Raw genomic sequence first — 483,921 nt, forward strand, 5'->3', positions numbered from 1 at the left:
TCAGTCCCAGGGACCAACCCTGGCTCCTCTGCCCTCCCCATCCCACCAAGCCCCTTACACCTGAGGGCCCCAGCATTCGGCACTCACTGCACCACCTCAGCATCAGATTTATTACTATCATTGTCATTATTACACAGCACCTACAAGTCCTGGCTGCCCCATGAAGAATATTACATTGCTAATTTCCTTTCAAGATGAGGCTGTGCTGCTGCTACTCTGCTCATTTGCTTGCAGATGCTGTTTTGCTGTTAGTGCTGCGCTCTCAGCAGGTGCAGCACCAAAACACCCGCACAACCTTTCAAGGAGCTGTGTATCTTGTGTTATGGCCACCTGAAACCACAGCTCTGCAGGGCTAATGTGAAGAAAAGCAAAAGAAGAGCAAAAGTTGCTATAAATGTGCAGTAGCCATGCTGAGCAAAGGTGCAGCTCCTTTTCCCAACACTGAGCTTCCCCAGAGAGCTGCAATACCAGGTGTCCACATCCTGCACACAGCGTATCCTCTTTATCTCTTGCTGGTAGGTGGGCTCACTGAGCTGCTGATACACAGCTGGAGGAGTTCAACGCCAGGGTTGATGGGTTCCTGGGCAGTCTGATCTAGTGCGTGGCAATCCTGCCCATGGCACAGGGTTTGGAACCAAATGATCTTTGAGGTCCCTTCCACCCCAAGCCATTCTATGATTCTATGGTTCTGTATTACTCAGCAGATTAAATAGGCAGTGTATTAGGATGTATCTTTAAGATAAACAAATCATATACAGCAGGGGGACCAAAACAATTTGACACTAACAAACACATGCAACAGTTCAGGTTAAACAAACAAGCAGATGAAACCAGCACTTCATTGCACAGGTATTTTTTGTAACAACCTGCCAGTAGTTTCCTCCTGACATTAAGCAAGAATGGCAGAGTTATTTTACACTGTGTGGTGATCCCAGTGCAAGAGAGTCAGATGGACTAGTAAGCATGCCAAGTACCAGTCCCTGTAACCTTGGAGCTTAAGCAGCCAGATGTGGCACCTGGGGACACCTGTCTGATGGCACCAGCACTGTTCCTGGCTGCAGTTCTGAGCTGCCCCCATATGGCTTCAATTCAGAGACGGCTCAAAACGTAGGAAAGGAGTGGAATACTGGCTGGTTTTTCATGGACAAACTTCCCATTCCCAAAAACCTCACCAAAAGCTGTCCCACACATCTGGCCCTACTTGCAACCACTGTCCATCATTACTCCAGCCACAAAACCCATCCTATTTCAATCCTGGTAGGAAAAAACAGAAAGGATCAGGGAAATAATAACAAAAAAAAACTCAGTACAGAGGCAGGCAGTGTTGAATTTGGCTTTTCACAGAGGCACCAGAGATGTGGTTACAGAAGAGGGTGGATGCTAATGCAGCCACCAGCTATGCCAGTTGGGAGCATCACCCTGGCAAGCCCTGCTCCCATAGTCCCACCAGAACAGCACCAGACAGTAACATCACCACAGCTTCCCTCTCAGTTCCCCACCCAGACTCCATCCCGTGGGATTTGCCAGCAGATGGCAGGCAACCCCCGGCAGAGGTCCTCACCACCACACTTGGCTCCTGAGCTTCTCTGTTCCATCCAAACAGCACAAATATCTCCCAGCTCTCCTGCCCCTTCATCTGCAGCACCCAAGCAGCCCTTGGATGTGTGGGCAGGTGCAGTGAGGTTTGGTGGGAGCCTGCAGCATTGCAAGGAGTTGGTTGATGAGCCCATCAGCTGTTCAGCTGAGGGTGCACAGTGTTATGCTTGAATACCAGCAGGCTGGAGGAGTGCCATGCTCAGTGACTTGATGGCTATTCAGCCCAGAGAAGCACTTTGAGATTTAAAACGAAGAAAAAGCAGGTACTGCCTGCATCACCTCTGACACCACGTGGGCAATCTGCTCTGATAACATCAACATTAAATTCTCTTTTAGCCTGTGTAGAAAAAAGGGCCCAGCATCAAAGACGCAGTGCCAGCACCAGGAACAGGCAGATACTGCACCACATATTTCAGACTCAGCATCTCTGCACCAATTCACCCAGGCATGGGTATTGCTCTCTGGCCAGGATACAGGCAAGCAAAACCACGTTTACAAAACCTGTTGCAGTCTCCTGGAGGCTTGTCAAGCAGAAAGTGGCAATTGCTAGGTTGCAAATATTTTGTCTTCAAGCCTCAAGGAATGGTTTGCAAAAGCAAATCCAACTGCAGCAGCGTTGCTGTGAAACCTCCCCATGCAATCAGCACAGCCTGCTCTGAAATGCTCTGGTAAAGCGATTGGCTCTGACTCATGCTAAAACTGCTTGTGGTTTATGTGACAGAGAGCTTTCAGCCAAACTCCTGTCAAGAAGCATAAATTTCAACATCTCCACAGAGTTCTCTATCAAGAAGGAGAAGCCCACAAAACAAACACGTAACTGATAAACAGCACCAGCTTCCTAAAGAGCCACCCCATGCTGGCAGGGCTGCAAAACTCTTTGGGAGGGATGGGCCTCACTCCATAGCCATGCTGGGGTGTTGGTGGGCAGCATTGCTTTACTGCCCTTCCTCATGCTTCAGCTTGCACATGCTCCTGCCAACTGCTGGAAGGTGAGGCAGCCAATAGGTTTATATTAGACAGGTCAGAACTGCCTGATAGATTCACAGAAACAGAATTGTAGCATATCACGAGTGGGAAGGGACCTACAGGGACCAGCAAGTCCAGCTCCTGGCTCCTCACAGGACCAGTATTCAAGCCCTATGTCTCAAAGCATTATCCAAGCACTCTTTGAACCCCAGCAGCCTGGGGTCATGTCCACTGCCCTGGGCAGCCTGTTCCATGCCCACTGCCCTCTGGTGAAGAACATCTTCCTAACCCCCACTTGACCCTCCCCTGACAGCTCCGTGCTGTTCCTCAGGCCCTGTCGCTGTTACTAGAACTAAGAAAAGTTGTCCCAGCCTGTTCCCACCAGGCCCACTGGGTCTCGCATGCACGTGGCTGCTGAAACGTGATGTGGTGACAGTGTGGAGTGATTCAGAAGAAAATCATGGAGCCGCTCCCACCTGCCCATGTGAGCATGAATCATGCATGCGTGCTCAGACCCCAGCCAGGTGTAAATCAACAGGTAGTAAATGAAGTATAAAGAAGAACCTCCTGAGGCCCAGCAGCCATCCCCGCCTCTCACCAGCCTCAGGACATTATCCAATCCAGTGGGCACAGGTGGCCCGGTTTGCATTCTCCCCGGATAACCTGCACTCATTCTCTATCAGCACTTGCAAAATGAAGCCAAAGTGTTCATTTCCAAGGGCATAGCAAGGCTTAGCAATCTTCTCCTGAATTGGTAAGGTCACTAGAATCAATGTGCACCTATGTGTGTTTGCCCTTGCCCACCAGCAGCTGCCCCTTGGGGCAGGCAGGTAAGTTTGCAGGGACAAGAAGGTGCAGCTCCAGCTGGTGTGACTCTGAGGGTCCCTTCACACTGAAGTGGCCAGGCCCATCCTGCAGCTATGGAGGTTCCCTTCCTATTCATTCCCTTAGACACCTCCTCACTATTGGCAGGAGGATCAGGTCACCGTCCTGTCAGGTATTTTAGGAAGGCTGCTGTGAAATTAGGAGCTAGCCTGTGTGAGCCTTGAACCTTTGCAAGCTGTCTTCTGCCTGTCAAGATCAAGGAACCTGGGTTTCCATCAGTCCTTTCTACTTGACTTGCAAGTCAGTAAGATGCAATTCCTCCGTTGGTCTCATGTTCTCTGAGCAGTAGGTTGAGCTTCATGGCAGACAATGTCTGCAGTGCACAGTGCTTCCACCCACTGATGTATAATATGTAAGAAAATCTGAAGACTTTACCTTGTGAGAGCTCAGGGCATACACTAAAATGGGCCATACTTTTATCTGTCCTGACACCAATAAATGACAGTGTTGTCAGACAGCTCCCCAGGATCACCAGGCCTCAGACAGCACTAGTGACAGAACATCCTATCTGGCAAGAAAAGCAAAGGGACACAAAACACCCAGGGGCTCCCTGAATATACCTTGTGTTTGTGCATCTTCCATCAGCTGTAAAACCATATTCCCAGGTGCGGGATGCAGGGGGTCAAGAAAAGAGTGGGTTTGTGTAGGATCGTACCAGCAGGACTGGGCAGAGCTGAGCTACAATGTGGAAAGGGGCATTTGGCCAGCTGGTCACTCAAGCACAGGACGACTTGGACCTCCCTTGCAACCATTGGGCATAAAACATGCTGGAAGACGGGCCTCTTGGTGTGGGCCCACAGCCACTGAGCCACAATGGTGTGGTGTGTCACCTTACAGCAATCCAGCCCTCACATGGGCCCCCACTCCTGCCTTTCCCATATGGGCCCTTCAGAGCCAAATGCTCACTCAATGGATGTGAAGAGTAATGGTGACCCGAAAGGTGTGAAATCTTCACAAAGACCCAAACACCAGAGTCTCTCCTGCCCAGGTAGGAGCAGTGCAGCAGCAGGACCCAGCCTCTGCCAGCTTACCTCAGGTATTTCCGGCACCTTTTCTCAGACTCCCACTTAACTGCACCTTGAGCTGACATCTTGCAGAAGGTGGGCCCATCGCTGCCACGGGTTGGATGATCTCCCTTTCCGTCTCTGTGTGTAGGCTTCTCAATAGAGCTCTGCCCCATGTGCTGCACTTGTGGCTGAAGCGGCAGCCCCAGAGGACCTCCGTGCCAACCCCACCACTTTCCAGCCCTTCTCAAAGGAACAATCAACACAGTAGTTTGCAAATACTGTAGCCAATGTCTACATTGCTACAGTAGGCATCTACATCAAGCAGATGCAATAGTCTGTGCATGTGGAGCGCCAAAAAAGTGGGTTTTGTGCAGGACACCTTATTTAGGTCAGGTAACCAAGTGACCGACCAGCAGGTCCTGGGCTGGGAGCTGCTCTGGCACTGGCTGAAGGAAGCGATCGTGTTACACAGGGGGGACTTCTGGCCTTGAGCATCCTAGGCTGCACTGCAGCATTTAAACCTGAAACCCCCTGTATGAATGCTCAGCACTGTTATATTTAGTACACAGAGCTATTCTGGCTACATGGAGTATCCTGATTTCTTTCTGCTTTTTTGAGAAACAGGCTATTCCTTACCTCCATGTTTAAATATGTGCACAAGAGGAATGATGCAGAAAAAATGTGGCCCTTTTTTTTCAAAACTTGACAAAACTTGGCAGATGACTATCAGCATCAACATGGTTTTACTAGCCATGCCAACCTAAATACATGCAGGACATTTCCTAATAATTTAAATAAGCACACTGCTGAGGTTCCCCTGTCTGGCAAGAGCCTACAATTCAAAAGCATGGATGTCTTTGGCTTTGACATTCACATGTGGCATACCCAGAGTCCGTCCCTGATGCCACAAAAGCAGGGAGCCTTCCTACTCCACTCTCTTGCCCTGTCCTCTCCACGAGTGTGGCCCATTCAACATTCTGGAATATCAGTCCATACAAGGGCAAGACTGAATACTTGCTACAGTGCTCTTTGGATTGGATTCTCAAGGTAGTCTATCAACTACATGGAGCCACAGAACAATGAACTACTGTCCTTCTCATAGCACCATGCAAAACGTGAAGGAGATGGGTGGAATACATATGGAATACCTCAGCTCTGACATACAAGAAGCTGCAGTGATAACACAGTCTTGGAATAGCACAGCCACTGTGTATTATTAATAAAAGCATGACACACTGCAACTGATATATGAATTTGGCACACCAGGGGGGAGACAATACGCCTGCTTCTGATCTAGCTGGCAGGTCATTTCTTATATCTTCCAGCACACACAATCCACTGTCCTTATTCTATGAGCTTTACATTAACAAGTCATAGTTGAGTATTTCTCCACAGACTAAATATATGTAAACGTTATCACACAAGATTTGAGTTCTAAGAGATGAAAGCATATGGCCAACGTGCAAACACAATAGACGTCACGATCTCAGACTATTCAAACAAACACAACCCCCGTATCACTCTGGATGATAACAGAAGTGACTCCATTTCTGCTGCCCAGGACTGACTGCCTCAAAGTCACTGGGAACTTCCAGCTTTCACCCAGCAACAGCACTGCAAGAAGCAGCTTTTGTCCATCCGCAGTGGGATGTATCCTCCAGGGCATGTTAGTAGATGTCCCCGTTGTTTTGTAAATGGGTAGGGATTTATTTTCTGTGCTAGTGGGATATTGTAAGCTACAAAAAACCACCCAACAATAACTAGAAAAACTTTCAAACTCTTAAACAAAAGTTCTATTATTACCAAAGGGAGTATTTTGAAACCATAAACTATGCAAGTATTCACGCATTTATGGGTCAGTACGACAAAAGCCCATTAACTTTTTGACACGATTGAGTCAGCTTACTTGCTGTGTGGAGAATTTTGTAAAGGTGACTCACTTCTGTCAACTTAGTATAACTTACACAGTTGTGATGGTTATCATTGAGCTAAATCTTTCTCTTTGAAACTCAAATGTTTTCAAAGCACTGCAGTTGTCGCACAGCGCCATGGAGCAGTGCTGCCTGCCCGGATCTCTGCAACAAGAGGGCACCAGCAAGGAGAAACCCCAATCTCTCGCTTTCTCCTCTGCTAGCATTCTGACTTTTACTGCCAAAATCAAAACATTGGAAACTATCCTTCTTTCTTCTGTACCAGTGCAGGAACAATTTGTACAATTAAAGGAGGTTGAAAACAGAAAATTATAATTACAATTTCACAGACGACTCATTCTACATCATATTAGACAATGGCAAGACCAAAACCAGATGTTTTTGTGCTGTACAGCCCAGCAATAACAATATAATCTGATGACTTCCAGTCACCTTGTAGCACTATCTATCAAACATAAAAACTTGCAGGTTAAAGTTCAGTGTCCACTTGTGTAAATGATCCATGAAGCTCCAAACAGAGCTCCCCTGAGCAGGTCAAGCACTCAGGGTGAGAGGTCACAGTCCAGAACTGCATTGCACGGATACCACGGAAAGCATTTTAAGGATGTAAATGTTTAAAAAACCAACACATTTTAAAATGTACTTATTTAAAAGTTTATTGTGTTCTGAAGAACTTCTGCCACCTAAACTTGATAGCATTATCACTTCATTAGAAGACCAAAAGGCTACAATTCTGCTGCTCCTTTGCTCTCTAATGCACCAATAAATTCCTACTGGTGGATGTAGGTAATCTGACCAATGCAATGCCTTTGGAAGGACTTCCAATCCCTGCATCACTCAGCAGGATCTAGTCTACTATTAAAACTTCACCTGTTGAGAATAGCTATGAAGAATTCCTCTCTTCAGTGCTTCATGTGTTGAGATTTTCATTATGTATGACGCATTATAGCCTTGTGAGATGAAGAGAGCATAGAATGGATTACTGCTGGTTACCACACCATGTCCAGAAGTCAGCAACAATCGCATGATTTCTTTGTTTCCTACTTTGAAAAACTGTGTTTAAAAGTAATGCAGATTCTCATTTACTAACTTGTATTTTTCAGTAACGTGCACTGCTGGAATAAGCAGAACAAAATTCCATTTTGAAACTCAACTGGAACAAAGCTAAAGGTTTCATGTAACTTCTTGCTACAGAGCATCATGACATGATATAGCTAAAGGCTGCACTGCTGAGTAGAATTGCTCAGGTTGGAAAAGACCTTAAATATTATCAATGCAACCACAACCTAACCATACTACCCTAACTCTGACCCCCTGCTAAATCATGTCCCTGAGCACCACATCCAAATGGTTTTTAAACACATCCAGGGATGGTGACTCAACCACCTCCCTGGGGAGCCTTAACAACCTTTCTGTAAAAAAGTTTTTCCTGATATCCAACCTAAAGTTCAAGCTCAAGTTCAGGCCATTTCCCTCGTCCTCTGCAAGTTTCCTGTAAGTTTCTCTAGCTTCTGGTCAGTAACTGGCCGTTTCTGTGTTTATTCAGTGTTCTTTAAAGTATCTTGAAGGAGATAGAGAACTTTGGGAGCACGTCAGCTACGTATGCATGTTGTGTACAGGGAATATACAGCTGAAAGAAGGAGTGACTAAAGGAACTGGGACTGTTTAGTCTGGGGAAGAGGAGGCTGAGGGGAGACCTTATTGCTCTCTTCCAATATCTGAAAAGTGCTTACAGCGAGAGTGCGGTTGGTCACTTCTCACTGGTGACAGGTGACAGGACGAGGGAAATGGCCTGAACTTGAGCTTGAACTTTAGGTTGGATATCAGGAAAAACTTATTTAAGGGAGGTGGTTGAGTCACCTACAGTAGACTAAGTCAAGCACATCAAATTGAAATTGTTAGGTAGATTGGTACTGCCTTCAGACTTCAAATAATAATGATTATACATTAAAAAAATCTACTCTGGTTATCTTCAGTATCTGTTACATAAACACTGTGGGACTCACACAGCGATTTCAGCAGCTCAACCATAACCATACACTTCTCTTTCAGAACTTTGTTGCTGGTTTTAATCTACCTCAAACAATCATTGTTGTAACAAGTATTTATTTTGCAAATGAAAAAATAATTGCAGTCACCATACAGTAATACTTTTTCTTTGTTTCTACTACAATAACAAAATAAATCAATCTTAAGGACGTGAAGCTCTCTGAAGTGTAAAAGAACAGTACCTACCTGCTAAAAACCATTGCAGGTAATTAACATTGTAATTTGTTGGCTATTGGAATGGTGCTTGCTGGAGTTCCAAGTCTAGCCAGATCAAACTGATAATACTTGGCACCAATATGATGTCTTCTGTGTTCAAACAGCACATGAAATCAGCTCTCATGTTACTGCTGCACGTTGCCCAGCAGTAAAAAGCACAGTATTCAAGTGGCTGTTATTTGCAATAGAATGCCTCCAAGCACCAGGCATGAAACAACTGTATTAGGACCAATGGGCCCTTCCTGTCTCAGGGAGCTCAATGGGCGTGTGGAAGGTGATGGATGGGTGAGACTGTATCCACTCGACTGTATCCATTAACACAACAGGTACAACTCAGGATATCCATTGCTTTAAGTATTAAACTTCCATATGTAGGAAATTAAAAGTGTTTCAACAAGAGATGCAGGTGATACGTAGGAGGGAATTCTGCAAAAATTTATGCAACAGGAACAAGGGGCAACTGGAAGCAGCATGAAAATGCTTATTTGGAAATCTAGAATGAGGGTCATAGAAGTTGATCTGATGAGATGATCAGACCAGGAGATAACTTCATTTGAGTAAGAGGGTTGGGCATGGGCTCACATCAGGCTTTGGCAGTGATGTGAAAGTAAAGAGAGCAGTTTCACATCCAATGGAACAAAGATGACAAAGCCAGAACAGTAATGCAGGAAGCAACAAGTCAAAGCAAGAGCCTAATGAACAGTATACTGCACAACTTCCCAGACGCTGTGAAATATAAGTTGTCTAGATGGCAGGGACAGAAAAGAGATGATACTAAGTCAGATCAATGTGAGCCTGAATTAGACTCTAGATTGCATGACCAGGCAAGAAAATCAGTCAGGGGTGCTGCAGAATGTAGACTGGGACAGAGCCAGCACATGAGGCTGTAAGGACATCCACGCTGAGGATCACTGAGATGCTGAAGGGACTGGGGCACCTCTGCTGTGAGGAGAGGCTGAGAGAGCTGGGCCTGCTCAGCCTGAAGAAGTGGAGGCTGAGGGGGACCTCACCAATTTTTACAAATTGATTACAAAACATGAAGGGAGGGTGCAAAGAAGATGGCTCTTTTCAGCAGTGCCAAGTGCCAGGGCAAGGGGCAGTGGAACTGGAACACAAGAGGTTCTGTCTGAGCACCAGGCAGCACTGCTGTGCACTGTAAGTGATGGAGCACTGACACAGGCGGCCCAGAGGCTGAAGGCTCCTTTTTAGAAATTTTCAGAAACTGCCTGAATGTGGGCCTGGACACCCTGCTGGAGGTGTCCCTGCTGGAGCAGGGTTGGAGCAGATGGACCCAGAGGTCCCAGCCAACATCTAATCACTGTCCTTCTGTGAAGCAATTGACTAGGCATTGACAGAAAAACAGATAGGAAAGCAAACTATGAGGGGTATAAAGCTGGTGATGCCCAGTTGTACTGAGGCTGAAGTAACATCTGTTCATCCACAAGGTGCCTGAGGTGGATGCATTTTTTTCTGGCCATGAAACGGAACTTGAAAGCAGTATTGTACCCAAGTTGCAGATAAAATTACAGTTAAAGACATTTGCTGTTCAGCTCATCTTTTAGCATTACATAGGAAGCCTTCTCATAATCCCGCATCCTATAAGTGATGGCCTTGATTCTTTAAAATGCTTTTAGGTCTTTCTAGGTGAAAGGCATTGCAAGTACGAATCATTCAGAACTCCTCTGCTAGTATTTTCTTTGTGTGAAAGGCTAATCCTAATCTCACTTTCATCTGAAAGGCATATGGGGAACTGAAGTCTCAGGGGGCTGGAGCACCTCCCCTATGAGGACAGGCTGAGGGAGTTGGGCTTGTTCAGCCTGGAGAAGAGAAGGCTGCGGGGCGACCTCATTGCAGCCTATCAATACCTGAAGGGAACCTACACCCAGGAGGGGAGTAAACTCTTCAGAAGGGCTGACAACAGCAGGACTAGGGGAAATGGATCCAAGTTGAAGGGGGGAAGATTTAGGTTGGATGTTAGGGGGAAGTTCTTCACAAGGAGAGTGGTTAGGCCCTGGAACGGGCTGCCCAGGGAGGTTGTGGATGCCCCGTCCTTGGACGTGTTCAAGGCCAGGTTGGACGGGGTCCTGGGCAACCTGATCTGAATGTGTGTGTTTGGTGGCCCTGCTAGGCAGGGGGGTTGGAACTACATGATCCTTGAGGTCCCTTCCAACCCAGGTGATTCTGTGATTCTGTGATTCTGTCTCTTTCTTAACATCAACTGTAGAGCAAGGAGACCCCAACCATTCTTAGCCACGTAACCGTTACGGAGAAAATAGGTGGGACTTTCACTGTCCGTGAAACAACAACTGTTTGGAATGGAAATACACAGAGTAGCAAAGCACACAGAAAGCCACTTTGAAAAATACCAACGTGCTCCAGCTTGCGCTCTTTATGCTGTCAACTGAAATACTTGAAATCCCCCAACGTCCAGTGGAAGGAAGAAATAAGACGACATTTAGCTTTGGAATGCAGTAAAATAGCTTTCCTTTTCATTCTTTACTTTTTGTTTAATTCCCAGAAAACTGATCTGTAGGATTGTCTCACTAACAACAACAAATCTCAACAAGTGCCATCAGTGTGGCATAATAGAATACTTTTCAACAGAGGTCAAAACCTAAAAGAACTATTCCATCTATTCTGTTTTCCATAAGGCTTTATTCTATTTTGATAGACACATACCCATGAATATCCTCGTGGACATTTTGAAAGCTATAATTTCAACTCTGAGGTTTTGCAAGCTTTGTTTTTTGTGGTGTACGCTATCATAAACATCCTGAATGTAATTACAAGTGCAATTTTGTGGGCTGTATTTTCCCTGTTTGTAGCCAAAAGCCAATGTTTACAAAAACTTTTCAGCACTCTTATTTGATTTTAACTTTTTATTATTATTACAAATGTATATTATTTTATTAAAAAAATTCACACTGAAGCAAAGTCAATTTCATTTCATTACAACCAAGAATATAAAATGAATGCAAGGGACTCATAGTTAAGTTTTAACAGTCATTTCAAGAGTGACGTCAGGACAACTTAAAAGCAGTAAACTCTTAACTCTAGAATGAGAAAAGTATTCCATTTTGTGGTTTCGTGAGCCCATCGGCGTGGGCACTGCTGGACGTGGCCACCACTGATGGAAAGCGGCAAAGTTTCGTGGCAGCATGGGGCGCATACGCAATAATCCCTAATGAAAGCTACAAAAATGAAAGATGCGTGCATGAAATCATTAGAAAAAAGTAACTGCGTGGAGACAGGCACACTTCCACAAATAGTAAACATGGGAAAATACAACTAGAACGATTTGAAAAGTATACTACCTTACGTATATAAAAAGTTCTTTAAATTGCTGTTAAAAAGGACACGTTCTGTCCACATTTTGTGTAATACTTTTTAGTGTCTACACAAGACAAATTTTTAAAAAAAATTAAATAGTATTAATTTACTACTAAATATTTAGGAGATAACAGTGCATTAAGGACTTTTTTTTTTTTCATATAGTAATACACATCGCTCCTGCCTGGCGACATTTTTAGAAGATTACGTATGGCCTTATGTACAATACATTTATTTAACCCTAAAACAATTCTTTGCTTAATGGTGTTAAAGTACCATTCCTGAAGATTATGAAGAGGAACTAAGCTTATTATGTTTATATAAAATATTATACAATTTGAACACTTCTAGCTTCCCACCACCCCTCCCGCTCAGGATGCTCTTCCCTCCCCCTCCCCAGATACAGTGTCACAGATACAGTGCAGGACTTGCAGCTCTCCCTACATCTCTCCTTCGTTGTGCAGTCTGTGCTACATGAACTTCACCCACGTGTACCAGGCTGCTATTCCATTCCCAACACAGCCACTGCCTCTGAGCCCGCAATGGGAAAAGCTGTGCTCAGCAGCCCACTCTGCCGCCACGCACGCAGGAAGGAGCCAACATCTCTGCTGGTGTCCCTCACCTCCCTGGGTACCAACACGCAACACTTTGGTGAGGGAACAGAGCTTATGGGCAAAGACAAAGCTGGGAAGTACTAACCAAACTGCACGAGCAAAAACTAATAAAAAATAACATGGCCCTGGCTTCCCATGACACACTACACAGTTCGCTTCTTCAAACCTCATGAAATTACCCCTGAAAAGCAAGGCTTCTTTCACTATGACTGCCAGCCACCCCAAAAACGCACTGCAAACTCACAAGAAAAGGCAAATTAGTTCCCAAACAGAAGACAAAGAAACCAGCAAAGCATGCACAGCACGCATTTTCCAGCAGACACCTGTGCTCAACTCTCCATTCAGTTGTTACTTTGAAGGCGATGGAAGAGGTCAGCTCAGCTCTTTGCTTCTGCACAAAAACTGGAGGGGACTGGGGTATGGACCATCTGCCTGGGCCAACAAACACACATACCAGTTCGGTTTGGGCAAAGGGCATGGCAGCTGCTCTAGAAGCTGGAAGCACACTCAACCAAAGGACCTAACACTGCTGTGAAGTTTCACACACTACACAGTTTAATCTACACCACGATTTTGCCTTGCTGGCACAAGAGCCCAGCATAACCCTACAGAAACAAAACACATCTCCCCGCTACTATGTGATCTGCTACAGGTCACAGCAGGGGAAATAAACGTTGGGTGATTGTAATGGAAGAGAGAAAAGGATATGGGCAGAACTGAAGGCTTAAATTGGGAGGAGACAACAATTACTCTTCCACTGGTTAATTTCCAGAAATGTGTAATTCAAGTCACAAATACATATTAAAAAATGATACTTTACAGCATTGGCCAAATATCTATCAGCTCAAGGTCCTTCATGCTAACATCAGTAAGAGGCAGGATGTTTCTCTTATGGAAAGAATGGAACCCCAGGTTCATTGAAATAAAATACTTAAGATCGGTCCTCTGAAACCCGTTACTGGGCGGGTATACACGCGTAGCACTTCCAGATCTACGCATTAAAAGTATCTCTTGGGAGATTATTTTTCCCTGAAAACAACTGCATTTTTTTTCCTTCCAAATTGGTTCATTTCATTTCCACCACCTTCTTACCCATCTGATGACAAAAGCAGACTTTATTCTCTTTTCCAGAGAATCTGGGTGTTGTCAAAGTCGCATGATGGGGACATGGCCAAACAAGCCAACTGCTCACTAAAGGCATGAAAACAACACATTTTTGAGGGGGAAGGGGACAATAAAGTTGACTGGGTCAACTTTAATAACCCAATAAAATCAAATTCCTGTCTAGCTGTGCTAAAAAGCATTTTCCTCAGAGCAAACAGACCCACATGTCTTCCTAGGTATGAGCACAACTTCAATGTGAATGCGTGCAGGTAAGTACTGCAATATTTACAGAAGAGAACACAGTGTAAGTGATTGTAACACCGACTATTCACATATAAACTCCTCTGATTACACCTTCTCTGGACACCAACTTTAAAGCTCGCTGATGTTACATCGTCGGCAGCTTTCGAACAGCATTAATGGTTTTTCCAGGTTTTCTGCAACAAGACCCCCTTATTTCTGATGGCTGAAGGAAAAACGAAGCTGTCCCAAATTATAAGTTGCTTCTCTCCAAATAACTGTGGTTGCTGAAGTTGGACAATGATTCTCTGATCACGCTTCTGAAAGCTGCTTATTTACTGGGGATTTTCTGCCAGCTACCCATCCACTTACAGTCCTTAGGCACAATCAAAACATGTTTGCTCTAGGGAAAAAGAAACATTTCAGTGCAATCAAGCGCATCTGGTGTAACTAATCTGGGTTAATCACAGCAATGTGAGGGACATAGAATATGCATCACCGACATGAAAAAGGAAGAATTTTCAACATGCTTTTCAAACTGCACAATAATTTCTCTTAATTATCAATCTAACAAAAATTGACTAAACGTATTCGCTTTTATAAGTCTCAGTATTTCTGTCATACTCAGGAATGTGAAAGAGAAGCTACATTTATAGAACTCTCACATACATTAATCAGCTGCTTAACAGAAAAACAAGCCATCATCCACATTCCTCCTGAAACTTGAGGGCAGTAAAAACATTTTCTCAACTATTTTGGTGTCCAGCCTGGGAAGACATTCCATTTTTCTGTTCCAACAAATCCTGAAAGCATCTCCTTTTTATGTGACAGTCATTGTTCCATTTAAAACAACACTTAATTTAAAACTAGTCAGAGCACGATCACTGTGATTTCAAGAATTCAATGTGAATGAGTTAAATAATATCAGCAATCTTCTGTCTGGAGTTCAGTCCAGTAGCATGAAGCGTATTTGCTGCTGCAGAGACTTGGGTCATTTTTTTCTTTTTTCCTTTTTCTTTTTTTCTTTTTCTTTTCTTTTTCTTTTTAAGACCTCGCCTGAAAACTAGACTAATAAAAACAGAATAGTAAAATACTCTGGAACAGTAAAATTTTGCTGTTCTTGACATCCATGAGCAAAACAGTAATATCCTGTGAAAATAACATAGTGCTTTAAAAAGGTGCAATATACCTGTATAGCTAAACTGGTTTGCCTAGTATAAAACTAACTATATACAAGCTTGAAAGCCTGGGAGTTCAAGATTTTAAAACTTTAAAATCCCATCAAAGAGATTGAAAAGACAGATTTATGGCAATCACTACAGCATAAAGGAAGGTGCACCAGGAATCCTTCAAAATTCCAAAGGTTAAAGAAGTTAAGTGCTGGGTTCAGATCAGAAGGGTTCATTAGAGTAACCACAATAGAGCACATGCAAGGGCAGGGAGGAAGGAAAACTTCACAAAAATCTCCTTTATGGCAATAAAGGGGCAGGAAAAAAAAAAAAGTCTTCAGTAAGTAAAGTTTTCCTTTTGCAATTGAGAATTTCAGTTCTGCATCATAGTTCGTATTTTTGGTTCTTCTCATCATCACAAACTTCATATTGCTGGAGACTTCTGGCTTTTAGTCCATTCCTTTTGAGTGCAGTCTGTTAAGCCTCTCAGTACCTGTGAGACTGGTGAGATTGGTGATACTGAGAGCTCTGCTGAGATGATGTGGAATAGCCCATTGTACTCTGGGACTGAGAAGATCCCTGAATGTTGCTTTGGTAACTCAGGCGTGAGCTGGAGTGCTGGAGAAAAAAGAGAATGGGATCAGGGAAATGAAAAACAGCCTGTTAGGACTGTGCAGCACAGGAAACTTTCAAGCTCTCTGAAGCTCATTAAAATCTGGCTGTTGGAGAAACTAACTGAAAGGTATTACTGTTTTAAGTCCCACAAACAGGTAATCAATCTGATCTGTAATCAGCCTTAACGCAGCCCAGAAAATACACCATGTCATCAGCAGACATTTAGAAGTACAGCATGTGCACATCAATTATTTGCAGTACAAATACACAATGAACATGTCCAGTAAGACAGGACCTTTGTCCAGGAAAATGATAACATAAAATATTATAATTTTAGGTGAGTCTTTCAACCTGTTGCCTTAATTACTGGAAAACAGCTGCTTAATGATGGGCATGTGTGTGTTCAAATTTATATGTCTGTGCTAAATATTTTTTTCCTCCATTGTTTGAGATGTTAGCTAAGAGGACCTCAATTTCAGCAACCCAGGTTCATGGATAATTTGTGACCTCCAGAATGTTTTATTTGAATGCTTATTATCGTGCTATTCCCTGTCAAGAATTAATAACGAGCTGCAAAATCACTTTGTGCAAAAGGTACGGCTTAATGGATGGGAGACTCTCTAGCAAAGTAAACCCTACAATCCGATCCACAAAAAATGAATCTACAAAACAAAATGGTACATCTACTCACAGACAGCAAGCCATTTGTTTTCAGCCAAGTTAAGTGCAGGCTCAGGCAGCTTTCAATAAAGATTTCTTTCACTGTGTACAGCTTGGTTCTACCTGCCTATGCCTTACAGTTATCAGAAAGACTGTGTCAAACAATGATCATCCAGAAAGAGCATTAAAATCCTACATTCTGACTAAATATCAAGATCAGGAGTTATTTATGGAAAATATCTGGAAAATGTAAGTTCTGAAAGGAAAGCCCACAGATCAAGTGAGTCTGTAAGAATACAGCATTCTTCACAGACCAACCATCTGCTCAGCACAGGTAAGAGACAAGTCAGTGGTCTCATCTAACCATCAGATCCCAACCAGGAGCGCTATGAAAATGTCTTGACAGCTTTCCAGCCAGATGAAGAAGAGCAAGAACCCAAAGTTCAGGCACTGTCAACACATTTCTGCCCTTTCTTTTCCTATACATAGCTTTATCTTTAATTTCACATAAACTTGAAAACATACTAAAACCTAAAAATACTGCATTATTTTTTCCATGTTCTATTTAAAGATAGAAAACTGAAGGTTGATTTCAAGGTGAAGATTAGTGATATTAGAGAGAGATAACTGTCCATCTTCTAGACCACTGTATCTCAATATAATATCAATATAATCAATATCAGCTTCACTTGTTCACAAGGAGCAGTTGGGGAGAGGACAGTGCAGCACACCAGCTTTGAAAGAGATCTCTCTCAGTGGCACGTACACCATCAGTAACCAGGCTGTGTTTGGCCTGTTTAATTAGAATGTTTACCAAGTGTCTGAAACATAATTTGGCACAAAATTTTGCAACTTTTAACCGGGAAAAAAAGGAAGAATTATGATAAATACTGTGATCATATAGGAACTGGTTCTGGATGAAAATGCCACGTTATCACGTTAAGCAAAAAACCTGAGGTCATATAAGCAACGTTCAGTAAAAATTAAGAGAGAATTCCCATTGTCATTTGTAAAAGTAACACATATTGATATTGGTATCAACAAATCACAAAAAAAATTCAACAGAGACATCAGGTAACCAGCTAAATGAAACTCAAAGCAAAGCAATTCTTCCTCCTACTTCTGAGTTGGAATATAATGGAGTAAAATTGATGCATAGGACTACAGAACATCTGCTCACACTTATTTTTATTCTGCAGAAGAGAATTTTTTTAAACATTTATTTATTTATTTATTTTAGAACTAAGTCGAACTTGGACAAATTGCAGACATTCCTCTCTGGAACAGAAGACTGTCAGCTAGAATTTAAGGGCAGACAGCCAAATCCAAATTTAAAAATGGATAATCAGATCAGACAGTTTAGTAAGTGATGTAAAGGGAGCATACAGATCATTATTTTGCTGCCTGTGCTGTTAAATTCTAGAAGGAAAGGGTCATGGGAGGTTTAAAAAAAAAAAAAAAAAAAAAAGAACCATCTCAAAAAATATTAGATTTAGACTGCTAAAAACTTGTAAGGTGGAATCTTGCCAACAGTTTGGAGAGCTGTGTAAGGATTCTGTAATGGACATCATCAAATGCAGCATATCAGCTCTCAAAATACAGATCAAAACAGGCCAGCCATAAATACTATTAGTCAGACAGCTGTAGTGATCAGTCCAGACTTCGAGCCTGCCTGGAACTTTTCAAAAAGGAAACCTTGTTGTCTTTACCCTTGCATTGCCCTCAGTATCTGTGTGATCGTTTGTAATTAAAAGAGTAAAACAGAAAAAGGAGAAAAATGTCTGACACTGAGAAATCAATTGCATGTGGAGGAGGTATGGGTGGAGAAGCCAAAGCAATTCCAGAGCTTCTTTGTTTTGTATTAAAGCTGTTTATTTTATGCTTAAAATAGCCTGAACATGTTTCTTAAAGGTGGTATACTCTTGAAGGTTGGTAGCAAACAGAATCCCTAACATGCTTTAAAACACACTTTTACTAGCTACCTTGCTGTTAATCTGCTTTTGACTCATTTTTCACATTCTTCAAGTATTGAAGAAGTTGGTTGAATCAACTCTTTGGACATTTAGTGTCACTTTTTCAGAGGAAAGCATCATAATTCTATGAGAGAGAGACAAACATGCAAGTCCCAAAACAATTTGGTGATACGTCTTTTACGTATGAATGCTACTGAAGTGAAAAACATGAAATCTATTCAACTCCGGCCACAACAGACATTACGCATGCTCACGCCCTGCTTCAGCATGATTCATACCGATGAACCAAAACTTGTGCTAACATGCATTTTTCTCTTTAACTTTAGAAGTAAATTTAGTAAGATATTGGAAATATTGGAACAAACTACAGAATCGTTCCATATGTGAGATGATATCAGGTAAAACAAAGCAGAAACCAAAGGGAAAAGCCTGGCTCTAATTTTGATTCGCTTCCCAGGATCTGCCTCTCACACAGGATTTAACCTTGCCAAGAGCCAAGTATTTTGAATGCGATATGATGCAGCATTTACATTCATGAAATAGTTGCAGTGGCTTCGCTAAGATTATTCTCACATAAAGCTATGCACAAACTTAAGTGCTCTCCTGGGGTGGTTGAGCCCTCAACACTTAATGGGGTGCAGCAGATATAACTTGTTTTGTATCGCAAATTACTAACCACAGCGCAAAACCTTTTTACTGCCCTAACGTATCACAGCATACCTGCTACGGCTACCAGGAAAACTCGTTACAACACGATTTTCTTTTTTATTGCAGCGGGGAAGAGAGAAAACGACATTTTGCCTCCACGCAATCAGAAGCAGCAAAAATTCAAGAGGTACCTGATAATCTGAAGGCATGACAGGCCCGCCTGAGTTAGCGCCTGAAGGCCCTATGCGTGGTTTCTTGTTTGGAGGCACCTGGTTGAGGCTGGAGTCCTGGCTGTGCTGGAGTCCTGCACCCGCACCCCCTCCGCCCGCACCCGTGCCCCCAGCCGTGCCATTGGTTTGGGTGCTGTTCTGCTGCTGCTGCTGCGGTTGCTGCGGCGCGGCCTGCGGCTGCTGCTGAGGTGCTGTTTGCTGCTGATGTTGGTTCTGCTGCTGCTGATTCTAAAGGAAGAAAGAAGTGACACGACACCGTCATTTGCTCCGTACTCGTTTGTGATCCTGAGGGAGTCACTAAGCCTGGTGCCACCGTGCTGCTGGAAAGGCAGTATGCCCTCATGTTTGCCAGGAAAGCACGGCAAGGCCAGGTAATGCATAAGATGTGCTCCGGTGGGCCTCAAATTGGGGTATGTCATTTGTGGTTCTTTCTGTTGTGGTTTTATGTTGTTTTTTTGTGTTTTTGTTTTTTTAACAAATCAGGCGAGGCTAAAGCTGGCATGACAGCCTAGTGATTGCTGCAGCTAGGCAAGCACTTAGGCCAGAGTAACAGGGAGCAGGATGGAAGGAGCAATTTATAAACACTTAATGAGCAGAATCAAAGCACCCCGAATTTTACTAGTTCTCAGTGGCATATGTGGTGAACCACAGTATATTTTCCTAAGAGCTTCAACAGCCCCATTCACTTAGAACCAAAACCACTTTTCCAACTTCCACAGACGATGCACTGCAATAATCCAAAGGAGGCTGGCAATGTTACCATCAGAAAGGCAAGCAAATGAAGATCAGAAACATTACGTCATTTCTTAAAGTTGCAAGGAAATTCTTTGGCAGAACCAAAAGCAGGTTCCATTACCCTTTTTCTCTCTTTCTCTTAAAGCACCTTGGAAAGAGTGGTACACTGGGAACACAGTCCAGCATGGTGCCTAACTACAGGGTCTGAAAATCTTACAGAAACAGCAGAAAGCAAAAAACGAGAAACAGCTGAAGATAGGACAAAGATGAGATAGGAATCTGGCACGAGAAAGAAAAGAATAGCAAAGGAAGTCAGGCAATTAATACAATACCATGCTTTAAGAGGAAGAGAAACAGAAAAGTGTCACCAAAGGGAGGAAAAAAAAGTTAAGGAGAACACAGAAGCAAAAGAGTAAAATATGCAACTCTTCTGGTTTCAGAAGCTATTGATTGGAAAGAGTATTATGGTCTAGAGAGGTCAGAAAAGTAGCAAAATTGGAACTCTTCCCTCCATGCTTAGTCACTGACAAGGAAAGACAACCTGTGTTCGCTTTTGAGCACTACAGAAGACTCCTCTAAGAGAGGAAGCAAGTAAGAGAACTGCAAAGAAAAGCAACTTTGCTCCTAACGTCAGGTATGCATCCTGTTCATCATAGAAAGCTCTGCAATTTTTATGTCTTGAATTAATAATCCCTACAGTTAAGTCACACTCCCCCAAACAATCATAGTGTACCACATGGGAGTGTGGAACGTTTCAGGATAGTTTTTTTTCCCTGTGATATCTGCTTATGTCATTCTCAAAGTTTTGGTATGGCAACCTTTAATACAAGCTCATGTTATCAGTTAATCACAAATTATGACAACCAATTGCCACTAGCACTGAATTGTTGATGCTCTCAGTCATGGCAAGTCATCTTAGAAAAAAGATGCTATCTCAGAAAAATGATGTTATCTCAGAAAAATGACATGAAAATCTGTATCTGTGTCACTTCTCGCTACAGTTTCCCAAGATATATTCAGATCAAATTTACAATGGTATATTCATATAAGATTCCAAAGAAGCTTTGCCCCTCCAAAGATTTCTGGATTACATGTATTTCCATTTCACACTGAGCAAAACCAGTAATATATCCTACCACTAGTAATCCTCAAATGCCATATCAGTCAGACTCTTTTTCTAGGGAGATGTAAACTGTTAAGAGTTTAAATAAGAGTTTGAAACAGGCTTGTCATGGAACGTGTTAAGAAGCAATTTATCTTATAACAGCCATTTGAGCTTCACATACCAACAAATGCCAATGACTAAGGCAATATCTGTGCTAGATTCTGAGATTTGTATTTTCATATGGATGTTGGGATGTGAGTGAGGTGGTTGCTACTGTGAGAGCTGAAAAACTGCGATTGTGTAAATTATGAAGAGATATGGCAGGAACTCTTACAATTAAGGACCACCATTTGCAATTGGTTTAATGCCTGGCACTTTGGACACTCACACAAAATTTTCTTGACTATTCTGAGGTTGCTCTTCCACACATCTACTACTTCTCGTGTCCTGGTAGAGACTGAAGTCTACTCTGACAGATTCTGCCTGGAGTCTAACTGCACCACCTTAGCACATGGGAACAGCTCACACCAGCAGAAATACCTGCAGATCAGTCTAGTTCACAGTGGTTCCTAAACAAAAAACTTCTCTAAAGTGATTAACATATGACCACGTTTCATTATTGAGACACAAATTACCAAAATTAAATTCTGGTCCTGCCTAGAAAGAAACCAAAGAGAACTTGCCTACCAGAATGTTTTCATTTTGTTTCACAAACACTTGTTTTAGCTTTGCTGACTAACAATTAACAACTCTGAAAAAAGGAAGTTTGTGTTAAAGGTTACTCGAGTAACATGCAAGTTCCAAATAAATAGAGAACTGTAGGTCTCCAAGGTACACAAATATTTATGGTTTTAAAAACAAATCAAATCATACACTATAAAAAAAATAAACAAAAACACTTTTCACTTGCATCATCACAGACAAAGCATGGTACAGATTCAGGCTGTAGAATGTTCTTTACTTTCACATTTTCTGCACTCAGAACAGATTCAATGAGTAACATGTAACTTAAATTAGCTACGTGGTCTGAAAGAAGTTTCATTTGGACTGTATTATGTAAATACGTGACTGTCCCCAGCACTCTCAAAGATCACTTACACAATGGCTGTTTTGAGTATAAACATTCCATTGTTTTTTTTCTTCCCAGTATTCCCATGAAAATGATATTTACTTTTAAATACATTGAGTTCACAAAAGCCAGAATCATTTCATAAGCCTTGTTCTTATTTTTGAAGTTGTGAGTTGTTCTTACAACTCACAGTTGTACAAGTTCTTATTTGTGAAGTTGTGAGAATAATGCCAGTAACTACAATACAATCAAATCAGAATCATGACTGTCATTGTATTTTTGCTTAGGTCTGTTTCCTCTCTTTGAAGAACTATCTGGACAAAAAAAAAAATCAGGACATTACCACTTGTTCTCAGTACAGAAGTATCTACAATATCTGTTCTGAAAACAAAATCTTCTGTCTGAAATGTATTTTTGTAGGCACACAGACTCAGCTAGTTTCTCCCATTACAAGGAAAATGCTAAAACAGAAGGTACACGTAATCAAAAGATTTCTCAAAAATTGTAATGGCACTTCTCATGCAGCCCTCAGACAATCACATTATGTCTGTTTTCTCCACGTTTTGCTACCTTTATGTTACAACTGGCACCTCAGTGAGCACTTACGGCAAAAATAACAAGCTGGTTCATATGCTATAGTTAGGTAGGTACTGTCCTGCCCTCGCACCAAGATGGGGCAATCACTTTTGTCACGTAGCACAGCTGAACCACATACATAAAGCAAGTTAGATATGCTGCCAACACACCAAAATTTACCACACGCAAATACGTTCCTACTTGTATCTAAGGAGCTATGGGAAAGAGGGTATTCCAAGTAGATTGTCACTAAAGAATAGCTCATGATCTTTATTACTCTTTTGTCTGAGGGCCCTTAAAACATGATCAGGAAACTGTGTGCAGATGGATTAAATGTTCTGATGCAATGCCAGAAGGTTGCCATTATTTACTCGAGACCCTGACAGCCACCTACTTTCAAATGGCTGGATGCATGCCACTTATACAATGAAAATTCTATTATTTTCTTGTGATCGCAACACATTTTATTTCTGCAATGCAGGATGAGGTAGGCAAGGCTCTCCTGGAATGACAGTGACTGAAAGCAGGCTGATGTCGACAGAACTGAACTAGCTCAATGCCCACAGGTCAGGGGAAACTGGTGGTGATACCACCCAAGACACCCCAAAGTGATCTGATACTTTTAATCTTTTATTTTACCAGTTTAAATGTGGAAGACACATAACTCTTCCTTATTTCATACTTAGAAAGGAAAAGAAAAAAAAAAAGGAAAAAAGGAAAAAAAAGTTATACCTTATCCCCTTTCTCTTCAGGTTCATCTTCATTGAGGAATTCTCGTTTGGGATACGGAATCTGACAGCCAGCAAACACACTGGAACACAGCAGAAACACAACAAATACGTACATATGACATACTTTTATTTAATGCTATATTAAAGATATGAATATAACACCAATTAATTTCTGTAATTTCATGGCCATGAGCGAGCAGCACTGAGAATACTCAAGACAGCAGAAGATACCGGCAGCAAGATGCTGATCGTGATGGCAAATCTCCTTGCTGTTGGCATGAGGCCCTCATTTAGAAATCATGGTATGGCTGAACAAGCTTGAATGCGAGAACGACCACTTGTTGCTTCAGATGGCAAAATACAGTGCTGTAGCAGCCAGATGTTACACAACACCTGGCTGGAGCACACATGCTCATTGAATAAAGGGCCTGATCCAAAGATAAATAATGCTTTGCGAGTCCCTACTTGACTTACAGTGGTCTGAAATATATCTGCAATCCTGACTACACAGTTATTGCTCAATTAGCTTCTCAGATCTTGTTTAGAGAAAAAAGACAGCTTCTGAATTCATGTGGCTAATAGGATTTAGAACATCCCTTCACGTTTATGGCAGATAATTCATCACAGTGTCTTACTGTCAAACGTGAGGAGCTATGGTTCCACATAGGATAGCCTCAGGTAAACACTACACAGAAAATTATTGGCAGATGCTGACCACTACCAATTTCTTAGATTTCTGTGCTAACTGCTGAAGGTATTTAAAGTAAAACAAAATCAACATGGTTTTATTACATTATTATGTAAAGTTTCTTAACAGTGTTTTATCTAGTAGAATTCGGGTTTATCCAAACAGAAAAAATAAGAGGAAGAAAAAACAAACATTAGCTCAGCTAGACTACATTTGCACTCATGTGACTGTTCCCTTCTTTCTCTGTTTGTTGCCTGCTAGCTGAGGAAGCAGCAAAAACAAAGGTAGAAGTCTCCCTGCATTCAGATTTTACAGATCATAATGCTTCTGAAAACTGGGAAGAGAAACTGGGGGGTGAAGTTCTGTCACTAGCAGTTTCATATGCGGGATCTGTGGTAGTCATTGACTTCTTTTCTCTCCTCATATTGTTATGACCCTGCACAAAAGGGCATGGGAACAGAGCGCAGATCAGAGAACTGCCCTAGGCCTACGGGGAAGCACAATGAAACCAGGTAATGGAAAGCAGAGCTCCGTAAGGCTGAGCAAGGCAGAACAGAACAGGGAGCCAATTAATTCTCTAAATACTGCAATAATACTGGCTTTGATAGCACATTCAGAATTACAACACTTGTGTAATAGGGGGTTAATGCTCACAGCCAGTCCTGGCATCGGTAGATACAGAATCTTTAGGTCTATGTTAACAGTTTCTACTGAGCATGCCAGAGCGACCACTTCTTGTGACACATGCAGACATCTGTGAATTTTAGAGCTGTCATCTCTTATCAGGGATTAGCATTTAGAAGAAAGACAACCTCCTTGAAGAGCAGAGAAGTGAGAATACATACTCTGATGTAGGCAGAGGATCCTCTTGAAAGTAAGGGTCCTGCAAAGCCTGCTCTGAGGTAATTCTCTTTGTAGGGTCCATAGTAAGAAGTTTCTGAAGCTGTAAACAGTAAAATGAGCAAAAAGTTTATCAAACTATCACTTTCCAAACTTGCAACTTACATAATTGTTGAATTATCCGTGGCTTGCCCAGACAAGCCTAAACTATAATTTCCCAAGAACTAGAGCACATGCTCCCAAGAGCTACAGAACACTATGGCCGCAAACGTCTCTCACATAAGAAATGCTTAAGGGCAGCTTGCCCTTAAGTATTAATTGCTAAGTATTAATTGTATTAATTGGTAAGGCTGATACACTGTCTTAAAGCAACGTTAAATTCAGCTATTACATGTTTATGAAGCATAATTTCTAAATAACAGTGGGGTTTTTTTTTTGTGATGTATATAACTTTCATACTGTTCTATAGCACAACACAATAGGAAAAATGTGTCAGGAGAGACTGAATATTATCAGGACTACATTTCTCTTAGAGTCAGAAACAATAAATCTTCACCCCTCTCACTAGCAAAATTCCACTCATTCTGTCACTCACACAGGTTCTCATTTCACACTAATTGGTATTGAGAAAGAGGAGGAGCACACCCTTCCTTCTTTACTGAGCTCGAATTATACAGTACATATCCCGATCTCACATAATGCCCTCCTAATTCAAGTTAGAAACAAAAATAAAATTGCACCATATATCACCCTCATCACAAAACTACTTCCAAACACGGTACTCTGTCCTCCAAATAAAAGGCTATTGTACCACAACAAAAAATCTAAAGATATCTAGAATGTTTAAAGTGATCTGCTCACTCTCTTAATAATTCCCCTCCAACCCAGATGATACAATGAGTTTCCTCATTCCAGGTGGTGCCACGCACAGCATCACTCTAAGTGAGATCCCTGTCTAACAATGATGCTACTTGTGAGCCAGTTTTCTTTGTCTGATTTTCTGTAGCTTCCACTGTTTATATGAAAGTGAAAAATATAAGTTTGGACTCATTTTGCTTACAGGATAGCAACTGCTAACACAACATAGAAAGCCTGTGAGATTAGGTCTCATTCTTCTCAGCAACTAAACTCTGGCTGGCCTGACAGGATAGCTATAAATATAATGCTTGTAACTTTTTCCAGGGCAGCAACAAAAGATGCACTTTCCAAGGGAGAAAACATTCTAACTTTCACACAGACGTTAACATTCAATGTCAGTCAGCAGCATGGCACGATATCCTGTTTTTTGGTAAAAATTATTTGCCGTGACCTGTGCAATCTTATTCACAGCTCTGGCAGGCTCACCTATTTAAGAACAACTTCCACCTATGTGGTCAACAACTAAATCACACCTGCTCAGCCCTGATTATTAATAGGGAGAACTACCTTGGCTAAGAGAAGTCAGTCTTCTACATGATGTTTAGAAAACAGCCTTTAGATTTCAAAAAATGTCAGTTCTCACCCTCAGTGCTATATAGAGGAATACATAGGTTACCAACTATTTTTTTGGTCATCTTGCAATAACTCTGCCTAGTTCTCCATGATGAAAAGTTCATTTTTTTTAATATACACTTTTGCCACCTTATGGCTAGTTCTGTACTCTTCAGAGATTTGATTAATATTTTCCTCTGGAAAAGCGGCCCACCCACCCTCAACCTGGTGTTCACATGAGTAATTAGTGTTTCCTTCTTTGCCCTTCCATAAAAGTAGGTTTTCTGGTGGTTTTCACCTCTAGTCAGAAAGCAGAGAAATTCAGGTGCTAATTGTTACAACTGTGGTCTTTCCAATTAGAATTTTCCTCAAGATTATTCCAATCTGTGTCCAGTAAGCTGAGTTGAAGAAATTTTGATTTTCATGTAATCTCAGACTTCTGTTAAAGTTTTCCTTCACACACACACACAAAAAAAAGATACACTTTCCATTCCTCCTCTCTTTACCTCACACAAGTTTTTAGCTTGAGAACTCTTCAGCTTTGAAACTATGTGGAACTAAGGGATATGTACTACTCAGTATCCTATTTGTGTAGTAGAGAAAAGTGTAAGGTTAGGTTTACAAGTTCCTTGCAGATCAAAATTAGATAAAAGCTTCTGCTCTTGAGCATGGGCAGTTTAAGCATAATCTCAACATGAATGTATACAAAGAAAACATATCTAAAAAATGGCAAGTTAGTGATAAATGGCTTTGTTTTGTCAATGTTCAGAAGAATGAGTTAGAAGAACAGATGCAGATATTAATATTAGAAACACATTTCACTCCCACCATCATAGTGATTTTCAGTTCGTACTTACCAAAAGAAAGACTTTGCTGTCAGGCTTGACTTTGTGTTTCTCCATGTATTTTATGAGGCTACTATTGGCATACCTGAAAAACATTGTTCAAAAGCATTTCTGAAATAACAGAGCATTAAGAATATGGAACTGTACCACTAATCACAAAACATCAGCCTTTAATAAGTAAACCGTAGAAAGAACTGCTATCAGAACACACATCATAGTTATCAAGCAGTTGACGCTCTAAGTATGCATTTCACTAACAGAAGTAGTATCAACAGCATACAGATTATTTCCATAGAACATGCAACTTTTCATAGTGTATGGATAAGCTGTTGACATTGGCTTATGACAGAGAAACTCAACCTGAAGTTTACACTCTAGTTTTCCAAAGCAACTCTGACACAGAAAGTGCACAGCACTTTGTTATTGAGGAGGTTATTGTTTCCAGCTGTAACTGAGCAGAGAAGTTAACCATTCTGTCTCCCTCAAAAGAAAGAAAATCCTGAACTCCCTAGTCTTTGTCCTCTGCATTATAGCAGAGACTGTGTTACCCTTGATACCCTTTGATCTATCACCACCACTAATTTGATTTAGCCAAAGCAACTGGTAACACTAGAAGTAGGAAATTTTCAGATTCCAGACAAGCTTTACATCACAATCTATTGATTGCATTTCTTTCTGACTACTGCTGTACTGTCTCCAGATTTCTGCTGGTCAGAAGGACTAAGGAGGTGCTTATCTATTCCTTCTCACACAAAATGAATTAAGTTATCTTGAACAGCTAAGTTAAAGCAACTTTGTGTTTGCCACAGATTAAATGACATCCCTTCCAGAGAAATGATCACTCATCTAATGCTATTAAGCACTTGAGAAAGAGAATATTATTCAAGCAGAACAATTAATTTAAAACAGGACAGCTGTTACAATTTGGGACCCAAACACCCCAAATTCTCCTCCCTACAACAAAGTTTCAGAACAATAGGATCCAGTTTCTGCCAATCTGCTTCATTCACTGCAGTGTCACGTTATCATTACTCACGTTGTTCTCCTGAAATCTTTTTGAAGAGTTGGATATTCTGGCATCTTTCTTATGTCTTCCCAGTCTTTATCTTTGGTGAGGGCAAAAAAAGGAGAAGCATTTACAATTCTGGAAGTGAGTATTAAGTAATACACACTAAGAAATAACTACAGTTGTTTGACATTCTGTAATGGCCAGCACTACTGTTCCATAATAGTCAGCATTCCAAATCCATCAGACTGATGGATTCCTCGCATCCGTGCAAACAACTCAAAGCTTTAATGAAAATCAGTTACCTGCAGGGAATCCCATTACACTGAAAATGCGATCCAGCTGATCGTGATGGAAAGGATTACTTGTTTTGATGTCCTCCTGACGACAGTGAAATATAGGTTCTGAAGTCAATAGCTCAGCAAATATGCAGCCAATTGCCCAAATATCTAAAAAAGAACATTCATGTTACTGTACTTCATTGCTCTGATTTTCATTTCAGTACAATTTCTCAATAATCTGTGTGATAGCAGTAAGGTAAAAATGTCTCACTGCATAATATATGCAATATTTTTTAAAATAATGCATTGATGTAATCATAAAAAAGAGTAAAACCTGGGGAAATGTTTTTAGTGTTTTATTTCCTCCACACAGCAAGCTTTCAAACTCTGTTTCAAGCTGTACAGCAGCAGTCCAGCACTTAATGCATTCACAGCTATGGATGAAACCTACACGATATTTGGTGAGAACATAGCTTAAAAGGGCATGAAACTGATCATCAAAACCACAATGCTAACACCTCATTGAGATATATATTGACCTAACAGTTGTATCGCCTTTCAGAATAATTCCAACTAGGTAATGGATATACAAATATATAGTAATAAGGCTAATGATTCAGATGCTTAGAAAAAGAGTGCAGGCTAGTTTAAACAGAGAAAAAATAGCCTAATTTTAACTGAGTAGAAGAACCACCATAGTTCTAACGATCACCACCAACATATTAAGTGTTTTGCACAAAATGAATGCTTTATTATGCATCTTAAAATGAATGTGTGAATTTGTCAGTGAGAAAAAAGTTACTAGCAGGGGGAAAAAAAGGATTTTTTGCATTGACAAATACAATGTAACTGGGGTATAACAGCAAAAAAATATGTTGAGATTGCTGGAATAATGAATGCAGATTGCCAATTACGAGAGTTTTACCTGATAACTGAGGTTAAACTAGATGGTCCTGGGAAAACTTTTGGATTTTATTAAAGAGCATAAATATAGAAAACAGTTTATGCTTAATTCAAAAACCTAGCAGGTAGCTTAAGCGAAGACTGATTTAGTAGATTCAAAATGAAAAGAACACCAAAAGCCTCTTGGCTTTGTTACCTGCATGCAACTATTATGAGACCCAAAAATCCCACCTCCTGTTAGTGGTGTTTGAACTTTGTCACCTAAGAGACATACAGTTTCCTTACAGAAGAAAAAAGCGCTGATCTCTTAATAGAATCACAAGGGATGAATAAAAGAGCTGTTACACTCTCTGTGCCAAAGCATGTCTGTTCCACTTCCATAATGTTACAAGCACCGAGACTGGGCTTTTAGAGGTGTCCCAGTTTATAAGCTTCTCCACTTTCTTTACTGTAAAGTCTGATAACTTCTCATTATTGGGCTTTACAATTTCAGCAGGATATAACTCATTCTGTGTTACATCAATTTCTTGGGCTCTTATCTTTCTTTGATTTGTTTAAAGCCTTGCTTGCATGAAAACAAGATTTATAGCTCTTGAGTTTTCATCTGTTCAAGCAGGTAATGCAGCAAATTAATTATGGAATCCACTTAGTTGGAAGAGACCCTTATAGACCATTTAGTCCAACTCCCCTGCAACGAACTGGGATGCCTACAGCTACATCAGAGTGCTGAGAGCCCCATTCAGTCTGACCTTGAGTGTGCCCAAGAATGGGGCTTCCACCACATCTCTGGGCAGCCTGTTCCAGCGCCTCAGTACCCTAATTGTAAAAGCTTCTTCCTTACATCCAGTCTAGATCTCCCCTCTTTTAGTTTGTAACCATTTCCCCTTATTCTATCACAATATACTGCACTAAAGAGTCTGTTCCCTCTTTACAGTCCCACTTTGGTTAATGAAAGGCTGCTATCAGGCTTCCCCAGAGCCTTCTCTTCTCCAGGCTGAACAGCCCCAGTTCTCTCAGCCTGTCCTCATACAGGGTGGTATTCCACCCCCTGGATCATTCTTGTAGCTCTCTTCTGGATGCACTCCAACAGGTTCATGGGTACAATTCTACAAACAATTCTTCTTCCAGCAAATGTTCCACCCATCAAATCCATATCTTTCCAATTTAGAGAGAAGGATATTAATGGAGGTTGTCAAAGACTTAAATAATAATTCTTACTTGGATAGTAGGCATAAGTTATATACTCCAGTACGTAAATTAATTAATATTTGAAAAGTTGCACGTAGTATCTCCTCACTCATTTTCATACTAGAGAGTAAGCCCTTTTGGAGATGGTTCATTTGGAGGCCAATGGGGTTGTAACCCCCTTAGGTACCCTGGCTTTCTGTAGGACCCACTGTTCATCACATACTGAGAGAGAGGCTGTGCCACCACTCATTATTCTACTCATAACTGCTGTGTCCAGATTGATCTTTTCCATTTGAAGAAAAAAAAATCACTAGTGTTCTTGATGAAAGTAAGTCAACCAGGAAATCTCCCTAATGCTCCTAACTTGGCAAATGTCAGAACTTTGCCCCTTCCCACATAGGATGAACTGTGTGAAAGAAGAATCCCTGTGACAATGAATTCTCACTCCCAATTCTGTGATTAATATACAGAGCACATCTTAGTCAAAAATTCAAAGAATTCCAACAACCAAGCCATTATAACAATTGAAAGTTACATTGGAATAAACCCTGATAGCTCCCAAGTTGTGATTTTACTTAGTATCGAACAAGAGTTACTACACAAGCCAAGCAGGAGAATATTTTAACTCTGACAAGTCATCTAGTAAGTTACAGTGCTGGAATTCAACTTCTACGTTTCTTGCTATGTAGCCTGCAGCTTCAAAGAATTAACATAAAGAACTTAGTATAGAAAACTTGAAGGTTTAATTTCCGTAAGTGAAGATTAAACAGCTGGAAAAGGCCTTACAGCCTTGAAGCTCCAGTGGGTCAGGGTCTTCCCTTTGTGAATCCAGCTCCTTTGTAACCTGATCTTGAACACATCCTTGGCACATATTGAAATCGTTTTCAGAGTTAATGATCTTCTGCCAAATTTGTCTACTTTCAACCCCCTCTTTTTTTTTTTTTTTTTTAAGTAGCTTTCATAATCTACAGTAATTATTTTCAATATATGGATATTTTTTTTTTTTCCTATCAGGAATATCTTGTTAAATTTCACCAAGTTTAAGAACTTCATCAATATGAACATCTCTTATAGGTATTAACCAACTACATTGTTCATCTTAGTCAACCAAACAAGAACTTCAGATCTGACTACAGAAAAATGTGTCAACAATTAGAAATCTTCCCATCTGGTGCCATTTCAAATGTTTTCAGTCTGTGCTCCTTAATAAGACTAATGGTTATAGCATCCTAATAGAATCAAATAATCTAATCCAAATAAGAAGTACTCCCCCCTTCAGAAATTGGCCTTTTCTGGGACAAAGCTTAAAACACATACACATTAATTTTCAGCCACAATGTATTCTCAGTCTAGAGCAAATAAATCTTTAGCACAAGAACTTCTTACACTGCTTTACTTACAATGAAATTGTATAAACAATTTTTAGTATTCAAAGAGCAAAACTTTCTTCTCTCCTTCCAACTTCATTCAAGAGGTAAGTTGTTTCACTGCACCTGAACCAAAGCTGCACTACGCACTATATTCATTTTAACTTTATTTTTTTCCCCAGAACCACTGAAAACACAGGTCACAGAGGTCTTACAAAGTTGTGTTGGATATGACATATTTTCCAATCTGATGTCTCAAAAGGATCTTAATCAATTTACCAAAGTGATACAATCAGAGGGTTTTGTTTTCTACAGTTCTCTCTATTACCATTAGGATTCAGAAACGATCTGTGGTGGAAGGCTTCTTCCTCAGTGAAAGAGCCCAGCAGGAAAGGCATTATGAGGTGGGCTGCACTGAAAATACACACAGGAAATGTTCTTGAAGGAATCAAACTTCTGAAGGTCCACAGACTGGACTGGTTAGTTTTCATTAATTCAAATGTTAACTTGATCCCCTCATCTTTTTATTTGCTCGCCTAGAGTACCAGACTGCTCACTTTCCCCAGCTTTACATCAAGCTCAAGTGCAAGCCAGTTTTGCTCACCGGTTCTGGAAGTTAAGGCCTTCACATCATACTCCGCTCCCTAAATTCCTCACTGAACAGCTTCCTTACGTCCTGTTCAGGACTTTTCACCGGTGAAGAATTCTTCATTATAAAAGTGTATCTCAACTATTACAGAGTGATTTTATAAAAGGAAAAAATATTCAAAAAAGAAGGTCTGCTGTGGCTGGTATGCAGACCTGCCATACATACACACAGATTATAAGAATATTTTTATGTCTGTCTACATCCCAGTTTTAACACCTTTAACACTATTAGCTTTATAGGTCAGCCAGTAAATCTGAGAAAATCCTGTGTGACCCATTCTACTTGACTGCAGTGGCCAAGGAGCAAGTACAAAAGGATGCCAATACAGGGCTGATTAAGGACAAGTACTCACATATTCCTTCCTTTCTATGGCAGAATTATCTAATTTCTGTATTTACTTTCGTATTTTGGAAACATTCTTTAAGAAAATTAAGACAATAAGACAGTATATTGAGCAATAGTCCTGATACTCATAATGAAATATCTTTTTCCGTGCATGTTAACTAAAATGTTTCATTTGAAGACAGGACAAAGACCAAGACAAAACAAAGACTTTATATTTATTAACTGTATCCATGAAAAGAAATGCATAAATAACTTAGCCATTCTTTAATAAAACTCCATTGAAGAAAATAAATTAAAGAATTAGAAAAACATTTGTTCAGCTGTAACCAGTTGCTGCAATTCATTATCAGTGCAGTTTCATTAAATAGCAACGCTACCTCAATCAGCTTGGACTTTTTATTTGAACACAAAGTCTAGACCATAGAACATGCCTGAGTGCTGGTAAGGGAAAGGAGTACCACATGGATGCCAGAATACAGCTTCTCATCAAGGGCTAATGCAACAAGCAGACTAATCCTTATCTAGTTAATCACATTATCACAGCCCAAATAAAGCAACCCAGGTCACATGTAAGAGCTACCATGCAAAGATTCATCAAATTTCAAAGCAAGACAAGGAAAACAAATATCCCAAGAGATCAGAAACCTTAGAGAAGGCTGTGCTGGCCAACATATCTGTTCTTTTCTCAAGTAAATACTGATTTGTCTAGTCATAGAATCATCTAGGTTGGAAAAGACCTTCAATAGCATGAAAAAATTTCAACCCAGCCTACCAAGTCACATCACTAAACCATGTCCCTTATTGCCACATCCACATGTCTCCTAGGTACCTCCAGGAATGGGGACTCCACTGCTTCTGTGGGCAGCCCATTCCAATGCCTAACCAATCTTCTATAGAGAAATTCTTCCTGATACCCAATTTAAACTTCCTTTGATACAACTTAAGATGTACCAGGGGAAGCTGCCTCTTGTCACTTGAGAAAAGATAACAACGCTTCCCTTGCTGCAACTTCCTTTCACTTAGCTGTAGAGAATGATGAGATTTCCCCTCAGCCTCCCTTCCCCAGATTATATAATCTTAATTCCATCAATTACCCATCATCTATCTTGTTTTCTAGACCCTTCATCAGATTCACTGCTCTTCTTTGAATGTATTCCAGCAACTCAACGTTCGTGTAGTGAGGTATCGCAAACTAAACACAGTATTTGAGATTGCAGTGTTGTGCACAACATGGGCAACTAAAAGGACAACAGCATAAAGTTTTATGTGCAACGTGCTTTTTCAAAGGGAAGCAAAAATGGTGTCAATGTAGTGGGCCAGAAATCGATGATAAATTCAGCAATGTTTACTAGCCTTTAACAACCAGCATCACAACAGAACTTGCCTGAAGAACAAAGTTTATGCTGTAAAATTTCTGAGATGAATGTTCTGCAGACAGAAAGGGTACCTCACTGATGTCTGAAGGATGCCCTTTTCTCACATCTGTCCTAAGAATTTAATGAATTTCAGTGACAACACATCACAAATTTTGAAGCAACTTGAATGAAATTCTGAGTTCAGTGAAATTGACCGCAATTTTCTGCAGGACTTTGGTGGGCCACGATTTCTTCGGTCTCTCTACAAAGACTTGTTTTAAGTTGTCAAAATATTTATTCTCCCATTTAAATTTCTATTCTCCAGTGTATCTGCATGAAACAAAGATCCTGGGATCATATTTCAGGCTTCTGCTGTGCATTAGACACATTAATTCGTGCATTTAGACATTAACATGCAACACCACACTTAAATTACTGTGGTGCATTTGACAACATAGGTACAATAGACTTAATAGGGGGGGTGGCAGTAGGGTGGAAGGCTCTAGTAAGTCCTCTCCTGCAGTGAAAATACAAATGTAAGCAAAAATTCTACCTAGAAGAATTTAAATATTTAATTTGTAGACTTTCGCATTTCAAAAATTTGTAAATTCTACATTCAAAGTTCTGTATACAACTTCCTATTTTCCTTATGTAGCCCATACGCAGAATAAAAAAGGCATTCTCAACACAACCTTATCAGCAACTGTACTATAAAGCACAATAATTGAACTTTCACCAGCACTAGCAACTATTTTTCTAAGTTCCTAATAGTTGCCTTTAGAAGAAAAAAAAAAAAAAAAAAAAACCAACAAAACAGGACAAAAACCAAACCTGTAAGAATTTTCAGCACTTGTCTTCCCAGATCCCATCAGTTTTTACCATCAAATCACACACACACACACACACCTCTTCAGTTGTGATTCCAAGCCTGCTACTGTACAAACTACAGATTAACTGCATCAGCCAGCAGTAGAGTAGGCTTGCATTCTTGAAAGAAAGAACAGAACAACAGCTGCAGGAAAGCTGGCCCATCTTCTACCTCCTCCTCTTCCAGAAAACATGGTGAGTTCCAGTCATAGGTAATGTCACTTCAAGACAGAGAATTAGGTCACTGGGACTAGTGCTGAGTTCTGGTGAGGAAGTGTGATACTTAAGGGAGTGCTTTTTTCCTAATGCTAAGCCTTTGGATGCATCAGAGAAGGCAGAGGGCTATTACTGTTATGACAGCTCTGGTACCTCCAAGATGCACTAATGCATGTGCTGCTGCTTTTGTTCCAGCAACTGCAGTGCTCACACCTTGCAGGGCCCGAGCATTACTTTGACAGGATGCCAAAGCTTTTCAGGGAAACAAAAGCAGAAGAGAAATGTTCTTTTAGTGACAACTCATCAAAAGCACACAAGGCTCTGTAGCTCAAGGGCTATGCCCCCTTCCAAATATCAAACAAATACAGCAAGTAATGGAAGTATGAAAGCTTCCATCACGGAGATCACAAGAGCCTTTTAAGCTGCCAAGTGCTAGGCATAACTAATACAGAAATTGTTACCGTTTCTTCCTACAGTGAGGAAGGAATTAAGAACTGGCAAATTTCACAGCTGTTTGGTAAAACAGTACTTACAAAGTTTTCCAGGGAACATCCACACCTTTGAGTATTCACTTTATCACATGCAAATAACGATCAACAGTATCACCTAACCGTAGGACTGGGCGGGCAGAAACTCCTGATTCCTTATTATGATGCTTTGCCATTAATTTCCCCTCCCTCCTCTTTTTTTTCCCCATTTTAGTACTGTACAATCTATACACCACAAATAGCTCAGCACATCAGAAAATCGTTGCTATTTCCTGTGCTATTCTGAACTGTAATAAATGAGAAGGCATCAATACGCGTTCATTGCAAAAGAAATACACTTTTTTTCTCATGCCTAACTAAATGTAGAATTCTGTAGCAGAATATCTTAAGAAGCCAGCGGTTTTGTACACACTGGAGTTCTTTGGATGTTAACTCTATGCTACAAACAGAAGGACAATGAGTCTATATTCTGCTGTGTACTCTCACTTGGCTTGTGTCAAGAACCATTACAACTATTTTTACTAGGTCTGGCAGGTCAACTCCTAGAACTAACATAAGATGAACAGAAGGCCTGCCTGTCTAGGAGTCTGAGTTAGTGCAAAGGATGTGCATGAAGGGTACCTGCATGGCCTCTTCCAATTCACAAGTCAATCTTTTCTGGGAGTTATTTAAGTTTTTAATGCCTACACCTTACTTCAGTAAACAGAGAATATGCACAAAGAAATCTTGCCTCTTAGATGTGCAGAGAGGCTTTTTTTTCCTACTCAACAGATCACTTCACAGTATCTGAACACTTCTGTTACTAAGGAGTTCAAGCTCAAAGCTATTTCTAATCAGGCAGTGAGAATAACTCCTACATAATTATGTGCAACTATATTGGATAAGCAACAAAATAAATGGCTGTGAAATGTAATTCTGCTGTCAGTCATAGCCATTGCCAAGAAGTCTACTTGTGAAGCAATCCCAGCTGTCCCAGTAATAAGTCATTCTACTGAATCAGTACTGCAGTGTTGAAAGTTTCAGTTGATATCACGGAAATAATTGTGCCTCAAGATCAAACTGATGAACTAGCTGAAATATTCAACTGCACCTTGTTGTGATGGCAGATACTTGGGTTTCAAACAAGTACTACACCCAACTTAAGTGAGGTTTTTAGATCCAGTAGTAAACACAGCATTTTAAAAGCCTTCATTACTACACTTTTTGGCTAGCATGAAGTATTTACAGAAGTAGGTTTTGTAACAGACAGTCTTTTGGATTTCTAAAGGGTAACCTCATGTTTCATTTAAGAAAATAAAATCAGTCTTGTAAAAGAAGAAAAATTGAAGTTCCAAGTATCCTTATGATGCTTATGCATCAAACCAATCACTTGTTAATATACAAAAGGAACAATGTATCTGCAGTATTTCTCAAAGAATCACAGTTTACCCTGACGTGTACAGAATGAGCATGAAGAGACATTGGGCAAAAAGTATCTCCTAGACTTCTTCAAATGCTGACTCTCGCTTTCTCACGTCATCATTTATTTTCCACTTCCACATCAGCATCCATTATTCGCTCTGGACTACGGAAGACACTGCAAGGAATACTCCTGTCTTACCACTCAAAATCATATTTCGAACTGAGCTCCCAGAGTAGGTACTTGGGGAGGCTGGAGAATCAGTCCAAAGCTCACCTGCCCAGTAAATGACAAAGTCAGTGAGATACAAGGGAAGAACGTGCTTGTTGTTACAAAGACCAGTGAGTATCAGCAGCTGGGCAGAACATAAAATTGATACTCTTAGGAAAAAAGAAATTAGAAGGAAAAAAACAGGACTAACACTATTGTAGGCAGGAGGGTTTTTTTGTTTGGCTCTTTATGTACATGGGGCTAAGTACAGATGGATTTTCGTAGGGACCTCTTGCTCAAAGTGGTTTATCAACAGAGTTATTGCTATAGAAGATATTCTGCATTCTAGGTGTTCTTTAGGTTATTTGATTTCTCCTTCTTTAAAATAATCCCTGTTAAGTAATAATAATTACTATGTAATACAAAATCTGCCAAAGTACTGATAAAAACCAAAAGTATCTGGTGCGTCCCCTCAAACACTTTGCAAGAGAAGAAAATATTGAACACATGAAAAAGTATGGGGTGACTACAAGTGATCAGAACAATTGGCAGATTCAAGGTGTGAGGTCCATAATGTGTATTCTTAATAACAGATGCTAAATTACATCCTAGGTTCTCAGGCAAGTGAATCTAGTCACCAACTTTAAAAATATATATATAAATCCATAACACTTACTGGAGCTCCCTATTAACTGATTTTATCTTCAGGATAGCAGTATTAAGTAATATTCTCATTTTATAGATAATGAAGCAACACATGGGATGGGTTAAATGACGCGCTGTAAGCTATATTCAACACGTAGGACTGAATTCGCATTTAAATCTAAGTCTTCTGAGACCCAGCTTATTGTACTGCAAGATAACATTTCACTGCCCCACATTAGAGTACTTCCCCTGGATTTACATTGGAGACAGGTCTGACCCACTACATTGTGAGTCACAGTTCTTATTCTCCTAACTCTTAAGCTAGTATACATCTGAACACATATACCAGACTCTCCAGAACTGAAAACAGCTACAGGCTTTACCAGCTTACTTTCAGACATCAATACGTTTGAGAAGAGCGGGCAATAGAGCAATTAGCAAAATGGAATGCTGAATCTTGAAACAGTTCAAATGTGTCAAACAGTCCAACAATCCTGTGGATTATATCCTGTGAGTTGCTGTCAACTTCCCAAGTTTCATAAAATACTAATTAATGCTGCATTAAAATGTTCTATTTAAAAGACCTAATCATAAATAATTTACACTTTCTGATGACTGCTACAATAAGATTGTGGAGTATAGCAAGTTATTACTCTAAAAGAATAAACGTTTATAGTATTTTAGAGAGCAAAATAAAAAAGCAGCAGTAGGTCATCTAGCACCTGCAATAACTAGATAAAAGAGCAACAATTAATCTTCAGTATTTAAAGGTTTTGCTCCTCAGAAAAAGAACTGCTGTGACAATCAAAATGAGATCAGTTTACCATACGCCAAAACAAGTTCACGATAAAATACTACTTGAATCCAATTACTTCCCATGTCATATAACATAGTCCTGGGCAGGAACAAGGCTCCCTTCCTGGTGTATCCTGAGTTTCCTTTTCAGAGTGCATAAATCAGTATTTACTCAACTTCTTTAGCATTTCTTTTGTTGCTTTCCAACAACCCCTTAGCCTCCTGAAATAAAAAAGGTAATGCAGATCTCTATGCAGCAATGAGAAGTTACTGCCATTCTGGCTACAGATTTACTCTTAACCATCTCAGGTACATACGAAGCACTCCCCTTGCTCCCATGGGTCCACAGACCACAGGTGTGAAACCTCCAGTGCATTCCCCCCCCCCCCCCCCCCCGAAGTCTTCTGGTTGGCTCCATTTGCAACTTCAGCTTTATCAGATTCTTCAGATAGGTCGTAACTCTCCCCACCAGCCCTCTCTCAGATCCAGAAGAAGCTGAGGCAGTGGTCCAAGATTTCCAGAGGCATCACAGCACAGCTAGCATGCCAACAATCTGTGCACACACAGTGAGTACAGCTGAAGCATTCAGAATGTGTGGGACTTGATGTACAGGCAATATGGAGCACATATGTACATATTTCCATCCTAAATCCTACATAATACACCCCAGATATTTCTCCCTTTTTTCTTTCCTGCATAAAGTTGAACTAAGTTGCTAAACATCAAATGGACCTCAGCAATTATTATAAACTAATTCCCCTTGACACGCTTAACATTTTCCTAGGACATTTACTTTCAAAGGCACTTGATAACAGGCTATATCTTTTACACATTTCCAGCTTTCATATCCATATCTTTGTCTGGAAACAGAATGAGGTGACAGTGCACTGCCCAAGTTTTAAACTACAAGTTTTCCACATGTAAATCTTGTTCAAGCACAAAAATGCAGTTCTCACATGGCCATTGCTAACATTCCTACTGACTTGCAAGCTAGGCAAGTGAATTAAGATAATTAACCAAATCGGGCTAACTAACTCACAGAGACACTTCTGGTTCTCAGATTTATTTTTTCTAAATAAGCAACCCCTTCCTTTTCTGGTGCAGAACAGATTTTTTCTCATACTAAATGGATTGTTGAAGGATCACTCTGAAAAAACTCTTCTGCCAACAAAATCCAAACAAGATAAAATTTTAGAAGCCATGTAATAACATTTATCACATACACTATTTCTTCAGCTAAGGCAGGTGGAAAGGAGAAGTAAGATAACGTTATTTGATAGCACTCCTGGCTACACAAGCTATAACTTGATAGAAAAGAAGCTTTAATTGTGTGATTTCCTTGATACACTGTTCTAAGATGTCCAACAATGAAGCAGAGTAGAGAACGTTCCATGCGTTCCCAAAAGCCTATAATTAGAAGTTCTTACTAGTTCTACTGAAAATTGTAGTACAGGAGTCTTTGCCACTTCAACCTTGTTTCTTTAGTGTTTTGAGTAGAAGAGCACTTTCCTATTGTGCTGGAAACTTTCTGAAAGTTCAGTTATTTTATTCATGTCAGCATAATCACAAAAATTTTATATTTTCCCAGTTACATGGTTTCACATGAAGTTTGTTCAAAGTGACTTTCTTTGCATGTTTTACTTCTGTGTTAGAATATTAAGATCAGATGAACACATGGAAACAGATTCTGGTTTTGAATTATGGTGCTGGAAATGCAGACCAAGGCCTCCGCAGGCTACAATAAATTTAGCATAGATTTACACTGTGGTAACAGAACAGAAAGTAACTTTTGGCTTCCTCAACACCATTTTTCCCAATCTGTACTCATCTTGTAAGTCAGTTGCTTGTAACTGTGATAGCAGATTATATAGGAAACTTTATTAACAAGTAGGGCTTAGATTACAAGTGTTCACAGTTCAGGAAACTAAATATTATTCCACACGAATGACTCTAACATGGGCTTTTTACTACCCTTTCAACATGCAGAAAGCAAAAGCTATTTCCATGTTTCCAGCAACAGTATTTTCCTGACACCTGCGTCCCCTCAAAATATGATATTTGCAATGAACCACTCCTTGTTCAGCCAGCAAATAAATGAGAAGTACAATCTTTCATAAGGATGAAGGGACACGTTAAACATAGGGAAAAAATGATAGTAAGAAACTACCTCTAAAAAATGAAATGTGCTTCTGACTTGTTTTATGTAATACCTAATTCTTTCTCAACAGACCACGCTGAGCCCAATTCTTTCCCGAAGTCAAATCTACAAAATGTAACTAATACCAGGTTCAGAAGACACACACACACACACACAAAAAAAAAAAAAAAAAAAAAAAAAAAAAAAAAAAAAAAATCACATCTGAGACAAAAATCAAATTCCATTTTCATTCTTTGGTCATGCACAAGGGTTATTTATGTGCAAGAAAGCATATTCCAAGAACAGAAAGAAATAAGTCTATAGTAGACAGTGTCCAGGGTGTTATGAATATACTGCTAATAATTTCAGAAGCACACTCTCTGGTATGCGTATTATATATGGAGCTACGATAAGGAAAAAAAGTATGAGATACAGAATACAGAAAGTAAACAAAAAACATTAAGACAAATCAGTAGAAACTTAAGCATACATCTGAATTACACCCAGCACAGTTGCTACAATGTTCAACGTGCTGCAGTAGAGTAGAATGCATTGCTAGCAAATTCAAAAAAAAGCATTTCTCAAGGACAAAACTTGAAGAGAACAGACCAAAGCTGATATGATGGTGCTTTTAGACTGATTTTATTAATATTTATGAAATACACAAAATTATATCATACAGAATGCATATGAAAATAGCTCTGTAAAATTAGAAGCTACACCAAAATTTACTTTTTCATAAGTTGGTGTATCAAATTAATCTTATTCTAAATTAATATATTCAAGCGATTAGCAGTTAAACGAGGATCTTACATAATTTATGAGTGATTACTAAAAGTGATGCATTAGAGCTCCTGAGGATTATGCAATTTTAAAAATAATTTTATTTATTGCACAGAGATTTAATAGAGCTTTAAAAGTTGTACCTCTGCCAAAAACATTCACATATTAACCTGCAACTCTCAGTAGCATGATGAGCTCATTAAGGCAGCCTTGTTATAGTTGCATGCAAGGCTAGAAGCAAAACACAAGTCTGGACTCATGAAATGCACAAACATCACTGCTGTCATTTTGTTACCAACTTTTTCCCTTTACCTCAAAGGGAAGATCACATCCATACACCTTTCTTTCCTCTTCAGTTACACGCTCCTCTAATTTTTCATTCAACCTGCAAACCTCACCTTACTTCTCTCATTTCCATTTCCACATTTTTTATTTTGTTAGCCAAACCACTTGGAATGTCCTCAGTACTCACACTGCATGCCATGTACACTACCCATTCATATCCCTATTGGAGATTCATGGGTGTGGGTCTAATACAAGAAATAAAATTCTTAGAAATAGGCCAAAGTAGATCTCTCTGAAGTACCATCACCCTCTACAACTTCACAGGGACTCCTCTGTCCTACTATAGGATGCAGAACCCCCAGGGCAAGAACTAAATAACTTAAGACCTCAGCAAAAGGAGTTGTGGGAAGAGCTAAACAGACTATAGCATCAGGAAGAATAACTAGGATGTGAACACACTCATCTCAAGGACCTTGCAAAGGTTTTCTGGAAGATGTTGAGGTAAATTTCTTCACACAGATGTTACATGTCATCTCCTGAATCTTCTAATAAAAAAAAGAAGGAAGGACTGGTTGAGGATGTGATAATCAATGGCAGCCTTAGCTGTCATAACCATGAAACAATAGAGTAATGAAGCATCTATAAGATCTTCGGCTGTATCAACAGGAACACAGCCAGTAGATTCACCACAGATACCACCATTATTTAATGCTCGTAGATCACACTTGGGCCACTTTGGTGGTTTGAATATGAGACAGAACTGCAGATAGGTCAGCAAACAGCCTTTAGGATGTTCGAGATCTGAAGCAGCTGACATGGGAGGAGAAGCTGAGGGACAGGAACCTTTTCAGACAGAAGACAGACCACTAAGTAGCCACTCAGTACCTATGGAGAGGTGACTGAGACTATATAGTAGGCTTGCTACTGTAGTACATGACAGGACAATGAGAAATTTAGGGCATAAATTGAAACAAAACAGGTTCTGACTAAACCTAAGGAAAACATTCCTTATCCCCCAAACATCTCTCAGAGTATACAAACTTCACTCTTTTGAGATTAAATTAAAACCAAAAGATGTGTCACTAATGAGCAGCAGTCCACTGTATCACACCAGGGAAAATTCAAAGTACTCCTCTTTCCCTCTTTCTCCAAAATGAATTTAAAGTGGGTCCCAGATAACTAGTATGGACATACTTGTATTGTCCCACACTACTTGCTAATGTAGACATTGCTATCTTAAGAGTTAAGATTTTCGTTTCAGAAGAGGAAAAGGAACTCTAGCATTTTTTTTTTACTCACTTTTTCAGGCTGACAAATTTGGTCCAAGAATAGAAATGCAGGTTAGCTGCTTGCAAGACTGAATCTACACATTGCCAAAAAGTGCAACATACAGCTTTGATGATGAAAGCCTTTCTGAACTGTGCTCCTTGACCATAGTTACGAAGAAACCCTCATGACCTTTTTTATGGTTCCTGCACATTTTGGAAGGCAAGATGAACAAACAAGCATTTTGTTCAGCTCAGATCATCTTGCATTGGATTCTAAATGGCAGACAAGAGCAGTAAAGAAATCTGAAGTGAAAGTCCACATCAAAGAAGTCAGATGACAGTTCATTCAATTTTTAAACTTTTTCAGTACTCTTGGTGCATAAGGATACAGTTTGATAAGGAGGAGTTGTTTGAGTCCGTGAGACCTTACTTAAAAATGCAGATTTACACAAGTGAACATTCCACCAAGATGCTAGTTGATCATGGCAAACATTGTCTTTTTCTGATCAGAAGCCCACATAGTATTTCCAAAAATTTCTATGACAGGAAGATGCCTGCAACTGCAAAAAAAGCCACCTCCACATACATATGGGAAATTAAATCCCTTTTAACAGAAAAAGAACTGCAGAGGAAGCAATATCTCCCATACATTAACCTAACCACACAGACAAGATACCTCTTGTGCACTGTAGTGTTTTTATTCTCTAAATAGTTGGGCACTGAGGCTGATTGTGCTTATGGAACCTACTAAGTGGCAAGGAAGACAAAGGCCTGGCTACCAGCATTTCTTGAACGTGGAATACTAGAAGATCTCAGGAGTGAATCTGCAGAGTGTATACAATGTATGAGGCTCTCCTTATCAAACCATACACTTCACAGCAGCAACTGGACATCAAGTACCCCAGATGAAAGCCACTTAAAACTGTCGTAGGTCTTTCCTTTTTAAAGATCCTAGAAGACTAAGCCTGCATTAGAAAACTATGTAGACCAATGTAAACAGTATTTTTATTAGAAAAAAGTAACAACAAAGAACTAGCACATTTTATATGTGTAACATTAACTTTAAGTTGTATATATATATATATATATATTTTTTTTTTCAGTACAAGTGCCAAGTCTTCAAAGAGTTTCAGCCTGGGTACTGGATTGGATCATTCTCCACCTACAGCTACTTCAGGAAGGGGAAAAAAAAAAAAAAAAAAAGAAAAAAGAAAGAACTAGCTAGTCAGCTGACTGCCACGTCTACTCTAAGGCTATCCTCCTTTAGAAAACTTAAACAGAAGAACTTACCAATAGCCTTTGTGTAATGTCTGGCTCCAAGTAGCAGTTCTGGAGCTCTGTACCAGAATGTCACCACAACTGGATCCAAGTCTGCCAACGGCTTCAAAGGTGAATTGAACAATCTGGCAAAGCCCATATCAGCTAGAAAAGACAAAACAAAAGATCTTACTCTTGCTGGAGCAAGCCAGAATTAAACATTGCAAAAAAACTATTAGGACTAAAATTCAAAATTGTTAGAATTCACAAATCCAAGTTTCTAAGTAATCAAATCACTCATAGCAATACCGGGCCAAATTCATCTTAGGGTACATTTCATTTACTTCCTTTGTAAGACTAGGAAGGATAATATGCAAGTGTTTCCATGATGATACTGTTAAACTATAAATAATACAGATACTCTCTTATTTAAATAAATCCGTGACAGAAGCATAAGATAAGAAACTGGTAATGCTTATAGAATCAGATAACATCCCAAGTTGGAAAAGACCTATGAGGATCACTGATTCTAACTCTGGGCTCCACACAGGACCAATATTCAAATCCTGTGTCTAAGTGTTGCCCCAACACTCCTTGAACTCTGTCAGTTTGGAGCTGTGCCCACTGCCCTGGGCAGCCTGTTCCATTCCACCACCTTTCCCTAACCCCCAAGATACTTTCCCTTAACCCCCCTCCCCAAGCTGACCCTCCCCTGACACAGCCCCATGCCATCCCCTCAGGCCTTGTTGCTGTCACCACAGAGGTGACAGAGCTCAGTCCCTCCACTCCCCTCCGTCTGCTCTTTCAGCTAACTAGTGGAGTTGAAGATAAAGCCACATAATCACATCCAAAGTGGGCAATGTAGATGAAATAAGAACTACTGTGAAAAATAGGGTCAGAAAGGAGCTTTGAGATGAAAATCGAAAAAGAGTAGGCCTCTAAGTCTAGTGTGCCCTTTCTCTTCAACTTTTACATACAAAATTGAGCAAAGTACTGAAATGACAGCTCAGGTGACTGCTATACGTTTATCTAAAGCGCAAAAACAAAATGACTGTAGTATAGATTGTTTTGCATTCTTCTCCTTCAGAGAAGGAGAGTAAATAGTAATTTGTGAAATTTGCTAGTGTGCACTGTTACAGAGATGGATTTTAAATGTATGCATTGATTTCATATACATCAAAAATTCTCTCTAAAAACAAGTTTGTAAGCAACATTAAGAAATGCCAGAAAGAAAAGCACAAAATCTGGATGTATATTAAAAAAAAAAAAAGTCATATCTTGTCCAAATCTGTGATTTATCTTCTACCCAAGCTTTGTCTGAATCTTTCTGCTTTCAAAATTACAATATGTCATATTCTTCTTGCAGTCATATTAGTAGAAGCATATTAATAGAAACTGGTTAATTGAACATTTTCAAATGCAACAACAGTAAACAAACAGAAATGAGGCTCCTCCTTTGTGTTTACCACATGCTTTATTGAAAAAAGAAAACTGTAGAACCATATGACTGGCTGAAGAGCTGCAAAGGTAATGAAATTTGGGATAAAAACCATCACTGTTGTTTCCTACTTTGATAGCCAAAAAGCTTTTGCGTAGCAAAGCTGCAGACCTCTGCAAACACGTGCTGATGATAACAACATAAAAAATACTTAATGTACTGTATTTGTTTTTAAGTAACAATGCTGTACTAACTAATCTTAGTTAGTACATTTTTTTTTCAAAACGTTTACCTATTTTGACTCTTCCTCTTTCAGGACCTTCACCCATTACCAGGATGTTTGCTGGTTTCTGGAAAACCAAAAGCAGAACATTTAATTGACTTTACTTCTGATTATTACTTTTAGGAACAATAAAAATATCTACATTTATTTTGTTGAAACAGTTGTTCTTTAAAATAAAGTATCCTTACACAGCTACAATTACCAGACGTTTCTTTTGCCAACATTTGGTTTTAATGCCTAGTTGCCAATTTCACAATTCAAAAAAAAAAATCATGAAATACTCTGACGTTTCACAATAAGAATTGTAATCTTTTATTGTGCTTGCATTCCCTTTTTTTCTTTTTTACCAGAACGTGAGATTTTCTTCCACAGGAAAACATTATACTAGGTGATGTTTACAATATACATAAAAAATCTGGCAAGATCTACTTTTGCCAGTAGAGCTTATAAAAAACTAAGTCAAATATTAGTATGCAAATGTAGAGCCAAGAGTTGCTTTTTTAACATATAGTGAGACTTTCAGAACTATGATTGGTTTTTGTGTATAAATGCTAAAAACTATGTCTGCAAAAACATTTTTCTTTCCACAAAGTAAGTTGATTTTATGGTATAGCAATTTACATAAAACAGGAATATACACAGAGAGTTACATCACAAGCTTTTTTGCAATATAGATGGAATCTCTACAAGAAGGAAAAATCCTTATAGGCATTTTATGAGTCTACAGTTGTTCCCAACAAGCTGTTTGTGAGCATCATATAAAATCTGCACATGACATCACAGCAATTGTTTGGCAATTAGGATCTAGATTTCCTCACACATCAATAGGCATTCCTTGGAAGCTTTTGCCCCATTGTTTTAACAGCTGCAAAATAAAACTAAACAAGATTGAAAACATTAAATGATTTGTATGAAAAGATACATAAACTTTCGAAACAGAACTTCTGGAAGGCTTTCATCCAAACATTAATTATATTTTAATACACTATTCATAACTCCCAATGCCTGAAAAGGTCTGCCTAAACAGGATTTGTTGAGAATCAGACATCAGAATCTCACTTCTTGATTTCTAACACTTGCTATTATCTAACTGAAAAAATACATTCAAACTACAGTTACAAGTTTGGCTCAAAGTTGCAGTTAATTATTGCATTTATCAAAACTTTGTTTCTTTACATTTTTCCTTTCTTTCCCCTTTCCCAGTCCTCCCCCCCAGCAGATAAAATAAAAACCACACCAAACACCACTACTTCATCTATTCATTCTTCTTACTACCCGACCCAATTAAGTCGCTTCCCCCCTTCCTACCCCTGCTGAGTGCTAGATATTGCTTCTTTCCTGACCACAGCCACAACTTCTCTTTCCCATCTCTAACTGTCCCAGGTGCCACAGCCTCTTCCAGTCCTCTGCACTTCAGAAATGAGCACTACCTCCTCCTGCATTACTTTTCTTTTTTCTTTTTTTCTTTTCAAATCTCAGAATACTTCCCTTTTTCTTCATTCCTTACTATACCTTCAGAAACCACTGGGGAGAAGGGAAAATATGCTCCTTTCTTAGGAAAGGCCATACCTAGTTTAATTAATTGTAAGTTAAAACTCTTCAAATCTACCACTAAAAAGACCTACTCATTAGGCACTTCGTCCCTTAAGTTGATTACTACTAATAGATCACCAATTGCTCAACATTGGTAAACTAATAATGATGCCAATTTTAAAATGCAAGAAAGGGCTTCTGCCAACTGATCTTAGTCAACTGTCATCTGCAATCCAGGACAAAGATTATACTTGCTCTAAAGGAATATTTAAAGATAATGAAATCCGCACTTCAAAGCAAAGGTACTACACTGAGCTGAGTATCCTGGAGGGCAGAACAATCACCTTCTACTTATTCAGAAACTAGGCAGCAAGGGTAGTAGGCATAAGGTAGTATGTCATTTTATCTTCATCAGAAATCATATAGATAAATCGTCCCAATCAGAACAGCAACAGTTCAGTTTCCTCATCAGAATTCTTCCCTCTGCTCAGCAACCTTGATTGAGACTCAAGTACAAATTAAAATTACTTCTATAGATCTTCAGATTCAGGATTGGGTTTTATACACTGCAAAATGCACTTAGTTGTCAAGTGAACAGAACTGATAAAAAAAAGTAATTACTGCACTGATTTCTCTGTTAGTTCTTTTCTGCACAGAAGAACTATGTTGTTGGAAATAAATTGTGTAATATCAGAAGTTGTGCTAAGATAGGAGTTAAAATCTAAGCAGATAAAGCAGAATTATCAAAACAACTCACAAGACTTGTATTTTATCTCTAATGTTACAAGATTCTTCAAGCAGCATTTTCTACATATAATTTCATCTGTGACATAGAACTCGATAATCACAGAATAGCTGACTTCGGAAAGGACCTCAGGACACTTCCAAGTCCAATCTTCTCAGCTAAAAGCCAGGTCAGCTACAGCAGGTTACTCAGGCCTGCAGCCAGCTTGGTTTGGAGCTTCTACGAAGGAACCTCTACACCCTCCAGGCAACCTGTGCGAGTCTTCAGCTACCTTTACAGTAATGTAGTTTACAATCATTGCCTCTTGTAGCATCACCAGACAGCTTAACTTTCTTTAATTCTTCTTCCACACTGGTAAGATCCCACCTGAGCATCCTCTTCTTGAGGCTGAACAGACTCAGCTCTTCCAGTCTGAGGAGGACATTCCAACCCTAAAACAGCTTACTGGCTCTATCCATACAAGTGATACGCCACCTTAGAATCCATGGAAGCAAATAACTTGCCTGTTTATGTATTTCAAAGTGTTTTGAAAAGATGTGATTCAGTTCCAAATTCCAAATTTAAATATGTACTCATATTTAACTCACTGCCAATCAAAGTCATATTAGGGCAGTCAACAGAGAAACATGCTCATTTATAAAGTTGTCTAATTACATATTAATTATCTCTTGAGAATCATTCTTTCTCAGGGGGGAAAAAAAGGAACAGAGAAGGAATAAAGCACGCAGCAATTGGAAACTTAGCCTTATTCCCCAAGAGCAAGCATGTCTATTGAAGCACCTGAATGATAGAGTTTGAATTCTTGGTGGTCCTGTGTAAAGCCCAGAGCTGGACTCGCTGGTCTCTGTAGGTCCTTTTCAACTCAGGATATTCTGAGATTGTATGAACAGTGCTCAAAAAGAAATACCTCTTCTTATGCTGGGGGTATGGCTTTAGAGGTTAAACCTTCCTGCAAATATCTCATTACATGTTGTTGCCGTGTGACAGATGGCAGCAGAGGCACAGCCTGACACAGTATCTGATATGGAAGCACAGATGAAGCAAAGGTGTGTCACTGAAACCCTCCATGAGAAAAAAAGGACATTCATTGACACTAGCTAATGTTGGACCAAACATAGATGTGAGCACAGTGAGGTGGTGCATTTCAGCAGTGGTAACAGTGATGGTGGGTCACCTCTACTGGTACAGATTTTGACAACAGAACCATGCAGGCTCTTGCTTACTGCCAGTGAAAATGCACACCTAATGGTGGTGACTGTGTTGAAAAATAGTGTTCTGTAGCTGAGAATTTGCTCTATCAAATGGTGTTATAGTACACTTTTGTCTCCTGCTGTAGTTTCCACAGAAATAAACAGGAGGCACTGCTTTCAGAGTGTCCTACATACGATTTTATGGCCAGCATTCAGATGCTCACAGAATCCCCACTGGTCTGCAGATCACCATCTCAAAAAGCAGTTTGCATTATGGCAGCTTTCCAAGAGCTGAAAAGTTCTGGTTCAAACACATTCCTTAGGTCAGGAGAACACATCCAAACCTACTTCTTATTTCCCACTCAAGCAAATTAACAGCTTGTTTATCAGCTACAAATAGATAAGAACTTCCCAGAGTTCCTTCTGCTAATCAGAGTTGTTCTCTGGTTAGAAAATAATTTTAACTGCATATACACTGAGCCACAGAGAGTATCACTACTCTGACAGTAAACATACACCTTTCTGAGATGACACAAGATAGCCAGTTCCTGTGCCCATTAATTTTTATTTATTCAAAATAAACAGCTTCAAAGAGCTTAAAATGTATGTTACATGTTTGGTGGGCTTTTTATATAATACTTAAACACTGAAAATTAAACCCTCACACATCCCCACCACAAGCAAAACAGAGGCCTCACTGCCAGCAAACCAACTGGTTCCCTGCAGTAGCAGCTCTGCTCCTTTCAGTCCCTAGATCTAAGGACAAGCTCCCAAGCAGGGCAGCAGACCTGCAAGCTCTCCAGGTTGAAGATGAGACTGAGTTATTCCAGAGATTGTAATTTGGCATCAGAACTTCAGGAAACTAAGTGTGGAACATCACTGTCGTGATGTAAGGCAGAGGACTACTAATGGGAATGCAAACAACTTTTGCTTTTTAGAGAAGGAAGAATCCATTAGTCTCATCTCTGAGACTAGGAGTATTAAATGTCAAAACATTTTACTCTGAGATACTCACTCAGAACACTACTTTAGAATTACAGCCTTCTACAACACAGCCACTGGACAATTGCAAACAGAAGTTATAAAGCTCCATACCTCAGGTATGTTCAGAGCACTTGAAGGTTATAAGCTCCGCTCAAGTTACTGAAACAAATTTTAGAGCTGCATGATGATGAAGAGCTTCATTTTAGGTGGGAAAAGAATCACAGAATCACCCGGGTTGGAAGGGACCTCAAGGATCATGTAGTTTCAATCCCCCTGCCTAGCAGGGCCACCAAATGGCATAAAAAAAAGACATAAACAGTGAAGAGAAAGATCAAACACTTCGTCTCATCATATCTCTCTCATTACTGAGAGAACAGAACTTTATTTAAAGAAGATTAGGAAGCCCTACTCAAAATCATAAACCAACTCCTCCATAACGGGTGAGGTACCTCAGCAACAGCTCTACCTCTGAATAAGTCACATCCCAGCTTATAAACTCCCTATTTTCCCAAAACTCCTCCCTTGCTGTGAGCTCAAAACACCAGCTGCACAGCAAAGCAAAACTGCTGCCTTTCCACATAATTTGTTGCTATAGGAACAGCAGAAACAGTATGAGTTCGAAGTCTCACATTTAAGACCAGCCATAAAATTGAATAGACAAATCCCTGCTGAGCAATACAGTTGAGGTTTGACTGTCTAAAGAGCATTTGCAAAACAAGCAAGGTCAACAGCAACAAGAAACTGGAGCAAAAATCTGAATTATCTGGGGAAAAAAAAAAAAAAAAGCAGATGACTGTGTTAGTAGATTACTTACAAGTAAAAAGCACAGCTAATAATATTTACTTTTCTGCATCAGTAAGACAGTGGGAATAAAGCAATTAGCAAATCTTGGTGGGAGTAAATGAAAGTGTTGGACTAACAAGTATGTTTTCATAAATAATACAAACATCATAAATGGGATTCACATGGACATCTGTAGCATCTGAACCAATGGGCTCCTATTTAAATACTTAGGAGATTAGAGGAAAGGCTGAAGGAAAACAAACCATCTACAGCCTTCAAAGAGCATAACGGGGCAAAACAGGAACAAGAGCTTAACAATAGATGGCAATGCTTCAGTTTTAACGCTTATTGTTATCTCTTTAAGTATAGTGGTGACACTGTTCTTAAGAGATTCGGTGTAGAATTACATTCCTATGAGAACACCTCCACAGGGACACAGCACTTTCCATACACCATTCTTTTTTGTTTATATCCAAAAAAATGTGTTTCCCTTTTGGAATGCATCACAGGACAAAGAATAATCTGAAATTAGGAGGCTTCTATTGTGAGAGATAATGCAAGTCTTATTAATAAAAGCTCTTCACAAAATTAAAGAGATTGGCTTGTGATTAGGTCTTTTCCAGTCTTAATTTAAAAAAAAACAGCAAATAGCACTGTTGATACATAGACACACTTTCAATTCACAAGGAAAAAAAACAAAACAAAACAGGCAGTGGTGATTTTCAGCTTACTTTTTAGTACACTACTCCACAATGAAAAGTTCCCAAACAAGATGATACTGTATGGGCACTGCTCACAAGACCAGGGAGCCAGAAATGAAGAGGGAATGATTTTTAACAGATGTGTAAATGAAACTTTTGCTCTTATCTGCAAGGAAACGTAGGTGCATTTCTGCTCTTCAGCCAATGCTATTCAAACCCAAATACTCTCTTCAGACAAATCCTGAGTACTGCTACTACTGCTTTTGACAACAAAAGATGCAATTAATGTAGGATGGGGGGGAGGGGAGAAGGGAATGAGGGAAGGAAAAAGAGCAATTTATTTCAAGATTTCAGTATGTACTGCAAACCTCCAAATTTTTACCACTTCTAGTTCAATTGCTTCCATGAACTGAAATACATAAAACATTTTATCATCACTTCCCTTTCCTTTTTTAGGAAATGATTTGGTCAATATTTTTCTGATACTGAAGAAATAGACAAAAACATAGCATAAAGAGCAAAATAGGTCTTCACATCTGCTTCCCATTACAACCCCTACATGACGTGAACTCTTATTAGACTTACTGCTCTGATTACACAGCACCACTTCCAACTCATTTTTTTCAGCAAAGTCAATATTCTGGTGATGCTAAAGCTTGTATTATCTGTGTAGATTTGTAATCCACAGTCTTCTTTCACTATTTCTCTGTGCACTGAAGCCACTCAGCTGGCAAAGTATTATCATTAACAAATCCCAGTATGATATTTATCATCTCATTAAAATCAATAAGGATTCTATTATCAAATTGAGCAAGGCCAAATATAAAATTGATTGCCTAAAGAAGCAGTAAGATTACAAAGGTTGCAAAATGTTTTAAAATAATCATCAAATGAAACCAAAACTTATGTCCGAAGAGATAAAAAAAAATTTAAAAAAAAAAAAAAGCAAACTGTATAAGTATTTGAAAGCACAGGAATCAGAAGAAAACCACAGAAAACTTTTAAAACTAAACTATCCTAACTCCAATAGTCCAGAAGTCACTATTTATGAAAAGAGGAAATACAAGTAAATGTGGACATATAAAACTTCACAGCTAAGTGCTGTCAGATTTTATTTTTATCTTTAAAATGTTTTTAAGACATGCTTGATGATCATCAGAAGAACAACAGTGAGAACAAAAGTATTTTCAAATGTACTCATGGTATGGAACAAACTTATTTAATGCAAATATATATTTACTAATATGGTAATAATAAACGTGCTGGCACAATTCTTTTTATATACAGTCTTGCTCCTTATAAAAATAATTTTAAAGTGAAATCTATACAGAAATGAAAAGTGTGGAGATGTATGTCACTACCCAACAACAATAAAATTATGTGCAAGTTTTTTGTTAAGAGATGGAAATTATATTCCATCATAAACAATAGCATCAGAGAAGAATGTTAGGGATTTATTTCATAGCTGATGAAAGGATATGACCAAAATAATCATTAATTTCAGATGCCAGAAATTCTAGTAACAACAAGAAGCATAGAATTAATCTTGAGCTCTGGGACTTGCAGTGAAATGAGTTACTGCTAGGAACAAACTGTGCAGAAGATATCCAAAATATTTCTTTGGAATGCCTTAGATAAAGATTTTGGTTAAACACAGTCCTTAACTGTATACATTTTGTGTTGAAGGGGGAAGTTTACCACTTTCATATCAAAGCCAGCTATCAAAGAAGTATTTTTGTGTTTATATATTCTTACAAAAATCCTCTACGCAAAGGAAAGCAGAAACGCTAAAACCATGTCCAGATCTGCACATACTAAAAAGAATAAATAATTATCTAGCCCGTAAGCAACAGCAAAGAGGGAACTACACAGGCTTAAATACCAACTGATTCAAACCATCGTAGAACTCTGGATACTTACCTGGAAAATCATTAAAAAAATAAAAATAAAAAAATCACCCAATACTTTGAGCTACAGAAAACCTCTGCGGGTCATCTGGTTTCAACACTGCCCAAAGAAGGGCCAGCTTCTAAGTTAGAGCTGACTTTGAAGTTGAGTCAGAGGTTACTGAGAGTCACAGCTGAGGCAGCTGCAGTTCTCCATAGATGGAGATTCTTCAGCCTTTCTGAGCAACCTGTGCCCATGTCTGACAACTGTCATGACCAAAAAAAAACCTACAACATTTCTTATCACTCAACCAAAATGTCTTATTGCAATCTGAGTTTGTCTTCTCCTCCTTCCTGTACTTCTGATGGCTTCATTTTCTCTACAACCTCCCCTCAAGCAGCTAAGCCTACACCGACAGCACTGCATGCTGATAAGCCCAGTGGCCATGAAGGTGCTCACATAGAGCTTTCTGCAGAGTACTCTGGCCGTGCAATTGTGCAGCTACACATATAGGGCTGGAAACATGAGCCTGAGATGACAGAGTCAGTTTGGAAGCCCTGCTTGAGGAACACGCCAGAAATGTATTTTACCATGGAAAAGAAAGAGTTCTCATTCTTTTCAACTAAATTGTAACATAAACACACACAATCCAGTCCTCTTTAAGTTGCTATATCTTCAGTTACTCTTTAAAATACCCATCCCTATAATGAAATCAGCATTAGGTAAACTAATTATTTCTCAGTTTTCCTTCATTCTTCATAGATTGGACATTCTTGGGAGAACTGTTTTAGCATACACCTCAACTGACATTAACTTTTTAAACTCACTCCTGTCAGCACGCTCCAGAAATGGCCAAAACATTCCTGCTCCTTATATGAAATCACTGCTAGAAACAATGGTTTCTAAGGCAATGGCTAGAAAGAATATTTAGTTTATAAACTCAATGCATTTGATCACAGTTGACACAAGAAAAAATTATTCACCTAATTCTATTCTGGGGGTAGTCAGTGGGTAACATTGCAGTTACATCACTGGAAAATGTTTGCAAACACTAGGGATTTACAAATTAATAGTAGTCAGAAGAGAAGAATATAATTTTGGGCTACATAGAAGCTCAGAAATGAAACTATCTTCCCTTCACACCATTTCTCTCAGGTTTCTTATGGCTAATGGTGCATGAAATTACTACAAGACAAAACTGATACTCCAGACAACTTTAGACACTGGGCATTGTTTCTATTATAATAATCTGCACAATGTACTACTAGTGGTTTCACCTCAATTCAGGACAATGTTGTTCGAGTGAAAAAGAAAAGAATGAACAAAAATGATAATCAAGAGAACGATAAAACATTTGACAGAAATTAAACTTTATGTTGCTATGCAACACTATCCAAAGCATTCTTCTGCTGCTTCTACATAGCACGCCTGAACTCAAAAACTTACTTGTCATCAGAAGGACAAAGAGGGAAGACTGATGAAAACAAAGTAAAATACCATCATAAATGACCAAAGAAAAATAAAATGTCACAGAGCAAATGTTCAAAGAATATACTGAATTCACATTGTCCCTGGGATTTTCAACACACTGCAGTACACACTACAGCAAAATTCCCCATACTCAGGAATCACTCGGGGCCTTGCCGTTAGGATCTCATCTGGGCTCTACGGGAGCAGCAAGCTCAGCACCGGACAAGACTGATTGCTCAATCTCTACTGTCCCATTCCTGCAGATGTGCAGGCCCATCATGCTTATGAACAGAAGGGAGACTCGCCTCAAAAGCTGTTTGGCAAAATGTTCTGCTTCCTCTCCTGCAGAGAGGAAATCGATAGAACAAATTCCACTCTGTAGAAGTACACAAGCTGCTCTTCTGTGGCTTCAGAAAATATACCAAATGCTCCCAAATTCTACAATCAAGCCAAGTTAGTGCATCTCCACCATGAAGTCCTTATTAGATATTCTTCACACAATCTTTACTAAGAATAACTACCCAAAGGCAAATAAGCTGAGAAAGCACCCGTATGTGAGAAACACTGCAAATACTAACATTTTCTTTACCTTTTTAAAAGCGTAAGATACATAAGCATGACAATATTAACAGAAGAAAATCTATGACTGATATAAGCTTGGGATGAGAATTTGAGAGAAGAAAATAAGATAATATGATTTATACCTTCCTCCTCACTGCTGGAACTCTTTATTTGTGTTACTTTGTTTCTGTTACAATGTCCTGAAAATTAGATCTCATAATTGCTATGCCTGACAATTCCTCCAGTTACAGCACTAAATTCTTCTATTGTCAAATTCTGTGTTTCTGTTTGTATACAACATTCTAACTGCTTCTCTTATTTTAGTAGGGTTATTAAGACAGGCAAATGGAGCTTTTGGCCAATCCAAGTACAAATAATTGGCAATGAGACTACTGACACACTGATAAAACATTTTGTTAACTGCATTTCACAAAGTATCTTAGCCAGTAAAACTCCAACACCTCCATTCCCTTGGGAGCCTAGTACAGTCAAAGAATTAACAAAGCTTTTCTGACTGCAATAAATATACTATCAAATGAATAGATATAAAAGTAACCCATTTTCATCACAAACCTGATTCCTCTTGGATAGCTTAGATTGATTGAATTAGGTTGAAATATTAAAAGTTCTTTAATGGAAATTTCAAAGGAGGGAAAAAATAAGAAGTAGTGTGATTACTTAGAGTTTTCCCCAGATGGAGTAGGGGACACAAAAGCATCCCTTTTTGTCTGCAAATGGACATAGGAATATAGCTTAAGGAACTACGGAATTACTTCAATTTATTTCAGCATAGAAAGTTTCACCGAAATTTTGAAAAGAAGAAAAAGCATTAATATTTTAACAATTACAATTGTTATACAATATTTTACAATATACAATATATACAATAATTTAACAATTACATTTACATCTTAGCAGCATTTCATATTGTTTAATCAACTCTGACAGCTTTTACATACTCTGCCAGTTTATTATGTACTACAATACTGCTGCATTAATCTGGATCATTTAACCACTTCTCAGATACGCTGCCCTTGTTTGCTCATAATCTCAAGGAATAAAAGATGAGGACCCATCTTTCTGCCCTTCTTTCATACTGAGTCTGAACTGTAGAAGAATCTAATCTTCAGTCAGGTGATTAATTTGCGTGTACCCTATCTTCACAACAATCAATTTCAAATAATTTTTTTTTTTTTTGTGTATTTACATGGCCATTCCAGTACACATAAAGGGCACCAAGCACACTGAACTGCTATCTCTTGCTTTGCAAAACCATGAATCTGAGATAAGCAAGCTAGCGCAATAACAGGAGGGAACACAAAGTACAGTGTGCTTTGCAGAAGAAATAGTGACTGTATAGATAGGGCTCAGGGAGTTTGATGTAATGGCAGGGCACAGACTTGGGGAACATCACCTTCCAAACAAATAATTAAAAAAAAAAAAAACAACCACAAAATATCCCGAGTTGGAAGGGATCCACACAGGACCACTCAAAATTCAAACCCTACGTTTGAAAGCATTGTCCCAGCAGAACACAGTGGGACAATCCCTTCCCTTTGCTAGCTAGTCACACGAAGCAATGGAGATAGCAGAAGCAAGGGAAAGAAACAAAGGAAACAAAGTGCAACCACAAGCACAGTTGGTGGAACCTAAGAAATGGATACATGCAGGAGAAACAAAAATTGGCCCAGAAAACAGAGATTGAAAACTCAATCTTAGTTCAGGAAAGCACATGTTATTTGAAGTTAGGATCTGGTAAGTCCCTTTTAAAAAAAAAAGTAATGAAGACAACGAATTATCCTTAAAGTCAAGCATTTACCACAGTTACTTACCAGTCATACATACACTCTAAGAGCTACGTTTTCTTGACTTGGAAAGGATAAATATTTTGATTTCTCAGTCACCACAGTATTTATGCAGCCCAGTAAACATTGATTTTCAATTGCTTTTTTAAAAACGTAAAACAGTTCTTACTTTGTAGAATTGCATCTCTAATTTGTGTTGTGGTTTCAACGGTCACAGCTGTTCCACAGCAAGATGGAAGCAAAGGCCATAACGCCAGAACATACACTGCACTTGGGCATGAAAACTAGTTCTCACCATCCATGACTTCTCTTCTATTGTGGTTTCTAGGTTTTCATTAGAAAAACACCATCCTGGCTTCTCTGCAATATAAAGAGTTTGGTCCTCTTGTACTTGAATCTATAAATCCAGACTACAAAGTGTTCATAAGACATGCTATTGCTCCTGGAAAATGCAAGCTTTCCTCATGCATTTGCTTAAGCAACTAAATGCAGTAGTGGCAGTACATTTCAACAGCACAAATGAGATGCAGCCTCTTTAGAAATAGTTTACATATACATCCATTAAGTAGTCACAACTACATTCTTAGATTTTCCTACTGGCATTTTTGTGTGTAGAATAACACATTTGGAATAGCCTTAGAAACTCATACAGCCAGACAAATAAATTATTTGGGTTAAGTGAAGCGTGAGCTGTCAGCATTTCAACTAACATATAGGCAATTACCATGGGCACAGTCTTAACATATGGTAGCTTGTTCCATTTCATGAAGAGATAAAGGTACCTCTTACAACAGGATGTCACTGGTAGAAGCACACCCACATGCAAGCAATTGACAGGTTTCTCACACTTGTACTCCCAATAAAATTGCCTCCATCAAGAAGACATGCTTGTGTCTGACCTGCAAGCCTCAAATGAAGAGGCTCTCCAGCTTAGATTCACCATGCGCCTGATGAACTAGCTGCAGCAAAGCAGTGGAAAAATTTCTGCAGAGTAATAATAAGTTTATCTGGTTGCTCCAATTTCTTACCATGTTGACAATATCAACTTAAGATTGACACAATCACACTTTGTCTCATTCGTGAATATTCCATTAAGACTTCCAGAGTATTATGGCACCTCTCAGCCCCCAAAGTTACAATAATCCAGGTAAGATGAAGAATGTACTAAAAACACCTGATAGAGTGATTTGAAACGCTTACAGAAACAACAATAGTTTCATTAAAAGCTACACATTAGCTGGTAGAACATTCATCTTTCTATCCTAAAATTGCATCTTGATTTGTGGAAAAAGAAGAAAAAAATGTTAGAATTAGCAGAAGTAACATGGAAGAAGCAAAGCACTTCTTAATGCCCGTTTTGCAGGAGCATACAAGAGATTTAGGGAGAAAGAAATTAAATATTTATTTCACAATATTTAGCATGTCAGATGATAAAAGAATACTTCTCCAATATATTTCTAGTAATTTAATTTTTCATTTTATTATCAAATAAAAACTCAAAAGCCAGTTAAGTTAATAGATGCTTTCATGAACAAATACATTAGCTATTAATATTACTCATCCTCAGTGCAAACCAAGAAGTAGTTCTTTACACAAAATAAACAAGTGATGCTTAAATATTTTAGGTAGCCAAATTAAGACAAGGTACAGGAGGCTTTCATAAATTAACCACTTTTCAAATGACACGTGAGCACAAAACAAGAAAACAGTAATCTTAGAAAATTTTAACCTAACATGTTATCAGATTTATTAACTTGATCATGTCTCTGTAGTTATTTGCATGACTTTCGTAGCAGTTCTATAGTAAACATCAAAACTCCTCTTACATCTTGGACCGAAATTACTGTAGTGCATCTAATTCTTTGTAGGAGAGCTACTGTTGACTCGGAGCGTCTACAGAAAGTTTTCAGTAGAAATATAAAAGGTTTTGAAATCTATCATTAATCCAGGGCATTTCTGCACTGAAATCCATGGCTGAAGATATTCAGACATCTACAAACTCGCTTCACAAAATGACAGCAAATTTATTAATGGTGCTCTGGGATCAGCTTGATACCTCCAAAAAAAGCTGTTGTCTATTTTTACACACACTTGCAATAATACTAAAATATTTCAGGAAAGTTAACTTTTGTGGAGGTTTTCTGTTTGACATTCACTTCATAAGGGATTTCTGTGTTAATCTCCAAACATTTTACAATAATTAAACTATTACAGATCAGAGCTACAGAACGTACTAATTTATATATGTGACCTTGATTACACTAGTCATTCTTAAAGGCACTAACTGAAGTTAAAACCTGGAAAGCATAGAGTAAGACTTAGCACAAGTGCAACAGCCATAAGAAAGCTGTCCTCAAAGGCTTTTATGAGGCAGAATCATCACCACTGTTGGATCCACTACCAACTTCAGATAAACAAGCCTTAGAGACACTTGATTTTTAATGAATCTATAAGGTTCCTAACTAAGTATGGTAACTTAACTAGATTCTAAAATAAAGGAGGGTCACTGCATCTGGGATGAGTGAGCTTTTCTATCTACACTGGTCAAAGTAAGCATGCAGAATTCTACCTATGAAAGCCAATGTAATCTCAAAGTTGTGAGGGCCAAAGGGAGAAGTAATAATTACTGACGTGAAGTTGAAGAAAGAGGAGTATTTCAGGGAAGTCAAAGCAGAGTCAAGATTATATGAGTAATGTTGAAGAGGTGGCAAAAGGCAGATCAACAGATAGAGGAATGTGGGCAGAGGAGCAGGAAGTTGGATGCGAATGAAAGATTTGTGTCAAGAAAGAAAACAGAAAAGAAGAGTTGTGAAGAGGGCTGTGTATGCCAAAACCAAAATCTTAAATAGTTCAGAGGTAATTATAATATTTTTCCATTCAACAATTATGCCATTTTTAAAAATGAAAAACAACTTGCATAGGCATGCGGAGGCTATGAAATACCGCCAATTCCTGAGAAATGTTCTGTGATTCATGCAAAAAGCATGAGCACGTTGAAGTACGGCAGGTCAAGCTGTCCTAATTATTATTATATTTTTAGTTAAAGAGCTCCAAACATATAGTCTACCTCCAAAGACAGACATGCTTTTCCTAGCTGCTGCAAAGTTGCCCCAGCTTCCCAGGAAAAAGTTGTGTGTTGTTAGTCATTAAGGTTTATGTTTCACTTTGCTGTTGATGCTGCCAGTCAGTCTTTGGTTATTTTCACAAAACACTGAATGTTTTAAAATATAAGTAAGCTTCCTTGGGAATTTTTTTTTAATCATTATTGTTGCTTTTCAAACTTAGGACTCAGTTCCTATTCCTCAAAGCCAGACTACTATTCTTCAAAGCCTACTACGTGACTAGTTATCTCTGAAAAAATTAGCTTTCAGGAAATACCATTGGAGCAGAGCAGTGCTTACAGCAAGTCAAAGTCCTTCTACACAAGAGCTCAGAGGGACACAAGAACCTGGGAAGGACAAACAGATTACACAAACGGGCTTAAGTCCTCTGTTTGCTTCCAATTCTCTCTCCCACTCTACTGAGGGGATAGTGAGAAAACAACTGTGTGATGCTGAGCTGCCTGCCAGTTTAAACAACAACATACTCTGTCCTACGCTTTGTATGTGCTATAACTATAATCTAAAAAGCTTCTCTGTATTTGCAACAACCATTTTGAAAATAGTGAAGTTACAAACTTAGAGCAAGTCTAGGGTACCTTACTGGAGTCAATAATAGACTTAATATCAATTTAATGACTCGTCATACAATTAAAAATCCAAAAGCTATCCAGTCATTTGATGACTTGAAATCTCTTACTAAAAAAATGGAAAAGGATACTTGACCCCTATTCCTGAGCATCATTTTTTCCTAACACTGAAGTGTTTCTCACATACTAAACACCAAAGTAGACATGAACTATAGGAAGACTGAACCCAGAAGGTTGAATTATTTTGCTATCTCAATATACTGGAACCAGTTTAAAAACAAACAAACAAACAAACACGAAGTCACTGAATGACATTTTAGTTACCAAATGTTATTTTAATGAAATAATCCTCAAAACCAGTATAAAACAGACACTTAAAAATTAACACAGTATCTGTCCAGTTGTTACAATGACAAACACTGGGCAATTTTATCTTACTTTTATGGAGCAGCAAGATATCAAAAGACTGAGCATTTTTTTTCCAGATAGAAACATGCAGGTAAGCATGCTATTCAGTAACTAATACACCCTAGGCTGCCTTGCTATAACTTGTCTACACAGCCATACCCTCAGCTTTATTTCAATAGAAAAACTAAATTCAAATTACTCAAATACTGCAGTAGGGTTCCAAATTGCATGCACCAAGAAAAACAGCTGCAGCAGCTGAAAATGATACTGCCTCCAGCAGACTGCACCATCTCATTGCTGGAGATAATCACACAGACAGCACATGATGAATGTGGAGACACTCCTTCACCTGAGCCCCACCTTCACCCACAGTGAGGGTTGTGGCCTTTACTGCGTAATGGGGATGCCACCAACAGAGCTCTTGGTCCTCAAGTTGCTCAGATTACCTCCAAAAAGCAGAAATGTGATTTAGGCAATCCATTTCAAACACTGATAAAGACTTTTCAAGAGTGGTCTCATGTACACAACCTAGAGATGAGCGAGATGAGGATCATTCAACATTTATTTTTCCACTCATCTCTACACTGCAGAATAAAGACAACTGATTCACTGCTACCATGAATCTCCTGCATCCAGTTGTAGCTGTCCGTGCCCAGGAAGAATGGCTGTGCCTCAAGTTCCCAGGAGACACAGGGACAAGCACGGCTTCCAAGGACATCCCACATCCCAGATGCTGCCAGCCACAACAATACATCTGATCACAGTAAAATCAGTAAGAAGCTGCAACAAAATTATACTACTCAGATAACCAGAATTTGGAGCCCACACAATCTAAACACTACATTGTCAAGGCCAGACCGAATGCGGCCCTGAGGAGCCTTATCTGGGGGGAGGCAGCTGTGTCCACAGCTGAGTATTAGAACTGAGCTTTATGTCCCTTCCAATTGAAGCCATTTCATGATTCTAGCATTTTAAATGACTCCGAAGCTCTCTCAGTTTTCACTATCAAGAATCCAAATTTATATTTACTTGGTAGGCAACCAGTTCTAAGGCTGAGACTAAGTCACACCTTGAACTTAGACAAACAAAAAACAACTTAGCTCATTTACAGCTGGCAAACAGCTAATGATACCCACAGGTCAATGGCCACAAAAATCATTTTCAGAGCAACAGAACTTGATATCAGCTCAGTAAAACACAGCCTACTGGACTTTGCACGTAATTTAAGAATCATCATCCACAACTGCTACATCAAAGGTAATTAAGTAGAGGAAAATTGTAAATGTAAAGTAAAAACGTACAAACATGCTTCATAAAGAAATACTTAAAAAAGAAGACGTTTAAGAAAAACCCACTCAGTAATAATTACAGACAATATGTTTTTGGGCATCTGAACACCAAGGGGAATTTAAGAATGCAAGATATTGTCTACAGAATTATTTCCATAGACATGAGTTATATTTGAGAACACTAGTGATATACAGTGTTACCACACTGCCTTTTTATTAATATTTTGGCTCAATATTTAAGCAAGCATAAACTCTTAATACCACCGTTATTACACTTTGGAGGTTGTTTTTGGGTTTTTTGTTTTGGTTTGTTTTTTTTTTAGTAAAATTCTTAAATAACCAAATAGAAGTAGTTAAATAGAAATAAACTAATGAAAACAACCAAAATTTGCATTCAAAACTTATTATACCAATAGGAATCAAACCATCACAGTGGGAGATTAGCCTAGAGGGGTCAGGGGAGGAGAGAGATTTGAGACTCCAACTCATAATCCAATAATAGAAAACATTTTGGATTTTGTGTTGAGGGACGTGGTTTAGTGAGTGCTATTGGTGATAGGTGGATGGTTGGACTGATGATCTTGGAGGTCTTTTCCAACCTTGGTGATTCTGCGATTTAAAAAAAATGCTATAGCTTAATTAAAAAGAATAACAATTCCTATACTGCTTTTTTGTGTGCACGTGTGTTTGGTTTTGTGCAACAAAGTAGCAAATGAAGGCTACAGAATTGCCAGATAAGTGTTTTTTCTAAGACACTAAAAGGCAATGACTTGTGATCTGCTATCACTGAAGTAAGGAGCAAAGGGGAACAGGGAGGAGAGAGTTGGGTCTGTCTGTCTAAACTCCTATCCCAAGTCCAGATGGGCTTTAATTTCCAGAGAGCAAAACAAAAGAAGAGAAAAGAATGGTTAAAGTCTCCTAATATTACACAGGCTTCATACACTGAGAGTTGCATGTGCTCAAGACTGGTTACTTGCTCCATGACATGCCTTCATCGGTTGGACCATTGCTACTTCACCATTGACAAGTGAGAGAATTTCACAAATACTTGTACCAGTGGTCCAGATTTTCTGCAGTTTTGTTTCTGTATTTATTAAAATTACTCCAAAACCTAATTTTCAACTGTTTGAACATGAAATTTATTTTTATGTATATGAAAGAATGCCATCACCCTCCGTAAAGAATTTGATAACCTGTTCTCTGTGAAGAAAGATGCCCTGTTTCTGCAAAGACCGCTCCACTTCACTACTTGTACAAAAGGTTCCCTCCAGCTGACACGGCTGTGTTGCTTGCTACTGCAGCTACAGTAAGGTCAGTGGTTTCTGAAAAAGGATGGATGTCGGAAGAGACAAAGAGGCCTTGAGATAAGTTGAAATAGCAGCTGATCAGTCATCCAGTGCGCAGATGACATCGTTCACATGGAATGAAACTGAGGAAGAAACTACCATCCTTTGTTAGTCACAGCAGCTTACTGGATCACTGATCAGAGATATTTAATTTAAATGCAAGATCATTTGCAACATTATTACAACATCTCAGTAAAGCAGTAATGACTCCACTGTGCTGACAAATGAAGATTACACACAAAAGCAAGTAACGGGATGAACAAATGCAATGTTTCCCTTTTTTTTTTTTCCTTGCATTTTTATCTGAATATTTCATGTTCTTGACTATTGTATGTGGTTACACAAGGATTAGTTGTATTCAATGATTTTAACATACTTCTTATAAGCTTCATTGATTTCTTTGATTGTAAGTAACAACATGTCAACAACGTGATGTTTGCCCTATTCAGAAAGAATAACGAATCCAGTCAGGAAAAAAAAAAAAAAAGATAGACACTTGTAACCACTGATACTATGCCAGCAGAGCTACTTTCTCCAAGAAGAGAGAAATAAAAACTTCTAAAAACTGCTGCTGAATTTGTTATTTTTCATTTAGAACACAAAATTCTGTTTGCTCACTCCAAGGGTCAGCTGCGCCAGTAAGATTAAGTACATTATGGACTTACTAGAAAGCTTCCCAGAGCTGATGAAATCTGAATGGAGGCTATTGGAAAAGACGACATTTCTTCTGTTTTTTCTTTATCAACAAAATAAATACATACATTCTGGAACAACTTCAATATTTTTGTTCCTTTCTCGCCCTTTTCCCACCTCAGGAAAAGAGATATAAAGCTCACAGGAACCATATGTCATCTGTTGACTTTAGAAGTAAGACGCAGCCAAAAAAACATTAAATCAGTACCTTTGTTTCTTCTGACTCATCTGAATTTATATCCAGCCAGAGTTTTATGGGCATAAGCTTGTTTCAGAACCTGAGGCAAAACATTTTTCTTTAACTGTAATTATTTTTATTACTAAAAATTAATCTACAAACATTTCCTTAATACTCTTGCCAGCAGCCAAAGGTATGCATTAGTCAATCTCAAAAAAATTGTTTTTTTCCACGTACTCAATAAATTAGATACTCTGTGCGTGTGTCATCAAAAGCCTTTTTAAAACATTTAAGTTGTTTTTACAGCCAAAGAAGAAAAATTGAAGTTCTGAGTTATGAAGAATGCAACGTTTTGAATAGAGGTCTCTCAATGAACAGAGCAGTACAGTATAGTAGGAAAGTACCTTCAAAGACCATCCAGTCCAACCTGATCACTCCAGGGCCAACCAGAAGTTCCAGCATACCACTAAGGGCACTGTCCAAATGCCTCTTGAGCACAGACAATCACAGGGCATCAATCATCTGTCTGGGCAAAATGTTCCAGTTTCTGACCAAACTCAGCCAAGAAACATCCCCAATGCCTAGTCTGAGCCTCTCCTGGCACAGTTTTGCACCATTCCCACCCTGCCATTAGTACCAAGGAGCAGAACCCAGCCTGATATTTTCACAGAACGGCCACGGTTGGAAGGGACCTCAAGGATCATGAATCTCCAACCCCCCTGCCACATGCAGGGCCACCAACCTCCCCATTTTAATACTAGACCAAGCTGCCCAGGGCCCCATCCAATCTGGCCTTGAATACCTCTAGGGGGCATCCACAATATTTTAAGAAACATAGAATGGCCTGGGTTGAAAAGGACCTCAGTGATCATCTATTTTCAATCCCACTGCCAAAGCCAGGGTAGCCAACCACTAGACCAGGCTGCCCAGAAAAAAAGGAAAAAAGCATATGCTAATAAAACTTCATTTACTTTTCAGCATGTAAAGTTTCTGGCTTGTTTGTCTGTGTACACTGACACAAACTACTGTTGTTCCTCAGCAATAAATAAAACGGTATACTCTCTCTTAACAGATCTAAAAGAAGAAAATTGTGTTAACCCTACTGATAACAAATGCAAATCGCTTTATAAAACCAACCTTTTCAAATGTGTAGGTATAGCTTTCGCCTTCTTCATACTCAAAAATATGCAAGCTGTGTATAACCACTAATTAGGTTTTTGGACAGATGACAGACCCCTCTACTATAAATGGATCACACATATGTGGGACTAAGAGGCCCTAACTCTTCCTGCAGAGTACTGGCCAATAGTGCACGTGGACACACCTCCGTATGTCCTTCTCTCACACACCTTAACACACACCCTAAACACAAAATGGTAAGGATTACAGCTACAACTAGTGGTTTTAAAAGTTTAAGGATAGCAGCAGACAGAATGACTGGCTACTTATTTATAGAAGCTGAGTGCATGCCCAATCGGGCATGTGGGGGCAGCCTTTCAAGCTGGTGCACAATCCCTGGCAGAGGACAGGACCCAGCCACTCCACATTCCTGCACAGCAGCTGGCTGGCGGGAGAGGGTGCAGGAATCCACAGCTAAATTTACCTTGGATATCAGCATGTTAAAGGCCTTTTTTAGAAGGGCTGGTGAAAGAGGAGTTCCCTGCACTTGTCATTTTGCACTTTGTCTTCCAAAGCACAGTTTGCCTGCTTGATGAAATACAAACTGCAAGTTCAAAACCCGCTTCTGTTTTCCTGCATTTTAGGTAACTTTTCTGATTACCTGCTGGTCTGGAAAAATTTTGTGGGAGGGAACAGGGAGGAAGAGAGAGTTTAACTACTACACTATACATACTACTACATGTACTACTATACTATAAACTCTTAACAATAAGCACTGAGAGATTTTTTGCATTTCAAAGGCTTTGACATGAAAGCAGAGGTAAAATTTAAAATTCTCAGTGAGCTCTTTTGATGTCTTCATACAAAATGCCATTTATTTTAATTCTCAGTCTTTGTTGGTACTTCCATCTCATTAGGATAAGAGTATCAAACAAACAAACAAAAAAAAAAAGCTAACCAAATAAACCACAGATACGCTGCTTTCACTTAAAGGTTTCATGGCATATAAAGCAGTAAACTACAATTTAAATCCCTAAAGAGCTACCAGATTGGGAAACAGAGGTAAAGACAGGTTAAATGAGGTGTGTAACGTGAGAGCAAAGTTCAAAGTCCACACATGGATCCACGATAAGAGACTGCAGATTTACATAATGGCTACAGGATCATTACTTGGCCGAAATGACAACTGCATGAAAAGCCAGCTGATCAACTGAAAACCTCAAAACTCTTGGAGCTTTACTGAATTTAATAAAACTGAAATGATGGAAATTTACTGAAGTGCTAGTATGCACATAAATGAAGAATCACTTAAAACAGCCATTCTAAATTTTTTCAAATCTAGTAGTAAGATTTAATAATAGATTTTTTCAAATTAAAATTATCAGCAGAGTGAGAAGATAAAACACTAATCAGCTGAAGGACTTCTGAAGAGGCTGGACATCCACAGGAGCTGCTGATTCCCACAGAAAGCCTCCTGGCAAGCCACTTCACTTCAGGCTTTCCCTTTCCAAGACAACAAAAAGCCCAGGCTTCAGGTGGCTGCAGCTCCAGACAGCCCTATGAGAGAAAAATCACCGCATTTTCCATCATGTGCAGCTTCTCAAAAGGCGCTGGGCTGCAAGACAGGGGAAAGCAGCTTGCCCTGTGTGCCCTGTATGCCAGTCTCAGCTAGCACTGCCCACTTTACCAGCTTCTGGTGGCTCTTCTCAAAACGTACCATTGGAAAGGCACCACGTTTGTTTCTGCAGTGGTTGTATACTTAGGGGATTTGCTAAGAAGGCTGAATCTGGAAGCTTACATGTCCAGTCATTCCAAAGGCTGTGTGTAGTCATTGTCTGTACGAACAGACATGATGGCTCAAAATTATATCAAACCTCAGCAGCCTGCTATGTCCTTCCACCAAAATTACCAGATTAGCACTCTATAAATTCTGCAGGTGACAGAAGCACATGAGCACTTTGTAATCTGCTCCAGGAAGAAACACAGACTGATTAGCTTAAGCACTTAATGAAAATAGCTTAATACTGATGACACAGTGCAGCAAAGTACAGAACATATATGCAGTCCTCCCCTGATTTTAACGGGCAAGAAGATGGTAATAAAAAAGCTGGAGATGGAACATCAGTGCCAAGTTTTCAAATCACCATCATTGGATTCATCCAAAAAAAAGAGAAAAGCAATTGCCTGCTGTCTCAAATTAAAACCCTTCTCTCTGCCTGTTAGCTGCAGGGTGGGAGACGAGCCCCAGGGAACTTCGGAATGAAGTAATCAAAGTAAGGACGTGCAGCTAAGAGGTCACTCTCGTCTCAGCCCCCTCCCTGGGATGCTGTGCTCCCTAGGAAAGGGGAGCAATCTTCCCAACAATTGTTCTTCAAAATCTGAAGCTTTGTACTTTCCAGGGAGTTGCAGAAAAGTGTAGAATTTGGAAAAAAAAAAAAAAAAAGTAAGGGAAAACAACAAACAGAGAGCTGCACACTGGAGAAAAAAAATATCTTTGAAAGCGAGTGTACTGAAATAAAGGGGGAGGAGGCTGCTTTGGAAAAAGAGGGTTACGCTGACAAAACCACAGGAGAACATGGAAATTTCATCAGCTGAGCCCCACTCTGCAGCTGAAGTAGCAATGAGAGATTTAGGTGTGACTGGACTGAAGAGATGGAACATCACAAAAATCATAAAAGCAAGTCTTCGCTACCAGCGAGAAAAGCGATGCACAGTGGAGTAGCTTACAAGGCAGGTACAGAGAGTACTGTAAGAGAACTGCAGAAACAGGAAGACTTCTGTGGCTTTTCTCCTTGCCCTCTCCCTTCTAGCTTCTGAAAATATCCTTCTTTGGATTAGTTTGGTTTAGTGAGATTGCTTTTACCTGTTTTTCTTTCCTATTTTCTACTTCAACACAGTATATTTCAGTCAGAATCCAAACACACGCACACAGTTACTACCTCTACTCTGCTGTGTGCTTAACAGCTTCATATCTCTAAAATATTTGCTCTCTGAGTGACAAAAACAATCCTATAGCTTTCACTACAACTGCCTTGCTTCACTGAACAATACCATGATAAGAGCTGTTCTGCAGTACACAAGGACCCTACATCCAGAATTTTCTTCACGATTAAGTCACTTGGTTACAGAAGTCTGACATGTCACCACCACCCATCTGCTTCCACAACTGAAGTAGGAAAAGTCCCCCTTCCTTGCAACTACAGCTCCTGGTCAGGATATTTGCTTTAAATGCCAAAGAAAGTATACTTATACTGGCAGAATAATCTGGAAGACTTGAAAGACAAGCTCCCTCGACTTTTTGTCACATTGGCAAAAATATTATTTCAAAGAACTGTAACTAGATTCCTCACAAAATGCAATTCAAACCTCCAAAATTTCACACTTCTCATACATTCAATAAAACAATAATAAATTTCTGGCGCTTATATTATTTTTCCTCAGGCACCAATAAATTTCCAGCTATCCAAATGATTGTGGGAGAGGAAAATTACTGATCACATGTGTAACACTGCCAGCAGACTATGACAACATCACTGAAGATGAAAGTCTCCACTCTCTCTTATGTCTTACCCTCATCCACTTGGCTTCCACACATAAAACCATCTTGCCCACATACCCACCCTACACCACCATTTTTGCAACTGTCAACTGAACTTTTTAACTTGCATTAGTGCTATACACCCCAGGTTGGAGGAAAATAAGTAGAGGAGAACAGAAAAGACTAGAAGCAGCATGGCCTCCTGCTGCATCACTAGGAACTTGCATTTTGAACATTGTCCAGGGAACAACCATGTCTACAATCCACTCTTGCTTGTACCTACATCTTCAAGAATGGTACAAAATGATTAGATTGAAATAAAATGTTCTAAATCTCTGCAATGTTACAACTCACAGATGCCTTTTTGCATGATTTTTACTATAAGCTTATCTCCTTACTTGTAAAAGGACATGCATCAAATAAAACATTCTAAAGCTACAGAGATGCAAGCAAGAAAACAGGAAGTTATTGATCAACGAGTTTTTAATAGTAAAAGCACTTCAGGAGGTTGGCTCATTTTGACAAGTGAATTTACTGGGGGAGGAGGGGAAGGGAGTGAGACAACCATGCTTCTCTGTGAATTTAATTTCCAACATTTGTTTTCAATCAGTATTTTTAATAACATTAGGTAGAAATCTAGAGAAAGACTCAGAACAAGTAGAATCTTACACATCTACTCAGTGAGGTTTCTGTGCACTTCAAATGTCTCTTGGAGATAATACCCCCAGCGCCAGGAGAATGTGCCCAATTTACAAATAGAAATTACATTTCTCAGGTTCTAAAGGAAGTGCACAAGCAACTAACATTAACTACCAAAGGCTTAATAGCACAAGAAAAACTGCTAGAATACTCTTTTGGTAATACAAACACACACTGTGAACAGTAAATGGAAGATCTCCATTTTCAGATGCCTCACAAAGTAAAGCCCTTGCTGAACAATCCTCTCGGATCTCAGTAATTCACATGCAGGGGAGAAGTGGACGAGCAAATCACAATACTCTGAATTATTGCACTGTACACCTTGCATCTTCTAACTTGATGCTGACTCAAGCTACTGAGCACAACTTAGGGATTTCCTTCAAGTAGATAGCCTGTGATTTCTACAGAACCTCCTAAAATCCAGAGATGAGTATCAAAAGGATACTTTGAAAGGATGGGGCCCTGGGCAACCTGGAACAGTACCAGATCTGGAGGTTGGCAGCGCTACCTGCGGCTGGGGGCTTGGAACTTGATGATCCTTGGGGTCCCTGCCAAACCAAGCCATTCTATGACTTTCTAATATCTACATTAATAATGCTTTTTCTTAACGAAAGGCTCTAGAAGCTAGCAGAGCCTGCCAAGTCTCCTTCCCTTCCTCTCTCCTCTCACACGTGGCTTTCAAGAATGCTACTATGTTGAAAACACAAAATTATCTTTGCCCAACAACATGTAATCCAACAACAAAACACCATCTCAAATGACTTGATAGGAGCAAAATCTTAAGTGCTTTTTATAGTCATATCAATTCCAAGGTAAACAATCTGACACCATGATATTCAAAGAAATAAAATTCTAATACTCCTGTCCCATATTCTGCACTGGTTTTAATCTTACCCTACAGAAAGTTGCTGCTAAGCATTCCTAAATGATGAAATTTAACAGCTAAGCAAAAAAAAAAGTTACACCTTAAAGCCATCTCACACCTTACAGCTATTTTCAGAATAAGAAAACTAGAAACAAAATACTTGAACATTATGAGAAATTAAACTACATAGTACATTAAATTATTTTCTTATTTCTAGATGCACAAGTACAAGCATACCTGGTATTATAATTTGCCTTAGTTTGGGTACTTTCCTAAAATTGGACTTGTGTTGAGGGAGTTTAATCTGAAATAAATCTTACACCAGAACTGGTTAAATGCAAACACTAATTTAGAGTTGAAATTTAACTAAATCTTTCAAAAACTTCGCACTTTCATGCAAGTTTAAAGGAGCATTTTAGCAATAGACTGAATTGATATAATGGAAGGTGATGCCAGAACAACCTGCTCTGGTTTCTGCCACCATCTTCAATCTCAGGCTTCTTTTGCACCTTCTGCTGCACACATCCCAGTGAGATTGTTCATGGATCACAAATAACTCATTCTGCAAGAGAAAAGCAAATGCTTTCTGCTGACTTAGCTCCCTGACTGAGCTTACCATAAGTTAGATAAGTGTCACCTGTCAGCTAATTAAAATAGGTGATAATACCATGGCAATATTGAAGAAAAGACTGTGACTGTCTCCTTGTGGCAGAAACTATCCCTTAACTCATGCCCAAGGACATGATATGTATTGCAAGTCTGCAAGTTCATTCTGCTTGCTCACCAGCTTTGTTACTCTTTAATGATTTTGCTGACTACTGCCAATCCTAAAAACTGCTTCAGAGTAACAATTTTACCTACCTAGCAATATGAATCCATTCAGAAAAAAAAAAAAATCTTTTATAAGATGTTATAAAATTTTATAAAAGAATAATTATATTATAAGAATTATTATAAATTTATAAAAGAATGAATTTTATAAAAATTTTATAAAATTATAAAAGATTTATGTTATAAAAATAACATTTGTTATTCTATCTCAGGATATTTAAGTTAAGATAACACCAAACTAAGATTTAAATGATGTTACTAATGCTCCTCAAATAGTTCCAAACAAGTACTCTACAAAATATCTAACTTGTAATCTTTCTACTTTTTATTGCAACATTTGTTGAATAAACTCTAAAGGTCATTTCCATAGCTGAGGGAAATTTGAGTAATATCATCATAAATACTCTTAGAGAATCTAATTTAAAAAAAATAATAATAATAATACCACTTCTATGGATGTTATCCTTGGACTATATCCAAATGCACGCTAAAAATAGTAGGAACAGAGTTATATTAAACCAGGAAAGCACAAGGTGTCTTGATGCAAAATATTGGTTTACATAAAAATAGAAAATATTTTTCCCATGGAAGTAAACTAAAACAGCCAAGGGAAAAAAAAAAACACCAGACCAATTACTCCTCATCTTAACAAGACATTGTATGTTTATTTCTTGTTACTACACAAGAAATTCATGCTAGTGAAATTGGGCCTGAGGTAGCAGAAAAAGCAAAAATTACAAGTACGATTTTATGAATAAAAATCATAGAATGGTTTGGGCTGGAAGGGACCTTTAAGATCATGTAGTTCCAATCCCATTTCTATAGGCAGAAACATCTCCCACCAGATCAGATAATCACAAAAATTTTGGTTAACTGAGAATTTAAGTTGTTAACTAGACAAACACAACACCTCCTAATTTCAAAAGCAGACATGACACATACAAAATACCATCACTTCTTATCAGTGGTTAAGATACAAGCCAACAATTTGAAATACCTGAATTCTTCAGAGATGGACAATGATATTTTAAAAAGCTAACAATTATGACATACTTCCACATCACTACTGTACCAAGGCAATTTTTAACCTTTTCCTTTCTCTCACGGAGGCACTGAAGAATTAAACTTATTTACATGGGAACACATTAGATTCAACCAATTTCCATTCTCCCTTCCCAATTATTACTACATCACCCAAGCATTATCACACCAGCGATATGAAAAATAGTCTTTCATGAAAAGCAACCCTTACTTCTCAAAGCTCCAAGAGAAATGAATAACATCAGGCAACAGATCGGTTGCAACACATCAACAATTGATAAAACTTGCAAAGGAGCAGCACAGGTCATGCAAAACACCTGGTGCTGCAGGATAGAAATAGTTTTATGAATACATATTCTTCCATTAAACATAGCTGAACATAGACTTTTCAGGTGTTCCTTTTTAAACTGTGCCTGATTACATCTCAGCTTTCTGGCAAAACAACAGCTGTCTCCTTAGGAAAGGAGTAATTGTAGCACAGAAGTCAAAGATGTATTTGCACTTGCTTCCTGCTTTTGCTCATGGCTACCAATCTGAAAACAACAATAAAAGCCCACAAGTATGCTAACATCTGGAATTTATCAGAAAGGTCAACAATAAATAACAAAGAATGAGGTAAAATAAATAAATAAATAAAGTGATCCATACCAAAACTTGAATCCTAATTCCAGCCACTTATCAAAATTAAATAAAGTTTATTTCAGAAAATATCTGTGATTTCCATTCCAGAGCTGCCTCAATTCGCTCATAGCTTTTAAGAAAATATTCAGTCCACATCCAAAAATTAATCTGGGCGCATAACTACTATTAAGTACTTGAGAATAATCTATGTCTTGCTTACAAAACTAAATAAATGATTAGAAGCTTCTGGACATGCAAACCCATTTTGACTGACTAGGGCAACTATGAGAAATATCGAAACAGCAGTCACTTCATACACAGATCACACTACACTTCCCACCATAATTCCTACTGATCTTACTCTGTCAATGCAGTGTAACTACAAGAAAGGATCTGGAATATTAACCACCACGTAATTGGTATGCTTCATGCTCAAAAATTCAGTTATAATGCAATATCAGCAGACACTATGCCCATGTTGACATTCTTCTTTTTTATAACCACTGCAAGAGATCACTTAAGCATTATGAGCGATGGGAAATTTTAAGGGAAAAGGGGTAACTAAGACAAGGCAACCGGCTGCCCTTGTAATCTGCAATCAACTTGAAGAGCCACACCAGGTCATGGGAAATTTCTAAGACGACAATCCTTTCAAAGTTCTTTTCCCACGGTCAGAAAAAAATACCACACGGAAAAGAAACACTCCATGAAAAAACTACTCTTTCACTATCTTTTATAGTAACTCGTACGTAAGCCGAACAATGTACAAAGGTAGCAATCACCTTTCTAGTTAAGTGCCTTTTCAAAGTAGTGCACAAACCTCTAAGAATGTTCAACCGATGCATTATCAGCTGGCTCATGTACTGTTTGCGGATATTGACATTTGCAATCCTTTCACCGGATCTGTTGTCATTGTTTGAGCTCAGATGACTCAGACACAAACAACGCTATTTTCATGTTTAAAATCACCACTGGTCTCCCACAACAATAACAGGAAGAACTGTACGGATCGATATGCAAGATTACTAACAGGGACTTTTCTCCTCCTACCCAACAAGACACACGTAAAACTTTCTTAACCAGGTAAAGCATGCTGCACTTACCAGATCCCTATGAAGCACCCAGTTCGCATGGAGGTAATGGATTCCATCAAGGATCTGGTAGAGTAGTGATTTAACCATAGATCTTGGCAATTGCATGGGCTTTTTATTTGCTTTTGAGGCACGGTGAAACTTGATTATATGCTAGAAATAAAACAAGCAGAAACGTAAGCTTGTTAGACAACAAAAAAAGAAAATCTTCCAACTTAAAAAAAACTATTAACAATAAATAATGGAATGAAATGCAAAGTCTGTTGAACTTTGCAATTAAAAAGTAACAGAGTGAGGTGCTCCCAACATCCTTAAACTGTTTTGATCCTCTCAGTTGCTTGAAAAATAGTTGTCAAGCTTTTGATAATTTCTGAAGACTAGCTACTTACCTCCAGTAACATTTCTTGTTCATTCTCCTCCCTCCCTCCTCCCACCATTCCACCTGAGATCCTCCTATCCTCACTGCTGCTAGATCAGAAGCTTCTAAACCAGCAGCACCTATTGGAAAGAGACTTGCATTCCATGTTTCCACATCTTCTATAAAAACACCCAGAACCAAGTACCCACCACTACACTTCAATATTACCCCTAAATCAGAACCTAGCAGAGAAAACTGAAACAGAACAAAAAATCCACATTATTAGGGTGGGATAATGTGCAAACATCTAAAGATCTTCAAAGTTTTGGCCATATACTTCACTGATGAAGATAAGCCAGTGGTTCTTGAATTACAGAAGTCAGTCAGTCCACAAGACAACAAATACTGCTTGAAACTGAGCCCAGGGAATGCAAAATGGATCCCAGCATAAGTCAGTTGAAAGATTAAGAAAAAAAGAATGACAAGATTACTGACATATCATGAAATATTCATAAACTGATTAATATTTATTGTAAGATCTATGTGAAGATCACGTGTCAGGTTTGATTTTGCTGCACCATATAGCAAGAAATAAAATGGGATGAGGCCCTTCTACCTTTTCAATCCTCAGATAAGGTGGAGCTATGCAAGGGACAAAACTGATTTTAACACACTGCCACTAAGCAAAAACTTATTCATTCTGACAAAAAAAAAAAAAAACAAACACCTTACTCTTTTTGAAGTAGATTCAAAGAAGCATTTCAAATAACAAACAGCTTTCAATTACACACTTTTTGTGAGAACGAAGTTGTAAAGACAGTTTGCAGTTGTAACAAAAGCTATTCCAAATGTTAAGCTTTAGTGTGGCATGACTACTGATTACCCAATTTTTGAACAGGATTTGTCCAGTTTCAGATCATCCTCCTCCAAATTTAGGTGAGAGCTAATAGTTAGACCTCCACCACCACTCCACATTATGACTATTACTACCAATCCAAATAGAAATGGTTATGGGTTAATGTTTCCTCATGGATAATGTTACCTCTGGCTCTCACCAGAACCTCAGTAACTTCCAATACTTCAGCCGCTGTTAAACTGTAGTTAGCAAAGTTATAGATACTACTATTTAAAGAGAAATTAAGAAGCAAAATCAAGTGCTTATTTCCAATCAACATTAATGTTTCCATTGATACTTCTTACAACGCATAAAACAGGAGTGCCTTTATATTAAAAAAAAAAAAAAAAGTTTAAAAATAATCTGTAGGATTAATAGATTTTAATATATAAATGGACACTAAAAAACAAAGCTCTTGGTACCTGATTCTTTAATTCTTTAAAGGAAAACTTTAAGGAATAATTTCCCTGGACACATTTTCACACGGCATGTCACAAAAAGATTGTCAGAACTTCAACTCAGAATCCCTATCTTCCAGCACTGTACAATGTCACTGGTAACAACTTTCATGTGTTACTACAATATGATTTAAAAAGCAGTAACCATTCCCTAAAACTCAAAATTAATATCTTTATATTAAATTATTAAAAAAAAAAAAATACAAGAGCACCACAAGGCAAGAGTTTCAGCACAAAGACCCACAAGCCAATCTGAACCCTTTTTCAAAACACATAAAACCACTAAACAGGATTTCTCTACCCATTTGAAAATTGATTAGAATCCACAGAAAACATTCATATTATAATAAAGGCATACAAAAGAAGAGTCTGCAAAATGGTCTCATAGACCACAACACAACTGAATTAGCACCTCAGGAGGAAATTTACACCTCTAGCCCCAGTAAAGATGCTTGAGTTGCATCTCCCAAATGCAACAACACTAGGCCAGGACCTCTGGTTTCTGCCCTATCCTCCCATGTTCCTGCCTGCTTTCTTCCGAAGAACCAAGAAACCTGATTTTCTTTCTTTCAATACTCACAACACTGTTGTTTAGTGGACTTCTGTATGGCTCCAGTTCAGGATCAGTTCTCTGCCCTAGAAATTGACATTTTCATCAACTACTTGGATACAGGACTTGAAGGCATACGATGTAGATTTGCCAATGATACTAAATTATGAGGACATGTTGATTCCTTCATGGGCAGAGAGGCCTTGAAGAGAGATCTTGACAAACGAGAGGGCTGGGGAATGACCCAGCATGAAATTTAACAAGAACAAGCGCTAGATTCTGCAACTAGAACAGGGGCAGCTCGAACTACATGTACAAACTCAAGGGGGACAAGAGGCTGAAGAGTAGCCCTGTGAAAAGGGATCTATGGGTTCCAGTGACAGTAAGATGAAATTAAGTCAGCAGTGTATCCTGGCAGCCAGAAGAGCCAACTGTACCTTTGTCTGGAGAGCAAGGAGACTTAATTCAGACAGTGGTTGCAGTGACTGCCTTGAACCTTCTCCCAGTGATAAAGTAAGTACCTGCACAAGATGTGCAGCCATGACAAGTGCCTGAGTTGCTAGAAGTAGTTAAAAGATTGAATAACGTTAGAGGTGCAGAGAGATCTGTTGATAATCATAATCCTATAGCAGCTAACAGTGAAAAGAAGTACCTTAGTCCCTGGTGCCAAGAAAAGCCAAAGTCCTCACACGCACTTCAGTCCTCACTCTCCAGCTTCACTACCAAAACCTGATACAAAGCTTATAGCAGTAGACACCCAAGATACTTATGACTGCAAGAAAACATACTTACAGCCACCAGTGAATACTGTAAAAAGAAACAAGTACTTGTAATGGGTAACTCCCTGTTAAAAGGCACAGAGGCTCCCTTCAACCAGTCCAACTGAGTCTCAAGAGACATGCCTTCTCCCCAGAACCAAGAACTAGGACAAATTTACAATCAGAAAGATTAATATGGTAGAAAGCTGATAGAGGAGCATAACAGCAAAGAGACTAGCAAAGATGGAATGGTGTTACAAAGGGAAAGGAAAGGTGCTCACCCATCTCTGAAGATCTAGGCTTGCAGTAAGAACTCCACAAGGGACAGATCTCTAACTAGAGATCCTTCCTCAGTGGCAGTCAGCCCTTAAATGCAGTCTAAGAGAGGTGGAGCCAGGCTCCACCCCTTCTGGTCACACAAATGAATTGCCTTCACCTGTGCTCCCAGGGCTGACCCTGTCCTTTCCCCAGGTGTTCAACCAGTGGTTCAAGCCATAACTCAGTTACCATACAGACACTGCCAAAAAAAAATAAAATATACTTATGACTCATGGAACAGTATTCAGTCTAGTAGTTCATGCACCTTGTATGTTACCAAAAGTGTTGAAACAGGCTTGAAAATTGGCTTATGAGGAACTGTGTACATTTTCTGAACCTTCCACCATAAGCAATTTAAACAGAACACGAGACAATACAGCTCAAATTCATTTAGTTTGTTCCAAGAAAATCCCTAGTATATACACCCAGTATCCAAATGAGCACTCAAAAAGATCCTAATTTTAGTCTGCTTGTAAGCAAGTCAAACTTATGCACACTGTGGTAGTGTTATCCCATTCCTGATTCCAAGAGCTGTCGTTTACTACAACAGTGGTCAAACAAACAAACAAGCTACATTCAGAAGTTCTCATGAAGTTAAGTCCCTAAAAGTGGCATTTCACATGTGTCTGACTAAAAATGTTGCAATATGGGCTGCTACCTCAACAGACATGAGATGATTCACGCAGAAGCTCGATCTTAAGACACAACTCACTGGAAAACCAGATTTCTTGAGTTCTACTGCTTAAATATATTTATTTTTTAATTACATGCATCTCCACCAAACTGAAACAATCTTTTCAAAGCAGGTGCCTCTACCTGCTGAAGTAAATTGCCTATGTGCTCTTATTCTCAACAAAATACTTTTTACATATACCTTCAACCAACTTCTGATAAAAGAATACAATTATGTCAGTCAATTTCAATACACCAGTAAAATTAGGCTTTATTATTAAACAGATGAAGGTTTGATACACATTAAACCTGTGCCAGGGTAAAGAGGATGATTCAGATTACATGGCATCAAGTCTTCTCTCTTCAACGATCAGTACTCAAATACTGTTATATATCAAATGTAAAGCACTTGAAAGGCGAAGGAAAAATAAGAATCTGGAAATGCTAAACATGCATTCTTTGCACAGTTTTCAAAAACAGGAAAAAAAGACAGACCCAATTATCTTAATTCACATTTGTTTGCTGTTTCAGGCTTAAGCATAGAATTGATTTCAGGCACTAATGTTTAGACTAAAAAAAATTCTGTTGAGGGTATATCACAAACTAAACTCATATCAAAACAAAAATGGATAGAAGCACTTCTACTGACATTGCATGCATTTCCAATTTCAGCTACATTATGACTGTCAACACATACTAGCCCACACAAAAGAGAAGAGATAAAAATAAGTTTCAGTTCCCTCCTTCTTAACAATGCTGTTACATGGTTGTTCTTTAGAATCCCTTTAACTCAAATTGCCAATGGAAAAAAAAAAAAAAAAAATCAATTTCCAAGACACAAAAGGTCAACATTTTGACAGCTAAAGAAGCTTTAGCATTCTACGTTTTGATAAACCTGACTTCCTTTAAATATTTATACTTTGAAGCATAGTGAACATAAAACAGATTCAGTATTGTTTTTCCCAGGTTTTGTAGGGGTCTCTCTAGTTCTTCCAATTAAGACCAGAATATGTTTAGAAAAAAAAAAAACAAAACAAAACAAGAACAACCTTCAAACAGCAATAAAGTCAGAATTCAATCACCCTTTCACTATATACCTGAAATATCCAGTATTCATGTCACTGCTAAATACAAATTATCCTTAAATTCCCACAACTGTGGCAAAAAATAAAGTGAAATAATGTAAGTGTGAAGTGATTCTCAGACAAGACTACTATCAACAAGGAATGGTGTTGCCATCTGCAAGACGTTCAGCCAGCACTTTTGTGTCAAAAATAACCCCATCTATTTGGAAAGGATAAATCATGCCATAAAGATGACTTTCCATAACAATGCCTGTTGATAAAAATCATATCTTCAAAGCAAACAAAAGCTGTGCCAGCCCACTCTCTTTTGCCCCCATAAATCTTATATTCTTCTATCTTCTAGCAGAATCCTTCATTGCTAAAGACATGTGACAACAGAAGACTACACAGAGAATTGCCTAGTGGACTGGAACTGGATTAAGAGAAAAATGCACACATGACTACAGAAAATTAAAAGAGAAATATAAAGCTACTGCACTGAGAAAGGTATTTTAACACGAATAAAAACATTTGTAATCAACAAGTATTATCATCATGACTGAAAGCTAAACTGAAACCTAGAGGAAGTAAGAGTTATAACTGATTATACCAGATTTGGAGAAAACTAACCTAGATCTATTATAAAACACTCATGTGATTAAGCACATTTGCAAAGTTGTTGCATAAATTGGTATGCAAAACCCTCACAACTTCTTTTAGCATACAGGAATATTATTCAAAACGTTGTTGAAGCAGAAATCCATGCATTCAAAATAACTTTTTTTTTTCTTTAAGTCATTAAAGACCATAGAAGTAAAACAGATATATTAATTAAAGGAATCACACTTTTCCATCCACACATAGTTTTTCTCTTAGACTATGAAGTCCTAACTGCATACTTGAGGAGGTTAATTAAAAATAGTATTTACTCATGGACTTGACATTAACTCAGGTATGTGTTAAGTAATTTTGTTTGTTTGTCTGTTTTAATCTAAACATGAATTAATCAGGAGAGAAAATCCGGATACAATTTGAACGAAAAACATCCAAGATGTTATGAGTAAACACTGAAAAAGTGAAGTCCTTCACTAGAAAAAGAAACAAGAGATAGTTGGTTCTCTAGCTGTGAACATCTGAAACTGCTTTCAATTAAATAAAACAGACATCAAAGTTGTGAGACTGAAGCAAATTACCAAGAGTTAAAGAAAGAGTGTAGGCCATAATGCATGAGATATTCAATAACAGTGGCTGACACACACCTTCATAACCTTGTGTCAGGCGTCCCTTTTGCACACAGTGAGGTAAAAGCTAAGGAATCTCATATTTACTTCATAGTATAAGCATATGTGAGCAGTGATGACACTGTAGACAATACACTATAAATCAGCACACGTGGCACATTCAATACCTTAAAAATGTTATCAGCTGTCAGAGACTGATAGCCCAGAAAAATCATAAGGAAACCATTTGTGGGTCACACTAAATTTTGGCAACTGTTTTAATTAAACATGAATTATAGATCAGTTGGTCAAAAAATCTGCTATATTCTTACACATTCTTTTCTGTAATCCCATTAAGACTTTTGCATAGTTTTGTACAACATTACTTGAGAGGCAATGAAGGAAAATCTTTGATCGACTTAGAAATCAGACAGTGAATACATTTGCTAGCAATGATAACATCATAAGTCTTCATCAATGCCTGTCAGAAGTTGTTCTAAACAGGCATGGTTTTCTTTATCCCTTGAAAATGACATCAACAGAAGTTACTGCAAATTATACAGTATGGTGCTATTATAACTCAAATTTCAGATTTGAGTACACTAATCCTTGGGAACTAAATGCAAAGTTAAAAAAGAATGTTGCTCACTATGAAAGAACTTTTTAATAAGCTTAATTGGCACCATCACTTTTCCTTATTAGAATGGGACAGTTTTCTTCAGCATTACAAAACGAACAGAAAAAGATAGCATCTAACATAGTTCATTCATCTTTTGCCAAATATTTGCATTACAGAAACTGAAAATGTAATGATTTTAATTAATCTGTTTATAAGTAATGAGCATTTATTCTTCTCATTGACGCCAGTATGCCATACTAAAGTTGGGCAGCTTTGAATAGAAGGAAGATTCCCATCTTTAAAAACAAGTCCTGCTACGTAACATGAAGATATTTACATTTGAAACTGCATTGGTCTCTGGGAGTCTGTATTTGTCTAGTGATGGCACATCAAGTCAATACTTATCAAAACTTCAATCTTACTAAATTTGATATCCACAGTGAAGAGACTTACTTTGCTTTGAAGTGGTGCTGGGGAAGCACACGGTGTAAACCAATCACAAAAATGTGCCAATCCCCTATTACAGTTCCTACCTCAAACTGCTGGAAGGGCACAAGTTGTAAAGCACAGAAAATGCAAAACACAGCACAACACAGAATGACATGGTTGTTATTACTGAAATGTGTTACAAAATCAGTGGATTTTCAGGAGGCTTTTGAAGAGGATAGTGAAGGATCTTTACGTACGTTAATTGGGAGGCTGTTCCATGTGTAGGAGGCAGCGTGGAAAAAGACACAAAGTAGGGAGTGAGCAAAAGAGACAAAAGGGGAATCAAGAGCGATGCTTGGGAAGTGCTGACAGTAAAGGAAATGAGGACCAACGTTAAGCCAGAACCAAGACTGCCTTGAGTATGGCTAACTTTATGCAAGGGAGGAAAACGAATTCCTGCAAAGGCTTAAGAAGCAAGGAAATATGGGCAATTATATAGGAAAGGAGAAATGATTTGTGTAGCATGTCCCATAGGAAAAAAAAAAAAAAAAAAGCAGTAGGAAGTGGGAGACCAGTTCACATCAAATAACTAGTATAACAAGCATTCAATTTCAAATAATGAAAAAGAACGAAATTCACGGAGATTATGACCAATACTCAGCCAAGTGTAAGGGGTGGTAGGAACATTAGACTGCAGCAATTCTTTAGATAAAGCTGTTAAGTTATGCAAAAAGTCACCACGTTGTGTAAAAAGCAGATGCCCCAAATAAATGTGAATGGAAAAGTTGAGCACCAGTATGTTTTGAGCGTCTCTCAATGTAGCAGTAAAATATGTTTGTCGTGGCTGTTTTTTTAAAAATGAGTAAACTCATGATGATGCACATATAAATTCTGTTCCATACAGAGTTTTATCTGCTGCATTCCTATTCATCATCACTGGCACCAGTTGGGAGAAATATACAGATTCACTGTACACATAAATGTGATGAAGAAAACTTCAAATACAAAGGTGCTACCCTACAGGAGAAATTCAAATACATTTTTAAACATAAAAAGGGACTGAAATCTCATTACTGCAATCGTTCTAAGCCAAAAGTACATTTTTTACATAGTCTGTCTACTTTTCTTCCAGATTACAACTTTTTTTTTTTTGTCATTTACAAGTACATATGCATTAGCTCTTGTACAAAAAAAAAATTAAAAAAACCAAACCACTCTGTCACTATCATAGTATCATTGCAAATAGCAATTTCCATATTACTGAAGCATTAAGAAGTAATACTGGAATTCATTTTTCCACTTCCTCTTTTTTATAGTATTTTCAAAGGAATTATAAACATACTGATTACTAGTCATGTTTGATACCTTTTGGGTTTAAGTCTTAATCCAAGTCCAGGCAACTCACTTCTTACTGAAGTCTTTTCACATTTCACTGGAAATTTACTGACGTGCAAGTCTCTATGCCTCTTCCATATAATCTTAGCACATCAGCAGACCCAATCAATAGTGCTTTTTTTGTTTGTTTTTTTAATTTTCATCCCACTCGTACTGCCACAAATTCACTGTTCAAAATTAAATGACAGAATGTTAATGCCATTGTATCTCAGTAAAAGGAGTCAGTAAACAGTCCCACTATTTCTTTTTCCTTTTTCTTTGTTAAAACTGCAGTGAAAATAAAATACTAAATAGATTTCCAATCTCTGTTTTAGAAGGTCTCAATTTAGGAATACCATCTTTAACCCTAATTAAATCTTAATGGGATGCTGTTTTAGCTTCAAAATTAAGTCTGGCATTTTAAAAATTCTACAGAGATTTTGCAGGTTTTAAGTGAAAGCCCAAAGTGTAATAAGAACAGGATGTCAGGTAGACCCTGAATTACAGAGGAAGAAACGTATGCATCTCTGTGTTATACAAAGGCACATCACACACACTTCAGCTTGTCCAAGCTCCTTTTACACTAGGTCAAACATTCAGGGAAATCTGTACTTACCCACAAGTCATGCTCAGCATAATCAAACAGCAGCCAAACCTTTCTGTCACTGTGAGAAAGGAAAACCTTCTGTAATGCAATCACATTAGGATGCTTCAACTCTCGTAAAAGCTGCAAAGAGAGACAAGCTGCTGTTATTTCCACGTTTGTTAAAAAAAAAAAGTATTAGTCTTAACCACAACTAAATAAACAATCCTAAACAGGCCCTAGAAGAGAAATACTGTATAACACCCTTATCAAAGGTAAACACCAGAATTTTAAAATATGTTAGATTGCAGCTGGTGCAGCCCATCAAACTCCTCATGTGGACAACACAGTTAGTGATTACCATACAGTTGTTTAATTTCCCATAATTTTTTGCATTTCATTCCTGTCTCAATTGCCTGAAAGTCTATGGGGTCCTTGTTTTCAGAACATAAGAGTGTTCTGAAAGAAAAGCTTACTAAATAACTGTTATTAATAGATGTTCCAAGTACTCTTCTGTAATCCAGATATAAACCTGAACTTACTGTTTGCCAGAAACAAAACACAACTGGGTCTCATGACTACTATACCCATAATTAAACTGCACATGAAGGCATGCACCACCACTGAAGTCACCGTTCTGACAGATTAAATCAGTCCTCAGAGGGAACTGGGAAGCAGTAATTCCAAAAATATCATTCCCATGGAATCACTTTTTTTTTTTGAGACACTGCCATCATAAAAATGATTCACTACTTCTGTTTTATCTGAAAATTGCTTGCATCTGCAATGCTACTATATGAATTGCCAAGCATCAGTTTCTAATGGCTAAACAATAATTAGCATAGACTCCACAGTACATCTGAGACAGACAAATCATCCTCTTTTTTTCCCCTCCAGAAAAAAGACATTAGATGTTAATTTTAGGGTGAAAAAAAAAGAAAGTGATTAATTGTAAACCATACTGTCCCTTGGCTACACAGATACTTTTGAAGACAAGAGATCTTCTAAAGAATATTAAAATAATTTAAATCATTTCAGCTTTCCAGGAAATTAAATAATGTAAATGTTTCTTTTCTAGCATGCAGGAAGTGTTTTCTTCTGTTTCTTCCTTTCCCTAACACAAAGGGTTAGCCAGCTCTGAAAGATGTTCCTACCTAATGAACTCATAAGCAGTCATTGTCAGGTATCACATTTTATCACTTAAACAGTAACATTAACTCTTAAATTATAAACTATCAGAAAACTAAAGATTATAATTGTGTCTCCTTGACGTATATTAAAAAAAATACTGCTATATACCCTTTTTTTTTTTTTTTTTTTTAAGCAATGCTACAACTATTTTCCAGTATGGATTGCTTCTGACTTTACACCGTTTTAAATAAAGTTAAAAAAAATCTTATATAGCAGGAACTTTTTTATTGTTACTTTTTTTTTTTTTTTTTTTTTTTAAAGACACTGTTACCAATAACATTGAGATAAAATAATTTTGAATTTTGAAACAGTCAGTGAGATGAAGCATTCTCTCAAGAACTCTGCAGGAAGAAGTAGCCAAACAGCACCGAGCTCCATAATGAAAACCAGCACATTATAGAAACGTTGACAGAAGTTCTATGTACAGCATAAGAACAAAAACAATGCCTGAAGCATTCTGCATTAACTTAAAGGCACTACACAAAGGAGACAAGCATGCATACATTCTTCAGTTCTAAGCAACAGTGTGCTCAAGCCAAGCCGAGCAGAGCACTTGTGTAGTGGTGGTCACGTGCCAGATTAATAAGCAAAGCCTGAAACCCTTCCTTTTCATGGAAGCCACGTGAAAGCACTGTCCCTTTTCAAAAAAAAAGTGGTACATTTCTTATCCACAACAATGAAATGCACTCATTTATAACAAGTAGGCTATTTTTAATCATTTTTTTCTCATCTTTTGATGCACCTTGGATGAAATAACAAGCAACATTAAATAAAATCTCTCACATGAAAGAATCAAACTCATGCTGGTTTGATCTTAAACACTGATTTTTGCAAAAACCACAAGGAAGAAATCATTATGTTACTGTGATGTTATACATGTTGAGCCTCCACCAGAACTTCTGTATCTGAATGGAGTGCTTATAAGCAGTCAGAGATGGAAAGAGGTCTCAAATTAACAAACTCTGCTTATCCATGTTACAGGCACTCTCTACCTGCATGCTTTTCAAGTCTACTCTGCTCTGAAAGTAAATTAACATTATTACAGAATTTTTGAGAGGTTACCTAGCAATTTTTCCTAATTATAATGGAAGCTGGATATGTCCCAGTAAATCATAGAATCACTCAGGTTGGAAAAGACCTTAAAGATCATCAAGTCCAACCACTCACTGACTGGAAGCTGGCAAATGTCCCACATTTCAAAAAGAAGACCCCAGCAATCATAAGCCTGTCAGTCTCACCTCCGTGCCTTGCAAAATTACAGAGATTATTCTGAGAGCTATTGAAAAGCATCTGAAAGACAAAGCAGCCATTGGTCACAGCCAACTCGGGTTCATAATGGGAAAGGCTTGCTTAATTAATTTAATTTCCCTTTTATGATAAGGTTACTCACCTTAGTCGACCAAAGGATTTTTGGATTGCAACAAAGCTTTCAGTACAGCTTCTCACAGTATCCATCTGGACAAAACAGCCAGCACACAGCTGGATGAACACACAATGCAATGGGTGATGGGTGAAGCTCAAGTTATAGCAAACAGGGCTAAATCAGACTGGCTGCTTTTTCTAGGGTTCATCAGGATTCCATTGTGGGGGCAGTTCTCTTCAATGTTTTGTCAGCGACTTGGATACAGGACTTAACAGTATACTAATTGAATTTGCAAACAACTCCGCATCAACCCCATTTAACTACACTGTCTTTTTTTCTTTTTTTTTTTAAACTAAACTGCTCCATAAGTATGTACTGCTTTAAAGGAAGCCAGGGCAGTATCCAGTTCTTCAGTTAACCTTAAACTAGAATATAAGGGCCTTACGTCAGACTTGCCACTTCTGTTTTTTGACTGTTTCTGCTATGATGGGAAGCAGTTGTCATTGTGCAGGTTGAAAATGAATCCAAATTCAAGCTCTCTGAATGAGGGAATTCTTCCTTAAATACATTATCAAACAGGAAGTATGGGGCAAAAAGGACAAAAAGGAGAGGTTTAAGACTACATTTAGATAAAACTGTAGCCTAATCTAATGGCTCACCTCACAGTTTCACCCTTCTGCTATTCACTTGATGAGCTGTCACATGCCAAATATATAACAGTTGTGAAATGGCTGCATGACAATTCTTCACCATAAACACATTTCACAAATGTGTACTGTGGTTGCACCTAGAATCCCAAGGACAACTTCAGAGCCATGGTAAATCATTCTCCACAGCTTTTCTGAAACACAGATTACTGCATAAACTTTGAACTTATAAAATAGAGGAATAAAATACAATACCATTTTTTTCTGAGGGCTTGTGAAGAACTGGGAGATTGGGTTAATTCAAAGCTCAAGGCAGAAGGAACTAATACACTGTTTTTGTATTTGTAAGATTCCAGTCTTCATGACCACACTTTATTACAAAAAATAATCCAAACATAAAAAATTTGCAACTGCTAGAATTTATTATCAACTGAACACAGCACCCTATCTTAACAGTGCTTCAGCTTACTGTTCTTTCTCTACAATTCCATTTCCATTATGCTCAATTTGCAGTAAAACTCTAGTAAGAATCTGTCTCTTAGGTGACATACAATACACTTCCTTCTTGTTAACAGCACACAGAGCCATTTTAGTCTTAAAGTCTTTGGGAAAGGCATCAGTTTGCACTGTCAACATTCTGTGCAACTTCGGATTTAGACAATAAATCCCATGCTAGCTGAGGTATTTACAGGAGAGAAAGGGATGTACTGACAAACTCATAATCTTTGTGATACTGCTTTAAAATTATATATACAGTTTTTACCTGGGCTTAAACATCTCCCTCTCCACACACACACACACACACACACACTAACTTCCTGAAAAGGGGAAAAGGCAATTAAAGGAACAAACAATCTATCCCTCAACAAGGGAAGAAAAGTTTGCCCAATGCCCAATTACTGTAGCAAATCAACTACTAAAAAGAATTAATATTGATACCCACTAAAATACAAAGGTGTGAGCACCAAAGACAAAAGACATAATTACGCTAAAAGGCACAACTACAGCGCTAGGAAAACAAACAACTGCTATCAGATAAAGTCACCCTCAAAGATGGCACCTCAAACACCAAAGTTCAGGAATAGCTTCTCAAGAGCAATGAAAACAGCACCTCATTTGCTGTTTGATCATGACAGGAAATTCATTACTTAATGACTCCAATTTAACCATCTGCCACTAGGTTCAGTGATGCAACATCTATGAAATACCTAGCTTTTATAGAAACTTTCAGAAAAGGTAATTTGGTGGGGTCTTATTGATCACCTCCAGGAGATGAAAGTATTGACAGACAGCTCCTACAGTAGTTTGTTTTAAGCTCTTTGAACTTAGGCTACACACTGTCTATCAATATACCACACAAGTAACTTTTGTATCACGAGCAGTTGGGAAGTCTCTTGCTCTTTTGCATTAAGGAAGTTCTGCTTTCTATAAAAAACTACTTCTGTAAGAAGGACAGAAGAGAGTTTCATTGTTACTACCATAAACAAAATGATCAATTCTGAAGATGTTCAGCCCTCTTAAAAATAGTCAGGCAGTACATTTCTAAAGGAAACAACTTCCACATAGTTTTTCCATCATCAGGTAAAATAATGCTTTCTTCCTACCACCTACAAAATCAGGGTGAACACAGACCCTTTCATCTCACTGTGAAACTAAGAAAAAGGGAAATAGGAAGACAAAATAAGAAAAGGGAAAATAAGAAAAGAGAAAATAGGAAGACAAACACTACAGTCAACATCTACACCCACAAATCTTGCAGTAAACACATACTATGTCAGTGAAGACAAAACACCACCTTCAGAAGCGAATTCTGAAGTCAGATCATCTCATCTAAGAGGTATCCCCATCTTCCAGTTTACTCTGGTCTTCCAATCCTAGTTAATCCACTCCGGAATATCCCTGGTAATTTCTCTGACAGAAATATAGTCAGTGATGCACTTAACTGCTTTCAAAGTTAGAACCAAAACCTTCAACTGACAGAGATGTGGATCAGAAGTCATAGGAAAGATCAAAATGTAAACCTAATGGCTCACAATGGCAGTTGTACCCTGCAGAATTAGAACTGCTGTCTTGTGTGATGAATGTATTTAAAGCCTCTAGGATCAATGAAGTTACTTTAAAATTGAAGCTGGGATTTTCAAAGGAACCTAAAGATCATTATTTTACTCCTACAGAAGCTGTTTAAGAATTCCAACCTATTTAGATGTTATTAATCAAGACTACATCCTCTTCTCCATGTTATTACTATTATTCTTTTCACACAGACTCTCTAATGCCTATTAGAATACTGAGTTCAAACTGCAGCTTTTCCCTCAGGGAGGCAAATGGGCCTCTCTCAAAATATAAACAGGCAGCTATTAAGTTTATTAAATTTGTAAGAACAATTCTTTGTTAACTTTAACTTGTGCTAAGGGTCCCAGAGATATCAGGAAGAAGAAAAAAAAAAAACAACGGACAGTAAAAATTCCACTTACAAATGTATTGCACAGTTGAAGTCAAAAGAGTGCCTTTACTCAGCCACAGCTTCAAAGTGAATAGGTACAGAGGGCCCAGGTATCAGCCCATACAGCCATAAGCTGTTGGATGTAAACATATGTATAAGAAGTCTCACAGAAAGATGTGGGCAGCATATACAGATGGATACACTTACACATGAAAGTTACACATACACATGAAAGTTAAATAGCAGCCTACACACGGCTTCAGAGAGCAGATAGCTTTTCGCAAACCACGCTGTTTGAATCCTATCCTTGGACAGACATCAGAATGCAAAACCAAGCTGGAGAGACAGACTAAAATGCCAAAAATACAGCTAACATTCTTACCTTAACTGCTCTGAGCCCTGTCTCACATTGCAAGGCACATTCTACATGAAAACAGACAGGCTACACTATTTTAAACACAAATTTAAGCAGTCTCTTATTCTATCTAGTTCTCTTATTTTACTCTAAGCAGTCCTCACCCCTCCAATTCTGCTTTATGCTTCCTCCAACCATCTCAACCAAGCAGCTCCTAAACTGCAAGCACTGCAATCTTCCATAAGAGAAAGACAAAGTTAGTTCCAAAAAGTAAATAAATATGAGAAGACATTGCACAGAGTCTAGCCAGTAACACACCAAATGTTAGGACAGGAAGAGGACAAAAAGCTGTCACATCCTACGACTATGACAATGATTAAGAAAGTATTTATAAAATAAATATTTTCATTTCAAGAGCTGAAAAAATAATGGTATTCTGAAACAAAAGCACAGCAAAAGATTTCCAAAATATCATTCTTACCTAATAAAAATTAATAGAAACTAGGGTGATTGCATTTTAAATTCCTGAGGTTCCCAGCAAAAGCAAGTTAGCCTTAGCATGTTTCTTTAAGTATAACAATTATTTCCACGGACTTTCAAAAATAAAGAAAAGACTACTGTAAAATTATTCCTCAAGCAAGAAAAAAGTTAATTTTTAATACACCTATATAAGGAAATGCTGATATCAAGGACATATGATAGCAACTTGGCTCCAGTGCACACACCCTCACACAGAGGGTGGTGATGCACTGGAACAGGTTGCCCAAGGAGGCTGTGGATGCCCCATCCCTGGAGGTATTCAAGGCCAGGCTGGATGTGGCTCTGGGCAGCCTGGTTTAGTGGTTGGCAACCCTGCACATAGTGTGGGGGTTGAAACTCAATGATCTTTGCGGTCCTTTTCAACCCAGGCCATTCTATGATTCTATGAATAGAGAAATTTAAGCTCTCTCTCTCCACAGATCTTTTCCTTATTTGATCCACAACAAAATAACATTCATCCATTTGGATAATACCAACAAGTAATTTGAAAATACCTATATGAAGCAAACTGCTGAAAAGTCATCGATTTCATATTGATTTTTTGTCTGAATTTACTTTGCAGTTGACTAGACAAAAAATTTGTTCTGTTACTGAAAAGATAAAAAAACCTTTCCCACATGAACAAAGATACTTAGCCACAAAGCTACCTAAGAACAGTCTTTATAATGAGGAGGGGGGGGGGGGTGGTGGAAATCACAAAAACTGCTAACATATTTTTAAATTCAGAAGTGTTGTCACACAATTTCACAAACCTAAACATTTGGTCTGGCTTTTTAAACTGCACTTGATCTACGTGTACCCTGCTTGTTTTCGCACTTTCCTGATTTCCTGGCCATCCCTGCTCTTGCACTGTATCTCACAAAAATAAACAGTGCCAGCAACTGATGTTGCACACACCTGCAGAAGGATAACAAACACGATCAGACATGAAATCTGATCAACCCTCAATTTTTTAAAGGCTTTCCTCTCAAAAGTACTTACACAAGAAACATTACATAAATTAGAGTAAGAGGAATAGCACTTCTGCTTTTGTAATTTTATAGAAGAGAAAGAACACATGTCCAAACCTACACATGACAAACTATTACTTTGTCACATTTTTATACTCTCCTAATTTTATACTTCTCAATGCAAGCTTGCAGAAACAGTATCAGAATCAGCTATATTTTAGTACCTATTAATGAAATCAATTAGAGACACATTCATCCACTGAACAAGTCAAGATTTTTCAAAAAAAATTTTTTTTATAAACGATAAGCTTTCCTTCACAAAAGAGGGAGCCTTTTAGTTCCTAGGACAAGGAAGGCATGCATTCAGTTTGAAAAGCTTATAAGTAACAATCTGATTATTATTTTGTTTACAAAATACTTTGCTTTGTTTTGAAAGTTTACTTGACTTTTGTTTTGTCCTCTACTTGACTTTTTCCTTTGTATTTTTATTATTAAATCAAATTTTCATTTTTGTGATGCTATTTTATTTTCCACAGTCCATGTGTTCTAAATTACACAACATAAATTAATATCATAGAATCACAGAATCCTTAGAGCTGGAAGGGACCTTAGATGGAAAGGCCATCTAGTCCAACTCCCCTGCAGTGAACAAGGACATCACAGCCAGATCAGGTTGCCCAGAACCTGATCCAGCCTGGCCTTGAATGCTGCTGGGGATGGGGCTTCCACCACCTCCCTGGGCAACCTGTTCCACTGCCTCACCATCCATACTGTAAAAGACTTTCCTTATAACCAACCCAAATGTATCCTTTTTAAGTTTGAAACCATCTCCCCTCATCCTATTACCACAGACCCTGCTAAAGAGTCTTGTCCCCTTCTTTCTTAGATCCCATCTTCAGATTTCGAAATGTTGCAATGGGTCTCCCTGGTAGCTTCTCCTCTCAAGGCTGAACAGCCCTAGTTCTCTTAGCCTGTCTTCATAGGAGAGGTGTTCCATCCCTTGGATCACATTTGTGGCCCCCCTCTGGCTATGCTCCAATAGGTCTATGTCTCTCCTGTACTGGGGACTCCACATCTGGATGTAGTACTCCAGGTGAATGAACCCTCACCAGCACCACAGAGTAGAGGGGCAGCATCATCTTTCCTGACCTACTGGCCACACTTCTTTTCATGTGGCCCAGGATACACTTGGGTTTCTGGGCTCACTGCCTCATATCCAGCTTGCCATCCACCAGTTTATATCCAGTGTGCCATCCATCAACAAGTTATACAAGTTATTTGACAGTTCCCATGAAAATACAGTATAGATTATGAAGAAACTTCCACTCAACATCTTAGATCCTGTTAGTGATAAGGGCACAGACTCCCAACTTGGTAAATACATCCACTGAGCTCAGAGAGAAATGAAGATCTGTGCCTCTTCAATGCTTCCAACACTGAAGTCCACTATCACATTACATGAAAATTCCTTGGCTTTGTTTCTGTCCAGACCCAGAGCTTATCAAGCACAACACTGCTGAACTGCTCAACATCCCTCTTCACCCTTATAAGCAAATCCTCTGCCTAAGCCACCTGTAAAATTATATCTGCAAGAAGTTCTCAGACTAGATAAAACAGATTATGCTCAGTAACAAAATGGCTGGGAGACTACCAGCATCTCCTCTTAATCTGAGGACTCCTATGAAGGGGAAACCTCTGTTTCACTGCACTGCTGAACGAAAGGAACAGAGTTGCTGAAAGGACAGAGCTCAAGTGCATAAGACCTCATGACAATATTCCCCATTAAGTATCATGGAAATATTAGATTTTTCAGGAAGGAATGTTATAATCTTGTACATTGCAGTTTTCAAGAACAGTGCTACACAACAAAAATGTTATGTGTTTTTGTATATCAAGGTTAAAAAAAAAATTCTTACATTCTTACAGACAGAGAGCAAAAAAAGGAAAAGGAAAAATACAGGCAGAAAAACTGATGGCTATTCTTCGTATGTACTCATTCTACCTATTCCAGACTGGTAGGCAGGAGCTTTGATGTATCATTTATATTTCAAGTCATCTTTAAGTCACAGTTAAGAATTCAAAGCATTAAGCACATTAAACCTGTGCTCCCTACATGAATTAAATGAATCCGAATAATGGCATCCATTAAAGTTTGATGTACTTCATTCATCTGGTGTATGTAAATGCTTTACCTCTCATTAAACAAGCTAATAGACAAGCCTACAGCTACAAGTATCAATTCAGTTTAATACCACACTCAAAGAAAGAAACTTGACTGCAGACTTGAGAGAAAGTGAATGTTTGTTGGTTCTTGACTTCATTAATTTGGGTCTGTTTAAAATCAGAAAAAAAATCTGCACCACTTTACAGTCAGGTTTCTCATATGCTCTTTCAGGATAACACTTAAGAATGTCACTCTGTCAAAGCTTTTATTAAGAATTATAAAAGTAATTAGTCTGTTGGCAATTATATACAACAAACTCAGCATTTTGCTCTGGAAGCATAAGGCTAGAACATTCTTAGTGTTGATTAAGACCATTAAATTTGTTATGTCTTTGCTCATAGCTTTTCACTTTTTACCCAAATCTTCAGCAAGCTTTTAGACACACATTAGGCAAATCTAACGTGTGAAGCAAGCTAAAACAAGATGTTCACTGGCTGTCTCTCAAGTCATTAAACGCCTACCACAAGATTCCTCTCATACTCTCATGATCAGCCTGCAACTGGGGAAAAAAAAAGTCAGTTTGTAATCTAATGTCTATTTCCTCGTTCTTCAATTAAATATGAAAAGTTATTCGATGAGGCCATGAAGATAGCAGAACCAGCATTTCCCCCAGTATGGACTGATAGATACGGGAGGGCTCAAAAGATTGGTAAATATAACTCACAGAATTGCTTGAGTAGAGATGAAAATATAAACAACACTTAAATATGTTCATATGGCAAGCCCTTAAGAACAACAGCAGTTTTCTAAGAGAGGTTTTGAAATAATGTTAGGTAATAAAATGGAGAAAACTAGTAACTGGCTAATATTCCACCATGAGAGCCTATGGTATTCTCCATTTCATCTTCCACTGAGAATAACCTCTCTCTCAACTAAATCCTACTGCAAATGGGTATGGAACTTTTTGCCGAAGGCAGCAAAAGCAGTGTGGCCCTGAAAATAACATCCCACAAACAGACGTTAGACTTTCTTCCTGAGAACTGAGAGTGAATACTTTCCCAGATAATAAGCAGAAATGAGTAATTGGAAGTCATTCTCAAGACCTACAACAGAACTATTCCAGACCTGATATATCTCATTAAGCTTGCAATTAGAAGTAACAAATAGCATGTTTATAATTCCCAATCAAAATGACAGAGTTCCTTTACACCCACCTTCTTTCTGGAATAACAACTTCAGACTGCCTAGAGAAAGGGGAGTGCATCTGTCAGAACTTAGGAAAGTTTCTTACACAATTATAACCTACTTCTAAATCCTTGAGAATGCAGCAAACCTTCTGCCTCTTTATCACTCCTAACTCCGCAGAACATTTAATTGCATGGATCAACATTTCCCAGTTAGACAGTAGTGAAAGTCTCACTGTAAATGGCTACAGTTACAGGAACTCTACTGAGGACAAAATATGTAACACATGCTTACTCAAAGAAAGATGACCTGCAGTACTTAACTCAGTTTCAAGGCTAATTTTGAGTCTGCTTACTATCGTGTCCATGACACAGCTGAAGCAAACGCCAAGGAAAAGAGCGTGCAAAGAAGCACAGAAACAGCACAAGTGTTCAGTGCTACGCACAGTCAGCTTCCAGCAATCCATTGCTTCAGGGACGTGAAACCACCTTAAATCAAGGTCCTTCATTGTTTTTGTGTTTGCTTCATTAATATTCCTCATTAATAAAGTTCTTTAACTCAGTCGTATGCTTTGCCCTCTACAATATTCGGAGCTGTGTTTCAAAACCAAAGTTGTATTGCGGAGAGATTTACTACTTTCATTCAGTTGCTCCTGTTTTTCTGTTCCAATAAGCACTGAATAACTATTCTCCAATTAACTTTCTCACAAAGTTTTGTAATTTCAGACCTTCTTCAGTTTTCCCTCCCTTCCAAGCTGCAATTTCCCAGTCTATTTTTTCTCTGATTATATGGAGGTACTTTTGCATCACTAAATTCATTGACTCCTATTTCCTTTTATCCTGCCTGAGGTGAAGAAGGATCTAAATGACACAGACACTCAACATCTGAATGCGTCAGGGATTTATGAGGTAGATCACATCTGCTTTATTCTCAGCTCTTGACTTGAGCAATTCACTTTAAAGCCATTCTAGCAACTTTGAATTTGCCTTTTGGACTGCTTGGAACTGTCTGCAGTGCAATAGTGAGAATGTTTTTCCTCCTGCCCTCAACCTGTACCAATAATGATCATTCAGATCCATCACCACCTATATACAGGTAGTGTGTTTTTCCCCATTTCCACTACTTTAAAATTCAATGTCGATAAATGCAAACAATTTCAATCGCACAAACTACTCAATACCGAGATCTTTTTGCACTTGTGCGTTGGTTACTAGAGAAACAAAACCAAGCTAACTAACTTTGTACTATCAGCAAACTGTCATCCAACTCCTCACTTTCTCTTGGGGAATGTTATTTGTCCATATTCAGTAGAAAAAGGCTCACAGAACCTTTAGAGCTGTTAAACAATGCACTTGAGAGAACTCTGACACTGAAACAATGGAAAACATTTCACCCATTTTCCTCCTGCTTTAGATTAGTCCCTGCAGAGTAGGCTGCCTCCTGCAGCAAGGGAAAGGCAGAGGAGGAGTAGGTGGGGCAAACAACTCGAAGCAGGAGCATAGCTCATACACTGCAGCCAGCAGCAACACCATAAGCGGGAGGGCCGGTGGAGCCAGATTCAACCGTGAAGAAATGCACGACCTTGGAGAAAGAGCTGGGCTGAAAGGGAGTGAACAACACAGAAAAATAAAACCAAAGCAAAAAGACTGGGTGAGGGGAAAACAAAGGGCAAAGACAGAAAACATCAGGGGTTTAAGAGGTGCACAGAAAAGCATCCAAGATAGCAAACCACACCCCTAACCTCGGCACAAAGTCCAAATCCCCAATCAACCCACTGGCAAATGCGCCCTCCTCCTTTCTTCTTTTAAGCCTTAGTTACTGTGACAGGAGGGCTTGTATGACAGCATGCTAATGTCTGTGGTGTGAGCAGGAGGTCAGAAAGAAGACAGAGAATGAGGCATAAGGAGAGGAAGGCACTGCAGAAAGAAAAAAAAGAAAGAAAAAAGAGGAAGTATAGGAAGAAGCTTCTGTTTCTAGGATAGACAACAGAATAATATGTAGTAACTGCCATTCATTTTTCTTCAAAGCATGATCTTCAGGAATAAAATTAGTCAGGTTTGTACAGAAAGGGAAGAAAGAAAAAAGCAAAAGGCTCAAAGAAAATGTCAAGGGCAGCGTAAAGAATCTGGATTGAATATACATGATACAATTATTCTGTAGAAATGGAGAAAAAACTTGTGAAAGCAGGTGCCAAATCTGCAGAAACCAAATGTAAAATTTCATTATAAGCATTAGTAGCACACAAACAGAGCAGCAAAAGTAGTAAATATTGCTGCTGACAGACCCTGTGATAGAGTAGGGAAACAAAAGAATCAAAAAGTACATCAACAGAGGAAAAGCAAGCCAGAACAGGAGAATACGAGCAGTCATGAATTCTTATGCACCAGGAATCACAAGGAAGCCTAAGCAACCAAACAGGAAGGGTATATCATGCTCCAAGGCATTATACAACACACACACCAAAAAGTTAAGAATAGGAATTTAAGAGACAAGAATGTTTGACATAAACAACAAAAGAACAGCCCTGCTAGTGAACATGAACATTAGTATCTACCCTGACTTCAGAGGCAAATACAAGCTAATGCTTACGGCTAAGAGAACAGATACATCATCTGCATTAAATCACAGAGGATGGAACACAGAAGAGTTCACAAAAGAACCAGGAACCTGAGTCAGAGGAAGGATAACAAGCAAAAGAGTTCCAGTTACATGCAAGTAGACTGGTAGAAAGGATTTTTAAAAATTCCTACAAATAACATTTCTCCTTACTCAGACCGCAAATGTTTTACAATGGTTACTGAAATAACTGAATGTCATAAGACATTTTGTCCCAATCAGCATGTCACTACTATACAATAGGATAACTCAGCCAAATACTCTAAGAAGTGCAACATGTATTTTGTTTCCACTCATTATGATATTTTCCACAGTAAGATAAAAATCAAAACAGCATGCCCTTTATCAAGCCTTATAAAAAGAGCACAGGTCAAGGATTCTTCCTTTATCCCATTTTTGCCAAGAGAGAAAACATGTTTCTGCAATGCTCTTCCGAAAAAACATAGAATAGACCTTTTTTATTTGGCAAGAAGCATGGAAAAGTTCAGGCAAGAGGCCAGATGTTTTGTTAAAAATGTGTAACGGTATAGTTTAGCTTTGCTGAGGACCCACAAATCGTGCCCTGAGAGCCTGGTCTCAATGCCCTCTGTTCTTACTTAGTATCCAGCAAGATATTTTATTCCAAAGGTATAACAACTGCATACAAACAGCCCCCCCAAAAAAAACTCTTACAAAAGACACAAGCAATGTTTACTAACCTATGCTGTAAAGACTGCAGTAATTTCTGCCACTATCCAAAGGCATATCATATACTGTAACTCATACATGAAGTTACTTTAGCACAACTTCTGCCAGAAGTGAGATGGAAGCTGCAGTGAGAGTGGCCTGGCACCCTGGTTCCACACCACCCCTTCCCAACACGTTTTTCCTCCTCTTTGTTCTTCTTGAAACACCATCATCATCTTCTCCTTCCAAGCACATGCTACGTGCCCACTTAATCATTCCTAGAAGGGTATTGTGTACACGCCTGTTTGGCTCCTATTTTTGCCACAGTTTTGTATGGCGCAGTCCTCATCACAGTTCTGCCACACAACATCCAACCTCAGAGCAGACTTCAAGGCCCTCCGTCTCTTGTTCCACTCTGAACGTCCTTTTACCCTACCACCCTCAGATTATCAGGTACTTCAAAAGAATGAAGTAAATTATCATGATTTTACACTGGCTCAGTGGAGCAAAAAGACTCACTAATAATGAAAGAGGCATTACAGAGACTAAACAGAAAGACTGCATGACACTGAAGCAAATACAATGATAAATGGAAGTGCAAAAAGGAGCACTAATGAATGCTATTTCATAAACGATATTTTTCAAAAATCTCACTTAGAAGAAGGCTGGCAAGGAAGACTTCTTGCTTTACATTTTCTTTACTATTTATAGCTTACGAATTGGACTGCATGCAACAACAGAGCAATTAGCTTAAACTCTACCGATATTCTCACTGGTGATAATTGGTTGCTTCTTTAAAGAACATCTGTTCCATCTTCCTTAAGAAACGAGGAGCAAACCCTGTTACCTAGACAACAGAATCCTTCTGAGCATCACACACCAAAAGGGTAGCATCAACTTAAGTCACATTTCTCATTCCTTCTCCCTGTGGCTCCATTATCACTGGTAGCATAATCAGATGTCTTCACTTCTTAAGATGAAATCCCTGTTTATCAGACAACAAACTCAGGTCTGCTTCCACGTGCACATTTTACTGTCCTTCAGCTGAGCAACAAACAATTTGAGGCCTTGTACGCAGGCAGTCTCCACCACCACGACCATCACTCTGTCAACCTGAAAACACTGCAGTGTTTTGGAGCAAGTCCTTTCAAATACAGAAATTTCAGCTCAGTTCCCTTGAATGTGGCCCAGAAACAGTCACCTTTGCCATTATGCCTCCTGATTACTGGAGATATCCAAGGGCTACAGGGATCCATCTCACAGTGGTGCCCACTAGTGTTCTCCAGTCAACGCAATGGAGAGTAGCACTCAAAAGTAAAGACAGCTCACTGGGCAGAAAAAGCTGCAAAACACCACCAATCCACTATCTCCCTTAAATTCATTCAGAGCGCTTCATTCTCCAATGCCAATGACTTGAACTTGTTTCCCTCCTTCACCTTCTTCCTTTCTTGACTAATGAAGAGGGACCCATATCCTCAACTGCATATGTAACTGTCTCTGGTCAGGGTGGAAACTTCTGTAGGAGAACTTCACAGCTCTTATGTTTGTTTTTGCACATGCAATAGTAATCAGGCTCTGTGCATGTGCTACAGGCTCAAAACGAATCAGGTCAACACACTGGAGTCAATAGCACTATGAACTTGCAAGTAACAACTACTAAAGCAGAATATAGACAATCAGATCACCACAGACCACACATTAGAACTGAACACTTCAGGGCCTTACTAATTCAAACGACAGGTACTTTTTAGGAAATATCTCAAGTTATATTCCCACATATTTACACTAGCATGCAGAACAACACAGAAATAATTACATGAACATCTGATAAGCAAGTAGATGCCAGTTTGAACATCTACTAAAGTAACCAAGGGTATTAATCAAAGATTGGGTTTGCTCAACTTGCAGATTTTGCATTTTTTGAGTGCACTTCAGGACACTTAATTTTATAAGACAGGAATGGAATAAGTTAAAGGAAGGCTTCTGCTGCACCAGCTTACATAGAATCATTTTATAGGAGAAAGATAACATTGAAGATAATTTAAATGGAATAGGAATACAGATCTGTTCTTCAGTCCTGTATGTGCTGAAGAAAAAGAATAATAATTCTGAAAGTATTGAAGGAAGAAAATAGGAATTTGAAAATGGTCTGGATTTGAGACGCCCTAAAGATGGAGAAGTGAAATAAACCATCTGGCCCCAGCCTGAAAATCTGAACAATGGAGATAGCTGAAAACCATTAAAACTGAAAGTCACAGAAGAATTCCTTATTGGACTACAGGGCTTTGAGCAAGCTCAGAGAACTTCAGATGGGGAATACTACGAAAGAAAACTTGTTAATGGTAAAATATTTAAGTCACGTGTAATATATGGTTATAGCAAGAATGTAAAAGGTTCAATGACAACCTCACCTCCAAAAGAAAAACAAAACAGACAAGATAAAGCCCCAGTAAGAGCAAAATCACTAATATGCAACAAAAATAACATGTCAAAAAGGAAGGGACAATTATTAGCCTGAACAAGAAAGATGTTCAGACGGATAAGAATACTGAACAAACCTTGGAGTTTGGTCAGAGAAACATCATTAATCACAGTAATAAGAAGAGTTCTGCAATAGTAGAAGCTTAGAGAAGCAGACACTGTACTGCTCGCAAATATTAAAGGCATTTGGAGAAAAAGGGAAAAGAAATCAGGGAAAACAGTACAAAAGGCAATTGAGATAAAAAGAAACCAGAGTAATCTAATAAGCAAGTGAAAAAATGGAAAGACAAAGAGAATTAAGAAAAACTCTGCAGGGGCCATGGGATGGGATAAGTCTGTTAGTGCAGAAAGAAAAGGCTTCCTCAAATGACTTCAAGTACTGGCAACCATTCTCATATTTCATAATTTGTCTCAAACCAAATTAATTTACTGATAGCTTCCTTTAATATCATGTTCTCATATTCAAAAAATGACATTTTTCCAACAGTAGAGTCTGTAAAGTCTACCCTCACTTCAATAGCCTTGGGTGGCTGAATAGAAGAATGCTCAAGGTCAAAAGCATAGTGAGTATACACACATACCCACAGATTTCGTGCATGTGTGCGCTACATCAGGCAAAGAGCAGTTTTAAGGAAACGTCCTGATGCTGCTAACAAGGAAGGAACATTTAGCCAGTCAGATGGTAAAATGGAGCAGAGAAAAAAAAACCACGATGCTCACATCTTTGTCCTTTTAAAACCAAAATGCAAATTCAGTAAATCCTACGTACTAAGAACAGAATTCAAGACGATTCATTTGGTGACTGCTGTACTGTTAACTACAGTTCACAGGCTTCAGAAAGCACCCGTGTCTCAAGATCCCCATATGGTAATGTATCAAAGCCTCACAAAGATAAGAAAAGTCTCAGAAAACGGAAACTGGATTCAAACAAAGCTGTTTTTCAACCACAGATAATACACATGCACAGGTTCACACACACAAAATGAAGAACCATACTGAAATTTAGAATGAAAGTCAGCGAGGTTAATCAAGCTTCAGTACAAGTTTTCAAGATGTCTTCCCTCCAAAAACAAAGTTGGCTACAAGCTTAAATACAAAACCTACAGAGTAAATACAACTGTAGACTCGAAATTCCATCCATTTAGCCATCAAAAAGTTGAAACCAATGCCAAATGAACTACTGAAAAATAACTTTTTCATTAGCATTTGATCAAGCTCTACAATTTTTTTCCTTGTTTACACATGTTCTATTCTCAGTCTAGCCATCTCTAATCTGTATTAGTTTACTCCACTTAGGCACTATTAACTCTATTTTATTTCTGCCTCACAGACTCAATGAGGCACAGAGAACAAGAATGATGGGCTTCTATATACAATGTGCATTACAGAAACACTGATTTTAATAGCTGAAAATGTTTCATCTCTATCCAAGTTAACTGGAAGTACAGTCATAGATGTGATACCAAAAAATAAAAAAAATAAAAAATTAAGCTTTTAAATGATAATAAGTGAAAAGAATGTAAAAGCTAAGGCTACTACCCTTTAAAAGTAAGTACTCCAGTGCTCTAACATTCAGTACTCTATATATTAGTAATTAATTTACAGCAGAAAGTCATTCGCATTTTACAGTGCAGGAAAAGAAACCTCCAACAGGCAAAGAAAGCTGAGAGTATGCAATGAAAGAATGAGGCTCCTCAGGATCAATAAATCCCAGTGAATGGAAGCCCATCTCAAGCATACATACACAGATGCACACAGTTTGGAAAAAAATAAAAAATAATAAAAAAATAGGAGCAAACAGAGATCTATGTGAGGTTATGGAAAAACTGAGGCATGGTTCAAGCAGTAGCTGACGCTGCTGGGACATATACATCCATTCAGGTAAGACAGACAGACAGGACAGGGAAGGTAGTATTGTCCTGTATATGAAGAATGCATATTAAAATACATGCAGTTTTTGTTTTTGATAGATGATGGGCTTCTCAACAGCTTGCAGGGCAGAAACAGCAGAAAGACCAGTATGGATGCCATGCTGGGACTGTGACAGTCACCTGATAAGTATGGAGAATCAAATCAAGTCTTCTGCACACTCCAAGCAAGTTCATGACTCACAGACTCTGGTCAATATGGGAGACCCTGACCTCTCCTACATTCACTGGAAGAGTAACATAACAGAGCATAAGCAACCCAGGTGACTTCTGGAGGGCATCAGCAATAACTTCTTAACATGCTTACTGGATGAGAATAGCACACAACTATTTCCAAACAATCAAGAATTGGTTGGAAACAGGACACCCAACAGCAGCCTTGGCTGTAGAGCCTGAGTGAAAATCTCAAGTAGCAAAGCACAGACCCAGGGCTTCAGAAAAGTGGACTTCAGCTTATTCAGGGGACTGGCCATGGGAGGCAGGCTCTGAAAAACAAATGAACTCTGGAAAGCTGGCAAGGGTACTTAAAAATACAAGCATCAGTGGCCTGGCTTAGCTATGGTAATTGTCAGAGCTTCAGTGCAAAATGGGCAGTATACAGACATAGATGAAAAAAGGGACGGGCTACACAGGAACATTTCAAAACATAATCCAGGCATGTAAGGATTCAGTCAAGAAAGCAAAAGCTATCTTAGAATTCAGCCTTGCGAGGAATATTGAGGGCAACATGAAGAGCATCTGTTACTATGTTAGTTGTGAAAGGCTGAACTAGAAAATGTGAGACTGTTGCTAAATGAAGCAAGCAATTTAGTAACAGTAACTTAAAACAGAAGAGTCTCACCTTCTGTCAAGAATCCACTACTTGAAAATCAGTCATCAGCTCTCAGTCCGAGGCACCAAAAAATGGTCATGTGTAATGTTAAATTAACAAAAGGCGTGTTGGAAAATTATATAAATCAAGATGGTATTCAAACAATTCTACCTCTCCACACAAAATAAACTGAAAACAAATTTAAGCTAATTTTGCTTGACTACAGAGAAGGCATAAAACAAAAACACGAAATGTAAAGAAAAAGAGAAAATAAACAGATAGGATAGAAATTTAGGAAACAAGATTTTTAGAACATACCACTTGAAGCATTAAAACATATACAGACATGTTTTTGTACATAGACTCAATCTCGATAGTATTTAAGTTTGACAGGTTTTTAAAATGTCTTTCCTGCATTATCTGCAAGCTTATTCTTCTTTACCCAAGCAATAAAGCAGCATTTGCTTTCAATGCATTGCTGCCTCCAACTTAACCTAAAGAGGGTTAGATTTGCTTTGTTTATTCATTTCTGTTGAAGTCACCATCAGTTAGTCCTGCATTTGTGTGCATCTGAAAGTATCACAGATTTGAAGTCAGTAGCAAATTGAAAGCAAAAACAACTGAGCCAGAAGAGCACTGAACACCCATTTTCCCTACTTCACTGAGAATTTGGATTATATCCTAAATGATGTTAAGTAACGGTCAGAGAGGCCTCTGACTCACACTGCATTGCAATGAGGGAAAAGCTTTCCTTCTCTTCTGTTTAACAAACTTGCCACAAATTTGTCAATGCTTTTATCCTGCTGTGAGCACAAAAATACAACTTCAAGAAAATGAAGAACACCTCTGTATGAAAAACAGCACTTCAAATAAGGTAGTCAGAAAGCAAGTGTGTTAAAAGCAGTATTATCTTTCTTTCCCTGCAGCCTGCCCTATTGTTAAACTGCTAAAGGGAAGTGGTTGTAGACAGACAATAGAATTGACTGCCTTCTTCAGATAATGCTCTACTTTTGTCACAAGTGCACGACAAAATATTACACTTCAAGTAGTGAAACCTATTTTCATAAACTGCAAAATGCATTTACGTATTGACACACTCAATTGATAAAACACAAATCTTTCTATTCAGCAGATTTATTACATGCTTCTTGTCCATTTTTAATGAAGTTCAATTGTTCTTTCAGATAAAATATGGACAAGAATCATCCACGGAACAAAGAGGGAATTCAGGTGACCCCTCACGCACCAAAAAAGTACTTAAATTACACAGATTAGTCAAGATTAGAGCATGCAACTCAGAGAGCTCTTATTTCTTCACATGGCATGCAAAACATAAGTTCTCACATAGCTGAACCAAGCCTTCTTTCTAGCTGATTCATACTTAAAGTCATGATACACAGATACTTCTAGCCAACACACTCTAATTCCCTAATAAAAATCCCTTCAATTTTTATTTTTAAACTTACACACATTTCATCACCTCCAGCTATTAAAAAAAGAGAGTGGTGTTTCAAAGTTTCCACAAACATATGCAACGATCTCTTCTAATTAGGTAGCAGAGAATTTACGGTGAGATTCCTACATTGCCAATTATTTTACATAAACATATTATTTTGGCAAGGGGAAAAGGAGTTCTGACATTCAAAAGGAATCTCCTGCTGTACATGTACACGTGAATACACTTTTTTTTTTTCCTAAACACCTTGTTTTTCCTACAATCGCGTTAAAACTAGGGACTCAAGTTAGAAACATACTTTTTTACATCACAGTAAACACTGTGATATTGTAAGACAAGGAAAAGGTCAATACAGTCAAAGTAAAAGACGTGTATGGAATATGAAAATCCATGCAACTGTATTTGAAAAGAGTCAAAGGCACTACAAGTTTTCAAAGTGATTTATTTATATCAAAAAGTTATTGTTAGTCCCATATAGCTGATGCTTTCCACATTCTTAACAGAAAAAAAAAATGGGTCAAACAAGTTAGGTCAGTCTGAACTAGGGTCTCTAATTAAGTAGTTTCACATTTAGCTCATTTATCTAAGTGGTTTCCAATTCAAGAGATGGGAGCAGTTTGGAAGTTACGTACAGTGCCTGACAGTGGCAGGAGCAAAGCAGCTTTCCTGGCTCTATCAGCAAGGCACGACCTGGACTCTCAAGCAGCCCTAGACCATGGGATCAGTAGCACTGCTGAGAAACATGGCAAATATGCAAAGTGCAAAAAGACATAGAGAGCAAGTTTAGCTTGGCTCAGGCTCTGCACTTTGACACCACAGACTCCAAAAGCTGGAAGGAGGATAAGCAGCCCCAAATGAGCTGTTTATCACAGAACAGCTCTGACTGGAGGGGATCTTAAAGATCATCTATTTCCAACCCTCTGCCATAGGCAGGGCTGCCACCCCCCAGCTTAGCTGCCCAAGAACCCATCCAACCTGGCCTTCAGCACCTTCAGGGATGGGGCACCCACAGCTTCTCTGGGCAGCCTCTACCAGTACCTCACTCCGAGTAAAGAATTTCTTCTAAACATCTAACCTAAATCTCTGTCTTTCAGCCTAAAGCCATTCCCCCTTGTGCTGTCACTATCAGACTGGGCAAAATGTCAGCCCCCTCCTGCTTGTAAGCCCCCTACAGAAACTGGAAAGGTTGCAATGAGATCTCTGCAGAGCTTCCTCTTCTCTGAAGCTGAACAAGCTCAGCCCCCTCAACATTCTTCATAGAAGAGTTGCTCCAATCCTTTGACCATTTCCAGGGCCCTTCTCTGGTCCCAATTTAACAGCTCTGTGTCCTACCTGTACTGGCTGCCCCACGTCCAGATAGCAGATAGCAGAGGCCTTACACAGACAGAACAGAGGGAGAGGGACAATTACCTCCCTCACTCTGCTGACCAATCCTCTTGCGGTGCAGCCCAGGAAACTGCTGGCCTTCCAGGCTGTAAGTGCACACTGCTGTTTCACATCCAGTTTTTCATCCATCAGGACATTCCAAGTCCTGCTCTCAACGAGTTGTTTTCCCAGTCTGTACTCATATATGGGATTGCCTTGACCTGAGTGCAGCATCTTGCACTTGGCCTTGTTGAACCTCATTTAAGTTCTCAAGTGCTTACTTTTTGAGTCTGTCCAGGTCCCTCTGAATGGTGTCCCTTCTTCCTTATGTCAACAGCATCGCTCAGTTTGCTGTTGACAACAAACTTGCTGAGGGTATACTCAAGCCCACTATCCTAGTGAAGGTCACGGACAGCAGGGGGGCAATAGGAAAAATGTAAAAGCAAAGGGACGGAGCCCTTACTCATGAGATCTGACAAAGAGAAAAAGTTTAGAAAACTACCATTTAACCAAAAAGCCTTTTAAAGCCCTGCCCACCCACAGGAACTGAGGAGCCCAAAACATTTGTACCCTCTAGCACTTTGTAATATACATTGCATCAATAGGCAAAACGCCTGAAAATAATTTGTGCATGCTGAATTGTTTGAATGAGCTTTCAGTACCTCATTTAATATTAGTCAGAATTATTTTAGCCTGTCCCTATAAATGCCAGTAGGAACACAAAGGCCAGTGAGAGCTCCCACCAGCATCCCACAGTGTGCTGGCACCACGTCAAGGTCTCCCAGAAGGAGCAGCCTCTGGCAGCTTCACCAACAGCCAGCACACACAGGCACAGGATGCAGCAGCTGAAGTGATTATGCATCCCAGATCCCAAAATACACAGAGGGCAGAACTACAACCATTCAGACCACTCATAAACAAGGCTAGGTATAAAACGCTGCTGCTCTGTGGCTCTACTTTTCCCTATTAAACCATCTGTAATAGTCTCATTTTTCCCCCACGTTAAAAAAAAAAAAAGTGCTGATACAGAAAAGTCCAATGAAGCTTAGAGTTAAGATCACTATTTACAGAAAAGATGGCTAGAAATGACAATTTATACTTGGAAGAGATGAAATTCACAGTGTTGGCAGTAGAGAGAAAAGCCAGACAGACGCAGGAGCTGACAGGCAGCCTCCTAGCACTAATTCAAGTCAATGGTTCAAGGGAAAAGAAACCTTTACTAGTTGTCATCTGCCTACAAGCTATGCATTAGGAACAAAAGCAATTTTATAAAAAGATATTCTTCAGCTTTTGATTCTGATTTTCGGGGTTTAAAACAATTTCAGAGCAAGACCACACACACCGTGGTAAAAGTGACTTACAAACATTCACTGGCTTACAGGACATTTTACTGCTATCCTTACTACACTGTGCTGTCTCGAAAAAAAAAAAAAAAGAAAAAAAGACAACCCAACAAATAGAACACACTAAGAACACTGACTGTTGAGTGCTTTTGAGGAAAATCAAGTTTACTTCTGATTTCTCATTGAATTTTTTTGGAAACGCAATCAGCCAGGTAGCAGCTAGAAATACCAGATGAAATACATACCTCAGTGGCAAACAGATCAAAAAAAATTTACAGGGACAAGAGTTCAGACCTTTCAGAAAATTCCCAATTGCTTTGCTTAAGACACCTAATTTCAGTGACCACTCAGGAATAGTAGTTGTGTCCAGTAAATGGAGACTTCAGAACCCCTCTGGGAAACCCGTGCCAGTACTCAGTTAAAAAAAATAATAATAATAAAAATAATAATAATAATAATAATAAAAAAAGTTGTGGGAGGTTTATTGTGCTCAGATGGAGTTTCATGGATTTTAATTAGTGCCCGTTGCCTTCTGTCTTGTCCATTGGCACCACTAAGTCTGACTCCCGTATCTTTGAACTTTCCCTTCAGGGATTTATACATACGTAAGATTTCCCCCCTCAACCCTTCTCCAGAATCAACAGTACCAGCTCTCCCGGTCTTTCCTCATATAAAAGATGCTCCAGACCTTTAATCATCTTTATCATTCATGCCCTAGGTCTCTCTTGTACTGGAGAGCCTAGGATTGGAACCAGTTCTCCAAGTAAGGCCACACCAGTGCTGAATAGAGAGGAAAGATCACCTTCCCCAGCCTGCTGGCAATGCTCTGCCTAATGCAGCCTAGGATGCTGTTAACCATCTTTGCCCTGAGGATGCCTTGCTGGCTCATGGTCAGCCTGCTGTCCAACAAAGCCTTCTTTGCATAGTTACTTTCCAGGCAGCTGCTGCCCAGCATCTACTGGTGCCTGGAGTTATTTCACCTCTGTGTGGAACTGCATTTTTCTTTGTTGAACTCTACAGGATTCCTCTCAAATCATTTTTCCACAGCCTGTTGAGGCTCCTCTGAACAGCAGCACAACTCTCTGATGTATCCACAACTCCTCAATTTCGTTTAACCCATAAACTTCTTGGCTGTGATGCAGCTTTACGCTGTGCTCACACCTCTCAGAATCCAGAACTCCATCCTCTCTTCCAAAAAAGTCAATGTAATGGAATAAGCCAATAATACAGAAGCCTCCCAAATTGCTCACAACCAGAATTTTTCTATTGACTTTCAGATTAGCCCATGCCACCATTCAGCCTTTAGTTTCTGCAATTCCTCATGTGAAATTCAGCATAAATTTGAGTAAGTTAACCGCTGACTCATTCATATTTTTCAGCTTCACTTTTTTAAATGTTCATGCCTGAAGCCCAGCAACAACATATCTCTCAAGAGCACACAAATAGTTGGCGTTTCAATTATCTTCAGAACATACTCTGCTTACAGGGAAGAAATTAGAGCCTCTTTTGGATACAGTTATTATCACATAAGAATCTCCTCTAGCATTTCAACATTCCAGTACAACAGAACTGACTGCAATATGGATTCCTGCTTCAGGAGGGTCATAGAATGGTTTGGATTGGAAGGGATCTTTAAGATCACCTAGTTCCAACCCCCTGCTACAGGCAGGGACACCTCCCTCTAGACCAGGTTGCTCACAGCCCCATCCAGCCTGGCCTTGAATGCTTCCAGGGAGGCATCCACAACCTCACTGGGCAACCTGTTCCAGTGTCTCACCACCCTCACAGTAAAGAATTTCTTCCTAATATCTAGTCTAAATCTACCCTCTTGTAGTTTAAAACCATTTCTCCCTGTCCTGTCACTACCTGCCCTAACAAAAAGGTTGCTACCCAGCTTTCCTGTAGGCCCCCTTCAGGTACTGGAAGGCCACAATAAGGTCCCCTCAGAGCCTCTTCCGCAGGCTGAAGAGAAGATATCATCCTGCAGTTGAAAAAAAAAAAGTAATAATCACTCACCCCAGGAGCTAGTAGATTTATTCTGAGTATTTAGGCAATACTACATACAAACCAGTCTTGAATCACAGCACTCAAATGCCTTTCAATTCAGTAATATATTCCTCAATCACACTGTCAGTGTTTTCAGGTTACAGAACTACTAAATCATTCTGAACAAAACACAGTTGAGTATAGCAGTGTTTCTTCCATCTGCAGAGCTTACAAAGAACATTAGAGAAGAAAGAATGAGTGCCGAGTTTGGGATTTTTTTCTTGATATTGTGTGTGTGTCTGTCTGTCTGTTTTGGGTTGTTTTGTGTTTGGTTTTGTTTTTTTTTGGTTGGTTGGTTGAAGTTAAATGTCAAAAGAACTAAACCCATGACATTTTAAAACCACTTCTTTTCAGGCTAATATTCCTTTCTTAATCAGTAAACACTACACTTTTAAATACAAGATTAACAATTAATGCATTAGTTATAAATCTTCTTCTCTTTGTGAAAAACACCTTTGATCCTGCCTGTTTGCTAGAAAAATAACCACTTCTTTTCCAATTATTTCATCTTTACCATTTACATATTTCTAATATTTGACAACCCAGAAATTTCATTGAGGCAGGCAGCGATCTGCTACTTATCCCCAGTTATAGTGTTTTACTACGAACTTTAGAGTAAAATAACATCCAAGGAAGAATTAAAAGAGTAACTATTGAGAGGATCTAAACAATTTATGCAACTGCTATTTGCACAAAGCTTGAACAATTTAAAAACAAATAATTAAGGAATGAAATGATGATATATGGTTAGAGGACAAAGTAATCTGACACTATTTCCTCACAACGTTGTGTCTGGCAGGACCAGCTCTGTACCACAGTGCTATCATGACAAAAGTCTCCTCTGGACTATATTCCACACACTGATTCTTGTCTTTTGTCTGTTTTAAATCATGCTACTATGGAGACGAAGAAACTGAAAAATACTTCACTGCTGTCAAAACAGACTTAGGCAGAAATATTAGCAAAAAGGCCACTGAGTAGATTTTGTGTAAAGCAATCAACAGCAATGGAGCCAACTCTCAAATCCCTCAGTGACCTTGACCTTGCAGTGACAAGCACTTCAAAAGGACAGTATTTTTATCTGTTATGGCTCTTGACACACAATTACTGCGTGCACTGTGCTGAACGCAGTACTGCTCAGTTTGTGAATATCACAAATTTCTAATGCTTCACAATGTATTGAGCACCTGAATACTGTACATCTGCACAACAGCACCAGCTTATAAAAAGCTGTAGGCACAAATGGTGCCTTATATTTCCAAAAGCCCTCAGCATACTGACAGCATTCAAAGAAGGTAAATATTTAATCAAGCAAATGCTCTCATGTTGTAATGCAGGAAATTCTTGCACTGCAAAATTTTACTCATTATCCAGCATTTCAACAGTACTGCATATTTTCAGTCAGAACTCGCTCTTTAAATGTTTTTGATCCTCACAGAAAAACATCTAATTCTTACCAACTTTGAAGGAGTTTATATAAATATATGTACATATGAGCACTACTGTGCCCTCTTTTTTTCTGTTAAGATACATGTAATAAAAATACAAGTAAAGCTGTTTTTATTTTGCTATGAAACTTCTCCGTACTTAGCAAACCAAAAAAGGAACGAGGAAAACAAGCTGTTATCAGGTACCAAACCATTAGTCTGACATAAAATACACTGTTAGCAAGCTGACTTGTAATGACAGTTGTAATCTTTCGAAACCATTTTCTTACAAGTCATTTTAAAACCACCCAGTTTTGAAACAAACCTTGATTAAAAGGGTCACATTTATTTCCTTCTCAACACAAAAGCATGCAAGACAAAATACCAGAGAAGGCCATTACCATTAACCTAGCAAGAATGTCTCTTTCCACACACCAGAAAAGAATTTGTTATTTACAAAGCATTTTATGAAAAGCTCATGTTTGATTAACTTTCATACTTGCATACTTCAAGGAAAACATTTACATAATCTTACTGTAGAGAAAATTAAAATACTTGTTGAATAAGAATGTCATTAAAAATAGTTTTGTTTAAGTACACTTACTGCAATCTCTCTACAGGCCGACATGGATATCCCTGTACCTTCAATTTGCTTCAGTGCATACTCCTTTTCATCTTTTCTGTACAAAAAAAAAAAGAAAAAAAAAAAAGAAAAAAAAAAAGAATCTTTTTAGCTCTGACTTATGTCATATCAATAATACAAGTACAATGATTTATTTTTATTTGTTCTAGATCAAGAAGCTAAAAGCCTATTTTTTATGCATAAATTACACTAAGACATTCAAGGCTTAAAGGCTTCCCTTTAAATACCGATTTCAAACACTACAAACAAAATCTCCTTCATAAATAAATGTTGCTAACCTGTCTCCATCTCTCTCTAAATGATAACAATAACTGCAAATAGATCTACAGACTTTTCCTACAATTCTCAGACAGTGGCTATCACAAAGAAGCAGCACGCATCCCACGCCTGGAAAACTCCCCTGAAAGTATCTAGAAACTACAAGGATCTTACTTGAATTTATGAGCCACCGTCAATCAAGTTTTAAATTAAAACATAATAGCATGCCAAAAGCAAAATGTGAATTTCACCAGGCAAGTCTGCATTTGCCAGACCCAAAAGTACAGGACTCCTGCTGAGCGCCTGCTACCACAGACCCCTACACACTGTATGAAACACTGCGCTCTGAAGAGCAAAGTTGAAGAACATGAAACAACTGCAGTTTGTAGCAGGTTGCAGGAAAGCAAATAGGACAGGCAAATGAGTAGTATGTAGGTCAGTCTGAAAGTAATGCCTCCCATTTATTTCCATGGAAACTACAACAGGTACAGAGAGCACAATAATACCATATAATAGAGCAAATTCTCAGCTACAAAACACGATTTTTCCACACAGTTGCCACCTTTAGTTATGCATTTCTGACAATGATGAACGAGAGCCTGTATGCTGAGCCAGCAGCAGCCGACACCAGCAGAGGTGATCCACTGTCACTGTTACCACTGCTGAAATGCAGCACCTACCATCTCACATCCACTGTTTGCTCTCCATCAATGTTCAGCAAGTATTAATGAATGACAGTGAAAGCAATTTTTTTCCACATGGAGGAATTCAATAACACACCTCTTCTTCATACATACTTCAGACTGTCCCTCTGCTGCCATCAGTCACATGGCAACAGCACATGCTGGAATACTGGCAAGAAGGTTCAACCTCTACTGCCATACCACCAACATCCACCTCTGACATCACAGGCCAACATAATGAAATAGGAGGTACTGCTTTCAGAGCAGCTCTCGTGATACAACATTATCTCCTTAATGCTTATAGAAAGGTTTGGTAGGATTCAGCTGCAATAAGTGGGTGTTTAGAAAGCACCATTACCCATGGTACTTATGCACTTACATTGGCTCACCAATTACAACTTCTGGACAACTCAGTAACTCGCAATCTCCTAAATTCCCTACAGCAACTTTTCCTTCTTTCCAGTCCCACACCATTTCATTTTACTACCCAGAAAAACTAAATTGCTCTCAGCCTAGGGGGTAAAAATTGTTGTTGCTCGTTCCAGAAGCACTTCAACCTATGTTATTTTAAGAACAAACAACTTTTCAACAAAATAAAATAAAATAAAATAAAAACCCGATGATGGGAGTTACTCCTCAAAACTTCCTGACTGTACTCCAGGTTACTGAGCACAAGGCTCCTCAAGGCCTACCAGCAACAATTCAGAACCTCTCGTTACAAAAATCCATAGTGGTGTCAGGCTGTAACCTCATCCTTCACCTCACGCTTTCTTCCCTGGCCAAAAAAGATAACATTTTAGCTTGTACAGTGCAAAGGAGAACGCTGTCCTGTCCCCACAACGTTTTACTCAATTGGTTTTATTTCCATTTTTCAGTATTCAATGCAGGAAATGAAATTACGATTATTTTATCTTCAGGTAACGCTTTTGGTTTTTCTTTTCCATAGGTTTTAAAAAAAAAATTAAAGGTGCAGTTCAGATGATTTAGAATAATTAAAACATTTCAAGGGCATCACAGAATCACAGAATCGTAGGGGTTGGAAGGGACCTCCAGAGATCATCGAGTCCAACCCCCCTGCCAAAGCAGGTTCCCTACAGTGGGTCGCAACTGTCACATCTGTAAAATCACATTGTCTTATCTACTGCAATTGCACTTCAGAGTAGTCTCATCAGATGAGAAACTTTTACATACAAGGCAATGGAAGACTAGAAACAACTTTGCCCAAGATCATATGGAGAAAAAAACAAGGACCTTAAAATTTCACATGATTCAAACTATTGTTTTATCCATATTGTTCAAGTTCTTAAACTTTTAGCGATGGACTCTCTCGAATTCACATTTAATTTAACATACATACCAAATTCATTATTAATTATCCACAGAAGAACTGCCTATAAATCACAGTGAAACTGCAGTTATGACTATTACATCAGTTAATACAGATATTAACATTATACTATATTTAAGAAAATTGTTATTTGTATAAATGCATGGCACTGCAAACTAGAAAAAAAAAAAAATCATACAGCATCTTGAAACACACAATAAAAACAGTCCAGTATCCAGCCAGGAAAAAAAAATAAATTAACAGAAAATAACAATTTCCTTCTCTAAGCAACATTCACAGAATAATTCTGAGTTTGTAGGACAAAGCCTGGGAAAACTACACAGCTCAGTGTCCTTAGAGCAAAGTACCGGGGTAACACCACATCCTACAGCTTGTTACACTCTAACCATATTGTTTAATTGTTGCCACATAGCATGGAGTTCAGCAGTCAGCCAGAGATCAACCCAGTTACAAACCTCTTTCCCTCCACTAAGCAAAGACAGGACACCAAAGTGAACCTAGACATTAACTGAAAAATCTTCCATGGTACGTAGATCACTAAGTATTGCAGGAACAAAGCCCCAATATGGATCACATCTGGCACTGGCTAACAGGCACAAGCTGCTCACAGCTACAGAGCACATGGCCGCAGCCTCTTAAGAAAGTATTAGCAGCAGTAAAAGTGAGAAGGTCTAGAATTAACTGGAAAAAGTGTTCTAATCCTTCCAGAAAGGAAGAGTTCTTACACTTCAGTCTTTCCTATGCAGTAGAAGTACCCTTTAGTCTAAAAGAATTGAGACAAAAAAAAACCAGCATGCACTGTCACTATGGTACACATTCTTCAGCAAGCAGGGAAGTCATTTTCTGTTATTCTTTTCCTCTCTCTCCATACCAAGCCTCATGCAGCCAGCAGCTCAGCCAGCTCCTTTTAGCCACACTGCAACCAGCCACAAATGAAAGATATTGGGAATCTATATGTTGATCTTCATTTACTTCTACAGAACAGTATCCACATCGAATTTCAATAAATATATGTTATTCAATGAAAGTAATGGATAAGACCACCAAATTTCTGCCTCATTTCCCAGTGGTGGGAAGTTCAGCATCTCAGTAATGCCTGTGGGCTCGCTGTGTAGCTGGCCTGCCTGCTGATCCATCCCTAGGAGCCTGGTAGGAGGCTTCACTGTGCTGCAAGCAGAGCAGCACACACGTATAGGGCACAGGAAAGAATGCAGCAGACACCCACATCCCCTCATGTGCTTGAACTCATGGGGCAGGGTGAAAAGCCAGCCTCCTTAGCAGGTGGTGACTCGACAAGGCCAGTGTCATTTCAGAGTCCACACATCCAGCTTGCAGCCTCAGCTCCCACATGCATTCCTCTCCTGGTGTTATCCACACTGCCTGGGAAGATGGTATGGTTCATCACCTATAGGATATACACTCTGACACCACATGGTATCATTCTGAGTGTGGTGATGAACAAATTTCTACCTTGAATAGAAGCTGCAGGAAGCTTCGTACTTCAGAACGTTCCAGCAAGTTTACCAATCTTTCATGAAGTGCTGTAATGCCAGAAATCACACAGAAACAAAAAACAAAAAAAAAAAACCACAAGACACAGTGCATGCATTTTTCCATGGCCCTAAAAAGAAAATACACCAGCAACTATAGACACATGCTCAAAGCTGACAGACAAAATAGGACAAAGTGTTTTAGAAAAATTTATTTAACACTAGGCATGAGTGATATGTAAAATGATATACAGACTTAACTGAAGTCAAGACCAAAACCAGTTGCAATTACATTCTTCTGCCCTCTAGAATTAAAGGAACTATTTCTACCTCTAGAACAGAGATGGTGCCTTATCAGGTTATATTCATGAGAACTTCTGAAACAAAACTCCACATTTCTAGCATGATGCTTTAGAACCATACTGATCAAACGGAGCCTCTTGGTTTTTACTAGCAGACCTGAACAAACCTTTTGTGTGCAACAGCTGCAACAGCAGATCAGAAGTCTTAAATTTGAGATGCGAGAAACAAAGTTTGCATCTCTTCTGCGGCCACATACCTAAATAAAACTGGGAGCAGCAGAGGGAGGAGGAAACAAACCTGCACCACACAATAGTTTTTACTATGCAATAAAAAAACAATTAGAAAACTATCTCCAACCTTGATTCAAGTATACATAAGGAAAACACTCTTAAGAACCGAACATGTGCCACACACTGCACTGCATTTCTGGATCTTCCATCTCACCACGCCTTCATAATATCAATTTTCAACAAGGGGCCTGAATGCTACACAGTTTATCAGCACCACAGTTAATCAGCCTGTTGATGACCACAGAAGTCTACCAGGTCTCCCTCCAGACACCCCAGATGATGTCAGCAACCTTTGCACACGCATGCAGTCACACCAGAAGGCAGCACTTCTCCTTACTCCGCTACTTCCAAGGCCTGGAGCTCAAACGTGAAGCCTTTCTGTCATCTGTGAACATACCAGAAGAGGCAGGGAAGGCAACATAATTTTAGAGATCACCCTTCTCAAAACCTAATGATACCAAGCTCCTTAATGTTAGGCATATCTTCCTCCATTTTACAGTTTTTTGTTTGTTTTTTAATATACTTGTCAGCATCAGGTATTTGCATAAATGCATGCACAAAGGAAGGCTAGCTCAGTACTCTTAATTCGTGAATTTATTTAAGCAATGATTTTTGCCTTGCTTTTTTCTAAGAAATTAAAAAGCCATCCACCACAAGATATAGAAGAACTTTATAATTTCGTTCGTTGAAATCAGTATTCTAAAATCAAGTCCAATATAAACGCTGTAAAAGTTGTATAAGATGTTTGAACACAGAGCAACTGCTCACAACAACTAGCCTCTAAAAAAAGGTCTGCCTTTCATTACATACATTGCAAGAAACACACAGAAGAACAATTACACTGAGCTTAGCCTGCTGGAAAATCTGACACATCCCAGCCACGTAAAAGGGCTCGTGTTAAAAGTACCACTGGCATCAGGCTATGAATAGACTCTGGGTGTTATCACAGTATCTTATTAGAAGATGACCTATACCCTACTTTTATTCCATTTTCTGTAGAATATCTTCAGGTATACCTTTAAAAAACACTTAACATGGCTGCTCTTCTGCTTCTTATTCCTTTGGAATCCAGCCTATAAACTCAGAGGAGACATGCACATTAAAGAGGAGAGAACTTCTTAAAGCACTTCCAGGATGATGACCTTTAAACATCACTTTCTCATACCATGTCCTTCCACAGAATCTCAAAAAAGATGCTAAATATGTATGAAAAAATACACAATTGTCACACCACCTACGGCAGATGCTCTTTGTGCACGTGATGAGGCGACAGCTGATTGATAAAAGACAAAACAGCCATCTGAGCACTAACCACACCTCAAGTCATAGAAAAAATACTCATTTTCCCCACTATAACAGGATCAAACAGAGTGGGGAACAGAGATTTGTTAACAGCAACATGACACAACTAAAACTATCCAGAATCATTGGTTCTGACCTAACCAAATTCTTTTCCTCTTTCCTGTAGTTCCTAAGTCATAAAATTAAAAGCACAGAAACTGACTAACTGCAAACAGAGACTATTTTGCAGTCACAGTCATTGACAGATGTTTAAAATCTCTGTAACAACAGAAAACTGGAAATCACACCAGCTATGGCTTAGCATTTATGTTTTAATAACAAAACATCTTAGGAGGAAAGAAAGCAAACTTCAGTCACTGCCCCACCACTCCACAGCCATTGCAGAAGACGCACAGGACCTCAACCAGCCACAGGGCTGGTGTAACTGCTAAAATTAGGCTGCCTCCAAAATACCTAGAGTGAGTGAGAGCTGTGAATTTCAAACGAGTAGGTTCATGTTATAGCAGATTGGCATAAGCAGACCTGACAGCCTGTTTATATATTTAAAAGCTGGAGTGTTCACATTAAACTTTGAAAGCTGTAAAATTATTCTGCCGCTCTAGGTAATTTCTGCCAGTGTTTGCTGTATTAAAGCACGGGATGGAGCTGTACCTTATCTTATTTCTTTCTAGACAGGCTTGATTACAGATAATGAACAGCTTTAGGAAATACCTCCCTTCTGGAAAGGCTACTGCATCTGAGAAGCAGCAAGGAGAAAAAAAGCTTCAGAAGGAAAGAAGAAACAAGCTTTTACTTATCAGTGAATTATGTGCCAAGGCCACAGATCCAGGGTCCTTTAAACTTTGCCAAAAATGAGTCTGCCTTTTGTTTCATAAAATCACTTACAAGAAGAATGTTTGTGACTAACCACAACCTTCGATTATATTAGCCATCTGTTTTTCAGTAATTTTAAAAGTCCTAAAACAATAGTGTAAAAACATACAGTAAATCCACAGCTCAGCACACAAGGTCTCTTTCTTCAGTGCAAATCTAGCTAAATACTACAACTTCTATAGGCAGGAAAACACTGTTAAAATACCAAATATTGAGAAGCCTGTAGCTCTTTTGTAAGAAGTCCAGTTTGATACACTGCAGAACTTCTTTTCTTCAGACTTTCCAAGTGAACAAAGAACACGTGACATCTTCAACTGTCTTTACCAAAACTATATGAAAGCTCACTAACACAACACGGATCTAACTCTAAATAACAATGGTAACATTTGTGACCTAGTTAATAACGTAAAATATGTCCAAAAGCTACGGTCCAAATCATTAGAAAGAAGATCCAATATTAATAAAGCATCTCTATTTTTTTTTCCCCTTATTTCAATGTCAGAGGATCAAGATTTCACACCCCTACAGATGTATGCCAGCTGCTAAGAGCGCCTCACTGCTTCCCAACAATTAAGACAATCTTTGGCCAGTAATCCCTGTCTGTTCCCAGGGAACTCAAATCAGTCTTGATTTCCTTGGAACTTGAAGTCCATGCATCATACAGTGAGAACAGGCTTTTCTTGCTCTTTTAGTAGCTTACTAGCATAGCCCAGACAAAACTTTACACCAACCTTTTCTCCTCACCTCTGAACTCATGCTAGAGGTAGAATAAATGGCATTTCACTTGTAATGGTCTTTCGACTGACATGAACTGAAGGTCAAATTAAATTTGGTAATTTGTCTACCTCTGTTTCTCATTTGAAGCATGACAGAACTGGGCAACGAAACAACTGGTTATCCTCTGCAATGACTGGTTTTAATAAAAGGAACAAACACAAAGCTGACTTTGAAGTCGACAGTGTCCTTGGGAACATGGTAACAGCTCATACAGGAATTCTGTTTCAGGAACAGAAGCATTCAAAGAGACTGAAACCCACTGCTACACTAATTGCACTGAACAAAGCCACAAATACAGCACTTCTCACCGAGCAAGGCACTAAAATCTAATCATCAACCCATAGGAATTCATTGAAATTTTAACGCTGCTCGGTGATCACCTTCTCTAAACACCTTCATTTTTGAATTCATGAACCATACGGGTAAGAAGCCCATCTCCTAAGAGGATCTACTTGGGAGTGAAACAGCTCATCTCTCGCTGTTGGCATTTCATTCAAGAGCAGCTTTCGTGCCACCAGATCTCTTCAGGCACGAGCCTCCATGACCTTGCAAAGCTATGGGAGAGTTGATCAAGGGCACTTGCAGTCAGAGCAGTCAGTCCTATGTTACCTGCCTGAGTGCAGCAGGCACTCCAGTTAGGGCAGGGAAAGGAAGGAGGGACAGAACAGGCAGGAAACCTTTTCTGGCAATGTAGAGAGGACTTACTTTTTCTGCAATTAATACATGAGGAAACCAGATTTATTGCCTCAAAGTAGTGGCAGTGTCCTACTTCACCTCTGGACACTGTTTCCTTCCCAGAAGATCTAGCTTCTGCCCCCCAGTCAATTGCCTATTATGTTCACTTTCCTTTGACCGTAAGAAGAAATCAATTGCCATCTTCTACTTGTGGGGAATGGTAATCAACAAAATAATCTTACTGCATACAAGGTCCAGTTTCTGAAAACCTATATTTAAAAGCATATGAAGGCTATCCACAATTCATATTTACACTCTTACCCAGGAGTTCGCAAACCAGCATGTGCAGGCAGCTGTAGCTGAGGCTCTGCCTATTGGAATGCTTGACTTCTTGTGTGGTTTCATCTACACAATGAATGACCCTAAAGCTGTCCAAAATCATAAACCTTGTGGAAAACAGATGACAACTGAGACTGAAATGAGAAGTTATGCAGTAGCCTTAATCAAAAATTTATTAAAAAACTGCTAATCCCAAAAAATACAGAAGCAAGCAACGTTCCTCATAATGTCAACTGTTCCAGTAATCCCTGTTCCTTCAGTCTTTCTCACAGTAAGGAAAGACACATGGTTTTTTTTCTTCAGTTGTAAAGAAAACACCCACTAATTTTGAAAAGGTCACTTAGCTTTTACAATATTCCTTTGAGCCAGTCTTATCAGATACACTAATATTTCATGCAGTATCTCAAAGCGTACAGCTTAAGCAAAGACATGCTCCCACACCAAAGACTAAAAAAACACGAATGAGAAATTCAGATACAGAAGTATCCACTGATTTACAGACTATCACAGGATTTTGTTAATAACAACCAATTTGGATCTAAAATGTTTCTGTATTACTCCTTCTCAAATCTATTGAGATCGCTGAACTCACAAGAGTCATTATTTTGACTTTCATCACAGCGTTTTCACCTGTCAGTCATCTAACTGACAGTCAAATGATCCATATAAACAAAGTCCCCAGAGCAGGGAGGTGTTTTCTAAAGCCAAATTATTTAGATACATTCACTCATAAGTCAAGTCAAAACAGTAAAGGTTTTGCCTTTGCTACACAAAAATTGTTCTTATTTCCTAAAAGCCACACACTGAGCCAGACAATTTGATCCAAATGCAGTTGCCCTAGACAAGTTTCAGCATTCCTTCAGGCAAACATGCTGGTACTGAAATGGATTAATCTTTTTAAGTTCCAATACTTTAAGTTCTAATATTTTGCAAAAGAAGCTGGAAAAATGCAGCCTGTGTCAGTTCAGAAAAGTGCAGTCAGTTCAGAAGATGCCATGCAGCCTGTGTCATCTTCGGAAGTCACACATAAGTGTATATAACATAGGAAAGGATCTTCAGAAGTGATTTTCAAAATCTTTTCCTATATTAGGAAGATCCTTTCCCATTTATATACACGGTCTGCAATGACTTCTCAACTATACTTCAAGCAGCAGTAAGTGTATGTAATTACAGTCCTACTCTGCAGCGCAGAATTCAACAGTTAAAAAAAAAAGAGGACAAAAACTTGGGTCAGATGGCATCTGTAAAAGTTATGTTTGATTAAGGCCACAGAAAAAAACATCATTTCAGGATATACTTTCAGAAGATATTAGAAAATTTAATGAAGATGCTAACCATGTCTCTAAGAGAAATTTGCTTACACTAGTCCACAGAAACAATGGTCATGCAGGCAACCAAGCCTGCAGCATTCTAAATCACGGTGATTTCTCAGTTTTTCTTTTTTAAACCATGCATAATGTGATAAGCTTGAAAGTAAAGTCACAAAGAAACACTCCTACTACAACACAAGGGATTACAGTGGATGACCCAGAAATACACCAACATGTTGAATTTCTGCCTAGTAGTTCACAAGAAATATTCAGCTTCTAACCTAGCTCCTCTTCTACTTCACAATGTACCTTCTTACCAAGTAAGATGAAGAAAGGGACCCATTTCTCTTTTTACTCTAGTTTCCTTTTCCTGCAGAATTATTAAGCAACTTTTAACTCCTCAGTCTGTGACAGGATGCTTCTTATCTTCTCTGTCTCTTTTTACTTTAAAACAAAAAAAGAAAAACCACTAAATATTGAGAGGTTTTCCTTCATAGGTTATTACAGAGGTTTTCCTTCATAGGCGTGAAGTTTTTTTTCTGCATGAGTATTACTCTGTAAACTTGGCAATAGCCTTCGTGTGTTTCTCTCTCAAACACAACCTCTCCTGCTTATCATCACCCACACTCATCTCATTTTTCCCTCAATCTCCTGCCACCGCCCCAAAGTCTCTTGTCCTCCCCCCAGCACAAAATGAAACACCAGCAGATTGCTGCCTGCATTCTGACAGGCCCAGGCCACACGGCTCATCCCTGCGCTCAGAGAGCAACGCGAGAAAGGACAAAATCACTACAGGAGAGATCACATGCAAGAGCCTGTGGGAAGCACTGAGAATTACTCATCACCATTCACACAGTCCATTTTTGGCAGGAAGCAAAGCCATGGTGTAGCTGTGCTATCAGCTCTCAGCACAATCATGAAATACTAATGAGCTCTTCCCAGCTCAGGGTTTTCCATGAGAAGGCACTGCAGACAACTAGTCAGACAGGTTTCTCTTAATTCTCCTGCTTCTTCTCACACATGTTAACACCACTCACTGCTAGGAAAAATTCTCAGGATTTGCACATAACCCCATATTTAGGTTTATCTGGCTACAAAGAGATCACATAGCAAGGTATCAACAACACCTTCAGCCATTCTATCTTCCCCAAGCTAGCAAGCTTTTCAAGGGGGAAAAAACAATGAAAGCGAGGAGCAAAAAACATCTTCTCTAGTACCATTAAAGGTAGAGATGTTGCAGCAGGGAAAGGTAATTGCTCAAGATCATATCCATTGCTCTCTGATTTGGGTCAACATCCCTGTGATGCAGCTCATCACAGGGCTGCAGTAGCAAACAGCAACTACAACTGACAATTCAGAACACCTCAGTTCCAGAGAATGTCAAATAGTGTATGTGAAGTTTGAATAACTTATCACAGACTCTCAAATATCTTACAAGCACATACTTGCACTGGTACACAACGCTGTAGGTACACATTCAAGAACGTACATTCCTTACCACATCAAGGAGCTGTCTCTCAACAGCAAGGGCAGCTGCAGCATCCAAGCACTCATTGCCCTGTGACTGCAACCCCAGCACTGCTTGTCTGTAGCATTTAGTCAACTCCAGCGTGAGTTTCACTTCCTGACACATTTGTGCTTGATTAGTTCGGTATTTAAGTTTTGAAGAACAACAATTTGGGAGAAGCGCATTGTTACACTAATACTGATTTAGTAGATTACACAGACTGCCTCTGCCTGTTCTAAGCTGCAGGTTTTCCACCACCAAAGCGATGTCGGTCATATGTGTGACCAGATGCAATCTCTGAGCAACACAGCAATGTCTGCAGAAATCCCAGTTGCCTGAGCCACACCACAGGAACGCCTGCTTGGTTCAGCGCGGCTGCTCTCCACAGCATTCCTCTCTTTATCAAGATTTTTCACATCTGCTTTGAACAAACACGATTCATAATATTAAAAAATAATAACGTAAAACTAAAGGTTACTTGGCAGGAAACAAAGCCAGCATTCTTGGGTTAGATTCATACTTACTCTGACTGCGGACTTCCCCTTCCTTTCTCTTCCCTAACTTTCACTCAACCCCTGAATGATGTGAGCACTTCATACCAGCATTAAGACATCCACACTTCTGCACACTGACACCGCATGGAGTAGCACAGACTCCTCTTTAGCTCCAAGCTCTCAGTACTCATTAATAGGAGAGGAGGGGTCAACAGGGGCAGCGCTCATTCCTCAGCAGCCCCCAGCCCTTCTGCACACACCATATTGGAAGCTCTGTATTCCTGTTTTTCCCTGCACCCACCCACTTTTTAAAAGGTGTATTGAAACGTGAGGATTAAAAATACTACATATTTAGGTTTTTGTTTTGTTTTTAAGAGTTCTTGGCAATTTTGTTTTAATAACCTCTGTTGTCCACAGCCATACAGTGAGCCAAAGAACGGTAACTGAGACAGGGGAGGTTTAGGTTAGATATTAGGAGGAAGTTTTACACACAGAGGGTGATGACACTGGAACAGGTTGCCCAAGGAGGCTGTGGATGCCCCATCCCTGCATGCATTCAAGGCCACGCTGGATGTGGCTCTGGGCAGCCTGGTCTGGTGGTAGGCGACCCTGCACATAGCACAGGGTTAAAACTTGATGGTCATTGTGGTCCTTTTCAACCCAGGCCATTCTATGATTCTATATAACACGGCCACAGTGTGACAGAGAGCAGCCAGCTCAGCTGTTTGCTTAAAAGCAAGCACAAGTGGCAAGAACTAGAGATCTTTTGCTTCCTCAGACCTGCCTCAGCTTTTACAAGTGCTACATTGGCTATTGCAGAACCAAGAACAGCCTGTTTCCAGTTGACTCCTGAATCCCATTACTCCTGGTGCATTCCTGCCTAACTAACAGCAGTACCTTCCCAGCTTGCTGACATGTCCAGACACACTCCTGCAGGTGAGCAGACGTACAGATGACAGAACGGAAATACCCTGCAGTGGCGTGAACTGACAGATCGATCTTCTCAAAGAGTACGGGGAAATAATTCAGACATACGCAACACCACCACCACCAAAAAAACAACAGAAATTCCAACCCACGTTTTTTCCTACAAATTGCCTCCCCTGCAATAAGGAAGTACAGGAAGCCTAACTAAAAACACCATCGTGGCTGAAACTGAGCAATGAAAAAGCAAGGAATGTACCGAGAAAAGTAATGCAAAACGAATCATACTGTACCAACCATGACTGGGTAAGTGTAGTCTTTGTTTTACTGGACAAATGCGAGTTGGTGTCCAAAGAAACATTAGCAAAGTCAGCATACTATTGTTGAGGCGATATGCACACAAAAATAACAGGTTTTCCAGCTACATGAAAAACTAAGTACCTAATATTGACAGCTGGACTGCAATCACAAAGTTTATTTCCATATTCTTACTTCCATCCCCTCCAAGCCACCGGTCCAGCTTTAGTGCACACTAAAATAAGCTATTAGACAGCTTACACAAAGACCTGTTTTCTACCCCTTCTGGGCTACACAGATACTGAGATTTTACAATCCAGATGTCTTACTTATCTAAGCATATAATGAAGAATTCTAGATCTCATCAGGCCACACAAACACTACTGGAAAAGATACTCAGGTGTTCAATATGCTTATATGACATGCAAATGTCAGACCAACATTGTTCAGACCTGACTGCCTACTAAAAAAAACGCTTTAATACTTCACTTTCACAGAAATCAAACAGCTCACTAGAAACGCGCCCAAGTGATATTCCACTCCAGGTTGAAAAGGCCAAACTCAGTTGTTATTTCACCTAAAAACTTCTTCTATGCCCAAGCCATTCACTGAGACCCAAGCAACCACTTTTACAAGCATTTGGTCCAACAGCTTGCCAAGCTTCGTATAAACACATTTTACTATTTCATAAAGTTTCTGTGCCAAGTTTTTGAAACATGAAGTGACAGGCTCTCTGTGGAATTGCTGCAGAGGCTCTCAGTGCCCCCAGCCTCCTGAGGCTGCAAACTGACTATGAGATGCCAAGTAGCCAGAATCTAATACAAGAATGCTCTGCAAATTTGAAATACTGAAGCAGACCATGATCAGCCAAAGAAGAATTCCTTTACATGAGCCTCAAAATCCCCCAGTGATCAGCAGGCAATAAATATGCATCACTGCTGAGCTTCTGTTTTTCTGTTGGAAAAGTTTCTGTCATTAAGAAACCCACAAATTTAAAGATTAATGGTTAATATGCTCCACTGCATAAAGATATTTTAGCTATCTGCTTTTTCTCTTCCCATAAAGAAATCACCTCATCTTAATGATTCTTCTAACTTGTTCACATCTTATTTTCACCAAAGGTCCAGCAGTTACATAAACCAATTAAGAGTGAAGTTTCTTATCCCATAACCCAGTTTCCATGCTTCACGAAGCAAAACTTAACTTCTTACAGTGAAGTTACATTTGTGTCCCATTACTCTGCATTTCAATCTAATTGACCACTTACTGAAACTTCTCACTTCCTCTCCCAAGCTGGCCTGCTCACAGCTCTAGTATATCAAAGCTGGATATAACCTATTTTTTGCCATGCTTACTTCTGATTTACTGCCTATTTGCATTTCACAGAATCACAGAATGGCCAGGGTTGGAAGAGACCTCTAGGATGATGAATCTCCAACCCCTCTGCCACATGTAGGGCCACCAACCTCCCCATTTAATACTAGACCAGGCTGCCCTGGGCCCCATCCAATCTGCTCTTGAACATCTCCAGGGACAGGGCATCCACATTCTAATGCTACTACTTAAAGATTTTGAAGACATGTCCTTTATGGTGTTTTGCAGCATCACTGTAATTCTGAAGGAAACAAGGCAGATAAGCTAGGGACAGTCTTTTTTTGGTCATAAAAACAGTAAACTCGAGATTCTACCTCTTTTATATCATTCCTTCATGCAGTAATACCCAGGAAGGCAGTAAAGTTTCTTTTTAGAGTTAGTTACGCTCTATTTTTCAGGCTGCAGAGCCAGTTAGGCAGAGAAGAGCTCACCTCTCAGTGCCAGGTCCCTCACCTGAGCCAAACTGCTGACTCTGTTACCGATCCCTTTGATATTACAACCGCTTAGCTCACAGTTTAAATTGTTGAGAAACACATGAATGCAATTTACTCCTATAAAAAGAAGCCTAGGTTTCTTTATTAATCTAAAGCAGCATGCCATCAATCACTTCCAGAGCTGCATGAAACAACCAAAAAGCCATTTTTCCATACTCAGTCATTTCAAAGTTCCAGCTGCCTGGAATTGAAGGCTCTTCAGCGTTCGGCTAGAAGGGTGCCACTTCAGGTTTACGAGTCTTTAGAACGTGCTTAGAACACTTCTATAAGTACAGTCCACGTTTGTGCACCATTCACAAGACACAATAAATGAAAAAGCGCTTAACGGCCCTTCCAAAAGGACGGGGCCAGGGTCCGAGTTCAGCCCTGCACCAGTGCCTTCTGGAGGCCTGTGACGCTTTTGGCAACCCCAAATGGCAGCGTGAGCTCTCCAACCCACAGCGTGAAGCTGTATCCTTACGACACCTTTCAGCCGTCTCTCCCTCAGAGGCAAGAAGGAAGATCTAGAGACACGAGCGGGCTCAGCGACCCGCCTAGACCAAGCCCGCGCAGACAGCAGGGCAAAGAGACGCGGCGGCTCTCCTGCGGGTTACGGGGACAGGTGGCGATCCGCAAAGGGGAGCACCCAGCCCCCATCCCGCAGCCGCGGCTATAGCGGCCGGAGGAGCTGCCCGGCATCCTCGGGGCCGCCCGGCTCAACGGAGCGGCGCTCCGACGGGTCGCGGCCGCCTCAGGCTTCCTGCCCGCGGGGCAGAACCCCCGACGCGAGCGCGACCCCGCGAGGCGGTGACGGACACGCGTGGGCAGCCCGCGCACCTGCCCGCCCGCGCCGGGAAACTTTCCGGGCTGAGGGTGGGGGGAGGGCGGGCGCGGACGGCGTTGCGGGGGGGCCAGCGGCGGCGGTTGGCGACGCGCGGCCCCGGCGGCGGTTGGCGGCGCGCGGCCCTTACCCGTCCTTGCGGCGGGCCTTGTAGACGTGCCCGTAGGTGCCTCTACCCACTTTGCAGCCCTCGTACTCGAACAGATCCTCCACCCGCTCGCGCTCGGCCGCCAGCTTCGACTTGAACTCGTAGTCCATGTCTCGCCCATGGGCGGGGAGGGACGGGAGGGGGACGCGGCGCCGGATCAGCACCCCCGGCCGGCGGAGCCCCCTCCCGGCGCCGCCATTTCCGGGGCTCGCTGGGGGCGGGCGGGATGGGGGGGGGGGGGCGGTTTGTTTTTGTTTTGGTTCGGGGCTTTTCGGCGGGGGGAGGGGGTGCGCTCCGCCGCCACCCGCTTCAACTGGGTTCCTCGCGGCGCGGCGCGGGGCACGCCGGGAGTGGTAGTGCGGCGGCAGGCGCGGGCCCCGGCGGTGTGGGCGGGACGAGGCCGCGGCTGAACTACGACTCCCGGCATGCCCCGCGCCGCCGCGGCTAGGCGGCGTCGGCGCACTGAGCGCCCCGGAGACGGCGAGCGCTTCGGCGGCCGCCAGGAACTTGCCGACTCTTAACGTCGCGGGAGCGGAGAGACCGTCACTCGGCTCGGCGCCTCCTGCGAGGAGACGGCGCGAGCCCCGCTACCGCGGCCATCGCGCACAGGGCCGCGAGGAGCGGGGTGCCGCGATGCGGTGCGGCAAGTTGTTTATCTCGGCAGCTGCCACTCAACGCTTGGCTCCACCCTTCGCTCGATGTCGCCCCCTGATTGGCCAGCGTGGCCCCGCCCCCGCGGCCCCGCAGCGGCTCCCGCCGCCGAGCCGAGCCCAGCCCGGGCCGCGGGCGTTGTGCTGCGGGGCGGGGCGCGGCGTCTCCAGCTCCGGGGGAGGCCGCTGGTTGTGCAGTGGCGGGGATCGCGAGCGGTTGTGTCGGGGTCCGGCTCGGGGAGCGTCGCTCACCGGTGTTAGAAGCGCGGATTTTCCACGCTCGCTGTTTATACCAAGAATCACGTGGACAGAGTTGAGCGTTCACCTGCAAACGCTGGCTCCCTCCTGTCTGGTGGTGGGGCCTGATGGTTAGATGCCCTCGCGCCGGCTCTCGTCCCTTCAGCGCTAAGCGTGGAGATGGTTAGACAGATGTGATGATGCCGACTGGTTCACCTGCACAGATACATAGTGAGGCCTCTTAAAATTACATTCCAACCAATCGTTCCACGATTTCTTTGTGCCAAGCTCTGCGCGGGGGGCACAGGGCAAAGCCAGAGGAGAAAGGAGGAAAAGGCACCGCCTGCCCAGCAGTTACCTGCAGTGCTGGCGGGAGGAGCAGGCCGGCTGTTGTGCCTTCCGGAAAGCCCCCTGTGCTGCTCTCTGACCGCTAGAGCTCTCACAAAATGATTGCTCCTTTACCAACGTAGCATTTCCCACAGAACCACAAGTACTGTTAGGTTGGGTTTTTTTCTGCAGCTGCAGATATGGATCTTCCTGAACAACGCTCCATGGGGAGCTGGCAATCTTCCTAAATGCAGTAGCGACCATTTATCTTTCAACGTCCGCATTAAAGACGTTTGCTAAAATTAGAGCTAACCATCTACCTTTTGCAAAGCACTCACATCTTTAGTCACCTAGTAATCAAATCCAGCACTGAAAAGAGAGGACATAGGCTTGCAAAGACAAACGTGCCTCAGAGGGGTGTATGTTGGTAATAATAAACTCCACGAGTCCCTGTTGCTCACTTTGACCAAAATAATTGTTTTTCCCTATTCTCATCACAGATGCTTTTGTTTTCTGCATGACAGCTCTGATTTTCCTGTAATTTGCTGTGTGTCTGCAGCCCTGGTTGGAGAGGGTGACAGCACACCCAGGTATGGAGGCTCAGCCTGGCTGGCAGCTTTCAGCCTAGGCAGATCAGTTCTCCACCTGGTAGCACACCCAGCTCTTCAGTGTTGCAAATGGCTGTTTTATCCTTCCATAAACTGATTGTGCTCTGGCAGTAAACGCTTCACCCCTCACTGCTGCTGCTGGGAGGCTGTCTGACAGAAACTTCTCTCACAGGAAAGCCTTTTTTTAACCTTCAAACCTGCATTTCCTTGGGACTTGTCTACATCCATCTTCCCATGCAAATACTGCCCTAAAGTAGCCTTTCTTTCCCTCCTGTGTGTATCCCCTGCCAGAATTATTTATAGACAGCAATCTCATCCCCTCACACCCTTTATTTTGCTGGACCCAACAAGTCATGCTCTTCTCATTCCCCTAATTAGCTCCCTACTCCCCCTTCTTTGGATCATCTTATGGTATTTGCAAATCCTGCAAAGGAGAATTTTTGTGTAACATCTCATATAGGCATTGCTCCTTAACTGTATGATTCATTGGGATCTGAGTTTATGAATTCACAGTTAAATAAAATGATTTTTTTTTTTTTTTTTTAATTGAACAATTCATTTCCACTTTTTTTTTGCCCTTGAGAAGTTTGTGTCTGTTTAATACTAACACAGAATGGGACTCTCTCTGATCACTGTACCAAACATGGAGGTTTGGCTGATACCAAGGTAGTTATGTAAATAGCAAAATGTTATCTGTGCTCCTGTTCTTACTCTCATGAAAGGGCCTTACTTTCAGTTTTTGAAGCCTTACATTGGCCACAGAATCAGCTAAGCAGATCCAAGTTTAGGCCAGCTCAGTCCAGTAAGAATAAGATTGCCTTCTTGTTTGAAGACTGCAGAAGTTTTATCAATTTGCAGCTAGAACATGAGGATGAGCGCATTTGTCTCATGTTGCAACTGGAGCATGTGGCAGGATTCTGCTTCAAATTCTTACTGTATTTTGTCCTATTTGGGGAATCTCTCATTTCTGAACTGCCCTTTGGCTGCAGTCCTGTTCTGAGAGATTGCACTCCTGACCAAATGGCTGCTGCTTCTTCGGATGGGTTTCCTACCATTCTTGAATATTTTATTATTGTGTTATAAATGTCTGTTCACAACAGAAATTAATGTAACTTTTTAAATATATAATGCCCTATCTTTTATTAATTGTGGTGATACAGAAATTCTGAAAAGTCCCACCAAAGCAAATAGAAGCTAGTGTGATGTTTCTCAGGCTGACAGCGTAACTGGAGATGAGGGGTTGTTGCTAGCATCACCATTTCTCCACGAGTTTTGATGGTTACGTAGTGCCCAGACTGTAGGAAAGGAAAAGTGTTTCAAGCACCTGAAAGTTGAGGAACTGAATATTCCCACCAATTCTCTATTCTAATTCTCCTAGAGAGATAAAGCATGAATTTCTAGCCAAAATAAGAATTTAGTCTGTTAACATTTTCACATCAAGAAATGGCACAGACCATTTTTTCTTTCCTTTGCACATAAAATACAGTGTTTAACTTTCTTTCCAGCTTGTCTTCACTTCACTTCCTGTCTTGATAAGTTGTATTTTCTGTCTAAGCCAATCTCTTACTCTTCTCTTTAAGTACTGGTGAGATAAAAAAATATAGTTTGTTTTCTGTTAATTTCTTAGGCCACATCTGGAAGGAGTTGCACCACTCTCCTTGAAAGTTTTTACTTGTTAATGCAGCGGGAAACTTTGTATTCTTAGGGATCAGAGACAGCATATTTCCAGTAGATCTTGAGTGGGGCATTAATAAACCTATACAATGTTTGCTTATGTCTGTCACATTTGAGTTGATGGTGCTTCTCACACATCTCAGAAGTCCAAGGAAATTTGAGAAAATTCGGAAGAAATAGCAGTCTCACATGAACTGCACCATTATCTCTACAGAAGCAGAGCAAAACTCATAGTTCTGTTCCAAAAGTGCAGAAATATACAAGGAATTTTTAAACACATCAGTATGAGGGGCTCATGAAAGTGGGCAGCATGTCAGATGATTTCTGATAGGTGTAGCTGAGAACGTCTCTACCTGGCTGTAAGTTCAGACATTTTCTTTCTAGGGAAAGCTGTACAGTTTGGAACAGTTTCTGTTGGTTAACTTCAAAACACCTATCATAAATTTATTAACTTTATTAACTTAGAAAATGAAGTACATAACTAAGGTGCACTATCCAGATTTTACAATAAATCTAGAGAGCATGCTAGGAATGGGAGATGGGAGTCCTGAATTCTGCTACCATTATATAATTAATTGGCTAGCTCTCTGTTTTTAAGATTCATTTTTTAACAGTACCACAATCCAAATACTACTAAAATAGAAACCTTGTGCTGCTTTTCTTGAATATAATCCAAGATACTGGTCTCAAAATAGGCAGTACTGCTTTTAACCGTCGTTGAATTTTTCCTGAGAAAAAGAAAACTCTCACAAAAATCATAAAACCTATCCCCTGCCTTCTCTTTACAGACTAAAACCAGCAAAGTAAAAGCAAACTAAATCCACACTGCATGATGTGCCACAGTTCATCGTTGTACAATTACAGCCCAGCCTTACCACTGATCAACAAGTGTCATCACAAGTATGTCTTCTTAGCGTACCCAGTCTCCATGAACTGTGAAACAAGACAAGTCAGCTTATTTCATTTACAGTACAGCATGCAGTACAGCATATTTTCTTCAGTTTTTCAGAGAAGGCTCAAAGTTGGGATACTGTTAACTACAGCCATCATGTTCTCATCTGATAAACGGCATGACAGCTGGTTTGGAGGGCCAGTCATTACCACCAGCATAAAGCAGGAGTTTAGAGAAAGCTTTGAACTCTAAAAATGTAGAATCTGCACCTCATTATGGAGAAAGCATAAACTCTAATTCTTAACATAGCAGCCAAAAATGTGGTACTTGGGAGTTTCACAGTTGGTGTCACTGAGATTCCTTTGGTTTTTCAATCTACTTGCACGATCAGTGTTCCAGCACCACCATATGCCATCTACTATTGCTTGCCTGACATTGGTCATAGTTTTCAGAAACTAAAATGATTCTTGACTTCCTTGTAGAGTTTACTGATCTTTTTTTTTTTTTCCCCCATGAACTGGGAAAAATGAAAAATGATTCTTTAATTCCTAGGGAAAATACATTTGAAGTGTATAAAGAAGAATGAAGCAAAATGCACTCTGATAGCTTTCTGGAGTTAAACCTATCCTGCAGAAGAAACAGAACTGTGCTGAACAACCCAAACTTTATCAAGCTCAGCTACTGCAACACAGCAGTAACTGTTATGTTTTAGACTGTTTCCATTGGGTATAACAAGTTTTATACCACTTTACTGGGAGAATCACCCTAAGGACAAGGTATGGCTGCAGAAAAGTATTTCATCATGAATCTATGGAACAATATTTTATTTCATATTCCTTTTATCCGGATAGATTGTGAAGCCCTGTTACAGCACATGTTCAGAAAGGCTTTAACAAATTGTAATTGGATGGGAGACATAGAACAAGGAATAACAGACTTCAGTTGTGCCAAGTGAGATTTATATATAGGAAAACCTTCGAGCAGTGAAGATAGTTATGTACTGAAACTTCCAGGAGATGAGGTGTAATCATTAGATTAAAATCATCTGATATTTTTAAGAGAAGGTAGATAAAATGTTATCAGAAATCCTGCAGGTGAGGAAAATTAACTTGAAGAGGAGGGGGGAAAGAAATCAGATTTCTTGTTTTTCCATCCTGTCTTGTTTTTCTATGATACTGCTATTCTGTGCAACTTTAGAAGAAGTGTCATCTCATGGGCTAAGTTAAAAGACAAAAGTTGAAAGACAAAAGAGAGAAGTGAACCATGAGTTTCCATGACAGAAGCATTATCCCATATGGATTGCTTAAAGCTGAGCTGTTCACAGCTCATAAATGAACTGGGAAGAGGAATGAGCGATGATGTGACAACATTTGAAGAACATATACAATAATTCAGATCTGAAGCTGATTGAAAAGTACTGCGAGAGCCTCCCATGACACTGTGTGAGTAGTGGTAGCTGAAAAGCAGTGTTCCAGTGTGCAGTGCAACGCACATGAGGGAAAAACATGCTTACATGATGATGGCCTCTAAAACAGCTAGCATCACTCAGGAAAAAGTCTGGAAGTTACTGGGAATTGTTCTCTGAAGAAAAGTTCCATGCTCAGAAGTGGTTAATAGGACAAAAATGAGTGGATATTGTTAGGAAAAGAATAAAGAAACAAAATGTAAAGCGTATTTATAGCACTGCTTACAATCACGGGGCACTATTTGCATATGACATTCAGTTTCAGTTACCTCATCCCGGAATCCATACAAGTGGGATTACAGTAAGGTCCAGGGCTGGATAAGCAAAGCACTTCAGAAGTAAGAAATGGCAAAATGATGGAATACAGCTTCGCTAGCTGCTGTTAAGCACAAGGTGCTGCCTCTGCCTCAGCCAGCCTGCAGAACTCAGATGGGGAAGCTGTGAAGGGATTATGACTACGTGTTTGCTCCCATTTTATTCTCTTTCACTGTGTGTTAGATGGGCCACTGAACTACCACAGCAGTTCACATGATCCCATGAGGAGAGATTAAATAAATTTGGATCTGTTAGCTGGGAAAATAAATGAATAGGAGGTGATAATACAGTGTCATTGTGGCTATTACGTACAGGAGTCTAGAGGAAACTACCAGCTCAAAAAGGCACTGCTGCTCAGCCTCCTAGGAGCTGAGAAGATGCTATGGCATGAGAAACCAGTAATGTGAGAGTTGGTTTCATCCTGCCTGTGAATGATTTTGAGCTTTGTGAAGAAGCTGTGGTGGAACTATTCTAAGGAAAACCAGAGAACTCCTACGTTGAGAGCCCCAATCTGTTACTGAAGTTCTGTTTTTCGTTCTTCCTCTTTAATTTTATTATTACAAACTCCATTCGTGCCTCAGTGGCAAAATCCTAAATTATCTGTGTTCCAGAGCTGTATTTACAGCCAAATAGGAAATGACAGAATTGGCTGCTGGCTCACTACACTGAAAAAGTTGAGCAACTCTGAATTTTAAAAGAAATCCAGATGGTCTCATGAGAGCAGGAGCCAGGAGTGCCATTGCCATGTGTTCTTTCATTTCTTCAGGAATTGGATTCTCTATCTGCGATACAAGGCAGTCTATTTCTCCATCATAAGCAAAACTTTTGAATTAAAGTGTTACTCTAAGTAACATTTAACTTTACTTGCTGTGTCATCCACCAGTAGAGAATTCCTATCTGCCTGGGGGGAGAGGGGGGGGGGAAGAAAAAAAACTGACCCAAATCTTGTTACAAAATTAAGACAATCAAACACGTTAAGCTCATGCACTGAGACTGAAGTACTTCCAATGGCCCTAGTGATGTTTATTTCATGTATAAAGCTCGTGGGTTCCCTGTACCCCATGAGAGTGTCTGGCTGGTGTGGAGTCAGTTTTCTTCATTGCAGCCCACCCAGTGTAGTGCTTCAGATTTGTGACCAAATCAGCCTGATAACAAAGTTAGTTTTTGCTGAGCAGTGTTAGCACAGCATCAAGGCATCTTCTGTTTCCTACTCTGCCCCCACTGTGAGTGGGCTGACCCAAACTGTCCAAAGAGATACCCCATACTGAATAGTATTGTGCTCAGCACTGTAAAACTGAGGGGGAAGTTTTTGCAAAGTAGGCATTGCTCAGACTCTCTGGGCATCAGTCTGCTTGTGGGAGGTGATGAATGTGTGCCTTTGCATCACTTGGTTTTATTGTGTACAGCCACACTCTAATGCCATGAGAGTCCTGCACCAACTCTAGGTCTCCTGACTAACTGTAGGATTTTGTGTTGTATGGTTGCATGAGCTTTTAAGGACTATCCAAAAGCAAAAACCATGGGAAAGGGTTTTGTTGTTTTTGTTTGTTGTTGTTGTTTGGTTTTGCTTATTTTTTTTTAATTATGTTTGTTTTTCTGAGAGTGGAGGATCTTAAGTTTTAAGGAGTGAAATTCATACACCAAGTTTCTATTAATGAGCTTCAGTTAGCAGATCCATGGTTTCCCCAAAGTCTATTCCAAATCTCATTGTTACCGTTGCAAAACTCATTACTCATGTTTCAGTTATTGTGCCTATAAAGCAGAAAAAAACAGACATCCTTAATAGGACTACCTGAAATCTAATTGATGACCTTGAAGAGAAAGCTCAGAGCTCTGAGTATTAACCACTATTTTATTGTTATTTCTTAATTATGGCAAAATGATCATTGCAAGTGCAAGCAGGACTTTCTTCATACACCCTACTAAGTCCTTCGCTTACAATGGATTCTTTGGTCAGAGCCAAAGGAACCTTGAGTTAAATATGCTTGCTATAGGAGCAAGCATACTTGACATAGAAATTACTGCAATAGCTGTGGTAACATAAACTGTAACAGTAGATAGTATCAAGCTACCAAACTATTCAGATGAGAAGCCATAAATATTGCATGTATTGAACTGGATACTTGTAGAAAAGAAAAATTAATATAAATAATTATTTTCAAGTGGTGACCAGCTATTGTGCCAGCTATATTAAGCATTCTTTCTGGTGCTGAAGCCATTTAGTCTGTTCAACTTTGTTGTGTTGCTTTTGGCTCAGATCATTCTCATTCAAGTTGTGCTGGTAGGAAGTGGCAGAAATGAAGCTCTGGCTCCTTTGGGTCCACATAGCATTCTTTGTCCCTTCCCTGCACCACAGCTCAAGCTCTGTGTCCATCATCCAGCTGCCCTTCCTCCAGTGTCTCAGCTCCCTCCTCCCCCTGCCATTTGGGTGACACCAGCAGGAAGTGGCTGCTTTTGAGCTGGGCACATGCTGGCTAGCAGATAATTTAGTGAACAACCTTTGAGCTCAAGCAGCAGCCTTTCAGTCAGAGTAAGAATTTGAAGGAAATGATCTTTCCTTTTCTGAGCTGTTAACGTTTCACAAAATCTGAAAAAATGTCAGAGCCCATTGTTTTGTGTTTCTGCATCAAACATAACCGATACAAACTCATGGGTTCAAAGGTTATTAAAGAGAGTCTGGCAAGATTGGTAAGCAAACAGTATCACCACCTAAGCCATGTTTCCTTAGGCTAACAGTCCCCAAGAAATACCATCTGTTCATATGATGATATAAGAAACACAATACAATTTGAAGGCAGATCTTAAGGGAGATCACCAAAATCATTTAGTGGTATCACAGCTGGAAAACTACCGTTGTTTTGATTTATCAGGATTAACGCATACTTTAGTAGGGGTCACGATGACGTATCATGAGCCAGAACTTGAATCTTAGTTAAATGTCTCCACTCCAGCAGTCATGCAGCATTTCCCAAACATATAAAATTGTATAAACATATAAAATTGTTGCTAAAACTTGGGGCTTTTTATTTGGGGATAGAAAAAATTATCCAAAGGTCCGTAATGTACAGCATTAATGAATGAAAGATTTTCATCACCTTTAGGACTTCCTGCCTATGAAAAATGTTCTACTTGAATATCCACAGGTGAAAATCACATGTTACATATGGGTGTATTTTCTGCCTTTATTAAGTGCATTCTTCTTCCACACTGCCAACATCCTAGACTTTATCTGGCTTAAGTACAGGTACAGAAAGAGCCGGTTCTGGCACAGAGCAGCTAACAGATGGTACCTGTTCTGAAGTATGATAAAACTGAATGCTTTTTTTTGTAACATCTTTTCTGTAATATCACTTAAAAATTGATACCACATGTCATCCTTAGCCCTCCCAGCACACATTAAAAATGACAGGTAAAAAAGCCAAACATCAAATTCACCTTGATATGACTTTGATGGAATTAAGACAGAGAGATGAGCTGAACTCAGTGGCATTACGAATCAATTTATTTCTCTCTGTCGGTAATTCAGTTTTCATTGAAAGTATGCCAGGTCACTGACATGGTAGATAAAGCGATCTATTGTCAAAAAGTTGTCTAAGAGGAAGTTAATATCTGAAAGAAATGTGGTGGTTATATCAATTATGGACAAACTAGAAACAGAGAAGTAAATTTGGTAAAGTACTGATGAGCAAATGATATGCAGTGAGTGTAGCTTGCATTAATCAGGTAATTGCACACATAAAACGCTTTCACAGAAAAATGAGGTAATAGGCAAGTTCTGCACATCTACATGAAAACATAGATGAAAGATGGAGGAAAGCCCCGGAGCATGGGGAATTTGATTTCCCAGTTCAATTTGGTCATGTATAAGTAGACATAAGTGCTGTGCTGTGACTGCTTTCAGTAGATCCTGTAAAATCCCCTCCAGGAACTCCTTCCTACATACAGAAGCTACATGGAAAGAATTCAAGTGATATTAACTAAACAAGTTCAATTTTTTTGTGCGTAATTTCTTTCCTACTGATTTAAAACTGTTTTGATCTGTTTATTTTACAACTATACCTTTAGGCCATAGGCACAAATTAAGTTTGCAAACAGTTATTCCATTCAGAGATGTTACTGTTCCCTAGCTCATCACTGACCTTCTACAAAAGGCCACTTACCCTACAGCTCTGCCAGCCCACTCCAAAACATGCCAGTCAGTGTCACCAAGGCCAGCAAGCAGCTTCCAATGAAGCAGCCAAGAGGGCAAGCCAAGGGGCTCTGGTGCCACAGTCACCTGCTGCCAGGGAGTGGCAGGCTGCAGGGTGTGTTATGTCTTCATCTGCTCCGGCTGTGTTGGGAGCAGCAACCTACTGCCCTGCTGACAGCTAAACCAGTACAAACAGACCTAAACCACACCAAAACTTTGTCTACACACAGCTTTGTGTGTACACTGCTACATTGGTTTGGAAATCAATACAGCTGACCAGGTAAACTCCTTCTGCAAACTTACTTATGGCATTCTGAAGTTGTTTTTCTACTGATGTGATGATATTCCTATAAATGTAGCTCTAATGCAATGTTATTTTACCATATTCTATGACGGGATGTTGTGTTTCATTCTAAGTCAGTGCAGAAGCACAAAAGATGAGTACCTTACCTTTACCTACATCTTTTGTTCATCCTATAAGACATTTTTAATTTAATCTCATCTTAAGCGATACATAATGCAAACCAGTACCATCTTTAAGTAGTTCCAGGAGGCTTTTGTTACCCAAATGCAGCGAAAGGAAGAGCAGGAAAGCAGCAGAGCACCACAGCTGGGAAGGGGATGCACGTGCCCTGCTGCCCTGTGCCAGATGACACACAGCACACTGAACTGAGGGGTGCTGAGACCCCCCAGGGTATCTGAGTCTCCTGTGTCTGCACTGAGCAGATACAACTTGAAACCAAGTAAAACAGCAGAAAAAAAGAAAAAAAAAAAAAAAAGGATCCATGTAACATCTGCACACTTCTGTACTGTACTAAGAGTCAGCTCTTTCCTTTGGGCGCCTATGAATCATGGAGCCCTGGGAGCTTCCTACAGAGAGGAACAAGCTGCAGAGCTCTATACACACACAGCAAACGTGGGGAAATGATACTTAAAACCAAGCAATGTATATTCAAGCCCTTGGCAGAGCCTGTGGCTACCTGGTAGGCAAGCAATACCATTCTGCAATTCAAGTTTAGCAGAGTATGAGAACTGCTCAGCAGCTTTCACAAGGGCTGTCAGAGACTTTGGGAATGGCGTGATACTTGGCTAAAGCTCCACCTAGGCACTCCACATGCCTTAGGAATTCCAACAATTTGCAGCTCTCTGATCCTGGTAGGAGGTTCTTTCTTTGTAATCTCCTAACAAATCAAACACAATCATTTTATTCTGCATGAAAATAGCAAACGGGTATCTTTTTGAGTCAGAGGATTTAAAGTTCAAGTCATTCTGAAAGCCTCACTCTAATTAAGAGAGAAAGAAAGAGCCTGCTTGGCACCCAGCAAATGCAAGCAAGACGCTTCATTTCTTGATTTAAATAATGTAGATGCAGCGTTATTTTTTTAGGTAAGACATAAGAAAGATCAGACACAAAGATAGAAATCTATCTGCTTTTTCTAGCCAAAGTTCAGTTTACCAGAAAAAAAAGCATTTTGACAGATGAGTACCAAAAGCGATGGCATGAGCTGATATCCTGGTAATACTGGCAGAGTGTGTGAGGGTATCCCAGAGGAGAGGCAAAGTCAGGGGCTGCACACTGACAGCCATCACAGTTTTTTTAATATGGAATTGCTTTGTCCGTGCTGAAGTTAATGGGTTTGCCACTTCCCCTTCCTGTTTTTCCTTTAGAACAACCTTGCATAACAGAGAAGTTTGATGGGAAGCATACAAGACTTCACAGGTCAGAAATCAGAAACACAAGAGGGGGACTTTGAAGACAGTCAGCCACTAAGCAAAGAACTGACACTGATCAGTTTAATGACAAAACAAAGGCCAGACTGGATGGGGCCATGGGCAGCCTGGTCTAGTATTAAATGGGGAGGTTGGTGGCCTTGCATGTGGCAGGGGGGATTGGAGATTCATCATCCTTGAGGTCCCTTCCAACACTGGCCATTCTGTGATTCTGTGAAAGTGTGCCATACCCTGTTTGACAAAACCTCTGTGTACTTTCCATGCAGCAGCACAGCTGGGGCTGGGCTCACAGGATTGGCGCGCTGCAGATGGCACTGCCCATGAAATGCTAAACAGAGAACAACTGCACCACCCTTGTTGATAGAGAACCAAGGAGTGGTGCATCCCTTTGTTCCAAACAGATGACCTCAGCTCTGGGCACGGGATGCTTGGCACATCTCTCACTGCCCTGACTTCCTACAGATAACATGTAGCCTGCATGGTACCAGACCCTGCACCGTTTCTTTAGCTTAGGTGGATGCCTATCTGCCACTTCCACTGGCTGTGTTTGTACAGAAATGCAGGAACTCTCTTGTCCAAGGAGCATCCCTGAGAGATATAAATACTCTGCAAGTGTTTGCACATTCTTGCAGTACTTGTGCATTGAGATGGCACAGATAGACAAGAGCCCCAGAAGAGCTGAACAAACCCCATGTTCAGGGAGACCAATTTATACAAAAGCTTTGCTGTCCCTCAAAATAAGTCCTGCTGGAGACAGGGTTTGGCAGGAAGATAATCTGCCATTCAGCTGATAGATGTAAGGTGTATGAGAGTCAGCTGTAACTTCCAGAAATTTAGCATGAAATCGATGCTGGTGTTTTCCATTCTGTGCGCTTGTGCCGTTTAAGAAAAAAATCAATATATCTAGAGATTGCCTCACCTATTGCGGCGCTGTAAGGAACTAGGTGTTGGAAACAAAATGTTAAGCCACCCAAAGCCGCTGCAGTTAATCGTATTTAACACCTGACTAAACCGGGCTCACCCAGAGCTTTGGGGAGGGTTGGGAACAGCCGCTGCTGCCCGAGTAATTCTGCTGTATTACCTGAGAGCCTGTCAATACCTGCAGCTTCTACTAGAGCTGTATGGAACTGTAAAAGCTAAGGGCCCGGTGCAAGTATAAGACGTTTTGTGCTTCCCATTTCTCTGTTCAATCACACAAATGATACAGCATTATCTTAGAAGGGCCTACTGTTACTTTTTTGCTATGACCCTCAGACAGACTTACTACCGATTATAAATCCATTTACTTGTAATGAATATATCATTATGAAAATCATATGAGAGAAAAACTGCTCTGCTGGTTAACCTCCATAGCAATGCCATAGCACCAAGTTGCTTTGTGTTTATTCCCTTTACAATGAAAGTGCACACACAATTTGCTCCAAACTGATGAAGAAAACTTCAGCTTTTGTTACCTGGATTTGTTGTCTGAATAACATGACCTGCATGAACAACTCACACCTGAAGAGGTACAATAAAAACTCTGAATAACTGCAATGAGAGCGGTGCTATTGCAGGGCAGACACCAGTGTGGGAGTGCTTTGAAACAGGGTGGCAGTAGGGGAAGATTCCTAAAGAAACAAGATGAGGCAAACAAGCAAAGGAGACGGGAACTCAAGAATCTCCTGTATCATTTTACTTTAATGCTTGAAGCTGCCTTTTCCTCTCGGAAGGACTGCCCTTACTTTTTCTGTGGCATAGCATAACAGAAACAGATTGTTAATAATGTTAAATAACTGTTCATAATAATAGCTGGCTTTTCTTTGGCCTTCAGTCAAGGGAAAATATCTGATTATATCAGAAAAAAATGTCCTTTGTATCCTCCTGGATTGTTATTGATCCCTTACTATACTTGAGTTCTCCAAATTTTCTGATTTTCACCCAGTGCAGGTACACCCTTGGGTACCTGTGCCTTTTGTCACTGCACTAACACTGGCCCCACTGTTCCAGTACTCATCCTCTAAGACTTCCCAGGCAGTCCCTGGCAATTTAACAGCCATCCCTGCAGCAGTACCACTACTCAGAGCAAGATGTCTGGAAGGAAACAGACCCTCTGTCTGATATCTGGAAGACTTTCGTGAAGGGAAAATTGCTTAAAGAATTTCCAAGATCTTCCTCCTTCATGTTACCAAGTAAAATGTAACAATATCCCTTTTGCAGATGGTCCTAGAAAAACACAGCCTCCATAATTGCTGAAAGATTGACGCAGACTGAGGGGAAATACAAGTTAAATGGGATAATGTGCATCAAGAGCTTCTTTATTCCACAGGGAATGCCGAGAAGCCTGCACAGCAGAGGGACAACATTGTAGGGAGATCACAGACATTACATTGCTGAAAAACAACATGCTTCTAGAAAAACAGAAAGGCAAATAGGTGCGTCTGTTATCAATCAGCCCTTAACAACTTTAGGAGTCACAGAGCAAAAGAAGGCTCAAATTCCTCCTTGGAATTTCTCAAATTTTCTTGTCTGCGGAGCTGTTTCCTCCTCCACCCTGCAAACAGCAGCTGCTGCTGGCCTCTATCAGCCCTGCTCAGCCAGGAAAACCAGCAACACCGTGAAACCCTGGCTAGCTAAGAAAGGACACACAATTGCCCCAGTAGTACCTTAGCTGTTTTAGCCCACTCATCTAGCAATTCAACAAAGTGCCAGCCTATTCCTGATCAAATATGCATTTGCTGATTTTTTGTTTGTTTTCAATAAGTAAATTAAAAAATTAGCTTTCTGAGAAGTTGTTGATAGTACCCACTCAGGTTTCCTCCCTAGGAGTGTAAAACCATGAAGAACATTGCCTCTGCGCTGAGTGCACATACAGTCATGTTAAAAACAATCAAAACCCAGCAATCTCCTTAGTGTAAAAATAGGTTTCCTTTTTAATTCCAGTGCTGACCAAATAGCAAAAGTTTCTGTAAAAACCATGTCATTTAGAGCGTGTACAAGACTGTGGTCATTATGTCACTGCATTCTGGCTCTCAGCTCCCTCCTCACTCCAGGTACCCATATAATCCTGACTCCCACTCCAGGCAGCCGTGTTTGAGGGAGCGCTATTACAAACTGCAGGTTTTAGTGGATATTCAGTATGAGGACCAGAATAGAAATGGTCCCAAAGTAAAGAATCCTGAAATTCACATAGTCTAGATACTGGGTCATCAGAACCAGCTATTTTACTCTGCTCATCCATTCCCACAGACACACATTATGGTCATGTGTATAACCACAAGTGGAGGACCTCCAGCAGTATCCTATGTTGATGCTGTGTGTTGTCCTCTTTACTTCTCAAGTATATTCTTGTGCTCCTGGATATTCCCAAACTGACCTTCAGTCCACAGACTCTGACCTCAAACCGAGGAGAATTCAGTAATGAGTGTAGTTAATTTGAAACTGCCTGTTTTTTCTAAAGTCAATAATGGGAAAACCAACTGTCAGCAGAACCCTCCTGAGAACACAGCCTGACAGGGATCTAATGTTTCCCTCAACAAAACAATGCTATAGCAACTAGCCTGATATGTGCCTGCTCAAGCTGCCAACCTACTGCCATGCTTTCCCCGGTGCTTAAAGCAGCCTTCATACAAACTGAACTACAAGTATGCAGCAGTTACAACAGAATGCTTACTTCACTGAGAATGGGTTTAATAGGATGTGTTGCTTTACAGTTTTAAGTAAGTCATTCAAAGTTCCTTGCACTTGCTGAAACAAGTGTTGAATCTCTCCTTTTTTGTTCCTGAATTCGGGAAAGGAAGCCTAAGTTATACAGTCTGTGCTCCAATAAAAAATAGGCAAAGAAAAATGTTTCCTTTAAGTATTGCATGTCTTGCTTGATCAGTCAGGAGCTTACATCATGGACAGATATGCCAACATGTGCTCAGAGGATGCAAACTCAGGATGTGTCCCATCCATTTCCCTACCACAGTCTCAGCATTCTCTGCTTCAGATTCCTCTATTGCTCAGGCACCACCCTGATTCATAATCTCAGGAAAGTAGGAGATAATAATGATCTTGCAGACCTGCATGATGACTGACTTTGCTGTGGATTTTCCAGCCCAATTGATTGCCCACTCTCTGTTAAGCAGGCTAACACTGCAAACTTCTAGGGTATGATTGCTATTTGCTTATCTGTCGTCAGAGTGGCTCTCACTGCGGCATCTCTTTGATGAAGGGCCAGAGCCAATACTGCTTCAGTGTACAATTTCATTTTTGTGGCTTTCTTCATTCTGAATTTCTTCATCCACTGCTAGTTATCCAAAATCTACAATGTGCGCTTCCACCCTCTGGTGTTTTTTTTTTTCCTGTCCATAAGCTTTCGTCATTCTTCTCCCATCACTAATCATCATTTTAGAAGAGGTTGCTTAAGTTCCATGTATATCATATCAAAGATATGCAAAACAGAAATGTAAGGAACATTACCTTATACTGATCTCATGCCAATGACAGAGAGAGAGAAAAAATGCAAAATGTGGATTTAAAACAAAACAAATTTGTATTTTAGAAAACACTGTGGAGTATAGAATTATGGGAGACTGATTCTGATATCTTGACACTGGAATAATTCTGCACAGAGAAATGCAGTGCAAGTTAGTACAGGGATGCATCCTGACATTTTGCTGTGGCTCCACCCAATATAACCGCGCAGAGCAGGGCTGGGTTGTGTCAGGCGAAGCAGCTACGTATCGGTGTACTCTGATGTTGTGGTGTCAGCTGTTGTAGGCTGACAGCATACTTGCTTGTGTAGTCATATCTGTAAACCTTGGGGTTGTCAGTTACCCTGTACCGACTCAAGGTCTGGAGAAAGAGCTCAGATGCAGACATCAGTACTGCAGACATGAAGTCAGATAAGACAAATTCCAGCACCGGTGCTGCACGGATGGAGCACAAATGCTCTCAGATTGACGTAGGCGTGTACCCCTGAAATAGGGGTGTTTGTAGTCATTCTTCATGTTTCCGAAACAGTTAATTTCATTTTCTCTCTAGTGATGGTGCATCAGTCTTTCAACCTTTGAAACAGAAAGTCTTGCTTTTATGCAGATATTTCATGCAGGGTTCATGCAAAATCCTTGGCAGTTTAAATAAATAACACTAATTTTAAAATTATTCACTACTGTGTTATTTATTAGAACAAGGCTTGTAGTGTGCCTGAAAATGTGTAATAAAACTGTTGCTGTTTCTTCATACACAGTTCAGTTCTCTGCTCACTCTTCCCAGACTGGTCACAGAGTTTCAGCACCTCCCTTATGCCCACTCACTCATGTTTTTAAACTTTTGGTGAGTCCTTCACAAGAAACCGGAGTCTCAATTAGCTCCTTATGATATTATGCTTACCCATTGTACAGCAACAAACACCAGCCTAGTGAAAGATATTTGAATGAACTGTGACACTTTTTGCTATTTTGGAATACAGGACAGTTTCATACTGAACTAAAAGTACCTGCCTGAAAAACAAAGTGATTTTATTCAGAAAGAAAGGAGAGAATGTTTAAATGCTGTGCTGACGGACCTGTAGAATAAGTCACCCCTTTGGTGTGCCCAAGAAAATTTAATGAAACCTTGTCTAAAACAGATCAGGTGACTCATGCCCTAAACGTACCTGTTCTTCTGCACCTGACCACCAAGTGAAGCCCTGGGTGACAGACTTAGTTACCAACATCCACATTGCATATGTAAAGCTAAACCGGATTAATTTCTCTGATTGCAACCATAATTACTTCTGACATTTCCTAAAAAGAATGAACCATAATACTTTCCAGAGAGCTCAAAAGTTTTTGGAAAGCTAGGATGAGACTTGGAAATCCTTTGACCAAAGGGAAATATTGATCAACATTTTTGTGATTTTTTTTAATTTTTATTTTTTGCCACAGAGCAATTGAACATCTTGGTGTCCACAAAGTAAATGTAAGCAGACATTACAGAGAAGAACACATTAACAGAGAAAGATGCATAAATGCTGAGCAGATAATCAAAAGCGGAGACATTAGGCAGAACCTAGACAGAACCTGCTGAGGGTTTACATAAAGAGAGTTTTCTGTTTTTCTGTGTAAAATTCAATATGTGAAACTTCTCAAACCGAAATATATTCTGTTCTGGGCTAGAGAATTGAACTGAGAAAATGGTAAAACTTCACCACTCTAATAGCCATATGAAATGACATAAGCGTCAGCAGGATTACATTATTTTCCTGACATGAACAGGTCTACATATAGAGGAAGATAAATAAATTCATAATTAACTGTTTAAATCTTGCCATTAAAACTACAGATTGAAGGGAATAGCTAAGTTGCAATGCCTTGTTTTAAATCACAGAGAGATCAGAAGCAGTGTTTGTACACAAAGCTTTCTAATTTGAAGACTTACTCGTGAGTTATTTTTTGTACAAGAAAATGTATGCTGCTTCCTACCAGCATCCATGTGTCACTTACTACAAAGACTAAGTTTCTTTCTTCAGGGGAAAGTCTGGATATGGAGTATCCAGAGCAAAGAGTTCTTCAGATGAAATGTCTTGAGCATCCCACTGAAATATGAATTAATTAAACCACAGAGAAAGTAAGGAGAAGAAAAGAAAATATTGCCTATTTTTTTCATTTACAAACATGTTGCAACGAAGTTTTAAAAAACAATTTATGATTAAACTGACTATTGCTTAAGATCCTTTTTTCATGGCCAGACGTGTACTCTGCCATGACACATGAAGGGGAATCACTAGTAGGAGACACTCTGTGCACCAGATGACAAAAAGATTCCTGCACTTGCAGTTAGTAATAGCTGCAAAAAAGTCCCTTGTGTGTTATCTACCACAACCAGCCTAACTAGTGCACAAAGTTACTGCCATAGAGAGTCAAGCATTACAGATTTTAGCTGGTATTTTGAAAATGCAGGGGGATGGATAGTATTACACGATACGTATGAGAAGTAAAGGCTCAAAGTACACTGCAGTCTGATTGATGTCTACTGATCCAAGGCAGAAATGAAACACAGCCTCGAAAAGCCCATATTTTTTTCCAGAATTGTACTGGATGTTATCATCACCTCCACTTACAAGCTTTGCCTCCTGGACTCCAAAATGGATAGACTACCAGTTTTGTCATACAAAAATACTCCCTCTCTCACCATTTACTCTAGATCAACTTTCAGAAATGAGCAACAATCTTTGTTCAAAGGGTGGGATTTTATCAAATGCTGACACTTTATTAATTGGTTATTACTATACATTATTATTAATGCTGCATTGTCAACAGGGAACACTACTGCTGAGAAATCTAAATTACAGGCACATAGAGCATGGATTTGAATAAATTATTCCAATTGTGTAACTGCCAGTTACACCCTAAATCTGATATCTACTCTTCTTCGTTGTAAGAAAGCTTTTTCATACCATGGGTGAAGTACAGCAACCTGTACAAAGCAGTGGTAGAGTCATTTTGCATTTATCATGTCAATCTTCCTTGATGTCGTGAAGATTTCTAATTGTATTCATGTGACTGACTCAGATTTTCTTTCAGTTTCAGTTTCAGAGGTTTGAAATTTTGCGTGTTCACCCATACAAATATCCCAGAGGTAAAAATCCCAATTTATTAATGTCTGAAATCTCATTGTCTTTACAAATCTCATTAATTTAAGATCTAACTAGTGATTTTTATGCTTAGGCTTATTAACATAGATAATAATATAACCCATGTAGATCCCTTCTTTATAAAATGAGCAATTAAGAACAATGTAAGCAATTACAAGCAACATAACTACTTTGTGGCAAATGTGATGACATTTTCCCTGCAGAAGGCTGATTATAAATCAGTCACAATTGGATATCTCTGCAGAAGTGGCCAGCATGAAGAGGAGAGAGCCTGACTTTCTTCTATCGATTCAGTAGAGAATGGCCATACTTTCTCACCAGCACAGACTGTATGAAAACAAAAGGAGTACTGTTTTAAAACAAACTTTTGATTCACCTGTATGCCATTTGGAAGAAAAATGGCTTTCAAGTGTTTCAATGTTTGTTAATTCTATGTAAATAAAAGTCTTCCGTGATGTTGAAAGTCCATCTTTTCCAGTCTTGCTCCTTCAGTTAAAGCATTTTATATAGACCAGATCAAGGATTTTAGTAGTTGGAGTTTTGTATTAAAAAATATTAGCAGTTTTCTTGCTGAAACAAATAATCCGTATTCCCTTTTGACTGCTGCACCCTTCTTGGGTTAGCTGCTTGCCAGAATATCACAGAATCACAGAATAATCAAGTTTGGAAAAGACCTTCAAGATCATCCAGTCCAACCATCCACCTTTCACCAGTACTTCTCACTAAACCATGTCCCTCAGTACAAAATCCAAATGTTCCTTGAACACCTCCAGGGTTGGTGACTCCACCACCTCCCTGGGCAGCCCATTCCAGTGCCTGACCACTCTTTCAGAGTGTATTCAGAAGTAGTATTTCCTAACGTTCAGCCTAAGTCTCCCCTGGCACAGCTTGAAGCCATTCCCCCTAGTTCTATCACCAGTTACACAAGAGAAGAGGCCGACCCCCAGCTCACTACAACCTCCCTTCAGGTAGTTATAGAGAGCAATGAGGTCTCCCCTGAGCCTCCTCTTCTCCAGGCTGAACATTCCCAACTCCTTCAGTCACTCCTCATAAGCCCTGTGCTCCAGACCCCTCACCAGCTTTGTTGCCCTTCTTTGAACCCGTGCCAGGGCCTCAATGTCTTTCTTGCAGGGAGGAGCCCAAAACTGGACACACTATTCAAGGTGCGGTCTCACCAGAGCTGAGTACAGGGACACAATCACTTCCCTGTTCCTGCTGGCAACACCGTTCTTGATGCAAGCCAGGATGCCATTGGCCTTCTTGGCCACCCAGCCACACAGCTGGCTCATATTCAGCTGAGCATCAATCAATACCCCCAGGTCCATTTCCTCTATGCAGTCTTCCAGCCACTCTGCCCCAGTCCTGTAGCGTTGCCTGGGAAATAATAATGGAGAGGTCTCAGATGCGAACTCTGAACAATGCAAATGAAGGAAATGAGACAAACTAATAAAGACCTCTCATGTGATCATTTAGAATTTACATACATAACAATGCAAAAGTTTGAAATTATTTAAGCAAGACATCAAGTTTTTTTTGTGATGCTTCTCTTGTTTTTTCCCTGTGGGTGGGTGCAGGAGAGAGTAGATGTAATCTGAATTCCCACTGTGAAAATGATCAGAACAAAATATTGCTTTGACCAAATAAATAAATAAATAAATAAGAACAAAAGGCAATGTTTGTATTCTTCCCCGGAAGCCCTCTTCAAAGGTCATCTCTGATTATCTTGTATCCTGGTGACAGAATACAATAGGTAATGCCATAAATTACTTTTTCTTCCTCTCAAATGGAACCCGCCTTTCTCATTGTCATGCATGGTAATACTTCTGTAAATGAATAGCTTCGTAGATTTTTGTGCTTTTGGTGACTTCAAATTAGTTTTAAAATGTTGCAGTTTGAACAGTTCATCATGCAAAGCCCATCCCTCCCCTCGGGAGAAGGGGGGGGAAAGAAGAGGAAGAAACCCAACTGAGATAGGAGAAACTAATTTATTAAAAAGGATGAGATAATACAGAACAGTTAAGAAAAAAGCCAAAGATAAAGCAGAGGAGAGAGTCAGTCTGAATCTTTATCAGCAGGCCTCACCAACTGGCCTCCCCCAAAAAAGAGATCTCTCCCCTTATCCAGGATCAGAAGATCAAGTGTCCCAGAGCTGGAACTCATGTAAGCAGCTGAGCCTGCTAGAAGCACTGCACATGGGAAATGCACCCAGCACTGCACTTAAGCATCAGGCATGATGCCATGATATGGAATAATGATGAAAAACGGGACAAAAAATTAAAGGTATCAAAGTTTGCAGGAGCAAGGCCTTCATTTGCATATTGATTTTCTTTAGACTTGTAGTAACCAAGATGGCCAGGGAGATTATAGAGAGGAAAGTATGAGTTTTGCCTTAAAATATGCAAGATTTCTATTGACTGAAAACTTTGTTTTCAAGTGGTATGGGAAGGCTGGGGACATAAGGTAAACAGTTGGTTTGCATCATTTGGTAAGGCAATCTTGAATGTATTTAGGATCTCAAAAGGTAACTTTCTTTATTTGCAACAGTTGGTACAACATCTCTTCAAAGATACTACTGGTGCCACACGTTGGAGAAAAGGAGGTTTAGGTGTGTAATTTTATTTTCAGGAACACAACTGCAAAGCATCTCAAACAAAAGTTTCCACATATTTTTTTACTTCCTTAAAGGTAGAGACTGATACATAAGTTTTCAGAACACTGAAAAAATAATATCAATAAGAAGAAGAAAAAAAAAAAGGATTATCCCAAATTATTTTCTTCACCTGTTACTGCAAATTTAGAATATTTTTGAATGATATATTTAAAACATTAAGTATAAATAAAAAGTGAAGTAGAAGATAATGACAATTTGGCTAAAAACACTTCTGAGCAATGATCTTAGATAAGGACAAACCATTTACATTGTAGTCCTTATACTGTGAATTACGCTCATTAACATATGCAGTGCATTATATTAATTAAACAAATTTGCTGGAAAATGTATATAGGTGTGATAGTCATTGCTTAACAAATAGGAGTTCAGACTGCCAACAGAAGAGGGCTAGAATAGATAAAACAACTTTTTAAAGTCAAAATTGATTTCAGGAAAGATGGTAAAAGGTTCTACTCCAGCAGCGAACACAGAGGGTGGTGAGGCACTGGAACAGGTTGCCCAAGGAGGCTGTGGATGCCCCATCCCTGCATGCATTCAAGGCCAGGCTGGATGTGGCTCTGGGAGGCCTGGTCTGCTGGTAGGCAACCCTGCACACAGCAGGGGGTTGAAACTAGATGAGTGTTGTGGTCCTTGTCAACCCAGGCCATTCTATGATTCTGTGATTCTATGATAAACGGATTATTTGATGTGAAAAGAGTATGTGTATATGTTGTTCAAGAAAGCAGGGAAAGTTCTATGGAGGAAATTCAGTGCTAGTTCAATAAATAACCACGAGCAAAACTGAAACATTTACAAAACGGCAACGAGGACTAAGTGCAGGAAATGTTATCTGAGAGATCAAGAAAAGGAAGGACAAGATGAGAACTGCCAAAAGTCAAGCTGAGCTGGACTTCGAAAAAGATATGAAAAGCAAACAACCAAAAAGATTCTTCATCCCCGTAAACAAAAGGCAATAAAGGACTGTCACTGTTATGTAGTTGGAATGGGAGAGAGATTGAAGATAATCTTGGCAAAAGATAAACTGGACTTCACAAATAGAAAAAATATTTTGCCTCAGTTTTTAACAAGGACAGTGGCTGATTGCTGGAGCAAAGACAGTTAGATAATAGCAGGAGTTTGAGAAGTTCAGAACAAACATAGACTAAGACACAGGAAAATTAATGCAGTCTGTCCAAGAGACTTCACCTTCTCCATCTCCATCCCATTTCTGAAGAGAGCTAGCACAGCATGTAAACTTTGATGAATGGAAAACAAATTTCACCATAGCCATCATAAGGTTAGCTGGCTAACACCTGCAGTGGTGATTTTATAGCCCATCACCTTGAAATCTGAGGCTCTAGAACACAAACTAGTATCAACTACTTTTTAGGACAAAACTGACATTCTTATCCTGTTTATTTCATTCACTTTTTCAAAACAGAACTGATTCCTTCTTGTTTGACAAATATTTGTTCTGAGACATTTAAGCTTTACTTGGAGGAACTTCAGTACTGGATTACTGCATCCAGATATGGACTCCTCAGTACAGGAGAGACGTAGACCTGTTGGAGTGCATCCAGTGCAGGGCCACACAAATGATCCAAGGGATGGAACACCTCTCCAACACAAGGACAGGCTGAGAGAGCTGGGGCTGTTCAGCCTGGAGAATAGAAGGCTGTGAGGTGACCTGATAGCAGCCTTTCAGCATCTAAAGGGGAGCTACAGGAAAGAGGGGACAGGCTCCTTAGCAGGGTCTGTGGTGATAAAACAAGGGGAAATAGTATAAAGCCCAAAGAGGATAGATTTAGATTGGATATAATGAAAAAATTTTTTACAGTGAGGGTAGTGAAGCACTGGAACAGACTATCATAGATGTGATTGATGACTTGTTCCCAGAGACTTTCAAGGCCAGGCTGGATCAGGTCCTGCAAAATCTGATCTAGCTGTGCATGTTCCTGTTCACTGCAGGACAGTTGCACTAGGTGGCCTTTAAAAGACCCTTCCAACTATAAGGATTCTGTGATTCAGTGCTTCCAATTTTCATTAGCAGATAAACTGGGTATCAGCAGTACATTCAGAAGTTCTATCAGTTAAATTTGAACTTATTGTAGGGGAAATCTCAATGTATACTCAGAATTATTTCACCCCTGTTTCAGGCAATCCCAAATCTGCTCTGGATGCAGAACTCTGAACCAGGCAGGCTATTGAGCTGGGTTACACGTGTAACAAAAACGAGCTGATACAGTTACACTAGTTTGGTACTACGCGCAGATTCTTGGGCACCAGAGCAATGCACCTGACTAGTGGCAACAGCAGATTCTAAGGAACCAGATTCTAAATAATGCTTGGCCCTGTGTCTCATGATCATAGCATGACATCCACGCCTCCCTGGCTTCCAGAACCCTCCTTCCTCCAGAATCGAATATGTGGTTAATGTTATTAAACCACTTTTGAAACTGCTATAGTTAAATTAGTGCAGCTCCTTTGGACAGACATTTTTGAACCTGCTAGTCCTTCAGTTCCTTCTCCATCCTGTATCTCTGGGTAATCTCACTTGTAAACACAAATTCATCTACCATCTTTCCAATGATGACTCACAGAACATCTCTAATCCACAACAATTTCCTTCTGTCTTCCCTGAAACCTCAGCCTGTCCCTCACACAATGCTTGGTTCATGCCCAGTTGTCAGGCACAAGAAAGGGCTTTCACTGCTCATTTCTCTCTTCCACCTGTGTTCTCTGCTTCTTTCAGCAATGCAGCCTCTTATGAAGAAAATCGTGTGGTGTTCAGCAATCATATAAATCTCTCTCTAAGTGTTTGCACCCATACTGTCTGGCTTCAGTCATTCTTTATCGCCCTGCTACTTTTCTGTCACATCAAAGTACTTGTCTTTATTTCCAAATTCTTTCGCTGTTTCATTTTCTTCAGTGTTGAGTTCATTTCCTTCCTCAACTAACATTGAAGCAAGTACTTCTGCTGCTTCTTGGTTATTCCTTCACACAGAGAAGCTTCTTAGAAATAAGAAATAACTGGTTTTTGTTTTGTTTTGGTTTGGTTTTGCTTTTGTTTTAACAGTGTCCTCTTATGCAGAGTCTTACAAAGATCCCCACGGATGGTTGGTGTGCCCTAACAGCAGAAACCAACAGCCACAGCTAGGGACTCCTCAGACTGATGCCTTGTAGCAGGCAAGAAATTGAAGCCTGGCTTGAACAGGTCACACAGTACTTGCTGAATGGAGCAGACAAAGCATGGTTGGCCCTGGCGAAATGCTGCAGATGATGTGCATGTGGTCTAAGGCATGGGGTGAACCCATACTCTAGTCAGGGGTTGGGACATCAGTGACTCCTTCCAAGACAAGAAAAAGACATGTGTGCTTGGAGCAGTGTCACACAGATTGCTTGTAACCAGAAGATCCCGACTGAAAACCAGGGACCGACATTAACAGAAGGTGAGATTTAGAATTAGTGTGTGTATAGAAATGAAGGTGGGAGAAACTGTATTAAGAACAAGCAGGGTCTGTGGCTGGTCAGAGCTCACAACCTCTCATCCGAGGTTTCCTTAAGCGCTATAAACCCATAGAACTTACACATCTATGGAAAAAGTGGTCCTCCACTCCCTACCCGTATCTTCTCGTGCATGTCCAAGCCAGCACAAGCGTGCATGAAGCTGAGACACCAACAGGCTCGAGAAACCGATGCACGTTAAAAACGATCACGATTTAAAGCTATTAACTACGGTCAGAATTAAATCGCTATCATTAAAGCCGATGCAGCCTGCTGCGCAGCCATGCCAGCGCTCGTACCGGCTCAGCGGAGGAGGCAGCAAGACACAGCCGAAAGAAGACCACCTTTTCACGGCAGTGACTTCTTCGGGCCGGGTAGTTCCCGCCCGGCTGACTCACGCCGTTGAGTCACCCTGTGAGAGCCACCCTGTGGGGCCGCCCCCTGAGCCGAGCCTTGCCGTCCCGGCGCCTCTCGGCAGCGCCCATCCATCGGGCCTCTGCCCCCGCCGCCGGACGGAGTCCGTCGGGGCTCTACGGCTTTTTGCTCTACGGCTGCTCAACTGCAGGGCTTTCCTTGCGCTACGCAGCGTTATAAGGCAGGGCTTATCGTAACGGTGTTGAAAATACGTTTTAAAGGACTGCACAGCCGCACGGTTCGTTCCACAAGGTGCCCGGCACGGCTGCCCGTCCCCAGCGGGCCCCGTCGCACGCCCGGGCGCTGAGGTAACTCCTCGCTTCCTCTCACGGCGCGGGGAGCAGCAACAGCCGTCTCTTGGAGCGCCCCGAAGCTATGCGGGCGCCCCTTTGCAGCACTCAGCTGCTTCGGCTTCAGCTTCCCCGGGTCTCCCTGCTCCGATCGCCCCCCGCCGCCCTCAGCCCGCTATCCCGTTTAGGGGCGGCGAGGGCCGGCCGGGCCCAGCCGCGGTACCGGGCGCTGCCTCAGCCCGAGCCCCAGCCCCGCGCTCCCGCTCCTCCAGGCTGAGCGGGCTGGCTGCAGTGGGTGGGGCAGCGAACCGGCATAGCCTTTGACGGGCGTCCCCTCCGCCCTATCAGAAGCGAGGGAAGGCGGACCTGAGAGGCGGCCGGCCAATGGCAAGCGCGCAGCCGCGCGGTGTGCCCCCGCGATCCTGCGAGCTATAAAGGCGGCGGAGTGCGCACAGCCCCTCGCTTACACAGTATGGCCGGCGACATTAGCTAGCGCTCGCTCACCGCTCTTCTCTGTAACAGGGGAACACGGACTACAAGGAACCGCACCGCCCGCCCGCCCGCCCGGACTGTAACCCTCTCACATACGCTCACGCCGCGCTCGCCGCCGCGCATTCAGGGTGGCTTAAAGAAAAATCTTTTTTTTTTTTTTTTTCTTTTTTTCTTTTTTTTTTTTTTTTTCTTAAATTAATATTGAAAAAAAAAAAAAGCCACAACAGCCCCAGAAGGTGAAGCCCGCCCGAGACGGAGCGGGAGCCGGGGGGCGGCGGTGGGGTCGCCGTTAATTTCTGTGGTTGTTGGTTGCCGAGTTGTCTCACCATGAAGGAGAACGGTGCACACTTCTTCGAAGGGACCGAGAAGCTGCTGGAGGTGTGGTTCGCCCGGCAGCAGCCCGCGCCGCAGGAGCCGCACCAGAGCAAGGGGTCCGGCGACCTCCGCACCATACCCAGGTCCGGGAGCGGCCGCGGGAGGGAGAGGGGAGAGCCGCCGTAACGGCCGCGGGAGGGAGGGAGGGAGGCGGGGAGGGATGGTGGGGAGGAGGGCAGCGGCCGGCGCGCACGCGGCCCGGGCGTGGTGGCGGCAGCGCCGCGGGTAATGGCCGTGTGCGGGCGGACGGCTGTTGGTTCCGGGCCGCCGGGAGCGGGAGCCGTTGGTGGCGGCGGGCCTCGCCGCTCCCCGTCCCTCTGACAGCGCGGGGCGCTGCCGGCGACGTGCGGCGGGCTGAGCGGAGGCGGGCCGGGGAAGGCCGCCCGCGGTGACGGGGCTCCGGCTGCCGTGAGGGAGGTGGGTCCCTCGCGGCCGGTCTCTCCGGCGGCCCCGTGGCGCGGTAGGCACGGAGGGAGGCGGGCGAGGGAGCGGGGGGGGCTCCTCCCGCAGAAGTGTGGCCGGAGCCGCCGCTTACACGTGAGTTTCTTGGCGCTGCTCCCAGGCGCGCTGCCTCTCTCTCTTCTTTTTTTTTTTTTCTCCCCCATTGACAAGTTCAAGCCAATGAGAACTGGGCGCCGCGCAGGGGTGGGCCCCTGCCTGTCACCCAATGGGTATCTGAAGAATGTGCGCTTCTTTCACTGCCACCCAGCGAGGCTGGAAGAAAGGCCCGGGCCCGCACGGCTTCGGCTGCACACGTGCTCCCGAGTCGGCCTCGGGGCCAGGGGACGGCTTTCCTCCCGCTGCGGCTGAGCCGGGCCCTCGTTAATGCCGGGTCTGATGGTCACGGGGTGCCTTGTGGAAACCCCACCGGGTAGAGCGGGCGTCGGGTGGTTGTGCTGTAGCTCACCAGTACGGTACTTCATAAAAAGAGCTGCCTGGATCGACTGGGATGCCTATCCCTGTAATAAGAGGTCCAACGGTAGAGCTGCTGAATATGGTACTGTGGCACAAGCACCCTGGAAGTGTCAGAAAATGGCTGCAGCAAGCCTGAAATGAAAGCAAAATCTGCTTACTTGCCCTAGAATGGGCTCAGGACCACGTACAAGTTTGTAGGAGGCACAAGATTTGCATGCAGATGTGATGGATTCACGTAGTTGAAAATGCTGTTTTGTCTTTAGCATGTGAGGCAAATGCTAAGGCTCACTTCTGTTAGGCCACTGTAGGTCTGGTAAAACTGAATTAATGGGTTGGGATGGCACTCAGAGAATCTGGTGTTTGTGGTATATCCAGATCTGCTTGCATGTATTGCTGTTAGCCAGTGGTCTTTCTTGAGGATGCTCAGATGAGATGTTGTGATATGTTTAATGTATGGGATATGGTAATGAAGGCAGCATCTACAGTCAAAGGTGCGTACTCAGCTTGTGCTGTTTGTCTTTTCCTTTGTTTCAGCATTTCTCAGCAGATTCCCTTTGTAAATGTATTAGTAGAATTAGCTATCTAAAGGTCTGAATAAAAGCTATCTGAAAGTGAGCAGATAACAGCCTCTCCTAAAATAATGGGCATCCTGCGTGTGTGCACATGTATCTATGTCACTAGCTCCCAGCTACCAGAAGCTTCGTTTCTGCTATGACAGAAGCAGTGCAGCATAGATGTTTGCCTCTCGCCTGGTGCTCTGAGGCAGTTTATTCATGTAACTCTGACATATAAAGCTGTTGAGACCTTTTTTGAATAATGTGCTTAGCATGGAAATGATGAGATGTGATTATACGTCTGTTATTACTTAAGAGGTATAGCAAATATAAAGTTTGAACTTGCGTAGCCAATGTCCAGGCAACCCTGGAAGAGCAAATTCTAGCTGAAATTATTACAGGTGATCTTAAGTGTTATGTAGGCACTTCAGGGTTTCTGCTGTACTTAACTTATTTTAAATATGAACACTTCCAAAAATTTGATTTTTGCGTTCATATGCTGGTATTGGAATTTACAGAACTTCTGGTTTAGAGGTGGCATTCTGCAAATTCTTTCTTCATTGACACATTCATGCTCTGTTTCATTTGTGATGTGAAACTCCCATCTACAAACCAGCAAACCTGGTTTTTAAGGCTGCTTAATACAACTTAATGGAATGGAAGGGCAAGTACTTGGGCAGCTCCTTCACAGTGCTTAGATATGGCCATAAAATTTTAATAGGGTAAATACAAACTGTTAACTATGAAACATGTGGCTTTTAACACAATTTGAGAATGGGGAGGGAGCTTTGAAGGCATTTGTGTTAATTGCATCTTCATGCAGGATGCTGATAGAAGCTGTCTACCTTTTTTGGTAGGAAGGTGTGACATCTGAGATGCGCTGTTAACCTGCATCTAGGGATAACAATCAGTGATACTGTGTTGCTAGCATGAAACAAAGTTTTATTAACAATCTTTTTGAGAGTTGTTGGCCCTAAATTACTTTCACTACAGCTGATAGAGGCAAATGAGAAAATTCTGAATGCGGTGTACCCTGCTATGTTAATTCCATAAAGGCAATTGAATAAGCTCGTTTGAACAGTTTGAAATCAAAGCTGAAACTGTAGAACAATAGCTAAATTAGAGTCAAGTTGCAAACCAGTTGAGCTTGCCTTTTGTATTGTACCTGCTTAGTAGTGAAATGTCAGCTATTCATCCACAGAATGACTAAGCCGGTGTTCAAAGCCAAGAATTTCCATGTTGTGTGCCCCTGCTAGGGATCAGATAGTTTGAAGTCTTTGGATATTACCAGCTGCGAAGGCAAAGGTTCAGCAACTGGTTAATGAAGAGGTTATGACATCTTTTTCTCCTTTGGGCAAGGCTGCTTTTTAGAGAATAATATGTATAGATATGAAATGTATTGTTCTAATACCTTCAGTTAGAGTCCCAGCTGAAAACTAGAAGAAAATGGATTAATGTGGGCTTTAATTTGCGGAGGTGTGGGGGCTTTTTCTTTGTCTGCTGATGAGTTCTGCAAAAAGGTCCTGTCATTGAATTAATGACAAGCAGCTGGAGATGCCTGCCACACTCATACTGAGAAATGGAGTTAACGTTTTTGTGGCTTTGGTCATCCGCGTTACCTTGGTTCTCACTGTGCTATGCAAAGCACGTTTGTTCAAAACAGTCTTCAAGTATAAAAATGACGTTCTGCTGGAAACATGATGACCATGCTGTGAGTGGAATTCTGTGATGAGTGGCGTTTCCACTGTCCCCACAGCAAAGAAAGCAGCTTATGCCTTCAGATGAGAGTGCAGCTAAGCCTCTGGGCTTCCTGTCTCAAATGCACACAAGTTTGAAGCCATAGGCAAAGGATTCTAGTATTTAGGAGTCTGCATCTCAAGCATTCAAAATTGAGATACTTACAAACCTTTAATTTAGTTATTTGTATGTACTTGGACACAAGATAAGGGACTGGAGAAAGAGCAGTGCAGTAATGAGCACTATGGGGTGGTACCGATTACAGTGAAATTCTCAGTCTATGCCAGATGAGAACTGCTAAGCTACAGCGAAGGCAAGCATCTGATGGAAGTCCTGTAAGTACTTGCTTTGAACTACACCCTCCAGCCTGAGTCAAATCCCACAGCCCTGCAAAGCTTGGTAGTGTTATTGCATGTTCCTTCAAACAGCAAAGGTGCAGGAAGGCTGGGCTGCGAGCCTCCTGTGCTCTTACTCCTGGCTCTGCACTACTGCCTGTGGCATGTGATGTGTGCAGTGGCAGGGGAGGCAGGGTTGTACAAGGAGGCAGGATCCTGTCTCTGCTCTATGAGCTTGTTTCACATGGACGTAAAAGATAATCTGGAGAACTTTACCTAAGAATTCAGTCTTCCTCTATTGCAGACAAGTTCAAAATGGCAGATAAAACATTTGCTTATAACGCTCATTTAAAGAATAGCTTCACACAAAGGAAACAAGCCAAGTCCTTTTATGCTCACTGCTACTGACCATTATCATGCTTGCAGAAAACTGAGACTTCCATTGGAAGCCATTTGATATTTTCCCGCCTTACTGCTGAAGCTTCAGCATTTGGTTAGTTACTTCCTGTCATAAGCACTTCATAAACCTCTTTAAACTTGTGGCTACTGGTGTGTTCTTAAAATGACTTTCCTAATGACTGTTTATTCAGCCAGGAGAGCAGGAAGGCTTGATGCCTGTGGCAGACAGTTGCTGCCTTACAGTGTGTTCCTTCTGGAGAAGGTTAGACTCAAACTTGCCTTAAATGTTGCATGCAAGACTTCTGCTGAAATCCTAATGTGCTGGTTGGGGATTATGCTTCCTGAAACATCTTGAGTGACAGGTATGTGATCTCCTTTGTCTCCTTAACAGACAAATGCCCCTCAAATATCTCTGGAGGTGATGTACAGAAGTCAGCGTTCCTTGTATACTGCTTCAGCAACAGTAATAAAGGATCTGTGACAGTAGCAATACACAACCTTCAAATCTGTGGTCTCTTTTGTGCCCTGGCTGAAATATCCTGGAGTCCTTGGGGAATTATGATCTTTACTAGTTGGCTCAGGATCTTCTAGCTAAAAGTGCGTGGTGGAGTTGCTTGTGATGTGGATATGACTTTCTATTCGAGTGCTTGCCTTTCACTCAAGACTACGTGCATGTCCTTGGGAAAGTTTTAGGCTTAAGATAAGGGAAATGTAGAGTTCTTGTGTATCTATTTTCAAAGCCATGTGGAGGGTGTGTGGGTCTTGTGTGCCCCACAGATACTGCAGAAGTAAAATTATCATGTTGGAAGTGCCTTGAGTATATATGATCTAAGGAAGTCTATATTCAACAGCAATCTATAAGCTAAATTATAATTTTAATAGGAAATAATTAACATGCATCTGTCATTCTGCTCAGAAAAAAACACGAGCTGCTAGAGATGCTTTAAGAAGCTTGTGATTTGAGTAGTTGGCAGCTACTGCTTCTACCTGTTTCAAAATAATTTTAAGTGGTGTTGCAGCTCTGATACTGGCATTCAGTCAGCTTCTATGCTAACTGTGCATGGGTGGCTTGGACTGAGCATTACACTTACCCATGGTCTGGATCAGAGTACTGACAGGATACTGCCTGCTGAACTGTGGTCTGTTAATGAGGTAAATATTTAGGAGGTAACAGGTGGAGGGAGTGAAAGGTATTACTCCATAGCTCAATACTTGATTTTAAACAAGATCTCAACAGTCAAGTACAAGGTAAAATTGGTTATTACTTTGATTGCTACACATTTGTCAGTTGTCTTATTTTTAATGAATAGCTATGCAAGAGTGTGTGTGTATATGTGTGTATATATATATAGATAGATAGATAGATACATACAGCTGAAGCTGTCTTTAGAAGTTTTGCTTTCCCAAAGAATTCCTGCCCTACTACAGAACAACTTTCACACAGTGCTATTTGGGCTCCATGAGAAAGATGCTGAAAGAGCTGGGAAGGGTGTATGTTTGTGGAGGCTGCTGACTGTTTACAGGAACAAGTTGATTTAGGAGATCTAGAACTCCATGAACACTATCACTCCCTTCCTGGTTGGCCTGAAACAGTCTGCTGATAGTGTAGGATGTAGGAGTAGATTGCTAAAATATATTTTCTATATTTTCTGATAGTCAAGTAAAGAACAAGCAGCTTTCTAACATTTAAGCATGGACAGTTGTTTACACTTGAGTACATGTATTCATTTCATTTTATATTCTCTGGGCACATGCAGCCATTTAAGATGCACGTTGCATGCCTATTGGAGAAGCTTCTGACCTTCAGTGGGTGTCTGCTGTTTGATAATTAAGAAACAGGATTTTATCACTTTGGAATAGGTAATACTAACTTTACTTAACAACAAGTTGTTGATCTGAGATGATTTTGTCACTTTGGAGTTCCAGTGGATGCAAGCCTGCTACAGAAATCACTTGGCTACCAATGATACTCAAGTCTTGTCTTCTAATGTGCTTAGCTTCCTCATGGAGATCGGTTCCAAAGTGTCTGGTGTTGCCCTGATGGCTGCTTATGAGAAATACAGGAAATGGTAATGCAATCCTCATTTCCCCTTGAAAGGGGAATTTGGAGAAGCAGAAGCCCATGATGGCATTTCATTGAAAATTAATCTCTTGGGCTCTTTTTCAGTTGGAAGCATTGCTTCACAGTTTGGTTTAATATGAAACAGGATGTGATGTTCAAGTCTTTCACAGTTATTAACTTCAAGGTTTTTTGTTTGACAAAATACAATCACATTAAGTGTAATACATGCACTGATAATATTGAAAGGCTATCTCTTAATTTTTGCTCCCATGGTAAGTGAAAGGGAAACATTGTCTCTTAGCTGAAACTCTTGAATAATTCTGCAGATTAAAGGAAGAGTTAAACTTAGTAAACCTTGACTGCAGAACAGAGCAATCACAAATGTTTTCTAGCTCAGCTTAAAACAATGAAAAGTGTCAAATAAAAAGGTCATCTTGTTTAATTATATAGGGATCAAATCCAGCATTTGGAGGTGAGGTGAGGTGTGGTGGCCTTTCTGTAATTGCTTCCTGTGCTCTGCTTTAAAATGCATATAGATAAGGTGAGTATATCCATAAAACTTCATGATATGGCCAAGTCTCATCCTGGCTGCTGCAACCCTTTGTTTGTTTTATGTATGTTTCTGGATCAAGATTGACATCTTATGTATTGCTCAGTTTGTTGGCTTTTTCTTTCTCAATGCTACCTTAATCAGAACAACTAAAAAAACTCTCCATTAGTTCCTGTAAAAGCTGAATGCACAAACACAGCATATGGTTAGCTGTGGTTTCTGTAGTTGGAGTACTGAAGAGTAGAGCAGAACTTTCATAGATTTTAAATAATATGTTGTGCCACTGCAGTTTACACTGCAGTACCAAAATGCCAGCTATAGTAATAATGAACTTAATAGGGAATTCCTTTGCATGGTTTGCTTTGGATTTAACACGCAACACTGTATTGGTGCTATATTGATCCCTTGTTGTTGTGCTCTTGAACCTTAGAATTGTTGCATCTTCCTCCACTAATATGACTTAAGGAGTTATTTTCCTGAAATGGCCATTGCTGCAGCACAGTGATATTTAGAAAATTCTTGGTTACATGCACAGTGCTGAGATTTTGATCTATGCTTTGGCAGTGTCTGAGATAGTTACAGGTCCATTAATGCTCAGACAAGTACAAAATCTTATCTGTGGTAGTGTACAAGTAGAATTACTGCAGCATCAGGCAGTGTAAGAGATCTGTGCCTCAACTGTCACAAATGCTGTGTTAGACCTCTGAGTATTGTTTCATCAGGGGCAGATAGGACATAAACAGGAGTGCTGCTGAGATGATTTGGAGTTATTCTGCAATAGCAAATACAATTAACTCATCACCTAGTTCAGTTTACAAGAAGAGTATAGTAAAATGTTACAGGGAAGACAGTAAAGCTGGCAAATGTATGTGGGTTTGCTGTAGCTTCAAGGTGACTAAATCCTGAAGTCCTCTTCTCACCAAAATAGCCTGGTTGTCCAGGACCATATTAAAAATGTTTGACATCAACAGTTTCACTCTTTGCATTTGCCAGGTTGCTCAGAGATGAGAAGAGACTGGTTGCATTTTCATATGAACTTGAGGATCAGGAACACAGCCCATAGTATGGCATAGTTTGTGTCAGTGCATTCAAAATGAGCTTATCAACTTGATCTGCAGATTTGAGCAGTCTGTGCTGCCATATCTCCAGTTGCTGAACAGAATTTCATCAAGGTTCACTAACTGGAATGGTAGGGAAAAATTCACTTTGAATATCTGGATCATTAAAAGTTGGATTTCATCAAGTAAAGTTGATCAGATGTGCACCTAATCATGAGAGATTTCAAGATGGAGAGGATTCTTTTAAAGTCACTTCTCATAGCTTCACTCTTTCCTAAAAGAAGGATGCAGTCTGTAAGCTAAGCATGTTCTGGATGACTTACACTGGTTTAGTGCAATGCAGACTTTAAAAGGGGAAAAAAATCCTCAAGTAGCAAAGGTGCAGAATTCAGATCAGGAGGCATCCTCAAGTGAGGGGAAAAACAAGAGGCATTTATGTACCAGGGTGCTTGGGAAGCAAAGAGCATCTGGACTACAGCTGGGAGATAGGAGATCCTAAAACTTCAGCTTTGCATTGAAGTTTCACTCCAGCAAATTGACTTTTTTTTTCTTTTTCCCTTAAGGGAAAAGATTGGGAGCTGCTGGAACAAACCTGCTGCTAGAATTAACAGCGAGTGCTTTGTCCTGAAGTACAGCTATCAAGCTTTTGCAGTGCCAAAGGGAAAGAAGGTCTGACCCCTGAGGATTAGGCTGACAGTTACAGGGACAGCTGAGCTCATCTGGGAGCTTGTGTGGTGATTGGAAGGAAAGTGTTTCCCTCAGTCCCCCAGCTGTGAAGAGTTGTCTACCCTTTACCAGCTGGTAAAAGGGTTTTAGTTCTCATAGTTGCTTCTGCTCTATGACCTGGTGGGTAACTTACTTATATGCTGGGTTAGTAGATTCCTTGGCTCATAACAGGTCCAAGCAGGAGCCAGCACAAACAGTTGGAATATGCTGTAGGAAGGGAGAAATGGGAAGCTGTGACAGTCTTGTAATTTTGTAACCTTGTGAAGTTGTATCTGTCCCATAGCAAATTTTACTGCTGTATTGGATTATACTACTAGATACAAGACTGAAGTGACAATAGTTGAGGGTGTTTGTTTGTTTTTTTTTTGTTTGTTTTTTTTTGCGAGTCTGTAGCTTCTCATGAGTGCTTGGAAGTTTTTTTTTGCTTCATTTATGCCTTTTGAATTTTCAGTTTGCTAGTAGAATTTCTCTCAGAATGAATAATGACAGTGAAGAATTGAAATAATATATACCATCATGGTGAAATCTAGCAGATGTTGAATCAACATCTTCTGGAAGTAGAAGGAATTCTATTATCCATATTGATCAAAGAGGAATTCAGGCCATTAAGATGTATTATTTCTTAGGGCTGATTTTCATTAAAATTATGAACTTGATTCCAAGTTGAACAGATGTAACCTCTTAATGATAATGTACTGCTGTGTTGCTCTGATAGCTACCAGTGGCTCCTGGAATTGAAAGTATGTGAAGATTCAACTTAAAGCATACATTGTTATAACATTGAGTTTTCTCCTTTTCCTATGTGGAGGGTGTAATGTTTAGCTTGCTGTAGCAGAAATGCTAAGCCATGGCCTGAAACAGTGATTGAGCACCTGGCAGAAGGCAGAGCCAACCCAAAGGAGCTCAGCTGTATGCAGTGCACTTGAGTGACCAGAAGGGGTGAAGCCAGGATCCACCCCCTTGCAGACATCATTTTAAGGGTTGGCAATGGAGGTTAAAGTATCTTGCTGGAGATCCCTGCTTACCTGAGGCCTTCCAAAGATAAGCAGCTCTTTTCCTCCATTTCTGAACCCTTGGCTGCTGCATTTGGGCTTGTTCACATTCACTGTAGCCAAAGACTTTGCCACCATTCTGTTATCACCCCATTATAGCATTACACCTGCCTTGTTAGAGTCTTGGTGCTGTTGTTTGATAGTTGCACCCGTGCAGCAGATTATTTTAATGGTTCCTGTGGAAAACTCAAATTTTGCCATTGAGAGCTAAGAATTGAATAGCATTTCTGTTGGGTTCGCGGTTCCTACATGAAGAATTCTTGCATCTGCGAGCATGAAAGGAGACAATAACAGTTACAATCTTTTTGTGATACATTTTTATCCCGTGTTCCAGAAAGCTTTGGTTTAACCTGTTTTGACTCTGTTGTAATTTCTTTACAGGATTGAGTGGGACAAACTTCTGGAGAATGTGCATTGTTTGATCATAAGTGTGACAAAAACTGACAAGCAGGAAGCTTATGTACTCAGGTAAGCCCATTATAACTGCTTCTTAAAGAGCCCAGTAGCTAAAAATGTTAAAGCTGTTGTATGGGAAATGATGTTTGGCTGATAATCCAATCTTGGATTAAGATCCTGTCATTAACAGCTACAGTTTGCAAGGGCATGCTAACTGTAGAACTATCATGCTTCTGTTCAGTAACAGGAATGTTTTCATGATTGTTAACTGTGATTAGTTTTTACTTGCTGTGGCATTTCTGCACCTGATCATTGAATTTTTGTCCTGGGATAAAGAAGTCTCCTCCAATTAAAAATCTATTCAAATTTTAGGAACACTTCAGCAAAAAAGCGCATCTTTTAGTTTTAGGTCAAAACAACAAACAACTATCAATAAATTGGCTTTAAAGACAGATAATACATTACCATAAAGAATACTTGTAAAAATGTATCTTTCTGAAATCTTGGGGTTTTGGCCTTGCACAGCAGTTGGCCTTTTGCCATGTTTTTCATCTTGAAAATACTTTCATGCTTTTTTCTGAGTGAACTTGTCAGACACAGTGACACTCTCTGCTTTACTTCAGATTACAAAATCTGAAGCTTTTGTACTCTGAAAGCCTGTCTGAAAGGGAAGGCTGGGTTAAGAGCAAACTGTTGAAAACTGCTGAAGTCTTCTTTCTGCAACCTTTGTATTAAAAAAATATATATATATTCTGAAACAACTCCTATATCCTAGGTAAAATATAACCTTTACTTTTCATTCTTAACCAGGACTCTAAGTTCAGTTAAAACTATTTAAGCCAGATTTGTCCTCTTCGTTTATTTGCTGAGAAAGTACTTGCTATACACTTAAGTGTTCTGGACGTAGCATCAATTATAATCTTCAGTTTGGTGGGCTTGTAGTTCTTATCTGACTTAAAGAAGTCAATGGTATGTAAACTTTGTCTTCTGCATAAGGCATATTACAGGACTGTGCTTATAACCAGTGATTTCTGTGGACAGATGCTGATTAATCATTTCCTAGTAGTCAGATGTCTTAAAAGATGCAGGCAGACATAGTATTAATTTCTGTAAGGATTTTGCTTCTCTCTGGGCTGACTTTCTTGATAGCTTTATTTTAGCTGAGGTCAGATTTTTGAAGTTTGACTCCATTCTGCATCTAGAATCACAGAATGGCCAGGGTTGGAAGGGACCTCAAGGAACATGAATCTCCAACTCCCCTGCCACATGCAGGGCCACCAACCTCCCATTTAATGCTAGACCAGGCTGCCCAGGGCCCCATCCAGTCTGGCCTTGAACACCTCCAGGGATGGGACATTCACAGCCTCTCTGGGCAGCCTGTTCCAGCACCTCACCACTCTCATAGTAAAGAACTTCCCCCTGACATCCAACCTAAATCTCCCCTCCCTCAACTTAAAACCATTTCCCCTTGTCCTGCTGTTATCAACCCTTTCAAAGATTCCCCTCCTGTTTGTAGGCTCCCTTTAGGTATTGAAAGGCTGCAATGAGGTCACCCTGCAGCCTTTGCTCCAGGCTGAACAAGCCCAGCTCCCTCAGCCTGTGTTTGTAGGGGAGGTGCTCCCACCCTCTGATCATCTTTGTGGCTCATTGTTGTGTACCTGCTTCTCAGCACCTGTGTTTCTTGAGTAGACTGAGGACAAGTAATGCATGTAGGTCATTTCCTGCAGGGCAGTAGCTGTATAATATCATGCAGCTAGAGCAAGTAATGGCTATACAAAATTGTAACAGCTCTCATATGTTTGCTAACTTTACAGATTTAATCAATTTGCCAAGCATGTTAATGTCCTGTATACTGAATGTTCATTTGCAGTAATGCACGTGGTTGGGATAGGAACCAAGACCTAACCTTTGTCTCCTGCGTTGTGCTAAGTGTTTAATGTCTCTTTCTCATCGCTTTCACAGTGAGAGTAGCATGTTTGTCTCCAAGAGACGTTTCATTTTGAAGACGTGTGGTACCACCCTCTTACTGCAAGCACTGGTTCCCCTGTTGGAGCTTGCTAGGGAGTACAGTGGGTTTGACTCAATTCAGGTAAAGTGCTAAAAATGCATCTCCCTTAAAACAGCAAGCCTTTTATTACCATTTCAAATTTGTTTCCCTTATTTCAAGTATTTCTTAGTTGTTTGCTTCCTAGAATAGGTTATATGACTGTTTGCTCTGCTATGGAATTTAGCCTTCTATTTGCCTTTTAAAGATCTCTTACTTATAAATGCTACTGTGCTGAGTTAAGGCTACTTAGAGGTGAAGAACTTCCATGCCTCCATAGTCAGTGCTGAAATAATTGGATTTTTTTTTTTTGTGGAAAACCAATTCAGAAGTCAGCTCTCTCCTGTAGCTTACTAATCATGCTAGGAATAAACAAATATCTAGCAGCATTTTTGATGTGGAGAAGTCATGTCCTGTGAAAGCTTATATTAAATTTTCTAAATTGCTTCTAGGTTAAGTTGTAGGCAGATATTTGATATTTAACATACACTTTTATTTTTTTCAGAGCTTCTTTTATTCACGTAAGAATTTCATGAAGCCTTCCCACCAGGAGTACCCACATAGGAATTTCCAGGAAGAAGTGGAGTTTCTTAATGAAATTTTCCCAAGTAAGCATATGAAACTACAGTGAGGTTGCACAGCTTGTGTAAAGCATTGATATGAAGTGAGAAGCAACAAGTGGCGTGATAATACATAGACTTTTGAGGAGGCCATTCATTTAGCAGATCTTGCAGTTCTGCAGCTGGCCCAAGCTTCAATAGTGTACAGATGAAAAAGCTATAAAGAATTTCCTGATGCTCACTAAAATCAAATTTAAAATCTCCTAAGCTTGACACATAACACCTTCTCTTAACGTGATGATATTCAGGGATAGAGTAAGTCTGCAAAATTCAGCTCTCAGACTCCAAAAGCCTCACTGCAAAGATGGAGTAGTAATGTAACAACCAATACAGTGAAGAAAAATGTAAGCTGTTCTGAATAGTCACTGTACTGCATTAAAGATTTAATTTGAGCATTTTATTAAATGGAATCTAAAGCCTGGCACTTTGATTTTTAAATACTGGCAGAAAAGGTTTTTTTGAGACAATGTGGAAGCTGTAGTACTGAGTGTTTTTAGCAAATAGGAGCAAATCTGGCATATCTGCATGTGCACAGTCAAAGCTATAAGTAGGCTCCATATTGGGGTGCTCAGATCACCTGAAGGAGCCTGTTCTTCTGGCTATTGGCCTAATGCTTCTGAAGTTAAATGCCTACTTATTTGATACAGATGTTAGCTGTGTCAGTTGGTGTGCTGTGAGAGACACTATCCTTAAATGTGAAGTGAGGCCAGTATTACGTAATCTCTGCTGTGGTATCTTAACTGGAGCCTTTTTGTCTTGACTAGATGGAGCAGCTTATTGCATGGGACGTATGAATTCTGATTGCTGGTATGTATTACAAGAACTTGAATATCTTTGGGGCTGACAGCTGAACTTGGTGCTGATCATACTGATTACAGAAGTGATTTGTATCATACACAGGTACCTGTACACCCTGGATTTCCCAGAGAGTCGGATATCCAATCAGCCTGATCAGACACTGGAAATTCTGATGAGTGAGCTTGACCCAGTAGTGATGGACCAGTTCTACATGAAAGATGGTGTTACTGCAAATGATGTCACTCGTGTATGTGTGCTTGAAAACTAAATGCTTTAGGAGTGGTTGAAATTAGGCAATGCTTTCCTTGTATTTATAAGCTTTATTTTATTGTTGAGAAAAGTCTTAAAAAATCAGATTAATGCTTTGGAGCTTTGGTGTTTTGGTCAAATGGGTTTAGCTCTGTAACTTCTGTCCTCATTTTAATCGATGGAAAAGAGCAATTTGCAGTGCTTTGGGTGACTGGAAGTTTCCTCCCCTGGAGGATGGAGAAATAGGTATAGAAATGCAGTTGAGTAGAATGGAGATGACAAGAAGACTGAAGCTGAAAATAATTAATAGTATAGGTATCTAGCTATTAAAATTACAGATAAATCACAAAGCCCTTTGGTGGTTTAGAGTATAGCAGTGAGGGAGAGGTTAAGGTCCAAGCATAATCTTGATGGTTTTGCCTCCTTTCCTTGATTTTTTTTATTTTTTTTTTTCTTCTCCAAATGAATAACTCCTGTGATGTGAACAAGTTTCACTGATAAAATACACTGACTTTATCTGGTTTTCTGCTCTTAAGTTTTGATTCTCATTACTGTATTTGCTGTAGAAATTGTTCTGTGCTTCAAGTACTTTGAGGGGAATCCCTTGGATTCTGCTTTATTCATGCAGTAGAAGGAAGTACATTCACACTCCAGAGCGAATGTATCCACAAACTGAAGGCTGTTTACTGGTTGACTAGGTGCTCCATTTTGCATAAGTTGCAGATGCACTTATGTGCTGTAATTCAAAGTTGCTCCCTCTTGCTGCTGTGCAGTTTGGTTCAAAGTAAGTTCAAAGTATGCAATAACTTGTATGCAGCTCAGCACTCGCCAGATAAATGAGAAGATGAAAAGCAAGTTTCTCTACAGTGGTTCATAATATCAAACTGATCTGTTATTGGGAGAATTCTGGTGTCCTGTTCCTAAATTAATATTTGTTCTGAGTTAAATGAACAAACTTACAGAGATGTGTGATTTCAACTTCTCTTTCAGATGAGTGGAATTCGTGACCTGATACCAGGTTCTGTTATTGATGCTACAATGTTCAATCCTTGTGGGTATTCAATGAATGGGATGAAATCGGATGTAAGTTCCTCACTTGCTTACCTTAATACAAATTTTCAGTTTTACTTATTTTGTGATAATAACCTTTTCTTTTTTTCTTCAGGGAACTTACTGGACTATTCACATCACTCCAGAACCAGAATTCTCTTACGTTAGTTTTGAAACAAACATAAGTCAAACTTCTTATGATGACCTGATTAGAAAAGTTGTAGAGGTTTTCAAGCCAGGAAAATTTGTAACAACCCTCTTTGTTAATCAGGTGAGTCCCCGTGCAATAGCTTGTTAGCTCCTGAAATGCAGATAGACACAAAGCACAGTGCTGGAGATGTTTTTACTGGGGCACTAGTGTTTTCTAGTCTGCCTCTACATTTGTATGGTAGTTTACTTAGAAAGCTGAAGTAATCTTCAGTATTGCTTTGGCATGCACTAAATTTGATCTCCAGGAAACTTGTATTTTAAGACAAGGCAGTTCAAATTCAGCATTCTGGTGACTTCATGTGGAGATCTGTATAGGCATAACTTGCATTTTTCTGAATTTGGCTACAGCTGTCAGTTGTAAAAGTGCTGATGGTGATGCTGCCAGCAAATGACTCATGAATGAGCAGTACTCTACATAAGGAGAATCATTGCTTGGGACTAAAGCTTTGAGCAGCCATCATACAAGAGTTTAAAGCATGTTAGATGTCAGAATTACTGGATCATATTGTGCCAGTCCATCTCTTAATGCTAAGTGTAAAAAGTGAACTTCACTTTTTGTTTTCTAGAGCTCTAAATGTCGCACAGTGTTTTCTTCCGCGCAGAAGATTGAAGGGTTTAAACGTCTTGATCACCAGATTGCTCAATTCAGTGATTACAATTTTGTTTTTACCAGTTTTACGAAGAATCGCCAGCAGCAGCACAGTTGATTAAGAATGAAGAAAAAGCGCAAAAAGAGATCCCATAGAGAAGGTGGTGGTTGCTTTCTAGTTACTGATTCAGGGGGCCATGCTTTCCATTGCCACCACCTTGTAGCTGTGGAAAGCCCTAGGTGTAATCATAGTATAACCATTTTGAATTGTATGCATTATTATATCCAGGAGTTAGATATCTTGCATGAATGCTCTCTTCTGTGTTTAGGTACTCTATGCCACTCTTGCTGTGAAATTGAAGTGCATGTAGAAAAATCTTACTGTATGAAACATAACAACACTTGTAAAAATGATTCAGATAGAATTACACACAGTATAGTTTTTCTCCAGGTATCGCCAAAAATTTCCCACAGACAAGGCTTTCGTCCTCATTAGGCTTCAGCCTCAACCTACTCACTGGGACAGTTCTTTGTTAAATTGTCATTGATTTTTTTCGTCTATGTTGTGACTTCAGTCTAAAATGATTTTTGACAAGCTTGTATGATTTCTAATGAAACTGATTCCTAAGTAACACTTTTGTGTTTGAAGAAAGTTCTTAAAAACAGTTACAAATTGTTTTGCTACTTACTAAGGTGGTGGTTGTCTTATTTTTACATCAGACTGACTTTTCATGCTCTAAATTTATAGGAATCTGTTCAGCTATACTGTAGCACTGGGCTACTGCACTGGTCTTTCACCTCTAGACATCTGGGTACAGGTACTAATGCAGGTTGAACTTTTTCTTAGCTTAATGCTGGTATTTATCTGTCCACGTCCCTAAGCTGTCACACTGCTACACAGTGGCAGAGTTTGGAGAAGGTCAGACTTGATGGGGGAGAGCTGAGTCGGGATCCAAGTGCTTTGGCATAGTTGTGTGACAGCTTTGCGAAGAGCAAGATCATATTGGCACCAGACATCTTCTTTCCTAATCACCAGTTATGACTAAGAAGCTGGTGCTCTCAAGCACTGGCAGAAAGACCTAGCAAAGGAGTGGGATTTGCCAGGCTGGTGTGTTGATTGGTTTGGGTTATTCTCAGTAAAGCTTCCAAGTTACCACTTGTAACTGTAAAGAGTGCTTCTACGCTAGTCCAGTGTCACTTCATTTTGTTGTTCCAAAAGCAAAGCTAATGCTTCTATCTTGTGACAGTCCTGTGACATTGTTGTGCACGTGACTTATGTTGTATTTGATTGTTGTGATCTCATCTGTTTTTTCCTCCTAATTTCTATGGTGGTTCCTCTTACTGTGACTTGAGGGCATTCAGTGAAGGCATAGAACGAGAACTGTCTGGCTCACCTGGACAGAAGTGAAGTAGAATGCTATTCATAGAACATGAATAAGTGTAATTCAAAGTCACATTAATGGGAATTGACTAACCTGCAGACTTTAAAAAGCTGGGAGACTTTCAGTTATGTTTGCAAATACTGGGATCTTAACAGCTGTGAGACCAGCACATTAATTAAGAAATTGGGTTTTTCTTTCCTCTTGTCCTTGCAATGTTTTGACTTTCTGGTTTGATGCAATGGTTCTTTTTTTGTTCCTTCTGTATTTATAAATGAAGCAGGTTTTTTTGTTGTTGTTGTTTTTTTTTTTTTTAGTGCTTCTAAACTGAGGTCTGCTTGGTTAGAAATCAAGTGGTTGGAACACTCTGAATTTTTAAGTGTATTGTTGATGTTCTTTACTGGTGTTATCAAGTACATGCTGTAAATGGCACTAATGCTTCTTGGTGTTAATACTGAGGACCAATATTTCAGTGGTTTTTGTTAATTGTTGTCCCAACTGATCTGACATCTGGCTTGAGGTCCTTCAAGTAGACTGAAGATCCCTTTTCAAGTAATACTGAAATACACATTTTATGCATAGAAGCATAAGCCTCGGCTATAAAAATGAAAGCTGTTGAATGGATTATTGAACTATCTGGGGTGATCAGGATGGGGAGGAGTATGGTGTTCATAATTTCTGTGGTGTTAGACTTTGATCATTTAAAAATATCTGTACCACAACTTAATGCTTCAATAAAAGTTTGCTTAAATTGTTTGTAGTGATGATCCAGCAGTTCTGCCCCATGTGCTCGCATGCTTTTTGATACCAGTTGGCTTAATTTTGAAATAGATTTATGTATTCCTTATGTAAGGGATTCCTATGAATTACTTGACTAAGTTCACTTTGCCTCTGTAGGGGGGATGCCTTTCAGTTTTTTCAGTTTAAGCGACCAGTTTAAAATGAGGTAGCATATCCAGGGTAGCCAAATGAAAGTGTTAAGCTGTTCTTGAGGCTAAAAATGCCTACATGAATGCGAAAAATTGAGACTTATCATAATCAAATCTGTATTTTTTTTTTTCCCCTTGGCATTAAATATTTAAAATATTCCTCTGATTTAAGCCAACTCTTGCTTCTGCTGGTTTTATGTAACAGACCTTGACGTGTATTTACTGTACTTAAGCTTGGACTCTCTTTGAGAGTTCAAAATGAAACTTGCCTTGTAAGATGCAGTAGGCACATACTAATCTGGATAACAAACTAGGTGGGGAAACCCGTGGTTGCCAGTCTTATTGCTAAGCAGAGGCAACAAGCATCAGTGGAACTTCCAGATTTCGTGTGAGCAGTTCTGTAGGAATAGCAGCTTCACTTTCATCTTACAGAGATCTAGCAATGCTGATACCCATAACAGTTGCCTCAGTAGAGAATACCTGTGCAAGCAGTGATGCCCTCAGAACCTTCCAATTGTTCACATCTGAATATAGTATTCATATGTCACTCAGAACCTGTTCTGTCATGTCAGATTTCTCTAATTGTCCTTTGAATATGGAATGGTAACTTCAAGATATTCTTGAGTGCTCAACACTGTTTAAAATGCATAACTAAGCCTCTTGAATTAAAAGAAGAGAATCCAGGTTACAGCATTAAGAGATTGTATAATTTAGAGTAGTCAGCTGTGACAAATTAGCAGTAACTCAGCTCTGAAGAACAGCTTTCCAGACTGACCTTTACAAAACTAAATATCCACCTTAAGCAATTGATGTTTCTCTATTTTAGCTCATTTTACCTCAGGTTTCTAGGTTTCCCACAAAAACTGTACCAGTCCCTGCTACTGCTCATTAAGCAGCTATTGCCTAAAGAGGTTATGGATGCCTCATCCCTGGAGGTGTTTGAGGCCAGGTTGGATGGGGACTGGGGCAGCCTGGTCTAGGATTAGATGTGGGGGTTGGCAACTCTGCCTGCTGCAGGGGGTTGGAGTTTGATCCTTAAGGTCCCTTCCAACTCAAACCATTCTGTGATTCTACGTGGATGTTGAGACATTAACTGCAACTCTTCAGATGTGACCATCCAGCCAACTTCTTATAAAGCAATCAAATCCATGTCTCCCTAAATTAGAGACAAGGATCAAAAGCTGTATGCAAGTCAAAGTTGATGGCAGTGTGTTGCTCTTCTCTTGTCCTCTGTTACTATTGGTATCATAGAAGGTCATCAAGTTAGGCAGGTGTGATTTGCCCTTTGTGAAACAATGTTGGCTGGCACCAGTCACCTCCCTGCCTTAACACAGTTTCCAGTTTCTGCTCTGTGGTTATACCAGGCACAGAGGTGAGTCATACCAACCAGTTTCTAGTTCCCCTGGTTTTCCATTTTTCTTTTCCAAAAATGGAGGTTGTTTTCCCTTTTCCAGTTTATGGACTCCACCAGACTATCAGAATGTTTCAAGTATGATGAATAACAGCAGCTGGCAGAGCCAGTTCCCTCAGGACTATGGGATGCATCTCCTGAGGTCCTATGGACTTGTGCCTGTTTAGGTTCCATAGGCAGAAATGCTTATTCAAGCAGGTATTAAAAGCCACCCAGTTTTATTCTAAGGCCTCTACCTTTATGCTCTTGCTGAAGATTGACTTTTCTCTAGTACTTAAATACAAATGCAGAATGGCTCTAGGACTGGATACTGGCTGTCAGTCTAATTTCTTTATGGTGCAGGATTACCTACTGGCAGATGCTAAAGGGGTTACCTCTTCTGAGGCCTCCTAACTGGGATGATACAAAAGCAGCTTGCCCTGTGATGGTCCTAAAAGCAATGCCACCAGTGTTTAAAGGCACAAGGTTTGGAAACCATGCTGAGGTCTTCTGCACAACTAAAGTGTTCTCCCAGGCTGTGCAGTCAAGAACTTAGAGGTGGAAAAAAATTTCTTCCAAATCCATTATACGTAATCTAAAGCCTGCTGAAGTGTTAAAGCAAAGCCTGCAGCCAAAGCCTAGAAAGAACAGGACAGTTCAGCAACAGCTTAAGTTTCCGTGCAACAGCGGCAATGACAATTCAGTAGAAAAGTTAATGAACAATAGATGACCTGCTCTGACTCGGCTATGGGAAGCTAAGCAAACAGGATTCATGTTTAAGGAATGCCAAGAATTTACCTGCCTCTTAAGTACATCCAAGTGGGGAAAACAGTACTCTAAAGCCCTGGGGAGACAAAACTGTCATTAGAAAGCTACTGAGACAGGCGTTTCCTAAAAATAATTTCAATTTGACTTTCAATTATGAGTTTAAGATTACTCTTGCACTTTTTCGTCCAGCATTTCATATTGTGGAGTCTGAAGAGTGTTTTGCATATTATGGTTCAGGACGGCCTCTGCTATTGGGAGGAGACTGGGTTTGTGTAAAAATTCCTTTCAATATTTGCTGTTAGTACACTTTATTCCCACAAAGAAGTACTGCTAGGAGCAGTAAGGTTTAACCAACTTGTGAGTTACCAGTTAATTTTTCTATTATTTCTTGCCACACGCTGCACTTAGTACCAGAGCCACTGTTACATTAAAAAAAAGTCTCTAGAGAATCTTGTTTCTGCAGCTGCCTGACAGCTGTATTTTGATAGGGAATTATCTGCAACATGAAAAATGTTTCCTCTAAACCATAAATTTATGAAATCTATAACATTGCTGTTATTTTTTCCACGTACCTTTTCCAAGATCATGTTGATTTGCTCATTCTATTGCTCTAAATTTGACTTAAATATTTTAAATGTCAATACAGTACGCCGGGCACCTGTCCATCTGCTTTTTCAGTCTGGAATCAAGGTGCCAATGCGTGGTTGCTGATGCTCTGTCCAAATCCAGGAAAAAAAATCTGGTTACCCCAAGAGGAGTCAGATTGGATCCTTGGCCATTGACTTTCCAGGCACTCTAAGCAGGGAGGAATATGTTCTGTGACTGACACCTGTTCATTTGTAACTTGTAGGCTTTCTCGAAGGAAAAAATATATATAAAACACCTTCAAAAAAGAGCTCAGGCTACAATAGTCTGAGCTGGGTGCATTCCAGCTTAAAGACACATAGTGCTGTTTGTTTTTTTTCCTTTGCTCCTCTTCTGCTATCCACTCAACGTTGTGTCCCTTGCTTTTAAAGAGTAGCAAAAACTTAACTGCAATAAACAGGAGTCCAGGCACAAATAGCAGATTATCTGCAGTATGTAACGTAACATTGGCTGACTTGAAATGTTTAATTTTTCATTTCACTAGATACATATCTTCTCTTAAAGAAAAAAAATCATTGTTTTATACCATGCAAAGTATTTGACCTCAGAAAGGCTAAATTAGAACTCCATCTGCCTTTCAAAATGTTCCTGTGCTCCCTGTTTTGCTTGATTGACTGTTATGTGTAATTAGTAGACTTAAGTATCACTTGTTAAGCACAGCTTGAGTAAATACATAGATGCTGGCTTATTAATTCCTGTAAACTCATAAACAGCAGCATGAGTTAATGAAGACAGTCTTTACTACACTACTGAGAAAAGCACTCAGGTGCAAAACCAGAAACCATGTGTGATGTACCAACCACACCTTCAGGTGTACGCGCGGATCTCTGCCTCCTCATTTTCTGCTGCTGCTGGGGAAGAAATGAAGGCTCTCCAAGTGGACTGCTTGAAATGGGCACCAAAGTCCTGGGCCTTCTTTTGAAGGTCTTGTTGCCCAAAAAAGCATCTGCTCGTGAAGATGAGTTATGGAAGCAGTCACCTCTTGTTTGTAGCTTCCTGTATGGTTTGTTCCAAAGTGAAGCTTTAACTGTGGGTACAGTGCTTGATCTTACTGGTCAACACTTGAAAGGATGTTGCTTCTGTCCATCTTCAGTTTCCTAGACTCTGGAGAACAAGCAGATGGAGGTAGAACACAGTATGATGATTACTACTTCCAACCAACTTCATAATAGTTAAATATTAGTTCTGTGATCAGAAATTGCACACATCTATCTGTGTAAGCTTCGTGAAGCAGGCCCTGTTATATTATCTAAAAAAATACGCTGTGAAAAAAATATATATGTGTGTTTTGTAAAAAGCTTTTGAAGAGAGAACTGAATTTAGAGTTGTAAGTAGCTCAGAGTACTCTGAAATGCTGCACTCAGCTAACTCACAGCTGGTGCTATTATTGATTAAAGTGGCAACGGATGGGGCCCTGAGAGGTGAACTGTAATGAATATTTAGTCTTGTCAATTCAGTCCTGGGGAACTCAATGGAAGGGCTTCTATGGGAGCACGTCCTCTAATACAATTGTAGCCAATTGATATGGGCCTTGAGAACACCCTTCAATTTTCACGTTGATGATAAAAGAGCACGTTTTGAGCAACATGATCTTCAGCAACATTAATTTGGAAAGGCGGAGAGCTTTAAAGTGAATTTCCCAAATATAAGCATAGCTTTTTACTTTGAGACTATGAAAAAACTGATAACGTTATCAGTAAATCTGTTTGTCCACTTAGAAGCCTGCTGACCCACCAAGACAAATAAATGAATTATATTATTTCATGTATTTCTAAAAGGACTACAGAGCTTGCTTGTTTCATACCTCTTACAGCACTGCATATTGTGCCTCCTCATTCTGAGGATATTTTTTTTAATTGTTACAATGTGATTGTGTTTATATTTCACAATTAGAAGGACATTATTGTGTAGATGATTTCTGTGTATGGTCACTGGCTTTGAACTGCAGACACACGCATGCGTGCCTCTGTATCAGGAAGGTGGAGGCTTCCGGTCTGAGTCTGTAAAGTGACCACGTAAATGGAAGTTCTGGCTCAGTTCAATTCCCACCCATTAAATTTGATTGTATCTGTGGGCAAAAGTAAGGAAGTAGTATTTATTTTAAACAGTTAAACATGCTAGTAAAAGTGAGAGAACAGGATTGAACAGGATTGTCAGCTGCAGTGGGAAGGATAACTCCTCTCCTCTACTGCAGGGGAGGGAATTACACAGATGTAACAGAACAGACAAAATGTTCCTTGTCCATTCTTCTTGCTCATGAACTTAGAGCAACAGGGAGCCTCTTGGTCATCTGCTTCTTGCAGAGAAGGCACTGGCTGCTGAGCCTGACAAAGGTCATTCTTTATAAAGCAGCATATTCCTTACCAAACAGCTCCATCCACGCACAGCTGTCATATTTACAGCCATCTCTAGTCCCTAAGTTTGGCTTGCTTCATTCAAAAAAGAACTTAGTGTGACCCTGACAACTTCACTAGGTTTGTTGTTAACAGCACATGATAGTAAGGGTTAGAAAATGTTTACTTCAGCCAAATAGCAGGTAAGGTTTCCAGTTACAAAGTCAGAATCCAGTTTATAAAAAGGCAAATAAAACCAGACTATACTCGAAGATTCCTTTTCAGTCATTCTAGCATCCTGAAGCCAGAATCCCTAAGAGGCCCTGCAGCAGTGTCACACTTTTTCCACAGTATTTCAGGATGGAACAAAAACTTACCCAGAGAGCCTCAGTCTTTGTGGGCTATTCTGTACCGGTCATGCTCTCCTAACTCCCTGCCTTCACTCTGTGTGGCAATCTCTTATTTGGTGCTGTTGTTTTAAAGCCAAAGACAGTACTTACTGTGTGTTCATTTGATTGATAAGACTTTGAGATGTGTTCTTTATGTGCTGCATATTGCCTAAAACCAGTCATTAGTACAGTTGTAGATAGGATGTTCTGTACAAACCATCTCCCTCGTAGCCCAGATTTGCCAGCTGTGAAGGTTTTACAGGCACGTTTTATAGACATACTCAATATACAAGCTGTGGGTTTTTTCTATTTGAAAATCCAGCATTCTATATCTTCTAATTCTCAAATTTTATTTAGTACAAAAATCTTCTGATATATAAAAAAAGAACATTGTCAGAGTTGCCAATCCGAATAACAACCTAAATTATCTATTTCCCCACACTGTAGACAGTATACATATGATTATATTTAAAAAAAAAAGAAAAAAAAAAAAGGCAAAGTGACTCTTTGACTCATTCCATTACAGAGGATGTGTTGTACTCAGTGCTCTGTAGGGAAAGCTACTGATAAGAAGATGACAAAGGTCCAGAGGTTGCTACAGAAGTTGTAGCACCTGCAGCTGGTGGATGCTGAGTGTGAGACTGATAGAAATGGTGAAAACAAGTAGAAGCCACACAAAATGAACATGCAAACAGCTGCCACTGGAATAGTTTGTACTCTTCTATGATTAATATTTTTAATGTTACTATTCCATTTGTTCAGCTGTTACTAGTTCTGGGAAGATAAATTGAAAATTCTTCACCTCAGAAAAAGCTTATTTGCAGCTGTACTGTGCTGTTAAGCACCACGACACAGAAAAGCAGAACAGTTTATACTCGTGCCTTCAAAACATCCATTAATGTGCCACTACAGAACAGGAAGGTGTGTTTTCTGATTACCTGCTCTCTTAACATTGTAATCTCTTAACTAAGTCGTTTCTGAAATATGTCAGCTATGCAGAGCACCCTGAGGGGCTTTGCAGACAAGCAGTTACAAACCACTAATTTTCTCTCCAATTCCTCGTGTTCGGCTGCTAAGCAGTAGGTAGGAAAGGAATCAGCTGCTAGAGAAAGCTATCAACCTTTATTTTTAATAAAGAAGCTGTCAGAGATGCACAGAAATCACATTTAAACTTGCTTTTGTAAACCTGTCCTGTTGAATCCCTTTTTTAAAGATCTGTAATCCAGCTGTAGACTTGGCCAACTGCCACCTCGTTTAGCCAAGTCTCAATTTCTTGCAGTAATAAAGCTCGACTATCGGATTCAGAGTTAAAGCTGACATATAGATTACATTTGTTTCTTAATGTTACAGATCTCTATCAAGCAAACGCAGGAGGGCATTTCATTTTAGATAACAGAAAGAGACCTCTGCATGCTGGAGAAACATGCTAATATTATTTTTAGTCAAACTACATTATTATACATTTGTTGAAGGCGTTGAAACCTACGTAGAATTACGAGCGCTCTTTATCCAGGTCAAGAGTTCTCAAAACGTGTCACTGCCTGAAGGATGCACGTATATGGATCTGGTCAGAAGCCAGCAGGGGGTAAGCAGAGAGCCCTGTTTGGTATGACTGTGCACGTGTTGAAGAACCAACAGAGAAATACACAGAGAAGGAAGAGAGAGCCAGCAACGGTCACAGAAGGGCTAGGAATACTCTTAAAAGGAAAGCATAATGATAAAACCAATAGGCCGAGTGCCAATTCAAGAAGAATGAAAGCTCTGAGCGACCGCTCTGCTCAATTCCTTCCGTGTTAGGAGAAGTTGGACTCCCTGTATTCTTTTTTGCAACACTGTATGCAAAACCCTGGGGAATTTAGCCCATCTGGGGAAAAGAATCAACGAAACATAGGTGAATTGTAGAAACAGATGGTCAATTCATAGAGCCTCTGCAAAATTTTATTTCTTCAGTTCACCTGTTGGTGATTTAACAAGTGGATACAGTCTCAACTCCACCTGAAGATGCAGAGGTTGAGCATTTCTGGGAAAGTACAGGGTGTACATCAACATTCTCCAGCACTGAAAATACTCATCATAAATATCTTGTTTAAGTGCTGCATGAGGATTCGTTTCTAAACATCTTGAGAAAACTTCCTAGGGAAAAAAGATGAAAATAAAAAATAAAGGATACAGCTGGGGAATTCCAGAGAAGCAGCAAAGCCAACTAAATAAATTATTTACTGTTGGCCACTATGAGTATCTGCAAATATGTGAGTTGATTGGAAAGGCACAGAAGGCAACAAAGAAAATTAGTTTTTGCTTCTAGACACAAATTCAAGGCTGTTGCCTGTGAACTCTGAGCTGATTAGAAAAATGAAGCAGAAAGAGAGATGTTGGCAGTGCCCACTGCTCCTGCTGGAAATGCCAGAACTGGCCATTCTGCAGCTCCTGCCAAACACACAATCCCTTGCACAGACCAGTCCAAAGCTGGACTGATACCAGCAGAATCTTTCCATCTGGACTGCTCCCAAAATGAAGACGACAGAAGGATATTTGTAATGCTTGTACTGCTCTCCCTTGCATTTTATGCTTGCCAGAACAGTGATGGCTGAAAGAGCTTAAAGAAACTGAGACGGTAGCAGTTACACATCATTATGTGTTTTAGCACACTGAATGCAAGGAAGAACAAGTCTAAAATGCTACTCTGTTGCTTGTACAATGGGAAAAACTTTTCTGCTTCCAAGTACAGGACATGTTTTCATATATAAACTTACATATGTATAGTAGGAGTGCACAATATTAGACCTTACAGACAGAATGTCTCAAGGTTTGCCACAGTACCTTTAAAAAACGTCTGCCTCAAAATGAAGTATTTTGGAATCTCAAAATTGGTACCTGGTGGGTTTTTCATCAGAACATCTTTATCTGAATGCCAACAAAACATCCATTCATTAGAATCAATGGAAAGAAAGCTCCTTCTTTTCAGGGCAGTCCTGAGCCCATGTCAGATAATATTAATGGACCTGAATACTAAGGTTGTTAAGTCTGACATTTGGAATGTCACGACCAGTTCTGTATGGAGGTTACAGTAATAACATCAAATCAAACACAGCTACGGCAGTTTAAACTTGAAGAGCATCTTCTCTCATCTCCTGTAATTCTGTTGCACAATTACATGCAAAAGCCCTGCCACACAAAGCAGTACTTAATACAGTGGTATTTGTAATAACTCATGAAACGTGTTCAAATGATGTACTTTAGCATCAGTCACCATTCAGCAACATTTTATTCAGTATAAACTACTCAGAATGCAAGAAATGCAATTAAGAGGTATAAAATTAGTTACAAAAGAAAGAAGCTTGTCCACTGGGGAGTGAGACCGACTACCATACATGCCTGTACATTTAAATAATGCCTATTTTAAGAATCTGGTTAAAAGACCGTAGGACACATGCAGCTCTGTGTTATTCTATTTCTTCGGTAAAGAAGTTCCTTGACGTCCAAAAGTTTGGGGTGTGATCATTGCCGTGGGGAGCCTGTTACAGTGCCTGACCACCCTGTGGTGAAGAATGTTTTCCTAACCTCTGTTCTGACCCTTTCCTGACAGCTCTCCATGCCGTTCCCTCGGGCTCTGCCTCTACCACAGCAGAGCTCAGCGCTGCCCCCCCGCTCCCTGTGAGGAGCTGCAGCCGCCATGAAGGCTCTGTCAGCTCCTCTGCTCTGGGCTGAGCAAATCAAGGGGTCTCGGCTGATCCTCTCATACTTTGTCCTCTAGACCCTTCACCCTCTTCATAGTCCTTTGGGCACAGTCTGAGAGCTTTATGGCCCTCTTATACCGTGGCACCCAACCCACACCCAGCACTGGAGATGAGGCTGCACAGCTCAGAGCAGAGCAGGACAAGCCCTCCCCTCACCCAGTGGCAGTGCCGGGCTGGTGCCCCCAGGGTACAGTCGGCCCTTTGGGCTGCCGAAGCACACTGCTGCCTCATGTTCTACTTGCCACCAACCACAACCCCCAGATCTCTCCTAGGGTTGCTCTCCAGAGTCTCATCCCCTGGTCTACATGCATTCTAGAATTGCCCCATCCCAGGTGCAGAATCCAGCACTTGACCTTATTAAACTTCATTACCCAGTTTGTCAAGATCTCCCTCGGCAAGGCCTCTCAGCTCTCAAGGGAATAAGCAGCTCCTCCTAATTTAGTATCACTGGCAAGTTTACTTACTGTGCATGCATCCACATGATTTATAGAGACATGGAATAGAGCTGACCCTAAAATGTAACCCTGCTGATCCCCACTACTGTCTGGCCGCCAGCCTGATGTAGCCCCATTTGCTATTACCCTTTGAGCCAGAGCTGACAGCCAATTGTTCACCCGTTGCATTGCCTATTTATCTAGTTGTGTGCTGGACATTTTGTCCATAAGGGTACTGTGAAAGACAGTGTTGTAATCTTTTTGGATTTCAGCAAAGCTTTCATCAACTTGCTTCCCTTGCTACAAGTGAAGTAGAAAATGAAGAAACTCCTGAATTGGTGGTATGTGTTGCTGCTGACTAAAATAGATGACCGTAAGTGCAAACAATCCTAAGTGCAAAAGGGTCCAGAATCTCCAAGAGAGCAAATAAAGAGACTAAAAAGGCCAAGGACAACAGCCTCAGCATCTTCCATTTTTATTACAGAACTATATATGGTGGCTGAAGTCTGTCCACAAGTTAGAAATCCTCAGGAGAAGGTATAAATCCTCTTCTCGGGGAAGATCTCTGTAACAAGAAAAAAATCAAATCAGCAGTATGTATTGCTGAGGTATTTTCTGACAACTAATAATTTCCCCCGGAGTTTCTTAGGTCCAATTTGGAATCTGAGCTCTCTCAATTGCTTGCTGAGAAAAAGCAGCTATGTTTCCCTGCAAACATAAGAAATAAAGGATGGTAAGGCCTGTAAGCCTTAAGGCTAACAGACCTTTGGTTTTTAAAATGAATGTTCATCTAGATTTCTAGGGAAAAAAAATCTTTAAAAGGACTGTTAAGAACATGATCTTGTATAGAAGTCAAAAGTACACACTTATTGAAAACAGGAGTGCATTGTTAACTTAGGCAGTTGTAAAGCACTGACTTTTTTTTTTTTAATGAAGGCAAAAATCTCCATGATAGCAGCTAGAAAAATATAGAGAAATTCTCTGAAACTTCATCTCCTGGCCTGCATTTCTGACTAGCCTGCAAATGGACTCTGTCATGTCTGCTCTAGTCGTGCTTTGAGCCAGCTGGCCGTAAGATCAGTATCTTTCCAGAAATCATGTGGCCACATTAGCAAAGTCCTGAGCCCACACTCAGCATACCTGCCATCCAGCCAGCCTCATTAGCTCAGGTTCAGCAACACAGGAATCGTGTCTACACAGATGCTTGAGTTGGCTCCTAGATGGTTCTCTCTGCATAGGCAGAGAGAAGGCATTGCTGCCTGCACCCATCCATGTAGATGTACCCTCATACGACCCCAGGCACGTGTGCTGATATTCTATAGAATGCTGCATTGCCGTCTCATACTTGTAACCATGTCAATCCATTGTCACATCTAAAGTGTTACTCTCCCCTTAAAACAGCATTACATGTAAATTATTTTAAAAGATGTGTTTGTAATGGCAAAGATTTTCACCTTGCATTAGTTTCATTCTTTCCCACACACATACTAGTGAAGCAAAGCAGGAAAGAAACTACTAAAGGAATGCGGTCAACCATGGCAATCTCCTTGCTTCAGCTTTTTGTCATTTTTGATAAGTCTTCCTTAAGCAGTGGAAACACTAAATCTGCTTTGCTATAGGCTAGATTGTTCCTTTCCATCCATTATCCATCCTTCCTCTTGAAAACAGAGGCAGATTTCCACCTTTCATTGTCATCTGCTATCTTCTATGCTATACGTCTCTACTTTTGTACAAGAGAAGTTGCAGAAATGAAAAAAGAAGCTATGAAACAGAACATATGAACAGATACAAAGGTTCAACTTTCAGTGTAGCCAGCTCAGTCTTCTGGCCCCGACAGTGGCAACCTAGTAAAGAATACAAGGATATATATGGTGTACTCCCTACTGTGCCAAGCTCAGTTCATCTCCTGAGCCTGATGTGATTTGCCCATTTTGCAGTCCCCAGTGAATCCCTTCTTCAAGCACTTGTCCAGTCTCCCACTGAGACTGTGCAAATTTTCTTTTCTTCAACACACAATTTAGGAATATGTTTGACATTACAAATTTCCATGGAATTCCACTAATGATCTCTCTCCATTCTGAAATCCCATACTCTTTACTCCTAGCCTTTATTTCCTATCTTTTTACCACTGGCCAATCATAAGAAACACTTATTAGCAGCTCAGTATCTTTTGAGTCTGCAGCATTTGTTTTTGCAAAGAGATCTTCCTTTTGTGGCAAGAGTATCAAATGCCAGTATGTTAAGATCAGTATTTCACAGTGGCTCCTCCATAAGAACACTTTGTTGCTTATCATGCACAATGGTGATCAAGAATCAACTCCAATTAGTTTCTATCCTGCACATTCCTTCACTGGTACCTCCAATAAGCCTTATTTTTTTTGGCATCGGGGATTTTAGTCTCATCATCCCAGCCAACATGGCACTTACCCAGAACACTCAAGAGTACTTTGACAATATTTTCTTTTTCATTTTCTATTTACAGTAATCAACTCTTATCAGAAAGCGACCATCATCATTTAGGTACTGCAATTCCAGTAAGCTGCTTTCCCTATTTAGCAGTAATTTTAATTCACAGAAATGGCATATCGCTTGTTTTTAAAGATGTATTTTAATTCTGACTTTACTCAATGTTCTTCAGCAGTGCCAAAGGCTTTTACCATCCCCACATAATTCATACAGTGGCTTTACAGCATTTCTGTGGTTATCTTCCTGCCATCAAATGCCTAACAGTATTGCACTGTCCTGATTTAAAAACAGCTTTTCTCATTCTCCTATTTTGGATTTGGGTTATTGTGTAATTTGTGGGGCAACAGATTTTTAGTACTTAGATGCACGCACAGATAACTCAGCACATCCTTCTGTGCACTGTTTAATTGCACTTCATTTGCTCAGATGACTCTTCACTATTTTCTACTTCACTTTTTTTCAGTTCTACCCTGTTCTTTGAGAATACGGAACGTTTATGATTTCACTCACACAGCGTAAATTAAGATTTTAAAAGCAACATTCTAACACCTTGTTGTAACATCACAGTAAGAAAAACAAATTCATATGAAATTTATCCTCTCTCAAGCTTTAGTAATTTGGATTTTACTTTTTTCATACTGGGTAAGTAATGCTTTCTGTAGGTCAGTGGGAATACCTACAAAAGCACTAAGCTACAAGAAATTGCTGATTGCTGCCAAGTTACACCTGAATGAAAGCCCACTGAATTAAGCCTCTGATGTTCATGATACAGACTGCCTAATAAGTATTTTTTATTTCCTACACTGAAAGTCACTCCAGCAGTTTTTGAGGTGTGCAGAGAAATGCTTTTAACAGCACTTCACTAGCAAGCAAAGCAGTGTTCATGTACAAGGCAAACAAAACACATTCCAATAACAATATTTCACTTTAATAAAAAATAAGCCATGGGAGCACTGAATGTATAAGAAATACAATTTTCTGCTTTCACATAATTGTAAGAAAAAAAAAATCCAAGTGTCTTTTATATATCAGATTGCTTTAAGCATTCTAAAGATACACAGACAAGCCAGCTAAGATTAAATAAGAGCTTGGCCCTAAAACATAATAAATATTCCAGCGACCTCTGAAGTCAAGGGCATTCAACTACTTCTACTTCCAGCCCAACAAGCATAAGAATTTGTATCTTTGGATCGTAAGTAACTGATGCCGAATGATCTGAGGTCATGCAAAAGATTCCAAACATTAACACTGTATAAATTAGCAAGTCAATTCCATGATAGGCATCCTTTTCAATCCAGCTGGATAACAAGAAAACATCATTTACTCCCCATTTATTACTAGTTGTTTCAGAAGATTATCATCTGCTGAGTTTTACTGGGAAGGATCCCAGTGCTCAGACCCCATGCAGGTCACTGCAGCAATTCTGACTGCCGCTGTGCCACTCTCCTCCTCCCCCATCACTCACAGACACAAAGATGCTTTCTTCCTACATGTGGATGCAGCACTAAGTTCCCTCAGGATGTCTGCATTGGTATTCCCCTTATATATGCCAGGACACTATATCAGCAGGAGATCACTCCTCACTGGAAGGATGGATTTGCAGGCTCAGAGATGGCTGTGTGAAGGAGGCTGTGTTCATTGTTTTTAACAGCCAAACCTCTTTTCCATGTGGAAAAGGCAGCAAAATGAACGACATTTGCCTTCCTTAAGGATTTGCTTGATGGAGTCATAGAATCACAGAACGGCCTGGGCTGAAAAGGGACCATAATGATCATCTAGTTTTAACCCCACTTTGTGCAGGGTCACCAACCAGCAGACCAGGCTGCCCAGAGCCACATCCAGCCTGGCCTTGAATGCCTCCAGGGATGGGGCATCCACAGCCTCCTTGGGCAACCTGTTCCAGTGCATCACCACCCTCTGTGTCAAAAACTTCCTCCTAATATCTTACCTAAACCTTCCCTGTCTCAGCCCTTCCCCTTTGTCCTATCACTATCCACCATCATAAACAGCCATTCCCCCTCCTGTTCATACGCTCCATTCAAGTACTGGATGGCCACAATGAGGTCTCCCTGGAGCCTTCATTTTCCCAAGCTAACCAAGCTCAGTTCCCTCAACATTTCTTCATAGGAGAGCTGCTCCAGCCCTCTGATCATCTTAGTTGTCCTCCTCTGGACCTTCTCCAAGAGCTCCATGTCCTTCCTGTACTGGGGTCCCCAGGCCCAGATGCAGTATTCCAGATGGGGCCTCACAAGAGCTGAGTAGAGGGGGACAATTACCTCCCTCTCCCTGCTGGCCACTCATATTTTAATGCAGCCCAGAACACAGTTGGCCTTCCGGGCTGCAAGCACACACCGCTGGTTCATGTCCAGCTTCTTGTCCACCAGGATCCCCACGTCCTTTTTGTGCAGGGCTGCTCTCAAGGAGATCTTCCCCCAGTTTGTGTAAACATCTGGGATTGCCCTGACCCAAGCGCAGCACCCTGCACTTGGCCTTACTGAACCTCAATAGGTTTTCATGGGCCCACCTCTCCAGCCTGCCCCTGGGACAAAGCCCTGGCAGCACGAAGGCTGGTTAATATTCAAGGACAACCTCTTTCAAGCCCAACAGCAGCCTATCCCAACAAGTAGGAAGTCAGACAAAAGTGCCAAAATGCCTGTGTGCCTAAACACAGAGCTCCTGGCTCTCAGGAACAAAAAGGAAGCCAACAAGGGGTGGAAGTAAGGATTCCTCTTCACTTCAGAGGAATATGGAGATACTGTCCAAGCATCCACGGAGGAAATTAAGAAAGGTAGAGAGCCCAAATGGAATTGAATCTGGTCAGGAATGTCAAAGGCAACAAAGATGTGCTTCTCTAAGTACATAGGTCCCAAAGAGAAAACTACGGAAAATGTGGACCCATCGATGAAGAAAACAGGGGACCTGCTTACACAGGGCAGGAAAAGAATGTGATATAAAATATCTTCTTTGCCTCAATTTTTACTAGCAGGACCTGCCTTCAGAAATTCCAGTTTGCAGAGACCTGGCCTGGACAAAAAAGGCTGAGCAGGATCTCATCAGTGTATGGAAATACCTGAAGGCAAAGCACAGAGAAGACAGAGACAGGCTTTTTCAGCCATAACAGAACAAAGGCAAAGGGCACAAACTGAAACAAAGGAGCATCTGTTTGATTAGGAAACACTTGTACTGCATGGGTGATAGAGCACTGCACAGGTTGCAGAGAGCTTGTCGGGTCTCTGCTTGGAGATCCTCAGAACCTATCTAGACACAGTTCTGGGCAACCCACTCTGGGTGTCCTTGCTTGACCATGGGGATTGGACAAGTAAAAAATTATAATGCGTTGTTCACGGTAAACTACCAGACTAGGACTGATGAATTCCTGTTGTTCACCAGAGGCAGAAGCTGAAAGCAGTTGTAAATTCAGCTGAAACTTCTCAGTGCACCTAGAAGAAGATCCTTTCTAATTCTGATCACACCAGCTTTAGCTCAAGGCTACCTAGTCCAATAAGACAAAGAACAGACCAGCAAAATGTACTGTCTCAGCTACTGAACTGATATACAGCACAGATCTCCAAATAAATTTTTAAGGGGCTGCACAGGGAAGAAGTTAATCATCTCTGGCCAGAAGCAGAACTAGTAGTGGTAACATGTGCACGGTTTCTCTTCTAGTTTTGATGATATTTTGAAAAAAAAGGAAAAAAAAAGAAAATTTCTCCAATGTTTCTCCTGCTTTCCTCTTATCTTCTGCTACCTCAGGCCAGGAAGCAGAAGAGAAAGGGAAAATACTCCCCAGTGCTTCTTCTCCCCTTCTCACATAAAGATACTGTGGGCAAGAGTGGCAGAAGTGCAGCTGCTTGTGCTCTCTGTGCATACAAATAAGGCATAAGAGAGTTCTCAGAAAGAAGCAGCCACCCTCGCCTGCCTCTTTTTTACCACCAGCTCCCCAGCTCTTCTCAGATCAATCACCCTTTCACAGCTGAGATTCAGAGCACTCTCTCATACGGCTTGTCAACCTGCTCCCACCATGACAGACAGCACTCCAAGAGTCAGCAGAAATGCAATGGCAGAGATGGGGAAGCAGGTGCCAGGTAACAAGAAGCACTAGTACAGACTAACTGCCTTGTACACACTGGCTCTGTGACACCAAGACTGGCATGAATCCTCCAAAAACCTGAGCACAGGAGTCAATGAACATCTAACTTCTTCAAGATCCTGCTGTGCTGGGATCTGGTTTCAGTTTTTAGAATTACAGCAGAAACCTAGTGCAAGGCTATAGAATCACCTGTGCCCAAGACACCTTCCTGCTCCATTTCTGCCTCCTCTTACCACTATCTCTGTCTGCTGATGCCATTACAGATGGAGTGAGACCACCTGCATTACAAATAGAAAGGTCTCCCTCACTCAACTTTGTTAACTCTCTCCTACTGTACTGCATCTCACTCCATAGTCATAGGTGGAACATGCTAAACAGAATGTGGAAATAAGCGCTCCACTTTCCCCTTCTTTTCCCTGGCTGTGCTTTTTTTCACAAGGTTGCTAGGATTTCCTTACATGATCCTGAAGGAGCTTTTCAAAAAGACAAAGATAGGACAGAACTGCGACACCTATGAGCAGGTTTGCCTTGCAAATTCCTAACTGAATAGGCTCAGCAGTAAAGCTTTAGGGAAATCCAAATCATCCTCTCTAATACTATCAGCCAACTCCTTTTGTCCTGAAGCTGATTTATGTTTTGTGACCCTGACCTTTTGTCCAAGGTCTACAACCAGAAGTAAGCTAGTTACTCTGTTACATGTGTTCTTCTGTGTCTCTTCGCACCTTGCAGCACCATATTACCATGTTTACCTATTTCACATGAAAACGTTTTACTGAGGAGCCTCTTCTGAAATTCACAGGCAATCATGTTTTGCTTTATCATCCATTTCAGTTACATTTCCAATTTGAAATAAGCCTAAAAACTACAGTGCTCTTCTTCTGAGCCAGTCAATTCTGCAAATAGTACGGACACACAGACTGTGTGTGTACACATACATACCTACGCATGTGTATACATATGTGTGATGTACATGTAATATCATTTGTTACCATTTTAAAACACTAAATTCTGTATTCTTTTCACTACAAAACACACAAGTTCTTTGACAGGTTCACACAGTCTAAACAGACAAAACTTAAAACATCAATGAAGTCTCTCTCAGTGTTCTTAGAAATTATTTAACCTTTTACTCAGACTCAGCTGAGGCCTCACAACAAACGTAAATGTTAAGCAGGGAATGGAGAAAGAGTGATTGCCTTCTGCAAAGGGATTGAGAAGGAATTTCAGGCATGAAGATAAAAATCAAAAGAAAATGGGAAAACAAGAGAGAGCAGAAAGCCAGAACATATTCGTTAAGTATTGCAGTGAACATTTTCTGACTTCCTGTAGCGTAACGTAACTGCAGTAATGTTTATTTGCTAAAACAGGAAGTTCAAATCTCTGATTTAAGAACTTCCACACTAAAACTTTGCATACATAGAGGGCCAAAGCTAAAATATGCATTGACATGCTTAAATTGCAAGTAAACCCACAGAAACCAGCGAGGACACAGATCTCAAACATGATTATTTACTTTAATGCTTTGTAGCCATTGACTCAATCTGACCTATATAGCATCTCAGTATGCAATTCTTGCTGCTTGTGTACATAAAGCCTCCCAAGCACTGTCAGCATTGTTAGCTGAGGTCTTAGAAACACAAAATCTGGATCGTCAAACGTTTCTGGCTTTACCTCATCAAGCAGTTCAATCTCACTAGCAGACTCTGAGGATCCTTCTGGCAACACCTTCATCTAACTCCTTTAAGAGAGAAATCGTTCAAGTGCACTTGCTGGGATAGGACAGACCAAGCCAAATCACGAATGCGTGTGGCAAGTTTAGGCTGGCAGTGAGCTCCCGCCTCCTCTCAAATACACATGGCACTAAGGCACCAACCATTTCCCATCGTGCCGCTGCACACCCTGACAGCAGAGACGACTGAAATGACCCTGGATGCCGCACAATGCTGAGGCTGGCACAAAAGCAAAACAATGTGCTGTCTCATAAGCAGCTTGTGCCAGTCAGTGATTTACACGGGCTGACCACATTTACCTTCTCATCTGGGGCGGTCTGTGGTTTGTGAAAGTTGCTTAATGTCCCACCCGCACAGAGAGGAAAGCTTATTTTTCTTGTTTTCCAGAATCCTCAAGCACAGCAACCTACACAAACTAACACAGTTTTGACACTCAACTCTTCTAATACACCCAGCAGCTGTTCTGCAGCCTTACCCCGCAGTCAGAGCACGTGCCCTGCTGAGCTGACGTGCTTAGTGTCCCTCTCCGTGGGCAGAACCAGCCTCACTTTGTCATTCATTCTTACTGCAGCCTCAGATAACATTCCAAATCTAGTCCTATGAAAGGGGTAATTAAACAACCAGGCTTGACTAAAAATAAAAAATAATAATAATTAAAAAAAAAATAAAGCCGAATGCTGGCTTCCCTAAGAATAACTGCTGAACTGACTTGTACGTTCAGGGCTTTTTCTAGGAGAAAAGACGGCGCTACACTGACGTTTGTGTTCTCCTCCTTAAGGCAAGAGCTTAAGTAGAAGCTGCCGTGAATTCCCTCAGCACCAGCTTTTATTATTATCACAGGTATTTAACATTTTAATTAATGACGTTGGCACAGTGAGTAGGAAGGCACCCTCAGCACAAGCCAGAGGCACGGCAAGCGTAACGACAGCGCAGCGACGAAGCGCCTCACGGCCGCCTCCTGCTGGGGGCACGGACAGGGGCGGGGCCGGGACCCCTCTAAGATGGCGGCACCGCGCCCACGTGGTGTGCGCTGAGGCGAAGCGGCGGGGGAGCGGCGGGCGACATGGCGGCGGTGCAGGGCGTGGAGGGGGGCGAGAAGGAAGATGAGGGCGAGGTGGAGGTCGGTTTGCGTGTTCCTCGGGCTCCTCTGTTTCCCGAGCACCGGTAGGGGAAGGGGCGCCCCCTTGGGGCGTGTCTCGCCGGTGTGCCTGGCGCGGCCGCTCGGGATGGGCCGCGGAGCCGGGTGAGGAGGGCCGGGGTGACGTGAGTTCTGGGCCGGCCGTGAGTCGGGCACAGAGAGGCCGCGTGTCCGCTGTGTGCGGTGGGTCGCTGCCTGTGCAGCGGCCGTGTTCGGAAAGTTATGTCCCTGCGGCTGTTCTCGGTTAAGTTTTTTTGGAAAACAGTGTTAGTGGAAAGCGTTTTTCTGGTACTAGCGATCTTATCCCTCTTAAAGCAGCTGTTTCAAGCAGTATTTGCTTAATTTTACCTCTCGTTCTAGTATGCCTTACCTTAGGTAGATATTTAACGTCTGGAAAATGTGTTTTGAAATGTATAACCGGTCACATTGTTATAGCTCACACCACTTTCCCCACGTCGATTCTCATTTTTCCGAAGTAAATGGCTTTTCAAGGGTGAAGCTTCCTAGCTAGGAAGAAAAAGGTCAGGCAGGCCAGGTGTAAAGCAGGTGTCTGATGGAGCAGCGGGGAGCAGCATTCCCCTGGGTGTTCTCATGTCTGCCATTTCCTATGGGCTGGATGCAGAATAAGCTGTTTTAGGGTCCGTTTAGGCTGAAGGTCTGTGTCTTTGTGTTTTTTTCTAGAGTTCAGGTACATCAGTAATGGGTGCATGTTATAACTTATCTTGTAGGAGCAGCTGGTGATGGTGGAGCTCTCGGGAATTATTGATTCAGACTTCTTAGAAAAATGCGAAAACAAATGCAAGATTTTGGTGAGTGATTACAGCACAATAGGAAAGGGGTAAGTGAGTACACAAGTCAACAACAGAGCAGGGCTGTTTCCAAATGCCTTGAAGTCAATGAAATTTAGATAAAATCTTTGGTAGAGAGTTACATGACTTCTCTTGGCTGCGCTTGGCTGTGGGTTGTGGTCATTCTATCGGAAGTAGCATGTTGTTTCTGAATTTAGGAAATGCTTTCAGAAGTATATTTCACACTGGAACAGGTTGCCCAAGGAGGTTGTGGATGCCCCATCCCTGGAGGCATTCAAGGCCAGGCTGGATGTGGCTCTGGGCAGCCTGGTCTGGTGGTTGGTGACCCTGCACATAGCAGGGGGATTGAAACCAGATGATCATTGTGGTCCTTTTCAGCCAGGCCTTTCTATGGTTCTATGAAGTACGCATACATTTTTATTATCCACTCTGTTTTTAAGTTCTTAGTTGAGTTTTTAAAATCATGTATCTTAGCGCACCTAAATAAATGCAAAGCACATTTCTTTAAATAACTTGGACACGGCAAAGGCTGCATGTTTCTGCATTGCACTGTGTTCTTGCAGATGTTGTCTGGCTAATTCTATTTACTGTGAATGTGAAGGATAACCGGACCTTTATTATATGTTGCCAGCCACAAAGGTGGAAGCAAACATCTTAGTGTGTGCAATTGGTCAGACTGTGTGAGGTGGTAGAGTCAATTTTGAAAATATTAAATAAGGAAATGCAGTCCAAATTCATAAATTATCCACTGCTGGATGAATGTGCTTTTATAAGCAGATTGGTTTCTTGTGTCTGACCTAATTCTTTTGAAATGCGTTACAGTGATGATTGATTATTGAATTGGTCATTGAATGAGTATGTGCTTTTCAACAGTGTTAATGGGGTGCTTATAAATATTGTGCTTTGAGATTCTCTTGCAATGCTGTTAGAAAAGCTTTAAATAGCTGCATTATGTGCTACTCATGCCCAGTCTACCTGGTCTTATTCACAACATAAGCATTCCTTGAGACTGTTGATATCGTATCATGGGATAACTGACAAAAGCTACTACAGCTACAGATTCTGCTTTGTGTTGTGCTCAGCACACTTTGGTTGTACAGTAAGAAATGGACTCTTGACATGTACTTTTTTTCCTGTTTCTTTGTAGGGAATAGAGACAGAGAGACCCATTTTGCAAGTGGACAGATATGTCTTTGCAGGAGATTATGAAGGTAGGAAAAATAAAAGAATCTCTCCTCCTTCACATTACCCAAAGAACTTTCTTAACATTAGTCTTGTTTATCACTGCTAATGGAGGGTATGAGGCAATGAAGAACTGAAGATCTTGATGATGTCTGTATAATAATAGAGAGCAGCACCATCTAAAATTGCCACACATCCAGTACTTATTTACTGGAAAGTATGCCTGGACTTGATTCTGGAGTGTACCACCTGTTACTTCTGAAGGGAAAAAATATGGGGTATAAGATGTCCTGGAGTAGGTGTTTGCAGTCTCCTGTATAAGCAGGACTGACATGCTGTGCAAACTGTTGCTCCTATTTGCCTTGTGGGACACAACTGGGAAGAAAATGATCTGAAACCCTCTACTGTACATTCAATGACAGTGATACTGCTATCTGTTTCTGAGTTGGCAAGTGGTTAACAAAGGCTGGGCCTTCGGGTGAGGCTGGAAATCAGCATTTCTAGAGTTGTGACAGTGAGTGCAGTATCTGTGGCTGATAGAAATTAGTGTCTAAGGCTATTTCACTTTGTTTTCCTTAGATGCCCTGGGAACCTGCGTGTTTTTTGAGGAAAACACAGAGCATGGTAATGGTAACAATTTGATGTCCTGTTTATTGTAAAAGCCTGTGAGATTCAGAATAATCATAGAATCATAGAATGGCCTGGGTTGAAAAGGACCACAGTGATCATCTCGTTTCAACCCCCCTGCTACATGCAGGGTCGCCAACCACCAGACCAGGCTGCCCAGAGCCACATCCAGCCTGGCCTTGAATGCCTCCAGGGATGGGGCATCCACAGCCTCTTTGGGCAACCTGTTCCAGTGCCTCACCACCCTCTGTGTCAAAAACTTCCTTCTATATCTAACCTAAACCTTCCCTGTCTCAGTTTAAAACCATTCCCCTTTGTCCTGTCACTATCCACCCTCGTAAACAGCCATTCCCCCTCCTGTTTATATGCTGCCTTCAAGTACTGGAAGGCTGCAATGAGGTCTCCAGCACCATCTTAGCGCCCTGCTCTGGACCCATTCCAATAATCTTAGTCTTGTTTCAGCTGATAGTGGAATTCACTATAATTATTTTCTTTTGGGACTTGTTTTTCCTCCTCTCTTCATAGTAGATGCTGAAGGCAACCAAAAACTACAGCTGAAGTACAAGTGTCATACAATGAAGAAGTTGAACATGACACGGACGCTTTTGACAGAGAAGAAGGAAGGAGAAGAGAGCATTGGTCAGTGCTCCTGCTCTGATTCATAGAGTCATTGATGGGTCAGCTTTGAGTTGAATTTTTGATTAAAGAATGCAGAAATTAGAGGAGCTTCTTTCTTCAGGCAACAAATGTATACGTAACAAACAAACAAAAAAACCCAAGCAGATTCCTTCTGCTCAGAGTTTCCTCCAGTATGCCAGTAGGAGATTCCTGCAGAAGGATGTAAGAAGGTCAGACATATGCTGATATTCCCTGGTATGGCTTGTCTGTCATATGAAAGTGTTGGCACTTGTTCTGAAATCTGAGGAAATACTATTGCACTTAATAGTTTGTCTATCTCGTAGTTACGACATTCCTGTTTTTCATTACTCTCTTAATTACCTTCCTTGGGACTGCTCTCTAGATGCTGAGCTGATGACTTCAATGAACTACACAGAATTGTTCAAGTACCCATTTTTTTTCCTGACTGACAACAGAAAAAAAAATATATATATGTGTCTTGTAAGTTTGTATGTCTAGTAAGTTTAGTCTGCTTGTTAATTTTTTTAATTTTTGTTAATTTTTCAACAACTAAGTTTCACTTAATTTTAAATAGACCTTTCTGTTATTCGTAGCCCTACTTCTCAAGGAAAATGAATGGTATCCATTCAAGGAGAGACTCAGTGCAGAATTACATTGATCCGAACTTTTGAAAGATGTCTTTATATCCTAAATGGTTCTTTTACTTACATGTTAGTTTGGCTCAGCATTGATAATCTGTGAACAGATGATTTTATTTTTTTTTTTCCTCCTAGTTTAACTCCTTTTCTCACTAATGCTGATTTTCCTTCTTTGCATCAGGTGGTGTGGAGTGGTTGCAGATCAAGGACAGAGACTTTTCCTACAGCAGGCCAAACACGATTTGTAGCTTTCTGCACGAACAGGAAGATACTGAGGAGTCAGCTCAGGCTAGAGATAAATTAACTGAGGAGGCAGAGGGGGAGGTGAGTGACAGAGGAAATTCTGACATGAACTGTGATCTTGAAAAGCCCTATGACTTGGAAGCAGATGCTTCTTCTGTCCCTCTGCCTGACAGCCCTGCTTCTGAGGCAGAGGATTCTCATTCTGGAAGTGCTGCCTTAGATGATGCCCCTCCGTGATACCAGTTCTTGTCTCTTCAGAATCTCTTCATTGAATTAATGGGCCAGCGACACAATTTTTATTTTACCTGAGCAGTCTATAGTGGGAAAAGCTGGCATTGTGTTCTTACATTCCTTTCGTGTTTGGATTATGCGGGGGAGATGTTTAGTGGTTTTATTCGTTTTTGATGCTGATTGGAAACGTGTGCATCTCTACCTCGAAACTGAAGAAATAAAAAGACCCTACCTTTGAAAAAGACGGATGCGTTGTATATCTTGTCAAAAAGCAGGAAAAAGAATCGTGGTTTAAACTGGACATCCCGATGTGGCATCCCCTTGCGTCGTGCTCAAACTGGGCTGCTCTGCCCACGTACTGCAGTGACGGAGCAGACAGCTGCTCGGCCGAAGGTCCATAACGCCCCTCAGCGGTGCGTAAGCTGAGCCACGTGACTCAGGCGTGGCCCCGTTTCAAAGCGACGCTTCCACCCGCCGCGGCCTGCAGCCGGAAATGTTGCGGCTCGGGTTGGTTCGCGCGCTTTGGCCGTGCTCCACGCGCATGCGTACTGCGGCGGCCCGCCTCCTCGCGCCGCCCTGGATGCCGGATGTGACGTAGCGGAAGCTGCGCGTGGGGCTGCCATGGACGCGCTGGACCGGGTGGTGTGAGTGGGGGCAGAGCCGCGAGCGGCGAGGAAAGCCGCGTCCGAGCTGCGGGAGTGAGGGTGGGACGGGGGAACCGAGAGGGCAGAAGAGGACGGCCGGCGTCTAGCTTCGGCCGTGGCGTTTCTCATTTGTATGAGCTCCGTGCACCTCGTGTAGCAGTGCTCCGCTTAAGTAGATGTGCTTTTAGCTGTGAATTTGTTGTTGCAGAAAGCCCAAAACTAAGAGAGCGAAGAGGTTTCTTGAGAAGAGAGAGCCCAAGCTTACAGAAAACACAAAAAATGCTATGCTCATAAAAGGAGGAAATGCAAACTCAACGGTGACTGAAGTGCTTAAAGACATTGTAAGTCATTACCTACCCATCCAGTGAGATGTATTTATTTTCCTTGCACCTTGACAGAAATCTCGAGTTATTCTCATTATTTTTTTTTATATCTAAAGATATGCTGGACCTTGTATCACTTTCAATAAGGAGAAGTGTTGCAAGCATATTTGAAAACAGGGTGAGGTGCAGGGTTGGGACTGGGCCATGCAGCTGAATAGGCTGCTTGTGTATGTATTGATGCCAAGTGTTCAGCCCTCCCAAAACAGAAACTTGCACATCCTGTCACAGTACCTGAAAACATAGTAGTTACACGTAGTAGCTGTTTTCTTGTGCTGCTTTCTCACCACACTTTGTCATTTCATTGCTATATTCTGCTGATGGTATTCAGATGGCTGTTCATTCAGTGTTTTTTTTTTTTTGTTTGTTTGTTTTGTTTTTTGGTGTTTTTTTTTTCCCCCTCAGGCAAATGGGCTCATATTACGTGGCTTTGATTTCAGTTGTTTCTTAGTTTGTTTTTTAGTTTCTAGAAATAAATCCTTCTTCTGTTAATTGTGATCCAGAGACAGGATTGCCACAGTGGAGAGTTTTATTGTGAGCAGACTTTTACAGCTGACTTATTTTCTAGGTTGATTTGCACAATTATACTGTTTATTGGGCTCCTGTAAGTTTTAGAGTTTAAGGAAAAGCAGCGCTGTGCATTTAGATGTATTTGATGTAACACGTTTAACTTTGTCTCTTGCAGTATGCTCTGAAGAAGCCTTTTGCTGTGATGTATAAAAAGTAAGTGATCATGTACAATTCAGGACTTGTTAATTTCCAAGCACAAACAGAGATGCTGGTTAGGATATGGGTGTGAACAACGCAAAGGGTTACAGAAGGTGGCTGAGATTCATCTTAAGTTTTAGTAGACTGGAAACCAGCAGGACGTGGTCAGTGTTGATGTAGAGCCATTGTTGATGCAGTTCTGTGGCAGATGTTAACAGAGCAGGATTCAACAGACTTGGACAGTTGGCTTCCACAGTTCTGTTCTGTGCAAACAGCTAGCAAGGTTCTGTGTCAGGTAGGTAGGTAGGCTGCTTATAATGACAGGATTAATCTTGCTCCAAGTGGGAAGCCATTGTCTGTATGAATGTGGGATAGAAGCATCAACTTTAAGAGCTAAACTTAACATTGAATGAACAAGCAGTAGTTCATAAACTGTCATTGACATGGTTGCTGTGAAAGTGGAGCTTCAGGAGACAGGAATCTTGGAAAAGTTTAATTAAAATGGCAGTGGCAGCACTGAAGATTACCTGGCAATATAAATATGGCCTACATTTTGAACTAACACTGAACTTCCAGTGCTGCAGTTTGCAGCAGAATCCAGAATCTTAATGTTATCAGAAAAAGAACTGGAGTGCTTATCTCAAACTTTACAATTTTTTTTTATCCCCACTTCCCATCCCCTCTCTCACTTCCTGTCAGGAAAAATATTACCAGGCCTTTTGAGGACCAGACATCATTGGTAAGTATAGACCGTATCTTTTCTTATGAGATCTTTCAGCTGTGAAATCACGAATAACGTTTCTGGAGGATGATTTTCTGTTACACTATCGGAAGTTTGATGAAAAACAAGTCTGTGTTGAATCTGGATAAGCTGAAGGTAGAATTACATCTAGATTTATGGTATCATAGGCATTTTATTCTTCCATCTGCAAGACAGAATCCCCATGTTGTGAGGATGTTTTTACCTTAAATACTTGTTTTTCTAAACTGACAGGCAAAATTAGGAAAGTGTAATACTGCTATAAGTAACAGTGCCTGATACAAAAGGAAGAATTAAGAGTTTTATTTTGGTTTCCTAGCAGTTCACTTGAAGTGCTGAAATATCTGTCATAAAATCAGTATATATTCAGCAAAACAGGAATGGTGGTGATATATGGTTGTGGTTCTGCATTAAAGACAGAAATGAGTTATCTCAAAATATGATCAGTGGGAACCAAACAACGTGATTCAGTAACTTGCCCTGCGCTACTGCTGGCTCGTGTATAGGAAACAGGGATCAGCGTTCCAACATGAGGGGCAGTTGTTAAAACAAGTCACTGAAAGTGCACACTGAAGTTGGGAGTTGGGGGCTACAGTAGTAAGTAAATGCGTGTATGAAATAAAAAATCATGTAGATGTGTCAGGTAAAAACCTTTTTTCTTAGTGGAATGTGAAACTGTAGGCAGCAGGAAAAATGTGCAACATTATTAGCTGAAAATTAACTCCTTACAGGCACATAGCTGGATGATTTAGCTCGCAGCCATATAGAAACTAGCTATATTCTAGGAAAACATGACAGCTAAAAACATTCTGATGCTTCTGGTCATCATTGCGTCTGCATTCTTAGAATGATCAGTGGAGCTGGTCATCAATAAGTGTATCAGTGAACAATCAGAGATACAGAAAATCAAGTGTTTTTTTTTTTCTTTTGAACTTGATTGCATACATTTTTTTTAAAGTCAGTTTAGTGGTGCATGAGATGTTGCAGTATAAATGGGACACATCTTAGGCCTTTGAGTTTGTTGCATCACTTTAATGAAGTACCATGCAGCTGTTAAAAATGTTTACAGGTGTCAAAGTGAGGTAATGAAGAGCTGTGTGCACAGGTTTCAAGGGGAGTCCCCTGCAGGTCTGTTCTTTATCTGTCTTCAGTCAATACTTTTCTGGGACGTGGAGGCAGAGCTCAGTGCTGAAGTGTGATTTGTAATGCAGTTCGCCCAGACAGGGAGGTGTCTTTTCTGACCTCCCAGAAATGAAGAGCTGCAGGCAAGGCAGAGTGTTCTTCTGAGCCTCTTAACTGCTGCTGTTGGTGGGAGGAGATACACAGGTTCTTCTGCTTCACAGCTGCTAGGTGTAAATATAGGAGCTGTGGCACTTTTCTGATAAATGCAGTTCTTAGGAGCAGATTGTGTACTGAATATTTTAAATGCTTGCGAGGTGAAACTTGTGATTTATCATTTTTTTTTTCTCTTTCCTAATTGTAGGAATTCTTTTCCAAGAAATCAGATTGTTCTTTGTTTCTGTTTGGCTCTCATAACAAGAAGCGACCCAATAACCTGATAGTAGGTAACGTGTCTGCCTTGGGTTGCTAATTGGATAGAAAGTCTAGATTTCAATAGATATTTAAGTGTTGTCTTCATGTTGGTGTGGTTTTCCTTTTCTTTTGCAGGTCGCATGTTTGATTACCACGTGCTGGACATGATTGAGCTAGGCATTGAGAACTTTGTATCCCTGAAAGACATCAAGGTGAGGAGTTGATACAGACTTTCAGTGACATCTGCTGGTGGGTTTTGTCGGTGCATTTACATTTTCTGCGTCTTAAAACCAGAAGCTTTTTTAAAGAAATAGTTTCACACTGTACTCGAGTATTGCTACTTTGTATTTCCATACAGCCTTACTTTTATGTGCTTTTTCTTTGGTTTGCATATGGCAAGCTTGCTGTAAGCTTCCTACAACTTTATTTACAAATTCTTTTTTTTCAGACTTGTTTTATTCCTATTTTTTTATTTTTAATTACTTGCATGTACACAATTCTTTATTCAGGTATTGTTCAGGGGAGGTTTCTGTATAAATAGGCATTTTTCAAATCTCAATCACATTAAAAATCAGATGGTGATCCAGCTGCCAACAAATACAGCTCTAGATAGCAGTGCTTACAACTTTCCCACCCCATTACATCTTTATTGCTATGCTGCTAATCTTTCTGGAGAATTAATCTAATAGAAGGTGAACCAGTGGCACAGGGGAGAGTTTATTCTCCGGCTGAATTATTTTCATCAATGCAGCCAACCGTGTTGATATGACAATGTTTTGAAGGTGGAAAATTTATTAAAAGTGTTCCAAATACTTCAAATGCTGCAAAAATAAGGAAAGTTTATGGCCCTTGCTTTCACTAGTTTGTAGTGTCCAGAGGTAGAGCGAAAAAAATTCACCTTTTATAAATGTGAACCTTTTCCTTGAAGTCAGATTGTTTGTAGTGTTTATGGTGGGGAAGTTCTAGTCAAGTAATTGTGTATGTTGGTCAAAATTAGAATTTGGTGGTTGGCTATTCTTTTGGCTTTTCTCATGTACTGTCCAGTATCAAAGTACAGCAGATCTGTTTATCTCTAGTTTTTTTGTTCACAGTTGTGGTCAAATTAATTGTTTTCACTGCAAGGAGTTATTTTGCATGTTTTATATGAATATGTTTTTAAAACCTGGTAATACAAATCATTTGTTCAGAAACATCTTTCCATACGCATGTCACAAGAGAAGAAGTTGTCTGTTCTGTCTAGAGATTACAGTCACCATTTTTCATTCCGTGTTGAATGGATAACCAGCCATTAATACAATAATCAGTTCCCTAATACAGTCTGAATTTTTGTTGTTTTAAAATTCTTATCCCACAGAACAACAAGTGTCCTGAAGGAACAAAACCTATGTTGATATTTGCTGGTGACACGTTTGATTTAAATGAAGAATACAGGAGACTGAAGAGCCTTCTTATTGGTCAGTGTATTATTATTTGAGCAGTGGGATCTCATAAATCTGTCGCAGTGTGATATTGGGGAACGGTGGCTTGTCAGTAACTGTTTGCTCCTGTTTGACCCAGAAGGAAACCAAGAGGAGAGACACTTGTAAATTTCACGTGGCATAAAATCAGAGTTAAGTAATCATCATGACTGATGAAGACAACTAGCCTAAAAGACCCCAAAGTTGAAAATGCATGCTCACTAATATTCACAGTGTTGATTGTGTGGGGAATTTTGGCATTTTTCAAAAAAGTATTTACCTTGTAAATTGCACTGCTATATTACTTTCCTGACAAAATGAATATCTAATTTTGAATCAGTGGATTAATTTCATTAAGTGGGATGTTTTTGCTTACAGAAAATGTTGATATAATTGAGCCTGTGTTTCTATTATGAAAGCATTTTCTGTTGGAAATTTGGCCAGTTCTCACAAAAGTGCCATTGATCTGAGTATTTGGAATGAATGCGTGCATTAAAAACTAGCTGTAAATAATAGCTGTGCCATAATGTCCAGGCAGGCTGAGATCTTAATGAACGAAATGACTTGAAGTGTTTTATTCTACCTCAAGGTTGGAAGTGTCAGAAGTTAAAGTATACTTTAACTTCTGACTTTAGCTGAGGAGCTACAAAAAAATAATGAAACTTCTTAGGGTAGCTTCCTAGGACTTGCAGGTGATGTGGTGCACTGTCTCCTCACACTTAAAAAAAACCCAAAAAACAAAAAGGTTGTTACAGTGGTGATTTTTTTTTTAAGCTTCATAACAGCTTTCTTAACAGTATATTACTTCTGTAAGCTTAAGTAGAAGTGAAACTGGCCTGAGAAGAGCAGGCATGTTCTTCCAGTTCCATTCTTGGGTTGTACTGTTTCATAATCATCCGTCTTTGTAAGATCTTCCTTTTATGTAAATAATGATTGGACTCCTTTTTCTAGGGAAACAGACAGAATCGTTGCTTTTTAGAAAGTGACCTTAGATTTTATTTTTTCTCACTTGCTCTTTTGATTCCTTAAAGCAGGATGTTTCATCTACAGTGAGACTAAAAGGGAGCAGAAGAGAACACTTCTATCCTTTCAATACAGCTGAGTGGTCCTTGGGCATATGAAAGACTAGTACTGTGCTTATGGACCTTTGAAGTTGGGTGGCCACTGAACATGAAGATTAATGAGTTTAATGCATATTTGTGTCACTGTAAATGAGCATTTACATTGCAGAATGTACCCGCTCTGTTTTCTTGTTCCAACACCTGCACAGTGTTGGTGATTCGCATCCAGGTGTCTTCATCTACCCCATTATCAAGCAACTTGATACTTTAAATAGAAGACACGCATCATTAGGTGGTTGCCAAAGAACTGGCAAGTCTTTCCTGTCCTCTTATTTTGATGTTCACATGTCATTTCTTCTGTTAATTTACGTGTAATAACTCTCTTGTCAACTATACTCAAATACGTTGCATGTATTCCAAGTACTCCAGGTCCTGATGTTCTGTTGACTTCTGTGAGGAACCTAAATGAAAGACAATAGATAAAAGGGGAAGGCTAAGTCACATGAAGACTTGAATCTATCAGTAACCAATTAAAATAATTTGGTTGATAATTTGACTGCTCTTAACTGATAGGGGAGAACAGATTCATTCTATTCCTGCAAAGATAGTGCTTTTAAGCTCAGACTTCATTTCTAAGAAAGAAAAACGCCTTTAACAACAGCAAGTAGTTTGTTACAGTATTAGATCTGCTGAAATCCCAGTGGGAATATTAGATAGCGAGCAACTTCTTGTTGCCCAAGCAGTGTGATGCTGGTGAACAACCAAACTTTCATTGGCTTTTGTGCTACCAAGAGGGATTGTGCGTGTTAGGAGTATCATCTCACAGCAGTTTCTTTGTAGAATTGAAAACCAAGGGTGATTTACTGTCTTCATGTCAAGCAAACACTGTAGCCAGCTTAAAATGTGAAGTGCAAGAATTTATTTAGAAGATAGAAATGGCAGCTGAATTTGTTTTTTAGAAGCCTGGAATGTAAGACATGCTGTTCTTTCTCTGTTTTCGTTGTCTAACGAGGTAGTAGGACAGGAATCCATTTTCAGTGTCAGTTCTTGGAACGCAGTTCATGAAACTCTAATAACTACTTATGCTTGCATTTATGAAGTATTTCTTCCCTTAAATTGCTGCCTGCTGGCTAGTTTGCTGTTCCATACCACTTTGGTCCTAAAGATGATTGGGCATTACATGGCTTTCTTATACACTTTCTAAACTTGTTGAGACTAATACAGTTTTAGATTGGCTTGTTCTTCATACTGCTGTCCTCACACACACTTTTGACCATCCTAGGGATTTTGGGTTCCATCTAGTCAAGAAAGGGGATGTTTGGGGAAAAAAGTCTGGAAAGTCTGGGATAGAGTTTAAATTCCTCTAATGTTGATTGTAGCTTCAGAGGTTACAGTATTGCCACCTTCTGCGTATGAACTGATATAAAAATGTACAGGTTAGTAGAATTTGGGTTTGTGAAGCCCTCTGCAGAAAAAAGTAAATCAGAAGTTCTGGAAATGTGTTGAGGGAGAAAGAACTGGGAATGGAAAGAGAGGAGAAAGCAAGATTCTAGTCCAACTAAAGCAAGAGATGTAAATTAAGAAACATTAAAAATTTCAGCTCTTTGGATGCACTGAAGTGTAAGGTTTTTGCAGCTGTTGAACGCTGCCAGGAAACAGAAATTCCTGACCACCTGCATTTGTTTGGAAGAGATCATCCTGTGGGTAAAAGGATGTCTGATGCCACAGGAAAATGCTGAAAGAGAAGTGTTGCCAGTAGAAGTGCTGTAAATGTACACTTGTGAACCCACAGAGCACGAGTCAGAGGGAAAAGTACATGCAAAAAGTGAACAAAATATTTTATTTGCAACTTTTTCTCCATAACTACAAACTCAACCCAGGAGAGGAGGAGTGAGAGTATTTAACTGACCAAGAAAATTTCCTGGCTAGACTCCAACTGATACATGCCAGCAAGACTTTGTTTTGGATGCCATTCCAATGCTGATACTCTTGAAAAGCTAATGGAGGAAAAGATGACTAGCTGAGGAACCTGAAATGAGACAGGAAGAGACTGATGTGTTTTGCATCTGTTAGCAGTTCTCCCATGTTTCAGCACTGCACTGTTATGTTTATTAGCACACCTTGTTCCCTCACTCAAGGTCACATTCTTTTTTCCACCCCCTGCATCTGCTGGACAGATTGCTGTGCTTATTTCAGGCACTGGTTGCACAGAAATTTTCATAGCCTCACGTAAAATGCTGCCTGAAGATGGCTTATTTTATATTTAACTTGTCTTTCGGTGTTCTGTTTGCAAACTAAGCAAGTATTTGTAGTGTTTATTTTTTATAGGTGTGTTTTGCTTATTAAATAGAGAGAACATTAATTGTGATGACAAATATCTCTTATTCAAAGAACATAAGTTCTTTGTTGTGGGGGAGGCTTGAAGGAATTTACATACCAAAACCTTTCTTGCCCAAGTCACTGAGAGGGAAGGTAGATAAGATTAAACAAAATAGTTTTGTTCTGTTTTGTACAAGTCTTTATCCCTGCTTTATGTTCTTCCAAATCTGACACGGATTAAGAGTCTTGAGTGCTGTCTTAAAAACACATCTGAATTAATGGCTTCTCCACACTGATCTGCTTAGCTGAACGTGAATTGGCCCAAACATAAAATAAGATGCATTTAGTTTTAAGACTTTGTAGCTAAAAAATATAGAGGGATAGACTGTTCTGCTACGTCAATCAGATTGTTAACACAGAATTACTGCTCTGAAAGGGTATTTGTTCCTGTCCATGCACTTGGGTTTAGATCCCATATACGTACGTTGCTTCTGGATTATCTCTGGGAAGAGTTCCTCTCAGGATTCCTACACGCACTTGGTTTCACAAACAAAGACCCTTTCTGATACCATAAGAGAATCTTCAGAGTCAAGGAGTTTATCTCGCTGCTATCATTTGGATCCATTATGAAACGAGCCAATTTGTTACAGTTGTTTCCTGGCTTTGTTTTCAGTCAAGAAATTGGGCACCTACTTTTAAATATTTTTTTCAGATTTCTTCAGAGGTCCTACTGTGCCCAACATTCGTCTGGCTGGGTTAGAACATGTTCTGCATTTCACAGCTGTTGATGGGAAAATTTACATGAGAAGCTACAAGTGAGTGTGCATTCTATCCGTGTTTGCTCTTTAGGTACACTTGTCAAGCTTTCCAAATTTTAGCCTGTAATTCTGTAATTGAACTGCCTGGAGCAGAAGCAAACTGCATTTAAAACATGTGCTGTGTAGAGGTGTTCCACTGTAACTCAGAGTAACTTGTGTGGCAGAAAGAAAGCACTTAAAACCTAAATGTATTCATTTCTTCCTTGTTGAGCTCTTCCTTCTAGCTAGGAGGATCGTTCTCTCATGGTTGGACTGCTAAGGTGTTGCAAATTAGACCTGGGGATGAATTTGGAGTATCTTTTCAGGCTTCATAGACTTAGTCTTGATGTCAGGCTGATTTCTGGGACTCTGCTGAAGAACAGCAGGCAGTATGCTGTAGCCAGAGATACAGAAGGGAAAACAGGAACATGCAGGATGAGATAATCTTTCTTCCTGCGCTGGCATTTGCTCTCACAGTTCATGGCCTTTCCTCTGTGGGCTACGAGTGCTGAAAATGTGTGTACTCTGTGTGACTTTGATTTCTCTTGTAACAAAAAAAAGCTGTCTACAGTCTCATTCTTCAACAAACAAAAAACAGTACGCACACAGCAAAACAGCACAAAAAGAAAAGCAAATTTCTTGCCCGAGGCTCAAAGCATTTTGTAGTATATGTTCTTTCCCTGTTTATTAATACACAGGGCATTACTTTGATTTTATGGAATGGTGTGGCTTTTTAGGGTAGTATAATTGAGTTTTAACAGTTGTAATCCCATTTTAAAAAAACAAAAGCTAAACAGATCATATTTTAAGTGTATTCATGTTTTGATGGAAGTGAATTATAAATTCTTATTGATAGACATCTTTCTCAGTAATAGAATTAGCAGTAGCAGTTGTTTTTAATGATCTTCCCAACTGCAAGATTGAAACTGCCCTTTAGGAAGACAGATAAATATCACAAAGGACAATGTTGTTGTTTTTGTTCTTCTCTTCTAGGGTGCTTCTGAAGAAATCTGGCTGTAAAATACCAAGAATTGAACTGGAAGATATAGGACCTTCATTAGATTTGGTTATGAGGAGAACACATTTAGCTTCAGATGACCTGTATAAGCTGTCTTTAAAACAACCCAAAGCCCTGAAGGTAAATACCTTGGGATCATGTGCATCCTTTGTTTTAGGCACTTGATTTGGTGGCTTACTGGTGATGATTATACAGGCAGATGCATGGTTTCTCACCACAGCTACAGCCACGCTCTGCTCGGAAATACTGATGATGTTCTTCCCTTACAGCCTAAGAAGAAAAAGAACATCTCCCATGATGTGTTTGGTACAACTTATGGTCGAATCCACATGCAGAAACAAGATCTTAGTAAACTGCAGACAAGAAAAATGAAGGGGTTAAAAAAGAGACCAGCAGAGAAGTCGGTTGAAGATGGTGGTATTAGTCCTAAAAAGACAAAATCTGTGTGATAGTGTGGAATAACTTTGAAAACTATTTGTATCTTAATTTTTTTAATGTAAATTGTAATATAAAAGTGACAAACACAAAGGATTCAGCTGCCTTTACCTTTGGTTTTATATTTAAAAAAGCAAAACAAAAATTTATTTTATGATTTGTCATTTTAAAGGGAACATTGAGTTACTGAGCTTTAGCTTAGAACCTGCTTATTTAGAAGGGGGGGGGGGGAAACAAAAAACACAAGATGTAACTTGTTTAGTTTTCCAAAGCTGAATATTTATTCTCTTGATATGAGCAAACATGTGCTGGTTAAGCAGGTGACTCATTTCCCGAACATTTTAATGGTTACAATGTTGGGAAACCTTGATCAGTCAACCTGTCTTATAAATTCTTTGCAGGACCAGCATAATGTGTACACATAATGTGTGCAACATGACTTCTGTGTTCATTTACTGCTGATGTATTTCGGTTTATGCACAATTGCAATACTTAATAAACTCCAAACCATTTTCTAAAGTATGAACCCGTAATGTGTCTAATGCCAGATTACTCTTAACTGTTGCACCAAGCCCTCCTTAACATTTGCAGAATCAGAAGTGATTAAGGTGTTTTTGCTGTGTTCATCACCATGGTAGCAAAGTACCTGATGTTTGCTTTAGGCATAAATGAAACCTTAACAGTTTGAATTTCAATCTTTGATGCTTGATTTGCGCCCAGAATGGAAGAAGCAGAGGTAAGTTAGTATTTTTGCTGATCTTAACTATTTCTACCATGCTTTATTTAACAGTATGTGAAGCAACCATGAAAGTTACAAGTCTCCTTTACCTGTGTTTGTGAGCTGTTTCTCTCCAGAGTTTCTGCTTGTGAGTTGGGGAGGATTCTATAATTATTATAAATATGTGCACTTTATGTACACGATGAACACAGCAATGCTGCAAGTTTGTTCTTCAGTCCTTTCTTATCCATTCAGTTCTCTTAAAGTTTTGTCAGCTAAAATGTCACATCAGAAGGAGATCGTTTGTTATTTTTACTTGTCTCCTCATTCCTGGATGGAAGCTGTTGGGCAGCTTTGCTGTCCTTGTGCAAGAGCTGTGCTGCAACTCTGGCTGTGCAAATGCCACTCTGTGTTCTTGCTGCGTTTGGTTTGATGAAACTTGCAGCATGACAAAGAAAGGGCTTTGAAAGTCTGGGGTCTTTTTGAGGTCATTTAGCTAAGAAAAGCATATATCTTCAATGTTTTCCCTAAAAATATTTTTCACTGTTGGGCTGTGTTTTTTAATACAAATTGTTTTCAAGTTATGTTGCAATCAGGGATTTAAATTTGTTCAGTTTCTACTAAGTACTCTGTATTAATCAAAGTGGTGCTGTCTTGGTGCAAAGTGGGCAGTGTGAGTTTCTCAGTGTGCAAGGAGATGGTTGCTAGCTTGGCTTCATCCTGAACTCACCACATTTGTTTTGGAGAAGTTTCAGCCTTGCTGCAAAGCAACGATTAAGCCCTGAGACGGGTGGCAAATGTGATCTCTGTTCTACAGCATGTAAGATGGCACCTCTGCACGGCAGGCAGTTCTGTGGTTTGAGTATCTGGCTTGACTCAAGGTAAGTGGAGATACGAGGGCTAAATATAACAACTTTATAGTTACATGTTCTTCTTTCTCACAGTCTTTTAAAGCATGAGGAAACTTGTCAGATGCTGCACTGTAGGTGTGTGCGTGGGGAACAGAACATGCTGTGCTCAAAGGGCAGCCTTTGAGCCCCTTGCATCTGGAGCTCTGTAGGTCTGAAAGCACATAAACATGGCCCCCAGGGCTCTGTGGCATGTGCAAGGCACAACCGCTTTGTTCACCTCTCCTTTTTTTGTCTCCTTACCTTCCAATGGTGCACTGGACATAGGTTTATTTATGGGTTGCAGAGATGAGTTTGGTTTGGAGGAAAAGCTCTCCACTGACAAGGCGTGCTTCCAGAGGCTGTACCTGCACAGCAGAATGGAGGTGGAGCTGCAGATGAGAAGTCATGCTCGCACTGTCCTGAGCTGAGCTGGCAGAAAGGCACGGACAGGGGTTGGTGCCTTCTGCATCCCCATGGTTTATGTGCTACTGTGCTGTGCTGCTGGCACCTTCACTGCTATTGCTAATGAGGCTGCTGTGATTAAAGGTAATGATGCAGTTGTACAATGAGTTCTAACTGTATTACGTTTTACTTGGCTCTTTTTGTATGGAATGATTTCAAAAAAAAGTTGGAGGAGGGGCAGGTAAATACTGAGTGATGCCATATGCTGGGCTCTTGGAATTCCCACATTTTTGGGAATTAGTCCCACATAGGATCACAGCAATAACAGCCTCCATCTCTGTTAGTTCAACATGACAGAGCGAGCACTGAGGGGAATGAGCAGTGTCTGTCTGCAGCCAGCGCGTGAACTTCTTCCTGTTGCCCAGATTTTGTGGTTTTGAGTTTTATCTGGATGGTTCCTTAGCAACCTTATTTGTTTTCACTGAGTGCTTTCTGGGTTTGACTGTGATGGGTTTCCCTCCCCCACTAATATGGTTGTAGCTGGGGAGGGTTAGAAGAGAGCCTGAAGGGAGGGAAGCCAAACTCCAGCCATAGCTGGTACAGCACTGACTGCTGCGTTGTCCAGCCAGCAAAAAAAAAAGGCTGAAGACTGTTGCTTATTTCAGATGCTGTCAAATTGAAGGAAACTAGAGCAGAATTGTTAGAGACGTTTTCAGTATTAAAGAGAAGGAAGTGGAAAAATGTGAGCTATATATAATAACATAGCCATACCTAATGTATGTGAATGTGTGTACTACATGTGGTGCAGATAGTTTTCCTGTGTCTCCAGTGCAGCTTGTCTCCTCTTGGACATTGCCAAAGTACTTCTAAGTAAGGCTGATACGTCCCTGAGAAACAGGGATTTCAGTGAGTTGTAGCAGAAGTCAGGTTCCCTAAAATCTTAGAAGGAAAAGAAGACACAAGGCACCTGAATGTGAAGCCTGTGTAGGATTCCCTTCTAAACTGATGGATGTTCAAAGGAAACAATCTGACTAGTGCCTTAGAGGAAGAATAACTCTGCTGTTGTGCATTTATGCACTATTCCAGGGAAGAACCCGCAAAGGTGTTTTGAGGAGGGCATGAGGTTTCTAAGTGACCTACCTGAGGAGGCTGGGAATTGATACTTCAGAGATCACGGGGTGATCTCAGGGCAGGGGTGAGATCAGTGCTTTGTGGACAAAGAAATAGATAGGAGCACTGCCCAAAGAAAAAGCTTAAAAGTAACTTGGGTTAAGTGGTATTCTAAATAGCAAGGGAATCACCTACTTGGAGCAGTGAACATGGCAGATGTCTTAGAAGTTTATCAACATACAGCTGTTCATTGCTCTTTCTTTATGACTTGCCTGTTCTGTCTGCTTGATCTTCCCTGCCCTCTTCTCTAAGATAAGCACAAAGAAAGACTGACTGTCTACTTGACCGGGGGAAGTAGAGATAAGGTTTTGAGCAGAACTTAGTAGATGTATAATTAATGTCTTTCCCTCAGATTCTCATTATATTCTTTCTCCCTTGCTAATAGCCATAATCCTTCCTGTTATGCAACACAACACCCAGAAAGTCTGAATTTCTCCCTCCTTCCAAGATAGTTACAAAAGCATTGCCCCCATGTGCTCTGTCTTCTGTTTTGATTGCTGTCGTTTTCTCCCTTTGCCTCTCTTTGCTTACATCCTCCAATTTCAATGGGACACAGCTGCAGGGACCTGTTTCCTACTGTCTGTCCAGATCAACTTTGTATTGTCCCAAAGTTGAGCTGCTTTTCTTTAGTTGCTCCTGATGATTGTTCTGCTGTTCTCTTCTGACTGCTCTACTATGTCATTGAATGCTAACGATTGGTTTCAGATATCTTTTGCATTCTGTACTGTTATTTGCTTAATTTCCTGCTTTCTTGATGTAGGGATTGAGGCACTTAGTGAGAGGGTCTGCACAAATTGAAACAAGGAATTAGGAGTTAAACTCTAAAGCCAGAGGTCAGGAGCCAGAGCCAAGGACAGGAGGAAGAGCTGTCCTGTCCACCACTGCATTAGAGATGTAGATCACACAAGGAAATCTGCAGGAAATGAACACAGTACTTGAGGTGCAACCTCACCAGAGCTAAGTACAGAGGACAATTGCTTCCCTGCTCCTGCTGCCAACACTATTTCTGATACAAGCCAGGATGCCATTGACTTTCTTGGCCACATGAACATACTGCTGGCTCATGTTTAGCTGAGCATCGACCAACACCCCTAGGTCCATTTCTTCCATGCTGTCTTCCATCCACTCTGCCCCAAGCCTGTAGTGTTGCCTGGGGTTGTTGTGGCCAAATGTATTGAATGGGACAGGCCCCAGTATCAACCCTTGGGGAACGCCACTCAAGACCAGTCGCTAGCTGGATTTAACTCCATTCATCACCACTCTCTGGGCCCAGGCATAGAGACAGCTCTTTACAGCTCTCTGACAAAGAGTGTATCTGCCCAAGCCATGGGCTGCCAGCTTCTCCAGAAGAATACTGTGGAAGACCGTGTCAAGGCCTTGCTGAAATCTAGGTAGATTATGTTAATAGCCTTTTTCTCATCCACCAGGTGGGTCACTCAGTCGTAGAAGATCAGGTTGGTCAAGCAGCACCTGCCTTTTGTGAACCTACGCTGGCTAGGTCTGATCCCCCAGTTGTCCCACATGTTGCCTGCGAAGATCTGAGTAAAGCTGAATTATTTGCGTGCAAAATGATGTAATGCAGTTTTAAATGTCTTTTCTTCTTTCCTGACATTGATGGCGTGGAGAAGGCAGCAAAATGAGCCTGTGCTTAGGACCAAGCTCAATTCTAGGCATCTTCAGGTGCTGGCATTATTTCTCCCTTTTAAATCTGTGAAATAAAATCATTAACATCTGCTGGGCTCTTGGCAGGAGAGTTACTGCTTTGTGCTCTGGAATTGTTGCTGCAGTGGTGGTTATCTTTGTTAGCCATAGATGGGTGCACTGGGGATGAACACTTGCTGTTGCCAAAAGATAGTTCAGACGCCTCATCCCTCCCTGCCTGTTTTTCAGATAAAGATTTTACTCCTTTTACTAAGTGTGGGTTTCCTTATCTAAAAATGTCCAGGAGATGTGTCTTCTCAGTTGTGAATGCAAATTGCTAATGTTTTTCTGAGCTCATTCACTTAAAAGTTCCTCTCTCATGTAGGGACAGGTGTGGGAGGGAATGTGGAAGTAGGATGGAAGAGGTAGGCGAAATGTCTCCTCACTCTATGTTGTCATGCTTTTGCATGAGACAGAACCTATTCTCAATGCAACAAGGAAATGTAAGCTCTTCAGCAGTATATATTTGTAACAAACTGCCACATGGCTAAAGAGAAAAGTTTAACTCCCTTAGTTCTCGTGAGCAAAAAGAAGGACACTTGCATGGCCTGTATCAGGAAGTTTATATTAAGATGGCTTGCTGCAAAACCATACAAAAATAAATAAAAACCTTGCTATAAAGTATTAATAGGGCCCCCAAAGTCCTTATGCAGCACACCAATAAACACTAGTAAGCTTTTAATTCATAATAGGTCATAGTTTTCAAGCTCCTGTTGACACACTCTGCAAACACTACCACTACTTTGCACATTATTTTTATTTGAGCCAAATATTATGCTGGCTTTATTTTTTCAGAAAATAGGTCTGTTTCTAGGCTTTTTTTTTTTTTTTTTTTTTAAGGCAATAGGTAATGCATAATGATATTTCTTAAAACAGCTGCAGAAATGCACCTTACAGACAAGAGTGTGAAGAGACTAGAACAGCGATGCTGCTGTGAGGAGTTATAAAGGTGCAGCTGTGGGATGGTGCCCTGATCAGTGCTTCGTGTCTGTCCTTATGAAATTGATGTTCTTTGGGACCTATGCTTGTGAGTGAGCTTCACCACAGCTTTCCCTATGAAGCAGGCATTATTTTATACGTGTGGCAGCAACAACTCGGGAACTTTCTGTGAAGGAACTTGCTTTGTGATCAAAGGCAAAATGCTAAAGCTGTGAGTTTCCTGCCTGTGAGGTCGATGTGATGGCTTCCATTACCTCTCCAGATCTGTTACACCCAGCCCTGGTCACAGAGTCTTTACCTTATGTGTGTGCCTTGTAGCAGCATACAAAGAAATCTTTTCAGAGTAGTTTTAAGGTGATCTCCAAAATAACATTCCAGGTACCTTCTTGAAACGGTCTCTTTCTCCCTTCTGTCCCTTCTGACAGAACTTCTTACACGGCTGCTGTTTTAACTGGAAAGATTTTTTCTACTCTAAAGATTTTTTTCAACAGGCTCTTCTCCCCTCTCTCCTCCATCGCTGGATGCTATGAAGCTGTGCTATGAATAAAGGCTTTATGAGCTGTGTTGAATGCTTTTGTTTAATGAGCTTGAATAAAATGTGAGGTTGTGCTTGCCCTAGTCTGAGCATGAGCAGAAGTACAAGAGGAGTGTGTGGTAGTATGTTATGTTTGGAAAGCTTCACTGCTTCCTCACACGGTCCTCAGCTCCTCTGAAGACAGATTTAGTTGTTTTCTTCAGTTGTGAAAAATATTTTAAATCTCCTTTGGACTCCACCAGCCCTCTGTTGCTGTTTTCAGGAGGTAACTGCTGATAGGCTTTGCAATTACTTCTTTTTTTTGTCAATTCCTAGAAAAAAAAAATTCTTCCGTGGCTTATGTGGTGAAGTGAATGAAGAGTTCAAGCACGTGCAGACAAAGCTGTCTGTTAAGGGAAAAAGCAGAGTTAAAGGAACAGTAAGAAGAGGTGAAAATGAAATGCTTGTTCAGCACATGGCATGACAAATCTAGTGCAAAAGGTGAACTCATGGATGAGATTCTGTCAAGGGACAGAGACTCATGAGACTTCAGAGACTCATGGTTGTGGCAGGAGATGTATGTTACCTGACCAGTGTGCCTTGAGAGAAAAAAAATGTATTAAATGCCAGCAGAGAAGGGAAAAAAACTTGTCAAAAAAATGTGCTTTATTAAAATGGTGCCAGCGTTTGGTCAGTGCCAGCTAGATGAGGCTTGTGATGGACTGTGGGAGCTGAACTTACAGGAAAGTTTTGTTTTATTAAAAAGTAGAACAGAATGAACTTTTCAACCTAGTGCGTAAGGAGCTAGTTTCCATGGGTCTGATTCTGTAAGCAGAACAAATGAGCACTAAGAAAGAGCAGGCAAACTTTTAAGAGATGGCTTTAGGGGAGGCGTTTTCTCATAGCAGAAGCCAGATGACTGAAATCAGAATCCTTCTGGTTTTCCAAGTCTTCTCCTGGGCATTGAACATCTGACTTGGAAGACTGGAAAAAGAGAAATCAGAACGCGTGAATTACATCTGCAAAAACAAATTGAAGATGATCTGAATACAGGAAGCGTTTTCCTGCAGGTGAGAAGAAATCATCAGTTATAAAATGAAAGTCAGAGGCAGATCTTCAATGTCTTTTCCCATCTGTCACACACAGCTGTCTTCTCACACACATAACCATATGGGTGTCCATAAGAGCACCGCAATATATATATTTAATTCCTATCTAAGGATCATGAATCATGTTCCATTCATAAAAAGTCCACTTATAAAAACTGAGGCTTTTATGATAATCTAAAAAATAAATACCACAACTCCCCAACTTTATATTTACTTGGCCCAGTCAGCTTTATAGCACTCACTGTGATTTGCCTTAAAGGTCATTTTGTTCTTGGCCAAATCAGCAAAGTCCAGTCTTCAAGAGCAAGTTTTGAATGCTTACAATCACTTATTTCTTGTTGGACAGTAATACCTAAGTTCTGCAGAGAAGGATCCCAGAACGCTGCTGAATCAGGCATCGTAGAAACTCCGCTTGAACAAGAAGTCCCCAACAAGAGGCTGAAGTAACATGTAGCTCTTCAGAGACTGGATGTGGCTTTCCCTCTTTGTGGTAGCTTCTCCTTGAAACAAACAAACAAAAAATGAAAAACAAGGTGCCTCCAGTTCTTAACTTTTGAGGGCTTCTCTTTACTTGCAATTCCAGGTTGCTGAGGAGTGTTGAGCAGTTTCTTACTGCGCTGAGTAAAATCCAAGGGAAACCCTTAATGAGAACAAGCGTTCCTGTTTTTGTCTGGAGGATCATTACCCCTCTTTTGTATTTTATGCTTGCCAAGAAGTACTTGTGTGATGAAAGTGGTTTGTTGTTTTATATTGATGGTTTGGGTGTGGGATGTGGGAATTCCTGTGTCTAAGTTCTGTGGACCAGAAAATCCAACTCAGCTCACTGCTGTGGGAGAGATCTTAATGGGACCATGGAAGATCAGCAGATGTTTAAACAACGATATCTACAGGATGAATGTTTGTAAGCGATATGAGCCTTCCTTTTACAAGCATGCTGACATTTTGTAGTCTGCAATGAGAAAAGAGCAGTGAGGAAAATGGAACTTCTGGGAATTGCAACATTTTCAGGCCTCGTGGTATTCCTAATCAGAACAAAAAGCCAAAACTTCTCACTGAAAGAAAATTCTGTGGATAGGAGACTTGGGGATAGCTGATTCGTGGCAGTGGAAACATTTTGTGCCTTTGTATTCCAAATAATGTGCTCACAGTTCAAACAGCAATGCTAATATTTTTAAGTTGAAGACATTCAGTTAGGTGAAAATTCAAAGTACAGCACTTAAGTCACAAGACCAAAACCACAAGTGTGCTCAACTCACATCAAGAGTTCTTTTGATCTGATGTGACATGATTTAGAGATGGACCTTTCCAAAAAGATTTAGCCAGATGTGGAAAATAAACTGCACTGTCTGAGGTAGCACTAAGCTGCATTTGTGTATCACCCTGGAATTTAAAATGAAGTTAAATGTCCTGTGCTTTGGATAAGAGTAAGAGAATAAGGAGAAACTCAACATAGTTCTATTTCAATAACTCTCCCATTATTTCATAGTATAGGGAAAGTTGCAGTTCATAAATGTCCTGAGTTGGAGATGATCTCCTGTTTGCTGAGGATATTTTTTTTATTACTGGCTATTTCTTTGGTGTCTGTCTATTAGTTTAAGTTTATCAATTTGTCATCTTAAATATTTTGTATTGACTAGTTCCGTAATTTAGCTTTGTTGAGTGAAATAGTAATCTTTGGGTTAAAGTTGAGGTTCAATTCTTCTCTTGGATGTCCCTTAGCTCTTCTATTTGAAAATTAGCAGATAAACATTTCCTTTCGCCTGTTCATGCCAGTCATGACTTAATAGGCCTTAGCTTCCTTAGTGATTTATTTCTGTAAGGTTCTGATTAATATAAAGGGTCTGATTAATTTAAATGCTTCTCACTCAAAGCAGTATCATTTTACTAATTTATCCTCTTTGTACTACTTCTTGTTCTGTTACATTCTTCCTGAGAACGTGGTAAATAGAATCGTGTGCATTATTATAGATGTTGCTGCAAGGCTAATTAAGACGTGCAACATTTTGATTTTTCTCTTCTTAATGATGGTCAATGTTCTATAAGCCTGCTAGATAATATTGTTTAGTGAACTACTGTTGCTAGAGATGGAAACAAAGCAAGTCCAGGACCTCTCTAGTGAGCCTTCTAATGAAAATAGGCTACTAGAAATCACTATTTTATATACATGGAAGAAGGGGTGGTTTTTTTGTCATTTAAGTTTCTCAGAATGAATGCAACCTGCTAGTTTTCTTTCCAATTGCTGTCTATATTCAAGTTGTTCCACTACTTGCAATTTGATTTAGGATGGACTTTCCTGTATTTTTTTTAATTGGAATTGATCCGTATTCTGTGGAATCTTTGTCCTGCGATTTGGCAACACTGACTGATGGTTTTGAGAACACAATGCCCCGTCAAAGTTTTCTGATGATGGATATGTTGGTGTTGTAGAGACCAGCACCACGTGCAAGAATATCCAGAGACCCTTTTGAGAATGCTATTTTAATGCTGGTCAAATTGAATTCGCTGTTGGTAAGTGCCAGTGATGAATGGTTCTGACATCACCATTTTTAATAGATTTGTTCTGAGCTAACCAAGGCTATGTAGAAGTAAGACCTTGAGATTATGTTAGAGTGAAAAAGTCATTCTGATACTCAAATATATATATGACTGAATGAACTTTCAGCCTGGAAGAGGCATAGCTGAAGGGAAATACAGCACAGATGTATAAATTTGTGAACTATGTGGAGAGGCTTAAGAGGAGAAGATTGTTCTTATATTGTAACAATATTGGAGCTGCATATGCTGTTTCTCTTGCAGCAGTCAGGACAAAACTCACTGGTCTGTGCCAGAGAGAGCAGAGCCTGCAGGTTGAGGGAAGTGATCATTCACTTGTATTTTACATGCCTGGAGCAGTGTGCATGGCTTAGGGCACCCTGAGCTTACTGGATATTTGCAAACCAGAGAAGATTGTGAGGACACTGTGACACATTAGCAGTGGCTGGGAGGGTGCCTCTGCCTGCAGGTGAGGAGATAAATAGGGGGTTCCATTTTCTGTTGTCTCCCTTTAGTGGATGTCTGCCAGACAAGATGTCAAATAACCCTCCCCTGATTCTTCTCATGCAGAAAACACTGTGAGACGCAGAAGTTAATTTCTAACTAAGGCTACTCATCACTTTCATAGGATCACAGAATCATTAAGGTTGGAAAATGTCACTAGGATCACCTAGGCCAACGGTCAGCCCATCCCCACTAACCGCATCCCTCAGCGCCACATCTCCATGTTTATTGGGTACCTTCAGGGACTTCAGGTGACTCCACCACCTCTCTGTGCAGCCTGTGCCACTGCCTCACTGCTCTTTCTGAGAAGAAATCTTTCCCAATATCCAAACTTCCTTCAAAAGTACAAGATTCCTACAACAGAACAATCATTTTGCTGACTACCTGTTTTTAAATCAACACCTCAATAAACCCACTGATGTCTCGGATCACCAAAAATCTATTCCCTTTCTCTGTCTTTCCCCAGCCCTTCCTGGAGCAAGGCTGAGCAGCACCATGCACTATGTGCAGAGTTGGCTGCAAGCTGCATTGTCCTGTTTCCACGTCACACCATCTCTTATTCTCAAATCCATTTCCAAATTTAGCCACACAGATGAAGAAATGAATTGCAGGCACAGATCATTCCTGACTCGGCCGGCAGATGGCAATTCCTGCTCTCACTATCTCTAATTAGGTAACTGGACATTTAGGCAGCATTTAAAGCTTAGAGAGCAGGAGTTTCTAGCAGGTGAGCTCCGTAACACCACACTGAATGTAGAAGATCCTCTGAACATTGAGTTCAGCTTTCATGTCACCGACTGATGGGTCAGATATCAATGCTTCTGAGCCTGTGAAGTAACTGCTGTTATGCATCAAATGGAAAGCACTTAACGCTCTTCTAATCTACACACTCAGCACTTTGTTATGCTGCTGGAAGTGCTGGAACGTGCAGTGCAAGACCTCCTGATCCCTGTCTGAAGATAGTGTAAAATCTGCATTGTTTCTGGAATGCTTCTTCTCACATCAATGTGTCCTGCTATGCATCAGTGTGGATAGCTGAAATGGAAGAAAATTTTAATGTATATGTGTGTTTAGTATTAGATTGTTGTTACGGGTGTAAGGGAAATAAGCTGTTTACTTTCTGAAGAGGAAAAAAAAACCCCAAGAAAACAGAACATGCGGGTACAGATAGCATAAGTAATAAATTACAGATTTCTGTAGTAGGTTCACAGCAAAGGTTGCAGCAGAAAATAATGTAAATGAGAGTAAGGTTCTCAGCTCAGCAAGGGGAGTGCTTCAGGGGTGATGTGCAGCATGTAGAAACTACAGTTACACAATCAGCATTATCCTTTCCCTATCTTAATTCCTCTTTCATTTTCACAGGGAAATGGCTGTGTACAGCCAATTACAGCATGGTGGGTTGGTGCAGTTCCACAGGAAGGGGTGAGGAGATTCAAGCTGCCCTTTTGCTCCGGCCCCCAGCTGTCCTGCAGAAGTTCTGATCAAGCACAGGGAAGAAGATTTCTTAACTCATTCCCTGGTGATCTTTTTGCCTTGAGAAGCATAAATAGGATATGAAGCAAGCTCTATCTAGCTTTGTTTGGCTCAAAGTTTAGTTGCCTTGACACAAGACTGAGGGCTGAAGGGAGAAAAGAAAGAAATTAGTGGGAAGTGGAACTCAAGAGTCCTCCCTGAAATGCTGGTTTAATCTTAAATGCTTGGTATTTAGAATGACTGAAATTTGACTTTCCAATTGTGCTGATATGATTGAACTGTGATGAGAATGAATTCCTAGACTGAGAATGTGATTAACAGCTTTTAACTCAAGGTCCTTTCCTGAGCTATTGGAGATAAAGCGTCAGAGGAATGCCGCTCTATCTGCATGGTTAGTGGCCAGGGCCCTGTGAAACCATGCATGGTCAACAAAAGAAAGCGTTTCCTTGAGCAAAAGAGCATGCATGGCACCAGAAACCAGCAGTCGGACAGGAAATCTGGAGGGCTGTCTGGCCTCAGGCTTCAAAGGCGTCCTGGAATCTGTTGCTGGTGGGGAATAGTTTGAGCAGACCACAGGGACCATGTTCAAAAGCTTGTTTAAAAACAAATAAACCTATCACTCTCCTCATGTGTTTATGGATAAGAAATTCCTGCATTGAGGTTGTGCCCCTTGCTTCAACACCAAACTTGTTTCTGAAAACAGTTCTTAGGAAACCATGTTATTGGGATCAGCAAAGCAGATGAGGGTAGAATTTGCCGACTAATTAGAGAGGCTGGTGAAGGGTAAGGGACAGAAAAAACTCACAGTGGTGACAGTGGGGTTACGTAGGGAATCTGTACCTGGCAATTTGCAGCAGAAATTCAGGGGTAGTGACACTTGGTTTGCCTGCAGCAGAGAGGCTCTGAAATGCCTGAGCAAAGGATGAACACAACAGCAACAAAATGATGTCTACCCAGGGATCAGAAATCAACCCACGTGTGACAATTAGTGGTTCCAGTTAGTATCTCATGCATAGATTGCTCCCTAAAATGAGCTTGATAAAAAGCATGCATCTTGGCCAGAATACATAAGGCTAGCTCTCTTGTGTTGCTCCTGCATCCTAGGAATAGCAAAGGGAGAAGAAACTAAAGCACACACAAATCCCCTTGCAGGTCATCCCAAAATAGCAGTGTCTCTGTAAAAGCTAAGGTGAGACCTCAGGTTTGTGTCTCTAACTTCTGACTATGGCTGGGTTCACTGAACTGCCAGGAAAGTGGTTTTTCCATCCGACAGCTTTGCAGATTAATAACGGAAACTGAAAATGACTTAATAATAAATGATGCCATTCTACCTAACAAATGTACCCTAAATTTGGAGTTATACGCCAGACAGTGCCTAGTTTTCAGGCCTAGTCAGTAGCGCTATAGGTCTTAATGACTGCCAAATCTTGTCAGTGCACAGTATTATCCTGCACTAGACTCCATCACAGTGAATTTTGAAACTGCACATGGTTATAAATCAAATTCCTATGTGCTTAGGAATCATTCCTGTGGGTTAAGTGGTTTGGATTTGTATCATAGTGCTGATTTGTCATACCTTTTTTCCCTTAAGGATGGTGCTCTATGTGCCGGATTATCAAGCAGCTGAAGAGTTCTTAAAGGCTTAGAAGATGAAGAAGGTAGAAGTCTTAAAGATTTCTAGTGGAAAGTTTTAGATGAAGCTTAATTTAATACAAAATACGACTAAGCCTTAATTAAAATTACCTTCATTTTACCCTAGTGAGAGGAAGAGGGAAGACTTAGATGAGAAAAAAAGTTTTACTAAAGTAGAAGACACTGCGTCACTGCATGATAGCTAAAGTAAGGATTACCCTGTTTGTCTAGTAGGGATGGACTTTTATAAGAGTATAACTAGAAAGTGCAGGATCTGTATGTGTGTTTACTTTTTGGAAAATTATACCTTTTTACTTAGCACTAGGTAAACTAAGCATTTAGAGAAAGGGCATTGATATGTGATTTATTTCACTTAAAAAAAAAATCCCTGTCAATACAAAAGTACTTCAGTTCTCCTTTTAAGAGAGGTGATGATTGATGGCACTCAGAGCAACTCTCACATTATTTACTTCACAAAAATAAGCTGAACGAAGCAGTTCTATATTCCTTTTCTTAAAAACTATTTTTCCATGTTACTAGACTGGGGATGAATTGTGAGTAAAATATCTGACAAATGGAGAAAGTCACACCATAGAGAGTATGTAAATTTTGTTCTGAATTGACCTGCAACTGAATGGATTTTTTGATGTGGCATATTTCACTTTAAAATCAGGATTTCCAGTAGCAGCTAAGAAATGGATGTAGAGATGTCACAGTAACTTAAAAAAAAAAAGAAGATTGCCTTTTTCTTACTTGTTTATCTCTTTTATACTTTAAAACAACACAATCTGTTTTTTTCAGTGCAAACATGTACCCAATCTGAAAAATATTCCTTGATATATTTAGTATATTTACACTACCCTTCGAATGACATTTTTTTTATCCTACTGTTTGTATTTCTCTATAGAAATCAGTTCAATTTGCAAAGACTTCCACAGAAGTTAACAGTTTAAATGCGCCTTCATATTTGAACTGACTCACACAGATACATGGTTTTGCTTACCTAGTAAGCAAAGTGCTGACAGAGTTATAAATCATACCGTGAAATGAGGCCACAACATCTGTTGACCCTTGTTCCAGCCTTGCATACTGAAGCACTTTCAAGATGACAAAAAGCAAACTGTGATGAACAAAGTACATTTACTTGGAATAGACGTGGATAATCTTAAAAAGCAAGCAATCATGATCAGTGTCACTTCTGCTCTTGGTCACTTGCTGCAGAGTATTGGCAGAGGCAGAAACTGAGCAGGCAAACAAAATCTGCTGCTAGACCACAGTCAGATCAGATTTATTTGATAAAAGATTTGCTTTTCTGATACTCCATACTCTTGTTTAAAGCAAAATTGAGTTCTTGAGATTGCAAAGGTGGTCTGAAAGATATCAAACGTATGTAAACAAAGGAAGGGACTTTGAGGTGCTTAGATCCTATGATAATGGATGAAGCTTTTAAATACTTGACCTGCATAGTGGTATCAAACCAAGCCTAAAAGACAGCCTAAAACAATGGCTTGAAGCAGTTCCTACTCATTTGAAACAGAAGTTAACTTTGAAGCTGAATAAGAATGTTGCCAACAGTGTTCGTTATTTCACTGCCAAGGAAAAGGTGAATGATCACATGAGGACAATGTATTCGTCATGCTTCCTCATTTTGCAATGGGATCAAAACAAACTACATTTTTGGAATCTGCATAAAAGTTATCTGAAGATGATCTTCCACTTGGTATCTGAAGGTGGGATTAACTCTACCAAAATCTTAGATGCCTAGAGTTCTCGTACCTACATCTAAGTTATTCATCTGGTCTCCTTTAATATCACTTATCTCATCATAAATGTTAATGTTTAAAGTAAATTCCTATGAATTGTCCCCTGGAATTTCCTTTTCCCTCCTACAAACAGTGCGTAGATGACCAGCTCTGATCAGATGCTCACAGTGTAGCTCGTTAGGAGGCAGAACAAAGGACTTCAATGCTGAAAGACTTCAATCAAATACACCACTTTGTGCAACTGGAGATTTGTAGGTGGCAGAGAGCGTTTATGGGTTAATCGCTACTACTTTCTTTCACTTAACTACCTTCAATAAACAGCAGCTCTAACTGTCCCAGATAACAGCCTGCCAAGTCCCATCACTGAAGGAAAAAACTAAAACCAAACTTAATTTCAGATGAGTTATGTCTCAGGTCCCTGAGACCTGAAACAGAACGTATGTTTTAGGTGAACTCAGAAAAGAAAATAGTAAGTCTGGAACTGTTGTTTTAAATGAACGTAAGGGTGAGAATCAGAACCACTGCTTACTCTCAGCTTCACTAATTAGATATTAGGCTGTTCTTTCCATCTCTATTTGTACTCTTTTTCTTTAGAAATGATGAAAACCGAAAACACTCTTGCTTTTTGTGAAGTAGGAGGGAACCTATATTTTGACAAATAATAGCCCTTTAGGAAACTCTTACTGCATATTATCAAATGCTAAAACAATGGCTTGACCCTCCCAGTGCTCCCCACAGAACACAGGTCTCTTCTTTGTATCTTGGAACATGTGACTGACTTACTTGCACGGTGAGATGCAATCCCTGTGCTACACACTGCTCAGCAGGAGCCCAGTCTGAAACATCAGTAGAACATCCTGTCTGGCTGAGAGATGCATAAACACTACTCACTGAACTGGATTTAATCTGATGCTGATCTTCACACAGTTGGTGATAGCGTGTGTTTTTGTGTTTTAATGGCCATCCTGTTTATCTCATCTTTCTGACTTAAGGCCAAATCCTTCTGTTGAATAGGTGCATTATAAATACTAGCTGAAAATTAAACGACTGGATGGCTTAATGATTAAGCGTATGCATTACTCTAAGTGGCTGCAGAATTCTGCGTTATCCTCTCCATACAGTGCAGAATTTCTTGGTTTTGCACCTATTGTTCCTCCTGTTGAAGATTTGTGATAAAGGTTGAGCATTTTTGATGGACACAATAAGCATTTTACTAAAGGCCTATTTTTTCCTCAATGCATAGGCATACACTTTTCATTGAGTGCAGTACGAATTCTAAACTACTCAACAGAAGAAGAAAAAATAAAACTCTGAATACGTACTCTTCAGACTTGGCATTCTGTCCTCTTTACCTTTGCAGAATACTATGTAAGTCTAAAATTTTCTACAGATAAAATGATTTATGGAAAAAGCTGTCCTGACATGTCACTAACAGCACACTTGAATTATATTGGCAATAATTTTATCTTTTTACGTATTTGGTAATTGAAACATGTACTACAGGTGAGAACTGCTGAAGAACTGGTCTATTTTCAATAGTTTGTGATACAGGGAGTGAATATTTACTAGGTTGTTGTCTGGAATTTCAGGTAGAGTTGCAGAAGGTGCTACTGACAGCCTAGAAAGGACTGGGTAAATTCCTACCTGAAATGGGCATTTGCTATATTGATTCAAAATTAGGCATAGCCTGAGCACCACCATAGCAAGTGAATGACAATCAGCAAGAATGAATCAACAGGGACAAAACCAAGATGCTTCTCACATCTTAGTTCAAAATCTTTATTTGTCAGCTGATTCAGTCTCTGCTGATTTATTTTTTCACTTTTGTTTCTGCTTAACTGTTATTTCTATTATTGTTTTTCTTTCTCATGAGATCTTGCGATCATGCAGAGCACAAATAACAGAGCCATAAAAAATTGGCCTGATTTTCAGGTATATCTTCAATATCGGACATATATTATCTATAATATCAGGTATTTAATATACCAGGTATATATTTTTTCTTTCAACTAGTCTTTTTCTTAAAAAAGCAAACAAACAAGCAGCAAAAACCCCCAACTCTTTGATTAAAATATTTGAAGACCAATATTTTTATTGTGAATTATTTGGTATAAAAATGTATGGAAATCGAACTGTGGTTAAAATTGCTCATGTTCTGTTTGCAAAGCACATTTTCTATGGAAGGTGGAGATTGAAAATTATCTAACTCGGAAGAGTGACTCTTTATTGTTCTTGAGAACTATGAGGGAAATAGCTCAGATCTCTAGAGACCTTTCTCAAAAGGGAAGAGACTTAGCTTTTGACAGGAGCACAGTGTGCCGAAGAGAAAGTGGTATTAAATTTCCCTAGATGTCTACTTAAGACTTCTAGCAAGCTCCCTTAAAGGAAAGCCCCACCTACCCTAATGTTTGATAACATAAACCATGTTGTTCTGACAGTATAAATAGCTCAATAAGATAGAGAATACTGGAGGAACATACAAATTGACTACATCCGTCAGGCTTATAAAAATCATTTGCATCAGAGAGACAGCGTTTGTGAGTCTCCATTCCCAACAATGTGAGGAGAAAGGGAAAACAGTCAATTCATACTAACTCAGGGAAAAACAACACTTATGAACTGTAAAATAGAATCCATTATGAAAATGTCCTGAAGCAGAAGTTGCACATAATATGTTCACAATGGTTTTAAAAAAAATCACATCCTTTACTTTTAAAAAGCTGGAGGAGTAATTGACAGTGTTTATGTGAAAACAGGGAAATGAAACAGTAACACATAAGTACTATATTGAAAAACACAGGGAGAAATAATTAGTCTTATGTTTTGCTGAGCACCATCCAAAACAGAAAAAAAAACCCACGCGGTTCTTGCTACAAGCACATTTGTCCATATACCATAGAGGTCACAGCCCCCCGTTCACAAAGGGGGCTGAAGTGATCTGAGGAGTCTACATAACAGAAATATATGTAAGTGCTTGTAGAACCATGACCTGTCTGATCAGCCACACTAAGTCTCAGTCTTGGATTTTGCCCTTGTTTATTTCTATGCAACTGAAAAGTTTAATTAGGTTAATCATTGTTGGCAAGCGTACTGAAGATCGAATCTGGTTCCAAAAAGGGTTTTATCTGTCTGAACTATTCAAACAGTTACCTGGTGCTGGGTGAAGCCAAACTTACTGTAAGAAAGCTCAGCAAGATTTGGAGAACAGCCTTGGGACAGAGGTACCGGAGGATGCTGGGTGTTAGCTTCTGCTTGTTAAATTGTTTGGGATATATTTGGGGCTTTTCACAGAGAATAAAACTTGATCCCTGGGGGAACGCGTTTTTCACCAGTTGCCCAAAAATCCTCTTTGCTTTGACAATTCTTATGCATTTTATACAGCTGTACTAAGTTTTTGTTACAGGCTTTTAGTTTTTCTGTATTCTGCTGCTCTTGTATATGTACGTACCATTTCTTTGTGCTTGATCTGGATGGCCATGTCAAAAAGACAAACCACAGGGTCATAGACTGGCTTGGGTTGGAAGGGACTTTAAAGATCATACAATTCCAACTTTCCTGCTGTGGGCAGGGCTGCCACCCCCCACCTCAGCTGCCCAGGGCCCCATCCAACCTGGCTTCGAGCACCTCCAGGGATGGGGCACCCACAGCTTCTCTGGGCAACAGAGGGAGTGTGCAGCAAGATCTGTGCCTCTATAAAACGTGGATCATTAGGATCATAACTGTATTTTTAACTACTTTTAAATTAGCTTCTTTTAAAGCAATTCTGGAGGACACAGAGTACGCAGGCTTAGGAATTCAAAGGCCAATTAATTCCAACAGCCAGTCATTCGTAAAGAAGACACCTACTCGGCCGGCGTGTGTTATGACTTGGGCTTTCGTTACATCGTTACATCATCGTGTGGCTCACTTTCTTCAGCTCCTGCTTTACACGTGGAGAGCGGCCGAGGAATTTGCGCAAAACAAGGCACGGTCTGTGAAGCCGAGCTGTATTTTGGAACGAGGTTTGTTTCCATCGTGGCCGCGGGCTTGTAGGAGGGAGTAGGACACCGAGAGACAAAACAGAGAAACAGCGAAGGTGGGATTATTACTTTCCCCTCAGCGCACGGGAAGGGTGAGGGCGGCGGGACACCGGGTGGAACTGCCCATTCCCGCGAGGAGCCAGCCAGGCTCGGGAGCGCGGCCAGGGGCTTGTTTACTCCCCGTCCCGCTCCGTCCCCACCCGTTCCCCAGCAGCCGCGCGGCGGGGCCGTCAGCGGCCTCGCGTCCACCTCCAGAGGGGCGGCGGCACCGGCGCTCGTCGCCGCCGCTGACACGGCGCGGCACCGCCCCACCCCTTGCGCTGGGGGGGCGGGGAGGGGGGGGACACAAGGGAAGGGAGGCCACGCTCCCCGCCCTCAGCCAATGGGAGCGGGGGATGCCTCCTCGCGCCGCTGACGCCCCCGCGGGAGCCCCCCTTTTAAAATAAAGCGGCGGCCGCGGGGCGGGAAGGGCAGCGCTGAGGAGGAGGGGGTGCGCGCGCGCGAGCACAGAAGCGCCGCGGGTATGCGCGCAGCTCCCGCGGGCAGCGGCTGAGGCGGGCGGGGGGCTGCCGGGAGAACGGAGCGGCGCGGCTGAGGATGGCGCCGGCGAGCGAGCGGCCGCCGCCGCGGGACGACGGGGGTCCCGCGGCCGCCTCCGGCCCTCCGATGGAAGCGCGGCGGGAGAACGGCGGAGAGCGGTGCGCGGGAGACGAGAGCGCGGCCGTACCGCGGGCGGCGGCCGGGGGCGACGCGGCCGAGCCCCCCGAGGGCGGCTGGGGCTGGGTGGTGATGCTGGCCGCCATGTGGTGCAACGGCGCCGTCTTCGGCATCCAGAACTCGTGCGGGGTCCTCTTCGTCTCCATGCTGCAGCTCTTCGGCGGCGGGCAGGACAAGCAGATGGCCTTTAAAACAGGTGAGGGGCTGCGGGGCCGCTCCCGGCCGAGGCGGCGTGCCCGGGGCTGCGGGCATGGGGACGGGGCCGGGCTCTCGGAGCCCGAGGTGGAGCTGCGGGAGAGGAGCAGGTGCGCTCCGCGGCGGTATTTTTAGCTGTCTGGCACCGCGTGTCGTGGGGAAATAAAGGCGTGAATGGTGCTTACGAAGCTCAGTGCGAATAGCAGCACGCTCAAATCTCCCCTCTGCCGGTACTGATCTTAGTCGTTCTCGCCGCGTGTGTGTATACGTGAAGTCAAAGGCAGCTGTGTATTGCACACGTGTTCTTCTTGGAAAGTGCTTTGTGCAAGCTGAGGACAGGAGGGTTTTGGCTCTCCAATTTTAGCGAGTGGGTAATTATAACTGCTTTAATGACAAATAGCCATGAAGTTGGCTTATTTAGAACATAACTTAAAACATTAAAAAAAAAAAAAAAAAAGCAACACTAAAAAACGTTTGTTGTTTTATCTGTTTCTTGCTTATAAAGTACAGCGGTTACCCAGCCCTGCAGAAGGGTAAGCCTTCCAGGAAACTTCTGCAGCTCGGGGAGTTTTTAAATGCGCTTTGAAAACTCTTTGTCAATATTAAGATCAACTGGGCCTAATGTTGAGAAGTAAGAGGAAAAACAAAGCTAATTCACCTCCAAATCCCCATCTCAGTAACAGTGTTTCCAAGGCAAGTGTTCTGACTGAACTGAGTGAGAATGCTGCTGTGGAGCTATGTGTGGCACTCTCGTGTTTAAACTTTGTGATCATGGGTAAGCTCTGAAGTTCTTCAGCTGGAAGTATGAAGTGCTGCTGATGTCCAGCATGAGGCACTTGATGTCCAGATGTATTTCAGAGAAGGGAAACAGATACTTGGAGCCAGATGCCTGAGCTGCACAGAACTGCATGAGGAGTAAACAGGGTTGTGCAGAGGAGGTTGTGGGAACGCTTGCAGGATGAGCTGAAAGCCACTCGAGTTAGAAATGAGGAATCACACAGGTGTCTGCTATTCTGTCTGTTTGTGGAACAGAGATATAGGTTTGGTTGTTTTCTGAGGGTCTGGTTCCCTAGTAACCCAGGATAGGATTCTTTTGCTTAAAAATGTGACTGTTTTGATAATGGTGTAGTAGTCAAAATAGTCAACGAGAGGAGGCTTGGAGTAATCTTCTACTTCCAGATGGCTAAATGCACCACTGGTCTTAAAGTGAGATGAGATTGGGAGTGTTCTCCACCCATATTTTTGAAACTTTGCTCAGCTTCAGAAAACTGTGGAGGGAGACGAAGGAAAAAAAAGGGACCTAGCTGTGTAGCTGTGTTCTTTTGCAGCCTGCTTTGGAAAGGAGGATAAGTTCTGAGACTGGGGAGATGCAGACACCACGCCCTGTATTAATTCTTTCTTCATTTTATTTAAGAAATAAAAGTTATAGCTGATGTTTATTTGTGATCTGATGTAGTATGGTTTGGGTGATGCTGAAGGTACTCTTTTTGTTGTTGTGCTTTAGGTTTAGGTCCAGGGGAAATTGCATCAAACAGCTGTCTTGACTAGATGATCTATGTGCGTGTGATAGAGAGGGGCTGCAAATACAGAAGTGTCTCCTTTAAACAGCACAACTGCAGCTGAAAGAGTGCTCTTTCTTTTAATATCTGAAAGCACCCTAAATCTCCTGAAGAACTAAGCAGCAGCTGTCATACAGGGCTTTTTTGTTCATTAATTCTTCATTGTCTGCTGTTTGTGATCTTGTCTGAAATAAGAGCAAGACTCAAACAACTGAAATCATGATGTGGTATCAGAAATGGCAGAATGCATTTAGTGTAGTTCTCACTGAACACTGATGGATTAGCTGACATGCGGTAGGGAGGGAAAAGGATGACTAATGGATAAAGTCAGTGTGACTTCAGTGTTAGAGGAAAACCCTAGTCCCATAGTATTGATCATGGCACATAATCTGGTCAGTCTCTTGTTCAAACTAACTGCCACTTAAAACTGGCAGTGGCAGGTAAACATTTAATGAATCTGAGAACAGTGAAAATTTCCTTGCTGTATGTTTTTTTTTCCTTTGGAATATAAAGCTTAATATTCTAATTATTCTAAGAGGAGGGGGGAAAAAAGATTTTTGCAATCTGAAAAGCTGATTTTTTGGGGAGGCATGAACGTTCCAGATAATCACTCCTGGGACCCAGGTGTTTGTGGAATCTGTTAATTTAACCATAGCAGTGCAGAATTGAACTTTTCTTCTCATTACAGATTTACTTAGATGTTGCCAGAAACATAGGTGTCACTTAAGTTTTTTGTATGAGATCAGCCAGTGGTTGTACATTGCTTCATGTTTTCCTTGCAGAGAGGAGTTGACTAGACTATAGTGCATGGTGTATGTTTGTTATTTCTTTAAGGGATGGATATTTGTGTGTGAAAGGCAAAACAGGGGAAGGCAGAAGGGAGGAGGGTGTAGCCAAGAAGCTGTTCTGCCTGGTAGATAAGGAGTCAGAGGAGCCAAATCTGCAGGTGGGGCAGCTGGCCTATCTCTAGAGTGCAGGATGGACACTGGCTAAATGGGATGAGTAACTACGACTACCAATGTTACTGCATTTGGAATGGTTGTTGAAAGAGCTCCTGTTGTGTAGAGCCCACAGACTTAGGGGACCAACTGATTCCAACTCCTGTTTTGATCAAAATCTTTGAATGTAATTTGTATACAGTATTAATTGTATTACTTATAGGCTAGGAAACCAAGAGCTTTTATAATGCACTGCTGGTTTCCTTTCTTAGTTTCAAAGCTAATTGATGCACAACTACAGAAGAGAAGTGTTCCTAATGCTAAGTGTAAAACTTATGGAAAAACATGCCTGCTGTCTCAGAAAAGCAGCCCATACTTTGCTCATTGTGCTTGAGAAACAAGTTGGGTGGAAAAACTCAATGGCAGTAAAAGGCATGTCTTGATAATCCCGTAGGCCCTTACTTTTTCTTGTCTTAGAAATTGATGTCAGGACAAGGTTTACATTTAAAAATTTGGTGTGTAGGATACTTGAGGATGGTCTAACCAATAAGTGAAGTGATCTGCAGACATCTCTTCATTGGCTCAGGGCAATGAATAGACTATGTGGACATCAGAACAGCTTATTTAGTTCAGTCACTGACAGTACTTTCTTTTTGTTGAACCTCCAGTTCTGTGGTATGGAACACTTAAACTCATGTTGAACTTTGTCATTTCTTCATTTCAGACTTGTGGTCTGTCCTTCATACTTGAGTAAAAGATGTGCATTTACACCTCCTAACTATAACATACCATGCAGTACAGCATAAGGGTTTTGCTTGCAGATGTTTGTGTCCATTTCCAGTGGAGTTTTTCAGTGGAGTTATGAGTTAGTAGCTGATTTAGGACTTAAAACAGGGGATGTCCTTTTATTTTTGTGATCCTGGTCTAGTGGGATGTGTCCCTGCCTGTATCAGCAGGGTTGGAACTAGATGATCTTAAAGGCCAACCCAAGCCATTCTATGATTCCATCATCTTTAGAAGTAGGAATTTAATTTCATGTATGTGGCTTTTGTAGAAGCCTAAAGGTGACTGGCTTCTGTAACAACTCTGCACATTAAATCTTTCTGGAAAGATTGCCTGCTGTACAATCTTTCCTGCAGCTACGTTAATCTAGTTACATGCATTGAAGTAAATAATGGACTTTTAAGCTATTTTAACCTCATGTTCAATTTCGGTTTACAGAAACTTTTCTCTTATTTTTTTTTTATTTGTAAGAGAAATTAGTGTTAAAACCATTTTTTTTCAGTGTTATCCTTTGTAATGTTTGTACCAAGCACTCTGATTTCCAATTCAAATAAGAAGCAGCAGAGTATGGCTAGGTAGAGGGGGAGGGGGGAAATCTGGACAAAAAATTCCATCTTAATTTGATATCTAAGTAGCAGAGGGATTTCTTTCTCATCTTAATTTTGAGCACACCTTATCTAAATGGTTTGCTGGTCTGTCATCTGACAGCTTAGTTTTAGATGAAGTTATTTATGTCTGGTGTGTGTTTTCACATAGGTCTCCCAATGTCTTTTCCTTGGATAAACCTTCCAACTCTTTCATGTGAAATACTTCTTTTCATGCTATTGGTTACTGTTCCTTCTTTGCCATTGTTCAGTTCTTCTACAGCATTTTGTGATATGGAGAAGGAAGGTAGAGTTGCATATTCCAAATGATACTTTGCAATTTGATGGTGTGATTTGTATTGCAGTTTTGTAATGTAAGTTACGATGAAACTGTGCTATCCATTCTGCATTATTTATATAAACTAATATTTTGCTTGGCTGCTTTTTGTTAATGCCTACATGCAGTGCAGTTTAGACAGTGGACTTTGAAGGAAACTGGAAAGCTTCATTTTCAACTTTGTTTTGATTAATTGGTCCCAGTAGTCTGCTTGTCGTCATTCATCCATTTTGGTTTGTGTTCTTTGTTCCTAAAATCCCTTCCTGATTTGAGGTAGCCTGAATAACTGCTGTCTAAAGAGGAAGTTAGCAAAACTTATGCTTATTAATAGACCCTCTTGCTAGACTCAGCTAGATGTAGTAAAGCTTAGTGTTGTTTGCCCAACCATAGTGATGATTCTTTTTACTATGAGTCCAGAGGCAAAGCAGGCTTGGTTTTCCAATAGTGCTAATTCTTTTTTCTCATGATTTGATTTCTTAAGCTTGTTGTGCAGCAGTATTGTTAGACTTAAATTTTTTTACGTTTAAATGTTGGGCTCTTTTTCCTTTATTTATGTACTTGTTTTGCATGGATAAATGTAGTGGACTATTCTCAAGCTGCATTATGTCATGTTTTAAAATGTATCTGCTCTTTTGCCAGTTTGAGTTAATCCAGTAACTTCAGATAATCAAAAGATATTTGAGTTTAGAACAGACCACTAGGAATTGGCTGCTGCAGGCTGCCTGGAGCTGTGCCTGGATGGATTTTTCACAGCCTCTGAGGTGAGGCTCCACAGCTTCAGCAGGCAGTTCCTGGCATTTGATCACCCTCACAGTAAAGAAATACATATCTTTTACATTTAAACTGAATTTCCTGTATTTCATGCCCATTTCTCCCCATCCTTTCACTGAATAGCACTGGGAAGTGGAGTTTAGTTGTGTGTGGTTTTTTTTTGTTTTTTTTTTTTCTTCCTCCTTTCAGTTATTTATTGCACCACTGTGATATCTCTTACTTCCCTGAGCCTTTTCTCCTGAGCCTAACTAGCCCCAGCTCCCTGTTTCTCATTGTAAACCAGATGCTCCTGTTCCTTCATTTTTTTTTTTTTATTTTTTTTTTGTGGTCCTTTGCTGGATCCACACCAAGAGGTGCTGACTACGTGCTCCTCCTTCAGGAGTGTAGAGGACTCGACTCCAGAAGCTGCAGGAAAGTAGAGAAGATCTGGTCAGTCTTTGTCATCTCTGATGCTTTGCAGTGCTGACTTTCTTCCACATTTCCTTCACTTAGTGACATGACTACCAGCATGTACCTCCTTCAGGCAGGTGGTCCCTTTCCTGATTCTGCAGTGGAAACAGAACTCAGTGGACCTCCTAAGATGTGTCCTCCAAGCTGGGATCTTGGCCTGGTTGAGATCTGCTGTGCTGTGCTGCTGAGGGCTGTGCCCTGGGTCAAGTGCTTCTTGCTCAGAAGAGAACCTCTGGCTGTTGTGTGCCCTGCTGTTGGCTGTTTGCTTTGTAGGCTGCCCCAAATCTGTTATGTAATATAAGTAAAGAAAATGGTTGGTCAGTCTGAATTACGAAGAAAAACTTTTAATCCTGTACATCAAAAATAACATTTGGAGAGTGAAAAAAAAAAAAAGTTGTAACTACAACTTACATTAGTGTGTGTATCAGCAAAGGAAATAAAGATCTGAATGAACATGCATATAGAATGTTAACAAGCAATTGTCCAATTTCAAGTTTTCTTTCTGTATGAATTGTGAGGAAGGAGATGTGCTAATTACTTGCATTTAGCCTAATGTAGCATTGATAATAAAATTGCTTTCTTTTAGAACTTTCGGTTCTTTTGTTGTACCACTAGTATAGTTGTAGGAAAAACTATATTGATTTCTCATCTTTCTGGTTTTTTTTGTTTGTTTGTTTGTTTTTTTTTTAACCTAGCCTTTTGTTTTGTGAACTTGCACACTCAAGGCAGCCTTAGTCTATAGTGGTTTTAGCCTCCAGCAAATATATACAGGAAGCACAATGCTATGAGAAAACATTCCCCTGGAATCAACCATTCTGCTTTAATTCTGGAAATCTAATTTATTAGATAATAGCAGCTCTGTTTTATATCCTGCCTTTCATTTTCATGGGAACTGGTTAGGAATGACTTGTTGCAATAGCTGAGTTAAAGTAGCAGCTCTCTAGCAAGGATGGGACCAATTTAAAAATCATCAGTGCTAGTTCCCACACAAGTGAAAAGTCTATGGAGATGTTGAACTCAGCTCTTTCTGTTATTGATACTACAGATCTGGTCACCTCTTCCCTTCTTTCATGGGGGGGAGGATGTGACAATCAGCAACATATTTATGATTCTGTGGAACAAGATCTTAAAACAGTGTCACACTGGTAGAAGGGAGTCAGAATTGACTATAAATTGTATGTTTTTTTTTTTTATTGTCTTATTGCTGTAATAGGCAGAACTTACAAATTCTTAGACTATCTTATGCAGTGTGCTGTGCTTAGTAAAACTGTACTTGAAGTTGTGTATGTTCAGAGTATTCCAGGATATTTTTTCCTTCTGCATTATTAAGAGTGAGGAAGAAGTAGTAATTAAAATACACTAGCTAGTCATTTAATTCTGAGTGTTTAACTGTCGGTGCTCTTGCAAATTACTTGTAAAGTGGGCAGAAAAAAATTCTTCTGGCTCATGATCTGAATTCTAGCCATTTATACAGAAGGCTTTACTAATCATCCAAATACAAAATGTAACTAGAGAAGTACCCTTAAAATCTAACTTACTGTCAAGAAGTACACTGATGTCACAGTTGACAGATCATAAAACTTCATCACTTTTACTCTTTATTTTAAATTTTAGAATTGTTTGAGCTGCAAGGGACCTTTTAAAGTTCATCTAGTCCAACTCCCATGCAGCGATCAGGGACACCTACAGCTACATCAGGGTGCTCAGAGCTTGGTCCAGCCTGACCTTGAGTGTCTCTAAGGATGGATGAACCACCTCTCTGGGCAGCCTGTTCTGGTGCTTCATTGCCCTTTCTGTAAAAATAACTTTTTCTTTATATCCAATCTAAATCTCTCTTCTTTTAGGTTTAAACTTATCACAACAGACTCTGCTGAAGAGCCTGTCTCTTTCTTACAGTCCCCCTTAGATACTGAAAGGCTGCAATGAGATCTCTTGTCCAGGCTGAACAGCCCTGCCTCTCTCAGCCTGTCTTAGTTGAGGTGTTCCATCCCTTGGATCTTTTTTCTGGCTGTCCTCTGGATGTGCTCCAACATGTCCACATCTCTCTTGTGCAGGGGCTCCATATCTGGATGGAGTATTCCAGGTGAGGTTAGACCACTGCAGAGTAGAGAGGCAAGGTCACCTCCCTTGACCTGCTCATTATGCTTCTTTTGTTGGAACCCAGGTTATAGTTGGCTTTCTGAGCTGTGAGGGCACATTGCTGGCTCATGTCCATCTTCCCATTCACCAGTATCTCCAAGTTCCTTTGTGTCAGAGCTGTGCTCAACCCTTTCATCCCCAGCTTGTACCGATAGTGAGGGTTGCCATGATCCAAGTGCCAGGCTTTCTACTTGGTTTTGTTAAACTTCATGAGGTTCTCCTTGATGGCATCCTGTCCCTTGTGTGTGTTGACCACATCGCACAGCTTGGTGTCATCTATAAGCTTGCTAAGGGTGTGGTTGATCCCACTGTTGATACAGTTGATGAAAATGTTTAATAGCATTGGTCCCAGTGTGGACCCCTGAGGTTCTCTGTCTGGGCACTGAGACACTGACTGCTCTTCTCTGGGTATGATCTTGTGCCTTGTTTCTGGGGTACAAAGCATAGCTTTAATAATTGCTTGTTCATGGTGAACAGGAATACTATACAAGGTATAAAAGCTGCTCTCTTGCAGAGTACAGTTTCTTAACTAAAATGCCTGTGACCGTTCTTTTGGAGAAGAAATTTTTCCTAATATCCAACCTGAATCTCCCCTGGTGCAGTTTGAGGCCATTCCCTCTAGTCTTATTGCTAGCTATGTGGGAGAAGAGACCAACTCTCATCTCACCACAGTTTCCTTTCAGGGAGTTGTAGGGAATGGTAAGATCTCCTCTGAGCCTTCTCTTCTCCAGACTTAAGCAATCCCAGTTCCCTCAGATACTCCTCATAAGATCTCTGCTCCAGTCCCCTCACAGCTTCATCACCCTTCTCTGGACACGCTTCGAGCTGCAACATCTGTCTTAAAGTGAGGGGCCCAAAACTGAACACAGTACTGGAGGTGTGGCCTCACCAAGGCTGAGCACAGAGGGACAGTCACCTCCCTGCTCCTTCTGGCAGTGCTATTTCTGATACAAGCCAGGATGCCACTGGCCTCCTTAGCCACCTGGGCACACTGCTGGCTTGTGTTCATCTAAGCGTTAACCGACATTACCAGCTCCTTTTCTTCTACACAGTCTACAAGCTGCTCTGCCCCAAGCCTGTAGTGTTGCCCGGGCTTGTTGTGACCAAAGTGCAGGACCCAGCACTTGGTCTTCTTGAACTTTATCTCAGTGGTCTCAGCCCAGTGATTCAGCCTGTCCAGATCCCTCTGTAGGGCCTTCCTACCTCCAGGCAGATCAGTACTTCCTCCCAGCTTGTTAGCTGCAAACTTACTGAGTCTGTGCTCAGTGCCCTCATCAATAAGGACAGGACAGGCCCCAACACCCAAGAGTTGCTACTGCTGCTATTTAATGCTATTTTCTTGTGCAAGGAAGAAAATGTGGTAATGGTGCTTTACCTGATGTTTATATCGACATCAAAGCAAGTAAGAATGAAATAGCCTGATCTTTGGTGTGTACTTTGAGTGCATCATTCGTGTGTGTTTTGGTTCAGAGTAATAATCTTCTCAGTAGGTCACTGTACAGTTGCTAGTTCTCTTTTTTTCCTCTCCTCCCCCCCCCTCCCCTTTCCCTCCATATTAAATATATACAATGTTGTTTGTTCTGTTTCAATTCATTTGTTAAAATCTTGAGTTCATTTGCTTGCATTACATATAGCAAAACCCAATATATGTAGCTTAAGAAAGCCTTTTTGTTTTGGACACATAAAAGCCGAAATTGAAATTGCCCTTTATTTTTTATATTTTTGAGTAATTTCCTATTTCTGAAATATTTATGTAGCTTAGATTCTTAAAAACCCAACACAGCATTCGAAATGAAAAAAAAAAAAAGCTATCAGCTTATGATTTCTAATACTTCTGGTTGCAGGCAGTGATCTAGAAAATTAAATCAGTACTAGGAAGTTTTCTGAAAGCGTAAATAAAATGTGCAAGCTTGAGATGTATTTTCTAATCCTATCAGAGTAACCCTAGTTTTTACAAATTGAAGCATGGAGCATTAAGCAATCTTCACACCCCTGTACATATCAAAATCTTTTGTTCATAGTGTAGCAATTTAATGAACCTATTTAGTTCACAGTGAAATCACTGACCCTTGAAGGTGTGAGGTGGGTGGGGAGGGAAGGAAGGGCAGGATGGAGTAGCTTAGTGGGAAAACTGGAAAGAGACTGCACAAAATTGATAGGGGCGGTCTTTGTATCTACAGAAGTTTATTCAGCACAGCCCAATCTGGTGTTCTCAATTCATTCTTTTCTAATAGCATGTTGTATGCAATTCATGCTACCTCTGAAAAGTAAAAGATGGTCTATTTTTCCAAGACAGATAACCTACAAATCATGCCTGTGCAGGTTTTTTGGGGTACAGTCTGAGTGCCTCAGATTGCCTCTTTTGTTTTTTCTTTTTTTTTTCAGTATCTCACCTACCTGTTCTGCTATGTGCATATTTTTCTGAACGTGGTCTATAGGTGAGATAAATGCTATGAACAGTAGATTTAAAAGCCAGATCTTTTCATGTTTTGCTTAACAGCACTGTTAAATTTGTAGCAAATTCCGTGGAAACTTTGGGTGCTAGTTTTTTTGTATGGCAACTTTGTTGAAGAGTTCTGGTCTGTGCTTACTGTGCAGAAGGTAATGAATGGTATTACAAACGGTTTTCTTAGACTGGAAAAGTTTTTGTTGGTTATATCAGGATGTTGCTTTGAGAAAAAAGATTAAGGCTCTCATTACTTGAACTTTCGTAGAGTCTTGTAATTCATTTTGAATGCTTTTATTTCTGTTGTTCCAAAAGAGACTGATTGCTGGGACATAGGTATCACCGAATGGTTTTATTTTGTGTTGAATTAAAATTGAAAATAGAGGACACTTGCTTTAAAAAAATAATTACGGTTGTTGGTTATATCTAGCTTTAGAAATGGCTGGCAACAGCAATGTGGACATGGTGATTAGTTTGCAAATTCACTCGATTAACTCAGAAATTGTCCTGCTTTATTGTAAGGATTTGTCCCTGAGTGCTTCTAGAGTACAGTACTGTAAATCGGTGATGATTCTGATTAATGAATATTAACATACTCATCAATCAGTCCTGATAGTTTTTCTCATTTAGGGACTTAAGATGAGTCTGACTTGCTCTGCATACTGCTTAATGGATTAATAATGCTTCAGTTTATACGTGTGTGACTTACATGACACTTTCACCAGAGGAGGGGGAGGAGTTGCACTCAGTCACTATATTTGGCATATTCCTCATCTATTTCCTAGCAAACTATAGATTTTTGGTGTTGTTTTTAGTAGAGGTGGAACATCTACACTAATGCAGGGCTCTCCATTAGCTTGGGAGCTCTATTTTTTTAACTTGAAATTTCTTGGTGGAAGAATCCTAGGGCCGCACATTAATTTTTTCCCAAGCTCCCTGTGTCTTTGATACCAGAACTGCCTCCTGTCTCTGTATGCAACTCTGATCTTAGGTGTGTGATCAATTATTTTTAAACTAATCTTGCCACTAAATGTGACAATGTGTAATTAATAAAATTCTTCATTTTCTTGACTATGTGTCTACAGTGGCCGACCTCTCAGGTAAAGCACTGAGTGCAGCTTTGTGCAGCAGCATTAGCTAAGGAGAAAGATTAAGGCTTTGTGAGGAGAGGATGTTTCATTAAACATCCTAAAGAGGTGGTGAGGGGAATGCCTTGTTGCTTTCAAAGACAGTGGAAGCAAGGGGAGTTTGGGACCAGTTTAAATGCAGAGGAAGGTAGAAAGAGCATCCACCAATTATTGGGACTAGGGAAGAAGAAACAGAAGTAAAACAAGCCTACTTATCCTATTGGTAGAACTATATGTTTCTAACCAACTCTCGTGAGAGTGCTGCACCCACACATGTACTTGCTTGATTAAAAAAACTCTTAATCTTTCAAATTGACTTGTGTCACTTTTCATTTCAGCTATGCTTTACTGTTAGCATTCTCATTGCTTTTAGAAGTTACTTTTGTCTTTTTTTTTTTTTTTTGTCTTTTTTTTTTTTTTTTTTTTAAGTTTCTTAACTGGAAAGCCTTTTCTGTGCACAACTGGTTTAGCTTAGATAGACACAGATCCTTTGAAATTCAATCAGTACTGACTTTCTGATTAAGACACATTAGATTGCAAATCTTTTGTGATTGAAACAGTACCATCGGGTTTTAGAGCTAGTTTGCTGATAGGCTGATCTCTGACTTAAGGAGTAGAGGTTCGAAGGTATTAAATTGCTTTTTTTTTTTCCCCTCAGTAGTTATTTCTGGCATGTGCTAACATCACAAATAGATAAACTATATATAGTTATTCCCCCTCTTGTTTTTCTTTTTCCAGGTTCTGTCTGCGTCACTATAGAACTGTTGAAGCAAATGCGATGATCAGAGGGCTGTAGGGTGTTGTGAAAGCCACGATTTGTACTGAGGTGCAGTTGTAGCCTTCCTAAATGGTGCTGGTACCGAGTCATTTATTGGTGCGTGGCATCACATTGGAACAATAATCTGCTTTGCTTTTGTTTTTATTATTTTCTTTTAATTTTATTTTTACCTTTTTCTGCTTGTCTGTTTTGGTGCATTAGAATGTGAGGTAACTTGGTTTTCAGCCACTGCTGCCAAATGAGTAATATTCCTTCAGAAGAGATCAGGCAAGGTATGGGATTTGATTTGCAGGTTACAGTCGATGGAAATTCAATCATTTGTTAGATGGAATCTGCAGAGTTAGTTGGCAGGCTCTTACTTCAGTGTAGGCTGATTAACTCTGCAGGTTACTGTAGTCAAGTTAACTACATCTCCACCAGCTCTTGTGGGAACTTTAGCTTCTCACTCACACATTCAGATATTTTCACGTGGAAAATGAATCTCACTTCGTGTTTTATCACATCCAGAGCATTCCGTTCTTACGGATGGGCGCAACAAAAAATGTCATGCTAATGCGTACCTGTTACATAGTACTGTCTTAACTCTGGCAGCAGCAGAATCCACACTCCCTGACATTCACACCTTTTCAAAGTTTCAAAGAAGTTGATACTCTGTTGTTGCATGTAGCTGGTAATTCAGCTGTACTCCACAGGCTGTCTTTCATGTGGTTTGAATGAACTTCAGCCTCTAATTGCTCTAGGATTTAGTTTACATGTGCGTAAAAAAATAAGGCTGTTGCAGGAACCCTGTGGCCAATACTTCTGTGTGATTCTTTTTCTCAGAAGGAAAGTGAACTATAAGATGAATTTACCTGTAATGGAATACTTGAACTCATTTCTGTAGCTCTCGGTAGTTAGACTATCACTGTAGGTGTTGAATCACTCAATTTCTGGGCATAGGGAACTTTTCCAGGAATGGCTGTAGTCAGTGGTTTGTTGATGTGCAAAGTTAAGAAACACAGAATGAAAATCGGCATGAATACCTCAAGATGAAGCATTTTCCCAACCTGACATTGGTAGAGCTCTCAAGCATGTTCTCAGGAGGCAAGGGGCAGCTGTTACTGTATCTGTAACCTTTTGGCTTCCACTTCTGATCTTGGCAGGATTACAGAATACCCAGCTATCCATAACTGACTGGCAGCTCCTGGCCTCTGTGTCTTGTCTCTGGGAGAAGGAATTCATGCTGAGCCCCAGGTTTGGAAGGAACTGGAAATTGGAAATTTCTTTCTCTGAAACTGTTGCTCTTCTGAAAGTTGTCACAGCAGGACATAAGGCTTTGCCACTGTGCCTGTCTAATAAGTAAATTAGCTGACTATGATTTAGCTGGATTTAAGCAAGTACAAGTGGAATTACCAGTATTATAATAGTAGTGGTACTTTCTTATTCTAAGGAACAAACTTTAGAAAGCATTCTGTCAAGTATGACTTGAACATGTTCAGCTGTAATATAGATCTTGTGCAAACTTTTGGACTGTATAGGTATGGTGAGTTGGAGAACAGAACTGAGCATAAAGTCTTGTTGTTAGGCATGCTGATCTCTATATAGAAAATCCTGCATTTCACCTCAGTAGTCTCATTTTTACATATGCTAATGCATGGTATGTATGAACGATGTTCAGATTCATTGTCTTTATTGCTTGTGTTATACCTTCTTGTTCTGTAAAGCTTTTGATTTCTGTAAAAACAGATCAGTTGCTATGAAAATAGATCACTGGAAACTGGATCAGTGTACTGCTGAGTTGTAACTTTAAGTGTAGGCAACCACTTAACATTTTGCATGCAAATAAAGGCTTCCCTTCTTCTTTTCTTAACATTTATTTTCTGTATCTGGGCTCTCCCTTTTCCAGACACTGAGCAGCATCTGCAAAGAGCAGTGCCTTGAAGTGTATTTTAGTGGGTTTTTTTGTTTTTTTGTTTTTTGTTTTTTTTTCTTAAGATGTTCATTTTTCCCTTTAAGTAAAAATGTTATCTGGCCAATTTGTTTCTTAAGACTTTGTTGTTGATCTTCAGCAGCAAGATGTAAGGGCTGACTTCCTGTATGTATCAGCTCTCTAGATTTTGCTGATGCAAATTGCCACTGTGAAGCACTGGTTTCTCCAGTTCCTGTAGCTGAGCTGTTTGCAACTTGTTGCTTTTCCTGGCTCTCAAATCAGAGAAGAAATGCAGGAAAAAGAAATTCTGTTATTTTGCAAGTTTTTCCATTATTCTTTCTACATTTAGTTTTGCATTCCTTATATTAAATGAGGTAAAATGGTTCTCAGTTTTAATTAGAAAGAAATGTAAAAGTAACATTTAATCCAATTAGTGTATTTTCCTGCTTTGATTCATTGTAATGACTGTGAGCATCTGGTAGCAACTGAGCATGAACTGCTTAAAGTCACAAAAAACCAATCCCCATTATTTCTGCTCATTGAAGAGAATAACTGAATTACCAAACGCTAATCTTCAGATAATTGCCCTACAAGGCAGATCTTAGCTCTTAGAGAAATTAGTTTTGGAAGTTTATAGAACTGTCAGAACTCATGAACTACTTTAAAAGGTTAACAATAGCTGAGTAGAAGCTGAGCTTTCTTTTTTTATTCATAACTATTACAGATTAACCTTTTGGTATACATAGTATGAAGCAATACGCTCATCTACCAAAGCTGAACTGAAGACTGATGGTTGTGTGAATGTTTCTGACAGTACAAGGTTAGAACATACAGGGAGTAAGATGCAGTGTGTATTGCTGTTGTATGACCAAACCGTTTGTGGTTTGGAGTTGCTCTTGCTCATTTTGCTTTGATCTTGTAGTTCAAATGCTAAAGAGGTGTTCACTTCTTTAGCTCCAGACAGTCTAGCCAGTGACATTACATCGTGAATGTAGTTTTACTGACTACTGACTGTAGTTTAACATAACTTAGGCAAAAGTGTTTGTTCTTGATAACCGACTGGATTTGTGCTTTGTCTTTAAGATACTGTTATCTGAAAGTCATACTTTTATCCCTAGGGGTTGACATTTCTCAGAAGGTGTTAGGATTCCTTATTCATAGCTTCTATTCAGTAGCTCTTGCTGCTAGAGCTGCTCTTGCTGCTTAGACCTCGATGGAGTCTTTCATGTTTGTGTAGGACTCCTTCTGTTTTTCCTAACATTATGTATATTATAATTCATCTTTATTTGATTTACTCCTATTTATTGTAATTACTGTAAAAATGTCAAGGTACAGCAGACTTGCCATATAAGTAATGCTATTATTGATATTCTGGAAGGACAAAGTGATGTCAGTAAGCCATGCATGAATTCTATTTTGAGTTGCCACAGAATTTCATACTAATACTGCTGTAAATTTGTTTTCTGAGCCCTATTTTAAATAATAGTAAAATATATATATATATATATATATATATTTCAATATTATTGATGCACAAACAGGTTTAAGCAGATGAGGTAAAACCCTGCTTTACCCCTAAGGACAAAAGCACTGTCCTCCACAATCCTCAATACAGTCCAGTTCAGATATCCCATTAGCTATACTTTTAAAACCACTTTTCCTTAGACCTACCCATAGTCAGTTGCATGGAATAGTTTTACAGCTGTTTGTAGTTAGCACAGAAAGAAGGAGAGAGAGAGAGAGAGAGAGTGTGTGTGTGTGTGTGTGTGTGTAGGCATATTTTTCTCCCCAAAGACTTTAGTGCTGGCATTCATTTTCCCCCTTCCCTGGAGGAGAGGGTGCTGATAGCTCTGCATAACTCCTAAAGGCTATTGAGAATGTTTGTGGTGAGCATGGGAGCACTCCTGGAGTCAGCAGTCCACGGCTTGATAACACTGGAGATAAAAGCTGTGTACTATCATGTGTCGCAGATACTGGTTGTAAACATATGTTTTTCACTCGTGACACACAAACATAAAAGTAGTTTGTTTCTTGCACACAGGAACTTTGTTTCTGAATACACACACATTTTCAGGGAAGTGTAAAAGCAGAATCAAATAAAGCCTTCTGTTCTGAAAATCCTGATCCTGCTAGGATGCAGTCCTGTGTTTTGTTCAGAAATGCTGTAGAAATTTGACCGAGATCGATATCGTTACATGCATTTGCCATTACAGATCTGGATTTTTTGTTGCGTGGGATAATGAAAACAAACTTAATTCAGAACTGATTTGAATAGACATACCTGTGCTTTTTGTCCATTCCACGTGTTTCAAAGTTATGGCTCTCCTGCACTATATACGTGAAGTTGACACGTGCATATCAGCAAATGACTTATTCTTGGCATTTTCAGCACTTAGGTATATTGCACTGTACAGAGTGTATCTGAAGCACAACTACTTTCATTGTCAGATTGTACAAGTTTCCAGATGCTGAACTTCACTTTCATAGTTTTTATTGTAGTTAGAAAGGTGAAGTTAGGTTGGGTCTGCATATTGGTGAGCAGTTTATTTTGATTTATCCTCATCTTTGTTAATTTTCCAGTGATATATTGGATGGACTTTTTTCATTTAAAACGCCCAAGATTTTTTATTAGAGATAAGGAGTTCTACTAATGAGATGAGACTCAACAAGGCCAGGTGCTGGGTCCTGCACTTAGGCCACAATGACCACATGCAGCTCTACAGGCTTGTGGATGAGTGGCTGGATGAGTGTGAAGAGGAAATGGACCTGGGGGTGTTGGTTGATGCTTGGCTGAACATGAGCCGACAGTGTGCCCAGGTGGCCAAGAGGGCCAACGGCATCCTGGCCTGCACTAGAAATAGCATGGCCAGCAGGAGCAGGGAGGTGATCATTCTCCTGTACTCAGCACTGGTGAGGCCACACCTCGAGTACTGTGTTCAGTTTTTGGGCCCCTCACTGCAAGAAAGACATTGAGGCCCTGGAACGTGTCCAGAGAAGGGCAACGAAACTGGTGAGGGGTCTGGAGCACAAACCTTATGAGGAGCGGCTGAGGGAGCTGGGATTGTTCAGTCTGGAGAAGAGGAGGCTCAGGGGAGACCTCATTGCACTCTACAACCTCCTGAAGGGAGGCTGTGATGAGGAGGAGTTTGGCCTCTTCTCCCAGGCAACAAACAGGACCCGAAGAAATGGCCACAAGTTGTACCAGAGGAGGTTTAGGTTAGACATGAGGAAAACCTTTTTCTCTCAGAGAGTGGTCAGGCACTGGAATGGCTGCCCAGGGAGGTGGTGGAGTTGCCGTCCCTGGCAGTGTTCAAGAGGCGTCTGGATGAGGAGCTACGAGATGTGGTTCATTGCTTGTGGTAGCAATGGCAATGGGAGAATGGTTGGACTAGATGGTCTTGCAGGTCGTTTCCAACCTTGTGATTCTATGATTCTAAATTCTAAATTCAGGAACTCCTTTCACATGGCTGTTAATGTTGTTCATAAATCAATACTAATTCCATAACTGTTTTAGATTATTCTGCAAGGACGGAAGTCAGAATCCTGGGACAAATATTTAGCTGACATGCTCCCAGGTTTCCAAGTATTTCAGTGTTACAGTATTTTGACACAGAATCTTTTTCCACCCAGAGTTTAAATTTTGAATGCAAACAACATGAAATCTTAAGAGGCTTTGGTAATTCTTAATTTGGACTCTGAGTGATCTTATACATCACTGACCTTATGATCTGCTGGCATAGCTGTGATTGAGGAAAAAACTTAATGTTAGGCTGGATCATAGAGTTTTTGTATAGCTGAACTCAATTTTTTGTTTTCAAGTTAGCATCTTCAGTGGTATGGCAACCGCAGAGAAGTGGAAGCTGCTGACAAATCAGTAATCAGCTGTAATTTGCTGGCACATTTGATGATTAAAACTGAACTGTGGAATATTTTGTTTACAATTGAAATGTCAAAATATGTGGTTATATTTGTTTGTGTTTGGTAGCTATGGAAAATAATTGTATAGTGTGGAAACATTCCACTAACTCAATTTATGATGCTGTGTTTGTATGGAGCCTCCTGTTAATTGACAGAAAGATCTGTGGTCTTTCCTTGCAAGTGTCCTGGCAGTGCATATTGGAGGAAATAGTCTTGCTTCCCTTAGTCTTTTGCTGTTCCGCCTGTGTTCATAGACTCATAGAATAATTAAATCTGGATAGGATCTCTGGAGACTGTCTTGTTCAATGCAGAGCAGCTTCAGTCAGACCAGGTTGCTCAGGGACTTTTCCAGTTGAGTTTGGGTGTATTTTCTGCTTTTTGTTGAGGTAATATCTCCCAATTTACTTCTGCCATTGCTGAACAACTTGTGGTTTCTCTTGGCTTGCTTCTTACCCTGTTAACGTTCCTGCTAAGCAGCCCTGTCCTTAAGCATGTCAGTCCTCCTGCCAGTATGGTGTGAAGGCCTTGGCTTGGTGAGTGTGAAGTCTTTCTTTTCATCTGTATTCTCTTTTGTAAAACAAGGTGTGGGGCTTTGATGTTCAATGAAAGAGACTATAATGCTACATATTGAATAACTGGATCGTGCGCAAACAAATAGAATAACATAATAATAGTATGTCACATTTCAGATTGACCTAAGACAGTGTTCTTTATACAATACTAGTAAGTAATAGATGCGTAGAAGATATTCCTTCCTGCTTTGGCAAGTTAGCTTTAGAGCTTGGCATGGCAGAGAACTCCACCCTTTATCAAATACCTTTTCCTGAAGTCTCTTAATACCTTTTGGACTTCAGAACAATCAGTGGTAGAGGATTCATGATTGATTTTTTTTCAACATAATTTTACGCTTCCTTGTGTTCTGAATGTGCTTTTGTGATAACTTTGGCAACGCCATCCCCTTTTGATGCTTTATGAGAAATAAATAAGTTAAAGCTAGTATTTATCCCTCATCTACTCTGTGTGTGTGTGTATTTATATGAAAAAAAGCAACTACACAACAACAGTGACAATCACCTGAGCTCTCTGGTCCAAGATTAGTTTTGTCATTTCAGCACTTCTCCCTTTTGTACGTGATTTGTTAATATATCAGACAGCAAAGGGACTCCACACAGATTCTCTGCATGTTGCTGGTAACTGCTCTCTGTATGTTGATCTGCTTTTTTTTCTTTAATCCAGTTACTAATACTTCACAGGGCTCTGACTCTTAATTCAATAGGAACTTTGTTTTTTTAAGGATCTTTTGTGACAGATGAATCTTTTGTTGATAGCTGTAAGAAAAATCCACGCAATTAACATTCGACTTAGTTTGAATAGCATGTTTGCATTGGCATATCCAAATAATTCTCAGTAAGTGAAGTTATCTAAAGACTGTGTTAAAAGTATTTTTATTTAAAAAACTGTTTAATAATAACTGATGGTTATTGGATGATATAGTAAAGGTGCTTTTGCAAATTCAAAAACTTATGATATTTATTCAGTTACTTTGAAGATGACTTTCATCAGAGCATGTGATGTTATGATGAAATGCTTCCATTTTCATGTTTTCTAGAATAAAAACTTGATGAGGGAGAAGGAAATTTTCCTGAAAGAAAGAAGAAACTTGTACAAGGAACAAGAAGATAATTTTTAGCTTTAAGTTTTGTTTTAACTAACAAAATACAGAAAACGTGCTTTAAAGTATCGTTTCTCAGAAAATGTATCGAGATGCCTTTTTTCATCTAGAAGGATTCATTTTTAAAACAAATTCCAAATATGTATTTGCCATGCAGAAATTCTGTTTTTTTGGGTTTTTTTTCTGAAGCAAGAATTAAAACTCTTTCCATCTTTTTCATTTTGTTTTATTTGGCTGTATTAAAGCTATTAAAAGAGTAAGTGTTCTTCACAGAACTCCTACCAACATATACCTAGAGGAGTCTTTCGTTCTGATTCTCAGGAAAACTACGGTCACAAGTGTTGAAGTGTGTGGCATCTTTTTTTTTTTTTTTTTTACATTTTATTTTATTTTTTGCCTGAGCAGGACTTTGCTGAGGTACTCTTGGACTGGGAATGGTTGTGCGGTTAAGGGCAAAAGACACGCCTGTCTTCCTTGCAGGGTTTTTAAGAACAGGACTGACCTTGTTTGACAGTAGCTGTCTTGAGTACGAGAAGCTTCAGTTAATCTGGTTTCTAAGGGGGTATCTGTAGTTGTGTTTACCAAAGAAATACTCATTAACTTTGCTAGTTTGCATCTTTATTTTCCGGCTTGTATAATTTCTCACATTTGTTTTGTAGTACTAAGAGTAAACTGGTTGTAGAACTACCAGAATCTTTTGTTTACATTATTGGTTTTGTTGGTAAGGAGGGAAAAAAAGTCACTTCAGAGCTTCTGAAAGCAATAGCATTGCCTCAAGCTAAGCGTGGTGTTGGCAGGAGCTGTGCAAACTTCTTTGTGTAGTATTTGCCAAAGAACCTCATTCTTGACCTGAAATATCCCTGCTGTTTCCAGCTGCGAGCTTCATGAACAAACAGAATGAATTTTGACAAGCTAATCATTATTCATGCAGAGTAATTTATTAGATCACATTCTTGTCCTAATTAGTTTCCCTTTGTCTCTTTTCTTTTTAATGAACTTTATTTGGTGTGGTTTTTTTCACTTGTTTTCTTGCAAGTCTTTCTCCTTTTGCCAATTTAATTGGATTGAGTAGGTAATCCTGAAAAATGACTGAAGGATAAATAACAGGCAATATTCTATTGTGTAGCTTTAGTTCAACTCCTCTCCTCCTCCCCCCAGGAAATTACTCTCAGTATATGTAAAAATGCTTCATGATTGTATTGGTATATGAAGTTACCCGAATTGCTCTTCAAATTGTGAGTTTCTAAAGCCAGGAGTACCCAGAATATTTAAAGAACAAGGTAACCCTGGGCACTTTCCTACCTCACACACTCATGCCCTCTTAGAATCATAGAATCACAGAATCCTTAGAGTTGTAAGGGACCTCCGAGAGCCATCTAGTCCAATTCCCTTGCAGTAAACAAGGACATCACAGCTAGATCAGGTTGCCCAGAGCCTGATCAGGCCTCGCCTTGAAAGTCTCCATCGACCACAACTCTAGGCAACCTGTTCCAGTGCCTCACCACCCTCACTACAAAAGACTTTTTCCTTTTAGCCAACCTAAATCTACCCTCTTTGAGCTTGAAGCCATTTCCCCTTGTTCTGTTGCCACAGATCCTGCTGAAGAGCTTGTTCCCTTCTTTCCTGTAGCTCCTCTTCAGGTACAGAAAGGCCTCTCAGGTCAACTTGCAGCCTTCTCTTCTCCAGACTGAACAGCCCCAGCTCTCTCAGCCTGTCCTCATAGCAGAGGTATTCCACCCCACGGATCATTTTTGTGGCCCTGCTCTGGATATGCTCCAAGAGGTCTATGTCTCACCTGTACTGAGGACTCCACACCTGGATGCAGCACTCCAGGTGAGGCCTCACCAGCACATACTCAAGCATCACCTTGAACTCAAGAGCATCGCACCGCATTGTATCCAAGAAGTCTGTCGAACAACAGGGCCACACAGTTGAATGTGTGAATGTGGTCTGTCCAGATACCATTGCAATGAAATGAGAGATAAGAGATGCTTATCAAACCCTTGTGTCTTCTGGGTGATTTGTAAGTAGATCAGCTGCATACTGAATTTGGATGTGGCCTTTGTACCTCACAGGGAGCTGTCAATAGTGAGAATCTCTCCATCCTGTTCCACCTCTGAGTCATCAGATTTTGCTGGTTGTCTTTTTGTTTCTGTGTCGGCTGTCTTGCAGCTTGAGTGCTGTAGTGTTATTATCTCACCATCATCATTTAGTGTAAATGTAGTCTTTGTTTTTCTGATTTTGGTACTTTGATGAGCAGCCTGGTCTGGTGGTTGGCAACCCTGCACATAGCAGGGGGGTTGAAACTCGATGATCATTGTGGTCCTTTTCAACCCAGCCCATTCTATGATTCTATGTACTGTGATCTTTGATCCGTTTATATATTAGCAACCTATGGCTTACAGCCATTCTGCTGTTCTTTCCAATGCTTCCACACCCATCTTTCCCATTTGTTTTCTAATCATATCAGTCAATGTTTTTACCACAAATTTTCCTTATATTTGTATAAGAAAAGGAGGGAACACAAATTGGTTCCATACCAGCAGCTTCTAAAATGATATATATATACTTCCAGGTTGGATGGGGCCATGGGCAACCTAGTCTAGTACGAGATCTGGAGGTTGGTGGCCATACCTCTGGTAGGGGATTGAAACTTGATGATCCCTTCCAACACAAAGCCATTCTATGATTCTTTTCCTTTGTAAACTGCTGAAGTATATTCATTACATCTGATACTGGAATTGTTATTAAATCATCCATTATTTTTTAAAATTTAATGTCTGTTATGGGGGCTCTAGATTTTTTTTTCTGGGCAGAGTCTTTGTTCCTATCCTGTCAGTGAAGAAGCTGTGCTTTACTTTCCCCTTAATCTTCATTTTCCTCTTTGTCTTCCTTTTCCATCTTACCAAAGATAGGGGAAATGTGGGATTTTTGCTGTCACACCAGCTTTAGCCATTTAGACGTATCAGTTAAATACCAAGAATAAGAAAAGGATTATGGGCTCCTATTTTGTTCATGCATGCAGATTTCTCCATCCCTAGATCCTATTAACTTGACCAGTACTTCACAGTTTCTTTGTGCCTTAGGCTCCTGATCATTTTCTACTCATGTTCTGACTCATTCCTTACACAGTGAACCCTCTCTTGTTTGCCTCACAGAACATCTCTGAAGAGCAGCCACCTTCCCAGAGTCCCAGAGGACTGAGAGGGGAGGTTGTTACTAGATTTAATTTGCCAAGGACTCCTCATGTTCACACTGATTTCATCTGCTGTTGGCACCCAGTGCTTTTAACTACAAAGAAGTAAAATCAGCAGAGCTTTCTGCACTAACCCTCCTGCTATTTTGTCTTTGTGCCCCTTTGTGAGTTCACAGCTGGTCTTTTATCTTGTGACCCAACACTGTACACAAATAGAGCTTGAATGAAAATACAGTCTGATACCTGTTGAGTTTTGCAGTGATGTCTGTAGCAGGGCTTTGACCAAGCTCAGCAGAGCCGTATGCTGGTGCATTATAGCCAGAAGATTTTCTTCAGAATCTTGCATATAAGATATATATATAACAACGCTTTTCCTTATTCTGTCGCCCTTCCTGCATTTTCTTCTCTAAAATCTGGAGAATATTTGTTGATGAGAAAGAAACCAAACTTGTCTCTTAAGCTTTTTAGATTATAAGAGCAAGAAATTTTATATGGATGGGTGCTAGAAGACCACAAATTTATGTATATGTAGTATGACTGCTTTCTGTGAAGTGTGGATGTGTATTCTATGTGTATTTTTTACACTTTGTCTAGTAGCAGTTACTATTTATCATGTAATAGCATTTCTATTAGGTTAATATTATTTTGTCCCTTCCTTCCTTCCTCTTAAAATTGAGAATAGGAACTTCTGATTTTCTGTTCATTCATTTATTTGGAGTTAACTTCTGATCTGATTGAAAAAATGGCAAATTGTTTGGGTAATTCTTAATTGATGAGTGGGTACTGCTCTGGAAATAACATTAGACTAAATGTGGTTGTAGAAATGCTAGTAGGCAAGCTACTTGCTGCTTAGGTGTTCCTGCCTACAGCAGGGGGGGGTTGGAAGTAGATGATCTTCAAGGTGCATTCCAACCCAGACCGTTTTATGATTCTATGATTGTAAGCTGATAAAAATACAAAAGCATTTTAAATGTTCAGTCTTCTAAGAAATTAAGGTAGTGTTAATATTATAGAAATCGGTCCCTCAGAAGAAAGATTTGAATATTTTTGTTTTCTTCTTAACTTGTCTTTATATAACAACATAGTGTGTCATAGAATAACCTGGAAAAAATCCCTACCGATTTTATTACCAGTTCTTGCTACTGACATAACAAAAATAGCTGAGTCACTTCACAAAAGAGTATTTCAGATGTGTGCCAGCTTAAGCAAGGCTATTGCACTGGCTATGTAGGGTGGTGTTTAAGCTTGTTTTCAACAAAGAGATAAGGATTCTCTGGTGAATGACTGGGGAGGAAGGCACTGAAACTCACATTTTCCATCCCTCCTTGGATCTTTTAGGAGACGACTGACTGCAGCAGTTTTTCCTTTAAAACAGTTAAATGGTGAAGCGCTTTGCTTTCATCTTTGACTCTGTAGCTTTTCCTAGAGAAAAAAACCATGCTTGTGTAGTTGAGGGGAGGCGGTTGTGATTCATCAGCTCACCAGGAAGCTGTTTGTTTAAAACTTTATTGCTAATTGACTATATAAGAACATCACCTAAATTGTAAGTGTCCCCGGTGGTAAATATTTGCAATATTTAGAGGCTCTAGTCAGAATCCTGTCAGTATTTGAATAAATTGAAATGTACACAAGCTTTCACTTTTTCCAAATCTGGACATTAGGCTAAATTGGGATGGATGTAAACTCCGTATCTGCAAACCAGTGCTTCAAAAAGCTGTAGTTCACGTGTAGTTCAGGCTCCATCCCTGGTGTGGGTTGTGTGTGTGGAATGCTACATGTGCTGTGAGTCACGTCATTACAGTTTGTGAGGTTTGCTGCGTACCTGGGAGAAAACCCTTCTGCAGGCTTTGTCAAAGTTTTCGTTACATCCAACAACCTGGCCTTTTGGATTGCCAGAGGTTGGGTGGCTGCCCAAATAGTTGTACATAGTTAATGAGAAGTAATTTATTGTGCCAGTCAATAATATTGGCAGACTCAACAATTTTGGATGTAGATGGCATAGAGAAGCAAGGTCAAGCGTTAGTGGCTGGCTCTGTTTCAGGGGTTACAGAGAGCACAAGCCAAGTCACACGTGCGTGTAGCTGATACAAAGAGCACATGGCACATATTGGCACAGAGGAATTGCTGTCATATGTGCTTTATCTTGTGTTTGCTTTTATCAAGCTTTCCAAACAATGATTCCCTCTTTGTATTAAACCTCTGAAGGAGGTAACAATTTAATGCATTTTTTTAAATGTACAAAAACATCATATGGTATCTTTGTTATTTTATTAAACTTTCAGTATTTGAAGGGAAGTGAATGGAAGATATGAGGGGAAGAAATGTGATGTGTGTAAATTCCTTTCTTTCTCAGTAACATATTTGTATGCTATTAAAAACATTGAATTTCTACACAGACATCTGAAAAAAGTCCAGTTTTGAAATGCATTTCATTTTGGCAGTGCATTTGCGATGAGGCAAATAAATCTGTATGTGAATAGCCTAAAAGCCAAGTAAACATTCTTCATGAAGTATAAGCATACTCAACGTCTTATTCCTGTCACCTCATTTTAAGTTGGTTCTATTCATGTCAAATGTAACTTTCCACTAGAACTTCCACTAGAAAAATGTTAGAATTGTAAAGACAGACCTTTGCTATATAGTTCAGTGTTTGAACTTCAGAACTAAATATGTCGTCTTGAATTGAAGCATCTTGTTTGAAAATGAATGTGGTTTTTTTTTTCTGTGTATATACAGTTTCTTCACCTCTGAAAGGAATACTTCAGTAATTGGGTCTTATCTTGAAAAATATTTACCTGTTACCTAAATGTTCTGTCCTAAAATCACTGTGTTCTTCTGTCTTATTTGCTTTGTGTAATAGCATTCTGGCATTAGTCAGTGTTGTTTCACTCTCTGAAAGTTACTTCTGGTTTGTCAATAAAACCCAAATAAGAAACTCTTAGTAATATGTGGTGAACAGTGGGAGAACGATGGCTTGTAACATTAGGAGATCTCTTAGGTTACAGCAGTTTGGGCCTTTAAGGTATTGAGTATATTCTGTTGTAAGTAGGTTTGAGGATGCCTGCCATGTTACTGAGATGTCGTGTGGTTCTGAAGGATCTTGGTATGCGAAAAGTTAGTGAGTTTGATGGTAACCTAACTTCCAGTAGTGCACCACGTTTATTTGTGAAACGAGATTTTTGTCTGTCTTTTCTCTTAGCATTTGTCATGTTCTCACAAGGACATGCTGCTGTAAAAGAAACAGGCGTGCTTATACCATTTAAAAGACAGCTTTGATTTGCTGATCCCTTCCCAAACTGAGTAATGTGAGGGGACAGGAAAAAGCTTAGTAGCTTCAAGAAGAATTTTTTTTCAGCTTTGGGTCTTATTTTCTAATCTATGGTATGACTCTAAAGCAGGAGACCATTGCATGACAAGTTTGGTTGCAGATATGTTCTGGATATGAGTAACAGTTGGTTGTGAGAGAGCTTAGCATTAAATCTTTCTGACAAATCAGACTATCATCTTTGAATTCAAGAGCTAACACTAGTATGTAGAATTGATTTTAAATCAAAATAGGATGTGATTCAAATGTTGAACTGTTTGGTATTTGAAGAAAAAAAGGGAAAAAAAGTAATTTAGGATGATGGAGGGAGGGAAGATGAAAGCATGCCTGGAAATATGGAAATCTTGAACTCCAATTTGTCAGGCTATTAGTTAAAAATGTGATTACACTGTACTTTAAAAACTATCTCAGTCAGCAGAAAACATTCTTGTATGACTTCTAAAAGGGAAAACAAGTGATTACAGCTATTTCTTATTGATCTGTTCCTTGTTTATTCTTCCTACCACAGCATTTTCAGACTTCAAGTGTCAAAGGTCAAGCTCAGTTTGCCGTGAAATCCAAATGCATACGTTTTTCTGTTAATGATTGACTTCAGCCTTTTTTTTTTGAAGGTTCCTGAAGGCTTAATGCTTATAATCTCTACCAGCAGTATTTTGATTAACATCTTGTTTTTTATTTTTGAATTTTTATTGAAGCTTTTCTTAACTTAAGCACTTGTTTATTTTCCTCTCACTTTTCCAATTGTATGGAAGATCTGCAGTCTCTCTGGTAGTAGAATTTGTTTGTCTGTAATGGCATTTTTCTGTATTCAGGTTTTGTATTATGTAGTTTGGAAAAAAAGGAAAACAACAAAAAAAAACCCCATAATCATTTTCCTGTTTGTTTTGGATTCAACACTACTATCTGAGTTATTTGTTTAGGTTGGGGACCACCAACCAAAAAAACCCCCAAGCCACCTCTGCCTAAGCTTGCATTATTTTAGTGCGTGTAAATTAAATGAAGTACCTGAATTAATCAGATCTCCTCCATCACTATGTCTAGCTCTTTTCTGATTGCTTTCTATTTTCCTGCCGCTTACGCTCACAAGGACTTGATCTCAGTAGAGACTCTGAAGACAGAAACATACAGCATATAAAGCCGAAGAAGAAATCAGTGTTGTGTTCTGACTTAATACTGTTTATATGGTTCCTACCCCCTTATTTAAACGTATGTAATTTTATAACATACTGGCAAGCATATATGTCTTTCCACCTTGTTGCATCAAGATCAAAATGCCATACTCATATGTGAAATAGCATTTTGGACGGTCACAAAGCATACTGAAGAGATGATGCATATAAATGTAGTAAATTAGAGTGGTGAGGTGCTGGAACAGGCTGTCCAGAGAGGTTGTGGATGTCCTGTCCCTGGAGATGTTCAAGGCCAGACTGGATGGGGCCCTGGGCAGCCTGGTCTAGCATTAAATGGGGAGGTTGGTGGCCCTGCATGTGGCAGGGGGTTGGAGATTCATCATCCTTGAGCTCCCTTCCAACCCTGCCATTCTGTGATTCTGTGAAATCTTACAGCTACTTGTAAAATCTGCTGAGTACAGCACAAACTGATTCAGATTGTCTGTTAATGACTGAGTGTTGTGATAGCATACAGTTTGCTAATGGAAACAGTGTATCTGTGCAGAGATCTATTAATTGGGATCCAATGGGTCATGTATAGTTCTTGGTTTCTGACTCATTGTAATTCCTTGGATCTTTCAGTAAAAAGGTCACTGAATAATTAACTTATTCCCCAAGGACAAGGAAAAGGAAGAGTGGAGAAAAAAACAATGCCTTGTATTGCTGTGAGAGGTTTCCACTAGTCTCTGATTCATACATGTTTACGTATTAAGCATGATCTCTATGTGTGTGTTTCTGATTAGAATCCTTTATAGATCATTGTGATTCTTAAAGCCTGTTCAAGACATCTTTGGTTTCCAAAAGATTTGTTGTTTCCTTGCACTAATTTTTTTTTGCCCCATTTTGGAATTTTCATTTAAAGCAGTATTCATTTTTATTCTATAGTATTTCTTTAAGGGAGAGCTACCTCAGACATCTGCAATGTAACCCAAGTTAGGACACTTCCTGTGGCAGCATTATGTCATAAGTTTATTTTTAGGCCTTAAATGCATACTTGCACTAAAGGGATCGGCAATATTTTTGAGTAGAACAAGCAGTACACTTTATGACAGGATGAATTCTAGATGTCATATGTCTATGTCACAATACTGCACACATTTCAAAATACTCTCCTTTTTCTACTCACATACAGTTCTGCGATCTACAGATTGCTCAATAATGGGGTAACTATCTGGAAATTCTGTTCTCCCCTCTGTGCCCCTTATCATAGGCACATGAGGATAATCTAGTGAAGTTCCTCAGAATTCATGAGAAGTTAGTGAGCAGTCAATTTTCACAGGCGTGTGTGAGCAAGGAATGCAGCACAGGTCATCTGATGTCTTTGGCTAGTGACAGGTTGGATAAAAATAGGGCTGGCAACTTCTAGGAAGCTGACCTACAGGGGCTCTGGACATGGGATGCTGTTGTGGCACTTGCTGGTTCTAATGATTCTGTTGAACTATTAATTCCCATCTGTTTTAGAAATTACTATTTTTTTTTTCCTTGGAAGAAAAAGGGAGTAGAAAATGCATGAAAGAGGATGTATCTGGAGTGTCTTAGGTGAAAGGTAGCACTCTGCCTCTGCTAATAGGAAGAAAAGAGTTCCAATGGAAAAACTGCGTCAGTATGGGGGGAGATCTGTAGTTCTAAACATCTATACTGTTAATAGGTCTGATGAGATCTACATATAAAGATCTCTTTCGCTTAAAAATCCAGGACACCGTCAACTCCTTCCAATTTTTTTGGAAGGGTGTGTGTGTACAGCATCTTACAGCTTAGTCCAGTTTTCTTTTTCTTACCTGAAGGAGTCTTTACATGTTCTTAAGTTCCACAAACGAGGAATTGATGGTTGGGCTAGCATTTCTAACCTAAGTTATATTTTTTTTCTGAAGAAAGCTATTGGCACTTGTCAATATGGGCTTCACCACCTATTTTCCCAATAAGCAACGGTCTAAAACTGTTAGAATGTTCCTCTGTGAGTTTCAGTATCATGGAATAACTTGAGTTGGAAGAGACTAGCTATGTGGTCTAGCACTCCCTCCCCCCCCACACACTCAAAACTGCACATTTCAAAAGTATGTTGAACTTCTAAGTAAAGATAAGATTATTCACAGGACCTTGTCCAGCCTGATTTTCAACATATCCAAGAGTAAAAATTTCAGTCTTCCTTTTACTTCCTTCACTGAGGAAAAAACCACTTTGTAACATATAATTTGAGTGATGTTTATTATTGTTTGTCTCAGTTGTTCATTGTCCTATTGCTTTTCACCATTGATTCTGTAGTGATCATCTGTTGGATATCTGAAGCCAGTAATTAGATTTCTTTTGAGCTGCTGGTCTTCTCATCTGCAGGCTGAACAACAGATCCAAAGCTGTGGCTTATCATTGTGTATGAGCATGTTGGTAGCCCTCTTAGACTTGCTGAGTTGTTGTGTTACTGCTGATTAAATTCTGTGTACGTATGTGCAAATCACTTCTTACTGGAGGAAATATAATCCAAATGCATGCTGAAAACCCTTGTGGGTTCTGTCTCAGTTGTTAATCACTAGTGGAGGAGTAAGATTTATTGTGGGATTTTTTACTTTTTTTTTTTCTTCTTTGAATCATATATATTTTATAAGCACTTTTACTCAGTGGCACTTGATATAGTGATACAGCATTGTTTGTTTTTTTCCTAAAGTAAGGATAATGAGGAGATAGAGAATTAAACTAAAACCAGTTAGGGCAGAAATGTATTGTTTGCTCCGTATTAAATACTGTATGATGTTCTAACTACTCTTATCTCAGAAAAAATAATACAATTAGAAGCCTCAGTGTGAAGAGGGATGAGGAATGGGAAAAGTACGGAGCTTCTGTGCAAAGACGAAAGTCCATAAAAGTGCTTTATTCAGAAAAGAGACTTGTGAATATCTCTAGTAAAGGGTTGCAAGAAGAAATTATGCAGGGATGATCAGTTCATGTTTCTTATAGCAGAGGAATCTGAGTGGTATCAAAAACAAAGGGGATTTTTTTCTTATCATCATCTATGGGCACTGGTGCTTGAGTGTGTTCTGTAGCTGATAACAGCCAAATGCAGTGAAGCCAAAGTAGTATTGATAGAATTTCTTGGTCTTGAAGATGAAACATTCTGCATTGGAGGTTTCTAAGCTGCTTATTTCTGAATGTTGGGAGTACATAGGCAGGGTCCTGCAGAATGCTAGCCCTCTTTCAGGTGTTCTTTGGCTCAGTGTTTTGTGATGGCCAGAACAGGATGCTGGTCTACACAGTACTGCAGTTCTTTTGTTCTTAAAAGAAATGCTGTGTAAATGTGATGATACAGGCAAGGAATCATGAATAAGAGCTGGAGAGCTAATCATCTCCAGAAATTACTTTGAACAGGCACCCAGGTTTCCCAAATTTCCTTTCTAAAGTAAAAAAACAATCTTGTGGAAGCCATTTGTACGCTTTGCTGAATGGTATTGCCTTTGTAGGTAACTGGACAGTAGAACTGGAGATCATACAGCCCAGAGTGGAATTACAGAGCAGTTTGCTGTAAGGTGTTATGGGTGCTGAGAATATGGAATTGTTCTGGGAGGGAAAGAAATGAGAGTGACCAGGATATACTGAAAAAGATAGAGGTTAACTTCTTTTAAAACAAAAATTATGATTCAGGAAATCTCCACAGCTGTTACTGGTTTGAGGCTGGGAGAGTACCTACATTCTGCACTGTTCTTGCATAAGTCATAACTAATAACCAAATGAAAGCATGAAGTTTTTATCTAGTAAATGTTGTCCTTCTCTTTTCTTGCAGTGTTTTTTGCTGTACAAAAGGAGAACTCCTAGATAATGTTAAAGTCACGCATTCAGAAATTACTAAGTGCCATTATTTAAGCAGTTGTATTAACTCTGTATTGTAATTTTATTATAGTAGACTTTTCCACATAAGCATTTTCGGTAACAATGAAAACTATTAAACATCTGCTGTCCACATCACTTGTCCCATATTGCTTATTTCATTTGAACGCTTCAAAGTATTTTGTCTTAGAAATCTGCTCTCTAGATTACTTGAAACAATAATTTCACATATTTTTGTTAGTATGAGAGAAGTATTGTTTTCATTTCATAAACATAGAGGCTAACTAAAGCAGGTTGTCCCTGATTCTGCACTTTCTGTTCTTCATGAGTTAAAACACAGCGCTTTATTATCCAGCATCACTCTAGGCATTGCAAGCTCTAGTGCAGTACAGCCTGAAGTGTTGTACTGGTTGCACAAGGGGGTGAGAGAATGGATTTTTAGGAAGGAGGTCTGATAGTGAGCAGAGGTGTAGGCAATGGCTGGCCCATCTGTCCTGCAAATTTCACCAGCCTAGCTATAGAATTATGTTAAGAGAATCTGCTGTGGCATTCGGTGTAGACAAGTTACTCTTGTTTATCAAGATCTCTGCTTTGTCTTAGCATGGGCAATTCCAAACACATTGTTCTGCAAGCTATTCAGTGAGCCCGACTTCTATCTTGATTTGCTACGTGAGCTACACAAACACATCTGATTTTTAATGTGGGCAGACAAAATATTTTTGGAGTTGATATTGACTCCTCAACTTAAATATTCTCTTGGTTTGCCTTCTGTCTTCCAAACAATGGCTTTTTGTTCCTGCCTCAAAAATTCCCAGGGGAGGATACTTTAAAAAAAAAAAAATCTTTAAGTTCATCAGAGAATGAAGGGTGTTAGTGCTGTATTAAGCCAGCCACTTGAAAGGCTTTGGTGAGGATAAAACTGATAACTTTCAGTGTAATGCTCAGAAGAAAAAAAAAAAGAAAAAAGAAAAAAGAAGTAAACAGGAATGCTATAGAGGGGTAGCCTTTAAATTTGTGTACCGTAGAAGCATTTCAGTGTGAAATGCTAAAATGCTTTCTTTTCCATTGTCTTGTAAGTCCTAGTGTTTCTGTCTGCAGAATGAACTAAAGCATTTGACAGCTTGGGGTATAAATGTATATTATGCAATCCAGCTGTGACAATGGGGACAATTTTTGCTGACAGATAATGGCTACTTACATTTATTGCTGAAGACGAAAGTCGTGCTATTTAAATCATAATCATTTTTTAAAGCAATAAAACAGCAGCATATTTGTGGAGTGTGTGCTGTGGTTTTATAGCTGCAGACTCTTGGACAGAGAAACAGTGTACAAACATTCTCTGCTTACAGCTGCATTATTTCCATTTGTAGTGAACTGATAAGAAAAGGACATAGCGGAGATTCTTATTTCAGCACGATTTTAGTTACAGTAAATGTTGCTTTTTTTTTGAATAGCATACTGTGTTTCAGTGGCTCAGGAACTCTTCTGTATGGGTGCTCCCACAGACTCTCTGGTCTGATATTTTTAATTTGAGGAGTAACTTCTAGAGAAGCTCAGAAACTGGCTGTTTTGCAATGACGTGTTTTGAGAAGTAAGTCCTGAAGCTCCAGTGCCCAAGGAAAGTTTAATTGCTTTCAGTAGGAATAGCTCTTTTTCTATGGCAGCCAAAATGTTTTGTGTATGAGTATCAACACAAATACAGAGGTTAGTTGTTATATTAGTGTCTGAAATAACAGCTCTGGAATATAGCCAGCATGTGAGTAGGAAAGCAGCCAGTGGCCTGGAAGAAAAGTGTTTTAATCAATGTGTAATAGGTGCTCTAGAGGACTTGTGCAATCCTGGCAAGCTGCATTTGGATTTTTCATATGAGTTGTTTGGTACAGTCGTTATAATTTGCATTTTAAAATGCCAAATGCAATTAATTTTTCCTTCTGCATACAGAGAGGAAGAAGTGAAAGAAATATAAGAGAAGCTTTTTAGAACAAAGAATTGAAAAGCACTCTGATTGTATTTTATATTTTATGTATTTTATATCCATCAACTTCTTCGTAGGATCACGTTACTGCAGCAAGGCATGCTTGCCTTCAGGAAATCAGGTTCACATGTGCTGTTCTGCTTTCTTTTTTGTGTGTGTGCTCAGCTTCTTCACAAAGGATAAAGACAAATTTCCTTGAATTATGCACACGTGTGAAGTTAACTTAAAGACCATTCTTTTTGTTAAGTCATAATAAGGGTGTTTATACCAGGCATGCCAAAAGAATCTGTGCAAGTTCCTTTTCTGTGGGATCCAAGAATCTCACAGGAGCTGTAAGTTAAAGTGCTCCAGTTTGCTTTAGGTAGGGAAGTGGTAGAGCGTGGACTGCCACTTCTGGACTTCTGTCACAGCACTGTTTGTGAAATGCCCCAGATAAGGCTGTTCCCTTCCTTTTTGACCCCACATTATGTGGGAGATCTGTGGAACCTTTCTCCTATTTTAGGCTTAGCTTGTCATTGCTGTAATAAGAAAAGAAACAAGTGATAAGAGGCATATTTCTTTCATTAGGACACACGAAAATCGAAGTCAGCAAGTTAACTGAATGTCATTGGAGCTGAATGTTTTCACCTAAGGCTTTTATATTCCAGTTTTATTATCTTTGAAGGCCTGTAAAAGTCCTGCAAACTATTTGCTTAAACCAAGGAGAATGCTGCATGAATCACACAGCCTGTGCTGATTGGAAATTAGAACTGCTGCGCTCTTACACGGGGCTATGAAGCAATGTGGTCCGTGCCCTTATACAAGTTAAACTCTTCCAGTGTCCTTTCCTTTCAGTGTCTTGGGGGCCTTGTTTCACTCAGTGTTGCCCGCTCTTCCTTTGCACAGCCCTGAAACTTAATGTCACAGAGTGCAGGGTTGACAGGGCTTTGGAGTCTGGGCTAATCAGCAAATGCAGCAGCTACCCATGAAAAGTACCTCGTTCTTCTACAGATCGTTCCTTGAAACTCCGTGGTGTTTTTCACATTCTCAATAAACAACAAACTGTTCAAAACAGGTCGCAGTTCATCGAAATCACTGTTTTTCCTAAAAGGAAGGTTCTATGTCATATATTCTCATTCCTGTTTGTCTCTAACCAGCTGTTCTTTTTCTTTCGTTTACGTTCTAAATGCTTTTGAAGAAACAGTACTTTTGTTTGCTTGTTTGTTTCACTCTGTTTATTTCAGTGCCTAGCACGTGGGGTCTTCGCAGTGCCCAGACCATGTCTTATAGGCACTTCAGCAACTGCTTCTAAAGCATGATATCGGTGTATCCGCTTCCAAATATTCCTCCTTAGGTCTGTTGGTTGCGTTTTATTTTTTCAGATAATGTTATTTGCCTTTGTCACCAAATCACCATTGTTTATCTAACTGTCACTAGCAAAGATAATCTAAGTAAAATCCCAGTTACAGGAATTCAAACCTATTCCAGATGGAAAGAGCTCTTTTATCTTCCATACAATTCAGAAACAAGTTACAATATCTTTTTATGTGTCTTGCCTCAGCAGCTTTTTTTCATTAGCCAGTAGGCCAATTTTTTTTTCCTGAAGAGATATAACAGACTTATTTATGTCTCTAAATATCTTACCTTTATGACCTGGGAGAACTCTTGGTTGATACATCACTAATGTGTGTTTGAAAGAATGACTACATGATAGCTGGTAAATGATGCCTTTTGAATATCTGCACAAAGTGAAAAAGAAAGTTGATTTTTAATTTAAAATTAATCAGTCTTACACCTAATGTACTTGAAGATACTGTAGTTTGTTATTCAGCCACAGAAGTGTTTAACTTTAGTATACTTACCTGAATTAAGTCTTAATTATCTAAAGACTCACTGATAAACAAAGAACTATAGGTTAAGCAATGTTTATAAAGCTCCAGCTTGATCTAGATCTGTGCAATTAAATAAAACATTTGTTAAACTTTTCAGCAAACTTAGCCGTTTAAGGTTGAAAAAAAGTATAAAAGTATATCAAGTGAAATGTGCTCATAAATTTCAGAAAGAATGTGGAATTATCTGTATCTACAAGTTGTCGTTAATGGCCTGGTCATTAGTGTGAATTCTAGCTTAGTCCCTGGTGGAGTAAATGTGTTTAAAAATATTTCATTTATTTATTTTTTTACGACTAAAGTCAGTTGTATTCTTGGAGCTGATGAAATCTAAATTACTTGATCATGTGAATTGGTCAGGGCTTTCATTTGTACTGTGTTAGGTAAAGATATTTAAACACATAGCCATAGGCATGATGTGGTGCTCAATTAGAACAGGTAGTTGCTGAAAGCTTAAATCGTGCAATCTTCTAAAATGTGCTGTCTTTTTCTGTTCTGCAGCATGGGTGAGCTCACTGTCTATGGGAATGGTCTTCTTCTGCTCTCCAATAGTCAGCATATTCACAGACCTGTTCGGTTGCCGAAAAGTTGCTGTTACTGGAGCTGCATTAGGTTTTGTTGGACTCCTGTCAAGTTCTTTTGTAAGGTAAAAACAATCTTTTTAAATTACATTCGAAGTACTTCTATCAGTTTTATGCTGATCCTCCCATCAACTGAATACGAAGGAATAAGTAATGTTACTTTATCTTAACTGAATACGAAGGAATAAGTAATGTTACTTTATCTTATAGCTGAAGACATTGTTCTATTGCTGTTTTTCTAGCCATGACTACCATGAATAATCAAAAGCGGTGCTTTCAAATTCAAAAATTATTTGTAAGATGTAATGTAACCTCATAACAGCACATCCTATTTATGAGGAGCCAGTTTGTATAAGCTTATCAGTAGCAAAACGATGAGGTAACCTCCAGGGAGGTGTTGGTGTTCCAGTCAAATTCAAAGTTTCCTTCTGTTCTTACCAGTCTAGCTGCCAAATGTTAAGATAGCAAAAACATTGGTGTAATGATGGATCCTTAGGGCTTACTGTGAGGAAGTCTCTATTGAATATACTTCAACAGTAGTGGAGTGTTTGTCTTCCCTCCAGGTTATACTTCATTTTCTATACTTTTTGCAGAACAAATCCCAAGAAGTTTGAGTGGCATGCACAATAGAAGATGAGGAAACAGTAAACTTACTCTCTGATTTTAGTCATCTGCAGAAACCAGTTAGTAAAGATAGGGTAAGAAATAGCAGGAAAATAAGCTCCATTTATTTCTAGTTCTCAGTCTGCCTTTTCTATCCTTAGCAGAGCATAGAGCAGAATTCAGAAGAGTTTTCTATGTAGAAATACCAATTTCTATTTCTACACTTTCTATCAATGTCAACAGGCTTGTGAAAGTTGTTTTCTGTGCCTGTGCTCTGAACCAGACATGTGTGAGCTGTCTGTTATCTGCATGGATGGATATCAGTGCTGCATGGTGCTATCTTGAACTAACACCCCTACTTCGGGTGTATGTCCCCTGATGTGAAAACATGTAACAAGTTTATAGGAAAATAGCCTTGATTTAGGTGCTGAGGCTAGTGTTTTTATTTATTCTGGGAATAAATAATATTCATGGGAAAAGGAAACTGTCTTGTTACGTAAACAAGTTTCCATTTTTTTAAATATATTTTTGTTTTTAGTTAATCTAAGTGTAAAGATTTAGATTAATACATTTTATTTAAAGCAAACAAAACAAAACCTTCTGCCTGGTATGTTTCCAGAGGATTGCCATCACATTTGAGGTGAAAACTAAAAGAATACATATTGGAAAAAGTTCTTCTTCATCCCCATGTAGCACAGTCTTGTGGTAACTGCTAAATACTACAAGAACTTCATTATTGTAAATTAAAAGGAAAGGTATTTCTTTCTTTTGAAGAAAATGCTGCCATCCTTCCGTATTTCTTTGATTTCCACTGGAAAAACACCACAGAAGGTGCAAACAAAAATTTTTACAGGCTTTAAAGATGTAGCTTTTTTAGAATTTTGTTTTAGAGGAGCAGTCGTGAGCTTGGGATGAGAGATGAATTCTTGTTAAAATACATTCCAAGTTAATGTGCATTCTTAGTATTTCATTATGTTACTCACACTATCAAATGACTTATGTTGATATTATCAGTTAATTGAGGGAGTATAGTTCAGATATAGAAGTGTTTTAACAGTAATATTTCATACAGCAGATGAATGTAAATATGATTTACTGCTTGTTCCCATATGTAATACAAGTTTTATCTCTTAGGAAGCTGAGACGTAAGATTATTTGTAATGCAGGAGAAATATTTTTCAATATGTGTCATACTGCAAAGTGTTTGGATCCACAGAAGGAAGAAAAAGTTCTGTGTCCTTACTGCATTATGTTCTTTCTCTCATACATTCTGATTTTAGTTTCTTTGATATTTTTCCATTGACTGAAGTAATTAGTTGTTTCTTTTGGCTAATTTAAATATAATCAATTTTTTAAATTGATAGTTTAATGCAGAAAGAAACAGTAATATTGCAAATGCATTCTTTTGCACGGTAACATGTAAATTCTCAGTTCCTGGTGTGAGACCTGTGAATCAAATACTATGTTCTAAGAATTTCTAAAATAGCATGGGAAACTTGCAGAGTGCATTGTCATACTCTGGTGTAGAGGAATATTGGCAGATGGCATCCTATGCTGAAAACCACTACAGAAAGCATTTACACTGGTAGCATGAGGGCTGCTCTGAAAGTAATGCCTCCTATTTTATTATATTGGTCCACAACATCAGAGGTGGATGTTTGGGTTGTGGCAGTAAAATTGAACCTTCCCACCAATATTCTATTACATTTTTTTATCGTGTGATGGCAGCAGAAGGGCAGTCTGATAATATGGTGTCCGACATAGAAGAAGTGTGTATGAAATAAAGATGTGTCACTGAATTCATCCACATGGAAAAAATGGCACCCGTTGACATTCATCAATGTTTGCTGAATGTTGATGGAGACCAAACAGTGGATTGAGCACAGTGAGGCTGTGGGTGAAGCATTTCAGCCGTGGCGAGAGCAATGTGAAGGACAAGCCACGTTCCAGACAGCCATGCACAGCCATCACACCACAAAATGAAGAGTCTCAATCAGCTCATCCATATAAATTGGCTAATGGTCGTGACTATGTTGACAAAGAGTGTTTTGTAGCTGAGAATTTGCTCTATCAAACAGTGTTGTTATCTCTTTGCACTTGTAGTTTCCATGGAAATTCCAAACAGGACACACTACTTTTGGAGCAACCACATACAAACTCTTAACTCATTTCTGAAAATATGTCAATTAATTGGAAAAACACTTCTGTGTGGTATCTGAATGTGAGCATGCATTGTTTTACAATTTTTTTTCCTATTTTTTATTTTTAATACAGCACCATTGAACCTCTGTACTTCACCTATGGAATATTATTTGCCTGTGGCTGCTCATTTGCTTACCAGCCATCTTTGGTCATTCTTGGGCACTATTTCAAGAAACGCCTTGGACTGGTAAATGGCATCGTGACTGCAGGAAGCAGCTTGTTCACTGTGTCTCTGCCCTTCCTCTTGAGAGTTCTGATTGATTCTGTTGGCCTGTTCAACACATTACGGGTCCTGTGCATCCTCATGTTTATTCTGTTTCTGGCTGGCTTTACGTACAAACCTCTTGTTTCCAACACCAAAGACGAAGGAGAAAAGAAGGGCAAGTTCAGATTTCCTCCTGAAAAAAAGGTTTTCAATTTCTCCGTTTTCAAAGTCATGAGTTATCGAATCTGGGCTTTGGGGATTCCTGCTGCACTTTTTGGATACTTTGTGCCTTATGTTCACTTGGTAAGTGCACTTTTTTTTTTTCTTCATATGATGTGCGCAGTCATTCCATTTTGTATAATGGACTAAGAAAGCAATCCTTCATAGGAAGCAGTATTTAAGTCAAAGTAGTTTTGGGGCATGTTCTGTTTTGCTTACTGCCCACATTCCCAGTGTGATGGGGGAGGGAATTGGGAAAAAAAATAAAAAGTAGAACTCAGAGTATGAGGTAAAATTATTTACTAAGTGAAAATGAAAAGCATAATAGTTATGTCTGTATATATATGAATGTATGTAGGAAGTGATGCATAAGCAGTTGCTCACTACCCACCAAGCAGTGCCCAGCTAGTCCCTCAAACAGCGGAAGAGAGCAATGAACTTCCATCCCCTTTAAAACTCCTTCTGCATGTGCTATGGAATATCTCTTTGGCAAGTTTAAGTCAGCTGTCCTTATTCTCTTTGCTCCCAGCTCCTTGGGACCTTCACTGTAAATGGCCTTGGCTCTGTGTAACACTGCTTAGTGGCAGCTATATAAACATTGCTGTGTTATCAACAGTATTTCTCTCCTACAACAAAGCCATAATATCATACCAGATACTCTGAAGAATATAATTCCACCCAGCTGAAACAAAACCAGGGAGAAACATGAAATTAATTCTGGTGCTGTCTGTGAAAAAGAGATTCCAGGGCTCTAATCAAAACTAGTAGTGGAAGCCATTTAAATTTTTAGTTCCTTGTTCTCAATTTTGACTTCTATAGAAAGGTTTAAAAATGTTTAACTGTTAAAAAAAGACATTTGAAAAGGTATAAACTGACTTTTATTTATGGGTAGTAGTTTGACTTAGTTTTTAATGATATGTAGATCTTATTCAATAAAACAATGAATAGTTCTTTGAAATAGTTTAATTCCTATAGATGACTTGTCTGTTGTGACAACTTGTATTTTTTTGTCAATTCTGTATAGAAATGTTCTGATTTAAAATGCTCAAAGGGATGTGTTGTAAAGCAAGCATTACAGAATTACAGCATGGCTGAGGTGTGAAGGGTCCATCTGGTCCAACCTCTGCTCAAGCAGTGACATCCACAGCAGGGTGCCCAGGCCCACATCCAGGTGGCCTTTGAAGATCTCTAAGGAGGAGACTCCACAGCCTCTCCAGGCAGCCTGGGCCAGTGCCCTGTCACCAGCACAGAAGTTCTTCCTGGTGTTCAGACAGAAGCTCCTATGCTCTAGCTAGTGTGCATGGCCCTTTGTCCTGACATTGGGCATCACTGAAAAGAGCCCGGTTTTGTCCGCTTCGCATCCTCCCTTCAGGTATTTATAGATGTTGATGAGGTCCCTCTGAGCCCCTTCCAGGCTGAGCAGACCCAGCTCTCTCAGCCTGTCATCGTAGGAGAAGTCCTCCAGTCCTTTCAGCATCCTGCCAGCCCTCCACTGGACTGTCTCCGTTATGTCCAGATCTCTCTTCTAATGGAGAGTCCAGAAATGGACACAGTGCTCCAGGTGCAGCCTCTCTGGAGGGAAAGGATCACTTCTCTTGGCCTCCTGGCAGTACTTTGCCTAATGCAGTCAAGAATGCTAGTAGGTATTAGATACAGCTGTTCGTGTTTCTAGAGAATTGAAAAACAAGACCGTACAAGTAGAAGTGTTGGTTATTATTTTTCCCCCGTATCAGATTGGCAGAAATTCTGGTTGCAAAATTTAGCTCCAGTGTATGAAACAATTTGATGGAGGCTGTTTTTAATGTAATGTTTGTGACAGAATTAAGAAGTTGAAATCGCTGATGTGGTAAACGTGGTGATATAGTTGTCAGTAAACATGCTGCTTGAGATTTAAAGAATGGGAGTGTTCTCACTGCTAAAACATCATTTCTGTAACTCTACATGAACTCACTCAAGAATTTAGGTCAGCTGTTAGAACCAAGCATATACTTTTACCTATGACTCAATTTCAAAAGGTATTTTTTTTTAAACTGGACTCTTGAAAGAGGAATTTATTTTTATGAAAGTATGATTAAGTGAAGTATTTGCTGACGAGCAATGATGTATAGAACTGTGGAATTATCTGGGTTGGAAAGCACCTTCAAGATCATAAAGTCCAACCATCAGCCTGACCTGCTGACTGTTGCTGTATTCCTGGAGAACTCCCTGAAACCTCAGTCTCTGTGGATCTGTATTTTGAAAATCTGAATGTGAGTACTGGAAAATGTCCCTGTGAGGGAACAGCATGAATTCTGCCTTTCAACACAAAAGCTTTAAATCCATTAGATATTTATGGATTGGTTTTTAAGCCTATTTTGTACACTTTTGATAAAAATGTATTTTATAGACTTCCAAGTGCACCAGATAAGTTGAAGGCTAAGAAAAAGTAACTTTTGGTTAGTCCATCTACAGAATCACCGCTTACTTTATTCAACTTTAGGAAATGAAAATTACTATTGTCACATTGTTTACTGTGTATTTTTAAATTTTATGCAATAGTGGAAAAAGGATTTGCCATTTGAACAACCAACAACTTAATATGATAAAACTTTTTGCTATTGAGAGTGGCCAGCAAAATCCAGCCTGCTAGGCAGCTAGTTGCAAGTGCCTTAGGAAGACAAATCTACATGTGGTGCTCTGGGAAAGATTCAGAGGTGAAGTTGTGTAAAAGTAGCAACAGGGTCTCCTTTTTTCCTGACTTGAAAGCTATGCCTAGCCATCTTCTCTACCTGTGTGCTTCCTATCAGAATTTCAGCTTCATTTCTGTGAATCTCAAAACACCAACTGGAACTTCTTGAGCCAGTTTCTGCATCTGGTAGTTCTCCCAGGCTTCCATTAATACAGCTTGTCTGGGATGCCTGGCCTGTTTCTTCCCTCCTCCTGCCTCAGTGCCCTTAAGCCCTGGTTTCCATACGTGTCAAGTCTCATTTTTCCTTCCCTGAGCAGCACTTCTGTCAATGTGATGGAGCCCTTGACCACATGGCAAAGCAGGCACGGTCCCTGCCAATTGTGCCACCAGCTGAGCCATGGGACCTGGATTTAGCAGACTTGGTGTGCTGTAGGCACTTCTTGGCTGCTGTCTGCTGCCTTGGCACTACAGAGAGCTTGATCTTCACAGACAAGTTTTTTGATTGCTGCTGAGGCCAAACCTGATGTCTGCTTTTTCTGTGTTTCCTGAAGCACACTGGGATGGAGGATGCAAGTTGTGAGGCTTGTAGTGAAAAAACAAATGCAAGTTTATTTCAGGTTTTGGAATAAGAGAAATAGACAGGTTTTCATAATTTTAATTAGCTTCTCTGTATTTGCTTGGTAGAGTAAATGTCTGTTAAAACCAGGGAAAAGAACTTGCCCAAGAGCTAGGCTCTAACTAAAACTGAGCAAATGAGCAAGTTCTATATTGTGCTAGCTGGTATGGATTTACCAGTACCTGACTGACAGCCATCTGCTGAATTTTGAAACAGGCAGCATGTTGGCTTTTGGCCTTTTCAGGAGTGGAAAAAAATGAGAGCTTTTAAAAATTCAGCTTATTTGTGCCAGATTCTGTTAGTGGATGTCCTATTCCATATAATTAAAGGAATTGGGCTGGGAGAATTCTTATAGTTGTTGATTAGGATTGTTGATTAGGAAGTTGATAGTTCATGGGATTACTAAACCACACGGCTATGATGCTTCTCAGTTTTAAATTCATTCTTAACAGTAATTCAGCAGTTATTCAGCGCAATTCTAGTTTAGCCCATTCCGTTTTAAATTGTGTCCACAATAGAAATCTCTCAGATTAATGTAAAAGCTTCTTTCCAAGTTATTTTAATGCAAACTATCTCGTTCAAGGAAATGATTCTGTACATCTGAGTATTAAGTATAACTGAAAGAAAACGCACCTAGTTGCTCTGCCACTCCTTGTACCACGCTTGTTCTCCTAAGAAATAAAAGATTTTTGTTTTTCAGGAATCCTAGGCTAATATAATGTATTTCAGTGCTGTTCTCTCAGGTTTTTTGAAAAGTATCTCCTTGTCGTACACTGTTGATACTGAGGAGCTTGTTGGATTGACTCTTTTTAAAGTTCAATATAATATGGTAGGTAGTTTAAAAGCAATGCTCTTGCTTTTTGTACATTGTTCAGCAGAGTGGAAAGAAATGCTACTTAATGGGTGCTGTTTATAATCTCTTATAAGGTAGGTTCAATTCAGTATGAATTTACTTATGTATCAGTTGTGACACGTTTACAAAAAATGTGGCTGAATACTGTGTTGTGTTTTGACAGCAATAAGTCAGCCAGTGTGAGGAACACTGATAGCACTGAGAATACCATCTTAACTCTTTCTGTGCAATGTTTCAGTCTCGCAGTAATTTGTCTTGAGATGTCCACAGTATCCCCATCACCTCCATTTCAAAACAAAACGTAGTTCTGTGTAGCAGTTACTTTTATTGAGTGCCTCTTGTTGGTAATGGTAGGTCGCCTTTTTTCAATGCCTTCAGCCCTGAGTTTCAAATGTAGAATGAAAAAATAAATTGAATAATTAAATAATTCAAGAAAGTAGTGCAAGTTTATTACTTGTTGTACAACAACAACAACAAAGATAAAGCAACAAAGCAAAGAAAGGATTGTAGGCAACAATAAAAATGCATATTGATTGAATTACCTTTTGAAGTCCCAGACCTTTTATTAATAAAGGAAATGTGTACTCCTAAAGAATGGCCAAGTCTGTCTGAAAATTAGGCTGATGGGTTAAATATGATTATATGGTTGGATGCAGAACTGCATTCTGAATGTGAATGCTACTGTAACACTGTCTGTACTCATAATATTTCAGAATAGCTCAGGAAACAGAGCTCTCAGTATTTCTCACCCTGCTTTGTTTCCTGTTTCTTAATTCAAGGTTGTAAATCTGACTTTATATTTTGATGCTTATCCACATTTGTATTCCGTGGTGGGTACATACTTGCATATGTAAAGACTTCTGGTTAGCAGCAGCTATGTGGAATGCATGTATCTGTGTGCTTTATGTTTAAGAACTAAAATATGTGTACCTGGCTGTTTTTTTCCAACATATTCCCTAGGAGAATCTGTTTTGAGAGGCAGATTTAAATACTGGATTGATTCCCTTCAGTAGATAGATACTGCAGATTTTTTTTCTTTTATGAATTTGTACATACCAGGAATTGGTTCAGCTAACCTTCAAAGAACATGCAAACGAGAGTGCAGACCTGGTTCCTAGAACTTAGGTAGGTATTGCTTCAGTTTCTAGAAACTGCCACTGAGAAACAAAGCAGCAATTTGGATTCTGCTCTCAGATTTTCATCAACTGTATTGGAAAAGAAAACCCACCACAAAATAAAAATGTGAGGCTTCAAAGCAGCTGGCCAGCTGAAAGGTGTTCTGAAAAAAAGAAACTGCAGCCGCAGCGCTGTTGTTAGGTACAGACTTGTGTTCTGCCAGCACCCCATGTTACTGGAAGATGACATTCACTTTCTCTGCTGATAAACTGCTTTTCAGATTTGTGGGGAAACCATGCAACAATGGAGTGAAGGGGTAGTGTCTAAATAGGCCTGGCAGCCACTAGTGAACAATTTGTATGGCTGTAATCACTGTAAAAACAGAGACCCTGTTTTTCATCATGAAATAAATACATACTGTAGCGCATGTTTCCCGTTACTATACTTTTTTTTATATGAAAACAAGGAATACTGCATTTCAAACAAAAACAACAGAGGAGATTGATGCATACGTTGCACAAAGAGAGTCAATTCAGCCTTTTCTTTTTATAGACCTCAGGAATGGCTGGGAAAAAGTGCCAGTGACGATAGACATTCTTGAAAGACTGCATTCTTGAATCTGCTGCTCTGCTCAGTTCAAAACAGCTGTGACAGACTGTGACTTGCCATGTTGTCTTATGGAGACTGCTTAGCCCATTTTGAGGACTTCAGTGAGCATTACCCAGCCAGGATGCATAGTCACTTTGGCCTCTCTTTCATCTGGATGTCACTTATTTTCAGGGCATTACTTCCCTGTGGTCTTTCAGCTGTCCTTCCAGTGACACCATTTACAGTAGGAAGTTTCCTGGGAAATAAGAAATTGTTCCCTTCTCAGAAAGTTTGGGGAGACCTGTTCATCTGCAGCCTGTAGCGAAGAGATTGGCTCTTCTGTCTTAACTTTCAGGATTCCACGTTTCCATTACGCTTCCACATGTTCCTTAGAATGTAGTCAGTACATTGGCAGAACAGGATCCTTGTCATTTATTGATGGCTTCAAGGATTATAACCTAGGTCTTTGAGGTACGTGGATAATTTGGGATCTTCTTAACAAAAAATAATTAGTGATGAAGTATTTAGAGGCCTGATTGAGGAGCTTGGTGGGATTTTTAAACCCTTGGTATTCGCACGTTTTCCCTTGATGCAGTGAAGACTAATAGTGGGCACTTGAGTTTCCACATTTGCAAGTATATAGTTATCTCACTGAGTTCTAGGTTGTGTTCAGGCTTGCAGATCAAAACGCAACATCAAAAATGTACCTTTTGCCACATGCCTGTTTTGCCACATGCCAGGCTATACTTCCAGTGCAGTGAATTGCTGAGAATTGGCCTGTTCAATGGACAGGTATTTTTTTCTGGATTTGTTTCAGTTTTCTCGAAGTTCAGGAAGACCTTGGAAAGCCTCTGCGAAGGAACTCCTCCTGACATGCAGGGCAATGGTGCTAGTGAGCAGTTCACTGGGAGAAGAAACTCACTGGCAGTAACCCCAAAACATAAACTGCCTTTATCTTCCAAGAATCTGTTCTCTTAGACAATCTCTGGGCCTACTGCAATCATATTTTCTATGATCTGACTATAGTCAGAGAGAAAGGCCATAGTATTTCTGCAGTGTATGGAAGCTTTAAAGCTATGGATATAACAGAAAACATTAAAAAAAAAAATAATAATTTAGGCAATCTGCTTTTCAGAGGAAGCTAATATGAGTTCAAAATTTACACCATAGTGATGAAGACCAGGTTTTTTATTCTGGAGAGGTCATGGAAATAGTTGAAATCTCTGTGAAGTACTTGTTTATGCATATAAACAAACTTATTCACCTTCTAGGCTTCATCACAAATTCACATGGCTCCAATAGTCTCAGTTATCTTCTCTTTGTGGCCTAGTCTGCCTCCAGATTATCTCTGTTTGTTACGTTGAAGTTACTGGATCTAATTGTTATGGACATGTATAATGTCCTTGTACAAAGATAGTGATGTCTGGTCTGTACGTACTAAGTTTTGCTGGAACATCCACTTTGTTCTTGTTCTTCTGCAATAAGGTGTTGTTTGTTTTTTTTTTCACCTCAAAAACACAACATAATCAACAGGAGGACTTGCTGACGTGGTTCAGAGATGATGCAGGCTTTTGTTGCAAAGCATATTTGGTTTCTCTTCATTCTTCCTCTCTGTAGGATAAGATCCTTGGGTTTCTGTGAGTCAACTATTTTTTGCTGGGACTGCCTTCTCAAATGAATCGGCATGATACCTTCAGCTCTGCTCTTCACCAGACAGCTATTTTGGCTTGCTGTTTCTCAGCTCTGTAGCAGTGCTGTGCTTTGCTTTGCCATGAAGGGATCTGTTGTGCAAATTCAATGTAGTGCTCATATGTGGACTACACTTGTCAGTAAAAGACATCTTGTGCAATCAACTCAGAAACGAAAAGCCAAGCTCTTGTGAGATCCTCTGTACTTAGTTTTCCTAAAAACTTGTTCAGAATTCTTGCTATGTACTTCAAAAACTGTTTTTGCTTCTATGCATTCTGTTTGTGAAAGGCCTTGTTTATTCAGGAATGAACAGTCTCTCCATTTTGCCCGTTTGAAAAGATAGCCATTTTCCATATGTAAGTGGCACCTTCCCCAGGCAGAACTTTAAGAAGTCATTAAAAAGAATGATATTGGAATAATACCAAGGGTATGGTGAACACCCAGAATACTCCCAACCAGAGCTCAGCTGCTGCATCTGCACAAACTAGAGGAGAGTTGGGTTGAAACTCACTATAGTAGTTGGAGGACTGTCCACAGGACCCAAGCCATTGTTCTTAATACTGCTTTCAGATATTTTCACAATTCTTCAAGGACACCCTACTGGTATTGTGTTCCCTAAATACTGTCAGAAGTGCCATCTCTAGATGAGACTCTTATGAAAAACAAGTTTCAGTTACTGTTCTTGCTAGAGTGATCATCTCTGCATTATGGTGGCAGTTCTGTAGTGTTCTCTGCAGTGGAAAGTGAATCTGCTCAAGGAGTCATGGTAGATAGTTGTTAGATGCCTTGCAATAACTGAAGCTCTTCAGGTGGTGCATTTTGTGTGCACAGTCCTAATCCAGCACCTCTCCTTAAAGTCGTGTGTCTCTGGGTTTCATAATGGAGACAAATAGAAACACAGCTGTCCTTACATTTGAGTGCAAAGAATGGTGAAAAGGATGACATATACTGAATGGACTGTAGTAACCAAACACCTGCCAACTTAAAGCATTTAAAATACATGCACATCCACAGTAAAGTACATACACATAGCACATCCTGAAGAAATTCAGTTCTTGTAAGGTAAGTGTTGTCCTTGTTTTGTGAACCACTTGTACGAAGTCATACATTTGCTGCTTAAATTAAAAAAAAAAAAAAAAAAAAGTATAAAAAGTATTCAATTTCTGATCAGCATGTCTGGATTTTTTACTATCAAACTGGGGGAAACAAAAATCACCCTCCATCACCATGTTCACTTACTTTCCTTGGCTGCTGTTGAAGAAGCCCACTCATTTCTATGGTTCTGTGATTTCTTCAGATGTCCATCACTCATTTGCCTGAAGACTACTACATTTTTCATTTCACAGAGGTTACTGTTCAACTGTTTTGTAAAGATAGGATAGCAACTATTAAATGATGTTCAGTAGCAACAGATAGTTGTGTCATACAGATTTTTCTCTATACTGTAGATGAACTGAGAAAGTTAGAATTATACCTGTTGATTTTAGTTCTACTACATTTCTCATCCACTTTGTCTACCATTTTTCTGTCTCCCCAGAAAGAGTAGCAAGGCTCTGGTTTTGTAAAGTCCTATGTAATTAAGCAGGTTATTTCTGAGACCCTAAATCTTCAGTGGCTCCCCATGCTTTACTTGCTTTTCTAATCTTTGCATTTATTTCCCTTCAGATCTCAACATCTGCTGCAGTTTCACTGCCCAGGTTAGTGAATTTTTCCCCCTTTATCCACTTCTGTAATTATCCTGTGCACCCATTTCTTTCCCAACATTCCTCAGTGTTGATCTGGCAGTACTAATTCTTGACTATTATATCCACTTTTGATTTTTGGGGGGGGTGGTTGGTTGGAATGGGAAAGAAAAAAAAACAACAACCATGTTATGAAAACTTATTTAAGCTGTTTTCCAAGTGCACAATGGAGAAAGATAAAAATCATAAGTTACAAAAAGAGTAGAAACTGAAAAGAATAACTCAAGTATGTGTATTTTGTTTTTCACTAGAAGTATATGAAGGTTCACTGCAAAAAATACATTAGGTAGCAGGTGTGTTCAGGTATACACAGTAAGATGGTGAAGGAGAGGAACAAAGCAGACTTCCATGTGTTTATGCAATACAAGCAGATTGTAAAGTCTGAGTTCCATTCTAATTCCTATTGTATCAGTCTCTATCAGCATGCTACTTGGTATATCTTTTGGATAACCCAAACAATTGTATCAGACAATGATACAGTTCAAAGCCCAGAAAATAAAATTGCAAACTTAAAAAAATATATTTTTATCGGTAAACTCAGTCTTTTGTCTTTTTGGGGTGCTTGAAGCACCTTGACCTGAATTAAACTCTTCACGTGCCTGTGGCATCACAACTAATTTTGTGCTGTTCTCGTACAGAGTAAAGAAAACGAATGATTAAAGCTTAGTAGAACCTTCTTTCACTCCTATGCAGACTGGGCTTGGTGTCTAGTTGTGGACAGCTCCAGGAAGTGCTGCCTACAAACCATCTTCAAATCCTCTCTAAATCCAGGCTTGTGAATTTCTTTTCATGTATTGCATTTACCTTTGAGGAAATATTGAAATCTATCCTTTTCCAATTCGTTTTCACAAGTTGTCAAGTTGTGCTCTATTCTCTGGGTTCTTTTTTGCCAACTGAGGTAAAATTTTAAGTCCTGCTGAGTAGAATATTTCCTAGGAAAAAAGAAGGATGACTTCAGATTGCTTTCAGGCTGGAAAGAAAACTGCATAATAAAGACCTATATCTCTGTAAGAGTAGCAGAAACTATCATTATGATCTCTTTTTATTGTATTTTAGAGAAAAATACAACTACTTGATTGAATTTTTCAGGATCGTGATCTGGGCTATGATCTGGAGAAGATTTGCTTTGTTTTCTTTTTCTCCTTGTTTGCCAGTAGAATGAGACAGGCCCATCAGTCAGCCCTGCCAAAGCTGAGGTGATTGTGAGCATGTCCATAAGTAGATCTTAAATCTTGAAGTCTTGAAGATGCCCTCAGAGTTATGTGGAAGCTGAATAAAGGCTTGAGAATGTTTTGATTTCACTCAGCTGAATCCTATGGTGTCAGCAGTCTATTCCTACAAGACTCAACAACAGATCTGTTTTTCTTCTAAGTTTGGAAAGGCTAAACTGGATGTGTAGCCACAGATGTGTATTACAGTTTTACTTAAGTGTGCTAAACAAAATTAGCCCATTCTGTAAGTTTTCAGTTTAGCTTTATAAACAAGTATGAACTTGCAAGTTCAAGTATGAACTGAGTATTAACTTTCTATTATTAAGTATTAGCTTCTTATTATTAAGCATTATTTGCTAGTTGGTTCCTTTCCCGAAGCTGCTTTGGCAATCGGTGATAATTGTTTAGAACCACTAGTCAAAGGGTTTTGTTTGTTTTTTTTTTTTAAATAGGCTCAGTGCATACAATGTTAATAACTAGTGATTATTAATGAATTTTCTTGTAGCTAGTTATTTGCAAAGGATCCATTGTTAAGGTATTGCTTGATTCCTTAGCACAAATTAGATAGAACGTTTTGTCACATTAGTAAATGCTACAATGATTTGAAAAGAATTATTGTGTTACAGAGTTTTACCAAGTTGGAGTGTGTTTAAAAACGACCAACAAACAAAAAAACCACCACCACCAAGAACAACAACCCCAAAAAACAGTTTTCAAGTTACAATAAATAGCCAGTAGGAATGTACATGGGGCTATATACATCCATCAGATCACTGAATGGCGGACAATAAGAATTGTAGTACCTACTCTAATTCAGAGCTTATCTAATATCAAACTAGAGCTTAACTAGTGTTAAAAATCTCCATAGCCTCTTTTGATCTGTGACAGCTGGCAGTTGTTCTGTATTTGGAAAAACTTTTTTAATGTCTAACTGAAGGTCCTTTGGTGCAGCTTAGGCCCATTGCTTTGCTCTGGCCTTCACACCCATTGTGGGAACCACAGACTATCCAGTTATTTGACTACAGACGGACTTTGTTGAAGGGCATATTTTACCATTTGTATTTATTTTTTTTAATCTTTCTACAATATAAGCCTTTAAAACTTGTGCTTACTGCCAGATCTGTATTTTGGGTTCTGTCCAGGTAGTCTATGTCTTTAGTAATGAGTAATGTCTACAGATAGGCATAACAATACAGCTGAGGCTTTACTAGCACTGAGCAGGCTGTGAAAATCACACCGTACAGCTTATGAATTGACCCATCTACTATCGTTTTTGCAATATGATGGCATTATTGGAACGTGCTGAAGTTTGATCTGCTAGCCTTTCAGTTCCCTTCCTGAAGAACTGCTGACAGATTATTCTCCTCTTGTGTTCTTTTATCTGATTTTTTATTTTTATTTTTTTTACCTTGTGGTGTTTTTTGAGCATCATTTACCTCATGAAAATTTTTATGAACCTGAATTATGTTTAGCTCACATTACCTGATGAGGAGGCCCAGGTAATTTTGAATTTCAGTTCTATTTCATTGTACCTGCAGATGCCCTTCATTTGATGTCATTTGCAGATTTGATAATTATCCCTCAACTTCACTATCCATATTGTTAGTGAAAATGCTTATTAGTGTTAGACTGGGGCACACTCATTCTTTTTCTCAGTCTCTGTGAGCTTTCCCAGATACGTGTGTTCTTTTTCTGCCTTGTGGCTGCTTGAGCCAAGCCAATCCATCAGCAACCTTGTGCCCATTTCTTTTAGCTGTCTCTTGGGGCACCAGTGGGACCCGACCTCTGTTGAGACTGAAAGTGCAGTGGAAGAGCGAGGGAGCAGAAGTTGTGGGTCATCTCTTGCTGTGGTGTAGGGATTGTCCCGTGCTTCAGGCTGCTCTGTCCCCAGCATGTTTTCTTGCACCATTCCCCAGATATCTTTCAGGCCTCCCAGCCGACATGCACCTTTTCAAGCCCTGAATACTGGTTTAGTTGCTTTAAAAACGATCACACTGATCTGACTCTATTAAGTGAAAAACTAGTTACTGGTTAACCTTGCCTTTTTTCTCCAGTTTGTCTTACACATCCTGTTGCCTATTTGATCTCTGGGACCATACTAATTCTTCACGTGTTCTTAAAGATAACATTTCTGAGATAAATACATATATTAATTATTCTTTCTGGGGGCAAATTTCTTCAGGACTTGCTATTTTGGAAAGCAAAACAAAGCTAATTTAACTATATGAGTTTTTCTTAATTTGTCTGAATTCTTAGCCTTTTTCACCTTAAAAAGTCTTCACAGTTAGTCTGTTGGCTGTTGTAATCTGAATTTAAATAAAACTGAACATCTGAATCATTGATGTAGAATTATTCTACTTCATGTGCTTTATTTGGTGGAATAATAGAAAAATCCCTGATTATCATGTAATAATCACTGTTAATTCCTGTTATTCTTCTGTTATGTAGATTAAGTTGACCAGAGTTATAAAGAGGAACTATCACTGCTGTAGCAAGTGCATAAACAGGAGTTATCTGCAAGTTGTCCAAGTTGTCACATTCTTGTCATGTGAATTCACTCCATTTCTTAAGCAGAAGAAGCTCCTTTATCCATCTGAGATCCATTGCTAAGGGAGTGCTATCATTCTACAGTAGGTATTAATAGTACTGTTTCATGCCTTCTGGCATGTCAGCCACTTATTCAGTTAATGTTCAGAAGTCGATAGTATTTCAGAAATTCATAGAATCATAGAACGGCCTGGGTTGAAAAAGATCACAGCGAACATCCAGTTTCAACCTCCCTGCTATGTGTAGGGTTGCCAACCACCAGACCAGGCTGCCCAGAGCCACATCCAGCCTGGCCTCGAATGCCTCCAGGACGGGGGAATTCTGTCCCTTTGCTCTTCTTTTGGTCATCAGTAAATATCATTTCATCAGTAGAGTCTGTATCAGGAATGTATTTGCCTTAAATGATCTTCCATGTGCCTACTATCATAGAATTTTCTGACAACTGATTTCTCCACATGTTTTTGCTCTTTTTTTGTGTGTGTATGTTCTTCTCTTATAGAACAAACAATGATTTATCTAGAGTTATTTCACACTATGTCTTTCAGCACATCCTGAAACTTTCAGCCTTCTGGGGCAGTTGACATCTCATGCACATCTGCATCTTAGATACTTGTAGTCATGTTTCACCACTTGCCATTTCAAGAAATCAGTTTTCTTGAAACTTACGTTCTTCTGAAAACCCTAAGGAATGCAAAGTTTGTGTGCACTGTCCTTTTACCAAGAGAACCCCCAGCTCCTTCAGAAAACTGTGAATTTGGAACAGATATGTTTTGCTGGAATATTATATCCAATTCACATATTATAACAGCAATCTCTGTGAACATTTGCTTTCTTTCATTTAAAATCAGTGTAAGAGTAATGCCAGACATCAGGACTTGTAGCATTTTTTTATATGAGCTTTTGATCGTGTTCAAACTTTTCTAGGTTATATTTTGCTGTTGGCCATCTTTTTCAGTGAGAAAGAGATTATGCTGCATTTAACCTACTAAAGTTTTATTTGATTGGGAATTCCCCAAGTGGAATATACCCAGGAGGAAAGGAATTGATAGAGAAAAAAAAAATCTTACCCGTTTATTATTTCTTTCAAATTTGTGTTCTTTGGTTCTTGTGGCTGGAGAAAAGAACTGGATCAGTACTTGGATTTTTCCCCCCCTGCATCATGGATTCGCTGCCTGCACATAGCTACATGTGTATGCATTGAACAGAAGGCCTTGTCAAAATCTGTGTCTTTACTGGATGGAGAGCTACCTGAGAGAGTGCTTCAGTAGCCCTTACAGCCACTACCATCCTAAAACGAATGAGGATTTGTACAGTAAGATCTGTGTGTTGCCCTGATACGGAGAACAAGATTGTAAGGTAGAATGCTGGTGCCAGGCATGTATTCAATTCTATTGTATATGTCTACATCTTGATTTGGAAAATGGGATTATACAAAGACAACTTCTTCTAAAATAGTGTTAGTCTGGCAAATCATGCAGACTTTTAGCTGACTCAGTTCCATTCTTCTTCCTGTAGCATGGAAAAAAGAATCTCAACTTCCTTTGGAAAAACGCTGTGTACTCTAAAATTGGAATAAATGGGGGTAGGGGGAGAAGCAGACAATTCTTAATTTGATAATTCCTTTGTTTTATTTGCAAACTTACAGCCTTTGTAATTTGGAAGCGTGGCAGAACTTGTGTCACAACTCACTGTTCAGAGATCTGCAACGCTAGATTTCCTTCAGAATGCCTTCCTTTGGATCTGCATTGTTTGTACTGGTTAGCTCAGGCAAAATTGCAGGTTTCTTCTACTCCTGAAAAAATTAGATTTGCAATTCACCATGCACACAGCTGTAATGGGAAGAGCTAGGTATGTTACTGAGCCTGGACAGAACCTGTGCTTTGGCCTTGGTGTCTGCTGGGTGCCTGGGTCCCCATTTGACTGCCTCAGAAGTCATGTAACTTTAACATGTATGGTTCTACAATGGCAAGAGTGCGTTGATGCATGACATGCTGCCTGGGAGGGTCCATAAGCCATTATCCATCATGGGATTTTTGAATAGTTTTGTCAGTTAAAAATGTGGAAATCTTGAATGCTGGAGTCTTTCTGTTTAGGCTGCTTCATTGTAAATAAATGTATTTAAATTATAGTTACAAGATGTGTCTCTAATTCCATAATTAGTTAGCACTTACAATACTGGATAAATTCTGAACCAGTGTCTTTTCAGATATTCAGTTAGTGCTGCTTTACTTATGTTTTTAGCTAGTGACTGTAACACTGGAGACTGAATGTGCTGTTAAGGAGCGTGGGGTAGGATCAGAGGACAACTGAGATGGGAGGGACATCCCGGAGATCTCTGGTCCAACTCCTGATCAGAGCTGAGTCAGCCTTCAGGTCACACTGGCTGGGTCTGGAAAACCCCTCCAGATAGCCTGCTCCACTGCCTGTGTCCTCCCATGGAGGTGTCTTGCTACATCTAGCTGGAAGCACTCTTGGAGCTTGTGGTGCTCTTAAGAGGAGTGAACTTAAATACTAATTTAGATGCATGAAGCTCAAGATAAGTAGCAATTATTTTCCTACTTCAGTTGTTTGGATCTAGTATCTTCCCTCACCCCACCCCGCTGACCTGAGAGGGCAGCATTTCACCCTGGGAGCGTTGCTTTGAGAAAGCCGGTTGCTCAGTTGTGGGTACAGGGTTAATAGTTATCTAGACATAGAGCTTTATCTTACCTCTTGAAAAGCCTCTGGGGAGTGGATAAATGAGGTCTGCTAATTAAACAACCTAGAGGCTGCAGAAACATGAAAGTGGAACAGGTGAGAAGAACGGCAGAAAATTCCAAGGTTTCTCTGCCAGCTCAGCCGGCAGGTGTTGACAGAAGCATAAAGGTGGGGATGGGAAACTGCCAGCTTTGCTTCTCCCCTTTCGCAGGAAGGATTTAATGCAGCAGCTTGTTTGAATGTCACTCCAGAAGAAAAATTCAGATTTTGTTCCCAAGAACAAGAAAAAAGTTGTCAAAAATAGGAATAGCAAGTGTATTTCCTCTGAAGCTAGATTTTATGCTTAAAAACAAAACAAACACACCTCTTTTTTTTCTTGTTTTCTGACAAAATCAATTACGTATTAGACAAATTGATATTAGATTTAATAGTTTTCTGTGACATGTAAACAAAAGGCATCTGGTTTTATATTTAAGAAAATCAGCCATAGCTTAGCAAACCATGCTTATGCTGGGGGGAAAAAAAGCTCAGCTTGTTTATTAACAAGAGTCTCTTAAGTAATTTATATCAGGGAATAAGGATTCTGTAGTTCAAAATTGTAGAATCATAGAATCACCGAGGTTGGAAAAGACCTCCAAGACCATCCAGTCCAACCATCCACCTACCACCACCATTTCCCCACTAAACCATGTCCCCATTCAACATCCACACATTTTTTGAACACCTCCAGGGACGGTGACTCCACCACCTCCCTGTGTGGGAATAGGTCACAGAATCACAATTATTAATAACAAAAACTGCTCTGACTTTTTACTAGCAAGGTCTGTCAGTCTGTAGAAAAAAACCTGAGGCAAGGTGAGTGCATCATTTCTTAAAAATCAGTTTCTTCAGTCTGCTTCTTCACACCTCTGAGTCTTCGCAGATTCTTTTTCAGCAGTAGTTATGAGCATAGAGGTCACAGGATTACACAAATAATTTCTGCATCTCTTCATGCATACTTTGACATACTTGGTGTTGCCAGCAGCATTTCAAAAAGTGGTTAATGCAAAAGTCTGTGTTCTGGGTAATTTCTGGTTTTTGTGGCTGATTTAACACCCTCCCCCAAGAAACAAATCATGAAACCCACCCCAAAATAACAACAACAAACAATGACATGGAATTCTTGTGCTATAAAACTCATAAAAGGTATTCCTTGCGATTCTAAAAACAGTGTAAAGGAAACCCAAATCCATCCATCTGGTCAGTCTTGTGATTTTTTTTTTTTCCTTTTACATGACTCAGAAGGTTGGAATTACTGATACTGTTAATTCATCACATCTGCATTTGATGTTCTACTGGCAGAACTGGAGGTCAGTTGCTGTAGTGCTTTAGGTCAGAGTGGCTTGTGAAACTATTTCTCCAGTCTGTCTGCCTGCCGTACTCTCTGTTGCTGTTATCGTTCACACTCCTGGAAGGCCCTGCCTGCTTTTGGCATTGCAGAGGGTTCCTGCTCCTCTTTCTCCTGGTCTCTGGATGCTGGGACAAGGGCCCCTCCTGTCTGCACTGTCTGCCTCTGCACTCTGCCCTTTTACTTCTTGCTCCTCCCTAGAACTCTGTTGTAAATTTGGTAGGATCCGTGTCTGTCTTAATGCAGAGATTAGGACAGTGCTGATACTCGTTATTGATTCAGTGCTTTAGGACCTCAGTATGCCCTAACCAATGAAGATTGTTCATGGATTCAGTATTATGCTTCTTCCTTTGCTAGTGCACAAAATGTGGCTGGGGGAGTGTTTCTGAGATTTTAACTTGTGGTATTAGCCTTGTTGCTTTCTTGAATGAAGGTCCTTACATGTGAATAAAGTGAAAACACATTCTCAGGTTCTTCTCATTGTGTTGTGCTTGATATTGGTAACCCAGTGCAAAAAACCTTCCTGCCCAAGCAGAATATGCAAGTTGGTTGTGGCCGTATTTGAAGTCACAGATTCACACCTTTAACTCAAAAACTTAATGGTTTTCTCTTCCTTTTCATTTTAAAACAAGTTAACTTTCTGAACCCTCTTTTCGAACAGATGAAACATGTGGAAGACAGATTTGGTGACAGTGTGCAAGAAGAAGTGCTTCTGCTGTGTCTGGGCGTTACTTCAGGAATTGGCCGATTGATCTTTGGCAGAGTTGCAGATTATATTCCTGGTGCAAAAAAAGTTTACTTACAGGTACGTCTTCACGTGGTTTTGAAGGAATATATGTACACAAAAAGCATTCTGAAGGCTTTGATTGCAGGTAGGTAAGTAAACAATAAAGTGGCTGAAAATTTTAAGCCTGAGAGATTTCAGCACTCTAGGAAGCAGTCTGGCTGCTGATACTCATGGGCCCCTGATGCAAAATTTGTGAATCTTTCTCCTGGTCTTTTTTTGATTCTTATACTGAGAAACTGTGGTTACTGAGTGAGGAAACCTTTGGTGATTCTGTAGGTTCTTCTTTCCCAGTTTTATCCGTAACTTCTTGATAGTTACTGATTTCTTCAAGTTCCTCCATTAAGGATTTTCCCGTTCTCCTTTCCTGATATTTCTTAGGTGCCATCTTGGTGTAACATTTGTTCAGTGCATAGCACATGCTGATAAGGCCAAAGAGACTATTACAGGTGCTTAGCTGAGAAGCTTTTGCTGTGTGAAGTAGGTTACTCACAGTCACATGGAGGAGGTAAAGCACCACTCCTTCAGTTTCCAGAAATGCAGAAGCTTGAGAACGAAGATGGAAGGAAGATGGATACCCATTCCATCCACGCTTATGAGCACTGTTTTTTGAGAAGGTGGCAGTTTGTGGGTTCCTTTTTTTGTGTGTGTGAAAGCTGTAACTTGCATGTTACCAACTCCTGAGTGTTCTTGTTTTGTTGTTTTTTTAAAAAATGAGAAGTAACAAGGGAGACATCTGATGGCTATTCTCTGTACTACATTACTCAGAGCAAAAATAACTGAGAAAGAACCAACTTTCTGAAGTGTCTGTTGCCATAGTTGCGTGCATTTAGACTCCCTGATGAAAGAGCCTGGAGCCTAATCTCACTGATTTGGATTGATTCAGTACCTATTGTTACAGTCTTAGGAAATTTCAATATTAAATTGAAAAGTGAAAAGATAGCATTGAGGTGTTACATGATTTACAGTGCACTGATACTTTCCATTATTTTTGTGAAATAGATGTCAAACTTGCAGTAAAACTCTGCAAGCTTTTTTATTCTTTTTGCTGGATGGAACTGAAAGACCAGGGATCTGCTTAACATGTGAATTCTGTTGCTTTTAAGTAACATTGCTTTCACCAAATTTTAAGGGAGTAAAAACTTGCAAAGCTCTGTCTCTTCATCTTCAGCTCTCCTGTTTCAAATGAGTGTTTTCTGGAGGGGAAGTGAATATTCACAAGTGGTCAATCCGGGTCACCCAACAGTTCATACAATCATCTTATCTTGTGCAACACTATTTAAGAACCAATGCAGATGAAAGTTCTTTCCTCTTGGAACTGTTCTCCCTTAAGTTGAACAACTTACAAGAGCTCTGTCCAGTAAAATCAACCTTCAGCTTTCTCTTTCTGTGCTCCTCAAAGAGCTCTTTTGCTGGATTTTGCTTTGTAAGTGATATCTTCACTACTAAAGTTATACATTCTGCCTCTTCCAGGTAAAGCATAGAGATTCTGGCTTTAGTGCTGTGTGTAATCTTAATATGATAATGTGACTAACCTGGTCAACAGCATCTTGTTTAGAGTTTGCCTACATATAACTATATAATTTCTTGGTTATAAATACATCTTAGTATTTGTATTTTATGTATCAGAATACAGAGAACTGAGAACTTCTTCACTTCTACCCTTAAATTTTTATAAGAAGCTCAGTTCTCCAGTAGTTCCTCTATCTGTGCAATATTTCAAATGTTTTCCTTAGTATGCTAAATAAATGACAGTGCCCAAAGGTAATTTCTATACTGTCCTGAAAATTCTCATCTAGTTGTCTTCTCGAAGATTTTTCATAATGAACTCATTTATGTGATGTCACTTACTGTTCAAAAAGTTGTGATATCTGGGAGGGACTTTGTCTTGTCTTGTTCTATGGGTGAGCAAGGCGTGTGTGCCTTGTTTGGAAAGGTGGGGCATTGGGTTTCAATGCTGACATAAGAATGGTGCATCAGCAAAACTTTCTTTGATTTTCTTTGAAATGACTTCTGCTTCGTTTTGTTGAAAGATGGATTTGTTCCTTTAATTTACTGCAAATAGCAATAATGAAATTCACTGCTTAGGATCTTAGAAGATTAAAAATATGCAAAGATAAACACGGCGATAGAAATACAGCAAGATGCCTTTTTATGGAAAGATTGAAATGAAACTTTCAGGTACCATCTCTGAATATAAGCACTGATATTGTTACTTCAATTACAACAGTGAGGAGTCCAATTACAGTGCATTTTAGTTGTGTGATTTTTTTTTTTAATATCTTTGTGGGTTTTCTTTGTGAAAAGAGCATAGAGCAATTTTGCACGACATGTTGGCGCACAGGAAATGATGCCCTTGCACAGTACCTGTGGGTGCAAGTGTGCTCTGGGAAAATTGAGAAACGAGCTGTGGAATCTCTTTAATTGCATATTATGGCAGTTCCAAGTGTTTGCTTTATTTGCTTTTGAATTTCTAATAGTGGTAATGTGTGCTTATTTATTTTAAAGTAAATATGAATTGTCCACGTATGCAAGAAAGCTCATCTCTTCCAGTTATTTTGGCTGAGTTGATGCAATATGTCTTTATATTCTTCTTTGGTCATGTTTAGGTGGCATCATTCTTCTTTATTGGCTTGATGTCGATGATGATTCCGGTGTGCCACGTCTTCGGAGGTCTCATTGCTGTCTGTCTCTTCATGGGCCTGTTTGATGGGTGTTTCATTTGCATTATGGCTCCTATTGCCTTTGAGCTTGTTGGGGCTCAGGATGTCTCCCAGGCCATAGGATTTCTCCTTGGACTCATGTCAATACCTATGACAGTTGGTCCACCCATTGCAGGTGAGAATAAACATAGTCTGTACCTGTAAATAGGCTTCTGTAGTTGCCAAATTGTCTATGTTCCTATATCATATGCATTGCATTTACATTGGATTTTTTCTATCTGAGCTCCAGAATATATGACGAGTTTAACTGATGCTTCTGGCCTATTGATTTACTGGACTTCTGAAAAGTTTGCTTCAGACATACGTGACCTTTGTGTATTCCAAAAGCGTCGCTGTAGTGATTTTACTTTGTCTTTCCAGGTTTGCTTCGTGATCGCCTCGGTACCTACGATGTGGCATTCTACCTGGCGGGAGTCCCCCCGCTTATCGGCGGAGCGATATTGTGCATCATCCCCTGGGTCCATGAACGACATAAGTTGAAAGAAAGGGCAAAACCCGTTGATGGAGAAACTACTGAGAAAATGCTGGAAAATGAAAGCACTTTGGTGTCAGATGCTACGGAAAAGCCAGTCAAAGAAATGGAATCAGGTGTTTGATGCTTTCTTTTCCTATACAAGATGGACTTTCTTCTACCAAAGCTACATTTCTGCTTTTTGGCTGAAGATACTACATGATACTAAAGATGTTCTGAACTGCTGAAATTGCAAAACTACTCTTTTATACCGGAACTTCTTTTGAGGAGTCATTGAGTTTGATTTCAAGCCACATTTTCAGAGTATTTGAAGTTTTGCAGCATTAGTGTGTACATGCGTAGTGATTCTGTGTGTGAAGAGAATATTTTTCTAATTCATCAGAATGTATTTCTTGGAAGTATGGAAGCTGTGTTTGGTTCACTGACCCAGGACTCTTCAATAACTTGTGTGCTCCACTCAATGCAGGCACACCCAGGGGTGTTTTATACTGGAACATTTAGTAGCTCTTAAAACTGATTTCATTTTTGAAGTTTCTTGTGCTGTTTTACAGTCTTTCAGAATTCTGTATCATGATTCTATTTAGTGGGGAAATACTGGTGGTAGGTGGATGGTTGGACAGGATGATCTTGAGGTCTTTTCCAAACTTGGTGATTCTATGATTCTATGAATGTGAATATGCATATTTTAGATCCCCTTCGCTCTCGCTGAAATCATTTAGCATTACAAAGTTAAATTATTAAACATCTGTTTTGTTTTCTCTAAAACCCCCAGATGGCTCAGTTTAATCATTCACTTTTTGCATTGATTTCACCTTTTCACAGTAGCCTGAACAAAGAGATGACATTTTGGATGGAACCAGGTTTTGGATATGCACAAACTGAGCTTAGAATGCAAACGCATTTGGAAGTACAGCTGCTGAATTACAGATTCTTGATACTTTTTGGTAACACAATGCTATTGATGTGTATATTATGTTTTCACCTAAGCGTCAAGATTCCTGATGGTGGTTTTGAAATTGTACTGACAGCAATACTTCAGAGCAGGATTGTGAATTAGCCTAAATTTCAAATTATCCTGTTGTTCCCTTCAGGTTTTTGTTTTTTTCCCCTTAAAACTGAGACAGCTTTAAAAATACATCCTAAGTGCAATAATATGAAATCGTTCTTGACGCGTGGAAATAAAGGGGAGCTATTAAAACAACGCTCAACAAGATATTTGCACTAAGTGAACATGCAGCTTTATTTTAGGTCTTCGCAGCTCTGTATTCAGACATAAAGAAATGTCTTTGCACGTCCTATTGGTTGCTTATCATACTATAGTATGTCCCGATTGCTTATGTCTTCTTAGGTATTATGTACTGTTTGTCAGGCGTGTATTTCTGGATATCTCCTCTGAAAAATATTTGAAAACATGATACTTTCAGATGAAAACAAGACAGTTTATCTTAAAAACACTTCCAAGCGTGTTGCTTATCAGTGGGTGTGGATGAACAGTGCAGTGGGAATGCCTGAATATTCTTTACGTCGTGTGCATTGAGCATTTCTGTAGTCTTCAGGAGTGGCATAGCAGAGAGTAAACTGAATGCGATCTAAAGACAAAGCGCACCCTGAAATGCACTTTTAATAAGTGGCAGTGCCTGCTCTTTATGTGAACCACAGAGGGATACTGTTTTAAAATTATATCACTTGATGTCTCCTCTACTTCTGTTGTTTCTCCGTTTTTCAGCATTGTAGTAAACTGCCAAGAAAGCCCACGAGTGCTTGTGATCTGAAACACTCTATTAGCAGTGCTATTACTTGAAACGTTTACATCTGTCAGCTTAAAGAAGTCTTCAATGGAATCACACAGAGCATCCCAACTATCGAAGACCAGCACTGATAGTTTGTATTGTAGAATTTCAGTTCTTGTCTCATGGAATGTTGGAAGGAATTGGATTTTACAAAGTTAATGGAGTAGATCAGCGGGACTTAGAGGTGGAAAACAATCCTTACAGCAGCTGTCCCTTTGGGTTCGCTGGGACTCGTGCTTCTCCATGTCCCAAGTGCTCCTGAGAATTTCATTGAAACCTTAATAGCATTGCTAATTAAAGCAAGTACCAAATGCTGCCTTTAGTACAGAAGCGATAACAGCAGCTCATGCTGTTCCAGTCTGGCCTATCTCTGCAGATCAGTATTACCGCGTGTGTGGGCCGTGCACTGGATTCTGCTGATTGAGTATGATTAAAAACCTCTCGTTTCCTTTTGCTTTACGACAAATGAATATTCACTGTGAGTCTTACACTTCATGTGTTGTAGCCTTGGGAGTTTTTAACAACACTAAGGCTGCTTTTTAGCATTAATGTGACTTGAAACTGTCATGATGAGACATCTTGATGTAATTGTAGCCAGGAGAGGATATAAAGCAAATGTTGTTAAGATTTTTAAATGATACCGAAGGAATGTAACACTAATATGGATTAATTATTGTTAGACCCTTTAGAAACGTATCCATACATAAAAATTCAAATGTTCATATTTGAGTAACTAAATACGTGAATTATCTTCTCCAAATCAACTGCATTTAAAAACAAAACAAAACAAAAATCCAAGACAGTGGCCTTGGGAAGGGAATTCAGAGGGAATGATCACATAGCAATGACCAGAGCAGCATTAGAAACAGATGCTGAAATCAGGATGTCAGGTGGCAGATGCAGAGCTAGTGCTCATGAAGTTAAGTTGGTGCAGTGCTGTTGGAATACTGAACCTATTGCTGATGCCAGTGCTTGTTTCACAACGGTGCTGCAACTGAAAAGACTTCAAAAAGATGAGATTTCAAAAAAGGCTTTTAAAAAAATGAATGCATGAGAATTCTGATAGCATCTTTACTGCCAGCTCACGTCTACTGGGGAAATGAATGTCCAATAGAAAAAAGTCTGCATTAGACAGAAGCGTGAGAGGATTGCATCCTAAAATTAGATAAGAAGTAGTCAAATAGGAAGTAAAATTCAGATTGTTGGCAGTGAGACTAATTAAGCATTGAGAAACTTGCATAAAAACATACTGAGTGCCTTGAGGCTGTGAAAGTGAGACTGCCAATCCATCTCCCCTTTCAAAAGAATAAGAGAGAAATGTCCATCACAAACAGCAGCTGGTTGGTACGCTTTAGAAAAAATGACAGCACGGTGTAGAAATGTTTGTTATTTTGAAAACTGGGAGGAAAAAGCACCAAATATTTGATTTTATTTCATCTGAATAAATGTAACTTTTTTGTAATTGCATTTAATTTTAGGAGTGGAAGCCTGGTCATAGGGAATCTATTGAACTCTCATTTTGATGATGTAATGTGTGTCAGATCTACTCCTGTTGGGGATGGATTCTGTAATGAAAATACTGCTTCAGTTCAACAGAAACCCTTAAATCATTCTGAGATGCAGATGTATCTCTCTCTTAAAAAGTTTGTGCTTTCATATACATTGCTGTCTCACGTATAAACAGAATAACCTCTTCCTTTTTTCTATTGGGTACTTTCAGGGCAAGCTTCTAGAAGATACTGGGCAGAAACAGCTTCAATTATGATTCAAGCTGCAGTCCTACTCTGTGCTGTGACTGCATACACTGGATCTCAAAAGCAAAACTGATTTTGAGCAAGGGTTTGGTTTGATGGTTCATATGGCTGACAGTTGTGATGCCCTCTCAGTAGGTTTTGAGGTCCTTGGAAATCTTCTTAAATCTGCTTGGCAAGGAGTCTGAAATAGTGCCAAGGCTTCATATTCTTATTTTCATCTATGCTATTCAACAGTATACAAAGCAAAATTTATAAAAATTATTGTTGGATTTATTCTGATTATGTATTTGCGGACTGTTGAAGTATCAGGGATCTCAAATGCCTTTTTTACCATTCAAAAATTCTACTTATTTCCAGTGACTCTTCATGGATCCCCCTCCATTGTAGAGTCAAAGGTGGCATTGCCACAAGTTCTGTTCTGTGGTCATATGTGAGGGTCTGTTTGAGATCAGGTGAGGTAAGCATTTGATGCTTTTCTCTTGGCTCCTGATGCATCATGTTTGGATGTGTACATTCCTGAATTCTCACTGAAGACACTGGATTTTCAAAGCCAATGCACATCCTGTTGTATATGGATGGCGCTTCTCATACCTTGTCCCTGCATTAAACCTTTGAGCAGCCATTGCCTGATGGAGAAGGCATTTCATGGAGTGGCAGAGGAGGCTGAGGCAGCCCAGCAGAATACTGAGCTGCCCACCCGTAGATGAAGGCTTTGATCACATTCTTAATGTATAAAACATGGACACCACGGTTTCAAAGCAAAAACGCCCTGCTCAGTTGCTCGCAGCAGGGAGCACATGTCAGAGGAACAGGAGATGCATCCTTGTGGCCCTGAGTGGAGCACCTCAGGACAGAAATCACAGCTACTATCCTGGAATCATCCTGATGGGTGAGTTTAAGCACCGTGCTGGCAGCCCTGCTCAGCTCGTGGAGCCCTTTGGGATCTGGATCCCACCGTGGGAGCTGACATCAGGCACTCAGGGCATCCGTTGGAACCAAGCCTCTGCTAAGGAGAGTGTGTGTGTATGTGTGCACGTAGGTAACGCCGTGTAGTTTGGCTGGGGTGTACACAGTCTGCATTTAAGCACAGGAGCTGCAGCACTTGGACGTGACTGAGAAAATAATTCCACTTACACATCTCTGTTGACAAGCATAGCGCCACTACAGTTCCAGACAGTGAGCGTATTTTAACGCTGGCATATTTTCAGTATGCCTTTTAGCCTTTTCTATATATTGTGTCAACATTTTAAATGTTTCAGAACTGTGTGTTGAGTGATTTTATACTGAAATGTGTGCTAATACTGGTAACACTGTTGTGTTTCGCTGTCTTTATAGACCTCCTCTTTTGTTTGTTGTTTTGGGTGTGAAAAGATGCACAATTTGCCAGCCTTAACTCCATTCTTTAAGATTTTGCATTGTTAGAAAGGTTGAAAGCGAAAAAAAACCACTGTCTGATGTCTTTCATGGTGCTATAACAATTGTGACCAACCTCAAATTGCCCTGAATAAAGATGGTAGTTCTTAAGTGCCCCATTTGTTACTGTGTGTATCATTTTTCAATCCCGTTTTCCCCGCACAACCTTTAATTTTTTAAAAGGAATTCTGTGTTTTAAAGGAATTGTGTTACATTTTGATACTGAATCTCAGCTGCAGCCTTTTGTATTAAAGTCCATGCCTGCAGCTTTCCTTACCAGTGCGATCTGACCGCTCCTATATCAGTATTCAGTGCAGTGCACTTTTTTCTAATGGCACCGACACTCCAATTTGAAACCAGGGCCTTATAAACCTGAACTACCACCTTCCAGCTGGGCATGCTTCATAAAATTCTGTCTGCTGCATTTTACATGCCGGGGTTTTAATGTCAAGCTTTGCTAAACTGTCACATTCACAACAGGAAGAAGCAAAATTGAAGAAGGGAGGGAAAGGGGTAGAACAAACTGGTGACGTTTAAATAAATAAATAAATGGGTACGTTTAGCTCCAAGAACTGCCAGTGCAATTCAGAGGGCCTTTGATCACGTCCTGGCCTGCCACCACTTTCACCTCAACTCACCTTGGCAGCACGAGGTGTTTCCTCATTGACAGCTCCAGTACATCACAGGAGTTCACTCGCCTTCCTTTTGTAGCAGCGCCAAATATTTCCTTTTCTTTCAGTAACAAAGCTGATGCTATTGGGAAAACATTCCTATTCATTCTGGGCTTATTCTCCAGGCTACTTGTATGTCAGATGAAAATCTGAAAAAAAAAGATGCTTGAAACCTTTCCCTAGGAGCCCAAGTGTCGCTGTGCACAGAACCTCTTTGTAAGTACAAAACACACCACCACACTTCTCTGCAGAAGTCTCCTTATGGAATACATTACAAATACTTTTGCACATTTTCCAGTGTTCTCCTGTACGTTCCAAATACCACCTACCTACAAAGTGCTTCAAAAAACCCATGAGCTGCTCGGAACAAGAAGAGCAGATTTACACAGACATCTTAATGTAAGCCACGAAGAGAGACCCTACGTGCATGTGTGTGCACCTTGGTGCAATCCAGGCAAGACAGGGCACATTCACCACAGCAGACAAAGAGATCTCTTGTCCTAAGTTGTCTTCAGAGCTTGTTATCAGTTACAGCATAGTTTAAAAATAAATAAATATGCAACTGTTTTGCCTGACCCAGTGCATAAAAACAGCACAGTGAGAGCAGATCAAATTCATTCTAGAGAAAGTCTGTTAAAAAAAAAACCAAAAAACAAAAACCAAAAAGTTCTTCAAAAACACCAAAAGCAGCCCTCTGCTGCATTCACTGCTCATTATGCTCCTTGGGTATAAAGAGAGCTGTAAAAGCGTGGTGTAGCTGCACTCTGTCAGGTTTGTATGGAGTTACATGCTGAGAGTATGCAAGCACGAGTCGCAGCTCTCCCGTGCTTTACAAACAGCAATAATGCCAGTGACCTTTGATCAGTAAGGCAAAGCTTTATGTCTTCAAATGATCCAAGATCTTGCTTTTGTTTATCCAGGAGAGGCAGACTGAGCACTAAAAAAAAACAACACCAAACTTTTATAAGAAAAGTTACTAATGAATTACAAGCTGCTTTTTTTTTTTTTTTTTAAACTTATTTAGAAGTTTAATTACTACACTTCTGTTGCTTTCCAGCTCCTGAGTAAGATCAGAGGAAATACTTAAGTTTTGCACCATTTCTTCTTTACTTTGCTTGTACGTCAGCAAGGAGCTCTTAGAGACTGCAGCTCATCGGAGCACCAGCAACAGAGAGGGATGTGTGTATGATTAATGCCAGGCACACAGGCTGACCTTCTGGAGGAAGAGCTTTTGCAGCCTTCTGATAAGCACCGAAGAAACCTTTGGGTGTCACTGACACTGACTTGGAGATAAAGGACCATAAATTGGATCAGTCAGTAACAAGAAGTACAGCTTTCCCTGGAAGATCGTAAATGGTGCTCGATAAGAAAAGGGAACTCGTGCTTTCATAAGGACTCTCCTGTTTGACTCCTGAATATAATTAGAGCAGTACTGCATAATTGGGTTGTGCAAGTGCAGTAATAACAGCCTTTAAAAAAATTGCCAGAGGCTGCAGATGGTCACAGAGGTTGCAAATACGTTACAGGCACAGAGATAGCGCAGCTAAGTGTTCTTGGAAAAGACAGACTGCATTTTTCTTAGGCAGCAGAGATAAGCAGAGAGAGAATTTATAGCCACTGTTTGTAGCTGCCACGCAGCATTCCAGCTCTCCTTGAACTCGGGCACTCAGGGCTCGCTGCCCCGTGCATCCCGCTCCACGCCCCGTGCTGCAGACCCTGTCCGTAACCCCACTGCCCCTCCCCTGACGCAGCTCCACGCCGTTCCCTCGGGCCGCGTCGCTGTCACACAGAGCAGAGCTCGGCGCTGCCCTCCGCTCCCTGCGAGGAGCTGCAGTCGCCATCAGGCCCCTCCTCAGCCTTTTCTCTCCGCAGACCCCAGGCCCGCCCGCCCGCTGCCGTGTCTCAGCGCACCCCGCCCGTACCGGAGCCTGGCCCGCCCTCTCTAGGCGAAGTCGCCTCGCGCCTCGGGCGCCATTTTGTACGCCTAGCGGAGCGCTGTCTCCATGGGAACGGGCCCGGCTGGGGCCGCGCGCCGCAGAGCCCGCCGGGAGCTGTAGGCTTCCGCCGCGCCTCGAGCTGCCGGGGCGGGGCTTGCGGTTCCGGGTTCCCCAAGGGCCCGAGCGGCGGTGCGTGCCGGCCGCGCCGCTAGAAGCCATGGCCGGCGCCGAGCGCAAGAAGCACGTCCGCTTCGCCGGCCCGGGGCAGGCGGCGGCGGGGCCCGGCCCGGGACCTGGACCGCGCCTCTCCGCCGCGCCGCACGAGGAGGTGGCCGTGGTCGGCGGGCGGCGGTGCGGGGAGGGAGCGGCGCTGCGGTGGTGCATCTCCGCGGCGCTGTGCGCGGCCTTCCTGGGGCTGGTGAGTGACGCCGGCTGGGCGGGTTAGAGGGGCCCGGCCCGGCGATGCAGCCCTCGGCATTGTTTTGCAGGGCACGAGCATCGCCGTGCTGGGACCGACCTTCCAGAACCTGGCCGACAACGTGCACAAGAACGTCACCGACATCTACTACATCTTCGTGGGCCGCTCGCTGGGCTACCTGGGCGGCTCCGTGCTCGGCGGGATCCTCTTCGACCACGTCAACGCGCACCTCCTGCTCGGTGAGCGCGGCTCGGGGGGCGGCCGCGGGCAGCGAGCGCCACCGGGGCTCCGCTCGGCTCCGCTGTGCCTTGCGGCTGGAGAACGGGAGGTGGAAGTGCGGCCCGTGCCCCTTGGGCTGCTCTTCTCTGTAATCCCACAGGTCGCACTCTTGCAGCGCGCGGCCCTGTGTTGTGGGGCTTTAGAAAGTATGCAGATGAGGCAGGTGGGACTGGCTTGGCTTTTTACTTGCATGGCTGTGTGGGAGAAGCAGTGTCAGACTATTGCCTTCGTTAAAGCTCAGCTGAACTGTTTGTCCTTGCTGCACAGAGGCACTGAGGCTGTGGCTGGGCAGCCTTAATCCAATTACAATTTAGTTAAAGTGGAAAACTTTGTGTCCTGTCTGTGAGTTTGGAAATATGCTGCTGGTTGCTGCCTACCTGTGGCGGTGTTTGGGCTCTGTAGGAGCAGTGGTTATGGTCCTGGTGGTTTCCTGTACACATGTGGATTTCCTCCTGCGCTCAGACCTGTGCTGGCACAGCAGGGCCGTACAGCTGCCAGCAGCGGTGCTCATCCCTTTCCTAACCCTTCCCCTCCTGCTCCTCCATCTCTTCATCCCTTCCTTCCTTTATCTGAGTGGATTCATACAACTCCGAGCACAGAACTTTACTCACAGGGCTCATTTTGAGAATAGTTTTCCATTGCTTGTGTTTGAACCACTCTCTCCTTATCCCACTGGCCTATCTCCTGCTGCCATGTGCAGTCACGTAATACAATGTCTGTTTTTCTCCTCTCCCTGCCTTCCCCTCTCCAGACCAGCTCCTTTAATTTGCTCTTGTTATACATATCTTGCAGCTTTATTATCCTCTTCCCTGTTCTTTATTCTCTGCTCCAGGTCACATGTAAAGTGCCTTCCCTTCAGCTTGCTGATCCATGTGTATCTGGCAAGGGCAGAGTGGATTATATCTGACATCTGAGACTTTACCTCCTATGATGAAAGTAATACACCCCTGAAAGTCAGTGTGAACTTGAAGCAGTTTAGGATTTGCTTGTCTTTCTGATATGTCACAGGATAGCTCTCTGTCAGTAATGCTTGAAAAATACATTTTGTCTCCAAATTCTTTCCAATTTGATGGCACTTAGGGCAGAAACACAATCCAAACTACTGAACTGCCTCATGTTTCTGTCAATCTGAGGGCTGACTGAGGGTAAAGGCTCCCACCTTCCAGCTGTTGAAACTCTGCTGCTGTGCAGATCTTTAATGCTTCAGTCAAGGAAGCTTTTGAGCGCTGGTCTTCAGGTGAAAATTAGGAGCGGACAGCTGAAAACTGGCTGAGGAGCCACTTTGTGCTCTGACAGACGCCTTGGGGAAGCTGTATTTAGCACCTCCCCTCTGTAGCCTTTTTCCTGTGCAGCTCACTGTGCTTCCCTTGCAGGTTACACCAGGGCAGGAATATCAGGTATCTCAGTGAAGTTCTTGGGCTCTTCGTTTTTTTTTTTCTTTTCTTTTGGAAATTGTTGCTAAATTTATGGCGAGAAACCTTGTAGTTCTGCATCTGAAGACTGTAGAAATCACTTGGAAGACACTGCTGATCTGAGAAAAAAATAAAAATGAGAGTCAGCATTTTTATACAGAGTGCCTCTTAGCCAGTAGGGAGCCTCACTTCACAGGATTTTAGGAGTGTAGTGGTTTTGAAGTGGGGCCAAATATAATGATCTGTAGTTCTCAATAAAAATGTCACTTTGCTCAAACCATTTTCTATTTCTTTTGTGTTAAAATAATGCTTTTAACTCGAAAGTTTGCAGAAAAAATGCTTCTTGGGGATAATTGGCATACTAAGTACTTAGCAGCAGATGGTGCCCTATTTGCAAATTAAGCCTTAGCAAAATGAAAAATGAAACATCTCATTCTCACTAAAATCATTTCTTCCAAAATCATCCTGTTGAATTTTCTGGCTGCCTCTGCTATTCACATATTTAGGTAATGAGGTTACAGCATGTATTAGGGTTATCTGTAACTTGAGTAATGATAAATGTATTTTTATTTCTTAGTTTGCTATATGTTTGCAATTGAAGTGGTAACTGCAGTATTTGTGTTTTATTTGTTTGTTTTTTCAGCCTTATCCATGCTTGGAACCACAGGTGGTCTTTTTGCCATACCATGGTGTAAGAGGTCCCTGCTGCTGACTGCCTTGATGTCGCTCATCGGTGCTGCCATGGGAGTTCTTGACACAGGTGAGTGGCAGCCTGCTCCAGTGGTTCCTCCACTGAATGAACTGGAAACCCGCAGGTGACAGTTCTGCTGAGAATCACAGAATCATAGAATGGCCTGGGTTGAAAAGGACCTCAATGATCATCTAGTTTCAACCCCCTGCTATGTGCAGGCTCACCAGCCAGCAGACCAGGCTGCCCAGAGCCACATCCAGCCTGGCCTTGAATGCCTCCAGGGATGGGGCATCCACAGCCTCCTTGGGCAACCTGTTCCAGTGCCTCACCACCCTCTGTGTGGAAAACTTCTTCCTAATATCTTACCTAAACCTCCCTGTCTCGGTTTAAAACCATTCCCCCTTGTCCTATCACTGTCCTGCTTTGTAAACAGCTGTATAGAAGTGACTTTGGCCTGTTTCACTGAGCACAGTTGAATTAGAAGAGAGGAGCTGTTTTATCTGGCCAGGATGCCTGGTGGGTTATTCTGGTCCTGAGGCTTTGCTATTTGTGTTTGTAAAAGTGCTTCTATATGAGAGAGCTGGATAACCTTTGTTTCCCTGAGCAGATCAATATGCATTTTGGTGGGTAGTTATAGGCTTAAAAAAAATGCCATGTGCTCTTTAGACATTGTTTCTCTTAGAATTTACTCCTCTGTGGGAAGCTAGTTGGGTTATTGTTCATTAGTAACTGGTTTGTCAGATGGAACTAGGTTAGTACTATGCAACTCTGGGTGTTTGAGAGGAAGGTTCTGCCAGTGGTGTTATGGGAGAGCTGGTGGCCTCAGCTTGGAAGGGCCAAGTTTGGGGATTCACAGCAGATATATTCTACCATCATCGGCTTACAGAGCTATGTCATCAGTCTCCCTGAATTAAGGCACGTGTGCTGCCCTTGGCCAGCCTCACTTAAATATGGAACAAATATAAACAAACACCTGTGCTTATAAAGTTTCCTAGTAGAGGCTCCTTACTGGAGGGAGATGCTGAGCAGGATGAATTTGCAAAGCAGAAGTCCACTGGTGTGGCTGGAAGGGTTGGTTATACCAGGAGTACAGGGAGGAACTTCTCACAGAAATCAGTTCTTTGGGCATGCCTGAGGCAGCGCAGTCTGCTGCTGCGGGCATTTCAGGTCTCTCTGTCCAAACACCTCTGAAGTATCCAGCCTGGGTTGGTTGGAATGGTGTGGCTGGTGGGCAGCGCAGTGGAACGATGGCTTCATGGGAACCATTGGTCGTGGCTGCGTTCAGTTTGAGAGGGCTCTGTCAATGTTAGAGAAAGCCTGTTGGGGGACCTTGTTGCAAAAAAAAAAAAAAAGGTGGTTTTGCACAGCAAAAAGAAGGATGTGAGTGCAGAGGTGTATTTGTAGCTTCTGGTAGGATCACTGTACCTGGCCTTTGGCTTCAAAATTTTTCGTATGGGACAGCCCTGTGGGCTTTCAGGGAAAATTTATTCAGCTTTGGGACTCCTGTTCCCAGCAGGAGCAGGAGGGACCAAGACCATGGCAGTGATGTAATGGAGCTGTGTTAGAGATGGGTGGCAGGGGTGGGACTTGATTTCTGTCCTTATTTTCCTGCACTCTCCTCAGGAGCGGTTTACGGATGCCTCTCTCAGGTCTTATTTTCTAGCACCGTTGTTGGTCTGAGGGTGCTGCAGTTTGGCTTCTGCAGCAACGTTGCTGTAAATCTTTCTGCTTCTGCAAATGCAGTGAGCCATTTGAACACTGCTGGCGTGGGCCCTGCCTGCAAGGTGTGAGCAATTTGTGGTGTTTCCTGGGAAGTTGTGTAGTGAGAAGCTGATTCATAGCGCTGTCAATTTTGCTTTTGAAACTTAGGAAAAGGAGAAGCAGAAAACAAAAAGGTCTTAAGCTGCTGCAAATGATGGACTGCTGATCTGTTAAGGTGGCAGTGGTGCTACCTGAGGCTGCACAATGTGCTGAAAAATCTTCAGTTTACAGCCTCCAGAGAGGAATGGCCTGCCGTGCCAGACTCATCGCATCAGTCATAACAGGGCACAGACAGAGAGATGGCCAGATAGGGGCAACTGTTGTTGGATTAAGCCATTTTTACTTGCTGTGAATGCCATCCTACCTTACAGCTAATCACATGGGATTAAGGTTCTCAAATGCACAATTACACTTGACCACAGTTTTGCACGTTGTATTCATTAAAACTGCTGTTGTTGCGAATTGAATTCATAACATAATTGCTATTTTTAAAACAATACCTGGTGTGAGGTTGAAACTAATGATTCCTTCTCTCTCCCATCTGCAGGTGGCAATGTTCTTGCACTGAACACATGGGGAACAGAGGCCGGACCGCATTTGCAGGCCTTACACTTCAGTTTTGCCATGGGTGCATTTGTGGCTCCAATTCTGGCTAAGATGGCAATGGGGAGTTCCGAACCCAGAGACCTTCAGGCAGGTGAAAATGCAAGCCAGTCTGTTCTGAGCCCCGTATCAACAGCGTCAGCTGCACTAGCGCTGAAACACCATCTTGGTGCTGATTTCTTGTGGTCCTACATTGTCATAGGGACCTATCTGCTGTTTGTTTCCTTCTTCTTTTTTATTTTGTATTCAAAGAGCAGCTCGGTTCGAGACAAATCAAAGGCTTCTGTGCAGAAATGCAAGGTTGCCAAATACCACCATGCCCTCATTATTCTCCTTTTCCTGTTCTTCCTCTGCTACGTGGGAGCGGAGGTTACTTACGGCTCTTACATATTTACTTACGCAAAGGTCTTTGCTGAGATGAAAGAAAATGAAGCAGCCGCGTTGAATTCTGTCTTCTGGGGCGCGTTTGCTGTTTGTAGAGCCGTGTCAGTATTTTGTGCTGCTTGCTTATACCCTGGCACTATGATTGTGCTGAGCCTCATTGGCTCTGCCGTCTCCTCTTCCTCCTTGGCTTTCTTTGCACACTACCCAATTTCGCTGTGGGCTGGAACTGCGGTGTACGGAGCCTCCATGGCCACCATCTTCCCCAGCGGCATTTCCTGGATCGAGCAGTACACGGTCATCCAGGGGAAGTCAGCCTCTCTCTTCGTGGTTGGTGCTGCTCTGGGGGAGATGTGCATTCCTGCAGTGGTCGGGTACCTGCAGGGGAGGTTTCACCACGTTCCCGTGGTCATGTACACCGCTCTGGGAACTTCGGCAATGACGGCCGTGCTGTTTCCGGTGATGTACAAATTGGCCACCGCTCCTGGAGAGAGCTTGAGAGAGATGAGCGAAAGCGAGGACAGGAAGGCTTTGTTGTCCAGTTCGGGGCTTAACGAAGATGAAGAGGATGAGGAGGATGGAGGAGAGTGGAATGAAGCAGACTTTGAGGTAATAGAAATGAACGATACCCTGAGAAACTCTGTGGTAGAGACCTCTCTTAAGGTAGCGGGGAGCTCCCCGTCAGAAGCCTCCCTCCAGCCACATCCAGGTGATGCTGAGGGTGATTCTGCAGTGGCAGCTGGCGGCTCCCCTGGGAGAAAAAACATGAATGCTGACCGGGAGAAGAACGATTAGAGTAAAAGCTGACTCTCTGGGTTTTTAACTAAAACGCGATGGAATTGTAGCTGTTCTCATGAAGTGGTTCAAGGATCTTCTCAGAGTAAGAAGGAGGTTTCCACCTTTGCCCGTCCTTCCTCCTTCCTCAGTTTGGGTCTGCAGCGATGTATCCCAGAGAAAGTCCACAATGATGTGAATGTGGTAATGTGATACAATTTGTAGACTACACTGAAGATGCTAAAACATGAGAGATTTTCTAAACGTCAGGCATGCATTTAAGTCATTTATGCTGTGATGTGAGCTAGCTGGGAAGAAGCTGCTCAGACCACTTGGTTTCTTGGAGGTGGGTGAAGGGTTCTGTTCTGAGCTCCTTGGTCACAAAAGGTTTTCATCAGAAATCTCTTGCCTGTGGTGCTGAACTTTCTTAGCTCGTGAAATATTTCTACTGCATTGGGGGTTGGTGTGTGACAAACCAGGGAATCAAGAAGTTGAATTTCAGGTGATGTAAGTGGGATATCCTGATGGCCAGTCACACACTCTTCTGATTCTGTCACTAAGACAGGACAGAATGAAAGATTAATTTGGGTCACTTAATGGTGGTATATGGGAATGAGAACAAAGAGTGTCATTTATCTGCTGTGCGGCTTAACTCTGATTACTCGTTAACCAGTGGTGACAAACCTAAATACTTTAAGTACCTGTGATTGTACTTGTGATTTGAATTACTGCACTACCATTGAAAGCTTCAAATGTATGAAGAATATTCAGTGATATGTGAGATACAATTGTGTTAATGACACAGGGCCATGATGGCGTAAGCCGGGTCAGTCGAAAGGTTTAACAACTTCTCTGGGCTTCCTGTGCCAAGGTTTTTCCACAGCAGCGATTTGGGAATGAGGTGGAATTATTGATGAGACACAGAATCCCGTCCGGTCGTACAGTGTGCCTGCTGGCTCCCTGCTACTTGGGTGCTGCCCTTTGGCTTTTCTTTCCTTCGGCGATGACACACAGCAGGTGCCTCCTTGTGGAGAAGCTGTGGTTTGTTTGCTCAGATTCATTGCTCCGGGGGAAGGAGGGAAGCCCTCAGGTCTGGTTGTGTCACCAAGTCCTTCCCAGTGAGAACCAAGAGGCAGCAGCTAATGGCAAAGCCTGAAGCAGTAGTTCTGCAACACGTCTACTTGAAAACCAAAAATTAATAGGTTGCTGTTTTTTGAAGCTGTGTGGTCAAAATGTGGGTTGGTCTTCTGTGATGTTTGGGTTTTGTTGTTGTTTGCACTATTATTGTTTTTTTTGCTAAGAGGTTTAATGCTGACAAAAGGAAGAGCTCTTAGTGTAACATAGCACAGAACTGTGGATGTTTAGTGTGTGTTTTAGTTGTTTTTGTTCTTTCTCCTGTCCCACTGTGTGTTTAACCTGGAACCTAAGGGCTTTTTCCTTTCTCCTGAAAAGGTAGTAAGAAAGATGAATCCATTTGTAGTGAAAATGTGTTGGGTTTTTTTTTCGGTTTTCTCTTTTTTTTCCTCCTGCAGTGTTGAAGGGCCTCCTTGTCCTGCTGCTGTAGGCATTTAAATGCCATTGCCTGTTTGCCTGATTCTTCTTTCTACGTGTGTATTTATGCACAGTTCCAATGCAATGCATGAACCTGCACTTTAACATATGGATTCTCTCCACCTGCTACACAAGAGGTTTTCTTCTTTGCTTAGAGCTTTTGTAAATATTTCTTAACATCTGCCCTAATCCTGTTCTGGCTACATGTGGCAGCATTTGATCAACAGAAGTAGGTCTGTATGGCCTTATGCATTCAGTTAGTTTTATGTAATAGTCACAAAAGAAATGTCCTGGCAGAGAGAATGACAGATTACGCCTGGATTTCTGATAGTTTTCTTTTTCTCTCTTCCCTCCTGCACTCTGCAGTAACTAACTGCTGTATATTTGGAAAATAGGGAGTGGTATCTGACAGCACGGGCAAATCCTGTTGGTTTTATGGGGAGAGGAGGAGCTTGTGCTTCTGCTCTGCTTTTATGGGATGTACTTTGCCCCCAGGGGGTCACAGGTATCCTCTGGCAGAAGGGCTCAGTGCAGGGCAAACAATATCAGGCACCCAGGAGGTGTGGGGCAGCTCCCTGCTGCAAGAGCCGTCCATGGGTTTGGCCTGAACCAACGGAGCGACTCCTGATGTGTGTTTGCACAATGAATGAATGCAGGGCACAAAGAGTGTCCCAGCTGGGTTATGCACCAAAGCAGCAAACTTCTGGCTGTTTTCCATCTGAAGTAGAAGTATCTGTAATTAGCAATTTAAAAAATAGAACAATGGAGGCTTCTGCTGATGGGAATCTTCAGTTATTTTAAGAGAGTCTCCCATACCTGAGATCATGTCGTCAGAAAAAAATTAGTTTAAGAAGCTTGCCTGAAAGCAAGCAGATTTTAAAAACAACTTGCAATTTGTACACTAATTTCTGAATAAATTTCAAATTAGAATGCTCTGTTCTCAGGGATAGTTAACAAGTTTTACATAATCAAGTACAGAAAATTAAGGCCTATTGAGAAATGTGCTTTAATGTCTTTGAGCCATCTGTATGTACGTTTATTATATGTATGTGAATAGCTCCATACACTGATAGGTAGGTAGGTGCATGCTTATTTGTGTTTCTGACTAAAGTCATCATGGAGAATGGAGAAATGCTGCCCAAACTAAAACCCATGACTAGCAGCTGAGTGGCAGTGTGTAACACTGTGTTGGAGCAACACCCAGAAGCCTTTGCCTGGATGACTGCAGAACTGTGAGTTGCCTTTGCCAGGACTGAAAGCTCTCGGTGTCTTAGTTTAGCTTAGGCCTCAAACTTGAATAGCACATACATACAGAGCTTGTGCTCATCTCCCCTGAACATGTGTGTCTAGAATCAGTGGGTGCCCCTTAATGAAAACAAAATGTTGAATGCAATTTAAGATGAAAGCAGACCTAGGACCTTTGCAATGCTGAGCCCAGCTCGTGGCAACTCTAAATGTCCTCGATGCTCAGGGCTGTTGCTTTCCTAATTGATTGGATTTTTGGTGTTCCTCAAGACCTGTTTTAGAAAATGAATATTACTTTTCATATATTTAAATTCCCAAAGTGAATCAGTTCTTGGCATGTACATGAGGAGCTATTTACAGTGTCTTTTTAAGTTAAGGCTAAACGCAGTGTTTAAGCTCTGGGAAGGACTTCTTAAGTGTTGTTTATGGTTATCACCACTGCCTTGTTTATGCCAGAAAGTCATCCTGGTGCTGTGGTGAGATGGCTGAATGTCCTGTCATTCACACTTTTGCCTGCAAAAGCAGGACTGCATTGAGGATGGTCATGCTCCCATTTCCTCCAGCATTAAAGGTAAATTCTGACAGTTAAATGTCAAACAATATTTGTATTTAGCCCTGACTCATTCCCAAAGGCTGGATTGTACTGCAGGTACTAAGGAGTTACTGCTGGTGCTTGCACTGCTGCTCTGTAAATGACCCTTCAGTGCTGGAATGTGGAGTGGGCGACAGTTTGTGCCTTGGTGGGTTTTTGGTTCCTTTCCATAAAAGCTCATAGCAATCTGGATATGTTCTATTATATATTCATCATTTTTATTTTGCTTGTGGTGGGTTTATACAGTACTGTATAATGTGGGATTTATAACATGGACTTGTACCTTGAATGTAATAAATTCTTAATGGGAGGAGGCACTCAGGTTCCCTTATGTAAATAAAGTTTTGTTCTATTTTTAAAAGCTACTCTGGACTTGCAAATGTAAAGCTTACCCTGTTTGGGCTAATGGAAAACAACAGGAATGTTTTATCCTCTTTGGAGAAGGCCTCCAGAAACTGAAGTTTTACATCCCAAAGCTTAGGCTGGAAACTGCCCTGTGCATTCCTATTGCATCGGCGCTGTATCTGCACCTAGTGAGGGAACCAATGGCAACTGAGTGTTAGAAGGAGGAAGCGTGCAGATTTGTACCATATCATTTTATTCAACTTTAATATGGTTTCCATTATTAACTTCTAAAACAAAATGATTTCCAGTTTAGAAAACAATGCACTGACCACATAATTCCTTTTCCATTTTATACAGTTATACAAATATTCTAAATACACATTTTGTCAAGATGGTGGCAAATAAGATTTAACTGTACAGTACGTAAGGAAAGAAAATATTTTAAGCATATTTAGAAGCAATAGAAATGTCTATACAAAACAAGCAAAAATGGAATAAAATTTTATATTTAAAGTATTGCAACAGTCCCACAGGTTTGTAACAAAAATGTCTTTGCACAGTTCCTCACAATGCCCCATTAATAGCTAAAGCAAGACAGCGATTTTTAGAAAATAATGTTTCAAAATGCTACACATGGTACTACTGTTTGTTTGCACAGTCTGATCAAAATAACAATCTACTCAGAATCAAGCAGAACTGAGGAGGAGATATACCAACCAACTTTAAAATTATCTGTATAAAAGTCATTGCACATTATTTTACTCAGTTGTTTGAAAAGTAAAAAAGTGTATTTACAAAATATTTCGCAGACAAAATTATAAAGTGAATGGATAATATAGAATAACACGTCTTGATACTGACAGTCCAAGAACACACACAAATGGATTTATCGTTTCGAGAGGTTTCAGTGCTCCTTCCTCCAGGAAGTAAACTTGACTTCTACTCGGCAATGGATTTACAGGATGTTACACACAGCTATTTCAACATCAGCATTATAAAACAGTATGTTAGAAACATGAAAGGAAGAAGGAATTTGTACATCTTAAAAAGTGAGCTATTCATAGATCAACAAATGCATTTCTTTAATTTAGTTAGGATAAGCGTTCGTTTTATTCCTCAGATAATAAACCCGACAGTTAAAATGGAAATCCTGGACTAGATGAGTTGAAAAAGCACCATGCACAATAGTCCTAGTGTGGTAAACACTGAAACAAAATAGCACCTGGAGTCCCGTAACAGATCATTCAGAACTGGTCGAGGAGCTGGCGGAGGTACGGCGCCTTCGATAGTTCTCTGCTCACTCGGGAGAGCTTGAAAAGCACTGGGCAGTTCAGGGAGACGCACGGGATCTGTCGGTCGAAGCAGCCTGTACAGTTCTTGCATATCTAGATGGCACAAAAAAGCAGAACAGATTGCTTAAGCTTACCTCAAAGCATCGAGGATGTAGAGATGTCGGTGATTTACGCCTTACTGGCAGAGCAGACCGGGCCCTGCAGGCAGCCATCAGCAAGATCTCAGCACAGAGGGACCTGAGAAGCTCCGCTCTGCTGCAGCCTCTCCCGCCCTTGCCAAGTGCTGACTTTGATGCCAGTCCCTGGCGGGCAGCTGGCAGCCCCTGGAACTGGGCAGGGGCACAGCCTGACAGCACAGCTTGGCTTACAGCCCTTCCAACCAAGCTGCTATTTCTGCTCTGCCCCTGTGTGATGGCACCTGGGAAAAGAACCCGAGCAGCTGAGGGATTCAAGCAGAGCAGCCTGTTATACGCATGTTAAATGTACCCTGGATAAAAGTTTCCAGGTGAAACAAGACAAAACTCCACAGTTATTCTCTATGCAGGAACGGAACTTCACTAATAAGCCACTTATTTCCAGATAAACTTCAATGAGAGCTTTTACTTTGCAAGTCAGAGCATGCAGGCAGAACAGCTCATTAATGTAGCCAATGCTGCTTTCAAGGATTTTTACCATGAGGTACCTGATTAAATAAATAGCAGTAGGCAGAGCTTTTCCAAAGCTGTTTCCAGAGAGCACAAATGGATCTGTTTTCAGGAGACTTCCCCTGCTTTCCTTTTCTTTTTTTTTTGATTCTTCCCAGTACTAAGCCAGCCCCCAACAATTTTTCCAAAAACTCTGAAGAGCCACTCGTGGTTCCATAAGAATTTTGACCCTGCCTACCACTTGGAACCAGAAATGAAATGTCATATCTACAAACTCCTTTCCTTTGCTGTTAACAGCAGTTCCTGTACTTTCCTTCGGTCTCTGAAGACCAAACTGAAGCAAGGTGCTTTCTTAGTTCAGTTTGTGTATAGTGAAGAAGTCTACAGCCTTAATTCAGGCAGCTAATTTTTAAGCCATGTGTGATTAAACCTGTATATCAATGTTCTGCTAGCGCTGGCATGTTTACATTCCAGGAGGGCCATGCATTTCAGCTGTGAGGGACAGACAAAGCTTCAGATTAGCAGAGAACACAGCTCTTGCTGATGGTTTAAGTCATCAAATACTGACCAGAACTGGACCCCAGCCCTTGCTGACCTGCTGCAATGACACAAGGGCATTCTGATCAAAGCCACTTCATGATTCTAATGGTGGGCTGGGCCCAGTTTTCACTTATTCCAGGACAAAAACAATGTGAAAGTACCACAGGAAAACTGCAGAATGTGTACCTTGTTCCTTCACTGTCACTATAATGCAGATCAGGGCCACCATTGCAAAATACAGCATGAAAACATAAGTAAGTCCACAACTTAGTGTAGTATTTAGGAATTGTGAATTATAATGGTTTCCTGGTTTTCTAGGAAGAAAGCCCCATGGGACTGTAGCTAATCACTACAGGAACATTTATTAATATCCCTGCAATTCACCAAGTCATTAAGCTGGTTCACAAACCAGTGCCAAAAATTGATTTTAACAGCAAAATAATTTTAAAATACTACAGTACAAAAATTAGTCAAGAGCACACTTATGACTCTTAGAGGAGAGGCATGGTGCTTTGCAGGCACCTAGCTGTGAGCATAGCTAGCCAGTGACACTCTTTATGGACTTCTAACTCAAGGGAAAAAAAAGTGTGGGAAATTTCTGACGAGGAAAAGTAACAAAAAACTCAGAACACAGCCATATTATGCACACAAATAATTTTTTCTAGGACTGGAGCTTTTTTTGTAAATGGAACATCATCACTTACGTTAGAACAAAAGGTGTGTGTTTCAACATGGTTTTTATCACCATCACTGTAAAAAGGAATCTAAAAACCATCTAAGATACTCTTAAAAAGAAATAGAAGAAAAGCATCTTTTGTTCTGTTTCCACCTCTTTGGCTTCAGTCTCATGCAAAGCTAAGGAGAACAGCAGTTGCTGTTTTAGAGCAGTTGCCTTTTAGAGCAGTGGGAAAAGCAAATGAGTTGTAACACATTTAAGACAAGGACTGCACTTCCTTTCTACTGAGGGCATTCAATGACTGCTTTGGAGCTCCAGCCTTTGCCCACAGCTGGCAGCTGGCTGACAGCGCTGTAGCCCTACCTTGACCAGCTGGTCTTGCTTGCGCTCCAGCTCTCGGATTTCTTGGTTGAGAATCACTGCCACATGCTGTGGCTGGCTTCTGCACTTGGTACAGATCCCGTACTGGGTCAGTTCATCACACACGGGACAGTGTAAGGTCGTGAAATACTGCGAGATGGTGCCTTTCCGTCCTTCCAGCTCACTGCGGGCAGTGGAGGCAGTTTTCTGAATCTGTTAATAAAATTTAATGAAACAAAAATTAAGAGGGCAGCAACTTCCAAGAGAGCAGCTTGCTTTCTTTCTACAGTACAGAGATTCTTCTTTTTCAAGGAGAATAGAAGTAACAGCCTCTGGGGTGTGGGTTAATATGCAAATTATGAATGTGAACACATAAGCACAGCACTGGCCCGAAGTGAGGCGCTGAACGGGGCCCACTCCTGCTGTGACTTGATTCGCTGGGAAGCTCGTGAGAAAAGAGAAAAACAGCAACCACGACATCCTCAGTCACCTGCTAAGGTCCCAGACTCTGCTCCTGCACTGGTCACCTGCAGGTGCTGCCCTGTTACATGCCTAAGATGCCCTGGCTGCACCACCAGTGGCTGCAAGCCTGGAAACAACCAGCTACACGTTTCTGGTGATAGAGGTTTTTAACAAAGTGTTACTGCTGCTTGGGCACTCCCACCTCTACCATAAAGAGAAAGTCTTCAGAACATCTTAGAACAGCAAGAGTTCCAATATCCACTATCGTGAGACAGTGAGTACAGCCAAGCAGACAAATATACAGCTATTCCTCTAAAAATAAGCTATTACAGCAAAATATTATTTTGAGCTATGAAAGTGGTAAAAAAATGACAATGTCATCAGCCCTGAACAAAAGGACTGGAAGGAGAAATCGATTTGCTAAGTGAAAAAAATCACACTCAAGGTCTAAGACTCAATCCTGCACATCTGGGCATCAAACCACAGCCCTGCAAAGTAAACAACTTCTACGTCACCTATCGAGGCCTCACTGTGTGAAAAACCACGATAAAAGCAAACACTGCACAGAGGCACCGCACTTGCAATCCCATTTGTTTTCAAACACGCTTACCCTTGGCAGCTCATGATACCAGCTGAAGACGTCTATGCCGATCAGTGAGAAGACCCTGGCCAGCGGTGGCAGAATCTGTTTGGTGATGTAGTAGGTGGCATTCAGCCTCAGGCTGGGGTCCTGCAGCACTTCGGCGGGCCGCCTCACCAGCTGGATGAGGGGCAGCCCAGGCATGCCGTACACAATGACATAGGGCACCCGCTCCCCAACCCGCGGTTCAGAGCGACGGTCGTAGGCGAGCATTCTCCTGTTTAAGAGTAGATTCTGTAGTGCACGCAGGGACAAAGTACAAGCCAGGGAAACAACGAGGGAAACCTCTACACCTGCTGATACCTTTAGTAGCTCTGCAGAAGTCTGAAGCTGATAGCTATTACTAAGCACAGGACCGAGCTGTTTTATTTTTAGCAGGCGTCACGACCAAACCTGAGTATTATAAGCTGGAATATGAACCCTAATGCTACCTCCTCTTTCAGGTCACTTGGATTTGCATGCACGTTGCTTTCAAACTGCCAGTTCCTTGAAGAAATATATTCACGAAGAACAGCAGCCATGGCACTAAGAAGAGCTCAGGCACCAAGAAAGCAAAGGATTGTTCAACTGGAAGAAAGCATCAACTGCAGGACACAAGTTTTGCTTACTTAAAAAGCACAAATTAATTAGAAGGTACTTTATGTTTAGCAAGGTAAAGCTGGAAAATTTGCTTGTTCACATAATTCATTACAAATAGGCAATGTCAACTGGATGAATTACCAACTCCAGTACTAAAGGCACTTTATAAAAAGTGAAAAATCATACTGTATTTCACAGCACTATCAGACATTAGTATTGTTGTTTTAAGCTCTAAAATATATATGTAACATCCATGAGTGAATAATCTTTCTGCTCATCATGTCCTTTTACAAGAACTACTGCTGACAGCAGTGAACACATCATTTTACATGTCGATGTCTTGATAAGAGGCCTTACTCTTGAATTTGTCTGGCTTTTTCCAGGAACAAGCAATGGCTTTCTGATTCCTGATCTCTCTTCACATCCAGAAGAAAGTCAGAGCCAACTACTGCAATAACATCTGATGGAGACGTCTCTCTGCTACCTGTCACTAAGGTAGTACAAAGGTCAAGGGAAAAATCTATTATTAGTGCTTTTGCATTTCATTACCTGGTGATTTCCAGGGCTGGTACGCAGGATCCAGGCTTGTAAGCAGAGCTACCTCTGTACTCTTTTGCAAAGATGAAGTCTTGTATGCTGGCTTTTCCTTCCAGTAACTTCATGCATTGGTTCTGCACGTACTGTTTGATCTGACTTATGTCACGTGTTTCAAATAGCAGCTTGATAGAACACTCAAGTATCTTTAAAACCAAGGAGAAAGGTTATTTTTTAACTCAAAATAGGAAATTCCAAATAATGGAGTCAATTACATGCAAATATTAATATACTGTTTAGGAAAAGTATCAGTCGTGAACTAGAGTGTTAATATGACAACTGGTCGCACTCTCTTGCACTCAAAGACATTCATAAACACGTTACTGAACAGTTTTTTTTTCTCAGGTTAACACAGATAAGAGCCTGCAATTCACATATTCTGCTCTCACATTTGTTCTTTTTGTCAGGAAAGCACTACATATTATTGTCAGAAACAGAATTTATAACTATAAGGATTAAGAACAACATTTCTGGGATATTAGAAAATATCAAAGATAGCAATATAATCCCAATTTCTATCAGTCTGCTCTGAAATTTCACCGTGCTCAGGCAGTGGAATCGCTTTGGCAATTACAGAAGTTTTCCAGAGTATGAAAGAGAATGTTTTTTTTTTTCCTGCCATTTAAGATGCTTTTCTAAGGTTTTCTGATCACCTCAGTGAACAAAAAAAAATTGGGATTAAAAAGAAGAGTGGAAGTAAATCCTCCTAAGTGCTTGCCTTTCTTACTGGGATACATTTGTTTTGACTTGATTAAGAACAAGAGTCTTTTCTTTTGTAAATCCCAATTCACAGCTTAAAATAAATAGGCAAGGAATTTTACTTTAAATGAATTCTTAGCAGAACTGGATTTTTGTTGGTGAGACATTTAGCAAACACCCTTTAGAGAAAAATCTGTCTCACTCACCTTGGAGTGAGTGGAGTTACTTCTCTGTAAAGCGAATTGGATCAATGACAGTCTTCAGAAGAACTTACATGGAGGTGAACCTTTTTATGGGCTTTATAGGACCAAAAGGTAGTAGTTAAGGTGGAAACTACAAGACTTTGTGATGCTGCACAAGATCTTCAATTTGTCTTTTAAATGACTCATACCAGAAAAACAAAGTCTCAGACAGCTCACAAAGACCAGAAACTCTGAGAAAGGATAAATGTACAATGAAATAACAGAATACTATGATTTTATTCAGGAAGAAATATCTAAGTATTATACCTTGGAAACAGCAGGACAGGAGTCCCTTCGGACAGTCTCTATGCCTTTTGCATCAAATACCGGGTCCTTCTGGTCCAGTGATTCATACATGTAACCCACATACCTCTTTTTAGTTTGTAGGACACATGGCAAGTAGACCTGGAATGTTTAAAAAGAGAATTGACACACAGTATAATCTTCGTATCCTTACACTTTTCTGGATTGCAGCAGTCAGCATTCTTAATGCAAAAGACAAGAACTTTATTTCAGAAACCTTTCTCTGCTGAAGTAATGGTGTTCGAACTTTCTGTTCTCAAACATCACCTTTTTGAAGCCTATGCCTAAGACTGGTCTCCTTATACATGGATTTTTAGGGTTAAGGTCTCTTTTACCTATTCCCTGTAACCTCTGATTTCATTCTCAATTGTCTCAGTATTCACTGACCAGTTTTAGAAGAAAGAATGGGGAGTATTTGCTTCTCAGTATTATTAGGACTGTCCCACATCTTCCTGGCTCTCTTGATAAGAGGGAGCAGTGAGTTTAGCAGGCTGAAGAGGACCCTGCACATAGGTGACTATGTGAGGCACTTCTTTACCAGATGCTCCAGCTTTGAGTCTGTGTATATTGAGAATTTTCCTGTCTTAGGAAGCCACTCTACAAGAAAACTCAGTATTTTGAGCCCCAGGACACATAAAGTGAAGCACTAAGACATGTATTCAAATGTATCTCAACACCTCATTATTCAGACTAATGACACAGAATTACCTCAAAGAAGTGGGAAAGGCCTCTGTACATCAGTCAGTGAGGAAAGGTTTCTGTCTTCCACAGATATCCTGACTTCTCTTGCTAATATTTTTTCTGCTGTATTTTCAGTGAAAAATGTCAATTTGCTGACAATTCTGACTGAACCTCTTGCATCTGGTCTGTACATTAAGAATTTCAAGAACATCTGAACCGATCACTAATGACTTTCCCAGGATAAACCTCCACCAAAATTAGTATCACATTGCCTTGCTCTTCTATAAAAAGCTTACTGTCATCAGTACTTTTTCCAAAAGCCTACTGAATGAATGTTTGTCATTCTCATTTTATATGTATATGTATAACACAGACTTATCCTGAAGTGTGTGAAAGCTGACAGAAGAATAAACATCTGGTTAGTAGTTAATACACTGGAATCTCTTTAAGGGTTGGTTTACATTCTCTCTAACTGAGTTTGTTTCCTTCTATGTATATAATACCAAACTGAGGGAGACATTTCCAAAACTTAATGAAAAGGGAACTTCAAACTGTCTGGTGCTGGCAGTGCAACAGGCCACCAGGCACCCAGATGTGAAAGTGGGAGTAGCTCTCTTTGCTTTCAGTCTGCAGCATTCTTCTGACAAGATCACTACGGCATTACGAAGGAGCTGGCAACACACCCACAAGAACAGTACAGTGCACGACTGTTGTTTATAATTTCATTACGTTGAAGTCCAGAAAAATCTTTTATCATAGAATCATAGAATCACCAAGGTTGGAAAAGACCTAAAAGATCATCCAGTCCAACCGTTCACCTATTCCCAATAGCTCCTACTAAACCATGTCCCTCAACACAACATCCAGTCTTTCCTTGAACACCCCCAGGCTCGGTGACTCCACCACCTTCCTGGGCAGTCCTGACCACCCTTTCTGAAAAGTAATACTTCCTCATGTCCAGCCTGAATCTCCCCTGCCGTAGCTTGAAGCCATTCCCCCTGGTCCTATCACTAATGACACGAGAGAAGAGGCCGACCCCCAGCTCACTACAGCCTCCCTTCAGGAAGTTATAGAGAGCAATGAGGTCTCCCCTGAGCCTCCTCTTCTCCAGGCTGAACATTCCCAGCTCCTTCAGCCTCTCCTCATAAGCCCTGTGTTCCAGACCCCTCACCAGCTTTGTTGCCCTCCTTTGAACACGTTCCAGGGCCTCAATATCTTTCTTGCAGTGAGGGGCCCAAAACTGGACACAGTACTCGAGGTGTGGCCTCACCAGTGCTGAATACAGGGGAAGATCTTCACAACGCTTCACAACGCTTTCAACTCAACACATTTGAAGTAAAACATTCTTCCTTTACCTTTTCAAACTTCAGTTTAACAGGTTTGGGGTTTGTCGCTGTTACAGCTTCAGCAATTTCTTGACCAATCTTGAAAGATTGCTCCTTAGTGGCTCCTTTCAAGAGTACAAACATGCTGCAAGAAATCAGACATAGGAAATAAGACTAAATTTGTCCAACGTAGTTTCTGAAGCTTATGAGCTAGTTTCCTGATGGCAAGGCAAAAACACACAGTTATAAATTCGGTTCAATTCTATCATATTGAAAAGCCAAAAACCTGAGAAACTTCAGTATTCAGTGGAAAATTAGGAGTGCCAAAGGCACAATGAATGCTGAGGGCTGCAAGTGTGACTACTCCAGGCACTGCAAAACTTCTGAGTTCTGAGAGAACTGTAGGGACCTCTGGGTATATATAGTGCTTCTTTCACTATGGCCAGCAAGAGGATCTAACTTCCTTCCCCTAAAAGTTCTTTTTTCAGAGTATGCGTAACTACGACAAATCTACTATCTTTGAAATTTGAAGTCTTTCACCACTTCTGGCTGAAATTGCACACTGGATTCACAAGTCATTAAAGAGGAACAACCAGATCAACTTTGTTTCTCAGGGCAGAGAAATGATCAGGCAGACTCATCATTTTATGCTTTGGTGGCTGCTTCTGAATTGCATCCACACATGAAGCTTAAAAGAGGTTTTCCTCTAAGCATCAGCATGCAATATCTATTTTCCAACAAGAATGTCATCAGGAACAGGCACAAAAATACTCATCAAAGAAGACTTATATTACTTAACAGCAGAAAAAAAAAAAAATTCTCTTCTTCCTGTTCCATAACATTTCCTAAAGAAAGAAAACCCTCTAAGCGCTCTCTGAGAGCCCTAAAAAAAACCTCCAGGAACATAAACAATCTTTACTTTGCATTATTTTGCAAGACAATAAGCAACACCCCAAAAAGGGGTCATGTACCTTTTTCAGTATCGTAAGTCCTTGTTGTTGAGACAACAGAAAAATGTATCTACAAAGAACTACTATGGTTTATTACCTGTCTGTATCTCCATACACAACGTGAGCACCCCATTTTTTGGTATCATTCACCAGTTTTATAGCACGCTCCAATGTTTCTCTGGCTTTGTGGACAATGCTGTCCCCAAGCTGCAATGTTAAAGAGAAATTGAAATTCTTTATTCTAATGCTGAAACTCTTAGTGAATACAGTCTAACCTGATTTGATCTGCTTATGAAAACTACTATATAGAGACACTGTATTATATTTCATGGCTTAAAAGAATATAATAAATTAAAAATAAAAAGCTTGCTTACATCACACCATCATAGCAGGAATTAAAAGAAGAGTGATCAAATTATTACAAAAGGATTAAAATAAAATTTGGTTTAAACTTCTTCAGGCACATGAAAAGCAGGAGAACAAGAAAATACTGCTTAGGATTGCTTTATTCAGTGTTTGGGTTCTGATGATTCCTCCTTTTATAGCAAGTACAAAACAGCTATGACGTTTTGTTTTATTTCCACCAGTAGAATTGTAATCCAGTTTACCTTTGGAGAAAATTCTATAGAAATGCCAAATCCAATTTTTTTTTTTTTTAATGGGAAAAAGAAAAGCAATACTTTTTTTTTTTTTAAAGAAAAAAGATAACAAATCCCAAAGTTACTACAAATAAAGAATAGCTCTTACAATGCTTTTCCGATTATAGAATCATAGAATGCTCTGGGTTGGAAGGGACCTTTAAGATCATCTAGTTCTAACCCCCCTGCTATAGGCAGGGACACCTCCCATAGACCAGGTTGCTCACAGCTCCACCCAGCCTGGCCTTTAATGCTTCCGGGGTGGGTTAAATACATTTCAAATAATAATACTGTGTTATCTGTCTATACATTAAGAACAGTGTATTTTTCAGTTTTTCTGCATTTTCATCTGCAACCCTTACCTCAATACATGGCATTCTTCCAGAAAAATTAGCAGCAGTATAACCATATGTAAAATTAGCTATATATTTAAGACCTAACTGACGAGCTTCAAGCATTCGAGTTATAGCCTTGTCATGTTTGTAAGCCTTCATGGACTGTTTCACCATTATCCTTGTCTTCAGGATTTCTTCAAGCATTCTTGGCAGCACGCCCTTTCTTACTGAAGGCTGACATAAAGAGAACAAGGAAAAGAATTACATTTAAAAGCTTTGCCTAAATAGTTAAGAGTAGAAGCAAAACCTAGAATCTTTAGATAACCACTGATAAGAAGACAAATTAACGAGCAAGATGCCCTAGGCACCAATGGTTTAGCTCTTCATGTAAATATAAGTAACAGTACAACAATACAAGTAATGTAGAATACAGGCAGAGCTCTTAAGGGCAGGATTAACAGCTTTTTGTTCTCATCAGCTCTGCTAAAGAAATGTTTTGCTAACCTTTTTAACAAAAATGGTACTTCAACAGTTAACTCACTCTATTAATTCTGAAAGCATCAGAAGGTGAAGGAACATTATCCTCTAAAAATTCTACAAGCATTCTTTACCTAAACTTTTGTTTTACATTAATTCATATATTTAATGTATGCTGATGACTGGCTAATTACTTGTAAATGCTTCAGGCCATATTTATTAATTCATTATAAATCAGCCAGCAATACACGCAACATAAAATGAGAGCAGTATAAATCAAGTCAGGGAGTTTCATCTCCCAAGCCATGATGCTTTGTCTAGGAAAGCACACTGGTTTTCATCCAGGAGAAGAATGAAGTGTTATGTGCAGATAATTACTGTTTGATCCCCAAACTGCACAAGTGAAATATACAGTTTAATTATAGATGAAGTAAGTCTTTGGTATAAGTGAAAGCATAAAGATGACATTTTATTTTCTGAACTGCCATAAGTTCAGTACTCTGACAAGTATCAACAAACACTGGGAAATGAGACTAAGCCTCCCTCCTGTTCCATCTGCTCTTAATGCAGCCAAATTTAAACTGCAACATCAATTTCATCTTGAGCTAGTGAGCCAACAGGAAGTGAAAATGCCTGTCACACAGCACTGACATCATTACCTTGACAAAAGCCACACCACTGGGTGACACTGTGATATCATGCCTAATCTGGTAAAGCAAATCAGGAGGTACTCTCAGAGAGGTGCAGCCAAATTTGAATGCATCATATCTAATAAAAGAAAAATTAAATATGAACATCATTCGTTCATTCATTCATTTACAGCCCAATGAAGCAAAAACACCAACTCATATTAAAATGCGATAATGCCAGCAAGGACAGAATGAAAATTACAGTCTCAGGTACAAACAGACCATCATTTGAATTTTTTTTAGCTTCAAACAAAACATTCAAGGAGTGAAGAAGTAATACATGGCTAAATTCCACAGAGGGTAATTTACCCATCTCTTCATTAATGAATTATTTCCAAATATTGAGTTAGTGAGAGCAAACAATCGTACAGCAATCTTGTATGGAAGCTACACATGTCTACCAAGTAACACATTGCATATATTTCCTTCCTATTAGTTCAGAATTTCAAATCTCAAACTTGAAATTCTGCTGATGACACCCAGTAATCACTGCATACATCTTTCTTTTCTTCCAAATACTATTTTATAAAGGTGATTATAACAAACAGTAAATTTTCCTTTTTCCCCAATTAAGAGAACTACTGCTAAGATCAAGAAGAGGCTGACAGAATAACTAACTGTATCTTTTCATTTTGCATCGTTAAGACAAGAGTGAACTGCAACGGTTAAAAGAGGACAACAACAACTTATGAACACTCTGTGGAAAAATACTCGTCCTGTTTTGAAAACAGATAATGGATTTATACAGTGTTTCAATTTGTTCTGAAGCAATATTAAAAACTAGCATCACCACAGTAATGGAATGCATGCCCATACATGCACAAACACACATTACTACTACTGTTATGCACATACATACACCCACATGGTAAACCTTTATCATCTCATATTTTGTAACAGAAAATGGGGCTATTCATATACATCCATGATTTCCAACAACACGTGAGGGTTCTCAGTATCTTACAAAAGATGCTGACATCTCTGCTGAACCAAAGTTCATAAGAAACAAAAATAACTTACTTTCCTAAGTTTTCAACAGGTCCCAGACAGGTCGAAAAGCAGTAGTTGTATGCAATCACAATGGAAGGATACAGTGACTGGAAGTCTAGTACAAGAACAGCGTTGCTGTAGAAGCGGGATTCGGGCTCCATTATTAAGGGAACGCACTGAGGGGCTTTCATTTGAGCTCGCTGCTGGATACTGGGTGTCACAGGGATGTAATTCATTGGCTTGGCAACACGCAGCATCATAGATTCCACACGGTACTGTAAAAAAGAGTGGATACAGACATTATCATTTCAAAAACATAGAATAAAGATGGTTATATTAAAACTATATAAGTATCTACTTAGATTTCCTGAGTTTAGTGCACAACTGTTTTTGAAAATAAAGAGCAATACTCTTATTTTTCATGCACACTTTCTATCACATTTAATTGAACTTTTTTTGTGTTTCCTCATCATTTAGCCATACCCATTAAAATGAAGTACTTCTGATTTACATCTATGTAAAAAAAAAGCATTTGGTTCAGGATAAAAATTAAAAATCCAACAGGCTACAACAATATTATACGACCATGTTACAATCAGTGAATGAATTTGCTAATCTACATTTTAGTCAGACTTGCAAAACTGATATAAAAAAAGATATAAAATGCAGCTGATTTGTTTACCATTTGCTTTAGGAATTTGCACAGAAATTTTACATAAGCAGTCCAGAAAACAGAGAAATGGCATGCAAGTTCTGTAAGTTAGTACTTGTGTCTCCAAGGTTGCAACTGTGCAAGATAACTAGAATATATTTGGCAGCAAAAGAATCAAGGGAGGAATATGTAAACCCATATCTCAAGTCGCCTTTTGGATTTTAAAGCTTTGCAGTGGGTATCGTGCTTTCTCCCTCATGATGCTACAAAATAGTATAGGAAGAATAAATTTAACAAAGACTTTTAGATATTGCAAAGGCATATATGTGGAGGCTGCCACATTAGAGAGAAATCAGCTCCAATTATTTATATATTATTCAATATTTACAAGCACTAAGACTACGTAATCACTCACTATATCTATTTTCAATAAAAAAAACCAAAACAGCTGAAAATTATGTACATAGATGGCAAAGGACTGAAAATCCTGAAAAAACAATCCTACACAGTCCTAAGACCCCCTGCTTTGTCAGCAATTAAACCTCTATTCCAAAGCCCTTTGCCTGATGTATTATATACTCAGTCATTGTACTGAACTGATTCGGTAGTTTCCTTAATTTAGATACTCCAAATGAAATTACAGAGCCAATAGCTTTAACAAGATCCTATCACCTTACAAACAGACTGCAAAGTGCAATTGTACTGGAGCATAAGCCGTTGTTGTCTCTGTAAACCTGTGTATGCAGTGATGGGCTCAGATGTGTGAAGAGATGGTCGGGGTGTCAATCTGTGCAAGAATAATTTTTTTTTTCTTCTGTTTTTCAGCAACTTCTTCAACTACCTGACTAATAATCCACACTATGAACATCTCATGTTAGAATTGTTTAGTAAGCTATGGAATATTCAAGACAGCTTAACAAGAAAAAAATGAACTTCTGAAAACTCTTGTAAAGCTTAATAAAAGACACTTAAAAGCATGCACAAAATTAACTGAAAACCTTCCTAGCACTATTTAATCTTAACATCTTTTTTAGATAAGGAGAAAAGGAACATATTCCTAAGATGCAGTGATAATTCTGAGTGAAAAAAAAATAAAAATCTGAGGTGACTGGGAGTTGTTGCAACTTGCTATTTTAGTGAACTAGAAAGTTTCAGTGGTAGAAAAAAAAATGCTCACAGAAGGAAAGAGAAAAGAACAGTCAGGATAGAAAATGCTGCATGTTTCTGTTGCTCACTCCCACTCACAGCCATTTGAGAAAATGACAGGCAGAACAGTCTTTGCAGGCTGCAATCATGATAGTTGAAGCGTGACTACAATTGGCAGTGTGCCAGTCACACCCTCCCTGTCCCTAACTGCATTTCTCTTCCCTTACTCCAACAGGAGCACTTATTTTTTTTTGTAATACAGTATGCCAATTCAGAGAGCTGAACTGGCAAATACCTATCAAACACTCCTTTCTCCCCACCTTCAGCTCCCCATCAGCAAAAAGTTAAAAAAAATAAAATAAAATAGGGCTGGTATAGCTCTGCATCAACAAAAACATGCACAGGGTTAAGAGCTGACACAGGCAAGTGCAGTCAGGGAAAATAGGTGGCAACATTTTAAAAGTGGCTTTATTCACTTTTAATTTTTAATTCGTTAAGGAAATGCAGCCTCAGCCACTCTAGTTTTTGGCTGGCTTAAGACATCAGCTGTTTAGGACATTCGCTTCTAAGTTGTCTTTTCTGTTGACAGAATTTGGCAAAGTAATCAAATCCTGGTCAGCTAGTGGTCTATTAAAACAGAAAGCAGAAAGATGGTAGGAAAGACAACAGAAGAGCAAACACATTAGTGAGAACAGGTCTTGCATTTCAGGTGCTGTTCATGTCTCACATGAAGCTGTGAAAACAGCCTAGACAATCGGAACCTGGGCGAGGTAAGTCCTTCTAAGCCATGGAGACTCCTGGTGTCCAAAGGAAAGAGCAAAGTAAATCTGCCCCGCTTCCTTTTCTTTTGATGTCAGCATCAAATTAACAGAACTATGCACCTGGCATTACATCTGTACTTCATAAAGCAAGAGTGTTTCCTGTCTTACTGTCAAATCTCACTCAGTGATCTCCTGGACAGGAGATGTCACTTATAACACAGAGTTGTTCTGCCTGCTGTGGAAGAAAATCATCTCCTCTCTAAGATATGCTTTATTATCTCACTTGATATCTTAAAAAGTGTTCATTTTCAGACTCATGTAAGTGTGAAAAATATCAACCCACAATAAAAATTTACTGTTTCAAAAGTCCGTAGAGGAGATTCACTGGAATAATTACATTTGGGGCACTCTTAGTTATTTTCAGTAGCTATTTTTAATATCTGACACCAATTATTCAATCTGTTCTTATTGCTTTTGCGTTGCCTTTCTTAATGTTTAATTTTCACATTATACAGAACAGTGTTCCGACCTTATAAAAATACTTACAGTGGCTCTAAACATATACTAATGTACATAAACATTTTGTAACGACTACTTTGCTTTTGTGAAGTGTAAGGAAAACTAAATCTTACCTGGGAGCCTCTTGTTAAAACGTGTAAGAACTGAATGCCAAAAAGTCTCGCCATTTCACTTGTTCTGTCGATCAAATCCAGTTTTCGTAACAACTGGAGGTTCCCATGGACTCGGCTAACATAATGATCAACCATTTTCCATCTGTGAAAGTGAACACCTTGTTATATAATTAGGAGAGTGCTGCTCTAAGAAAAATATATTTTGATGACAGCTTATTACAAACAAACAAATAACATGCTCCTTAGGATGTTTTCATACAGTTCTTTCAAAAATGTGGCACATGTACACTTACATATTCTAAAGATACACACAGAATGTGATATAGTAACCTACTGCTAAGGCACACTGCAATAACATGCTATACTCTGTTTTCCTTATCATAGAATCATAGAATTGCTCAGGTTGGAAAAGACCTTAAAGATCATCAAGTCCAACCTCAACCTGACCATTACCTATATTATCCTAACTCAAACAACCCTCTGCTAAATCATGTCCCTGAGCACCACATCCAAATGGTTTTTACACACATCCAGGGATGGTGAGTCAACCACCTCCCTGGGGAGCCTATTCCACTGCTTACCAACCCTTTCTGTAAAGAAGTTTTTCCTGATATCCAACCTAATCTCTTCTAGCACAACTTGAGGCTATTTCCCCTCATCCTGTCACCTGTCACCAGTGAGAAGAAAACAACCCAGCTTTCACTGTAAGCACCTTTCAGACATTGGAAGAGAGCAAATAAGGTGTCCCCCTCAGCCTCCTCTTCTCCAGACTAAACAGCCCCGATTCCTTTAGTTGTTCTTCATGGGACATATTCTCCAAGCCTTCACAAGCCTTGTTGCCCTTCTTTGGACCTGCTCCAGCACCTCAATGCCCTTTCTGTGATGAGGTGCCCAAAACTGAACACAGTACTTGAGGTGAGGTCTCATCGGTGACAAGTACAGCGACAGGATTACTTCCCTAGTCCTGCTCAACACACCATTCCTCATACAAGCCAGGATGCCATTGGCCTTCTTGGCCACTTGGGCACACTGCTGGCTCATATTCAACTGACCATCAGTACACCAAGGTCCCCTTCTGTCAGGCAGCTTTCCAGTCACTCCTCCCCAAGCCTGTAGGGTTGTCTGGGGTTGTTGTGACCAAAATGCAGGACACTTGGTACTAATGAAACTCACAGTTTACCTTGGCCCATCAATCTAGTCAATAGAATCATAGAATCCTTTGAGTTCCACAGACCGTGCTAAAGAGCCTGTTCCCTTCTTTCCTGTAGCTCCCCTTTAGATACTGAAAGGCTGATATCAGGTCACTTTGCAGCCTTCTCCTCTCCAGACTGAACAGCCCCATCTCTCTCAGCCTGTCCTCATAGCAGAGGTATTCCACTCCACGGATCATTTTTGTGGCCCTGCTCTGGATATGCTCCAACAGGTCTCTGTCTCACCTGTACTGAGGACTCCACACCCGGATGCAGTACTCCAGGAGAGGCCTCACCAGTGCAGAGCAGAGGAGCAGGATCACCTCCCTCGACCTGCTGGCCATACTTCTTTCAATGCAGCCCAAGATACAGCTGGCTTTCTGGGCTGCAAGGGTACATTGCCAGCTTGTATCCAAATTCCCATCTCCTAGTACCACCAGGTCTTTTTTGGAAGGGCTGTGCTCAATCCCTTCATCCCCAGCTTGTACGGGTAGTAAGGATCGTCTCGATCCAGGTGGATTTGGATTTGTTGAACCTCATGAGGTTCACCTGGGCCCACTGCTGAGGCCTGTCGATGTCCCTCTTATCATCCTGAAAAATTACTAAACCAGAAACTTTAGCTTCTCTTCATCTGTTTACATGCTTTTTTTGTGTGTTTTTGTTGTTGTTTATTTGTTTCTTTTTTTTCTTGAGTGGACTTTTGTGGCAATAACCTTTCACGGAGTTTGTTGAATTTAAATTTGTAATTTCAACACTAAACTAAGTTCCCACATAGTCCAAAAGTACTTAAGATATCAAATGTGTGTTATGAAAGACATTCAAATCAGTACTCACACTAATATGAATTGCTGACATGACACAACACCAAAACACTCCAAGGAAGAGTGAAGCCCACTGTGATACATGTCATTTACAGATATTTTTAAGCAGCTATAGCTACTACCTGAACATCTTGTACACTGTTCTGTACTATTCTTAAGCCTAGCGTGGATGGCATGCACTGCAAAGTAAAACAGAAACCTGCCAGTTTGTTAGAAATCCTTCTGATGAATCCTATATACAAAATAAAGATCCTACAGAACTTCAAAACAGTACTTTATTCAGACATGCTGGAACTGCAACTTAAAATTGCTTTGCTATTTTAAAAAGAAAAACAAAAACATCATATTGAGGGTATAACTATACAATAGAACACATCAGAACAGCAGAGTAAACAAGGTCATGTTGATGGATGTAGATTGTTCTAGTGCATCAGCTAAATTGTTTATTTCTCTCTATGTTGATTTTAGCTTGAATTTGCCCTTATGCTGAGAATCTGGCCTTAGAAAGAACAAACAAAAATCTCTTAAAAATGGATTACCTGTAGACATCTGCCTTGTTATCAAACCAGTCAGACAGGACTCGGAAAGTAAATAGAGGAAAACGTTGATGAAGAACATGAAAGCCCACATTTTCAAAGGTGTAATTCATTAGATTCACCTACAAAAATGCAGAGGATGTGTTAACATGCACAAAGTCTTTCACAGTTAAGGAAATCTTTACTTCTAAAGAATGCTAACAACTAATTTATTGCCTTTTTATTGGTATTCTTTGTTACCTAAGTGTAAACATCTATATTTAGAAGTCCCTAACTATTTACAAGTCATAAAATAATATCCTTCATCAATTGAACAGACTACACAGAATTAGAGATCACAAAGACCGGGTCTGATCAGAACAAAGTCTTTTAAGATTGAATCAGCTGAATGTTGAATGTGAAGTTATGAACAGCAGAACAAGTAAGTCTGAGAACTCAAAATAAGTACTTAATTTAGTACAAGTGCTGTACTAGCTGATTTGTTAAAACAGCTAAGTTGGCTTCAGTATTTTACATTTTAGTGACATACAAAATCTATTCTCAAAGAGTAGGAGACAGATCTGAAAAGGTGCACAGAAACAGAAAGGTACATAAATTACGTTATTTTTCAACAGTATACAATAATCAGAGAAGCATAAATTCAATACATTAAACTGCTTTTAAACATTACCTCATTTCTCATCATTCTCCAAATATTTAAGATAATTCTCCCAACAATATTTATTTCACTCATTGTATCCGACCCATATTCATCCAGCTCAGCTGCGAATCTGTTCTCTTTATTATCATCTAATGGCATTAAAAGAAAATATATTGAGACAAGTTAGAGTCCAGTCAACATTATCCCTCTGTTCATTCAAAGGGGTTTACAAAAATAATACTAATTGTACAAGATTGCTAAACAAAATTTCTCCAAGTTTTTCCACTCTTTCCACTCTCTGAAGATAACTTTTCGGTTTCACTGAAATGGTGTCCATGGCAATGTATTCTCCATAGTGGATACTTTGGCTAAGCAACGCTGATGTAACATGAGAGCTAGCTGCAAGTTTATTAGTGCATAATGCACACATGAAAAGTGATTTCAGCCCAGAAAAAATTATAACTCAAGGTTTTACTTCTAATGTTTTTACACAATTACCAACTCATAGGAGAGAAAACTCAGCACTTTTTATTCTGTGAAAGCAAAAGCATTACAGTGGGAGGAGGTACACGTAAGTTCTAGATAGCACAAATGAGAGAAAAGGAAACATGAAGGAACAAATGCAGAGGCAGAAGTAGCAATCTGACTTTCTGTAACACAGTGGTGATTTCCCCATAAGAAAGATAATCTTTTTCCATCTTGTCTTTTTTTTTTTTTTGATACATTGAAATATTGTAACACAGGAGAAGACAGTCTCTGGTACATATTCCTTGAAAATGTCATTTGTTCAGAAAACTTGAAGCTACAGGTTTGGTATTCTTTCCTGAAAAATCTAACAAAAGCGGGGAACTTACATTTTACCCCCCTTTTTTTTATATTTTAAATTGGAGGCAGAAATTACCTCAGCATTTTTCTAAGACTGCCTACTTTCTCCAGCGTTACTCTGGTACTTCTCTTCTGACTTCCTTTGGAGATTCACTATGCATCTCAAGCTCCCTGCATGTCTTGCTGGTAAACACAGGTGACTGAGGATACTGTGGTCACAAGAGACCCAATCCCCCATCAAGCAAGGGAATTTGGATACGAGGTGCATTACAGAATTACAAAAACCTGCAGTGTCTACAACTGACATGGGGAATACATCACAGAACCATCTGAGCCTCTTTGGAAGGAGAACTGGATATTTTTCCTAGCTTTCAAGCGTATGAGATGAAATAAAAAGCAGCCTCCCCTCATCCTATTCCCTACTCTCTGCTGTTGAGTTGTGATGCAAAGAGGGAAACAGGAGTACACAGTGCACACAGAAAAAACAAATGCCACTCAGTTCAGGCACAGTACTCGCTTATCTTGCTGTGTGTTCTAATGACTTATGTACAGTTCACTTCTAAATGGCAGAGGCAGCACCAGACTCAGCCAATAAAGCCAAACCAGAGAGAAGTCCAGCTTTCTTTAAGTTGAAATCACAGGAAAGGGAAGGATAAATACCTTCCATCTGTATTTCAAAAGGAAGAAAGAGCAGCATGCTGCTTGACGGAGCACTTCCTGTTCTGAAAATGCAGTATGTGAAGAAGGGATGGAAATATGAATCATAGGGGGTGGAAAAGCAACAGGAACACAGAAGGGGTAAAATCCATGGACAAGGAGGCAACAAAGAACAGAGAACAACACTTGTACATTTATGATCATGCATGCAAGCCCACACTTATGGCATGACATTTTAGGAGGAGCTCAGTGTGAAAATTTCCTTATCTTTCTCCTGTAGTTCAATGAAAAAAAAAAAAAAATTACTTACATCACATACCTTAAAATAAAGTATTTATAAGAACTAGTGTTAAGTGTTATGTATTCCACTTCTGGGGTACATTTAACACCTGGCACAAGAACTTGTATACTATGAATACAAGTGCTGTGAAGATCATGCTTATGTCATGCAGGTTCATAGAACCTAGGTTCATAGGTTCTCTTTATGTCCAAAGATATTAAGACCTACAACTCTATATTCCTTCACTGTAACTGAACTCAAGTTATGTAGGACTCAATAGCTCCAGGGAAGGAAGCCTGATTCTGAAATACACAGAGATATCACCAAGAACCACACAGTTCCCAGGGAGGTAACCTTTCTTCTTTGAGGAACTTTTCATGCATATTCCACTTTCAGTAATTTCAACAACAGCTTGCTATGAAGCTGTGTACTAAAGACAGCTTTGTTGAAGTAACTGTTGATTCTGCAACAATTGAAATGCAGGCACAGCTGTCCTGCAAGACAAGAGCTGTGATCCTGTCTGAGAACGGGAGACACATTAGTTACTGAATTGAAGTTAACAAACTGCCCTGAGCTAAAGAGACAGATAAGTCACATTTCCAAGTAGTGCAGGAAGCCCTTGTGATCTTTGGAAGCTTAAGAAACCTTTGAGTGCAATACTTATCATTAATCTCACAAATGATACTGCTAATCTTGAAGCGTAAGGGCCCAAAAGGTTTTCTGAACATGCTTCAATACATCTTAAGACTATATCCAAAAGTACTGTTATTGCAACCACTGCATCACCTCAACTGGAGCCATCAAAGAAATTCAACAACAAGGTTTGTGCAATTAGCTGTTATTCCCACAGAACAAATTTTATGCTGAAGTGGGAAATTCATGATCTTCGATGACCAATTTACACATAAACAAAGCACTTAAAAGTCCAGTTGCAAACAACTTTCAACTGGAGATGTACATTTATTCCTATATTTTCTTGTCCCTGAGTGGTCTCTGTAACTCAGACATTTTCTAAACAAGTCACAGTTATCAAGACTATATAAAGATTTTTAAAGTATAAAAGGAGCCCAGAAATGCTCAAACTTCAAGAAAGAAGTGAGTGAAAGTTTTTAATGAGACAATCAGAGGCAAGCACTTCTGATTTCATGGCTGCTTAGTACACATCTTCAACAAGAACCCTGTCAAACTTTTGCTGCTGTTTTTGATTTTCAAAATCCTATCTCCTTCATCCACATCTTTTTTTTGACAACCACAAAAAGCTACAAGAAATTTTTTAGAAAATTTTTACTTCATAAAGCTACTGACTCTTCTCAGGTCAATTTATTTTTTCAGCTGTTCAGTAATTGTAATCTTCAGAATAACAGTTTACATTACTTGGCTAAGTGTAGACAAAAAGATAACACTCTCCTGGATAACTTTGCTCAGGTTTTCAAGAAAGAAAACAACGCAAACAGATCTTTTTCTGAATGCCGGAAGGCATCAGCAGGTAGGACAGTAATGTCTTCCCACAGTACATGAATGGCCACTAAAAGCAAGGGCTTTATTACAAACCAGGAGCATCTTTCATGTCATTGTACTCCAGTTGCATGCAATAATTATGGCAGCTAGCAGGAATATAGATATGACTGAAGCCATAGAGAAGAGCAGTAGCAGGAACACCGCTAGGAATCCAAAACTTTCTGTCATTTATTCGTGTTATGGAATTACAATTACAACTAACACCAAAAAGTATACAACACAGAAAAAAGAGACTGGTTTTCAGTGATGAGCTGAAAAGTTTCATCACCTTTGTACTTCAGGCTTTCTACTTCGAGAGGCAGTAGAATATGCAAAATGGGATCCCAGCAAGAAAACACACAAGTATTCAAAAAGAGTTTAGAGTCGTGCATATGGAACACACCCAGAAGTGGAATACACAAGACATTTCAAGATCCAGCAGATACTGAAAACTGCTATCTCGTTGGTATTTATTTAACATAAAAGAGGCCTTTTTGAAAAATTCCTCTGCATTCTTTATTTATAGATTTCAACTTTTTTTTTCTGGTGTAACTCAGCTAAAACCCTATATAGTAACTTACCTGGCACACGAGAAATCATCTGGCATAAATCAACATTTAATGCAGCAGCCCTCTGTAAGAGATAACCCCAGGAATGCATCTGGACTTCATAGCCTAACAAAATGTCTGGGTCATATCTAGAGGGGGGGAAAAAGAAAATGAGCTTCATATTATTTAAGAAAATATTTTCCACGAGCAGAGTATAAACAGGATTTTACTCTAATTACAGTCAAAAAAAGGATTTTTGTAACAAAAAAACTGAAAAGAAAAAAAAAAAAGATATTTTCATTGGGAAAGCAACTTTTTTAATACATACCTATGCTGTTTTAGCCTTAAATGAACAAAACTGAAAACTGACAGGAGCTAATAAAAGCCGTATCAAGCATGACTACAAGTTTACTACATGCAGAAGACAATCAAACAGAGCTCATTCCTCAGCATTTGCTGAACTATTTTTCTTTATGAAATAGAATAGAATTTGCTACTAGGCTAATCTTTTTTTTTTTTTCAAGTATCAGTGTGTCTTGCATACTGCAGTGTATTGGATAATAATCAAAGGACACTTCTGGTCCTAAGTGATGATTTCACAGGTAAAATTAAAACTGACAATTGAATGAGTTGTCAAAATGGCAACATGGAGAAAAGCAACCTCACATGCCAGATCTACTTAAATACCTCTTACTTCAAGATAACATTTTTCTTTCTTTACGATACACAACAAATACTGATTTTATGCTGTACCTGTATGCCAGGTAGAAAATTTGACTTGTTCAGGTACGGAAGACAGAACACAGTAGCTGTCCCACTTCCAATTTAGGTCTCAGAAGATTTGACTAGAACAAGCAAGGAGGCTTCAAAGCCAAAGTGCAGGTAGGAGTTGGCTCAGTCGAGCACGCATCACCTACCTTTCAAAAAGGCACTATTAAAACTGAAGACATTATTTGAGCAGCTAGTCATTTGAGAAGAGCTTAAGAATGATTTTCTTGGGGTGGGAAGAAAAAGACCAGCCAAATAAATTTGTGTTATTTTTATAGCAAAAGAAAAATAAAAAAAGAAAAAAAGAAAAAGCTTCATCAGGAAGGATGGAAGGACAGGTGCTTCTTTCAATGCAGCTCAGTTGTGAGGTTCTGAATCCCAGCTGGCATGATTCAACACAGTTAAACAATGATAAAGAAGGTAGAGGACTCAACAATAACCTGAGGGTCCTGTACCACAGCCTATATACAACCTCACAGCAGGATGCAGACTTGCAGACCTTAGGTTATGGGACAAATATTAAAGAATGATTTGAGTTGGAATGGAACTCACAGACCATCTAGTTCTAACTCTCCTACCACAGGTAGGGTTGCCAACCAATAGATCAAGCTGCCAGGGCCCCATTCAACCTGGCCTTGAACACCTCTAGCGATGGGGCATCCACAGCTTCACTGAGTAGCCTGTTTCAGTGCCTCACCATTCTTACAGTAAAAAAAATTCCTTGTATCTAAATCTCCCCTTGTCCTATCAGTAGGCAGGGGTTCCTGTTTTTTTGCATCTTTAAACGCATAATAAATGCCAACACTAGCTGACTGCTTGATATAGGAGTTCTCCATACTTCTGCCATAGACAATTTTTATGAAAAATAAAGTATCTGAATTTTCTTATTCAGCATGAGCACCTCTTTATTACAATTTGGGCTTTTTTATTACCTAGCTAAAGTTGCAAACCCCTTTTCACCCCTACTTCCACCTCTGTAGGAATGGCTTTGATAAAATTCTTTGCTAGAGCAGAAAGTATATTTTTGATTTCTAGGATTCTGGAGATATGAAAAGAAGCATTTTGTATTTGGGGGATATTTTGCTGTTAATAACAAATGAATGCTTTTTTGTTTCTGGTTAAAAGAAATATATCTATAGTCAAAGAAAAGTATTCAATTTTAAATTCCATTCTAATTGTACCCAGTGGTGCAAAACCAAAGTTACTTGAGCTTTTTATAGATAAAGAAATGAAACTAGCATGCAGCTCCTTTCAGTAGCAGAATCACAGCATCAAAAAGTTATCACCACTTGCACCACAATCGCACAATGATTGTGAATTGTGGTTCCAAAACTATGAACCATCTCCATCTCAGCTTTAAAACCAAAAGGAATTAGGTAATGTTCCATATAGTTATACAACAGACATAAAATTTAACATTTAACATTTTCACATTAATTTTTGCAGCTAAACCATCCAGGTATCACCATATCACAAAATGTTTTTCATTATTTCAAATGAAGGAAAGCCTCACAGTAGCCTTACATTTACATTCATATTTGAAAACTGGTTTCACACTGTCCAAAACGGAAAATACTTGTAGATTTTAGGCAGGGCAAGAAGTTATCCAGACAGGTTCTCTGACAGATGTTTATTTGAGTGAGAAACTTGTGAAGAACTGCTTATGTGGTACAAAAAAGCATTACTCCTTATGCCACGGGTGGCATGTTCCTTTAGGCTAGTTCTGAACAGAAATCAACATCTTGTTAGTAAGTAACAAGTCATTGTAACTACACTAGCAGCTGCCATCTGCGATGAGGAAAAGTTGTTCTGTGTTTTTCCTTGCAGGAACAGTGCATTACCTCCCTCACTTCCTACTAAGGAGAGGACAAGTTTTGTTTTTCATCCTCCCTTATCACAGATTTTACAGTACACTATCCAATTGGTCTTCATCACCAATTTAAGCTGTCTTACTAAAGAAATCACAACAAGACCAGCTTTTACACCTGCAAGAAACTACCACATTGTAGCACTGATTTTTGAAAGCTGTTGGCTAGGACTAACATGACAGGAACAAGAAGTAAGGCTGCCAACATAGTGCTCTTTTGTTAAAAGGATGGGCACTGATACTGCTTTGCATGCTGTTGCCAGTCTCTCTGCAAAAATGAAAAGCAGCATTTATATTGGCAGAATTTAAACATGACAGCATTAGCATTTAACTCATACGTGCTGCAGAGAGAAGAAATAAGATTATTTTCCTTTCTAGCTAAGTTATATGTGCTATTATGCCACCTTTTCCACTTTCTCATCTGATAATTTCATGAATGAATTCTAAAGCTCTCAATTATGCCTTCCCTTCTATCATGAGTCTGCTTTTCCTGACTGCTATTTTTCTTCCAGCTAAAATTGAGAGAAAAAGGGGGGAAAAAAATTAGGCCAGACCTACAATACAGACAAAAGCAGAATAATTGGTGACTCAGACACATAAGCGAAATCTCTGAAAGCATTTTTCCAGTTTGCTTTGGACAATAAAAATCCATGGAGTTGATAAAGGACATTACGCCATTAAGCAGAGATGTCTACAGGAATATTCCACAGAAGATGGTACTAGCCTGGGAAAAGAAGGTTAGATTAACACATCTCTATTTTATACTGGAAATGCTGCTAGAGCATTTACAGATGAAGAAACATAATGCATTGCAATTAATTCAAAATTTGAATTTGCACCATGTTTTATAAGATAAACACTACATAAAACATTTAAACACTAAGCAATAACAGCTAATTAAATTAAAAATGATTTATGCCCAACATCTTCAAGAAAATCTTACATCTTTAGCCTCTTTTTATGCTTTTAGCACAAACTACTTCCACGGGACCAAAGTACAGTGTGTAGTTAGTGAGTGTCAAGTATCAGTGAATTTTCTACCTTTTTTTCAAGCCCATTGTGTTTCCAGATTCTCTGCATATCACAGAGATGGGGACTGTGCATTCCCACATAAGTTCCCCAAATACTGCTCCTCTCATACTTGCAGGATCGGCCCTTTTCTGCTACCTCACGGCATTTGTACAGAAAAGAGGCATAATTTACATTAAAACTGAAAGAGAGGCCAAGACATTTAATTTCTCTTTCATGGGAATCCACTGCTCCATCACGCTTGGATATCTCTAGTATTTCTGCCTTTTTCTTTTTTTTAATGTCTCCAAGACAAATTCCTGTAGCATTCCGTTTCTCCTCCTTCAACAGCCAGCTTTTCTGTGTTCTGTGCTGACTGATTTATGGAGCTATATGAATGTGTTTACCCATTTTTCTGCCTTTACGTTCAGAAAGAGGTGATTTTGTTTTTCTTTTTTGCAGGCAGACAGATTCTTTGTTTTTTTCCAACTCACTGCAGCTGACACCTTCTGATAAAGAGAAGGGCTACTGAGTTAGACTGTTCAGGTAGCACCACAGAAACCATTAGCACAGCAGTATAGATACAGGCTCCATATCAAGACAAAAAATGTACTTCCCCTATGGCAACTCCAAAGAGCTTTACTGGCTCCAGAGAATGGGCAGGATATAGTTTTTCAGCTGCTTTATGCCAGTTTTGAGCTCAAGTCCTACTTTCTTGTTTACAACCAGAGGACACCTTACCAAAGGGAAATCTGGACTTATGCTGGTGAAGCTTCCTCTCAAACTGCCCCAAATTAATCAGACAATATCTATTCATTTCACAGAAGAACAGTTAAGCTGGTATTTATTTTACCTAGGTATCTGCTTTGTCTTGTTAGAAAAATGCTTATCTTAGGTCATACAGACCTAGAAAACACTTTCACAATGAAAGTGCAACTCAATCAAACTGCAGTTAACCATTTCCACTGAACTTGCTGAAGCACTATTCATTTTCAAGGAACATGTAGAACAATAACTCAGCTCTAAAAAGATTTGGTAGACTCTCTTCCCTGACAAATGGTTAGTGGTACAGCCCTGGGATAAAAAAAAGTTTCAAGCATTAAAATCTCAGTGATCTATCAACTCTACTTTGTCTCAACTCCTCTGTCTCTCAGTATTGACCAACACACTGTAAAGCTTAAGTAGGTACTCCGTGTCATTTGTTCGAAGAGAAGAAAAACCGACAACACTTGTAGACTTCTGATGGAAAAAAAGACTGCTGAGCTAAGTGGTAAAGTGGTTATTTGCTAAACCACGTTTCCCAAAATCATCTTTTCCTCTCATTAGTGTGCTGAAATACTCAAATACTCTATTGTGCTCAATGAGAGTTTACATCTATGGACAAAAAGTGACAGGATCAAATACTTCTTGCATTCAACGACCAGAAGAGAAAAAAAAGGGAAGGGAGAAGGAGTGGAGCGGAGCAGAGCGGAGCAAAGCAGAGCAGAGCAGAGCAGTGCAGAGAAGAGGAAGAAAAGCAGCCTGAACAGATAAATGAAAGAATGGAACTTGAAACAAATGAGTATGTTCTACGACATCACATAAATGAAATGAGAGCAAGAATTAGACCAAATGATAAGAGAATGACTAGTAACAGGAACAAGGGAACAAGAATTCTTCAACTGGACTGAATAAGACAACTGCTCTCCCACAGTTGATGTATTCCCTGTTCAGGAGTCTATTTCTGGTATTGCCAATCAAGAACAAGTAAGATATTCTGTCACTCATTCCAGCCTGATGCATCCACAAGCCTATTTTAGAAATAATTCCCAATGCTGAAAATTTTCCTTAAAGATGTTTACTTGTTCACTTGCCATTGAGGAAGATTTTTGCAATCCACTACTTTTAAACCAGCAAGTTTCACGATACGTTTTTCTCCAGTTAAAGCTGCTCTGGGACTAAACTCTTACTTTGTATCTAAGAAAATAAAACATTTACTCTAGCAAATTTTTGTTTTCTCTTCGGCTTCTGCTACAGAGGGAAGGAAAGGAAGAGGGAAAAAGATCTTCAATCTGCAGATGTAGTCCAAGTTTTAAAAAACTAGTTGTAGAAGTTCTGACTCTTTAGCTCATATTGCATTGAGAGAGGAGGGAAGCGGATAAGAAGAATTATCTAAGATAGCAGCCTCCCTCTCCAAGAGTAGATCTTTTATATCCTAAAAATACAAGTTAACTGAATCAACATATGAAGTTGTTGAGTCAAAAAGACATGCTAGCACAATGTGGAAAGAGAAAGAGACCATATCTTAAGAAGAGCTTTGTCAGTCAGCAGCTTGATAAATTCCATCTTGGAATACTACAGAAATCGAGTAATGTCTTCAATATGTACATCTGTAGACTTCTGTTCTTCAGTGATAAATATATAACCTAACTGCTGAATTCTCTCTCCCATGCTCACTCTTTAAATTTTCCAACACTGATGGAGGGTTTTTGATTTATTGGCAGCTTCTCATTCTTAGTAATTTTCCTAAGTTTGATGGAGCACTAGATTTCCAAGAAAGAGAAAAATAAAATTTTCCTTACCTGAATTTTGTCTTCTCTGAACAAGGATCTGCTGCTCTGTCAGGACCCACCCTGTGTTGGTTGCATTCAGCAACTCTTTTTGTATTCTGGCTTCATGGGGTTGGTCAATGTCTTTCTCATCAGAGGTTTTCTGGTTGGAGAGAGAAAGAATGGCAAATGTACTCTGCCTAGTACACATGTTTTTTCTTGAGTCTGTATTCCAGCAGGGTGACTCACAGTTTAAATCTGTTTGTCTTTCCTTGTAATTTTATGGCTTTATACCTCTGTCAGTAGAGGAAATGCTTGCAGTTCCACTTGCTGGGCTACATAACAGGCCTCCCAGCCTTGGTGGAGAGAGGGAAAATCAGCAGTTTTCCAAGTCTCATCGAGCAGGGGATTTTCATTCAGAGAAGACAAAACTAATGAAGGCACTCACTTTTCAACTGCTAGTTACCGTGATTTGTCCACAGTATGTTTCAGTATCATGTAGTTTTTTTTCTGCCTTGCCTCAGAGACCCTAAAAAAATTCTTCCTACGGGTTTTCTATAGCTCTCAGCACTATTAATATCTACTGAGTTTGACAGAGAGATATGTAATGAACGCTGAGATTAACGCAGGAAAGGTTGTTTGTTAAAGAAGATTACCGATATGGCTGATCAGTTTCAAGACTGTAATTCAGCTGCTTAAGAGGATCTGAATGTGCTCGCTGTCAGGGAAAAGGAAAAGCAGAAAAAGTATTTTTATTCAAAAGACCACCATGCTTGTCCACTCTAGAAATAAGCCTTTGAGGGAAACAACAATGACAATAATCAGTATTTGAGAGACTGGCAAGGGCTGAAGGAACTATATCTGCCGTACCAAGCCTGAAAAATAAAAGCAGAACGTACAGATATGCTACCTTTTTACAATATTCACTACTTCCTGGAAAAGAGTTCTTTCATCAGTAGCGTAACTGACTTCTAGTCCTGTAATTCCCGATCTTGTGAGCAAGGGTGCTTGGTCTCTGCTCCCTAGAAAATAAGTAAAACAGATCATTACATTTTAGAAGGAATTGCAGCACTTCAGTCAACAGAATATAGAATGAACTATAGAACAAAACATTAAACAGAAAAAAAAATAATACATTCTCTTTTTACCTTTAACATAATTAAATTCCACACACTTATTCTGTCCCTCTTGGGTGAAAAAGTTTGTTCTTTTCACTTGGTAAAATTATATTACAGTAATAATCTCACACAAATTCTTCCATATAATTGAATTTGATTCAAAAGAGAAATATACAGGAGTTCAACTACTGGAGAATTATTTTTGAGTAGGAAATATTAAAGCACTATGCGATGGCTCACACAATATGTATCATATAGTATGTATTTTAATTGCCAGCTTAGCATAGTGCTTTGCAAAATGCTTTGAAGAATTAAAATGCTATGTAACATTACAGTTTTCATTTATAAAGTTCTTGAAAGTATACTTCTTAAAGACACTGCTAAGTCACTAATAGAAACGGAAAAACATCAGCAACTTCACTCAGTGCAAATTAAGTGTCTGCACTGATAATGTGTGTATACAGCTAAATTCTTATGCATGCATGAGCTGATAAAGAATAATATGCAACACATACACTGTATTTTCATTTTCTCTATGCAACGGATTGTATCTGATTAAGGCAATAATCTGAAATTTTTAAAAGCATTTGGCTTTGACACATTCTTAAAACCCTGATAATTAAAAAAGTACATTTTCAGAAAGAAATGTTAAAATGAGTACTATAATTTGCAAAGCAATAATAATACAAAAAAGGAAAAAAACTGTATCAATATTGAGTCACTCCCCTCAAGAAGTTCTGTCCAAGAAAATACTGACAGCTCACACCACTTAAAGCAAGAAATGTCACATTATCATTTAAACATCATTTCATTTCACTTCACTAATAAAAACAGATCAGAACCTTCCCTCAAATATTACAGGATATCTTTCCAGAAAGCCTTTTCTTGATAATTTCGCAGAGAGGCACACACCTAGGGAGCCATAGTTTTCTATGCTGTGACAAATCTCACTTAGTAAGTTAATGGAGACAATTTTCCTAAAGATAGTAACAAGCATACATACCAAAATAAACTTCACTGAGAATAGTAAGGACTTAGCATAACATGATAAAACATCCATAATACTTTGAAAAATAAACTGGTAAAAGAAGGAGCTGTTGCCTTATTGCTGAATTTATTTTTGGCAGGCTTTTGTCAAGACTTTTTAATTTTAGACAGTATTTTGTGGTTTAATACTCTTTACAGTGTCAAAGAAACCCGAAAAGAAAGGACTTTTAAATATTTTTTACTAGCCTAAACCAGTGGTACTCAACCTTTAACAGCTGGAGAGCCACTTCTTTCTTTACTAAATGGAGTTGTAGAGCACCATAAACATCAAGTATCAACAGTGTGATTTTTTAAAATTTTTTTTATTTTTTTAAATCATGACACTTCAATGTGTGAGGATGCTGCCTCATCATCATCACAAATTGATACATCACGACATGACACATCAGCATCCTCTCTCCCAGCAGCATTCTGTCTTCAACCCCTTCTGGCTGCTAGGAAGAAGTGGGGTGGAGGGGCGGAAGGGGCAAAAGGGCGAGTTTTTCCCCATTCTGTCCCACGGCTGCTGGGTGGGAGGTGATCTCTACTCTTACCTGTGGGGGGATCCCAGCAGCTCCTTTTCTTTCCCCCTATGGGAGGGGAAACTTCAGCGACTCCCACACTGCTGGTCCATTTGCTCAGTGCTCCCCGCGCTGCCTGATAGAGTGGAGCGCCGATCAGACGCCTACATTGCGAGAGCCGCCTGTAGGGCCATGAAGAGCCACATCCGGCTCTAGAGCCACAGGTTGAGTATCACTGGTCTAAACAAAGCCAAAAAGGTACAATAGAATAAGGGCCCCTGTTTAGATCCTGAAAGGATCAGATAAAACCACAAAAATAACCCTTAAGTAAAATATAAAACATACTGTCTTGCTTTTAACATTTTCTACTTGTAGCTATCCAGCAACTTGCGTAGGAAACTAAAGGCAGGTTTTCCTCTTTATACTTTCAGAACACTGCAGGAGCTTGTCCACAAGCATGCAGACAGAGATATTTTGAACATGTTCATATTATTTCTGATTTACAGCCCATGCAATGGTTCTTCAGAAGACATAAGCAGGAAAACTCTATGTTTAATATGGCCATTCATCCAACAGTCAACAAGACAAAATTAAATGAGCTAAACAGCAATATAGACACTCTATTATATTTTGCTTGCTACTGTTTGCTTATTATGAAATAAGTATTTTTGTAAAGTATGTGAAAAAAAAAAAACCAACAACAAAAGAAATAAGAACCTTGGCTGGAGAGTGTCCTGTCACTATCAATCACTATAACGCCAGTGATTTCTTTTTTATCAGTATCTGGAAGTGCTGTGTCTGATGAGATGCAATAGAATAAAGCACAGATCGGATCAAACTCTGGGTCTGGTTCCAAATCTCGTCTGGTTCGAGCATGTAACTCCATACTGATGAGGGTAAGGTGTTGGACCTACCAACAAATAAATACAACAAATTAGTATGTTTTGGACCTTTCTTCAAAATAAAATAAAATAAAAAATTATTAATGCAAATGAGCTAACTGTAGACACATGGTCATTCTGACTAAAAGGTCATATTCTAAAATAATTAGAAGCGATTAAACAGGCATCTCTGGATCTCATTTTTTTGCTAAAAGCAACATCTTACAAGTAAATTAACCGCTTAGAGCACTTTTATACTCAATTATTAAAATTCAATATATGTTTCTGAGTACTGTCTTCTTCTCTCAAAAGCAAACACAACAAGCAGAAATCAACATCAGCAATTATTAAATTCTTTCAGTATTTTCAAACAGTTTTGTATATTGAGCTGAATTCAGTTTCCAAACTCAGCACCACTGTTAGTCTTTATTTTCCTTTTCCTCCTTGCCCAAGACTTGCAAACAGGCATGAAGACTAAGTCTCTTAGAGAGAAGCATGAAGAATACTTATTTTTCCCTTCACTTGCATTAATGAAATTCCACAACGCCTTGCTTTACCTTTGTGTAAAATAGTTTGTATTATGAAACACTCACAACAGTACTTAATACTAATACTATCTTGTTTCTGTGTTTTCTTGTTTAATATAGACAATAAACTAGACAAATGAGTGAATTGGAGGGATTACAAGGGAAAAATTGCAAGCATACCTGACCAAGCAAGCTGCCCTGAGGGCCCTAGATTTGCTCATCCGTCAGTGAAACAGAACTGCACTATCAACCTGCATCTCCATTTCCTGTAATATCATTAGTTTCTTGTTGTTTCTCTCATGTTATCTACTTAGCACATAAAACTATCTCCTGAGCTTGTCTGTAAGCTGGTTGCAGCTAACTCCAAGCAACAGGAGTGGTGACTAATAGGAAGGAAACACGTGCCAGCCAGCCAGCCAGCAGCCAAATATAGTAGTACTGTATTCACATTGCACCCCCTTCTCCAGCACTAATTTTATTCTCTTTCCTCAGACCAACCACTGACACACATGAAATACTCAGAAACACTCTTTGAGATACCTACCACCTTGATAAATGCAAAAAAAATTGGCTAACAGATTCAGAACTTACCATGTAAGGATTCAGAGAGGGTCTCACTAACATTCAGTCTGAAGCCTCCTTTCATAAGGAAATGATCCGTGAAAGTTACCATCAACTAATTTTTCCAGTATTATTTTTATACAAAACACTACTATTTCACCCTCCTAATTCTTTATTTGTTTGTTTAAAGGAAGTTTTACCATCTTCTCCACAAAATATTGTGAAATTTAGTCCAATTGTATCAAATAAAGGCAATTGAAAATCAAACTAAAGTAGTAGAGCAATTACAGCTTTACACAGCACACACTGACTGATCTTAATTCAGGCAGGGACCAAGGAGGAAAGGTTTTTAAATACTGCCACTATGAAACTAGTTTGATAAACTGTCACTTTATAAAATCACATATAACAGTAAGTTACCTCATGTAAAGATTTTGCTTCTTGCAGGTTTTGCACGCTGACTTTAAAACCGTAAGTGTTATTTAAAGATGGTCCTTCAATCTGAGAAGTCTCTTTCTTTGGAGCACCAAGGGCAGCAAACTGATTCTATTGAACAGTAACAAAGAAACCAACACTCACATACAAATACTGAAAAAACTGGAGGTAAGTAAATTAACAGTGTTGCCAAAATTAAATGAAAATTTACCAATAGAAGTGTAAATGCTACAGTACAACTACTAAAGGTAAGCTTTTACTATCCTGTTATTTTTTCAGCAGGAAAACTACAACTGGAATAATTTTAAGGAAACCTCGCAGTAAAGCAAAAGCCAATTTAAAATGCCTTAAAATATATATATCATATTGGCTCTTTTAGAAGGGTGAAGACAGGGAAACCAACAAGTCTCTGTATGCTCGACCAACAATTTATCACAATACCCTGCATAGCTTACAAATTGTAAAGCTGCTATATCGAGGGTACACTTACCCACTTGAACTGGGTGAATACCAGTATGTTAAGAACAAAGAAGATTATTGAGTCAGATCCATGACACACCTATTCAATTGCTCTGTTTCCAATAAGGGAGCAGAAATATTCTTTATAGAAAACATGAGTGATCAAATTCACACCATCAGTTTCCTTTCTACTCTCTCAGCACATTAGTGCCATTTACAGATTGCTCATGTTTTCAGAAAAGACATTGTCTGAAAACCAACATATACACATGAAAACACATGAATAAATACATGTTTGTACATATCCAAGGCAAATAGCAACAGGACTCTGCAGGAATCACACTCTACCATTTTAAACATATTTTTCCAGATCTCAATAGCAAAAGAAAAAAATAAAACCGACATAGAATAAATTTTAAAAACAAAGTTCCAAAAGAAAACATGTGTTAGAGCTATCTGCTTAAGAGAAAGATTATTAGTGAGAAAGAGAATGGAAATGTAAGTGTAGCATAACAAAAATAAACCTGTATGTAAAATCTTTATTTACCTTCATCTGTGTGGTTAGAAGTACTCTTCGAAGACCATCAGGATTAATTCCTCTCTTATGACACAGTTTCTGGGCTTTTGGTTCTAAAAACATACATGAGCAAAAAACTGTTCAGCCTCAATAATACTGTCCAAACATTAAGCAATATGCTGCAAACAGTCAGAGGTGTTTGTTTTTACATTGTCAAAAAATATTTATATATAAACAAAATTAACATTATTCTCTCTCCAATCCAAGGCAGAATGATTACAATTTGATATCTGTGGACATTCAGAAATGCACAATACAAGGCCAGTCATTTACCGTATCTTACATCGTTAACTTGAGTATTGCAAAGTTATTTCTGCAGCACTATGTTCGGAATATAATTTATTAATGGCAATATAACCAACAAAATTGTGAAGTTCTCCAAATAAGTTACATGCCTTTAAGTTTTTAACTAGCACTTCAGAGTTCAGACAATGTCAGGAAGCACAAAGTTGTTCTGCTTTTCAACTTCTGTCATAATTAGTCACTTAAACAATAACGTGCAGGCCTCTTCCTTTTCAAAAATGGTTTAAATATAATTTTGTGAGGGTGAAGGAATTTTCTCAACATGTCAAAAGAATTATATCATATTCAGGAATGCTTTTTGTGTATCATTAAGATCACTTAATGGATTTACCTGTTGATAAAGGAGTAAACCCAAGAACTTCGTGAATTCCGTCGTGACTTTTTCTCTGTGTGATGGGTGTACTATGTAAGCAAATGGATCCAGAGTTTCCAGGATCAACAGTAAGTAGAAGTGGAGATGTGTCAAAGGCTATCTTAATGTCCTCTTGGGTGGATGGAAAATTTTGTGTGCTTCCAACAGGCGCTACTTTATTTTCTTCAACAGAAGACAAAATAACATCCTGACTTTTCCACTCTGCATCTTGTAAATTGGACTGCTTGGGATCTGGAGATGCTACTTGTTGCCAAGGTGGAAGCACTGGAGAATCTGGTGAACTGTAACTGACATAATAGTCTTCCTCCTCTTCCTTATCACATTCTAGAGCTGAAGCGGTAAGTGTCTTCCTTTCACATGTAGTTTCATTTGAGTCTATGTCACTTTTAATATTTATAGAAGCTCCTACAGCACTTACAGACTTGTCATAGGTTTCCCTGGTTTGTGCTTTTGTAGGATCTGCCACAGAAGCGGGAGAGTCCTTTGTAGGCACTATAGGTCTTCCACCTTCCAGGCTTGACAAATTTAAATCTTTAGCTGCTTTTGCTACTTCTATAGATTTCTCTCCAGACAGTACTGTGGAGCCCAAATTCTCAGCTGTCTTTTCCAGCTCAGCAGGATGATTCTTAGGCAATTTCTTGAAATGTTCATATTCTTCTTTGGCATGAAGCCATATCTGAACTTGTTGCTGGCTTGGAGCACACTTGCATGGCATTATAACAATTTTTTTGTCTTTGCTAGTTTTATGGCTATTACTTTCTCTTTTATTAGCAGCAGAGTGACCATAACGGGGAGGTGACCCTGGTCTAGGACCTTCAGTCATTGCTGAAAACGCAGTCTTCCAGAGTCGTAGCCCTTCTAATGAAAAGTCTCCCTCAAACTCAAGCAGGTCATTTGGAAGCCTAGTTTCTACAGTGAGAAGCCGTCCTCCAATCTCCCTGAAAAGAAAACAGTTTGCATCATTGCTTTAAACTACACTGCACAGGCAGTTTTTGAGACTATACACTAGCAGAGTTCAGCTAACTAGTCTTCTCACAATACAATTCCTGTGGGCAGTATCCATCTTTTACAAAGCAAGCAGGCATACTTTCACTAATATCAAGCAATAAAAAAAGAAAGTGTTATGAATGAAAAAGGATGTTTGCAGAGGAAGTATAGTAATTTTCAACTTCAAATGTACATGTAACAGATGAAATCTTTCATGCAGCTGTGTCACATAACAGCAAAAAATTGTTTACAGGAATAAATTAAACTTAATATAATTACAAGCATATGTAGATAGAAATGCCTTTAAAACAGTACCTTGGCTTTTCTGGAGCATCAGAAGGATTACTGCAAAATGGTTCCTGATAAACTGTTTCTGTGAGATCATGATCTAGTAAAGTTGCCATGATTTCTTCACGACTGGGTGGGGACATAAGCGGCTTAAGAATGTGAGCAGTACGAGGTGTAAAACTTCCATTTTTTGACTGTGAGGGAGAACTGGTGGATCTTGGTGAACTATCCGGAGTTGGAGTTAATGCTTCGTTGTTTCTTGAAACATATAAGTCTAAATCCACAGAGGCTGCATCCATGAGTTCACCATCAGGAGAAGACAGTACGGATGTAAAAGAGGTATTAACTGAATCAAGTGGTTGACAGGGTTCAAAAGTGGTTTCTTTTCTAATGTGGCTTTGAATCCAGTCTGAGCTGGTTGGCTGAGGAAGGTTAAGAAATCTCTCTTTATTTGTATTTCTAGCCAATTTAAATTTTTCATTTAGGCAGACCTCTGTCTCTTGCGTACAAGAGGTATCAATAGAGTTAGATCTAGAAGTTGAAGGATGAACATTTTTCCTCCGTTGACTATGACAGTGGTTCTCATTACTATCCAGGGAGGTTTTCTCAAAAAGCTCAGGGCTCAGAGAACCAGGTCTTATCCACTTACTTGTGCTTGAAGAATGCTGTTTTTCTTCATCAGTTTTTTGGTCATTACGACATAGAAAGTCATTTTCTGTTGTTTGTACAGAACCAAGATCTTGAACTGCATCACTCAGAAATTTTTGGGGCAAATTTTGATCTGCTGGGACAAACTGGCTTGCAGAGTAATAACTGCAAAATCCAGTTTGCCCTATAGTATTAATATCAAAGTTGTAATTATGGTCTGGAGATAAGCTATCTTCAAGGGAGTAACAGCTTTCAAAACCAGGGTCGGAAAAAAATATAGGGCTATCATCAGATACAGAATGATCAGCACGACTAGTGACCTGTTGGCTTAAAGACTCCATTTTTGAAAGTTTCGGTGTTTTTTCTTTAGGTTTTGTACTCCTGGGAGCACGTGGTTTTCTAGGTGTGGCTGACCGTGACCTTTTGACTGCTTTGTTCTGTTCAAGAGGGCACGGGGTACCTCTGCTCAGCTGTGTTTTATCTAGTACTGGTTCTTGTGTAACATTTGCATTCTGAGCTTTCTGTTGCCTCTTCTGGAGCAATTCCTTCAAAACAGCCAGGCCAGACTGTCCTTCACTGAATGCTGATGGCGCCACTATAGTCCTGTTCTTATACTGGGAAATGGGTTTTGGTTGCGTGGTTGTTTCTGACAGAGACTTCTGTTTTACTGGTTCAGGTTTAAAATGCGACATTTCCAAAAGAAATCCTTTCTGTTTTTGATCCCAATTCAGCTGTTTCACTGGACTCTTCAAAGAGGTTACAAAACAGTTTTTAGGCAACTGAAGAGGCCCTGGACTTTCCTCAGATGACTTAAGAACAGAAGAAGAAGGATCAGAATGCTTGGATGCCTCTGGTATACAAAAAATCTGCTGTTGATTACTATCTTTACAATGCAAATAGCTAGGCGAATGCAACTGATCCATCTTTGTTGAGTCTGAAGACTCACGAGCTTCACCTAATTTCCCAGCTGATGGTAAATATCTGTTTTGGAAATTTTTTATCTCTTCTGCTTTTACAAAGGTCTTATCTTTAGAGATGCACACATTCTGTGTTACCTGAGTTGAGTGATTAGATGAGTCAAATATGTTTTTAATGAGAGCAGATTCCTTCATTCTAAATACAGTACTTTGAGTCCTGGGCCTTTGAGAGCTCACTTTCAGTCCTTCTCTTCCAGATGCCACAGGAGTTGATGTGAAAGATGCATGAGGGTTTTCTCGTGGAGCAGGCAAACACTGCGCATCTAAAGGTTTATCAAGTTCCACCAATGCATGAAAACGGTCTGATGAATTACCTTGTGTATCAGCTGCTGAGGGGAACGGTGCTGATGGCAGATATCCTGCTGTAAAGCCAGGAAGAGGACCATCTCTGCGATGATGAAGCGGCTGTGAGTTGTAAGACATCTCAGGCAGATCTTGATGCTTCAGCACAAACTTCACTTCCGTGGTAGAGTGATTATTTCCTTTTTCATCTTTAAATACCATGCGTTTTCTTGAGGACGCTTTTTCTGTTGTTTTCTGTCTTTGTTTCGTTCTAGGTTTCTTCTTTCCATCCTCTGCTGTTTTATCACTCTGATTCATCTTTTTCTTTTTCTTGGTGGATACAGTAGGGCTAGCAAACTTCTTTTTACATTTCTTAACCTGAGTTTTTGCTCGACTGTTTTTTCCTACATTAGAATTAACAGTCCTGTTGTGGTACATATTACCCCTACTATGTAAAGCTTCTCTGTCCAGGTTGGTCAAAATTTCTTCTGCTTTTGGATCAGTGGGAGACCAGCAGCGAGGTGGTGATGTGTTTACTGGGCTTGTGCTTCTCTCAGAAAGAAAACCTAATTTAGACATAACATCACTATAGTTATAGTCACAGTCTTCAGCTTCAGCATTATAGGATGGTGAAGGAGGAGAAAGGATTGTGTGAGTCCTTTTTCTGAAAGATAAAGTTCTTTTAATGTTATTTTTAGTACCTGTTCTTTGCAGTTTTCCAGCTTTTTTCTTGGTTGACTTATGTTTTGCTTTTCTTTTATGACTTTTCTTTGGCGTTAGTGGATAAATAGGATATTTGGTTGCAGGAGAGTCGGGAACTTTTGGCCAAAAGTCTTTTAAAGGTGCAAGCTTTCTATATAAATTCATCTTTTCTTCTGTGAGTACCACTCTTTCCTCACTAGAATCTACTTTCCCTAGTTTAACAAGCATATTTTTTCTCCCTCTAAATCTATTGATGATAATATATTTAATAATAACAGGTGGCAGTTTTTTAGAAAGTCTTCTACGTTTTCGAGACTTCTGAGACCCATCCAAACTTTCAACACTTTCTATTGGTTGAGGTAGATTAATTTTTGAGTTGTGTGCGACAAAGCTTGATTCACTGTCTTCAGTCTCATAATTTACCTTTCGTTTAGTTCGAAGTGTGTATTTGTTCCCACATAATCCAAATGACTGCTCAGTTTCAAGAGATCCATCTCCAATTTGGCAGTCAGTACAATGAGCTGTACTTGTAGGCATTTTGTTTTCAAAAGCCTCAAAAGGAACTTGGACTAAGTCACTAGGTAAAGCACTATCCTTATCAGGAATATTACTACAACCATTACCTTGTGTATAGCAGCTTTCCTTCACTGATACAACATCACTTACAGTTGCAGGCTCCTGATGATTGATAAAACTATATTTCTTTTTATTCAGCTTCAACCTGGACTGTTTGTTACCTTGCTGTAATTTATATGTCACAGGAGCTAACTTTTGTGGTCGGCTAAGACAGTTCGAAAGAACAACACTAGGAAAGAACATATAATGTGCTGCTTGTTGACTGAGACTTGGCTTTTCTGTTTTATGCTCCTGAAATTCTTCATACCTAATTTTAAGCTTATTAAGGCCACCTTCATCAGTGCTATTTTCAAGTGAATGTACAACAGTTCGACTGCCTCCTGAACAAGACACCAATTCACAATTTTCTGTAACTGTTGCTGGAAAAAAACTATTTATACTTGCGCTGCTGGCTTTTTCATTTAGTTCAGAGGATATTTTACCTTTGGAGTGGCCAGAGTGGCTCAAATCAGAAAAGCTAAAAGAGTTTTTATTCAATATGCTGTCACCAATGTGGCGGCCCACGTGCATAAAAGCGACATCTTTCTCAGTCTTTCTAATGCTAGTATACTTCCTGCTAGGTATCTGTCTGCTCACTGACGAAATATCATCTTCATACTCAAAAATATTATTTTCACACGAAGGAACAGGAAGAGTATCTTTCTTGTTACTCTCTTTATGTGAGTTTTCTGCATGGGTACTATTGCTGAATGATGTTGGGTACTTTGCTGTGTAAGTGCTTTCTTTTGTAAGAGAATGAACTGAAAGTTCCGGTCGTGTTTCTGTGTTTGGTTGCGAGAGTTCTTCGACTAGATCTTCGTTATTCAAAACGTGGTTAGAAAGGGCACTTGTGTGTTTACACTGAAAAGTAATTTTAGCAGAAGATGGGGGTTCTAGTGTAGCAGCATCTTTGTGAAAGATTGAGGTCTTTACAGACATTTTGCTTGTTGCAATGACGGAGGAGTGAGTTCGAGAACTTTCATTATTCAAAGGATTGTCTGAAATGGAAGACAAGCAATTTTACTCTAGTTTTCCTGTAAAAAAGAATAACTAAGCTATTAATTATTGTAAGGATATTTTCATGAAAGCCCTCCCACAATAGAAACCAAAACAATACTATTCAAATTCACATGCCATTTATGATCATGACAACTACAGGCCCCAAATACATGAGTTGCTTTATCAAAATCACATCATTAATACATTTGTGTCTCAAGATATTCTGTCAGTTACTTATAAATTATGGGCTTGAATACATTTCCCAAAGATTTCACAATGATTTGCTTAAAGAAGGCTTCTGAAATCATTTTCAGAAAGCTAAATACAAAGACATTAACTTTTAAAAAAGCTTGTATCCTGCTTTGTCCCTGAGAAGTATGAATGCTTCCTGGTTCTGAAAAAGAAAGTAACATACTTAAGATGATTTTCTCCATATAGAAAAGTAATTCCACAAAAAGGTAAAGTATGATCATACAACATAGCAAGGGCTTTGTATCAACCATCCTGTGCAATAAGTGTAAGATAGTTTGCTGCACTTTTAAAGCAGAGCAACCCAACACTCATTCAGGTGTCTATACGAGGAGCTTGTCCCATTTAGTTACATCATCAATTCATACCCATGGATTAGTATTTCCACAAAGGTCTACAACCAGCTGTAGTACTTGTCCTGTGAAGACTCGTGGTATGATAAATAGGACTATTTCTCTCTTTCACTGCTACTTTCACCACATTTACTGCAGGATAAGGGTGTGCAGACACCCGGTAAGTAACATATTAACAACTACTATGCATTAATTGCGTGCTTTTCTTAACCACAGTGAGCACCAAGCAACTTCAAGAAGTTTATTCCACTTCAGAGGCAGATACTACAGAGCTGAGGGCACACAGCAGTTTGTTCATGTGCCCAAACCTCTAGCTGAAATGTTGAAGGGGGACATAAATTATGAAACATGCTGTATGACTTGCAAATACGTGTTGAAAACTGTTGTACTACGTGGGATATCCTTTCATCTATTCATCTTTTAAGTCTAAACCAATTTGAAGATTATCCAAGATTCATAGTGCCTTCACCTTCACAATTTATTTGCAGGTGGGTGAAAAAAATAAAAGAAAGTCTCAATCTATTTCTAATAACATTTTCAAACACAGAGTTGCTGAGCTGTGAAACATATCTGGGAGATGCAGCCTGTGATTCTTTGGGTGTAGGAGGAGCCATTCATACAAAGAACGAGGATGATAATGGAAGATGAAGAAAATGGGAGCTCAGTGAAATGTCAAGTGAACATTTGGAAGATTACTCAGATAAGAAAATTGCAAAAATATTTATAAATCAGTCAGATGTTATGGACACTGAGATTCGTGCGGATAACCTTTTTTTTTTCTTTATAATTCAGACGACCTAGACTGAGATCTGTTTTGAATATCTCCTGTTTTAAGAAGAATATGCAGTGAAATTATTATTATATAGAATTATTTTATGTTTGATTAAATGAGAACAAATAAACTTATTTTAAGTGGACTTTCTTTTTCTCCATGAGAGTATTCAAATACTTGAAATATTCTACAGTTTACAGTTATCCAGTTATGCAGGATACAGTCTTATTAGCCAGAAGCATCCCTTTTTACAGGAAGTTACAATGTACTGCAAATAAGGAAATTACAATTCTGTATTTTGCAAAAAGTCATATGAGTAGTACATCAAGTAACGTATTAACCTTACCATTTATACCTACAAAAGCAAAGGATAAAAAAACCTACACTTGAAACAGCAATCATGAAAGAATAGTTCTGACTGTCAATGTAATAAGCATAGCTCATTTTCTTCAATATGGAAATGTTTATATTAACATATTAAGACATGTATTTTATATACTGATATATGATTCTTGTTTCTTTGTCAAATAGCTACAAGAGATACTAACTAATACATAACTAGTAATAGATTACATTCCTTACCCTAACAGCAAATGCAGCAATAGGAAATTAGGTATATATATGAGCACCAACAAGATTTTTACACTACCCCATTTTTACTGTGGATTAAGAAAAAATTTCTGTACAAAAATGATGCTAATCACTATTTAAAATTTTAAAAGGTATTCAAGCATGACTAATACAATATCTTTTAATCAAAGGACAGCAATTACTGTTGATTAGACCAAGAACAAAAATGAACTTAATACTGCGAAATGTCAGTATACAGACATATTTCCCCTTCCTCCATAGTAGGTTCTGTACATTTTTCATTTTTTGCTCTAAATTTTATAAATATGAAATTATGCCGCTCATCTAATGGAACAAGTAACAACATTTATGTATTTGCCAAATCTCAAAACATGCATTCTATTAACCATGGTTATTTCGAACAAAGACAGAAAGTTAGAGAGATAGCAAAATATATCTCTAAAGATTAATTTATTTTTATAGATTTTTGAAAGGCAGTTTTTTCTGCAGCAGTCTTTTACTGCATAATTTCAAGTCTTGTTATCCCAGAACGTGAACAAGCAACCTGCAGAATGAGACAGACTCAAAAGCTCTACATATTTTAGCACGGGTGGTGTATATTTGCAAAGCAAAGTTAACCATCTAAATTTACACAATGTACTGTTTACAGCAAAATCATAGCAGGATAAATGGTCCTACAGAATCTTTAATTTCAGCACCATACTTGCATAACAAATCATAACAGAAAAATACTCCTTGCAACAAAGAATTTATCTATAGAACTAATCAAATGATACTCTTTTTTGAATCACTGATACAGTAGGAAATAAAGATCTTGGTAACTCCCTGTGGGTGTTGAGATTAAAATACTGTTGACTTTTAAGGAAGATGTTAAAGGCCTGCTTCTGAAATCCGTTGAAAATAATTCTTCCCAGCTGAGACAAGAATCAAAGACATTCAGTATATCCAAGAATCAGCAAATTGATCTGAAGGTAAATTATGATTCAGGTAGCAATTCAACTCCAAAGCTGTTTTTCTGTTTACTTACCACCATTTTCATCTGCCGTCCCATCTAGCTGAGGTATAGAGAGATTAGTTAGGAGCATATTGCTACCACTCCACTCCATTTCTTCCTCTGACGACGAATCCTCTTCTGTTGAACTTCGATGCATATTTTTGCCAACTGACCTACAGAAAATGATGGAATCAACTAATGCAGAAAATACCAATAGAAAATAGGTAAATACCTTTAGCCATATGAGGCTAAAAGGCTGTGTAACTTGGGTGAGCAAAGTGAAATAAAAAATGTGTTATATTTCTTACTAGGAAACTCAGAGTATCATTATTACTTTAACAAGCAAGAAAAGTAGTCAAACATCTAACATCTACAGGGAAGAACAGCAAGTTTTACTAGTTCAAGAAGTTAGAGAAGGGAGTTAGATGCTTAATTTTCGTAGAATCAATAAGGTTGGAAAAGACCTCTTAGATCAAGTCCAACTGTCTACCTACCATTAATATTGCCCAATATTATATATGTTCCAATTTCAATGAAATTTAATTTAATTGCTTGAAATTTGTGGACTAGATCAACTACATAATATGCTTTTAGTTTAGCTGTTAGGAAAACCATTGGGGACAGCATGGGAGACAAAGGTGAACCTGAGTGTGCAGCATACCTCTGTAGCAAAGATAGCTGCACCCTGGACTGTGACTGCAAGACTGTTGACAGTATTAGCAGCTGTGCAGCTGCATCTGGAGAAATGTGCTCAGTTTTAGGCTCAGGGTAGACACCAATAAAACTGGAGCAAATCCAGCCGAGGGTCACCAAGGTGACTTGGGGCAGTAGCACGTGATAAACAAGTGTTGATCCAAAAAGTAAGGTCTACTATTTTATTATGTTGATCCACAACATCAGAGGCAGATGCTGGTGAATGTTCCTGTTTGACAGATGGCAGCAGAGGGGCAGTCTAACAGAATGGCATCTGACATGGAAGTACGTATGAAGTAAGAGTGTGGAATCGAATTGCTCCATATGGAAAATCTGTACCTACTGACATTCATCAATGTTTGCTGAGCATTTATGGAGACCAAGCAGTGGATATGAGTATAGTGAGGCAGTGGGTGGTGTATTTCAACAATCTCACTGTCATAGCAGCTGCGAAATGGCAGGTCACCTCTGCTGGTGTATATTTTTATGAGTGTGGCATGCAGGTTCTTGTTCATCACTAGCAAAAATTTATAGCTAATGGAGTTGACTAGGTTAAAAATTAGTGTTTTGTAACTGAGAATTTCTCTATCAAATAGTCTTGTTGTGCTCTTGGAAGCTGTTGTAGTTTCCATGGAAATAAATAGGAGGCATTACTTCTTGAGCAACCTACATGTAAAGGAGGAGGAAGAGTAAGGAAATAGGATTTGCTCAGCCTTGAGAAAAAACTACGATCCTGTTGCACTTATGAAATATGCAGTGGGCAGATAAAAAGAAGAAATCAGACTCAGCTGTCTGTGGTGGCATGAAAGGGGGAAAAGGATAGAGGGTTGCCTTGGGAAACGTTATGTACAAGTGAAGCATTCTTGATGAGGAGGATGTTCAAATACTGGAACGTGTTGTCCATAAAGACTATGCAATCTCTGTTCTTAGAAATACTCCTAACTTGTCCAGCACCTTAACTCATCCCAGTCAACTGATCCAGTCAAAACTGTTTTGATCAAAGCAACATTTAGATGCTTCTTCCACCCTTGATTATGCTATGATTCTGTGCACAAAGCAAATCTTTGTCAACACCAGTAAACCAAGTCAGGATTGAGATGACTTCTGCAAAGAACAACTCGAATCAGTTGGCATTCCAGCCTAGCATTTAGATTCCAGGAAATTTTGTCTGATGCAGCATGATACTGCCATATGGCTCTTCAAGAACCAGTTCATGCCTCACTGAATTTTTTTTCTCTCAGTAGTAATCAAACCCAAGCTGACTAATTCAGTCACTAGGGTACTGTTACACCCTGACATTTTTTGCATAATCTATTATTCCAGTATATCATTTGATATATCACAAGATTGCTGGATTCTCAATAACAGAAAAGTGATCGAATGTTCGCATTATGAAGCAGTACAAATAGAAGGAAACATGAACAGAATTGGATCACATCCATCATGAAACTCCAGCTGGTTCCCTGTGCATGATGAGAATCATGCAGGGGACAGAGCTACCCATGCTCTCTTCTGAAGTCAGTCCAAATTCTGAAAGGATCACAAGTGGACCTGCAGAGATCTCCATGGGGTAACACCTGTTATGTACTCCATAGTGCTTTCTGTTGGAGATGACGATGTAGGTGTACATGACCAAGTTACTCATGAACCAGCTCATCAAGTCTTATGAGATTTAGGTTGGATTCTTTATTGCATAAAAGCAGTTAATTCATTCAGGATCCTACTTGACTTCAGAAATTGTTCAGTTATGCCCATACAGAGCTGCACCTAAGCTAATAAATGCTGCAAGATGTAGACTAGTTTTACAAAGTAACTGCTACCAAGATCAATGTTAAGCATTTTAGATGGAAAGTCCAACTTTCCTGACTACTGTGACTGGAAAAATTTAAAAATAAAATCAAAAGGTCAAAGAAAAGTTACTTTAGAAATGAAGTATCTCTAGAATTAGGAAACTAATGATCTAACTTCTGATTCCATTACAGCCTCTCTTGCTCTCTGAATCATAGTATAATTGTAATTTCTGATATTAAAAAAAATCAAAATGCTATATCTGTTAAGTCCCTCATCTTTCAAATAGAGTTATAAATACCAGGTCTGCTCAAAATGCAAGAGTGAAGAAAAACTGGATATAGCTTCTTGCAAAATCCATCAACGCAGACTGTACAAAAAGTCATTACAACCTGAGAAGAATTCAATAATCTTAACCTTAAAAATATTAAGTCTGCAACCTTTAGCAGTCCAGCAAAGGGAGAAACATTCACGTTTTAATCTAAGCTTTGAGCAAGGAAACGAATGGATGCTTTTCTCAGGCTTCCGTGTCAGTCTTCACAAGAATATTTCTTAAACATTCACTTCAAGGAAAGTTGTACATGCAGGATACGAGATTATTTTGTGCTATATGCATAGGTATTACTTTAAAAAGAGTTTACTATTACAGTGTTCATATCCAGACTTGTAGGAAAAAAAGTACTACACAGTTTTTCCTCAAACACTAAATTAGAAGCTTAGGTCTAAACAAACTTAAACATTTCATCTACATCCACATATAAAACTAACAAGCTGCAGCACCAGCTGATTTTTCCAGTGCTGTTAAAAGAGACTCCTCTACAATCCACTTTAGCACACCTAAATATGAGGGTGAAAGAGGAAAGATTAAGAAAATCACATACATACCTTCTTTTTGGCCCGGGCTCTTCTATGCTACTGTCCCATCTCTGGGACATTATCAAGCTAAGTTCCATTTCTTCTTTCTCGCACTGTGGCTCATTTTCTTCATCATCACTGTTTTGAGAATTTCGACAGCTTCCAAGAGAACGATGGTGAGAGAGTGCTTTGTGATGCTCCATCTGATACCCATCACTCTCCAAACCAGCCAACACATCAATCATGGCCTCATCAGCGCTGTCCACTGTAGAAAGAGCCCACACAGATGAAGTCTGTATTTTGTGCTATTTGTTAACCACTGCTTATAATCTACGTGTAAAACAAAATCCTAACCATTTAAAAATCTACTAATTTGCTACTATTCAAAGCAAGGTAGGCTGGAGAAACAATGCTCTTTCCATGCTTCTTTTTTTCAGTTTTATTCTTATTTTGCAAGCTGTTTTTCTATGGTACTAGCAACCTTTTTTTGAAATTATTTTTATTTCTGCCCTTCTGTTCCAAATGCAGTAGATTTAGTGGAAGCACTTCTCCCTGCATCCAACCTCCCATACCTCCTCAAATTCAGTCTCACTCTCCCCTAATATATTCACACTAGGCATGTATCAGAAGTATTGGAGGAAAGGGGTTTTTCAATATTTTTCCCTTCCACACTTTGGAGCACGAGCTTCAGTGCATACTAACACCACTTCTTATCCTTGTACTACTTTATGTATCTTCTAATATAAAGTACATGTTTTTTGTCTCCTCTACAGACCTTCCTCTACTTGAATTATTTCTACCTGAACTAACTTTCCATTCAATTTGGCGAGTTATTTTATTGTTCTTCCCTCATGCCACCCACATTTGTTTGCTGTCACAGTCTCTCTCCATCTTTTTAATGTTTTATTCTTCTTGCTTCTTTGCCTTCAACCGTTCTTTTGTATCCATGCATTTTGTCAAATATTTCTTCTTGCAGTTTGTCATTATCAGCCTATGGTATATCTAGATAGCTGAACTTCTAAATGTAGCTCACGAGCGTGTTCTCGGAAGACATGGGAACTGATAGAATAGCACTGACAGATAGTCAAAATCCTATTTAATCTAATGGTTTTTGTCCTACAACCCAAAAGCATAAGGAAGAGGAACATCCCACAGGAGACTGCACTAAACTCACCTGTCAAGAAGGCTGGTTACTGAACCAGTAAAAGATGTAACTTCTACAAATACACTGACCTGGTGAAATTATTGGAAAATAAGGTGTTTTTGCAGAGGAAGAGGTGAAGTTGCAATTTGCTTGAAAACTCTCTGAGGTAACTAACTTTCTTTAATGATCAGTAGTCATTAACACAATGTATCAGTATCAGTAAGTTAACACAACAGACTGTGGAAAAATAAAATGCTAAAAAGAAAAGCCCTTCTGGTCATACTTACAAAAAACTGTAGTCTGACTCAGTTTTTGAGACAAACGATGAAAGCTCTGACTATTCTCCACAATGTTTAAAATTGCTTCTTCATTAATAAGTGCTTCCTCTTCTTTATCTGTATGCATCCTATTGGATTCTTCAACAGAAGATCAAAAAGAGATGGATAAAACTTCAAAGAGTCACAGACATCAATACATTATGAAAGAAAAGCAGTTTAAATGGATTTTACTTTCAAGTATGTTTCTGTTATTTGTTACAGCAATTCTAAAAAGGCTTACTCTAACTAATAAGGCAATAAACACAAAAACTAGCCTTTTTTTTTTTTTTTTTAGAGAGACAATCATATCTTACTTGGCTTAGTTCTGCTAATAGTAAGTACAACCAAAGCACGACAGAGATTTACACTTGAGCAATTAGAAGCTATTAAAAATACTCACCTTTGTTCACCTTTTTATCTTCATGCACTTCTACCATATTCGCTGGCGTACACTGAAAGGTTTCTGGAGAAAGTACCTCAGAATGTAGTGTTAGCTCAGCAGAGAACTCCTCTGATCCATTACTGTAGTCCACTGATCCTGACAACGTTCTAATTAATTGAAAACCAATTTTTAAATGCGTATTTAAGGTCTGCTCAAAATACTATTGTTTATGGCAAATGGCCAAATACTTACACAGAGAAATCATTTTGCTTGAGGATTTCTTTGAGTCTCTTCTGAAAATACTTTTCACTCTCTGTTGCTGGCACAAATCCACGGTCTTTAAATTAAAAAAAAATATTTGTTATTCACTTCTATTTGGACCTATCAACACAGAGAGCAAATTACTAATTCTATTAGGAGGTGGCTTAAAGTGGAAGTGTCCACTAAGTGCCAAATTTGAGGGCTGATTTTTCAAGTGTACTGAAACACTTTAAAATACTCCACACACTCCCACCGATCTCATTTTCATTTCTAAGTATCAATGGCATTTAAAATCATGTTGCAATTACATCAAAGTGAGCATTCAAGAAAAGACTACTTAATCAGGGAACAATTTTGAAAATCCTGGTTTATGCAGCCTGAATAGCATTACACAGAAAAAAAAAAATCACAGTAAGAAAGCAGTTTGTCTAAGCCCAGAACACACCTCTTTCCTTTTTGCAATCTTCTGACTTGCTTGCCAAATATCATTCATATTTTAAAAGAAATAGGCCTAGGTCCTACAGAGAATAGCCTTATTCAATATGCAATTAATCTGCAGAGCACAGTCTTTCCTGTGTAATGAATTTTACATAAAAATAAGGGATTTCTCTACCCTATATAATTTTCATTTAATATCACCTTAGCTTTAAGGTGATGCTGTTCAAAGGAACAGGTCTTATGCATAAATATAGGAAGCTTCAGGATAAGATATTTAATTTCGCTAGTATTTAAACATTTAAATACCTTTGTCACAAAGTATGAAATCTTAACTGTCATTATCATTCATTCAGCCTAGCACACTCTGCAGCAAATGGAATGCAACATTTTGTATCTTACTTTTCATATGGAATACATATATTGGTGAATCAGCAAGCTTAGAAATGTGAAAGAGTACATCTAAGAAGTCCTGAACTTTGATACATCTATTTCATTTCTACCTTCTGCTTGTTTCCCTTTCAAAGATTTTGAAAAATAGCTGCATCATTTTTGGTTTTTTGTTTGTTTTTACCTTGAGAATCTGGTGTCTTAATCTGAGAAGATTCACATTTCTCTCTCCGTCTCTGCTTTTCATCGTCCCATATAGCTTGCAAACCAGGGTTTCTGCCAATCTGGGCTAAAAGTACACAGTAATACATGAAGGGAAGTCTGTCAGCATGACACAATACATTCTTTCCCCATATTAAAAAACAAACAAACAAAAAACAATAAAAAACCTACTAACGCACATCTTCAACTTTTGTCATTGTAACCCCTCATTATTTTTTACTGCAATTCTTGCCTTGCTGAAGGATTCAGTGTTAGGTAAAAGCTACGGCATACAATTCCTATTTGTTGTCTAGATTTTTAACTGGTCTTCTCACCAAGTTTGTGTATGTATGCTTATATGCATGAATGCATACACACATATACTTGATGTTGGCTTTTTACAGGTAGATCTGAAGCCGTCTGTAATCCATTAGCAATAGTCATTTTTTTCTTACTGCTCAGAAATATAAACTGTTCTCAAAATATGCTTTCTTCCCGAGTTTATTCGATTTGTTTATTTATTTATCTTCTCACAAACCTTAGAAATGTAGAGATTAATAGATTACTAACACTGAAATCTGGATTGTGGCTTAACTGAGCTCAATCTTACAAAAAGAAGACAATACAGTTGCTGTTCTAAAGTATTTATGTGGAAAGTTATCAATACTTCACCTTCAATATCCAGTTGATTTAAAATGTCAGCAGCTACTGCATCCACCTCCAATTCACAGGTACTTTGTGGCTCAACGCCTTTCAACATTAAAGAACTATGACAACATAAATACAATAGGTTAATTTTATCTGTACTATTTTGAAACATGCATAATCACTGTTTTCTAACTGCACTAACATCAGGAGGGAATAAGAGAATGAATACAGAAGTACCACTTCCCATCTTCACCTACAAAGTCTTAAATTAATGTTCATATCCAAACCTAATTAGTTGACATAATTTGATTCTTCGGTTTAAAGGGTTTTCTTTTGGTGGGAAGAAGAGAAAGAATTGGTAAACAATTCTAAATATTACAGCATTTTTCATGTTCTCCCTATCAAACACAATCTGAAATGTTCTGTAGCACTCTCAGCCAATAGGACATGTGGGTATGATCTTATATCCAGAAGAAATAGGAGCAAAAACCTTCCTTTTTCATTCACACTTCAGAGCAACCAAAAAAATAACAGAAGAGGCAAATATGTTTTATTCTTCAGAATATACTCTTTTTTTTTTTTCCTCTCTCTTCACCTCTCCCCAAGGGTGCTTGAGGGAAGGCTTACAAAATATAAACAAAGTATTAGACAGATTCAAGCTTATTTTGTAACAATTTGATAATCATCCTTTTAAGGGACAGATCTGCTACGGCCAGTGGCCTTCCACCTGTTGCTGTCAATGAACTAATCTTAAGGAGTGCATGGAGGAGTCTAAGAAAGAAACTTTCTCTAAGGTTTATGTGGAAGTCTGTAGAAGACAATCAGAGGGCTGAAGCACCTCTCATACAAAGAAAGGCTGAGGGAACTGGGAGAAGAGAAAGCTCACTGCATCCTTAGAAGAGAGCTTGCAAAAAACGATAGATACTGACTTAAAAGTTCTGACAGTAATAGGATAAGAGGGAATGGTTTTCAACTAAAAGAGGAGAGATGGAAGTTAGATGTTAGAGTCTTTACTCAGAGGGTGGTGAGGCACTGGCACAGTTGCCCAGATAAGCTGTGGCGCCCCATTCCTGGAGGTGCTCAAGGCCAGGTTGGATGGGATCCTGGGCAGCTGAGCTGTGGGGTGGCAGCCCTGCCCACAGCAGGGGTTGGGGCTGGGTGGGCTTTCAAGTCCCTTCTAACCTGAGCCATTCTAGGAAAACAGGAAAACCTTTCAAAATTTTTGGGAAAAGGTAAAAAGATCTCGTCAACACTATTGAAAACTAAAACAGGTTATTATTTAACTCAAACAGACTCTTTTTAGGATCCTTTGTATACATTATACTATCTGATGACTCAATGTTTGCATGCCTAAATAATCTAACATAACAACTCAGCCTCAAGAATCTGAACACAGTCTTTAAAATATAATTCAATGGTATTTCCAATCCTGTCTGCACACCTTGAAGAGAAGTCACTATAACACAAATAGCTAGCAAATATCATATTTAAAAGCTCGGTATCTCTGACACCTTCTCTGGAAGGTAAGTATTAAACTATTTAAAACTCTAAAAGAAACGTAAAGTTAAACTGCTTAGACATATTACTTCTGTTATACAAGCAAAATTCTGACTACTTAGAAAACAGCCCATGCAAAAGAGCTGTTTACAGTCCATGTGGTAAATGAATTACCAAATGAAAAACAAGCAAAAAGTAGCGTGGCAGAAGTCATAAAGCACTTAGGTAGAATTCACTCACAACCGAAAGATACTATTTATTAACATATGGCTACCAGCCTCCCTAGTCAACAGAACTGTTTCTGAGCAGTTGTAATAATTAAAAGAGTAGATCACAGAATTCCTACATCAGAGCAGCTCAGTCTTTTAGCTGAAGTAGAATGCCCGTGTCCTAATGCACGCTTAAAGGACTATCCATTGTCATCACCTCCTTTTCTTAACAGTCACAATGTCAGCTGAGAAACAAGTCCATAATGTGATCAAATTCATTCTTTCCACATCATATACTTTGGATGCTCATACTCAAACCACTCAGAGACTGTTTGCACTGCAGGCAAGAGGACCTGCAGCAAGCTGAAACTTGCATTTTGATCACATAATCTGAAAGAGCTGCAAAACCACTGGGAAACAAGAATGAGGGAGGAGGCTGCAAGAACACTGCTGTTTCTTATGCTGGTTTGCTCATCTTAAGCAAATATTCATAGCATGTCAGGAAAATATATGAAACAGCTGTATTTCTCATAATCCCAAATCAAACCACATCCTGAACAGCTATAATGCTACAATTACCAGGTGAGAAGACAGCCTGAAGAAGACAGAGTATATCCAGATTTCAGCTAGTTGAGCACACAAACTACCTTAGGTGATTAACAGTTAGTATTTCTAGAAAGACACTCAAACTGGTCTGCTACAAACATTGCCCTGTAAAAGACTAACCACTGGACTCATACTGCATTTATTCTGCAAAAATCAAGATAATGTCAAGGTAATCTAAAAAAAAATAATGATTTGAGAATATCTTCATTAGAACAAGTTTAGAGAATAATACTTATCAAGTCCTGGTCAAACTTCTTCATAGCATCTAAGCTTTCTTTTGTAAAACAAAAAACGGAATTGTTTGCAAGGCAGAACTTGGAACACAGATGTACAAAAGGCAGCTTTTGTAGGAGAAGTACAGAAGTACAGAAACGGAAACATCCTATCTTTATGAGAACAAAGTTTACTCTGCTGAAAAGCAAGACAAATCAAGGTTGCAGAACAGCATATTGCCATTACCAGGCTACCAGAGATACATTTCAAATTCATTGAAAATTCCCATTTCTACCTGCACACAAAAGTGAAACGCTAAAATATAAATCTAATGTGTGTACGCAGAAAAAGCTCCAAATCAATTACTCTGAAAACAGGAAGAGGAATTAAGGAGAATGAACCTCATTTTTGAGGAAAGAAGTTTGTTGGCACTAACCGCTGTCATAATAACAAAGTAGGATGAAAGCTCTGCTCAAAGACAGTACTGAGGAATGGTTGGTCAGGTGCCAAGACACTGAATTAAAGCAAGAACTGACACAGTATTAAAAAATTATCCATTACAGTTTGCTACATTCAATGCCCTCAAAAATCCTGAAGGATGGGCATCAAGGTCAGTATCTTAATTCACCAACATTAATGACAGGGTAGGGAAATGAGTTCTGTGATGACTGTCTCAGTTATTTATAATGTTAAACTGAAGATGGTAGATATAAAATGAATACAACAGAATAGCTAAAAGGTGTCATTCCACTCTACTGACAAGGACTCTACCCCTTCACATAATTATTTTGAAATTCCATATTCTGTTCATGGAAGAAGAACTTTCTTTGTCTGCAGTACATTCCAATGAATTGAATAATAAACATATTTAATTAAAGACCAAATGGCTACATAAAAACATGTACATTCTGACAAGTAAGAAAAGCAATCATGACAGCCAGAAATCTAGCAGAAATCTTCGACATTACATAACAGCTAGACTGTGTAATAGTGTTATTTGCTATTTCCACATAAAATAGAGCTCAGTAGCAGACCTAGGATTTATGGAAGAAAACACTTCTCAAAAAACATCCTACCAATCATTCTGCTTTCAACACACCATGCCCAGGTGGGAGATCTGACCATGAGATTACTCCTAGTCTCATGTTTACCAGAAAATTCCCACTGGAACCCATGGAAGTGCTTCATCTTCTATTAACAGCTACCCGAGGAATAACATAAATGTGACTCACATGAAGAGCTCTTGTTAAAGATGCTGGATAGCACTATCAGGCTTAGGTGACTGATGTCTATTTTTAAGTGGGTTTTCCATGTTCCATGTGTGCTAACACAGGCATGCATCATACCTAAAAGCCTCCCAACATCAGAGATTCCCAGCCACTACTGCCTTTGGACATTTGCCCACTTCATAACAGAACCACTCCAGAATTAGATCTAAAAAAACCCTACTCCTGGCTTAGTACAGTAAACTAACAGTATCAGCAACAGATTAACCAGCAGCAAGACAGGAGATGGATGGAACATGCTGTTCTGGAAAAGTAGTAGAGTAGTAAGGTGCTATCTAGTACTAAGGAGTGAATTCAGCCACCAAGAAACTTCAGCACAGTTCTCAAATGTGTTTTTGAAATAAGGATTCATCACTGGCGTTTTTCTACATAACATGCTGTTACTGGCATATATAAAACTTTCAAATAATATTTTGCCTATTACCAGACATCTACCATCAGATTTCAACCATTTGCTGTACCAGAAAAGTCAAGAAATGCCAGCTTGGTCAAAACAGGGAATTTGGTATCACATGCAGCAAGGACATGGCAAATACGTATTGGAATCTATCTCTGAGCAGATTCTGAATGTATACAAAACCAACTAAACAGATACCTTCATCATTTATACAAGACAATCCTCTATGTGGTTTCAAACAAACAACATTGGACTGTTTTCCCCTTCTGCTTTTTCTTGATAGACCAACTAACAACAATGAACAGGTAACAAGTAGTGGAATATTTACAAGACACCCATATCTGATATAAATGAAGAACAAAGACTTCAGAGTTCAGTAATGACATGTAAGAGACACTCCAAGCACTGTCGGAAACAGCAGTCAAATGGTGAAAGATTCACAAAGCATTTAAGTATTTAAACGTGAGCTCTTCAAGGAGACTAAATAATAAAATGAAGAGACTGTGCTGGGATCACACAACGAAGAATATATAGCTATACACAGAAAACTAATGTTTAGAATTAAGAATGTACTTCGTTAAAGAAAAGGAGGAGAAAAGGCAGAAGGCCAGCTTTACATGTATCTAGTAATGCTGCAGACTGCAAGAATAAAACCATATGGGAAAACATCTGAGACAGTTTACCTTAAGAAACCTTGGATAGACATCTCCTATACTACTAACTGAGTGAGACTTCCCTCAGCAAGGTTCATCGTCACACTCATAGGCTACTTCAACTAACATAGGTGGAAGTTTTCAGAATTTTAAAGGAAATGAAGTAGGAAGGTAATCTGAAAGAGGGACAAACTATAATGTGATTATGATTACAAGAATACTGTTTTAAATTGATGTCTCCTATAATTAATCCAGAAGAAATTATAAGAAGCAGAGAATTTCATACAGATACAGCAAAAAGTGAAATCATGAATGGAAAATAGTTTAGATTTGCTACTTTGCAGTGGCACTTGGAACACAGTCATGATAGAAAACCTTTAATAAAATAATTCATTTTCTAGACAAAGGAACATTTGACAGAATATCAAATAGGAAGCAATTTAAATTGGAGATGTAAATCAGTTCCTAAATTATTAAAGTGAGTAAGAAGCTGGCTAAAGGTAAAATTCCTACTGCTTCTAGAAAAAAAGATACCGGGGTTGACAGGAAATTCTTAGCACTGAATATAGACAAGTTTTGAGGACTGAATTTGTTTCATATCTCTTTAATACTGTTGACAGGAAATGCAGGAGCATACTAATAAAATGCATTGAAAAGGCAGGCTGTTAGACATACTGCAGTCAGATCACAGTATCATAAAACAAGCTGTATAATTGAGAACTAGAATAACAGAAATAGGATGGAATTCAAAAATGGGATAAAAGACCCTATGTGATCTTATAAGGAATTCCAACCGGTAGATTACCACTCGGATAAAAAGGAAGAGGAAAAATCTTGTATTAATGAATCCAAACACGTACTTTTTCTTATTAAAGTCATTCCAAGTTGCAAACTGTAGGCTAGAAAATAAGAAGAGCACACAAGACAGACACGAAAATTTTAAGCTAAGATTCTTACATGGCTCCTGTTTGACATGGACAGGCTGGAATATGTTGGTAACACACTATACATCTTAGTTAAGGCTGATTACAAAAATAGAACCTGCAAACTGTGTAAATATTCTCTATAAATATGTGGACTGCTCTGAAAGTAATGCCTCCTATTTATTTCCATGAAAAGTACAACAGATGCAAAGAGAACAACAAATATATTTGATAGGGCAAATTCTCAGCTACAGAACACTTTTTCAACATAGTCAACACCATTAGCTATGTATTTTCACAAGCGACACGAGTCTGCATGTCATGCTTGTGAAAATCCAGACTAGCACAGCTGACCCACTGTCTCTGTTGCTACAACTGAAACACACCACCCACCACCTCATGTGCTCACATCCATAGTTTTGTTTCCAGAAACATTCAGGAATCATCAATAAATGCCAGTGGATGCCACCACTTCTGTACGGAGGAATTCAATTCCACACCTTTGCTTCATATCCAGTTCCATGTCAGACACCATTGTGTCAGACTGCCCCTCTGCTGCCATCTGTTGCACAGTAGCAACACGTAATGGAACATTGGTGGGAATGTTCAATCTCTGCTATCATATCACCAACATCTGCTTCTGACACTGTGGGACAACTAACAAAATAGGAGGCATTACTTATGGAGCAGCCCTCCTATTATACTATTTAGCTTTTCATTAGAAGTCATTAGCTAGAAACATATTTTCTAGGAAATAGAAAAACAGATTTTAAACATTGCTATTATTATAGCCCAATTGGGTTTCTATCAGCACTTAAAAGAGATACATAGTCTCAGACGATCAAAACACAAAGAAACAAAATAATTATTCTCTGGGTCACCTTCAAATGTGGGCCTGGACTGGAACCCTGTAGTACATACAAGTTGCTACTAATGAGCAAATAAAGCATACACTAAAAAAAAAAAATAATAGACATGCCAACCTTGGTATTTCATCTTCTTCCCATTCGATGAAAGAAGCACTGTTTGAATTTGCTGCAGAATTGATTCTGTGGTGCTTACTTCCACCTGATGTATCACCTGGAAAGAAAAACAATAGGAGAAATTAGTTCATTTATGCTTCAGAAATTGCAGCTGTTATTTAATATTATCAAAATGCTTCTGAAGAATAAATAACATCTGTGTGATATTGGCTTCAAAAAGTCACATAAATGACTTGACTTTATTGACACACATAAGATGAAAAATGTTTTCAACACTGACATTATTAGAATTAAATTTGCTGTGGTGGTTCACTTGTATCTTAACCTAAATTCTATCTTTTTTCTTTGAGCTTACTTAGCTTCAGGTAAAATTCAGGATTCCCAAGTGTCTGGGTCCTCAGGTGAGATCCCAGTAGAAAATAGAAGCCGAAGTAAACAGTGAAACACAAATGAAACAATGAACACATTTTATCTTTCTTATCCATTAATGCATCTGGAATATACACAATAAATGCGTGGCCAGATGCAGTAGCAGTTAAATAGAAATGTTGTCTGATCTACAAATTCAGAAAACATTTTTTAAGTTTGCTTGGAGGTGTCAGTACAAGGAGGTGCACTGGAAAAATCCCCTCCTTTGTGGTCTTGTGAACGTTCACTCTTCAGAAGGAGGAACAACAATATACGCAGGATGTAGCATAAGAAAGGGGGAAAAAAAAAGCTTATGAATGGAGATGGAGGAGACAGAATTAGAGGAGAAAACTTTAAAATTACTCTCCCCCACTCCAGTGTCAAAGAGCAGACCTTTTTGGAACCTTCAATTTTCTCAGCTATATTGGTTTGTATTACAAACTGACAGGTTTTTTTTTTGTTGGTTTTTTTTTTCCTGTATTAACACCTCAAAATTTTACATTTGTTGAAGATAGCATCAATTTAATTGTCTGAAGCTTTCAATAATTATTTAGTAGAACATATAATTTTATTCTATAATTTTAAAAGTAAGTGTTGCACACATTCTCAGCTAATTTTCCAATACCTGGAATAACATGGATAGGAATAGCTCATTTAGCAGAAAAGCCAAGAATTACAGTGTTACTACACAGCTAACTGGGAAACATGATGCCAAAAATGCCTTAGAAACTTTAAGCTCTATTGGACTGAATAGCTGCGTGTCATAAGGACAACACATCACAGCAGCTAGGAAAGTCTGTAAGTGAACAGGGAAATTTTGCCAACAACATACTGATTTTTGAAAATCATAAGCACTTCAAAAACCAGAGCAGTTTTATCACATTGGAAGTATTTGAATACATCCAAAAAGTGAAGCTCAAATTCCCCTATCGGTTCGTTTCTTCCTTCAGTAATGTTACTCACATGTATGGAAATTTAATGATACAGTATCTCCTCTGCATGACAAGAAGATTTGTAAAGACTCTTAACACTGACACATTAAGGTCTTTTAGAGTCATATTATAGAAGAACATTCAACTTCTGAAAAGCAATAAAAGTTTTGTAACAGTTTTTTAATAGTTTTATTTGGACATGGCGCTCAAATGCATCCCTATTCCTTACTATCCATTAAGAGAAGGATTTGAACTGAAGAGGAACTTCTGTGTCTTCTGGATGCAAGCTGCTGAGAGCAGGGTACTCTCGTTATTACAAATTTACCTGCTGATCCTTCTCAGGCTTTGAAATTGTCTGCCCACCTCCATGACAAACACATCTACGGAAATGGGTGTTCTGATGCTGACTACTTTTATCTAGCAACAGATTTATTATTGAATTTTACACTCCTTACCAACACGATTTTTACATCTTGTACAAGGGAAGTTAAGCACGCTGTACTTATTTTGGCAAGAGCTTATACTGAAATCTATGAAAAAGAAACATATGGTACAAACTACAGCTGACTGAAATAAATGCAGTAAATGTGCCAGCCATAAGCAGAGGCTGTGACTTCTTCACTGACAGGTCTTGGCTTAGATCTTCCTAGGTCTGTTGTGCAAGGGCTAGCTACTCAACAGCACTGCTTCTATATGTTGTACCCCTTTGTCTTCAAGGTGCTTGGGACCTGCAACAGACTGAAGCACGGGTGATGTGGAGCCACTCGAAATGGTATTAATCTTGCCATGATCTGCTTCTATTAACTGGTCAAGATAGGACAAAGTAGTCTGTCAGGTTCTCACCTTTATGCTCTTCGTTTTCTACACTGCAAGAACTTTTAAAGTCATAGAAACATACATAGAATGGCCTGGGTTGACAAGGACCACAGTGATCATCTAGTTTCAACCTCCTGCTATGTGCAGGGTCGCCAACCACCAGACCAGGCTGCCCAGAGCCACATCCAGCCTGGCCTTGAATGCCTCCAGGGATGGGGCATCCACAGCCTCCTTAGGTCACCACCCTCTGTGTGAAAAGCTTCCTCCTAAAATCTAACCTAAATCTCTTGTCTCAGTTTAAAACCATTCCCCCCCTTTGTCCTATCACTATCCACCTTCGTAAACAGCCATTCCCCCTCCTGTTCATACGCTCCTTTCAAAGTACTGGATGGCCACAATGAGGTCTCCCTGGAGCCTTCTCTTCTCCAAGCTAAACAAGCCCAGTTCCCTCTACCTTTCCTCATAGGAGAGGTGCTCCAATGATCTCAGCCCCTGCTCCTGCTCCACCCCATTCCCTTCACCCCACCAAAACACAGGTCTCTCACGTCTAAGTAAATGACCAAGGAGAATACAAATAACTGATGTCTCTGCCATCTCTCATGTCAAAGGGAAAGGAAGAACTACGGGAAAACAACAGGACTTACTATTCAATATCACTAGATTGCATGTCTCCAGAAGACCACTATGGATGTGTGGAAGGTACCTGACTAAACCTCTTCAGGACTGACAGTCCGAAGACGTTTGTCTCTGGTTTTTTGGTTTTTTTTTTAGTTTTCTACAGTTATGACACTACTAAAAGTGTAGCCTACTGTTATGTATAGAAAGAGTGTTTTCTTTAGGCGCTATGAAATCCATGCACTTATTTATAGGTGTCTAGATACACACAAATAGAAAATATGGGGAAAAAACTGAAGGCAGCATGATTCATTTTCTGATTTTACAGAAAGATATTTTACCATTCTTATGAAAGCCTGCTTACTATAGGAACAATTATAACTTAACAAAAAATACTTATTTTTCTAAATTTAAACGTCAAAGACATTATGTTCTTCATAGTGTTATCTCCCCTTTATACTGCAGCATTTAGGTAACATTATGTATGTTCTTACCGATCTTCAGTTTCACTTAAGTGCATACATTCAGAAAGTCAAACTGTTTTTTAAAATGAAAATCAAAAATATCTCCTTTGCACAGCCATTTAATATTTCACATTTCAGCACTGCGTAAATGACCTTAGTACAAACAGAAGCATTCTAATTAAAAACAGTGGCGCATTACAAAATTCTAGCTAGATTGTAAATGTATTACTGGAGCAAAAATGAATTAAATTGGTGTAGGGATAAAATACAAATATCAATACAAGTAAAACAACATGATTGCTATCTCTCCTGTAAATTCAAGTAAGTATCATATCATCAAAGAATAATTTATTTTCTACTGCCTAACTTGAAAAGCAGTGTGAATATCTTGTGAAAAATGGTCAAAAGCACAATGCTGACAAAATAAGTTTTTTTAATACGTTATCTCATTTTCATAGGACAGGCTTTTCCCCAACACCAATACGCAGCCACATGCAAAACAAAAAAACATTGATGAAAAGCTATATAGAGACTTAATTTTGACACAGAAGACAAACTAAGATGTGATATCCATTCAATCAAAGTGTTAAAAAATGGTAATTTTTAGCCCTTAAAGCAATTATTTAGTCGTAAAAAAAACAAACAAACAAACAAAAAAAAAACTCCTTACTTTTTCTCCTCGCCTTTCTGAATTTGACAGCAGCCAGGTTTATTAAATTCATTCCATATAAGTTGTAATCTATGAAGAGCTGAAGGAGGTAGGGAATATGGGCTTCATGAGGCTGGTAGGATTTGTTCATTATGGCTCCACCTTGCAGAAGCTCACATACTCTAAAATTAAAAATGAATTAGAACATAATACTGCAATTGTTTCCTGTACAACAATGTCATTGTTTGATTTTATCAAAATATAAAGTATATTAAAATATAAAGGAAAATATTAAATACGAAGTGTGTATTTGTGTTAGTTGTATTTTTAATGTACTTAATAACTTTATGTTCACAATAATGGATTCCCCAAAATGTTGCCTCCTAATAACACAGAATGTTAGTTCTGTAAATCTCAGCTTAAACAAACAAACACAAAGACCAGAACAGAAAAAAACCAAAACAACACAACACAACAAAAAACCCCCCACAACCTTCCAAAGAAAAATCATACCATGTACTACCTTTGCAACATGTCCTAAGTCAAAACAGTCCACGGAAATCCTTCTACAGAACAACTATGGCATCTGTATGCCTATAAATCAGTAATACCTTCAAATCTCTCTCCAGTTCTCCCCTCCCTGGCATATTTATCAAGACGTCCTGCATTGTTTTAAGGTTTCATACCATACTCACAGAAGCAGCACTTTTAATAGCTCTGTGAAGCACAGTAAGTCTGCCGTTTTAAATACAGGAAATTAAAAAGCAACTGCAGGCATTTGTGTAATTATAAAACAGTGCAATAAATTTATCTCAAAACAGTATGATATTTCTAAATCATAGAAAAACACTAAGTATTTCTGAATGCAAGCAATAAGATTAAAACAATAAAGTTTTATCTAGAAAAATTAAAGGAATAAACCATATGTGTCAATCTTTTTTTTGGTAGAAGTAATTCAAACATGAGAATCTTCAAAAATCCAAACTGTCACCCAATTGTCACCAAGTCATACGTATACAGACTACATTAAGATGGAAGTTTGCCATAATGCAGAACTGTACAGGCCATCATTAAAAAAGTTATGAGGGGTAACGATAAGCAGTTAAGGATTTCAGTTTATGCTGGAGAAATAATTCCTCTTCATGTATCACAATCACAGGGCTTGCAGTAAACTGAGGAAGTCTGAGAGAACGGTGCTTTCATTTAATAGGGCACTACAGAAACTGTTTAACAAAAACAGCTATTGAGTTTTGAAGCTATATTCCTGCAATGGGCACAGGAACCTAAAATGTAAAAACTAACAAAATTAACTTTTAATATCACAGAATCACATCATCAAATATGGGTTTGGGTTGAAAATGCACTTTCAGATCACCTAGTTCCAACCCCCTGCTACAGGCAGGGGCACCTCCCTCTAGACCAGGTTGCTCACAGCCCCATCCAGCCTGGCCTTGAATACTTCCAGGGAGGCATCCACAGCCTCACTGGGCAACCTGTTCCAGTGTCTCACCACCTTCACAGTAAAAATTTTCTTCCTAATATCTAGTCTGCATCTACCCTCTTCTAGTTTAAAGACATTTCCACTCATCTTGTAGCTGCCTGCCCTTATAAAAAGCCCCTCCCCAGCTTTGCTGGAGGCCCCCCTAGGTACTGGAAGGCCCCTATAAGGTCCTCTCCAAAGCCTTCTCTTCTCCAGCCTTAAAAGCCATGACTTTATCAGCCTGTCTTCATAGGGGAGGTGCCCTGGCCTGCTGATCATCTTCACAGCCCTTGTCTGGATCTGCTCTAACAACTCTGTATCCTTCTTGTGCTGGGGGCCCCAGAAGCTGGATACAGTACTCCAGGTCAGGGCACGTGAGAGAAAGCATGAAAGAGTGCTACATATAAAATAGAACTGCATTGTTAAATTCTATATGAAAAGTAAAATGATGCAAATGTGTTCAAGCACATAAAAATTGTAGATAATACAAGATAACTGAAGGCACTTACAATTTGGTCCATTTTGCAAACATGCTACTCCTTTAAAAATATTGTTACTGGCATGCTTAAAATTAGTAATTTTCCTACTGTTTTGAAATGCTTGGACAATACTTTTATTACTTCTACTGTTAAAATGTACGCAATCTTGCTCCAAAAATTACTTTTTCCACTCTAGATACACGGAAATCAGCCAAAACTTCATATCACTGTATCCTTACCTTTTTACCATTGCAGGATTGTAAAGATAGATCTTCATAAACTGTCTCTCCTTCTCATGGTAACCATAAAAAGGCCTGGAGAGAAAGAAGAAAAAGCAAGAGGTTAGCCAATTAAATGGTGGCCTTGACTCAACTGCAATTTACCATGAAGCATATGAAATCCAGAAGACAAGAAAACAGATGAACGGCATACGCATCCAGGAAAATGAAAATTCCAAGCATCGCGCCAGAAAACCATTATGCTCCCAATGCATTTCTTAATAACATGTTTTCATTCAGTTTCAAAACCTGAAGTGCTTCTGGTGCACATGACAATTCTTTACACACAGATTCTACAGAATCTTAACCATTATTATTATACACCATTAAAAACACATTATATTTCTGAACAGAAACACAGTACACGTTCCATAAAAGACGTTCAGTGGGGTCAGATGTGTACATGTACACATTTGAATTTGGGAAGGAAGGCAAAGCAAAAATGAAAAAAAAGAATGCAGATGTCTGGGGTAAGATAGAGTTATAGTGCACATTTTACATTAGAAATTCCAGTCTAGTTTAGGTAAGTGGGTTCAACAGAAAGCTCCTGTCATTGGTCAGAAGTTTGCTAGAGATGATAAGATCACAAGTTGACAGTGTTTAATGCTGCCACCCATTTTCTGAATGACTAATTTCAAGTATTTTCCACATTATTTGGTGAAGTGCCAAGTACTCAAAACTATAGCTGAAGATTATGGGAGCACCACTGAGCACCATTACTGCACAGTGTTAAAGATAAAAACAATAGGCTCTATGCATGTCAAATTACCTAAAAGGTTCACTTAAGAACTTCTGGCTTAGCACTGTTTCTCGCCTTCCTCATATGTAAACATATTGATGCCACACCATCATAACAGTACTTCCATTAAACTTATTAGCACTGGACTGTTTCAAAAACAGTGTTCAGCTCTTCTGATAAGTGCTGTAACAAAGTCACTGAGGACATTAATTTCACAGATCAGGTGTAAATGAATAAATATCAGCTGTGTAATATAAATAACTGAACAATGAGAGCAGCTTAAAAGAATGAATAGCTGCCCTTTTTCAGTGATTACTAGTCATCTCGTGCACTAAATGAGGCATGAATCCTGAAGAAAATAGGATTTGAGAATGCAATTAAAGAATACATGTCATAATGAATATGTCAAGGCTAAGCTGAGGCTGCACAGGCAATATTAATTCTGGTATTACTTGACTGAATTACTGACTTTTCAGCATCAAGAATGCTAATCTAATCTAACATGCTTGTAATACAGCATGTTCAGGAAACAGGCCATAATTCAATGCATTGGGTGAATGCAAGAAGTCTACAGTTTGCAGCAATAACAACTGAACTCAACAGAAGTCCTGGTATGCATATATTCAATTGTTACTTCTGTAAAATATTATTAAAAAGTGGAGCTTTGATTTACTTGCAATGTTTAAAAAAAAGTAATAAGAAGGTTTTCAGCCCGAAATTAAATGCAAACTCAACAATACAGATGATCTTTATATGATCATATGCATTCATATATATATGTGACAAGAAACACTTAGATCTGGCAGTAAGGAGCATGGTTTAGTAATATTGGTGGTAGTTGGACTGTTGGGCTAGATGATCTCGGAGGTCTTTTCCAACCTTGATGATTCTATAATTCTATGAAATACATACATTTAGAGTGAGCTGTTTAAAAAATGTTTATGGTATTAAAACTGAGGTAAGTTGAAGCAACAAAACTGAAACTGTTATGCTGAAAAAGAGGAAATGAGATCTTGTATGATGAAGCAATCTCTCTTATATAAATAGTAATAAACTTAATGACAGTTTATATACGTACAGTGAGTTATAATGGCTCAATATGCTTGTAGGTCAGTGAATTGAGAGCAGCTTTTTTGAAGTTAGCACTTGCAAGGTAAATGACCCATACTCACATTGACATCGAAGCCAGAAAAGTAGGAGTTACAACTTACAAAGTAAGATATGAAAACCTACTTTAACTTTGCAAAACAGAAGGAAAATGTATTTCACCTGCTTACTCAAGGACCTTTGCTATGCTTGGAAGCTAACACAACAAACATCCTATTATACCTGTAAGGGTTTACAGAACCGCTTTCCTACTAATACAGAGAAAAATGGGTAAGATACCTTCAAGATTTAAAGAAAAATACAGGCTTCTCAACACAGAGATACTTCAACATCTACAACCAAAATCTGGATTTAGTTAGAACAGAAGAATACAAACATTTCTGTTACTACACAAGAATGTCTATCTACCTAGGTAAAAGATTAAGGTGTATTACAATTCCTTTTAGGGGCATCTCATTAGCCTCTTATGCAGGCAAACAAAATACATCAGTCTTTACTTCTCTGAAGTAAAGAGCATGTGATTTTCAGTAAAGACTGTTTTGAAACTCTAAGGCATAAGAGGTGAAAAAAGGGCAGGCTCCTACTCTGTCTGCTGTCTTCTCACTGATTCAAGGAGAAAAGACTCCCTTCGGCAGGTTAATCCACTCAGGCTACACTGTCAAGATGAACAGCTATGCCAATATTCATACAGCTTTCAGAAAAAAAAGGAAAAATAAAGAAAACATATGGTGGGTTAGCATTCCTGCTATTGCAAAAAGAAAGTCCTGATTAAAAGTAAAAGAAAGATACTGTCGTCACTTTGCTAGCAATACTGAGAAAACAACACTACAATTGGCTGGGAACAGAAAGATTATCTTCCCAAACCTATTTAGAAAGGATATATTTCAAAAGACCATTTAAAAAAAAAAAAAAAAAAAGGTAAAAGGTAAAAGGTAGTGCTACATAGTAGGGAAATTAGCATTTACACAGTTTTGCAGGTGAAAAATTCAATGCATATACAAACTGTGTTCCTTCAGGACAGCTTCTTATTATTCACCATGATTTGACACACTTTAAAATCCTTGGTTATGGAAGTCAAATAAAAATCAATCAAGAGAATCCTTAAAATGTTAACATCAGTAATATTATATAGAAAGCTACACCAAATAAAAGCAGAATATTCAGCTTGACAGATAAGTGAGTAATGTAAGCAGAATATTCAGCTTGACAGATAAGTGAGTAATGTTTAAGACCCTCTGGTTCACACCCTGTGCTGCCATAAGGGTCAACATAAAACATGACAGACCCAGGATGGACCTTCTAGAGGTGCCATCTTAGACTAGTGAAATAAAATTTAAAAAAAAAAGACCTAGAGGTAGACTCCTGCAAGACACTTCTGGTCACAGGGAGCTTAGAATACCCCAGACAGGTAGAAAACAACGTCAGGAACATACTGTGATAGTAGCAGAGGCAGAAAAATACTCAAAAGAACAGTTGGAAAACGACAGGCAGTAGGATCAAATTTAGTTACAGAATGTTTGAGTCAAGTATAACTGTTGATTGTGTTAGATCAAAGCAAGTAAGAAGTGCATGTAATAGTTGTATAGGCCTGTATGAAGGCAGACAGAGGGGAAAAGGAGGAAAAAAAAAAAGTATAAAGAGAAAGGAAGAGTCCATACCTAAGCCCGTGCCAAGTATTTCTAAATAGAACTAAGTAGAAAGCACTTCAAAACAAGTAAGAAAAGAATCTTAACAGGTCATACTTACATTCCAGATACTAATGACACTTTGAAAACATGTTGTATAGTTGAAGACGGATTGCCTAAAGCAACATTAAGTGCTCTGTCAATGCTGAATGCCACTTGGCGGAGATAGTGTTCTGGATGCTGACCAAACCCATCATATGGTACATAGAGGTAAGGAAAGACACCATGCAAGTGGAGACAAGTCTTCTGACCTAAAAAGAGAAGGCAAACATTTATTTTTTAATGACATCTTCATTTAAGTAGTTGCAGAATTTGAAATTTTTCAGGCTATTTTCAGGCACTGCAGACAGGATGCATTGATTAAATAATTTCAGATCCAGTTAATACAAAAAGTACCAATTCAGAGCAGTTCTCACATTTATTTTATTGACTGAAGCAATAAGGAACAGACAAAATTAGATGATATAACAACAAATTCTGTTGTAATCTAAACATCTAAAAATCTAAAAATCTAACAATTTTCTTTATGATAACAAGACAACATCACTCTCAGAATAATTTTACATAATCATTCACTGTTGAACGATTTAACAGCTTCCCAGTCCTTGTGAAAATTTGCTGATTTCAAAATTCTTTCCATTCCTTACTTGGCTGAGTATACAGCTTCTCAGAAATTAAAAAGAACGTCCCAGAATGACCATCCACCAGGTCATTGAATATCCTAGTTATTAAGGTATAAGTTGGAATATGGAACGTTGATTCCTGTGACATCTCTGCCAGTCTCTAGCCTATTAATGATATAATTCTTAGTATTAGCTTTCATCAGTCCGCAACAGCAGAATGAGAGAAAACACCATGAAAACCACACTGCTAGACAAGACCACAGTTCAAGCTTCTGCTTCAGACAAGGTAAGTACAGCAATGGGGATTGAGTTCTTCCAAATACCACCAATATTTTACACTCCTCATCTGTCTCATCTGTAAAGTGTGTTCTCTGTTCTTTCCTCACCATAAAACAGCACAGCCCGCGTTCACTCCTGAGCTGAAACTCCTGTTCACCATCTTCTAAGCCCCCATAAGTCTTCATGACTTCTCACCGGTCAATTAAAAAGGTTCACAGCAAACTACTGTGTGTCAGCACACATCATTCAGTAGCTCCCACCCAACTATACAGACAAAGTCTCTAACACTGTATTTCTTCTAGGTAGGCCCTCTGCATGAAGACAGTACAGCAGTGCCCAAAGGCAATGCTTTAATCAACCATGAGATAAACACTAGGGAAGAGGCTGCACAGCCACAGTGGCTGCAACTCTAATGAACCAGATTTCCAAAAGTTTATTCTTTCAAACTGAGATTAGTTCTCGGAAAATAGACCTCTACATTCACCCTCACATTAGTGCTCCACTGGCCACCCGGTAATGACAGCTGTAGGTCCATTAAAGAACAAGCAGAGCAGAGCTAGGACACCTGCACATTTTTACACCTTTGAAACATGTACCTTCGAATATCATAAGCAGCACAGATTTTTGTTTTTAAACTGGGGTTCAGATCCATTTTTCTTTCTCTAAATATTTACTGGTCCCTCATGTAATGTCCCAAAGCGACATTAGAGGATGCTTAGAGGATGCTAGCACATGGGATGTTCTCCAAGGTCATGTTTTTTAAAACTTTCTAGAAGTTGAACCCATCAAGTCTCTTCAGCAATGTTTAAATAGCACCAAAATACACATTCATAATCTTGAGGTCATCATGTATAATGAATTCTGCCCATGCTAAAGAAACTAAACAATACGAACTACAAGTCTTTAAATGGCAAAATGAAGGACAGAATCAACAGCTTTACATGGCAGAAAAACCTCTGCCCTTTGTGAGAGAGATCATTTTTTAGTAGGATGTGAATGGAGAGAGCACTGATTTGTGCAGCGATAGCAGATCACTTACGTTCACAAATTAATGTTCTGCATCAAGTTACCAACAAATGCAAGTGTCTCTCCACATCTGTATTTAACATTGACTAAAACAAGGCTTTTCCCCCTGACTAAAATTAGAAGTGGTCTAAATCTTTACAGTTCTTCCTACGTTTACTTTTTAATAATCTTTTAAACACATGTAAGTGTCACATTCAGAGAGAAATTCAAATTTTACTCAAATATGTTTGTCTGAATGCTTACCGAGGCTTTTTAAAAAAATGAATAAACCTACTCACCCCAAACTGTACTTAACAGTGGAGGGATAGAATAAGAACTTCTGGCAGAAATACAGGTCTGTCCATGGTTTTGTTACCTACAACTTGTGAAGCCAAATCAGTTCTACATCTGCACATTAATTTTTACACAAGAAGCTCTGAACTCCTGTTATTTTTAACACCGAAATATCTTTGCTTTAATGGCTGCCAAACTATTCTGGATTATAATAAAATTGTTGCCCTACAAAACAAAATTACAAAGCACCAGACTAAATAAACTAGGGGGATGGTATGAAGTTATTATTTAAATTCAGGTTCCTGACAATTTAAGTAGAACAATTACTTAATAATTCTTTTAGAGCTAACATCTGATTAGTCAAGTTAAGTGAGTTAAAAATAGAGGTACATTCATTTCAATTGCAAATATTTAAGATTTTTTGCTGATCTGAAACATCACTTTACTGCTGAAAACAAAAACACTACAAAGAAAGCTCCCTTATGCTTCCTTCTCTCACCTTCCTTTGCACTCCCTTTATGTGCAAAAACCCCAAACCGATCACAGAAAACACTGCAGCTTTCAGGTGACCAAAGCACCAAACCTTTTAGATCCAGGGAAATCTTACAAACCATCTGTACTGAATCACTCCCTCCTTTTAGATTCTGCCAGGGAAGCAAACAAGCTGCTGCTGAAGGAAGGCTCCGAGCCGGCGAGCAGCTGTTAAGTTACATGGCTTTGTACAGTTACTCACTTTGATCCTCGTTAGTATTCACTCATTTTTCATGACATTTGGTTACACTATTTTTATTTACAGTCCACACTATCGCAAGTCTTACCCCACTAGTGTAAGAACTGAATTGTTTGCTTCCACCGTTTAAGTAGAAGCACTGAATTGCACCAGATGTTGCGGGGTTGTGTCTGAGGCTCAGGCTCCAGGAGCAGCAGCCATGGTTTGTGCTGAGCCGCTACAGATTTCTGGGGATTCCTTCCAGTAGGGACACAAGAAGAAAACAAATCTACCCACCGAGGAGCTCAGACCACACAGACATACCTATTAACATCAATTAAAGCCTTGGCATTGGATAAGGTTAAAACGTTTTATGCTTTAAACATGTCAAATCTCATGTTTCTCTTTTTTTTTTTCTTTTTTTCTTTTTTTCTTTTTGAGATACAGACAGAAGCAAATCTGTACTGCTGGAACAGCAGTGACTGCTTACAGCAACCAGCTGATGTTTTTACACCTACCCACTGCTTTCTTTAAATGTGAAAAATCAGTGGAAGTGGTGCTCTACAGCACATTAGCCATGCAGACTATGAGACTGCCCTCCTCGGTCTCTCAGTGCAAAGCTGAAAGCCTAGCAGTGATTTCCAGAGCTTACCTCTTTTCAGCAAATAACAGTATTCCATACTACAGCACATGTACATCACAACTACTCTGCATCTGAGAGCAACGTGTACGATGGCTCTATTAACAAGGACATACTGTGTATGCAAATGCAACAACTGATGGTGATAACCAGCACCGGGAGGAGGATGCTGCCCAGATAGCCCCTCCATAGCCCAAAGTCTGTTAAAGAATGGGATCTGCACTGGTTGAGTTACCTGCAAGTCACAGACCAAGCACACCAGTACATGATGCAAAAGGGCTGCTGAGCAAATGTACAGATATGTAGAAGTAAAGCTGTGGCTTACTCGCAAGCTTTTTTCAGGCACTGAATGAAGCAGTGAAGTAATGAATGAGAAGTGCTGCTGTAACGCAGGAAAGGAGCAACAGACAAAGTCCTGAGATACTACAGTATGCTCAACTAGCAAACTCGCCACATTCTATGAGAAGAAAAAAGTTCAACTGAACATCAACATAGATGAATAGCCAACATAATAATGAATCAATACTAGGAAAAAAAAATATATATATATATATTTTTTTTTAGACAACAAAGTAAGTCTTACATGTTTGGGTTTTTTTTAGACATAGCGCTAAACCCATACTTATTAAAGCAAGTGACAAAAAATGTTACTGAAGTATTAAAACCAAATATAGCTTTGTGTACTTGAAACCCATGAGGCATGGATTAAAAAAGCAAGCCTGCTGATTTTTGAAGATGGTTGCTACATGCATTACAATTAGGAATGCACGCCAGATATAATCCTTGCTCTACTGTCATTCAAAATATTAGAAGAAAAAGCCGTAGTAAGCCTGAAACAGAAAACTTCAATATGATTAGGAGAACTGAAACCAGTAGGATAAAGGAATGCAAAACTACTAGATTGTATATCAAGAACAAGCAAGAACTGATTTCTTCTAACCACCAGAAAGCTCAGCCACACAAGATGATCTGGAACAGAAAAAAAACCAAGTTGGTATCTATGCAGTATCACAGAATGGCTGAGGTTGGAAGGGATCTTTGGAGGGTCGTTTGGTCCAACCCATCTGCTCAAGCACATGTACAAGTCATTTCTTAGTACAGCAAGATAGAGAGCCTGAGGATTATCATTCCAGAGTCCTCAGAGACATGCTTTTTCACCATTTGAAAATAAAACTGACTCAGTCTAAGCTTCTAAAAATATTTCTGAGCTGAGAAAAAACAGGACAAATCTCAGTGCAAAAGAAAAACATGAAAAAAATAAGGGACCTTATTGTATTGTCCAGCTCAGGAATAAACTTAGTCAAGGTTCTTGACTCGAATGACATGAACCTACAGATTCACCACAGCTAGCACGTGAAAATCTTATAAGTATTTGGGCATGAGAAGATGGAAGTCCATCTGCTCTGAATTTCACAGACAGGTTTGGGTTGGAAGGGATCTTTACAGATCATCTAGTCCTTCCCCTCTGTCAGAAGCAGAGACACCACCTACTAGATATGGTTGCCCAAAGCCCATCCTAGCTGGCTTGGAACATTTCTAAGGATGGGGCATCTACAACCTCTTTGGTCAACCTCTTCCAGTGTTTCCTCCCATTACAGTAAAATTTTCTGATCTAATTCTTAGTGTCTTTCTTATACTGGAGATCCCCAGGCTAGATGCTGTACTCCCTTGTGAGATCCTGTCTGAAGAATCAGCTCCCTTGACTTGCTGGCAACACTTCAGTTTACGCAGTCTAGGAAACATGATTTGCTTTCTGGGCTGCAAGCACACACGATCAGTACAAATCCAACTTTTCCCCAAGTCCCTCTCTGCAGGGACAGACAAATTTTCTCTCAGACAAATTTTTGCCCACCCCTACAGAACTCTTTGAGGATTCACACTCCAGCAATGGGTGAGTTCATGCAGTTATCACTTCCAGTTATTTCTTTCAAAAGACTTTCACTCTCCTGGGAGGAATGTCTGAGCACAGCATGTAGATGAACCTAAACCAATGCAGTTTATATCCTACAATACTGAAGTAGACAGGAATCTACTAGGCCATAAGTCAATACTGGTTTCAAAACATCCAAAAGAAACCACCCACTACGTTCTGTGATCCATTCTACCTAGGAACAGTGAAACCCTGTGTCTCATTTAACTGACCTAAACAAAAGCCTACAGGCAAAGCTCTACTTTGTAGATTTAAATTTGTATCACCACACGGAAAAGATTTCAAGATTCCAAGGAAAGAGCAAGAAGTTCAAGGACACTTCAGCCTCTGTATTCATGCATGAGCCGGGATGATGCTAAAACACAAAATCCTTACATTTGCCATTTCCAGAAATGAATCAGAACATGACCTACAGCTGCAATACAGTTTGACCAGAATTTTATACACAGAACTCAAAGCTGTTTGGTTTCTATGCTACATCTTTTAGTATAGGAACTGACTGTGGAACTCTCACAGATTGAAGTGTGACGTACTAGAAACATTTTGAATAGATATCACCTCATTTCATATTCAGAAAACTAAAACTAAATGTGGATAACACAACTTTTCTGTAAAGTTCAATGAAGGTCTACAAGCAAACATTTTTTGCTGTGATATTTCTGCAACATAACAAGATTATCCCATTTTAAAATGCATGCGCAGCCATAGGGAACAAATGTACAAAATCCATTTCTGTAAGTAAAATAAGTAACTAGTTTTGCTGAAGCTCTCTCTAGAAATGTTATTTTAATTATTGAACTACGACACATTTGTCCCAAACTACTGTACAATACAACAAGATGGGAGCAAAAAGGAGCACGTAGCAGCACTTAAATACATGGCAAAAACCCAAGATTTTAGAAAAATCCTGGCTGGAGATTAAGAGAAGGATGTAGAAGACAAAAGACAAAGGACTTCATATGTTTGAAATCTATTAAGAGTACTTTAAGTGCAGTACATTAAGTTTTGCAAAGTAGCGAAACTAATTAAATATAGATTGTATTAGTAGAAGAACAATGTGAACACACAAAGTACGCATACACTTCCTCTAACTGTAACAGTAAAGCAAACTCAACAGAAAACAAAAGATATGACACTGGCATCTTTAAAGGATAAACAAGATATTTTCAAGTAATTGTTCAATTATCCATGTTAAAAATTTTGAGAAAAGAAAAAAAGAAGAGTTCCCATACTCCAGGCAATCTCATTATTTCCCCAGGAAGAATCTTCAGAAAACAACAAGTCATAGCAAGAGTGCTTTTAGTCCGTTCTGATTGCAAGCTAGGAGCAATGTGAGCATCTCCTGCACAAGTTAAATAATACTTTAAACTTAAACCATCTCACTCAGTGGAGTGAGTTTGTCAACACATTGATTCACTGAATATTCAATACTGAGCTACTGAAATTGGACAAGACTTGACTACTTTATACTGGCAATACAACCTTTGGAATGAGACCATCATTCTTTGACTCTCACAGAAAGCAAGAACATCACTGATACATGAATTCAGAAATCAGTCAGGTAACACACTTTGATGAAGTTAAATCCTTCCCCTAGCACAACTTGGGAAAGTACTTCCCTCTTAAAATGTGCCATGCCATTTAAAAATATGGAGTTCAATCTTTTAATGTCACAGTCCCTTAATAGTAGATTTAAGTAAATTCTTCAATGAAATCTCAGCATTTCCTAGAATCCTAAATCAAGCCATTTTCTTTTTCCAAGAGAGTGCTAAGAAAGGGAGAAATACGTATTGAACACTCAAGAAAAGAGCTCAAAGACCATATTTCACATACAGAGTTACATATTTGTGTCAAAGCCTTCAGTCTCTAACATATATGGAAACATTTATTTCAGTAGCATTTGTAAAAGGGACAGATAAACAGTTTTTAATTAAATATGTTTCAACCCAAATGGAGTGTTTGGGTATAGACGTACGACTCTTATAATTCTTCAGTCAGCAACCTCCCTTCTACCAACCAATACCTCTACATTCATAAAAAGAAAAAAAATAAAATATAAAGCTCATCCATTGGGAAAATGAGGGCCTGTGATTCATTACAGCTTGATTATTCCTCTCCTTGATGTAGAGATCCTTAGTGAGGAGAAGGACTGTGCTTTCTCTTTAAAATTAGGAATCCCTGTATGATTGGTGCATACTGAGTTAATACATAGCCAATAATCAAAGAGAAGAGGTTCACTTCCCACCTAGGGAGATTTCATGTGTGGCTCAAATTACTTACTGTAGGTGATGTACTTTTTCACAAAATGGAGGTAACAGTACTTTCATATTGAATTATCTGTTTAAAGGATAAATATACTAAAAAAGCACTGAGGGAAAAAGATGGCTTGCGTACAACAGCTTAAAAGACATAGGACAAAGTACCCAAAGAAGCAGCAGCATTATACTGCAGATAATACTACATCTATCTTAGCAAGTCTCTGTGAAAGGAAAACAAACTCCCATGAGCAATTTGTAGACCTAGAATCCTGCTACTGAGTGTACTCTTCTAAGAGTAGCACATTACCTCAAAACTCTGAAATTGTACAGCTTTCTTTAATACTTTTGCATCAGGAAAATCAAAACAACCTGAAAATATGAAAAACATATAACCTCCACCTTCTAACTACAGAATAGCTTAAGTGCAACAAGCAAAGTAAGCAAACAAACTTGTTCTTCCACTTGAACTAAAGGGGAAACAAAGATAAAAGCAGAACATCCAAATGTAATTTTCAAATACGTTAAAAAAGGAATGCAAACATACACGATAACTAACTGTGCTAGGAGAAAAAAGGAAAAAAAAAAAAAGAACAAAACAGTATGAGGAAGATTTCTGTACTTAAAAACAAAGATGAAAATCTGTAATAAATATCACACCACCCCAGTGGTTTTTTAAAAGCAGATAAGGAAATCTGTTTTGGGGGAGCCCCCTCTAAACTAATGTGCATAAAGGAATCTTTGTGCTCAGATTTGTGGTCACTTTCTAGATTCAAACAATAAGTCCACAAGCTTTCTTGGATCCATTACTTTCCAAATAAGAAATACCTCTGCAATTATTTAACTAACAGATGGTCCGAAGGTCTTGAGAAGCCTGGACTGCTTCTACTGCTCAGAGGTTCAATGGTGATAGCACAGGAAACACCAAACAAAATTATGTTTGCAACACTGTTTTTAATGGAGAGAATAAGTATACACTTTAGCTGTTGCATCTCCAAGTGATATATTTCCAACTAATTTGCTTGCAAGTATTTTTTTTTTTTTTAACATTAAATCTAAATTATCTTAATTATATGAAACATGAAGTGTAAGAGACAACCTGCCTCACCAGTCTGGAAAGTCATAAGATTGTCAGAGAGAACCAAACTCTGTTAGATACTTTGAACTGTGAGGTATCTACAGAACAAATAATCTCTGAAGTTGCTCACCCTAGATTACACACTAGACATTACTTCTGATGGAAAATACCAGCTGAAATAAGCCTTCATCCTACTGAGAATTTTTAACTTCTTTTTTAAATTTCAATCTGGAAATATGTAACGGGTTCCTCTTTTCTTGAATCTCTTAACATACTTTCTGAATGTGACATCAGAAAATAACACTGCTTTCAATTTCAGAAATACTACTGAAAAACCTAGCCATCTGTAGGATGGCACACCTGTGAAGGTACAACATCAGCAAGGAGCAACAACTGCCTACAGTTAACATCAAATGCAATAGCTGAGTACATACTAGAGAATACTGAAAAAACCTAAAACACAGAATCTGTTGTCAAGTAGCCAAACTAGAACCAGGAAAATTGAAAAGAGAGAAGATTGTTTAAAAATGCCTTACGTCTCCTTCTTCAATGTCCTTCACTTCAGTTAAGATCCTCAAAGATCAAGGATGAGCTACATAGAAACCATTCTTTATGAGCTTGATAAATTATGGGATACAGCAAAAATATTTTCTTCTTAGTACAAACAAGCAGACATACAAGTCTGGGTTTGGTATTAAATACCCATCTACAAAAGGAGCTGTGTGTGAAATGCTATTCTTGCTCCCTATACTAACAGATAGCACTTGTAAGCATCTGGACAATATCAGTAATGTTTTCAGGATGAGTGTCAAAAATCACTATGACACCAGCTAAAATAACCACATGTAGGAAGAAAATAGAGGCCAAATTACTATTCCAATAAGAAAAGTAGCCATTCAAATGCAGGAGAGGCAGACTATGTTTGACCAACTGGGAAGAATAAAGGAATGTTATCTAATAAATGCTTATATGTATCTAAAAGAAGGTGGGAGGCAAATGGATGAGGAGAGGTGCATAGTGACAGGACTAAGAGTAGTGGCCTAAAACTTGAATTTGAACTTGAAGTTCCACACTAACATGCAGAAGAACTTCTATACAGTAAAGGTGATGGAGCACTGGAACAGGCTGTCCAGAGAGATTGTGGAGTCTCCTTCTATGCAGATATTCAAGACCTATCTGGACACCTACCTGTGTGACCTATTGTATGGTACCTGCTTTAGCAGGGGGTTAGACTCTATAATCTCTCGAGATCTCTTCCAACCCCTGCAATTCTGTTATTCCATGACCAAAGCATAGCTGAATACAAAATATTTTCTTACTCCCAATAAACTAATGGTCTGCATGCTTTACCACATCCAGTAAAAGATGAACAACAAAAGCCCATAGAAAAAGGAGGAGTAGTCACACCTCTTCTTCCTCATTTCCTTTAACTAACTTTCATTACAAACTATCACTCCTATACAAGTTCTCTTAGCTATCTTATTAGTCTTTCTTGATCAGAGAAAAACTAATCACATACAAATGGCTATTGGTTCATATATAACCAAAGGAGAACAAGTTTTGCTGGTTGTTAACTGAAGATGCTGATCTTTACACATGGAAACGCACAAGTTCCGTAAGGAGTGTGCATAATTCTAATCACAATTTCCCTGCATCAGACTAAACCAGCGCAAAGATTTTTCTTTAAATAGAAGAGACATTTCTGTCAGCTAGACAGTTGGAGAAGGAGGGCGGGGAATATATTGCCAAACACTGTTGCTCTAAATTCTAGGAAAAAAATATACCCAAAGTTCAACATGATGAGGGTAGCATTGTTTTCATCGGCATTATCTTTCCACATACACTTTTTGGAAATGTTGAATACTGTAAATTCACGAATACCACCAAACTTGTGTAATCCCAGTGAAGTGGTACAGTACAGAATATAAACGCTCTCATGAGCCAGACTTGTTTACATTAACAAATAAATGACACCATATTCTGTTTGTTTTCTCTTGCTCAATTCTTCATCCAGAAACTAACTCTGTGAGTACTTCTTAGACTTTTTTTCTTCTATATTTGCATTAAGACCTCCAGTTAGCGCATAACTGTCTCAACTCAGCCAACTTCTCTACCAGGAAGCTAGACAACATGCTCCACAAGAATAAGCGATGTTTTTATGTACTGAGTTTACATGGCAAGGTTTGGTAGCAGGAGGACTGCTAGAGTGGCCTCTGCAAGCAGAGCCCAGCAGCCGCCCTACATCAGATCAGAGCCAGCTCCAGTTGTTCCAAAAGGGATCTGCTGCTGTTAGAGCTGAACTGTGATGCCTCTGAGAGCAGACTGAAGAATGGAGAAAAAAACTGCTGTGCTACAGCAGCTGGGAGAGAGGAATAAGAAATCTGAGAGGAACAGTCCTGCACACACCAAGGTCAGTGCAGGAGGAGGGCAGGAAGTGTTTCAGGCACAGAGAACTTCTCTGCAGCCCAGGAAAGGCCCATCATGGAGCAGACTCATCATGCTTAACTTTAAAAAAAATAAGTTCTTAATTTGTTATTTGTTCAAAGCTTAACATTTTTTGGAGAGGTGACAACTTAAGGAGTACTTTAAGGAGTACTAGGAGTATTTTCTTACCTTACACACCTTTTAAATTATTCCAAGCTTTTGAAAGGGCTATATAGTACGTGACAGTAATAGTAGAGACAACTTCCTGATAGGAGAAGAAACCATATTCTAAATACTACTGACTGCACTAGTTCATACATCCAGGTGCTGGCAGCAGGGGTGGCCTCTGTAAGAAGAGGCAGACAGGTCCAGCTGGCCTCAACAGATCCACCGCAGAGCTCAGCTGAGTTCATCACTGAAGCTGGTGGTACCTCTGGGAAAACATGCTTAGGAGGGAACACCAACATCAAAGAAAGGAGGAGGAACAGATTTCCCCTGCAGCACTCAGAAGGGCCCACACCGGAGCAGAGGGAAGGTGACAGATGGAAGGAAGCAGTGGCAGAGAGAAACCACAGTGAAAATGAACCGATTGCCACCTTCTCCCGTCATCCCCTGTGTGTGGCTTATAGGATGAGGCAGTGTGGTCTGAGGAGTCTGGAGTGAAGCTGAGCCTAAGAAAAAGGGAAGAAAGGCGTAGTTTATGTTTGAGTTTGTTTCTCGCTACCTGAATCTATTTTAATGGACAATAAATTGATGTTCTAGCTGTAAGCCTCTGCATCCTAAAACTTTTTTCAGAAGGTTTGAAAAAGGCAACCAAGTAAAGCAAGTCTTAGTGTTAACAAAATACACCTGCTGTCAAGTAATTCACAATTTTAACAGAAGATTTCAGAGCATTTCAGGCAAAAATTTCTGCTCTGAACTTTTACTCAAACTAGAAGTTTCAACCTACTCATATTAACTTCATATAAGAGCACATATATCCCAATCCCTAAGGTAACAAAAACTTTCAACACAACATTAACGTATTTAACCACAAACTTTCCATAAGTTAAACCTATTACTGTTACTTACATTGAATACGATAATGACATAAACACTGTATACATTTGTTGTATTGATATGATAAGCAAAGCAGAAGAAAGTAGCACACTTTACAAGCAATCTATCTACAAAGACGTCGGTGACAGATATGTCTGGTTCATGAGTCTTCCAAGATAGGCCATATACAAAAGGCACAGATTGTTAAAGCATTTCCAAGAGTGGGAACAGGAAATTACAGCAAGCAGGCAGAGTGACTAAATGCTCTAATTCATTTTTACTTTTTAAAAAGATGTTATAAACTGAGATCGCACATTCCTCAAATCCTTATTCTAAGTTTTCCTTAAGGATTCTGGAGATAAGACCCCCAGGGTTACACAAGAGAAACTACTTTCAGCTGGAACTCTTATAGCAGGCTCTGTTTCGCTATGAATCAATCCCCAGCCAAATTCATTTCTATGGAGCAACTCCACAGATGAATTACAGAAGCTGTATTCCTCAAAGTTGGTGGTCTAAACCTTAATTCATCTCACAGAAGTGTAAATCCAGAGCAATTCTAACGTTCCTATAACAACAACAAAAAAGCCACACCCAATTTCACTGCCTCTTTTACCCCAGATAATTTTGAACTTCTCAGCTCCAGTATAATAGCTTTCACCATACTTATCATCAACAGATATTCACAATTAACTTGAGGTACTGTGCAACATGCAAAAATAACTGTATAAACTGCAGAGAGTAAAGCAGCATTTCAAAACCAATAATGAAGTTATAGCATATTTTTGTTCTGATGAAAGATTTCTCTTCCTCCTTTACACTACCATATTGTGTTAGAAAGCAATCACAGAACAGTAATGCTATTTCTCTACTTCTATCTTCCTTGCCATCCAGTTATTAGATAGCCTGCTTGTGAAACAAAAATTGCACAAGGGTAATAGACTTACACAAGGAAATAAGTACTTGAAACTCAAAGTCAGTGAAACCACATCTTTTTACATTCCTACAGATTCATCTACTGTGTTTCAAATAAATCTACTGGTGCTGCTCCAAAACCAATGCCTTCAATTTCGTCATGTTGGCCCACAACATCAGAGGGGGAGATGGTGGTGGTATGGCTGTAGAGGTTGAGCATTCCCACCAATGTGCTGTTATACACTGTCACCGTATGACACATGGCAGCAGAGGAGCAGTCTGACTGAATGGCATCTAACATGCAAGTGCAGACAAAGCAAAGGTGTGCTGTTAAATTCCTCCATGCAGAAAAAATGGCATCCACCAACATTCACTGATGCTTGCTGAATGTTCATGGAGACCAAACAGTGGATGTGAGCACAGCGAGGCGGTGGGTGGTGCATTTCAGCAGTGGTGACAGTGACATAAAAGAAAAGCCTATTCCAGACAGCCATGCTCAGCTGTCACCCCAAAAAATAAAGAGCTGCTATATTTTCCACGGAAACAAACAGGAGGCATTACTCATTACTGTAGGAGCAAACTGAGTATATTTTAGCTTTCTGTCTTCCACCGTGAATAAAGCCCTCAGGTCACCACCACACCCTCAACTGCAGTTTCTAACAAAGTGGGCTTTTTTTCCCCGCTCCAGGTAAACAAGATCTACACCACTAAAGTCAACACATGGACAGTGCCTGTCAGTCTTCCAATATGATCTTTTTATGCCTTCTTCTGCTCTTTTACATATTACAAGACATGCAAATGAATGCTCTTTCAGTAGTACAGCTGGTGTTACTATTTTATTCTTCACATTTTGCAATGCTATTAAATATCTTACTTCCTATTTCGGTTTCTTTTGTAACACACTACTTCACTTCCTCATCTTGAATTAAGCATCCATCCCCCTCTTTTCATCTACTATAAAGTCTGCTGTCTCTTGGCAGCACTTGAAGGGTTTCATGGCTTTTTGCCTGCTCCAGCCTTTCTTTCCAAAAAGAATGCCCAGCCTTTGTAGCGCTCTTATCTTACGCTTGTTACAGTCATTAATTGGTAACATACACACTGCTCTAGTTCTTCACATAATTAGAACTGCAAGGCCTTTTTATGTCTCAGTGATGCAGTAAAAAAAGAAAATTTAAACATTTGAGGCTTTGCAGAAAGCATGTATCCAAAGACTGCTTGGCCTGTACAAGATCATTTCATGTGGTTGTCTTGTATTCACTCAATAACCTTCAGAGTGGCTGTAAAGACTGTGTAGACTGGATGCTCTGTTTGCCAAGACAAGGTATTTATAGCAACGTCTGCATTCTTTAAGAAATGTTTTGAAGTGTTATGCAGAACTAGCTGTTGCAAATGTAGTACCAGCCAATGCAGCTATTCCTATTTTACAGGGTCATCTCTCTGTCTGTTACATTTTGAGCTGCTGAAATTCTTTGCCCAGCACATCTCAGACTGCTGATTACCTTTCTGAATGGAAAACAACTTTCCTGCAAGGCGCTCAGCTCCAGGGTGGATGCATTCTGCACCAAAGCAAGGAATTGGCTCAGCAGGAGAGGGGTGTGCCTGACAGGGAGCAGACGCTGGGCACCATTAGCCCTCCTCACGGTGGCAGCAGGGCCAGGAGCAGCATCGCCACTCCCTGAGCTTACAAAGGCAGCTCTAGGAGCACAAAGAACGGGATGTGGTGCAGACAGTTTGTAAGGGCAATTCACATGGTGGGGGACAAAAACGGCGTGGTGCACTTCTCAGGTGATAGCTCTCTTCTGCTAGGTAGCACTGTCATTCAATAAACCATACTTTAAAAGGAGCTTACCCAGTTCTCAATGTAATTTTCTATGAAAATGCCTCTGCTGAGTTCAGCACATCCTAATACCAACATGGTGACCACTCAGCACGGCAGACAGACTGAGGCAGAAACACAGATGAAGGGTCCACAGCCTTTCTGGACTGATACCTGCACCAGATGGACCTCCAGAGGAGCAAGAGAGCTGCCAGATGTTTGGCTCTGGAATCTGCAGGTCACCCAAGGAATAAGGTAAGAGAGAGGTGTGATGGGTATAGGCACACCCAACTTGAGCAGCTGACCAAGCTGAGAGAGGAAGTTGCCTGGTTGAGATATACCCAGCAGTCTGAGAGAGAGACTGATGCCTAGTATGGTGTGGCAGCACAGGTAGGCAGCTCTGTCTTGGGGCTCAGCTAGAGGAATAAGATAAACAGGCTTCCCCCTGACAGAGAGTCAACACATGCAGGGTGAGGAAGACTGAAACTTTGTCTCTGCTTGAGGTAAAAGGAGAAGACACCCCCTCGCCCCTAAAGTCCCACTAGCTAATAGATTTCAAGCTCTGGTATGGGAGGCAGAAGACTGTATGGATAGCAGCTCAAAACCAGAAAGGAGTGATAACATTAAAAAGGTCCAACTGAGGACCTGAGTCACAACCTATATACTGCTAAAGAAAGGTAAAGGGTCTTACTAATTGGAGACTCTTTACTGAGAGGCACTGAGGCACCCATCAACTACCTGGATAACTTCTCTAGAGAGGTTTGTTGCCTGGTAGGGGCCCCCATTTGGGATACCAACAAGAGGTTATTGGATATCATAAAGCTGGATGACTGCTATCCCCTCCTGGTCTTTCAAGTTGGGTCACACAAGGTTGCAATCAGGAAATTATAAAATATCAGAAAAGACTTTACGTCCCATGGGAAAATGTTGAAGGGATGGGGGAGTGCAGGTAGCATTCTCTTCAATCTTCCCGGCTGGAGACTGGGAAGCAGGCAGGAGGAGAAGAATGAAACAGCTGAATGATTGGCTGTGTGGGTGGTGTCACACCAAAAGCTATGGGTTCTACAACCCAGGATGCTCCTTTGACAAACCTTTGACAAGGGATGGGACACAACTGACCAGAAGGGGCATGAATATACCAGGCTGTATATACCCAGACAGTAAGCTATCTGGACTCATCACCAAGGCTTTAAACTAGAGCTCCTTGGGAAGGAGAGTGTACTGCTAAATGACAGAGAGCCAGGGAACTCTGTCAGTTTGGGAAGCAGTGGGGAAAAACCTCAGATTTGTCCCAGAGGTTTGTGGGAGAGAACAGAACACTGCATTTTCTACAGTAGTTTTCTGTTCATGCTTTAAGAGATCTCTCTCCTGCTCTTTTCTAAGAAACAGGTTACCACATTTAGAATCTTCCTCCGTGCTGTGCTTTGACTGGCCCGCATTCTGCAGAGGACTGCAATCAGGGAGGCAGAGAAGATAAAAGCATGTGTATTTTGCATACAATCAGCACTGTTCAGGTTCTCGAAACGTCACTGTGGAGTGAACTCCTGACTCAGGCAGCTTGCTAGGATTTACCCTCAAATCTTAATAGCACAAATGCATCATACACCTACTGAAAGACTCTGATCGCCTCTGTCGTTGACAATGTAATAACTGAGTATCCACACTTGCAATAGGAACTAGGTGGATGAAGACACTGCTTTTTACCTTGTGCGACATACGGAAGCCATTCATGTATTTAACTTTCCTTTAACATAGCACACTACTCAGAGAGAAATAGACAGGGAAAAGCTTGGGTAACTAGGGTCAATATGAAGAAAAAAGAAATTAATACTGTGTGACCAAGTGATACATGACACTACTAATAAAATTCTTAATTATTCTGAAAATTGCCGATTTGCAAAGATCTGCAGATGAGACTATTTCTAACTGATCAGCTTTAAAAAACTACTTGAATTTTTAATTTTCAGATGTATGCCACATTACATTTCAAATCAGATAAGTCTTCATGTATTCTATTTTTTTTTTAAATCACAACTCATTAGGTTGATTAAGACAACCAGAATTACTTGAGCTGCATTTTTTCCTTGTACTTTCACTGGTGACTGAAAACAAGTAAAGTAGAATTTACAGTCAATGAACAAAGTAACATTCTCAATGACTGATTTAGTTTTACTTAAAATGAGATCACAGTATTCAAATAGCCTGCATAAAACATTATCTAAAAATGTTTTAATGACTGTTATTGTATGGAGCTACTGTTACCAGGGAGGACTACTAAACTATACAAAGGTTATGCTTTATTTTCATTCTAAAAGTTGTTCCATGCAAGTGAATGTGAAAAGACAAGATGTTCCCAATTTTTTTTTCCCCAGAATTAAGGGCTTCCTGTTGGAGCAAGATGAAGTAAGATTTAGTCTCAGCAATTTTACAACAGAACACTTAAATTTAGCTTTCTTCTCAAGATTTACTATACATATGTAGCTACTCCAATCCTTAACACATTTAATGACATCTAAAATTAAACAAAGCCAAATATGGCCACCTAGCCACACTGTCTTATATAAAAAAAATTATTTTAAAAATAAAATCTGAGCAATAAAGGGGATTTCTTCTGTGCTTTTATCTAGAAGCATAAATAAAGTATGTGGCAAGAATCAAGTAACTGTAATCAAATGCTAAGACAGTCCCTCCCACGCATGGCTTTCAAGGGCACTACTGCTGCTGTCCAGGCAACACAGAAAGAAAAAAGCAACAAGCACATGGAGTGAGGGAGCAAAAAGATAAATGGAGGGAGAAACTCATAAAGAAGGGGGGAAGTAGGTGTCTGAAAACAACAGGAAGAACAGACAGAGCAGTCACAGAATCATAGAATCACCAAGGTTGGAAAAACCTTCCAAGATTACCCAGTTCCACCACCTACCATCAATATTTCCACCAAACCACATCTCTCAGTACAATTAAATGTTTCTTGAACACCTCCAGGGATGGTGATTCTGCCACCTCACTGAGCAGCTCAGCAGATGGCAATCCCTCACACCACACTGATATTCAACTTGCAACTCCAAAACTCAATCCAGTGAGAGAAGCAGGACTAAGAGTTACCATGTAAGCTTTAGGTGTATACGTTAAATAAAGTTTATTTGTGCAACCGGGAGAGGCTCTTTCATAGAATGTGAAATCATAGAGCTTCACTTGATACACAGCAAAGATCTAGAATCTGCAAGTAAGTCAGAACTCCACCTCAAATGCATTATTTACATGATGCAGCTCTCATTTGTCACAGAAGTTAGAAGTTCATGCAAATACCCCAGGCACCAACTCAGAACGGCTCCTCAGAGTCAGACACATGCTCTAGAAAATGGACATTATTCTCACCTTTCCCTTAACTCTTTTTCTTCTAGTGTTGAACAAGCCTTAAATTAAAAAAAAAAAAAAAAAAAAAAAAAAAAAAAAAGGCAGTAGTCTCTACATTCAAGACAGCTAAAATGTTCTAGAAAACTGCTAAACATTGGTACACATAAATAAAAAAGGACCACAGACATCCTACAGAAGATGAGGAAAGGCTGAAATGAGCTTGTGCAGGCACTGGGGGAGCTAGTTAGAATTTGACAACTCAGAAGGGAAAAAAAAACAATTTGAATTCGCCACGAGATGCCACCAGACTGACATTGCTGAGCAAGATCAAGAGCTAAAGCAGAGCTACAGTAATTCACTCCTTATTCAGGACATAGGAGGACTAGGAAGAGCCTGCATGCTGCACTCATGACAGTCTGCACCAGTGGAGGGGACTGACTCTGTTGTCACTACTGAAACACATCACCTACCACCCTACTGTACACACCTTACTGCTCTGTACATTCACTGTTTCTTCTCCATAAACATTCGGCAGGCATTAATGAACGTTAATGAGTGCCATTTTTTCTGCACGGAGGAATTCAGTGACATTCATCCACACTTCCATGTCAGACACCAATTTGTCAGACTGCCTCTCTGCTGCCATCTGTTACACTGCAACAACGTGAAACAGAATACTGTGGGAAGGTCCAACCTCTACTGATGGTATGCCACCACCATCTCCCTACAATATCGTGAGCCCATATCATAAAATAGGGGGAATTATCTTTGGAACAGCCCTCCTAAATGGTTACAAAACCAATCTCCAGATATTCCTTGCTTTGAAAGCAAGCTGGTCAGCCACTATTTTAAAACATTTTTGGAAAAAGTCGACAAAGCAAATAACTCGTAAGGACTAATAAAATGTAAAACAAATCCCTTTTCCACTTTCAAGTCACAAATCCTATCGTTCTTTTCACTTGTAAACAACATAAGATGACTTGAGCTTCATGCTGAAAAAAGCGATCTAATCAATCCAGAGCGTAAATCAAATTGAATGTTTCTAAAAGCAGAGCAACAATATTTGTGTTAATTGAATGGGATCTAAGTTTGGACACAAGTTACTGAATGGGAAACTCATATTTTCAGCTTTTTTTTTCCCCCCAATTTGAATATAATCCAGAAATCTTTCAGCAATGCAATATATGCCTTTCAGTGACTTACTGTATAACATAAGGAGATAAAATAAATGACTAATGTTAAATCATGTGTTCATACTTAAAGGCTGTGGGAATAAAATACACCAGAAACAAACAAGGCAGAGATCCCAGTGCAGCACTTCAAGACACACTTTCTGAACTGGTTAGAATACAGCCACAGCCTAAACTGGTTAAAAGAACTAAAAAGAACAGAAAAAAAAAAAAAAAAATTTCCCTTCTCCCAAAGTGAAATAATGTCAGTTTGGGGAATATTCCCTACCTTACAGAATTTTATTATTAAAAAAATAACAAAAAAACAGAACAAAATAACATGCAGGCAAGTTCGGAAAGAAATAATAGCACAAGAAATCAGTTCTGCATTGAAGATTCAAATATATCTCTACAAAAGAAGCAAATCTCCCCCAGGGATAGTACAGCATGCTTTTTAGTTACTGTCTTGCAATTATAATTTATCAAACCACTTAAAAAAGATACAAAAGCCATCTCATTATTAGACCCCCAACAGAAGACTCAAGACACACCCACCACAATCTGCAGCAAGGCCTGCAGAAGAATGCCACATTACTTGAATATTTGGAAAAAAATAAGCCTTGTGTTGTGTTAAAAAAAAAGAAAAAAGAAAGAAAACAAAAGCACACAACACAACAAAAACCCAACTTTTAAGCAGTATTGCTGATAGCAATCTACATCGTGGCCTACCATGTGACCAGGCCTACATTTTTCCTCCAGAGAAATTTGAGGTTAACCAACTAATAATTAACATCTGCACTCAACTGGAAGACATATAGCTCTAGGGATGTGTATTACAAAACATGGTGTTTTCTAAGTCTCTTTATTCTAGTTAAAAGAAATGCTTAACAGTAATTTGCAACTCATTGCTTATAAAATAATTTTGCAGACAAGCTCCCAGCACACACAATAAACACAAATAAATAGAACTTTCCTTTTTCCAATGGAAACACATCTAGCAAAGGATTATCTTACATCCAATGAAACTAATACAGTCAAAATAACTTTTTTCACTTGGAACTCTGAGTTCCAAGTGAATTATTTCAGCAAAGGCAGAATCATTGCAAAAATAACTAGAGGCAGTACACAACAAACTGTTAAAATTACTCCCTGTGTAATTATCACACTGTGCATAAATGAGATAACCTGCCTTGTTACCTGCCTGCACTTTCAGACCCCATGCATCCTGTCTGCATGTGAGCCTGACTATCTTGAATTTGCTTTCTTGACTCATTTTACTACATCTGCTGGAATCCAAAACTTCTTTGTGTTACTTTTTACTCCATGGGATGTTTTTGTACTGTTGTCCCTTTGGGGGCAGGGGGGAAGGGTACATTTATTTTCCCAAAATCAAGGAAGCTGGAAGGGATTTCTAGAGATCAAAGTCAAACTCCTCTGCTAAAGTAGGTTCCCCACAGTAGTTTGCAGAGGAAGGTGTCCAGATGGGTCTTGAGTATCTTCAGAGAAGGAGATTGCACAGCTTCTCCGGACAGTCTGTCCCACTGCTTCATGTCTAACAGTCTATAAAACTGTACTGTCTACGTGAGCCCAATAGTTAAAAAAGCATAAGGACATCTACACCAAGATAGTTTGAGTTGAGAAGAAAAGTGTTGAGATAGAACCATGGAAAACCGTAGGAATACCAGCAACCCTAACAGCCTGGATCTTAGAAATACCTACTAAAACAAATCAGATGAATCTTATTTACTGGTACAGAGACCTATCTTTTCAGTCTGGAATTCATCCACATAATGAGTTAAATATTATGTGCTTAATTCTACAAAACTCTCTCTACCATTAAAGAGGAATAGTGACAAATGGCAACCGCGGTGAGTGATACATCCTATTTTAAGATAGCAGGTATACAGACAAAACACCTCTCCAGTGTTTTGGGAGCAGAGTCTGCTGTGCCCATTTAGAACTGGAGACAAAGCAGAATATAGCCAAAAAAGACAGAAAAGTGAATCCCACCCTGCTGTGTAAACTCAGAATAGCACTTAACAGGCATGTTACATATTAGAGAGATTTGGAAAAGCTGGGAAAAATGTCAGGTTCTTATTACCAGATGCATCTTTCTAACACACTTGCAATACATCCCGCCAAGTTGCCTTCCTTTTCTCATCAATGCTGAAGTCTTGAGATACCATGTTTGTTCCTATTTCTATATAATCTAAAATTTTACACTAAGACGTAACAGGAAACAGAAACTTGGCATACCATCATTTCCTTTTGATCTTGAGGAAAAAGAATCCAGAACGTGACAATTTTAATTAAAAGTTTCACTGCCTTCCTTAAGCAGAGGAATAGTCAATGGCCGTTGCCTCCTTAAAGCTTCCTAGAGAGAACAATCTGTTTAAAGAATCAAAGCCACAGTAATGTTTCATTAGAAGCATCAAACACAGCTTACATTACCAACAAAATCACAGTGATTCTACACTATGAAGCTTTACGTGAAACACAATGAGGGGTGTTTGATAGTTTGCCACTCTCCAAAACTCTTCTCTGCTTGAATATTTGAGATGGTGATGGAATCTGACCAGCTAAAATCCAAATATTGGTTCTCTCTGTTTTTTTCCTCACTATACTAAAACTTCTGATCACTTGTTCTCAACCTCCTAGTATAATCTAATGAAAATGTATCTTAATATCTTCCAGAAGAGGAAAAGTATGTTTGAGCTCTCTTCTGATCCTCATATATTTTTTCAACACCATTTAAAAAACACTGGGGCAGGAGCCTGAGACACAGCTTGCCACATCTGTTTCACAAATGCTACCTTCAACCTCCTCAGCATTCTCCTGTTATTAATGTAAACAAAAACGAGAGCAGCTCTTCCAGCATCACACTGAGATGCACTCAGCTGCTTCTGCAATGACCCAAAATCCATTTCGCAGCCATTGTTTTCTACACAGTGGATGCTGCTTAGATTCTTTGTTCCCATACGCAACATCACACTGTTGGAATACCCAAACTTTAGAAAGTGATTTCCATAACCATGTGCTACTGCTGCAATTTTTCCCTTCAATTTTACCTCTCTCAAGTTCTAAGAACTTTACGCATTAGTGATACAAATTAATTACACAGTAAACCTGTATCAGAAAAGTTTATTCTACATAAGTACAAGAAGGAATAGTTTCTTGTGGGAACAATGAGAAATATTTATGCTCCTTTAAGGGATTTTAAAAAGTTAAATTTTCCTAAAAAACTCCAGCTCTTACTCTGCAACCACATATTATAATTCAAAGCACATGAAAGCATACAGTACCAGGTGATATGCTCCGAGATATCAGAGAACTGTTACTTTGAATTCTGTTCAGTGAGCATTTTTTTAAATCACTGAGCAGCCTTCCAGTACCCTTATACTCAATAAATTAACTTTCCTTAGTATTATTATATGAACAATACATAAGTGTTGTTCACCAGGCCAGAAACAACCAAAATACATATGCTTCACAGAACGTGGCTCAAGAACAATAAAACTGCGATAAAAAACAGTGGAAATATCAAACCATAAAAATACATCAATTACAATATCAAGAACACGTGCAAAAGTGTGCAAAAAGCTCCAACTTTTTACCGTAGAAGGTAAAAAGAATAAATGGAATGTGTCATCTGTTGTATGTATAAAAAGATAATGATAATTCCTAACTATACATGCTATATGAGGGATGCTCTGAAAGTAATGCCTACTTGATTATGTTGGCCCACATTGACAGAGGGGGAGGTGGTGGTATGGCTGTAGAGGTTGAACCTTCCCATCAGTGTGCTGTTACACCTTGTCACTGTGTGACAGATGGCAGAAGAGGCACAGTCTGATTGAATGGCATCTGTATGGGAACTGCTGATCACGACCTGAACCACTGATCAACCACCTGAGCGAGCAATGAGTCAGCAGCAGGAGCACAGGTGACAGCAATTCACCTGTGCTACTGGAAGGGGTGGAGCCTGGCTCCACTGGTGAGCATTCCTGTTTATTCTGATTATCTTTCCATCGCAATAATCTTACTAAGCCTAACCTTTGTACATCTTCTGATTGCACTGCATCTGATATGGAACTGGGTATGAAGCAAATGTGCGTCACTGAATTCCACCATGCAGAAAAAAAATGGCACCCACTGACATTCATTAATGCTTGCTGAATGTTTATGGAGATGAAACAGTAGATGTGAGCACAGTGAGATACTGGATGATGTACTTCAGCAGTGGCAACAGCTAGTCCCCTCCACTGGTGCAAACTTTCATGAGTGCAGCACGCATGCTCTTACTCATTGTTGACTAAAATGCATAGCAAATGGGGTTGAAAAATAGTGTTCTGTAGCTGAGAATTTCTCTATCAGAAAGAGTGTTGTTGTACTCTTATCTTACAACTCTCTGTTGTAGTTTCCACAGAGGAAAAAAAAATAGGAGGCATTACTTTTGGAGCAATCCACACATCAATATGGCAGCTGTGCGTGTGTTCAAAAAAGGAGCACTGCAGCTGAAATGCCTGCAGTCTAGAATTTTACATGGAAAACTAAGAGAATACTGTCACACCCTGCATTTTTACACTTGCACTGAAGTTTCCCTAGTTCTAAATCCTTCAGTACTCACCACAATCACCAGAACTGACAAATGAAAATCTGCTAAAGGGACAGTCTCGATGCTAAGTGAGCTGTAAAATGCCAAAAATAAGCCTAAGTTAATCTGAACTATGCAAATTCTACTAAGTGTTGGCTGTTTGCCTTTGTTCTGTGATTGAACATTTAATAACTTACTGACTTAATAGTATATCTCTTGTCATACTTGATAGTTCTTCGAAGTCTGCAAGACTTGAGTGCACTGCTGCAGTATGTCACCATGAGCAGCTACACCGTACCTCTGTCAACAGAATGGAATGTCTCCCTTAATTTCACCTGGTTGAAATCGAGGTCCCTCAGCCAAATAGCTAGCTGCCACCCTCAGGTTTTCAGGCAGACGCAAATTATGCCAGAGCTATTCTCTAATCACATTCCTGAAAAGACCTGTGTGATTAAATCACTGAAGTGGCGATGCAGTGCTATTCGGCTTTTTCATGAAATAATGATTAAAAAAAAATTAAAAACCCTCAGCAAATAAATACCACATAACGTTCTTGATAGGGTCATATTAGGTGGAGACAGCCATAAACTTGAATTGTTTCCATTTAAGTAACTTTCAAACAAACTCTTTCCTTTTAAGGACTAAGTTTGAAAGCGTAATGACAAACGTTGAGAGTTTAGGTTTGATGTAATCCATTAACATCCCCACAATTAAATGTTTTTAAAGAAAATCAAGCCATGGAAATGGAAAACTCAGCTGACTACAATTACAGGGTTTTGCTAAATGCAGAATGTAACTGTATCTCTCAGACAGATGAAGCATTTTCTCCTTCCCCCCCCCAGTCATCTCAGTGATAGTCATCCAAAGCTGGGAAAGAGACAAAAGCTTGCTTTTAGTTTAAATCCTGTGAATAACCCCTAGGTAAAAGTGACTTTCTTTTCAATGAACATAACAAAATGAGTTGTACTACTTCAACAAAATAGAAATCAGAATGTTGTTAATACAAACTAGCTGGATAAGGATTTAACTCTAAACTCCAACAGACACATGAATGCCCTTGTGACCAAATCCTGAATTGCCCACAAATATATCAGTATGTCTAAACTTTTACAGCATTTATCTCAGAAGAGTGATGTCAATTCTGAGCTTGGTTTAATATCCACATACATACCCTCCTTTGCTAATTTTACTGTCTCCAACAGTCTGTCTGGGCTGTGCATTTTTTTGAAATGTGAGAAGAAGCACAGAAACCTGGTACTGCTTTCTACAGCTTGATGGACAGTGAAGCAGTAAAGTACTCTGACATTTTAAAACACCACTACTGGCATTTAAATAGGTAAAGTTAAGAACGGGTCTGTTTGTACCTCAGAGGGGCTGCCTCAAGCTCTCTGACAGCTCAAGATGACAGTAATTTTTTTGATTGGCTTGAGTTTCTTGGCAGCCTACAACATCGGTGAGCACTTCTCATTTATCTCTGATTATCTTTTCCAACAATCTTACCAGCCTATCTTCTCTGCATACTTATTGATCATGAAATACTATACAACAGCAGTATACTTACTGATCTTACAGTACATACTATACAAACTTACATATACGGCTCAACTACGGAATTTTATCCATTCAGGTTTTGAAAATGTAATCTACAGATTAGCACCGTCAGAAAAAGGACTCAAAGTTCTATACGTAAGGAATCAAAGATCCATACAAATCTAATGTATATATTTTAAATTTCCCATATTAAGCCTTTGAGTAGAATGGATCATCAAAAGCAACTTGAATTTAAAAAAAAATAGCAGGGGAACATCTATTTCCACAATCTTTATCTGTTTAAAAGGTGCATGTTTTACTAAAAGGATGGAGAGCATATCAACATTTAAGGTACCCAAAGGATTTCATTAAACTCTTCACTTCAAACTGCAAAACCAACTTCCACACAAATACAGACATCTCACTTCATCAAAGGTCCAAACTAAAAGGGTTTTCATACAAAGTATGGGTAGTGCAGAGCCAAAAAAAAAAGATAACAGAACTGTAAGACCAAATGTCAGCTCACTGAGGGAGCAACGTAGAGGGGACAAGCCAAAACGATCCATTTAAGACCCAGGACAATGTACACTTTTAAGGAAACAGAATGAAGTCTCTATCAAAGGCACAATATGGCTAGCACTGTAACTATGAAATGTAATTTTATGCATTTTGAATATACCTTTCCATAAAATAATTTGAAAACGTTTGAAAACCATTTGAAATCAGTGTATTCCATACTAGTTGGCTTTCTTCAGTGCCTCTGTTGTTTTTTAACCAAGGGCCTACAGAAACAGAAGCATTTATAAGGTTGTTTTGTGTTTTGTTTTTTTTCAGCTGAATGGCAGAATACAAACACATGGTAACCTTCTGAAATCATTGTTTTCCCATGACGCAACCACTGGAATAGTAGAAGTTAGTAATAAAAGAAAACAAAGAGCACTAGAAGCTTCTGAACATATCTTCCCTTTCATTTGCAGAGAAGCAATTGCCTCCATCTCTTCAAAATAGCTTTTGCTTTATTCACATGCACAGCTGTGTAGCCCAGGAAGAACTCAACTGAACCTGAAGACCTAAGTTAACCTTGTAAAATATCATACTGTGATTCTGTGTCTTCAGTAACTTTTCCATCCTTTCCCTCTAGTGGCATATCCCAGCTGTTTATCCAAAGCTCTTCTAAGAGCCTTTGCCAGTCTGTATGATGCCTTCTTGTTTTGGAAGAGAACTGCAGCGAGAGATCTGGAAGACTACAGGCCCTTCAATAATTTTACCTGCGCTGTCACGGCATGTCTGAATAAGAAATGTGCTTGAACTCTAATTGTTGGCTTTCCTAACAGGCTGTAAACCTGACCAATTTTGGAAGACTATGCAGGTTGTTAATGTAAATGGCCTGATGCCTTTTTGGGCAAGAACCAGAAGCACTACAACTAACTGCTGAGTGCAAGATACATTATAATAGAGCCCTTAAGAGTCCTTGTTCAGAAGTAATTATTTAAATTGCCATGAATAGATTAAAAAAGTAGATAAAAAAGACCAATAAGTTTATACAAGTTTACAAGCATACTGTGAAATCATATCTCCAATTTTCCATTCACTGAGGTCTGCTGAGTAGTTAGTGATGTAGTTAACTCACAGGCCATAAAGAGCATTAATCAGTAAAAATGCTTTTGGGTTGCTGGGCTATGAAGTCACCATCATCATTCAGGACATACGCAAATCTGAAAAGCAAGAGATGTGGGAGAACACCAGAATGACAGAACACAATTATGCCCACTCTCACGTTTCAGACTTACGCAGCACTTGCATTTTATTTCCAGTACTAATGGCATCGCTTATTTTAGACAGCGATGGCTGTTTTGCTGTCCCTGGCTCCTGGTCCTTAGGAGAAGAACTGAAGGAAGTTTAATTCAATCCTTTGGATGATAACGATGACGATACAACAATGAATTTAAGAAAAAACTGACACTTCACCTTATTTAGACACCCAGAACAAAAGCAACTGGAAGTGCTGACAGCAGACATGAAGTCCAGGCCAATGAAAGAAAGAAAGAACATGGTTTTTATTCACATTTAGACCAAAAGATGAAAATATAACGTAGGTTCAACTTATTGAGATCATATTACATGTAAAGCACCGCACCAATTCATAAATTAAGAATTTTCTTCTACTTTATTTTCTATTTCTGTACATATTAGGAAGATTTTCCAAAGTCTCACAGGAAATTAATGAAAAAGCAAACAAACAAAAAACCTGAACACTTCACATCTTATACATCATAATGATCTTCAATTTTAACGCTGCCACTGAACATTCAAACACGTGGACAACTGGAGGAGATACAGACCATGAACACAAAGGTTTATTCCTGATTAAGTAATTGTATAGCTGAGAATTGCATTTTACTGATTATTTCAAATCCTAATCAATGAACTTGAATATATAAAGTAAAATCAATGAAAAAAAAAATATGCATCCAGAGCAAGACACAGATCAACAGGAACTTCTCATGTACAAGAATGATAGCTATTAACTGGGAAAACAACCTGAAAATCTCGTACTGAGAGGAAATAACAGTGAGGCTCATGCAGCTCCAAACACGAGCTGACCATTAGAACCTCTGTGCTCCAGCCCCTTAAGAGACAGGAAATTCCTTTATTGCTGGGAAAAGTAAGAAAGAATCGCCATCAAGAATACCAAAAGACCTTGAGATCTAGAACTGCAGATCAGACTGTTTATTTTTTGTCTTGGCTCTGGTCAGAATATGATTCAGCACTGCCACCAGAGATGTTTCTACTGTGCCCTGTTCTAAAATGGATGCTCCATCAAAAATTTTAGATTCCATTTATTACTATACATTATTAATTTCTGTGGAAAAAATTCAAGAGAAAAAACTATGTTTCTAGCTATGATGACAAAGGCAGACTTCCAAATACAAATAATTTCAACTCTATGCCTGTAGAAAAATTGCTCCTCTGCCTCTCCTGTTGCTATTCATAGATCTCTAAGCAGCTACTAGTCCAGACCAGATGACTGTAACAAATTCAAACACTTCTGGCAGAGGCATGTTTATTATTTTCCAATATGACTGTCTGCCAAGTTTCCCTGTCCAGGATTTTTTTGTTAAAGAAAGGAACTGTGCGAGCCAAACTATGTCAGGGACCATCATTCAAACAATTCTTCTAGAAAGTGGAAGTGTGCTCGCATATACACAGACTACTATCTGAAAATGTATCAAAACAATAGAAGGCACAGCACAAGCAAAACTGAAATCTTCAGGAAACAAAACACTATCCAATGACTCTTTTAAATAATTAACCAGTACAGAATATTCTACAAATCTTATTAATAGATATGACAAAAAAAGCGTAACCAGAAAAGCATAAAAAAAAAAACCATAAGCAGAAATTGCCATCTTCATCTCCTCTCAAAGTACAGCTTCTTAATAACACCCTTTGTTTTATGACTTTCCAGTACATATTCCACAATGTCTGTTTCCACTCGATTACTCATCAGTTCAGTTCAACTGTGCACACAAAATTAAGGCACGAAGGCACACATCTTGGGGGGAATTCTTAGAGGCACTGCCCCACATCATTGACTAAAATGATGATTTTCTGATGAAGACACCTAAAAGCAAGAATGGGATGAATGTGACTTCAGGAACTCCATGACCTTATACGAGTCATTCAGTCTCTCACTCTTGCTTCCAGACCTATCACACCAAATTACTTCAGTGTTTTAAAGCACAAAATCTTCTGCTAACTGCACATACAACATTCGGACAGAAGTACAGCCTTGTAGTCTATAAAAGATACACACAAATCTTTGCTGGAGCAGAACTAAGAAGAGAAGGAAAAATCAAACGTCTTCGCAAGGCTTCTGCATACCATTCAGTCTCCAATCTGAAAACAGCCTTGAGAAGCAAACTTCATCAAGTCACCCTCTTCAAAGAGTTTGATTCAATTTATAAAAACACGAACAAAAGCACAACGTAGCGACCAAACTAGACACGCACTTCTTGAAAGAGCATGTGTTTGGTATGGCAAATCTTTTGATTTTTCTTGCTATAAATAGATTTTCAGAACTTGATTTCTAAAATTTAGCTTGGGACATGAAGTTCCCAGATGGGAAGAAAAAAGTCCCTAAGTTATGACTGCAAGAAAAACAGCAATCAAGTACTGAAATTATGACAGCAAGGAAGTGGAAACGTAGCCTCATGCACAAAGCAGAAATAAGACAACGAGCTCTGTCTCTTTCCTCCTACAAATAAGTAACCACACTTGACAATTATGCATTAGAAGAAAACAGGACCCCAATTATTGTTTCAAAAACAAAACAAGCAAAAAAGATAAAAAACAACAAAGCACCAAAATCCCACAGTTCTTAGCACATTTCTACTAACAGAACAGACAAATGAGCAAGGCTACAAGGGTGGAATTCCCGGATGCAGAGAGAAGTACGATGATTTTACAGGAACTGAGAATGTGACACACTTTAGAAAAATCAAGTGTTGATGTCTTGATGTATCAGGCTATCACATTAGCCCAATAATACGCTGACAAATGTCTGTGTTCACAGCTGAGTAATTACCACTTGCCATCTTCATGGTGTCCCAAACACCACAAAACTGTCTTAAATACAAAGATAGCTTTAATATGATTTCCTGCAACAGGAAAGTTAACAAAAAGCTTTAAACGTGACATCTCTGCCACATTCATCTTGATACTGTGGTCTCACTGCTCAATAGCTAGGAAATCGAGATCTCTGTTAAAAAGCATCACAGAGCATAAGCATCAGTCTCCTCCCTTAAAAATGCAACCTATTTCTAAGTAAATATTAATTATAATTTTTTACTACATTTCTCACTTTTCCCCCCTTTTCACTCCTGGAAACTGTTTTAACTCTCTTTACTACACATACAGTCTCTTTTGTATTGGTTTATTTCTCACTTTTGGAGAAGGTTGCTCCACTTTCCTTACATTCCTTACCAACAGTAGGAAATGCCATATTTTCACAGCTTCCTTCACTGGTTGAGCAAATCTTAATAAAAACTACAAGAATTTCACCATTCTAACCCCCCTTGGGAGTCAAGCCTTTTGTCTCTGATGACTCCTGTACAGAAGTATCACTAGGCCTCAAGAGAGATGCTGTTAGAAGTCTTTTTTGAGCTGAAAAAATCAGGGAAGCCAGCATTGAGAAGCAATGATGTCCAGTTGTAACTGAACTTATTTTGAAAGTTCTCGAACGCAACAAAGAGCTCTTGATACCATTGTGCAACCACAGAAACAGAACAGCAACAATTTTCACTAGAGATGTGACTTACGCTTTGTGAATTCAGAGTTGAAGTTCAAGTAGCTCACGCAGTCAGACGCTGCCTCTGATCAGATTTACTTCTGAGTCAGGGATGAGTGTACGCAGAAGCCGTTTGCCAGGAAAATAACACTTCTCGCAGTTGGTGCTTTATCCTTTTACATGGACAGCCTCCAACATCAACAGAGAGATTTCCCTGTTCTAGAGGCTGGCAGCTACTAAAATGCAGGCTGATGAAAAAATGCTTTGCTCCTTGTAAAATATGTAAAACACCACGGTGATGAACTCTGTTGGTCAGCTCAAAAATAACAAGACATTTTAAATATAAAAAAAGCACACGTTAAAAAAAAGACTGCTTCTTACAACAACCAGAAGCCTACACCCCTACGAGGGTGGATAGTGATAGGACAAAGGGGGGGAATGGTTATAAAATGAGACAGGGAGGTTTAGGTTAGATATTAGAAGGCAGTTTTTCACACAGAGGGTGGTGACGCACTGGAACAGGTTGCCCAAGGAGGCTGTGGATGCCCCATCCCTGCATGCATTCAAGGCCAGGCTGGATGTGGCTCTGGGCAGCCTGGTCTGCTGGTTGGCGACCCTGCACATAGCAGGGGGGTTGAAACTAGATGAATCGTTGTGGTCCTTTTCAACCCAGGCTAGACTATGATTCTATGATATTCTTCCTTTCCAGATCCAATCCAAGCTCACAAACACTATCAGAGAATATAAAGTTCCTTCTTATTATGTATTAATAATTGCAAGACATTAAGCATTAAAATTAGAAAGTACTTAAAACACAGTGCTTCGGAAAAAAAAAAGATTGCAATCAGATGCTTTAAAATGGCTGCTGTACTTCAAAATATGTGATTTCATTTTCTTTCATAAAGTGATTTTTTTTTTTTTAAGACATTACATAGTTAGAAATACATTTAGTTCTCACATTTCTTTCAAAATAAAGAGCAAATAAAAGTACCACAAGCAGGAAGACAAATCTTGCTCTTCAAAATAACTGATCAGTATTCTATAAGTAATAACAATGGGGGTTTTGTGACATTTTAAGTTTCTTTGTTTTTTTTTTTGTTTTTTTTTTTTTCCCCAAGCTAGAACACCAGCAAGAATTCCCAGAGTAAGATTCAGTTCACAACCGCACCGTGTTGTCCTTTTCACCAGCACTGCAAGATTCATCTTTGAAAAATCCACCCAAGGAACAGAAGTGACACCCACGTAATTGAGCTGGCACTACAAACAAGAATTCATTTTTAAGACTGCTGAGAAAAGACACAGGAAAAAAAAAAAGAACTGGCATTGCTTTTAATAAGTTTACTACAAGGCATTCCTTTTACACACACGACATTATCACCTTTAATTACAGAGTAGTTTTCTTTCTAAACTGACTTTTTTGAAGAATATTTCACCAAACATCTTCATTTTCTCTAACAAACCTACAGCAACAAAACAAGCATCCAGTTCAAAGTGTGACAAGAGGCTGCACACATATCCAGTCACTCTAGCAACTAAATACTGACAGAGCCAAAGATGTACTTGTTGACTCTCCCTATTGCATTTTCCTTCTCACTGAGGAAGTCTCCAGTGATCAGTGGATGCTGTAAGAAATGTTTACAACACAACATTTGTAGCACTTTCCAGTTATGAGTTAAGTGCAAAAAGAGGTGGGCTCCGTCAAAAGAGGGGTGGCCAGCAGGGACAGGGAGGTGATTGTCCCCCTCTACTCTGCTCTTGTGAGGCCCCAGCTGGAGTACTGTGTCCTGGAGCCTCCAGTACAAAAAAGACAGAGAGCTGTTGGAGAGGGTCCAGAGGAGGGCCACAAAGATGATCAGGGGACTGGAGCACCTCCCCTATGAAGACAGGCTGAGGGAGCTGGGTTTGTTCAGCCTGGAGAAAAGAAGGCTGCGGGGTGACCTCATTGCAGCCTTTCAGTACCTAAAGGGAGCCTACAAACAGGAGGGGAATCAACTCTTTGAAAGGGTTGATAACAGCTGGACAAGGGGAAATGGTTTTAAGTTGAGTGAGGGGAGATTTAGGTTGGATGTCAGGGAGAAGTTCTTTACAGAGAGAGTGGTGAGGTGCTGGAACAGGCTGCCCAGAGAGGCTGTGGATGCCCCGTCCCTGGAGATGTTCAAGGCCACTTTGGATGGGGCCCCGGGCAGCCTGGTCTAGCATTAAATGGGGAGGTTGGTGGCCCTGCACGTGGCTGGGGGTTGGAGATTCATCATCCTCGAGGTCCCTTCCAACCCTGGCCATTCTGCGAAAAAAGAAATTATGCTATATTTTAACATCACATTTTTATTGCAAATTGTATCATAAGATTTGTAACAGCTATACTAATTTCTACTCCATCAAAAAGACTGTGGTTCTGGGTATGCATTAAACAAATACAAGTTACAGATATTGAAGAGCCAGGCTTATAGTCAGAATGACAAACTACATTTAACTTTGTAAGTGTGGTTAGGGTAAGGAATGGCCTGATATCTGTAACTAATCACTATGCATTTAAAGAAATTTACAAAAAACTGCTGCTACATAACCATGTTCAGGAAGAAAAAAAGTGGAGACTCCTTCACAAATGCAGATGGAAAGTATTTCTAATTCAGAGTTGTATTTTTTTTTTCTTCAGATGTCCCTGCAATCTTCACATGAACACTGTCTCCTTAACTAGCAGCAGTGCTAGTTTCTGATCAATTGAGATAGAGCAGAATTCTACAGAGCTTCCGTAGTGTGCAGTATTTAAGATTATAAAAATCAGCAGAGAATCATTTACCCTCCTCTGATTCCTCCTCACAATATCAAAAATAAGCTCGCAAGATAACCTGCACCATGAAAGTAGTTTTAGTTCTAGAACAGTCAAAACCTCAGTCACACTGCACTAACACAAAGAACCCAATTATGTGAGGGTGACAGACTGAGTCTACTTCCATAAAGCCAAAACCAAAAAATCTCCCCACTTCTGCAAACATACTGCATCAATTTCTCTTCACCTCTTCCCCATTCCCCACAATTCTAAGTGACCTTCCAGTGTAAAATCACTAACAGATAGCTGCAAAACGCATTTGTCCCACAGCAAATCAAAATAAAACTGGATGGCTTCAGAAAGCCACATCTTATGCAATGCTAGTGTTACTGCATCAGACTTGAACTAAAACTCCAGGTCAACGCTGCACATCATAAAACATTTAAAACTATAAATATAAAATAAAGAACACAAGATATTGGACTTGAGAGCTCATTGGAAATAATCTTAGAGATGTGTACATGTTCAGCTGCATGATCAAGTCTGAAGTTTCAGCTGATGGCAGCGGCAAAGCAACTATAAGAACTGCCAAAGTTTTGTACTACAGTTTTAAATGTTTCTTTGTGCTTCCCCGACCCTTGTGTATCTTCAGATGATAAATGCACTATAATGCATTTTTACTCATCAGATTTTCTCCTAAATCAACTTATCACAAAGTCTCAAGAGAAATTAAAAGATGAGTCACTGACAATTCTACCTATACTTATAAGTGTTGCAATAGTTGAAGCTTTATTTGCAACAGGAGAACAATATTTAGATACAGACACTTGATTAAACAATGAATCAGCTTTTTACTCCAGAAGACATATCTTCCAGCAAAGGGAAAACTTAAAAAGGAGTCAAGAACATGTATTAACACCAGAGGATTGCAAATAAAAAGCACAAGCAACATGGGACCCTGGTAGCCAAACTCGCAGTGAATGCTGACCTAACTCCCACAGAGCCTGTACCCGACTCTTAAAGGTTGTTCTAAGGATGAACTGTTTCTCAGAAGACCTTAAGAAGTTCTGCTCAAGGTTGGTAAATGGTAACAGATATAGCACAGCAGAGAATGTAACATAGAAATTCATTCTGCTCACTTGAGGTGTATCCACCCTACCAAAATTAAAAGCAGCTTCTGAAAGTGTCCCCTGGCACTCCAGGTTAATTGTTGCAGTGCTCAACTCGGGTACAACATAGTTACAGCATCACTACTATCTACTAAGTCACAGGACTTCAGGTTACTGCCGTTCAAAAAATACCCTCACCCAAACTTCCTAGCGCAGGCTGTGTAGCGCATCATGTTCTCCCCTCTTTTAGTCACACAAGAAAATCCTTATGAAAAGTCCTAAACGTTCCCTGACCAACTCCACTGTGGTTTACTACTAGTTCTCCATCACCATTTTACCTCCGCATCTTTATTTTTAAATGCATAAACTTCAGCCCCTCACTGTGAACGTACTGCTGCCAAAACACTGAGTCTGCAGTCGTCAGGGTACTATAAGAAACAGCATCACTTGTCCTTTAAAAATTATAGGATTCAGGCATTTGGTGAAATTTTGTGATCTATCAGGAGTCAGACAGCTACAGATTCAGGCTGCCCAGAGAGGTTGTGGATGCCCCATCCCTGGAGGTGTTCAAGGCCAGGTTGGATGGGGCCCCAGGTAGCCTGGTCTGGTATTAAATGCGGAGGTTGGTGGCCCTGCATGTGGCAGGGGGGTTGGACATTCGTGATCCTTGAGGTCCCTTCCAACCCTGGCCATTCTGTGAGGTTATTTATCAAACTGAAATATTTCACCACTGATCAGTCGTGTAAGAAAATGACATTCTGAAAAATCCAAAATCTAACATGGAAAGAATGAGGTGTTGATAAGGTGTTCCCCCCACCCTGCCAGATGAATGGAGCTTACACAAAACAAGATTAGCATGGAAGCAAATGAAGATGATTTAAGAGCAAACTACTGAAATAACCACTTACACTTGAAGAAATGATCAGCTGAAACAACTCCTTCCTCAATCTTTATGTGCACACCTGCCATATGCACGCCTATATTACATGGGCCCACCTATCTTTCTCTGCCAGCAAAAGATGTATTTTCTTGTGCCATGCTTCACACTGTAGAGTCAGACCTGAATCCAGCTGATTTTTTTGGTTTTCTTTTATTTTCTCTGATACACCAGGAACATGAGCACCAATAATCCGGTTGTTTTATTTGCTTTTTCACACGCCTTACCCTAAAAATACAGATTTTCATATTAGTAAACAACACAAAAACAAGTTTGCAAACTGCAAAGTACTCACGAGGATGTTAAAGTTCTCCACTAAGCTCTATACCTCTGGGTAGTTCTCACTACTAGGGGTTTTGTTTTCTTCCTTTTCTCCCACTGCACAGAGCAATAAACCTTAGGCATCACCTCATCTACCTCCAGCCACCAGCCTGGAGATATGAAATTCCAGGGGATGCATGAGCCCCAAGAGCCAAAGCAAGTGAAACCAAAAGGGAGCAGCCTTAGATAACTGGTCCCTGTTGTTGCAAATCCAACAGCAATATTTTGCACAGCCCTGGCTCTCAGCACACTGCTGTCTGACCCTTCCACACGTCACCTCGCATGCTCTCCGTACTCCTGTTGGCTCCCAGCCCTCCTCTCAACATCCTCCCCTTGTTCTGTTTTTCCATTCAGGCACTCTCTTCTACAGAATTCCACTTCAAAATAACGACTACTGATATTGCCATGCCATCTGTTTTCATAACATATCACTCCTTCCACAACTTTTATCGTTCCATTTATAGAGAAGACAATTTTCTTGGAGTGAGGACTATCCGCCATTATCTGCACACCACCTAAAACAACTGGGTTCTGTTATTAAGTCTTTCATTTTTATTATAGCAGCAGTTAAAAACGTCAATTTATTTCTTTGATTAGGTTTCCAGCTGCTGGCTTAAGAACACAAGCTCACCAAAATCTGACATGCTGGCACGATCTGTAAATGCTCAAGAAAACTTAATTTTGCATTTCCCATCTATTCTAAGGCTTTTGTTTTGGATCGGATTTTTTTTTTTTTTTTTTTTTTTTTTTAAATGTGCCAGACAGAAAATGAGAATCCAGATTGTGATGATACCAGGGTCATCTTTGCATGGGATTTGCAGATTTACAAACCTGTCTAGTGTAAGTGAACACACAAGTTCCCAAAGAACTACACAGAAAAACTGCAATAAAAAGTGGCCTGAGTTACCATAGCAAGTCATATTTTATTCAGAACATATGCCACTTTTCTCAAGTAAGGAAAGCAATGGACAATTTTAAATGGTATCTCTGATATAGAACACAGTTTTAGTCAGAGGATGATTTACATGTAGTCTGTATTATTTCCACATTCTCTAGTCAGACAAAACACACCCTCAAAATAGAGAATACAGACTCCCAAATTTATTATTTCTACATAATTTTAGGTTACTTGAGATATCTATATGTAAGTGTTACAAACACTACAAAACAAACCTTCCTGGAAGTAGGAATGAAATGAAGCAGCTGCTCCATCCCCCTGGAGGATGAGGTGTTAAATAAACAAGGAGGTAACAATGTAGCAATGGAGAACACCAAGAGGGGTTTGACTTATACTTGGAAGACAGAAATTACCAGCAACTGGGAAAGAAGCCTTGCAGTAAGGTGGATGCAAGTCCTTTGCAGACTCATGACTACTGATCCCAAAGGTCAATACCGGAGCCAATATTTTTTAACATCCACATTAATGATCTGCCCATTGAACAGGTGAACCCTCAAAATGTTTGCAGACAGCAAATCTGGAGGAGCGTCTTAAACACCAGGGGATTGTGCTAACACCTTGACAGACTGGAGAAATGGGCAAAAACAAAGCTCATGGAGTCCAACAAAGGGAAACACAGTGTCCTCATCCGGAGAGGAATAACTCCACATCTGTTTGAACCAGAGGCAGACTGTGTGGAAAGCAGCTTTGCAGAGAAGAACCTCAAAGTCCTGGACGAACACGAACCAGCAACATGCCTCAGCAGCAAAAGAGGGCCAGCAGCATCCTTAGCTGCCCTAGGAAGGACATCACCAGCAGGTCCTGTGACCCTTCTCCTTCCCTCAGCACTGGTGAGACACACCCAGAGTGCTCTTTCCAGGTCTGAGCTCCCAGATACAAGACAGGACACACTGGAGCCCAGCCATGACAATGATTAAGGGCTTAGAGCAGATGACACCTGAGAAAAGGCTGTGTGAGCCAGGATTCCGCAGCCCGATAAAGGGACTGAGGATGGGAGATGACAATGACTAAGTCTGACTCTTCTCAGTGCTCAGTGGACAGACAGGCAAAGGACACAAACTGACACATGAGACTGACAAACTCCACTCAAATTTGAAAGAGTGGTGTTCCTGTTCTGATTTTTATTTTTATTTCCTTAAATTGTGAGGATGGTCAAACATTGGAACATATCACTCTGAGCGGTTATAGTTTCCATCTCTGGAGGTGTTCCAGGTCACCCTGCCTGGACTAACTCAATGATCTCCAAAGGTCCTTTCCAGTTAACATGAACATTAATCTGAGGGCAAAAACCACGCTTGTAGGAAAGAACCCAGTCGTAGCGTATTAGCTGTTTGTTTTTACTGCTGCTATTTAGATCTAGTAGTAAATATGGTTAAGGCATAGTTCTACAAAACTAACTTGAACAGCTTAAATATTACAATATACCATTTCCGAAAATATTGTGAGTGTATCTTAAGGTAAAAAAGAGCTTTTCTCTTTTAATTGCCCAGATAATTAAATAGATTCCACCGCTTATAAATAAGAATTCTGCAAAAGTACTTGCTTAAGGTGAATGGATAAAAAACGCAATGTACAAGAACATGAAGTAAGTTTCCTCTGCAGTGAAAGTCTGCTGTAACATCTTCGCTAGGTTAAGTAGGTAACTTTTTTAAAAGGAAACATAAAATCTGCTACGAGAGCCCCACCAAATAATCTCCTCATCTGGATAATAAATAAATAGAGGAGGCAGCAACAAAAATTTGTTCATTACCGATCTGAAGGCAGTACCTGCAAAAATGAGGGCTGAATCAGTTTCCAATTCCCACTGCTTAATAGGATCTGTGCTATACAGAAAACCACCTAGGTAGTTTCAAACACAAAATGAACGACTCATTATACATCTCATTATACAAAACTCAGAAAACTTGTATTGTAAACCTTCCCTGAGGAGTAATGCCAAGTATTATGGATTAGGTGCAACATTACACAGCCCTTTCAATATTCGCACCAAGTACTGCATGTTGATACTGCACCTAAAATAGGACACACAACCTTGCTGTAGTAAACACTCGTTTAGTCAGCAAACAGCATAGAGGTGCAATTAGAATGTAAATCAGCAGTAACTCCTCATACTCTCTCTGTTATTTGGGGGAAAATAACTTGTCGCTAAGGGACAATCTCAAACCTGGCAATGGTGTATGCAGCTAACACTCTTTCCAAATCTCATTTGGTGTTCACAAACACTTTCCAAATAATTTTTACAGCAGTAGCGTAACCAACTTAAAAACAGTTACCTGGCATCCCTTCCACACTCTCTAGACACGAATGTGTCTACCTGGATGCATGAACAAACTGTACAGAGCAGTCTCAATAAGCACTGAGGTGGAAGGGCTCCATCTAGTCCCACTCCTACCCGAGCAGGGATACCCAAAGCAGGGCGCCCAGGACCGTGTCCAGGTGGCTTTTGGAGACCTGCAAGGAGGGAGACTACACAGCCTGATAACATGAGAAGGCACACACACGTACACCAAAGTCACACACATGGATTCAGAAACACACAGTCAACATTATGGGCTGCCTATCTGCATGAGTAATGAAAGTTACGTGAAATGGCCGTCTGCACGCTAATCACAGGATAGAGAAAGGCTGGAGCATACAGACATCAAATGGCTCTCTAATAAGTCACGTGAGCCACCCCCAGCCAGCGTGAGGTTCTATTTAAACACTCTGCCAAAAATGCTCTCAAACTTCTAACATACCTTGTAATTGCTCTGTAATAAAGCAGCTCTTGAAAGAAAAGCAGCTTCACAAAAATGCAAGAACGAAGCCTATGAAAGCACTGGTGTTTTAGACAGTACCTTGCACAAACTACTTGAGTATCTGTTTAGAGTCTTAGATATCTTGGGTTTCACCTTGATTCTTAAAAGTCACTTTAACATAGGCAGGAAAACACTGCTTGTTTGTATGTCCATATGTGTGATTCTTCAACTGCATTCTTCAAAATTATTATTTTCACTACATTACAGGCAGGTATCATGAATAACATTGCAATTACAACCTAACAGCAGATTTCATGGCAGATCTTTCCACCCAGTCCCTGGAACTCATTAATCAAGCCTATGCTTTAATGTCGTAATTATTACATGCTATTATAACTGTAACTTTTCCCAACATACAAAGGAACATTATTTTACTATTTAGATGAATTCCTTACTGGGCAGAGTAGCGTCACAAAAAAAAAAAAAAAATACTGCCTGCAGACAGTAAGTTCTTCACATTACCAGTCAGGCTACTGATACCATGGGGGATCCTGAGCAAATTCGTTCCTTTCTTAACACCGGTGCACCTTGCTGTCTGTTAAGAATGTGCTCCTGAAAGGTGAGATAGCAGTTCAATAGACAGGGAAACAATTTTTCCCACAGAAGGATGTACACAGTAACTTAAGGAATGCACACCATTTTAATGTGGAGGTACAGTACACATGACACAGCAGACAGAGCAGACAGCAAGTCCATCAACTGTCAAGTCAGTATCCAACAGTGACAGCAGAGGGAGAGGAGGTGCTGGCTTTTCAGAAGCTGGCTTAGTAACAGCTGGAGATATAGAATGTGTAATTAAAACAACAACAACACCACCAATCTCTCCCCAAAAAACAAAATCACACAAAAGTTGGCTGCTAATTGGCCTGCAACTTCGATCAGCAGACCTCCTGTAACATGAGACTGAATCTCCAGTCATGCCATCCAGTCACCGTGAAAGATTTCAGCTGTTTCATTTGTGAGGCCAAACTTTCAGCACAAGCATTCCTGCTGCCTCTCCAAGAGGGTGGTTTTGCTGTCATCATCCTCCTCAGAGGCACACTGAGGTCAATCAAGGGTAAAGGACAAAAGCAGGATAATGACAACAATTAGAACTACAGGGTATTAAATTATCAATAGCAGAAGTCAAACTAGAGACTGAGAACACATGGACGGCACAGTGTTACACACCTGCTTTCCTCATCCACAAATGTATCTTGTCTACTCAAACCGCAAAAGTCACTAAGCAGGAGCTGCCTCTCATGAGTGTTTACATATTGCCTAATCCTGCCAACCTTGGCTGTGACATCCATGCACTAATTGGGTAAAAATAAGAGAGACAACTAATTTCAGCATAGGTGTGTTACTCTGAGGAGCTTCACCTCACACACTGAAACAGAAGATACTTCCACAAGAAGCCAAACAGTACCTGTAAGAAGTAGGCAAGATAACTGGAAGTTGTATCTAAGGTAGATAAGCTCTCATTCTGCTTCCAGGAGTGCTGAGCATAAAAATGAATTCCAGGCCACACATCAGACTCCATATGGATGAAGCTACTATGTGAAACACTCAGGACTCTACCACTGAAGGGTTCTAGGCACACAGGGTCAGTTACACACGTCCTTAAACACATTCAATGCCTTGACCAACAGAAGCAAACAGAACAATGGTTATGAAACCAATGTCTGGATTCTAGTTAGAGTATCAACTTTGTCACAGTATTTTAAGGTTTATTTAAGAAACAAGCAAAACAAGCCACATACACACAGGTACTTAATTTGCTACTTAATGAGTTTCATACCAGCACAGCAGAATCTCACAGTTTATTCAGGCAGTCCCTCATTGCTCAAACAACTCAGCAGGCAACCCATACAAAGTAGGTAACAAATGCCTCAAAAAGTAGACTGTTCTTTAAAACAAAACAACGCAAACCAAAACATAACAAAAGTACACATCCTTCACACCCTTTAAAAAAAAATAATCGGGTAAGTCACTATCTAATGACCTCCAATCACACCACCGACAAAGCAATCTCAGCATAAACAAATCTCAAATTCCTCAGTTTCTGCTCCAGCACTGTTCACGTCTTACAGGAACTATAAACGTCTGGAGAAAAGTGAAATGAATCAGTATGAAGTTATTTTTCAAATGGCTCTTCAGCGGTGTGAGAAACCTGCCACCATGAGATGCAGAAATTGGAGGCTGAAAATCTTCCAGGCCGTGCTGCAATCCACAGCAACCCCCAACAAGAGTTGTACATGTTGAGGGCAATGATGAAGAGGTAAGTCTTGGCCACAGCAGCTGTGCCCTATTTTGCATCCTCGTACCCTCAAACGAAGAGCCTGGAAGTCTCCATCACGAGAAATGCCCACTTCTGGAAAATGGAAAGCAGCAGCATCTGGAATGATCCTTAGCTGTAAACACTGGGATCATGACCAGAGGAGGCTGTGGGGAATGATTATTGCTGGACAAAGTGTCTGGAATGGTGGTGAGAATGAAGGGAGGGAAAAAGGTTAATCACAAGCTGGGCACAAAAAGCAGCAAGTTCCTGTGATGAGCTCATTCCTTCTCAAGTGAGCAGCAAGGGAGGAGAGAAAGACACTGGGATGGGATCAGATATACAGCTTTGCCAGGTCAGAGAAGGGGGAAAGGGGAGGGAAAAACAAAGGAAGATAAGCAGGCCCCTTCACTGAGTCATACCAGAGCTACTGCCTCTGGAAGGGAGCCAGATCTCAGCTGGAGCATTTGCCTCTGCTTTTTTCCTCTGAGAAAGACAAGGAAAAGCAAAGCCACCAAACTCAGCCGCCCACCTGAAAAGCTGTATGTGGGTGACTTTTTGTGCTGCCCTGAAGAAAGATTCATTTGTGGATCAGCAATTTCATGATATAAAATACAGAAGTCTTCAAAAACAGACAAATATCCGCAGTTGAGGATGGCAGACATATTATTCCTCAAACCACACATTGCTTTCTCTAGGTAAATTTCTAACCTGACTTCTCCTAACTCTTTCATCAATTAAAAGCCTACGACCCTTTAAAGCAATTTCAAACTGTACACCTATTTTGTAAAAATTTATCCTGTAGATCAGCCTCAAATCACCCCCAAATCAGAATTGTGACTTCAAGTATTCTGACTACACATTTTACAATACCCATTATCACATACCAAGAGGTATCTTGAATGTGGTTTTAGAGTATCCTCAGCTACTCGTACACAGTGTTGTTAAGCAAAATCATTAATTTAGCAACTGCAGCTCATTTATTAACATCCTACATAACATGACATGTACTCTTATCCTGATACCTTTATGGATGGATTTACAGTTCGGTTCTGTCTTCCAGCAGTTGAACAACACCTGACAGAAACACCCAGCTGAGCACTCGCATGCTGCTATTAAGGCAGCCAGTAAAACCTTGAGGAAAAACTCCAAGACCTTGAGAAGGCCAAGGAATAAATCACAGCCTCGATACCACACTTTAGTAACAGGAATGACAAATCAGGAATCACCAATGAAACAGAAGACTGTACGTAAACAGAAAATCCAATTTTCAGTATACTTCCCATTGTTACAAATAGACCTTGCGATTCCTCAAACTTTTTTTTTTTTTAAATATAAAAAGCACTTACAACAACCGCCAGCCAGCAGACCAGAAATGCTGCCTGAGAAGATAATTGAAATTTTGTTTCATACCTGAGCATTAGCTAGTGAATTAAAGCCCACTGGTTTTAAACACAAATAGCTGGATCATGAGACTCCTTTCGAAACGCAAAAACAACTACATCAAATAGTATCTATGATCTTATACAACAAAGCACGAATTTAATACTGCCTTCATTGTATTAACATCATGGCAGTGTTGCAGCATTTCTGAAATTTTACTTACGTCCAATTCATTATGTTAACAGACATGAAAGTCTGCTGCAAGAATCACATGCTAAAATGGAGTGAAGTGGCTTAACCCAGCTGAGTCCAAACAGCATTTCTCACAGTGTTTTACTTCACTATTTGCTTTCGTAGCCAGAATTTTACTCTTCATACATCGTGAGAAAACAGAATAGCAGATGGATTCTGCTTAAAGAGCTTTCTGAGTTCTTGCCTTTTTAGCTCTTACTAAGCAAAAATGTAGGATACCAAAAGATGACGTGCACGGGTCTTCTGGAATAGAATGCAATTCCATCTCCAGAAGACCTACAGAAATTGGCAAGCATTATAGCAAGAACAGTCCATTCCAAGAGTTCATTCCTCCATTAGTTTTAAACAGAAGTCTCTCTTTACTTCCCCCAGCCACCATTACCACAAACCACTTCAATTTCATAGATCATACTGGCAAATCATTCCAAAGTGATTCTTAAACACAGGATTACAGAAAGGAAAAAAAAGTCATCAAAGATAAGAACATTGAGAATCTTCTCATTCATACACCTTTGAGAACACAGCAGAGGTAGAAAGAGCGAGCGCTCTCAGAACCAATGTCCATGCCTGACACTGGGTACAGTACCGCCAGACATTAACTTTGTGAACATCTACACAAATCATTTGCACGCACCAATCCATCTCCAAGCACTCAGTAGGTGGAATTTGGAGCCTGGTTTGACCTTGATTCCCAGTTAGCTGGGCAGCACAGCCACATGGCTTTAAGCACACCAAGATTCATGCAGAGCTCACTGTGCCAGAGGTGTGGCAGCCTACACAGGTGCAATGGTTCACTACTACACCAGCAGGGCAGCAACTGAACACCTGTCCTGCAGGCAAGGTGCATGAGTTAAGCCCAATGAGAAGGGATTTTCCTAGCCAGACCAACTGAATCAAAGACAAGAATCATGCTGTCTGTAAGCCAAACAATAGCACACATAACAAGACCCTACGTGGGTATATTAGAAGTTGTTTTTACTGTTTCTTTATCCCGAAGAAAGTGTTAACATAGATGTCAGTGATTATACATTTTCTTTTTTTGACTCTCAAGCAAAGCGTCACCCTCTCTCTGAAACCAGGTACGCTGCTTCTGACAACAACATGCTTACCTCAACACCTCTGCAGACAGGATGATGTTTGGGAAAAAAAAAAGAAAAAAAAAAGAAAAAATAAGGCTGAGATGCAGTGAGAAGCTCTTGAAGCTTATTAACAAAGGTTACAAATACAGAAAAGAAAAAAAAAAGCCATTAAAAAGTTCAGCAAGGAACTAAGCAGATGATAGCCAAGTCACGCTTCCTCTGCACAGCAGAGCAAAACGCGTTTTCTAACCAACATGAATTAGAAACACTTCTATTATGCAAAGTAATATTAAAGTTGGTTTGGGAAGCTAAGGGTTTCCTGCTGCACTCCTAACAGCCAGACACCTAAACTGCCTTGCTGTTTACTTTAGGATGCCACATTCATGATACGGCATAGCCCAAACATATTTTCTTTCAGGAAAATGAGCCTTAATGCATTAACCACACACACGCACACACAGCCTGATACCTGCCAGACAACCTCGGGCTCTACATTTTTTAATAATGAAATAGCTACTCGTGCAATTACATAAATATTATTACATAATATCTCCTTTGTATGCAAAATTAGAGCTACAATAGAAGAAGGTCCCACTATTCCAGGGCTGTGCCTGTTAATCCCACTCATCCACTTGGTGATTTGGAGCCACAGATGCTCCAGATCACAGAAGCTTTTGTAGCACACATTCCTCTGATCTGAGAGCAGGTAAATGTAAAACAAAATAACCGTAAAACAGCATGTTTTTCTGTATAATGGAACGAAATACACCGTGCCGTTCTATCACGCTGTTTTTTTTTTTTTTTTGTCTCGCCTCATGCCTGATGTATGGGAGCAACGCTTTATTTCCAACGCGTCAATAAAATACAGAGAAATACCTTAATTCCCAAGGTCAGCATTACACAACGCGAGCATAAAGGGAACGCGGCAGCGATCCCTCGCACGTCCAACCCCCAAACGAGGACAGCCCTTCGCTTTAAACTTCGATTCACGCACGGCGCACCCGGAATCGATACCGAATCCCGCTCCCGAACGCCGCGGCCGTGAGGGCGCTCACGGTCAGAGCCGCCCGGGCTGCGGGGACCCCACGCCGAGGGGGGGAACGTGACATGAGGGCGCCCCCAGGGCCGACCCGCGGCCGTGCCCCGCAGTGCAGCACGGGGCCGCCGCTCCCTGGGGCCGTCCCCGCGGAGGAGTGGGGGGGGGGGGGGGGCGGTGGAGGGGAGAAAGCGCCGCGGCACCGCCGCGTGCACGGCTCCGGCGCTCGGGCAGCTCCGGCCGGGCCGCGCCGCGCACAAAGCCCCGCGGGCCGCGCACCTGCGGCCGGGCTCGGGCAGGTGGGGAGGGGGCCGCGCCCCCTCCCTGCCACAAAGCGCGGCCCAGCGCCTTAGGGTCCCTTACCTGCGGGGGTGGCACCGAACACTCTGACGACGGGCACCCGCCGGGTCGGGGCCTCTCGGAAGTGCGACTGGCAGGGGTCCAGGCCGGGCAGCGGGCTGCCCATGTAGTAGTCGGCGGTCACGATCCTCACTGAGAACATGGTGTTGGCCGCCGCCGCCGAGGCGCGCACTGAGCGAGGCGCGGAGCCCCCCCCGCCGCAGCGAGGGAGCGAGCGCAGCCCCCTGCCCGCCCGCCCGCCCCTCCTCGGCGCGCGCAGCCCCACACAGGCGCGCGCCGTCTCCTTCTGTCCGCCTCTCGCCCGCCCGCCCGCTCGCTCCCCCCCTCCGCCCGCTGCTGCGCCGGGCGCGTGCGCGGGCCGCGCGCTCCCGCTCGGGGTCGCCCCCCCCAACGTCAGGCTCTAGAGCCCCGCCGGTCGCCGGCGCCTGAGGGGTAGCGCGGGCTGCTCCCCCCGCAGCAGCGCGTACGCCTCGGCGGCGGCGCCCCAGCTCCGGGCTGCAGCTGTTGTTGCCATGATGATGATGTCACGGGCGCAACCACTCGGGGAGCGGCGGGGGGAGGACGCGGGGCTCACGCACACGCATCCCGCCCCGGGAACGAGGGGAGGGGGGTGAGGAAAATGTCCGCCCGCCGCTCTGCCCCGGCCGCTCCCTCAGGAAGGGGGCTCGGCGGCTCGGCGGCTCGGCGCTCGTCCGGGCGGGCTTGGGGCGAGGCTTGCGGAAGCCCGAGCCGCCGGTGGGGCGGACCGGGGAGCGCCGATGCGCCGCCATTGGGTTAAGGCGGCCCGGCCGCCATTTTGGATGCCGAGTCGCCTCGCTGCGGGAAGGTGAGTCGGCACGCGGCGGGGATTAACGGCGCCGAGATACAAAATAAAAGCACGGCGGGCGGCCGGGAAGTGCTGAGGGCAGCCGCGAGGTTCCTCAACCGCTGCCCGCGGGGCCGCACCGCAGCGTCCGGGCCGCGCTCCCGCCCAGCAGTGCGCCCCCTCCGGCGGGCGGCCGAGCACAGGGCGGCGGTTGGTTTGCGGCGGGGCGGGGCCGGGCGCGCTGCGGCGGAGCGGCGGGGCTGGGCCGGAGGCTGGGCCGGGCTCTGCTCGCGACACGCCCCTCTCCTCACAGCTGCCGCTCCGCTCTGTGCCCCGCGCAGCGAGGGGAGGTCGGGACGTGCCGTGCCCGAACGCCGCAGCGTTCGACCTTGGCTCGCTGAGGGGTGGGGGTGAGGCGCTTTGCTGCTTGAATCCCAGCAGAAGTGGGGAATCGCCTAGGAAACCGGCGTTAAGTTATGGGGAAAAAAATAAAGAGCTGTGGAAGCTAGGTGCGTCTCAACCCCCGTTTGTGATTTGAGTGAGAATCGGGGGGATTTAGGGCTGTTTATTTGGTCCCTGGGCCGCTAGGAGAACTCACTTCATAATTTTCGGCTCATTAGGGTGGGTTTTGACTTAAAATGGTAACCAACGCCTCCAGCTGTGTTCCCTCTTGTAGTGTCTTTGTCTCGGAGCTGAGGCTTTGGGGAAAAAATACCAGAAGAGTTGACTGTGTGCAAGGACTGCCTCTAAAAAAGCAGAATCTTGGTAGATGTACCCAGAATTACGGTGTTACATATGGGTGCAGGGCTGGATGGCGGGGAGACAAATGTACAAATCTGTAAAATATGACAGAAGTCCAATATGTGGAACATCTGTTTCACATTTTCCTTACATATGTTTTGGTTTTAGACTTAAACAAAAGACAGGCCAGGCAGTTGCTACCCTTCGTTTTTTTCACTGTAATGAGCAGGAAGCTTGCCTGTCTGCTTCAAGGGTAGCTGCTGTCCTGCTCTCCCATTGTACACTGTCTGTTTCCCCTGGCCTGCCCCTCTATTCCTTCTGAAGCTTGCGTTTATGCAAACACAAGTAAAAAATGTCAAGTCACCTCATCTTCAAGAAGTCTTGCATCACAGAAGTGAGGAGTTGCAGTAGGATTAAAACCCGAACTGTTACATTGAAAATATAACTGAGCTACAACTTCTTTTTTTTTTTTTTTTTTTTTTTGGACAGGCTGGTATTTAGAAACCCTTTGGAACTTAAAGAATATTCTTTTTAGAAACGCCTGATTTTCATGAAGACTAATAAATCACTAGGAGGTCACGGGTGGAACATGTTGCTAAGCAGTATTTCCAGCCCTTGCTATTTGAATGCATTTGGTACTGTTGCTTAATTGCTGCATTTCCCTGATTTTCCATAGAACTTCAGTATGGGCACCACTCCCTTCCACGCTCTTGTCTTTCTGTCTACATGATTGTCTGAATTCCTGAGTATTGCATCTTCCCACCACTCTTACTTCACTGACTGCTTAATGGCTTTCAACACCAACAGATGTGCTGTGTTACCCCTTAAGATACTACCACACTAGCAGTTCATTTCTGTGAGATACTGATCCACTGCTATATTCTGTTGGTATATATACCCAGGCAACAGAACACAGTATGTATCTGCACCTCAGCTGAGCTGGTACATAACCCAAGGCATTTAAGCTGCTGAATATTCTGGCTTCTTCTAAACAAGCATTGTGCTTGATGTGCAGGCACAAGTTCACGTCTGTCAGCTCTGCTGAAGCGGAAGCGGTTTCCCACAATAGCATAGTGTAGATATCAGGAATCACTTTTTAGAAGCATGAGCCAGGAGTCACTAAAGCACGTAATTCGCTCTTCTATTACAACTAAACATTTTTGTTTGTTAAATCAGGGAGGGCTATGTTTTGAATTAAGAGGAACTGTTGAAAAAGGAAGATGACAGAACTGAGACAACACTAATACCTAAACTGCAGCCAGATTCCTGTCCATATGATCTTTCAATTCCTGAAAATGTTGTAAGAGACCTTAGGAAAAAACTAAGGGACTTTCCTTCTTGATACAAATAGTGTGATCCAAGTAGTAGTCTCAGTCATGAAGACATCTCTTTGGTACTTCCTCTGAGATACGGTTTTTCAGTTTCTCTTCATTTCATAGAGCACACTTCTGCTTTCATATTCTTCTTGCAGTCACACAAAGGATGTGCGGTCACACCAGGATGAGAAGGTATTTTCACAAAAGGTTTGAGCCAGCACTGTCAGGAGAGGTCCCCTCCTTCCTCCTCCTAGTAGTGGAGTGACTGCATAATAAACTCAATTCAGATGCTGGTCCAGGTAAAGGTGATCCAACTAAAAGTGTTGGCTTGGTTTTAACCTAGATCAGGTCCATCATCTGCCTCATTATGAATGTAGAAATGCCTGCGCTTGCACAGCGGAGGAGACAGAGCAGGGGCTGAGTTTGAGTAACAGGGAGCAAAAAAGAAGGCTTCTTCCAGCAGTATTGGCTTATGGTAGCATAAGTTGATCACTAGGTTAAGGCACTGAGGTCTGAGGAGCATCGATAGCATTGTCAATTTAACCGTTACAGTAGAGAGCAGAAACAAAGTCTGTTTCTGGATTTTCCTACGTTTTAGCTTGCGTGTCAGGGTTTGTCCTTAGTACTTACCTTATTTGTTGTTTGTTCACGTTGTGCACATCTATTAATTATAAATGATTATTTATCATTATCGTTTATTATGATCATTTATTATTATTATTATCATTTATTATGATTATATTATCATTATAAATGATTTTTGATGGAGTTTATCCTCTACTACCTGGAAATGCTGACATCCTAGGATGTGAGTAATTACAAAAGGAAGCATCATGGTTGCAGAGCACTGCCACCCATTTTCTATGGTATCTTCAAACGCTGTGTGTACTCTGCAAGGTTTTATTCAGTTTCCTGTTCTAAAGCAAGCACCCCTTTCTCTGCTCCAGTTGCTAAGCAGCAACTCCCCATTAGCCAGCCACGTATTTACATGAAAATAATCAAGCTTGCATATATATAACTGCTTCTAATCATGCAGTTAAACAACTGTACAGTAAAAAATGAGTATTATTAATATTAGTTATCATCAAAACTCATTATTTTCTTTAAAGTTACAACGTCCACGTAGAGTAAAATCAGTACAGGTTTGCTTTTCTTAACAAAAGACGTTTCAGTCTCTTCTTTCTCTTACTTCACACCGTATGCCTACTTAGAAAAATTGTTCGAAAATGGTATTTGCAATTCCCCCAAAATATATAACTGCGGTTATGAGCAGACAGAACTAACTAGGTCAGAGAAAAGCCATCTTTTGCAAGTGTCTGATTACAATAGCAAAATGCAAAAGAACTTGGTGGTAGAAGATTAGACTATAGTACAGAAGGTAACATTTTGTACAATACATCCTAACTTCATAATTGACTTGTGTATCCACGTTTGAGTTCCTGCCAATTTTCAGGGCATTCGGTATTTCTGTTTTTATTGGCTTGGTCATCATAGGCAAGCACACAGGAAAATTCTTTATGTGAGAGTGCTGACAAACGTTTCTTACTCTCCCAGTAGTTAGACCTACTCTTGCTATGATTTGAGGCAGCGTTGTGCATGCCCACTGTACTACATACCACTGGAAAGTCAAGTGCTACATGGCTGTCAGCAGACAAAAATGTAAGCAAAAAAAGAAAAGCAAGAAGCTGAGCAACTCCCAGGCTACCAGACTGGCTTAAAGAGCCACTCGGGTTGCAGAATTCATTTGTAGAGGTAACTGTGCTTTGGAAATAGTGCTTAAGATTGTAATTCATGAGAGCTCTTAACAAAAAAAAATAATTCTTAGTGAATAGATACAGGCTAGGCAGTTGGCTCTGATGTGTAATGCAGTTGGGTTCTGTCAAAACCAGAGCGATAACACATTTAATTAATGGTCTTACACCAACATTTTGCCACTAGAAAACTGATGAGAAAACTGGCCTTGTCTCAAGTGTGAAAATACTTGGAAAGTATTAAAGCAGTCTTTTAGCAATGATTCTTAGTAAACCTGTCAGAGCAAGAATGGTGCCACATGATTGAAAGTGAAATACATTTGAAAGAGAACCCAAGAAAGCATTATGGGCAACCATTGCAGTATGTGGGGCCTAGGAAAAAAAATAAAACACAGAATAAAAAAGAACATGAAAGAAAATTCTTTCCTGTATTAGAGGTATTTTTGTGGGAGGGATTGTTTTGGGTTCTGTTCATTTATTTTTCCTTTCAATATAATTTATTTTACTGACAAAGGAAATGAATTAGGGTTAATTTGCGCTCCAAGAAAAAGATTCAGTTTAGTGCCATATGAGAAATTAAGTTGGGTGCATAAAGAATTTCTAATGGGAAAGGAGGGCTATAAAACTAGAAGCTGTCTATAAGCAAAATCTGCCATTTAACATCTATAGGAGTGTTTTATTTAGTGCATAAATAAGAATGGCTGATAACCTTAATTCTGGAAAACAGATACACATAGGAAGAGTTGTCTGGCTTGCATTTAAATAGAAGTGTTATAATATCTTGTCTTGCATATCAAGTGCAAGGTTTTGAACTTGAAAGTAGCTAAGAATCTTCCGCTCTGAACTAGAAACTCCTTAACCAGAAGTGGCAGAAGAAAAGTTCTGGAAGTGAGGCCTAAAATGCATGAGGTTATTTCCATGAAAGCAAGTGATACATCAGTGTGATTGTACAAGAGCTATTGTACAAGATCTTAGGTCCTAGGATCAAGGTCCTAGCTTATTTGGGCTATTTTTTTTTTTTTTAAGTCATCAAGAGAATATAAGATTCATTTGACTCCATCTAGGAAAACGGACAATGAAAGAGAACACAAGTGAAGTTTGTAAGTATATCACTAACTTTGGCATAAGCAGGAAGGAAAAATATTTAAGCAGAAGAACAGTACTGATATAGAATGATTAGCTTCAAACTGGTCATAATAAATTTAAGCTGGAGATCAACTGGACATGAAAGATTTCTCACCAATGGAGGAAAGAGTTTCTTCTCTGTGTGGAAGTAGGAGAGCAGAGCTTTGTAACAAGTTTTATTATGGAAGTTGATTAGATTACCAAAGGAGGTTCTGTGATGTTCTTTGCTGTTTATCACACGACTGAATCTGATGATCAAAATTTTAGAAGAATTGCATGTAGTTCACTGAACATTTCAATTATGGGTTCCTCTAATTGATACAGATGATTTAGCCATTAGGAGAAAGAGCTTTCATCATCATTGCACAAAACACATTCTATGCCATGTTTTCATTTCAGAAAACCTTAGCTGTATGAAATACAGTGCAGCAGGTTATACTGCCACATTCCATGTGCGTGCAAATAAGTTACATATACAAATTCTTATACATAATGCTTATATGAAGATACAAAACTACTTTTAAACCATTTTGCTTCCTGGGTTGCATTTGTTTTTAGCAATGTACATTTCAAACAGAAGTTTTAATTGGAAGTTATTTGACCATAACTCTTTTTCCCCCCAACATTTTCAGGTTTTACCTTGGCCTAACATCAGAAGAACCTACCAGTGAATGTGCGTACAAGAGAACACATAAGTACTCAAGGAAACGATATCATCTGAAATGTAAAAATGAATAAAGATTTTCACGTATGTAACAAAGCAGAACTATACTACTTTTATTTAAAAATCATATTAACAGCATACACATAATACAAGAAAACTGACAGTAAATGCATTATGTTGTATCCAGAGATGAAGCAGTATTGATCTACTCTCTGCTAATGGAATTCTGTATGTCAAAAAGGGGTTGGACTTTCCTCCTATGTTAAGAGAGCAGCATGTTGTCAAGAACAATATTTATATGGTTCTGTAATGAGTTTAGTGTATCACATGCTGTTAGAGAGCAGCTAACAGTGTAGTAGCAAGTGAAGTTTAGTGGCTGGATGTATGACAAAAAGAAGTTAGTAGTTGAGATTTAATTAAGATGATCTAATTAAGTCTTAGATAATCAAGGAGTATTGGTAGAGCCGCTGTTTGAGCAGTGTTGCTGAATCAAAGCTATTAAAAAACTAGATGCCTGTAAGAGTTGGATATGGCCATAAGAGATAAAACTATGTGTAAATGACATCTAACATTTAAACATTAGTAGTGTTTGTGTGAATGGTATGTCTGTCAGAGTTGCTGGCAAGTTATGCAGTAGGAAGGCAAAAGTGGTTGAGCATTTGAATAGCTTTTGTTATGAAAATAATTGCTTTTATTTTTACATCTTACATACATTATCTCTTCCCAAGAGAAATTATGTGCGACTTGGTGGGGTTTACAAAAAATGTATTGTTTCTATGTACACATACATCATCCTACCAAACTCTGAAGTTTCTATTCCATACAATGGAGCTGAGGTAAACGGCTGTAAGAACTATTTTTAAATCAGCAACAAATTTTTCATATACTTGTTCTTATGGGTAGCCAAACCATTTAGCTGAAACTCTCCACTGGAAAACAAAACAAAACAAACAAAAAAACCCATTATCTGATGCAAACAGTTCACCCAAATGATTCAAATAAGTAATTTAAAAGATTCCATAATGTAAGGTTTCCAAGTAGTGTAACTGCAGAATGTCCTATCAGTCTCTTATCATAATAATTTATGCAGCCAATTGTATGTACACATGTGATCATTATTTGAACTTTACTTGTTTCAAAATGTGAAATGTGTTTTTAATGAATGAATCACAAAAATGGGGCTGGATGGTAAGTGGCAAAATCACCTGTTCTGCCACATAGTCTGACTTACAAGCAGCATTCCCCATTCATGCATTAAAGTGAAAGAAGCTTCTGTCTGGTATGTTGATCACAAACAGCCATCTGTTATCCAGGAAGAGATAGGAGAGTCACCAGCAGAGTAAACTTAAAGTGCTTTAAGATTAAATTAAAGATGGCAGAGGCCTATTAAATGCTTTCTCCATCTCTGTCAGTATTGGTTTCTGTAATATATGAATGCATACTTTATGCTGCTGTTCCGGACACCAACTATTCCCCCTCCCCCCATTAAGTCAACTACCTGTAGTTCAGAACACAGTTTAAGATTTCCTGTATTGTCTGTCTTCCTTTTTATCACCTCTTTCCCCTTCTACCCTCCCCCCCCCCCCCCTTCTTGGTTTCTTCCTTTTGAAGAATTTTCCAGAACAAGATGAAAGTTAAGAAAGATTTTGAACTTCTCATTTGCTTACCTTAAGCTACACTTGCTTATGTTTGCAATATTTTCTTTTGAATCTTTCCAGCCCCCAAAGGATTTCTGTTATTTTTATGTGAATTCCATCCAATTTGCAGAGATCATTTTAGTAATATGCCTGGGACTCATTGGCGAATTCCAGGTGTAGTTACAAAGAGCACAGATGAAGAATTTATGATTTATTGTCTAGGTAGAGCCATTTACGATGTTTCAGGTACCCATATGACCTCTGTGTGTAAGACAGAATGAATTGCCAGATGACGTTAACATTTGGTACGCCAAGAGGCTCCAGTGGCTTAGCTGATTGTTCACAGAGAAAACGTTCTGCAATCTGCCCTAAAGCTACATGGGAGAAACCGTTACCTTCCTGCTCTAGGATACAGTACTTCCAAGTATGCAAGTCAAATCTAAATTAGTCTTTTTGTTGGTATTCTGTTACAGATTCATTTGCAGTTTCTGCTTACTTGTTATCCTTAGATTCTCTACAAATATTATGCCATAGGGTTATTTCCATCCCATTGAATATGTTCCAGAATATTTCCCTCAGTATTTTCCACAGCAATAACTTGCTTTTTTCTCCTGTACTTACCTTCATCTTGCTGTTTTCTGACTGAATTGTAGCCCTTATAATTACTTCGATATACCTCCATATCCTTGCAATTGTCCACATCATGGCCTCTCAAAGATTAATGAAGATGTTAAAGAAAACTGCATCTCATAACAGTTCCTTTGCCACTACACACACACAGATACATTGTTGCATGTCCTTTTTCACATAAGTCTTCTATTGGCTATCAGTTTTCAGGTTCATCTTGAGCCCTACAGTATTCACTGTTTTCCTTAAGCTTCAGAGTTTTTACACAGTCCTTATTTATCTAATCATCTCTCACTCAGCATAATCCATCCAGTGTATTCTGAGTGACTTGGGAGTTTCACAAGAGTAACAGATGCTTTCCTGAAATTGGAATACCTAACACCTAAAGACTTCCTTCACACCTTCTATTTTGTTACGGCTATTGGGAAGAGTGCTGTTTTTCTTGTAAACTAGACACTGCCTAGGAGTCTGCTGGTCTTTATGGCTAAGATTTTTCAGACATGCTTATCCTAAGGTTAAGTCTAGCATAGCTTGAAGTTCTAAAGGTAGTGTTCTAATATATGTTCACAACTAAATGATTTTCATGACTACAGAAGCCTAGTTTAAACAGCATTCACTTAATACTTCTTAGTGCTGTTCTTTTTTTCAGTACTGATGGGTTTTTTCAGGAGTTTTCTTCCTCTAGTGCAGATCTTAATGGGCATAAATAATCAGGAGGGGGATAAATGAATGGTGTAGATACATTTAAATGCATCCTCTTAAGATGCAGAAAGCTACAGAATGCCATAGAACTATTTGCTAGAGATTTAATATTTAGCCAGCAATTATTAGTGTTTTATTTTGATGTGACATTCATCAGTTAACACAGTTGCACTTCCTAACTCTTTCTAAAAAAATCAAAGCTCATTTCCATTTGAAGATGCAAACGCTAGCTGCTAATTAATAATACTGTAAGTATTTTTAGACACTGGTAGGCAGGTGGCACATCTGGGAAAAAGGCAATGCAAACAGAGTGGTGTAAAGGTGTAACAGAATGAAAAGCATAGCAACAACAGCAAAGTAGCGTGGTCCTAGGCTGCAGCAAGGGAATTTGCTCAACTGCAACAGCCATGGGCACAGAAATAGAGGAAAGAAGCTGCTTACCTTCAGAAGACATCAGGGATGCAGAGCTCTCCAGCAAGCTACCCTCACCTTCACTACCAACCCTTAAATGAGGTCTGGGAAGGGGTGGATCCTGGCTCCACCCCTTCCAGTCACTCAGGTGCACTGCATACACCTGAGCTCCCCTGGGTTGGCCCTGCCTTCCACCAGGTGCTCACTGTTTCATGCCATGACTTAGCATTTCTGCTACAAAAGGTGATCCCAGAGAGTTATTACTGGAGCTGAAGTTCATGCAGAATATGGTCTTCCTAAATATGTATTCCCTATATAAATACTACTGTGTGTGCTTGATGTATAAAAATATAATTATTAATGTAGACCACCAATTACAGTAATATCTAATAAAGGCTGACACTATAAGTACAAGCCTAATCAGCACACAGATCTACCTCAACAATTTTGGAGACTTGCAAATAAAATATATTTTCTTGCCAGTATATTGATCATTGTATATCTTAAAGCATGAGATAGATACAGTTGGAGATACAAAGTTAGGTAGAACACAAATTTATAAAGTGTTACCTGTTATTCTGATGTGATATGTAAGTGGTAGTTAGGAAGGAGAGACACCATAATTCTGTTTCCAGTTTCTAGGGGGAAAATCTTGTGTGGTGGTTATGAATTTCTAGTCAGGTACAGAGATCAGGTACTTTTACTCTGGAAGCTGTGCAGTTAAATGACTGCGACTTGATTCTGCTGTAATGTGGTGTCTCTTGAGTAGTCTTGCAGCTGCGTTAGTTAGAAATTCAGTGATAGCTATTTTCTTTCAAAAGTGGTAACTTGATGGCTTGGCTAATAATATCAAACAACACGAGCCCCCAAATTCATAAAATATAAACGCAGTGTCTTCTTCAGTCTCCCTGCCCACAGCACCTTTTCTTCCTTTTCATATGCTACTTTAAAAGATATTTTGTGGAGATAGTATTTTGAGTAGCTGTTTTTCTCAGGACAGAATATAGGCTTCTGTATCATTCTAATACTTAAGTGATGTGTTCTCACTAGGACCGTGCTTTTTGCAAAAGAAAGTGATCGTAGATTGAAACTGTTAACATGGGGAAAATAGGAAATGGTTATACTGTAAAAATAACTGTGAAAATGTCTCAGATTGTTCAGAGAGGGAACAGCCTTCCAAGAAGTGATCGCATTCTCACGCTCTGCTTTAAGCACATTCTTTATCTTTAAAAGGAAGCAGAAGAGAATCAGTCAGTAAATCAAATGTAATCGAGGTCTAGTCTGCAAAACTGTATCATTCTGAAATAAGGCATTAGGTGAACAAGAACTGCCAGTGCCCAGACCTCTTGTGCTCTGAGAAAAGTGCATACATCTTTGGTTAGATAATATCTTTCTTGCAGCTCTTGATGGTTTTTCTTCATTGTGTGAAGATAGCAGTTATGGTTACTATCTATTAGAAAACAGACTGTACTTTTCTACTGCAGTGAATAAGGATGTTGTATTGTTTTGGTTTTTTTTTAATGTGCTTGTTTAGAGAAGGAAATTGGATTTCTTACCCCAAAACCTCCACCTTCATTTACTTCTTGTTGGCAAAATAAAACCCATACAACTGTTGAAAGACTGCATGTTCTTGCTGCAACTTTGTAAACCAGTTTTGTGATGAAGGTTTCACTGCCAGTAACCTGAGTTTGTCTCCATTGCTCCAGCATTAGATCACTAGTCAGTTCCCTAATTTCTTCTTCACCTAGCAGGTACAAAATTGCTTTTTGCTTGCAGTAATGCAAAAATTGGTTATTTTAAACAAAAGAAATTAGTAGTGTTTATATTTTTCAAGCTCCTTCAGAGTAGCTTTATCTTTTATCTATGTCTTAATAAAAACGAAGTATTTCTAGCTAATTTTAATTCAGTCATCAATAAAATGGGAACGTTGTTACTTTAGAGGTAAAATAAAAATCCAAATTACTTGGCATTAATTATACTGTGACAGAAGAATTTATAATTTTCTTATTGGGTTCTTCATAATGTTCCTTACCATACATTACATTTATGCAATATTATGAAATAATGAAGGCCGGAGAGTTGGCTGAGTCTCGCTGTGTCCAAGTGCTGTCCCCTGAGCTGCTTGGGAGCATCACTCCAGATGGTTGCTATGGGCCAAAGCTGCCACGCAGCATGCTACCAGCTTGGCAGTGCAGGTGATGAGCAGTCTGATGTTCAGTTTATTCCATGGTACCACTGTATTAAACAGGACAGGTGAAGCAGCAGTGACTCAAATAAAGTATTTTAAGTGTTCCGCTGTGCCAAACTCAGAAGAAGACTTCTAGGGGGGTTTTCAGTCCCACTGAATTTCTTTCTTTTCTAAGTGCCTCAAATACATTAATTTCATGATATCCAAATAAATAAGTAATAAGAGCACTTGCCTAGGAGTCCTTAGTCCCTGCACTCAGTACTGTGCATTCAAGCTGTATAATTACTGCTTAATGAAAATACGTAAGCAGCCTAGGAGACTAAAGTATCCTTATTCTTTCTGGCCTGAGTGTCTTCCATTCCCCAGCACAGATTGTCAAAATCTCAAGTTGGATGTCAGAGGTGCTTTGTACACAGACCTCTGCTGATGGGAGTACTCTCCTAGCAAACAGGAGAGGCTGATCTAAGTCCTTCAAGCAGTAAAGGCACAGAATCCAATCAACCACTTCATTTCCAGCTGCTGTTGAATAACACATTGTCCTAACCTCTGTTCTGTGGTGTAAGAGTAGGTAACAAAGGTATGTGTCCCAAAGGAGGGTGAGATATCCCTTACTTCTGCCAAAACTTAGTCTAGAAAAGCTCTCAGGCATTCGAAGTAAATTGTTGCCTGATGGCTAACCTAAATTTCACCAAGGAGAGCAGCAAAAAGTGTCCTCCTCTAAGGTGCTTTCTAAACTGCCATATGTAAGTCTTTGGTTAGAATTCTTAGGAATACGAAGGTTCTCGCGCACTCTGGTTGCTAGGTACTACTTCAGCTGAGCTCTCCAGCTTCATACACTTACTCATCTTTATTGTTGGGTAGGGTGCTACTTAGTGAGAGCGCTGTTCTGTGCTCAGTTGCATGGGGATAAGTGGCTGTGCAAAGGACAGAGTTCTAAAGAAGGAAGTCAGTAGATTTTATATCTAATTAGGCCTCTAATCCTGCAGACCGTTCGTGGTTTTGCATTATGATATGTTTATGTTGTCTTAAATGGGACTGCTTACTTAAGTGAGGTTCTGGGTGTAATTGCATGCAGGTTCACATCTGGGCAATCACATTTTAGCTCCATACTGCAGCACTGTAATGAATCAGATAGCTCTGATGTTACCCTTGGCCAGTCACGGTGAAGGGGTTTCTGAAATGGAGAATGTTTCTGTGTAATGGCTTACACTCCGTTTCCATGCTCATTTAAACTAAGTGCTTACAGAGGCACATCACACGGAGTATTTTAACTGTTGGGTTAAAAGAGTCATAAGGCATAGATTTTCAATGCGGTAGGTCATGAGGCTGCAGTTTCACTGGGTTGTGTGCTGTATTTGCATAGGCAGATATTCAGACAGTTAATGGTAGCACAGAATGCTTTAATGATTTTCATTTGCATCAAGCTGTTCTCACCTCTTAGTAACATAATGGATAAATAAAAGAGCCTTTTGTTTGCTCTCCATGAAAGTTACCAGTGATTAAGTAGAGGCTGATGCTCTTAAAACACCAACAAAAAACAACAACAACAACAACAAAAGGAGCAACAGAACTGGCCATCAAAGCTGACTTCAAAGTGACCTACTTCATTTTGAGGTAAAATGGCACTTGAATAATTTCATTTTAATGTTGTGCACATTTCCTAACTCAAAACACAGACGTGGTCATTCCAAACAAAATACAGAAATAGTTGCTCATCAGACACAAATCATTTGTTAGGGTCCACTTCGTAGCGTTGAATTACAAACAAAGCAATACAGTCTTTGACAAGATTTACTTCCAAATGGATTCAGCAGCCATTTTTATTATTAAAAACTATGTCCAGAATATAAATTGGAGGAAAATTGATACATTTTGCACTACAGTTGTGACTCCATTGGCCTGGTTTTAGCTTTGACATTTAGCAGTGACAGTATATTTTTTCCCTCTTTTTTTTTTTCTCCTAAATTTGTTAGAGTTTCAGCTCTGCATGTAGTGCTAAAAACCACAGCCAAGACAGTGCATACCCTCATTAGGCAGATTTCCACGGTCTCTATTTAGGGTACAAGGGTACAATATTCCTGATGCCAGCTAGGATAAACAGGCTTTCAAGTACTTGGGTTTTTTTTATTTTCGGTTGATAACTTCCAGTCCTTTCAGTTTTTAACCTTGTGCCTTTGAGATAGTGATCTTGAGTACTTACTTCCTGTGGCACTCAGCTTCTCTCTTTCGAGCTTTGTGTTATTTAAATCGAGATAATGAACCTGACTTCATCTGTTTGGGACACCCTCCGTTTTCACAGAATGAATTGGGTGTTTGAGGCACACAAAATATGTAAATTCAGATCTGCTGAATATCTACTTTTAATGATCTTTCCGTTTGTTATTGGCTTTGATTTGTTCAGTGTTTGACCAGGGGCTAATTAAATTCCTGAATTTACAATAAGAATATTTTAGTCTATCAATTCCTTCACTGATTTTAATTCCTTTACTCTTCCAGTTAATTTTCTTTTGAATCTGCCTTTGTGTTCTCAGTGGGACATAAAAGAATTAGTGAACTGCCTGAATGCAGGGGAAGCTGAGGGAAATCTCCATCTGCAGTCAGTCTCCCCCATTGCAAGAGGGGTGTTGGATGTCATTACGTGTCCAATAAAGATGGCTGAATTCACTGATTACTGCCTGAGTAGCATAACAATTCCTTAGAGATTTGTTGCAGGAGGGAAGGGTTTAAGATTTCTTCTAAGAAGAGACCTGTGCATATGAGGATATTTATTATACTTTGGGTTAAGAATAAAATGATATTTGCAGGTATGCTTGATTTAGGTGTATAGTAAGATGCAAACTGTTATCACACTATTGGCAACATATTTCAGTACATGTATATAAGGACGTGTTTTACTTGTATTAGCAATGTAGGTTGTGTGTTTACAGCCTAACAACAGCTGTAATCATCTTCATCTTGTTTTTTTTTTTAATATGTACAACACTTTGAAATATAACTTCCTCAGTATACATCACTAAGAAGATATTGCAGAAGCAAACACTTTAAGCAGAGGTGAAGCACTGTCGCTAACACAGACAGAACTACAGCAACTCTGTCTGTTCTATCTGCAGTGGGAAACTTTGTTCAAAAATGTTAATTGAGTGGTTTTAATTGAGTGCCAGAAAATTGCTTCTGTGTGGTTGTTCCTGCTTAGAGAATCCTCAAACTCAGTGTTTTCCATTTTTCCTTGTTTCTTTCTTTCTTGGCTAGTAGTTGCTTCCATCAATTGGATTTATAAACTATGAATCTAAAGAAGATATGTTCTCTGGAGGATTTGATCCAGATGTACATTATTACCTTTTTGATAAATATCTTTTTAAGTACTTACAGTGAAGAAGGGTTTTTTGTTTTTTGCTTTTTGTTGTTGTTTGTGTGTGTGTGTGTGGGGGGGGGGGAGGTTATTTGTTTTTTTAATGTTTTAATATCCCAAGTATCTTATTAGCAGCCAAATTAATGCTGAATAAAACCCCAGAAAATTCAATAGTATTTCAGCAGGGATTCATTCAGCCCTTGGGTTTTGGGCTGTATCGTATTGCAAGCTCTTAAAAATAAGAGTGTTTGGAAAGCTGCAGGCTTCCCATCTTTTTGTCTGGAAAAGTTATAAAATGGAACAGGCAGGCTTTTCACTGAGCTGCTGAGAACGCAGTTCTGGCTGTGCAATCAGGTCTAAAAAAGGAGCAAGATCTGCACTAAAAATAGAAATGGAGGCTGAGCCAACTGCAGTGGGAGTTACAATCCTTGCACAGCAAAGGGTTGGTAGGTTCAGCTGAGGACACTCAGTTACAGAAAATCAAATAAACTTCATCCCGCTCCTGTAAAGCCATCATACCCTAACTGCTCTAACTGGATTTTTAGCAGTCAGCAGAACTATTAATCATTCCTGCAAATTAACATCTTCTTTCAGATGCAGAATTTTTCCAGAGAGAATTATATTCACCCCACCGTAAGAGGGAAGTACGGGCTGGTTTCACATAACTGTTTGGAGAACATAGGGGCAAACTGCATAGATGTAATGCACTTTCTCATGGCTGGAGAAATGCATTAATACTATTCTTTTGAGCATTAAGATGATGCGCCTGCTGATATTATAGACTCCAGGTGGGCACGCTCTGCTGACTCAGGTATCTTTCCAGGCCTTGGAACCCTGTCATGGACTGCAGGCATTCACAGTAGGTGCTTTGAGGGAGGGAGGTTACTCTGGTCATTTCAAGAACAAAGTACAGAACACAGTAGGCCCTCTGCTGCATCCTCTCCTGTCCTGCCTTATCCTGTCTTTCACTGGGAGCGCAGTTCAGGAAGCGTTGAAGTGTTTTGGTCATTTGAGACATGGGAAAGCCTAGACAGCAGAAAGAGTATGTGGAAGAAGGCCAAAAAAACAGAGATCATTAAACTTTCACAGGCCAAGTAATGTATATGTTTGTAAATTATGAATTAATTACTTCATTTTCCTTTCTTATCTGCCTCCCCACCAGAATATCAACTATGCTATTTCTCATGTCCAGACTCTTCTCCCAGCACCCATAGTTTCATCTCTTCCACATTCCGTATTGAGCACACAGTTTAGCAGAAGCTGAGAGCAGTTGCCCTGCAGAAGGACATGATCAGCACAATGTTGCTGGCGAGGAAGAGGCAGCCTTCATCTCCAGCTGAGTTCAGAAGGCTGTTGTTACTGTTGTTGTATTACCATTACTTATGCTTATATTTGAAAAGCTGTATTTTCTGGGAAAAAAAAAAAAGGAATGCATGCAGTCAAAGAAGGCATAGAAAAGGGATGATGATCAGAAATGGCAGCAAGTGCTGAAATATCTATCACTGTATTTTGGTTGCATGCAAATCTTAGACTGTTTCATTTACCAACTTTAGCTAAATCTTTATAAGACTACATGGGGCTTTACTCTCAGTTAACTGAGGGCCATTCATGTCCAGTTTCTGTATACCTTTAGCTGTTACTCTTTGGAACCAATCATTTGGTATAATAAAAAGCAGTGTAGCCCCATAGTGCAGATGTGGTTTTATCAGTGACTTCGTGGAAATAAGTTAGTGATTATGCTAAAAAAAAAATAAGAAATTAATTTAAAAAAAAATCACACCCAATCCAAAGAATTGTTAAAATTATGTATGCAAAGAAAAAAAAATAATTTTAGTAACATGCTTTAAGTAACTTCATGTTGTAGAAAGAGGAAAAGTATTACTTGAACACACAATTTCAGGGACTTTTAAAAGTGTTGCTTAAGATGGGGTGGATTATAGGTTAGGAAACCACAGTGACAGAACTGAACTGTTAACAGATAACCACCTAATTGAATATGAGCAGGTATGCAGTTTTACCTTAGATGCTTTTTCATGATTAATCTTGAATTTAATTATTAAGGTTAATTCTGCAGTTCCTTACGCACACAAAAGGAATGAATGCAAGACTTTTTTTGTTAAGTTGAATCTGTGTTTATCAGAGCCCTTTCAAAATGCAAGAGAGGTCACAGCTGTTCTTTTCATTCACACGTGATCTGGTAAAACAAACAACATATGTATGGGGCATAAGAGTTCAGCACTCAGAACATTGGGATTTGTATATAAATTTGAAAATTGTAAATAACAAATTGTCTTTAACCTTTATCTTTCCGCCCATCAACCTGATTTGTTAATAAAGATTTGTGTTGCAATTGAGGTCTTAACGTGTTACATTGTTCAGAAAAATAACACTTTCTCCAAGTGCAAGATAACAAGGTCCATGTTTACATTCTCACCCTTAATTCTAATTGTCATAAGTCTCCTAGATTTACATAATTAGTACATTTACATAATCACTGAAGACCTTCACGTGCACTCCATTAAAAGTAGACCTGAACCCTGCTGAAAAATCACGCTTATTCCTATTTCAAACGGCAAGCATACAGGAGTGACTGCAGATGTAGGCACAAAGACTTTTTCTTTCGAGCTTGGTAGTTTAGCACACTAGCACAGAAAGGCTCACAAGCAGCCTGCTGGCAGTCCATGCTGCCATGTTGTATCTGGAGTGGATAGGGCTTGGGGAGAGGAGCTGCAGGATATAGCATGCTCACATCTGGCCAAAGGACTTTTTGTTCTGCCACAGTGTAGACAATAGTTGTAGTGCTCTTATTTACTCAGGGAGATGGAGTTTCCAAATGCTGAATATTAAAAAGCAAACACAAAGCATGTCACTGAGTCTCTTGCAAGTCAAGTGGGAAGATTAGCTGAATATTTCACAAGTACTAAAAAATTCATCCTTTTTTTTTTTTTCCCCCCATGATGGAGACAGCTACAGAAACCCATTCGTTTGCACATTAGTTGTCACAAGGAGATTTGCTCTTGCATCAGACATTGAACTTACATTTGACTTTCTCAAACCACAGAACCCTTACCCCTCGTTTCACTCTAAAAATTCTGCCAATTCGGGGGAAATACACTTAGACTACTGTAGACACTTACACTTAGACTATGGTAGACTGAAACTAGAAAGCAAGTACTTGAAAGCAGAATAGGTGGTTGTGATTCTGTTAAATGATAGTAGCAAAGATGAACTTCCTGTAGGAAATGAGTAATTCACAGGATACGGGTTAGAACTTGACACTGTGCGAGTCACAACTGAAAGATGAGAATGGCCTCTTTACAGCTAGGTCAGATCCTTGAACTGTTCAGTGGCCAAGCACCTATAACAGAAACGCCACTGTGAGTGTTAGCTGTCTTATATGGCTTGAGTTGGTGCTGGCTGTGTCTGTGCCAGGAACTAATTAAATTATAGCACTTGCATAAAGTCTTTTCTTGTGTACTTGGTCTTCAGAGTAGCTTGGTAAGAGGTTTCAGTAGACATTCCTATTCAAAACATGGACAGGAAATCAAAAACATTTGAAGGCATCTTCTCAAAATGAAATGATCCTGAGTGGATACAGCACAGGTCAACAAGACGATGATTTCTGCATTTCAGGAATCACGGTTTCCTGTTTTACTTACCTGCCAATCCTTCTAATTACCAAATTACGTGGCAAAATCAAGTAGAACGCAGCATAAGCAAAAGGATAATTCCTTTTGATCTTCACTTGCCAAAAGAGTTCTGATTTCCTGAATGGGATATTCATGAAACTTCAGGACTTCTCTGCATTTGGAGCCAGAGAACAAAGGAATGGTTTGATACCTGGACTCAAGGTTGTTTCCTCTCCTGGCCTGCGTGCTGAGTGGCCATCAAGAATAAGAAGCCTTGCTTTTCTCTCAGTCTTCATCAGTGGTAAAAAGGCGACTTTAAGTGGCAAAACAAATGAAATTTTCTTCCTAGAGCAGAAAATTCTTACAGAATGTCTTGAATACATTTGAGGAATCACCACATAACGTTTTAAACTATCTTCTGGCTTAAGAGAAGTCACCAATCCTGAAAGGTTGGAAGAAGTTGAGCTTGTAAAAGTCTACACTAAATTGCTTCTTCCACGTCACCCAACTATGGTTCTTGAAAGGTCTAGCCAAGGTAAACACATCAGTTCATGCTCCTCAGTCTGGACTCATCAACTTTCAGGAGTCCCTATCCTTGACAAGAGTTTTATGTTCTTGTTTACTTTTGTCAGATAAGATGACCTGAAGGCTGTCACTGTGAGAAGAGCAAAAATTTTGAGGAGCGTCAAGGCTTGTATCTGCTCAATGGGTGTACGAGGCTTCAAAGTCACATAAGCATATGTCAATTCTGGCAGATACTCAGATACACCTCTCCTAGAACTCCTGTTGCTGTGTCATAAGCAAGTTTTCATTCATTTTGATGCATAAAAAGCTTTTCTGCAGATTTGTTGTGCAGTGAAACACAAGCAATGATAGTGTGAGAATGTTCAATCATAAACAACTTGTTTTAAATGCCTGCACAGGGATGTATTGATATTTAAAAACCCAAGCAAAATTTTCAACTGCTTGCCAGGCAGACAGTTTTTATGATGAAGGTAAACCCTCATCCCTAAAAGCAAAAAATAAGAGCATCATAGAAATAACAATTGGCAAGAATACTTTTGCTCTCAAAGAATTCTGTGCATTTCCAGATTACAGCCAAGCAAAACATAGGTAAGCATCTGTCTGCAATCTGCACAGTTGCAGGATGTCTTTTCTGCCAACTCATCTCTTAAATAGTAATAATTTCCTTGTAGTTGTCCTATTGTCATACCTTATGTGCAGTTGCTTGGACTTGCAGTGTGGCTCATAAATATGGTAAACTGGAGACTAGATAGCGCTTAGGAAAATGAGGATGCAGGAGACTAAAAAATAGTCAAAAAAAAAAGTGGCAAAATGAGAGCAGAGCAGAAGGGGAGAAAAAGAATAAGCTCTGAGGAACGTCAGTGCCAGTAAATGTAATATCCTACTCTTGAGCAAAAGGGAATAAAGCACAGATGGAAACGGGAGGGTATATTCATCCAAACCCATTATAAGAAAGCAAGCTGATTGTTTCTTTTGTGTTCTTTGCAGTGTTTTTACGCCGCTTCTATATAAAGTCATGCATTGTCATTAGTGAGGAAAAGGTAGGCCTAGAATTTAAACAGTCCTTTAAAAGCAAGCATATGCTGCAGAACTAGTGAGCAGCAGAGATGGGAAATAGATGATGGTGGCCGTTCCTAGAGAGTCCACAGACGTTCTGAAAACTAGGGATCAAATCCAGGCTTCATCCTCTACTTCAGTTAAATAAGCTGCAGCAGTCACTGGCAGGTTTGTTTTCCTGTAAGTCAGAACTCCACTTTCAGACTTTGGACTCTTACCTTTGCCCTTTCATTTCAGGGAAAGACCAGCACGTACATATGAACACAAAATTCTTTTATTTTCTGTAATGATCAAATCCAAATGTTATTTTACCTTTGCCAGTTTTGTGTAGGGTGATGTGCCATCTTGCACATTTATTTTCCTGGAGTGATTCCCAGCAGTATGGTATGCTTTTTCTTGCTCATGTCTCACTCGTTTTATTTATGAGTTGTCTACACCGGGTTGTCAGTCCCTGGGGACAGGCCTACACAGGAAATCTGTAAACGATATTTAATACATAAAAGTAGGAGAGTAGCAAAAAAGCACGGTAATACTCCAAAGGATCTAATTCACAATATTCACAATCTCACCTAGATCACGGGTAGCTTAGTGTCCCTGTTTTAAACCACAAGCACTTTTATCTGTTTTGTCGCATAGAAGGAAAAGATGTGGTAAAGATTACAGAGTCTGAAAGAAATTCTACTTAATGCTCACTGATGCTCTTCAGCTGCTAAAAATGTAAAAGCTGAAATCTCACAATGCACCTTTGTAGCAGAGTTATGTAGTGCTAGAGGAGTGAGAATGAAACACTGTAGTCTGGTTCTCTATTTGGAATACTTAGCCTCAGTAAGCTTCACATTTACAAAAATCTGTCAGTTCTTGTGGAATTTGGTGGATTCAGTTTCTCAAACTGGGCACACAGAGCTTGGGGAGACACTGATTTTAACATAGCAATAAATAAATACCAGCTTTTAAAATTTGCTAGTTGCTTAATAAAATTAAGAGGAAATGTTATACCTGAATTGTTTTAAGCGTGGAGTAAAATCCTTCCATGTTCAACATCCATACATAATCTGAAATATCAAACTTGTGAGCTAAATGCTGTGGGGGTGTATGTTCAGTTCAGAATATCAAAATTTCGATTAAGGACAATGAGCCAACATTTCCAGGAGATATCCCTGTCAAGTGGAAACAATTTGAAGAGCAAATTTCAACCTGGCTTACAGAATTACAATTAAGTTACTCTCTGATGACTGAATCTAATAGCAGCACCATAATTTTGCAGTTCTGGGTTCTTACTGATCACATAGAAAGTGCATTTTTAAAGGTTTTTCTCACTGTTAGGTACATGAATTGCTATTATCTGGAAAATACATCAAGATAAGGCCTTCTTTCTCCCATGCCATCACAGCTGGAAACAGCATTTTGCTGTTGAAATCTGATCAGTATCATATTATCCCTTTGATTACAGCTGTGCAATCTCATTAATTGTGGAATAATATGACCTAAGGAAATTCAATGGCTAGTAACACTGTATAGGAAAACTGATATACAAAGTTTGATGTACATTTTGAACTGCAGTTGTATTTATAGGCTGACAGCCTGAACAAACAAATACTTCTTACCATCCCCTAGGCTTACTGTGAGATGCCGCAGGCCTACACTTTTCCCTATCATACAGATGAGTGTCACAAAAAGGTCAGGCCAGAAAGCAGGGCATCACCTCTACCTGTCTGATGTTCTGATTCATTTAAGAAGTCAATCTGATATTCACGCTTGCATTCTTCACCTGGCAAATGTTCCACTGCTGGGTCTCTTTCTAACCACTGCACTAGATGTGATGAGTGTGCCATCCAACCTAGCTCGTTAACACGTCGATACATTTCAGCAGTGCTCTTAAACTTGCAAGCTGTAAGCACAGGATCTCGCTCACAGGGCTGTCTACATGCCTGTCTATGTGAACTGGCATTCAGTGAGGTGCTCAGCACAGCACATGGGTGGTGTGGGGCTGCCAGAATATGTGAGAATAAGCACAGTGGGGAGCAAAGCATGAAGCCAGACAGAACCAAGATTGTTCTGAGTGCTCTGCAGAAGCAGCTTTGTGGCCATACAGGCTTTCTAGTCATGATGCACAAGTGACTGTACTTCTGTGCAAGGAGGCTAAGCCCTCCTTCATTCTCACTGCAACTGCAGAGCAGGAGAGAGATGTAAGGGCTCTATGTGACATAACAGTTACCACCACCAGGTTGATTCAACCTTGCATCAAACAACATTAACCCTTTTCCTGGTAAGGTGACATGACATGCTGCTTCTGCCTGTTGTTTCTCCTGACACCTGGACTCTCAAAATGATCACTTTAGAAATGATTCACTAAGTGACCCTGAAGAACTAATTACTCAGTGGAATTACCAAGAGTGAGGTAGCCTGAGGACAGGCATTCCTGCAGCTAGCTTTTCAGACGCTGCCTCATCAGCTACCACTTGGTAGAGTCCCAGCTCTGGTGTCAGTGAATACCTAAAGGGAAGTATTATCCATGGCTGCACACTGTTTTTCTGATGTAAGGATCCCAAGCAAAACCAGTTACCTCGCTGAAAGCTCACACCCATGCATCTCCCCATGCTCCTTCAATACCATACATTACTGAAATGGTCACCCTCTCCATCCTGACACCTGAGTGTGCAAGTAGAGCTCCTACTTTTCTGGGTAGCAGAGTTTTAACAAGCATTTTCATCAGGCATACCAGAGCAACAGGCAGGTCCTGATGCACGTTGTTGTTGGGCTTGGAAATGGGAACATGCAGGTCCTCCTGGCCAGGGAGCAGATCTCTTTGGGGTCTGTCACTCATCTCAGACCCAGGACCTACAGACGACTTTCCTGAAGGTATCCCTTCTGTCATACCCTTGCTACAGCTGAGTGAGAGATATGGCACTGGCCTTGGAGAAGCAGCACAATTTGTTCCAATAGACAGGGCTGGAACGAGCACATCCCACTTCATCGCTCAGCCAGAATGCTTTCTGCAAAGGCACTGCAGAGTGCAGGCCACCAGCTGGGGAGAGGAAGAGAGAGCACATCTGATGTTGTCTTACCCTGGTCATTGATCCCACAGGTTTCAGCCAAAACTGCAAGAGATGCCCCTTGTGAGGCTGGCTTGTTGACCTCTGCTGCTGTTGGTAGTAAAATGAAGATTACCCCTTGGTGATTCAGGCTGACCTAGATTTTTATTTTTAAAAACAAACCAGCTGGGGTTGCTCAGAAGTTTATGCTCCGTTCTTATTTGTTGTTGTTGTTTCTGTTGTTTTCTTTAATAGGAAAGAAATCACTCAGAAGCATGCCTAGGCTTGTTGCAGGTGGTTACATTCAGCTGTAACCTGCCTGGTTGAGAGCTTGGTGAGGTGAGGGAGGGAAAGCATGCTAGTTTGAACTGGATTTAGTAGCAAGAATATTTTGACTTGGGCAGCAGAAAGAAAATTGTGTAACACTGTTGTGCTATCCTGAGTAGGAGAAGCCAATGAATTGCATGACTCTTCTGTCTTTGCAATCAGCTTGTTATGCACAGAGCAACGCCGTGGGATTAAGCACTTTATCTGCTGGGCTTCCCCTGGCAGCATGTGAAGAAGTTCATTATAAGTGCTTATCACATGATCCACTTAATCAAACCACTGAAACTCTGAGAATAAGTCATTCTAACTAGACCCATCAGAGCTGCCTTACAAACCACTCACTGATACACTCTTCCTTGGTTCGCATACAATGGGTTTCCTTGTGTTGCAGTGCATGATACAGGAAGTTCATTATCCCCAGTCCAAATGCAGACGTAAAGAAAGGAAGCAGGGCTTACAAAGAAGCGACAGATAATTTGCAGAGTTCTAGTTAGCCACTCAAATCCCACATTGCAGTTGGACCATAAGCCCTTCATAAGAAGGGCATTCTGGTCTATAGAGTTACACACAGGGCAGCTACATAAATGGCTGGTTTTAGCATTGTAGAATAGAGCTGACACAGAAGAAGTTATTTGCTTCTGTTGATTAGAGGTTAATGAATGAAAAACATGAAATCGGAACAGAAACCATGCTTTTTGCTAGGCAATAGCACGTGTAATGCAAATAGTAGCTGAGCTGATCAGTATCTGAGCTCATGCAAATTACCTTGAAAGCCTGCTAACTCCCATTGTGTACTGGAGGTCAGAATGCTCAGACTCTCGTGACAAGCCAGGAGCTTGCACATATCCTAGCTGCAGCTTGTGTCTGTATGCCGTAGAGCTCATCAGATAAATGACTTTTCCTAGAACATACCTAGAAACTGTTCTGGACGTAGGAAACCACTAGGCTTAGAGGTGCTCTGTATTCCCTGAAAGATTCACTTTGCTTAGGCCCGTCACAAGTTTCTGGCACTTACTGATGTTACTGCACTGTCAGATCCACAGGCAGTATCTCACAAGGACATGGAGATGCTTGCTTTTCTGCTATCAACTATACTGGCCTACATAATGCTATAATACTATAATGTGATGAAACGTACAGCAACAGCAGCAGAGTGCCACAATCCAAGGCTGCAGCAGCATAGACACAGAAATGAAAGAAAACTGCTCACCTTCAGAAGGCCTCCACCAGGCAGGGATCTCCAGAAAGATACCTTTGCATCCACTGCCAACCCTTAAATGAGGTCTAGGGAGGGGTGGATCCTGACTTCATCCTTTCCAGTCACTCAGGTGCACTGCATGCACCTGAGCCCCCCTGGGTTGGCCCTGCCTTCCACCAGGTGCTCAATCACTGTTCCAGGCCATGGCTTAGCGTTTCTGTTACAGTCTGGACCAGCCTTCATATAAGAATGCCCTGATAATTTTCTCAGGCAGCACTCCGTATGTGAGGTATACACCTTTTCTTTCACCCCTCAAGCTTATGTGAGAGCAGTATTGGGTCTGAATGTTGCTTTTAGGTGGGGTTGCACAGGCTGAGCCTTCTCATACTGGAAATTGCCACTGGAACAAGAAGCGTCAGATGGTTTTGAGACAAGCTACTCAATAAGACATTAAAAACAGGGGAGCGTGCAGGAGTGAGAAACACAGGCAAGAGAAACAAGACAGCAAGCTGGTTTGATACAAATTATCCTTTTTTACCTCAGGTAGCTCCAGCGATGCAGGTCACAGAATCCATGCTGTTGTCAGGCATTGCTTTGAGAAAATGGTGAAACCTATTTGTCCATGATCCAACCAACACAGAGCTCTAAAATGCAACCTGTACATTACTCCTAGGCCCAGCTTGGAGTCAGCAAGGAGTCTGGCCAGCATCCACCAACAGACATAAAGGCTTGAGATGGACAGCTTTCACTCAGTGTGCTGCTGGACAAGTTAGCTGATGACCCCTTGTCTGTGTTCTCCAGGTACTTTAAACCTGGCTGCCTTGTCTTGACACAACCATCAGTGTCATGACTGCTGAGGTAGCAGTGCACCAAGCTGGCACTGCCACGGCTATATCCCAGGGACACTGCTGCTTCAGTAGTTTGGTTTCCACACAAGCCTGAAGGAAAATACCATTTGGCTGTCTTTTTCCTCTTTGTTTTAAAAATGCTAAATTATTTTACCTCATTTAAAATAAAATATAATGTAGCAAAAAGAAGACAAATCTGTGCTAGCTGGTTGGTTTTGCCATTTCCTTCAATGTGACTACTTTATAATTGCTTTCTTCTTTATCATACTTCCAGTCAGTCTTCCCAGTTTCTATTATTCCTATTTAAAGTCTTCATCTCATCTCTCTTTTGGGACATTCTTACTACTGGGTTTCTGCTGTTTCAGCTTCTTTACAGTCCCTGCTTGAGGAAAATCATCTCTGTTATAAGACTGGAAGGAAAATGGACGCATAAAAATTATTTGTATGCACATGGTATTTTATTCAGTAAGTTTCAAATAATAACTTTACTTAAGTGGCCAGTTTGCCTTCATCTCCACTTCTTATGTAAGGAACCCGGAGCAGAGTGAGTTGATAACATTCTGCTGACTGCAGCAATTCAGTGGTAAAGTGGAGATAAATCTTCTTTTTCCAAATGATTTCTTAGTGCCTTATCCATTGCCCTGTACATAGGGAAAGACACTTTTAAGCATCTGGAATCATTATTGGCAGGGATATCTTTAATCTTCTTAAAAGAGAAACGGTTCGTTGTCCTCAGAGTGCTGTTAATTAGGCATCAAAGAAAAATTGGCTTCTGTATTGATACTGAGGCTGGATCTCAGTGTTTCTGTATGTCCAGTTCATAGGAAAAATTTGGGAGGAAGACTGCAATGGGTGTTATTTGCATGTAGCTGTATACATGTATACATTCCCTCATGTCAATGAGGTGCACACAGATCACACAGTTGAGCATTTAAGTGATGCTACAAAATACAAACCCAGGTGGTTTTGGTCAGTACCAAGCCAGGCTGAGTTCTCTCTGTCAGCATAGGGATGAAAGAATCTTTAATGCATTAGCTACTCCTGCACTGTTCAGCTCAATCCCCACCAGTGTTATCTTTTTAGAAGTTTTTCTGACTAAATTGCTTCCTTTGAAGACTGCAGGCTTTTTAACAGCACACTGCGGCACCCGCTGCTTGCTGAAAATCCTGAGGCCAGCACACCAGGGCATTGCGCTGCCAAACATGCCAGTCACAAAACATCACCTTTAGTGGGTTTTAACTGGAGGTAGCTGACGAAAAATAGAATGGACATGTTGTAAGAGCTGCCAGGCCAAGCAGAAGAAGATAGCTTTGAAGAAAGCCTCAAAGATAGTATTTCCAGAATACAGTCCTTTAGAAGAAGTGGAAAACCAAAGGATGAAATACAGTCAGAACGAGCTCACTGCAGGTGGTGGTGGTCATGATTTTTTAAAGATCAATTTTAATTATCAACTGCTCTAATCATTATTTTTTTTGTCCTAGCATTAAGATACCTTTTCCTTCAGCCCCCCACACTTCTATGTCCCTGGTGTCCCACACCACTTTTTCCACCTCAGGAGGCTGGCGTTACACAGCAGAGAGAACTTTATCAGCCTGACCTGCGGATGGGGTGCTGGAAGTCTTTTGCCCCTGCTAGGACTCGAGCCACCGCTTTCCCAGCAGCCAGCCTGCTGGGGTTCACAGCGAGCACCCGTGTTTTGCCAGAGGTTCCCTGGACCCTCCTGTTAGCCTGGAGAAGGTCCCGAGGCCTCCCCGCCATGAGCAGGTGTCACAAAATGGCTGCCTTCTGCCACCACGGCTCAGAGCAGGTGCGAGGCTGCTGCTGGGAGCCCCTGGTGTCACCGCACACCAGTGTGTTCAGCTCAGCCTGCGGGGACCTCTGTCATCTGCCACTGGCACAGATTAAACAGAAGCGACAGCAGGGGAGAAGCTGTTAAATTAAAGCCAAAGAGTAACGAGGGAGATGTTTGCTTTGTGAGATAGCGCGCACCTGTTCTGCGTGCTGAGCACTCTCTGAGGCCTGCTCTCCTTCCTTACCACAGCTGGCCTTCATGAAAGGCCGTGCAGCTCCCTGTTCTCTGCCAGGCCCAGGCATTTCACTCAGCCTTGCCTTGCAGCCAGCCAGGCCCTGAGTTGGGCTGCAGGCTGGGGAGGGATCCCAACCAGTCCCTGCAGTGAGTCCACTTCACAGGCCGCCTTGTGTCTGTCCTGACACCAGTCCTGAGGATGTCTGCCTCATGGCTCTGTTAAGTGGTACCAAGTGATGGCAGCTGAAGGGCTCTCCAGGAGAAAATCAGCTCTGGAGGCAGCATTTTGTGTCTTGCACACAGGGTTTTATAGGATTACCTTTGTACCAGACTCACCATACGGTTCCCTCGCTGGAGAGGCCAACGTAGCTTATCTGTGGGATGAAAACATTACCACCATATTTCTATCACACAGGTGGCTGGCATAAAAAATCTTCACACGCATTCATGTCATCGCAGTTCTGGCAAGCCTGCAAGACAGGCTGTTTCTCAGTGAGTTCTGTCTCTCCCTTCATGCTGCCTTCATCCCAGTGTTTGCTCTCAGTTTGGGCAGTGCATTTCCTTCCCACACCCCGAAGGTGTGCATGCACCGGTGGAACAGCCCCCAGTACCTCTGCAGTGCTCCAGGCGATGCCTTCATGCCCACAGCTCAGCAGCTCGGGCTGGCAGCAGTGCCCACCCATGGGAGGCATGCTCGCATTCTGAAAGCTACTGCCCCACTATTTGCACATGAGCTTAATAACTGACTTAAGAGATCTACAGATGCATTTCTTGGGCTGTTCCTGTTATATTTTTCGCTCTTGGCCTCAAGGCTCTTGTTTTCTGTAATTTCCTTTCTAAACTTCCCTGTAACCCTAATCTCTTTTAACATGAGCATGTTAGTTGTGAAGCAGCCTGCATGTTTCCAGCCTCTCCTCCTTTACCTGGTGATTATTTCTTTTTCACCGTCCTCTCCCTACTTGTGTCGTTTGCAAAAACCTGCCTGTCCCCTCCCTCTCCCTCTTCACAGCTCCCACCATCTGTCTCTCTACAAACACAAAGCTGTAGGGGAAATGATTCACTCGGCTGCGAGCTCATTACTCACTCTCTCCCCATCATGGTTTCTGTCCTTGTAGGACGCTCTAACTAATGTAAAGATCAATGGATCCTGGGAACTGTTATTCAATTAAAAAAAAAAAATGCCCCAGCAGTTAAATATATGGAGCTCTTTGTACTTCCTCAACACCGACTCTTTATTTTTCTCCCTCATTCTGCTATCATTGTTTTTCAGACGGGGATCATTGAAACAGAAGAATGGAAATGGTCGCTGGAGCATTTAGTGCAACCTTGTGTATCACATGATGCAGGAATTACTTAATGAAATTCCCTGGCCCAAACCAAGCAAATCTGTGGTAAATCTAGAGCACATATTTTAGGATGACAGCCAGAATGATGAAAGGAATTTACTACCCAGCCTTGCTAATCATTCTGAATGCTTAACTGCTCTCCCTAATATGCGGCTTTGTATGCAGCAAAACAAACACAGCCTCATTTCCTGCAGCTTTCTCCCCTCTGGCCTTACCCACACTGCGCACTCTGAAAGCCCCCTCCGAGCTGTGGCTGGGGCTGGCTGGTGAGGGGGGCGCAGGGCTGAGCTTGCATTCCTGCTGGCTCTGGCAGGCCAGCACAGCACCTTCAGGACTAGGAGGAGGCCCACATCACACATTGCCTCTCCTCCAGGCCAGACTTGGGGATCTCCAGTACTTGCTATGTCCTTGAAACCTGTAGGCACAAAGTACATCGTGGGGGCCAACGTGGAAGGAATTGGATTTTGAGATCAGAAGCTGTTCGAGACAAGCTAATCCATAGATGCTTTCTATGGATTAGCTTTCTACCAAACTAGAAATGGGAATACAAAGTATGTATTTTTGTCCTTTCAGCTTCTAGCTATTAGATCTAGTTTATATTTGCAGAGGGTAGCAAGACTCATCGTCGTTCCATATTGAACGTGCGTGCCCTTGAGTTTATTTCCTGCTAGAGCTTCCCTGGCCCAGTTGGTTCAACTTCTTCTGCCATAGTCTTGTTGCCAAATGACATCCTGCATTTCCAATCTCTAGTCCTTTACCCTGTCCTCCCCCAAACACGTTCCTACAAAATGTATGTTTTGAGTCCCGAAATTATTTTTGAGTGTTAAAATACTTTAGATGTTAAAGTACCTGAGACAGCCATACAGTAGTGGCAGATAAGCAGCAGCACTTCAAGAATGTTGCATTGTCTAGAACAGCACTTGGAATCTGAGCATAAAATTGTGCAGCACTCTGAGTGACCCTAAATGCCAATGTTTAGATAACCAAGTCCCCCTCTTCCCCCTCCCTCTGTATTCACTTTGTTGACCTTTTAAGAAGGATTTCTGTCATAGTTTTAGAAAGTTATTTTCTTAATTGGAAACTTAGCTTTTCATTTTATCACATGGAAAAAATGGGACACCCCACTCTCCCATATGTAGATAGCAAGAAGTGCTGCTGCATAATAGAAGTTCATTGTGCCTTGTCAGGAAACTGCCAGCATGCTAGGTATGAGTGTCTTTCAGTTGCTGGGCTATGGGATTTCTCTCTAGAAACTGAGGAGAAGCACAGCAAATACCACAATGAAAATAATAAGATCTGACAACACTGGATCCACCCTTCTCCTAGTTCTCTTAGGCAGCTGTAACTCTTTATGCAAAAGGAAAATCCATGAGGGTATCTGCAACAGTGCTGTAATTGTTCCTCATGAGCACCATGAAGCACATCCTGTATTGACATACCACACTAGCACGATCTTCATGGAAAGCTAATTAAATATTTTGGGCAATGTAACAGGAGTATCAGCTTCTGGTTAATTTACTTTTTGGAGAACTAAACACATTTACTTTGTCATGAAGCTGTATTTGGGCCACTCTGTAACAAACAATAAAGTGGATCTTGGAAAGAGCCTGTATTGCACAGGCATGGAGTGCTCTGCACCAGAGCAGGAGGTTCTTGTATGCCTATTCTAACAATAACGGCTGCGGGATTTCAAGCCAACAGGGTCCACTGTTATCTCAGCAAGGTGAAAGCAGTTAAGAGAAGAACCCTCACCAAAGCAGTGCTTATGTTCTCTGCGAAAACACGCTCAGACTTTAGCAGATGTGAAGTTGCTGAGCCTTCTCGGTTGCCAGCACCCCACAGCTCTCCAACATCTTTGATTATTTTATTGTTCCGTACTGCATACAAGTTGTAGGAGTCAATGTTATTTCTCTTAACAACCGCTGGTTTCCAAATGGCAATTGTTCTTTGACATGCTCTGTTTCAAATAAGGGATGAAGAGCAGTAATGAAGCTAAAGGCCCACTATAAAAGTACTTCAGCATTCCATGGTACTGACTGCACACGCAGTAATACATTTAGCTGTCCTTTTGTGGACTGTTGCTGTAACATGCTGAAGGTGTTAGGGACTGTGCTGTGAGGAAATGGAACTCCAGAGGCTTCAGATCCAAGAGTCCTCTAATTGAAGACTGTGTCTCTGTGCAAGACAGTCTACGTAAAACGTGCATTTCTCAAACAGTTACCATTCCTTGTCGTTCCCAGCAATAGTAAAAACTTGACGCAACCTGTAAAATAGCCTTACAAAAGGCAAATATATTTAATAGTGCATTTACAAATTAACTGTCCGATAATGCTGTACAAGGCAGGGACATCTATAAAGAGTACCTGAGCAAAAAGGAGGATGTGATTTTTATTTTACATTATTGCAACATTATTTCTAGTATTTGTTTGCTGTATCGACTAGTAAAGGGACATGTTAAAAACAGATGTTAAGATGAAGTTGGGCATTCGTTCCATTTGCAGCTTTTTTAAAAACCTAGGAGAGAAGAGTTCTGCCCCATCAGTTTCAGAAATAGATGTTTAACGTGGTGGAGAACAAGCTGAGCCTGAGCTACCCAAGATAACCAACTCCTTAAGCAGAAGCAGTGTCTTCTGTCATCAGAAAGAGCCATCTGGAAGAGTGCTGGCTCCCTGCCAAAAGCAACTCTTTAACAACTGCTTCTCGTGCACTTTAAGAGACAGTGTTCATAATGGCACAACCTGGAGCGTTGGTAAAGGTCCTATTGGAGGAGCAACATATTCCTCCTCTCTCAGTAGCCGCAGGAGGATGTTCTTCTTGTTCTTTGGCCAGGTGTAAATGTGAGTGTTCTGCAACCAGGTAGGCACGTGCTCCTGAAAAACAAGAAAAAAGTGAAATCCCATAAGCCCTCCTGAATCTGTACCAGAATTTTGCAGATTCCATTACACTCTGCCAAGCAAGATTTCATTCTGTCTGTTCTAGACACTTTCTGTAACAACAAGAAATTTTAATTTGGCTTCAGAATTGTATTTGGGTTCCTAAATAAATGAACTCCGTACGATCTCACAGCTTGCCTGTCTCTCTTTCCTTACTGCCATCACGTTGGCTGATTTCACCATATTTCAAAGGGATTCTGATCTCAATGACAGGCTTCAAAGGGCTTCTGAAAATAAACACTGAGGAGAGAAGGGCACATTTAGGTGCCCCTACCAGGCTGCAGCCCATGTTTCTCCCTTAGCTGCCGAGGATCCACACTCTGTTCAACCCTAAGAATCCACAGGAAAGCTCCTCTCATCCCAGTGGTTTTCTTGAGTGCTGTCCCCTTGTGCTGCTTTGCCAAGCTGCGTGTCCTCTGGCCACTTCTTGAGTCCAGTGCTGAGTGCGAGGGGAGGCTAACACACCTCCACATGAGCAGGGCCAACCTCCCCATTCCCAGCATGTCACATGGGCTGGCCAGGGCCTGTTAGCATCATGGAGCTGGGATCACCATGGCCCCACATGGTGGTGGCGAGCTGAGGGAGAGTGGCAAGCTCAGCCTCCACGTTCTTGTGTCTTCATAGCCTGGGAGGTTTCCATACATACATGTGGGTGTGGAGGTGAGGAGGGCTGTATTCTTATCCCTAATTAAAAGAGGGTCACGCGCTGACCCTTTACCAAAACCAGCTCATGCCCACTGTGGTGATAAACATTTCTTTTAGGAGAGCCCTTGCTGGAGGCACCAGCAGGAAGCCAGAGCAAGCAAGCAGGTAAGGTTGGTTCACTGCAGGAGAGTTGGACCAGGTGACCTTTAAAGGTCCCTACCAATTGTAAGGATTCTATCATTCTGTGATTCCAAGGTAAGCGACTAGCAGTGAAGGCATCTAGCACTTGCTCTCGGGACCCACTATTTAGCAGGACAGCATGCTCCCAAGCTGTGATAAAATACAGCACAGGTTTACCGAATGAGACCTCTACCTGCCTTTGATGCGAAACTACATTTTTTGGAGGAAGGAAATGACCCAGTCCATCTGGACTTCAGCAAAGCATGTGATGTAAGTCCACATGGGAAATCATTAGTTAAGCTTGGAAAGATGGAAATTAGTGTGAGAAATGGATGGTAAGTAAGAAGCTGGCAAGTGGGGACATAACAACAGAGGCACTCTATGCCCAGAGACGGGCTGCAGGCTGTCTGCCAGAGCTGGTCCTGCAGCCAATTGCATTGAGTGTCTTCCATAGTGGAGTTGGTGCAATAAGCACTGGCACTCATCAACCCAGGCAGTAATTTTAACATGTAGGAGGTGTGCAGGGGAGGTGTGTTATTTGGGTCCAGAAAGAGTGTAGAAAATTAGAAGGGGACTCTGTCAAGCTGTGGCTCTTCCCTCAGCATGTGACAGCAGCTGTTGTACCAGATCAGAGAGTAATGGGAAAAGGGTTATTGCCTTGCTTTAAATTCAGATCTGTATCTGTTAGCAGAGAGGAAATTCTGAACACTGCAGAAAGAGTGTTTGATAACTTTATGGATCAGTGTAACAGGAACAGGATAGAGCGTGTCAGTGCCAAGGGTAGGGTCGTCCAATTCAGGGCTGTGTTGTGGAGCCTGCTTTGAGCCATGCCTCAGACAGCTCTGCTCACAGCTCTGCTCACAGCTCTGCTCACAGCTCTGCCAGCAGCAGTCATCCTGGGCACTTGCAGCTGAGTGCAACAGGCAGTGCTGAGAAAACCAGGAAGGGACATTTGTGTTGATTGGCTTGATGCAAGACCAGGTTTCCTCTATCAGTGTGTGACGGGAAGCTGGAAATGCCAGTTCCACCTTAACTGTGTGTCACGTTTTTTCCCCTCATTATTCAATTTCCTGATGAACATTCTTTGGCTCACACAGATCCTTTCCCGTTGGAGGTCGGCTAGCCTTCACATACCATCAGTGCTTTATGATGTACTTCAGATGAGATTAACTCAGCTAGTATCCACGTCCCCAAATGAAACCTCCCAAACTGCTTCTCTGCTCTTTCCCACTGCCAGCTACAGTGGTACTTGAACACAAAGAGAAAAAGGGAGGGCAGAAAAGACAAAATGAATCATCTGATTCTATATATATGTGTGGTATTTTTCACCCCTGGAATGGTGCAGGTTTTACAAACATTTGGTACCTAACCTCTGGATGCCTGTGTTACTGCAGTGTGTCCAAGCCCTGGGGGCTGCTGTGCCCACCACCTTGCTGTTCTCAGTCATGTTTCCACTAACCAGTGAGATGGGAGGCAGAGGTTCACCAAAGACGAGCATGAGCAAGGAGACCAAGCCTGAACAGCAACAGAAAATGCTGCTCTACATAATTCAGCTGAGACAGGCAGCCCTGGAAAAGCTGAAGGGTGATGTGGAAAAGCTGTGGAGTGATAGGCAGGAAGGCTGCCTGGGAACTGCTACTTTGATAGCAGCAGCTGAATCAACCAGCCTTGGAATTCCTTGTTCACTATCTGAGAGCTGCTGCTATATGCTAAATAGTTTTTTGACACATAAAGTTCAACCAAAACTAACAAAGTTTATTGTTCTTGTGTCTGCCTTGAGGCCCAAAGAAGGCTCTAGCACCCTGTGTGCCAATTGTCTCTGTGGCTCCAATGTTACTGTGCCAAGTTGCTGCAGGCTGCAGGGTCTGCTCACACAGCAGGCACTCCAGGAGCTCCTGAGGCCAGGAGCAGGCCTGCCCTTTGCCCCCAGGCTGACTGAAAATACCAAACCAGCCACTGCCTTTGGTCTGCTCAGTTCCCACCTGTTCCATTGCTGAGCTTTGCACAGTTAATGCAAGTAACAGACCAGCAATGTTTGTGAAGGAAGTGGAATGACATAAAATACCAGGGGCTCATTACAAAGAATCTCACAAACTCTTGGACACGTTTTCAAACTTCTGAGCTTATATTACACTGAAATCCACAAGTGCTGTGGGATTTCACAGCCCTACGCTCACTCAATGATAATACTGCAGAAATGTTAGGATACAAACTCTGGGCACCCAAATGATTAAAGAGAATCTGAATTCCCTCCTCCAAAATGCAGCTCTACCTAGGGGTAACGTGACAGCTACCTAACAATGCACACAGTATTTAGTGATGAAAAGTGAGCAAGAATATCCATTACAAGTCCGAGGAAGAATGCCATTTCTCAACCATAACTGAAGCCATTTAGCTTTTCTGGCCCTGTAAAAATCCAGCAGGTTCTCTCAGCATGAGGAAAAAGGATAAGGGAACCTACTGCTTTATGAACTTCTTCCTCTCAAATGTATCAGTAAGAAGGCCAACAAAATTTCAAGTCCTAAAAAACCATATTGTTTGCCTTTGATGGGCCCATCAAAGTTCAAGCAATGGCCTAGCACTTTAATATTTATGATCCTCTTTATTTTTATATTCTCAACCCACCCTTTTCCAGATCCTCACTTCACATCAGCCATAAATCTCCCCCCATCCCACTCATCAGCATTACATCTGGACAAAATTATAAAAGGGTTAATACAAAAAGCATGCTTGCTGGATAGATGGTCTCTCTCCATTGAAATTCTTTCAATGCTCGAGACAATTTGAGTTTTAGTTACACATTCATCATCAGAAATACATTTTATGTACTGATTTATATTGCAAATGAAATGCTTTTATTCATGTGTACATAAAACTGTAAACTTCTCATGTAAAATACAGCTGGAATATTACCAGTGGGATATTACGAATCAAGAAAAGAAGTTTTTTTTTTGTTTGCTTTTAGGGTTCCTTCTGGTGCACTGAGATCAAAATAACATGTGTCTAATGATCTGAAAAAAAGAAAATATATATATATATATGCATGTATGTTACCTTTTTGGCATTTGGGAAAAGCACAGGGATGAATCTGAAGTTCATGCTCCCTTGTTGTATGAACTCAATCTGCATCTACAACAGAACAAATTGCTAGATTTACTGTGATGAAGGTTGTGTTGCACTGTCTTTGCATGCAGCTGAATCCTATGCGCAAAAACATTCATTGCTTACTTAAACTGCTCTTACGTGATCTGATCTAATGCTGGTGGATTCTGGTATCAGGTTTTTTTTGGCCACTTAATCTGATTCTTCTTTACTACAGGATACAGGAAAGGAAAGAATACAGGAAAGATCTGTCAACATTTGAGCATTTACTTCTGTGGTATGAAATAATTGTGGTTTTAGCTGCAGTTTCAGTCCCATGAAATCCCTCTAGAACCAATAAAGCTTAGCTTTATTATTAAAGCCTTCAGCTTCGCTGTTCACTGTCTGTGTTCAAGCTAGGCCCCAGCCTGTCCCCTGTGTCCCAGTTCCCTGTCTGAGCTGGGGCTTGGCCTGTCCCCAGATCCCCAGGACACTGGCAAAATGAGGCACAGACTCCCAGGAGCAGTGAGAAGAGCACAATTCTGCTGCAAATACATCTGTTGGTGCCAGTTTCTGAGATGCTGAACTGCAGGATTAAACTGGGAGATGGGCCTGGAGTGAGAAAGGAGGGAAACTGCAGACCCAAGGAGAAAGGATGAATTGCTTGGCTCAATTCTGAGCTCTATCCCAATTCAGATTGCTGAGATGATAGGTCCCATGTCCTGCAGCTGTCCCCTACCACCCTGTGTCACCAGGGCTTTCCCTTTGCAGCTCTGACCTTCCTTTGCCTTGCAATCCCCTGTTTCAGCCAGCATTAGTGCTGCCCCAGAGAAGACCCCAGTTACAGGATGGCTGGAGTGATATGAAGTGATAGGGACAGGTTCACAGGGGGGAAGGCCAGGCAGCATTAGATAAGGTTGTGCCCAGGGCTGTATGGCAGGGCAGTGCGGTTCGAGAAGGCGAAAGAAGAAAAAAACGTGGAACAAAAAAGAATATGGAAGAATGAGATGTGCGTGTTTAATAGGATTTTTCTTTCTTGAACCTCTTAGCAGATGTTAATGAGCATACGGAGCTGATGAGAGGGAGGATTAATGAATTCCAAAGGGGGGTGTTTAACTATGGGGATTAGTGAAAACAAAGCAAAGAACCTGCCATTTGGAGACAGATTTGTCTTTTCAGAAGAAGAGAGGGAGTCTTTGTAAAGCAGCAAATGCATGTCCTTGCTTACCATCCTGTGGATGTATTTAGTATGTAAGCCGTGTTCATCCCTGTCCAGCTGGGACTCAGCCCCTTCCACATCCTGTTTGTATTTTGGACTGATTGCTATGATTATCATCACCGTCTTCTGTTAGGGAGAAAAGCACTTTTATGAAATTGGGAAATGTAGTGTGTTTGGTGGAGGCAGATCGGAAATCTGCCAGTTTGTGTTTTAAGTGATCTTTATGTTCTTGGCGAACGTGAGAGGATCTCATTCATTCTGGCAGGAAATGCAGGAGAACTCAGACACTCGTTCTCCTCTTTATTTCTTGAGACCGCATAATATAGAAAAACCAAATGGCAGGAGATATATTAGCAGCTTCCAGCTTCCAGTTGGAATCCTGTAATAAAAAGCTCCTTTTTATCAGCGCAGAGTGCGTATGTACATACACAGGAAAGTTATCTTCTAATGTTTTCCAACAGCTCATGTAAAAGTGCATCTTTTTAACCATGGCTTTCTGTACATAAAGACACTGAAGGCAGCTGTCTGTGGAAACTGCACCTGGGGCCTTCAGTAAGAGGAACAGGAACTCTTCTTGCCTGTCCCTCAGAGGTGAGGTGTGCAGAGCTGGGCTGTGGCCTGCACAGGCTTAGGGGTACCTGGCAGCACCATCCCTCCATGCTGTGAGCCGAAAGCAGTGCTCCACGCCTATGCTGCGACCTGTTCAGTCCCAGGCCCCCACCGATCTCAAGTTTCCACTGAGGGTCTGTCCTTCCTATCTGGGAAATCTCTCTCCTCCCTAATGGTGGGCCAGTGAAGAGGTTCAGCAGATGAAAGCCTCCTACTTTTGTTTACCTAGGGCCTGTCTTTTATCCCAGCCACATCAGGCTTTGTAAGGTTTCCAAGTATGCAGCTCCCAGTCAGCCTGGCACCTAATTAACTCTTTCCTTCTGTGCAATATCAAGGGAATTTGCCCCACCACAGGGTCAAAAACAGTAAAGAGCCATTATCCCTCATACTGACTTAACGTACTCCAGAATTACTTTTGCTTCTGCCTGACGTGCATGTAAGCACTTACAGATGTTGAGGGTTTGCAGAGACATTCCCGGGTGCACACACCCCCTGCTTGTGCCCTAACAGTCCTTCCTTGCTTGTGTGTGTGAAGGTTTAGAAGCTGGAAACTGCCTCTACAGTCAGAGCAGGAAAACAGACATCTCTGGGTTGGGGGGGGGGGGGTGGGAAGGGGTTGAGGGAGGCAGCCAGAGGAGGAGGAACCATACATGGCAGGGGGAATTGCTCTCTGTGCATCCCAGTTTCTCCTACTGACTGTGCAGGAGTCCCATGGGAATTCTGCCAGTTTGTTTTTTAAGTGTTAACGATGTTCTTGGCAAAACCAAATTCACTGTGGTGTCTAGTTTCAATACCTCAATTATACATGGTGAGTTCATGCCTAATCTGTCCTGGCAATGATCCCAAAATGCATGGCTGCATTGCCACAGCAGAGGCCCCAGGCTGGCTGTGCACGCAGTAGGCACCATGCCTGCATGGTAATGTATTTGAGCTAAGGTGTTCTGATGGAACTCCTAAAGAGAAACAGCACTGGGCTGGGAAGATTGAGTGTCTCTGCTCAGGCTGGGGAGAACCTAGCACTTTGTCGTCTTGTTCCCAGGCCATGGAGAACTGCCTGGAGTGAGTTAGAGGCCTGGTGGCTTCCCAGCAATGGATGAACGAAAGGAAGCCGCATATATTGTGACATCAAGTCACAAAACAAGTGATTTGTGTCCAGCTTTTTTGTGTTTCTGGAGTACTGTGTCCAGGTCTGGAGCCTCCAGTACAAGAAAGACAGGGAACTGTTGGAGAGGGTCCAGAGGAGAGACACAAAGATGATCAGAGAACTGGAGCACCTCTCCTATGAAGACAGGCTGAGGAGCTGGGCTTGTTCAGCCTGGAGAAAAGAAGGCTGTGGGGTGACCTCATTGCAGCCTTTCAGTACCTAAAGGGAGCCTACAAACAGGAGGGGAATCAACTCTTTGAAAGGGTTGATAACAGCAGGACAAGGGGAAATGGTTTTAAGTTGAGAGAGGGAAGATTTAGGTTGGATGTCAGGATGTTCTTTACTATGAGAGTGGTGAGGTGCTGGAACAGGCTGCCCAGAGAGGTTGTGGATGCCCCGTCCCTTGAGGTGTTCAAGGGCAGATTGGATGGGGCCCTGGGCAGCCTGGTCTAGCATTAAATGGGGAGGTTGGTGGCCCTGCATGTGGCAGGGGGGTTGGAGATTCGTGATCCTTGAGGTCCCTTCCAACCCTGGCCATTCTGTGATTCTGTGTGATTCAGCTGTGCTGGTGTAGTGGGCCTACCTGGCTTGATCCTAAAGGAGATGTGCACTTGCTGCACCTCTGAACTTCCAAAGCTGCTGTGAGGGACTGTGCTGGCAACAATGTAAATTTTATTGCTTACATTGACACGAAATGATGAGAGCAAAACTATCATTTGACTAACAGAATACCAATGTCCAGTTTACATATAAGATGGTTGATTCAGAAGAACCCTCCCATGTTTTAGATAACAGAAGCTACAGGTGAGAAGCGGCATGAACATTAGCCATACTGTGCAGCCTGGGATGAAATACAGAAACGATTTTAACCATGCATGGGTGAAACACTATTTAAATATGAGACAGAGGAACAATTTATCCAATAGCAGCTTCAGTATAACAGCCAGCACTGGAATTTGATAGGAATGCCAGGATTAGCACTTAATTTCTTAAAGACAAAGCTTTGGGACCATGAGAAGCAGAAGTGAGTGAGATCTGCTTATGCCCTCAATCACAGGCCTCCATCATTTCAGTAAGAGCAGGGAAGGGCAGAGTGGGATTTTGCATTTTAATTCAGCTCCTGCTACTATTACAATAATTCAACCATGTTCCTCAGGTCATCTCAGCTGTCAACAAGGTTGAATTGCTGTTACATACATCACCTAGGTAGCGTTCCATCCACTTTATGATGTCAATACCTCGTACTGTGTCCTCAAATATATCGATCTGCAAGAGAATGAAAGTCTGTGGTGAGCATTCTTTTGCTTTTCCTCCCCATTTGGTGGCACTGAAAAAGTTCCCAGGTGCCTGTTTCTTCCCCTAGTTTCCAAAAGCCATGCCTACTTTCCTTAGGAAAGAAACATCACATGCATACAAATGCACACACACACACATGCATGTACAACATCTCCCCTTTTCTGTGCAGTCCAGAACTGTGCAAGCCCCCTCACTCTCAACACTTTTGCATACTGGAACAAGCAATAACCTCGGTTGGTATACATTAGATATTGAAAATGTATGAACTAGATCTTTTTTTCTCTATATAAATATCTTATGAAAGTGGACAGCTTCCCACCTTCTCTTATCTGCATAGTTGCAAAGCTCCACTATTTTTTGGCTGCAAGGATATATACTGTCAAGGTTTAACTTCATACTGCATTACATTTTCAGAATGTGTGGAAGGAAGTCAGCCAGGTCACTGACACTGAATGCAGGAATCCAGGCTTTAGGCTGAGCAGAGAGATGGAGGACTTCCTAGCACTGAATATGACCATCACTGCTCTCTTCCCTGAACACTCAGCCCAGAAACTGGAAGTCAATGACTGTGACCAATGGAGTAATTATTAACTTCTCCAAGCTTGTGACAAAAGAATTATGTTCCACTTCAAGGGTGGGTTTTTCTTCCCGACATATTTGTTTCCTGGCTTTGGGGCCATTTTGCTGTATTTATTTTTCTGTAGCATGCACCAAGAACTGCCTGTCCAATAGGGGTGCTATTAATGAGCCTTCTGCCCCATACCTCCATGATGCCCAGAGTTTTCTTATGAATTGGCTGTAGTACAAAACTGCTGGAGAGAAATACAATTTCAGTCTCCGGAAAAATTCTTTGATTCACAAAAATAAATAAGCATGGGCAAAACCCCCACTGAGTTTCATTCAGTTTAATGATAGCCACTTGCTTAAACGCTTTCCTGAATTGAAGCCAGAGTGAAGGTTGAGGGGTCAGATAGCATATGTGCTTGAAATAGGAAAATATGAATCAACATTTTGATGAATGCCGAATACGAGAGCCTCTACGGGATCTCTCCTTTGAGGGGGTAGTTATGAAGAAGCAAACTCATGAGAGGTTAAATGAAAATCTGGACCGTTTATGGGATCAGACAGTAGGACACAGATCTTTTCAGGCAGTGATTTTTGAATCCCTTTTAGAAGTATAACAAAGCGAAGAAACCACGAGATGGACTGTTTCATTAAGCCGTGTGAAATACACCAATTTAACACCTGTTTTCAGAGGAAAGGTATTCACATCTGAAGAACCAATGATGTAATAGCATCTCAGAAAAGACACCAGGATGGGATGAACGTGAAAACTGACCTTTTTTAATATTGGTATTTCAGATCAAATATGAGACAATGTTAATGAAATAGCTCACAAAAAGACCTCCTGTTATTGCCCATCTGGTGTCACTAAATGGAATTTTCCAGGGTCATTATTAAAAGACATTTCAAAGTATAGAATTCAGTTAAAACACGAGCAAATGAAATGGCAAATCATTGTTACAACTTATGGCCAGCTCCTTCCATTTGCGGCCTCCTTAATCTGCAAAATACAATGATAAACAGAAAAGCATTTAAATGGAACATGTGTGCCCTCTGCTTTTTTAAAAAATGCCTCTTTTCTTCCCTGGTCGACTGTCATTTTCTCTGGAGGGTATACTTACAGCAGTTTGAAATCCATTTACAAGCAGGAAGTTCACAAATTTCATGACCTCCACCGCTGTGTCCACGGAATAGGTTATAAAGACCTTGCCTAAGAGAGAATCCATACGAACATGCAGGCGTTAAAATACACCATGGAAAGAGTGAGACTTTCACAGCCTTTCTTTCCCACTGTGCTGTGGGTTCTGCCTACATATGTGCCTGCAGATTATTTACAAAACAAATGCACAAACCAAGTGTTTTTTTCCCCAGCTCTTTCACATTCGTGAAGTTGAGCTCTATCTCACAGCTCGTGCAATCCAGCTGCGACCTACAGCTGAGAGCTGGAGGAGCCCCCCACGTGTTGCCCAGCATCTCCTCACAGCAGCATCAGCTCCCGTGTAGGACAGGCCAGAAAGCCGAGGACAGCAATGTCTTCAACTACCTTTGCCAACAGTGAAGGAGTTTTCTTACTAATTCAAGAGCCATGTACTCCCTGGTCGAGGTACACCAGCCAGCTAATGATGCCATTTTGTCGAGTAATGCCTTTACCTGGGGACTCTGACTTATAAACTGCAACTTACACATGACTGGAAACTTGTCACAACTCACTCCTTCAGGCCAGAAAGATGCAGTGTGGGTCTTTGAAAGGGGCTTTTTTGCATAGTTTATTGAGGAAAAAAAGAAATTGAATAAAGGAAAAATAGAGGTCTCTGCAGGGCTATGAGGGGATGTTAGTTATGGTATATCTCACTTGTCATCCAGCACAGCATTAAGGAAGCCAGCTCTTCTGAGATCTGGCTTTCCTACAAGAGTTGGAGAGCAGAAGGGTTTGGAGGGCTGGAAGCAGAGAAGGCACCTCAGCAGGAGCTTGTGCAGACACTGCTGTGCGCTCCTGATCCAAAGCCCTCTCCTCTAACCAGGTCAGGGAGAAACTGAGGTCAAGACTTGGCATTTTTGTCTGGTTTGGGACAGGCAGAAACACTTCATCCCTGGGGCTTTGTTTGTTATTAATCTTTTACTGTAAGTTTCAGTGCCTCCTGCCTCAAAGGGACATTCTGTTTAGCAAGAAGTCATGAGAATAATCTAAACAGTATTTATTTTTTGTAAACAAAATAACAAGCAATTAATGACAATTAAGTTTTCAGGATTCAAGGGAATAATTCCATTCCACCAGACATAAACACTCACACCCTACGGATGTGATGACATCCAGTATTTTCTTTTCTCGCTCTCTTTGTGCCTTAACGTTGTTACCCCCACCTCAACCCCCTGAGTTTTCCCACCTAAAGTTGTCAGGCTGCTCTGTAAGATCTCACACAGCACAAATTTGCTAACCACTTACGCAACTCTTCCGGCAAATTGCTGGTTCTCAGAGTTCCCTTGGCTGCAGGGTTACTGAGAGGTCTTGGGACAGCAGCTGGAGACGGAAAATTGTCAGAAGGACAACAATATGCTTCATCTGGGCCACATGCCTTTTGGGGCAGCTGGCCGTTGGGTAGCTGGTTGTACAACTGGTTTCTGCAAAGAAAAGCAAGCAAGGGTATAAATTACTTCTTTTCAGGTATTTTTTTTTTTTAGCACACTAAGAACTTTGTGTATTAGCTCAGTAATGTTCTTGAAAACATGCTTGGCACTTCTACTTAGTTATTATAGCATTTTTTTTACATGAGCCCTCAATACCTTGGTGACAGTCTACCATGAGACACAGTTCATTGCCTCTGTTTTTCTTTTGAGCCCAGCTCCCATCTCCCTGCCCTTCCCTTTTTCCCTTTCCATTTTTGGGACTAGGGGGCCCACGGGCCTACTGCCCGCCTGACATGGGCATTGATCTAGATAGCTCTGTGACATGCAGAAGCAACACTATTCACAGGAATAAATTTACCTCATAGTTTAGTACTGCTCAGCATGCAACTAACAGAAGCAAAGAATATTTCTGAGCTAGAAATAGTGCTACACATGTTACACACATACTGGAGCAGAACGGCACGTGGAAACGCTCTTCCCATTGTCTAAAGGGCAACTCAGCTGCTTACGGCACAGCTGCTATCTGAATGTCCTGTGCTGCACATGAGGTATGGCACAAGGAGCAGGAAAATAGACACACAGGGCACTCCAGTTCCAGCTGTGGTACAGCAAGGAGCTGTTCCAGTTTTGGACAAAACTCAAAAGTTTTGCTAAAGGGAAAAAGTTCAACTTCTTGACCAGCAACAGCAGGCCCAACAAAGGTTTCTCATGTTGGGAATTTGTGTTCTGGAACCATAGCAATCTTGCCTAATTTCTGCTCTACTTGAACAAATACACAGAAAGAAAACGATTTTAGGAAGCTTAGCAGTTCTTGTATCACTACACTTTGGGTTCACAGGTCAAGTCAACAGAAAGGAGAATTCACGCCTATTTTTACATGAGGTGTAGTTTGAATCTGCTGGACTGCATCTGTTGGATGAGTGTTAGGTTTCTCTGAGGGCTTTTCCCCACAGAGCAGTGATATTTAGTCAATCAAGCCCACTCTCTTTTATTTCCTTGCCTTCCTTAAATGAATGATGACAGTCTGGTCACAGCATGTTTTCTGTTGTCACATTAAGATCTGGTTTACTCATTTTGGTACAGATGTTTTCTGTTACAAAATGCTCTATAGGCAAATATTACCATCACATAACTGCTGTTCCTGGAACCAGCATGCAAACACCAGCAGCACAGACACAAGATAGGCCCCAGGTATTCTGGATTTCTTTTTGCAGAAGCACCAAGAAAAGCAACACGTACCTCATCATAAGCCACAAAAACTACCCCGTGGCTGATTTCCAGATCCTCCCCAAACTTCTCCTTACCTAACAACTATGCCAAAAACTAAGAGTCTGATTATAAATTTCACTAATGCAAAGGATATCTGCTGTACCTCAGAGTTGCTATGTTTTCATTCAAACACTTTATAGCAATTATCTCTAATGTTGCTGCAGCCCCCTGCTTTTCACAGCCCAGAGCAGTGCAGTATTTCAGCTGTCTGTCTTTGTTTATTTTTTCCCATTCTCTCACTTTTCTATGAAGAGAAAACCATGTATGTGGACATTTGCTCTTTACAACTGTCTGAAAGAAGGTTGTGGCGAGGTAGAGGTTTTCTGCCTCTTCCTCTTTTCCCAGGTAACAGTGAAAGGATAAGAGGTAATGGCCTTAGGTTGCACCAGGGGAGGTTCAGGTTGGATATTAGGAACAATTTCTTCTCAGAAAGAGTGGTGAGGTAGTGGCACAGGCTGGCAGGGAGGTGGTGGAGTCACCGTCCCTGGAGGTGTTCAAGAAAAAGGTACATGTGGTGGTTGGACTAGATGACTTTAGAAGTCTTTTTTAACCTTAATGGTTTTATTGTTCTACGATTTTCAAACATGGACGCCTGCAAGTTTAACACCTTTAAAGTACTTTGGCATTTACATAAAAATGGTCTGCTTTCAGATGTGCCAATATCAGTTTTAATTCAGCAGCTGAATTTGGAGAAAACCCTTCACAGGTAATGCTTGTTAAAGGTGCACTTAAAATGGGAGGGAGAATAGAAGCATGGGAAATTAATATTTGAAAAATAGTCAGAAAGTCCCAGCTGAGAAGTGCTAGATATGATGTGTTTTATTACTGCATGAGAAATCGTGGAAAATGCTGCAAAATGCAATGGAGATACATCAGTGTCAGACAAGATTTTCTCCATTTTTCTCTACACTACAGAAGCGATAAGAAGGAAACTGCTGGCAGCCAGTGACTGAGGCTCCCAGGCTGGCACACCATAGAGCTGAAGTCTGCAGCGAGCCTCCAAACTGACCTTTGCTTTCAAGCAGGAGAGCTCTAAAGTTTCAATTGAAGTATTTTCAGCCCCTCATCTCTTAACCTTCAAGCATTTATCTTCCCTTACTGTGTGTTTCTGGGTGCGCTGTGACAACATATCAGGTAACTGCCTTTGAAGTCCTCCAGGGTAAGGTCAGGCCCCTGCCGCGTGTAAAGTAGCAAATAAAGGAAACTATCCAGCATCTCGCATGCACCCCTCAGCCCTGGCACGCTAAAGTTACAAGGCTTCAGAATTACAGTACAAAGCCCACAGAATCAGATTAGAGGAGCTCTGAATGCGCACAGCCCCCAAGGCATACTCACGGGAATCGAGGAGGACCAGGGGAGGAGCACAGCCTCTGGAGAGGTCGCTCGGCGGTGCCCTTGGGAGCACGAAGGTTGGAGTAATTGGGGATGACTTGCTGGGCTGGGCGGATAACTCTCATGCAGGGTCCAGGAACAGGAGGGAGCGGTTGCGATGTGTGGGCAAAATGCTGGTAAGGAGCTCTGCCATCTGGTGAGAAAATAAAGGCAGCAACTATCATTTCAGCCAACACATTTTTGCTTCAGTTTGCGTTTAGTCCTTTCCAGGCACATCCTCCTTCATTTCTAGGGAAATGGAGCAGGTTGGAGGCATTTGTAGGAATCTCAGACTGAAAGAGGTCACTTACAGTCTGAAGTTACCCCACCTGACACAGTCCAGGTCCCGGCTGCGGGTTGTGCTATTGGGACAACCGACAGTTAAACATTGAGGGCTGCTGCATCCCTGCACGTAAAATGGCTCAGTGGTTTTGGTGGTTTGTTTTTTTTTTTTTTAATTTCTCTCTGGCAATGACTGGAGAAAATGAATCATCCGAACACTCTCATGGAAGCAGATGCAAAATCCTGGAACAAATCAGTTTGTAACAGTAAGGCTAAACAGACTGTGATTATTGTAAATGAAAAGAGAAAAAATAATCTCTGCGTTTGTTATTCCACTTGGTATGAATGTTCTGCCTCGCTGACCTTTTAAGGTCCTGCTGTTGGTCCGGTTGCCATCTAGGAGGCTGCAGGGAAACCCAAAGTAACACTTTTGCTCAAGTAATTCTGACAAATCTCACTGTTGCTGGCCATGTACACGTAATGCTTTTAATAACTAGCATCCAGTGGAACCGTTGGCATAAATGGAAAGAGAAAGCAATGTAAGCTGTTTGTTTCCCAAATGGGGAAAACTACTTTTTTCAGTCTTTCTGCTTGCAGTTTTCATTAGGCAGCAGCTCTGCACACTTTCAAGCTGCTGTGCACAGATCAAAGTCCAGCCTGGCAGGGCTTATTAGCACTGCATGATTATGGTGTTATGAGTTGGCTCTGAAAGCTGCAATGCTCAAACGCTATTTTTTTTCTCCTTTAGATTGTTTTTTTTTTAATCCCTTTAGCTATTTTGGTGTCATGCTTTTCTTTTCCTAGCAGCCATGAGGACTAATTTTTTTAAAAAATGAAGAGGAAAAAAGAAAACAAAGCTTTAATGAAACCACACAGCTCCAGAAGCCAGCACTTTAAAACCAACTAACCAACCCCCCAATTACAAAGAGATTTCTGATGAAACTGTGAGTCGGCAACATCTTATTTGTTGGATTCTTTCAGGAGATTTTCCTGTCCCTTTCTTTACATTCTAACAGGACAGGGCAAAAGAGGCTGGAAGAACATAAAATGAAAGTAAGTAGGATCTGCTCAAAGATTCCTCCTGAGCAGTTCCAGGGAAGCTGGCAGGGCTCGTGGAGTTTCAGTGTGGTTTATAGGTTTTTAGGTTGGTGCAAGTTTCACCAGTGCCCTTTGGACATGTTTGACACTGTAGTGCTGTACTGGCTGCCAGCACTGCTGTTCAGAGGCACAGCACGGTCAGGCACACACAGCTTTCATATACGAATAACTGAACAAATGGTCCCTGGCTACACAGCATTGCTGCGAGGATTTCTTTGCCTTCAGAGGTAGTTTTGCTGCTGCATCCCCAATAGCAGGTGTCCAGAACCAGTTCAGAGCCTACAGGCACAATCCATGCTATTGATGCAGCCTGGGAGAGGCGTGTTGCAACACACAAACTGCGCGGCTTTGTTGTGGGCTGCCCCTGCCCAGCAATTATCTGCAACACAAGGAGCTGTCAGGAGGTGATTTATGCCGTACCAGGCAAGTGAGAAACAGGCGTGCAGTTGCCAGCTTCTTGGTCCTGACCAAATCTGCTCCAGCCATCTGAGTTTATTTTATTCTTTTTGCCCTCTGGATATGGTTGAAACACCAGTGATTTTTCTAAAGAAAGCCCTTCAGAGCTCCTGCTTTGAAACAAATGACCTCATTCAGTAAATGTCCTGTTTCTCACGATGCCCACATGTGGAGGAGGTAAACAGTGAGAGGTATTGTGCAACCAGCTCCTCTTCTGCTCAAAGCTAAACTGAAGTTAGAAGGTACAGGCAGAAAAACAGAGGCTCTTCTGCAAATGTTCAGCTGTAGTTGCTGATAAAAGTCCATCTATAGCCCCTTCCCCACTGCAAAGTGCCGAGACCAGAGGTGAAAACTGCAGCTCTGATACTCCAAGTCTCGTGTACCTAATTACAGTGCATTACTGGAATGAGAAAACTCTTTAAAAAGATGTAATATAAATGCTGTGGAGTCAACAGAAGGTTAAGAAAGAAGAGTTATCAGCCACAGGCCTACAGCTTTTTATTACAAAGCGAGCCCCAAACTGGTTGAGGTCTCCGAAGCCTAATGTAATATAAATTGTATGAAAACAATGATATTGCTGTTGGACGTTCAAAGCTCACTTCATAACAGATAAAAATCTCGGAGACCAAAAAGGAATACTAATTAATAGCAGGCTACAAACTGCGCCGTAGCCTCCAAGAGCCAAAACACCCATATTGACTGAGTCACATCAGTGCTCAGCGATACGATCACCAGCAGCTGAGCGGGGTCCATTTTAAGTAATGGGTTTTCATTTCAGCTGACAGCAGAAAAAATGAGGTTGATGAATGTCATGCTCTTTTCATACAGAAATAAAACACATGCATTAGTTTGGTCATAGAGCTGGTAGATACTGTTTAAAGAGATCAAGGGTAACTACCCATCCTGGTTCTGGCAGGAAATCTCAATCTTGGGGATCCAAGCTGGAGCAAGGAGATCCAGGGAAACAACAGGAATTAAGTCAATAAAGGAGGTTGCAGAATGACTGATGCAAGGAGGAAGAAAATGACTAGAATATGAAATAACAGCAGGCAGAAGGCTGTGTGTGCTCAGCATGACTGACAACGGCTAGTTTCTAGGCAAAATCATTAGCCTCTATTTGATGAGTACTGCGAGCTCTTTAATTTTCTATCTGGCTCAGAGATTTTGCATCAGACAGTCTGGCTGAATAACCCTAAAACCTGGAAATATGAAATGGACTGCAAATCGTTTTTTACACATGCTAATAATTGCATGCTGCAAAGGAAGTACAGTAGGAATATGCCAGATCAGTGAATGATGGCTGCAGCACCTCCAGAAAACCTCCTTCAGGGTGAGCGGTGCTACTTACGTGGGCCATGCAGGTGCTGCTCTGCCAGATAGTGGTGCCCACAGAAGCCATAGGCTTGTGCAGAGGGGTTGGGATGGGGCAAGTGCTGGCACCTGGGGTGCTGCTGAGGCTCAGGTCCAAAAAACTCTCTGGAGATCAGTGGTCCTGGGAGGTCCTGGGGGTTCACCATGGACACAAGTGGTAAGGGGAGCTCCAGGTGCCTGACACCCATGATGTCCTGGGACTGGGAGTTGTAACCTGTGTCCTCAGTTGCCAGCTCTGCTGGGAGTTTGTTTCCTGAAGACTGCTGTGACCACGAACTCCCTCTGTTGTTCTCCTCCAGTGAGTCCTCAGGAGTATCACTCAAGCTCTGCTCTGACTTACTGGAGTTGGTATCGGCTGAAAGCAGCGGTCCTGGCTGCATGCCTGATTTGTCCACAGTTAAAAGATGCATCTTGGAATGAACTACTTCCAGTATTGATTCACTGGGGGAACAGAAACGCCCACATTCATCGGGATTGGTATATTCCGACCACGGCCTGCTGCCCGGCTCCACGGCCAGCTGGTGATGTGCCAGTGCTCTGCAGAGATGTGCTGGATTGGCACGTGGTCTCTGGCACTCCTCGTCCTCCACGTTCTCTACAGAAGGCTGTGAAGCCTCTTCCAGGGCAGGTTCAGGAAATGGGGAATACAACATGGATTCATCCACTTCCACTGGTATGCTACGGCTCACAAAAGTGCCTGAAAAAAACAGAGAAGAAACACTACAGATTGACCTCCAGAAAGACAAATGCCTATTATCAGTCACTGCTCAATGACTGTCAGTTGGAATACTGAAGAACAGTATGCATTCTTTGCATTCACATTAAGTTTTCCTTAGAAGAATGGGTAGAAATTTTGGCAAAGGAGTAAAGCGGAGGGTTAGCTGGAGTGCAGGTAGCACAGTGTTATAATTTGGACTAACCTGATACGGAGGCCATTTCCCAGTTCTGTAGTCACACAAGAAATGGGAGTCAACTGCCGTGCTGCAAGGTCAGAATTTTCCAGCAAACTGGAAAACAAGAGAAAGTACTCTCGTGAACATGGTACAGCTTCACAAAGGCAATCATCCCAAAATAACTCTATCTCAGAGACTGGAAAAGAAATACTGCTTAGATTTCTGGAAATTACATTTTGTAAAACAGACACTTTTATGGGATTTCTGAATCTTATTGTTCCTGCTGAGACAACGGGGGAAAAAAAAGCACATGAACTGTCTCTTGTAGGTAATTTCTGCACCTGAAAAAAGAGAAGGCTGTGTGAGTATGGAGATTTGGCTCAGGCATATTCCAAGGAATTCAATCACGTGCCATATTTTACTTCAGACCTTCTAATAATAGCTTTGTACCGATCCCTTGGATCTGAACTTCACTGCACACCTAGCTGAGCTGAGCAATTTCAAATCTACAGCTGGCTTCCAAGCGTTGCTATTTATTTTATCAAACCAGTTAATCCATTCTATTATAACATGGTTATTATTTCAAATTATTGAGAATTATAAGACAATTTAGAGACTTTGGTTACTGTTGGGATTATTTTTTTCCCATTCTTCAGAATTACTTTGGGCTCCAGACATCAAAATCCTCCCTTCCCTTTGGGGATACTGCCAGTAAGTTTGGCCCAGCCAAACAGTCCCTAATGACAGATGCCTCTACTCCACCTTCTCTTAGAATGACAGCAGCAATGACAGGTGAGTGATGTGCTCTTGTTGTACTCACCCACTGGAACGAGAAGTACAAGCCTTACTGCAGGCTTACACACAGCATCCCATTTATGTTGAAACAGAACACTGCTGGACTTAAAAAACCTTTGGAAAACGCAAGCATGGTTTCAGTTCTCTTCAGTGTTCTCTGTCCTACCCAGCCTGCTGGAATGCTGGAAATACATCCAGGAGGGGAGTAAACTCTTCAAAAGGGCTGACAATAGCAGGACTAGGGGAAATGGATCCAAGTTGAAGGAGGGATGATTTCGGTTGGATGTTAGGGGGAAGTTCTTCACAAGGAGAGTGGTTAGGCCCTGGAACGGGCTGCCCAGGGAGGTTGTGGATGCCCCGTCCTTGGACGTGTTCAAGGCCAGGTTGGACGGGGTCCTGGGCAACCTGATCTGAATGTGTACGTTTGGTGGCCCTGCTAGGCAGGGGGGTTGGAACTACATGATCCTTGAGGTCCCTTCCAACCTGGGTGATTCTGTGACACTCTTGAAGTTCACAGGTGAACCAGCAGAAGCTTACGGTACAACATTCATTCACTATCAGTTTCCATATCTGTGTGCCACAGGGTATCACAGAGGAAAGAAGCTCAAGCAGATAGTCACTGAACTCAAGCAGGAAGTGGAAAACACCCCTGGTCCTTCACCCTGAGCTGGAGGCAACCAAGGCCAAAGCACAGCAGAGAAATGTGCTGATGCAGCTGTTCTGCTTCCCATACTCAAGCCCTTAATTCCCAGACTTTGGCACAGAAATAGATCAGCACGTTTGATATCAACATGCTGATTTCTGCAGCCATCTTCATCCTCTGGTATTGGGGTGAGATTAACTTGCTCCCACCAGATGCTATTCCCTGACATGGGGTACGGAGAAACAAGTCTGAGACTCATTACTCCAGCTGTTTTCCTTCTACCACATGGAAAAAGCCAAAATCCCAAGAAGGAGCATTACTGAAGAACGGTCTAAGCAATGGAAATGACAGTGTTTGACAAGAGAATCTGACTCAAAAGCCTGGTAAGGCAAGTCAAAATCACAGCACGTTTGAGGAGATCTTAGTGATTCAAGGATTCAGCTTCAGTCACACAGTAGCTTGAACAGAAAGTTCAAATGAAGAACATATTCAGACAGTCACAGCATTGAACAGGGGTCACAGAGAGGTATAAGGCAGCGTCCCAGCCTTTATCCTGATTCCTACAGCTATATCCTACAAAAGCAAAGAACGTGCCCAGTCCCACAGGGCAAGAGCAAGGCTTTTTGTTTGTGCTGATCAGATCAAGTGATGTGCGTTCCCCCCTCAAAGTACCTCTGGTATAGCAAACTCTCAGTGTAACATTTACTGGAAGTAGGATAAAAATTGTGCTTTCCTGCTGCTGGGCTGCAATGTAAATACTCTTCCTCTGTGTAACATAAAACCCACCTATGCAGATCTACCACAGATTCCAGATACACAACCTACGCTGTAAGAAGAACATCCACAGGGAGAGTTTTCCTGAGATAATTATAGCAGCATAATGATGTTGGCAAATTTTCCCATGTAGACTAGCCCTCTGAGCAGCCATTAGCTCTCATGCTCTGCTCTTACAGAAGGCAGGGTCTTGTGCTCAGCTGGCACAAATCATACTGCATACTCTTAATCCCTCATTGAGCAGCTCCAATGAGCTGGTTCCTCTTCAGAAAGGGCAAGCTCAGCTGCAGGCACCTGGGCATGGCTGCTCCCCTTCAGCAACACGTGTTGTCTGAGCACTTTACCAGCAGGTAGAATTCTTTGCAAACACCCAAACATGGCACTTCAAGAACAGATCTGCAAGGTCTGATACACAATGGCATTTCTTCAATGTTGTCTGAAACAGCTAGATCAAAATGCTAGAAAACCCATTGAATCCACATCCACTCTACCTAACAGCTGTTGGTTTAGTTCCATGAAAAGAAGAACGGATTTTCTACAGAGAAACCAAGAACTCAGTCCAAAGCATGGGGAAGTAAACAGGGGTCTCTTTCTTGACTTCAGCAGGCGACAGGATTTAAGAGTTACTGAATTCTTCTGGAGGATACAACCTTCCAACCTTCCTACCCATTATCAATGGGTATCTGCAAAACGGATTATGCGCAGACTATGTGAACCTAATGCAAGGCACAACAGGGGCAGGAAAAATGCAAAATTATTTTCAAGTTTTCATAGGGTGTATTGACTATTCCTTTCGGAAGAGGGAGATTAAGACCTAAGATACTAAGATATTCCACAATTACTGAGCTACCAAGCACTTCAAATGGCTCACTTCAGAACAGTTCAAGATGTTTTTCCTATTAGTTTGGCCCTCTAAAAGGACTCATACCTCTTTATCACTTAAATCAATGCAATACTTAAATGACTGCCTTATCTCCTTCCTATGTAACATGCACTGAACATTATGAAAACTACCCCAAATACCTGAGCAAAAATAATTTGGTCAGACAGAAACGAGACTTGATTCCACCTGCTATATATTTCCCTGGAAAAGCTTTTAGCTTTTTAAATATTGTTTTGCTTAGCTCCTGCCACAGTGCAGCCGAGCAGCAAAGGCTGAGCTTTGACACCTCTGCAGTCCTACTCCTGTGGGCTTGAGGCAGAAAGCACTGAGGGGCCTTTGGTGTTAGAAGAGACTGATCAGTGCAAAGGAGGAGCAGTGACTTCACAAATCTCCTCCTCTCTCAATAGCTCTGCTTGGCAAGGAAGGCTGTCAGAATAGCAGAGTTCTGTCTGTAGAGACAGCCCCAAGGGCAAGTTTACCCTGGGACATGCTGTATGCCTTGAGCAATGCTGGTAGTAGTATTTGGATGGGAATTCCCAGGAGAAATCCCCTCACTGCTGGAAATGATAGAGAAGAAACATTCCTCCTCTAACAACAGTGCTTCAGGACATTGGTTTTGCACTGCTGAAGATCTTTGGCTTCTGGAAAAAGACCCAACACTGAGCCCATTATCTCAGTATTTTATGTAGCCTCATGCACTGCAACTTCATTAGGTCTCCTCTGACTTTTTTTGTAGGGCTTATCTTGCAAGTACAGTCAAGCAGTGGACAGAAAAATAACTTGCTTAAGTCCCTAGCGTTGAAGAATTAGGGTAAACATACTAAAATATCCTAAGAAACCTGTAGCCTGATCCCTTTTCTGGCACCAAGAGCACTGAAGAATGTAGATCATGTGCAACCTCATTTCCAACAACACTGCAGCTTCAAGTCAGATCATGATATTGCCAGGAAGCTTCAAGAATTTAATATACCCCCTGCACCGATGACTATGCAGGAGATTACTGATAACCAGCTGGAGCTTTTGCTTATATTCCTGTTTGTAATAAAAAGAAGAGGCCCTTCCTAAAGGGATATAGTGGCCAAGCCTGGGCTGCTCTCAGAAATGCTAAGGGAACTCCTTAAATACCCATTTTCTTTCTCTTCCTTCCTCTCCTCATGCATGCAGCTCTTCAGCGTGCATCAAATAAGCAAAAAACTTCCTGGGTGGGTGCTCAGCGACCCACCAGACAGTGACCCAGGTTTGTGGGCAGAAATGCTGTCCTAGTTCTCCTGTGAGGTTTCCCAGACCCTGCGTTCTTCCATTTCTCAGAGAGGGAGCTGCTGGTGACATTCCACCAAATGCCTGGACATGCATGAGGCTGGTGACTGCCACCTCTGGACAGCTGCATAAATGGGAGGGGAACAGACTCTTCAGTGTGGACAGACCTAAGAACAATCCAAGTTGGAAGCAAGGGCCAAACTCCCCTAAGAGACATCTGAAAGAAGCAAGGGGCTGCCCAAAGAGACGAAGAGTGTTGGGTCTGGGCCCATCTCTGATGTTCACTTCTGTCTGGTTGCGAAATCCATCAGGCATCCCATTTATTCCCCAGACTTGTCAGGATGCACCATCCCAATGCATACATTAACCATCGATCTGCTTCTAATTAGAAAAGTTCTGACAGTGAATAAACAGAAGAGGAAATCTGCAACACAGTGTATCTGCACTCCTGCCACTTTCAGAGAGGGGGAAAGTCATCTCTAATCTTTTGATCAAACATCTATTTGCATATACCAGTGAAAAAGAAAACATTTGGATGAGAAAGGAACCTCACCTTTCTTGGTGCACAGCAAGCAAGGGAAGGTTCTTTTATTCACCAACCATACTATTTCTGAAATAACATGGATTTAGATTAAGGCAAAGTTGTGATCACAAGGGCTGGGGGTTGATGGGAACTTTTTCACTTCCAAACAATTCCTATGTACTTTGTCTGAATCATTCAAGCTCTCTGGTGCTGCAAATATCCATCTGTAAGATGGGAGTAATTGGATGCAGAACTTGCAAGCTGTCATGAGGATACACGCATCATCGAGATTGCAACCAATGCTGAGATGGGGTCACATAAGTCTAAGTGCGTAAGCAGATCATGTTAAGCACAGCTTTCTCTACAGAGATATCAGACTCAACTTTCCTCAGAAAAACAGAGACAAATCCTTTTAGGAAGAGCAAGCGTTATGTTTACATTAGAAGGGACTTCTTCACTCAGAGGGCGGTGAGGCACCGGCACAGGCTGCCCAGAGAAGCTGTGGATGCCCGGTTCCTGGAGGTGCTCAAGGCCAGGTAGGATGGGCCCTGGGCAGCTGAACTTGGGGGGGCAGCCCTGCCCACAGCAGGGGGTGGGACTGCGTGGGCTTTGAGGTTCCTTCCCACCCAAGTCATTCTAAGTGCAAATGTGGGAGCTGTTTTGAGTCTAACAACCTAAACAAACATAGCCAAGGGAAACCAAGCTTAGTAGCTGCACTTCACCACAAAGAATTTGAGCTGTTGTCATCATGGATGCTTACCCTCTCCGTGGGGGTACCTTCCACAGTTAAGACCAAAGCAACATGTCACATTCTTAGCCCACATTTTAAACTCCCTAGGGCAGGTAAGGTTTATTTTCACAACTTCTGAGAGAAGAAAAGTGATCTGGAAACAACATTTCTGTTCCATTCTGACTATGGTTGCAGCCATGGCATAAAAGGCTGCCTATACCAGGAAAACAAGACAACATGCTTCCACACCTCCCTGCCTGGCAAATATAATATTCTGTTTCGCAGCTCTAGCATCTCTACACCTCTCTGGATATACACTCTGAAATGTGAATAAAAGGAACCCTAGACAACAAGAATTAACAAACTAAAAGTGCAACACCCTTAAAAAGCATGCAAGCAGGAACCTCAACTATAGGCAGAATTCCCTGCTAGTTTTCCAGTACTTATGAAATATGAAAATGGCTGCAATGATCTTAGACGTCTACTCACAGGCATTTTAAAAATGCGTTTGCTTCCCAGAGATTATTTTCCACCTATTTCTGATGCTCATTAATTTTCCACAGGCACCAAATAACCCCCAAACTGGGATATCCCACAGCCCCACTACATCTGCAAAGCACAAAACCATTAGGCAAAAACTGGGGACAGCTGAGTGGAGTTGCATGGGAGGACCACCCGAGAGGAGCCAACCTCCCTGGGGGCCACGAAAGCCTATTTTCCTATAGCTTTGCACTTTTTTAGGAGCATCTGGTTCCTAACAAGGGAACATCTCCAGCATCTTGAAGGCTGACGTGCTTGCCCCAACCACTCTGCCCTCTGCAGCGTGGGCTGCCGGGTGCGTGGAGAACACTCAGGGACCTGACACGTCTCCCTCAGCTGCTGTGATAACAGCCTTTCACACGCTCACTCATTTGCTCTGTGAAACGTGCAGAAATGTGTACATCTCACAGACATGCACCCTCTGCCAAACTTCAAAAGCCACTGCTGGTGGTGAGGGGCACTGACTGACACACATAATTGCACACATTTGTTTCCTTCCTTAAAAAGATTAGTGAAAAACAAAACAAAACACTTTTTTTTTTTTTTTTTTTGAAGTACTGTATGCTTCAAAACATAGCTGGTACTCAGCAGGACCTCAGAGTGTGAGGGTATCACAGGCAGCAGCACAGGCAGCAGAAGCTGCCCAACAGCTGACCCTGCTACACATGGCCCTCACAGTGTACGCAGCCTGCGGCCAAGGGCAGCAAAGGGAAACTCAGAGCCTGTCTGAAATGGAAGAGGACATTCCTGAAGTGGTTTGCTAAAGAGAAACAAGCATTTAAAAACTGTCCTCAGTGAAGGATCAGGCGTCCCTGTGGGCATGGGTCCTGACCCAACACTCACCTTCACTCTGCCCGCTGCAGTGCTAAACTGCTTCATCTCCTTGACCTGACACAGCCTCAGGCCATTTCCCAGCGATCTGCCCAGCAATGAGGTCACAGCTGTGCCCAACAGTAAGCGGTTGGGCATGCAGGGGGCTGTGGGGGCACACCTGGGATCTACCCACAGAACAACAGGCTTTCTGTCTCAAGGCAGTGGGGCTGCAGAGATGGACACACACGTGCAGTCGACAGCAGCATCCAGGCTGGGCCTCGAGCCTGCGTGGAGTGTGCAGGACGGGGCAGTTCTGGTGTCTCGGTGGTGGCTGAGGATCAGTAAGCCCAAACCTACGGTTCTCACTACTCAGCCCCACAAAACCCACATCCTGAAACAAACGGCTACTGTTTGAAATTAGAGTCATTTTTACACAGCTGATTGTACTGTAATTAAAAAGCAATGCCACACCGGCTCGCTCCCACCGTTTCCATACCAACACCGTGGAGGGCTGAGCAAGCTGGGCCCAGAAACCTGCTTTTTTCCTGCTCTCAGTGGGTCTGAGGGCCTGTCTGGCACTGCTGGGAGCTGCCCTGGCACTGTGAGGCCCAGGTCCCCATGGCCACCCCCAGCTCTGTGCCAGAGGGCATAAGCTGCGCTGGGCTCACACAGCCGTGTAGGGAGGGAGCGGGATGGGACCTGGCTACAGGCGCTGCCAGGCAGCTATGCAAATAGGCAGGACAGCATTTCGACACCAGGCGTGTCCCTTTCCAGCGCTTACCCCAAAACTCTCCTGATCAGAAAACAAAAAAAAAAACAAACAACAAAAAAAACAGACTGCAGTGAAATGGCTGAAACATGTTGTGACCATCTGTGAAAGTCAGCCTATCGTTAGAACGAGAGAGAAGGGGGAAAAAGGGAGGGAGAGAGACATTTGAGGGTGGGGGGGGGGAACATTCACCGAGAGCCAAAAGTGGGTCAGCAGCTCATTGCGGGCAGGGACCGAGAAGCGCAGCGTCTTCAGCACTCCTTACCTTGGGCTGAGGGACGCTCGCCCTGAGCTCAGCGGGAAGGGGACAGGGCTGGAGCGAATCCTGCGGGCTCTGCGTACACCCGGCTCTCCCTCCTCGGCCGTTTTTTTTTTCCTCCTTTTACGACAGCCTCCCTTCCTCTCCCAGGTAGGCTGCAGAACTGGCTCTGCAGCAGGAAGTGGAGGAGGCATGCAAATCACAACGCGGAATGGGGAGCTTCGTCGGCAGCCGCCGCGGGGGAGTGGAGCGGCGTGGAGGAGCCACGCGCTGGGCTTCACGCTCTCCGAATGCCCGCGCGCGTCTCCCTGCCGTGGGAGGCCGGGCTGCTCTGCGGGAGCAGAGAAACAGCTGTAGGGGAAACCCGCTGTGAGTCCTAAGCAGTGTGCCTCACTGGAAAAGCCGCCGTGTTTTTTGTGTGTTTTGTTTTTTATTAATCCTCTGTTACTTACCGTCAGACCCAAGCATTACAACAACGGTGATTCAGCCTACCAAAGAAAATCACACCGTGACGATAACGAACTACATAAAGAACAACAACAACGAAAAATTTAGTGTCTTTTTTTTTTTTTTCCTAAAGTTTGACTTTTAGTCACTTCCAAGCTTTCCTCCTGATGCCTCCCCGCTGCTCCAAGCGCTGGGTGAGGCAGCTGGCGGCCATTCCTCGGCTGCTGCCGCAGGATGCAGCTGTGTGTCCACCTGCACCGCCTCGCTGACCTACCCGCTCCACTGCCCTCTCTGCCCGGAGCTGCTCCTGATCTTTACCCTACATCTTAGTGTAGCCCTAGGAGGAGTCTGTCTTGGCTGCAGCTGTGCAGCTTCAGGCGGCTGCTGGCTTTGCGCTTGACCGGCTGGCCTGCACACATCTAAATCACATTCCTTGAGTCCAGGCAGTGCTTCTTGCTCCTGCACCCATTCCATGGCACGAGGATCCCCCCTATGGAGACACACCGCCCTCAAGCCCTGCTCATGGCTGCAGGCTGAAGCCCATACACTTATTTCCTCATGAGAGATTTCTTTGGGAACGTTTAGATGGCTGGGAGCAGGCCCATGCTGAATGCTAAGCATGGTTATATATGCAGTGGTGCTCCCCGGGGCTTACCTTCTTCTCAGAGACCTCAGGATCTCAGCCCGGCCCTCTGTCTGACTCCTTTCCTTCCTCCTCTGCTGAGGATACCCACCTTTCCTTTGGGGTCATCCAACAGTATGCTTCTGGGCTGGAGCCAGAAAACACTCAGTTAACAGCATCATCCCACAGATGGGTGTCAGCGCTCCTGCTTTAACACAACCAGGGATATGCATCCTTTGCTGCCCACAGAACTGGACCCTGGTGGGGAGCACTGCCCGAGGGGGGCTCAGGGCCTAAGGAGGAATGGCCCAGCCCTGAGTCGCACCAAATTTGGCTTCCCATCAGCCTCATGGCAACTGCACTGCAGCTTGCACCCTGTGGCTGCACCAGTGATAAAAGCAGGGCTTTGAACAGGGGTCTTCCCTGTATTGCTGGCAGGATCTGTTTGTAAAGGACTGTGTTGTGCTGCCATCAAACATCTCTACCTTCACACACAATACCATCAAACACTTCTACCTCCTATTCTGGCAACAGCTATGGACAAGCCTCTCTCATTCTGCATTGTTTATATCCTGGATACCATGCTACAGAAACACAGACTGATTGAGGCTGACTGAGACCCCTGGGTCCATCTGCTCCAACCTCTGTCCAAGCAGGAACACCTAGAGCAGGGTGCTGCAGCCCACGTCCAGCTTTTGGAGATCCCTGAGGAGGAGACTGCAGCCTCTGAGAAGCCTGTGCCAGTGCTCCATCACCCATACAGCACAGGGCTGCCTGCTGTTCAGAGAGAACCTCCTGTGTTCCAGTTCCATTGCCCCTTGCCATGGCACTGGGCACCTATGAAAAGGCTTAGCTATGTCTTCTTTGCACTGTCCCCTCAGATATTTGTACATTGATGAGATCCCCCTGAGCCTCCTCTCCTCCATGCTGAACAGTCCTAGATCTCTCCAGTCTTTTCAGTATCTTGGTGGCCTTTCATTAAACTCTCACCAGTAGCTTTATGTGCTCCATATGCATTTGGCCACCTAGAAATGCCCCTAGGATTTAGTGCTATCTGAATCAGCATTCTCCTAAGGTTATTTCCCCATGAAAATTGCCATCTATGTATCTTTATTTGAAGTGGTATTTGTGGCCCAAAGAAGGGAGCAAGAGCAGCCTTGTTCCTCTGGATGTGATGCCTGGGGGATAGGCTGTGAAATCTGGTCCTCATGTGTGTACAGACATGTGAGTCCAGAAATCAGACCTACAGACCTCACAGTGCCAGCAGCAGCAACCAAAGGACCAGCTCTGCTCCTTCTTTAATTTACTAACCCCCAGAAATCAGCAGGTACCTACAATCAAAGAATCATTTTGGTTGGAAAAGACCTCAAAGATCAAGTTCAGTCACCATATCCCTCAGCACCACATCCTCGTGTCTCTTAAGCACCTTCAGGGATGGTGACCCCACCACTTCCCTGGGCAACCCATTCCAATGCCTAACCACCCCTCCTGTGCAGAAGTCATTCCTGATATCCAATGTAAACCTCCTCTGGTGCAACTGGAATTTGTTTCTTGCATCCTATAACTTGTCATCTGAGAAAGACACTGACTCCCACCTTGCTTTCACTTCCTTTTGCATAGTTGTGGAAAAGCGATGAGGTCTCTTCTCACCCTCCTTTTTTCACATGAAGTACTTCCTTTCACTTGTGCTTCAGGTACTTTCTTAGAAGTCTGAAAAAAAGAGAAAAAAAAACCACAAAACGCATGGAAGACTGCTAAATGATAACAATACTGCTGAGCAGGTTTAAGAGCAAAGCAGAGGTCCACCTAAACACTCTTCCACAGAGCTGTAGAAGCAATTGACTACTTTTGGGTTAGGAAACTTAGAAAACTTGTCTAAGTTTATCTCAGAATTTATCTCAGAGAAGCCTGTCCCACTCCCCAAACCCAGGCCATCATAATTGTATTCTGAAGGCTGTTTTGTAGTTCTGAAGTCTGCCTACTGTCTTCACAGAGCACTGGCTCAAACTCGGAATGCTTTAGAGTTAGTATCTCATCTGCACACTGTTTAAGAGCAGAATGTGCTGTGTCGTATTGGGTACAGATTAATATTCAAATGCAGGTTGGATTGTTTTCATTGGCAACAGCACCCTGAGCTGTTGTTTATAAAAAGCAGTTGCTTGTCCTTTAGGAGTAGTATTGCTATTTTTGATCAGGAAGACAACGCCAATGTCTGGTGCTGCTTCTTGCGTCTTCTACTGCAATTACATAGCCATAGAATTAATTTCATCATAAATGATTTTGTTCCCAAACGATTCACTGTTTGGAGTAAAGCACTCCACATTGCTCAGCTTTTCACATTAGTGATGTGAGTTAATCTGGAGACATCATAATGAGCCTTTCATTCCACCTGCCGCGGTGTAAGGCACACTGCAACCTCAGTTGGCCAGATCCTCACTGCTGTTGCACTGCGAAGGGGTTTGCTTCCATTTCCTGCTGTGTAGCAGTGTCCATGCGCCTGCACAAACATTTTTTTTAGGCTTTTGCTTTGGCATCTTCTAGTCACGCCCTGGAGAGACACCTGAAAGGGGAGAAATAAGCACCTCCACGTCAGCTTATGCACTGCTTCTAATTAAACCTTGCATAATGACAAAACCCTCCTGCCATTTGTTAAGATTTTCCCCACAGCATTCCGTATCCCCTTAATTAAGAGCAGGAGCTAAGTAATACCTATTTTATTCCCTGTTGCTTCCAATTAGGCATCCATTGATTATTACCCACTCGGCATTTGACAATTAACAGAGCTCCCACTCTCTGCAAGACCAGAGGACGTTCTTCTTCAGCAACACACACCCAGAGTAGTGCATGAGGAGCTGTGGGGTGAGCGATGGAGTTAGAGGCAGGAGGGTACGGCCACCCAAGTGGAACAGAAGACATGTGCCATATGCAAATGTTCAGGATGCGGTGTGTGTTTGATACATGGGATGTATGTGAGGTCATGTACAAAGCTCACTGGAGGCCTGGCTGCACATGGGAGGCATGGGAATTGAGGGCATACTTTAGTTCTCAGATGATCAAACGTACCTCAGCCTCTGCCTTTAGAATATAAATCAAATCCCAGTGTGGCTTTTTACGTTTTTTAGCAGACCAGGAGTTAGCACCCGCTGTCTTCTGGCTGAGCACCTATTTTTGGCTCCACCTGATTGTGCCCAGGCCACGGCCATCAGCAAGGAGTGCAGATGTTGCGTGAGTCAAAAGGGCACTGCTGCATCCGTTTTCCAGCAGGAGGGAGCCTTCCTGGACAACTTCTGAGAAATCCTGAGGTGTGATGGGGCTGGAAGGCACCCCAGAGCATTGCGAGTGTGAATACTGAGTCAGCGGTGCCAAGGTTTTGGGCAGGGTGAACCCTAGAATAAGCAGATAAAGCTACAGCACGATCAAAAACCTTCCCTGCTTTTTTTTTTCTTTTTTTTTTTTTTTTCTTCCTTGAAAGAAAATCCACCCCCTCCAGCCTCAGGGGTTGGTGTGAAGATGGGACCACCAGCAGCCCCACACATTTTACAGTGCTCTGAGTGCAGGGGCTCAGCAACAAATGCTGATGTACGGAAGAGCGGCCCAGAGCCTTCGGCAAGCTGCAGCCCAGCCAGGGAGGAAGGAGGAGAATCTCCTATCTGTGCTCTTTGCCCTTGTAGCCATTTATGGAGCTTAATGCTGAGTTATTCCCAACAATGAGCAGAACAATCCGGCTCCCACCTGCCTGAGGTGGGTAGGCATAATGCCTTCCCTTCAGACACAGACACACAGCTCCTGGGGCATTTTGCCCACTATCTTAGATACAGGCTACTCCCTCTCCCTTCATCAGTTGTTTACGTTGTGTAAAAGCACCTGCAGCCTGAGCTCACTGCTCTGCTGTCACCTGATGGCCCACAATGGAACACAGGTGCCACCAGCACAGTCGGTGCCGAGACCTCTGGCTCTCCCCATTAACCACACGAGGTACAGCCCACATGGAATGCTGTGCATCCCAGCAGGGCACTCCTGTCCCTATCGGCCTTCTGCAGGCCCCACATTGCAGCCGTGCCCTTGGGAGAAAGGTTTTTCCTCCCTGACTTGGGAATCAGCCGCAGAGCCTCTGTGCCATGACTGCAGGCCCCAAACACTGCAGGGCTGTGCTCACCGCCCCTCTCCTGGCCTGTGCAAGGAGTAGGAGACAGCAAAGAAGAAAAAAGAAAGCCAACAAGAGAAGCTCTTTCGTTATTAACACCATTCTGTCCTCTAATGCACTCACACCCTGTTTTACAAATGCGTTTTTGTTAAGTGCGCTGCTACGGGGGGAGAATACAAGGAGATGAACTGGTGTTTGTGTAGGTACGGATGTTGCGTGTGAATTGCATTTTGATGTATACACACAAGAACACCTTGTATTAAACATTAACAGAAAACATTAACAGAAAACATCTCACAGACAGAGGTGAAGCTGGCACTTCCCTCATGTTCAGACCGCACCTTGGTTTCAGCTATCAGAGCTGCTCCTGGCAAGTCAATGGCCTGGGAGGCAGAGCTTCATGTTCTGTGTGGGTGGCAGCCTGGCCAGGGGCCCTTTTCATTTTCTGCTGATAGAATGTGGGTTCTCTTTTGGACTGTGCAGGAAAATCCAAACTTAAAGCTTCCCCTCCTTCAGTGAAGGTGGCAGGGAACACTGACTGTCCTGACTCACAGAAGCCCCTTCAGTGTGTGAGT

The 483,921-nt window shown here is 40.3% G+C and overlaps 8 protein-coding genes and 4 long non-coding RNA genes across 20 annotated transcripts; 6 read left to right on the forward strand and 6 right to left on the reverse strand.

Moving 5' to 3' along the window:
- Positions 1–11,511: 11,511 nt before the first annotated feature.
- CDK19 (cyclin dependent kinase 19) lies at positions 11,512–128,375 on the reverse strand. 4 transcript variants are annotated; one of them, XM_052685783.1, is made up of 13 exons: positions 128,130–128,374; positions 112,403–112,478; positions 84,855–84,965; positions 75,536–75,676; positions 46,467–46,524; positions 44,770–44,901; positions 28,604–28,747; positions 28,329–28,398; positions 27,305–27,377; positions 24,983–25,080; positions 23,451–23,529; positions 19,195–19,461; positions 11,512–15,725 (listed from the first exon to the last, which is right to left on the reverse strand). In XM_052685783.1, exons 1-13 carry the CDS (start codon positions 128,255–128,257, stop codon positions 15,594–15,596), a joined length of 1,509 nt encoding a protein of 502 aa, XP_052541743.1. In that variant the 5' UTR covers positions 128,258–128,374; the 3' UTR covers positions 11,512–15,593. The 4 variants fall into 4 exon arrangements, with proteins under 4 accessions (XP_052541743.1, XP_052541752.1, XP_052541759.1 ...); XM_052685792.1 differs by lacking the exon at positions 84,855–84,965 and having other exon boundaries at positions 128,130–128,375; XM_052685799.1 differs by lacking the exons at positions 112,403–112,478; positions 128,130–128,374 and adding an exon at positions 85,183–85,201.
- A 26,775-nt stretch (positions 128,376–155,150) lies between these two features.
- On the forward strand, positions 155,151–173,039 carry AMD1 (adenosylmethionine decarboxylase 1). Its single transcript, XM_052685849.1, has 9 exons — positions 155,151–155,643; positions 165,330–165,416; positions 167,307–167,433; positions 167,894–167,996; positions 168,773–168,815; positions 168,909–169,053; positions 170,046–170,138; positions 170,221–170,376; positions 170,882–173,039. The coding sequence occupies exons 1-9, from the start codon at positions 155,513–155,515 to the stop codon at positions 171,020–171,022; spliced, it is 1,026 nt and encodes a 341-aa protein (XP_052541809.1). The 5' UTR covers positions 155,151–155,512; the 3' UTR covers positions 171,023–173,039.
- A 19,138-nt stretch (positions 173,040–192,177) lies between these two features.
- On the forward strand, positions 192,178–196,945 carry GTF3C6 (general transcription factor IIIC subunit 6). Of its 3 annotated transcripts, none has more exons than XM_052678736.1 (6): positions 192,178–192,314; positions 193,061–193,141; positions 194,289–194,352; positions 194,903–194,947; positions 195,476–195,589; positions 196,409–196,945. In XM_052678736.1, the coding sequence occupies exons 1-6, from the start codon at positions 192,258–192,260 to the stop codon at positions 196,705–196,707; spliced, it is 660 nt and encodes a 219-aa protein (XP_052534696.1). In that variant the 5' UTR covers positions 192,178–192,257; the 3' UTR covers positions 196,708–196,945. The 3 variants fall into 3 exon arrangements, with proteins under 3 accessions (XP_052534696.1, XP_052534703.1, XP_052534690.1); XM_052678743.1 differs by having other exon boundaries at positions 192,179–192,314; positions 195,479–195,589; XM_052678730.1 differs by lacking the exon at positions 192,178–192,314 and adding an exon at positions 192,479–192,620.
- A 319-nt stretch (positions 196,946–197,264) lies between these two features.
- On the forward strand, positions 197,265–208,335 carry RPF2 (ribosome production factor 2 homolog). Its single transcript, XM_052678719.1, has 10 exons — positions 197,265–197,345; positions 197,554–197,686; positions 198,411–198,448; positions 199,133–199,172; positions 200,677–200,758; positions 200,862–200,938; positions 202,081–202,180; positions 206,276–206,378; positions 207,354–207,498; positions 207,648–208,335. The coding sequence occupies exons 1-10, from the start codon at positions 197,323–197,325 to the stop codon at positions 207,825–207,827; spliced, it is 921 nt and encodes a 306-aa protein (XP_052534679.1). The 5' UTR covers positions 197,265–197,322; the 3' UTR covers positions 207,828–208,335.
- A 6,678-nt stretch (positions 208,336–215,013) lies between these two features.
- LOC128078508 (uncharacterized) lies at positions 215,014–224,153 on the reverse strand. Its single transcript, XR_008205685.1, has 3 exons — positions 223,944–224,153; positions 215,609–215,756; positions 215,014–215,131 (listed from the first exon to the last, which is right to left on the reverse strand). It is a non-coding gene; the product is annotated as an uncharacterized LOC128078508 (long non-coding RNA).
- Positions 224,154–227,660: 3,507 nt separating this feature from the next.
- Positions 227,661–290,334, forward strand: SLC16A10 (solute carrier family 16 member 10). Its single transcript, XM_052678691.1, has 6 exons — positions 227,661–228,092; positions 263,350–263,494; positions 266,307–266,742; positions 284,434–284,577; positions 287,166–287,394; positions 287,640–290,334. The coding sequence occupies exons 1-6, from the start codon at positions 227,777–227,779 to the stop codon at positions 287,873–287,875; spliced, it is 1,506 nt and encodes a 501-aa protein (XP_052534651.1). The 5' UTR covers positions 227,661–227,776; the 3' UTR covers positions 287,876–290,334.
- On the reverse strand, positions 275,414–295,494 carry LOC128078519 (uncharacterized). The gene is made up of 4 exons (XR_008205689.1): positions 295,302–295,494; positions 293,347–293,528; positions 276,735–276,862; positions 275,414–275,548 (listed from the first exon to the last, which is right to left on the reverse strand). It is a non-coding gene; the product is annotated as an uncharacterized LOC128078519 (long non-coding RNA).
- Positions 295,495–295,518: 24 nt separating this feature from the next.
- Positions 295,519–305,389, forward strand: MFSD4B (major facilitator superfamily domain containing 4B). The gene is made up of 4 exons (XM_052678616.1): positions 295,519–295,734; positions 295,805–295,973; positions 298,069–298,185; positions 300,425–305,389. Exons 1-4 carry the CDS (start codon positions 295,534–295,536, stop codon positions 301,654–301,656), a joined length of 1,719 nt encoding a protein of 572 aa, XP_052534576.1. The 5' UTR covers positions 295,519–295,533; the 3' UTR covers positions 301,657–305,389.
- A 215-nt stretch (positions 305,390–305,604) lies between these two features.
- On the reverse strand, positions 305,605–420,023 carry REV3L (REV3 like, DNA directed polymerase zeta catalytic subunit). Its single transcript, XM_052678573.1, has 32 exons — positions 419,812–420,023; positions 373,673–373,862; positions 370,042–370,116; positions 367,865–368,025; positions 363,960–364,056; positions 357,217–357,311; positions 356,528–356,632; positions 355,510–355,594; positions 355,276–355,424; positions 354,846–354,974; positions 353,445–353,679; positions 350,112–350,251; positions 342,924–347,118; positions 341,580–342,559; positions 340,916–340,998; positions 339,895–340,020; positions 338,223–338,415; positions 335,751–335,862; positions 328,703–328,818; positions 324,893–325,011; positions 324,226–324,344; positions 321,676–321,817; positions 318,515–318,759; positions 317,465–317,573; positions 316,356–316,562; positions 315,453–315,562; positions 314,436–314,550; positions 312,364–312,501; positions 311,111–311,301; positions 309,953–310,199; positions 308,884–309,093; positions 305,605–306,753 (listed from the first exon to the last, which is right to left on the reverse strand). The coding sequence occupies exons 1-32, from the start codon at positions 419,948–419,950 to the stop codon at positions 306,613–306,615; spliced, it is 9,498 nt and encodes a 3,165-aa protein (XP_052534533.1). The 5' UTR covers positions 419,951–420,023; the 3' UTR covers positions 305,605–306,612.
- A 110-nt stretch (positions 420,024–420,133) lies between these two features.
- Positions 420,134–451,256, forward strand: LOC128078501 (uncharacterized). Of its 3 annotated transcripts, XR_008205678.1 has the most exons (4): positions 420,371–420,634; positions 426,179–426,294; positions 445,565–445,692; positions 449,036–451,256. It is a non-coding gene; the product is annotated as an uncharacterized LOC128078501 (long non-coding RNA). The 3 variants fall into 3 exon arrangements; XR_008205683.1 differs by lacking the exons at positions 445,565–445,692; positions 449,036–451,256 and adding an exon at positions 434,272–437,478 and having other exon boundaries at positions 420,134–420,634; XR_008205679.1 differs by lacking the exons at positions 445,565–445,692; positions 449,036–451,256 and adding an exon at positions 436,287–437,478 and having other exon boundaries at positions 420,134–420,634.
- Positions 436,049–444,995, reverse strand: LOC128078514 (uncharacterized). The gene is made up of 3 exons (XR_008205688.1): positions 444,904–444,995; positions 440,647–440,810; positions 436,049–436,150 (listed from the first exon to the last, which is right to left on the reverse strand). It is a non-coding gene; the product is annotated as an uncharacterized LOC128078514 (long non-coding RNA).
- Positions 451,257–451,377: 121 nt separating the features above from the next.
- On the reverse strand, positions 451,378–478,473 carry TRAF3IP2 (TRAF3 interacting protein 2). Of its 2 annotated transcripts, XM_052678672.1 has the most exons (10): positions 478,140–478,469; positions 470,175–470,261; positions 469,232–469,951; positions 466,012–466,201; positions 463,226–463,401; positions 461,904–461,992; positions 460,120–460,188; positions 457,179–457,295; positions 455,924–455,998; positions 451,378–451,981 (listed from the first exon to the last, which is right to left on the reverse strand). In XM_052678672.1, exons 2-10 carry the CDS (start codon positions 470,188–470,190, stop codon positions 451,835–451,837), a joined length of 1,599 nt encoding a protein of 532 aa, XP_052534632.1. In that variant the 5' UTR covers positions 470,191–470,261; positions 478,140–478,469; the 3' UTR covers positions 451,378–451,834. The 2 variants fall into 2 exon arrangements, with proteins under 2 accessions (XP_052534632.1, XP_052534641.1); XM_052678681.1 differs by lacking the exon at positions 457,179–457,295 and having other exon boundaries at positions 478,140–478,473.
- Positions 478,474–483,921: the final 5,448 nt, after the last annotated feature.

The sequence above is a fragment of the Tympanuchus pallidicinctus genome, unplaced genomic scaffold (assembly GCF_026119805.1).
Source record: "Tympanuchus pallidicinctus isolate F22 unplaced genomic scaffold, pur_lepc_1.0 scaffold1, whole genome shotgun sequence".
NCBI classification, from domain to species: domain Eukaryota; kingdom Metazoa; phylum Chordata; class Aves; order Galliformes; family Phasianidae; genus Tympanuchus; species Tympanuchus pallidicinctus.

What these genes read in the sequence shown, in the direction of transcription:
- AMD1 (XM_052685849.1), top strand. Translation starts at nt 155,513, where the DNA reads ATGAAGGAGAACGGTGCACACTTCTTCGAAGGGACCGAGAAGCTGCTG. An exon ending in CAGGAAGCTTATGTACTCAG is followed by an intron (nt 165,417 to 167,306) that starts GTAAGCCCATTA and finishes TCGCTTTCACAG; the next exon opens with TGAGAGTAGCATGTTTGTCT. An exon ending in CAACCCTCTTTGTTAATCAG is followed by an intron (nt 170,377 to 170,881) that starts GTGAGTCCCCGT and finishes TTTGTTTTCTAG; the next exon opens with AGCTCTAAATGTCGCACAGT.
- CDK19 (XM_052685783.1), bottom strand. Translation starts at nt 128,257, where the DNA reads ATGGACTACGAGTTCAAGTCGAAGCTGGCGGCCGAGCGCGAGCGGGTG. An exon ending in AAAGATTTCAGGAGAACAAC is followed by an intron (nt 27,378 to 28,328) that starts GTGAGTAATGAT and finishes AATGTTTTTCAG; the next exon opens with GTATGCCAATAGTAGCCTCA. An exon ending in TCATGCCTTCAGATTATCAG is followed by an intron (nt 15,726 to 19,194) that starts GTACCTCTTGAA and finishes TTTTTTCTCCAG; the next exon opens with CACTCCAGCTCACGCCTGAG.
- SLC16A10 (XM_052678691.1), top strand. Translation starts at nt 227,777, where the DNA reads ATGGCGCCGGCGAGCGAGCGGCCGCCGCCGCGGGACGACGGGGGTCCC. An exon ending in TTGTGCCTTATGTTCACTTG is followed by an intron (nt 266,743 to 284,433) that starts GTAAGTGCACTT and finishes CTTTTCGAACAG; the next exon opens with ATGAAACATGTGGAAGACAG. An exon ending in CAAAAAAAGTTTACTTACAG is followed by an intron (nt 284,578 to 287,165) that starts GTACGTCTTCAC and finishes GGTCATGTTTAG; the next exon opens with GTGGCATCATTCTTCTTTAT.
- RPF2 (XM_052678719.1), top strand. Translation starts at nt 197,323, where the DNA reads ATGGACGCGCTGGACCGGGTGGT. An exon ending in ACCCAATAACCTGATAGTAG is followed by an intron (nt 200,759 to 200,861) that starts GTAACGTGTCTG and finishes TTTCTTTTGCAG; the next exon opens with GTCGCATGTTTGATTACCAC. An exon ending in ACTGAAGAGCCTTCTTATTG is followed by an intron (nt 202,181 to 206,275) that starts GTCAGTGTATTA and finishes TATTTTTTTCAG; the next exon opens with ATTTCTTCAGAGGTCCTACT.
- MFSD4B (XM_052678616.1), top strand. Translation starts at nt 295,534, where the DNA reads ATGGCCGGCGCCGAGCGCAAGAAGCACGTCCGCTTCGCCGGCCCGGGG. An exon ending in GCGCGGCCTTCCTGGGGCTG is followed by an intron (nt 295,735 to 295,804) that starts GTGAGTGACGCC and finishes ATTGTTTTGCAG; the next exon opens with GGCACGAGCATCGCCGTGCT. An exon ending in CATGGGAGTTCTTGACACAG is followed by an intron (nt 298,186 to 300,424) that starts GTGAGTGGCAGC and finishes TCCCATCTGCAG; the next exon opens with GTGGCAATGTTCTTGCACTG.
- GTF3C6 (XM_052678730.1), top strand. Translation starts at nt 192,555, where the DNA reads ATGTCCCTGCGGCTGTTCTCGGTTAAGTTTTTTTGGAAAACAGTGTTA. An exon ending in AAAACAAATGCAAGATTTTG is followed by an intron (nt 193,142 to 194,288) that starts GTGAGTGATTAC and finishes GTTTCTTTGTAG; the next exon opens with GGAATAGAGACAGAGAGACC. An exon ending in CTTTGCAGGAGATTATGAAG is followed by an intron (nt 194,353 to 194,902) that starts GTAGGAAAAATA and finishes TGTTTTCCTTAG; the next exon opens with ATGCCCTGGGAACCTGCGTG.
- REV3L (XM_052678573.1), bottom strand. Translation starts at nt 419,950, where the DNA reads ATGTTCTCAGTGAGGATCGTGACCGCCGACTACTACATGGGCAGCCCG. An exon ending in AAGCAAAATGATTTCTCTGT is followed by an intron (nt 355,425 to 355,509) that starts GTAAGTATTTGG and finishes TCAATTAATTAG; the next exon opens with AACGTTGTCAGGATCAGTGG. An exon ending in GTGTATGGAGATACAGACAG is followed by an intron (nt 314,551 to 315,452) that starts GTAATAAACCAT and finishes GATTTCTTGCAG; the next exon opens with CATGTTTGTACTCTTGAAAG.
- TRAF3IP2 (XM_052678672.1), bottom strand. An exon ending in TAAATGGATTTCAAACTGCT is followed by an intron (nt 460,189 to 461,903) that starts GTAAGTATACCC and finishes ATTCTCTTGCAG; the next exon opens with ATCGATATATTTGAGGACAC. An exon ending in TTTTCCCAAATGCCAAAAAG is followed by an intron (nt 451,982 to 455,923) that starts GTAACATACATG and finishes CTTGTTTTTCAG; the next exon opens with GAGCACGTGCCTACCTGGTT.